The following is a 576,716-nucleotide window of genomic DNA, read 5'->3' as shown; positions in this document are numbered from 1 at the left end:
CATGCACATATATCTTCACTGCAACACTATTCACGGTAGCAAAGACATGGAATCAACCTAAATGTCCATCAATGATAGACTGGTTAAAGAAAATATGGTACATATACACCATGGAATACTATGCAGCCATAAAAAGGAATGAGATCATGTCCTTTGCAGGGACATGGATGAAGGTGGAAACCATTAGCCTCAGCAAACTAACACAGGTACAGAAAACCAAACACCGCATGTTCTCACTTATAAGTGAGAGCTGAGCAGTGAGAACACATGGACAGAGGGAGGGGAACATCACACACTGGCGCCTACTGGGGGGTGGGGTGGTGGAGGGAGAACATTAGGAAAAATAGCTAATGCATGCTGGGCTTAATACCTAGGTGATGGGTTGATAGGTGCAGCAAACCATCATGGCACACGTTTACCTGTGTAACAAACCTGCACATCCTTCACATGTATCCCAGAACTAAAAATAAAAATTAAAAAAATTTAAAACATCTATGGTTTCTATTGATACGAGTACTGATAATTCCACTGTGGTTTGTTGTCCGTATGTTTTATGAAAGAAAGTGCTTGTCTCAATTAAAGTTTAGTGAAAAAAAAAGATGTGTATTTTTCCTGTCCAAGTTCATAGACCCCTCCAAATTGTACACAAAATTCCAATGGTTCTGTGGACCTCAGGTTAAGAATCCAGGTTCAGACAGAAATCTTGACTAGAGATATTTGAGAATTCTCATCATGAAGATAGTGGGTGAAGCCATAGGGATAGATGTAAGTGTACATAATAATTAGAAAGGGAGTTCCTAAGGAACACTCATATCTAAGAGACGGGCAGAGGAAGAGACGGCGGTAAGAGAAAACGAGATGTAATGTTAGAAAAGTAGGAGGAAAATTAGGAGACACTGGGGTCACAAAAGTTATAGAAGGGAACAGTTTCAAGAGAAGGAAATGGTTATCAGTATCACCAGTGTAAGAGAAATTAAGAAGACAAGGACAAAGAGTGATCCCTTAGATTTAGCAAGGGAAATCACAGATGACTTAGACAAGAACTGGTGTCTATAGGGTGGAAGACGAAGAAGTCAGGGCAATAGCTTGAGGGATGAACGGGAGAAAGAAGAGACAGAAAGCAGACAACCCTTTCTAGACAGTTAACCTTAAAGATGCAAAGAGAGAAAAATGGAGTGATTGCTAGAGGAGATCTATAGGGTCAAGAAGGAGAAACTCAAATGTGTTTAAATGCAGATACAGAAGACCCCATAAAGAGTGACAGATTAAGGTACATGTGGTGGTTAAGTGTGCAGGCTCTGGGATCTCACTGTCTTGCTCCACACCACTTTTTATTTGTGTTACTTTGAATAAATTTCTCCTTTTGTAAATGGAGATAAAAATAGCGCCTATCTCAATAGGATTATTGACAGGATTTCATAAAAAGTGTATAGAACAGTGTATGGTACATAGTAAGCCTCAGTAAATGTCAGTTATTTCTATTTGTATATTTTAAAAAGAGACTATTGATGATAAGTCCCTGAGGGGGCAGTAAGGATTGATGTTTGGGTCATCTATTGCTGTGCAACAAACTACTGCCAAACTTGGTGGCTTAAAACACAATTCATTATTATCCCTCATGCTTCTGTGTATTGACTAGGCTCAGCAGAATAGTTCTCTTGGGGTCTTATGCTGTGACCATCAGAATGGTGTCTGGGGCTGTAGCCAACTGAAGGTTCAACAGGATTGGACATTGAAGATGGCTTATTCACATATCCATTGCCTTGATGTGTCTGTTTCCCTCTGATACTCAGCCTGCTTTCCCTTCTCTAAGAGGCTCATTCTCCAGAGCCTCTTCATGTGGCCTGGGCGTCTCTTAACATGGTGATCTGTGGGTAGACACACTTCCTATATGGCAACTTGTTCCAAGAGGCAGGAAGCAGAGGTTCCAGGCCAGTTAAGGGCTACTCACAGCACAACTGTCCATCAGCAACGTCTGGGGTGATTGCAGAAAAGACCGATTCTAATTCTGATTCTGATTCAGAAAGTGTTGAGTGATGCCTGGCATCGCATTTTTAGCAAACTCAACACAGGTGGTCCTAATGCACAGGCTTTAACATTACAGGGCTTGGAAATCAGAGGGAAACACAAATTGCCCCAGTTAGCTCTCAGCATCAACCTGCTCTTACCCTTCCTCATCAAACTTTCCTTTCCTTTTAAATATTATACATTTCTTTTTTTCAACTTCATGGTTCTTTCCTCACTGCGAATCATTCCTTTATTTTAGTATATTTCTAAAAGGAGAACACCCCTTTTTTCTGAGTAATTTGGAACTATCAAATCAAACAAATTCAAAGTTAAACATGGATTTTACATATAAAATATCCTGTTATTGATGATATGTTATTTGTGGGAAACATTTTAAAATGGTCAACTTCTTAACTGTATCTCATTTTTCTATAAACAAGTATTTACTTCCTATGATTTCACCACTCTCTATTACACTGACCTGATTTCACTTCTCTATGAACCAGCCTTGATACTCTGGCCTATCTACTCCTTTTCTGAATACAGTCAGTGCCTTTACCCTCCCTCACTCCATTGCACATGTCAGGAAAACTCAAACCATCCATTTACTCCATGCACAAACGTGAGCAGCTGGAAGTTACTATAGAAAATCAAGTCATTAGGATGACTGATTTACATTAACAACTTTAACACAAAACTCAATCATGCCAGGCAATTTTAAATGTATTACCAGTAAGTTTACTTTCCTACTTTCCAAAAAATAGCATTTGATTTCATAACTACACCTCCATCCTCAGACCTCCCCACCAATTTGCTGATTTCGCATGTATTTGAATCTATCAAAGCTTTCCAGAAACTCCTTTATCTTTTCACCACCAAATTGACAAACTGCTTGCACTGATATCTCTTCCAGTGTTCTATGTGGTTACATTGGAGGATGTGTCCTTCCTCCCATCAGAGACCCATCCTTACACAAGGAATGTGGATCCTATCACTTCTCCATTTCTGAAAGCCCTTCAGTTTTCATTCTTCTCCCTTGCATCACGAATCTCTTTTTTTTTTTTTTTTTTTACTGGAGTATTCACATCAGTATACAAAAATGTTCTACTATTCCTAAACTTCTTCCTTTTTAAAAATATTCATCCTTACTTCACATTCTTTTCTAGCAACAGTCTCATTTCCAACCTCTGTTTTGTAGCAAAAATTTTTGAAGGTGGCCTTTACGCAGTTTCCATTTAACTCTCCTGCATTTCATTCTTCATTTCAACCCCTTCTACCTATTAAAACTTTTCCATTCTTACCTTTATAAACCTCTCAGCAACATTTAATACAATTGCCCACTTCTGCCTTCTAGAGTCACTCTCCTCTCTCTGCCTCTGAGTGTGTCATCACACTCTCCATGTGTGGAAGGTAGCTTCTAAGATGGTTCCCAATGGTCCTCACCTTCCACATGCCCCTGTGTAATCCCCTCACCTTGTGTGTGGGCTGGATCCAGGGACTTCCTTCCAAATGAACAAGATATGGCAAAAGTGATGGAATGATACTTCTGGGATTAGATTACAAAGAGTCTGGCTTCCATCTTGCTCACTCTTTCTTGATCTCTTTTTTTTTTCACTTTTACAGAAACCAGGTGCCATGTTGTGTGCTTCCCTCTGGAAAAGACTACATGGCCAAAAATGGAAGGAGGTGTCCAGTCAACAGTCAGCCAGGAAGTAGATCCTACCAAGCACCAGCTGGCGGGCTTGGGGGCAGGTCCTCCCCAGTTGAGCTTTGAGATGATTGCAGCCCCAGCCAACACCTCAATGGGAGCCTGCAAGGGAGCTTGGGCCAGAGAACCCAGCTAAACTGAGCCTGGATGCAGGGTCCACAGAAACCATGAGAAAATAAAGAGTTGTTTTAAGCTGCTAAATCTTAGGTTAATTTGTTACACAGTTATGGATAACTAATACCTCAGAGATTAGCAAACCACAGCCCATGGGCAAATGTGGCCCACGACTTGCTTTTGTAGTGCCTGTGAGCTAAGAATGGTTTTTACATTTTTAAATGATTGAAAATTAATAAAAAGAATAAGATTTCCTAAAGCATAGAAATTACATAAAATTCAAATTGTATCCATAAATAAAGCTTCACTGGAACACAGTCACATTTATTCATTTGTGTATTGTCTATGGCTGCTTTTGTACCATAACTGCAGAGTTAGGTAGTTGTGAGAAAGAGTCCCTGTGGCTTGCCAAGCCCAGAATATTTGACTCTACAGAAAAAGTTTTCCATTCCTTCTCCACCTTTGCTGGCTCCAACTCCTCTGTTGGAACTCTAAACATCCTACTTTCTTAGAGCTCTGTCCTAGGCCCTTAGTGGCTTCAATTGTGTGTGTGCACGTGTGTGTGTATACATATAAATGGTATTCAAAAATATGGGAATGGTTTGAATCTATGTGTGTGTATATGTGTATATATGTATATATGTATATATGTGTATATGTGTATATATGTATATATGTATATATGTGTATATATGTATATATGTATATATGTGTATATATGTATATATGTATATATGTATATGTACATACATGTATATGTACATGTATGTATATGTGTATATACATACACATATACATATTATATGTGTATATACATATACACACATGTACGTGTATATATACATACATATACACACATGCACATGTGTATATATACATACATATACACACATGTACATGTGTATATGTACACATACATGTATGTATATATACACATACATGTATATATACATATACACATACATGTATATATACATATACACATACATGTATATATACATATACACATACATGTATATATACATATACACATACATGTATATATACATATACACATACATGTATATATACATATACACATACATGTATATATACATATACACATACATGTATATATACATATACACATACATGTATATATACATATACACATACATGTATATATACATATATACATACATGTATATATACATATATACATACACACATATCAGATAACATTATGAAAGTTACATCATATGAAATATATAATGTATCTAATTATATATTACAATTTCATGTTTGTACTTCTATATCTAATAAGCTTCTCAAACTTAACATGTAAAAAATAGGAGTCCTCTGCTTCCTTTTACCTCCAAATCCTATTTTCTTCTTTTCTTTCCCATCTCAGAAGATACTATCATCTACCCAGTTGGTCTACTAGACATTGAGTGATCCTCAGTTTCTCCTGATTCCTCATCTTGTATATACACTCCATCAATAAGACATATATTTTGGACTACACTCAGTCCATTCTCAATTAGTTCCTGAAACACAACATCCATTTTTTTCTTCTTATCACTTCTCACAATCTATAATTATTGTAAGTATTTATTTAATAGCATATTTTATATTTCCTTAACTAGAATTTAAACTCCTTGAGGACAGGGAGGGACAGGGTACATTGTCTTATGCACTATAATATCCTCAATGCCTGGCTCACTATAAATACAGGCTGGGCGGTTAATAAATATTATTGAATAAATAAGCCTGGTAAATGCCTGATAAGCAGAAGCTATAGCTCAGCAGGCATTAATTTACTTTTAAAAAGTAATTTAATTGGGATACTATAGTCTACCTTTTTTGTATGTATTTATTTGTGTATATATTTATCTTTTGCCTATTTGTTACTACATTTAATAGAAGCAAATATCACTGCACTCCAGCCTGGGTGACAGAATAAGACTCCTTCTCAAAAACAAAAAAGGGCAATGAGAGAAAAAGTTAGTTCCTCTATTTTTAATTAGAGTATTTCATTAAACTATATGTTTAGAGAATAAATAGTTACGTTATTTTAATGACTAAAGAAATACTGTGGCTTATATATGATCATTTATAAACTACAGTTTAAAATTTATAAAAATATAATGCTAATTATATATATTATGTAAAGGTATCACCAAGGAATATGCTATCTTTGAACAGTGCCTCACACTGCCTAACAGTTGTATTAGGCAAAGTAAGAAAAATCCAGATAAGTAACAGAAATAAAAAAAAATACCTACAAAGGTATATTTAAATAAATAAGTTAATTCCATTATGAGGCCTGTTACTACTCACTCAAACCAAATGTAAGTTGTTACATGATAAAACTGAATTATTGCTTTATATCATTCTATTTTCCTTTGACTTTACAACCTAGTAGTAATGTGTTTATGTTCTGATTTCTAATTGATTCAGTATTTTCTTTAATTGGGATACTATAGTCTGCTTTTCATCTTCCCCTGACCCCAGCTTATTGAACTCAGGCATGACCAATGAAATGTGAGCAGAAGTCATTGTTGCCACTTCTGGGCAGAAACTTCAAGAGTCAGTGTGTGTTGGGTTACACTTTCTTTCATTTCCCTCTACTGAAAGGCCAGAAATGTTTCAGACAGAGGTTTCTTCCTCACTTTGGCTCAGGAATGAATCCTGTGAGTAGGAGAGGTATAGCTGACCCAAGATGAACATAAACTTTTATTGCTTTAAGCCATTACAATTTTGGAGTCATGGGTTACCAGAGCATAATGTAGTCTCTCCTTGTCTTTGAACATTATATATATTTGGAACAATATATATATATTATATATATTTGGAACAAGCATAGAAAAAACTTACATTGATGGGGCACTGACTAGAAAAAGGCCATTTTAAATTCATAAGGGAACAAAGTTGTAGAATATTTTAAAGAAATCAAAACTTACTATTTTCAAATATAACAAGAACCTCAAATAGGGGAGTAATAAATAGACATTAAATTCTAATAGAAAGCTGACACATGGAGATAATCTATTTAATTAAACAATATAATCTGTTAGATACAAATTGTAATTTAAGAACAAACGAAAGATGTTGGTGTGCCATTTGTTTGAGAGATGTGCTCTTTAACAAGTTAATTGTTGTCAACATGGTTAGGTTAAGGAAGAAAGCATAGTTCTAGCCAAAGTGTTAGCCTGGAGATGTTAGCAGATGGAATGAAGAAAGAGAGAGTGAAATATATGTATAAATTTGAAAAAAGGAGAGGGTAATTGAATAACATAAGGAATATCATTTGAGAATCATGTCATACAATGTAAAAGGCTGATTGTCAAGTAATGCTCACTTCCAAGGTTTTGTCGTATCACTCTAGTTTCCAAACAAATGGAATTTCCAAATAAATCAAAACTGCAAAACTCAATAGAGGATTAGGAAACTAGAAAAAAACTGTAGAAATTAATTTTTGTGTATGTGCTTAAAATGTCTATTGTATTTTACATGACGCATTCTTACCAGAGAAATGACACTCTAAAGCAAAGATATTAACACATCCAAACCTGGTTCAGAAAGCCAGGATTCACAGCCTTAGAGCAGAGGTTCCCAAAGGATTAACTTTTCTGGATTTGCTTTATAATTTTGGCAGTAAATGTAAAACATTTAAAGTTCATCTGAAGGGACTATTTTGGTGTAAATATTGGAATATGACAAAATTCATGATGCAATATGCATCCTTGCTTTTGTCCAAAGCAGTAATTCAGGTCAAATTACAAAATGCAGTACGATCTCAATATGAATGAGCGGCACCTGTGACTTTGAGGCAATGAAGATAAAAACAGCTGAAAAGACTCCTGCTCAGCAGCATCAGAGTAATTTCCTCAAAATCTTTCAGTAGTCTCACGTTTCACTTTGGGCCAAGCAGCAGAAGTGGAAAAGTGGTTAGAAATGATCAATGAGCAAGTAATGCCAAGGAAACTGAATGGCCTGGAAGGAAACTGGGAAGTTTCCCAGTAACAGAAGAAAGTCAGTAAAATAGAGCTTGAAGGTAGAATGGAGGGCACGGAGATGAACAATGCCCGGGGTGAGGCAAAATAATGCACAAAAAGCCAAACAGGGCCAGCCAGAAAAGGCATGTGCAAGAAAAGTAGGACAATAAGAGCATGTGTCCTGCCAGATCAAAATGGAAAACATATTTATACATGTCTTTCAGAGGTGAGCCAGATTTTTAGAATTTATTTTGAAGACCCAAGAGTATTTGGGGGATGGGGTGGGAGTGGAGGGAATAGGAGAATATTTAAGAAAGTACAGAATTTAATTGAGCAATGATTATTGAAGTGGTTGAATAAATTTCTTAACATGTTATTATACTTTCTTTAAAAAATAAAATGTTTTTTCTCTTTGAAGAGAAAATAAGTCAAGGATTAAGGTATAATCTGCTCAAGGCTCTGAGTTGTGAGTGGGTGTTAGGCTGTGGAGGGAATCCACAGAGTTAGCAGTTATTGGGAAATATTTATTTCTCCCTGAGTAATCATGCACCAGCCAGACTTCCAGCAGGTTACTAAAAAGGCTGCAATGATTCTCTAGAATCTTCTCCTTTCAGTTGAGAAAAGAACCTAGCTCCTCAGTCTCCTTTTTAAAGGTGTCCGAATGTTGGAGCAGGATCTCAGATTACAGCTGATTGCAGCAGTGGGAGGTCAGCTATTCACTCCTGGAGTTCACCAGCCAGAGTTCATACTACAGGGGCTGTTGCTCTCCACCAAGCACACAGATGTCTCCTGCCAAAGGGAAGAATTTAGCTGACTATGGAGGAACAGGGAAGAGTTTCTTTAGACTCCATTGTGGAAGTCCAATTCTTAGTGGAACTATTGTAAGTACGGGCTGTTAAAAAAAAAAACCTGCCCGTTGTTATTTAAATTTTTAATATAATTTTTTGTTGATACATACTAATGATTTATATATTTATGGGGTATATATTGTATTGATTTGTTACTTATAGGATTTGAGGAGGCACACTAAGTGGATACACATGTTACTAAACACATTACAGAACCATCAAAATAACATAAAAGATCTAAAGTCAAATAGACAGAGGGTGAAAATGAGAGAAATACAAACTAAGAATTGTTAGGATTGAGCTCTCAAATTAGCTCGACTTCTTGGCAGCCAAAACACGATGGGCTATGTCATTCTCATCACGGCCTGATAAAATTAAGCACGCTAGTTCCTCAGGAAAGACAAGATTTCCTCAGACTCTAAATTCACAGTAGAATAGACTCCACCTCCTAGATAACTCTTAAATTCTGCTCCTAACATCAGTGTCACAAATCCAATCCAAAATACCAGCAGCTCTCATCTAGATTACTTTAGCAGTGTCCAATCAGTGTCTTCAGATCGTAGCATAGTCCCCACACCACCACAAGAGTGGTCCTTTTAAAATGCAAATATGATCATATCTCATTGCTGTGAAGACAAAATCCAAAATCCTGAGTGCTGCATACAAGACCCAGCATGATCTGGTTCCATCCCACTTCTCCACCCAAATGACAACATACACTTAGGCAAATGCTCTGTTTGGCAGGCTCTCTCATCTCCTTATTGTCTCCTCTTTAATTGCTAACTCACATTCTCTATTATTTTACACCCTACGCACAGGTTTTACCCATCTGACCCTTAAGTCGTTTGACTTTTTGAGGTTGTTCTTTTTTGGCGGCCAGATTTCAGCACAGGCCAAAGTGGTTTTTTTTTTTTTTTTTTTTTTCAGATGGAGTTTTGCTGTTGTTGCCCAGGCTGGAGTGCAATGGCGCAACCTCCGCCTCCTGGGTTCAAGCAATTCTCCTGCCTCAGCCTCCTGAGTAGCTGGGATTACAGGCATGTGCCACCATGCCTGGCTAATTTTTGTATTTTTTTTTTTTTTTTTTTTAGTAGAGACGGGGTTTCTCCATGTTGGTCAGGCTGGTCTCGAAATCCTGACCTCAGGTGATCTGCCCACCTCAGCCTCCCAAAGTGCTGGGATTAGATGCATGAACCACAGCTCCCGGCCTTCCAAAGTGGTTCTTCAAGGAACTTCAGCAAAATGGCCTGAGCCTATTTAGGCATCCTCATTTTCTTAAACATGAGTAGCCTCTAATACCTAATTAAGCTCATTAGTGGATATCGAACTATACCCATAACTCTACTACCAAGCATGAAAACAAGGGTCAAACTGAATTTTATGATATATTTAAACATTTTATGTGCTAGCAGGCAAAGAAACAGTCATATAATGTTTTATAAACTCTGTGATGTTCCAGCTCTTGGTCCTTCCAAGTTTCTACCCTGTATAAGAGGTTCACTTGAGGAAATGTGACAATGTTCCAATATGAGATGCTAACGTCATAGCTCAGTTTAGACAACAATTCTTTAAGTCGGTGATTGAACACAGGACTGATTCAGAATTAAGCCTTCTTTTCCATTCGGGAAAGTATAAGCTTTCATGTAAAAATGAAAGTGTTTTTCTCCACACCTCTAACATCACTTATCTATCCACTGGGAAAAAATAATTTATCACGTCAGTAGTGGTAACTAAAAAACCCTTAATTGAAGTTAAAGATAACCAAAGTGCTTTTGGTAGCCTCTTCTGGATTATTGGCTTTTGGTCAAATACCAACTAACCAGCCCTGAGGTATGTATAACCTAAAACTAAATTATGCGTCTTTATAGATCCATTTCTTAGGCTAAAGTATTTAAAGTAAAATACTAACCACATTACAGATACATACCATTCCAAAGAACAACAGTAATACTAAAAGATAACTAAAATAGAACACAGAAAATACAGAAAAATGGATTTTTACATCTCTTATACATACTATCAAATGTACTTTTTTTCTCACCTATATTTTTGACAGAATTCAGAGAAACATCAGTTCAAGACTGAATTCTCAAGCAGACACTCTCCTATGTAGGCTAAAAAAATGATCAGTTTGCTTTATATGCAAAATATACTGGTAGCAAAGTTGATATTTAACTATAAAAATCTGGGAGAATGACTTGTGCTTTTGGTTGAAAAGAGCATTGAATTGTAATTTGCAAGACTTTCCTAGAGTAGAGGGTTGATACTGCTCAAGGCAGCACAGACATCTGACAGTTTTGGCCTGGGATATTTTAAGAGATAAATGCTCTTGCTTGGTCTTGATGAGAAAAGAAGTTTGCTTAGAATGTCTTATTTTGAACATTACTTCCAATTGGACAATTTGCTATCAAGTTGATTTTTGCTGAATTATTACAGAAATTATTCTGGTTATTACAGAAATTACTTAGGCCTATATTTTATCATCATCAACTTCAACATTGACAGCACATCACATGCAATGACATATTTATCAAATGATTTCTAGGTATAAAGCTATATATTAGATTATAGGGGTTTACAGAATATGTCAAAAATATGGACTTTGAGGATCTTTTAGTAAAAGTAAATTTAAATTTTGCTTCCTTAAGCAAATGTTTCATAAGACTCTTATACACAATGTCTATTAAACAATCATTTGGTGAAGAGGGAAAGTGTATGCAAGACCTATCTATTCATGACTCCAAAATATGTATTATTTAATTCAAAAAAGTGTCTGTATTTATGAGGAGGATTTTTATTAATGTAAAAATAACTATTATACTTTTAATATCACATTAAAAAACAGTCAAATCTGACAGGCTAGATTTATAGATGTTGAATCTCCCCTGCTCCAAAACCATTACACATACATATATTTATGTAAATATTCAGATGTTTGCCATTATGTAGACAAATACCTGGGGGATTTAATTTATTCCATTTCATTTTGTCTTATACAGTATGATTTCCATTGTTTTAAAAATTATATGCACTTGCAAATACATATACATATATAGATAGACATGAACTTGCCTCCATATACATGGAAGATGTCTGGAAAACAATATAAAAAACTGTTAGTGGAAGTCACTTTCGGGAAATAATTTGTAGGTAATGAAGGACTTTGTTTTGCCTATTTTTATTTTGGAAATTAGACAAATATATATGAATGCGAGAGAATAGTTTAATGAGCCAACATACCATTATCCAGCTTCAGCAATCACACATTCCTTATTGCTCTTGTTCTGTTTCATTTATCACTTGCCAAACTTTGTAGATTATTTTGTTTTTGTTTTTTAATAAAGAATATATTTTATTAGCTCGTACTAACATATTATCATATTACAAAGGCAATTTAAGGGAAGACTCTTCCTTTCAATACTTGAATAATCTGAAACAACACAAACAGAACTATGCATTTTTAAAAAATCCTCATTTAGATAACAAAAAAAGACAAGTTAAACAACAAAAAAACTTCTCCTTTCTCACATATGGACATTGAAGTGGACCTAATTTGTTTTTCATTTTAAAAGCTCCCCAAAACAAAAAGCAGCTTAAAACCTAATACAACGAATAAAAAATGTGTTTACTAAACTACTGGTTTACTAAGCTACTGACACCATTTTCTGTTGTTTTGATGCAAGTTCTTCTGTCTGTTTCTTCTCTTGCTCATTTCACTAGTCTAGTAGCACCATTTTCATCCTGTTCACCATCATTAGCAGATTGTTTTTTTTTTTTTTTACCTTGAAACGTACTTTTCCTTTAGCAGACCCAGGCCGGACAGCTTAATTACCCTTTCCTCTTCTTTTAAATCTGCAACCTTTTGACTTCTATTTGTTTACGGATTCTTGTGTTGGTCTTCTAAGATTTTTTTCAATGCTGCTTTTTCCACCTCTCCTTCTAGTACTTCCCAATTCACTTCTTTGTTCTTAATTGTAGGTTACCATTACTTGCGTCTTTGGCTTTACCCAATACTTCCTTGACATTTACTTTAATTAGAATTATTCCATCCCCTGTTCTGCTCCTCTGACAAGGTCTATTCATTTTATTTCACCATGATTTGAGAAAAGAATGTGTAAATCTTCTCTACAGGTTTGATCATCTAAGTCACCTGAAAATTTCAGCAAGCATCCAATCTTTTCTTCTAGATATTTCATTTCAGCATCTTCTTCTAACTTTTGTTTTTCTTCTCGCTCTTGATTAGCTCTTAATTTAGCTTTCACTTCATTTTGTTCTCTTTCTTCATTTTTTTTTTTTTTTTTGGCAAAGTAATCTTCCTTGAAAAGTATTAGCAGTTCTGTGTTGTTGTATTTCTGGCCAGGGGTCTCTACAAATTTCTTGGCAGATTCAATGCTACCAAACATAGCAAAAACTGATCCCTTAAATGCTTTATGCAATGTTCCTCTCATCTGAATATTGTACTTGACCTTTATCTTTTAGCCATTCTTTTATGTCATCAAGAGTTGTATCAGTTGGGAAGCTGTTGATATAAACAGATCTGTTTTTACATCAGTTTTAGACTCATCAGTCACCTCAGGGAGGGGCTTGCGTGGAGACCTTCTGAATTTAGTTTTATCTTCACTGATTTCCATGAGTTCTGCCTTGGATTTTCTCAGTGCTTCTACAGTTACAGTAAAATCTGTTGTTAGATGGCTTAACCTGTTGAATTTCATTATCTTCAAAGATACCCAGCTTTCAATCATAGCGCACTGCAGCCTCAAACTCCTGGGGTGAAGAGATCCTCCCACCTCAGCCTCTGTAGTAGCTGGGACTATAGATGTTCACCATTGCACAAAATATGCCAGGGCCGGGTGCAGTGGCTCATGCCTGTAATCCCAGCACTTTGGGAGACCAAGGAAGGAGGGTCACTTGTGGCCAGGAGTTTGAGATCAGTCTGGTAATATAGTGAGACCCAGTCTCTCTATATAAATAAAGTAAAATATGCAACAACTTCTCCATATCATCAAATAGTTAATCGATGTTCAAATTTCCCCAATTATCTCATGCCTTTTTTGTCACTATTTTATTCTAATCATGAGCCAAGCTAAGTCTACCTGTTGCATTTAATTGATTTAGATTTATTTTTAGTCTGTAACAGTTCCTTCTTTTTTTTTTGTCATTTATTTAACAATGAAGTCAGTTATTTGTTGTGTAGAATGTCTTATATTCTGGATTTTAGAGATTGTATACCTGAAGAGTTATTTAATATGTTTCTCCTTTTCCTGCATTTCCTGTAGAGGTTTGATCAGATTCAAGTATATATATATATATTCTTTTTTTTTTTTTTTTTTTTTTTTGAGAATGGGTCTCATTCCATCACCCAGGCTGGAGTGCAGTGGCACAATCTTGGCTCGCTGCAACCTCCACCTCCCGGGCTCCAGCAATCCTCCCACCTCAGCCTCCCACGTAGCTGGGACTACAGGTGTGTACCACCATGCTGGGCTAATTTTTGTATTTTTTGGTAGAGATGGGATTTTACCATGTTGCCCAGGCTGGTCTTGAACTACTGGACTCAAGTGATTTCCCCCCTCGGCCTCCCAAAGTGCTGGGATTACAGGGGTGAGCCACTGCGCCCAGCCAGATTAAAGATTTATTTCAATGGTTTTTGGCAAAATATATTTCAGAGGTTGGGATGTGGCTAGTCTAGAATGGTCTCAGTTGGATCAATTCAGCTCTACTCCATGTGGTCTCTCCTCTTTCCGGGGGGTGACCCCAGGTTTATTCCCATAGAGATTGCAGGGTGTTCAAGGAAGGCTGATATTGTTTAGCTGTGTCCCCACTTAAATTTCATCTTGAACTGTAGTTCCCATAATCTACATGTGTCATGGGAGGGACCTGGAGGGAGGTAGTTGAATCATGGGGGCAGTTACCCTCATGCTGTTCTCATGATAGTGAGTTCCCAAAAGATCTAATGGTTTTATAAAGGGCTTTTCCCCTTTGCTTGGCACTTCTCCTTACTGCCACCATGTGAAGAAGTATGTGTTTGCTTCCCCTTCCACCATGATTTTAAGTTTCCTGAGGCCTCCCCAGTCCTGCAGAACTGTGAGTTAGTTAAACTTCTTTCCTTTATAAATTACCCAATCTTGGGCAGTTCTTTATAGCAGTGTGAGAATGGACTCATACCATAAATTGGTACTGAGTAGTGGGGCGCTGCTGTAAAGATACCCCAAAATGTGGAAGCAAATTTAAAACTTGGTAACAGGCAAAAAAGCTGGAACAGTTTGAAGGGTTCAGAAGAAGAGAGGAAAATGTGGGAAAGTTTGGAACTTCCTAGAGACTTGTTGAATGGCTTTGACCAAATGCTGACAGTGATATGGACAATGAAGTCCAGGCTGAGGTGGTCTCACATGGAGACGAGGAACTTCTTGGGAACTGGAGTGTATTATTCTGTTTCACGCTGCTTATAAAGACACACCCGGTACCAGGAAGAAAAAGAGGTTTAATTGGACTTACAGTTCCACATGGCTGGGGAGGCCTCAGAATCATGGCAGGAGGCAAAAGGCACTTCTTACATGGTGGAGGCAAGAGAAAATGAGAGAGATGCAAAAGTGGAAATCCCTGATAAAACCATCAGATCTCATGAAACTTATTCACTACCATAAGAACAGTATAGGAGAAACCGCCCCCATGATTCAAATTATGTCCCACCGGGTCGCTACCACAACACGTGAGAATTATTGGAGTATAGTTCAAGACGAGATTTGCATGGGGACACAGAGCCAAACCATATCATGGAATAAAGCTGACTCTTGCTATGCTTTAGCAAAGAGACTAGTGGCATTTTGCCCCTGCCCTAGATATCTGAAGAACTTTGAACTTGAGAGAGACAATTTAGGGTATCTGCTGAAAGAAATTTTTAAGTGGCAAAGCCTTCAAGAGAAAGCAGAGCATAAAAGTTTGAAAAATTTGCAGCCTGATGATGCACTAGAAAAGAAAACCTCATTTTCTGGTAAGAAATTCAAGCCAGCTGCAGAAATTTGTATAAGTAATGAGGAGCTGAATGTTAATCACCAAGACAATGGTGAAAATGTCTCCAGGGCATATCAGAAACCTTCACAGCAGCCCCTCCCATCATAGGTCCAGAGGCCTAGAAAGGAAAAATGGTTTTGTGGACCAGGACCAGGGACCTCCTGCTCTGTGCAGCCTCAGGACATGATGCCCTGTATCCCAGCTGCTTCAGCTCCAGTCGTGGCTAAAAGGTGCCAACATACAGCTCAAAGAATGTTGCTTCAGAGGGTGCAAGCCCTAAGCCTTGGCGGCTTTCACTTGGTGTTGGGCGTGTGGGTCCACAGAAGTTCAAGAATTGAGGTTTGGGAACCTCTGCCTAGATTTCAGAGGATGTATGGAAATGCCTGGATGTCTAGGCAGAAGTTTGTTGCAGGACCGGAACCCTCATGGAGAGCCTCTGCTAGGGTGGTGCAGAAGGGAAATGTGGGGTTGGGAGCCACCCCACCGAGTCTCTACTGGGGCACTGCCTTGTGGAGCTATGAGAAGAGGGCCACCATCCTCCAGATCGATCCCAGAATGGTAGATCCATTGACAGCTTGCATCGTGTGCCTGGAAAAGCCACAGACACTCAACGCCAGCCATGAAAGCAGCTGAGAGGAGGCTGTACCCTGCCAAGCCACGGGGCAGAGTTGCCCAAGGCTATGGGGGCCCTTCTCTCACATCAGTGTGACCTAGATGTGAGACATGGAGTCAGAGGAGATGATTTTGAAACTTTAAGGTTAATGACTGCCCTACTGGATTTGGGACTTGCATGAGGCCTGTAGCCCCATTGTTTTGGCCAATTTCTCCCATTTGGACTGGGTGTATTTACCCAATGCCTGTACCCCCATTGTACCTAGGAAGTAACTAACTTGCTTTTCAATTTTACAGGCTCATAGGCAGAAGGGATTTGCCTTGTCTCAGTAAGACTTTGCACTTGGACTTCTGTATTAATGCTGGAATGAGTTAAGACTTTGGGGAACTGTTGGGAAGGTATAATTAATTTTGAAATGTGAGAACATGAGATTTGGGAGGGGATAAGGGTGGAATGATATGGTTTGTCTGTGTCCTCACCCAAATCTCATTTTGAATTGTAATTCTCATCATCCCCACATGTCGTGGGAAGGACCCACGACATCATGAATCATGGGAGCGGTTATCCTCATGCTGTTCTTGTGACAGTGAGTGAGTTCTCACGAGATCTGATGGTTTTATAAGGGGCTTTTCCCCCTTTGCTTGGTGCTTCTCCTTCCTGCCACCATGTGAAGAAGGACATGTTTGCTTCCCCTTCTGCCATAATTGTAAGTTTCCTGAGGCCTCCGCAGCCCTGCAGAACTGTGAGTCAATTAAACCTTTTTCCTTTATAAATTACTCAGTCTTGGGCAGTTCTTTATAGCAGCATGACAACAGACTAATACAAAGGCAGAAGAAACTCACAAGTGCTTTTTCAAGCCCTTGCTTACTGTCTGTGGGCCAAAGGAAGTCACAAGACTTAGTTCAAAGTTGGAGTGTGAAAGACTGGATGCAGAGAGGTCACTAACTGGGACCTTTATAAACTAACATATAATACAATATCAGGTTGTCTATTTTGTCATATTAAATTGATCAGTAGATTCAGGTGTTGCCTTCTCAATATGCCTATCTTTTAGGTAATGATGATACACCAATTCTATCATTACTTCTGCATTTATTGGCATACACTTAAATTCTTCTGTAAAGGAGCACTTACCTCCTATAAATTATTTGCTTATGCTAAAATACAGGATGAATATGTATTTCCATGTATTTGTCATTTTCAGAATAGTGAATTGGTACCATAGCATTCCAAGGGGTCCAATGAGTTTTTTAAAAAATTATCATGTTAAACTCATGGATTTTTAACCTATTTGAGAAATTTTGGTCCATTACAGTCATTATTCCTTTTCATACTTGATATGGTTTGGCTCTGTGTTCTCCCCCATATCTCATCTTGAATTGTACTCCCATAATTCCCATGTGTTGTGGGAGGGACCCAGTGGGAGATAATTGAATCATGGGGGCGGTTTCTCCCATACTGTTCTCGTGGTAGTAAATAAGTCTCACAAGATCTGACGATTTGATAAGGGGAAACATGTTTAGCTTGGCTCTCATTCTCTCTCTTGCCTGCTGTGATGTAAGATGTGCTTTTTGCCTTATGCCATGATTCTGAGGCCTCTCCAGCCATGTGGAACTGTAAGTCCAATGAAACTTCTTTCTTTGGTAAATTGCCCAATCTTGGGTATGTCTTTATCAGTAGTGTGAAAACAAACTAATACAATACTCAAGCTGCCCCATCTTTTCCTAGTGGCAGTACCTTCAATTAGGCTCCTGTGTCTTTTTAATGTGATCCCAGATAGCCTTGTTGCTTCCTTATATGGCTAGATCTTCCAAGCTCATCCTGCTGCAGAGGTGGATTCAGCTGTTTCTCCAGAGAGTCCTGGTTCCTTTTACTGGGGAATATTTGAAGACTGCACAATATGGGTTCTAGGAGATAGGAGTTTTAAACAACAGATTCTGCGTGAACAACATTACAGTCTTGCAAATGTGGTAGACATGTAGGTGTAATTTGTTTGTTTTCTTTTGTAATACACTAACCTCCACTTCATTCTTCTGGGAACAGCATTTCATCTTTTGGGAAATTGCTTTTTTTCTCACTTTAGTTATTTGTTTTTAGTCATCATACTCTGCCTCTCTAGGTCTAAGCACAAGCGTGTCACCAAAGTCCTCTGCCAGAATCTTTTGAACCGGAACAGGAGAAAGAATTAAGTTACCAACAAAATTTTGAGAGGTGCTGGAGCTGTCCATCAGCCATAATATCTACTGTGTGTAGGAGGCTGGTTTGATATCCCATATGGTTTGGCTCTTTGTCCCCACACAAATCTCATGTTGAATTGTAATTCTCAATGTTGGGGGAGGGACCTGGTGGGAGGTGATTGGATCATGGGGCAGATTTCCCCCATGCTGTTCTCATGATAGTGAGTTCTCACAAGATCTGATGGCTTAAAAGTGCGTGGCTCTTCTCCTCTTGTGCACTCTCTTCTGCTACCATGTGAAGAAGGTGCTTGTTTCCCCCTTCACCTTCCACTGTGATTGTAAGTTTTCTGAGGCCTCGCAGTCATGCTTCCTATACAGCCTGTGGAACTGCGAGTCAGTTAAACCTCTTTTCATAAATTACCCAGTCTCAGGTAGTTCTTTAAAGCTGTGTGAGAACAGACTAATATAACATCCTTGGTGAATTCAGTATCTATGGGGATATTCCATCTATTGCCTCTACCTCAGATATCTCTAACTTTCTCAAATGTATTGGCTTGGACTTGTTGCCACTTTAGCCTCTCACTCCCATTACCATTATGTTAAAATGTTTCATTAACTGGAACTGCTCTGCCTCTGAAATTTTAACACTTGCAGCCACCTCACTGATCACAATCATTTCTTTCACCAGTGCTCTCACTTTGGTATTTATGATTCACAAATTTTATACCCTACTGAGATCGCTGGTCCCCTAACTTCTCAGGGTTCCTCCTATCTTCCCTTTCCAGCCTACCCTACAAAATGCATATCTTTACTCATGCTCATTGCTCCTGGGTTCTTTTTCCAGAGTCTGCCTGCAGAACTGTCACTATGAAACAGACCAACTCTCCCTTCTAGTCTTAGGTCCTTTTGGAGAAAAGCACACAATAGTATGTGCCTATTAAAAAGCCACTAAAAATTCATGGTCTGATGCCTCAGCTGAGATCTACTGTGTTGTCTGGCACTTTCCTCTCTGATATGGTTAGGCTTTGTTTTCCCATCCAAATCTCATCTTGAATTGTGATCCCCATGATCCCCAGGTGCAGAGGGAAAGACCTGGTGGGAGGTGATTGGTTCATGGGGGCGCTGTTCCCCATGCTGTTCTCCTGATAGTGAGTTTTCATGAGATTTGATGGTTTTATAAGTGTCTGATAGTTCCTCCTTCTCATGCTTGTTCTCTCTCACCTGCCACCATGTTAAGATGTGCTTCAGGAGCTGGGCACACGGCCGCTGCTCTGCCCTTGATTGATGTGCAGAGCAAAGTGAAGGGCTGCCCAGGTGAGGCCAGGCTGACTGAAAAGGATGGATACTACTATGCTGAATATGCGGAATCTGTTTGAGCAGCTTGTGCGCCGGTCGGAGATTCTCAGTGAAGGAAACGAACTCCAATTTATCCAGTTGGTGAAGGACTTTGAGGATTTCTTTAAAAAGTGGGAGAGGACTGACTATGAGCTGGGGAAATACAAGGATCTTCAGATAAAAGCAGAGACTGAGTGAAATGCTCTGGATGTTATGCTGAAGCATGCACATAATCAGGTGGATGCAGACATCCAAACGGAGAGCTGAGGCTGACTGGGAAAAGCTGGAGTAACAGGTTCAGCTGACTCGAGAGATGTTCCTGTGTGACATATCTGGCAGCATTCAACTAAGCGGGGAGCAAAAATCAGCTTTGGCTTTTCTCAACAGAGGCCAACCATCCAGCAGCAATGCTGGGAACAAAAGACCATCAATCATCGATGAATCTGGTTCCATTTTATCAGGTATCAGCTTTGACAAGACCGATGAATCACTGGATTGCGACTCTTCTTTGGTGAAGACTTTCAAGCTGAAGCAGAGAGAAAAGAGGCGCTCTAGTAGCCGACAGTTTGTTGATGGTCCCTCTGGACCTGTAAAGAAAACTCGTTCCATTGGCTCCACAGTAGACCAGGCGGAATGAATCCATAGTTGCAAAAACTACAGTGACTGTTCCCAATGATGGCGGGCCCATCAAAGCTGTGTCCACTACTGAGACTGTGCCATATTGGACCAGGAGCCAAAGGAAAACAGGTACTTTACAACCCTGGAACAGTGACCCCACCCTGAACAGCAGGCAGCTGGAGCCAAGAACTGAGACAATGTGGAAATGCCACAGGGTAACAGAGGGATGCGCCTGCATGACTTTGTCTCCAAGACGGTTATTAAACCTGAATTCTATGTTCCATGTGGAAAGCAGATAAAATTTGGGAAACTATCGCTGAAGTGTCATGACTGTTGTGTGATCTCTCATCTAGAATGTCGGGACCACTGTCCCCTTCCCTGCATTCCTACCCTGATAGGAACACCTGTCAAGATTGGAGAGGGAATGATGGCCGACTTTGTGTCCCAGACTTCTCCAATGATCCCCCCATTGTTGTGCATTGTGTAAATGAGATTGAGCAGAGAGGTCTTACTGAGACAGGCCTGTATAGGATCTCGGGCTGTGACGGCACAGTAAAAGCTGAAAGAGAAATTCCTCAGAGTGAAAACTGTACCCCTCGTCAGCAAAGTGGATGATATCCATGCTATCTGTGGTCTTCTAAAAGACTTTCTTCAAAACTTCAAAGAACCTCTTCTGACCTTTTGCTTAAACAAAGCCTTTATGGAAGCAGCAGGAATCATAGATGAAGACAACAGCATATCTGCCATGTACCAGGCTGTTGGTGAACTGCCCCAGGCCAACAGGGACACATTGGCTTTCCTCATGATTCACTTGCAGAGAGTGGCTCAGAGTCCACATACTAAAATGAATGTTGCCAGTCTGGCGAAAGTCTTTGGCCCTACAATAGTGGCCCATGCTGTGCCCAATCCAGACCCAGTGATGATGTTACAGGACATCAAGTGTCAACCCAAGGTGGTCGAGCGCCTGCTTTCCTTGCCCCTGGAGTATTGGAGTCAGTTCACGATAGTGGAGCAAGAGAACACTGACCCCCTACATGTCACTGAAAACTCAAATGCCTTTTCAACACCAGATATTAAAGTGAGTTTACTGGGACCTGTGACCACTCCTGAACATCAGCTTCTCAAGACTCCTTCTTCTAGTTCCCTGTCACAGAGAGTCTGTTCCACCCTCACAAAGAACACTCCCAGATTTGGGAGCAAGAGCAAGTCTGCCACTAACCTAGGATGGCAAGGCAACTTTTTTGCTTCTTCAATGCTCAAGTGAAGTCACATCTGCCTATTACTCCCAGCATTGATTGACTATAAGAAAGGACACATCTGTACTCTCTGCTCTACAGCCTCCTCTACTCATTACTACTTTTAGCATTCTCCAGGCTTTTACTCAAGTTTAATTTTGCATGAGGGTTTTACTAATATTATATATAGCTCCCCTTCCTTCTCCTTGAGTCACATAATATCAGTACCTTGTTCTGGTCTTTGTTGGGAGCTTTTAGATGAGACATCTTTCCAGGGGTAGAAGGGTTAGTATGGAATTGATGGTGATTCTTTTGGGGAAGGGGGTTATTACTCCTTTGGCTTAAAGCCAAATGCTGCTCATGGAATGAACGATCTTTCTCTAGTTTCATTCAAACTGATTTCCATGAGACAATGACAGAAACCCTACCTATCTGATAAGGTTGGCTTGTCTCAGGGTGGGAAGTGGGAGGGTGGGGCGAAGAAAGGGTTACACCATAAGATTTAGGATGCCTCCTTCTAAGAACTGGAAGTTCTTATTCCCCATTATGAACTGAGCTATAATATGCAGCTTTCATAAAAATGGGATGCACTGAGGACAGAATTAGTGATGGGAGTACGCATAGCTTTAGTTTGGATGATTAGGTCTTTAATAGTGTTGAGTGGCACAACCTTGTAAATGTGAAAGTACAACTTGTATTTATCTCTAATGTGCCATTGGCTGAACCTTGGGTTAATTTGGGGTCAAAGTCAGATTTTCTTTTAAAATTGAATTCATTCTGATGCTTGACCCCCATACTCCCAAACTTGTCCAGTGGAGCCCAACTTCTAAAGGTCAATATGTTGTCCTTTGGCATCCCAACTAACAATAAGGAATAGGCTATAAGGGAAGATGGTCAATATTTTCTGTGGTAAGAAAAGCCAGTCATTTTTTCTTTGCACTTTGGATGCTGAAATTTTCCCATGGAACACAGCCACTTCTAGACAGATGTGAGGTTTTTCTTCTGTTAAAATTATTCTTAATTTCTGTAAAAATGATTTTCTTCTATAGAATGTTTGACTTCATATTGACCCTTATCTGTAAAACACCTATTTAGAATAATATTTGGAAAAAAGCAAATAGCTTTTTCAAAATAGAAAAAAAAAAATGTGCCTCTTCCCCTCCTGCCATGATTGTTGTAAGTTTCCTGTAAGTTACAAAGTTTCCTGTTGTAAGCCTTCCCAACCCTGCGGAACTATGAATCAATTAAACCCCTTTTCTTTATAAATTATCCAGCATTGGGCAGTTCTTTATAGCCGTGTGAAAACAGACTAATACATTCATAGATTCTCTCACTTCTCAGATGGCTATTTCAGACCTTTCCCTAGCTCCTCTCCTCACTACAGCTTACTCTAGTCTCTTGCCCTCAATCTCAGCTGATGACCTCATTTTTAACTTTCTGTTAACAATGACTCTGATTTGCTTTTAAGTGTCAGACACTTAGCAAGATGCTTTGAATGCATTATCGTATTTACACATCAAAATAGCGCTATGAGTTAGGGATAAATATCCCATTTCACCTAAGAGAAAATGGATTCTAAGAGAGGTTAAACAACTGTCCCAAGAGTGTCCAGTATGCTTGTATAACAAACCACCCCAGTTTATTGGCTTAAAATAATTAACTAGAATAATTTCTTATGAGTTCTGTGTCCATGGGCTGGTTCTGCTGCTCTGGACTGGACTCAGTCAGGCATCTGCTGTCAGCTGGCAGGTCAGCTGGGATCTTGGGACAATCCTTCTTTATTCTATGTGGTCTCTTATCTCCTTCCATGGGCTACACCAGGTCTATTTTCACAGAAACCACAAGAGTCCATGAAAGGAAGTAGAAACACCCAAATGTCCTTCAAGCCTCTGCTTGCTATCCTATGGGCTGAAGTAAGTCCCATGATTGAGCCCAGAGTCAGAATGAGAGTGAATTACAAAATTGTAGGGGGGGAGGGAACTCATAAATTGGGACTATAAATGAAATTGATCTACCACACGTAGCTAATCAGTTGTACAGATGAATTTCAAACCCAGATCTCTTAACACAGAGCCCATTTTCTTTCCTCTATTCTCACAGCTTCTTCACCAACAAAACCCCAGAAGTTATGAGGCAAGAATTCTAATGTTTTTCTTCCCCCTCCCCACAAAGTTTCTCTGAATCCATCTATTTTTATCTCTCTTCTCTCGTGTGAGGAAAAATTTTGCCCCTTCTTTGTTCAATTTTAATTGCCCCACTTGGACTATGGATCCTACTTCTTCCTTCCTCCTCAAGAACTTTGCTTCCTCAAACACCCCCATCTATCCTTGACCTTCAGCCTCTCGTCTGCAGTGCCCCTTTTCTCTCATCATATAAATATCCTTGACTCTTCTTTTAACCACATGATTTCCTTTAGCTTTCCCTTTGTGTTTCTTCAACCTCCCCCTCTCCACCTTTTACCTTCTATTGCCATTCAGCAGTCCATAAACTAGTTTCTGGCTCCCTTGCCCTCATGAAAAGAGGCTCTTGCCCAAGTCACTCATGATCAACTTACTTATTTTTTTGGTCTGAGGCATTTTTAGAGTTAGTATATTAAGGTCGGTGAGGATAAGCTGTAGAAACCAGTTCCTAAATCTTAATGGGATTACCCAATAAAAGTTTAGTTTTCATTTAGGTCATGATCTCCTCATGTATTTGCTTGTTGTCCTTCCTTGTGGTGACCTGGGGCCTTAGGCTCCTTTCATCTTGTGGCTCCACCATCTCCTATGGACTTAAGGCCCTCCACTGGAGCTCTGCATCTGGCAGCTGAGGAGTGAAGAGTGTGGAAGATTGTTTGTTAGAAGGGGACAGGGCCAGCGAGAAATTTATCCTTCTACCTTTATTCCATCAGCCATAACACAGCCTGCAAGGAAGGCTGGAACATGCATTGTAGCTGTCTTCCAGTTGGAAAAATAAACTGGTAAGAATACAGCAGTTCTTTACCAAAGTCTGCCATCCTTCTTTCTTTCTGACACTCTCTCCTGTGTCTTCCGTGACACCATTCTCTCTTGGTTTGTCTTCAAATCCTGGCTGCTTATTTTCAGTCACGCACAGGTCCTCTTTCTTTTATTCATTTCCTTAAATGTTGGCATCCCCCTGCACTTTGTTCTTAAGTCATTTCTCTTCTCACTAAATATTCTCCCTGGAACATTCCACAAATAACCAGCAGATCTATCTCCATCTTTTTGTTCAGACCCCGATGTAAAACCTGCTGTTCTTCCTTTAAGTCTCCATTTTGGTAAGTGGGCATCTTCCCTGGTCACCAAACCAGAAAATGAAGTGATCCTACATTCTTCCCTTATCCTCTATAACTGAGGGTCTCAGCCTCAGCACTATTGACATTTTGGGCCAGATAATTATTTGTTGTGGGACAGGTTCTGCACATTGTAGGATGTTTAGCAGCATCCTTGGCCTTCACCTGCTAGATACCAGTAGGGAATCCCTTCCCATGTTGTGACAATCCCAAAAAATATCCAGACATTGCCAAATGTCCCCTGGGAAGGGGGAGACTGTCTCCAGTTATCTCCAGTTAAGAACTGCCCTATAAAATCATCCAGTCCTACATTTCAACCCTGGCAACATTTTCTTTCTTCATTTAAATCTTTTTGCCATTCTTTCTTTCTTTCTTTTTTTTTTTGAGACAAAGTTTCACTCTGTCACCCAGGCTGGAGTGCAGTGGCACAATAACAGCTTACTGCAGCCTTGACCTCCTGGGCTAAAGTGATCCTCTGACCTCGGCCTCCCAAAGTGCTAGAATTACAGGTGTAAGCCACCTCGCCTGACCCATTTCATTAAATTTCACATCATTTCGCCTCTAGATGTTTCCAATTGCCTGCTCTCCGGCTGTGGCAAATTTGCTGACCCAACAGTAATTCTTGACTCAAATATTCCTTGCTACCATGCACTAAAGAAAAATGTAATACTTGTTTTTCAGCCTCATTTTCATCTAAGGATAGCCAGGTGACATGATGTTGCATGGAATATTAGGTTCATGAAGGGGAGCTAGTTGAACTTAAAGGTTAACAGCAAAGCTTTGGAATCATCCAGCTTGGATCATTGCATCTCGGCCTCATCACTCTGATAGTTGTGTCACCTTAGGAAAGTTACTTAAATTCTATGTGCCCATCAGTAAAACTGGGATAATAGTAGTACCAACCTTATAGTATTATTGTGAAGATAAATGAGTTAATATGTATAAAGTGTTTAGTATAGGCAAACCTTGTTTTATTGTTTATTCCACTTTGCTTCATTGTGCTTCACAGAAATTGCATATTTTACAAATTGAAGGTTTGTGTCAACCCTGCAAGGCTATCACTGAGCAAGGCTATCAGTACAATTTTTCCAACAGCATGTGTTCACTTTGTGTCTCTGTGTCACATTTTGGTAATTCTTGCAATATTTTGAAAGTTTTCATTATTATTATATCTGTTATGGTGATCTGTGATCTTTGACATTATTAGTGTAATTGTTTGGGGGCACCAAGAACTGTGCCCATATAAGACAGTAAACTTAATCAATAAATGTTGTATGTGTTCTGACCACTCCACCAACTGGCTGTTGGCTGTTTTCCCACCTCTACGCCTCTCCTCAAGCTTTCCTATTCCCTGAGACACAACAAGATTCAGCCAATTAATAAGCCTCGTTTGTAGGTGTTCAGGTGAAAGGAAAAGTCACACAACTCTCACTTTAAATCAAAAGCTAAAAATGATTAAGCTTAGTGAGGAAGGTAGTCAAAAGTTAAGACAGGCCAAAAGCTAGGCCTCTTGCACCAAACAGCCAAGTTGTGAATGCAAAAGGAAAGTTATTGAAGGAAATTAAAAGTGCTACTCTAGGGAACTCACATATGATAAGGAAATAAAACAGCCTCATTGCTGATATAGAGAAAGTTTAAGTGGTCTGGATAGAAGACCGAACCAGCTACAATATTCCCTTAAGCCAAAGCTTTAACCAGAGAAAGATCCCAACTTTTTTCAATTCTATGAAGGTTGTGGGAGGTAGGAAGCTACAGAATAAAATCTGAAACTAACAGAAGTTGATTCATGAGGTTTAAGGAAAGAAGCCATCTCCATAACATAAAAGTGCAAAAGCGAAGTGCCAAGTGCTGATGAAGAACCTGAAGCATGTGTTCCAGAAGATCTAGCTAAGATCATCAGTGGAGGTGGCTACACTAAACAACAGGTTTTCAATGTAAATGAAACAATCTTCTATTGGAAGAAGATGCCATGTAGGACTTTCATAGCCAGAGATGAGAAGTCAGTGCCTGGCTTCAAAGCTTCAAAAGACAGGCTGACTCTCTTGTTAGGGGGTAATGCAGCCAGTGACTTTAAATTGAAGCCAATGGTCATTTACTCTTATGAAAATCCTAGGACCCTTAAGATTTCTTTCAAAATATTACTACTGATTGACAATGCACCTCATCATCAAAGAGCTCTCATGGAACTATATAAGGAGATTAATGTTGTTTCCATGTTGCTAATACAATATCCCTTCTGCAGCCCATGGATCAAGGAGTCATTTCAACTTTTAAGTCTTATTCTTTAAAAAAATTTGTAAGGCTATAGCTGCCATAAAAGTGATTTCTCTGATGGATCAGGGCAAAGCAAATTGAAAACATTCTGGAAAGGATTCACCATTCTAGATTCCATTAATAACATTCATGATTCATGGGAAGAGGTCAAAATAATATTAAGAGAAGTTTAGCAGAAGTTAATTCCAACCTTCATGCATTACTTTAAGGGGTTCAACACATTAGTGGAGAAAGTAACTGCAGATGTGCTACAAGTAGCAAGAGAACTAGAATTTTAAAATGGAGCCCGAAGATGTGACTGAATTGTCCCAATCTCATGATCAAACTTGAACAGATGGGGAGTTGCTTCTCAGTGATACGCAAAGAAAGTACGTTCTTGAGATGGAATCTACTGTTGGTGAAGATACTGTCAGCATTGTTGAAATGGCCACAAAGGATTTAGAACATTGCACAAACTCATTTGGTAAAGTAGTGGCAAGGTTTAACAGGATTGACTCCAATTTTGAAATAAGTTCTACAATGGGTAAAATACTATGCTATCAACTAGCATTTCATGCTACAGACAAATCTTTCCTGAAAGAAAGAGTCCATTGGTGTGGCAAATTTCATTGCTGTCTTATGTTAAGAAATTGCCACAGCTACCTCAATCCTTAGCAATTACCACCCTGGTCAGTCAACAACCATCAATATCAAGGCACGACCTTCCACCAGCAAAAATATTATAACTCGCTGAAAGATCAAATGAACATTAGCACTTTTTAGCAATAAAGTATTTTAAAATTAAGGTATGTACTTTTTTAAAGACATAATGATATTGCACATTTAGACTACAGCAGAGTGTAAACATAACTTTTAAATGCTCTGGAAAACATAAAAAATTGTGTGACTTGCTTTTTTTTTGATATTCACTTTATGGTGGTGGTCTAGAACTGAATTCACAATATCTCTGAGGTATGCCTGTACTGTGCCTGGCTGCATGGTGACTATGATATGGTGATGACAATAATCATGTAGTCACTCTTTTCCCTGCTCAATCTCAAATTTTACTACTTCACATCCTATCCCCAACCACTATTCACCTTTAATATTCAGTTCAGGGCCCAGCACAGCAGCTCATGCCTGTAATCCCAGCACTTGGGGAGACCCAGGTGGGAGGATTACTTGACCGAGGCCAGGAGTTCCAGAAGTTCGAGAATTGTGTCTGCACTCCAGCCTGGATGACAAAGTCAGATTCGGTCTTAAAAAAAAAAAAAAACCTGAACAAAAACAACAACAAGAAAACTCAGTTCAGTGAGACTGCCTTTACTTTTGTTTATTTTTTTTATATCCATAGGTTATTGGGGAACTGGTGGTGTTTGGTTACCTGAGTAAGTTCTTTAGTGGTGATTTATGAGAATTTGGTGCACCCATCACCCGAACAGTATACATGGCACCCAATTTGTAGTCTTTTATCCCTCACTCCCTACTCAGACTTTCCCCTGAGTCCCCAAAGTCCACTGTGTCATTCGTATGCCTTTGCATCCTCATAGCTTAGCTCCCATATATGAATGAGAACATACGATGTTTGGTTTTCCATTCCTGAGTTACTTCACTTAGAATAGTCTCCAATCTCATCCAGGTTGCTGCAAATGCCATTAATTCATTCCTTTTTATGGCTGAGTAGCATTCCATCTCATATATATATATATACACACACATATATATATGTTGGAATATATATCTGGAACGTGTGTGTGTGTGTGTGTGTGTGTGTATACATATGTATATGTATTTACCACAGTTTCTTTATCCACTCGTTGATTGATGGGTATTTAGGTTGGTTCCACGTTTTTGCAATTGCAAATTGTGCTGCTATAAACATGGATGTCCATATAATCACTGGTTTTCCTCTGGGTAGATACCCAGTAGTGAGATTGCTGGATCAAATGGTAGTTCTACTTTTAGTTCTTTAAGGAATGTCCACACTGTTTTCCATAGTGGCTGTACTAGTTTATGTTCCCACCAGCAGTGTAGAAGTGTTCCCTGTTCACCACATCCATGCTAACATCTATTTTTTTTTTATTTTTTGATTATGGCCATTTTTGCAGGAGTAAGGTGGTATCGCATTGTGGTTTTGATTTGCATTTCCCTGATCATTAGTGATGTTGAGCACTTTTTCATATGTTTGTTGGCCATTTGTATATCTTCTTTTGAGAATTTTCTATTTACGTCCTTAGCCCACTTTTTGATGAGATTGTTTGTTTTTTTCTTGCTAATGTGTTTGACCTCGTTGTATATTTTGGATATTAGTCCTCTGCCAGATGTACAGTTTGTAAAGATTTTCTCCCACTCTGTGGGTTGTCTGTTTACTCTGCTGACTGTGCCTTTGCTGTGCAAAAGCTCTTTAGTCCCAGCTATTTATCTGCTTTTGTTGCATTTGCTTTTGGCTTCTTGGTCATAAAATCCTTGCCTAAGCCAATATCTAGAAGGGTTTTTCCAATGTTATCTTTTAGAATTTTTATAGTTTCAGGTCTTAGATTTAAGCCCTTGATCCATTTGAGGTTATTTTTATATAAGGTGAGAGTTGAGGATCCAGTTTCATTCTCCTAGAGGTGGCTAGCCAATTATCCCAGCACCATTTGTTGAATAGGGTGTCCTATCCCCACTTTATGTTTTTGTTTGCTTTGTCAAAGATCAATTGGCTGTAAGTATTGGGGTTTATTTTTGGGTTCTGTATTCTGTTCCACTGGTCTACGTGCCTATTTTTATACCAGTACCATGCTGTTTTGGTGACTGTGGCCTTATATAGTTCGAAGTCAGGTAATGTGATGCCTCCAAATTTGTTCATTTTGCGTAGTCTTGCTTTGGCTATGTGGGCTCTTTTTTAGTTCCATATGAATTTTAGGATTGTTTTTTCTAATTTTGCGAAGAATGATGGTGGTATTTTGGTGAGAATTGTGTTTAATTTGTAGACTGCTTTTGGCAGTATAGTCATTTTCACAATATTGATTCTACCCATCCATGAGCATGAGATGTGTTTCCATTTGTTTGTGTTGTCTATGATTTTTTCTAGCAGCGTTTTGTAGTTTTCCTTGTAGAGGTCTTTCACCTAATTGGTTAGATACATTCCTAAATATTTTATTTTATTTTATTGCAGCTATTGTAGAAGGGGTTGAGTTCTTGATTTGATTCTCAGCTTGGTCGCTGTTGATGTATAGAACAGTTACTAGTTTGTGTACATTAATTTTGTATCTGGAATCTTTGCTGAATTCTTTTATCAGTTCTAGGAGCTTTCTAGAGGAGTCTTTAGGGATTTTTAGGGAAACAATCATATCATCAGCAAACAGTGACAGTTTGACTTCCTCTTTGCTGATTTGGATGCCATTTATTTCTTTCTCTTGTCTGATTACTCTGGCTAGGACTCCCAGTTCTACGTTGAAGAGAAATGGTGAGAATGGGCATCCTTATGTTGTTCCAGTTCTCAGAAGGAATGCTTTCAACTTTTCCCCATTCAGTATTATGTTGGCTGTGGGTTTGTCAGAGATGGATGGCTTTTATTACGTTGAGATATGTCCCTTGTATGCCGCTTTTGCTGAGAATTTTAATCATAAAGGAATGCTGGATTTTGCTGAATGATTTTTCTGTGTCTATTGAGGTGATCATGCAATTTTTGTTTTTAATTCTGTTTATGTGGTATATCACATTTACTGACTTGCATGTTAAGCCATCCCTGCATCCCTGGTATGAAATCCACTTGATCATGGTGGATTTTTTTTTTTTTTTTTTTGGCTATCTTGTTGGATTTGGTTAGATAGTATTTTGTTAAGGATTTTTGCATTTATGTTCATCAGAGATATTGGTCTGTAGTTTTCTTTTTTGGTTATGTCCTTCCCTGGTTTTGGTATTAGGGTGATCCTGGCTTCATAGAATGATTTAGGGAGGATTCCCTCTTTATCTTGTGGAATAGTGTCAATAGGATTGGTACCAATTCTTTGGATGTCTGGTAGAATTCTGCTGTGAATCCATCTGGTCCTGGAATGTTTTTGTCAGTAAATTTTACATTGCCATTTCAATCTCACTGCTTATTATTGGTCAGTTCAGGATATCTAATTCTTCCTGATTTACACTAGGAGGGTTGTATCTTTCCAGGAATTTATCGATCTCCTCTAGGTTTTCTAGTTTGTGTTTATAAAGATATTCATAGTAGCCTTAAATGATGTTTTGTATTTCTGTAGTGTCAGTTGTAATATCTTCCATTATGTTTCTAATTGAGTTTGTTTGGATTTTCTCTCTTCTTTTCTTGGTTAATCTTGCCAATGGTCTATCCATTTTATTTATCTCTCCAAAGAACCAGCTTCTTGTTTCATTTATCTTTTGTTATTTTCTTTGTTTGTTTCAATTTCATTTAGTTCTGCTATGATCTTGGTTATTTCCTTTCTTCTGCTGGGTTTGGGTTTTGTTCTTGTTTCTCTAGTTCCTTGAGGTGTGACCTTAGATTGTCTGTTTGTGTTCTCTCATACTTCTTGATGTAGGTGTTTAGGGCTATGAACTTTCCTTTTAGCATGCCTTTGTTTTATCCCAGAGGTTTTGATAGGCACCTCATACTGGAGCTCCTAATTTTATAAAACAATTACTAATAGACCTAAGAAATGAGATAGATAGCAACACAATAGTAGTGGAGGGACTTCATACTCCACTGATAGCACTGGACAGGTCATCAAGACAGAAAGTCAGCAAAAAAACAATGGACTTAAACTATATCCTGGAACAAATGGACTTAACAGATATTTACAGAATATTCTACCCAACAACCACAGAATATACGTTCTATTTATCAGCGCATAGAACTTTCTCCAAGATAGCCTCAATAAATTTAAGAAAATTGAAATTATATCAAGCACTCTTTCAGATCACAGTGGAATAAAACTGAAAATCAACTCCAAAGGGAACCTTCAAAACCATGCAAATACATGGAAATTAAATAACCTGCTCCTGAATGATCATTGGGTCAAAAATGAAATCAAGATGGAAATTAAAAAATTCTTCGAACTGAATGACAATACAGACTGTCTTTAGAAAGTTTTCTCTCACGTTTTTCCTTCCAAATTAGAAGCCCTTCCTCAGATGTTACTTGTTTTTCTCCTCCCAGTAGGCTGTGAATTCCCACGAGGCAAGGACCAGATCTTTCTTCTATGTATTCCCAGGACCACCACAAGTGTTCAGTAAATATGAAATGCTCAATAAAGGTCTGCTGACTAAATCAACAAGTGAACAAACATTGGTAGTATAAATCAGTCTTGCAAATAACTTTCCTCCCATTTAGCGGCAGGTCATAAAATTGTCCACCAGCTTAGAAAAAAAAACCAAACTTTATTAATCTAGTTACCTACGCTCATCTTTGATGAAGCTGGGCATTTAAATTCACCATAAGGTGAACTTAAGAAGAATATTTATCTCACTAGCCTGGCAACTCTGGCTAGCTTTTAACTAAATTGAGGCCAGAGACCAAATTATTCTTAGGATAAAGAGGAAAAATATAATGTGACTCCAAACTTCACAGACATCCTTAAAAAATCTCATTCTGAATAAATTCATCTAAATTTGGACAGGAGAGTAGCAATGGTAAGTGTTAATTGGCAGAGAGTTCACAGTTTTAACACTCCACTGTTACAGAGTTTCCTAAAGGAGCAGCCTTCCCAAAGTTATCTAGTGGTTAAAAAGCAAGATTTAATTACATACACACGCGCACACACACACACACACACACAACCATGCTTTTCATCTGTCCAGTTCCCACTTAGCAAACTGTTAATAAATTTTAAAATCCTTAAATTTCCAGAGAAAAAAAAGACCAGCTGTAATCCTAAGTAACGCAATGTTTTCATCCCCGTCTCCCAGCAGAGACATACACAACTACCAATGTCTAGTAGGACCTGGTGGTGATTTTTTCCCTTTAGGTTTTGGACCCAACCATCTGTCATTTGGCATTTAACCAACTCCGACTATAAGCTCCTTCTCTAGATCAAAACGTATTACATCCTCTCTTCTAGAGTGAAGGAGCTGTTGGCACCTCTCCTCACAATCCTTATTAAAAGGTGACCGGAAATGAGTCACTGGAAACTGAAATTTCTTAAAAGGTCTCTGAGAAAAACACATCTCCTTCTCCCTTATAACATAAGGGCCTCATTTAATATGCAAACAACCCACTCTTTCAGAGGTAACTTTTCAACGGTGGCACAGCTACAACAGTCTCGGTGATACCTTCCACTGACCCTGATAACAGCCCCTCCAGCCACTAGCGACTCCGTTTACTTCCCCTGGAAGCCCATCAGTTGCTGAAGTGACAACCAACACCGGAGAGCCAGGCTTCGCCCAACAGGTAGTACGCGGAGGCGCCCCAGACGCCAGCGCGTCCCCCCCGACCCCACCCCGCCCTCCGGGCGCTCCACGCCAGCGTCCACCCGACCCCACGCCTGGGGGACTGCCTGGGCTCTAGCGAGAGTGCCACGGCTCTGCACGGCAGCCGGGAGGTGGTGAGCGCGCCCGATTCACTTCGCCTCCACGCCCACCTCCTCCCACTACGAGTCCCCTCCCCTTGCCACAGCAGTGCCTTTATTGTTGGCCGTGTCTGTCACTTTGTGGGACTGGTGACATGAATGGATGTTCTGGACACACCTTCCGTCCTTCCAGAAAAAACAAAACAAAAAACCAAAAAAAAAAAAAAAAAAAAACCGTCCAGATCTGCATAGAGAGGGGGAGAGACTCCCCCCGGCGCTCCCAGAGCCTACGCCGTCGGCCGGAGAAACCCACAGCTTCCCCCTCCCACACTCACTCCTCCCATCCCTTAAAAAAACGCCCAACGCAAATAAATAATATCGTTCCAAGTCCGCCGCCGTCCCGGGTGGCCTCTCCTTCCCGCCCGGCCCCGCGCGCTCCAGCCCTGCAGGAGGCGGCGGCGAGAAGCTGCGGCTCCGGGTGCCGTGCGCGCGGGCGACAGGCGGGCGCGCAGCAGGCCAGTTGGCGCCGCACTATGCTCCCCAGCGCGGTGGCCCCCCACGCCGGTGCGTACTGGGACGTTGTGGCCTCCTCCGCGCTCCTCAACCTCCCTGCTGCACCCGGCTTTGGCAACCTGGGCAAGAGTTTCCTGATCGAGAATTTGCTGCGGGTCGGGGGCGCCCCGACGCCCAGGCTGCAGCCGCCCGCGCCCCACGGCCCGGCGACCGCCCTGGCCACCGCGGGCGCGCAACTCCGGCCCTTGCCCGCTAGCCCAGTTCCCCTAAAGCTGTGCCCCGCAGCCGAACAAGTTAGCCCCGCCGGGGCGCCCTACGGAACGCGGTGGGCTTTTCAAGTGCTCAGTCCCTCTGCGGACAGTGCGAGGCTGCCGGGCCGGGCTCCAGGGGACCGAGACTGTACCTTGCAGCCTTCAGCGCCAGGTGAGCTAGCTCTCCCCTCCCTCCCTAGCCGCGCCCGCGCCCCCGGGCTGGGTGGTCCGGGGATCTGGGAGCGCCGGCGGTGCGCCCTGCGCCCAGGGAGCGCCGGTTTGGGAACTTCAAGGAGCATCTCGAGCTTTAGTGGAGATGCCATTTCGGGAGTCGGGGGCCCAGGCGGAGGTACACCACTTTATGTGATTCTTTTTTGCCCCATCCCATTCCACCAGCTTCCTTGCTGTTCCCTTCTTTCAACAGGTGGTAGGGCTGCTTAACTTTTTGGCCTTAACTGGGAAATTCTGAGGGTTCTCCGGCCTGCCTGGATCAGTCTCAAGGGTTTTCACCAAGTTCAACGTTTCTAACCTGCCCGCTTCTGTCTCCTAGGCCGCAGGACACCAGCTCTCAGAAAAGTTTTTGACAAGGAGGGCTTTGCGCGGCCCAACTTGGGGAGATTTTGCCACTTGAACTGTTAGGATGGTCGGGATAGCTCAGGAACGCGCACAAAGATCTTTGGAAGGAGAGTTGCGCAAAGTTCTGGCTTTCTCCGCTCTTAAATTTTGGATCACTTTAGGCGCAAAGAAATGAAGGCCGACTTTTTATTCGTGCTGAGCTGAAAAACAGCTGAATTGGCAACTGGAGTAGAAAGTTCACAAATAAATAAGAATTTACCGAAAGAAGGGCAGTTTGGGTTTATTTTAATCACCGTATAAAACCTAACTAGTGGGACTGGGAAGAAGGATGCCGACAATTTAGTCAAATATCAAATATTGTGTAGGGCTCCCTGAAATTGTCAGTGATAAAAGGGAAAAGCCTCTTAGAGACTCAGAAACTGAGACCCAATTGGATTTTTTTTTTTTTTTTGGCTGCGTCCTTAAACGATCTTAACTCATTCTTTTAATCCCGATGGGTTTGTCCAGAATGACTAATAGACGCTTTTTCAGCAGTTTCCATTGTCCCAGCAAACTGCCGGATCAAATTTATTGCTAATGGCTTTATAGAATTTAACATGTTTAGAACCTGTCCTGGTCTTTCACTTTGAAATGGTTACTAACAGAATGTAACAAATATAACTATATGAACACCGGTCTCATTCACCTAGTGTAAAACCTAAATGCTAGGGAGCCTTTTTTGCACCCTGAAAGAGGAGCAACCAGTTAAGGCAAAGTTTATGGAAATTTGGGCCTCTCTGTTCTTTTTGAAGTATTAGAAAAATTAGGCATAAAGCAGGTTCACTTGGAAGAGAGTTAATTACATTTCATAAAAATAACATTTTCCAGAAAATATGTTGATTTGCATAACTTTTGGTGGCTTGGCGTTGTGTTGATAGAAGTTATTTTTCAAGGATTCCTAAGCTGTTTCTAATTGTAATTGTCTCCGCCAAGAAAGGGTATTTAATTTTAACCTTTGCAGATTTCACAGATTACATTTAAATAAAATAAATGCAAATCAAGTGCAGTTATTTCAATAACCCTCAAAAATAATTTACTATATTTATTTATTTCAAAATATTGCAACTAAAGGTTAAAAGTTTTCCTAACTACGTTCTTTTTATTTTCAAGAACATATTCATTCTTGTACACTTATTAAAGTGTCCAATTGCAAACATTGTTTTTGGAATAATTACGAGGGTTGTAAGAATTTATATTCCCTTTTGAAGTATTCTGATACAGTTTAAGCATGTATTTTTCCAAATATTTTATTCAACACTCATTGAAGATATGATGTTCTAGATTAATTTTCATTTGAACAACATTTGTTTTTTAAAAAATTATTCTTGTAAAGAAAACATTAGTTTCTGAAACTAGAAAAATATCTAAAGAAGAAAACTAAAATCTCATGAATTTGACCCCACAAATATGCTGCTTAAAAACCAGAATTTATATTGATTTATTTTTATAATTGGATAAAGAATGTAGTTTTATGAACATTGCCCCGGTTTTATTTAAATTACAGATTCTTGCCTTGCCAAATGTGGGAATTATTTTATGCAGTGTACAATTATGAAATTATAATGGAGTGCCAACAATTTTTTCTATCAGGTGGAAATTAGGTGAGGATGAAGTAGTGATTTGGTGTTCTGGGGAGAGCATAAGAGTTGGAGAAGCTTTGTTTTCAGGAAGTTAATACCATATTTTTCTGAAATGTTATCGAACATTTACTTCTGATCCTTTAGACACTAACTTGGGAGTGGACCACAAAATCTGATTTTAGTAATTTCTGCATGTTGACTACCCACTTTTTCCCCCAGCCTTAATTTGTTGAGTGCACCACATCTAAATTTGAATAAGAAAGCCCCAGAGTTATTTTTAAGTTCATTGGTGAAATATAGCACCGTTTAACTGCGGGATTTATGCTTCTGCATGCATTTTGGTTTCATTATTTTTCATTATTTTTTGTTACCTACTATTAAATATACCATATATTTCATTCATTCAGCACATGCTTACTGAGTGTCTCTCATGTATCAGGCTCTGTTCTAGGCCATTGGCATAATCAGTTAACAAAACAGATGACTGTCTCGGCCCTTGTAGAGCTTACATTCCATGTTCTGTACTGCTTTATAGGTTAGCAGCCATTTTCAAAATAGCTCCTTTAATCCTCCTAATAAGCTAATGAGGTGGCTATGGGGATTCCAGTTGTTTTTCTTAATGATTATTTCATTTGCTCATTTTGTTTTTGTCCCAAGTATCACTTTAATCATCTATAAAATTGTGAAAGAGAAAAAACTGCCCCAAATCTTCAGACTCCTACCTTAGGTTAGTCTTTCATTGACTAGAAGAAAATAATGAGGGCCAATTGGATCACCAATTACATAGTATCACAATAATAAATCAGATTGTGATTTTGTATCTCAGCCCATAATGGAAGAAATTAGCTCTCCCTTTCCTCTTGTTATGAAATATATTTGAAAGGTGGTGACAGTTAAACACAGTAACACAGATTTACAGGTCATGGATGAAAGTAGAGTTGTCAGTGCTTAATCCCTGAAAATTGTTAAGTTTGAGTATTTACAGCAAGAAAAGCCACACTCCATAGCTATATGTTGTCAAGTTGTTTATATAGAATAGTTTTAAAACTTTAAAAATCAAAGGGCTCAGGGCTAGGGAGGGGCACATTTAGGGCAATATTGGGTAGTAAATACGTTCTCCTCCAGGGCTTATATCTGAAAAAAGAAAAAATGTCATGGATCTATTATAGTTTATTAGTGGAAACCAGGAGGTTTTTTGAGTAAACTCTGATTTTCAGACATCCTTCCTCAGAAGTTTCCCGATACCATTATTTGTGACAATATTTGGAAAATATTATGCCCGATTAAAATATTCATGTCTTCTTATGTAAAAGAGGGCCTCGAAATGTAAAATGCTGAAAGATTTAAATTCTCTTGGCTACAGAATGACATCAGTTTTCCAATTGGTGGTTATGCCATCAATTCTCTTCAAAATAAGTGGAACAAATAGTCATGCTTATTAATAACATTTGTTATTTTAAGCATTTTAGAAAATGTTTGACATAAAAATAATTTCCTGAATATAATTTCCTTTATTGTTTATTAAATCTATTCTTGTGCTGCATATGAAAGGATTGGAAAGCAAATGTTCATTCTGGATAGGTGAATTGAACTGCTTTTTTAAAAAGTAGTTTTGCCAAGTAAGTCATTCTGTGTAGTAAAGAAATAAAAGAGCATTAGTATTTTTTTTTTTCTGGCATCCGATTAGGATTGTTTCTGACCATCAATACTTAATGTGCACTTTAGTTTTCTTGTCTGTCTCTCAATCCCAAGTACTGTTTACCCATTAATTTTTGACTGTCTGAAACTATTCACACTTATGTCTGGTGCTGCAAACGGTAGTTTTTTCCTCCACTGAGATACACTGAAAGTGTGAAATAAAATGGCCTCTTTTACATTTTAGGCACCTAGGCAAGGGAGAAAAGGGATTTGTACTCAAGGTGGGGATTCCAGTCTAAGTAAAGACTTTGTGATCTTATTTTTTAAGCCAGAATTTGAGCTTTCTGTTGCTGACACTATGGTTTAGATTCGTTTTGACAAATTAAAATCATAGAATTTTGAGTGTTGATGATACTGATTCAGAACCGGGATGACAACAGGGGATTCCGAATGGGATAGTGATGGGACTTATGCTAGTGGTTCTTTGCTGAGGCCATCACTCCAGTCATCCTTTGGTGGAATTTTTTGAGAGTTCCAGAACCATATTCTTCCTATATCTGTATATTTTTCTGTAATCTGCTCAACATATCTTTTTATTTAAAACTAACATATTAATAACTTTTACTTAGTTCATGAGTAATCGGCTCATGGTGCCTAAGTTAATAAACACCTTCAGGTTCAAGGAGAAGTTCTTGCAGTGGATAAAATAAAAGAGACTATTAGAACCAATATCTCTCTCTCTCCTTTGCCCCAACACATGCTTCTCTTCTTTGCTCTAACAACAAGCAAATTTCAATCTGGTAATATGTACTAAAACTCTTGAGGTTTAATAATAAAACAGGAGTACATGGAGCAGGCAAATAAGAAGGTTTTAGAACTTTCCACTTACTTAGCTCCATTCCTTTAGGGATTTGAGAGTTATTTTAAGAGGTACGATGGTTTGAATGCCCGTAAATTTATGTATGGACTTACGTAGAATTAAACATAGAATTTAGAGTGTTCAGGGTTATGCTACATAAAGTCAAAAGGATGCCATATGTTTTGGGCAATTTAAAGGGATTGCTGTGATCGCACCACTGCACTCCAGCCTGGGCAACAGAGCGAGACTCTGTCTAAAACAAAACAAAACAAAACAAACAAACAAATAAAAAAAAACAAAGGGATTGCCAAGGGTGATTTTATTTATATTTGTTTGCCATGAATGTGGTTCAGATATTGGAACCTAAGCTGTGCTTAGACTCCATGATAGTCCTTTTTGGGTGTGCCACCTCCTTCCTGTTCTTAGTGACCACCAGATGTCTTTTTGCTGTAAGAAGATATTTTGCAGTTAGATTTGCTGCTGAACAGTGAGAGAAATGGTAGCAACTTAAAAGTGAAGGACACAACGTCCATGCATAATTTCTGTTTAATCATTGTGTTCATAAAATCGTTTCAGATTCTTTGCTATGAAAGTTTATACAAAAATGAAATGTTATTTAAAACATTTAAACAAATGTGTTCTTATGTTAGGGTGGGCATTAAATACAAAGATCTTTTGAGGGTCTTGCTTTGCAACCTTTAATACAATGTTTGTCTACTTAATTTTCGGTTAGAAGAAACTCTAAGTAAAGTTTTTCTTAATTACATTTGTTTTTCTTTATATATACAATGAAAGGACACAACTTTTAAATCAGTTTAAATAACTGAGTTTTCGTTCAAATACACCTGGAGTCTGTCAGGAATAAAAAGGCAAGTTGTAAACGAAACAATATGATTTTTATCTAGGAATGCTTGTTAGAATCCTCATTTTAGACTTCATTAGATCATGTTTCTATTTTATACTCTTTAAGTAAGAAATTGGATTTTTGCCTTAACATATAACATACTTACCAGGCCCTTGTATATTTTATTCCAAAATGTTTTATTTTACTTTCAGTAATGTTTCCACTTTTAATGAAATCTCTCTCTTTCATTCTTTTTAGCCTCCAGTCAATACTTAACTTGGCAATGCTGAGTGATTCATCACTCTATATAAAGTTACCATAGCTGATTTCATTTTTAATAGGATTATTCATTTTGTCAACCAGCTATTAGTTTGAGAATATTTCAGGGGCACACTTTTGTGAGGTATGTGAACAGTAAACTTAAGGTACTAAAATTCTCTCTGAAGCCAAAGATCAAAAAGCCTATAGGAGTTTTTAGACTTTTAGAACCAAACCATTCAGGAAAAGGAAAGGAAAACAAAAAAACGTTGGGTCTTTTTGTAAAAATTGCTGACTATTTTAATGCCTTCTTGTTTATAAATGTTCCACAGATGACTAGGTTTTTCACTTTTCTTTGACATGTTCAGGGACCATGCCATAACAACCTTAATTTTTTGTTATCTCTAAGCGACCATCAGAAATAGAATATACAATATATAGATTTCCACAACGCCTCTTGAAAAGGCTCAAAATTTCTTGTTCTTTAAAACTTTAAGTCTCTATTATTTTTAAAATTAAAATATGTGAAGGCGTTAATAAGTCATTCTTTGAGAAAATTTACATACATTAAAAAAGGAATAAAAACCATGACTGCTGGCAAGTTTTTAATAGATAACCTAGGGCTGGATTGAGTTTAGGTGTATTGAACAAGTTTTGTGGTTATATTGGGTCTGAAACAAAAAAGACCATCTGATTGTTTAAAGCTGGAACAGAATAACACCTATTTGTTTACATATTTTCTATAGCTGCTTTTCTATTGAATAGTCATAATGGAGACTGTGTAGCTCACAAACCATAAAGCATTTACTATCTTGCTTTTTATAATATAAGTATGCCAGCGCTTGCTCCAACGTGTAAATGGCAAATTGGTTAAATTTAAAACTACCTATAGCTCTCTGAGCATTCCTGTATTTAAAAGTCTAGATTCAAGGTCTTCAGATTACTGATTCTGTAACCATAAGGAATTCATATAACCTCACAGAGCCTCTCTTGCCTCATTTCAAAATGTGAACAGTGGTAGAGTCAGCATTTGACTTTAAAGCACATACGTCAAAAGCCCACTGGTAAGATACAGGAAAAGATGTGCAGGACCTCTTCCCACCATTTCACCATAAGCAAAATATTGGTAAAAGGGGCGTTGTTGTATAAGAAACCATCCCAAAACTCAGTGGCTTGAAGAACAATTTATTATTTTCTCTTACAGTTTTGTGGGCTGACTGGGCTCAGTTGGGTGGTTCCCACTTAGAATCTTGAGTGATGTTAGATGTCAACTGGGACTAAAATCATGGGAAGGTTTGACTGGGCTGGATGTCCAAGATGGCTACTCACATGGCTGGAACTGATGCCATCTGTTGACTGGTTGCTCAATTGGAGCTGTTTATTGCAGCATTCACACTTGGGCTCTCCAAGTTTCTTGGCCTTTTTATAGCAGAGTGGCTGGATTCTGAAAGGGAGAACACCAAGAGCACACATTCCAAAAACCCATGTGGCTTTGGAACTTTGGACATTCTGGTACTTCCAATACTAGGTCATATGAAGCCTTGCAGTTTCTTATGACTTAGTCTTGGAAGTGACATTCTGGAACTTCATAAGACTTAGTTGCAGAAGTTTCAGAATGTCATATCTGCCATATCTCTTGGTTAAGCAAGTCACCAAGGCCATTCCAAATTCAAGGGAAGAAGAAATAGACCCCACCTTTCAATGGGAGGAGTACCAAATAATTTGTGATCATTTAAAATCTGTCCCAGGATGAAATCAAGATAACCAATATCAGATACACTTCCTGCTAGGTCTGTCTTCTGCTGGAGTAGACCAATGCAGGAATTAATCACACAGAGTGGTATAGCCGGGAGCTCAGGGAACCTTCACAAAGGCTTATAGTATTCTCTTCTGTGACATAGACTTTATAATAAAAAGAGCAAGGAATCTCCTCAAGTTTAGATCATTTTTTCAGAGCGGTCTAATTGAGACTCCCTGAAGGGTAAGGCAGCAGAGGTGATGACACTGGGCACCCGTGATGGTCATGGTGAACTAGCATCCCACAGCTGGAGGGAAGCCAGACCCTGTCAACTTGTTGGTGTTGTGAGGATAGATAAGATGTTGCTGGAAGTGTTCACACAAATGCTTGTCATCACCTGTTGCTACAGCATGTTGTTACTGCATAGCAGCTTTTCCTTTGGCCCTTCTTTATTCCACTGCATCCCATCCACCACTGCCAGGTGAACTTTTCTCAAATGTAGTTTTCATCATGTCACCAAGCTACTCAGGAAAACCTAAATTATCCAATTTGACTACAGATTAAATGAAATTACCTAGTTTGGCCTTTAAGGCCTTCATTCCATCAACTGCATTTAACTCTTCTAGCCACATTGCTTAATGTTCACCCCTTGGTCCTTGTCCCAGTAGCCAGGCTGGTCTCCTTCACCTGCCCCATGTGTTAACACCATCCTTGCCTCTTTTCCTTTGTCCCTGCAACATTTTCTTCTTGGAATGGTTTCATTCTCTTCTTTTGCCCTTCCAAATACTTTCCAAATGAAGGCCCTGATTAAGATGTTTCTCCTGCTTAAAGCCTTCTTTGAACAAGCCTTTCTTAAAATATCCTTTTCTTTTTATTCTGTATTTCAGTAGAAGTCTGCACAATACTGCTTTTTTATGTGCTGTTTTAGTCTTGATCTCAGATTATATACTAATGGCAGGAGGAGAGGCTAACATTTATTGAATGTCTACGATGTGTCAGGTGTTGTTTTATGTTCTTTTCACGGTCTCATCCTTGCTCGATATTATAATCACCTACAAAGTGAAAAAATGCTATGCGGGTGTCCAGTCCTAGCCAGCGTGATTTAAAACAATTGGTGTGGGGGCTAGGCATCTGTATCTTTGAGAAGCAGCCCAGACAATTCTAATGTGTATTCAGGGTTGAGAACCACTGGCTATGGATGTGCACAGTATGAATTTTGTTAGATTGCATCTCCTTGGGGAGTGTGTCAGGTTTCACTGAACAAAATTGAATTTGGAGTAACTGAGAAATTTACATTTCATTTCATTAACCAGCAGACTCAAATCTGTAAGTTAAAGAATATTAAAAAAATAAATTATTCCGGGAAGGAAACTCCTTTTTCAATCTTTGTAGTCCCGGCACACAGTGCAGTGCTCAGCACTTGACAGATAGGCAGTACATATTATTTGCCCTAAATTGAAAGGATAGAAGCAAAAAAGTAGACACTGCACTTGATTTATCTTCTCATGAGCTGTACCAAAACATTAAGACCCTTTGTTTTTCTGTCTTTAAAACACTTTTGAGGCAAAAAATGTGGGCTTCTCTTGTTTTCTGATAAACAGAAAAGTAAAGGATGAATTCACCTAACTTGCTATGCGTGGTGATTGAAGGCAAGGTTTGCAATTAGATCATATAAATGAATTACTTTCAGATGGACTAAGTATTAAAATAAATCAAACTTCATTAGCTAATTGATATTTCTTTGTTCTAACTATTCAAGATAGATGTTTGCTGCTCTTTGGAGTCTTGTTTTGGGTCCACTCCACCCTAGACTGTCTGTTCAATTGTGTATTATTTACAGGTCAGAAGTTTAGATTTTTAGCTTCTCAGTGGCCGTGTACCTGGCATGTGAAGGAAGTCATTAAAACCATCCTTTTGGAATTATTTACTTCCCTGTCATTCTTTATTATTATTTTAATTATAATTTATTAATTTTAATTTATTATTTATTATAATTTAGTTAATTATTTTAATTATTCATTAATGATTAAAATTTTAATTAATTTATTATTATTAATATTATTATTATTTGTTATAATAATATTCTTAATTATTTACTTCCCTGTCATTCTTTCCTAGAGGTTTTTTTTTTCTTCCCCCCAGTGGTTGCCTTAGTAAGATACTTTGGAACCTTCTATTATTTCTCCTCGTCCTTCTTAAATGCAGTGGTTCCTGAAATTTATTTGAAGATTTTATTAGTGGTCTTTAGTATTTTTCCTTTGAAATGTCCGTTCAAGTCAGTTAGTACCATAGTTTGTTTGTATTGCCAATAAGAATGTGGTTTCACACCATTTAGATTCCTAGTGTTCTTCTCCATTACTAAAGGAGAATAAAAAAACAAAAAACAATTTAAAAAATTATTGTTTTCTAGAAAACAGAATAATTTCTCAGTAGCTAAACTTGTAACCTTGCTTGGCTATGGGATACTTGTATCACAGAACCATCTAGTCAGCTAAGTTAAAAAATATCAGGCTAGTTCACCATTAGGTTGGCTATAAGTTCCCATCTTAAATAAACATGCAAGATAAAAGATATCTTGAATCTGTATCTTCAAATAAGTCATACAGAAAGTTCATGAAGTTTTCTCTGAATACATAATTTTAGTCATTTGGATTCAGACAAGCCCCAGTTTAGTTCCAAAATTTTTAAGTCATTTTGTTTGTAACTCGTAACAGTTTCACACAGAAATTGGAAGCTTGATTGGTAGGTGTATCAGTCAGGGTTCTCTAGAGGAACAGAACTAATAGGATATATAGGCATATATATAAAGGGGAGTTTATTAAGTATTAACACAAGATTACAAGGTCTCACAATAGGACGTATGCAAGCTGAGGAGCAAGGAGAGCCAGTTCGAGTCCCATAACTGAAGAACTTGGAGTCCAATGTTTGAGGGAAGGAAGCACGGGAGAAAGATGTAGTCTGGTAGGCTAGGCCAGTCTAGTCTTTTCACGTTTTTCTGCCTGCTTTATAATTCTAGCTGTGCTGGCAGCTGATTAGATAGTGCCCACCCAGATTAAGGGTGGGTCTGCCTTTCCCAGCCCACTGACTCAAATGTTAATCTCCCTTGCAACACCCTTGCAACACCCTTGCAGACACACCCAGGACCAATACTTTGCATCCTTCAATCTAATCAAGTTGACACTCAGTATTAACCATCATAGTAGGATATGAAATTTGGAGTGTCTCAAGATGTTGTGTTAATACAACCTGACGTCATGCTGTAGAACCTGAACTGTTTATATTTTTTTCCAGAGGAAAGGCCATTTTTTTTCTCTCTCATGGAAATCTTTGGAGATGTGTCAGTTTTCCAGGGTCTAGCTCTTATTGAATAACTGGCAGAGTCACAGTGCATGAAATCTCTATCCCTCATGGCTAGTAATTAATTATTATATTAAATCTTTATTGTTTTTCTCATCCTTTTTTCTTTTAATTTGCTGTGAGCAGTCATAATCACATTTCGGATGCGTTGAATGTTAATGAATCAATGAGATAGCATGTGTTAAATTTGTAGCTAGTCCAGTACCTGATATATAGTAAGCACTCCTTAAATATTATCATTATAAATATTGTTCAGTGAGCCTACAATTAATCATTTCTAACATGATAAATGGTTAAGCAACTGCATCTAGATGGCACTGATCAGGTTTGAAATGCATTTTATCTAGGATCAAATTACCTTTTCTACCTTTTTCGGAGCACCTTCCAAGTAGTTCTTAAGGCTTTACAGCACATCTATCAACTTGTCACTTTGTTTTCATCAAAGCTGAATTTCCTGTTTTGGTCATTACTTAAAAAAAGTATATGGTTCACTAAAGTTAAAAGTGTGATCATATATATATATATGTATACCTTCAATGCAGTGCATTGTTTTAAATGGTGATTTCTTAAGGCCATTCAATGCTCCTGCAATCACATGCTCACTGGATTAGCATTTGACTTAGGTCAAAATAGGAACATGTAAAAAACAAAAAAAGCACTTAATTGGAATTCTACAGTACTTTTCACATAAACCAGCTTAAACAAGATGTATTTATGTATAGCAATCAGGAATTGACTTAAACTCGTGTGTAAATATGTGTGTCAAAAAGGTGACTTAAAATGGTGAAAAATTGTACACAACAGAACTTCAAGCCTGGTCACATCACAAAATGTGAAGAAGTCCAGTTCTTTAGTCAAAACTGGAATTGTTACTGTAGATTATGATGACTTTTTTTGCAATTACAGATTTTGATACTGTCATTTTGATTACAGCTTTTTTATATTAAGATAGGGTAATGTAGATATAATAGACTATTCAATTAAAATGGTTTTTCTGGTTAAATTCAGCATTAAGATCAGATATCTGTAAACCACATTTATCACTAAGAATTTAATTGATCATTTGTTTTAAGTACACCATCAATTTTTAAAATATTTTATTTTCCCACTTTTAGGGCCCTAGGGTTGGAATGAGAAACATTTTGGTTAGAATAGAAAAATTTGTAATATATATATATGTGTATATATAAGGATGCAATATGTATGCAATATATACACACACATATTGCATACATATTGCATCCTTATATTAATGATATCAGTAGTATGATCACATTTTCTATGCCCTAATTAAGCAAAAAACAAAACCAAAACCTTTTTTTTTGTTTTCTGCTTCCAGTTAACATGGTAAATATTTAATTTTATGTGAGTAAATGCAACATTGCTGAGTCTTTTTTTCTTTTACCTCAAAAGACAACAACAACAACAAAAGTCCAAAACAAAACAGCACAAGAGCCATCATTTTATTATTTATAGAATGTTTATCTTGGAGGAGATATAAGTTAGCTAACAGAAATGCTTGAAAATAAACACAATTAGGCAACTTTTATATTTCTTCTTTCTGAAGTGCTTCATATATCCATAGCAATAATGAAAATGTAAATCTGCATAAATAATGCCATACTCTTGTAACATAATTTAACATGTAAAATACAAATGAAATGATTTATAATTTCTATGACAGTTTTATAGTCAATATAAGAACAACTTATGATAACAATGAAACTTCAAAAAAATTTATAAAACTTTTTGAACATCAAAATTGGTTTCCTTTTTATGCCTTTGCTTAGTGGGCATATTTTCAAAACAGCATTAAAACAAACACTTGATTCTTTAAAAACCTAAGTATTAAAAAAAAAACCTAAAAGCATTAATGTTAAGACTTCCCATTGTGTGCTAGGAAGAAAACTGCATTTATGATTAATTTGCAATTTTAAAGCACCCAGGACCCTGAAATGCTATAAAAATTCCTATTGGAATCTATACTTATTTTCATACATCCTTCAAAGAAATTGTGAAAATAAACATAAACAACTCATCAGTTCGTTAAAATACAAGTCTGAAATTACTGTGTTCTTCAAAAAGGTATGTAGTCATATGGAAACAATATTCAGTGAATGGGATTAAGAAAAGGAAAGAAGTTGTCCCTTGAATATGAAAGAATAATAATAAAAATATTTATTTCAACTCATGTTTTAGATTTCAAGGTCATCAGTTATGAGAGACCCATGTTTTAGGATGCATCGGTCAGGAAGCAGGGGAAGGATTAATTCTTGATCCTCATTCTTTCCCTAAGACCAGGGAAGTTTTCTGTTTGTTAGTTTGGAAGACCATTTGTTCAATTGCTAAAAAATTTTTTGACTGTTTAGAATGTGCTAGGCACTCTGTTGAATGTGTCATGGTATGGGCAAGTGCCCACTTTAGGCAGTCTCCACCTACAGTTACATTGTATTAAACCCATTCTATGAAAGGACATGGTGTGTCTGAGGCACTTAACCAAAACGTAGCATGAAGTAAGTGCTCAATAATGGAGAGTTATTATTCATGTTTTATCCTTTATAGCTGTTCTCATCTACTGAGGAACAGAGTTTAACTTAAAATGTTAAATTCAAAGGGGATGATTCATCATTTCTATGATGGTTTTATAGTCAAAATAATAGAACAACTTATACTAATGAGACTTCAAAAAAATTTTATAGAAGTTTTTGGCCACCAAAATGGGTCTCTTTTTCATACTTTTGCACAGGAGTAATAATAAATAGTTCATGCATTTCTCCTGAAAATTTTATGAATAGATTATTTTAATAAAACTATGCAGAGCAGAATTACATGGCAACTCACTATACTAGAAACACATATATCTTCAGGGTGACTAGATTACTCTTGAGATAAAATGGGATTATTCTCAAATACTTTAAGTCATGTAAATGTGATCAGAAACACCACTTTTTGTTATGGAATTGCTCAGTAAATTTACTGTTACCAACTTTGGAATCCAACTAACCATATGTTTCAAAGAACCATCTGAAAATAAGCAAAGAGATATAAACTTTAAAAATTAAATGTAAGCACATAACATTTAAATCATTTCTTGGTAAGTAGGATATCTAGAGCTGTGCTATTTAATATAATCCCTAGTCGTATGAGTCTATTTAAATATAAGTGAATTTAGAGTAAATATTCAGTTATTCATTATACTAGCTACATTTTAAGTGTACAGTAGCTGTATGTGGGTAGCAGATACCATTTTGAACAATACAGACATAGACAGTTCCAATCATCACAGATAGTCTTCTTGGACAGCATTGCTCTAGGGTATTTTAAATAAAGGAATATTTGGTGTTTACTATTTATAATGATGACTGCACAGAAAATGATCTAAGAAGCTTGGTGTTTCATAGTCTCTTTGCCTCTTTTCACTACCCCTCTCAAATCTTGATGAGATTATTTGGCATGCTCTTTGACACACAAAGGCTACTTTATAATAACTTTAATTTCAATACAAATTAAAACTAAGCAAAGTATTTACTCAATGACTTTTAGGAAACTGGAGTTTTGAATATTGTCTTAAAGAAATGGCTGATCAATGAGATCAATGCTTTCTCCGCAGCACCTTCCAAACCTTTTCTTCTGAGCGCCCCGCCATTCTACTCGGCATGCTGCGGTGGGTCCTGTCGGCGCCCTGCATCCTCCGCTGCTTTTCCAAGTAAGTTTTTGTCCTTCATCAGCAATGCCTCAGTTATTCTATAAACCAAAGCTGCAGGATTTAATGTGCTCTGGAAAACTAATTGGTAATGCAATGGCAAGGAGCTAATTCCTCACTAAAAGTCACAGTGATCCTATTCAAGAGGTTTCCAGAGATTTATCAAACCTCAGCACACTGAGCAATTGTCAGCAGTTCTAATGGCATTGAAACCCAGGGCCGACACATCACCAAAAGCAACTTGTTTTCCATTTGATATAAAAGATCTCGGAGGGACCAGTTTGGCTTTTCTGAAATGTGTAGCAACACTCCTTTAAAGAAGAGGAAAAAGGAAAGGAAGGAAGGCGAAAAATTGTGCTGTGTAGAATTTCCATTCCACTTAAAATGTAACACAGAAAGTCACTAAGTGTCTATGGAGAATAATTTAAAATTGTCAAGATCGTGAGAGAAGATAAATCTCTCCTTTTTGGCATCTTGAAGGTAACCAACCAGAACTGTTGGAAATATTTTCAAGAGAACTCTTCTCCCAACATTATAAAAGCAACATTTTAGTAGAGTCTGGGGGTGGAGTGAGAATGACAGACTTTCAAAATCTCGCAGCGTGCACACACACACTCTCACACTCAAAGGAAAAACGCAGGCATAAAAGTAAAATTCCCCTTGGTCTTGAGATTTCTGGATCAGATGAGAATATCTAGGCAGGGAATTTGAGTTTATGATAAAGAGGTCCAGTGGAGGGGTGCATTTCTTTCAGCTGCCCAAGAGAAAACACTTATTCAGCTTAACAGCTCTGTCAGGTGAAAAGTGAAATAAGAGTTGAGTCAGGCTCCTGTGCCGAACCCCATCACGGTTGAATTCAGATCCCTGCTGCCTCTGTGCATGTGTTTTGGGAATGGTTCAGGAAAGCAATTGCTCGACAGAATAATTCCTGACAAGTGAGGCAGCAAATGCTGGCCGTTTAATGAGCTGCAGGCTCTAAGCATCTCTTTAGGGGGCTGATACTTTCCCACAGAGCACTTTACATGGCTGGGACCCGGCCACAATGGGTGACAGACCCGTGACCAATCGTCACTTTCACTCGACTCATCCACACGCGACCTCACCACGATTTTTCACTCTGCAGATGAACTTTAGGAACCATTTCACATGGAAAAGACTTGGGCAAGGGTCAGTTGCCCTTTTGTATGGTCATAAAGCAAGGCTCTGTGTGTCAGTCTTTTCTCCTGTCTCACATTCCAAGTGAATTTCTGGACACCATTTAAAGCACTTGACTGAAAAATAAAGCAGTGAATGAAACTGACTTTTATAGACTCATTCTAGCTCATCTTCCCATATAACCCTGTCTACCTGAAAAGGGATTTAGTGGATGAGCTGAGTGTGTACAGGGACTTGCTGAATACATAGGGCCCATTATCAACTGTGGGGATTGTTTATTAACCAGGACTGATACACTACTATTTTGGAAGTGACCTATTAATTGTCCATTTAACTAGAATGTATTGAATTCAAACAGAAAAATAGAAACCGTGACTAAACCTTTTACTCGCTCCTTCAAGGTGGTCTCCTATGAGGGCAATTGAAAACTCTTGTGCAAATTAAGGAGACATTTATCACCATATATTAGAGTATCAGGAAAAGGCTTCTGGAGTAGAGACCTAAAACCCAAATATCTGATACCGTATCATGATGGCATCGCTGTGGAATTAAGTCTTCAGTGTTGGATTTCGGGAGCGGACATCAAAAGAGGTCCCACACTTAGCTTCAGTTATTTCATTATGATATGATACTGGGTTTTTACTTCAGAAAATCTCTGGCAGTTCAGGTAAGTGGAAATGGACAAAAAATTCCATGTAATAGGTGGACAGACATTCATATGCGTTTGTGTGTGTGTGTGTGTGTACTTATTTTATAGGGACGTTTGAAGAGTCTCAAGCCATCAAAGTTTGGGCCAGTTTACTAGATAGAAAAGAAAGGTTGGGCCAGTTCAGTAAATAGAGCATGTAAAAGTAATGCTAAAGACATTTTCTAGATGACTTTATCTTCTCTGCTGCTTGAAAAATTACTTTAAGCAGGTCTTATTTTTCTCCATCTGCTTCCCAGTCCTTTCTACTTTGTGCCTTTTGCATAACTCTTGTAAATTATAGTGTTTATCCCTGGAGGTTTATGAAGTCCTGTGTTTATCTTTTTCTTAAAAATAAATATAGAAGCTGAAAATCAGTACAGCTCTAATCAAGGATAGAAAATGATGCACTTGGTTTGGCTTCATTTCTAAAGTTGGCATTTTAAAACGGTTTAGAGATCCCACAACTGATTTTAATAAATGATAGTTTCTCATATTATTAGTTATAACTCTAAAATGAATTTCATATTTTCTTATTTATAATATTCATTTGTATTAGCATCAAATAATAACATGGTAGAATTAAGCTGTCAATAAAGAATTTTACATAATACCAAGGTACAGTTAATAAGGTTTACATCTGTACAATAATCTTCTTTAATTTAAGGCATTTACTAGATTTTCCTTTTTCTCCTTTTTTTTAATAATAAGAATGATTTTTATGCCCAGGTCTTTGTGTTATTTAACATTGTACAAGCAAAGGAAAATGTACTCGCCACATAAACTTGCATTAAGTTTCAGCTCAGACAGCCAAAATTAGGTTTATATTAAAAAGTTTAATAACTGATTAAATCAATGGCCCTCATCATTGTTTCACAATATTGCTTCACTCTTTCCAAAAGAGTAGGATCAGATCAGCACATTTTTAACTATTCGAGTGAAGCAGAATTTTGACTCTTAACATGATTCATTTATTTAATATTGATTTAGTTTTTCTTGTTAACTTCTTAGATTTACGACTGACTTCCCATTGCAATGTGGTAACAATCATTCATTCAATGGCCTTCTCACATATAGTAAATAGTTTAATAGGCTATTTAAGCACAACACTTACAGTGGGGAAAAATTAAAAGGCAGTGGTAACAGTTCTCCCCTCGCCCAAAGCAGTGTATGGAAAATCTTTGATATTACAACCACAAGATTCTTTTCAAAATAACATATTTCTCAAATAACATGAAATGGAAAGTTGTGGAAATTATGTAAATAATGACTTTTTAAAAATTACTTAAAGTGTAGGAATCTTAATGATGTAGACTAGCTGATTGAATTAATCAGATAATTATTTTGTTTCATCTTTGAGCACCCAACTTGAATTTGACCTTTGAATTTTATGCCTTAAAAGACAAAGCTTAAATTTGGAGCAGTGTTATAAAGATTTGAGCCAAGTATTCTGAGACAAACTGCTCTGCCTTTTGGGAGATGAACTTATATTCTACATTTTAAGATAATTATGCTATCTTCTTCTTCTTGTTAAAACTTAAAAAAACGTAATACACTCTCCAAGTTTGAATTTTTAAGATTGTGTTGAAGGCAGAAAGGAAGGGACATTATTTTTCTAATTGTGAATGTAGGTTGGTTCTATGAGTTTCATGGTCAAAGATAGGGAATGCTCTGATTAGTATTCTTGCCACCTGTCCTTTCTGCGTTCTCTTTTACTGCTCTCAGCTGGAGTGGCCAGTGGACTGAGGACACTGACCAGCATCTGTGGAAATCTACAAAATGCTGCATACAGTTTTTAAATAAGGATTAATCTTAGCACTGTAAGATCTTCAGAGGGATGCAGAATTGTTTTCTAATATAAAAAGAAGGCTAATTATATTGTCTAAAACATAATCAAGTTTGTGCAATAAGTTGAATAGGTGTTGACTTCTCAAAAGTACAGGGCGGGTGTTCCATAGATAAATGGCATTCAGTCAACCAAGAACAATGTTTAAAGGAGTCAGAGACTCAAAGACAATAGATTCCAAGTTGATGGCTCTATTCAGCAGTTCTAGAGAGGCGGTGAAAGTATTGGAGTAATATTCCTGGAATGGAGTTCCTTTTCTCCCCAAATGTTCTTAAGCAGTAAAGGGTGGGTGATGGGTGGGGGAGGGTAACTGCTTAACAATATGGGGTGGTTTTCTCTGATCTTGTCTATAGCCCTAGTCTGAGCATAACATGAAATCAAACAGGGCTGCTTATGAAGTCCTGATTTTTGGTTTCCAAAAACAAGTGAAGAATAGGGGAAGGGGAGAATGACTGAATAGAACAAAGCGGAAAGCGTTGTACTGTCAGCTCAGTATGTGTCTACAAAATGATACGTGGTTGGATTGTGCTTTTGGAAATAGACCATCCAGAACAAGAGTCCAGTAGTACTCTGAAATGGTCAGACTGCCTGCACCTGTTCAGTTCTGGAGGCCCACTTTAAAAGTACATTGAACAAACTCTCATATAAAAACCAGGTTAAGAGGTATACGGCAACTTAAAATAGTGAAGACTCTGTATGACTAGTCAGGAATTTTGGGAAAAAAATTGAGTATTTTTGTCCTGGAGAATAGAAACACTAGGGAGAACATGAGAGTTTTCTTTAACTCAGGTCTACTGTATGCAAATAGATATAAAGTGTAGAATTGGGACCAATGAGTGGAGCTTAGGGAAAGTTAATTTTTTGCTTGTTATAAGGGAATGATTTCTAGCAAATCAAGCTGTTTGATAAGTATTATCATGTGGCACTCCCAAATACGAGATTATATAGAAACAGAAGGATAGACTTTTAATTTAAATCACACAGGTTTGGCAAATGCTGTGTCTTTTCTCTCCAAACTTCAGATCTGGAAAAATTACATCTCTCTCTCTCTCTCACTCACACACACACACACATACACACACACTTGAAAATAAGAAGGGTAAGGAAGCTCTTCATGAAAGAGAAGCCCCTGAAAGATAGGAGGTAGGAAGTCGCAACTGTGAGGAATATTGCAGCAGGAAAAGGTGAGCCCACAGGCAAGGACCATCCCCCATTTGAGGAAAACTGACTCCAGGAGGGAGAGACACAGACTCAAGGTTTGAAATGAGCTACTTTTGAGGAAATAGTTAATAGAGGCTGATGGTGTTGTAGCTAGCCTGTTGGAGAGGCCTGGATTAAACAGATGACCTCTTATCCCTTTTAGTTCTGAGAAGCTATTGAATCTATATAAAAAGATGAAAGAATTCTGTTTCTGAAAGTGTTATTGGTAGCCCCTAGCTTGAGTTATCCTGAAATAATGGTATTTTTTACTAAAAGCCTTGAGAGGTTTAGATTCAGTGGTGCTTCATAGACTTATGCTATCATTTTCCTTACAGAGTCGGGGGATACTGAGTTATGAATTAGTTTTTAATATGGAAAAACTGTAAACTTAGAAAGCAAACCTTAAACAACATGGCTTGTTAGAAGTCGCCTTTATATAGCACTCCTTGGCCTACCTCAGGGTAGCCCAGGTTGCGAGCAAAGGCTGGAACAGAACAGGAAACAGAGAGAAGGCCAGTGCCATGGCAGGTGCTGGAAGCTATGCTGGGGCAAAGAGTAGCACTGGACATGTATGATCCAGAAGCCTTTATAGAGCTTCTCAAAGCAATAGGTGAAAGGATATGGGACAAAGGAAGTGTCCCCGAATGGGATCAATGATCCAGAGATTAACATGAGTTATTGGTGAGTCTAAACATCACACACATTACTGGCAAGCTGTTCACAGTATCAGATGCTTTTGAATTGCAGTGGTGTAGATAGACAGGCCAGACTGCAGCTATTTGCTCTTGGTCTGATGTTTAGAAAGTGACTGGATAAGGTCTGTCTTTGTTTGGTAGTGCTTGCTGGCTGCTACAAACACCATTGCCCTGTCTTCAGAGTTAAGTCATATTTCTGGAAGTTGAGGCAATAGGGAGAGGCGATGATGACCACTAGATTGTCCGATGCTGTGTTTCTCTGTCTCCCCCAACCTCCCCTCCTTAACAATATCATGAACACACGGCATACCTCCATTTGTAGCGCCCTTCACTGGGCCCTTCATACAGGGCTGCTGGGGAAGACAGCAATTAGGGAGCATGTCAGGATCCAGGGAATCATGACTTTGAAAAGTTTTCTATCCCAGGTCATTCTTTATTTTTATTTATTTATTTATTTATTTTTATTTTTATTTTTTTAAGATGGAGTCTTGCTCTGCCGTCTAGCCTGGAGTGCAGTGGTACAATCTCGGCTCACTACAACCTGTGCCTCCCAGGTTCAAGCACTTATTCCTGCTTCAGCCTCCTGAGTAGCTGGGATTACGGGCACGCACCGTCACACCTGGCTAATTTTGGTATTTTTAGTAGAGACAGGGTTTCACCGTGTTGGCCAGGCTGGTCTCAAACTCCTGACCTCAGGCAATCCACCCACCTCTGCCTCCCAAAGTGCTGGATTTACAGGCATGAGCCACTGTGCCCAGCCTATTCTGGGTCATTCTGCTATTTTAATGTAACTCTTGCCACTTTCCCACTTCTTTCTCTGCCCACTCATGCCTTTGACAATCTTTGATGTAATTTGACAAAGGCATTGATTTGCCTCCCTCTGCTTTGATGTGTGACTTTAATTGCACAACTTAACTTTCTAGAGCCTAGTTTTTTCCTGTAAACAACGGGGGTGTTAATTTCTTCTTCCAGGGATTGTTGTAAAGATTACATGACATAATGCATGTAGTTGGCACATATGTCAGCACATGTAAGCCACAATATATGTGGAAGCTGCATAATAATAATAATATCCTCGAATTCATAGAGCCTGTAGCACCTTGAATTGGTGGCTTCAGCTTTTAAAGCCTCATTTCTGCTACATGCCTTATTCTCCATATCTGTTTCTTTTTATATTATTTGTTTATTTTTGTTTACCTGGAAGTCTCCATAAAAGTCAGACATTTGTCATAAATTTATGAATAGTTGGACATGTGTTTTGGAGACATAAAATTTAGGTGCTTATATGTATGTTTAGAAGATATGAAAATGGTGCTTTTCATATCTCCATATTTTGGAGACATAAAATTTAGGTGCTTATATGTATGTTTAGAAGATATGAAATGTTTGTGGTTGGATCCGGAGATTGCCCATAAAAGACTCATGGGTGAGCCATGGGAAGGAGCATCAATGGTGGTTTAGAAATAGCAGCATTGTCATATGCTTCTTGTAGGAACCGCGTTGCATCACTTTATGAAAGCAAGCTTGATTTGTGCATTGAGACCAGTGCTAAGAGAAACCAGGCAACTAGTAAAGAAGGAAAGAATATAATATTCTTTATTTTTGGTGTATTTTTTTGCTTGTCTATTGGTTGAGTTCTTATTTGTTATAGGGCACTGAAACTTGAGGACTAGGCCCAGTAGTTAACCCTTTGAGCCTTACTCCAGGTCTCACATTTCAAGATCAAGGGCTAGTTTGGGTTCACGTTGCCCCAAATGTTAATGTATATCACAGTGGTGAGAATAATTTATTTGTAGACTTTCTTGATGGGAATCTTCTTTTTCTTTACTTAAAAACAACTTATTAGGAAAACCTATGGGTTGCTATTAAAAGTTTTAGGGGCATTTAAATGAGTTTTATTTCCCCGCTATTTTATTTTGACATGTAGATCTTGGTGAAGAAGAGCCAAAATAAATAGAATCTTGAGACTTACTTATACAAATTCTACTTAGAAAAAAAAGGGTACATATTTTTTCTATTACCATAAATTTGTTTTAGACTCTGTATATAGACATAAAAGGTTTTATTAACTCAGAGGACATTTGCCTTTCTAAAATGCTAGGTTGCTTATGTCCTTCTTGCAAGGCTTCCCTTCACAAGTTATAACCTAAACTTGTTTCAGACACCCTTGGCCCTAATCTGTCTCTCCAGCTTTTCTCCTATGTTCTTTCCAGTCATACCCTGCAATCCAGAAACACTAGGTTGTGTGAGATTCTTAGATCTGCCATGTTTCACACTTGTCTTCGCCTGGCTTCATGCCTCTGCCAATGCTAATCCCTCGACTCTACCTGCTTTTCCCTAGATTGCCAGCAAGAGGAATTGCTGTTCTTCTAGCTGCTGCTCTCTCTTAGGACCTACTTTGCTGACCATTCTAACTCAGCGGCTTCTTATCTGGTGCACTAATGCCTTTTATGCTGTGGTCTCATCCCACTGTATTGTGGCTGTCTGTATTATTCTTGGACTTTTTCTTATCGACTGTGAACACCTTAAGGATGGATTGGATTCATCTTTGATTATCGCTCAACAACTCAGTAACTGACCAGTTATTCCCAAAAAGGCTGCTACAATGCTTGCCTGTTTTCATTAGAAAATAGAACCAAACTTAAAACATGGACGGTGGAGACGAATTATTTGTCCAGAATGCTACAATGCAATAACACAATTTTGTGTTTATTTTTGTCTTTTCAATTTTTTTCTCTGCATTTTTGCTTAGTTGTGAACCTGATATATATCTTAAATATCATACTTTAAAAAATCATAGTGTAAGTACTTTCTTTGCTGCTGCCTAATCTTCATAGTCCTCATCTTTAATGATTCATTAACATTTTACCAAGTGGATAATTTACATATGCATTTATTTACCAGTGGATATTTATTTTTTCTAATTTTTAATAATTATTGCTGTAATAATTGTATATTGGATACATTTATAAATTAAGAATGCCAGAATGCAGAGGAAAGAGCCACTAATTTGAATTCAGAAGGTCTTGGTGCCAGCTTTGTTCTATGTCCTTTGGGTGTCTTTGGACCTTGACTGCTCTGAACACGTCTTCATCTATTGTGAGGGATATCTGTGGCATATGATTCTTGTAAAGATCAAATAAAATCCAACAATGGGAAGTGAAGTAGATTTGTGGGATCCTTAATGTGAGCTAAGCACTGAAATTTTGTTATCTTATTTCGTTGAATCTTGGGAGCAGCCTTATGAAATCAGCTGGAAGAGACTAAATAACTTGCCTTAAGTCATGCATGTAAGGGCTGATATCCAAACCAAGGAATGTTCAGAGAAGAAACGCACTTAGAAAAAAGATGCACATATTGAGATATTCAGAATATTTTTATTATTGACCAATATTTCATAAAACTGCTTAAATTTCTGATAAAGAATAGTGAATCTAGTTGTCAAAGTCTGACTTCAAGATATGATCTTGGCAAGAGACAGGCAAAAATAATCAGTGATGTAAAAGGGGAAATAACCAACATCCTATGTGAAGATGAATGGAAGGGCATCAATGAAAGTAGACCTTCATAGAGAATTGGGCTTGATGACATCTCAGGGTTATGGCAATTCAAAGGAGACACAGAGTTACAGAGCTGGAAGGAAAGAGTGAGAAGTTAGTGGTTCGTTTTGTAGAGTGAGAATGAATTGTAATGAGATGTAACCCAGGGCCTAGCCAAGAGATGTTTGTAACCCAGGGCTTAGCCAGGAGATGTTTGTAATCTTTTAGACAAATAGAAAAGGAAGCTATCACATTGTAGAAGCCAAATTGACAAGATTTGTTGTTTGTTGTCATTTTCCTTCTAAAATACAAATCAGATCATGCCAGTATTGTGTAGGGTTAGTATATTTGTTGTGGTATCTGTCTCCTGGGTTTGAAACCCTAGCTTGGTGACCTTGAACAAAGTTACTTAACCTTCCTAAGTTTCATTTGATTTCTGTAAAATGGAGAGAGTAATAATAGCATTCATGCCATAGATTCAATGTGAGAATTGAATGAAATAATGCATGTCAGTGGCTTAACACAAAGTAAGCATTAACAGTGGTGTTCAGTGTATGTTTATTATTATGTCCTGCCCTGCTTCTGTTGATCTTCATTACCTACCCAAACTCTTGCAGTTCTCTATTATCTGACTCCATTCCACTTTAGAGGTCCAAATATCTTCAAAGGCCTGGCAGGTAAAAAGCAAGCTAAGCAAGGCTGTGGCAAACTGGGGCCACATGTTCCATCTAAAAAAGAGGCACCTGCTACTCACTCTGAGCCCAGTGTGGTTACCTTTGAAGAGGTGTCAGAAATCTGGACTTTATGTGAAACTTCTCGCTTCTTAAATGTGGACAACTAAGTCAGAATTCTTAACCAACATGCTGAGACCAAAAAAAGCCCATTTGCAGGCTGGATATGGTTGCCCTCTTGCAGCCTCTGCTTTATGCCTTTCCCCAGCCTTGATGACTGCTTACTTTTCCTTGGATAGGCTTTATTCCTTGTGCTTTCAGACGTACTAGTAACTGTTTGAATTGGCTTTGGTTCTTTCTCTCTTTAACGGTATTGTTCTTTTAGACTTGACTTGACCTGTTTTCTCTGAACTCATCATTTCCTCATTTGTGATGCCAGTGCACTTTGCAGATCTTTCTATTCTAGTACTTATGACATTCATTTACTTGTTTATTCAGTAAATAATTATTAAGCACCAGAATGCATAGTAGCTGCCTTCCTGGTGCTATGTTACAGAGTAATGTTCATGGGTCACCCCTCCCATAAGAAGGTGAGCTCCTTTAGGGTGGGAACCATGTGCTCTTTGTCTGGTTTCTTCAGCAATTGGCTCAGTGAGCCTGATACCCAGTGTATTAGTTTTCTATTGTTGCTGTAACAAATTACCATCAACTGGGTGTCTTAAAGCAACAGGTACTTATTATTTTATAGTTATAGAGGTCAGACCCTGAAATGGGTCTCATAGGGCTAAAATCAAGCAGGGGTGTGTTCCTTGTGTAGGCTCTGGGGAGAGTCTGTTTCCTTGTCTTTTCCAGCTTCTTGAGGCTGCCTGCATTCCTTGGCTTCTGGCCTCTTCCTCCAACCTCAAAGCAAGAAAGTAGCATCTTGAAATCTCTCTCTGACTAGGACCTCCTAATTTGCCTCCCTCTTCCAGTTATAAGGAATCTTATGATTACATTGGGCCCACCTGGATAATACAGGATACACTCTTCATCTCAAGGTCAGTTGATTAGCAACTTTAATCTATTTGCAACCTTAATTCCCCTTGCCATGTAACATAACATATTCACAGGTTCTGGGGATTAGGACATGGACATCTCTGAGAGCCATAACTCTGCCTGCCACACCCGGGAAGCAGAATGAGTGAATGAACCATGAAAGCCTGTAAACTCTCAGAGCATGGGAACCAGTGTTGTGCTAGGCCCAAAAAGGCAGAAAGAGTAGCAAATGTTTCTGACTTCAAGGAGTTGATGATCAATGGAATTGTAGGGGAGTAACTGAGAGCACTTCAGTTCTCTCTTCTCTTCTCAGATTAAACATCTCTGACTTTTGCAAGCTTTCCCTATCCCAGGTTTATGTCAGACCCCTTGTTTTGTGTTCCCAAATCTCCCTCCTTAGGAATATGACACATTTGTGTTGCTAGTTCAATAAATGCCCTTCCACCATATTTTACAGGTAATGAGGGCAATTAAACATATCTGTCTTATTTCTCAATGTGTAATATTGAGCAGAGTGTCTGGCATATGGTAAGTGTTCAAAATTTTGTTGAAAAAAATGAATAAATAAACAAATGAAGAATTAGAGAAAAATGTAGTATTTAAACCACCTACTACTTAATTCGTACTGGGGCTTTGTAACCTGGGATCTTGGGCTGTCTGATGTGGCATGCAAATTGGGAGGACAAGCAAATGTACATTTCCCCTACAGTGGGGAGCAAAGAATATTTATCAGATTCTCAAAGGAGTCTGTATTAGTCTGTTTTCATGCTGCTAATTAAGTCATACCCAAGACTGGGTAGTTTATAAAAGAAAGAGGTTTAATTGACTCACAGTTCAGCATGGCTGGGAGGCCTTAGGAAACTGACAATCATGGCAGAAGGGGAAGCAAGCATGTCCTTCTTCACACGGCAGCAGGAAGGACAAGAATGAGAGAAGTGCAGAGCAAAGTGGGGAAAAGCCCCTAACAAAACCATCAGATCTCGTGAGACCTCATTCACTTTCATGAGAAGAGCATGGGGGAACCACCTCTATGATTCAGTTACTTCCCACGAGGTCCCTCCCTCAGCACATGGGGATTAAAATTCAAGATGAGATTTGGGTGGGGACATATCAGAGTCCATAGCCAAAAAGAAGTTAGGAAGTACTGCTTTAAGTGAGCAGAGTTGGAATGAGGTCATTTGGCCATAGTACAAAGTAGGAGGATACCATATTGTCCTAGGAAAGACTGACTTCCTTCTAAAGCTAACTGGGCTTTTGTATCTTTTTTCCTTGACTCTAGGAGAAGACAGCGTGCTGCCTCTCCTGACACAGGACTCTAATTCCAAAGCTCGGAGGGGCATTTTAAGAAGAGCTGTCTTTTCTGAGGACCAGAGAAAGGCTCTAGAGAAAATGTTTCAGAAACAGAAATATATCAGCAAAACAGACCGAAAGAAACTTGCCATCAACTTGGGACTAAAGGAATCACAGGTACTAATAAGCAAGAAGATGTCTACTGCCTCTGATTTCTTCTGAGATCAGATGAAATCAGTTGTGTTCAGGGTGGTGGGCCGTAGGCAACTGCTTCTGATTTCTTAAGGCACACAATGGAATCCGTTTATTTAGCAAATATTTCTTATACCAGGCATGGTGCTAGAGCCTGAGGTGTTCTTGAAATGCTTTTCTTAATTTTTTAGTGGGTGGAGATATATGTCCCATTTCCTATTTGGAAATAGGTCCATTTGCTGAGAGGTCTAGGTTTTTGCCATTCTAGTACTTTATTTTCAAATGAAGAGAAATGCTAAGGATGTGGTAATTACATTATAAATCATTTCCTCTGTGTTCAGAGAAACAGGTAAATAATTCTTCAAAAACCAGGAACCACTTTTACTATCTTTCTTTTCACTTCCAATCCAAAATCAAAGCATGAATGAGTGACTCATGAATACTTCTTAATGGGTTTCATGATTTTATTCTTTGGGTTTATGTCAAGTCCAATTAAGCAATTTCACATTTGCAACACTTACATACCTTTCTTGTTCATTGAGGTTTCATATAATTGTGAATGGGACTTTCTAGCTTTTGGAGTTGTATAATACTCCATTTAAAGTTTGGCCTACTTATTACAAATAATATCATAAGGCACTAGAAGTTTCCTATTTAACCCTCTTTATAATTGTCATGTGAAATACACACTGTAATAATCCCCGTTTTCTAAATGAGAAAAGAAGAAACTGAACGTAGGTCCTATATCATGTAGTAAAGAGGTTTTGGAGGTAGGCTCCCACCTTAGACAGCTTAACTCTGGAGTTTGTGTTCTCTTTAACCTAAAAATACCAGGTACAGTTGTGCATACAGTTCACTGTACAAAGGCATCTGGCCAAAAGGGATAGTGGCGGCTGAAATTCAGCATGAACTCTGTTTGCCATGTTGAGTTTTCTTTTGCAGGCCTACATCTGCCTGGATTTTTTGAATTAACATAAAGGGACTAAAGAGTTAGAGGAGGCCCTGTTCTAACCACCATGCTCTACTGTTGTTCCTCACTACAGATGACCTGATGGTTAATTTTGGACCTTATTAAAACCAGTTATTGGCCGGGCACGGTGGCTCACACCTGTAATCCCAGAACTTTGGGAGGCTGAGGTGGGCGGATCATGAGGTCAGGAGAACGAGACCATCCTGGCTAACATGGTGAAACCCTGACTCTACTAAAAATACAAAAAAGTTAGCTGGGCGAGGTGGCTGGCTCCTGTAGTCCCAGCCATTCAGGAGGCTGAGGCAGGAGAATGGCATGAACCCTGGAGGCAGAGTTTGCAGTGAGCTGAGTTCGCGCCACTGCACTCCAGCCTGGGCGACAGTGCAAGACTCCATCTCAAAAAAAAAAAAAAAAGACAAAAAGAAAAAAAAAAACAGTTATTATTGGACTAAACTCTCCTTGACCCTAGGGAAGTGTCTTCACAAGCTGCTTGCCCCAACTTTGTCAAGTAGTAGGAAGCCGTACGAGGTGTGGTAGAGGGTAATTGGCCTATATTAGTCAGTCTGTGCTCTCCTCGCTGTGTGGTACTAATGAGTCCATAACCTCAATTGGTTGTTCTGTGCCTCAGTTTCTCACTTAAATAAAACAGAAACAAATATAGGAATTCTGTCTATATCACAAAGCAGTTTTGTGTATATAACAGATAAATCAGCAGCCAGATGTTGATGGTCTGTTGTGTGCAAGACACTGTGGTAGGTAGGCAGTAATAGGGAGTATTGATTAATACTGAATAAGACACAGTCTGTGCACCTCAGAAGCTTCCACATCCCATGGAAGCTCATAAAAAGTTTAATAAAACTATATAATAATATAGACAGTATTGTGGTAGGTTAGATATACTGCCCAATAAGGGGATCGGTAGTTCTCAAAGTTACTTATCTCTCTGAAGCCTTATGTTGATTCCTATCTCTGCAAAGGACAGCCATGTGATTGGTCCGTATACTACTCCTGGAAAGTCTAATGGTGGAACTCTCTGATCTCAGAGCAGCTGTTGGGCCTGAGAGAGGACATCAGGGCAGCTCAGTGCGCCTGGCCTGCATCTCACTGGTGTAAGAAGCTCCTATAGTCAGAAGGGAGAAAACAGGCAGGTTTGGGAGTTTGGAGAGCCTCTGGTTGAGCTGAAACTTGAAGTAGGTGTTAAAAGATGGAAAGCAGTGGAAAGTAGCTAAGTTCCATCTGACAATGCTCTGAGAAATTGTGAAAATCTGTGATAGTACATATTGTGGTCCCCAAAAGAGACTTTTGAAAAGACAATGCAACAGCCATATATAAAAATTATGGGGTATGACCACAATCTCTCCTCCTGCCTAAAAACAATTATTTTCCTGTTTGTTTGCCATCTTGTGGTTCTTATCCATAGGCACATGGTTTTATGTAGTTAATTATATTGTGTTTAAAATTCAGTGCCTGAGGAGTGAGTACTTTTTGTCTTATTGAATTTGGTAGAGCATCTCAGAAGTAATTTAACATTTTCTTATTTGTAAATATATCCATTACACAAATGTATCAATTACACAATTGTATTATATCAATTATAACATTACAATTACAATTTGTAAATGTATCAATCTTATTTGTAAATATATCAGTATATCAATTACAGCATCTCAGAAGTAATTTAACATTTTCTTATTTGTAAATATATCCATTACACAAATGTATCAATTACACAATTATATCGATTATAACATTACAATTACAATTTGTAAATATATCAGTCTTATTTGTAAATATATCAATATATCAATTACAGCATCTCAGAAGTAATTTAACATTCTCTTATTTGTAAATATATCAATTACATGGTATTTATTATGGTAAATTCAATTAAAAAGGAAACCTGTAAAGATAAAAGTGAAAACTCACCTTACTCTGCTTGAATCCAATTCCTTGGTTACTTCTGTCATTTACAAATGGCGCTTGTTTGAATTTTTGGCACATCATGTATTATTTTAAAAATAAATTTATATGTGTGTTGTATATGCACGAACATATAATAACGCAAACACTTGCATGCTTACCATGCGCCCTTACATTTGATGTTAATTAATCCTTACAAAATTTTTATGAAGTAGCTACTTTTGCTACCTCTATTTTACAAGTGAAGAAGCTGAGAATTGTGTGTGTGTGTATATATATATATACACATATATACATATACATACATAAAAATCTAATCATATTGTGCATGTACTTTGATATTTTCTAAAGAAAAGTACAAATTACCTGTATATCCAGCTCACAGATCTAGCAGTAGAAGCCATATATATATATATACACATATATACATACACATACATAAAAATCTAATCATATTGTGCATGTACTTTGATATTTTCTAAAGAAAAGTACAAATTACCTGTATATCCAGCTCACAGATCTAGCAGTAGAAGCCAGAAGATCCCCCAAGTATCCCCTCCCACTCACTATCTGCTCCTTCCAAGGGTATCCTCTATCCTAACTTCTAACTTCTTAGTTTTGCCTCTTTTTGTACTTTTATATAAGTAGTAATATTCAGCGTGTAGACAAAATGTGGTATATCCATATAGTGGACTATTATTTGCCCATAGAAAGGAATGAAGTACTTACTGATAATGCTACAATATGGATGAACCTTGAAAATACTATACTGAGTGAAAGAACTCAGTTACAGGGACCACATATTATATGATTCCGTTAATTTGAAAGTCCAGAATGGGGAAATCTATACAGATAGGAAGTAGATGAATCTGCTTAGGGCTGGGGGAAGCAGGGAATAGAGCAGAGATAGCTAAAGGGTGTGAGATTTCCTTCTGAGGTGATGAAAATGTTCTAAAATTGGTGATGGTTGCATTATCTGTGAATATATGAAAACCACTGAATTGTACATTTTAAATGGATGAATTGTATGGTATGTGAATTATAGGCTCAATAAAGCTATTCACAAATTTAAAAAAGTATCATTCTGTAATTTATGTAAATAGAATCGTATATGCTTCTTTTACTTAACAGTGCGTTTGTGAGAATCTTCATGTTGTGTGTAGTAAAAGCTTATGCTTTTACTTGCTGTGTAGTACTACCATTATGTAGTATACCACAATTCATCCATTTACTGATGGTGGGCATGTGTATTGTTCCCAGTTTTGGGGCTATTATGAATAATGCTACTGATAATGTGTATTGTTTGGTGCTTTTTTCCTTTTTGAATATTATGGATTGCTTCCTTCCATGTCAGTACATACAGATCTACTTCATTCTTTTTTTTGTCTTTCATAACAGACCATCTTTTCACCATCCTCAATTTTAAGTTACTTCCAGTTTTCACTATCGCAAATTTTTATGCGGCCTGATTTTGTGAATAAAGTTTTATTGGAACACACACACACACAAAAATATTTTGTAAGAAGAGTGTGAGTGGGATTTATGTGTAAAAGTGTATGTACATTTAAAATGTAGCAGATTAAAAATTCCTTTCCAAATACAATATTGTATCAAATTAGATACTGACATATGAAAATTTCACTCTTACTAACAAATAGTCCCTTTTTGCAAAACTTCCACCATTTATGATTTTTAAAATGTTGCCACTCTCATGGGCAATGCTATTTGTTATTTTTCGATTTGAATTTTCCTAACTACCAGAACGTGAGGGGCTTTTAATTGTTTTATTGGCCATTTGTAGTCTGAATTGGCCTTTTCATGGCTGCATCTTTTTTTCTGTCATATTGTCTTTTTATTGATATGTAGCAATACTTTGGCTGTTAGTCAAGAATTTTGGAATATTATGGTTAGTGTATTTTTCCTGTTTCAGATGTTGCAAAAGTCCTTTCTAAGTTTGTGGCTTTTTTTATTGAGGTAAAATATGCATAGCAGAATTTATCATTTTAACCTTTTTTTAAGTGTTCAGTTCAGTGACATTAAGTACACTGACACTGTTGTGAAACCATCACCACCATTCATCTCCGGAAATTTTTTCATCTTGTAAAACTGAAACTCTATCCATTAAACAATAACTCACCATTTCCCCCTCCCCCACCTCCTGACACCCACTATTCTACTTTATGTTTCTATTAATGACTATTCTAAGGCTCTCATATGAGTGGAATAATATGGCATTTGTACTTTTATCCTGGCCTGTTTTACTTAGCATTATATCTTCAAGGTTCATTTCTGTTGTAGCATGTGCCAGAATTTCCTTCCTTTTCAAGGCTGAATAGTATTCCTTAGTATGTATACACCACATTTTATTTATCCATTTATCTGTTCCTAGATGCTTGGTTGCTTCCCATTTTTGGCTATTGTGAATAATGCTGCTGCAAATATGGGTGTACAAATATCATTTAGATTTCTTGCTTTTAGTTTTGTTGGGTAGTTTTTGGCTTTTTCATATGTTTGTACAGAAATTTCTCATTTTTATGTATTCAGCTCCTTTTTATCTTTTCCATGTATCCTGTTTTATGTCATGCTTATGAAAACATTCTTCTCCCCAAGACTATCGTGATAATCTCTATTTGCTTTTAAAACTTTTGCAGTTTTGTTTTTATATTTAGCTATTTAATATATCTGGAATTTGTTTTTGCATTTCTTGAGAGGTAGAACTATTATGTTACTCCCCAAATATGCATTTGTCTCAACACCATTGATTGTGAGGAAACTCCTTTTATGTATTTTTTCTTTGAGATATCACTTAACAACAAATATTTATAGATATACAGAAAAGCTAAGAGAAGAGGAAATAACGAAAGTGATGACAAAGGCAGGAATCACTAATGAAAACAAAAAACTGTCTCAGCGAAAACCCATTAGAAATATTTGGCATGCTTTCTAGGAGTAAATGCCCACTGCAAACAATAAATGAGTTAATGAATAGAACCAACTGCTCTGGTATATACACATTAGTTCTGTTTTCGTATGAAAAGCCTTAATCATGGTGTTGTAACTGAGATGACAGTCTTTTGCACTGAATTGCCTGGGGTAGATTTTTTTCGTTGCCATTTCGAACATTGCCAATCAAGTAAAAAGAATGAAGAAATTGTTTTGCCAATCTGGAATGAGAGCCTTAGATAGAATTTTTTTCTTCACTGAGATAAATACTTGGTTGATATACTATAATAATTATTTCTTTGGGTAAAAATTTTCTAGTTTTTGTTTTAAAAATAGAAATCAACTAAATTGTTAGTGTAAGGATGTGATGCAATACACAGGAAAAAACATGATTGGCTTTTAAGATTCCAGGAAACCAGTTGTGAAGTTTTCAGCTCAGGCACAGTTGACTACACAGTGTATAAAGAGGGAGATTAGTAATAAAGACTAACCTCTTTTGGGTTGGAGGAAAGTATGGTTCAAATTAGGAACCACCGTCATAAGCACTTTTGGCTTAATTACAATTAGTTGTTATTTATTGAGCCTAATTCTTACAGTTTGATAAATCCTGGGAGTAATCAAGACTTGGAAACTGTATAAAGCCTGCAGTTTATCAAAGCATTACAAAATGGATTCTTAATTTAGTCTCAGAAAGCTCCTGATGAGGTCTGAATATTTATAAGAGCCTGGGCCCTGGAGTCAGACAGTCATGGATTCTAGTCTCAGTGCTTCCGTTTCACTAGCTGTGTGACCATAAGCTAATCTCTCCAAACTTCAGTTTTTTTAACATGTGAAATGAGGACTTCTTACAGCCATTGTGAGGATCAAATTATAAAATCCATCCCAAGTGCATAGCCTGATGCCTGGCACAAAATAAACACTCAGATGCTAATACTAGCCCGTATATTTCCTTTGAATAAATAATTCAGCACAGACTAGATGATGTTTTAAAATATCTAAGAGTTAAATGAATTTTGAAAGCTATCGGACTTACAGGGTGTAACCAATTTATCACAGTTGTTTTGTTTCAAATATGTGTATGGGGATATTAGATCAAGATATTTTTGGCAGGGCGTGGTGGCTCACGCCTGTAATCTCAGCACTTTTGGAAGCCAAGGCGGGAAGATTGTTTGAACTTAGGAGTTCAAGACCAGCCTGGGCAACATGACGAAACCCTGTCTCTGCAAAAAAAATATAAAAATTAGCCGGTTGTGCTGGTGCATGCCTGTCATCCTAGCTACTCAGGAAGCTGAGGTGGGAGGATTGCTTGAGCCTGGGTGGCGGAGGTTGCAGTGAGCTGAGATTGCACCAGGGTGACAGAGAGAGACCCCATCTCAAAAAAATATAATAATAAAGTAAAATACAATGGGATATTTTTGAAGGAGCCCATGTGAAAAGCCACAAGGACTTTTTGAGGTTGGCTCTCATAATAAGGTATTCTGTAGAAGGGATAGTAGAAGCAATTACAGTTTAAAATGCTGAAGTAAAATAACCTGGAATAAGTGATCATTTTGTGCAATTATTTTGTCAATAGGTGAAAATTTGGTTTCAGAACAGAAGGATGAAATGGCGGAATTCCAAAGAAAAGGAAGTGCTTTCCAACAGGTGTATCCAAGAAGTAGGTCTTCAAGAGGATCCCCTCTCACGGTCTGCTCTGGGTTTCCCTTCTCCATGTCCTTCAATATGGGACGTCCCCCAACAGCACTCAAGTCCAAAATGGAGGGAGAATTCTCCAGAACCTTCAGAAAGACTAATCCAGGAGAGTTCAGGGGCACCACCCCCAGAAGCAAATTCACTGCAAGGTGCCTTGTATTTATGTTCTGAGGAAGAAGCTGGAAGCAAGGGTGTACTTACTGGGGCCGTCTGAATGGAAGCATTCCTCCGTGTTAATTTAAAAGAACGCTTAATAGGGACATTTGGACTCTAATGCCAGCTAGCTTGTACCTCATCCGTGCTTAGACCCTAACAACTTTGGAGCGATATATGAACTAATGCTTTAGGAGACCAACTCCAGTGTTCTCTTGTTTGGCCCTAGACTCAGGCTTAATTTGTAAGTGGAATAGAATCTCCCAGGAAGTATGACAGAACCGAAAAGAATGAGAGCAACAGCTGGCTCCGTCCCTGCTCTGAGTATGTGTATATATGTGTTTGTCTCTATGTGTGTGTATATACATAAATATCCATTAAAATGTATTAGTAGAAACTAGTTTCTCTTTAACTGTTGCATTGAGTAAATTCACTTCCTTTTATGTGAAGAAAACTACCATTGACAGAATGTTATTAATTTTTTGAAAATAATGTAAAATTTGGACTTTAGTGCAAACTTTCCTACCCCAAAAACATGTTTTTAGAAATTCTCTATTTTCTGACTTCTTTTGGTATCTAGCTGTAAGTGAATTTTAACACCTTAGCTCAGCAGTCCTCAACAAATGAGCCACTGCTAGATACATACACTGAGAATATATATTTAAAATGAACCTAACAAGCGAATTAGAAGAATTTCTGTATATAACTATTAGTATCCTTAATCTCCAAGTCTCTGGACCATCGGGTCATTGTGAGGGAGATGCCCATTTCACTAATAATTATTTTTTGATCTCTTGTCTGTAAACATGGGCCTAGACCAGGGTTTGCAAAATAAAATGCCTTTAAGAGCCTGTCAGGTAAACAGAGGGTATGGCCCACCTAAAGATATTTGAGTCAAGTAATTATTCAAATACTGTGTTGGCCAAACAAAATATCTATGCCAAGAAGTTTGTGACCTCTGGCCAAGACTAAAGAAAGCCGTGGTGTCACAGTTCTTAAAATTCTTCTAACTGGACTTAAAACCACAATACTAACAGAATCAGTGATGATTTCTGTTTGCGCTTCTAGTTAGGGACTCAATTTTCCACTTAGGTGGCATACACTTTATATATCAGGTTATTTTTATGTATTAACAAACACCACACAGATGTTTTGTGTTTTTTGACTACCCTGAAATTGTATCTTTCTAAAATTGCATTTCTGGTAACGATTTGCTTAGTTAATCCAGAAGTTTTTACTCCAGGACCAAGAAGAAATTATGTTTCACTTTGAAGGAAATGAAACAAAAATAGGAAATGATGTGGTTTTGCATTAACCTCTTATCAATCTGTGGACAAGAAACACTATCAGAAGTTCATTAAGTGGCATTTTGTTAGTGAGTAAGCTGCATAACGATGGTGGCTTCTAATTTGCTGAACTCCACTAGGGTCTGAGAAGTTAACGTCTTTTGAGGGTTTAGTGTTTAGAAAAGATATTTCAGGAGGTAACGGTTTTAATCAACAGCAGGAAATTATTTTGTACGAATAGAATTGGACTTGGTGTGTCAACCTGTGTCTTTACCACATGATCTTTTACTTAAAAGTCATTTTAGAAGCGTGTCTCAGTGCCTCATTGTGGGGAATGGGAGCAGGGATCTGCTGACAAAAGTTAAAATTTAAAACCTGTCTTAAAATGATTTATAGTATGGTTTCTGTTCTTATAATGTTAACCTCATGTACATTTATAGGGTATTTCCTATGTGCTAGAGACTGTGCTAAGCATTTAGGGTGGATTAGCTCATCTAATCCTCATGGCAATAACCCTATGATGTAGACGGTAATTACTATCAGGATTCCTGTTACCCAGACAAGGAAACTAAGGCAGAGTATGGTTGGGGTAATTATCCAAGATCATTAAGTTAATAAATGGGATTTGAACCCTGACACTCAAGTTTTGAATCTTGGAATCTTACCAACCATGTGGGGATTGCATACCAGTGTGATATATTCACACAGCTATGGGGTGCATTGTAATATATACATTTTGCGGATTGCAGTGAGACTTATTAAAGAAATTCAGAAGCTTTACCATCTTACTTGGGGAATGATTTTATCTTCAGGATTGTCTTTTCTATTAGATTTTGAACTTTAAGGAAATTAAGGAATTACAAAATCCTTCAACTATGAAGCCTCTATAGAAAATAGTCCCATAGGAGTGTTTAAGCATGATCACTGTTATCATATATATATATGTGTGAATATATATATGTGTGTATATGTATACATGTGTATGTGTATATATATATCACTCACTGCTAAAATCATAAAATGCATATCTGTGGTCAGTGTTTCTTGAGAATAACTTGAAAATCAAATAAGAGGCACCTCTGTCATGGCCATCTGATAACACAGGTTATCTGTGTGATCTTCCCTCAGGGCCTAACCCGGCAGAGGCATCTAAGACCCAGCAGAGGCATCTCACTGTAAAATTAGCTTGATATTCAAATAGACAAATCAAGCTTTTAATTGTTTTCCACTTTGGAATGTGTTAGCACTTAGGAAAAGTATGCTTTAGATGGATATATTACTGGTACTTAGGAAACACACACAAAGATACATACACAGTACACATATGTATGCCCGGTGTGCTTTCACTTTGCCTTCACTTCCCTAAATGGCTGGAGAGAGTGGCTGAGCCTCCTATCCTGTTGAAGTGTCTCCCTTCTCTCTTGTGCTCTGCTAACCATCCTTCCTCCCCTCATGTAATTATGTATTTTTCTCTGCCATCTAGATGCAGACTCCTTTTCTTCAGTTGATCACATATTAGTAGATTTGTTGTCTGCTTTCCAGACAAATAGTGCTGTAGTGAGAGCCAGGGCCATAGAAGCCTGGAGCTGAAGCATTTTAATTAAAAAAAAAAATTGTCAAAAGGACCTTAATCAGATGAGAAACAAATGGTAAGCATTATCCCCTAAGCTTTCAGAAAGATAAATACTTAGTGTTGGAAATATATAAACAGGTTAGGGATGATCACTGGCTCTGGAGACAACGAAGACCATGATCATTAATGTTTAAAGGGCGGTTCTATTTTCTTAGTAATATGGTGGTTTGAATGGGGAACACAATTATTCAGTCCAGTGGTTCTCAAACTATAAAAGTTCATGTCCATGAACATGCCGTACCTTCCAACCAGTTTTAGATATGTGCTCAGATTTGGACATACACTTCATACATACTGCTTCAAAATCCTGCCATACCACACCTCTCAAGAATCATTAATATACACTTTTGTTCACTTTTCAAATACAAGTCACAATTAAACATGTTTGTCCAAGCCACAAGTGTTCTTTCTGGCCCCCTTCACTCCACTTCTGATGCATTCCTTTAAAAACTACATACTCCCCAGTGTGCTGTATGACCCCTCCCTTGATGACTAATGGTTCCATGAAGCCTATTCTATTGCATACATAAGCTTGTTAGACACTGCGTTTCGGCTATCTGAAATTCCCCAAAATATTTTTTCTTTCTAAATTTCAGCACTTACTGGGTACTGTGTGTGAAGCCTTATCCTAGCTCTATGTAAACAAGTATGATGAAGTGCGTGGTTCTTGACCTCAAGGAGCTTATAATCTAGTCTTCTTGCCAAGAAGAAATTCTGTGACATTTTCCATGCCGCTGGTGATGGGATCCAGTGAATTCGGGGCAAAAAATAAGCTCCTGACATCCTCCAACGCCTCATCTTCCATTTGCGATGCAAGGTTCTTCCATGATCCACCATGCAGAAAGACGCAAGCTGCTTGACCCTGCTGCTTTTCTGTGCTGTCCCTCCTCCATTCAGGCCACAGTGGACCCAAAAGGAGCCAGAAAGAGTCCAGGAAAGAATTCAGTGGCTTCCTTTTGTTCAAGGTGTACTCTGTTTCTATTTTTCTTTCCACCTTCTCAGCCTCAGATCAGCCTATACCTATGGTAAGTGGGACGAGAGAAGAAAAAGCAAATAATGCAAGCGGGGGGACATCAGGATGAATGTTCTTGAATACATATGGAAAATTTTACAGAATGATTTTGTGTCCTTTACAAACAATTTCTGAAATAAGAAACTACCCTAAAGACATAGCAATAGTCTAAAAAAGATGGCCCTGAGTTTCCAGCTACTACTTCAGTTCTATTACATTATTATTTCTGGTTATAAAGAAGCATACTTGAAAATATAGCTAACAAAGTAAAGTTTATATATAATTCCACCATCTGGAGATAGCCAACTTAGCTCTTTTGTGAAACATTTTCAGTCATTTTTTGAATGTATATATATGTAATTATGTGTGTCCAAACAAATTTGGACCATAGTGTATATCCAGTTTATTCTACTATTTTTTACTCAATTTTGTACACAGAACATTGCCCCATGTCATTAAAAATTACTTGAAACTGTTTATGACAGTTGTGTAATATCTCCTTGTAGCTCCTTCACTTCTTGAGGTGGACCAGAGTGTGGCTAGGAGATGATGGGTCACAGAAAGAATGATCATGGGCTTTTGTACCATAGAATACACTTAAGAAAAGTAATCTGATGTTTATCATTTATTTGAACTAAATGAAGCCTCAGCAAACATAAGACTTAGAATGAAAACTGAAGAAATTTGGGATTATACTTTTAGTGGTGTTAAATATAGTGTATCAAACACACCAAAGGGAGAGTCTCTTCCAAAAAGCCACCATAAAGCTTATCAAAACATATCCCATCCATTCAAAATTCAAGAGAGTGTACACACTTGGATTTGAGTCCATAGCCAGCAGCAAACATAATAATGTGGGATAATATTCCTCTGTTTTATTGTGCTTTGTAGTCAAACTGATACATTATTCAGCTTTTTGAATATGTATTATTGTCTACAAAGTGGGCAGGAGTCAAGCAAACTAATGGGGATCTGGCATCTGTCACCACTCCAAAGTCTGAGGTGATAAGTCTGGTTTGCCTATTTAGTTTCGAATCTCTCACTTGTTACAAATTTATGGATTTTCTCTCCAAGCTGCTTAAATAACAGAAGGGGAGAGTCTTTCAGGATCAGAACGTTCCAAGGTTAAAAGGGAGCTGGGAAACATTTAATGTTATTTACACCTAAAGCAGAAACATCAAGTCCTTGATATTAGTCAAAAGCCAAAAACCAGGCATGCCAAATTTGAATAAATAGTGATATAATTAATACATAATGTATATCTCATTATTTCACTATGAATGTCATGTCAATCAAATACTGAATAGGCATTGTAGTTTCCTAGGTCTGTTGCAACAATTACCACAAACAACAGTAATTTATTCTCTCACAGTGGTAGAGGAAAGACACCTAAAATCAAGGTGTCAGACGGGCCATGCTCCCTCCAATGCATCCAGGAGGCTGCTTTTTCCAGCTGTTGGTAGCTCTAGCTCCAGCTCCAGGCATTCTTTGGCCTGGGGTTGCATGACTGCATTGTCTACCTCTGACTCTATATGGTTTTCTCTCCTATGTGTTCTCCCTATATATCTGTGTCCCAAATGTCCCTATGCCTTTCTCTTAAAAGGACACCTGGCATTGGATTTAGAGCCAACCCTAAATCCAGATGATCATGTCTCAAGAGTCCTTACTTAATAGCACCTGCAAAGACCCTTTTCTCAAATAAGCTTACATTCACATCTTCCAGGGCTCAGGACATGACATATTTTTTTCTGGGGGTGACCACTAGTCACCTCCTACAATCATATTCTACAATATCAGAGGAAAAGGCTTAGAATGAACAAAAGCAAAAGACTTAGACTTCCTTGGCAGTCCTTGTCATGGAACTTGACTAATATTGCTTTGACTTCAGCTTTTGTACCAACCACGCAATGCACTACTTGCAAGAATATCTGGGATACATAAATTGTTGTAAAAGTTTCCTCCAGTTTGGATTTCTTTCTATACTGGGAAAATTTAAGAAAATACAATGCTAATTTTTCAAAGCCCTCATATGGATTCCAGATGTTGATCATTTAATCCGAGAAGGTGTTTCCTTATTATACAAATGTGGTATACATAAAAAAATTGGCATTGTTTAAATTATGACTCACACGTGAACCATTGTTTTTTTGTGATGTAGTTATTTTAAGTGATTCATTAAACAATGCCAATATTTTGGACACATACCATATTTGTATAATGAGGAAACACTTTCTTGCATTAAGTGGTCAACATCTGGGATCCATGTGAGAACTTCTTTGAAATTTTAAATAAAGACAAATTAGCATGACATACATTTTCTCAGAGATGCAACTAGCTGGTAATCAAAAGACAAGGTGAACTTGGTACCACATTGTGATTAAGAAAATGGGATTTTGTTGACAGTAGCATCCAATAATGTTTAGCATTTTAAGGATGGCATAAATGGAAGTATAGAGTGAAATGCAATAATGGACTGTGTTGAGTCAGGGATCAAAAATCCACTCAAGTGTACTCTCTTAGTAAAAATGTAAGTTATTAAATACTTTCTGGAAGGCAATTTGGTAACGCAAGCAACTTGAGTTTGCCTATGTGGTTTTTTTTGAGACGGGGTCTCACTCTGTCACCCAGGCTTCAGTGTAGTGGTGTGATTATGGCTGACTAAAGCTTTGACCTCCCAGGCTCAAGCGATCCTCCTGCCTCAGCCTCTGGAGTAGCTGGGACTACAGGCATGCACTACCATGCTTAGATAATTTTTATTTTATTTTTTAGAGACAAGATCCCACTATGTTGTCCAGGCTGGTCTTGAATTCCTGGGCTCAAGTGATCCTCCACCCTCTTGCCTAGGCTTCCCAAAGTGCTGGGATTACAGGCAGGAGACACCATGCCTCATTGAACATGTGCTTGGCCAGTAAGCACATATTAAATGAGCATACTCTTTGAACAGACAACCCCATTTACTGGAATTTATCTTAAAGAAATACAAGGATGTTCGCTCTCTATGCACACAGACACACACACACACACACACACACACACACACACACACACACACTAGACTTTCTTTTTAGAGCAATTTTAGGTTCCTGGAAAAACTGAGTGGAAGATATAGAGAGTTCTCATATATCCCTTACTCCTGCATACTTACAGCCTCCCTCACTGTCAACATCTCGAACCAGATTGGTATATTTGTCACAGTCAACAAACCCATATGACACATCATTATCACTCAAAGTCCATAGTTTACAATTAGTGTTCAATTTGGTGGTGTTCAGTCTATTGGTTTCGACAAATGTATAATGACATACAGAATAGTTTCATTGTCCAAAAATCTTCTCATAATATATTTTGATAACAATAGGGCTTTGGTTAATTCAAATTTAGCAAATTATATAATGAAATCCTATGTGGCCATTGAAAGTAATAATGTAGAAGAATTATATCTTTAAAAATGGCCATGATTCATTGTTAAGGGGAGAATAGACTACAAAATGTTAATAGCCTAATATTTGTGTGTGCCTATGTGTATGTGTGTGTGTTTATGAGCGTGTGTGTGTGTGTAGGCATGTGCACACAGCTTTAAAGGAACAACTGTATGCCCATATATTAACTGTGGCTATTTCTGGGTAGTGGGGTTAAAGGTGATGTTTGCTTTCTTTTCCATGTTCTCTGTTTTCTGAATAATGCACTATAAATGCATATTGCTTTTAAAATCAGAGAACACGTCTTGACATGGATGTCTCACAGACATCTCAAATTCAAATGAGTCCTTTTCTCACCTTAAATCATCACCAGTATTTCTTTCTCTCAATAGATAGCAAAATAACCAGTTGCTGAATTCAGAAACCTGGGAGTCAGCTTGACTCTTTCCTCTCTCTCTCCCCCTCATATGCAATTAATTACTTAGCTTTATCTATGCATTTCCCTTAACATCTCTTCAATCTGTTTCCTTCTTTCTATCACCACAGCCACTAATGCATTCCAGATCACCATTATCTCTTGCTTGCTTCTTGTTTCCTAGAAATCTCCTTGCATTCCTTCTAGCTCTCTTCCAACTCCTTCCTCAGTCTGTAGTCAGAATGATTCTTCTAAAATGCAAATCTCATTGAATTAGGGTTCTGCAGAGAAACAGAACAAATAAGATCTATATGTCTATATCTAGCTAGCTAGTTAGATCTATCTATCTGTATCTATCTATAGATGTATAGATACATAGATACATGAGAGGAGATTTATTATGGGAATCGGCTCACACGATTATGAAGACCAAGAAGTCCCACCATATGCCATCTGCAAGATGGAGAACCAGGAAAGCCAGTGGTGTAGTTCAGTCTGAGTCCAAAGCCTGAGAACCAGGGATCCCGCTGGCAGGGCTGGCTTCTTCTGGAGGCTGTAGGGAACAATCCATTCCTTGCCTCTTCCAGATTTTGCTGGCTCCAGCGTTCCTTGGTTTGTGGCTGTATCACTCCAATATTGGTCCCTGCAATGACATGGCCTCCTTCTCTTTCTTCTGTGTCAAATCTCCCTCTGCCTCCCTCTTACAAGATTGCCTTCGGGGCCCTGTTAGAGAATCTAAAATAGTCTTTCCATCGCAAGATTCTTAACTTAATCACATCGGTAAAGAGACTCTTTCCCAATGAGGTAAGATTTACAGGTTCCAGGGATTAGAACCTGGTATCTTTAGGGAGCCATGTTTTCAGCCTACCACAATTAGTATAATATTTTAAAATATGCTAGTCTGTTACAATTAAGACTTACTCTTAAAACTTTTTCTTGGTCAAGAGTATATTTTCGTATTATGATTCTATAAATATATATAAATCTTCTTCATGATAAAGAACTTCAAGTCATAAAGAAATATAACCAGAAGACCTAATACCATTGTTTTAATAAATGTTATTGTCTTCTTTCTATATATTGTAAAACTTTAAGTTCCTTTCATATAAATAGTAGAAATTGGTCATTTCATTGGCTTGCTTGTGCTAAAAGGAATTATACATTAATTAAAAGCTTTTTCTATCCTTTTTACTATCTTTACTTATTTTAAGTTCAATTTATGTTTTGTTGTATAATCCTTTCAATTATTTTCTATAGGTTTTTTAATCATTACATTTCTGAAATTTTACTCCTCTTTATCTTATTTCATGTTATTCTTTTTTTCCCTTTTATGAAATATCTATAGTAACTCACTGTATGGTATTTATCCATGCCACACTGTTTTTACTTTTATAATGTTTGTCTTGATTTACCTCTACAAATTTATATAGAGTTTTTTAACTTTAGCAATGGAATTTATTGAGCTTGTATTGTGACTTCCACAGTCATTTATTAACTTCATGTTTCATTCAAAATTGATTGCATCTTCCCCTTCAAATGAGCTCCACTTATACGTTTGGACTCAATAAATGCACTACCTTCATCCAGGCATCTAAATCAGAAGCCTAGGAATAATCTTGAATATCTTTGTCTGTCTATTTGTCTCTCTCTGTCTCCTCCATATAGTTTATCACAAAGTACAGTTGACTGTACATCCGAAATATTTATTCATTTCTTTCTATACTGCGTACACTACTTCATTCCAGGCCATCATCTCTCACCTGGGAACAACATTTTAACTGGCCTCCCCATTGCCAGTTAAAGAAGAGACCAACTAGCAATAATCTATTATTTAAATTCTCTCCTGATTTCTCTAAAACAGGGATTTTTTTGTGTGTGTGTTAATAAATTTAATCTATAAATATTGCCCCATTGCCAGATGATGCTATTTCATTTGCTAACTTGAAGAGTGCAACAACAAGGGATGATTTATCAATGCAAGTACCACTCTGATGTGTAACTGCTGTTCTCAACTCCCTGAATACCTTCTTATGCAGATGAGAGAGTTCTGCTGAGTCGAAGGTATAGTTTAATTTTTAAAAAAGTTGTTTAAGCTTTACCTGTAGTCATAAACTTCAGTCTGAAATTAAATATATATTTTCTTAGTATTTTTCTTCTTAATGATCTGTATCCCAGTGTGGTTATAAGAAAAATAGTTAACAACCCGGTTGCCCCCCTAACTGCTTACACACATTTCTCATTTATTCCTGACAATAGCTCTATAAAGTAGATGTAATTATCTCCATTTGCAGATGAGAAAAGCGAGTCTGAGAGAGGTGTGGCAAGTTGGTTGTTTTTGTTTTTGTTTAAAGAGACAGAATTTCACTTTAAAAACAGGATTTTAAAACCTTGGCGTTAGCGGCATTTGGGGCCAGATAATTTTTTGTCGTGTAGGGTTTTCCTGTGCCTCACTGGATGCTTAGTAACATCCTTGGCCTCTACCCATAAGCAAATCCTCCCTTACCATAGTCGTGACAAGAAAAAATGTTTTCAGACATTGTCAAATGTCCCTGGGGGAGTAAGAAGGATTGCCCCAAGTTGGAAACCACTACCTTGAAATATTGATTTGATCATGTCACTCCCCTCCTCCTATTTCAGTAATTCCTTATTTAATTCATTCGCCAAATATGTGCCGTGCACAGCTCTGTGCTAGACTACAGGAATATGAAGGTGAACAAGTGAGATGTGGTCATTGCCCAGGCAGCTTGTATTCTATTTCAGTAAACAGACAATCTCAGTCCACAAAGAAAGTATAAATTATAATAAGCTCTCCAAAAAAGCAAGGTTGGGCTGAAGCAAAATTTACTCTGGTTGATAACATTTCAGGTCCATCCTGGAGGATGAGAAGAAGCTAGATATGCAAAGAGTGGAGGGAGGAATGTTCCAAGCAGAGGAAAAATCGCTTGCAAATGCTTTGAAGCAGAAGAACATGCTGTGTCTGAGGAACTGAGGCAAGACCTATGGGGATGAGCATTGGTCAGCAAGAAAAAGGAAGTCTATAGACTTGAGCAGGGCTAGATCAGGCCCGGTTGCAGAAGGTATAGTAAGGGGTTTGGATTTTATTCTAAGTGAACTATGCAGTCATGGATGGGTGAAGGAATAATCTTATTTAAAAAATTACTTCCTGCTGTGTAGAGCATAGAGTGGGAAATCATGGGCAGGAAAGAAAAGGGAGACCAAAAAGGGAAATGGCAGTAGCCTGAACAAAGCTGGTAGCATAGTAGATGGAAAGAAATGGATTTATTTGAAGGGGTTTTGAAGGTAGATTCAGTAGGTCTTTCTGGTGGAATAAATGTGACGGATGAGAGAAATGAAGGGATTAAGAAGATCCTGAGGCTTTTGAGCTAGGCAAATCAGATGAGCAATGAGGGCATCTACTGAGATGGTGGAGGTATGAGGGGTTTGGATTGGAAATTCAATTTTGGACTCATTAAGATGGTAAGACTTTCAACTGGACATTGGTTAAAGTTGGTTATGGGTATCTTGGGTTGAGAAGAAACATTCATACTGGAGATATCAACTTCAGAATCATTAAAATATAGGTAGTAATTTAAACTATTGGATGGGATTTTTTTTAAGTGTAAATAGAAAGGAGAAGAAGAGAGCCCCTGAGTGATTCTGAGGAGCACCAACAAAGAGAGTTTGCAGAAGAGATATCAAAAGAGTGTCAGGAGTAGCAAGCGAGGTGGGAGGAAAAGTAAGAATGCATTATGTCAGGGAAGTAAACAGAAGATTCTTAAAAGAAAGAAGTTAGTCTCTTCTGCAATGCTGCTGAGAGGTAAGATAAGGACAGGGAGAATTTATTTGAACTTGACAGGAGAGAGGATGATAATAATTGACCAAAACAGCCTTAATTGGAATGGTCAGGAGGGAAAACCAGACTGGAGTGGATTGAAGAGAGAATGAAAAGTAAGAAAGAAGATGGGCTGAGTATAGAAAAAGCTGGAAGCACTTTTTCTGTGAAAGGAAGTGGAGAGAGAGAGTGGAACCTGGAGAGGTTTATGCAAAGAAGTGAGACCTTTTCTTTTATGTTGGGAGCTAGTGGGGAATATTAGGATAACAATGGAATGATTTACTTGAGAAGAAATGACGATAATGAAGGAAAGGGAGAGAACGACCCAGTCTTGGTGACAGCAAGAAGGATTAGACCAAGAGCCATGTTTGGAGGAGGGACCTTCCTTAGAAGAAGTGAGCATGTTCTCCCCTGGACTTATAGAGAAGAGCAGTGCAAATGCAGGTTTGTTGGTAGGTGGATGGTGAGATGATGAGTCTTCCCAATTTATGGCTTCTCAATGAAATATGAAGCAAAGTCATTAACTGAAAGTAAAGGTGAAGGCAGAGGAGGGATAGGGGATGTTAGAAGAAGGAGATACAATGAAAGAGACAGTGTGGGAGTGAGTCTCTTAGAGAAACAGAGTAAGACTTCTGGATCTTATTGAGTACCCGTTTATGGTCTGGGATGTTAATTTAAAGTGTAACAAGTAAGTTTACATGAATGATATTTCTCTACCAATGTTCAGCTGTCACTACATGAGACAGGCAGATTAACAATTGGGGTTTTTCTGGGACAGTAGTGTGGAGGGATAAAAGAATAAGGGAGCTGAGGGTCTTTGGAAAGAATGTGATGGTGGTGGTAGATCATGGGGTATATAGTAGACGAGTGAACAGATGAGGCAGGCAGGGGCTTATTGTTACTGAGAAAGTGATGGGATTATTGTAGTGAGGGCCTTGATGAAGGTGAAGGTTTTTAGCTGTGGGAATGCAGAAACAAGTGATCTGGTAGTTAGAATGTATAACATTTGAAATTAATATTTCAGAATTAATGCAATGTCCAGTGTTGTAAAGTCTAGGATGGGACCATGGGGATGGGTGGCTGATAGGGTTAAGAGAAAGGTCATTGGACATAAAGAAATCAAGGAACTGGAAGATTTCCTATTGCTTTTATGATGAAGGCTAAGTTCTTTAACAGAGCCTACACAGATATTTATGAAATGGTCGCCACTTAATTCTCAGTCCAACTTCATCATTCACCACCATCCCTTCCCTCTAAACTTTTTTTTTTCTAAAGCACACTTTGCTCTTTACACTCTCTCTATTGCTTTAAGGACTTTGCTCATGTTTTTTCATTCTGCCAAGAACACTCTAACCTCATTGCACCTCATTGCACCCACCTCAGTAGTCCTGTAGATATAGAGCAGAAGAGCATTTCAGGCAGAGGTAATAAACAGTGTGAAGAATTGAAGAGTTTCTAAGAGCATATAGATACAGATACTGATATGTGGGAGTTTATGTGTTGTGTTTACAGGACAGCAAGGAGGCAGTGTGACTGCAGGGGTGTAAACAACAGAGTGTAGTAGGAGATAAGGTGAGATAATAAGAGGTGCAGATCATTATAGGGTCTGTGGCTTTTACTCTGAGTGAGAGGGACAGCAGGGAAGTGACATGATGTGTTTAGATTTTCAAAGCGTCACTGTGGCTATTGTGTTTAGAATAGACTAAAAGGGGAAGGATGGGAGCAGGAAGTCCAGTTAGGACGATAGTGTGACAATCCATTGAGGAGATAATGGCTGCTTGGATAACGGTAACAGTAGTGAAGGTAGGGAGAAGTGGACAAATTCTTTATATATTTTAGAGATAGACCTAAACATTTCCTGACAGCATATTGGTGGTATGAGACAGAGGGGTCAAGAATGACTCCAAGGTTTCTTCCTGGGTTCATGGAAGTATAGAATCATCAATAATTGAGACAGGGAAGTTTGTGGGTGAGTTAGGTTTTCAGGGGGGTGAGATTAGAAGTTAAGTTTTAGACAAGTTGAATTTGTGATGTCAATGAGCTGTTCAAAAGGAGATGTTGAGTAGGTAGTTGTATATGCAAAGTTGGATTTCCAGAGATTCCTGGACTGGAGATACACATTTGGAACAAATAGAAGGCATTTAAGCCCCAAGACTGTATGAGGTTGCCAAGGGAGTGAGTATGCAAAGAGAAGAGAAAAGGACTAATGGCGGAGCCCTAAGAGTCTCCAATTTCAAGAGGTCCAAGAAGAGATGAAGAACCAGTAAGAGATTGAGAAGAACCAACCTTTGAGATGGGAGGAAAGCCAAGAGGGATATGTATCCTAGAACCCAAAAAGAAAGTGGATAAAAGTGGAGGGAGTGATCAACCGGGTCAATGCTTATAATAGTATTGTAAGATAGGGACTCAGAAATGACGATTGGATCTAGCAATGTGCAGAAGACTTTGACTGAAACAGTTTCAGTGGAATAATGGCTGTGAAAGCCAAACTAGGGTAGATTTGAGAGCATCAGAGGAGAGGTATTGGGGGATAGCCATGCACTTTTGCTACAAAAGGGAACAGAGAAATGAGCAATATTTGCAGAGGAGATGGGGAAAAGCTGATAAGAATTCTGATGGAATGATCCACCAAAATAATATAGAAGAGAAAGGAGTCCTCTTGGAGAAAAGAAGCTAGAAGGGATGATGGGACCTAGTGCACAAGGACAGGGACTGGTTTTACATAGGAGCACAGGTAGTTATCTATGGTACATGTGGGGAGACAGAGTATGGGTGCACATGTTGGCAAGTGGGGAAATGTGATAGAAGGAGCCTGGGTAATTTCTTAATACTTAAAATTTTTCAGTGCAATAGCAAGGAAATCATCAGCTGAAAGACAGGATAGGAACAAGATAGTGCAGGCTTATGTAAACAAATTGATGTGAAATATTTTCTTGTAGAGTGGAGGGTATTAACAAGGTTTTAAATATATACTTACATTGGATTAAGCTTGTTAGTGGCTTTGCCAAATCTTTATATACATATTAATTTGGGGTTTGACTTAGTTACTGAGAACGTCGTGATAAGCACCTCACTGTAACAGAGGATTTTCCAAGTTGCTTGTGTAGTTCAGTCAAATTTTGCTTTTCATATTTTGAAGCTGTTTTATTAGGTACTATAAGTTTAAATTTATTATATATTTGCAGTGAATTGAATCTTTTGTAATTATGTGGCAAATTTCACTTTGGTGATGCTATTGTGCTTACAGTCCCCTTTGCTACAACAGCTTTTTTTAAGGATGACATTCCATAATTGTCTTTTAACATTTTTATGTCCTTATGTCTTAGGATGCTTATGGTAAACAGTATATAGCTGAATTTTTGTTTTTCTTAGTCCAATCTGGGAATCACTGTTATATTTATCATAATTCTCGATATATTTTGGTTTCTTTCTTATGGGTTGCTTGCCAATGTCCCCTCCTTTCTAAGCTCTCTCTACGGTGTGGATTTTATCATTTTTTTTCTAGATGTTTAGCAGCTCTTTAATACCCTGGATGTGTTTGGGTCACTGTCTAGTCTTATGAGTCCTGCCTCTCTAAAAATAAAACCAGAAGACTTGATTCCCAACCTTCCCTTTTGCAGCTACGGCAAAGCAATGTGTCCTGGACTTTCCTCATCAGATTCACCTCTACAAGCCTTCTGTTGCTCTAGTCTCCAGAGGAATGGGCAGAATCCATTTTACTGTTGATAGTAGAAATACAAGAATCTGGCTTTTGATGATGGCAGTGGGTACATGGCTACTTCCCTCACATGATCCCTGCAACATCGAGCAGAGAAGTAGTGACTTCTTCACATCAGACCAATTCTAGTGGCTGAAAGCTGGTTTTCTAGCACTGCCAAAAGAATATTAGTTATCTCAAATCATTTCACAAAGAATGCTAGCTGCTCACCAAAATCCATGTTCTCCTCCTCTTTCTGAGACAACAGCTAGGCAACATTTCCTGGTCAGCCTTGCAGTTTGGTGTGCCATGTGATTGAGTTCTGGCCAATGGAACATGAGTCACTTCCAAGCCTGAGCTACATACACATCCCACACATGTCTCTCCATGCTCTGCTCTCTTTTACAGACTGGATAGAGATGACCATGGTGACCTTGGAAGCCCTGTATTGAAGATTGCAGAACTCTATCAGCCTGGGTCCCTGAATGACTGTGTGGAGAAAGTCAATGTTCCCTCTCCCCATTTAGCAGTATAAGATGTTCAGATTGATTCATTTGGTCATTTGGTCTGAGCTGGGCCTCAGAATCTGTACTTTTCAAGCTCCCAGATGACTGTGATCCTTCACATGTGTGGCCCAGTGTTGGGAAGCCACAGATCCAGACAAGAGCAGGGTTAAGAAAGAAAGCCTTAAGTTTGGTGAGCTCCACCTATAGCACTAAAGAGAATTGTCAGTAAAAGTTCCAGTTAACATCTGAAAGAGTGGTGAGGAATTATAGACTAGCAGAAAGATTGTGAGACATCTGCAACATTACAACTTTATATCTCCTCTTATTCGTCATTTTTATTATTTTTTTTTGGTTTTCCCATGAAACACTTAGATTGAAAAACATCTTTATGTTTTTGTGGGGTAGGCAAGAAAGTCATGTGTAGGTGGTGGGGACGGGGGGTAGTATAGGGGAAGGGTGCTGGAGAGATTGTGTGCCACTTCAGAATTAGGTTTGGAAAATAACATCAAATACAGTAGATGTGATAGCTGTTTCAAAGAAAAAAAGGAAAGCAGGTTGAAATTCATGGACTTGTTGGCAAAATGAAAGGGGAGCATGAGAACTATCCCATACTTCACCAGGGTTTCATTGGAGGTGATAAGAACACTATGGACGTTACAGACCTTCACGGATACCTGTGACCTGTATATGGGGCCAAACCTGTATGAAGCAAAGAGAAAATCCACTGCCCAGGATTTGAAGTTAATGGTGGAATGCACTCACTGGACTCTATTCTCTCTAAGTTGGATTTCTCAGACAAAAGGTTTACAGAAAGCAGAAAGAGAAAATCAGAACTTTGGGAGGTAGTAACTCCAGAACTACCTCATTTCTATGGGTTGTTTTAATTAAAAATAAACTGCTACAGTTGCCATGGGTTTCACAATTCAGCTGCATATTTATTAACCAAATACATGTTGATTATGTGAGTCAGGCATTGGGTTGGGTTGTGGGGAATCCAAACAAGATGAGCAAAGTGGGGTTCCTGATCAGAACAAACCTAGGAGGTTTATAAGACTCCTTCTTTAAACATAGTCCTTAGACTTTCTGAAGCCATTCAGATATCAGGAAATCTGAAACAAAAGTTTTTGAGGCAAGAAATCTTCAGGTGATGGCACTGCTTAGAGAGAATGGTCGTGGTGGTGGTGGGAATACATCACTCTGCCAGACATGAGAATAATAGCAGCAGGTTTCATTTTTGGATGAAATCTGGGAAAACCCTCTCAATAAACTAGGTACTTACGGAACATATCTCAAAACAATGAGCTATTTATGACAAACCCACAACCAATATCATATTGAATGGGCGAAAGCTGTAAGCATTCCCTTTGAAAACCGGTACAAGACAAGGATGCCCTCTCTCACTACTCCTATTCAACATAGTATTGGAAGTTCAGGGCAATCAGGCAAGATAAAGAAATAAAGGTATTCAAGTAGGAAGAGAGGTAGTCAAATTGTCTCTGTTTGCAGACAACATGATTTTATGTTTAGAAAACCCCATCACCTCAGCCCAAAAACTCTTTTTTTTTTTTTTTTTTTTTTGAGACGGAGTCCCAGGCTGGAGTGCAGTGGCGCAATCTCGGCTCACCCCAAGCTCCACCCCCCAGGTTCACGCCATTCTCCTGCCTCAGCCTCCCGCGTAGCTGGGACTACAGGCGCCCGCCACCACGCCCGGCTTTTTGTATTTTTAGTAGAGACGGGGTTTCACCGTGTTAGCCAGGATGGTCTCAATCTCCTGACCTCATGATCTGCCCGCCTTGGCCTCCCAAAGTTCTGGGATTACAGGCGTGAGCCACCACGCCCGGCTGCCAAAAACTCTTTAAACTGATAAGCATCTTCAGTAAAGTCTCGGGATACAAAATCAATGTCCAAAAATCACAAGCATTCTTTTACAACAATAGACAAGCAGAGAGCCAAATCATGAATGAACTCCCATTCACAATCACTACAAAGAGAATAAAATACCTAGGAATACAGCTAGCAAGGGACATGAAGGACCTCTTCAAGAAGAATCAGAAACCACTGCTCAAAGAAATAAGAGAGGACACAAACAAATAGAAAAACATTTCATCCTCATGGATAGGAAGAATCAATATCATCAAAATGGCCATACTGCCCACAGTAATCTATGGATTCAATAATATTTCCATCAAACTACCATTGGCATTCTTCACAGAATTAGAAAGAACTATTTTAAATTTCATATGGAATCAAAGAAGACCCCATAGAGCCAAACAATCCTAAGCAAAAAGAAAAAAGTTGGAAGCATCACACTATCTGACTTCAAACTATACTACAAGGCTGAAGTAACCAAAACAGCATGGTACTGGTACTAAAACAGACATATAGACCAATGGAGGAGAGATAACACCACACATCTACAACCATCTGATCTTTGACAAACTTGACAAAAACAAGCAATAGGCAAAGTATCTCCTACTCAGTAAATGGTGCTGGGAAAACTGGCTAGCCATATGCAGAAAACTGAAACTGGACCCTTATACCTTATACCTTACACAAAAAGGTGGTCCTTACACCTTATACCAAAAAAAAGGTGGTCCTTAAACCTTATACAAAAATTAACTCAGGATGGATTAAAGACTTAAATGTAAAATCCAGAACCATAAAAACCCTAGAAGAAAACCTAGGGAATACCGTTCAGGACATAGGCATGGACAAAGACTTCATGACAAAAATGCCGAAGCAATTGCAACAAAAGCCAAAATTGACAAATGGGATCTAATTAAACTAAAGAGCTTCTGCAAAGCATCAGAGTGAACAGGCAACCTACAGAATGGGAGAAAATTTTTGCAACCTAACTGTCTGACATATGTTTAATAGCCACAATTTACAAAGAACTTAAACAAATTTACAAGAAAAAAATAACCCCATTAAGAAGTGGGCAAAGGATATGAACAGACACTTCTCAAAAGAAGACATTTATGCAGCCAGCAAACATGAAGAAAAGCTCAACATCACTGACCATCAGAGAAATGCAAATAAAAACTACAATGAGATACGATATCACACCAGTCAGAATGGTGATTATTAAAAAGTCAGGAAACAATAGGTGCTGGCAAGGCTATGGAGAAAGAGGAACACTTTTACACTGTTGGTGGGAATGTAAAGTAGTTAAACTATTGTGGAAGACAGTATGGTGATTCCTCAAGAATCTAGAACCAGAAATACCCTTTGACCGAGCAATCCCATTACTGGGTATATACCCAAATGAAAATAAATCATTCTACTATAAAGACACATGCACATGTATGTTTATTGTAGCACTATTTACAATAGCAAAGACATGGAACCAACTCAAATGCCCATCAATGATAGACTGGATAAAGAAAATGTGGCACACATATACACCATGGAATATTATGCAGCCATAAAAAGGAATGAGATCATGTCCTTTGCAGGGATATGGGTGAAGCTGGAAGCCATCATCCTCAGCAAACTAACATAGGAAAAGAAAACTAAATACCACATGTTCTCACTCATAAGTGGGAGATGAACAATAAGAACACATGGACACAACAAAGGGAATAACACACACCAGGGCCTATTGGAGGGTGGGGTATGAAATGAGGGAACTTAGAGGATGGGTCAATAGGTGCAGCAAATCACCATGACACACATATACCTATGTAACATTAAAAAAAAAAAAGGAAATCTGGGGAAACCTCAAAGGCCAGACCAGCACACTTATCTCTGAGTTCCAATGGGTAGGTGACTAAGTCTCTTTGTCCACACATTAACACAGTCATTCCTAACCTCTTTGAGAATCTGTTAAAAGCTATGGACCCTCTCTCAAGATCAGTGGTTCTCCCAAAGCATTTGTAATGTCTGGAAACATTTTTGATAGTCATGTTTGGAGATGCTACTGGCATGTAGTGGGTAGAGCCCAGGGATGCTGCTAAACATCCTACAGTGCACAGGACAGCCTCTACAACAAAGAACCATCTGGTTCAAAATTTCAGTAATGTCAAGGTTAACAAACACTGTTCTAGACAACAGCATATCAGCATGACACACAAAATTCTGAACATAATTTCAGGGATTTCAGGGACTTCCTTAGGCCTATCTATAGACCCAATCTGAATGCATTGATCCCAGGTCAAAACACCCCTGCTGAAAGGCTCTAGCTAGTCTCATTTCAGGAAGAAAGACAGATGTCTCCAAGCCTTATTCAAACAACTGAATTAAATGTTAGAAGGGTATCAAAAATGTGTTTAATGGTTTAAATTCTTTGAAATAAAGCACACATTTTTATAAAATTTTTCCCTTTTACTTTCAAATAAATGCATATTTTAAGTCAAACATGATACAGATGTTTTTGATTCATATACTAATACATTAAGAGGTTATTTTGAACAGGTCATTTGATGTTAGCAAAGTTGGGTGAACCTTCTTTTTAGAAAGTCCCAAAAGGGTCATTTAATTTTTAAAGGTAAGAGGTCATGTTTTTCCATTAGGAAAATTCACTAATGCGGGTTCAAATCATGTTCATGTATGCAGTCCCATTAGGATTTGGTGAAAACAAGCAACCCCTTCCTTGTTTTATATCATGCTTATCCCATATGCAAATACTTGGAGAATGACTTAAGTGATGGCTAAGTGGAACTTTGTTCTATTATATTGCCAAAATAAAATTTAGGCAAAGTTGTAACTGTTGCCTCATTAAAGCAGTTGAAAATGCCAGGAAAGGGTATAAAGTTCTTAGCTGAACAAATGTGCTAATAACTTTCATAAAAATCTCACTAATTTGGAATCCATTAAACTTTCTGCTGCGGTCTGGGGATTCATTAAAAAGATGGTGATATCAGCCCTGCCTATACATTACAAAGCACATTTTATTGATTACTCAGTAATGTGCTCTGACTTCAGAAATGTTTTATTAAATACATACTGTTTACTATTTATTGTTCTGAGATTGAAAAGTGAACGGGTTTAAGAAGAACGCACTCCACGTCATTGAGCAATCTTTATATTTTTATGCTGTTGAGCAACATAAATGCCACTCCTTATGCTTTTAACTTTGGTTTGCATATGTTTTTGATTGAGCATGAAGGTGTATTGTTTGTACCATTTTCCCCTCTGAATATGAGCTTAAAATCCTAGAAATCATGGTTATGGTTGCAGTTTAAAATGTTCATCAATGACTATATTTGTGTTTGAGAAGTGAAAATGTAGTGCTGAGCCAATGGTTCAGGTTTTATCCATTCAGTAATTCATTCAACAAATATTTATTTGTTTTAGTTGCTGAAACAGGAATTTGGGGTGATATAAACGTGAGCTGAGCAAGTATCATCTCCTCAATAAGTCAATAATTTGGGGTAGGAGCCAAGGCAGACCATTAATTTATTCTACAACTAGTTATTGAGCTCTTATTATGCTATGGGCACAGTTATAGGCTCTAGGGATTTATCTGTGGAGGGAAAAAGACAGAATCTATACCTTTACCAAGATCACACTAAGTGAAGAAAATGTTGGGAGAATTTAATGAGGGAATAATGGGAAGAAGTTTATTCCTGCAGAGGAAATATACAAGCAGTGCTAAGAACATACCCTCTATTGTTGAGCATCTACTATGTGCTTGATACTGAGATAAGCTCATTTAGTTCTCTAATAGCTACTAAGGTAGTTATTATAATTTTACTAATGAGTAACCTTAGGTTTAAAGAGACTAGATAGTTTTTCAAGGCCCAAAGCTATCTGTATTATTGACTAAATTTGAATAAAATTATGTCTACTTTCAGACTAAGAAGATCGTCATTTATTATGTTGGTATTGAGTAGCTATCAAAAATTTTTGAGCAGAGCTTTAGGAAACTTAATTTGGTAATATTTGTATAATATGAATAGCAACAAGGGGTGCAAAAGCTATTGCAGTCTAATTTCCTCCATATATTTTTATTGGGAATTCTCTTCAAGGGTTACCTGATCATCAATGGCACAAACACAGATTGTCTTCTACATGTTAACTTGAGTATATTTAATTTCACAATTTGTTTTATATTATCTTGTAGATTTATCTTTGAGAACATTGTCATCTTCTTGAAAATCTGTGGAAAACATGAGTGATTTTGTCTGCTTAGTATCCCTTATCATATCTATTGACAAATCCCGTCCATTCCTGAGAAGAACCCATTCTATATGATTTGAGCATGGATGACTCCGTTTCCCAGATGCAGAAGAGGCTGCATGCCTTAGGTCCAACTAATTAGAGCACCCTAGTCCCCTGGTCTTAGTGCTTAGTTCAGGGAGCATTGTCTCATTGCTTTCTTTCTGTGGAGTTGCTAAGATAGCATGATGGGGAGGGATATTGTAGGGTGCAGCTATTCATTATGCCTAGAAAAGCCAGTTGTCCAAGAAAGGGAGAGTGAGAGCTATATATCAGCACCTGGATGCTGCTATGCCCTGAGCTAGAAACCTATGAATGTTTTATTTATTTAAGCGAATAAAGTCTATTTTGCTCAAGCTGGTTTGAGATGGGGTTTTATCACTAGCAATTGAAAGAGTTCTAATAGAATGGCCATGACATTAATTTCTCTTCTATTATTCACTATACTTTGATCACAACATCCTATCACACCCCAAACTTTTTGAATTCAATTAGAAATACATAGAAAAATGCAAAATACATAATACTTGTATAGCTTGGATAGCTACATTAGTTATCTATTTCATATTTCAGCCACATTGCAAAATTCCCAAGTGATGCAGAACATGGTAGTAGAATTTTGCTTTTAAATAGAATGCTGGCATTTGGGTTGTTGAGGCCGCTTTAATACAATTTTCCAAGGGAAATTCAGCAATTCAAGTATGTTAGAAACCTGATGGAGACAGTAAATATTAGGTTTATGAGAAGCAGTTTAGAGTGTTCAAGTTCTGAATCACAGAACACATTTTCATTCAAGGCGGTGAAGCATATAATATCTAATGAATCAGAAACCCTGTGGAAACTTCAGAAATCATGGAATTAAAGTCATGAATATTACAATAACAGGCACGAAGCCTGGTAGGGGATAAGACTGGGACGCTGGATTGATAAATTGATGAGACTCTGAGATGAAGCAACAGATGGAGATAGCATTGGGAGTTGAGTCATGTTTGCCTAAAATTATTGCCTTCTGATATGCACAGCAGGGTGAGCATTAGTAAAACCTATTTGTCAGTTTTCATCTGCATATTTGGCTTCATATCTGTTATACTTGTGTGCTAAAAAAGAAGTACTTAAAGAACTGTTGCTATAGAGCAGAGGAACTGAACATATATCCTAGGGTCTTAGTAGGACTAAATGGTTCCACAGAGAGGTTCAAGAATGTTTCCATGAAGCCAGCGACCATGGCTTTATAACTGAGAATAGTAGGTAACCAGTGAAATGGCCTTTCATCTTCCTGGAAAAAATCAGCAGTTCATTCTATTCATTATTAGTGGCAAAGCAATTGACAATATTTTCTTAGTACTAATTATGTGCATCTCAATTTGTTTTTCTCTCATTTATTCCATCCCCAAACCATGCTATACACCAATGCCATATTATTCTGCTTAAAATACTCATGATACTACTACATGTTGAGCCTTGGTTGGCACCAGGCACTGTGCTAGAGGCTCACATACATTTTCTAATCCTCACATCAACACTGAAAAGTTGATGTTATTATAACAGCTTTATAAATGAGACACCCAAGGTTTAGACATGCTAAGAAAATTCTTCTAAATCCCAAAGCTATAAAATTGCAGAGCTTGAATTCAAACCAAGATTGTTTGACTCCAGAATTCATAGTTTCATTTTGTCACTCTGTACTTTAAAACTTTCGGTAGCTTTCCATTGATTCCAAGATAAACAAAAATTGTGCAGAATATAACAAAACTCCTAGACAAGGTACTCAGGACTCATAATCTGATTCTGTTTTCTTTTAGGTATCATTTTCCCCATCAGAAACACTCAACTGTTATGTTCAGTTTTGAAAACAGAACTTATACATTCCTGGTCATATGCTTAAAATACTTTAAAATTATTTTCCACTCCCAGTCTAAATCCAATAGACCTATTAGGAATCTTTCTCTGAGAACTGCCTTTCCATGATATTTATTTCACATTTCAATTATTAGGGCTAATCACCTAATGTAATCAGGTCTTATAATGGTTCTTCAGAAACCTCAGAGTTTGAGCTACATTTAGAGTCCCCTGCAGCAGCGTTATGTAATAGGCCTGGTATTTCATATCTACTTCCAGACAGATAATCCAGGAACCAAGTCTGTTTACTGCCTACAATTCATTTTTTAAAGTTTTTAACAGCTTTATTGGAGATAATTGACATATAATGAACTACACATATTTAAAATATATATGTTTCAATGTATTTATACACCTATGAAACATAACCACAATTAATGTAATGAAAATAGGTATCACTCTCAAAAGTTCCCTAATATCCCTTTGTAACCCCTGCTTCCCATCATTCCTTTTTACCCCTTGGGCCCTAAACAACCACTGTTCTGCTCTCCTTTAATTTGTGTTTCCACTAATTTTCTTTATTTTAAAATTTTAAATTCACATTTAAACATTCCATATATTTTTGGTGTACAACATGTTTTGATATATGCACACACTGTAGGATGGCTAAATCAAGTTAATTACATGCATGATCACAGACACAATTTTTAGTGGTGAGGATACTTAAAATCTCAGTAATTTTCAACTATATAATATATTATTATTAATAATGGTAACAATGATGTACAATAGATCTCTTGAATTTGTTCTTCCTGTCTAATACAATTTTGTATCCTTTGATTAACACTTCCCTAACCCCTGCACACCCCAGCCTCTGGTAACCACCATTCTTTTTTTTTTTTTTTTTTTTTTTTTTGAGACAGAGTCTCACTCTGTTGCCAGGCTGGAGTGGAGTGGCGCAATCTCGGCTCACTGCAACCTCCGCCTCCCAGGTTCAAGTGATTCTCCTGCCTCAGCCTCCCGAGTAGCTGGGACTACAGGTGCCTGCCACCACGCCTGGCTAATTTTTGTATTTTTAGTAGAGACAAGGTTTCACCATGTTGGCTGTGATCTCTTGACCTCATGATCCACCTGCCTTGGCCTCCCAAAGTGCTGGGATTACAGGCGTGAGCCACCGCGCCTGTCCCGTAACCACCATTCTATTCTCTACTTCCATGATTCAACTTTTTTAGATTCCACATATAAATGAAATCACGCAGTACGAGTCTTTCTAGGCCTGGCTTATCATTCATGTTGTTGCAAATGACAGGATGAATAGGATTCCAGTGTGTATATATGCCACATTCTCTTTATCCATTCATCCATTGATGGACATCTAGATTGATTTCATATCTTGGCTATTTTGAATAATGCTACAGTAAACATGGGAATCCAGATATCTCTTCAGTATACTGATTTCATATCTTTTGACTTAGTACTCTTAGTGGAATTACTGGATCATATGGTAGTTCTATTTTTAACTTTTTGAGGATCCTCGATACTGTTTTTCATAATGGCTGTACTAATTTACATTTCCATCAACAGAGTACAAGACTTCTGCTTTCTCTACTTCCTTGCCAACACCTGCTATCTTTTGTCCTTTTGATAACAGCCATTCTAACAGGTGTGAATTGATATCTCATTGTGGTTTTAATTTGCATTTTCCTGATGATTAATAATTTTGAGCATTTCTTTGTTTATCTGTTGGCCATTTGTATGTCTTCTCTTGAGACATGTCTATCCAGGTCCTTTGCCTATTTCTTAATTGTACTATCTGTTTTCTTACTGCTGAATTGCTTTGCTTTAATTTACATTTCCATTAATTTTCATTTGCAATAATTGTATACAAATGGAATCAAACAGTATGTACTCTTCAGTATGGATTATTTTATTGAGCATAACCATTTTGAGATTCATTCCTGTTGTGGCAAATCAATAGTATATTCCTTTATATTGCTGCATAGTATTCCATTGAATGAATTTCTACAGTTAAGTTTATTTATTCATCTATTTACAGACAATTGGATTTTGGATATGACAAATAAAGATGCTATAAATAATTGTGTACAAATGTTTATATAGAAATATACTGTGATAGTTAATTTTATGTGTCAACTTGACTGGGTTAAAGGATGCCCAAATAGCTGACAAAACATTATTCTGGGTATGTCTGTGACAGTATTTCTGGAAGAGATTAGTATTTGAATCAGTACACTGAATAAAGAAAATGATGTCACCATTGTGGGCAGACATCATCCAATCTGTTGAGGATATGGGTAGAACAAAGAGAGAAAGGGTGAATTTTCTCTCACTTTGAGCTGGGACATCCATCTTCTCCTATTAGATATTAGAGGTACAAGTTCTTGGGCCTTTGGACTCCATGACTTACACCAGTGGTCCCCAATCCCAGCTACTATATTCTCAGCTTTTCGACCTTGGACTAAGAGTTACACTATGGGTTTCTCTGGTTCTCAGGACTTCAGGCTTGGAATGAATTACTCCACCAGCTTTCCTGGTTTTCTTGCTTATGGATAGCAGATTATGGGTCTTCTCAACCTTCATAATCATGTGATCCAGTTCCAAAAAGAAATCCCTCTTATATATCTATATATATTCCATTATTTCTGTTTCTCTGAAGAACCCTTGCTAATATATACACTTTTATTTTTTCTTGGGTAAATACCTAGAAGCAGAATTGCTGGATCATAAGTGTATTCTTAACTTTTTAAGAAACTGTTAGAACTGTTTTCCAAAGCAGTTGTACAATACGTGTTACATTCCTACTGATAGTGTCTGAGACTTCCAGTTGCTCCACATTCTTGACAACACTTAGTATGGTCAGTATTTTTAATCTTAGACATTTTAATAGGTGTATAATGGTATTTTGTGGTATGTATTTGCATTTCTGTCATGACTAATGATGTTGAGCATCTTTTCTTGTGCTTATTTCTCATCCATATATCTTCTTTGGTGAAAAATCTGATCAAATCTTTGCCATTTTAAAAAATTGGAGTTTTTATTGTTTAATTTTTGTGCATTTTTAATATATTCTGAATACAATTCCTTTATCAGGCATGCACTTTATAAGTATTTTCTTCCAGCCTGTAGTTGTCTTTTCATTTTTTTTAACAGTATCATTTGGGGAGCAGAAGTTTTTTTATGTTTATGAAGTCCAATTTATCCATTTGTTCTTTTATAGATTATTCTTTTGGCATCATATCTAATAATCTTTAGCCTAATCCAAGGTCAAAAAGATTTTCTACTATTTTTTAAAAGTTTTATAGTTTAGGTTGGTGATTCACTTTAAGTGAATTCTTAAATATGGTAAGAGTCATGGATGAAAATTCATTTAAAAAATGCGGATATCCCATTCTTTCAGTATTATTTGCTGAAAACACTATCTTTTCTCTGTTGCATTGTTTTTGCACCTTTATCAAAATTAGTTGTCCATAGGCTTTTGAATATATTTCTAGACTATCCTATTCTGTTCCACTAATTGTCTATATTTATACCAGTAGCATGCTGATTATTGTAGCTTTATAATAATTATTGAAATCAGGTACTGTTAGACCTTCAAGTTTTTCTTCTATTTGAGACTGATTTTGGCCATTGTAGGTCCTTGGCATTTCCATGTGAATTTTAGAGTCAGCTTGTTAATTCCTACACAAAAAGTCTGTTGGGGCTGATTATTTTCATGATGGTTCATGTTTTCAGGTTTTACTGTATCGCTGGTAATCTTTGTTTGAATTACCTGACATTGTGAATTTTACTGTATTGGATGATTTTGTATTCCTCTAAAAGATCTTGAAATTTATTCTGAAAAGCAAGTAAAATTGGCGTGGTTAAAAGTGTTTGTACTAAAGAATTATTTCAACAGGTTTTTATTGGTAATGTGCAATATCCTCAATTTGTATTTTAAGTTTTCAGTATATAATCTCTTAATCCTTGTTTTGAGACAATTATCTGTCATCTTTTTATAGATTAAAAGAAACTTAAAATACATTAAACTATGAAAGCTTGTCAGTCTTTTCTGCTAACATGTTGATGAAATTTCATACTTACTATAGGTATTTAAAACTACTTAGCTATGAAAAGAGATAATTAATGGCTAATAAATAAAATTATTTTTTAAAGCTAGTGACATGTATCATGACCAAGGATGAGACATCTATGCAAGAGGGATGATCTGGCCTGTTTGGTGAGAAACAAGCCAGTCAGGGAACCTCTTTGCAAGTGTCTGAATGAGAGGGACAGAGAGGAATACAAATGATAAAGTGTCCCAGAAGTAAAGTGATACTCCATGAGAAAGTAAAAAGAAGAAAGTAGAAAAATAGAAGACATTTGTTTTTTTCATGTAAATTTGTTTAAGTTCCTTGTAGATTCTGGATATTGGCCCTTTGTCAGATGTATAGATTGCAAAAATGTTCTCCCACAACCCCATCAAAAATTGGGCAAAGGATATGAACAGATCCTTCTTAAAAGATGACATTGGTGTGGTCAAAAAACATATGAAAAACAGCTTATCATCACTGGTCATTAGAGAAATGCAAATCAAAACTACAACGAGGTACCATCTCGTGCCAGATAGAGTGGTGATCATTAAAAAGTTAGGAAACAACAGATACTGGAGAGGATGTGGAGAAATAGGAACACTTTTACACTGTTGGTGGGAGTATAAATTAGTTCAACCATTGTGGAATACAGTGTGGCAATTCCTCAAGTCTCTAGAACCAGAAATACCATTTGACCCAGCAATCCCATTGCTGCATATATACCCAAAGGATTATAAAACATTCTGCTATAAAGACACATGAACACATATGTTTATTGCAACACTATTCACAATAGCAAAGACTTGGAACCAACCCAAATGCCCATCAATGATAGACTGGATAAAGAAAATGTGGCACATACACACCACAGAATACTATGCAGCTATAAAAAAGGATGAGTTAATATCCTTTGCAGGGACATAGATGAAGCTGGAAACCATCGTTCTCAGCAAACTAATGCAGGAACAGAAAACCAAACACCATATGCTCTCATTCATAAGTGGGAGTTGACCAATGAGAACACATGGACACAGGGAGGGGAACATCACACACTGGAGCCTGTCAGGGAGTAGGGGGCTAGTGGGGAGATAGCATTAGGAGAAATACCTAATATAGGTGATGGGTTGATGGGTGCAGCAAACCACCATGGCACATGTATACCTATGTAACAAACTTGCTCATTCTGCACATATATTCCAGAACTTAAAGTATAATAATAATAATAATAAAAAAGAAGACATGCATAAGCAGAAACAATGAGTCACAAAGAAAGAAAATAAGGAACGGTTTACTCATTGTTAAAGAATTTAGGCCAGGCGCGGTGGCTCACGCCTGTAATCCCAGCACTTTGGGAGGCCGAGGCAGGTGGATCACAAGGTCAGGAGATTGAGACCATCCTGGCTAACACGGTGAAACTCCGTCTCTACTAAAAATACAAAAAATTAGCCGGGCGTGGTGGCGGGCGCCTGTAGTCCCAGCTACTTGGGAGGCTGAGGCAGGAGAATGACGTGAACTCGAGAGGCGGAGCTTGCAGTGAGCCGAAATCGCGCCACTGCACTCCACTCCAGCCTGGGCACGGAGCCAGACTCCGTCTCAAAAAAAAAAAAAAAAAAAAATGCAAAGGCCAGGTGCAGTGAGTGGCTCATGCCTGTAATCCCAGCGCGTTGGGAGGCCAAGATGGAAGGATTGCTTGAGGCCAGGAGTTCAAGACTAGCAAGGGCAAAATAGTGAGACCACGCCCCTGCCCCAACCCCATCTCTGTGAAAAATTAAAAACGGTTTACTCATTATTAAATAATTTGAAGACCTGGCGTAGTGGCTCACACCTGTAGTCCCAGCCACTTAGAACGCCGAAGTGCGAGGCTCATTTGAGCCAGGATTTCAGCCTGCAATGGGCCATGATGACACCACTGCACTCCAGACTGGGCAACAGAAAAAGACCCTAACTCTCTTAAAAAATAATTTAAAGAGCAGAGAACAGATAGAGAGAGCAGAAGAACAGAGTTGTTACCTTGGCAGAAACCTAGGGTTACTATCCACTTAAAAAGGCTGCCTTTTGAAAACAAGATACACTGTTTGACACTGAACAGCCAGGAACCCTGTTACTATAAGCCCTGGCTTGTTGCTCATACCAGTTTTTTAGAAATTTCCCATATTTCCTTAAAATGATGACCATTAGCTGATATATCCTGACTTTATGTTTATTTCTTGCAACCCTAAAGTTATTATAATTTAGAAATAGCTTATTCTAATTTCTGAAATAGGACCAGACCACATCAAATTGAAATGTGGGCAATAGATAAGCACATCCTCCTTACTGCCATATTACAGCAATTTCAGAAAGCTTGACTTATTTAACATTAATCAACCAGCTTAACTTATTTAACATTAATAGAACACTCTTTCCAGTAACAACACATTCTTTTGAAGTACATATAGAACATTAACAAAACTATATTATATTCTGACTACAAAACAATTCTGAAAAGTTTAAAAGATTAAAGTCCTATAAATTATGTTTTCTGAGCACAATAGAATTAAATTAGAAACCAATACAGAAAGATCTCTGAAAATCTACAAATACTTGGAAATATATGGCACATGCCTACCTACCCACTAGTCAAAGGAGAAGTTAAAGAAAAATCATGAAGTATTTTAAATGGAATAAAATGAAAACATAGCATATCTAGATTTGTGAGATGCTGCAAAATCGGTACTTAACGGGAAATTTATTGCACTAAACGTCTATATTAGAAAAGAAAGGTCTCAAGTCAACGAACTCAGCTTCTACCTAAAAAAGTTAGAAAAAGATAAACAAAGTAAATCCAAACTAAAAAGAAGAGAATAAATAAGACTAGAACAGACATTTTAAAATTAAATAGAAAATGGGAAAAATAGAAAAAATTAAAAGCAAAAAGGTGGTTCATTAAAAAGGTAAATAAAATTCATACATTTCTAGTCAGACTAATGAAGACCAAAGAAGGAAGACACCAATGACAAATATTAAGTATGAGAGAGGTGACATTGCTGCAGATTCCACAGATATTAAAAGAAAAATAAGGAAATATAAACATTATCTTAATGATTAAAAAACTTAGGTAAAATGGAGAAATTTCTTTAATGACAAAAAGTACCCAACCAGCTGGGCACGGTGGCTCACGCCTGTAATCCCAGCATTTTGGGAGGCCGAGGTGGGTGGATCGCCTGAGGTCAGGAGTTCGAGACCAGCCTGGCCAACGTGGCAAAACCCCACCTCTACTAAAAATACAAAAATTAGCCAGGCATGGTGGCACATGCCTGTAGTCTCAGCTACTTGGGAGGCTGAGGCAGGAGAATCACTTGAACCCAAAAGGCAGAGGTTGCAGTGAGCCAAGACCACACTACTGCATTCCAGGCTGGGTGACAGAGCGAGACTCCATTAAAAAAAAACAAAAAAGAAAAAGAAAAAGAAAAAAAGTGCCCAACCTTACACAAGAAACAAATAACCTAAACAGTTCTATATCTACCAAAACAATTGAATGTGTATCTAAAAACTTTCCCACAAAGAAAATTTTTGAGCTCCGAATAGTTTCATTGGTGAATTCTACTAAATATTTAAATTCTATGCAAACTTTTCTAGAAAATTGAAGAAGAGGGAATTTTTGCCACATCATTTCATGAGGCCAGCATTATGCTGATGCCAGGACTAATAAAGACATTACAAAAAGGAAATCAACAGACTAATATTCCTCATGAACAAAGATGCACAAATTCTAAACTTTTGTAGAAAATTGAATGCAACAATATACAAAGATATATCATGACCAAGTAGAGTTTATCCCAAGAATGTAAGTATGGCTTAATATTTGAAAATAAAATCAATTAATGGAATTCACTACATTAAAAACTTAAAAAAAGATCCTCCTCATAGATGCATAAAAAGTATTTGATGAAAACAAATATCCTGATTCAAGGAAGAAAACTTTCAGAAAAATGGAAATAGAAGACTTCCTCAATCTAAGAAAGAACATCTATGAAAAAATACAGTTATCATCACATTTAATGGAGAAAGACTAAGGGCTTTCCCTCTAAAATTAGGAACAAGACAACAATGTCCACCCACAGCACTTGTATTCAACATTATACATAAGGTTTTAGCTTATGCAATATAACAAGAAAAATCAAGGGAGAGAGATTGAAAAGAAAGAAGCAAAACTGTCTTGTTTGCAGAAGGTATGATCACCTATGTAGAAAATTCAATGAAAGTAAAAATATCTATTCAAACGAATAAGTTACTTAACTAAGGTTTCAGGACACAAATCAATATACAAAAATTGATTGTATTTCTATATGCTAGCATCAAATAGTCAGAAATTAAACCAAATTGATTTTTAGATTCAATGCAATCTCAATCAAAATACCAGCAGGTTTTTATATAGAAAGGGACAAACTGTTTCTATGGTTTATATAAAAATGCGAAGGACCTAGAATGGCAAAAATAGTTCTGAAATAGAACAAAACTGGAAGACAAACACTAGCTAATTTCAAGACTTGTATAACTAGAGCAATCAAGAAAATATGGAATTGGAGTCAAGATAAAAAAGTAGATCAATGGAAAATAATAAAGTCCAGAAATAGACTCACACATATATGCACAACTTTTTTTAAACAAAGATGCAAAGGAAATTAAAAGGAGAAAAGATAGTATTTTCAATAAATTATGCCTCAACAATCAGAAATCCCCCAAAATTAGCTTCAATCCATTTTATGTATAATATACAAACATGACTCAAATGGATCACAGACCTAAATATTAAACCTTAAATGTGAAACATTAAAAGAAAGCATGGGAGGAAATTTTGGTGACCTTGGGCTAGGCAAAACTTTCTTAGGTATATCAAAAGCACAATCTATTAAAAAAGAAAAGATAAATTGGATTCTATCAAAACCTAGATTTCCGCTTCTCAAAAAGCACTGTAAGAGAATAAGAAGGCAAGCCACAGACTAGAAGAAAATAATTGCAAAGCACATCTCTGATAAAGTACTTGTGTTTAGAATATATAAAGAACTCTGAAACCTCAAGAACATAAATAACCCAATTTTTTTAATGGACAAAAGATTTAAACAACAGACACTTCACCAAAGAAGATATATGGTTGGAAAATAAGACAAAAAATGCTTAACATCATTCATTATTAAGGAAACGCAAGTTAAAGCTAAAATAAGATGCCAGCATACATACACTTACCCTATGATTCAACCACTATACTCCTAGGTATTTACTGAGGAGAAATGAAATGTTCAGCAGGTGAATAGATGAAATTGTTATACCCATGCTATGGAATAATACTCAATAATTAAAAGGAATGAGCTATTGATTTGCCACAACATAGATGACTCTCAAAATAATTTTGCTGCATGAAAGAAATCAGCCCTCTAAATATATACTGTATAATTCGATTTATAAAATGAAACTCATGTTTCATGATGAAAGCAGAACAATGGTTCTTAGGAGATTGAATCAGGGAGATGGGCAGAATGGATTATAAACGAATGCAAGGAAATTTGGGGGGGCTGGAGATAATTTTTCTATCTTGAGTGTGTTGATATATATCTTAGAACTTATTGAGTTGTATAATTTAAATTTGTGCAGCTTATTGTATGTCAATAGAGGGTGAATCTCAAGTTAAGTGTTCTTATCACAATTAAAAAAATCTCAAATCCTCAATAAAGCTGTTTTAAAAATATAAATTTCTTAGGTTAAGTAAAGAACAATGGTTTCAAGAACATTTTGGTTATTTTATTATTATTATCATAACTAAAGTTGTCATTTTATAAGTAAGCTTTCTGTATGAATATGTGTAGTATTCTGGAGTGAATTTAGAAAGATAAAAACGTCATTGAACAGCACAAAGGCAACAAAACAAAGTTCATTCATCTCTCTAACACCATAACAGTAAGTAATGCAAATGCAACCACAGAGGACATTTTAATGATTCAACAGTATGCATAGCAAAGTAAGAAGGTGAGGTAGGTAATGTATATAAAAAGTATATGAAGAGCCATAAAAAGGAAAAGGTTAGTATTTCAAGTGTAGAGAAGTTGAGTTTAATATGCTCGGAGAAAGGGCACAGGCATAAATAGATATTCTGTTTATGATACAAGATAGAAAAAGATCAATTGCTTGATTTATTCACTTCGCTTCTCTATTTTGAGTATATGACATGATTCCCTTGTCTGTGTACTTTTGTACATAAAAGTTCTATCATTTCAAAGTTGGTTGTTTGGAATTTTTCCACTGAACTGTTTAAAGACCCCCTTGTAGGTCAAGAAGAGCTCAGATACCCCAATCTACAACGGCTCAGCCGCTTTTGGGGAAGGCTGATGGGCATGTTTGAGATAATTTTATTGCTGTTTTTGCTGATGGGTAAAAGCTTCACTGTGTTGAGGTAAAGGAATAAATGAATGTGGCCCTTTTGACTTTCTTGCTTCTTTGAAGCTAGAGTGAAAGAACCCAGACCACAGCCTTGGGCTGTTCCTCTTTCTTCCATGAAGCGGGAAATTTAGTGTATAGTTGGAGAGCTATCCCTCTCCGGGGTAGCTTTCTGATATAGTTTGGATATTTGCCTTGCCCAAGTTTCATGTTGAAATGTAATCCCCAGTGTTGGGGGTGGGGCCTGATGGGAGGTGACTGGATCATGGGGTGGATTTATCATGAATGAGTTAGCACCATCTTCTTGGGGCTCTTCTGTGATAGTGAGTTCTCATGAGATCTGATTGTATTATATGAATGTGTGTCGCACCTGTCCCTCTCACTCTTGCTCCTGCTTTTACCATGTGATGTGCCTGCTCTCCCTTTGCCTTCAGCCATAATTGGACACTTTCTTGAAGCTTCCCCAGAAGCTGAGCAAACGTCAGTGCCATGCTTCCTGTAAAGCCTGTGAAACCATGAGCCAATCAAACCTCTTTTCTTTGTAAATTACCCAGTCGCAGGTATTCCTTTATAGCAATGCCAGAATGGCCTAATACACTTTCTTTCTTTGACCCACCTCTGAAACCTTTGACTCTGTCTCATTTCACTAACATAAGAAAATGTGAGTAGCTCATAATATCTGAGTTGTGTGGGTAGACTAAGCCTGCTCTTCTCTAGGCATTAGGCAGGCCTTCTCTTTTTAGCTTGCTAGTTCTCTGTTCTTGCCACCAAAGTTCTCCAGATCAGCCTTTCCTTGCTTTGAAGTAGAAAGAGCTTAGATTAATGTTTCTGCTCAAGAGAGAAGAAGGTGAAATAGGGGTTTCAGCTTTATTTAGTTTGAGGCCTCTCAGACCTTTCTCACTCAGGTAGTCTTCTACACAGTCCAGGCAAGCACACTGAAGTTTCAGGTTAGAGTGTGGGTCTAAATCCCTTGTTAAAAAATAGTGTTTCCCTGGGGAGAGCAGATTAGAGATTTCTCAAAGAACTTAAACCAGAACCACCATTCCACCCTGCAATCTCATTACTGGGAATATACCCAAAGGAAAATAAATCGTTCTACCAAAAATACACATGCACTTGTATGTTTATTGCAGCACTATTCACAGTAACAAAGACATGGAATCAACTCAGGTACCCATCAACAGTGATTTGTATGAAAAAAATGTGATATATATACACACACACATACACACACACACACACACATATATATATACATACCATGGAATCCTATGTAGTTATAAAAAAAGAATGAAATAATTTCTTTCACAGCAACATGGATGCAGCTGGAGGCCATTATCCTAAGCAAACTAACACAGAAACAGAAAACCAAATACTGCATCTTACTTGTAAGTGGGAGGTAAATATTGGGTATACATGGACATGAAGATGGCAACAACAGACACTGGAGACTACTAGAGGGCGGAGGCAGGAGCTGAAAAACTATCTATTGGGTACGACGTGGATGTGGGTTCAATCATACCCCAAACTTCAGCATCATGCAATATACCTTTGTAACAAACCTGCACATGTAACTCCTGACTCTAAAATAAAAATTGACAAAGGAACAAAACAACAACAATAAAAAGAGTGTCTATAGAGCATAGAGGATTTTTAGGAAAATGAAAATTCTCTGCATGGTATTATAATGGTAGACATGTCACATAGAATACACAAGACCAAGAGCAAACTCTGGTGTAAACAGTGAACTTTGGTAATAATGATGTCAATGTACTGCTCTGTTGGAGGATGTTGATACTGGGGGAGGCTGTGCATGTGTGGGGCAGGGAACACATGGAAAATCTCTATTTCTCCCTTTCTTTTGCCATGAACCTAAAGCTGCCCTAAGAAAATCAAGTTTTCATAAAAAATAGCGTGTCCCATTGCCTAGTTTGGTTCCCAGTGCTTAATATTTTCCCAAGCAACCTGATGAGAAGGGGCGGATTGGGTGAAGCCAGTGTTTATGTGTCTGGAACTTTTGCCATGATCATTAGTCTCTCTCAGTGGAAATATCTATTGACATCCCATTTCGACACAACTTACAGTGGCAAGAAACTGGGTTACAGAACACCAAATACCTAAGAACCATTTAGAATATTACTTCTGTCAAAAGTGTTTTCCTTGATATTGACCTAGAAACCCGTAATTAATTAGCTTTCTTTGTAATAAAAGATAAGGAGTTCCAGGATAGAGCAACTTTAAAATTCCTTAAAATTAAGAACAGAAGGCAGTTTTGCAAATGGCAACTGGGGGCTTAAGATCTGGATCTGTTTTTTACCTCATAATGAAATGTTTAGATATTTATAATTCAAGGGATATTCAAGCTGGGATGCCGACATCCTTATGAATTCAATGTATCTATGCATGTATGTCTTCCATATGCTTGCACATACATATTTGCATATACATTTCTATATAAACATATCTATATAAGCACACAAAACTATGGCCATACTTTATAGTAGTTTAAAATAATAAGAATCCCAACTTTCAGATACAGCCATTAATCACTTGCATGGCTTTTTCTGCAACTTAGTTTCTTCTACATCATATTTGCAATGTGGATTAAATGCCCTCCAAGATCAATTCCAGTTCCAGGTCTGAAATTCTATAATTCTATGACATTATGTGACAATCAAATCTTTGTAATTATATATGCAGTTATGTGTAGTTATCTGTACCTTCATTTGTGTTCAGAGTACTTGAGTCAATCCCTTAAAACATTCAAGCAGACTCGGGGGGCATACAAAGTAAATAAGACATGGTCCCTTCCTAAAGATGTTTTCACTGTAATAGGGGAGCTAGCAAGGTACAAATAGCTTATACATTAATAGAACTAACTGATACTTAATTTCTCTATAAAGTGATAAATTAAAAACTAGGGATTTTCTTTATTAGTCTTGCTAGCGGTCTATCAATTTTGTTGATCCTTTCAAAAAACCAGCTCCTGGATTCATTAATTTTTTGAAGGGTTTTTTGTGTCTCTATTTCCTTCAGTTCTGCTCTGATTTTAGTTATTTCTTGCCTTCTGCTAGCTTTTGAATGTGTTTGCTCTTGCTTTTCTAGTTCTTTTAATTGTGATGTTAGGGTGTCAATTTTGGATCTTTCCTGCTTTCTCTTGTGGGCATTTAGTGCTATAAATTTCCCTCTACACACTGCTTTGAATGTGTCCCAGAGATTCTGGTATGTTGTGTCTTTGTTCTTGTTGGTTTCAAAGAACATTTTTATTTCTGCCTTCATTTCGTTATGAACCCAGTAGTCATTCAGGAGCAGGTTGTTCAGTTTCCATGTAGTTGAGCGGTTTTGAGTGAGTTTCTTAATCCTGAGTTCTAGTTTGATTGCACTGTGGTCTGAGAGACAGTTTGTTATAATTTCTGTTCTTTTACATTTGCTGAGGAGAGCTTTACTTCCAACTATGTGGTCAATTTTGGAATAGATGTGGTGTGGTGCTGAAAAAAATGTATATTCTGTTGATTTGGGGTGGAGAGTTCTGTAGATGTCTGTTAGGTCCGCTTGGTGCAGAGCTGGGTTCAATTCCTGGGTATCCTTGTTAACTTTCTGTCTCGTTGATCTGTCTAATGTTGACAGTGGGGTGTTAAAATCTCCCATTATTATTGTGTGGGAGTCTAAGTCTCTTTGTAGGTCACTCAGGACTTGCTTTATGAATCTGGGTGTTCCTGTATTGGGTGCATATATATTTAGGATAGTTAGCTCTTCTTGTTGAATTGATCCCTTTACCATTATGTAATGGCCTTCTTTGTCTCTTTGATCTTTGTTGGTTTAAAGTCTGTTTTATCAGAGACTAGGAATGCAACCCCTGTCTTTTTTTGTTTTCCATTTGCTTGGTAGATCTTCCTCCATCCTTTTATTTTGAGCCTATGTGTGTCTCTGCACGTGAGATGGGTTTCCTGAATACAGCACACTGATGGATCTTGACTCTTTATCCAATTTGCCAGTCTGTGTCTTTTAATTGGAGCATTTAAATAGATGCAATAAAAAATGTTAAAGGGGATATCACCACCAATGCCACAGAAATACAAACTACCATCAGAGAATATTACAAACACCTCTATGCAAATAAACTAGAAAATCTAGAAGAAATGGATAAATTCCTCGACACATACACACTCCCAAGACTAAACCAGGAAGAAGTTGAATCTCTGAATAGACCAATAACAGGCTCTGAAATTGTGGCAATAATCAATAGCTTACCAACCAAAAAGAGTCCAGGACCAGATGGATTCACAGCCGAATTCTACCAGAGGTACAAGGAGGAACTGGTACCATTCCTTCTGAAACTATTCCAATCAACAGAAAAAGAGGGAATCCTCCCTAACTCATTTTATGAGGCCAGCATCATCCTGATACCAAAGCCGGGCAGACACACAACCAAAAAAGAGAATTTTAGACCAATATCCTTGATGAACATGGATGCAAAAATCCTCAATAAAATACTGGCAAACCAAATCCAGCAGCACATCAAAAAGCTTATCCACCATGATCAAGTGGGCTTCATCCCTGGGATGCAAGGCTGGTTCAATATATGCAAATCAATAAATGTAATCCAGCCTATAAACAGAACCAAAGACAAAAACCACATGATTATCTCAATAGATGCAGAAAAGGCCTTTGACAAAATTCAACAACCCTTCATGCTAAAAACTCTCAATCAATTAGGTATTGATGGGACGTATCTCAAAATAATAAGAGCTATCTATGACAAACCCGCAGCCGATATCATACTGAATGGGCAAAAACTGGAAGCATTCCCTTTGAAAACTGGCACAAGACAGGGATGCCCTCTCTCACCACTCCTATTCAACATAGTGTTGGAAGTTCAGGCCAGAGCAATTAGGCAGGAGAAGGAAATAAAGGGTATTCAATTAGGAAAAGAGGAAATCAAATTGTCCCTGTTTGCAGACGATGTGATTGTATATCTAGAAAACCCCATTGTCTCAGCCCAAAATCTCCTTAAGCTGATAAGCAACTTCAGCAAAGTCTCAGGATACAAAATCAATGTACAAAAATCACAAGCATTCTTATACACCAATAACAGACAAACAGAGAGCCAAATCATGAGTGAACTCCCATTCACAACTGCTTCAAAGAGAATAAAATACCTAGGAATCCAACTTACAAGGGATGTGAAGGACCTCTTCAAGGAGAACTACAAACCACTGCTCAATGAAATAAAAGAGGACACAAACAAATGGAAAAACATTCCATGCTCATGGGTAGGAAGAATCAATATCATGAAAATGGCCATACTGCCCAAGGTAATTTATAGATTCAGTGCCATCCCCATCAAGCTACTAATGACTTTCTTCACAGAATTGGAAAAAACTACTTTAAAGTTCATATGGAACCAAAAAAGAGCCTGCATCGCCAAGTCAATCCTAAGCCAAAAGAACAAAGCTGGAGGCATCAGGCTCCCTGACTTCAAACTATATTACAAGCCTATAGTAACCAAAACAGCATGGTACTGGTACCAAAACAGAGATATAGATCAATGGAACAGAACAGAGCCCTCAGAAATAACGCCGCATACCTACAACTATCTGATCTTTGACAAACCTGAGTAAAACAAGCAATGGAGAAAGGATTCCCTGTTTAATAAATGGTGCTGGGAAAACTGGCTAGCCATATATAGAAAGCTGAAACTGGATCCCTTCCTTACACCTTATACAAAAATTAATTCAAGATGGATTAAAGACTTAAACGTTAGACCTAAAACCATAAAAACCCTAGAAGAAAACCTAGGCATTACCATTCAGGACATAGGCATGGGCAAGGACTTCATGTCTAAAACACCAAAAGCAATGGCAACAAAAGCCAAAATTGACAAATAGGATCTAATTAAACTAAAGAGCTTCTGCACTGCAAAAGAAACTACCATCAGAGTGAACAGGCAACCTACAAAATGGGAGAAAATTTTCGCAACCTATTCATCTGACAAAGGGCTAATATCCAGAATCTACAATGAACTCAAACAAATTTACAAGAAAAAAACAAACAACCCCATCGAAAAGTGGGCGAAGGATATGAACAGACACTTCTCAAAAGAAGACATTAATGCAGCCAAAAGACACATGAAAAAATGCTCACCATCACTGGCCATCAGAGAAATGCAAATCAAAACCACAATGAGATATCATCTCACACCAGTTAGAATGGCGATCATTAAAAAGTCAGGAAACAACAGGTGCTGGAGAGGATGTGGAGAAATAGGAACACTTTTACACTGTTGGTGGGACTGTAAACTAGTTCAACCATTGTGGAAGTCAGTGTGGCGATTCCTCAGGGATCTAGAACTTGAAATAGCATTTGACCCAGCCATCCCATTACTGGGTATATACCCAAAGGACTATAAATCATGCTGCTATAAAGACACATGCACACGTATGTTTATTGCGGCACTATTCACAATAGCAAAGACTTGGAACCATCCCAAATGTCCAGCAATGATAGACAGGATTAAGAAAATGTGGCACATATACACCATGGAATACTATGCAGCCATAAAAAATGATGAGTTCATGTCCTTTGTAGGGACATCGATGAAATTGGAAATCATCATTCTCAGTAAACTATCGCAAGGACAAAAGACCAAACACTGCGTGTTCTCACTCATAGATGGGAATTGAACAATGAGAACACGTGGGCATAGGAAGGGGAACATCACACTCTGTGGACTGTTGTGGGTTGGGGGAGGGGGGAGGGATAGCATTAGGAGATATACCTAATGCTAAATGATGAGTTAATGGGTGCAGCACACCAGCATGGCACATGTATACGTATGTAACTAACCTGCACATTGTGCACATGTACCATAAAACTTAAAGTATAATAATTATAAAAAAAAAAGAAAAGAGAAAGGGGATTTTTAAATAAACTCTTGCCTATTTTCTTCAAAAAAAAAAAAACTAGGGATTTTCAACTCTACATTCTTCAAGATTGTTTCTCATCTTTAAGACATTATTTTCTCCAGGATATTTTTGTATACCCCATGATTGGACTAATCTATGCACCCTCATATTTTAAGTATGTCTTTATCACGTATTTACTATATTTTATTCAAATCGTTTTCCCCATTTTTGTCTTGCACATGAAACTTTTAGCTCTTTAACACATAGAGTAGGGACTACGTGTTATTTATATTTATATTTATATTTCTAGCACATAGGCTATTCTCTGGGACATAAAAAGTTCTTAATATGTTATTATTGATCTAAATAATAATTGAATTTCATAAGATTTTACAAAATTCTATTGCTGTACAATGCAATGGAGTTCATGAAATTTTTTCACATTCTGTATTTCTTTTAACTTTCACAACAATTGTGAAATCTAGATCCTGAGATTAGTTTCACTTTACAGAGGAAAAGAGACTCATAAAACTAGCAATAACAAAACAAGGAAAATCTCTAATCATAGCATCGGTTATTTTTTTTTCTTGGTAAGTTATGTAGAAGTACTTTGCAAACTGCATAAGGCATATAAACATACCAAGCTTATGCATTGTATCACTTTAAATTTTCATTCTGCTTCTATTTGCTTGGATATTTTGCCTCTTTCCTCTTTGGCCCTTGGTAGGGTATAAAGAGTTCACTTTTACCATTCAACACTCATTACAAATTGGGGGATTTCCCACTCTGACGAGTTGGAGGACTCTCTACCAATCAAAGGGCAAGGACTTTCAAGCCAATAAAATGAAAATATGAATTATAGAGATTAAATAACTACCTTTTAAAATGAGGTTTCATATGATAGCAGTGAACTGAACCCAACGTGGGCTGGCTGGCTTATCTACAGACCTCTTCTAAGACAAGATGTCTTTCTTGACAGTGGCTGCAGCTAGCCTTTTATATGTAGAATGTTCTACTTGGTGCCATGTGCCTCTGACACTCTGAATTTAAGTGTAAGTCCAAGGGTCAATGCCTGACCTAAAATCAAACATCCATAAACAATAACTTGGCTTAAAATCATGGTTTACAATTTATTTGCTATAATCACATCATATAATGTGCCCCTATAGTTACTGACTGCTTAATGGATGCCCAGTCAGATCCTTATTCTTAGGAAATTTACATGCAAGCATTATATCTCAATATATTGTTTGAGTTCTAGCCTTTCTTTCCTGGGGTTTTGAAGGTAATGTACCCCACATCACAAGCAAAAATTTAAGAAACTGGTCACCAAATTTGAGACCAAAGTCTTCAGTGCTTTCATAAAGCACTGAAATTTCACAATTTTCTTCCTACTTTGAAAGTTTAAGTCTGGAGAAAGGAGAAGGAGAAAGAGGGTGCAAGAGGGTGACTGGGAGGAGAGAGGAACACTTGGAAGGAGTAGATTTCTCCAACTGAGAAGGGAACAAAAGATCACAAGGAATAGACGGTAAAGTGGAGGAGACTGCAGCCAAGCTGCCCTTGAGTCGTAAGTCCCTCACTGACCTTGGTTTGAGGTCAAATCAAAGTTCAACAATCTTGGACACTGTTGGGCCTCCAGAACTTGGGTGCTCACACTTCTTGCATGTGATTAGGGGCACTCTATGAGAGAACTAAACAAAGCAATTGGGAATTTCCCTAAGAGTTGGGCAATAATAGAACCATTGTCATTGTTACAGAGCCCTTATAAATCAGCATTGTTGTAGGATGGCAGAAGGAGCAATATGGAGGGTAAACGATTTCTTATAATGTGAGAACACATGACTGTTAATCAACATGTGATTGCTGCTGAGAGGACCATAAGGGAAACAAGTGCTGCCTTGTATCCTGTGTCCATAAGGCTTGGTTCTGCAGCCATATACCATTACAATAAGCACTCATTAGCCAAGTAACCAGTGCTTATATCCCTATTCTTTGCAAACTTCAAGGGCCTAACACAGTCATCTTGAGAGAAATATGGAGGTTGTGCTTGTCATGATAGGCTTGACTATCCCGTGGTAACTAATATACAACCCCAAACGTCAGTGGCTTAAAACTAACAGGTTTACTTCTTGTGATTTGAGAGCTCTACTTTGCACTATCTTCTACTTAGTACTCAGTCTGATGAAGCAACTTCACCTGGAGGTTGCCGACCACTCTGGCAGAAGAAAGGAGAGCTGGGCACTTTTTATTGTTATGCACTGGCTCTTGAAACTGCTGCTTGGCACTTATGCTCACATTTCATTGGCCAAAGCATTTCATATGGTCACATGTAATTTCAAGCAGGCTCAGAAGGGCATCTTACTAGGTGCCTAGAAGTTTAATCAGAAATATTTTGTGGGTAGCATGAATAGTGACTGAAGAAGGAGGGGAAAGTATAAATGAAATAAGATCTGTGTGCTTTTGAAGCAATGGGATATTATCATCTTGAATATTCATTCAAAAACATGGACCATTTGTACTATGGCCTAGAGATCTTTTTGTTAGACAGGGTCATTATTTTTCTGAAAACAGTATTTGTATTATAATGAAATTTGCAAGGAAGTTTATGACTAAGTTTCTTGGATAACATACCATTCCTAAGAGATCAAGGAACCTTTGCAGTGGTAGATTAGAAAAACTGCAACCATGTGGTCATGGCCTATTTTCCTAGTACAATGAGTGTATGATAGATTTAAAGTAAATACTTGATGATCTTTAAGTTTTAAAACCTCAGCACAGTGACTACAACTATAAGATATGGTCAAAAAAAAAACACTAATTTAAAGAGGATATGATTAAATAAACTTTCTTCCTCCCTAACAAAACTAGTATTCATTTAGCATCTTATAAATATATCTTAAAGAATTGTTAGGTCACTTTAGATTTAGGCAGATACCTCAGGGAAGTATCATATATTTAAACATTTTGAAGAATGTTTTTATCATGTAAAGAGCTACAGAAATAATTCTAAGATCATATATAACAACAGAGCAAAACTAGCTTTCAGATATATTTTGAAGTCACACAATAAAGTGGATATTTAATAATGATTATGAGGATTCTACTGTTGGGAGAAAAATCATGCTTTTTTTTGTCTTCTTCCTACTGTTTGGAGCATTTAATGAAAAAAGTTCTGAAATTATATGTTTCTATCTCCAAACTGAGTTCATCATCATTAAAAGTCATAATTTATATATCAAAGATCCAAGTTTATGTATCTTACATCTTTAGCAGACCTCCAGTAATTTAAGTTTTCTTTGCCGGATGTGCCAGATGTTGTCTGGATGTGTAAGCCACACTGGCATCATAATGTTTTATAGTAAAAATTTCCTGGCACAACCTCAGTTCTTTCTTGGGAGGAGAGCTGTACAGAGGAAATAACAGACATGAATTTCTAGAGTATAATTCTTGAAGATTTTCTGTTTAAGGATTTTTACACAAATTCCCTTCTCCCACCTCATTCTTGTGGAGATTACCAAAAAAAGTTTTGTATTTTCCAAGTTGATAATATAGCAAATAGATATTTCTGTTAGCATATTGGTGTGTTTACACTTTAAAAGTTACTCATATAGATTTGTAAATGACTCCTTGGTATTCTAGGATGATGCATATACTTAACTTTTTATTTTAACAAATTTTAAAGTTGAGAAAATGAACACCAGTGTAACATCACTTAAGTGCACCAATTAACTTTGCTTTTATTTTCTCTTTCACTTCATATATGTATATGCATGTTTGTTTATTGTGCAGAGTCATTTAAAAATAAGTCACAAGCATCTTACCACTGCATTCGTAAATATTTCAGCATCGTCTCCTGAAAATTGGGAAATTTTCCTAAATACCATAATGCCATTATTACATCCACAATTTTAACATTGATACAATAATATTATGTAATATATAGCCAGTCTTAAAATTTCCTCAATTGCATTGATAATGTTCCATACAGCTTTTATTTTTAAAAATTCAGAATCCAATTGGGGGGTCATATATTTCATTTATTTGTCTCTCGATCTCTTTCAATCTAAAGTAGTTCCCAGGCCTTTGTTCTATCTTTAGTAGTACTGACAGTTTTGAAGAGTCAAGGTCAGTTGTCTTGGAGACTGTCCCTCAATCTGGCAGGGTAATTAATGATCTTTTCCCTCAAAACAATGTCAATTAGTTAGACACCTTTTTAAGCCTTTGTATTAAGACCTTATGGCCATATTCCTTAAACGACTAAAAGTAGAACTACCATTTGATTCAGCAATCCTACTACTGGGTATCTACTCAGAGGAAAAGAAGTCATTAAACAAAAAAGATGTCTGCACATGTATGTTTATAGCCGCACAATTCACAATTGCAAAAATATGAAACCAACCGAAATACCCATCAATCAACGAGTGGGTACAGAAATCGTGAGATATATATATAATGAAATACTACTCAGCCATAACAAGGAATGAATTAATCGCATTCACAGCAACCTGGATGGAACTGGAGACTGTTATTCTAAGTGAAGTAACTCAGGAATGGAAAAGCAGATACCATATGTTCTCACTCATAAGTGGGAGCTAAGCTATGAGGATGCAAAGGCATAAGAATGATACAATGGACTTTGGGGACTCGGGGAAAACGGTGAGAGGGGGATGAGGGATAAAAGACCACAAATTGGGTTCAGCGTATACTGCTTGGGTGATGGGTGCACCAAATTCTCACAAATAACCGCTAAAGACCTTACTTACGTACTAAATACCACCTGTTCCCCCAAAACCTAAGGAAATAAAAAATTTTTTAAAGTACCTTATGGCCACCAGCGCATTGTTGATGTTGCATGTCATCTACAACAGAATTGGATTAGAGGTATTTTCTGGAGAATTTTGAGAACCTGGCTTGATGGATAAATGTAGGGAATCACTGAGGAGTATTCACAGTATGTCTTCCTTAGGTCCTTCCAAAGTCAGTCAATCCAACAGGTCACTGTTACAGGACTTTTCCTACAATCACGGTTTTTAATGCAGTCTTTCTTCTACCTAAGAACCTTGTGGATTTATAGTATAGTGGTTAAGTGCTCTGGAGCCACACTGCCCTAGGTTTGAATCCCAGCCTGCCCTGTGTTAACTGCAGCAAGTATTAGCTTATTAACCTTGGTATTGACCTTGAGCAAATTTCTTAATCTCTTTAAACTTATTTCTTCATCTGCAAACATCAGAGGGTGTTTGAGATGGTTAAATGAAACGTTCTCTCTCTCTCTCTGTCTCTCTCTCTCTATATATATATATACACACACATATATATATGACATAGTAAATAATTAACATATCATTATAAATGATGTCAATAATATGGTAAATTATATACAATTATAAATGATGATGCTGGTGCTTTTTGGCATCTCTAGTCTGAAGTCTCTATCCTTCAGCCTGACCTTTGGCAATCTCCATATAGTCATGTGACCACTACACCCACTATATCTTTCTTTGTCTCCCACTATTTTTATCTCTTATAGCCTTTTTTTCCCACTGTGTCTGACACTCAGCATGTGTTGAATGAATGAGTGAATGCATTAATCTCATCTCTATTTCTTGTTGCCTAACATGGTTTTTTACCTTTTTCTCACCTAATACATCATTGATAAATCCTAATTAAATGTCTGGTAGTGTATTATAGGCACTGTGCTATGTACTTCAGGGAATGACAAGATTCGTCAGATATAAATTCTTCCCTTTCCACTCTGAATGAATTTACAATCTTCCAGAGATGATAGGATATATTCTTGAATAATAAGAATGCAACAGAGAAAATGATAAGCCATAAGAGAGATACAGAGAAAATTCTGAGAAAGTTAAGAGGAGGAAAATATTATTTTGTGAGCTGTGGCGGTCCTTGAGATATTATGCTTTGAAGTACGGATGGAACTGGTTTAGACATCAGCAGGGGTGGTGGGGAAGGAAGCTGGGCGTGAATTGCCCACAGGCTAGGGAGAAGAATCTTCGGGGGAACAGACATACAGAGGTGGAAAGAGCAAGTGGTTTAATTCAGCTGCAGCAAAGAGCTCAAGGGGAGCAGTCAAGTATGCAGATGGTAAGGCAGGCTGGAACCCATCTTGCTTGGCCCCACCTAGTGGTTTTAGCGCTGAACTGTCCAGAAAGGAAGGGAGTGAGGGAGGAAATGTGTGAATGAGAGATAGAGAGGGAGGGAGGAAGAAAGGAAGAAAAGAAGGAAGAAAGGAAAGAAAGAAGAAAGGAAGAAAAGAAAGAAGGAAGAAAAGAAGGAAAGAAGGAAGGAAGGAAGAAATAAAGGAAGAAAGGAAGGAAGGATTAACTGTTTTCTAAATTGGACTAAATGATATCTTTGCCCTTTCTTTCAAACAAAATCTGTGTAATAACATTTGCATCATTCTTTAATCCATTTAGTATGTTTATCTGTAGCTCTTTAAAGCAGTTTCTGTGCTTAATGTGAAAAATATAAGCAAAAATCTCACAAATCAATAAATTAAATTATCTTTCTTCTTGCATTTTTCATAGAATGGTTAGTTGTGAACACAGATATACAGGCACTATACATGTTTTTAGCTGTTTTAGGAAATAACAACTTTCCTCTCTGGTATCTGTTCTTGTCATAAGGTAGGCAAATATACCTGAAGTATGGAACATAATCCATCACAAATTCAATAGTTGCTGTTTTGAAAGAGCTCAACTCTAGTGTGGTAAATAATAAATTTGAAAATACAAGGTAGATACAGTAGCTTAAAGGCATAATATGGACAAAAGTGTTGGAGGAATACAAAAAAGAGAGATTGCTGTAAGCTAACCCTAGAACTTAAAGTATATTAAAAAAAGATTTAAAAATTACATTATATAGGCCAATTCTCAACCAAATCAAGTCTTCTTATTGTCCCATTGTGTCACAATGGTACTGTGGGAATATTATATAGCTGTCAATTATTGAATGCCTAACTTGAGCCAGGAATTTTACATGTATTTTCATTCTTTACAGTGACCCTTTAATGTATAGATTGATATCCCCATTTTCCAGATAAAGAAAGAGGTGGGTAGGAATAACTTACCCAGGGTCATATGACTAGTAAATAGCTAAGTAGGGATTTCATGTAAGTTCTGCCTGGCTTTCAGGTCTGTATTTTTTCCTGCACATTGCACTGTGCTTTTGAGGTTCTTTCTTCTCTGGGGCTTTCCACTCCTGAGGCTTCTGGGATTCCAAGCTGGGATGTTCCAATTGCTCTTGATGGCAGAGAGCTTAGCAGAATATGTATCTTGCACATTCTGATTTCTTGTTTCTTTGGTGGAATAGTCATCCTGAGCCCTGAATATTTTTATTTCTGGTTTTGGATGTTTTGCAATTTATTTGGTGACCTGGTGGGACAATCCAGATAGCAGTTTATTTATCAGCAAGCTGAGAAAGTTTTTGGAAAATATCTGGAGCTGTATGTCTACTTGCAAAGGCTGAAGTATTAATTCCATTTCTCCTGTGAGAAAATAGCTCTTAAGGGGGAAATATCTCAGAAGAGGGAACTGATTCTGAAAATAGCTTAGCGACTATTACTTGAATCGTGGTTGGTATGAACCACTAGTTGCTTTGATCGCTCATTGATAGTACCCATGGACTCAGCCACTGGCCCTACATCTCACTCTTTATCCTCATCATGGTAACAATCAATCAGCTTTTCTCCTCTGCCAATATTGTGATCACTTCAAACTGTAGAAATTGAGTTTAGCAAACTCACCCTTGGTCTTCATCTTGCTGAATAATAAACTGTTGTGAAACCAACAAAACAAAGCATCATAAATAACTGTGTGCTGAATGCCTTATAGTATTTTTATTTAAAAAATTGGCATCTTCTTTTCTCACAGATGGGAAAATTTTTGCCGATAATTTTTGGGAAATATTTTTCAATATTTAAAAAATAACCTATGTTTTTTATTTTTCTCAATTAAAAACAGAATGTGTGCTAAAATCATTTTACATACATATAAGTAGAAAGGAGAAGATAAAAATGACACAGAGTCTGATTATTCAGACATAACCAATGTTAACTTTTTGATATATTTTTATAGTCCTTTTTGGTGCTATTATTTACCAGATAGTCTTTTTTGTCATCAATTTCTTTTATACATAGTTAATATACTGTATATATGTGTATATCTATAAATGCATACAAATGATAGTTTTCATATAGTTTTACACACACACATAAATATGCCCTATATAGCTATTATAAGGACAAAGAAAAATTAAAAATGAAAGACTTAATTATAGGCATTGTAAATAAGGGAAGAGATTTTTTGCTATTCCTTTCACTTTAAGCATTTACTTAAGAAAACCTGTAATTGTAAGTACTTGCTCCTCTCTTTGAAATGTGTATAAATCTTTTCGAAAACTAGATGGGTCTTTTGTCAGTTTTATGACCCAAAAATGTATTTCTCAAGGCTCTTGAGCCATATTCTTGAATGTAGACATCAAGGGAGATAGTACCTCTATCTCTCAGTCTCTGTGGGAGAGATGGAGCTTAACTTTGGTAGGTGGCCTGTTCCAAGTTGCAAAACTGTCTTCTGCCATAAAGATATGAGAAGTGTGTTTCTTCTCTGGATAAAATCAATTAGCTAATACAAATGGTCACTTCAATTACCAGGTGAATTCAGGATGAATGTGTGACAAATGGTGCTATCAAGTCCTATTACTTGAGGACTACTATTTTTCATGAGAACATATATGTAACAGGTTGTGCCTGCTTGGTTATATAAAACAGTGAGTTCTTTTTGGTCTTTGCAATCTCTTCGTAGATTGCTTATGATGTGCCTCGTATTCTGGTTTGATGCTTATTTAATAATAAAAGGATCTTATTTATTTACTACATTTGTGGAAAGGATTTCTGGGCTAGAACTTTTTTTTTTAATTATATTTTTCCAACATTATATATATATGTATAAACATGTGGTATATACATAAATATAATAGCATAGAAACATTCTAAAGTCTTACTTGAAAGATAATCTTAAGAAGGGCTTGAGGAAATATCATCTTTCTTATTTCCAATTTTGTAAAGGGACTACCTGTGCCTTGATTCACCTGACAACAACATTTCTGAAAAGTGAAAGATAATTCAAAACAACTTGAACACCAATAAATTTTCCCATAAAAAAATGAAAAATTTAGAGATTTGTTCCACTAGGCTAAAACAATCCTAACATTATTTTTTGTTATACTGTATTAATATAATGAGCATTTAAATTACTTATGGGGAAAAGCAAATATGTCAGGTTATCTATGCAGTAGCAAGAGAAACCATGGAAAATGTCTAACTGAGTGTAAATGTCATTAGCATTTAGCTATCTTATTTCTTCTTCTTTATGCAGATTCTTGCATTCAAGGTCATTATTATGCCTGCTGATGTCCTAGACTCAATGTTATTTAATTTTGGTGGTATTATCACATTCTTCTGTTTATTCTTTTACTAGGGTGGAAAATGACCAATGTAAGTGACTTTTTTTTTTTTTTAAACAGGGATGATAGTTTTTATTTTGGCTGCAATATGAACAGATTCTTACTGGTTCTTCCTCTGGAGGTTTTGCTGTGAGGTTAACTGACTTCCTCCCATCATAATTTTACTTAGAAGTTTAGCGTACACACAGGAAACAACTAAGTCCAGAGTGTGTGTGACTTCAGGGTACCTGAATAGATCACTATGACAATCTGATGGCCTAGGAACTTATTACTGGGAAATTGCCTTGTATCAAACTAGAATCTCAAGCCAAATTTTGTGTTGTTCCTTTATTTTTTTCAACATTTTCATTATTATTTTGGTGAGAAAAGATTTCATAGGCTGCTACTAGCAGGATTATTAAAAGCCAGAAGTCTGGTAATTTTTCTTTTAACTATAAAATGCACATTTTAGTAAAGTTGGACAAAAATGAGAAGTAAAAAGAGAACATAGAAAATAATCACTCATTATCAGACCATTGAGATAAACAGCAACATTGTGTATGTGTTCTTTGAAGTCTTTTTTTCCATGCCCATAAATAGCATTGAACTCCTCATTAAAGGCATTTGGAACAGCTTATTTTTGGATCTTATAAAACTTGACACTTGGAAATTTGTAATCATAAAATTGCTAAAGTTGTTGATATAATTAATATAATTCCAGTTTTTTGGGCAACAGAGGTTACTTCATCCCTTGATCTAAAAATAAACTAATTTTACAGGCATTGATATTTCAAGCAACAGAGTGATTTAAAAATAAGCACTGAATATTGGCAATGAAGATTAGTTATTGTTACTTCATTGAGCATGTAATAATAATGTTGACTGGGTTTGAGAAAAGAGGTAAAAGGTTGAATTGAGTAAAAAGATCAAGATAGGCAAAGTTAACTGTTAGTTCCCAAATTCTTTTTTTTGCCATATAATGCCATAGTCAATAAACAAATACCTGGACTGCATACTCTTGGCGGTACCTGGCACTGTGCTTGGGCCAGGGTTACAGTATTTAAACGGACTACACCTTCTCTTATGGAGCTTACAATCCAGCATGGGTACAGACTTCAAGCAAATGTACATTGTGGCATTTCTAAAAACCATTCTGTTAATTTTAAAACCTTTTGTAACATCCTACCAAAAAAAAAAAAAAGGTAAGAAAAGAGAAATTAAAACTAAGAGATTTCAAATTACTTTGAAAATACAGCTTTTTTCATAGTTGCTAGAAGTGGCACTCTCTAAAATCACATACACACACTCTTACAGTTCTGACTTGCTCATACTCTCTGTACACTTGTTTATGATAAGGAATACTGTATCAGATTGTCAATAATGAAATGACTACCAAACCTAAATCAAAGAGTTATTTTATTCCAGAAAATGTTTAAAGTATATATCCAGAGGGGCACAAAATCCATTGAACCTGAGTGTTTCCACCTCCCAAACCTGTTGCCAGAACTAAACTCTGAAGAGTTTAGTTTAACCGAACTACTTTACTGTACATGAACTAAGAGTAGATCAAGAAAGGCAGGGCTTGTGTGATCTCAAGTCTAAATTATTAGCACATCCCATGAACCAAGGGCGTGTGCTGGCTCCCAAAAGATTGGCTACTGGAGTCCAAGACAGTTGCCCAGTCCTTCATCATGTGATAGGGAGTGCTTGTCTCAGCCGATCTCTGGATGGGGAGAAAACTTTGGAGTGGCCAAGAGATCTTTCATGCCAGTGAGTGCACACCTTCCTGTAGAGCCTCGACAGGCTAACTGATGTACGGTTGTCTAGCACAGAAGTGCAAAGAAATGCGCTTTCACACTTAAGTCCTTCAAATTTTGGGTTAGTGTATTATCCCCACGCAAATTCACATACAAAAAAGCCATATACCTCTTGCACAAAAGTTGATGTTTCCAAACTCTTTTCTTCTTTCTTTCATTCTCTTTCCTGCCTTTCTTTTTTTATTTTTGTTTTACAATACACAATTTATCATTGACTGTAGTCACCCTGTTGTGCCACCAAATAGTAGGTCTTATTCATTCTTTCTTCTTTTCCGAACCCATTAACCATCTCCATTCCCCCTCCCCACTCCCACTACCCTTTTCAGCCTCTGGTAATCATCCTTCTACTCTCTATCTCTGTGAGTTCAATTGTTTTGATTTTTAGATCCCACAAATAAGTGAGAACATGGGATGTTTGTCTTTCTGTGCCTGGCTTATTTCACTTAACATAATGATGTCCAGTTCTCTCCATGTTGTTGCAAATGACTAGATCTCATTCTTTTTTTGTGGTTGAATATAGTACTCTGTTGTGTATATATACCACAGTTTCTTTATCTATTCAACCGCTGATGGACACTTAGGTTGCTTCTAAATCTTAGCTATTGTAAACAGTGCTGCAACAAACATAGGAGTGCTGATATCTCTTCAATATACTTATTTCCTTTTTTGGGGGATATACCTAGCAGTGGGATTGCTGGATCATATGGTAGTTCAATTTTTTAGTTTACTGAGGAAACTCCAAACTGTTCTCTATAGCAGTTGTACTAATTGATGTTCCCACCAACAGTGTGCAAAGGTTCCCTTTTCTCCACATCCTTGCCAGCATTTGTTAGTGCCTATCTTTTGGTTACAAGCCATTTTAACTGGGGTGAGATGGTATCTCATTGTAGTTTTGATTTGCATTTCTCTGATGATCAAAGATGTTGAGCACCTTTTCATATGCCTGTTTTCCATTTGTATGTCTTCTTTTGAGAAATGTCTGTTCAAATATTTTGCCCATTTTTATCAGATTATTATATTTTTTTTCCTATAGAGTTGTTTGAGCTCCTTTTATATTCTGGTTATTAATCCTTTGTCAGGTGTGTAGTTTGCAAATATTTTCTCCTATTCTTTTCTCTTCACTTTGTTGACTGTATCCTTTGCTGTGCAGAAGCTTTTTAACTTGATGTGATCCCATTTGCCCATTTTTGCTTTGGACACCTGTGCTTGTGGAGTATTGCTCAAGAAATTTTTCCCAGAACAAAGTCCTGAAAAATTTCCTCAATGTTTTCTTGTAGTAATTTCATGGTTTGAGGTCATAGATTTAAGTCTTTAATCATTTTGATTTGATTTTGTATATGGCTAGAGATAGGGGTCTAGTTTTATTCTTTTCCACATGGATATCCAGTTTTCTTAGCACCATGAATCGAAGAGACATTTTCCCAGTTTATGTTCTTGACACCTTTGTTGAAAATGAGTTCACTGTAGGTGTGTGGATTTGATTCTGGCTTCTGTGTTCTGTTCCATTGGTTGATATGTCTGTTTTATGTCAGTACCATGCTGTTTTGGTTACTGTAGCTTTGTGGTATAATTTGAAGTCAGGTTATGTGATTTCTCCAGTTTTGTTCTTTTTGCTTAGGATAGCTTTGGCTATTCTGGGTCTTTTGTAGTTCACATACATCTTAGGATTTTTTTTCTATTTCTGTGAAGAATGTCATTGGTGTTTTGATAGGGATTGCATTGAATCTGTAGATTGCTTTGGGTAGCATGGACATTTTAACAATATTGATTCTTCCAATACATGAACATGGAATATCTTTCCATTTTTTATGTGAGTATAAAATATTTTTTCCATTTGTTTGTGTCATCTACAATTTCTTTCATCAGTGTTTTGTAGTTTTTCTTGTAGAGATCTTTCACCTCCTGGGTTAAATATATTCCTAGGGTTTTATTGTTTTTTTGTTTTGTTTTGTTTTGTTATTTGGTAGCTGTTGTAAATTGGATTGCCTTCTTAATCTGTTTCTCAGCTTGGGCATTATTGGTGTGTAGAATGCTAGATTTTTTATACTTTGATCTTGTATCCTGAAATGCTACTGAATTCATTTATCAAATCTAATAATTTCTTGGTGGAGTCTTTAGGGTTTTCTAGATATAAGATCATGTCATTAGCCAACAGAGATAATTTGACTTCCTCTTTTCCAATTTAAATGCCTTTTATTTCTTTTTCATGCCTGCTTGCTGTGGCTAGTACTTTCAGTACTATGTTGAATAGGAGCTGTGAGAGTGAGCATCCTTGACTTGTTCCAGTTCTTAGGGACAACTTTTTCCCCATTCAGGATGATGTTCGCCATGGGTTTGTCATATATGGCCTTTATTATGTTAAGGTATGCTTCTTCTATGAATAGTTTGTTGAGAGTTTTTATCATGAATGAATGCTGAATTTTATCAAATGCTTTTCTACATCTATTGGGATGATTGTATGGTTTTTGTCCTTAATTCTTCCTATGTGAAGAATCACATATATTGATTTGCATATTTCTATCCCATCTTGCATTTCTGAAATAAAACCCACTTGATTATGGTATATTATCTTTTGGATGTGCCATTGGTTTCAGGGTGCTAGTATTTTGTTGAGGATTTTTGCATGTATGTTCATGGGGAATATTGGTCTCTAGTATTCTTTTTTGTTGTGCTTTTATCTGGTTTTCATATCAGGGTGATACCGGCTTCATAGACTAAGTTAAGGAGGATTCCCTCCTCCTCAATTTGTCGAAACAGTTTCACTATGATTGGTATCAGTTTTCTTTGTATGTTATTAGAATTCAACTGTAAATCCATCTGGTCATATGCTTTTTGTTGCTGTTGTTGGGAGATTTATTATTATTATTATTACTGATTCAATCTCACTACTTGTCATTGGTTGGTTCAGGATTTCTATTTCTTTCTGGGTCAATGTTGGGGGTTATATGTTTCCTTTATCCATTTCCTCTAGGTTTTCTAGTTTGTGAGCATATAGTCGTTCACAATAGTCTCTGATGATCTTTTGTATCTGTAGTATAAATGTTAATGAATTTTGGTTTTTTTTCAAATAATCAAATTTTCATCAGTCTGTCATATTATTTCTTTGGTCTCAAATTTATTTAATTTTGTTCAAATCTTTATCATTTCTTTTCTTCTGCTAGCTTTGGGTTTGGTCTGTTCTTGTTTTTTTTTTTTTTTTTTTTTTTGGTCCTTGAGGTATAGTTTTGTTAATTTGTGATCTTTTCTTTTTTTAATGTAGGTATTTAACACTGTACATGTCCTCTTAGAACTACTTTTGATATATCCCAGAGGTTTTTCTTTTAACTTTTATTTTAGGGTCAGGGGCACATACATGCAGGTTTGTCATACAGGTAAATTGCATGTCACAGGGGTTTGGTGTACAGATAATTTTGTCACCCAGGTAATAAGCATAGCACCCAGTAGGTAGTTTATCAGTCCTCCCCCCTTCTTCCACCTTCTGCCCTCAAGTAGGCCCTGGTATCTGTTGTATCCTTCTTTGTGTACATTTGTACTCAATGTTTAGCTCCCACTTATAAGTAAGAACATGCACTATTTGTTTTTCTGTTCTTGCATTAGTTTGCTTGTGATTGTGGCCTCCATCTCCATTCACACTGGTGCAAAGGACATAATCTTATCCTTTATATGGTTGCACAATATTCTATGTCGTAAATGTACTACATATTCTTTATCCAGTACTACTGATGGGCATTTAGGTTGATTCCATATCTTTGTTATTGTGAAAAGTGCTGCAATGAACATACATGTGCATGTGTCTTCATGGTAGAATGATTTACATTCCCTTGGGTATATAATCCCATTAATGGGATTGCTGGGTCAAATGGTACTTCTGTTTAAAGTTCTTTGAGAAATAGCCACATTTCTTTCCACAATGGCTGAACTAATTTACATTCTCAACACCAGTGTATACACGTTCCCTTTTCTCCACAACCTCACCAGCATTTGTTATTTTTTGACTTTTTAATAATAGCTATTCTAACTGGTGTGAGATGGTATCTTGTTGTGGTTTTTATTTGCATTTCTCCAATGATTAGTGATGTTGAGAATTTTTAATATGCTTGTTGACTGCATTTTTGAAAAATATCTGTTCATGTTCTTTACCCAATTTTTAATGGAGTTGTTTCTTTATTGCTTGTTAATTTAAGTTCCTTATAGATTCTGGATATTGGACCTTTGTAAGATGCATAGTTTGCAAATATTTTCTCCCATTCTGTAGGTTGTCTGTTTACTCTGTTGATAGTTTCTTTTGCTGTGCATAAGCTCTTTAGTTTAATTAGGACCTATTTGTCAATTTTTGTTTTTGTTGCAATTACTTTTGGCATATTCATCATGAAATTTTTGCTAGTATCCCAGAGGTTTTGGTATGTTGTGTTTCCATTTTCACTTATTTCAAAAACATTTTTGATTTTGGTCTTAATATTATTATTTACCCAAAGGTCATTGAGGAGCATATGTTGTTCAATTTCCATGTATTTGCATATTTTCCAGCATTTCACTTGGTATTGATTTCTAATTTTATTCCTTTGTGTCCTGAAAAGATTCTTTATATGATTTAAATTTCAAAAAATTCATTTAGACTTGTTTTGTGGCTTAACATGTGGTCTATCTTGGAGAATGTTCAATATGCTGTTGAAAAGAATATACACTTTGTGGGTTTGGAGTAGAACGTTTTATAAATTTCTGTTAGGTCCATTTGGTCTAAAGTTCAACTATAAGCCCAGTTCTTTTTTTTTTTTTCTTTTCTTTTCTTTTTATTTATTTATTTTTTTGAGATGGAGTCTCGCTCTGTTGCCCAGGCTGGAGTGCAGTGGTGCGATCTCGGCTCACTGCAACCTCTGCCTCCCAGGTTCAAGTGATTCTCCTGTCTCAGCCTCCCAAGTAGCTGGGATTACAGGTGCCCACCAACATGCCCAGCTAATTTTTTTTTTTTTTTTTTTTTTTTTTTTTAGCAGAGATGGGGTTTCACCATGTTGTCCAGGCTGGTCTCGAACTCCTGACCTCAGGTGATCTGCCCACCTCAACCTCGCAAAGTACTGGGATTTCAGGCGTGAGCCACAGCACCCAGCCTAAGCCCAGTATTTCTTTGTTAATTTCACATCTCAGTGATCTGTCTAGTGCTGTAAATGGGATGTTGGAATTCCCTACTGTTATTGTATTGCTGTCCGTCTCTTTCTTTAGGTCTAGTAATGTTTGTTTCATGGACTTGGGTGCTCTGGTCTTGGGTGCATATTTTTTTAGGATTGTTATAACCTGTTTTTGAATTGATCCCTTTATCATAATATCTTTTTTTCCCCGTGTTTGTCTTTGTAGTATCATGAAGTTCTGCTGTGTTGCCCTTTGATTCCTTTCTCTTACTCCTTTGTGTAATTGTTTTACAAGTCCTGTGAGTTTTATACTTGTGTGTGTTTTCATGATAGTAAATACCTTTTGTTTTCACGTTTAGCATTTCTTGCAGGGCCAGTCTAGCAGTGCTGAATTGTCTTAGAATTTGTTTGTCTGGGAGTGACTTTATTTCTCCTTCATTTGTGAAGCTTGTTCTAGCTGGAAATAAAATTTATTGTTAGAAGTTTTTTTTTTTCTTCTTCACTTAGCACTTTGAAAATAGCATTCCATTCGCTTATGAATTGTAAGGTTTCTTCTGAGAAGTCCGTTGTTAGTGATGGGGTTTCCTTCATGGTGACTGGACACTTTTCTCTTGCTGATTTTAGAATTATTTTCTTCACATTGTGCTTAAATCTGTTTTGCAATGTATTTTCCTGGTGATCAGTGGGTCTCCTGTATCTGAATGTCTAAATATCTTGCTAGACTAGGGAAGTTTTCATCAATATTTTTTAAAATACATTTTTTAAACTTTTGTTTTTCCTTCTCTGTACGTTAATACCAATAATTTGTAAGTTCAGTTGCCTTATGTAGTCTCATACTTCTCAAAGGATTTGTTTATTCTTTTTTCTTTATTTTTGTCTGGATTAATTCAAAATCTTGTCTTCACATTCTGAAATGCTTTATTCTGCTTCAACTAATCTATTGGTAAAGCTTTCAAATGTAGTTTGCAATTCTTTCAATAATTTTTTTATTTCCAGAAGTTCTTTTTTTTTAATTTTTTAAAAAAATATATCTATATCTATCTCTTTGGTAAATATCTCATTTATGTCCTAAATTGATTTTCTGATTTCTTTGTATTCTTCTGATTTCTTGTCCTACTGCAGTAGTACTAGGGTTTATGATTGATCTTTGTTAATCAAGAGAAGTACTTGAGTGTCTCAGGCAATAGGCTGGGCTGTGGAACACTCAAGCCTTGGAGAGGGGTGTGAAGCTGGGTGAAGCAGGACTGAGCAAGTCTGCACTTGGGCCCCCTAATGGCAGGTGCAAGCACTGGTCTGGATGAGAGTCCAGGGGCGTTCCTCAGTCCCCTGGAGAAATGCCCAGCCAAGGAGCAGAGCAACCACTGCTGCAATGATGTCCCAGCACAAGAAGTGAGGGGTGGCCCCCATGCCAAGGTAAGGTAAGCAGGAGTGATACTTGCCTCCATCTCATGCTCCAGACCTAGCACAGCTCACTCTCCTGTCCCAACCTAGGGAGCAGGTTTGGACACTTAGTAAAGTCACAGATAGGCTGCTTTTAGTCCACAAAACTGCTTCTGGCCATAGAACTTGCTACATAGGCCAAAACCATACCTCTCAGGCAAATCTTCTTGTGCTCGGTCCTGTGAAGGGGAGAAGCCCAATTCTGGCACCCATGGCTGGAGCTCACGCCACACTTGTTTATTAGTACTGGTTGTGGGGGCCCCTCCCCTGCTTGAGACTCAAATTTCCAGCCCTCAGCCTGAGACTTTCTAATGCTAATGGCTGATGCTACTGCTAGGTTGAAGGATCCCACACAGCTTGCTGGAGCTAGAATTGAGAATGGCATCCTCCTATCAGTAGCTACATCTGGGAAAATGCCTGAGGCACTTCCCAGTGCCATTCCTTCTCACAGCCTCCTGGCTATTCCCCAAGTAAGATCCAAGGCTTGGGAAGGTCAAGTTGCTCGCCCATGATATGGATTTTATGGTTCCCCAGTGAGAAGGTGGATTGCAGAAGGATACTCACTCCCTGTCTTCCATATTGGGGGTTCACTCACAGTTTTCAGCTGGGCTCTGCCATGCGGGCTGCCTGCCTATCTTCTCTTTCTCAGTATCTGAAGTCTCCTTTAACTTTTCTGTTGAATTCTCATTTTCCTTCTTGGATAAAAGTTCACTGTGTGAATCTCTGCATGATAGTTTGCTTCTTCCAAATTGGCAAGGCCATAAAATCTACATTCAAAGGATGTCTCCTACATAAATTTTCTGGTTTGGAAGAAATCACCTGGGCATGATAATCAGGGGCTGTCACATTTTGGGGATGGTAAGGAGGAAATTTGGCTAGAGTATAAAGTCTTGAGCTGAAGGGAAGCCCTGACTATGCAGGAAACTTTAGGAAAATGATGGCATCACCACCCACCCTTCACATCTGAAAAGTAATATTGCTAATTTTAATAATAGCCAACTATTATTGAATTCTTATTATGTGCTCCATCTGTACCAAGTGAGTTGTTTGACTTAAGATTCATAATGATTTTGAGGAACGTACTGTTGCCAAATTTTACAATTGAGAAAACTAAGACTGAGAGAGCTTAAGCAATGGACTTAAGATCACATAGCTGGTAGCAGCTGACCAGCGACTAAAACACAAAGACTCAAGGATGTCTGCTTTAAATCCTGAGCTCTTAGCTTTTGGAAACTTTTCTTCCATGTTTTGCTACTGACATTAAAAACATAGTCTTTTTACCAAGATGACATTTTCTTCAATATCCTTCGGAATCAGTTTTTGAAGAACTAATGATTTAAGTCATTCTATTAATAGAAACTGTTCTAGCTCAGCATGGCTATTCCCTCAAACTAGCTGTCTAAAAACAGAGGTGGCACTTTAATTAAGATGAAGTACATTAGAAGCCTAGAATGTTTGAAGGATTATTCTATTGTATTTTAGAAAAAAAATAGTCTATTGAGTATTCACTGGTGCATGCCACAAATTCTTCAAAAAACTAGAAATAATATATAGTATGGAAAACAAGCTGTACCTGGCTGAGGTTTGACTATACATGATTCAAGTAAAATTTTATTAATTACTTCTGTGTTAAACATCAAATACATTTTATTAAAACTAAGACCACAAGATAGAAAAACTGAGGTTTTTAGTTATTAGACATTAGACCTTAGACATTAGAAGGAAATATGAAGGAAGGAAGGAAATATGAAAATACATAGCTTAATATTAACAATTTTCAAACCGCTCACTCATTCACCTTGTTGTAAAGTACATTTTGGTATCTGACCAATTCTCTCCCTGCCATCAGTGCCATTCTAATCCAAACCACTTTTAACTCTCTCTCAGTCCCTGCAATGACTACTGACTTGTCTGCCAACCTTCCGCCTCTGTCCCCCACAGTCTGTTCTGGTCACAGAAGCCATCCAGGGCACCCCTTTACAATTCAGTCAAGTCATGGTGTTCTCCTTCTTAAAGGCTTGCAATGGTCTCCCTAAGGTGAGACTTTGTCAGTGTCTCAAGCCTTGACTGTGGGCTGCCTATCAGAACTCCTCATCTAGCCCTTTTCTCCTCACTCATTGAGCTCCAGCTCCCCTCCTCCCTCAAACACACCAAGCCCACTTCTGCATGCCAGCTTCTCACTTGCAGTTTCTTCTGCCTAGATCCATCTTCCCCCAGATACCTGTGAGATTTGTATTTTCATTTCCTGCATGGCTCTCCCTCTCTAGACGTTGCCTTCTCAGTAATATCTTCCCGACCACCCTATATAAAATTACACTTCTCTAGTCTCCAGTCTCTATATTTCCCTATCTCATTGCATTGCTTTCCCTGCTTCATAGCACTTGTCATTGTCTAACTTTCTGTTTATTTACATATTTATCTTGTTGTTGTCCATCGTCCCCCTCTCCCCGTACACACTTGAAGAACATAGCTCCCTGAGGGCAGGCACTTAGTGTTTTTTTCCTGCTGTACGCCAGTGCCTAGAGCAGCGCCTGGTATATAGCAGGTGCGCTATAGGCCTTAGTTTAATGAAGGAGTTTAATAGAGTTTAATAAAGATAAAATTAGTTTATCTTAGTTTAATAAAGATAAAATTAACATTTATTGTAGAGAATGAAAAAAATACAGGAAGATACAAAGAACATGCATCCCCCAAAGAGCTACTGTTAGCACTTTATTGGATTGCTTCCAGGCTTTTCTAAGAATATATTTTTTCTTTTTATGGGAACTGAATTACGCTTTATATGAAGCCTGTACCCATATTTTCAATATAATATTATATTTAGAGCATTTCCACATTATACGTGACTTTTGATTAGATATTTTCCTTGCTAAATTATAAAATTTTTGTTTCTGTTGTGTTTCCAAATCATTTATATAACTTAATAAAATAATAACTACATATGCTTATTTATATCTAAAGGGTATGCAGTAATTGTCATCATTTAAAGAAATTTAACATTAAAATAGAAATTATATTCCTAGGGTATTAAATACTTAAAGTATATATTTTTTAAAGTCCATGGTGGCTGACATAATTTCCCAAAGGAATAATTTTCTAAACCAACCTTACCATGTCAATATTTCAGGTGCTGCGACTACTAAGTCTGTGCTAGGACACTTTAAAATTACTTTATATTCAGCACAGGGGTTATTGAAATAGCAACATGCTTTTGGTTACCTAGAAAAATGTATGTCATTAAAATACTCTTAATATGCAACCCTGGGAACATATCCCATACATAATGTATTCATAAAAAGTTCACTTTATTTACAGCTTGTCATATAATATGGTACAAAGAAGCACAGTTCTGATACACTTCAATTGAATTACGCTCTTCTTTTTGACACAGTGGGGAAATATATTTGTAAAAATGAATAAACACACATTGAATTGCATAATTTTTTGAAAAGGAGGCAAAAAGAAACTAACGTTATTCTGTTATTAAAACATCTATGGCAATAGACATTTTAGACATTTAATAGCTGTTTGTTTTCTAAATTGGGTGCCTGAAATACTTTATGTCAAAACTTGATGACAGCAACTTTAGAAAGCATTGAACTCTTAGAAAAATATTTTTCAGAGTTGCAGTTTTATAATGTGGATATGAAAAAAATCTGTTGTTGCCTTTTCTAGCATCTAATACTTTGATGTTTAATTCAAAGGAAGATTTTCATCATTGATTGGTGTGGCAAGTCTTCTGTTATTCCAGATATGGATAGATACAGTGTTTATTTTTGTGGGACAGATGTACAAGTACAGTTTTTGGACTTTTTTTTTTCATAGTAAAATTGACAGACAACCAGGCAAATAAATTATTTTTACTTCTTAAGCAATTCATTAATTTATAAATCAATAATAATAGAAAAGGTAGAATGTTGAGACTGGAAAGGAAATGAGAGGTACTCTGTAATACTTTAAGATGAATATCAGTATCCATCTATTATGACACATTTCTAATAAGGTCTGAACTCTGTTATGAACCATTTAGTATTCCTTGCAATTCTTGGGCCACTAAATAATTCCCCCTTTCTTGCTATCTGGAGATACATACTCTTGGTTATGAGGCATTCCAGAGGAGAAAACAGATGGATCAGTTGAAATCCATCGTTATTACAGGAAAAAAATCCCAAGTGCACAACTCTAAGTATGTGTTCTGCTATGAAGAGACTAGACAAAAGCCACCACATTAGTTAAAAATTGTGCATTAACTACTTTTTAAATTAGAGGATGAAGAACTGTTTTTAGAGTCATTTCTGAGTATTTGTGGGTTTTTTTCTTTGATGACAGTGTTAATTAACAGAAACTAACTAATGGAATTAATTGACCCTATTTCTATAGCCACATCCTCTATTAGGAATCTGAGTGCTAGTTCAGTGACTCCAGACAATAACTCTAGCCCTTATATTTTCTGATTAAAGGTGCAGTCATAACTATCTGCTCTTTTGAGAGATTTTGAGGAAGAATCTGAGGCTAAGGTGTAATATTTGTGAGTGAGGCCTGGGGAAAATGGACTGTAATGAGACCTAAAGTTTAAAACCCACGCTGAGGGTATAATAGTTTAAATACAGGACAAAGTCAGTTCAAGGGACTAATGCAATGACATGGGATAGAAGAAACTTCTTGGGGGCAGCATCAGGTGGGATTAGAATAATTAAATAGGGAGCTGTATGTATATGCTGTTGAGATATTTAACAGATGGAGCCTGAGGAGCAGGACCAATACTACCAACAAAGACCAATACCAAGGGAAAGGGATACAGGGGTTAGTTAGGTAGGCTGGCCCCTCCAACTCTATCTGCTCCTCACTCTGCTGATTCTGGCAACTGTAATTCAGGATGAGGCTCTCAACACCTTGAGGAACCAAAGGTACCAGATAGGCAGGTGAGAGCTCCATTTGGATATACTGGCTACACCTGGTTTGGGGTTAGATCGGGAGGCTATAGGCCTCCCTATAGGCTGATGTTCATGAGAACAATTAATATTTATGTCCAATACAAAACATAGCAGGTTTGGAAGCAGCAGAATCTTCTAGGGCATCTCATGTTTCACTACATAAGGCTGTTATTGATCTGTGGAGTCTGTGTAGCTATTGACAGAGATGTTAGATTTTACTGAAGGTAGATGGGGACAGTAATGAATGATGCCACCTAGAGTCCCAGATATTCCAATTGTATTAGGTTAAAAAATAAAAGTACAACTTCCTCTTTTGAATCCATTCTAATTTTAAGTACCTTCTGATACCAAGTACTTTGCATTTTCCAGATGAGGAAACATAAGCTTACAGGGATTAAATATATGGCCTTAATCATCCTCTCATGCTAATAAATGGCAAATTGGATTTGAATACAAGTTGGTCTGATCCCAAAGCCTGTATATATTCTGTTTCCTCATTCTGATATGTAGCTTTCCTTCTTCAGGGAGACCTAGTTCTTTGGACATGCGTGAAAAACTAGAAATCTAAGTAGAAAGGTTATCAGCATACCAGGCATCAGTGACCCAGATGGCATCTTCATCTGGCTCCAAATATCTCAGGTCTGTTCCCTACATTAACAGTTTTTTTTTTTGTTGTTGTTTGTTTGTTTTTTGACAACGGAGTCTCGTTCTGTCGCCAGGCTGGAGTGCAGTGGCACGATCTTGGCTCGGCTCACTGCAACCTCTGCCTCCCGAGTTCAAGTGATTGTCCTGCCTCAGCCTCCCGAGTAGCTGGGACTAAAGGCACTCGCCACCACGCCCAGCTAATTTTTGTATTTTTAGTAGAGACGGGGTTTCACCATGTTGGCCAGGATGGTCTCGATCTATCGACCTCGTGATCCACCCGCCTCCGCCTTTCAAAGTGCTGGGATTACAGGCGTGAGCCACCACTCCAGGCCCATTAATAGTCTTTTAGCGTCAGCATCCACTGCTGTTTGGTGTGTGCAGCCTGTAAACCTCAGAACATCCCTGGAGCCCTTTCCTTCCACGGCCTCCAGAGGGCAGCCTGCCGCAACGGTGCTCCCGATCCCCCTAGTGGTCACTAGGAAGCTCCAACCTTCACTCGGAGATCAACGTTCCCAGGAACATTCTCAAAGCCCCGCGGATGTTGCCCAGGGAAGCAAGGGTGTGTGACACCACCTAGAGTCGCCTTCATAGCTTCCCTTTAGGTGCTCCTGGGGAATGTCCATTAGCACCACCCCAACTCAAGATGACTTCTCAAACCTGCCAACTGTACACTGTTGGATACTACAGGGTAGATTCTGTCACTAAATTTCAGGAAGAATATAACAGGTATCTAGAGGATGTGGCAGCAAGTCCAAACTTTATTTTTGTACGTCCCTCAAAATGCACAGGGTGGTTTATTTAAATTATCTCCCAGAAGCAGCTCTGGATATCTTATATTTCCCCAAGGTAAATATTTAAATAACTCTAGTAACAATCTTAAGTTATGTGGGATACTGTATTTGTAATTTTTCTGGGACCTATTTTTTTGTTCTATTTATAAGGTATATTTAAATAACATTGGCAAACCCTATGCAGTCTAATGCAGGAATGCTATCAGTTTTTTTCGTGATTTAATATAATCATGATGACATATTACAGCAGTTATTTCCTTGTTATTCATATATTTTTTATTTTATTAATTAATTTCTTTTTTTTTTTGAAACGGAGTCTCACTTTGTCTCCCAGGCTGGAGTGCAGTGGTGTGATCTCGGTTCACTGCAGCCTCTGCCTCCAGGGTTCAAGTGATTCTCTTGCCTCAGCCTCCCAAGTAGCTGAGATTACAGGCACTGCCACCATGCCTGTCTAATTTTTGTATTTTTAGTAGAGATGAGGTTTCACCATGTTGACTAGGCTGCTTTTGAACTCCTGACCTCAGGTGATCCACCCACTTCAGCCTCCCAAAGTGCTGGGATTACAGGCATGAGCCACTGTGTCCGGCCCCTTGCTATTAATTTAAATAACAACTGTAGATTAATTATTTTTAAATATAAATATGTGGCATCTGTATTGAAATATACAAATATTTTAACATGTATATTTTGGTTATTAAATATAGATACCAAGTATATATCTATTTCATAGCCTCTACTGGAGTTTATCAATATTGTTTTATTATTAAATTTAAAATAGAGCAACATATTTTAAAAATAGTTGTTGCCTTAAAATAATAGAAAAGACTTTGTCAATATGTCTTTATGGGAAAAGATCCAGATTTTAATAAAATAGGAAATAACACTTTCATCAGACATATCCTATTGAACACCACTTAATTATTATAAACAAATCAAAGCAAATTTGATTTGTTGAGAAAATACTTACAGGGTAACTCAGTACAGTGTCAAGTGCTGTATAAAATGAAAATAGGAACATGACATGATTTCTATCCCCAAAGTTCAGGGGGATGAGTAAAGGCAAGTTCCTAAATAACTTTTAATGAAAACTTATCAGTTGAAATCCCATTATCTCAGCAAAACAAAAGCAAACTAACAACCTAATAAAAATGAGAAAATTACCAATTTAAATAATGTTGACAATACTGCCCATCATTCCTTTTAATGATTGCCTGGAGTGAGCATGACAATGGAGATGCGACTCTGTGGTTTCCTCAGTTTGTCTCTGTTCTGAAGTGCAAGTATATCACTGAGCTGAGTGATTCTAGTTTTTAAAGATATACATATATGCATTTTTCATATAAAATGTACCCTAAAAGCAAGCCAACTACTTCATCTGGTGCTCAACCAAAGAAACAAGAATCTGTTCCAATGCTGGAGGAAAAACTGGCTGTGCCAAACCAACTTGCAGTCTCCAGGGGAGTGCCTGTCGAAGGACTTTTCCAGGGTAATTTTGATTATTTATGATTTTCTCGTTTCTGATTTTAGAATCTAAGAGGTTTGACTCTATTGTAAGATAAGTATTACCAGAGAAATACAAGCAGCTTAGAGGGGTTTGGTTGCCAGGTTAGGTAGTTTGACTTTAGTTTGCTATACGGTAGGAGGCTGCTAAAGGTTACTAAATAAGAAATGTCATAATACTGGGTTTTAGAATATTTATTTGGCAGTAATATCCTGGACAGACTGGATGGTGGAAAAATCAGAGACAAAGAGGCAATTAAGAAGCCATTATAATATAATTGTAGGCATGAAGAAGAGGCGAAGACTGTCAGACCTGGGGTGGAGATAGAAAAAGTTAACCATTCTAACTGACTGGAGTAGATTAAAAACAGAGGTTTTAAGTTTGGGTGACCATGAGATTGGTGGCTTCTTTAACCAGAATTAGAGAAATCAGGAGAATAACTGGTTTTGGTTAGGAAGATGAGTGTGATTTTTGTTGGAGTGTGAGGTGACTGACTGTAAGGCATCCAGGTGGAGATGTTTAGCAATGGGTTGGAACTGCAGGAAAGAGTTCTCAAAATGTTAGGTTTTGAGGTACCTTCTGATTAGGAATGGCTCTTGAAATCATGAGAATAGACACTTGGCTAATAAAGGTCAGCCTTGTAGAAAGAAGGGAGGGAAAGTGCAAGTGTAGCTTCTTGGGGATTACTGGTCTTTGGAGCCTGGAGAAAGAAAAGAAGCCACTAAGTGACCAAAGAAAGAACATTCAGGAAAACTATTCAGGGCAAGAATATATTAAAAAGAAAGGTGTCCTTGTGTTGCTAAAAGTTCAAGAATTATATGAAAAATAATGAACTAATTTTGGAGGTAGAAAGTAAAAGAACTTAATAGGAGAATAAGATAAGAGATATTATTTAAAAGTGGACAGGAGTTAGACAATTTCAGGGAGAAGAGATAGCAAATGGTTTGAAATGTTACTGAAATTCCAAGGAGGGATGGAAACTGAGTTTAGAGAGCTGGGCATTTAAACTTGAACTTAGGATATATGGCATATTAAGTAGTTTTTTTCTGGATTATAAACTTGTGCAAGACTAACACATGTGTAAAAATCATTCACATTTAGTTACGTAGTTCATTCTGAATATGGTGAAAATAATAAAAGGATAGGAAATTGGGATTTTCTCATAAATGACTATGCAAGTAGTCATTTGGTAACCTCCTAAGAGAGTGTGGGCTGAAGTCAGATTCAATCCAAGATGTGATTTGGAGTTAAAAAATATAGACTTTGCTTTCGAGAAGTTTAGTGATAAGAGCAAGGAGAGAGAAGGGTGTGGTTACAAGGCAGGAAAGACCTGGAAGATGGCTTAGACTAGCCTGATGGTCTCATTGCACCATCTGGATAATTTTTTAGTGAATCTTTTGTGTATTTTTTCAGCCTTTTTCTTTGCATGTGTTATTTTGAAATCACTTAATATGATACACATTTTGTAAATGTCCAGCTTAAGAAATGGAAAAATGTCATACAGCATTTAATGCCATGTGAATATAGAAATACACAGAAACTACTTTTAATGCATAATCTGAGTGAAGAGTTTCCACAAGGGTTTAAATCAAATAAGATGGTTTCCATAACTCCTAAATAACTTCTAAAATATCTTTAAGGTTACTCCTTCCTATGAAATACTGTGATTCTCCCTCCATACTCTAGACCCAGAAGTCTTTGAATTAGTGGAGTGGAAGGTGTGGACCCTTCTATGGCAGAGTATTTCTCATTATAGGATGATACTGCAGTACCACGCCTATCCTTTCCCGAGTGCCAACACTTTTTCTGTGAGAAAAGACTTTCTTACCTGAGTGATTTTTTCCTATTGGGTGCATTCAAGTATTTACAATACTTATTGGTAAAAAAGAATTAGCTATAGCTTTTAGAGCATATTAGGTTTAGCGAGACAAGAAACATAATCATTACCCTTTAGGAATCAAGGTAGCACAAAACGTGAGGGAAATGCTTTGGAAATATTTGCTTCAAACTAATCAGCTAATGTTAACAAAGCATTCTATTCTGAGAAGACGAATTACAAATATAATAGTAGTACCTACGGCATGACAGTTTTTTACAGTTAAAATTCATAACATCCATATCTCACAAGGCCTGGAGATAGAGCAGGTATAATCTTTTCATTGCCATATCCAGAAAATGTCTCATTTTTCTTCATCTTTCAAAATCCCTAGCTCATGGAGGCCCAGAATGTGGGACTTTCAGTGTTAAAACCAAGATAGTTATCTGTAAATTGGGAAGAGTTGGAATATCTATTTGGAGCAAAGCCGCTGGACTATGCTTATCCTTCCATCCTGTAGTAATCTACAAAGCTCCTCATTTGGTGAAGATGTTAACACCTGACTTATTTCTTTCTTTCCATGACTACCTTTGGCATATATATATATATATATATATAATGCGTTCAATGGATTTTAAGTCTCTTGACCTTTTCTTTTCTTTATTTCTTTTTTTTTTTTTTTGATGGGGTCTCACTCTGTTGCCCAGGCTGGAGTGCAGTGGTGTGATCTTGGCTCACTGACACCCCCGTCTCTCTGGTTCAAGTGATTCTCCTGCCTCAGCCTCCCAAGTAGCTGGGATTACAGGTGCGGGCCACCACACCTGTCTAATTTTTTGTATTTTTAGTAGGGGTGGGGTTTTACCATTTGGCCAGGTTGGTCTCGAACTCCTGACCTCAGGTGATCAGCCTACCTTGGCCTTCCAGATTTTTGGGATTACAGGGGTGAGCCACCGCGCATGGCCCCGTGACCTTTTCCATTACAATCTTTTCATGCCTCCTCTCACCCCCTGACCTTAGCTGCCAATCATCATGGTAAAACTTTATACTATGTTGTTGTGAATAACTGTACCACATTCAAAATCTCATCTTCCAACATCCAGTCACCAAACACCCCTTCTTCTGTTTTCAGCTAATTGCCTCTGCGACAATTTTGGACTACTCTGGGGCTTCTAATCCATTGACTATTACAAGTTTGAGTTTCCACTACCCTCTTTTATCCTCACTTCCTCCTTGTTCAGCTTAGATTCCATTGTTTAATTACTTGTAAATGCCCTCATCTTTTTTGCCTCACTCTCTGCCTTACTCAAATGGCAGAACATCAATACTGGTTAATCCCAAGCACTTACAGAAATGTTACATAGTTTAGTGATTAAGGATGTGGGCTCTGGACCCACGCTCCTTGAATCCTGAGTTGAACATTTACTAACCATGTGGCTTGAGTAAGTTTCTTAACTGCTCTGTGCCTCAGTTTCCTCATGCATACCTATCTAATGGAGTTGTTGTGGGCTCAAATGTATTAATATAAAGTAATATAAAAATGAAGTGTTTAGAATAGTGCTTGGCACATAATAAACATTTAATAAATGTTTACCAAGCTTGCAGTTCATGGTTGGAGAGAAACATCTAACTTAGCTGACTGATCTCTCTTAATTTTCATGACTGTGTCTCAAGTGGGCCCTTAGTGCCTCTCTGCAATTGTCAACCACTGTTTCCATTTTCTCATTGAATTATTTTTTCCCTCTCTGAGGTTACTATGTCACACTTTTTCTTATCAAATTTCCAACTTGTATTCCTTGTTCTTCACTCTCTGCTGATGACTTTGCTTCTTATCTTGCTGAGCAAACAGAAGCAATCAGAAGATAACGATATTTTCCCACCACCTAGTCTCTCACATCTGAATATTTCTATTACAGAGGAAGGGTCTCTGTCCCCATGTTAAAACAATCCCTTTACTTGTGCACTGGATTCCATCTCTTTTCACCTTCTCAAGAATTTGCTGACATAATTACCTCTGTTCTGTCTCACATAATCACTATATCTCCCTTCTCTCTGCTGTAATGTGCTGTAATATTAATCAAGGGAGAATAGAACCCTCGTTCGCTTTTATATCCCCTATAGCTACCTATTTATTGACCACCCTTTACAGCCAACCTTAATGTCTCCATGGTCTCAGCCCATATCCTCACGACAAATCGAATCAGGCTTCCACCTTGATTGGATTCACCTTTGAATCTTTAAATACTGACTTTTAAGTAATAGAATGTTCCAGAGCTCAGTCCTTGGCTCTCTTGGGTTTGCTGAAATGATTGGAATTACTAAAATCAGGAGAAGTTAATTTCATAGGTTTCATAAGAGACAATTAGAACTGTTGAGAAAAAGGGAAAAAGCATTATTTATAGGAAGGGGAAAAACATTTATGATCTTTTTATGCCAAATACTACTTTATATCAGATAATTTAATGGAAGCAATTCACTTATGATAAATTCAGTTCCACAGTATTTTGGGGACTGGCAGTGGTGGGAAGGAGATGGGGAGACTCAAAGAAAAAGTAGAAGAGGTCATGACAACATGGTTCTGAAATTGGTCAGGTTATTATCCCAATTTAAATATGGAAAATCAAGAGCTAAATCAATACAAGAACTAGAACCAGAATTCTTGGTGGTTCCAGGTCTTCTATTAAGTTATTTGCCTCCCGTATTGATATACAGTAAAGAATAAAGTGTGGCTAAATTACACATTTAAAAGGTATTCAAGTGGAAAATTGCTGGAAAGGGTAATGAAATAACAACCACAAAAATACAATTTTCCTTGGCATTTTCAACTTAATTACCTCAAAGCTGCTCAGATTTTTCAGCCAGTCATTACTAGGATTTTTGCATTGGTACAATTAGGTTTTCTTCTTGGAAACCCATTTTTGATGAAGAACTAACTAGAATATAGATGGATCATTATGTTTTATTATTAAAATTTCAAAGCTTACACTTTGAGAAAATTCATGATATTAAAATACCATAATAAAGTCGCTTAACCACCTTAGAGGTTTTTCTATATAACATCAAGATTTGAGCATACTTTGTCTATTTAGATTTGAGTTTTGGTGAATATTGTAAAGGTTAGAAGTTTGGATATGCAGTTTATACCAAACCACTCTAAAAATATAGTGCTAATAATGATAGCTACTTTATTTTGAGCAACTACTTACAATTAACTATTTATATCGGCTATAACTTTTATCCCTTACAATGACTTGATGAAGTGGTGTTATCATCCTTCACAGGAAGAAATCAAGATTCAAAGAGGTTTAATAATTTTTCCATGGAAATTAGAAACATGCTCACACTCCTCTTACCTCTGAAGGAAAAAGAAAAGGAAACCGTTAAGTGTCAGATACTACTCCTGGATCTTTTGTGTAACTATCTTGTTTAATCCAAAGTAGGAGCTAAGAAATAGATTGTAATACAAGCTTTATAAGAAGCACTTTGTATTCCATGAGTCCAAGTCTGAATGACATTTTAGAGAGACTTGCAGTATGTTATAGTGACTTCCCCCATTTCAGCATTGCATTTTGTATGTGATACTTGAATCCTTGACCCTATAGAGAACTAAAAGAATTATTTCACATCAAGCTTTTTCCTCTTATCTAGTGACTGTTGAAACATTTCTTCTTTCCAAACCAGTTTATAAAACTGTTTGTCCTCACCTAAAAATAGAGTTACTGTGAATTAGATTCTTGATCTGTATACATATGGCACAATCATATGAAATAGTTTTTTCCTGGCATACATTTCCTTTTTCAGCATTTAAGCACACAGCAAGTATAGGACATTTTGAACTTTGTATTTAACATTGATTTCTTTAGAGAGTTTTACAACCATTTGTTGTTTAAAAGTTGGCATTTTTGTTTCTTTTTGAAGCCAAACACTTTGATAATATTTTGAGGTAAATGCCTGAAGATGTCCAAAAAAAGTAAAAGGCATAACAGAAATTGGATTTCAAATGGTTCTTTGTTAAGAAATGTCTTATAACAAATTCTCTGTCTGTGTTTGCTGCTAACTATTCCGCAATCAGGTGTTAATGTTTTAGGTAAAAAATAAAGTCAAGGGAGGAGTGTGAGTGGGAGCTAACGGTTGAGAGAGGGCCGAGCATGGTGTCTCATACCTGTAATCCCAGCACTTTGGGAGGTCGAGGCAGGGGTATCACTTGAGGTCAGGAGTTCGACAACAGCCTGGCCAACGTGGTGAAACCCTGTCTCTACTAAAAATACAAAAAATAGCCAGGCATGGTGGTGCGTGCCTGTAATCCCAGCTACTCGGGAGGCTGAAGCAGGAGAATCACTTGAACCTGGGAGGCGGAGGTTGCAGCGAGCCAAAATCTCACCATTGCACTCCAGCCTGGGCAACAGAGTAAGGCCCTGTCTCAAAAGAAAAACAAACAAACAAACAAGCAAGTTAAGAGGTCAGAAGCAAAGAGGAGAGAATTGAGAGCAAACGCACCACACTGGGAAATTTAAGTCATCTTTGTGGGAAATTTTAATTTTTCTTCCTTTATTCTTTTTTGTTCTCTACCATGTTAGCAAGCTGCCTCTTTAGATTTTTATTTAAATAAAGATTTTTTTTTTAGAAAAAAAACACACCAAGTTTCCACCTACAAATAAAAACATAGATATAAGATGGAGACAATTTTTCTTTTATCTGTTGCCCTTGTTTGATCAGGATATTTTATAAAAATAGATCCAGGACTGAAAAACCGCAAAACAAGAGCTTGGTAAGTGACAACCTTAGAAATAAATCAGTAACACTGTTGTTCAGTGCTGGTCTGCTACATCTATGATTCTTATTCATGAACTTATTATTTTGGTAAACACTACTGTAAGATATGATTGATTCAATTCAACAAATGTGTTGCTTGCTGAATTTGCAGGTGGTTGGGGTTAAGTATAGAAGGATGAGTAAGATAGTTTTGATTTTTTTTTTACATGTGGATATCATTTATTTTAGCATTTTTTTTGGTTATACTTTAAGTTTTAGGGTACATGTGCACAACGTGCAGGCTTGTCACACATATATACATGTGCCATGTTGGTGTGCTGCACCCATCAACTCGTCATTTACATTAGGTATATCTCCTAATGCTATCCCTCCCCTCTTCCCCCACCCCACAACAGGCCCCGGTGTGTAATGTTCCCTTTCCTGCGTCCATGTGTTCTCATTGTTCATTTCCCACCTATGAGTGAGAACATGCAGTGTTTGGTTTTTTGTCCTTGCGATAGTTTGCTGAGAATGATGGTTTCCAGCTTCATCCATGTCCCTACAAAGGACATGAACTCATCATTTTTTATGGCTGCATAGTATTCCATGGTGTATATGTGCCACATTTTCTTAATCCAGTCTATCATTGTTGGACATTTGAGTTGGTTCCAAGTCTTTGCTATTGTGAATAGTGCCTCAATAAACATACGTGTGCACGTGACTTTATAGCAGCATGATTTATAGTCCTTTGGGCATATACCCAGTAATGGGATGGCTGGGTCAAATGGAATTTCTAGTTCTAGATCCCTGAGGAATCGCCACACTGACTTCCACAATGGTTGAACTAGTTTACAGTCCCACCAACAGTGTAAAAGTGTTCCTATTTCTCCACATCCTCTCCAGCACCTGTTGTTTCCTGACTTTTTAATGATTGCCATTCTAACTGGTGTGAGACGGTATCTCATTGTGGTTTTGATTTGCATTTCTCTGATGGCCAGTGATGATGATCATTTTTTCATGTGTCTCTTGGCTGCATTAATGTCTTCTTTTGAGAAGTGTCTGTTCATATCCTTCGCTGATAGTTTTGATTTTTAAAGAGATCATGATCTTTTAGGAGAAGTAAACAGGTAAATAATTATTAATATTTATTCACAAGGAGTTTTATATTAGGTTATGAACCAAACGTTGTGGGAGCACAGAAGGAGAGGATGTTTAATTCTACCAAAGGGTCATTCTGTAATCTGTGCTTTTTTTAGTTTGTATGGGATGCATAGTTGTCTGGAGAGTACTTTGAGAAATATGTTGGGCACTATTTACAATAGCAAAGTCATGGAATGAACTTAAATGCCCACCAATGGTAGACTGGATAAAGAAAATGTGGTACATATACACCATGGAATACTACTCAGCCATAAAAAAGAATGAGATCATGTCCTTTGCAGCAACATGGATGGAGCTAGAGGCCATTATCCTAATTGAACTATTGCAGGAGCAGAAAATCAAATATATATTCTCACTGATAAGCGGGGACTAAACATTGAGTACACATGGACACAAAGAAGGGAATGACAGACATTAGGGCCTATTTGAGGGTGGAGAGTGGGAGGAGAGAGAGGATCGAAACACTACCTATCATATACTTTGCTTATTACCTGGGTTATGAAATAATCTGTACACCAAACCCCTGTGATGTGCAATTTACCTACATAACAAATCTGTTCATGTAACCCTGACCTAAAATAAAAGTTAAAAAATGAAAAAGAAAGAAAGAAAAGAAAAGTATACTGGAGTATGGGAGTCATCCAGGGTTTCACCATTTGGTTTCTACCCATTGATTTGGGAAAATGAGTGAAAAATATTCTTCCCTTTCTCTTACCCCTCAAGATTTTGTTCGGCTTTCTGCCATGAATTCCCAGACTGATGTAGGTACCCTATCTTCATCCATTTTGGGTTGCTATAAAGGAATACATGAGACTGAATAATTTATAAAGAAGAATAGGTTTATTTGGCTCACTATTGTGATATCTGGTTCAAGATTGGGCATCTGGCGAGGGCCTTAGGATGCTTCCATTCACGGTGAAAAATAAAGGGGGGCCTGTGTGTGCAGAGATCACATGGCGAGACAGAAAGCAAGGGTTGGAGGTGGTGCGAGTCTCTTTTAAACAACAAGCTCTTGGAGGAACTAATAGAGTAAGAATTCACTCATTCTGGAGGGAGGACATCAATCTATTCTTGAGGGATCTGCCGCCATGATCCAACCACCTCCCATTAGGCCCCACCTTCAACATTGGGATCAAATTTTAATAGGAAGTTTGGAGAGGACAAATATCCAAACTGTATCAGGCCTCCATGGCCTTCCTGAGCATTTTCTGTATCTTGAAGTGATCTGTATACTTCACCAGTTTCTATGTGTCTTGAGAGAGGGGCTATATATTCATTTTTTTTTTACTCCTAGTGCCTACCAAGTGCTTGGCACATTGTAGCCTCTCAATAAATTTTATTAATTGAACCAAGAAGAAGAAATAAATAAAAACGTTCTGATTCCAACTACCCAACCTTATTTCCTCCCAAACCTCCTTGACTTACTTCCTTCTTTCTGATTATGGATATTAAAGGATATGCTTCTTTAATAAATATTCAGAAACTGCACCTCAGCCATGTTAAGGGTTTTCTTATTGCCTTTCAATTTTTGAAAAAGGACACAAAAGTCCAAACTTCCAGATTCTTTCTTTGGTTCCAGGGCAACGTATAATATTAACATTGTATTTTTCTTTATCTGTGTCATAGTCGGCCATAAATCACCTGGTTACTGTATTATATACGTTAGTGTTCTAGCATAATAGTGGTTTTTGCTGTTTGACAGATGTTCCAGACTAAAGTGTTTTAAAATAATAGATCATTAAAAGAAACTAGAGTTGATGGCCAAGAAATTCAATTTTTTTCCTAACAGAATCAAAGCATTTCACTAATTAGTTGTTTTATTCCACAAGATGGCGCTGTAGTTCTTCCAATTATTTGGAATAGAGCAGCTCAGGATTCTATTTTTAAAAGTATCCTCCCCTTCCTTTATATAAAAGTGACACATAAGAAATAATGTAAGGCTGTTACTTCATAATAGGCCTGATTTGCTACATATTTTAGAGAAGTCCATGGTAATAGCCATAGAAGAGTCAATAACAGGAATTAGTACACAACAAATTATAACCAGAAATGAGATATAAGATTATTTTTGTGCAGTTTCTTAAATATAGTCTACCCTTTGTTTATATGCTATGAATTAGAAATCATTTTTTAAAGCTTATGGATAGAATTTTAATGTTTTTTAGTACTACTTTGGGTGTTCAAAATCTGAGCTGCTTAACTCACTGGATATTTCTATGTCTTTTGTAATAATTTTTAAAGCTCTTGCATAGGGCTTAATCCATTTCTTTATGATAGCCCAGCAATACCAGCATTACCTGGGTCTGTCTTATCTGACAGGAGGATCTTCTACTAAATTCTGTTTTAAAAAATTCAATTTGTTTAGTCTTGTGCAGAAAAACATATTAGACATGGGACTGATTTCTTTTTAGTAAATATTTTAGTGTTTAATTTGCATTTCAGTTTTGTTCTAAATATTTTTTAGTTGTATCCTTTTAAAGTTAAGACTTCCCAAAGTTCCCAGATAAATTTGCATTTGAATCAGTTTATAGTAATGATTTTGAGCCCTTTTATGTGCAAAGGACAGTTTTAATTGGACTGCTAGGAAAACAAAATTTTATTATTCCTTTCAAAAAACAAACATTGCTTGAAATAAGTTTGGAAGACTTGTATTTAAAATATTTTGGCAGTGAATTATTTTTAAGTTTCACTTTGATCATACTGGGTAAGTTTAATGAAAATTACATATTGACCCCAAATACTAAAGATTTTAATTAATGCCCTAACACAGTCTCCTTGTTAGAATCAGAAATTTATTAAATAAAAAGCCCAAGCATCAAGAGAAAACAAATAAATTAGTGTGTGTGATTCTTAATTATGTCTAATTAAAATCAATTTGTAATGCATTTACATTCACAAAATCACATAAATTATCAGTGTCTGAGACAACAGTTTGTGTTTATGACTTGCACATTTGTAAGGAGTGAATTAGTTACTGTGCTAATTAGAAAACTCTTGCAAAAGAAGACAGGTTGTAGTTCGTTTTTATCTATTTCTCTAAATTTTGATATTATAGTGGTGAGTGGGTGGAAAAGCCATGGTTAAGTTTAAAAGCTCTGAATGTACATTAGCAGATATATTTGTGCTTTTAGTTGGTGCTTTAAGTAGTTAAGCCATGTATACACTTATTACCATTACTACTAATTATGTTTTTGAAAGCCTACTACGTGTCAAGCACATCATGCCTTTAATTCATACAATAGTTGTATGGAACAGGTAGCATTATTCTGTGTTCACAGATGAGGATACTGATGCTTAGAGAAATTTAATAATTTATGAGGGGTCAGACAGCTGGTGAGTGGGGCTTGGGATCTAAAGGCAAGCTCTTATGACTCCAGAGCCTGCACTTTAAACCACTAACATATATTGTATTTGTAACTGCCATGTCAGGTAGTTTTTAGTGAAGTCTGCCAATTTTAGTATGAAATATTCTGTTTGTAATGTGTAAGGAGTAGGTTAGGCTTTCTAATTGTGCTGTTTATGTAAGGCACAATAAGGACTTTTGCAAAGGGGACTTGTCAAGTTATCATGATACTGGCTGCAAGCCAGAGGTTTCCTTAGCAAAGTGCTAAGACAAGGGCTACTGGGGTAAAAGGGAAGCTCTTATTTCCTCCTCTTTACCCCCTAACTTGCCCACATCTCACTTTTTCAATGTATAAAGTACAAGCCCACCTAGGTTCTACTGGGTGAACTCTGTATAAATTTTAAAAATACTTAAAACCCACCAAATTTATTACCTCTCAACAGACTTAGTCAAAAGATGCAATGTTTCTATTCCAAAATGCTGTGATCTTCTTAAAAGAAAAGAATGAGTTTAAAAAATACTTGATAAGCTAAAATTGCTGCTGAAGTGCTTTTTGTGTCATTTATTAGGGAAGATTTCCCACATATTCTGTTGCTAAGTCCCTAAAAGTTATTAAAGGAAGCACAGTTGTGAATATCTTTAAAAAGTGGGCAGGTGGTCATCCCAAGGAGATGAGTTTGGGTAAAGTGAAGTCTTCATAGAGAAATCAAATTCTTAAGGCTTATTGCAATCCTGAATTAACCTAAACTCTAAGGGTTCTTTGACTGACCGAATGATGCCAGAAAGATCAACTGGACTGTACATAGAATTGCACAAAGCACAATTAGACAGGCGAAGTAGGGCAACACACATCTGATGGCAGAAGGTTTCGTGATTCAAATCGATTGACTGAATGATTGTTTCCTTCAGTCTGTCATTTATCCATCTGTCCAGTTGCCATTTAACAGTTACTTAGTAGCATATTTAATTCAGTATTTATTGATCCTTCTGTTACAGGCACTGTGTGAGGTACTACAAGCCTTAACTTACACACAAAATTAAATAATCAATTCAATGCGTTTGCCTCAGCGTGTATGTCTTTTACGGTCCTGATGATTAAATCGTTTTGGACTGAAGTCCTTGCGTTTTATTGTCAGCCTGTTTGGGCAAGTGATAATCTGTCAATCAATAGAGTCGATAGAACTTAAATTATTTTGGTGACAGTATTGATGAAAGTGTTTGGTGTTTAAAGGTCTTGGTGTGGGTTTTCTACATAGTTATTCACATAGATAGTAAGCAAACTGTTAAGTCACATCCACACAGTGTTCTAATAGGAGTGACAATAGTAGTAATCATAGTAATCATTCTTAAATTTATAATAGTAAAGTTAACTTCATTGGTGAGAACCAAACTTCTCCTTTTTTTTTTTTGAAACGGAGTCTGCCTCTGTCACCCAGGCTGGAGTGCAGTGGCACGATCTTGGCTCACTGCAAGCTCTGCCTCCCGGGTTCACTTCATTCTCCTGCTTCAGCCTCCCAGGTAGCTGGGACTACAGGTGCCCACCACCATGCCTGGCTAATTTTTTGTATTTTTTAGTAGAGACGGGGTTTCACCGTGTTAGCCAGGTCTCTTGACCTCTTGACCTCTTGATCTCTTGACCTCGTGATCTGCTCGCCTCAGCCTCCCAAAGTGCTGGGATTACAGGCGTGAGCCACCGCGCCCAGCTAAGAACCAAATTTCTTATGTTAGTGCTTTAAATATTCCATTCAGAATCTGACTGGGCAGCATCTTTCCTAGAAACAACAATAAAAACCTTGCATTATCTTGGGCAAGTCACTATTATCTCTGTCCCTTTGTTTCCTACCCTGGTAAGGCAAAGAAGCTGCTATAGATGATTTCTAAGCTCAAGATCAACACTAAAGTTTTATAATTTTAGGTTTTGGATTGCCTCCTGATCTTAAGTATTTGAAAAATTCTATTTGAAAATGTTATTCTTAGGTAATGCTTAGCAAATAGACAATAAATATAGTGAATAAAAGGCAAATAAAACATTTGACCAATGTCAACTTCATGTAATGCTTATTAATTGAGCATCAACTATGTGTTGGGTGTTGATGTATGTGCCTCGTGACTCAGCAGTAAATTCGATTAAGGTGTTTTCCTTCATGTATTTTACAATCTAGTGGGAAAAGTTGACAAACAAACTTGAAGCAATAATTACAGATAGTTACAAATGCCCTGCAGGCTAATTGGAGAGACCTGAGGTGGATGTGTCTAGATAGGATGGTCAAGGAAGGCCACTCTGCTGTGTGAAAATCAAGGATAAGAATATTCTAGGCATTGGGAAAAGCTAAAGCAAAGCTGTTGCGGTTGGAAGTGCTTTGTAATTTTCTTTCTTTTTCTTGTTTTCATGTTTGAACTAGTTTATTTCAAAGGAATAAGACTTTCAAATAAAAGTAAGCATATTAAAAAGCATAAGATAATATTTTTAGTGAAATTCAAATCATTTTTTACAATAAACAAACAGTATTTTCTAAATATGTTAATTTACTCAATCTCCTCATTTTTCTATTTTATGTTTGTAATTTACCTATTAACTCTCTAGCACATATATGCATCTTATGTTTTCTTTATTAATAGTGGTGCACAATTGAAAAGTTTAGTTGTGATTGAGTTAAAGAAAATTGGTTTCATGGAATACCTTTCTGCAACATTTGAATACACATAAAAATCCCTATCAAAAGCTAAGATATAAAACTATGTACTTCTATTTTTAATCTAAAGTCATTTTATACACTGGAAAGTAAGTACAAGTGCAATATTTACTGTAAAATACACACTAAGCACTTTGTTGATATAAAATTTAATGAGTTCATAATTATGCAAACATTGTCATTGGGAGTGAAGGACATATAGATTCTATCTGTATTATTTCTTATAAGTACTTATGTAGTTTTCAAGAGACACAGTGGCAGATAGGAGCGAGAAAGTGGTCTATGATGGGGCTGGAGTTGGTCAGTGTTGAGAGGGTGTCAGTGTGTCTTCTAGGACTTAGGGAGTTTGGATTTTACTCAATTTGCAATGAGAATATGAGAAAGTCTTAAATATATTTCCGATCCTCCTGCTATATAAATGTAAACCAGAGATTCTGGATGTTGAGGTACACTTAACTAAGAAATTCCCTTCCCTCCCTGTGTCCATAGTGACATTTTATCAGTTTGTCTTTGAAACTTATTTCTAAAATTACTTTGTTAAAGCAGGAAGGCCTTTTCCTTGCTTACTAATTGAAGATTGGAGTATTTCCAGAGGTCACTTTGAGAAACAAGAAGCAAATATGGTAAACTCCAAGAGGAGATGAAAAATATGTTTGTAATCTATTTTTAGAAATTTTAGTATTTACAAATCCTTTTATTCTGTGAGATTTCTACAACAGTGGAAGCCAAATCCCTATTTTGTGATAAGGAGTTACGGACTTGTGATTTGCCCTTAATATACTTGATATTGTGAATTAAGGATGAATAAAGATAAACTTATCAGAGAAATAAAGATTTTACTTTACCATGGGGTAAAGGAATATTCTAAATATTACTAAATATCTTCATATGGAGACAGAGAGAAGGAAAGGTCTGAGCTGAAGTGCACTAATAATCTTTTACAAGAGCTTTACTATATTATGGGATGTCAAGAGCCTTTGAAAGATAATTGGGAAATTGATTCATGTTTAATAAAGGGAAGCTTATTTATAGGTGGGTAAAAGTTGTGTATAATGATAGACAATTTTCCCTCCAAAATATGAAAAGCTAAATTATTACTTATAAATAGTAGCATGCTAGTTTGAGCTAAAGAAAAGTAAAACTAAATTATGTACTTTGCCATATTAGTGTGTGTTTTAAGGGAGTCGTGTAATGACTTGAACTTGTTTCTTCACCTGTGAAAATAAAATGGAACCAAATGACTTCTGAAAAGCCTTATAGTGCCAAAGTGTATATAATTCTATGTGATCAACACTGATAAGTTAATTCTGCAAAGAGGAGAATATAGGAGAGAAAATAGTAAGGAGAATACAGGAGAGAAAGTGTTAACGTTATGACCAATTGTTGAGTCAGGAATGATGGAAGGGAAGAGAATAAGTATATGTTATAATAAGATGTAAGACTCTTCAAAGATCGGTTGGTTAAAATAAGTTTTTGTTTTGTAAATAGTAAGGAGACATCTGAAAATTTGCAGTCTGAAAAGAGTTATAGGCAAGTTGCAAGTTGCAACTCTTGCACCCATCCCTTATTACCTACTTGATTATCTGCATTAAGCAGAAATTGGATTTCATAAATATTCTCTAGTATTGGCCATTTGAAAAAACAGCTTCTGGAAATAAAACTCTGTATGAATTATTGCGTTCTGCATGTGTTTTCACACTCGTATGACCTGAGGGTAGTTCTGCGAATTGGTCATGTTATTAAGTCATTGCTATTTCTTGCCTCTCTTCTAGAAGATAGGCAAGGACAGATAGAACCTATACGTCCTTTCACTCCCAATGTCAATGTTTGCATAGTTATGGACTCATTAAATTTTATATCAACAAAATGCTTAGTGCATTTTTTACAGTAACTATTGTGCTTATACTTACTTTCAGGGTATAAAATCACTTTAGATTGAAAATAAAGGTACATAGTTTTATATCTTAGCTTTTGATAGGGATTTTTATATGTATTCAAATATTGCAGGAAGGTATCCCATGAAACCAATTTTCTTGAGGCCTTTGTTCTCAATAATACAAAGTCCTATCAGAAAATGAGAGGGTAGTTTAAACTTCAGAAAGAAATGAGAGTTCAGGCCAGGCAAGGTGGCTTACATCTGTAATCCTAGCACTTTGGGAGCCCGAGATGGGTGGATCATTTGAGGTCAGGAGTTCAAGACCAGCTTGGCCGACATGGGAAAACTCCATCTCTACTAAAAATACAAAAATTAGATGGGTGATAGTGGCATGCGCCTGTAATCCAGGCTACTTGGGAGGCTGGGGCAGGAGAATTGCTTGAGCGGTGGGGGCAGAGGTTGCGGTGAGCCGAGATCACGCCCCTCACTGCACTGCAGTCTGGGTGACAGAGTGAGACCACGTCTCAGAAAAAAAAAAAAAAAAAAAAAAAGAAATAAGAGTTCAATCTGGTGATTTTCCTTGGATTTGTATGTAGATGTTTGTACAGAAAGCTTGAATGTTGGAAGACAAGTTGATTTCCTATATGGGTAATATTTATCTAAAACTTACATGAAGTTGACAAATGTGAAGAATAAATGCCAAGTGATTTAATTGCTACAAGTTTACCATTTATATATATCTAAAGGAATAAATTTTATAATCCACAGTAAGTGGAATTCGGGATCTCAAAATTAAACATAAAACTCAGAAGATTTGGTATTTTTCAGTGTGTGTTTAATTTTAAAAAGAAAACAGGTCATGGAGAGGTTAAGGTTAGAAAATTTATTTTAAAAAAAACAAAACTCTCTAGATGCAAAGAAATTAAGGCTATATCCAAGCACTTTGCTTTCTCAAGACATAGTCCAAGACCTTTTTCTCTTCTCCCTGAGTACTTTCATCAATGCCCAAGGCTTCGGTTACCATCTCTAGGTATATGATTCCTAACATCCATGTCTCTGCTCCAGGCATCTCTGCCAAGATCCAGACTCATCTGTGACCCTGACTACTCAACACCAGCATGTGGATGTCTCATTGGAACCTAAACTCAACATGGTCAAAACTAAATTCTTTTACCCGTCCCCTACTACCTCATTCTCTTCTAATTGTTTATTAAAAAAAAAAAAAAAAGATCACACAGCAGCATGAGCCAGAAGACTTGTCCCTATCCTTCACTCTTCCACATCTAATCCATCACCATTACAATCTTCTGGACATTTTTTGAACCACTCGCACAACCTTTGAATCTGTCCATTTTGTCATAGCTCGTTCCCTTCTCTGAGCTACCCTCATCTCTTATCCAGGCCACTAGAATAGCCCTTAGCTCATCTCTCCATGTCTATTCTTGCCTTCTTCTAATTCACAGCCAAGAGCTATAGAGAAATTTTTACAAGGCAAAGATGATCAATCACTCTCCTTCGGAAAATTCGGTGAAGGTTTCCCATTGTCTACCAAGATAAAGTAAAAAATGTTTAACCTTGCCTCAAATCCTGTATGATCTGGCCCCTACCTGCTTCACCAGACTTACTTTGATGTACCTCTCCTTTACTCTTTGGACCCTAGTCAACATGACCTATGGATTTCTTAAATGTGCCTTTCTTTCCTGCCAAGGGTCTTTGTAGTGTTATTTTCTTTGCTTACAACATTCTTCCCTGTCTAGTCTTCAAATTAACCCTTATTAGTCCCTAGTAAGCAGTTAACTCCTATTTATTACTTCGCCCAAACATCATTTCCCATTTTCACCTTTTAGAAAAGCTCACATCTGTTTAATAAATGCTCTCGTGTCACCCTGCACCTTTTTTTCATTCATTCATCCGGCAGTTATTGGGTATCTATAGTGCCATGTACTCTTCTAAAAGCTAGAAATGGAATGAGGGGAGATTGACGACAATTATAGGACAAAACAAGATAATTTCAAATAGTGATGACGATTATAAAGAAAATAAAACCAATTACTGTGCTAGAGAATGACTTGAGAGAGGTACTTAGGTTATTATGTTTGCAACTGCAATTAAATGAATGATAGTACATTTTGCTTGTTGAATGTCTGTCTTCCCTGTAAAAACATAAACTTCCAAGAACTGGGACTTTGTTACACTTGCTCACACCATATCCCAGCAGCACTAGGTATAATGCCCAGGACATAGCAGACTCAATAAGTATTGCCGAATGAATGAATTGGCCTACTGTATTAGCTCTCTAGAGCTGCCATAACAAAGTATACCAAATCAGGTAGCTTAAAACAACAGAAATTTATTGTCACAGTTCTGGAGACTTGAAGTCTCAGATCAAGGTATCTGCAGGGCTATTCTCCCTCTGAGGTCTCTGGGGGAAGAATTCTTTCTTTCTTCTAGCTTTTGGTATTTGCTGGCAATCATTGGCATTCCTTGGCTGATAGCTGCATCACTCCAATCTCTGCCTCTATCGCTGCATGGCCTTTTTTCCTGTGTGTCTAATCTGGTCTATTTCTGTGTTGAATATTCCTCTTATAAGGATACCAGTCATTTGATCAGGAGCCACACTAGTCCAGCATGATTCATCTTAACTTAAATACATCTGCAAAGACCCTATTTCCAAATAAGGTTACATTCACAGGGATGAGGTGGGGGGTGCAGGTGGTTAGTACTTCAACATATCATATTTGGGGACACAACTAAAAATTCAACCAACTGTCCCTATTTCCCTCAGAAAAAGGAAATCTAAGAAGTTAATATTAAAAGTTCATATATTGTAGTATTTAAAAAGGCTTATTTCTAATATATAATGTACAAACATTTGACTTTGTGCCAAATTACCTTTTTACTTTGTGTAAGTACGATAAATTGTTTTGATTTGTTTTAGACTATTTGGTTGAATCCTAACTACACCAATATCCATGCCATCCTAAAAAACCAAGACTATGATTTGACCAAATTAAACTCATATTCTCTATTCCCCTAGCAGAAGAGAACTTATTTCTTCATGTATTAAAAGTAAATGAATATGGAAGGATACTCATGATACTCGCATCTTAAAAATCCACCCCGACATTTTTGCAAAGACTGTGTGTGGGACGTTGACATATTTTTGTTATACAATGACAGTTTTAGTGCAAGTTGTTCCCATTGTGACCAGGGAGGAAGAGCAAATAAAAGAGAAAGAATAAGTTACAGTACAAACCACATGTGAACTGAAGCTGTCAGGTTGCACAAAGGCAGAAGTACTCTCTGAAAAGGTAGAGAAGTCCTTTTGTGTATGATAGGTGGGGTGGAGGGTGGGAGGGTCACTAATATTGTCTGCTGTATGCTGTCTTAGAAAAGTCATTTTTTCCTATCAAACACCACCTTGTGTCTTTTGAACTTCATTAGCACTTTTTTTGTTTTTAGTTTTCTCAAATGACCCTTACGTAATACTTATTGCTTGTACTGTTCCAAGTGCTTTACATGTATTAATTCAATTAATCATCATAAAAATTCATTGTGCAGCTGAGGGTCAAGGTACACAGAAGTTACATTACATGTGAGCTGGAGCCACAATTCAAGCCTGCCCGTCTAACTTTGGGGCCCACTCTCTGACCCATCTTGCTATATCACCTATGTAGTTACTGAATTTTGAACTTGTTTTATACCTCTGCCAGACTGTAAGCTTCTGAGAACCTGGCCACTGTGTCTTTCTTACATTTGTATTTTCTGTAAAGCCTAGCTTAGTATTTTGTGCACAATAGGTACTCAGTAAATGCTTGCAAATGAATTGAAATTAGACCACGATTTGCACAAGTCTATCTAGTGTTTAGGTCTCTGACTTCCATGTCATGGTTTAAATGAGAAGATGTTCATTTGAAAAAAATAGAATCCCAAATAGATATAAATTATCTAGGGAAGCTGACAAATGTCAGTTTGGGTGCTTCCAGCCTCTCTCATGGGTGCTTTTTTCCTTTCTTCCCTCCTCAGCCCCCTACCAGCTAACTATAAAAGTGTGTACGTAGGTTAGGATCTCAAATGATTTCACTGAGAGTAGCTTAAAGTGTTACTCTCTTAAGAACATTTGTATTTTCACAGAAATTAATTACTAATAATTTCAGCCATCAGTCAATAAATGAGGGACGTATTTATTTGAGCAACAGACCTACTCCAGAGCTGTGGAAATTACACCCATTTTTATGTAAAGTATTTCATTTTATGGATTTGTTGGTAACATTTGCACTGGTTTGTACTCTCTCTCTCGCTGTGTAAATATAAGACTAATTAAAAGCAAATAAAAACTTTAATCTTCAATTTAAAATCTGGGAGTACTGAAATATTGTAGACATGTTGGTATTCATTTGCTTGTAGGAAATTCTGCCACTAAGAATTTAAATTTAATTTGCCTTTTTATTATGTGATATGTGCATCACAAGCCTGTGGGCAGTAGATGAGCTTTAATAAAGCTAAAAATAAATAAAATGGGAATGTTAATAAACCTTGTAGCTCATTAAACATTTGCATTCACTGAGTATATATCTATTAATTTTAGATGAGACTACATTAGGAAACCTTTGTTACATGAAGATTGTAATTAAGTGAATAATATATTCAAATTCAATACAAAACATCTTCTTCCACATCTTTTTAGTGACAATTCTTTAGTAAAAAATTTCAAGGAACTGAAAGGCTTAAAAAGTAATGATTAAATACGCAAATATAACAATTTATAGTTCTTTCTAAAGAATTAAAATTTAAAAGATATGTCCAAATGGATTCTCTTCTTACATTTCATTATCTTCTTTATCTACTTTAGCATTTGTGATTTCATTATTTTATTAAGAAAGTGCTCTTGTTTCTTAACCCCGTTTATTCTTCTACTTTATTTCTATATTTCAAAATTCTCCCTTATTTTCTGTTTTCTCATTCTATTAACATACATTACATAACTTCCAAATTATTCTTTTTTTCTCTGTGACTATTCCTCTTTCCTTTGAAAAGCTCTCCAGTTTCTAACCTTGAAATTCATGCTTAAAGACTTTATTTCCAGAATCATTTTTGTGTGTGTGCTACCATCAGTTATCCATGAAAATCAACATCGGCTTATGAATGTATGGCTATGCAAAAAGTGAACACTCATTTTCTGTCTTTTTTGCATGTTTTCCTTTGGAATTTAGGTTTATTTTTAACATTAAATGCATGTATTAGCTTGCTAGGGCAGCCATGGCAAAGCAGCACAAACTGAGCGCCTTAAACAACAGAAATGTATTGTCTCACAGCTCTGGGGGCTGGAAGTCCGAGATTAAGGTGTTGGCAGAATTCGTTCCTTCCGAGGGCTGTGGGAGAGAATCTATTCCATGCCTCTCTCCTAGCTTCCAGTGGTTTGTTGGCAATCTTTGGCATTCCTTGTCTTGTAGACCCGTCACTCTGATTACTACCTTCACGTTCACATGGCATTCTCTCTGTGCTCGTATCTCTGTCTCTGTCTAAATTTCCCCTTTTTATAAGGACACTGTCACACTGGATTAGGGCTCACCCTAATGACCACATCCTAACTTGAGCGTCTGCAAAAACCTTATTTCCAGGGTTACGGTCACAGGTACTGGGGGTTAGGACTTTAACGTCTTTTAGGGGAACACAGTGCAACCCACAATAATAACACAGTTACATTCAACATACGGTTATTGGGTATTTATGTAGGTTTGCATTATATTAATATTATTTTATATTAATATTAATAATTTATCATTTTTACTACATGCTGAGCACCATTTATCTTCATTGTACCACTGCATTTCCACAACATTCTTAAGAAACAGACACTATTATTTTTTCCTCTCTTTGCTGGAAAAGCTGAGGTTTTGGGAGTTTTAAAAATTGTTACAGATAGGCAGTTGTATCATTTAAGATGTTTGTGGCTACAAGTAGCTGGATACCCAAAAAGGGCTTAGACAAAGTATTTATTTTCTCATGTTCGAAGAAATCTGGCAGTAGGATGGCTGAAGTTCAGGTTAAGTCATTGCTTGAGCAGTGTCATCAAGAACTTGAGCTCTTTTATGTTTTCATTCAGTCATTCTTAGCATGTTAATTGTCTTTGTCAGATACTTTGAGGGTCATGTGATCATATCCTCAATAAGAGGGGAAAACTACCTATACAGTGTTAGCCTCTACATTGGGAATCAGGGACTACCTATAGAGGGGAGAGGGAAGCAATGGCTGACTATTAGGTACTGTCTATCAAATAAGGACTGCCATTAATCTCCTCTGCATGACACCTTACAAAGGACATTGATAGAAAGGCTCCTTTCAGAAATTAAAGATAGATAATGCATGTGATCTGACATAAAACCATCAGTGAGCAAGGGTGGAAGACTGAGTCTTCATGATGTGTTTGGATATGAATTACTGTGCAAACATGGCAAGAGGAAAATTAAGGTTCTTAGGTTTTTCTGATTGGCAGGAGATTCTACACACACACACACACACACACACACACACACACACACGCATGCATGAACATATAAATATGCCAAGTTAGCATAAGGCTAGTGGGGTCAAGTGAGTAATACAAACTATAATAGATTAAGATAAATGACAGTAGTCTATGTTTTGTGAAACTCTTCAAAATATATTTTGCAAGCTTTGGAGTTAACACGAGCTTCAGGTTGCGTGGGTTGCATTCCAGATGGTTAAAGAGAGGATCATTAGCAAAACAATTTGATAACAAGGGAGTCTTTTTTTCTTTTCCCTAAATGTGAGATTAACACCATATAGGATCTGTACTTTAGGGTAAAAAACAAAATCAAATTTAATGTAAATATCATTTCCACCACTACCACCACCCCAGATTTAATATCCATTGATGCTTTCTACCTGAATACATTTTTGCTGTGATGTTTGCATCTACTTTTGCAAGCCACATGTTAAAGAAAATTTAGCTCAAGTGGAGGTGTTTTAGGTAGTGACCAGGAAAATGAAAGTTATTTTCAAGAGGAAAGGACTCAAAATATTCAAACTAAAATGGTTGGTGCTTAACAGTATTAGTTTTCTACTGCTGTAAACCAAATTGATGGCATAATCCATTTCTTTGAAGCTATATGGCGGAGAGCCCTGACTTTTTGAAGCCGTTGTCTGGAGGCTGCCCTCAGGTCCTAGAGGCCACTTGCAGTGCTTAGAGGCCATTTAGTTACTTGCCACATGAGCTTCTTTAACATGACCCCTTACTTCTCTAGCCCACAGGACAGTCTCTTGATTAGAATCTCTGACTTCAGGGAGTGCCTAGTCACTCTTTTAAGGGCCCACCCAGGACAAGCTTCCTTATGATTAACTTGAAATCAGCTGATTTGGGACCTTAATTACCTCTGCAAAATCCTTTAATCTTTGCCATATTCTATTGATTAGAAGCAAGTCACAAGCCTCACGTACGTTCAATGGGAGGGGATTATACAGGGTACGAACACCAAGGGGTGGGAATCATGGGCCCACCCTAGGGTCTGCTCACCACATTTACCTAGAGAAGGCTCAGGAAGACATGATAGAACTGTGCAGGCCATGTGCAATATATTAACTCCTTCAACTCTCTATTAGTTACTATTATCCTCTTCTTACATATATGGAAACTAAGACTTAGGACAGCTGGACAGCTGGGCTGAGGCCAGTCACTTAGGAAGTGGTTGGGCTGGGTTTCTCTGAATTCAAATTCTGTGCTCTTTCTATGTCATAATGTTGTTTTATTCTACTGTATAATCATCAAGAGGTCAAAGTGAGACTCATGGATGGAAATTTTAGGGAGAAGGACCTTTTGACATTTTCTTGCAGTAAATCTACCTTGGTATGGACTGAAGTTAGTTGGGTGCAAGGTTCTTCAATCCTGGCTGCATATTAGAATCACTTGGGGAGCTTTAAAAGCACATTCTCAGGGATGCTCCAATCAGATTAACAAAACGAGAGTCTCTGTGGGGTAGGGCCGGTTGCTTTGGTGTTTTCATGCTTTCTTATTAATAGACGTCCTGGCCAAAATGTTTAATTTGAGTGGAATAAAAATTGAATAAATAACAGGTTGAAAGGATATTTGAAGGTGAAATGGACCATTTTGTAGGAGGCAGTGTTCTCTTATCAATCAACATGCTTTTGTAAAAATAATCTAGCTGCTTGTCAGGAATATTATAGAGGGACTTTGAGAATGAATTATTAGACTAGAGGACCTTTAGAGTTTTCTGACCTTGTGAGTCTATGATTCTATGGTACTGGTGTTCAAAAAGTGTTCAATATGACTTATAATGGTTTGCCTTGAAGGGGCTCAAATTTGTCATTTTCTTGACTTACATACTCTGTAAAAATCTCTTCCAGGAAAATTGTTGTTGTGGTGGGGAAGGTGAGATTTGTGGTTAATAATGATGGATGCAATGAGGAGTGCAAGGAAGGTGTGATGGAGTAAAGATGGCTCTAGAGATTTTATTAGAAAGGAAACTTTAAAAAATCACAATGGTGCCCTATTTAATATTAATTTCCACCATATTTCTGGAATTCTCTTGCTTCCTTATTCTCACCCCAGTTATAATGATTTCCATTTTTAAAATGTGGGTCTGGTGTGATGGTTGATTAATACCATTTTTTTTTAGCTTAGTCAGATTCTGAATCCATTTCATTTGCCTGATTTTCTATTTTACTTCCTCTTCAGATTGTTTTTATATTTGCAACTTTCTTGCCTTTAAACTATCTTCTTTGCCTCATTTGATTTCGGTTATCTCTTTCCTTTTAAATTCTTTCTCAGCTTCTTCATCTTCATAACTTTAAATCTGCAGTTATTTGCAGCTTTCATGTGGCTAACATTGGCCTGTTGGTTGCCTATTATCTGCTGTGTCAGCATCCTTTAATACATGTTACTTGTTAAATTATGTAGGCTTTTTGATACTTTAACTTTGATTTAAACATCCTTGAAATATATAATGCAGATTTTAGAAATTTAGATATGGCAGGTGATGAAATATTACATTTTCAAAAGTGGTGGCTGTGAATATGCATTAAAGGTATTTGAAAAGCTTTTAGACTACTCTGAACCTAGGCATCTTTCAGCCCAACTGTGTTTTCATCATGTTGAAACAAATTGCAGGGACTGATGAGTGATGTCATTTAAGAAGTACAGTGGGTCGACAACTTCATTCATACAATTAACACAAATTACCGAGCAATAGTGGTGGTTATTTTACAATATTTTCCCCATTTTTTTTTTTTTTTTGCATCTGTTCCTACAAAATGCAGATGGCAGTCTTTGAGGGCACTGTTCTGCATTCTAATGGCTGATTCTCAGTAAAGTGTTGCCTGACCTTGGGCTCTTCATTTATTTTTTTGAATAAGCTTCAGAATAAGTTTCAAATTATTGGGAAGAGAATTTTAATCTCCATTTACTTCCAAGTATATTACTTTTAATTCCCACATGTCTTGCCAGTCACCAGAACAATTAAATGGTCACAGAAGATGAAGAATAGAGAGGGGAATTCTTTAGAAACAATATATTGCATGCATCTCAGTTCCTTATTTGTGTTTCATGGTTGTCTAAGATCTGATGGTAAACAGAAGAATGAAAAGGCATACAATTTGCTTCATTTACTGAGAAGAGAAGATAACCTTGAACATGAAATAAAGCAAAATTCAATTAGAAAGCAATGAAAAATTACTGATTCAGTTTTTTCAATTAGTTGCATATTGTATATCTTTTAAATAGCCTTCAGTTTTGTAAATTTTGCTAATTTGAAATTTACAAAAAGTACATTATTTTTATCACTATGTGTTTCCAGCAAAGGGCATTCTTTTTGTCTTTATGCTTTTCCAACGAATATTTTAAAAATGAGTTATCTTAAAAGTTTCTTTTTGGCCAGGCGCGGTGGCTCACGCCAGTAATCCCAGCACTTTGGGAGGCCGAGGTGGGAGGATCACGAGGTCAGGAGATTGAGACCATCCTGGCTAACACGGTGAAACCCTGTTTCTACTAAAAAATACAAAAAATTAGCCGGGCGTGGTGGCGGGCGTCTGTAGTCCCAGCTACTCAGGAGGCTGAGGCAGAAGAATGGCGTGAACCCAGGAGACGGAGCTTACAGTGAGCCGAGATCACGCCACTGCACTCCAGCCTGGGCGACAAAGGGAGACTCTGTCTCAAAAAAAAAAAAAAAAAAAAAAAATTCTTTTTTACTGAATCCAGCCTCTTTAATTTTAATGCCGTTTTTACTGATGACTAATACAATTATATCTCCAGCCGAGACCTTTCTCTACACTCCAGGAGTATATATATCCAATAGCTTTCCCAACACCTCCACTTTTATTTAACATCCACTAAATATTTACTGAGCAGCTACTCTGTGTTAAGCACTGTTCTAGGTTGTGGGAATATATCAGAGAATAAAACAGAGAAAAATCTTGGGCTCATGAATTTTCATTCTATTGAGGAGACACAACGAGATAAATATGAAACATGGGATGTTAGATGGTTTTAACTGCTATGTAGAAAAAAATCTAGAAGAGGCACTAGGAAATGTGAGTGGGGTGGTTTGCAGTTTTAAAAGAGGTAGTCAAGGAAAACCTTATGATAAGGTGATATTTGGGCAAAGTACAGAAGAAGGTAAGGGAGTGAGCTAAGAGGACACCTGCAGGAAGAGCATTCCAGGCAGAAAGAACAGCAACTGTAAAGGTCTGGCTGCTTGTTTTAGAAATATTGACAGTAAGGATATCGGGGAGACTGAAATGGAACAAGGGAAGGAGAGTGATATCAGAGGGGTAAGGTGGACAAGATCATGGATGGCTTGTCAAGGACTTCAGCTTTTACTTCAAGTGAGATGGAAAACCACTGAGGGTTTTAGGCAGAGGAGTGACACAACCTGATTTATGTTTTAAAAGGATCACTTCTTTGGATGCTATTTTGAGGATAGACTGAAGGGAATGATGATAGCAGGGAGACCAGTTAGGATGATGACTTAGACCATGGCAGTTGTGGGTGGAGATGGTAACTGGCCAGATTCTGTCTATATATTGAGAAGTAGCAGGCAGGATGTACTGAGCAATTGGATGTGGGATGTGAGAGAAATGACTCCAAGGTTTTTGGCCTGAGCAATCAGAAGGATCCATCTAACATTTACTGAAATAAGGAAGATGCTTTATTCAATCTAGAAGTGAAAAAAGAACCTTTTAGACGTTATTATTATAAAATGTCTATAAGAAGACTTACCATTTTTAATCCTCAAAATGTGAGTTCTTTCTTATCATTTTAATTTTAAGGTAACTCTGAACACCATTTAAAAAATTCTTTAAGGAGGGTACAGCGACCTGTATTTTCAAACAGCTGTGATTTTGATGTGAATCATATTGTTTTTCTTTAAAATATATTAACGTTTATGAATTTTATAGTATGTTAAGAGTTTGGGAATTTCTTTGCTAAATTCACAACTATTCAAACTTGAAACATAATGCTGAATCCTACCTTGACCTCCCAATTATCTCTGGCAACTATTTTATGACTGGGAAGGAGAAAATTCCTATATTATATTTATCTTTGTTTTTAACCCTAGTTTGAGAGCTGATTTTTTAAGTGACTTTTTTCTTAATAAAGAACTTAGATATGCCATCATGGAAAATCTGAAAACTAGGAAGAAGTATAAAGAAAAAACTAGAAATCAACTTTATTTCTGCATCCTGCTGTTACATTTTTATATCCTGACTTTTTCAATCAGGTGTATGGAGAAAATAATGAGAGCTAGGAGACTGTGGCTCACTATCTAGGGTAAAGACGGATGTTTCAATAAAGCTTCCTACTTAAGGGAAGAACCCAAATGGCCTTGTGTTATCTCATTTTCACCTATATCTAAACAGGCTACTGATTTATTACAAAAATTTCCCAGAGTAAGTGTGCAATAAACTAGTTTAAGAAAGGAAAGAAAAACACTCCATATGACCCCAGCATATTTATTTGATTTATTTAACAGAAATACACATTATGCTTACTGTATGCCAAGCACTTTTCTAAGGACTTTATAAATATTAACTCATTCAATTTAATCATCAGAACAACTGAGTTAGGGACTGTCACAATTCCCACTTAATAGTGGCACAGAGAGGTTAAGTAATTTGCCCAAGGTCATATAGCTAGTAAGTGGAATAGCTAGGATTTAAATCCAGGCAGTTTGGCTACCAAGTGTCCATGCCTAACCACTACTGCTGCACTGTGATGAACTTGAATCCTGTATAGTCAGAATCCAAGTTCATTTTGTTTTGGTCACATTAACTTAGCAGGAAACTAATATTATTTTTATTTACATAAACAATTTGAATTTATAAGGCTCGTGTACTTTTATGCACTATTAGGCTTAGCATGTAGAAGGTACTAAATAAAAGTTTATTAGGTGGAAGAATAAATAAATGATGTCATGTGGTGGGAAGCCAATTTAATTAAGTTGCAGTGATTTCCCCATTACTCCAGTAGCATTTTCTGGAATACATTCCCATAGAACATTAGTTCTCTGATTTTCTCCTTTAAAAAAGATTCTATTGTGAAATTAGTTTAGAAAACTGCATATTGTTAGCTTTTTGAGATTTTCAGTGTGTATTAGTATATTAAGAGGTGCAGAGAAGTCCAAGAGTAAATACATCCTTTAAATTTTGTTTAACTCTGTTTGATCAGAGATGCCTCCTTTTTCTTGTGATAATCTTTCAACATCCCATAGAACTAGTAGTCTATGGAATATGCTTTGGCAAGTAACTACTTTATAGGATGAGGTCTAAAGCCTTAAAAATAAATTATTTGCAAGGGTGCTTTTCCAACTTCATTTACAAATTCATCATCCATTGTCTCTCCTCATAAACTACATCTCTTTCTTCACAAGTAACTAAATGTTCCATGCATTTTCATTCTTTTAGATTCTGCTGATTTTTTTCTGTCTGTATGGGCTTTTCCATTCTCAGTACTACTCTCCCCCAACACATAGACAGAGACCTTCAACCTGAACTCCAACTCAATCCTCAGGGGGCAGTTTATATTTTTATTTTTTATTTTTTATATATATTTTTTAATTTTATAATTATTATACTTTAAGTTTTAGGGTACATGTGCACAACATGCAGGTTTGTTACATATGTATACATGTGCCATGTTGGTGTGCTGCACCCATTAACTCAGGCGGCAGTTTAAGTATCACCTGTAACTTTGACTCTCACGGAAAGATTTAGTCACCACCTCCTTTTTGGTCCCTTAGAATTTTGTAAATAAATGTATATTATAAATATATATTTTGCTTACATACATGTTTTTTCTCTTGTTTATCGATGACTCGAAGGCAGGATTATGTCTTTTACTCATTTTTATTTCCCTAGAACTTAACATAGTAAATGTCCAGTCCTGATAAAACCTTTATCTTGAAAAGCTGCTCTAGTTTTCATTTATTTTTAGTTTTGATATATTCACCAAAACCAGGTTGCCCATACGAATTTTGTAGTTTTATTTTTTTGAGGAAGACAAGGATTAAACACAGGCATTTACTTAATTTTTGTGGTGCTTTATCCATTTCTCTTTTGAAAGATTATAATTTAAAATGTTACTTGTAATACTTACGATTTACTACTGAATCACAGTGCCATCATATAGCCAAATGGTTTCCCCGAGAAATATATGTTATTTCTTTTTTATTGTTCTTGTTATTTTTTAATAGTCTTCTTGAAATTGAATAAGACTAATCAATGTTCAGAATGATTGGAACAATTTTCTAAAACCTACATATTCCCCTGTTGACTTACAATAGTTAAAATACTCAGGGAAATAGTGTAATCATTTCCTTCCCTGTAATTCCTCCTGCTCCCACATTTGTAAAACAGCACTTTATTTACCTATTTATTTAATAATTTCAGCTTTTATTCTAGATTCAGGGAGTACATGTGCAGATTTGTTACATGGGTATATTGCATGATGCTGAGACATGCATGATCCTGTCACTTAGGTAGTGAGCATAGTATGCAATAATTTTTCAACCTTATCCTCCTCCCTACCTCCCCCATCTAGTCATCTCCAGTACCTATTATTGCAGTCTTTATGTCCAAAAGTACCTAAAGTTTAGCTCCCATTTATAAGACAGAGCATGTGGTATTTGGTTTTCTGTTCCTGCATTAATGTGCTTAGGATTATGGCTAAGTCCTTGTGTTCCATTTTTTAAAAGAAAAAAGGATTATGGCCTCCAGCTGCATCCATATTGCTGCTAAGAACATGGTCTTGTTCTTTTCATGGCTTCATAGTATTCCACGTATATATGTACCACATTTTCTTCATCCAATCCATCACTGATGGGAGCCTAGGTTGATTCCACGTCTTCATTTATTTTGAATCCTGCTGCAATGAACATACATGTGCATGTATCTTTTTGGTAGAATAATTTATTTTCCTTTGGGTATATATCTGGTAATGGAATTACTGGACTGAGTGGTAGTTCTGTTTTAGGTTCTTTGGGAAATATCCAAATTGTATTCCACAGTGGTTGAACTAATTTACATTCCCACCAACAGTGCATAAATTCTCCTTTCTCTCCACAGCCTCCTCAGTGTCTGGTGTTTTTGAGTTTGTAATAATAGGCTTTCTAGTGTGAGATGGTATCTCATTGTGGCTTTGATTTGCTTTTCTCTGATGATTAGTGATGTTAAACATTTTTCATGTTTGTTGGCCACATGTATGTCTTTCGAAAAGTGTCTGTTATGTCTTTTGCCCGTTCTTTAATGGGATTATTTGTTTTTGCTTGTTAAGAACCTTATAGATTCTGGATATTAGACCTCTGCCAGATGCAAAATTTGTGAATATTTTCTCCCGTTCTGTAGGTTGTTTACTCTGTTGATAGTTTCTTTTGCTGGGTAGAAGATCTTTAATTGGGTCCCACTTGTTAATTTTTGCTTTTGCTGCTATTGCTTTCGAGGACTTAGTCATAACTTCTTTCCTAAGGCCGATGTCCAGAATGGTGTCTCCTATGTTTCTTCTTCTAGGATTCTTATAGTTTGTAATCTTTCATTTAAATCTTTAATCCATCTTGAGTTAATTTTTTTGTATATGGTAAAAGATAAGGGTCCAATTTCATTATTCTGCATATAGCTAGACAGCTATTCCAGCACCATTTATTGAATAGGGATTCCTTTCCCTATTGCTTATTTTTGTTGTCTTGGTTGAGTATCAGATGGCTGTATTGTGTGTAGCTTTATCTCTGGGTTCTCCAGTCTGTTCCATTGCTGTATGTGTGTATGTGTGTGTGTGTGTGTCTGTGTGTCACCAAAACCATGCTGTTTTGAGTACTGTAGCCTTATAGTATGGTTTGAAGTTGGGTAATATAATACCTCTAGCGTTGTTCTTTTTTCTTAGGATTGCTTTGACTATTTGGGCTCCTTTTTGGTACCATATGAATTTTAGAATTTTTTTTTCCAGTTCTGTGAAAAATAAAGTTGGTAGTTTGATATGAATAGCATTGAATCCGTAGATTGCTTTTGGTACTATGGGTATTTTAATGATTGTGGTTCTTCCAATAGTCCATGAGCATGTCATATATTTCCATTTGTTTGTGTCATCTGTGGTTTCTCTCAACATTTTTTTTTGTCATTGTCCTTGTAGAGATCTTTCTCCTTTTTGGGTAGATCTATTCCTAGGTATTTTGTTTTATTTTTTTGTGGCTATTGTAAATGGGATTGTGTTCTTGATTTGGCTCTCAGCTTGAACATTATTGGTATATAGGAATGTTACTGATTTTTCTACGTTGATTTTATATTCTGAAACTTTACTGAAGTTATTTATCAGTTTCAGTAGCCTTTTGGTGGAGTCTTTGGAGTATTCTAGGTATAGAATCGTATCATCAGTAAAGAGACATAGTTGAATTTCTTTTTTTCCTATTTGGCTGGCTTTTATTTCTTTCTCTTGCCTGATTGCTCTATCTAGGACTTCCAGTACTTTATTTTTAAAAGTAATTTGTCACTTTTTCAACTTAATAGAGCATTGTATTGATTTCTCAATTACTCTGTTCTTATGTGTTCTGTGATAGGTATTTTTTAAGGTCAAACACTTTTAAAGTAAATCTAAATAAATTATGTCAGCTGACTCTTCTTTCAGAGAAAGGATGTCAGGAAAAATTACCCACCACTCAAGAGATTCCCTTTTAATATTAATGATTGAAATAACTTTTAATTATTTATTTTTCTAGTGTGGTCATTAGTACTCTGTAAAAGGCAAAAATAAGTTCTCTTTTCTTATGATGAATGCTGTATCTTTAACAGCACAAAAGTTCATCAACTCATTTACTTTAGACTACCTGTTGAATATAACTTCATTTATGGAGTATTTTAGCACCTGGATCACTTTCATTTCATCCAACACTACTTCTGCCATAATTCTTAAATAATTTTAATGTCCATGTGGATGATCTTGCTACTACTGTAGCCACTTGATTCCTTGACCTCCTTTCCTTCAGTGATATTGTCTTCCATTCTTCCTCACTCATCCCCATGTTCATTCAAGACCGTAATATAAAAATAATTGCAACCTTGTCAAAATCTCAATTCCATGAATCCTTCTGTTATTACAAACCCTTATCTTTCCAGTTTATTCTTGAATACACTTTACTCAACAATCTTTTGACTTTACCTACCTACTATCTGTTTTACTGCCTTTCTTACCCATGTTAAAGTTCATGATTAATCACTGTAAGAATTCCCCTGTACATACCCTCTATTCCTCAACTAAATCATAAGATTGGTTAAATACAACTCTTCTATTTCTTATCTATACCGCATAGCTTCCTAGGCTTACCGGTCTCACTTCAAATTATTGATCACTAAACTCAAGTAGACTTTTAATGCTTCCTAGCCATCATATTTCTCCATGCCACATGCATTTCCATATTTCTAGATGTCCATTTCATACCTTTTCCTCTCTTCTGAAACCTCAAACATGTCTATCTCATCGTAACTTCCAATGGATGACTTTGCTTCCTATTCCACTGAGAAAATAAAAGCAACCAGAAGACATCATTCTTAAGCTTGTACTACCACATTTAATGACCTTCTGCCCTTGTGTGCCTAAACTCTGCCTTCTGCCTTGTAGGATGCCTGAAAAACTGTTCACATTTGCAATTAATGCCAACATTTTACTTTTGTACTATATCCTATTTCTTGCATGCACTCAAGAACATCATTACAATGATTTTCCCTTGTTTTTCTCCAATCACTGGTTTCCCTCTCTAATGGTTATCTCCCATCATCTTACAAACGTACTGTTGTATCTTTCATTTTAAAACAAAAAAACAAAGACAACTTCATTTGATCCTACTTTGCCTTCACTCAATCTACCTTTGTACTTCTCTCCTTCCCTTTATGGCAAAATTATTCCAAAGAGTTTTCCTACTTTACTGTCTCTAATGTCATTTTTCTGTTTTCATTTTATCTTCAACCATTTCAAACAGGTTTCTGCCTTTGTCATTCAACTGAAATATTTCTGGCCAAGGTAACCAATTACTCCCATACTGCTAAATCCAAAGGCCAAATATCAATCTTCATTTTACTTGGCCTATAAACAATATTTGACACTTTCATGACACCACTGTATTTTGGTTTTGCACCTAATCTACTAGCTTATTGTTCTCAGTCCTTTGTTATGTTTTTCTCTTTCAGAGCTTTTAATGTTGGAGTGTCCAGAACTCTTATTTTTATTTTCCTGTCTATTCTCATAGTCTTTGTGATCTCAATTAGTCTTATAGCTCGTATTAACCCATTCTCATGCTGCTACGAAGAAATACCCGAGACTGGGTAATTTATGAAGGAAAGAGGTTTAATTGACTCACAGTTCTGCAGGGCTGGGGAGGCCTTAGGAAACTTACAATCATGGCAGGAGAAGCAAACCTTCACATGGTGGCAGGAAGGAGAAGAATGAATGAAGAAGGGGAAAAGCCCCTTATAAAACCATTAGCTCTCATAAGAACTCACTCACTATCATCAGGACAGCATGATGGTAACCACCTGCATGATTCAATTACCTTCCACTGGGTCCCTCCCAGGACACACAGGGATTATGGAAACTGCAATTCAAGATGAGATTTGGCTGGGAACACAGGCAAACCATGTTATAGCTTTAAGAGACATCTACATACTTATGAGTCCCAGATATATATTTCTTATGTGTTTCTTTCCTTTAAACCCCAATCATTTAATTCCAGCTGCCAGATCAGTATTTCTATTTGGACATCTTAATAGTCATCCCAAGGTTAATATGTCCCAGACTTACATTCTGATTACTGCTTCCTTTCTCCATCTCTTCCTCTAGTTTTTTCATCTCAGTGAATTCCAATTTTGTTCTTTAAGTTATTCAGGTAAAAAACGTTTGAGTTCTCCTTGATTCCTCTTTTTCTCTCATATCTCAGTTCCAGTCTGGCAGTAAATCCTATCTACTCTGAATTCAGTATAAGTCCAGAATCTCACCACTTCTCACCATATCTACCCACTCTTACCCTGGTTTGAGCCATCATCATTTTTTGCCTGGATTATTGCAGTAACTTTCTAACTGCTCTACCCTTTACTCCTTCAGTAATTGTTAACATATCAGCCAGAATTAAGAGTTTTAAATATGTCATATAATATCATTCATGTGTTTAAAGTTCTTCTGTGACATTTCATTTCACTTAAAGAAAACCCTAAATTTCTTAGAGTGACTCATAAAATTCACATAATTTAACCTCATTTCCTCTTACTCTCTTCCTAACCCCAATTGTACTTACTGCTTCTCCAGGCACACTGCTTCCTTGTGTTTCTCAGGTTTGCCTAGAACATTCCCACCTCAAAGCATTTGCTATTCCCTCTGCCTAGAAACCCTCTTCCCTAAGATATGGTCATAGCTTACCTCCTTGCCTCCTTCAGGTCTTGATTTTAATGCCAATCTTTGTGAGACCATTACTAAACACCCTGTTTTAAAAGTTAACCTCTCTATAATCTTCACATTTTTCTTTCCTATTGTATTATTTCCTTAGCACGTATTACCATTTAGAATATTATGTAATTAATTAATTATAGGCTATTTAGTTTATTGTTTGTTCCCTGTTTTTCCCCTAGACTCTCAGAGTGTAGCAATTTTTGTCTGTTTTTTTCATTAATATATTAATAGGGTCTGTTGCATAGTAGACCTTCCTTAAACATTAATTAAATGAATATATGTATAATGGTCATTCTGAAGAAAAATATTTTTATAAGATTCAGACCAAAGGTCCAACTATAGGCCTGTGAGAGCTAGTCAGATAGTGGATGATTTATTTCCAGGTTGTATGAACATCTGATCTTGATATGGGCCAGAGAGGATGTAAAATAATTCACTGTATCTTAAAAAATAATCTGGGAAGAGACATTAAGGATCCCTCAGTGCTTGGATAACCAGATATTAATTAAGGAGTTTATATTCATCAATTTTTATCCATTTTCCAATGCTTATGTTTTTGCTGGATCATTCTGATCTTATTGACAACTCACTTTAAAAATCTTTACTAATGAAAGAACACGTCTTACAGAAGAAATATATTCAGAAATTAGAGTCGTCTCATATAAGATTTATAAACAGTTACAAGAACTTATGCTTGGAACAGTAAAAAACATCAAAAGGGGAAATCTATAAGCATAAACATACCACATAAAATAGAAATTATAAAATATAATTAAATAAAATATATAGATAATGAGAAAATGCCAGCTTACAATACACATACCTTAGAAGAAGAAATAAAGAAAATACAGGAAAATATAAAAATAAACTGTTATGAAAGTACAGGCCGAGATACCCAATCTGAAAATCTGAAATCTGAAATTCTCCAAAATCCAAAACTTTTTAAGCACTGACATGATGCTCAAAGAAATGTTCATTGTAGTTTGGATTTTCAAATAAGATAATCAGTGTAAAAGAACATCTACATCACTAGAACTCCGATAAAGAAGTTTTTTTATAATCTCATAAAGTTGAAGAAAATTTGGTCCAGTCATTGGTGTTCAGGTTACTTTTGTCTCTGCTTAAAACTGTTTAACTCTCACTGGACAATGCCCAGTGGGGAAATCATGATAGAATAACCAAATCCCTAATGAACCATCAGGCCACTTTTTTTTCAAAATGTAATGATTAATGACCCTATCTCGTTCCCTTAAGCTATTTCTCTTCAACTGTACTTTTTAGTGTACTAAAAATTAATTCAATTATATTTACAGCATGAAGTTTTAATGAAACGCTTTGAGGAGGATTAGAAAATAAATTGTGTAACATTTGATTTTAAATATGCATGGAGTTTTAGGAGCCCATATTAGTTAGGGTGGGCTAACTGCTATAACAAACAATCTCAAATCTCAGTAGCTCTTATTTTTGGCTCATGTCATAATTCAATGAGGGTAACTGGGAGGTAAGAGGAAGGCCTTTCTTTTTCACCATCATTCAGGGACTCTAATCTCCTTCCATCATGTGGCTTTCATTGTGTTTTGTTTTTTGATCTTCAAGGGCTTTCTAGCATTCCACTGGATATCTTTGTATCTGTTCAGCAGGCAAGAAAAGAGAGACAGAATATGGAAGTTTTATGAGCCAGACCTGGAAGTGTTGAGTATCACTTCTACACATATGCCTTTAGCTATAAGTTAGTTGAAGGCTTTTCCCAGACAAGTGGAGTGGAAAGCATATTCTTAGAATAAAAGAAAATGGGATGTGTTGAGCATATAGCATTATATCTATTACAATGTCTGATCTAGCCTTTTCCCATTTATTTTATTTCAGATGTTTTGTACAATGAAGTAACATAAGTTTTTCTAAAATTAATTTATTATTTTAATTTGCTATCTTTATAAATTTGTGATCCAAAACAGTCATAGACATTTAATAGATTTAAGTGTTCCTGGCCATACATATTAATTTGTCAAGATTTTAAAGATTCTAAGTTTTTTTAAAAATTTAATTTAATTAATTTATTTTTATTATACTTTAAGTTTGGGATACATGTGCAGAATGTTCAGGTTTGTTACATAGGTACATGTGCCATGGTGGTTTGCCGCACCCATCAACCCATCATCTACATTAGGTATTTCTCCTAATGCTATCCCTCCCCTTGCCCCCACCCCACGACAGGCCCCAGTGTGTGATGTTCCCCTCCCTGTGCCCATATGTTCTCATTGTTCAGATCCCACTTATGAGTGAGAACATGCAGTGTTTGGTTATCTGTTCCTGTGTTAGTTTGCTGAGAATGATCGTTTCCAGCTTCATCCATGTCCCTGCAAAGGACATGAACTCATTCTTTTTTTGTGGCTGCATAGTATTCTATAGTGTATATGTGCCACATTTTCTTTATCCAGTCTATCATTGATGGGCATTTGGGTTGGTTCCAAGTCTTTGCTATTGTGAATAGTGCTGCAATAAACATACGTGTGCATGTATCTTTATAGTAGAATGATTTATAATCCTTTGGGTACATACCCAGTAATGGGATGGCTGGGTCAAATGGTATTTCTAGTTCTAGGTCCTTGAGGAATTGCTACACTGTTTTCCACAATGGTTGAACTAATTTACACTCCCACCAACAATGTAAAAGCATTCTTATTTCCCCACATCCTCTCCAGCATCTGTTTCGTGACTTTTTAATGACGCCATTCTAACTGGCATGAGATGGTATCTCATTGTGATTTTGATTTGCATTTCTCTAATGACCAGTGATGATGAGCTTTTTAAAATATGTTTGTTGGCCACATAAATGTTTTCTTTTGAAAAGTGTCTGTTCACATCCTTTGCCCACTTTTTGATGGGGTTTTTTTTCTTGTAAATTGTTTAAGTTTCTTGTAGCTTCTGGATATTAGACCCACTGGATAGATGCAAAAATTTTCTCCCATTCTGTAGATTGCCTGTTCACTCTGATGATAGTTTATTTTGCTGTGCAGAAGCTCTTTATTTTAATTAGATCCCATTTGTTAATTGTGGCTTTTGTTGCCATTGCTTTTGGTGTTTTAGTCATGAAGTCTTTGCCCATGCCTATGTCCTGAATGGTATTGCCTAGGTTTTCTTCTAGGGTTTTTATGGTTTTATGTCTTATGTTTAAATCTTTAATCCATCCTGAGTTAATTTTTGTATAAGGTATGAGGAAGGGGTACAGGTTTAGTTTTCTGCCTACGGCTAGCCAGTTTTCCCAACACCATTTATTTTAAGGGAATCCTTTCCCCATTGCTTGTTTTTCTCAGGTTTGTGAAAGATCAGATTGTTGTAGATGTGTGGTGTTATTTCTAAGGCCTCTGTTCTGTTCCGTTGGTCTATCTCTCTGTTTTCGTACCACTACCATGCTGTTTTGGTTACTGTAGCCTTGTAGTATAGTTTGAAGTCAGGTAGCATGATATCTCCAGCTTTCTTCTTTTTGCTTAGGATTGTCTTGGCTATACTGGCTCTTTTCTGGTTCCATATGAAATTTAAAGTAGTTTTTTCTAATTCTGTGAAGAAAGTCAATGGTAGCTTGATGGGAATAGCATTGAATCTATACATTACTTTGGGCAGTGTGGCCATTTTCACGATATTAATTCTTCCTATCCATGAGCATGGAATGTTTTTTCCATTTGTTTGTGTCTTCTATTATTTCCTTGAGCAGTGGTTTGTAGTTCTCCTTGAAGAGGTCCTTCACATCCCTCGTAAGTTGTATTCCTAGGTATTTTATTCTCTTTGTAGCAATTGTGGATGGGAGTTCACTCATGATTTGGCTCTCTGTTTGCTATTGGTGTCTAGGAATGCTTGTGATTTTTGCACATTGATTTTGTATTTTGAGAATTTGCCGAATTTGCTTATCAGCTCAAGGAGTTTTTGGGCTGAGACGATGGAGTTTTCTAAATATACAATCATGTCATCTGCAAACAGAGACAATTTGACGTCTTCTCTTCCTATTTGAATACCCTTTATTTCTTTCTCTTGCCTGATTGCCCTGGCGAGAACTTTCAATACTATGTTGAATAGGAGTGGTGAGAGAGGGCATCCTTATCTTGTGCTGGTTTTCAAAGGGAATGCTTCCAGCTTTTGCCCATTCACTGTAATATTGGCTGTGGGTTTGTCATAAATAGCTCTTATTATTTTGAGATACGTTCCATCAATACCTAGTTTATTGAGAGTTTTTAGCATGAAGGGGTGTTGAATTTTATTGAAGGCCTTTTCTGCATCTATTGAGATAATAATGTGTTTTTTGTCATTGGTTCTGTTTATGTGATGGATTCCATTTATTGATTTGTGTATGTTGAACCAGCCTCGCATCCCAGGGATGAAGCTGACTTGATTATGCTGGATAAGCCTTTTGATGTGTTGCTGGATTCAGTTTGCCAGTATTTTATTGAGGATTTTCGCATCAATGTTCATAAGGGATGTTGACCTGAAATTTTCTTTTTTGTGTGTGTGTCTCTGCCAGATTTTGGTACCAGGATGATGCTGGACTCATAAAATGAGTTAGGGAGGAGTCCCTCTTTTTCTGTTGTTTGGAATAGTTTTAGAAGGAATGATACCAGCTCCTCTTTGTACCTCTGGTAGAATTCAGCAGTGAATCCATTTGGTTCTAGGCTGGTTTTGGCTTGTAGGCTATTAATTACTGCCTCAATTTCAGAACTTTTTATTCTTATATTCAGGGATTCGACTTCTTCCTGGTTTAGTCTTGGGAGGGTGTATGTGTCCAGGAATTTATCCATTTCTTCTAGATTTTTAGTTTATTTGGGTAGAGGTATTTATAGTATTCTCTGATGGTGGTTTGTATTTCTACGGGATAAGTGGTGATATCCCCTTTATCATTTTTTATTGTGTCTATTTGATTCTTCTCTCTTTTCTTCTTTATTAATCTGGCTAGTGGTCTATCTATGTTGTTAATCTTTTCAAAAAACCAGCTACTGGATTCATTGATTTTTTGAAGTCTTTTTCATATCTCTATCCTCCTTCAGTTCTGCTCTGATCTTAGTTATTTCTTGTCCTCTGGTAGTTGTTTTGTTTTGTTTTGTTTTTGGTTTTTTTTTGACAATGTCTTACTCTGTCTCCAAGCTGGAGTGCGGTGGCATGATCTGGGCTCACTGCAACCTCTGTCTCCTGGGTTTAAGCAATTGTCCTGCCTCAGCCTCTTGAGTAGCTGGGACTACAGGTGCACGCCATCGCACCCAGCCAATTTTTGTATTTTTAGTAGAGATGGGGTTTCACCATGTTGGCCATGATGGTCTCGATCTCTTGACCTTGTGATCCACCCCCCTCGGCCTCCCAAAGTGTTTGCTAGCTTTTTAATTTGTTTTCTCTTGCTTCTTTTGTTCTTTTAATTGTGAAGTTAGGGTGTCGATTTTAGATCTTTCCCACTTTCTCTTGTGGGCATTTAGTGCTGTAAATTTCCCTCTAAACACTGCTTTAGCTGTGTCCCAGATATTCTGGTACGTTGTGTCTTCATTCTTGCTGGTTTCAAAGAACTTCTTTATTTCTGCCTTAATTTTGTTATTTAACCAGCAGTCATTCAGGAGCAGGTTGTTCGGTTTCCATGTATTTGTGCGATTTTGAGCGAGTTTCTTACTCCTGAGTTCTAATTTCATTGCACCATGGTCTACAAGACTGTTTGTTATGATTTCCATTCTTTTGCATTTTCTGAGGAGTATTTTACTTCCAATTATGTGGTCAATTTTAGAATAAGTGTGATGTGGTGCTGAGAAGAATGCATATTCTATTAATGTGGAGTGGAGAGTTCGGTAGATGTCCATTAGGTCTGCTTGGTCCTGAGCTGAGTTCAAGCCCTGAATATGCTTGTGAATTTTCTGTCTCGTTGATCTGTCTAATATTGAGAGTGGGGTATTACAGTCTCCCACTAGTATTGTGTGGGAGTCTAAGTCTCTTTGTAGGTCTGTAAGAACTTGCTTTACAAATCTGGATGCTCCTGTGTTGGGTGCATATATATTTAGGATAGTTATCTCTTCTTGTTGCATTGATTCCTTTACCATTATGTAATGCCCTTTTTTGTGTTTTTTAATCTCTATTGATTTAAAGTCTGTTTTATCAGAGACTAAAATTGCAACCTCTGCTTTTGTTTGCTTTCCATTTGCTTGGTAAATCTTCCTCCATTCCTTTATTTTGAGCCTATGTGTGTCTTTGCACATAAGATGGGTCTCCTGAATATAGCACACTGATGGGTCCTGACTCTTTATCCAATTTGCCAGTCTGTGTCTTTTAATTGGGTCATTTAGCCCATTTACATTTAAGGTTAATATTGTTATGTGTGAATTTGATCCTGTCATTTTGATGCTAGCTGGTTATTTTGCCCATTAGTTGATGCAGTTTCTTCACAGTGTCAATGGTCTTTACATTTCGCTATGTTTTTGTGGTGGTTGGTACCGGTTTTTCCTTTCTATATTTAGTGTTTACTTCAGAAGCTCTTGTAAGGCAGGCCTGGTGGTGACAAAATCTCTCAGCATTTGCTTGTCTATAAAGGATTCTATTCCTTCTTCACTTCTGCAGCTTAGTTTGGCTGGATATGAAATTCTGGGTGGAAAATTCTTTTCATTAAGAATGTTGAATATTGGCCCCCACTCTCTTCTGGCTTGTAGGGTTTCTGCAGAGAGATCCTCTGTATGTCTGATGTGCTTCCCTTTGTGGGTAACCTGATGTTTCTGTTTGGCTTCTCTTAACATTTTTTCCTTCATTTCAACCTTGGTGAATCTGACAATTATGTGTCTTTGGGTTGCTCTTCTCAAGGACTATCATTATGGTGTTCTCTGTATTTCCCGAATTTGAATGTTGGCCTGACTTGCTAGGTTGGGGAAGTTCTCCTGGATAATATCCTGAAGCATGTTTTTCAACTTGTTTCTGTTCTCCCTGTCACTTTCAGGTACACCAGTCAAATGTAGGTTTGGTCTTTTCACATAGTCCCATATTTCTTGGAGGCTTTGTTTTTTCTTTTTTTCATTCATTTTTCTCTAATCTTGTCTTCATACTTTATTTCATTAAGTTGATCTTCAATCTCTGATATCCTTTCTTCCACTTGACCAATTCGGCTATTGATACTTGTGTATGCTTCACGAAGTTCTCGTGCTGTGTTTTTCAGCTCCATTAGGTCATTTATGTTCTTCTCTCAACTGCTTATTCTAGTTAGCAGTTCCTCTAATCTTTTATCAAGGTTCTTAGCTTCCTTGCACTGGGTTAGATCATACTCCTTTAGCTCAGAGGAGTTTGTTATTACCCACCTTCTGAAGCCTACTTCTGTCAATTTGTCAAATTCATTCTCCATTCAGTTTTGCTCCCTTGCTGGCGAGGAGTTGTGATCCTTTGGAGGAGAAGAGGCATTCCAAGTTTTGGAATTTTCAACTTTTTGTGCCTGTTTTTCCTCATCTTCATGGATTTATCTACCTTTGGTCTTTGATGTTGGTGACCTTTGGATGGGTTTTTGCATGGGCGTTCTTTTTGTTAATGTTGATGCTATTGCTTTCTGTTTGTTGGTTTTCCTTCTAATAGTTAGGACCCTCTTCTCCAGGTCTGCTGGAGTTTGCTGGATGTTCTCTCCAGATCCTGTTTGCCTGGGTATCATCAGCAGAGTCTGCAGAACAGCCGAGATTGCTGCCTGCTCCTTCCTCTGGAAGCTTCATTCCAGACAGTCACCCACCAGATGCCAGCCGGAGTTCTCTTGTATGACATGTCTGTCAACCCCTGCTGGGAAGTGTCTCTCCATCAGGAGGCACGGGGGTCAGGGACCCACTTGAGGAGGTCGTCTGTCCCTAGAGCTCAAGTGCTGTGCTGGGAGATCTGCTGCTCTCTTCAGAGCCAGCAGGCAGGAACGTTTAAGTCTGCTGAGGCTGAGCCCACAGCCACCCCTTCTCCCAGGTGCTCTGTCCCAGGGAGATGGGAGTTTTTTCTATAAGCCCCTGACTAGAGCTGCTGACTTTCTTTCAGAGATGCCCTGCCCAGAATCTAAAGTGGTAGTCTGGCTACAGGGGCTTTGCAGCACTTTGGTGGGCTTTACCCAGTCTGAAGTTCCCAACAGCTTGTTTATACTGTGAGGGGAAAAGCGCCTACTGAAGCCTCAGTAATGGCAGACGCCCCTCCCCATACCACTCTGGAGCTTCCCAGGTTGGCTTCAGACTGCTGTGCTGGCAGCAAGACTTTCAAGCTAGTGGATCTTAGCTTGTTGGGCTTTGTAGGGGTGGGATCCACTGAGCAAGACCACTTGGCTCCCTGGCTTCAGCCTCCTTTCCAGGGGAGTAAACAGTTCTGTCTTGCTGGCATTCCAGGCACCACTGGGGTATGAAAAAAAACTGCAGCTAGCTCAGTGTCTGCCCTAATGGCTGCCCAGTTTTGTGCTTGAAAGCCAGGGCCCTGGTGATGTAGGCACCCGAGGGAATCTCCTGGTCTGCCAGTTGTGAAGACCTTGGGAAAAGCAGAGTATCTGGGCTGGATAGCACTGTCCCTTATGACACAGTCCCTCACGGCTTCCCTTGACTAGGGGAAGGAGTTCCCCAACCCCTTGCGCTTCCTTGGTGAGGTGATGCCCCACTTTGCTTCTGCTTGCCCTCCGTGGGCTGCACTCACTGTCTAACCAGTCCCAATGAGATGAATCGGGTACCTCAGTTGGAAATGCAGATATCACCTGCCTTCTGTGTTGGTCTTGCTGGGAGCTGTAGACCGGAGCTGTTCCTATTTGGCCATCTTACGGGGGAGTCCAAGATACTGAATTTTAACATTAGAACACACTCCTCTTTCCCATGTCTTATTTTGTAAGTACGAACTTTCATTAGTTTTCTGTGGTTTCCAAGAATGTTATGATCAGTTTCTGCATTGTGTTCTGTTTTCTGGCAACCCTGACGGGTATTCTACTAACCTTGGTAGGTGATTATTACTGACATCATCTTGTTAAATTTGAGAGAATCACAGCTTCTTTTTAACATTTGCTCTTACCAGAACTGTATAGAGGGCCTTTTAATGAAAACATGTCAATAGTACCAGCAGATTTAGTATTTATTTGCACAAAAGGCTAACACACATTTTAAAGTTCCCCTTCGATTGAGTCATTCCTGTGCTTAAAAACCTTCATTGCTTTCCTATTGTCTTCAAAATAAAGTCCAGAATCACTGTAGCTTTCACAGTTGAGGGCTTCTCTTGCCTGTCCATCCATATCTTCCACTTGTCCATCTCGTGCATCTAAAGTTGACTTTCATTCTTTAGACAGGGAGAAAACTTGTGCTTCTGTTGTGTCATCCATCTGAAATATTCCTCATCTGCCCTTTAAAAATAAATGTATTTCACAGAGGAAGTCAAACACTCCCTCCTCTGAAAATTTCTCTGATCTTCCACTTAGTTAATCTATTGCTTTTGTTTTTTGTGCTCATCTAGTACATTAAGTGATATTTTTCTTATAAAATCAATTACATATTGCTTTACTCAATACTTTTCATACGTATACATGTATATCTTCAAGAGTAGTTTATATGTTCCTTAAGGGCATATGCCCTTGGAAATATACACCACTTTAGCTTTCAGTACTCCTGTGTATACCTTGCTCACAGAATTCCTTTAAGAAATGTTAGTTTATTTTAATTAAATCTTAAAAATTATGTTAGTATCTTTCATTTGTTAACAAAGGACACTTAACTAATAGTTGGAGATGTTAGAAATTTCCCATTAGCTATTTAAGGAAGCCTATAGAGCTTACCTCAGCTGGATATCTTGAACTAAAATATACATTTTCTTCTTTTTTTAAACTTTGCTGTGTATTTCATATTAGCTTACACCAGCATATATATTTAGCAACCATCAAGAATTGCTTAGTTGGATGATTTTTGTAAAGTGGCACAACTTTTAGACTTTAAAAAAAAATCTCCTTGCTTTCTAATTTGGCCACATTGAGACCTTCTCTGATAGCCCCTCTTCCTGTCTTACTGAATGATCACTATTTTAATTACTTTGACCTACACGGAATTCTTGGACTCTTGCTTTTTGTCTTCCTTCATAACACACTAAATGCTTTATTTTCCTTAGTCTAAATAATCAGAATATAGCATGTTATAAAACTGAACATAGTAAAATATGTTTTATTTACAAATGTATATAATGATGGCTTATTGTTAAATTGAGTGTTTATCAGTATAAATGTGTTAGATGATAATATAATCCAGTTATGCACTCTATATTTATTTGTGTTGTTGATATAATGCCACTAAAGAAAGAAATGATTTCTTTAGGCTGTGAATCTCAAGGTGGAAGGATGTGCCCTGGGGTGGTGGTAGTGGTAATATCTAATTAAAGTTAGGGGGTGATATATGATTTCATAATATAAATGCAGGAAAAAAAGCCTCAACAAAAATCTTATTGCTGTGGATACAAATCAGAATCTCCCTGGGGTAATGTTTATAATGGAAACATGGGTTAGAAACTTTTGAGAACTATGACTTCAGGGCATCTAATTCAGCTACATGAGATGGTCACAATCACTTAACCAAATGGTTCCTCCATGTGTTTGTAATGGCATTTAAACCAAATTGTGATTTACATTTATCTGTGAAAATGTATTTTTTTATTTAATCATCAGTATGAATACCAATCTACTATATAAATAGAAGCAAAAAATGAAAAATGAATTTAAATAAAGCTAAGATAAATATAAATCTTAGATCCAAATTGAGATTTTTCTCTTTGCATTTCAACTCTTGCATTTTGTTCCTTTTAATTAAACTAACAGCTCCTTACTAAATTGTTGTTATCTCATCATATAACTATTTGACCAGAGCTGACACTCACTCACATTGGGAAATAGATGCTCTTCTGGCACCACAGCAAAAATCCAGCCTGCAGAGTTCTCTAAGTGTTGAAGGGAAAGGCTGAAGGAGAAGATTTCCTTTCTCCATCGGGCTTCTCTCTAGAATCTCTACTTCTGGTCTTTTTATCCTGGCCAACTCCAACTAATCAAATGTGTTAAATCCTACACAATTCTGTTTTTTATGTGATAATATGAATGTTACAAAAGCTAGTCACAAGCAACTTGTCACATATTAAGTTATGATGCATATAAAGGGAGAACATTCTATTGAGAATGTTTGAATCACCAAAGAAACTCTTGGTCTTTCTACAAGATAAGAAATCAGTTTTATCCCAACATTCTCAAGTTGGGAATTGAGCAGCATGTATATATCTTACATCTTTGATGTTTTCTATCATCTAAATATATGGATGCAAAGAAGGAATGCAAAATATTTTTCAATAAGAGGTAAAACTGAAGGGTAAAATTGAGAGTTAGAAGCAGGGAAGAATAATTTTTATAAATTGTTATTACATGTTCCATAATTGAACAAAAATTATGGATGAGATAATTTATGATCTTGACATTGCACATCTGTGAGACGTATCATTGAATTCCTTACAGATCTGATAGAATGTTCATTTGGCATTCTACTTTTTATCAAAAGAAGATGCATGCATGAGAAAATAGTGGATTCAGCATCCTTTTCAATTTTTGAAAGGTAACATAAATGTAATCATGGCTTTACAGAATAAATTGTTGTAGCTGGTTAATGATGCAAGATTAAAGATGGAGTTAGAAACACAGCATCATGAATTGGGAACCAAGATGGCCTAATAGGAACAGCTCTGGTCTACAGCTCCCAGCGTGAGCGACGCAGAAGACGGGTGATTTCTGCATTTCCATCTGAGGTACCAGGTTCATCTCACCAGGGAGTGCCAGACAGCGGGCGCAGGACAGTGGATGCAGTGCACCGTGCACCAGCCGAAGCAGGGCGAGGCATTGCCTCACTCGGGAAGCCCAAGGGGTCAGGGAGTTCCCTTTCCTGGTCAAGGAAAGGGGTGACAGATGGCACCTGGAAAATTGGGCAACTCCTACCCGAATACTGCGCTTTTCCGACGGGCCTAGGAAACGGCGCACCAGGAGATTATATACCGCACCTGGCTCGGAGGGTCCTACGCCCATGGAGTCTCACTGATTGCTAGCATAGCAGTCTGAGATCAAACTGCAAGGCAGCAGGGAGGCTGGGGGAGGGGCACCCGCCAATGCCCAGGCTCCCATAGGTAAACAAAGCAGCCTGGAAGCTCGAACTGGGTGGAGCCCAGCACAGCTCAAGGAGGCCTGCCTGCCTCTGTAGGCTCCACCTCTGGGGGCAGGGCACAGACAAACAAAAAGACAGCAGTAATCTCTGCAGACTTAAATGTCCCTGTCTGACAGCTTTGAGGAAAGCAGTGGTTCTCCCAGCACGCAGCTGGAGATCTGAGAACGGGCAGACTGCCTCCTCAAGTGGGTCCCTGACCCCTGACCCCCGAGCAGCCTAAATGGGAGACACCCCCCAGTAGGGACAGACTGACACCTCACACGGCCGGGTACTCCTCTGAGACAAAACTTCCAGAGGAACGATCAGACAGCAGCATTCGCAGATCACGAAAATCCTCGTTTCTGCAGACACCGCTGCTGATACCCAGGCAAACAGGGTCTGGAGTGGACCTCTAGCAAACTCCAACAGACCTGCAGCTGAGGGTCCTGTCTGTTAGAAGGAAAACTAACAAACAGAAAGGACATCCACACCAAAAACCCATCTGTACAACACCATCATCAAAGACCAAAAGTAGTTAAAACCACAAAGATGGGGAAAAAACACAGCAGAAAAACTGGAAACTCTAAAAAGCAGAGCGCCTCTACTCCTCCAAGGGAACGCAGTTCCTCACCAGCAATGGAACAAAGCTGGACGGAGAATGACTTTGACGAGCTGAGAGAAGGCTTCAGATGATCCAACTACTCCGAGCTACAGGAGGAAATTCAAACCAAAGGCAAAGAAGTTGAAAACTTTGAAAAAGCTTTAGACGAATGTATAACTAGAATAACCAATACAGAGAAGTGCTTAAAGGAGCTGATGGAGCTGAAAGCCAAACCTCGAGAACTACGTGAAGAATGCAGAAGCCTCAGGAGCCGATGTGACCAACTGGAAGAAAGGGTATCAGTGATGGAAGATGAAATGAATGAAATGAAGCGAGAAGGGAAGTGTAGAGAAAAAAGAATAAAAAGAAACGAACAAACCTTCCAAGAAATATGGGACTATGTGAAAAGACCAAATCTGCGTCTGATTGGTGTACCTGAAAGTGATGGGGAGAATGGAACCAAGTTGGAAAACACTCTGCAGGATATTGTCCAGGAGAACTTCCCCAATCTAGCAAGGCAGGCCAACATTCAGATTCAGGAAATACAGAGAACACCACAAAGATACTCCTCGAGAAGAGCAACTCCAAGACACATAATTGTCAGATTCACCAAAGTTGAAATGAAGGAAAAAATGTTAAGGGCAGCCAGAGAGAAAGGTCGGGTTACCCACAAAGGGAAGCCCATCGGACTAACAGCGGATCTCTCGGCAGAAACCCTACAAGCCAGAAGAGAGTGGGGGCCAATATTCAACATTCTTAAAGAAAAGAATTTTCAACCCAGAATTTCATATCCAGCCAAACAAAGCTTCATAAGTGAAGGAGAAATAAAATACTTTACAGACAAGCAAATGCTGAGAGATTGTGTCACAACCAGGCCTGCCCTAAAAGAGCTCGTGAAGGAAGCGCTAAACATGGAAAGGCACAACCAGTGCCAGCCGCTGAAAAATCATGCCAAAATGTAAAGACCATCGAGGCTAGGAAGAAACTGCATCAACTAACGAGCAACATAACCAGCTAACATCATAATGACAGGATCAAATTCACACATAACAATATTAACTTTAAATGTAAATGGACTTAATGCTCCAATTAAAAGACACAGACTGGCAAATTGGATAAAGAGTCAAGGCTCATCAGTGTGCTCTATTCAGGAAACCCATCTCACATGCAGAGACACACATAGGCTCAAAATAAAAGGATGGAGGAAGATCTACCAAGCAAATGGAAAACAAAAAAAAGGCAGGGGTTGCAATCCTAGTCTCTCATAAAACAGACTTTAAACCAACAAAGATCAAAAGAGATAAAGAAGGCCATTACATAATGGTAAAGGGATCAATTCATCAAGAAGAGCTAACTATCCTAAATATATATGCACCCAATACAGGAGCACCCAGATTCATAAAGCAAGTCCTGAGCGACCTACAAAGAGACTTCGACTTCCACACATTAATAATGGGAGACTTTAACACCCCACTGTCAACATTAGACAGATCAATGAGACAGAAAGTTAACAAGGATACCCAGGAATTGAACTCAGCTCTGCACCAAGCGGACCTAATAGACATCTACAGAACTCTCCACCCCAAATCAACAGAATATACATTTTTTTCAGCACCACACCACACCTATTCCAAAATTGACCACATAGTTGGAAGTAAAGCTCTCCTCAGCAAATGTAAAAGAACAGAAATTATAACAAACTGTCTCTCAGACCACAGTGCAATCAAACTAGAACTCAGGATTAAGAAACTCACTCAAAACCACTCAACTACATGGAAACTGAACAACCTGCTCCTGAATGACTACTGGGTACATAACGAAATGAAGGCAGATATAAAGATGTTCTTTGAAACCAACGAGAACAAAGACACAACATACCAGAATCTCTGGGACACATTCAAAGCAGTGTGTAGAGGGAAATTTATAGCACTAAATGCCCACAAGAGAAAGCAGGAAAGATCCAAAATTAACACCCTAACATCACAATTAAAAGAACTAGGAAAGCAAGAGCAAACACATTCAAAAGCTAGCAGAAGGCAAGAAATAGCTAAAATCAGAGCGGAACTGAAGGAAATAGAGACACAAAAAACCCTTCAAAAAATTAATGAATCCAGGAGCTGGTTTTTTGAAAGGATCAACAAAATTGATAGACTGCTAGCAAGACTAATAAAGAAGAAAAGAGAGAAGAATCAAAGAGACGCAATAAAAAATGATGAAGGGGATATCACCACCGATCCCACAGAAATACAAACTACCATCAGAGAATACTACAAACACCTCTACGCAAATAAACTAGAAAATCTAGAAGAAATGGATAAATTCCTCGACACATACACTCTCCCAAGACTAAACCAGGAAGAAGTTGAATCTCTGAATAGACCAATAACAGGATCTGAAATTGTGGCAATAATCAATAGCTTACCAACCAAAAAGAGTCCAGGACCAGATGGATTCACAGCCCAATTCTACCAGAGGTACAAGGAGGAACTGGTACCATTCCTTCTGAAACTATTCCAATCAATAGAAAAAGAGGGAATCCTCCCTAACTCATTTTATGAGGCCAGCATCATCCTGATACCAAAGCCGGGCAGAGACACAACCAAAAAAAAGAATTTTAGACCAATATCCTTGATGAACATTGATGCAAAAATCCTCAATAAAATACTAGCAAACCGAATCCAGCAGCACATCAAAAAGCTTATCCACCATGATCAAGTGGGCTTCATCCCTGGGATGCAAGACTGGTTCAATATACGCAAATCAATAAATGTAATCCAGCATATAAACAGAACCAAAGACAAAAACCACATGATTATCTCAATAGATGCAGAAAAGGCCTTTGACAAAATTCAACAACTCTTCATGCTAAAAACTCTCAATCAATTAGGTATTGATGGGACGTATCTCAAAATAGTAAGAGCTATCTATGAGAAACCCACAGCCAATATCATACTGAATGGGCAAAAACTGGAAGCATTCCCTTTGAAAACAGGCACAAGACAGGGATGCCCTCTCTCACCACTCCTATTCAACATAGTGTTGGAAGTTCTGGCCAGGGCAATTAGGCAGGAGAAGGAAATAAAGGGTATTCAATTAGGAAAAGAGGAAGTCAAATTGTCCCTGTTTGCAGATGACATGATTGTATATGTAGAAAACCCCATCGTCTCAGCCCAAAATCTCCTTAAGCTGATAAGCAACTTCAGCAAAGTCTCAGGATACAAAATCAATGTACAAAAATCACAAGCATTCTTATACACCAATAACAGACAAACAGAGAGCCAAATCAGGAGTGAACTCCCATTCACAATTGCTTCAAAGAGAATAAAATACCTAGGAATTCAGCTTACAAGGGATGTGAAGGACCTCTTCAAGGAGAACTACAAACCACTGCTCAAGGAAATAAAAGAGGATACAAACAAATGGAAAAACATTCCATGCTTATGGGTAGGAAGAATCAATATCGTGAAAATGGCCATACTGCCCAAGGTAATTTATAGATTCAATGCCATCCCCATCAAGCTACCAATGACTTTCTTCACAGAATTGGAAAAAACTACTTTAAAGTTCATATGGAACCAAAAAAGAGCCTGCATCGCCAAGTCAATACTAAGCCAAAAGAACAAAGCTGGAGGCATCATGCTACCTGACTTCAAACTATACTACAAGGCTACAGTAACCAAAACAGCATGGTACTGGTACCAAAACAGAGATATAGATCAATGGAACAGAACAGAGCCTTCAGAAATAATGCTGCATATCTACAACTATCTCATCTTTGACAAACCTGAGAAAAACAAGCAATGGGGAAAGGATTCCCTATTTAATAAATGGTGCTGGGAAAACTGGCTAACCATGTGTAGAAAGCTGAAACTGGATCCCTTCCTTACACCTTGTACAAAAATTAATTCAAGATGGATTAAAGACTTAAATGTTAGACGTAAAACCATAAAAACCCTAGAAGAAAACCTAGGCATTACCATTCAGGACATAGGCATGGGCAAGGACTTCATGTCTAAAACACCAAAAGCAATGGCAACAAAAGCCAAAATTGACAAATAGGATCTAATTAAACTAAAGAGCTTCTGCACAGCAAAAGAAACTACCATCAGAGTGAACAGGCAACCTACAAAATGGGAGAAAATTTTCACAACGTACTCATCTGACAAAGGGCTAATATCCAGAATCTACAAAGAACTTAAACAAATTTACAAGAAAAAAACAAACAACCCCATCAAAAAGTGGGTGAAGGACATGAACAGACACTTCTCAAAAGAAGACATTTATGCAGCCAAAAAACACATGAAAAAATGCTCACCATCACTGGCCATCAGAGAAATGCAAATCAAAACCACAATGAGATACCATCTCACACCAGTTAGAATGGCAATCATTAAAAAGTCAGGAAACAACAGGTGCTGGAGAGGATGTGGAGAAATAGGAACACTTTTACACTGTTGGTGGGACTGTAAACTAGTTCAATCATTGTGGAAGTCAGTGTGGCGATTCCTCAGGGATCTAGAACTAGAAATACCATTTGACCCAGCCATCCCATTACTGGGTATATACCCAAAGGACTGTAAATCATGCTGCTATAAAGACACATGCACACGTATGTTTATTACCGCACTATTCACAATAGCAAAGACTTGGAACCAACCCAAATGTCCAACAATGATAGACTGGATTAAGAAAATGTGGCACATATACACCATGGAATACTATGCAGCCATAAAAGATGATGAGTTCATGTCATTTGTAGGGACATGGATGAAATTGGAAATCATCATTCTCAGTAAACTATCGCAAGAACAAAAAACCAAAAACTTCATGTTCTCACTCATAGGTGGGAATTGAACAATGAGAACACATGGACACAGGAAGGGGAACATCACACTCTGGGGACTGTTGTGGGGTGGGGGGAGGGGGGAGGGATAGCATTAGGAGATATACCTAATGCTAAATGACGAGTTAATGGGTGCAGCACACCAGCATGGCACATGTATACATATGTAACTGTCCTGCACATTGTGCAATGTATCCTAAAACTTAAAGTATAATAATAATAAAATTAAAAAAAAAAGAAATTGTTATTTGGATAGCTGGTGGGCCTAGTAAACTCAAAAAGCCGTAGACATAATGGCAGGGCATGGAGAACAAGTATGGTGTCCTCTGAGTGAGGAACACCTCAGAAGGGGGCAGATGACCAAACAGTAGGGGTTAATTTAGACACCAGTAGCATATCTCAACCTGGAGGGGCGGCGATAGAGAAGGTGCCTTTTCCACTGCTAGTAGTCATAATGAAATATATGATCCCTGCTGGGTGCGGTGGCTTACGCCTGTAGTCTTAGCACTTGGGGATGGGGAGGCAGGTGGATCACCTGAGGTCAGGAGTTCAATACCAGTCTTGCTAACATGATGAAACCCCGTCTCTACAGAAATACAAAAATTAGCCTGGCATGATGACGGGTGCCTGTATTCCCAGCTACTCAGGAGGCTGAGGTGGGAGAATCGCTTGAACCCGGGAGGTGGAGATTGTGGTGAGCCAAGATAGTGCCATTGCACTCCAGCCTGGGTGACAGAGTGAGACTCTGTATCAAATAAAATAAAATAAAATAATAAAGAAAATAAAGAAAAATAAATCTATGAACCCTTGGGGGCAATGATATAGGGGGAGAAAATTTTGAACTGGATTTAAACTGGAGGTGACCTGAAAAAAACATAGACGTGATTGACTAAGCCTGGAATTCACTAGATTAAGTGTTCTAACAACTTTTAAAGGAGAGAGCTATAGAGAAGGGGTTTACAGAATCAACTCTGGAGTCACCTCCACAAATACCTCTTGAATAAATGAATAAAGCTGGAGAACAAGGCTTAAGAGCTACTCTGAAATTAATTAGTTGCGTGATTTTGAAGAAATTACTTGACTTGTCTGTGTCGTGGTTTGCAAAATGAGAACTTTACTGCTTTTCTATTATATGATCCTAAATGATGGCCAGTCTTCCCGGCAAGTCCTGTACTTAGCGCTGTGAATACTAGGAGTCAGCCTGTATAGGGAAACGATAAGGATGACCTGAAGAGCACCTGTGCCACTCCCACATTTATTTTCCTGCTCACTCAGCAGCTCTTTCTTTATGTTTGCATTCTCAGCTCCAGCCTTTGGCCAAGACTGTCAAGCTGGAGATAGAGGGAGGCTCTGGCAGAGTGATAGAACTGTAGGGGCATTTATTCCTGTCAGAGGACTGAATGATACATGTGAACAGACACTTTGGCTGAACTAATGCTGAATCTGGATCCCTGCCAGCCTTTGTAGATACTAACATAAACTTATCCCTGTTCTCAAGACATGCATTTGGGAAACCTGGCCTAAGCTTTCCATCTAGCAACTACATGTTCATGAAAAAGAAGATTCTAATGGCACTAGCTGAGCACTAGCAATAATTATGTGATGAGTCAGGAAGGATTTTGAATTATTGCATCCTGAGGACTGAACTTAATACATTTTCTTTAAGGTGTGGACTATGTATAGCCTTAGAAAAAGGGAATTATTTTTGATGGTAGCAGAGGCAGAATAAAATAAAAATCTCCGTTTGAAAATGGAATTTTTAATGACTGCTATATTTATTGTTTCTGGATTTAAGTTTACAGGCTGAAGAGAAAAAAATCTGATATAAGTAAAGCTGATTTCTGGATATCACTAAGAATATTCTGGTATTTAGCCTTTCACGTAACAGTCACTTGTCCCCTAATGATAGGCAAAGCCATATCTTTTAATAGAAAACCTTAAACAGGGCCAGAAGCCAGCTCACCGGCTGGGTCCATGTGGTTGCTTCATTCTATTCAGATGAACATTAAGTACCATAGTGTATTGAAAAAGCAGCCAGTGCTCACTCTGCTTGTCTATTGGCAGTTAAAAATAAGGGCTGCATGGTGGGATAAGCTTTTGAACTGATGACTCATGGCTCTTGAAGACTAATGCATATGGTAAGCCAGTAAGTCAGTCCTGTGTCTGGAATGCTGTATATATTTTTCTAACCAGTAAAGGTCACTAGTGCTATTTGGTAAACCTTATTCACATTTTCAGTTCTCTTACAGTGCTGTTTGGTAAACCTTATTTACATTTCCAGCTCTCTTTTCCTTGCCTGTTCCTACAGACTGATTTAAATTACCATTATTTGGCCTCACAAAGAGGGAGTAATAAAAATAGGCCAATCCTGATGTGGCATAGTTTAAGGTCACAACAACAGGAAGAACTAGCATTCATGTACAGCATGGCAATGTAGACTTGACCCCCAGCAGTCCTTGGGTAGATAGGCATTAGTTATTATGCAACTCTGATAACAGGTGCAGGGAATTTGTGTCTGGCTTAGGAAAGCAGGGACAGGGACTCGACCCCAGAGCTCCTAAGTTCCAAGCTCATTTCTTTTTACTACGTTGCTTTTAGAACTGTGTTTGAAGCAACACTTCTCTTATTTATTTATTTATTTTTTCTTTTACGGCAGTTGTATCATGATTCCACATTCACACAACATTCTTTGGTGAATACGAAGAATGTTGACTAAAACCTAATCCCCTCCCATGTTCCAAATTGGTCATCTCTTATACTTCCTATTGTCGACAAGTGAATAAGAATATGATTTGTATGGAAAGCCACCTTTGCTATAAAATTTTATCTCGCTTACTATTCCTTTTTATATCATACCTAATCATTCCCAGTTTGATATATTACTTCTTAATTTTAATATTTTTTTCTTTATTTTTAGGTTTTCCAGTTTGTTGATGTACAGTTATTCATCATAGTCTCTAATTATTCTTTGCATTTCTGTTGTCTAATTTGTTATGTCCCCTTTTTCATTTCTGATTTTATTTATTTGGGTCTTCTCTCTTTTTTTCTTAGTCCAGGTGAAGGTTTGTCAAATAGTTTATCTTTCAAAAAAAAAAAAAACCAACTGTTCATTCGTCACAGAATTAGATAAAATCCTAAAATTTATTTAGAACCACGAAAGACCTCAAATAGCTAAAGTAATCCTTAGCCAAAAGAACAAAACCAAAGGCATCACAATACCTGACTTTAAAATTTGCTACAAAGCTGTAGTAACCAAATCAGCATGATACTGGCATAAAAACAGTTACATAGACCAATGGAACAAAGTAGAGGACTCAGATATCGATTCACACATTTTGAGCCAATTCATCTTCAACAAAGGTGCCAAGAACATACAATGGGGAAAAGACAGTCTTCAATGAGTGGTTCTGGGAAAATTGGGTAACTATATGCAGAAGATTGAAACTAGTCTGCCATCTCTCACCATACACAAAAATCAAATCATATCAAAATGGATTAAAGGCTTAACTCTAAGACTGAAACTATGAAACTACTAGAAGAAAACATTAGGCCAATCCTCCAGGATATTGGTCTCAGCAAAGAGTTTTTGTGTAAGACCTCAAAAGCACAGAGAACCAAAGCAAAATTAGACAAATGGGATTGCATCAAGCTAAAAATCTTCTGCACAGCAAAGGAAACAATCAACAAAATGAAAGAGACAACCCACAAAGTGGGAGAAAATATTTGCAAAGTACCCACCTGATAAGGGACTAATAACCAGAATATAAGGAGCTCAAACAACTCAATAGCAAAACAACAACAACAACAACAACAACAACACACACACACACACAATAATCCCCCCAATCCCCAAATAATTTGATTAAAAAATGGGCAAAAATCTGAACAGACATTTCTCAAAAGAAGATACACAAGTGACCAATAGGTATATGAAAAAAATGCTCAACATCACTAATCACCAGATAAATGCAAAATTCTGATGAGATTGGTGTCTCCCCCCAGTTAAAAGGCTTTTATAAAAAAGACAGGCAATAATGGATGCTGGTGAAGACGTGGAGAAAGGGGAACCCTTGTATACTCTTGGTGGAAATGTAAATTACTACGGCCACTTTTGAGAAAAGTATGGAGGTTTCTCAAAAAACCAGAAATAAGGGCCAGATGCGGTAGCTCACACCTGTAATCCCAGCACTTTGGAAGGCCAAGGCAGGAAGTTCGCTTAAGCCCAGGAGCTCGAGACCAGCCTGGGGAATATAGTGAAAACTCATTGCTAAAACAAACAAGTAAACAAACAAACAAAAACTAAAAAAGAGCTGCCACATGATACAGCAATTCCACTACTGGTTATTTATCCAAGAGAAAGGAAATCAATATATCAAAAAGGCATATGCACTCCCATGCTCATTCAGCACTATTCACAGTAGCCAAACTATGAATCAAACTAAGTGTCTATCACTGGATGAATGGATAAAGAAAAGGTAGTATATGTACACATGCAATAATATTCAGTAAATAGGAGGTAATTATGTGAAGTAGAATCAGCCAAACACAAAAAGATGAATATCGCATGTTGTCACTCATATATGGGAGCTAAAAAAAATAGATCTCATAAAGACAGAGATTATATTGTTGCTTATCAGAGGCTGGGAAGTTTAGCGGGGAGGGGAGGATGAAGAGAAGTTGATTAATGGTACAAATATATGATTGGACACAAGAAATAAGACTTAGTGTTAACATAGATCAGTAGGGTGACTATAGTTTACAATAATCTATTGCACATTTCAAAATAGCTAGAAGAGAATAATTTGGATGGTTCTAACATAAAGAAAATGCAAATATTTAAGATGATGGATGTCCCAATACACTTATTTGATCTCTACAAATTATATGAGTGTATTAAATTATCTCATGTACCTCAAAACTATGTACATCTATTATGCATTAATTTTAAAAAAGTGCAAAAAATAAATATTTTGCCTATATTTTTTAATTGAATTTTTTGGTCCTACTGAATTATAAGAGTTATTTATATAACCTGAATACAAGTCCTTTAATATTTTGTCCTATTTTATTGCTTGACTTTTAATTTTCTTGATGGTATCTTTCAAAATCTAGAAGTTTTTAATTTTGATGAAGCATAATTTCTCAATTTTTTCTTTTGATTTATGTGCATTTTGTGTCCTGCTTAAGAAATCTTTGCCTAACCCAAGTCACAACGATTTTATTCTAAAAGTTTTATAGTTTTAGCTTTTACACATAAGCTTATAATCCACTTTAGGTTAATTATTGTATATGATGCAAGATAAGATGAGGATTCTCTCCCTTTTTTCCTTCCTTCCTTCCTTCCTTCCATCCTTCCTTCTGTCCCATCTCCTCCCTCCCTTCCTCCCTTCCTTCCTTCCTTCCTTCCTTCCTTCCTTCCTTCCTTCCTTCCTTCCTTCCTTCCTTCCTTCCTTCCCATATGGATGTTCCATTGTTCTGGCATCATTGTTCAAAAGATTATCTTTTATCCATTGAAAAATCTTGATATCTTTGTAAAAAATCAATTAAGCATTTTATATATATATATATGTTATTCCTATGCTCTTTACTTTATTCCATTAATTTTTATGTCTAGCCTTATGCTAAAACTATACTGTCTTGATTTCTATAGCTTTATAGTGTAGTATTGAAGTCAGATACTGTGAATCCTTTGATTTTACACTTTTTCAAAAAAATTTTTGGCTTTTCTGTTTTCTTTGATTTTTCCATATAAATTTAAAAATCAGCTTATTAATTGCTACAAAATAGCCTGCTGGGATTTTTATTGAGATTTTCTTGAATCTTTATATCAATATGAAGATAATTGATATCTTAACAATAAGAACTATATATATCTGTGAGCATGTAGATCTTTTTATCCACTTAGGCATTTTTTAATTTCACTCAGCAAAGTTCTATAGTATTTTGTGTAAAATCTTGCCTATATTTTGTTATTTTTCTCCATAAGTATTTCATGTTTTTTAATGCTGTTATAAATCATATATTTTTTTAAATTGTATTTTTAATTATTTCTTGCTAGGATATACAGATAGAATTGATTTCTGTATATTGACTTTGTATTCTGCAACCTTGCCAACCCACTTACTAGTTGTAATAGCTTTCTCACATATGCTTTGGGATTTTTTAAAGGTAGATGACCGTATCATTTAGGGAAAACATTTATTTCTTCCTTCTCAATGTGAAGAACTTTTATTTCTTTTTAATTTTAATTTTTAATTTTTTTTTCTGAAACAGAATCTTGCTTTATCTCCTAGGCTGGAGTGCAGTGGCATGATCTTGGCTTATTGCAACTTCTGTCTTTTGGGTTCAAGCAATTCTTCTGCCTCAGCCTCCCAAGTAGCTGAGATTACAGGTGCTCACTACCATGCCTGGCTTGTATTTATGTTTTTAGTAGAGACAGGGTTTCACCATGTTGGTCAGGCTGGTCTTGAACTCCTGACCTCAGGTGATCTGCCCACCTCAGCCTCCCAAAGTGCTGGGATTACAGGTGGGAGCCACCACACCCAGCTGTTTTATTTCTTTTTATTGCCTCATTGGATAGACTGAATATAATCTCCAATACAATGTTGCCTCATTAGATGTATATTTTTAAGTGCTCTTTATTAGATTGAAGAAGTTCCCTTTTATTTTGCTTTGCAGTGAATTATTTATTTTAATGTGACTAGGTGTTGAATTTTGTCAAATCATTTCTTTCATCAGTTGATATAATCATGTTTTTCCTTCTTTAGATTGTAAATGTGCTCAATTATCTTGATTGATTTTAAAATATTTTATCAACTTTACATTTCTGGAATGAACCCCACCTTGTTGCAGTTTATTATCCTTTCTATATATTGCCAGATATAACTTAATAATATTTTGTTTAGGATTTCGTATGTTCCAAAGGAAAATTTAGAGTCTATGTTCTAGTTTTATTTTCTGTTATGTAACTGTCTTTGTCTGGTTTTGGCTAGTGTCATAAGAAGAGTTGGGAAGTGTTTCCCTTTCCTTTATTTTCTGGAATATTTGTGTAAAATTGCTATTAATTATCCTTTAAATGTGGTGGAATTTAGTGTTGAAACTAGATAAGACTAGATATTTTTATTGATTATGAAAGAGGAATGTAGATGTTTCCAAATAGAATTGTGGATTTGTCTACTTCTTCTTTCAGTTCTGTTACTCTTTCTCCAGCTAAATGCTTCATACATTTTGATGCTTTGCTGTTAGGTGCATATATACTTAAGATTGTTGTGTCCTAATTGTGAACCCTTTTGTTATTCTGTAATGTACCTCTTTCTTCCTGATAATTTTTTGTACTCTAAAGTTTGCTTTTTCTGACATTCACATATGACATTCAACTTTCTTTTGATTCATGTTTACCTAGTATATATATTTTTATATATTTTTAATCCTTTACCTTTAACTTACCTCATTATATTTGAAGTAGATTTCTTTTTAATAACACATAGTGGGATTATATTTTTCAAATTCCTTCTGATGAGGTCAGTCTTAATTGTTATGATTAGACCACTTGCATTTAAGGCAATTATTGACTTGTTTGGATTTTGGCCTACCATTTTATTGTTTCTCTTTGTTCTTTCTATTTTCCATTCCTATCTTAACTATTTCCTGCTTTCTTTCAAGTTATTTAAATATTTTTTAGAATTCCATTTTACCTATTGTATCTCTTAACTATATCTTTATTATATTATAGGATTTTAGGTTGGTGCCCTAGAGAATTATAATATACATACTTCACTTTTTATCATCTACTTAGAGTTCATATGTTATTACTTCAATTGGAATGTGGAAACATTACCATTATATCGGTCCCTTTATTCTCATATCTTTATGTTGTGTTTGTCTTATGTATTAAATCTACATATATTAAAACTCCATTAGATAATTTTAAAACATTTTCTTTCAATCATTGTGGTAGCCAGGAGAATGGAGTCCCAAAGATATCTACAACCTAATCCCTAGAAGCTGTGAATGTGTTACTTTACATAGCAAAGAGACTTGAACATGTGATTAAGGCAAAGGGTCTTCAGATGGGGAGACTATATTGGATTATCCAGGGGGTCCTAATCTAAAAATATAAATCCTTAAAAGCAAAGGCCCTTTCTAAACTGTGGTCAGAGAACCAGAGAAAGTGTAGTGTGAGAAAGACTTCGCTTGCTGTTGCTGGATTGAAGATTGAAGGAGGGGGCAATGAGCCAAGGAATGCAGACACCCTGTAGAAGTTAAAAAAGGTATAGAAATAGATTCTTCCCTAGAGTCTTCAGAGTGAAGCTTAGTCATGCCAATTCTTTGATTCTAGCTTGGTGAGTCTGGTGTCAGGCTTATGACCTTTAGATTTATAAAATCATAAATTTGTGGGCCAGGTTCAGTGGCTCACACTCATAATCCTAGCATTCTGGGAGACCAAGGCAGGTTGATCACTTGAGATAAGGAGTTCAAGATCAGCCTGGCCAACATTATAACACCCTGGCTCTACTAAAAATACAAAAAAAAAAAAAAATTGTCTGGGCATGTTGTTGCGTGCCTGTAGTCTCAGCTACTTGGGAGGCTGAGGCAGGAGAATTGCTTGAGCCCAGGAGGCAGAGATTGCAGTGAGTTGAGATTGCACCACTATGCTACAGTCTGGGTGACAGAAGGAGACTCTGTCTCAAAAAAAAAAAAAAGTATATAGCCAGGCATGGTGGCTCATGCCTGTAATCCCAGCCCTTTGGGAGGCTGAGGTGGGTGGATCACCTGGGGTCAGGAGTTTGAGACCAGCCTGGCTAACATGCTGAAACCATGTCTCTACTAAAAATACAAAACTTAGCCAGGGCTGGTGGTGCCTGCCTGTAATTCCAGCTACTCGGGAGGCTGAGGCAGGAGAATTGCTTGAACTCGGGAGGCGGATGTTGCAGTGAGCCGAGACGGTGCCACTGCATTCCAGCCTGGGTGACAGAGCGAGACTCCATCTCAAAAAAAAAAAGATATATATGTATGGGTGCGTGTGTGTGCGTGTGTGTGTATATATATGTGTGTATGTATATATATACATATGTATATATATGTGTGTATGTATATATATACATATGTATATATATGTGTGTATGTATATATATACATATGTATATATATGTGTGTATGTATATATATACATATGTATATATGTTGAAAATACATATATATACACATATGTATGTATATTTTCAACATATATACATATGTGTATATATATACACACATATATATGAATCGGTATTGTTTTAATCCACCAAAGTTGTGGTAATTTGTTACTGCAGCAATGGAAAAATAATATAACCATCAAACATATTTTACAGTACTCAGGAATAGTATATTTTTTAATCTGGATATTTGCCACTTCTACTCTTCATTCCTGATATGCTGTTATCTTTATGGTATTATTTCTCTTCTGCCTGAAGAACTTTCTTTAGCAATAATTTTATAGTAGGTCTATTGGCAATCAGTTTTTAAAGATTTTCTTTATCTGCGAATGTTTTTCTTTCATATTTATTCCTGAAGGGTACTTTCAACAGATAGAGAATTCTGGGATGACAAAATTCTTTGGACACTTAGAAAAAAAAATTCCACTTTTTTGTGGCCTCCATGGTTTGCATTCATTCAAACTGTTGTTTCCCTATATGTAATGCCATTTTTTCTTGTTGCTTTTAGGATTTTTTCTTCTCTATTGATAGTTTCATTTTTCTATTGTTTTCAGCACTCTGGTTATGGATTCCTATAAGTGTACCCTGTTGAAGTTTGCTGAGCTCCTTGAATCTGTAAGTTTATGTCTTTTGCCAAATTTGAGACATCTTAGACCATTCTTTCTTGATTAACAACAACAACAAAATGTCTGCACTCTTTCTTCTCCCCTTTTGGAATTCTGATGACATTTTCTTTTTGTTTTGTCCCACAGGTTCCTGTGACTATGTTCATTTTTTAAAAAAAGTCTTCTCCCTTTTGTTCAGATTGGGTAATTTTAATTGATATATCTTCAAGCTCACTGATTCTTTCCTTTGTCATTTTCATTCAGCTACTGGGCCCATTCTAATGATTTTTGTTTGTTTGTTTGTTTGTTTTTAATTTCAGTTATTCTGTTTTCCAGCTCTAAAATTTCCACTTGGTTCTTCTCTATATCTTCTATGTATTTGCTGCCATTTTCTGTCTTTCATTGGTTTCAAGAGTATTTGTGTTTATTTGTTAGAGCATTTTTATAATAGTTTCTTTAATCTTTTCCAGATAATTCCAACATCTGTGTCATCTTGGCATTGGTATCTGTTGATTATATTTTTCTTATTTAAGTTGAAGTTTTCCTAGTTCTCCATATGCCAATTAATTTTTTATTATAATCTAAATATTTTAATATTATGTTATAAAACTCTGAATTTTGTTAAGTACTGTGGTGAATGTTGGATTTTTAAAAATTTAAGCAGGCGATTGACCCTTTAGAATTTAGACAGAAGATTTTGACTTGTCTTCCTTTTGTGTGGTTTTAAGGCTTTGTAGTATGCAACTGTGCAACACAGAGGCCAGCCTGTGACCTGGGTAGTGGTCTATTTCTTATACCACTACCTGGCTGGTAATCACTGCCTGGCTGGTCTGAGTTTAGTGGTGCTTACAACTAATTGGTCACAACCAATTACAGATTTATTTGTTCATTTTCCACTCCTACTGCTTCAGTTGACTAGCCAAAAACAACAACAACAACAACAACAACAACAACAAAACAAAGAACTCACTGCCAGTATGGTAGTACTTCAAACTCTGGTTTTCTTTCCCAGTTTGCTTGATACCATGTAATTTTCAGAGTCCTCAAATACTTTATACATTCTGTTGAAGTTTGATGGCATTCAGTGGGAGAAATGGTAAAGTGTACTTAATCCATTTTACCCAGAGTTAGAGCCTCATGATATTCTTTAATTTTTGAAAACTTTTAAATTTTATTTGTTTAAATGTTATCTATAATACTGTATACTTCTATTCTTTCTAGTCTGTTATTCCACATCTCTAACTAGTTGTGTGTTGGTTATTTTAACTGTAACATTCATGTTTTGTTTATGTTTTCCATTCTTTTTATCAGTCTTGGCACATTCTCAGTAATAGTCTCACATCTGACTTTTTGTTTTCAATCTTTTTGGTCACTAATTTTTAGCACTGTTTTATTGCTGCTTATTAGAGCTAATGGTTTTTAATATTGTTTTTAAACATACTTTTATTTCTAGAAGTTCTATTTGGTTTCTTTTGAGATATGCCTACTCTTTTCTCATACAATTCTGTCATTTCATTTCTTTTATATCCCTTTAAAAATATCTCCAATCACTTAAACATTCTTATTTTATGCTTTTCTGTCACTTTATTTTTTGATATCCTGAGTTCATGAGATACTAATTCTCTGTTTGTCTCTCTCTCTCTGTCTCTCTCTCTCTCTCTGTGTGTGTGTGTATTTTTCATGGTCTTTTATTTCAGTGTAATGTAATAACAATGACAATTATTATAATTATTATTGCACAGCAAGAATTTTCCTCTTGTGTACCAGAAGTCATAGAAAGTTACTTAAAAGAAGTCTTATATTTGCTTCTTCAGAAGACCCTGGGAGTTTAATGCTACTTTTTGATTTTAGAATTTCCGTAACAGTGAGGAGTGTGATCTTGGACCTTGTACTTGCAAGTGGCAAAGCTTGAGATTTGACATTTAGTATAGGTGCATTGGTTTTCCACAAGGGCATGTGCAGCTGGCAAGCTTCGGCCAACATGCAAAGTTTTAAAGTTTCAAAAGTTTATTTTTGTAGGAGATAATTCTTCAAAGCTTACTACTCTTATCAGAAGAATCAGTAATATCATCATCTTTTCTGGCTTCCAAAATTTGTTGTTTTCAGTTCTGGTGTGGATGTTAAAATCCCACTTTATTTTCTTGGGGTCCTGATAGAGTCTGAATCCCTGTGTCCCACCCTCTCCCAATTCTTGCACCACCTATTGCTTTCTCTGTCCATCTTCTGCTATGTCTTTTTTTCTAGCACCTGGGGATTTTCTTTTCTTAATTTAAAGCTCATCTGTGAATTTAAAAATTGGACATTTTACTTAGCTTTGATATGTGTATATGGTACGAAGGGATCTAAGGGTCATTAGAGTCAACCATGTTTACTGAACTCATGTAGTCAGTACTTATATTAGTTTTCCGTGGATGCTGTAACAAATTACCACAAATTTAGTGGATTAAAACAACACAAATTTATTATCTTACAGTTTGGTTGTTGAGAAGTCTAAAACAGTCTTGACTTTTTTGGGCAAAAGTCAAGTTATCAGCAGAGTTGTATTTTTTTCTGGAGGCTCTAAGGGATAATCCTTTTCCTTGCCATTTCCAATTTCTAGATGCCTCCCACATTCCTTGTCTCATAGCCCTTCTATATTTTCCCATCTTCATAGTCAGCAACAGGAAGTCGAGTTCTTCTCAAATATTGCATTAATCTGACCTCCTCTTGTGCCTCCTTCTTCCACATTTAAGGGCCCTTGTGATTATATTGGGCATACCCAGATAATCTGAAATAATCTTCCTATTTTAAGGTTACCTGATTAACAATCTTAATTCCATCTGCAACCTTAAATCCCCTTTGCCATGTGAGGTAACATACACAGGTTCCAGAGATTAGGACCTGGAAAAGACTGTTTCTTAAGGGGAAGGGGATTGGAATATTATTATGCCTACATAACAATGATTGCAAGCAAAATTTTAACATTGTCTAAAAGGAGTTTGAGTGTATGTGGATATAATATATAAGACAACTACAACCTAAAGAGTTGAGGATAAAGGGATTGATGTGGTAGTAAAGCTTCTGTATTCCAACTGAAGTGGTAATGTATGGACTCTAGGTAGAAGGTGAAAAGTTAAGTATGTATATTGTATTCCCTAGAATACCAATTTTAAAAGCTTCACAAAGAGATATAGTCAAAAAACACATAGATAAAATGGAATACTGAAAATACTGGCATTCAGTGGATAGAGACCAAGAATTCAACTAACATCCTACAAGGCACAGGACAGTCCCAACAAAGAATTATCCAACCCCAAAATGTTAGTAGTTATAATGTTGAAAACTCCTGCCCAGGTTGAGAAACTCTGCCCTAGCTAATACAATGACTTACCTTTACTATGGGTTTCCAAACCTTACACCTTAGTTTTAGAGAAACAACTCTTCACCCCTCCCCATACTCATATTTTAATGATTTCCGTAATATTTAATTAGGTCAAATAATTACAGTAGCAGGTTCAACTAGAATTATTTTGGGTACCAAATACCACTGTTCTGGAGGGAGCCTCAGTGTGTATGGTACTGGAGATAAGCCCGTTAACCACCAGCTTTCAGCATATCATGGATGAGAGTCAGAGAAACTGGAGAGTATCCCTACTTTCATGAGTTGGTTGAATACAGGTTGGTTAGGAGGACTTTTATGTGGAAATATATATGTGCATATGTATATATATGTTTTATTCTTTTCTCTAATGATAACATTTTAAATGATACATTATTTAAAATTTATTTCGTGTAACTTTTGTAGATACTTATTACAGTTTAATATTTTAGATGCACAGCTGTAGAAAGGTCTTTAATTCTCTGATGATTAATTTCTTTTCATTGATTAATTAAATTGTATTATTTATTTGGCATAGTTTTTCAAATTTGGGAAGTTGCATATGACAATCCTTTATCACTTGTAAGTATTGAAATATTTTTCAAACTTTACAAAGTTACAAATAGAATTAAATGGGAAATTCGATAAGAGAGAATTAAAAATTAATTTAAAAGAACTCCTGAATTCTGAATCTTTTCTCTTAAAAATTCTAAGCACAGATCTAAAAATACCTCTTTCCCTATAGTATAATATAGTATATGTATTCCACTATATGATAATATCTATATCTATATTTCTATAGATAAAATGTATATTATACTCCTGCCTTGCAGGGGGCTCAGACTACCCAGTAGGCATTTTGGTAACTGTAGCTGTATAGTATCCAGTTGGAGAATTCAGTACCCACATGTTTGCATGGAAGGTTAAGAAACTCAATTGATCTTTGTACAGATTAATACCATAATGGTTTTTTAAACTCTTAACTTTTCCAAAAGGAAAGTGGAATGTCATTCCTCAAAATTTACCTAAAAATTTTAGGGCTATGTTCAAAAAATATTATGTACCATTGATCTTGAACATACATGTGCCTGCTGAAAAATGGATCTCAAATGACACCACTGTTATGGTCCCGGACATATGTGGTGAAGGGCAGGTAGAGCCTGCATGAGTGTGGTCAACAGTGGGATGGCTCTTCCCTCTCGCCTGGGCTCCATCTCCTCCCTCTGCTTATTTATGTATTTATTTATTTCTCTCTCTCTCTCTCTAACCATCTCCTCTATGTAGGTAGATATTTCGGCGTGAACAGACGCCCTGGCTCAGTTCACCTTGCCTTCTGCTGTATGCTGGTCCCAGAGAGCCCGAGTCCCGGTCTCTACGCTGTATTTGGCAGGGGGCGCGCGAGGTCCGGGAGCTGTCCAGCACCTCCTGGCCAAGTTCTCCTCTGCGCTCTCCGCGCCGGGGAAGCTCTCCAGCGCCCCGCCCCGGGCAGGGAACCTCTCCACCAGGACTCCCGGGGCTTTCCAGGCTCGCCATCTGTCCCCACCAGTCTCTACCTACTTTGCCCAGCTCCACCTCGGCAGTGCAGCGTGTTTTGGTGGCCTTCCTCCGCACGTCCTGGAGGGGGAGTGCCCTGCACCCTGGGGCTGCTCCGGAGCTCAGTGCACGAGTGCACATGGGCTTCCCTCCTTTGCTTAAAGGGCAGGCGAGCGCTACTCGCTCCAGCCTTGCCTCCTGCAGCTGGGTGGTCTTTTTTCTCTCCTGTCTTTCAAGACACGCGCCCGAAATCGAGGGGTGAAAGCAAAGACCGCCCATCAACTTAGCACCTTGGATTTAGAGCTTTCAATCCCGAAAGGAGGTTGGCATTGCCTGGGTCATCGAGAGAGGGAGGGAGAAGAGCTGAGGCTGCAACGTCTCCGGGGCTCGCTAGACCGGGTTTGGCATCCAGGAGACCGCGCGGGAGACCGAGGCTGAGCGCCGGCCTCACCCTCGGCGGCCCCTCCCTCCTCCTCACCCCGCCTCCCCCGGCCCGCCCCTCCCTCCCCGGAGGAGCAATCTCTCCGCGCGTCTCCCGGAGCTTTCTCCATTGTCTCTGCCTTTACAACAGGTTCGGGCGGCGGGGAAGACGGGCGGGTGCGGGGCCGCCCCAGGCTGGTCTTTCTTGGGGCCGCCCCCCTTCTACCGGGTGTGCGAGTCTTTGGCTGCTTTTATTCGGCTCGGGAGCTAATTCCCCGGCGTAGCCGCGCCGGGGCGAGTCCGACCCCTCCCTCCGGGCCCCCTCCCGGCCGCGCTGCCGCCTCGACTCTGCGTGTGGGAATGATGTGCACATTGGAGGGTCTAAGTTCTTCACGCGCCTGGGGAGGCCTCCCTTTTCTTTCTTAGGCAACCAAAGCGTATTAATCCTACTAATCAGTAAATCCGAGGCAGCAGCAGGAGAGACAAACGTTATTTTCCCGCTTGATTCCAAGAACCTCTTCGATTTTTATTTTTATTTTTAAAGAGGGAGACGATGGACTGAGCTGATCCGCACCATGGAGTCTCGGGTCTTACTGAGAACATTCTGTTTGATCTTCGGTCTCGGAGCAGGTGAGTGGCCGCAGAGCTGGGGCTGGGGAAAGGGATGGCTCCCGCCTCGGGGCAGCATGGGCTGGCTGGGGAAGCCTCGCTTTTCCCGGACCCAAAGTAGGTCTGGAGTGGGAAGCTTGGAGTAAGGGGGCGGGTTTGGATATGGATTTTTTTTTTCTGTGCTTGCTTTGGAGACCGCGAGGCGGATCACGCCCCTAGTCCAGGGTCGGAGGGCTGAGGGGGAACTTTGCAGAGAGAGGGGTTTAAAGTAGGTCATGGAAACGGGACTGGGTGCTCCGCTATTTAAAGCTTGGCTGCTGATCTCAGGTAAGGCTCTCGGCGGAGGAGGAGGCAGTCGCCTCTCATCTTCAGTTCCCAATATTGTCGCGAAAACGCGGTTCTTTGCTGCCCTAGAGGAAGAGACTTGCATTTTGATGGAGCTTTTCCTTTTTCTCTCTCCCCCCTCATACCCCTCACCAGTTTGGGGGCTTGGTGTGGACCCTTCCCTACAGATTGACGTCTTAACAGAGTTAGAACTTGGGGATTCCACGACCGGAGTGCGTCAGGTCCCGGGGCTGCATAATGGGACGAAAGCCTTTCTCTTTCAAGGTATGCCCGGCGTGCTGCATCCCCACTCTGATTTCAGTTCCGATAACCCCGGCAGGAGTTGTTCTCGCCGCTTGTCCTAACTTTGTATTGCCTCATGGATGACAGTACTTTAGCTGAGGTGTAGAGGGGCCAGTGTGAGACACATATCCCTATCTCTTTTAAGTGGTTTTTTCTCCCCTGCCTCACCCTTCTCCTTCGTACTTGGTACTCTTGCCAGTTCTAATGGATAGTCCCTTAATTACTGAGCAGAAACTCCTATGGCAGATGGTTGATTTTAGAATCTGGGGAACAATGAATTATAACACAAACGCCTCGTTTGGGTGAAATTGATTTAGATAGGAAAAAGGATAGCTTAATCTTAGTTAAGACACTGATCTCTGAAAGTTTCAGGTACAATGGTGCCCTGCTTGGAGGAATTGTTTTATGGGGGTAGCTTTCTGGAAAAATTCATGCCTCTGAATATTTTTACTTACTGTATATCACAGTCGCACTATATTTGAGGCAAGATTTATCTTTGAAAGACCCTCTTTCTTCCTTCTTCCACCAATAACAAGAGAAAGGGAATAATGGTCTCAAAAGTATTTTGGAAAGATTTCAAGTAAATGTTAATCTAGAAGTGTATCTCATATTATCATTAATTGTGTACTTAGGATTTTACAACTTTTTTTTTTGAAGTCAATGGATATTGGCTGGGCACAAATGTCTACATCTCAAATTATATTTAAATGTGTTGTGCAGTCAGACGCAAATTCTAATGCAGCAAACCTTCAACTTTGATTAGAGCTTTTGAGGATTGCTTGTTTGTGGAAAGTTGCCGTAATAAGAGCTTCTAAAAGGTGGCTAAACGTGTACGGACAGACTAGATTCACGTATAGTGAAGAATACATGAAGGCAAAAGAGAATGGAGTTTGGTTTAACATACCTGATGGACTAAAGCTTCTTGCCCTGCCTCACCCAGATTTTTTTTTTTGTGGTTGTTGTTATTTTGGTGCCATGGCTTTGAAAGTGCAATTCATAATTACTAAAGAGTTGGATATGCAAAAGGAAACCACTTCGGAAAATATGCTACCAATAAATAGAAATAAAATAAAACTTGAGTGTTTCTGTAGTGGTGTTGTTGCCTGATATAGCCAGTATGTGTCACCATGGACACTAAAACCAAAGCTTAGAGTTGGGAAAGGAGGAAATTCACATGGGTTACATTTACTTAAAACAAGTTTGCTCTTATAAAAAATTAAAATGCAATTTTCTGGCTTAAAAATTATTGTTTAAATTTTCTGTTTAAATTAATTTTTTATTGTAACAAATATTTATGGTAATGTTTTATTCACTTAAAGTTCTTTTATGCAGGGTGGGGCTTGGATATTGAATCCTTTAAAAACAATGACCAAATCTAATGAAGAAGATAAGGCTACATTGTCAGCAGAATTGCACACAGTTGAATAGAAGTGTCAGTAGGGTTAACCTTCTGGTTTTTTTTTTTTTGTTGTTGTTGTTGTTTTGTATTGTGTTGTTTTTATCTCTGATTTTTAATCCCTATGAACTGGAAACAAAGTTATTTCAGGACTGCCAATTCCAGTAACTGGAAAGCTTTATAGAATCTAAAGCTCCTAATAAACAAATGGTATTGTAGTGCTCTTAAAATTTACAAAGCTCCTTTAAATTTTATTAGTATTCTACCTAGTTTCCTCTGAAGAGTGTCTGATCTGTCACAAATAGAAACCTTCAGGACTGTGCATTTTATATTCTGATGCTAGAAAATTAAACAATTTTCAGGAAATAGTCTTAGGAATCAATAACTTTTCCTAGTTAATTAAAAATGTTTAGTTATTCATTTTTATTTAAATTGTCAAATTCTTCAAGGTAGGCATTGTGTTCAAAATACATAAGGCATATAAAATGTTTTCTTTGAATTGTCCATAGTAACTAGATATCCATGTGCATTGATGAATTGGTTGTTTTTGCTTCCTTGTTGATGCCAAGCTCAATATTTAGACAGAGTAAATGCCTAACAAATATGGTTTATGAGATTTGAAGATGTAAAATTTCATTTTCTGCCAAATTATGGACTTTATTTAATATAACCAATCAATCAGCAAGTATTTCCTGCATGCCATGTTCTCAGTAGGCATATATTGTATTGATTATGCTTTTGTGATTTCTTTTATTCTAAGATTTCTTTTATTCTAAGATTTGAATTATGAAATTGGCAAAAGGTGGCCCTTCGGCCATGCATGGAATTTCGCATTACCTTGGAAAGGTCTTTGCTAATAGCATTTGGAAACTTGTTAAGAAGTCAGTTCCGAGTCTTGCTGCTTCATTGAGATTTCCTTTGGCTTTAGAGAGAAAAAAATATACAGACTGAAGATTTTATAGATTCTATTTACAGTGAGTTGAGGGTGCTGCAGATATTTTGTACAGTGTATACATATACACTATACATAGTCATAGCAGGAATAGTAACAAATTACAAAATCCGTGAGATGCTCTCAGGTTTCATATGAACCTATCATATATGTTTCTTTGTGCTATCAGATATGTTCTAAATAGATGGAAGAGATTTTTGGACCATCAAATTTTTCCTGCAGTAATGTAACCGTCTTCTTCTGTCTTTTAGCTTTAAAATAAAGAAATCTCAACATATACTTTCCCAATGATTTTTCCTCATTTAATATTGCTTTTCCTTGTGCCAGTTTTTCTCCTTAGTGGATTTTGAGATGCATGCAATTCAATACCTTTTGAAACTCGTAAATTTATTATTATCTATACCTAATAAAAACAAATGGAAATATATTTTAAAGTCATATGTTTTAAAAATAATAATAGCAACTATAGTATCACTGTAATGATTTTGTTGTTGAAACTTGATTTATAGTTGTTTTGGAAATTCAAGTAATAAGATGCTAAATTAGATTATACCTTAATAAATATGGCTTTTGATCTTTGCCAATTACCATAATTTTCAAAAAAGGAGTCCAGGCAATTTTCTAGTCATTTCTAGCTATAATCTGACTTGCAGCCACAAAAATACACTTATTATGCTTTTAAAAATTAGAGGAGTGAATGTAGACAATAAAAAGACCTATGAAAGGTTATAAAGCGTTCTACTTTCTAAAATCTAGGAAGTATTCCCCAAGATAATGATCATAATAATGTTTTTTTCCTCTCTGTAAATGAGAGATCAGGAATGAGAGTATACAGAAGCACCATTCTAGGACTTTCTAGCAATGTTAGCATGATTTTTAGATCCTTGATTTTAACAATTAATCTGGCCAGGTTCCCAAAGTAGATAATTTCCTCTGTTTTAATACAATTTCTTCTGAAGTGTTAACAGATTTTATAATCTCATTAATCCACAGAAGAGAAGTGGATAAAATCAAAGCATTTTTTTTACAAGTTAGTAAATTGAAAATAAGCTTAGTAGTTGTTTGTAAAAAACTTTAAGGTTTTAAAGGGAAAAAAAGGTTGTACGTCTTCTCTTCTGCCAGTGTTTGAACAGCAGAGTGAAATTGGCATTTGGTGATAGACCATGGACTTTAGTAGGCAAAGGTAACTGCATTGAGGAAATCGAGGTGGCACTAATTTGTCTTCAGTATGATGGTTGGTGAGCATCTGTGGACTTTGAAGTGATGGCTATTGGTGCCCAAATAGTGTGGAATAACACAGTGTTTAAGAGATGCACTTAGAAACAAGATAGACTGAGGTGGAATTTCATTGGTTGTTTTACTGTGGTGAAGTTACTTAATTTTTCTAAGCTTCAGTACCCTCAATTATAAAATGATCATTGTTATGATGATTAAGCGAGTTACTTTCATTCTTTCAAATAAATTATTGTTGGGAAACTAGCATACTGCTAGGTGTTAGGCACATAACAAATGAAGAAGTTAGAACTTAACTTTGACTTCATAGTGTCTTAAAAATAGCTGTTGAACAATTACATAGTTACAGACCTAATCACCATTAAGATAAATTATATGAAGAAAAACTGAAGATATAATGGGAATCTATATTTTAGTTAGGGGAGTCTCAGGCTCAGGGAAACCATCTTTGAAGAATAGTCAAAGATATGTAAGAAAGATATGTAAGAGTAGTCCAGAGAAGAGAAGCTATGGGGATAGGCAAAGGGACTAGTGTGCGAGCAAGGTTCTGAGCATGGAATGAACGTGCATTTGAGAACGTGGAGGAAGTCTAGAGAAGTAGAAACATAGGGCATGTGATATGAAATAAAGTATATGAGGAAAGCAGGGACCAGGTTACATGGTAGGCTATATTAATAGAGCAGAATTGAAAATTTATCATTATGTAAATATATATTATGGTGGGCGGAATAATGGTCCTGCATAGATGTTCATGTCTTAATTCTTGGAACCAAAAAATAGGTTACATTATACGGCAAGGGGAAGTTAAGATTGCTCATCAGCTGACTTTAAGATTAGGAGTCTATCATAGATTACCTGGGTGAGCCCTGTGTAATCAGAAGAATCTTTTGAAATGGGGAGAAGGAAGCAGAAGAGTCAGTGTAGAGTGATGTGATATGAGAAAAACTAGTCTGGCCACTGGTGGCTTTAAAGATGATAGTGGGCCACAAGCCAAGGACTGCAGGCAGTTTTTAGATGCTGAAAAAGATAAGAAAATGAGTTTTCTCTTAGAGCCTCCAGAAGGAATGTAGTGCTACTGATACCTTGATTTTAGACCAATGAGACTCATTTTGGACTTCTGATCTCCAGAACCGTGAGATAATAGATTTGTGTTGACTTAAGTCACTAAGTTTGTGGTGATTTGTTTGAGCAGCAATAGGAAACTAATACAAATTTTGTTGCATGGAAGTGGGGTGCTGGTGTAAGAAATACCTAAAAAATATGGAGGTGGCTTTGGAATTGGGCAATGGGCAGATGCTGGATGAATTTTTAGGAGCATGATAGAAAAAGCCTAGATTGCCTTAAATAGACTTTCCGTAGAAATATGGTTATTGGTGACTCTATTATTGAGGACTTAGAAGAAAGTGAAGAGCATGGTAGAGAGAAAATCTAAATCACCTCTGAATATTCCTAAATTATCATAAGCAGAGCATTGGTTAGGTATAGACATTGAAGGAACTGCCATTGAGGGCTCAGATGGATATAAAGAATTTTTATTATAAACTGAAGGAAAGGGGACCCTTCTTATATAGGGGCAGAAAACTTAGCTGAATTGTACCCTGTGGTTATGTGGAAAGCAAAACTTGTAAACAATGAACTTAGATTTTAGCTAAGGTGATTTGTAAGCAACAAAAGTGTTGAAGGTGCACTCTGGCTTTTTCTTGCTGTTTGTAGTAACATGTGAGAGGACAGAGAGAGATTTAGGGAATAATTGTTAAGCAAAACATATTCATAACTTGATATTTGAGAAATTATCAACCTATTCAGATTCCAAAACATGTTAAAATAGGATATTCACTGTTAGGAATACCTAGTCTGAAAAGAAAGGCAAGGATGTGACTAGAAAATATTTTGCTAGTGCCTCAGAAAAATCAAAAGGTCAGAGTATTCAGTTACATTGAGGGCTCTTTGAAGAACATATGACTCGTAGATCCCCTCAACCATTTCAGCAGAGGTCACAAATAGAGATGGAATTATCCACGAAATATCTATGGAGGAGCCTTTTTTGTTTAATGGAGTGAATCCCCATGACATACATGGAAGATCTACAAGGTTCTTAAGAATATTATGACAGTAAAATTGCTGCTGGCGTGGCCTGAAGGAATCAGTGAGAGAATAAAGTGAAAGAAGGTGTTGGATCCCCAAAATTCTACAAGCAAAAAACAGGCTGACTTGGCTGTAAACATCTTTCTATGAAGCTATCTTTCATGAAAAAAGGTTAATTCAAAGGGCAGAACTCAGAGCCCAGAGCATGGAGCTGACTCCAGAGGGTGGAACCAATAATTACAGAAGCTTATTTCTAGACCTTGAAACCAAGTGATGTTTGCCTGGCTGGATTTTAAAATTGCTTGGATATGGCAACTGTTTTTTTTTCTTTCTTCCATTTTCTCCCTTTTTGAATGAGAATATTTAGAACTATCATCTTTATCTGCCTTACCATTGTATTTTTGAGAGCAGATAGCATGTTTCAAGGTGTGCCTCAGAATGGATTATATGCAGCGCCTTTCTCATACCTGTTTTAGATGATTTGGATGATGAGATTTGAGACTTTTGTTTTTGTTTTATGTTTTGTTACTTAAAATTTAATTATTTTTAAATTGACAAAATTGTATACATTTATTGTGTACAACACAATATTTTGAAATATACATTGTGGAATGGCTAAATTGAGCTAATTAACATATTCATTACCTCATGTACTTATAATTTTTTTTGGTGAGAACACTTAAAATCTATTTGAAATTTTAAAGAATACAATGTATTATTATTACGGTCATTATGTTGTACCATAGATCTCTTGAACATATTGTGCCATCTAATTGAATTTTGGTATCCTTTGACTAAAATCTCCCCAACAACTATCCCCCATCCCCCGGCCCTAGTAACCACCATTCTACTTTCTGCTCCTATAAGTTCAACTTTTTAAGGTCCCACATATAAGTGAGATCATGTGGTATTTGTCTTTCTGTGAAGGGCTTATTTCACTTTACATAATGTCTTCCAGGTTGATCCATGTTGTCTCAAATAACAGGATTTTCTTCTTTGAGGTGGAATAGTATTCCATTGTATACGTATACCACATTTTCTTTATGTGTTCATTTGCATTCTTATGTTCTTTGCAGCATTATTCATAATTGTCAAGATGTGAGATCAACCTAATTAATGGTCACCAATAGATGAATGAATAAAGAAAAATGTCATTGGAATTTTAATAAGGGTTGCAGTAAATCTGTAGATCGTTTTGGATAGTATGGAAATTTTAACAATATTAATTCTTTGAATCCATGACCAAAGCATATCTTTTCATTTATTTGTGTCTTCTTCATTTCTTTAATCAGTGTTTTATAGTTTCAGTATACAGCTCTTTCACCTTCTTGATTAAATTTATATGTAAGTATTTTATCTTTTTCGTAGCCATTGTAAATGAGATTTTCATGATTTCTTTTTCAGGTAGTTCATTTTTTTTTTTTTTGAGATGGAGCCTCACTGTTTCACCTAGGCTGGAGTGCAGTGGTGAGATCTAGGCTCACTGCAACCTCTGCCTCCTGGGTTCAAATTATTCTCCTGCATCAGCCTCCCAAGTAGCTGAGATTACAGGCACCCATCACCACACCCGGCTAATTTTTGTATTTTTAGTAGAGACAGGGTTTCACCATGTTGGCCAGGCCAGTCTTGAACTCCTCATCTCAAGTGATTGGACCGCCTCGGGCTCACAAAGTGCTGGGATTACAGGTGTGAGCCACTGCACCTGACCAGTTTATTGTTAACATAGAGATACTACTTTTTGTTTGTATATTGATTTGGCATCCTGAAACTCTACTGAAATCATTTATTAGTTCTGACAATTTTTTGGTGGCATCTTCAGGATTTTCTAGATATAAGATGATGTCAAATGCAAACAGGGATAAGTTAACCTCTTCCTTCCCAATTTTGATGCCTTTTATTTCTTTCTGTTGCCTAATTGTAAGTCTAGGACTTACAGTACTATGTTGAATAGAAGTGGCAAGATTGGGCATCCTTGTCTTTTTCCTTATTTTAGAGGAAAATCTTTCAACTTTTTACTGTTGAGTATAATGTTAGCTGTAGATTTGTTATATCTGAACTTTATTGTGTTGAGACACATTTCTTCTATACATTTATTGAGAGTTTTTATCATGAAATGATGTTGAATTTTGTCAAATGTTTTCCTGCATATATTGAAATGATCATGTGGATTTTGTCCTTTATTCTGTTAATTTGGTGTATCACATTTATAGATTTGTGTGTGTTGAGTCATTCTTGCATCCTTGGGATAAATCCTACTTGATCATGGTGAATGATACTTTTAATGTGCTGTTGAGTTTGGTTTGCTAGTATTTTGTTGAGGATTACTGCATCTCTGTTCATCAGCAATATTGGCCTGTAATTTTCTTGTAGTATCGTTATTTGGCTTTGGTGTCATAGTAATGCTGGCCTTATAAGATAAATTTGGAATTCATTCCCTCTTCTTCATTTTTTTGGAAGAGTTTGAGAAGGATTGGTATTGGTTATTTAAATAGAGTTTAGCAGTGAAGCCATCAGGCCTTGGACTTTTCTTTGATGAAGGACTTTTTATTATTGATTCAATTTGCTTACAAGTTATTTGTCTGTTCAGATATTTCATTTTTTCATGATTTAGTCTTGGTAAGTTGTATGTGTCTAGGAATGAATACATTCCTAGACATATACACTTAAACTTCTAAGTTTATCTAATTTGTTGGCATATAATTGTTACATAGTAGTCTCATGATGTTTTGTATTTCTGTGGTATCAGTTATAATGTTTCTTCTTTCATTTCTGATTTTATTTATTTGAGTCTTCCCTCTTTTTTCTTAAATTTCTTAGCTAAAGGCATGTCAATTTTGTTTATCTTCATTAGAAAACAACTCTCTGTTTCATTTATTTTTTCTATTAATTTTAGTCTCTTTCATTTATTTCTGCTCTGATCTTTATTATTTCATTCCTTCTACTACCTTTGGTCTTACTTTGTTTTTCTTTTTGTAGTTCATTTAGTTGTAACTTTAGGTTATTTGTTTGAGATTTTCTTTTTTTTAAATGTAGGCATTTGTTGCTATAAACTTACCTCTGAAGACTGCTTTTGCTGCATCCTTTAAGTTTTGATATGTTGTGTCCATTCTCATTTGTTTCAAGATGTCTTCTAATTTCCCTAATTTCCCCTTTCCTCCTAATTTCCCTTTTAATTTCTTTTTTGATCAATTAGTTGTTCATGAGCATGTTAATTTTTCTGTATTTGCAAATTTTGTAGAATTCTCCTGTTACTGATTTCTAGTTTCATATCTACTTTAATCTTGTCTGGCTACTACAACAAAATAGATTGGGTAATTTTTTTATTTCTCGCAATTCTGGAGGCTAAGAAGTCCAAGATCAAGGTGCCAGCAGATTCGGTGTCTGGTGAGGGCCATTCCTCATAGATTACACCTTCTTTGTGTCTTCACATAGTGGAAGGGATGAATGCTGTATCCTCACATGGCAGAATGGCAAGAGACTCTAGGGTGCTTCCTTCAGTCTCTTTCGTGAGACCATTAATCTTATTCATGAAAGTGGATCACTCATGACTTTCCAAAAGGCCCCACCTCTTAATAATATCACATTATGCATTAGGTTCCAACATTTGAATCTCAGAAAGACATATACACTTAAACCATGGCAATGCCACTGTGGTTAGAAAAGGTACTTGATATTATTTCATTATTTTTAAATTTGTTAAAACTTTTTTAATGGTCTAACATATGATGTATCCTGGAGTGTGTTCCATGTGCACTTGAGAAGAATGAGTATGCTGCTGCTGTTGGATGAAATGTTCTTTATATGTCTGTTAGGTCCATTTGATGTAAAGTGTAGTTTAAATTAAATGTTTCTTTATTGATTTTCCATCTGGATCATCTGTTCATTGCTGAAAGCAGAGTATTAAAGTTCCCTAGTGCTACTGTATTGTATTGCAGTCTATCTCTTCTTTTAGATATATTAATATTTGCTTTATATATTTAGGTGCACTGACGTAAAGTGCATTTATATTTACAATTGTTATATCTTCTTGATAAATTTATCTCTTTATATAATGTAATTTGTCTGATTTTACAGTTTTTGACTTAAAGTCTACTTTATTTGATGTAAGTATAGCTATCCTGTTCTATTTTGTTTTCCACTTCCATGGAATTTTTTTTTAATCCCTTCACTTTCTGTCTTCATGTGTTGTTAAAAGTGAAGTGAGTCTCTTATAGGTAGCATGTACCTGCGTCTTGCTTTTTATTTTTTAAATACATTCAGCCACTTTATGTCTTTTGATAGCAGGATTTAATCCATTTGCTTTCAAGGTAATTATTGATAGGTAAGAACTTACTACAGGTATTATGTTAATTGTTTTATGGTAGTTTTGGACATATTTATTCCTTTCTTCCTCTCGTTGTCTTCCTTTGTGCTTAGGTGATTTCCTCTGGTGGTATGCTTTGATTCCTTTCCTTTTATCTTTTATGTATCTATGATAGATTTTTTCTTTGTAGTTACCACAAGGCTTACATAAAACATTTTGTAGTTATAACAGGCTATTTTAACCTGATAACAACTTAACTTTGATCTCATAAGAAAAACTCTACACATTTACAGCAACTCCCTGCCTACATTTTATTTTATGTTTTAATGCACCGTTTGCATCTTTTTATATCGTGTATTCCTTCACAAATTATTATAGCTTTTATTATTTTTAAATAGTTTTGACTTTTAACGTTCATACTGAAGATATAAGTGATTTACACACTACCATTATAGTATTAGAGCATTCTGAATTTGACTTTGTACTTCATTTTACCAATGAGTTTTATATTTCAGATGTTTTCATGTTACTAATTAGCATCCTTTTCTTTCAGCTTGAAGAGCTCCCTTTAGCATTTCTTGTAAGACAGGTCTGGTGATGATGGACTCCCTTAGCTTTTGTTTGTCTGGTAAAGTCTTTATCTCTCCTTCATTTTTGAAGGGAATGTTTGCTGGGTTCAATATTCCTTCTTAGCAGTTTTTTTTTTTATTACTTCTACAATTTTAATATCACCCAGCTCTCTCCTGGTCTGTAAGACTTCTGTTGAGAAAATTTCTGTTAGCTTTATTGGAACTCCTTTATATGTGACTTGGTTCTTTTACTAGTTTTAGGATTGTTTTTGTCTTTGATTTTTGACAGTCTGATTATAATATGTCATGATATAGTCTTATTTGGATTGAATCTGGTTGAAGACTGTTGACCTTTCTGTATCTGGATATCTTTCTGCAGATTTGAAATGTTTTCTGCTACTATTTCTTTAAAGAAGCTGGGAACCATCATTCTCAGCAAACTAACACAGGAACAGAAAACCAAACACCACATGTTCTCACTCATAATTGGGAGTTGAACAATAAGAACACATGGACACAGGGAGGGGAACATCACACACTGGGGCCTGTCGGGGGGTGGGGGGCTAGGGGAGGGATAGCATTAGGAGAAATACTTAATGTAGATGACAGGTTGATGGGTGCAGCAAACCACCATGGCACGTGTATACCTATGTAACAAACCTGTACGTTCTGCACATGGATCCCAGAACTTAAAGTATATGTATGTGTGTGTATATATGCTTTTTTACTTGTCTCTTTCTTCTTCCTTCTTAAACTCCTGATGCCATCCCATAAATCCTGTAAGCTTTCTTCTTTCCATTTCCTTCTTTTTTCTTTTCTGACTATATATTTTCAAATAACCTGTCTGAGTTCACAGATCCTTTCTTCCAATTGATCATTCTGTTGGTATTACTGTCCATTGCACTTTTCATTTTGTGCACTGTGTTTTTTAGCTGAAGAATTTGTGTTTTTTCTAAATATAATTTTAAACTTTCCATTAATCCATTTTCTGTTTAGAAAAAAAGTGCAGCTCACTGTTAGCACTCATTAAATTTTGCATAAACATGGTTTTTGAGGCTGAAGCAAATCTGACTGATTTTCAATGTGAAAATAAAATATGAAAACTGTTTTTAGAATTATTTATTAACAGAACTAACATCAGAATTATTTGAATCACCAGAATAATCAATTTTGGAAAAATCAGATTCATCAGATTAATCTTTGGCCAACAACTGTTCAAGAACAGTGTTAACATCTGCATGGCAATGCTACATTTTCTAGGATTTGACATTTTCAGCAATTGAGAATTACTATATTTTTAAATGGAAATACCACTATTAAAAACAGAATGTTATAAATAGAATGATGTCTTTTGTTTCTAAAGTCTATATACTGGAGCAATGTAAAAATAATAATAAAAGCAAGACATTTCATGGCAAAGTTAGCTCAGAGTAAACACTGCAGCTGCAAGCGCTGCTGGTGAGTATTCGTGGGGCAAATGGAAAAAGAGTTAAACTTCTAATTTTGATCTCTTATTATTTTCCTGATTTTATTGAATTATTTATATGTACTTTCTTGAGGTTTTCTGAGCTTCATTAAAACAATTGTTTTGGATGCTTTGTCATGAAGTTTATATGTTTTCATTTCTTTGGGGTCAGCTATTGGGAGATTATTGTGCACTTTTGGTGGTGTTATATCTCCTTGGCTTTTTATGTTTCTTGTTGCTTGTGTTGAAGTCAGTGCATTTGAAGAAGTAGGGACTTATTCCAGTCTTTGCAGACTGGCTTTGTCTGGGAAAGCTCTTCACCAGTCAGCCAGTTCATAGATTCTAGGAAGACTGTCTGGCATGGTTGGTGGGAAGACTTATTGCTGGAGTTCTCAGACAGGCTGTCCTGGTGACTGGGTTAGCAGTTTGGTGGGCCTGTTGCCTAGACTCACTGATTGGGTCTGTGGGGCTAGCCTGGAGCCATAGTCTGTGGTCGCTGCCCTGGTGATGGATTGGGCATCCTTAGACCCAGCTTTGGGCTGGCCCCTGTGGATAGAGGCTGCCAGCTTGGTGTTAGGGTAGGCCTGAAGCCTGGGACAGTGAGGGTCAGCTCAGCTCTTGGTGGTCCAGAGCCCATGGCTGCTGCAGCTGCTTGTTTCTGGGATGGGTCTGGAGCCTGGGTCTATGGGGGCCAATCTAATGTTGAGACTGTTTCAGAGCCTGAGGCTACTGGGGTTGGGCTGACAGTGGGGCAGCCCAAAGACCAAGTCTGATTGGCCAGCCTGGAGCCTGAGGCTGTGGGATCTGGTTTGGCACTAGAATGGGTTTGGAGGCTCAATCTGTGGGTATCAGCCTAGAGTCTGTGACTGTGGAGTCGTGCCTAGTGTTGAGCTTTACTGAGTCAGGCCTATTTTTGGGGTCTGAAACAAAGTCAAGTGCCCATTTTTATTTCGTTTCCTCAAGATTATTCTTTCCATGCTGTACTGCCTGGCACTGGGGAAATGTGAGATGGGTAATGTAAAATTGTCCTTACTGCTCTCTTCAATATGCCTTTTCTTAGTTCTGTGCCACACCCAGGTGCTGCAATCTCTCACCTGGTTTTCTTAGCTTTTGTGATGGTATTGTTATGTATTAATAGTTGTTTTAATTGATGTTTCTATCAGGGGGATGAGGGCTGGAAAGTCGTATTCCACCATCTTTCTAATGTGTGGTTCTTGGGACTTCTGAATTGATTAAGATTTAGATGAGATTTTGAACTTTGAGTTGATACTTCAGTGGGCTGGAAATTTGGGGGACTTTTGCATGTACAATGGATGTGAATCTTTGGGGGTCAGGAGAAAGACTGTGGTAGGCTGATTGAGAGTCAGCTGTCCATATACTAATCCCCAGAACCAGTGAATATATTGTTACATGGCAAGGGGAGGTTAGATTTGCAAATGAAATTAAGGTTGTTAATTGGCTGACTTAAAAATAAGGAGATTATTGTGGATTATCTAGCTGGGCCCAATGTAATCACAAGGGGCCTTTTAATTTTGGGAGAGGGAGGTAATTGAGTATGTGTCATTGTGATGCAATGTGAGACTTGGCTGGCCATCTCTGGCTTTGAAGTTGGAAGGTGGCCACAAGTCAAGAAATGTGGACATTCTCTAGAAGCTGTAAAAAGCAAGAAAACAAGTTTTCTTTTAGAGCCTCCAGAAGGAACATAGCCCTACTGACACCTTGATGTCTGCTTAGGGAGGCCCATTTTGAACTTCTGATCTCTAGAACTGCAAGACATATTTGTTAATTTAGCCACTGAGTTTGTAGTGATTTGTTACAGCAGAAATAGAAAACTAATATATATCTTGAACATTAGCAGTTATTTATTTTATAACCAAATTAAACTTTCTTTTGAGTTCTCATTTAACTATGCAACAGAACGTGTTTATGGAGTGGTTTGCAACTTGGTATTGACAGTTACCATGTCTTATTAGTCATTTGGGATGTACAATAGATTTCTTTACATGTCAATTCAGTCTTTGTGGTAAATGCTAAGTATTTTAGGGATTCTCCCCACCATTTATGAACTAATTCTGAGAACAAATAGAGGAAAATCAAGTGTCGAGTTTTTTATTGTATTCTTTTTTCAAAAATACACCCTTTCTCCTCAAAATGTTAATCTGGTTGTGGAGGGGAAAAGTCAGAAAGCATTAATATTTTGAAGACAGAAGGGACAACACTTAGCATGCTATTTGGCACCCAGCAAGTGTGGTAGCTGTAATTATTGACAGGGTCAAACATAACTAGAAGACCCCTCTGAAAAGTGCCAGGGATATCAGAGGAACATGCCTTGATTTTGGAGGACCTGGAGCAATCTTGACAGGCTCTGGCAGGTGAACGACTTTCAATGTCATGGCTGAAGTACACTCTGGCTAACAGCTGAAATGAAGAGTTTCTGTCTTTCTTCGGCTTTATTCTACCTCTTGTTGGCTTATTCTCTTCATGTTGGGTCGAGATCCGATTCTTGTAGGCATCTATTCTTCCTCTTATTTTAGATTATCTGTCTATAATTCAATACCTACCAAGGTACTAACTGATAACTGAGGCATTAGACAACAAGGCTTTATGGTGTGATATGTCTCCTGTTTATTTTTATTTTTTTCTTGAGATGGAGTCTCACTCTGTCACCCACGCTGGAGTGCAATGGTGCAATCTCAGCTCACTGCAACCTCCACCTCCCCGGTTCAAGCGATTCTCCCGCCTCAGCCTTCTGAGTAGCTGGGATTCCAGGCACCTGCCGTTATGCCCAGCTAATTTTTGTGTTTTTGTGGAGACGGGGTTTCACCATGTTGGGTAGGCTGGTCTTGAGCTCCTGACCTCAGGTGATCCTCCTGCCTCGGCCTTCTAAAGTGCTGGAATTATAGGCGTGAACCACCGCACCCAGCCTTCCTGTTGATTTTAATTCAATTCAATTTAACAAATATTTATTGCACTGCTTCTATTTTAAGGATGAGGATCACAATATAATAGGGAAAGGAAAATGTCTATATAAATTATTCAGTAAAATAGGAACCAAAATTTTATCATAAATCATGAAAAAGAGAATTTGGGACTTTATCTTGAAGAATGATTAGAAAACTAGGAAAATTGTATCCTAGTCTATACATGACAAATTGTAGGTAATCATTTAACCACAAGCTAATTCTAAGAAGAAACAGAGTAAAATCAAGTATTGAGTGTTTTGTTGTTGTTGTTTGTGTTTGCAAAAATATCTGAGGACTCTCTCTTAATCCTTGAATGTGAAATCATTCTATTTTGAAGTACTTATCATTCTGGTTAAATTTTAATTTTAATTTAAAAAATTTATCCACCTGCATCAGATAATCATAACTTAGGGACTTTTTGTGTCATTTGAGCACTTACTTACATTGCTTTTTTATTATTATTATTATACTTTAAGTTTTAGGGTACATGTGCACAATGTGCAGGTTAGTTACATATGTATACATGTGCCATGCTGGTGTGCTGCACCCATTAACTCGTCATTTAGCATTAGGTATATCTCCTAATGCTATCCCTCCCCCCTCCCCCCACCCCACAACAGTCCCCAGAGTGTGATGTTCCCCTTCCTGTGTCCATGTGTTCTCATTGTTCAATTCCCACCTATGAGTGAGAACATGTGGTGTTTGGTTTTTTGTCCTTGTGATAGTTTACTGAGAATGATGATTTCCAATTTCATCCATGTCCCTACAAAGGACATGAACTCATCATTTTTTATGGCTGCATAGTATTCCATGGTGTATATGTGCCACATTTTCTTAATCCAGTCTATCATTGTTGGACATTTGGGTTGGTTCCAAGTCTTTGCTATTGTGAATAGTGTGGCAATAAACATACGTGTGCATGTGTCTTTATAGCAGCATGATTTATAATCCTTTGGGTATATACCCAGTAATGGGATGGCTGGGTCAAATGGTATTTCTAGTTCTAGATCCCTGAGGAATCACCACACTGACTTCCACAAGGCTTGAACTAGTTTACAGTCCCACCAACAGTGTAAAAGTGTTCCTATTTCTCCACATCCTCTCCAGCACCTGTTGTTTCCTGACTTTTTAATGACTGCCATTCTAACTGGTGTGAGATGGTATCTCATTGTGGTTTTGATTTGCATTTCTCTGATGGCCAGTGATGGTGAGCATTTTTCCATGTGTATTTTGGCTGCATAAATGTCTTCTTTTGAGAAGTGTCTGTTCATGTCCTTCACCCACTTTTTGATGGGGTTGTTTGTTTTTTTCTTGTAAATTTGTTTGAGTTCATTGTAGATTCTGGATATTAGCCCTTTGTCAGATGAGTAGGTTGCGAAAATTTTCTCCCATTTTGTAGGTTGCCTGTTCACTCTGATGGTAGTTTCTTTTGCTGTGCAGAAGCTCATTAGTTTAATTAGATCCTGTTTGTCAATTTTGGCTTTTGTTGCCATTGCTTTTGGTGTTTTAGACATGAAGTCCTTGCCCATGCCTGTGTCCTGAATGGTAATGCCTAGGTTTTCTTCTAGGGATTTTATGGTTTTAGATCTAACGTTTAAGTTTTTAATCCCTCTTGAATTAATTTTTGTACAAGGTGTAAGGAAGGGATCCAGTTTCAGCTTTCAACATACGGCTAGCCAGTTTCCCCAGCACCATTTATTAAATAGGGAATCCTTTCCCCATTGCTTGTTTTTCTCAGGTTTGTCAAAGATCAGATAGTTGTAGATATGCGGCATTATTTCTGAGGGCTGTGTTCTGTTCCATTGATCTATATCTCTGTTTTGGTACCAGTACCATGCTGTTTTGGTTACTGTAGCCTTGTAGTATAGTTTGAAGTCAGGTAGCGTGATGCCTCCAGCTTTGTTCTTTTGGCTTAGGATTGACTTGGCGATGCGGGCTCTTTTTTGGTTCCATATGAACTTTAAAGTAGTTTTTTCCAATTCTGTGAAGAAAGTCATTGGTAGCTTGATGGGGATGGCATTGAATCTATAAATTACCTTGGGCAGTATGGCCATTTTCACGATATTGATTCTTCCTACCCATGAGCATTGAATGTTCTTCCATTTGTTTGTATCCTCTTTTATTTCCTTGAGCAGTGGTTTGTAGTTCTCCTTGAAGAGGTCCTTCATGTCCCTTGTAAGTTGAATTCCTAGGTATTTTATTCTCTTTGAAGCAATTGTGAATGGGAGTTCACTCGTGATTTGGCTCTCTGTTTGTCTGTTATTGGTGTATAAGAATGCTTGTGATTTTTGTACATTGATTTTGTATCCTGAGACTTTGCTGAAGTTGCTTATCAGCTTAAGGAGATTTTGGGCTGAGACGATGGGGTTTTCTACATATACAATCATGTCATCTGCAAACAGGGACAATTTGACTTCTTCTTTTCCTAATTGAATACCCTTTATTTCCTTCTCCTGCCTAATTGCCCTGGCCAGAACTTCCAACACTATGTTGAATAGGAGTGGTGAGAGAGGGCATCCCTGTCTTGTGCCAGTTTTCAAAGGGAATGCTTCCAGTTTTTGCCCATTCAGTATGATATTGGCTGTGGGTTTGTCATAGATAGCTCTTACTATTTTGAGATACGTCCCATCAATACCTAATTGATTGAGAGTTTTTAGCATGAAGGGTTGTTGAATTTTGTCAAAGGCCTTTTCTGCATCTATTGAGATAATCATGTGGTTTTTGTCTTTGGTTCTGTTTACATGCTGGATTACATTTATTGATTTGCGTATATTGAACCAGCCTTGCATCCCAGGGATGAAGCCCACTTGATCATGGTGGATAAGCTTTTTGATGTGCTGCTGGATTCGGTGTGCCGGTATTTTATTGAGGATTTTTGCATCAATGTTCATCAAGGATATTGGTCTAAAATTCTCTTTTTTGGTTGTGTGTCTGCGCGGCTTTGGTATCAGGATGATGCTGGTGTCATAAAATGAGTTAGGGAGGATTCCCTCTTTTTCTATTGATTGGAATAGTTTCAGAAGGAATGGTACCAGTCCTCCTTGTACCTCTGGTAGAATTCGGCTGTGAATCCATCTGGTCCTGGACTCTTTTTGGTTGGTAAGCTATTGATTATTGCCACAATTTCAGAGCCTGTTATTGGTCTATTCAGAGATTCAACTTCTTCCTGGTTTAGTCTTGGGAGAGTGTATGTGTCGAGGAATTTAATCATTTCTTCTAGATTTTCTAGTTTATTTGCATAGAGGTGTTTGTAGTATTCTCTGATGGTAGTTTGTATTTCTGTGGGATCGGTGGTGATATCCCCTTTATCATTTTTCATTGTGTCTCTTTGATTCTTCTCTCTTTTCTTCTTTATTAGTCTTGCTAGCAGTCTATCAATTTTGTTGATCCTTTCAAGAAACCAGCTCCTGGATTCATTAATTTTTTGAAGGGTTTTTTGTGTCTCTATTTCCTTCAGTTCTGCTCTGATTTTAGTTATTTCTTGCCTTCTGCTAGCTTTTGAATGTGTTTGCTCTTGCTTTTCTAGTTCTTTTAATTGTGATGTTAGGGTGTCAATTTTGGATCTTTCCTGCTTTCTCTTGTGGGCATTTAGTGCTATAAATTTCCCTCTACACACTGCTTTGAATGTGTCCCAGAGATTCTGGTATGTTGTGTCTTTGTTCTCGTTGGTTTCAAAGAACATCTTTATTTCTACCTTCATTTCGTTATGTACCCAGTAGTCATTCAGGAGCAGGTTGTTCAGTTTCCATGTAGTTGAGTGGTTTTGAGTGAGTTTCTTAATCCTGAATTCTAGTTTTATTGCACTGTGCTCTGAGAGACAGTTTGTTATAATTTCTGTTCTTTTACATTTGCTGAGGAGAGCTTTACTTCCAACTATGTGGTCAATTTTGGAATAGGTGTGGTGTGGTGCTGAAAAAAATATATATTCTGTTGATTTGGGGTGGAGAGTTCTGTAGATGTCTATTAGGTCCGCTTGGTGCAGAGCTGAGTTCAATTCCTGGGTATCTTTGTTAACTTTCTGTCTCGTCGATCTGTCTAATGTTGACAGTGGGGTGTTAAAGTCTCCCATTATTATTGTGTGGGAGTCTAAGTATCTTTGTAGGTCACTCAGGACTTGCTTTACGAATCTGGGTGCTCCTGTATTGGGTGCATATATATTTAGGATAGTTAGCTCTTCTTGTTGAATTGATCCCTTTACCATTATGTAATGGCCTTCTTTGTCTCTTTTGATCTTTGTTGGTTTAAAGTCTGTTTTATGAGAGACTAGGATTGCAACCCCTGCCTTTTTTTGCTTTCCATTTGCTTGGTAGATCTTCCTCCATCCTTTTATTTTGAGTCTATTTGTGTCTCTGCACGTGAGATGGGTTTCCTGAATACAGCACACTGATGGGTCTTGACTCTTTATCCAATTTGCCAGTCTGTGTCTTTTAATTGGAGCATTAAGTCCATTTATATTTAAAGTTAATATTGTTATGTGCGAATTTGATCCTGTCATTATGATGTTAGCTGGTTATGTTGCTCGTTAGTTGATGCAGTTTCTTCCTAGCCTCGATGGCCTTTACATTTTGGCATGATTTTGCAGCGGCTGGCACTGGTTGTGCCTTTCCATGTTTAGCGCTTCCTTCAGGAGCTCTTTTAGGGCAGGCCTGGTTGTGAGACAATCTCTCAGCATTTGCTTGTCTGTAAAGTATTTTATTTCTCCTTCACTTATGAAGCTTAGTTTGGCTGGACATGAAATTCTGGGTTGAAAATTCTTTTCTTTAAGAATGTTGAATATTGGCCCCCACTCTCTTCTGGCTTGTAGGGTTTCTGCCGAGAGATCCGCTGTTAGTCTGATGGGCTTCCCTTTGTGGGTAACCCGACCTTTCTCTCTGGCTGCCCTTAACATTTTTTCCTTCATTTCAACTTTGGTGAATCTGACAATTATGTGTCTTGGAGTTGCTCTTCTCGAGGAGTATCTTTGTGGCGTTCTCTGTATTTCCTGAATCTGAATGTTGGCCTGCCTTGCTAGATTGGGGAAGTTCTCCTGGATAATATCCTGCAGAGTGTTTTCCAACTTGGTTCCATTCTCCCCATCACTTTCAGGTACACCAATCAGACGCAGATTTGGTCTTTTCACATAGTCCCATATTTCTTGGAGGCTTTGTTCGTTTCTTTTTATTCTTTTTTCTCTACACTTCCCTTCTCGCTTCATTTCATTGATTTCATCTTCCATCACTGATACCCTTTCTTCCAGTTGGTCACATCGGCTCCTGAGGCTTCTGCATTCTTCACGTAGTTCTCGAGGTTTGGCTTTCAGCTCCATCAGCTCCTTTAAGCACTTCTCTGTATTGGTTATTCTAGTTATACATTCGTCTAAAGCTTTTTCAGAGTTTTCAACTTCTTTGCCTTTGGTTTGAGTTTCCTCCTGTAGCTCGGAGTAGTTGGATCATCTGAAGCCTTCTCTCAGCTCGTCAAAGTCATTCTCCGTCCAGCTTTGTTCCGTTGCTGGTGAGGAACTGCGTTCCCTTGGAGGAGTAGAGGCGCTCTGCTTTTTAGAGTTTCCAGTTTTTCTGCTGTGTTTTTTCCCCATCTTTGTGGTTTTAACTACTTTTGGTCTTTGATGATGGTGTTGTACAGATGGGTTTTTGGTGTGGATGTCCTTTCTGTTTGTTAGTTTTCCTTCTAACAGACAGGACCCTCAGCTGCAGGTCTGTTGGAGTTTGCTAGAGGTCCACTCCAGACCCTGTTTGCCTGGGTATCAGCAGCGGTGTCTGCAGAACCGAGGATTTTCGTGATCTGCGAATGCTGCTGTCTGATTTTTCCTCTGGAAGTTTTGTCTCAGAGGAGTACCCGGCCGTGTGAGGTGTCAGTCTGCCCCTACTGGGGGGTGCCTCCCATTTAGGCTGCTCGGGGGTCAGGGGTCAGGGACCCACTTGAGGAGGCAGTCTGCCTGTTCTCAGATCTCCAGCTGTGTGCTGGGAGAACCACTGCTCTCCTCAAAGCTGTCAGACAGGGACATTTAAGTCTGCAGAGGTTACTGCTGTCTTTTTGTTTGTCTGTGCCCTGCCCCCAGAGGTGGAGCCTACAGAGGCAGGCAGGCCTCCTTGAGCTGTGCTGGGCTCCACCCAGTTCGAGCTTCCTGGCTGTTTTGTTTACCTAAGTGAGCCTGGGCAATGGCGGGTGCCCCTCCCCCAGCCTCCCTGCTGCCTTGCAGTTTGATCTCAGACTGCTGTGCTAGCCATCAGGGAGACTCCATGGGCGTAGGACCCTGCGAGCCGGGTGCGGTATATAATCTCCTGGTGCGCCGTTTCCTAAGCCTGTCGGAAAAGCTCAGTACTCGGGTGGGAGTGGCGCGATTTTCCAGATGCCATCTGTCACCCCTTTCCTTGACCAGGAAAGGGAACTCCCTGACTCCTTGGGCTTCCCGAGTGAGGCAATGCCTCACCCTGCTTCGGCTGGCGCACGGTGCGCTGCACCCACTGTCCTGCACCCACTGTCTGGCACTCCCTAGTGAGATGAACCTGGTACCTCAGATGGAAATGCAGATATCACTCATCTTCTGCGTCGGTCACACTGGGAGCTGTAGACTGGAGCTGTTCCCGTTCGGCCATCTTGGCTCCTTCGCTTACATTGCTTTTATTGACTTCATGAAATTTTTCATATTTTGCTAGATTTCAGTTTCTAATTGACATTGCCGGGATAGACATTAGTCTTAGGTGGAAACATTTTCTAAGTAAACAACTTATTGGTGAATACTTTTGTTGTGGTGACATTTACTTCACCATATAAACTCATATTTGTAGAGACTGGGATATTGATCCTTGTAATTAAAAAGGATTAGTGAAGGAGCTGTTGGGGAAGAAAAAAGTATAGCATAGCTTCTCCTTTCATGTGGCCAGCTGTCAGGAAGTTGGCACTTGGGCACATATTTCCTGAACTGTTTTTGATGATGCCTCTGCTAATAGTCTTCATTCTTGGGAAAGGGTGAGTAACCCAGGCAACCATGTGTCTCTCCCTACAAAGGAAATATATGGAATGAAGTCTGGAAATCACTGCTGTGAAAGGTCACATTGTATTCCCGACAAAGGGAAGGAATGATGGAGGTAATTCTGAGTTCATATTGTTGTGCAGTAGCATTTAGGAGCACGGCCTGGGAGCTAGACATCTTCATCTCCAGTCTTGGCTGCTTTACTAGTTGTATGAACTTGATCTTATTACTTATTTCTGCCTCAATTTGCATAATAATAGTACTACTTCTTAGGGTCAATGTGTGTATCATAGGAACAAAACTATGTCTGACATTTACTAAACATTCACTAAATATTAATTATTATTTTATTTTGGAATTAGCTTATCAGAAGATTATGCTCCCTTGGACTTTTTAGAGGCTTTCAAGTGGAAATGCTAGATTTTATGTAGGAGCTAAAGTCAGATGACTTTCATGTGCTAAAGGGAGGACAGGTGAAGGTCATCTGGGCAGTGGGGGAAACTGCCCCTAAAGCATCTTCTGTTCTGCTTTTGCTGTTTTTAGTTCTTAATGGGGAGTAAAGGATATATGGATTTGGGTAGAAAGGGGTGAGGATAAATGGCAGATTAGGAGAGGAAGGAATTTAATCTGCCTTGTACCAATGTTTTAGAAATTGGAGAGCATCGAGAAAACCAGTAAAGGAAGATTCAGGGCATAGCTCCTCTCTACAGCAACTCCAACATAATTACTTTACAAGCACAATTAAAGCTTAGGTTTTGAGTTCTATATTGTGGGGATAAGTTTTAGAAGTTCTGAAAAACGAATGACACAATTGTTTTACCTGACTCTGTCTGGATAACCTTGGCGTTCCTTGGTTTGATTTGATCTGTTGGTGGGAGCTGGTGTGGAGGATAAGATTTCAGGTAACCTTGAATAGTGTTTCAGGGGCCGGTGGAATGTTGACGGATCTCCTGTGAAGTGAATCTTTGTGAAGTGGATTTATTTTTCCCTACATTTCTTGTTACTTCTTTGGTGTCGTTTCTTGATTATCATTCTTGCATTACTACTTATTTCTACAATCTAAAGTCCTTGTGCTGATTTTGATTCCAGTAGCACCTGTAACTGTAGTCATTACATGATTTACTGTCTTTTAATGAGAATGTAGGTTCTCTAGGGAAAACACCATTTCCATCTATTTCTCTTGGCCCCCAGCAACTCTGTGCTGGCCTCCTTCTTTGCTGTTCTTCCTTGTTCCTTTTCCTGGTGAACTCTTACATATCATTCAGGACTCAGGTAAGTTGTCACTTTGGCTACAAATTCTTCCTTTGGTGGAATTATTGTTTGTTACTTTTCATGTGCTCTCTTAGTATCCTCTGATACAATACCCACCACACTGTATTATAATTTTTTTTTATGTAAAGTAATCTGATCACTTCTCCTTTCCTCCCTGTACCTCTTTGGTCCAAGCTACCACCTTCTCCCATTTGGATTACTCCAGTAGCCTCCTAAGTAATCTGCCTGCTTACACTCTTGCTTGTCTGCAGTCTGTCCTTCACATAGTTGCCAGAGTGATCCTTTTAAAATATAATACATATCATGTCACTGCTTTGCTCCAAGGCTTCAGGGGTTCTTCATTTCACTCAAAATAAAGGACAGAGTTCTTATTATGCCCTATAAAGTCTTACATGCACACTCCCACTCCCACCCTATTACTTTTCTGACCTCATCTGCTTCTCTCTTTCTTGCTTATTTTGCTTTAACTCCACTGGCATCCTTGTTTCTCAAACATGCCAGGCAGGTACTCTCCTGCTGCAGGGCTTTTGCACTGGCTGTCCACTGTGCCCTGGAATGCTCTTCCCCCAGACAGCTGCATGTTTTCCGCCTTACTTCTTTCAAAGGTTTTTCTCAAATAACAAGTTTTTAATGAGGCCTCTAATGATCACAGAGTAAAATTTCAACTTGTCTTTTACCTCCCAAATATTCTTGATACACCTTACTCTGATCTATTAGTTTCCCTAACATTTATTATTTACCATACTGTATAATTCATTTACTTATCATTTGAATTGTTTATTGTTTGTCTCTGCTGCTAAAAAGTAAACTGCATGCGGGCAGGGATTTTTGAATGCTTAATTTACTGATATGAATCCCAAATGTCTAGCATAGGAGAGGAAGGAATTTAATCTGCCTGTTGTACCAATGTTTTAGAAGTTGGGGAGCATCTCTATATATTTGTTAGGTTAATATGCTTGACTTCTTGACTAGATTGTGATCTCCTTGGGGCTTGAGTCTCTGCATTGTTTCTTCTTGTAGCCTCCTGGCCTACCATGGTTGCACACATAATGTGCTTAGTAAACCCTTGCTAAGTGAATACTTGTGGCACTGAATTGAGCCCATTTGTTCATGACAAATATGATTACTTTGGTGACTTTATGTTTTATATTTATGTAACTTTAATGAAAGCTGAAGAGCTCTTTCTAAAAATCAAAATACCTGCTTTCTTCTCTAGTCATAAGGAAAGGTAAGAGGGTGGAGAGGCATGGAAAAAATAGTAGTTCTGTTTAACTTTAAATAACTCCAAATTATCCTGAGAGGATCCTTCTCCAGCCTATGATGAAGTGTGCCACAGAGGAAATAACAGCATTTTGAAGAACCTGGACATCCTGAATGCTTCTTGATGATGAGAGTTTAAATTTTTAGTTTGAAGTATCGAGAATTCAGCATTTAGCAGAGATACTCATATTCATATGACAGTCCTGAGAAACATTTCCAAGGCAGATAAAGATTAAGTTGGATTATTTATGCTATGGTACTTCTCCATTATTGCAAATAAGCCAGACAAACTGGAGTACATCCAGGGTACAGCAACCAGGGAGCTGAAAGGTTTGGAAACTATGCCAGATGAGGGATGATTGAAAGACCTTAGAATTTTTAGCCTGTAGAATAAAATACAGTGGCAGTGTGACAATTTCTCTAAGATTTTGGAAGGACAGTCATGTATAGAAAGACTTAGACTGATTTTGTGTTGTTCTACAGCAATAATTCCCAGATGTCAGCTTGATGATCAGTGGTTTACTGCATGCCTTGTTAAAAAGATTCCCTGGCCCTCCTAAACTTAGTGAATCTAAATTTCTGGGGATGAATCCCAGGAATCTATATTTTTAAGAAGTTTCCTGTGATTCTGATGTTTAGCCAAGTTTGTGAACAATTGTCTCAAACTGAGCTCTCCAATACAGTAGCCACTAACTACCAATTGCTGTTGAATAGTTGAAATGTGCTTAATACAAATTGAGGAGTGATATAAGTATAGAAATACATACTAGGTTCTGAAGACTTAGTATAAAATATAAAATCTTATTAATATTTTTATGTTGATTATATGTTGGAATAATATTTTGGATAGTGGGTTAAATAAATATATTATTCAAATTAAAATCGCTTGTTTCTTTTTACTTTTTTAAGGTGGCTACTAGAAATGTAAAATTACTTACGTGACTCATCTTTATGGCTCTTATACTTCTATTGGACAACACTGGTGTAAAGGGCAAAACTAGGTCTCTAAAAAAAGTTGCGAATAGTCATTTTAAGATAAATCTTTCAACAAAGTTCCAACATTTAAGTAGCTTTTTTTTTTTTTTGGAATAGCTATCCTTCTATCTGTCCATCTATCCAGTCATCCATCCACCCACCCATCCATCCATCCATCCATCCACCCATTCACCCATCCATCCATCCATCCACCCATTCACCCATCCATCCATCCATCCATCCATCCATCCATCCATCCATCCATCCATCCATCCATTCATCCATCCATCCATCCATCCAATAAACATGTCTCTAATAATACTTAAGTGGAGATTAGATAACTGTATTTTAGCAAAAATGTTTCAATGGTGTGTAGATGGGAGTTAGATTAAACGATTTCTGAAGTCACTTGCATTCAGCCAGAAGTAAATTTCCTCCTTCCTTTTAGTTAACTTTTCTTTTTCTTGTAAACTCTGATGTCCATAACATCCTCTTTTTCATCTCTCTGACAATCTTTAACACTATGTTCAAAACAGTTCCCTTCTAAAGAGCATCTTGGATTGTTCTAATGCTTTCTTTGCTACTGAGAGATATCCTGCCCTTTACTCCTGTGCTGTGCATTGTGTATGTTTTATAAATATGTATTCTTAATAGTAGTGATCTACTTTATTTCTTCCATACACTGGTGTTTTACAGCTTAATCTATTTTGCTTGTCTATTTAAATTGAGAATCCCCTAGGCAAGCACTGTGTCTAATTCTGTTTGTACAGTCTAACACATTGTACTGATGGACCATTAAGTGTCCCAGAAAAAATGCCAAATAGATTAAGTATTTCAGAGCAGAACATAACCTATATTTTTAGAACTTATTTAAATTTCCAGTGGTAATTAGTAGCTGGATATCTTTACTATGAATTGCGTTTGTTGACATATACTTGTAACTGAGCAGAGTTCTTCCTGGAGACTGATGGATTGTTAAAAAAGGCATATAAAAATGTTTCCTTTAGGCTACCAATGAGATGCAATGCTCCTAGTAACTGAACGTTGAACCTGGATGTTTTCTGAGAGCCTGTTGACTTTGTTTGGAGGAGGACATGTCCTTCACTGATGTATTCTTCCCACATTTCATCAGATTGCTAATTATACTATAAAAACAGATTTATTTAAAGTATATGAGTACTCCAGAGAGGCAACTTATTTTATGACACTATCATTCATATGTTTGTTCTTCCTTCTGAGACTGATTTTCAAAAGTTCTGTTGTAATGTAAGTAATAGTGTTATTGCTTTTGTTAATACTTTCTATTCCCTGATGTTCAGAGTGAATTTTTATGTAGGATACCTAATAGATCGTTTAATTCAACCAACTCAGGAAAGCACTATGACTCTAGGCTTTATGTTTTTGCCTTTCAAATGAAAACAGGGATTTTTCACTCTAGGAGAAGAAATATCATATCCCAAATAAAGGGGAGAAATGTTTAAAATGTCTCAAAGGAGGAATTGTTCAGTCCAAATTTGACTCTAAAGAATTCAGACTTGGGTTTGCCTGGGATCTTAATACTCTTAATATTTCACTATTATTCTGAAGGAAAATGGGTAGAAACAACTTTACCAATTTCCTTAAACTTAAAATCCAAAGGTCAGAAATTGGACTTTTAAAATTCCTAACTCAAATCTGGATTGTCTTCATTGAAATCTTTCTGAAGTTTATTATTAATTTCTATGATAAACCATAATCCTGAAGATATGAGACACTTTTAAGTTATACATTTTTATAAGACTATTATGTTATGAGTTAAAATGAAGACATATTTGAAGTTGAAATGCAGTGGATATAAGAACTTGATTGGATAAGAACTTGATTTGGAACATGGGAATTCACAAGAAATGAGGCCTCTAAAGGGAAAGAAAAGAACACAGAGTAAATGTATATTTATTGCCACTCACCTTGAAGACACTAAGCCTGTGATGTAGAGGTCAGTTTTTTAAAAGTTGCTACAAAAATTTCATTATCCTTATCATAGGTGCCTCTCTACAATAAAGCATCTCATAGTACATTTTCATCCTTTTGCTGCTGTGGGTTCAATTTTTAATAATTGGGCTGCATTTCCAGGAAAATTGTGCAATTTAAATTGTTCTTTGATAACATACTTTCAAATTAGAACACGTTTCAAAGACTAATGGAAAAAAATGAGCATTCACTCTGAATCATTGACCAGGCAGGAAACTGTCGAGTGGGGAGAGCCCACCTATTTAATGGATGATTACTTTTTGTTATTTTGGTCAGCAAATTAGTAAAGTCAGAGGGTGAAGTTGGGAAAATGCCAGTTAGCTTGTGGAAACTTGCAGGCTTATTTCTAAAACTTTTCGGGACTGATGTTAATTACACAGGCATCTGAAAAGCAAAAATGGGTTTTAAATGAACACTATCTTAGCTGCCTCATGAAGAAAAGAGAGGGAATGTTTAAACTGTTCCCATCTGTGTGTAACAAAGCTTTTCTCTCAGGGGAAAAACACAGAATAGAGGTGCAAATGCTGAGCTACCTCATTTTAGACTTTCTAAAGTTATATAACAACATGACAAATATGTGCTACTGGAAAATATTGTAGGAAAGGATTAATCTTCTTTTCCACACTGTCTTGATAGAAGAACTAGGTAAGGAAAATCTAATTTGTTAACGTTTTTTTCCAGCAGTGTATGTTGAGATATGAATCTGTAGAAATACATTATTCAGATAATTAAATTGAGATATGGAATTTCAGGCAATAGGCTCTTCACTCAAAGAAAAAGAGTAAATCAAATCCACTGTTGATATTGACAGTGAATGCATTTATATTTTAGTGGATTAAATGGAGAGAACTCATTCAAAATAAGTCTATAAAAATACAAGAGGGAACAATGGAAAGCGTGAAATAAATGTTATTTTTGTGTTCTTTTTGCAGAGATACTTGCTTTTAATTAGAGAAGTTAGAACCAAATATACTTAAAAATAAAAGATCAAATGCTTTTGAAGGGCAAAATCTGTTCTTATGGCATTGTAGGTTTTGAGCAAGAACAAGATATGGCATAAGACTCCACAAAACAGATTCAGCTGTCAGTATGTGACGCGTGAAAAGACCTGGGCACTGCTGGCTCTGGAACTTGGTCTCGCTGGTACAGATTGTTGCCAATCTTGGAAACTGAAATAGGCCATTTCGCACATGGCACATCATCCCTCTGTAGGAGGAATGGGGTTTATAAATGTTAGTTGGCTACTATTCCCTCCTCCAGATAGACTGGTGAAGCATATTTTTTGCATTTTGGTTTTGAAGGCACTCTTATGTTTAGAGCTTTAGTTTAATTCTATCTTTAGCTATAGCTGTAAATTAAAAAAATTACTGGTAGAAAGTAAAAATGACAGCAAAGTCATAAGCAAGATGCTAAAAAGGATTGAAACAAGATCATACTTGACTTCATTTATATCATTCTGTCTATTTTTTATTTGTGCATATTTTGTTATTGGCATGCAATCATAAAGAGTCCAAATTTCGGCTTGTCTGAGGTTTTAGTACATTTAATATTTCATTATTCAGAAAGGAAATGCATAGAAATGACTTTGTTAAATTCTGTAGCAAATTATTCCTGAAGTTTAACCATTAATATTTATTTATAGATATGAATTCATTATTCCTCTTGATTTATGGTAGGGGGTGGCAGTGGGTGGGTGAGTTTGGAAGACTAACCCAAGCAGATGTCATTACTGTTTCCAGTATAGTAGTGTGTTGACCAGATGGATTCAGGTGTTTCTATTATAAAGCAATAACTATTTAGAGTTCTCGTGTTGATTCTTCGAACAAAAAGGTAAGTGTTGAATTACTTGGTTAATATAAAATGTGTAGCACTCTAGCCTAGTTTCATTCATAGTTATTTAGGTATGTACATATAATATAGATATTTTAAGTATACTATATGTAAGAGAATCTTGGACTCCCACATCTTCCTAATTAGTCCCAAGAGCAAAATTTGTCTGTTTCTTCTAATTCTTTCACCTGGAACCACCAGTTTCCTCCTAAATTGCACTTCATGCTTCCTGATATCTTTGGCTGTTCTCTTTAACATTGGCATCTATATTATCACCGTTGCCAAGGGTTTATGCAGTCTCTTTGGGAGCGGGTTCCATTTCATGGTACTGCAAGGGCTTTAATGGTATTGCCTATTTATTCAAATTATTTGTTTTGTTGCTGGTTTTTTTTTTTTCTGTATTTCAGTTTGGCAGATTTTGCAATGACTCTGAGGTGCTTTAGTTTCATAAACTTACTTTATACAATGAGCCCTACATAACTGTTTTAGTATATGTTTCTGATGTTAACTTTTTACATAAAAAGAATTACTGTTTTGCATTGATGTCTTGTTAGATAAATGAAGGATAAGCTCTAATTGACTGTAATCTTCAAAAATTAAATTATAACAATTTAAAAATAACAACTTGTTAACAAACCACTAATATATTATAGTTTTAGAGCAAATAAAAATATTTTTTAAATGGCTCTCCTGATTCTTTTAAAAGAAAAATTACTAATAAGTGAATGGAATAGACATCCTTGTCATTCTATCTCCAGCACTATCTCATTTAAACAGAGTCTTCCTTTTCTACTTAATTCATTTTTGTATTGCTGGAATTTTTTATAAATTTGCATTACTTGTATAATTAATTATGAAAAAATAATAATTAAAAAACTATTTTTTAGGACTACTAAATTAGAAGTTATGTCCCTCAAAATTATCACTAGCCCTATGAAGTTATACCTGTCTACTCTGTATTTATATCTACTTTCATTGAGGTATCATTAACATGCAATTAAATGCACAAATCTTGTGTGCTTAGTTTGATGAGTTTAGATAATTGTATACAATCAGATAACCGCCACCCAAAACAGGATTTAGCATATTACCATTCCCAGGGAAAGTTCCATGTGCCCCTTTGTAGTCAGTTCCCACCTCTCCCACACAATTACTCTCTGGCTTTTCACAAAATAGACTAGTTTTGCTATATTTGGATTTTATACAAGTGGAATCAAGCAATATGCTTTTGTGCCTGGCTTTTTTCACTTATGTTAACGTCTTTAAATTTATTTATGTTGTATGTGTCAGTAATGCATTCCCTTTTGCTGCTATTATTTCACTGTATGAATATACCACAATTTGATGATCTATTTTCCTGCTGATAAACACCTGGGTTTTTTCTAGTCTTTGGCTATTGTGAATAAAACTGCCATAAATATTCTCTAAAAGTTTCTTTTGGACGTTTACTTTTATTCCCTTTGGATAAATGTCTGTGAGAGGAAATTTGGGGTTGATGTACATTTAACTTTTTAAGAAACTTCCAAACAGTTCACCAAAGTGATTGTACCATTTTGTACTGTTCAATACTCATATAGAAATGTATGAGAGTTCTCAGTGTTTCTTGCAGTCTTTTTGATTTGATCTATTTTCATGGGTATGAAGAGATATTTCATTCTGGACTTAATTTGTATTTCCCTGATATCTCATGATGTATTCACTGATCATTATATATTTTCTATTTTTGAAATGTCCATTTAGTTGTTCTAAAAATGAGATTTGCATCTTTTTATTTTTGGTTTGTAGGATTTTTTCATTTATTATGAATACATGTCCTTTGTTAGATATTTATTTTGTGGATATTTTCTCCCAGTTTGTGGCTTGTCTATTTTCTTCATGGATTTCTTCGATGAGCAGGAATATTTATTTTTAATGGAGTTCAAGTTATCATTATTTTTTGTTTTGTGGTTTCAGTATTTTGTGTCTTGTTCAAGAAATCCTACTTGCATCTAATTTTAAAAACCTTTTAAAATTTGTGAGTTCCTGTTTCCCAATGTGTAAATTCAACAGAAAGAAACAGACCTAAATAATCTTAAAATTTTAAAGCAGCCTGTCACAACATCATTTTACTTACATGGGCCAGGCAAGTAATGTAAATGAGTTCACTGAACCAGATATGAGATTATGAGGGGTACTGAGGTCAGTGGGTGAGTGGGAAGGAAAGGTGTCACTTAGAGCTATTCAAATTCAAATTTACATGTCTGTAGATGGGTGGGCCACTTGGGGGTTACTGGCTTGTGACCCTTGCCTTAAAGAATTGTAACATATTTTTTATAAGTGATTTTTTTGGTCCCGTGACCACTGCTTAAAGCATGAGCTCTTTTTAGATGGGAAGTAGTGATCAGTCTATTGATTAAAAAGCCCAGTTTCTCAAATAGCCTCCCCCTTCTCTCTCTCTCTCTCTCTCTTTTTTATAAAGTGATGACAGTTCATGAGGAGAGAGGTATGGTTTTTGTGACCTCATACTTGAGATCTTTGGGAGGAGTATTCTCTGGCTTCTGTCCAGGTGGGATGGGGGTGGGGAAGAAGAGGGTCTTGTCCTGTGTTTGTCTGTCTGTTGCTCTGGGGGTTGATATCCTTTGCCCACCTGTTGCTGTGTGTTCTGCTGGCACTTGTAACTGAAGTCTATGGTTGCTGTCACTTGTTCACTGGATTTTTATTAGCTCCATCAGAGCCCAGTGGCATCTCCTGGCTGACTGCCTTATCTTGGCTCCCATTGGTGCTGTAGACCCTAGGGAGTCTGGTGCTAACTCATATTTGAGCCTAGCCTGGGAGGTTGGTCCTCTGCATCACTTTCTATAAAGCCACCTCACCACTTCTCCAGTGTCCTTTCTGGCAAGGTCCCCAGCCAAACATTGGGACAGGTAAATTTCAGGACATCCCCTCTCCTTAGCCTTAACACTGCTGCACTTCAGTGTTTACTTTACTGTGGCTATGCCCTAAGTTTATACAGTGCAGCCCCCACAGCCATCATCTTCCTGAGTCAACAGGAAGTGGGCAAGAGTCTTTTTCTGCTTTTTTTTTTTTGAGACAGAGTTTCACTCTGTCGCCCAGACCGGATGCAGTGGTGTGATCTTGGCTCACTACAACCTCCGACTCCCAGGTTCAAGTGATTCTCGAACCTCAGCCTCCCGAGTGCTTGGGATGACAGGCATGCAACACCACACCCAGCTAATTTTTGTGTTTTTAGTAGAGATGGGGTTTTGCCATGTTGGCCAGGCTGGTCTTGAACTCCTGGCCTCAAGTGATCCACCTGCTGCAGTGTCCCAAAGTTCTCTACTCTGACACTTAATACAGCTCCCTCTCTCCAGGCCAAAACCCCAAGAGAGGAAAAAAAAACAATCTCTTCACTTTGCTTATTTTCTTCACAACCTTTTCCAGTCTTGCATGGAGTGGGTTAAAAAAATTTTTTTTTTTAACTTCTCGTTTCTCTTTTCTGCTCCCTTGGTGTCATTGTGGAAGGAATACAAGGCTTTTTTTTTTTTTTTTTTTTTTTTTTTTCCCCCATTTCTTCTGTACTTAGCCAAAATCTTTCAGGCAGAAGACTGCTTAGACTAGCTAAGGTAAATGCATTTAGAAAGGCACATTAATAATTTATAAAATAGTATCCCTGTTACACGTAAGAAAATAGAAACAAGTCCACTGTGTTAAATCTCCTGTATTAGTCTCAGCAGAGTTGAACAATAAATAGTAATAGGATATATGATTATAATACTTAAGGAATGTACAGATTGGTTTCAAAGATAGGATTAATAGAAGTAAAGCACACATATAAGACAGATAATAATCTAATACCCTTACTTCACGAGAATGAGGGTTCAAATATTCTACTTTTAATCCTGTTTGCTTCCTTACTTCACTGGTGAGGTTGGCATGGGGTGAGTTGCTGCTCTGCCCATGGTAATAATGAGTCCCTTGCCCATTACTGTGGTCCTTTTTCTGTCCTGGCCTGTCAGCCTTGGAGCTACTGGAAGCATAGAATGTTATGTAATACTCTGAGTTCTGGTATCAGGCATTGTATAGTATGGGAGAAAACTTTGCCAGGCATTAATCAGCTGCTCTCTGTAACACTCCCACAAGGTATTCTGAGCTTAAAAAGCCACTTTCAGAAGTCCTGTGGCTGACACTGGCTTCGGAACATTATTGTTTATGAAATCTCAGGATGCCACAGTATATGGATGGGTTGTTTTTAATTTTGGAAGGTTGTATAACTTAAAATAAACCAAATAACATTTGTATGTATCATACATAGAGAGCTCAAATGGAAATTGAAAGACCATTTGGACAACTTAATAAATTGGCAAGTACAAATATGTACACTTGCATAACAAACCACATATGCTATTGGCATGGGAAAAAAAACTAGAAAAAATATGTTTTAGGATTTATTTTGAGTTGATCATCTTAATGGGTTCAGTTGCTTACAATGAAATATCATAATACTTTTGCATATTGTCTGAAAGGGGAGAATTTGGAAGAAAAATTGGAAGTTTTTCACCTGGAACCTGAGCTACTCCACTACTGCAGCCACTTAAAATGCAATAGGATGCAGTAGCAACAATATTGACGTGACAAATGATAATGGTTCCAGAGGAGCCATGCTGATCAATATTGCTAGTGATCCATAAATGGAGGACTCTCTTAGCAGGGTTTGATATGATTAGACCACAGTGGCACTAAAGAAACCATTCCCCTCTGCAGAGTCAAGAATCTTCATAGAAACAGAGCATCCATGTTGATGCTGACACTATAGACTGTCTGGCAATGCTGGAATTTTTCCTTATTGTAAATGCATCATTAACTATGATGGCTCCAAGAAACTTTTGTGGTCTTTGGGCGTCAATAATCTCTAAATATATACTTGCATAATGAACCACAGATGCTATGTGAACATTTTCACAGACATCTGGCCTATAAGTTGTCTCTTAAATGGCCTTAAACCATGTGCATGGCCAAGTCAGTAACTTCAAGGGATGTACTCCAATCATTAGTCCATATGGTTATTAGTGCTCCTGGTGTAAATGTTCTAAGTCCATTTTTATTATATTAGCATTTTCATAAGTCCAGAATGAGCACTGCCATAGTGTGGAGTAAAGGCCATTTTCTAATCTAAAGTCTTGAATTCTGAAAGCCTTCAGGATTAAACCTTTGACATGAATAGAGACTAGGCAGTCCAATAAAATGTACACCTTGGCTCAAAGACTTTCCCTGGAAGTGGAGGCAAATTGAATTTTGCTGCTTCAGGCTCTTTAGGATAACTCTCATGGGGCCTGAGAGTAGATATAATAATAAAACTGATTGACCTCTGATTTTTGCCTTAGTACTGTGTGTGTGTGTGTGTATGTGCATGTGTTTATGAAAAATCTCTGGTTCACAAAGTTCCAAATCTTAATTGTTAGCTTTGGGTCATTTCCTTCACTTCAGAAATTCAGTTTCCATTGAATTTAAAATGAGGATTTTTACCTTAGGACTGCCTTTCACCCCAGCTTCTCTGTAATCAAAGCTGTCCAACAGAATAGTGTCATGGAAACATCCAGTCCAATATGGTAGCCACTAACTCTCTGTGGCTGTTGAGCACTTGAAATGTGGCTAATGTGAATGAAGAACTGAATTTTAGATTTTATTTAATTTTGATACTTTAGGCTTTATGCGACTAGTGGATTGATCTAGCCACTGTACACTATGCACTATACTGTACTGTGTTGAACAGCACAGTTCTAAATGCTGTTCACCACTCCTGTCCTCTTCCATGTGCTTGGTGAACTTTAAGTCAGGAATTATAATACTTGATTAGCAAAAGCTATACTCAGTTAATGGGCACTATCTTTTTATACATACGCTCATTTGTGATGGGGAAAGTCTTGTTTGACATGTATAACAATATAATAGGAAGGCTAGAGTTTCTAGAATAAAATTTGGAGGCTGTATTACTTAATGACAATTTCTAAAGTTACAAGTGGTCAAATACTTTGAATTTTTCTGGTTTATAAAGAAGGGAAGCTTACCCTAGATTGAGGAAACTATATTGGAATTTTGGGACTCTCATTATTTCCATTTTGGAATGGAAAATATTAAGGATTAAAATGGTATGTAAAAAAATTCAGCAAGGGATAGGCTGGAATTATGTGGCAACTTTCTGGAATTGAGATAATAGAATGATTATTAATTATAATTTAAAAAAATTAGATTCCTTTTATATTAATTGTGCACAATGATAAACTCTTCCAGGGTATTATCCTTCACTAACTGGAAAAAAGAAAGATGGAGGTTTATTGTGATCAGATCTCCAGAAATGGCTACTTCCTACTAAATTAGTGATTTATTTAGGATTTTGAACTGGATTTTAAAATTTTGTGTACTTATATTTGTGCTCATCTGTTCACATTTCTTTGAGTTCTAATTTATATACAGTGAAATGCACACACACTAAGCACATAGCTCAAACCTGTATATGCCGTATCTCTTCACTGGTACTCCAACATTCCTCATATAAAAAAAATTCGAGCATGTTTGTGCGTCTTTCCAGGTGACCCCTGCCACTCCTCCTTCCTCATCCCCCACCTTTGAGGAGGCTGATTTTTACAATTGCTTAGTTTTCTATGTCGTAGTGCTTTGTCTAAATGGCATCAGAGAGTAGGTAGTTTTTTTGTATCTAGATTCGTTTGTTCTCCATAATGTTTTTGAGATTCATGCAGGTTGTTATACATCTGAAGTTTGTCCCTTTTTATTGTTAAGTAATAAGTCATTGTATAAATATATCCCAACTTGTTTTTCTCTTCTTTTGTTGATAGACATATAAGTGTTTCCAATTTGCTATTGTTTGAATGTGTCCTCTCCAAAATTCAGTTCTCACCAATGTGGTAATATTAAGAGATGGAGTCTTTCAGAGATGTTTAGGCTGTAAGGGTTCCTCCCTTGTGAATGGGATTAAGACTTATAAAATAGGCTTCATGCAGCATTCTACTCTTTTGCCCTTTCACCTTTTGCCACACGGAGTCACAGCATTCCTTCCTTCCAGAGGCTGCAGCAACAAGGCACTGTCTTTGTTTTTTGTTTTTTTGAGACAGGGTCTCACTCTGTCACCCAGGCTGGAGTGCAGTGACACAATCAACAGCTCATTGCAACCTCCGCTTCCCAGGCTCAAGTGATCCTCTCACCTCAGCCTCCCAAGTAGCTGGGACCACAAGCGTGAGCCACCACACCCAGCTAATTTTTGTGTTTTTCATAGAGCCAGGGTTTCACCACATTGCCCAGGCTGGTTTCAAACTCCTGGGCACAAGCAATCTGCCTGTCTTGGCCTCCCAAAATGCTGGGAGTAAAAGTATGAGCCACCACACCAGGCCAAGGCTTCATCTTTGAAGCAGAAAGCAGCTCTCACCAGACAGCCAAACTCGCTGGTACCTTAATCTTGAACTTCCCAGCCTCCAGAACTATGAGAAAACAAATTTCAGTCTTTTATAAATTATTCAGTCTCAGATATTTTGTTACAGCAGCACAAAACAAGTCTTTTCTGAACGTATGCTTTCATTTTTCTTGGTAAATACCTAGAAGTAGAATAGCTGGCTTATACGGTAGATACACATTTAGTTTAATAAGAAATTACTCACTGTTTTCCTAAGTTTTACTGTTTTATAATCCCACCAGCAATTTCTCAAAGTTCCAGTTGTTCCACATTTTCCCCTGAAATTGATTCTTTAATTTTGTCATTCTAACCAGTGTATAGTGGTATCTCCTCTGGCTTTAATTTGCATTTCTCTGATGATAAATAATGTTAAGTACTTTTTCAAGTGTTTATTTGCAATTCCAATACATTCCTTTGTGAAGTTTCTGTTTATTTATTCTACTTTCTAATTAGTTTTTTTTATTGTTGAGCTTTAGGAGGGTTGTTTTTTTTTTCATATTCTAGTTACAAGTTACCTCTCCCCTTCCCCAAATAAAATATTTTCTGTCATATGTAGCTTGGCTATTTGTTTTCTGAGTGAAGTTTTTTGATGAACAGAAGTTTTGGTTTCCTAGGGCTGCTGTAACAAATTACCGCACACTTAGTAGCGTAAAACAACAGAAATTTATTCTCTCACGCAAGGCCAGAAGTATGAAATCAAGGCGTTTGCAAGGCTTCCTCTGAGGAGTCCTTTCTTGCCTCTTCCTAGCTTCTGCTGGCTCCTGGTAATTCTTGGCACTCCTTGGTTTATAACTGCATCATCTCAATTCTTGCCTCCATCTGCACGTGGCCCTTTTCCCTCTGTGTGTGTGTCTGTCTCTGTGTGTCTGTTTGTTCATATGACCTTTTTGAAAAAAAAAGTCTTTGGAATTTAGGGCCCACCCTAATCCAGTATGATCTCATCTTGTTAATTGCAAATAAGGTCACATTCTGAAGTTCCAGTGGGCATGAATTTTTGGGGGGACACAGTTTAACCCAGAACACTTATTTATTTTCTTAATGAAGTCTTTTGATGAAGAGAAGTTTTCCATTTTGATGAAATCCAGTTTATCTAATTTTAATTTTATAGCTGTTTCTTTCTGTGCTCTAACAAATCTTTGGCTATACCAAGTTCTCAGAGATATTCTCCTGTGCTTTCTTCTAGAAGTTTTTCAATTCTACCTTTTATATTGAGATTTATAATACATTTTGAATTAATTTTTGTTTTTGTGGTATGAAATGAAATCCAAGGATGATTTTTTTCTATATGTATATTCAATTGTTCCAGTATGGTTTATTGAAAACAATGTCCTTTCCCCATTGAATTTATTTGTCAAAATCTATTGAACATGTAAATATGTCTCTGTTCCTAGACTCTCTGAGCTACTCCGATACCACACTATCCTGGTTATTATGAACTTATAATAAATCTTGAAATCAGGTAGTGTAAGGCCTTCAACTTCCCTTACTTCCTTCTTCCCTTCCCTTCCCTTTCTTCTCTTCCTTCTTTCCCTTTTTTTCCTTCCTTCGTTCTTTCCTCCCTCCCTCCCTCCCTCCCTTCCCTCCTTCCTTGCTTTCTTCTTTCGTTTCATTAATCACTTTCAAAGTTGTTTTGGCTGTTGTAAGCCCTTTGCATTCTATTTAATTTTGTTATCTTCCTTTGAAGAATGCTGTTTTCTTTTTCTTTTTTATTTTCTGTCAGGCAGTCATTTTAGTGGCAGATTATCCTTATTCTCTTCAGGCTTGGTTTAGGATTTGTTAAGGTGGCTAGAGGAGCTAGAGTGACTCCACTCCTAAGGCATGATCTTTCTGGAAGTGAATTCTCTGGGTGTTCAGAGAGGTTGCTCCACTCTGGATGGTCATAATCCAGTGTCTCCCAGCACTGTGTGAGCCCTGAAATCTCTGTTCAGCTTATAGCCCAGGAGATGTTTACTGCCAGTCAACTAGAGTCTTGCACTACACATATACACCTTAGCCATTGGCCATATTTGAGAAATTTATAGAGTTCTTGGGGAACCCTATGCAAGATTCCTAGAGCTCTTCATCTACACATTTTTCTTCTGCTTCTCTGTGGCTTTTAGTTTGAAAAGTGTCCCTAGGTAGAAAGCCAGAGTTCTTTCAAGGATCATAGCTATGTGATTGTTTCCCAATGCCTAAAAATAGTTACTTTCCATATCTTGCATAGCTTTATAGTTTCATATAGTGGAAGGTAAATCTGATAGCCATTAATTTGTTATGTCTGAGACAGGGAGCCTATGCTGTCCCTTTGTGAGGAAATATGTAAATAGGATGACCAGTTAATTAGATTCTTGAAAGTATGTGATATTTAAGGATTTAATCTATAGAAAGTTGATTATGTGATTTAGAAATAAGGCATGTGAAAAGGACCATGGGGTACACTTAAAGAAGCTCAATTACTTCTGATAATCAGGGAGGTTGAAGCAATTTTGAAATGTCATACTACATATCCTGCCAAATTCTGTTCTTTTCTATCTATTGTACTTTTAACTAAAAGGTTTCTGAGATATTGCCCAGTGCACAAGGTGTGCATCGGTCTACTGAGTTTTAAACTGTTGAATTTTTGTAAAATTATTATGGTTTTCCTCAGTAGGTCCTTATGCCAGGCAACAAAGAACGCTATTTCCAGAATATTAAAAATACCAAATATAAGGGTCTATCTGCCACAGTGTTCTGCAAAACTACTTATCTCCTCAAATTTACACACGTAAACAACTACCATAGGAAAATATTTTCAGCATTTTAAAAGACATCACTTCTCCATGTATTTGACCTATTTCTACCTTAGGAAAAAAAGAAAGAAAATGAATTGCAACATGTCCTATAGCACTTTTGATTTACTCATAGTACAATTTGTTTTAAGCTATAGATATATAGCCAAAAATGATTGAAATTTCCGTGGTTAGGAAATGCCTATGTTTCTTTGCTTACTCCGGGTTTGTTAAGAACCAATCAATACAGCATATATTACGGCTTTTTTTTTTTTTTTTGAGACGGAGTCTCGCTCTGTCTCCCAGGCTGGAGTGCAGTGGCGCATCTCTGCTCACTGCAAGCTTCACCTCCCGGGTTCACACCATTCTCCTGCCTCAGCCTCCCGAATACCTGGGACTACAGGTGCCCACCACCACACCCGGCTAATTTTTTGTATTTTTTTTTGAAAGAAAAAAAGAGCCTTGCTTGGGAAAGTACAAATAAACTTCAAAGCAACACGTATGCATTTTGTACCTCCTCTCAGCCAGTGTGGAATTTACCTTTTTGGTTATAGTGGCCCTTTAGAAAGGGAAAGTGAGAAAGTGTAGTGAGAGAGATTGACATGAAATCGAGTAAATAACTTGCAATACAGTAAACTTGTGGAGACAGCACTCAATATACTGACACTCTGAGGAATAAATCACCAATTCTATCAACTTGTTGGGGTCTTTAGGACTGCCTCCTCAATCAAGCCAGGTGTTTGACTGAGCTGGAACTTGGAAAGCATTTAGGAGGTAGTTTGACAGGCCAATTAGATAAGGTAGGACATTGCAGGCAAAAGCACAGCATCTGCAAAAATATGGGGAGTTCAAGAACTTGATGCATTTGGAGGCTTGCAAGTGGTTTGGTGTAGGTAGAATGCAGCACGCATGTGGGAGAGTGGCCGGGATGAGGTTGAAAGGGTAGTAACAATTAGATATCAGTGAATTCTGAGAATCAGAATGAAAACCTGACCTGAGGCATGTGTCTTGCAAGTTGTGACATTGGTCATGGGAAGAATTGAGAAAACCTGGGCAAAGCAGTGTAACTAAGCCTAACTGATAGAAAAACAATCCAAAGCTGCGTTCCCAGATGGCAGAAAATAGTGTTATCATGGGTGTGAAGAACAGCATTCTTATGGTCTTTTTCAGTGGAGTCATTACAAAAACTTTATGATCATAGCCTTGACAGCAAACTTGAAGGAATGATAGCCCTCAAGCGAACACTTCACTAAGTTGTTTTAGAAATTAGAAAAAAAATTCTAAAAGACAAAAAATATTGGAATTAGATAATGACATCACATTTTATATTAATATTTCTGCATAAAACTGAGAGCCCTTTTTGGAAAGCATTTTTGTTATTCTTAGGATAGTGCAAAATTTTCCTGGCTTTACACACAAATGCTCATATTCTTAATTAATATTAATGAAGAGAAATCTTATGGATATTTAAACCATTGATCTGGGTCATTGTTACAAATAATTCTTTTTTAATGAGTTCTATTGCATATCGTTTGTATATACAGGTCATTTTTGTTTCTTCCAATATAGTCTTGTTTTTATTTATCACCATTATTTTAAGCAGCATGAAGATATAAATATAGACTGATTTTCCTGATAATGACTATAATACCTTAATTCTCTTTGTAATTTTTGTTTGGGATTGCCAAGGTTACCAAGGGGCACATAAATATTCTGTAGAAGCATAATTAGTACAATGGTACATAACAGTCTTTCACAGATAGTATGCAGGAATGACAGAATTTTAGAAAGATCATATGAGAACAGGAATGGTGTAATACAAATTCATGCGTGTGGCACAGATTGAAGCGTGCGTGGGGAGGTGTGGGAGGTGCACAAAATTAAACCCCCTCATTACATCATGTAAACTGCCATCTTACAGTTATCAGGTCCTCCTCCTTCTCAGATGCTGAAGCTAGGCTTCTAGACCAGCAGAAGAAAATGTCGTAGTTCAATATATTCTCACTTAGCTGATGAACTCACTTACAGTTGTGGCTATTAAAAGCTGATGGTCTGCATGTTGAAATGACTGTTTATATCCATTTATATTAAAGAAGTGTTCTACACTTCCTATGACTTTTCTGTACTCATAATATAATAAAAATGTCAGTATTCTAGTTCTGCTAGAAGAGCTGTAGACATGTCTGGTTATCTGGCATTGAGGGCTGGGCTATTTATCCACACTGTAATAACACACCAATTTGAATACGAATTACCAAAATGTGTGTGTGCTTCTATACATGTGTGAGAGATATGTTAATCGAGCATTTATTATGTTTCAAGCACTGTTCTAGGTGGTTTATATATATTGGTCCTGACCATGACCCTGTGTACTATTATTATTATTCCCATTTTACAGATGGGAACCAAAGTAACCAGGGCCCAGTGAGGTTAAATAACTTGTTTAAACTAGAAAATGATGGAACTGGCATCAAAATGTAGTATACACTGACTCTAGAATAGACACAATTATTAAGAAATGCTTATTTCAAATGTAGGTAATTTGTGTGGCAAGGGACTGATACAATTTGTACATTACCTAAGTAATTCATATTGACATTCTTACTCACCTTTCAAAGCATCCTCTGTTGGCATGATTTCAGACACCTTTTTGTGCATTGGGGAACACCATGGTACCAAATTTTGTTACCATATTTCTCAGTGGGGTTTATTACCTTTAATAATGGATATTTTCATGATGCATCTTCTAAATACTAAGAGACAGGTAGGATTTGAAATTAAACCCCCTAGACTTCAGTTTCTAGATAAATTTAAAAGTGAGAAAGGTAAACTCTATGGATTGTGGTTTGCTGATGTTGTTGTTAGAGTCCATTCTTCCATGAAGTGCGTTGGCAACATTATAATCAAGGAATCCCCCTGTGCAGATTTCACAAAGGCCATAATTCACATCTTTAGAAACTATTCTGCGGTGATTTGTACTTCCACTTTAAGATGATTTTAGGGTGTTATAATAAAACTGGCACAATATAAGTCTTTAATGCCACATAAAAATCAGAATTGATTTAATGTAGAAATTAAAGCTATTTTTTAGTTCAGTAAGGTACATTGCTTTTACCAAAAATGGGATAGAAAAGTCAAGGCCTTAGCAATCAGAAAACCAAAATGTAGTTCTGAGTCCTGCAAAAGTATTTGGAAAAGGATCTGGCAGATATGAATCAACTTAAGAAAAAAAAAAAAACTTTCTTAGAATTCTTCTATAGTGTTTGGTTTCAAAGGTAGCTATTGAGATCTACAGCTATGGTGATAATTAGATGAGATTACATAGAAAGCATGCAGCATTGTGCCTGGCTCATAGTAAGCAGTAACTAAGTGCTACCTGTCATACGCTCATCTGGCCGTTGTAGTGTAGAGGTTAAGAGCAAAGTCTCTGGAGTAGACTACCTGGGCTCAAGTCCTAGTTCTACCACTTATCAGCTGGAAAACCTAATCAGTGGTTCTCAATCTGGGGGCAGTTTTGTCCCCCAGGGAATGTTTGGCATTGTCTGGAGACATTTTAGATTGCCACGATTAGGGATGAGGTTCCCTTGGAGGACATAGGTGCTGCTAAATATCACGTGATATGCAGAGAAGCTCCCCACAACAAAGAATAGTGTGGTCCTATATGAGAATATTGCAGAGATTGAGAAACTCTGACCTAGAACAAATAAATTACTCTTTCTGCAAAATAAGGACACTAATAGTACCAATGTAGTGAATTCAGAAAAAGCACTTAAGAAAGTGCCTCACATAGTAAGCAGTCAGTAAATAGTAGCTCTTGTTATTCATTCAACAAATATTGGTAAAATGCTCACTATGTGCCAGGCACTCTCCTAGATATTAAGCATCCAGTGGATGCCAAATAGGCCTGGCCCCTAACCTTGAGGATCTTGCTGTTTATGACTGTAGTGGTCACTGTGAGGTGACGTCTGCTTCCTAGGGACAGCAGCATCTATCACTGTTAGGGCTACCTCATGCTCTCTATGCCCACCTCCTCTCAAAATACAATGCTCCTTCTTCATCCCTTTTTAAAAATCTCTCTTCTAGACCTAGAAGAATCTATAGTTATATTTCAAAAGAACATAATTAGTCCCATATTTCCCAAAACACTCATCTAAACTTCGGCATTATAGATCCCTCACTCTGTTCTCTGAGCAGATATTGCTAATCTCTCCAAGCATACTTTGAATTTGAGGAAGTTTCATTCATGCCAATAGCTCTCCAGTTAGAGATTTTTCTTTGCCTCAGGACTTTCTCTCTTCCTTCCTCTGACTATGGAAATCTTAGTTTTTCTCTATCAGGGCTGGGATCCCTGAGTTTCTTCTGTAGCCTCCTCCTTTATTCCTTCAGAATTTCAGGTTCCTGTTCTTGCTTATATAGCCTAACATGGCCCAGGGAGGGAAAGTCTCTATTTCTTTTGCAGGTGCTTTTTATTGAGGAAACATTCTTGGGGTTCTAAGTGGGAAGTTTGAGTGTGGTTTCACCTGGAGGCCAAGCTATAAATGGTGGCCTATGTCAGCAGTTCTAGGCTTGGGTAACTGTGTGCCAACAATTCCCAGTTCCGGAGCCAGTTCTGACAAGGACGGAGAATAGATAGGGAGCTCACCCGCCTAGTGTGGGAATAGAATTGGAATTCACTGTGCTAATGACTGGTTCCTGGTGTTCCTAAGAAAAGCCCCGTGCTGTTACATGCTGACTGAGTCATAGCTTTTCTATGTGTTCCAATCTGTTGGCCCAGTTCTTCTGCTTTAGTTTCCTCTCAGCCTTGCAATTCTCTGAGTAACACAGTGTCTCTCTGAAAAGGCTGATCACAGAACTATAATCTGTTCCTAACCACCTGTCTAGACTCCTTCCACCCCCCTCTCCCTTTCTCCCACATACCTTATGCCCTAGCAGTGTATAAAATACTGGTAGGTTGATGAATATGCCATACTTCGTTGTTCCTGCATGCTTTGTACATATTCTTCCTCTGCCTGGATTTTTCAACTTGAGCAGGTCTGAGTTCACATTTACTTCTTTCACTATTAGACACTGAACATCTGGCTTGCTTTGTCAGTATCTAGCTTACAGCTTGCATCCCTCTCTTTCATCTTGGCTTCCTCATTTCTCCTCTGCCCACCAAAGTGTCAGGTGTTGCCAAGTTTACCCTGTTGGATTAGTGAAACCAGGATGTACCGAATTGAAATCAGTCACAGCATGATCTAGTAAATTGAATCTTCAGAGGGCCTAACCATTATATACAATACTGCCTCTGTATAAAAATTAGGACAAGATCCTAAAAATGGATCAGCCAATGATGTTTTAGAACACAGCCACATTTATGAGTTGTAGATTGACCACAGTAAGAATGCGTGTGTTGGCCCTGAGCGGCTGCAGTCTGCTTTGGGACGATGGTCAGGTCCCATGTTGTCCTTGCTGCCTCTCTCTGGAGTGGCCACTTGGCCAAAGCTCCCATCCACATCTGGAAAGTCTGAGCCACAGCCCGCTGCACCGTTTCCGCTCTGGGATCTTGTGAGTTACTTTTTTAGGCTGTGGTTTGGTGAAAGGAACCAACACATTAATGATTTTTCCCCCCAGAAGCCACTGAATAATTCTTTTTGGTGTATTTCTGCCTTCCTGTTGGCTGTCTGGCCTTGGAGCACATCGGGAGAGTGGAGTACATAATCAGTACCACACGAGGCAGGGCATGTCTGAGAGACTAATGCCTGTCCTGCCTCTGGCCTGTGTCCTGGGTGTGTACGGTACCTGCCGGGCCAGTCCCACACATTTCCACCCTGCCCCTGGAGCAGCAGCTTTGATACCATGGGTGTCCCTTGAGTCTGAGCTAGTGTGTGTCCCCGATAAACTGTGAGACCTCCCTGTTCTTGGTGACCCCAATTGGGCTTTGGCCCCTCCAGCAACCTTGTGTCCCAGCCCTGCCCTTCTTCCCACCACCTCAATCTGCTAGTCCCTGAAGCCTTTAACCAAACGGGAGTGGGCACAGAAAGCCTTCTCCTGGCAACAGGACAAGGGCTACCCGCGTGTCCAGCCCTGTTGCTCTCCTGGCGCTGAGAGGTGGGTCCAAGCAGAGTTGATCAGTCCCTACCTGCCCTGCCTAGGTCTAGCCAGGGGAGGTTGTGTGTGTGGGAGAAGACCCCAGGATCTGCTGGGGTGGGATGGAGGTTATTAAAGATCTAAGTGAGGAGGGGCTGGGGTTTGGATGCGGGGTGAGGCCTGAGCGCTCACACTTTGTGTAGGGCGGGCAGGGGCCTGACCTCTTGCAGGGCAGTGGCCTTAGTGCCCCACCCCTGCCCTGAGCAGTATTTATTGCTAAATTATTGTCCAGGAGGGGCAGCACTGGGCCTGGCTCCCCGGATATTTATTGCTGTATATAGCGTATGTTTGTGATATATAAGGTTTTCTTTATTTTGTGCATGATCAATAAACCTTTTAAAGAGACAAAAAAAAAAAAAAAGCATGCGTGTGTCTGTGTAGGTATACATGCAAATATAACCAGAAATGTATATATACATGTTTTTGTAAATTGTGTTTATATCTTTACTATATTTATATTTTATGAAACAAGAGAAAAGAGTGACATAAATGCTACAAATAAGAAATTGTGAGAAAAACAAAATTAGAGCATGTGTTTAGTGAATGAGATTGTACAGATATGAGAGAGAAGGAATGAAAATGAGGGAGTATGTGAATGAGTCATTGGATGTTAGTGTTTAAATAGGAAATATATTATTGATGTTTGGGCCTAATTTCCTAAATTAGAAATGGAAATTATTATATCTTTTACATATCTGTATGTAATTCAGAAATACATCTATCTAAGTGTGGTATTGAGGTGGAAATGCCCATATTATCATCCAAATGCCAGAAAGAAAACAATTTTATGGAAGCGAAATATAAACCAAAGGGGAAGAAATAAGTAACTTAGACTAGCATTCAGATTGGAAATGCTGGGATGGAAGAAAGCAGCTTGTTTTAAACTCCACTCCGATACTTTCGTTTCAATAGGATTTTAAATCCTAACAACTTTCCTAGCCTGGACTAATGAGATAGTTGGACCGACCTGATAATTAGTATGGACTGTGCCTCCCAGGACCTCCCATAAACCTTTGTACAGCATAAATTGTGTCTGTGTGTGAGATTATCAGGTATTGCCTAGAGCTGTACCGCGAGTCCAAGGTTGTAAACCTTGCTTCAGTGGAGAATTAGGAGGGGAGGGGAGTAACTTATTCTTACACAGCAGGGTAGGCACATTGTGTTGTCTTCCAAGCCTTGGAAAAGAAAATTCATTGAACTTCTTTCAACAAATTTTTATTGAACCCTTTTCTCTGTCTTGGGCTATAATTGCTGGTAGTTATTGGGGTAGAAGAGGGGTATAATACACAGTTTTGTCTTTAAGGAGATTAAAATCAGTCTTTCTGAGGATGTAAGACTGGCATGTAAAGCAACTAGGCAAGAAACAGAAAAAACTGCAAGGCAGCACAAAGTACTACACTGAAAAATAATGAAAATGTGTAGTAAAGCTATCAGAGCTGTGGACTATCATAAAAGGGAAGAGAACTGTCAAGAAGATGGGATATGAGATGTTAAATTTTGATTGCAATATAATTCCAGTATGATTTTGATGCCCAGTTCTCCTCTGTTTTAGAGCATAAAATATAGTGAAGAAATTTTCTATAGACCACTTTGTAGAACACCCAGGTTTTGCTTGAATTTTAAAAAACGAATGTTATACAACAAAAGAAAACAAAAAGTAAGAACATTTATTTGTTAAGTGTTCTGAACGTTCTATGTAGGCCAACTCACAACTACCCCCAAAACTGGTGGTGGAATTGGGAAAAAGTAAGTGTGAAGCTTACATTTAGCTCTGGAAGGTGTTTCTGGGCATTCAACTAGTAATTATTTTCTTTGATAATCTAGAAATTTATAACATTGCTAAGAAAATACTCAAACCACACTGTTACCATTGTACCTGTCAGAAATTTAGGTCCTCTGTTATTCCTTTTTCTAGCGAGATGTTAATCTTAGAATACTAGAAAGGACTAAGTTCTTTTTGTAGAGCTACAGTCCTCATGCAGACCTGCCAGTTCATAACTTCCAAGGGGAAAGGAGAGTCTTTTGGTCTTAATATGTAACAATATAAAGCACTATTGTAAATGTTTTTGTATGTGTTCTAGTTTAGTTCATTGTGGTTGTTATCTACTCTACCTTTAAATCATAATATTAAAATAGGTGGCAATGCCAAGAAATGTTGAGGACAAAACAAATCTGTAACTTTTACTTAGTTACTTGGGCAGACAATATGCTCTTTGTTACGAAAAGGCGTGGAAGTAGGTGGCAAAGTCATCAATGAACAAGACAGTCAGCTATACTTATTGATTGTTTTCTGCATGCAGATCACTGTGCTAAAAAGGAGAATTACAGAATTGATCCCTACACTTGGAAAGCATATCACACAATGAGAGAAGAAAGGATACACACCAAAATATGCATATCAACACCAGTGATGAAAACTAGTTAATAGGCATTTTCACTTCCTGTCTTTTCCACTTTCATGACATCTAGTACTTGCTTTAACTAAGCCTCTTATCACATTGTTTTGGTCTTCCATTCTAGACATGATCAACTAAAGACATAAAGAATTTCTTTTTATCTTTGGGAAATTATATCCATATCTGTTGATTTCAGGGGTTGGTTAAAACTGTGGCCCCAAAGGCCAATTTTGGGGCTCATTTTTTATGGCCCCTTGAGCTAAGACTGGTTTTTACATTTTTAAATGTTTGTAGAAAAGAAAAAAAGTGATATGGAATAGAGATGTATGTGGCCTGAAAAGACTAAAATTTTTACTCTCTGTTTTTATACAGAAAAAAATTCTTATCCTCATTTTAAAGAATGAGACCCACAGGGAACATTTGAACAAGTCATAGGAAGCTTGGGGAGATGGATTACTTAGGGAATAGGCTAAGTTCCTATAACAAAGAGACCCAAAATGCAGTGCTCAAATAAGAAAGAAGATTATTTCTTTTTTATGTAACAATCCAGAGGCAAGCAGGTGGTTCCGGGCTGATGCACAGTCCTGCCACCTGAAATTACTCAAGGACACAGTTTTTGTCTGTCTTCTAACTCCACACTGCCGTTGTCCTCACTGAGGACATTCCAGTCTGAAAGAAAAGAAGAGTGGGGACAATCAGTTCCTTTTTAATAATAAAATATGGATCATAACACCTGTCACTTTTGCTCACATCCCAGTGGCGAGGATTTACATCACGTGTTCACTTTAGCTGAAAAGGATATAGGGGAATGCAGTTTCTATCTGGGAAACCATGTGTGCCCTGATCAAAGTAGAGAGTTTTATGACTTAGAAGAGGAAGAGAGTTATTGCTGTTGGAGGACAGTTAGCAATCTGCCACAGAGAGGTAAACAGTTCATGGTACTGGATTGTTCCTGATCTTCATTGCAGAATTCTCAACATGATCATTATGTAATCTATACTGAACATTTACTATATAGTCAGTATATATTTGTTGAACACATTAAAGTGAGCAGAAAACTGGAAGCAATACTTAGTCTAGGAATGGTCACTTAGAGAGTAATCTGTTCTTGAAATGGGAAAGACACAAGCATGGTGGAGTCAGATGTGTGGCTCCTGGGAATGGTTAAATTAGCGCTAGAGATTATAGAGCTCCCAGTAAGGTAAAGTACAGAGATTAGTTTAGACAGTAAGTGAATCATCTGTACTTTATGCGGGGGTAATATCAGTATTTAAATAGTGAGTTTAATTTAAAGAAAACTCACAATGGTGGGAAAAACTTCAAGAGGGTGGTAAGATGGGGCTGGTGGTGGGTTGTGAGTATAAGTGGGAGTTGGGTGTGGTGTCCAATGTGGTAAATGGGGCAAGTCCAGTCCCCCCACAGATTAAAGTCATGCAGGCAGCATTTGATAGATCTAGAATTCTGACACTTTTAAAGCAAAATTCATAAATTCCTGAGGGACAACAGAGAGAGAGGGAGAGAATGAAATTTGGCAAGATCCTGACAGAACATCAAAGCCTCAACCAAGCAGATGGGTGTGCAGGGCAGAGTGTAGAGTTCCAGGCTGGGAAACTGAAGCAGAAGCTCAACTTTGTAGACTGGGCCAACATGATGGGGCTGGGAAATGATTTACTTTAGGGCTGCACACATTCCCAGAGCTCTTTTTTTGTAAAATCTCTGAGCAGCAAGACTTCTGATTTTCTGGCATCATGATCATAACTGGCTCAGAAACCGGGAGGTGGCAGATTTGGGGCCTGGGGAAACAGGGACAGGGACTGACATGAAGGCTGGTGTCTGAAACTCTGGTTTGAAAAGTTGATTACAATGTGCCCCATGCCCTGTGGTACTTCATAATGCTGTTTTCTTTCTTGCAGTGAAAATACTCATAGAAAAAAATGTAGCTCAATTTTGATAGGGTGATTAATCATGATAACTGATATTTTGGTGTCTTGTTATTCTGAAATAATTTGATTATTATAATTAAAGAAGGATAAAAACAGAACAAACTCCCCAAATTGATGTTTCATGTCAAATTAGCCTGTTAGGTAGAAGATGAAATTGTGCATTTCAGTACTTCAGCTCTGCATAATTGATGGGACACCATGTACTATCTCTTTGGCTATTCAGCAACAATTCTGTTAGAATCTGCTTGTGGAGTCTGAGGTTGCACAATTCATAACTTTCAGATTTTATAGATGTAAAAATATTTTATACATCATTATTTTTTAATCCTTCTAATTAATATGTATGAATAAAATGTTAAGGATATATAATAGAAATCTTACCTTCATCTTGTTTTCTTCTTTTTATGCTAATCATTTTACTAGAGCCATGTCAAAACAGTAACACATACGTGGTTAGAAAAATAACCAGTTTTTTGAAAGAACATTTTTTTCCTATTAGGGACTATATGAATATTTGATCAGATCTCAAAGAAAATAAAAGAAAGGCTTAGGATTCAGTTTTCACTTTAGAAGCTTTAACTTATAAACATTTCTCTTTTGCACTTATGGTTACTATCTTAATAGATGAACACTTTGCAAACACTAAGTATATGTGTGCTTAAGAAATAACCAGGTACTATCTATGGGATAATTTTAAAATGAGAAAAATTACCTAATTATTAAATATATAAACTTTAATGCTAAGGTGAATACTTTGTTAATTTAAGCACTACTTCATACAGTAATGACTGGTGTTAGTATACGAAGGTGCAGTTGAAACTTTTCGTGTACTCTTAAAGATAAGTCCAGTGAAAGCTCAAGTTTTTTTCTTTTCTTTAAAGAAATTCAAACATTTCATTTGTTCAAGTTTCAGTAGCTTTCATCAAGGCAGATTCATGTTCTATAAATTATGATGGTTCATGAATTTAATGATTCTTGGGAATTTAAGACATGGGTTAATGATATTAGCTGACAAATTGCAGGCATTCAGTTTGGGTTCAATTTGATATAACATTTTGGATTGGTTTAAATAAAAGTCTAGCAAATTACTGATTCTTAAATTTGCTACATGTGTTAAAAGGATTTTGTTGAGACTGCTGTTTATGGGTATTGAGTCGGGATCAACAGTGGAAGGCAGTGAGGCTATTAAAGTTGTGAATGACATCATCATCATCATCTTCATCTTCATCAACTTCATCAATTATCATCATTCTTCTAATTTGCTTAATGTTTCTGCCTCATTTGATCTTTTTTGAATATGTGATCTTATTCTTGAGCAGTATTGCAGTTAGAGGAAGAGATGATAAAGAGAAAGGCTATTTGGACTGGTTTACCCACTCAGTTTTGCTGGCATCAAAACAACTGGTAACTTAGCTGATGAAGTTCTGAGGGACTGCTTCACACTAGCCAAAAGTATTAATCTGATTATAAACTCAAGTGCTAATTTTAATTTTAATCTAAAATGAGAATTATAGCAGTGAACTAAATCAGAATACTTATTGTGGTTGATCATTACTACTGTCTCTGGAGGAAAATACACTCTAGAAGCCAAATTATTATCAGAATTTTGCTTGCTAGCATGGAATGAAAACAAATGAAATAGAATAGTCTTCAGAACTTGTATTTGTTATATATAAATCTTAATACTTTAAGTTCCAAATCGTAGAGACATTTTATTATTTGTAGCACCCACCCCCATATCCTGACTTTTATTAATGAAAATTCCAACATGCACTTCAAATGATTTGCTTAAGGTCAACCATTATAGTTGTTGGTTCTGGGAATAGAACCTGCTATTTCATTTTGTTTGATTAGTTGATTAATGCTTATAGTTCTGATTTCTGATTATATTAATGTATGTATACTTTTATGTGGTTGAATATTCACAACATTAAGCCAACACACATTTTGTTAATGATACATGAAGAAATGTATATGTTTATTATGCATTGAATCAAATTGTAATTAGCTGTAGATTCGAAAGAAATTTTTGAAGGTGTTTGGGGGTTTAATTGGAGTAAGAAGGTAGAAGGGGAATTTCCAAGTTGGTTTTCTAAGAGTATGTTTTTGTTCTCTCCTAAACCAGTAATGTAAAGGGCATATAAATGTGTTAAGGGAGAGGAAGTGGCATCATTAAATGTGGGTTTGTGTGCAGAATGAGAGAAAACATTTGCAAACTACCCATCTGACAGGGGAATAATAACCAGAATACGTAAGGAGCTCAAACAACTCTATAGGAAAAACAATCTAATAACTTGGTTTAAAAAAATGGGCAAAAGATCTGAATAGACATTTCTCAGAAGAAGTCATACAAATGGCAAACAGCTATATGAAAAAGTGCTCAATATCATTGATCATCAGAGAACTGCAAATCAAAACTACAATGAGATACCATCTCACCCCAGTCAAAATGTCTTTTATCCAAAAGACAGGCAATAACAAATGCTAGAAAGAATGTAGAGAAAAGGGAACCCTCATGTACTGTTAGTGGGAATGCAAATTAGTACATCCACTATGGAGAATGGTTTGGAGGTTCCTCAGAAAACTAAAATAGAGCTACTATAACATCTAGCAATCCCACTCCCAGGTATATACCCAAAAGAAAGGAAGTTAGTATATCAAAGAGATATCTGCACTCCCATATTTATTGCAGCATTATTCACAATAGCCAAGATTTGAAAGCAACCAAAATATCCACCAACAGATAGATAGATAATGAAAATATGGTACTTACACACAATGAGTACCATTCAGTCATAAGAAGAATGAGATCCAGCTATTTGCAACAACATGGATGGAACTGGAGGTGTTTATGTTAAGTGAAAGAAGTCAGGCACAGAAAGACAAACTTTGCATCTTCTCACTTATTTGTGGGAGCTAAAAATTAAAATAATTGAACCATGGAGATAGAGAGTAGAAGGATGCTTACCAGAGGCTGGGAAGGATTGTTGGGTGGGGGCCAGTGATAAGGAATTGGGGGTGGTTAATGGGTACAAAAAAAAAAAACAGTTAGAAGAAGACCTAGAATTTGCTAGCACAACAGAGTGACTATAGTAAAAAATAATTTAATTGTACATTTAAAAATAACTAAAAGAGTATAATGGGGTTGTTTACAACACAAAGGATAAGTGCTTGAGGTGATGGATACCCCATTTACCCTGATGTGATTACCTCAATATCATCGCATGCTTATATCAAAATATCTCATTTAACTCATAGATATATATACCTACCTTGGACCCACAAAATTTTTTTAAAAAAAGTTAAAAAATTGTGGGTTTGTGGGTAACTTATACGTTTCACTCAGTAATTTTTAAAGCAGAATTATTTTAAAATTGTCTTTTAAAAAAGTCTTCTGTTTTGCAATTTAGTGCAGTTTACTCTCTATGTTACAGTATCTAGATGACAGGAGATTATATGATATAAATAATTTTCTATATTTGAAATGCCTAATGATTCTGAGATCAAGTGCAATTTATTTATTTATCTTCAGAATATACTTTTATAAAGGTTAATTTAAAATAAGGGTTTATCTGCCCCTGGAGTGTGCATCACTATAGTGTTGGTAGGACACTGTTGTATAAAATAGGAAGCACATTGGCCTGGGTTAGGATCCTGGCTCTGCCACTTGAATTTGGTGGGTTCATCTCTATATACCGCTGTAATTGCTTTTGTAAGTTCATAGAAACGAGCTGTGATTTTGAGCCACTTTTGATGATGACCCAAGTGTCTTGGCTTCTCTGTGCTTCCATTTTTCTCATCAGCAATTTCTATTATTATAGAGCTAACAATCCTATTTATTCAAAATTGTCATGAGGCTTAAATGAGATTGTTCATGTTTAAAGACTTTGGAAACTTTGTATATAGTAGTGTTAATCAAATTTTAATGACTTTTAAAATTGTTACCATTTTGTCTTATAAGTTTGCATTATAAAAGCATGAGCATATTGAAGGAAGAATAAGAGCAATGGAGAGTAACTATCATAATAGTTTTAACTCAATATATTTCTAACCTGAATTTAGAAGACAATAACGTTTGATAGTTAAGTACTGAAAAAAAATGATAATCTCATGAGTTTTGAAATATTTTAAGTCAACCATTCTGTGTCTGAAATTAGACAGTTTTTATAATAGAATTTATACATTGTATTTTTATTAGTCTGGTTATGTGGGAGAAAATCAATTCAGGTTTCTACACACTGCAGTGGGCAGAAACTCATTTAATTCATGATGGCAGTTGTAGTGATACTTTTTAATCGCAAAAGAAGACAATGATGCTTACCTATTTCTTTTGTTATTGGAAGATGGACAAATTCCTTCTCTTTTACTACTAACACACAAATTTTCTTTTCTTTTTTTTTTTTGTGTGACGGAGTTTCACTCTTGTTGCCCAGACTGGAGTGCAATGGCGCGATCTCGGCTCACTGCAACCTCCGCCTCACAGGTTCAAGCAATTCTCCTGCCTCAGCCTCCCAAGTAGCTGGGCTTACAGGCATGCACCACCACGCCAGGCTAATTTTGTATTTTTAGTAGAGACGGGATTTCTCCATGTTGAGGCTGGTCTTGAACTCTTGACCTCAGGTGATCCACCCGCCTCGGTCTCCCAAGGTGCTGGGATTACAGGCGTGAGCCAACGGGCCTGGCCTAACACACAGAAAATATTTAAAGGGTTTACTTACACTGACAATGAACTATCTCAAAAAGAAATGAATAGGCTGGGTGCAGTGGCTCATGCCTGTAATTCCAGCACTTTGGGAGGCCGAGGTGGTCGGATCACCTGAGGTCAAGACATCGAGACCATCCTGGCCAACATGGTGAAAACTCGTCTCTACTAAAAATACAAAAATCAGCTGGACATGGTGGCATGCACCTGTAGTCCCAGCTATTGGGGAGGCTGAGGCAGGAGAATCTCTTGAACCTGGGAAGTGGAGGTTGCAGTGAGATAAGATTGCACCACTGCACTCCAGCCTGGTGACAGAGCAAGACTCTGTCTCAAAAAAAAAAAAAAAAAAAAAAAAGGAAATGAATAAAACAATATGATTTATAATAGCTATAAAAATACTTAGGTGTAAATTAAATCAAGGAGGTAAGAGACCTCTACAATGAAAACTATGAAACACTGATGAAAGAAATTGAAGAAGACACAAATAAATGGAAAGATATCCTGTGTTCATGGATTGGAAGAATTAATGTTATTAAATATCCATACTACCCATAGTTATGTACAGATTCAATGCAATTCCTATTAAAATTTCAATGACATTTTCCCACAGAAATAGAAAAAACAAACCTAAAATTTGTATCAAACTACAAAAGACCCCAAATAGCCAAAGCAGTCTTGAGCAAAAAATAACAAAGCCGGAGGCATCACACTACCTGACTTTAATATATTACACTACAGGCTGGGCGCAGTGGCTCACGCCTGTAATCCCAGCACTTTGGGAGGCCCGAGGTGGGCGGATCACGAGGTCAGGAGATAGAGACCATCCTGGCTAACATGGTGAAACCCCGTCTCTACTAAAAGTACAAAAAATTAGCTAGGCGTTGTGGAGGGCGCCTGTAGTCCCAGCTACTCGGGAGGCTGAGGCAGGAGAATGGCGTGAACCCGGGAGGCGGAGCTTGCAGTGAGCCGAGATCACGACGTTGCACTCCAGCCTGGGCGACAGAGTGAGACTCCGTCTCAAAAAAAAAAAAAAGTAAATAAAATAAATATAAATAAATAAATAAATTACACTACAAAACTGTAGAAAACAGCATGGTACTGGCATAAAAACAGACATGTAGACCAATGAAACAGAATAGTTATAGCCCAGAAATAAATCCATACATTTCTAGTCGATTGATTTTCAACAAAAGTGCCAACAGCATACAAGGGGGAAAGAATAGTCTCTTCAATAAATAGTGTTGGGAAAACTGGATATCCACATGCATAAGAATGAAATTAGACCCTTATCTCACACCATATACAGACATCAACTCCAAATGGATTAAAGACTTAACTGTAAGATTACTAGAAGAAAACAGGGAAAAACTTCTTGACATTGGTCTAGGCAATACATTTTTGGTATATGACCCCAAAAGCACAGGCAACAAAGGCAAAGAGGCAAATGAGATTGCATCAAACTAAAAAGTTTCTGCACTAAAATGAAAACAATCAACACAGTGGAGAAACAATGTACAGAATGGAAGAAACATTTGTAAACAGTACATCTGCCAAGGGGTCCATTGTCCAATATCCACCGAGCACGTTGTCTAACATATCCAAAATATATAAGAAACTCGTGCAACTCAATAGCAAGAAAACAAATAACCTGATCAAAAAATAGGCAAAAGAACCTAAATAAAATTTCTCAAAAGAAGTCATACAAATAGTCAAAATGTATGTGAAAAAATGCTCAACATCACTAATCATCAGGGAAATGCAAATTTAAAAAATTGAGATATCACCTCACACCTGTTAAAATGACTATTATCAAAAAGACCTATGATAACAAGTATTGGCAAGGATGAGGAGAAAAGGGAACCCTTGTGCACTGTTGGTTTCAATATAAATTGGTACAGCCATTATGAAAAATAGTATAAAGTTTCTCATCAAATAAAAAATACAACTACTATGTGATCCAGGAATTTCACTTCTGGGTATATATCTAAAGGAAATGAGATCAGTATCTTGAAGTATGGTGATTGCTGAGGGCTAGGAGATGGGGAAAATGGGAGATATTAGTGAAAGAGTACAAAGTTTCATTTATGCAGATGATAAGTTCTGGAAATCTAATGTACAGTGTGTGGTGACTATAGTTATTAACACTGTATTGTATACTTGAAATTCAAATGTTCTCACCATACATTAAAAAAATGCCAACTATGTGAGGTGATGGATATGTTAGAAAGCTTGATGGGAGTAATCATTTCACAATAGATATAGATGTCAAAACATCACATTGTACACATTAAATATATCCAATTTTAATTTGTCAATTATATCCCATTAAGAAGAGAAATTTGGCCACCAAAAAAGAAGAAAGGAATTCCAACTTGACTGTTTTTCAGTAAACACGCATGTTTGCTACCATATACATAATTGCATTAAGTACAGTCTATTTTAGAAATAAGTAAGTCAGATTCTTTCTCTCTCTCTGTCTCCTCCTCCTCCCGCCTTTCTTCGTTAACTATGTATGTATATAGGGAATACCTAGCACATTGTCTAAATCCCTAGAAATTTTTACTGTAGCCACATATGAACTCATCACTCCATTCTGGTAGTCCCATGACTAAAAATGAATCTTTTGATGTAATTGCTTCTGAGCTACTTCATTATTTATTAATAATTACTTTAAACTGCTGCGGGTTGTTTTCTTAGTGGGATTTTTAGGCTCTATGCACAATAAAAGTGGAAAACATTGAAATGCATTTTAGGTTTAAAGTCAAACAGTTCTCCAACTAAAAAGCTCCCATGCAGCATAGGCATGTTGATAAGTTTTTCTATAGAGCTTACTAGTAGCATTTCAAGGCCTGTTTCTCAGCCTCTTTTTCTCTGAGCACCAAATCAAATGATCTTTGTCCCAGCTTCAGAAAGAATTTCACTTTACATTGATTTTTGTCCATAAAAGAATGATCTTTCATAGTTTTCTAGAAACAGAGAGTGGTAGTCAGGATTGTATGTTAAGAAGAATTTGATGGCCAAAACTTGTATATCAATTTTCAAACTTGGAAACTGATATTTTGTGGCTGAGTTTGGGATACTTAGAATGAAAGTAAGCTCAGAAAATCACAAGGATGTTATGGCCGTTGTTGGTTTTCATGGATTCCACAGCCTTATTGCTTGTAAGAATAATGATAATAACATTATAATCCTCATGATAAACCCATGGTCTTTACTACATGCTATGAACAGCTAATAATCTGCATGGTTGGAATTGGAACCTCATGCTTCTGGCTTCAAAGTTTGTTCCTGTAACCACTGCACTTTATTTTTCTATATTTGATTCCTAGCAGGATTCCTTGTTGAAAGATTGCATAATGCATATCTAAATTAAAATTTTTGCCAGATGCGGTGACTCATGCCTGTAATCCCAGAAATTTGGGAGGCCGAGGTGGGCAGATCACTTGCGGCCAGAAGTTCAAGACCAGCCTGGCCAACATGGTGAAACCACTGTCTCTACTAAAAAAAAAAAAAAAAAAAAAAAAAAAATAAATAAATAAAACCAGCCGGGTGTGGTGGTGCACACTTGTAGTTCCAGCTACTTGGGAGATTGAGGCATGAGAATCAGTTGAACCTGGGAGGCGGAGGTTGCAGTGAGCCGAGATTGCATCACTGCACTCCAGCCTGGGCGACAGAGCAAGACTCTGTCTAAAAGAAAAAATTAATTCTGAAAACTTTAATGATAATAGAAATAAAGTAAAATTAATTATTGGGTGATGGTTTCCTTGACTTGATTTAATGGTCAGTGTCAGAATTGGGTCTTATCGTAATAATCATGGGAACTCAGAGTGTCTCTGAACATTATGTAATCCTTGAGATGAAAATATAAGGCAGGAGTGCCAATTTTACAAATTCGGAAACAGAAATGCAAATGAGTAAAATGACCTTTCTTAGAATCACTACTTAGCTACTTACTTAAAGAACTAAAAATGTTATCTTATATAATTACTTTTTTCTGAATTATTTTCTGTGTTGGTGCGCTCTTACTTGCATTTGTTTGTTGACTGGCGATTAGGCTGGATAAAGGATGCCATGTTCAGGAGCAGTACAATTTAGTGGAAAGAATACTGGCCCATAAATTGTCATCCCCATTATACCTCTATCTGCTGGTGTTTTGGGGTGAACATGGAAATGTTCCATGGCTGTTTTTGCTTATTTTAAGGAAGGAAGTAGTAATTGTTGCTGCTGTCAAGTCTCCAGGGCTTTGTGAGAACAAAATGGAATATGAGTTCAAAAGGGAAAAATATATTATTATACAATTTTGCAGGATAAAAGTTGTATAGTATCATATGTGCAACATTATAGAATATATATGTGTGTGTGTGTGTGTGTGTGTGTGTGTTTGTATTTATAAAGCTTATATATGCTGCCCCTGCTGTGCTACTGACTTAGTGTTTCTGTGGTCCATCCCTTCATCCTCCTCTCATTCCTGTGACTCCTGTGATTTACAATCAGGCACGCCTATGACTTTAGGTAACACAGTCTGGTGACTTCTAAACCTATATTGTCAACTTTAACCTCTCTCATATCAAATTCTGGAGTGCTAGCATTCTACTGGACATGTCCACATGTATGTTACATGGCATTTTAAAATCACAGTTTCTAAAACTGAAATCCCATTTGGGTACCATCAGGCTTTTACTGCATTTCCTTTCATTATGTCTCTGCAGCCGGAAACATTGGAGTCAATTGGATTCCTTTTGCCTCCTTTCTTTTACCTTTTGCATGTGATTTGTTAGTGACCAAGTTCTTTAGATTCTACTTTCTTTCTTTTTTTTTTTTTTTTTTGAGATGGAGTCTTGGCTCTGTCACCCAGGCTGGAGTGCAGTGGCGCGATCTCAGCTCACTGCAAGCTCCGCCTCCTGGGTTCACGCCATTCTCCTGCCTCAGCCTCCCGAGTAGCTGGGGCTACAGGCGCCCGCCACCACGCCCGGCTAAATTTTTTGTATTTTAGTAGAGACAGGGTTTCACCGTGTTAGCCAGGATGGTCTCAATCTCCTGACCTCGTGATCCGCCTGCCTCGGCCTCCCAAAGTGCTGGGATTACAGGCGTGAGCCACTGCTCCCGGCCTAGATTCTACTTTCTATGTATATCCTGAATCCTACCCCTCCTGTTTATTCTGATGCCACTTACAGAGTTTAGGCCCTCGTCAAGTCCTTCCTGGACTTGGACATAATGAATTCTTGAAAACATGTTTTTAAGGGGGAACAATACGTTTAAATATTTTAGGGTGAGGTAAGGGTTGGAAGCAAACGGTGTTCTGTGGACAGAGAAGCGAAAATTATGATACAATCATGACTTACACTTCCTCTATGTACTCTGTCTGTCACATTCAGGAAACTTAAAAATCTTCATCTGTGTCCTGGGCTTCTGGGCTGGGGCACCAGGTGAGGAGACCATCCTGAGGCTATGGTAAATCAAGCTGGGTTTTCTCTCTCCCATGGGCATTCCACACTGTCTCTTACTCCGTTATAGGTGGGAGGCTCATGCAAGCCCATTTTTAAACATTTGTGCAATGAACTTAGTTAGTCAGGATGAAAAAAAAATATTATTTTTCTTATACCTATAGCATAAGCAGAATGGGGCTTCTGCTGGCTTTGTTCATGCTGGAGGGTCCCTCCTTCCTGCAAGCCATCCCATCCCCATAGAGGTAGCAAGACAGGAAGACAATGGGCTGGGAGGAGAGGTCGAATAGGGTAAGTGGTCCTGTCCTGAATTGTGACCCTGCATGAGTGAATGAGCTTCAAGTTTAAGCTGGATAGAGTCCTCATAGCACCCCATCTACCACCCTGGTGGGGTGGAGGATGGTTCTGCTGTGTGGGTCTCCTTAAGCACTTCGTTAAGCACCCCAATACAAATTATCCATCTACCTCAGAGTTCCCTTGGACCTTCCCTCATCAACATGCCTGACAAGAAGTGCAAACACTAATAGTGCAGTATCACCATTACTAGTCTAGTCAAAGCCAAAGAAAGTCAGTTTGATTTGGGAAAGGTAGTTTATGGATGTCAAAATACGATGTTTAAAATATGTGAAATCTAACCTGTGTAAGTTAATAATTACCAAATTGCCAGACTTCTCAAGCGGTCTGTTTCCAGTTTTTTTCTTTCTTGAAGCAACCATTCCACATGGCCACTAGAGAAATTTTTTTCAAAACGCAGATTGATCAATTTTTTTGATAGTTTCCCTTCACCTACAGTTTCCTTCACCATGTTTTCAACCATAGTGATATACATTTTTACTAATACTCAAATGTGATCTGTTCTTTTAGGTTCTTCATTCTTTTACCTTAAGGCCAATCTTACCTTGTCATTTCATCTGAAAACAGAACAAAATTAAAAAATAAGTGAACAAAATATAGACTCTCAGCTCTGTTCACAAATCTAACTCCAAAAGCAGTAGTGAATAATATAGACATTTAATAAAGTTCTTCTGTGTATACCAAACAACAAAACAGCCTAAGAATCTTCTTCGAGCATCTTATCTCTAAAGTTTCATCTTGTAAGGCAGCTGCCACACATTTCCAAATTCCTTTTCTCTTGCTGTAAGAGCTCTATCTCTTTGTGCCACATCCTTGAACCTCTCTGTGGGTCTGAGCATCATTTGTGTATTCACTGTAATCCTTTCTCCATTTCTCTCATTTGCATCCCCATCTATCATCCTGCTCTGCAAGACAAAGGATGCTGCTGAAGTTCTACCTGCCTGAAAAGAGGAGAGGCATAATAAATGTTTATAATTTAATTTCAGTTTGCTTTTATCTATTAAATTAAAATGAAGTAATGTAGTTTGTGAATGATTCACTTCTGTATAAATTAGAATGAATTAAAAGTTAACACTAGATGAAATCATTCTCAATTAGATTTTGCATGCTTCCTTGAGGAAACAAAAAATTTTGGAGCTAAGAGGAATGTTGTGGAATCTCCTCCACAGCCTGTCTTATCTGTAATGGAGCCTGGAGAGAAACTATTGCATTGATTGTGGCAAAAGTTTCAGATTACTCTTATGCTTTTGAGTTATGAATGTTGAATGGGAATGTTGAAGTTTCTTTTCGGCAACACGAGAGTTTCTTTTTTCTAAAACTTTAAACAACTATCCCAAGTCTGACTTCATTACCTTGGGTTAGGTACCTGTTCCTGAACTGATTACTGTGCACAGGGATAGGTGATGCCCTGATTGGTCAGGTCTGTGTCACATGACCAATTGTAGCAGAGAGAAAGTCAAGGGTTAAGAGTGGGGAGGGATCATTTCTCAGTGGCAAATAGGGAGTTTTTTGTTTGTTTGTTTGTTTTGTTTTGTTTTAAACCAAGAGAGTAAATTGATAATGGTGATGGAAACAGCAGATGTCTCATTAAGTTGGCCTGCAGGGTCCTGCCTCATCCAGTTCCCCAGCCCCATCCAGCAATGTCTGCTGTTCACTCACTGCACTATGTGATGCCCTTTCATATCTCTGCTTTTTCACATGCTTTTCCTATGTCTGGTATGCTTTTCACTCTTTTCTCTACCTGGTAAACTCCTGATCAAATTGCATCTACTTATTGAGCCTTCCCTTCAGATTCTGTTGGCTACTTTCCCCCCTGACCCATTAACACTTTGTACCTACCTCTCTGAGAGCATTTCTTTCATAGTATCACATTAGGTGTCCCTTCTTCTATTATACGAGTGTCTCAAGGTCTGTGTGTTCTCCATGTCTGTGTATTCTCAGTAATGGACTCAGACCAGGTGATTACATTAGCATTACGTAAAATTGTGGGCCTAGAAAGGCAGAGAATTTGGATTAATTTTATAATTTCTGTTTCATCAAGGTTGTGATTCCCAACTAAGTTTCTGCTGCATTGCTTCCTTGGGAATGTTTGGAAGTGTGTGGGAGTACTTTGGGTTGTTGCAAAGCCTGGGCATTGGGTGCCACTGACATTTGTTGGCCAGGGACCCAGGAGTGCTAAATGTTTTACAGTGCATGAGACAATCCTGCACAAAGAAGGATTGTCCTCTCTAAATGCCAGTTCTTCCATTGAAGACAACTTATCTAGACTGAAGCATAGGAAAGAGGAGAGTAATTTGATCACAATACAAACTACATGTCTATCTCTCGTCAATCTTCTTTGCATACACTGTGAATAGGAGAGCCTATGCTCAATTAGCAGATTGCTTGAATGATAGGTTTTTAAACCTAAGTGCATTTCTATCCTTATCTGTTTCCCCATGTAATCTGGGTCCTGAGGTTGGACTACAAGGCTAAAACATGCGGAAGTTCAGGATAAAAGTTTGTCCTCTCTTAAGTAAACTTCCCTTGGCTAGGCTTTCTCTAAGCCTGGGGAGGAAATGGGAATTAAGTTCTACGTATTCTTTTTTTCAATATCTATGGTGAGATAATTTGATCTTAATGCCTCTTCCACTGCACAGAAGGCTGAGAGTGACTAATTTATATGATCTTTTAAAAATCTATTTATAGCAAACCTTCTGGCTGAAGAAACCAATGTGGAGGGTTGCACATAGATTTAAATCCAGTTTTCTGTCATGAGGTGTCAGAAAAGTTAAATAGGTCCAGTGTGGTTGTTTAGGTCCTATTCTAGGAAGCACATCTTTTTGTTCATTGTTGACACTGATGTTGCTGTGTTATCTTGAATACAGGAATTGTGTAGAGAAAACTTGGGAGTATACGTCCCCAAGTAAGGTTTTTTGATTCTTTGCTTCAAAGGTGACATTTTTGAAAAAAGATTCCTGAAACATAAGTTCAATAATTCATGTGTGATTTTATTGTCCTGTGTTATTATATATAGCATAAAGTCTTTTTGAAAAATAATTTACCAAGAGTCTGAAACTCGGTATTTATCAGCTGCTGCTGATAAACTTGATAAAGTTTTTTGAAAGATGTTACATGTAAAAGATACTTCATAAAATGAAATTCTAGTCTATTCTTATTGTATGTTTGTTTCTTTTTTAGATACTCCCAGAAGCGTAAAAGCATCCACTGCTACAGCTGAACAGTTTTTTCAGAAGCTGAGAAATAAACATGAATTTACTATTTTGGTGACCCTAAAACAGACCCACTTAAATTCAGGAGTTATTCTCTCAATTCACCACTTGGATCACAGGTAAATGTGGTTGCTGGAGTTTCCTGTGTTTTCATTATATGTGGTTAAATGAATACATTAAAGAGAAGTAAACAAAAGCTTTCTTCTCTTGTATATCTCTTTATGATTTGGGAAGCCGAGATGGGCAACTCACGAGGTCAGGAGTTCAAGACCAGCCTGACCAATATGGTGAAACCCTGTCTCTACTAAAAATACAAAAATTAGCTGGGCTTGGTGGTGCGCACCTGTAGTCCCAACTACTTGAGTGGCTGAGGCAAGAAAATTGATTGAACCCAGGAGTTGGAGGTTGCAGTGAGCCATGATTGTGCCATTACACTGCAGCCTGGGTAACAGAGCGAGACTCCGTCTCAACAACAACACAAAGATTGGTTTAAGATAGAATGGTTTTGTTACATTGTACAAAAATCACAAACACAGGTAATTGAAAGTAATTGCCTAAAAGCAGAAGGAGCTGCTGCTTTTCAGGTTAGTAAGAAGTTGCTATTCCTAAAACAGATTTATTAATTACTGGATTCCTCAAGAGGTATATTTCTCAATTTTAAAGCCAAACATACTTCTTAATTTGTGAATAGTTATCCACAAAAATATTATATTCTATTGCTTTGTAAAATTGTCTGGGTTTAGAGTTTAATAGTCATATAATTGTAATCATTGACAGATAACTTCCTTTTTTACCTCATAGTTTGCAGCAGTCACAGCTGTCTTCTTGGACATGCATTGTATAAAAATGGTGTCTACTATCTTCCAATTTTTGTCGTATGTGAGACAGGATTAGGAGCTCTGGATGTGGGGAAAGGAGGAAGAAGAAGACAGTCATTCATGATACTTGACATATACATAAATTGCTATGAAGTAATACCAAATAGTTTAAGATGATTCCTTCTGGAAAGAATAACCACAGTTCTGGGAATGAAAGTCCACCACTTACTATCTGTGGACATTGGGGAAGTCACATAAGATCTGTATCTCAATTTCCTCATCTGTAAATTGAGGATAATAGTACTGCTTCATAAGTTGTTGTGAGGATTAAAGAATTTATACATATAAAATACTTTACCTATATAAAAACTTTAATGATCCTGTCGTAGCATGGGTATAAATCTCTTTATTTGGTTTCTCTTATCGCAGATGAGGCAGTCTGGGACTTTGCACATCTTTACTAAATACTAACGAGCAAATGTAAGAAAATCTATGTGGAGAACAAAATATAGCAAGGCTGACTTAGTGAGGAAGGTTCCTAGGAACATACTATCTAGCTTGCTCTTGGGGCTTGAGGCCCCATTTAATTACATCTTTAGCTCCAAAGGATAATTTCCCAGGCCCTTCACTTGGGTTTCTTTCCTCCCAGGTTCTGGCCTGTTTTTGAGGGGAGGGTGCCATCCTAACACTCACCTGGTAACTGGCTTACAACTTTCAGGGAAGAGCAAGAAAGGGAGTAATCCCATCTTCAAGGGTTCACTGGGGCTATTCCCTTCAGTCTGTTTTTGGTTGCAGGGACAGGCCTTGTCTTTATGTGGTTGAGATCCAGTGAGCTCCTTGTTTATAGCAGTGTGTCTCTGCCCGTGTCCATTGAGCTTTCAGGCAACAAGAGTCACATGTAATAAAGGAAGACTGTTCATTTGCAGAACAACCTGTTGTATTTCTGATTACCTCTACATGCTAGGAAAATTTCCCCTTAATTTTGCACATTAGATTTTTCTTCCCTGTGACTTTCTCCCACTTCCCTGTTTGTAGAGACATAGAACTCACCCAGCCTTCTTCCGGATGACATCCCTTACATAGATGATGGCCACTGCTACCTCCTTTCTTACTGCTCCTGTCTCTGGGCTAACTGGTGCTAGGGCCCTCCATCTGTTCCTCCTGAGGCTTGTCGGGCAGCATTTCAAGGGGTCTGTTTCCCTCAACTGTGAGTCCTAGATGGTCAATGTTTGTATTGGTTCCCAGGGTCGAACACCTTAACTGTACACACTCTGACCAGCACAAACTTCTTGCAATCTGCAAACTTTTTCCACCTAATACTTCTTAAAATAGTTTGATGTTTTTTTAAGCACCTTAAACATTTTAAAGATATGGGCCACTGAAATACCTGACCTTCATCAGGTGGTTTGCTGTCAGGCAAATCCTTTCTTACTCTTCCTATGAGGTAGATTTATTAAAGTTATAGGCAGGGCTTTAAATGGATTTATTTCAATTGAAAATAATATATTTTTTTTAGATTATAGAAATATGTTTTCGTTGTAGAAAAAATTTGGAAAACTGACAGAAATAGGAAAATTGATACAATCATATTACCAAAAGACTAATGTTGAAGTTCTGTCATATTTTAATCCAGTCCTTTTGTCTATGTGTATTGATATGCCATATTTTGTTTAATCAACCCCTTACTTTTGGGTATTCAACTCATTTACTTTGTAAATTTTAATAAATAATAATATGATGAATATTTCTTATACGTAAGTATTTGTGCTCAGCTGTTAGATTTTCTAGTTATACCTTTAAAATTTATATTATTTCTGAAATTTCTTGTTTTGCTTATTCAGTCTATGGATGTATCATCTGTCAATGTCATGGCATTTATCTATGAAATTATAAATTATGTAGATATTATCTAGATATGTTATTATTGAACAAATATCATATTTGAGATATAGTATATCTTTCTATGATGCGAAAAATAATTTAGATTTGTAGGGCACTTTCATTTGCTGAGTAAGCTAACAGTTATTAAAGGCTTACCATGTGCCAGGCACTGTGCTCCATGCATTACACGTGATTAGTTCATTTATCATCAGTATTCAAGAGTGATTAAGAGTGTAGACCTGGAGATGGACAGCATACATTCCAGTCATAGCTCTGCCACTCATTGGTTTTGGGACCTTGTAAAAATTACTTAATTGTTCTGTACTTCAATTGTCCCCATGTGTAAATCCATATAGAGTGCTTGAAAATACTAGCTATAAAAATTCACAAACCTCCCATAATCATACAAGATCAGCACTCTTATTTTCATTTCAAAGATAAGAAAAACAAGCCTTAGAGATAAGTTCTTAAAGGTTCCATGGGAATAAATGGGAGTAGGCTTTTCCCTCAGTGTGATTATAGAGCCCACCTGCTGAACCTCTGTGCTATCCCGTCTCTCCGTGTCTATGGGAGATCATTAAACTAAGTTCTTTATTGCCTTTTTTTCAGCATCATTTAGCTAGTTACTGACAGAGCCAGAACCCAAACCCACTTTTTATTATTGAGTCTTTTTACTAATGCGCTGTGATATAGCCTTCTATCATCTCAACAGACCTTCTGTTATGGCTTGTATTGGATTTTTTCCTGTTCTTCTTGCTGAAGCTATCTTTCTTGAGTTATCTTGCTTTTCCTCACTCATCTATTTAGTTTCATCATTGCCTGGACACTTATTTCATTATTTTCTGCTTTCTTTCACAAAAATTTTAAGGTGGCTTATAGAAATATCTACAGGACAAGATAAAATGAAACATACAAATCCGAGCAAACAAAAAGATAAAAACCTAGTTAAATAATCAGGATAATTCAACCATTCTTGGCACTGAAACCATACACATATTTCTCATATGGCCTTTTGTGGTCAAGGTAGTAAGTGTCCTTAGAGAACAAGTTCAGGGGACTTTATGTTAGCTGGTCACTTCAGAAAAAGCAGATCTACAGTGATGTTGATAATATACATCTAGATATGAAGGTCTTTGAAGCAACACTGCCCCCTTTGGAGACACTTTCTTGGTAATATGCAAGACAGTCATATACAACCAAGGTTTCCTGCTCAATATGCCAGTGGAGCCTTCTATATGAAGGCCTGGTAAGTAGACTGTGTCCTTCACACCACATTGCATGTAAATTGCTTTTCTCAATGTAACTCAGTCACTTGCAACTGACAGTGATTAGGTGCAGGTCCAGCTCTTCAATGGGTGCATTCTAGTTCACCATAGTAAGAACTCTTCTGCATGCCCTGCTGAAGGATGCTCATTTTTCTAGTTTTTTTGGGGGGGAAGATGGGGTGGCAGTGGCATTGTGACGCTTCCTCTGAGCACATGTTCTTGCCTGCCTGGGAGAAAGCACAAGAGCAAGAGCTTGAGCAAGAGCAAGAGCTTGAGCTATCCCTCTGTGAATTTAGATTCTGTGAGTTAGACTACAAAGTCTCTGCTATAGAATTACCATGAAATGAACATTAATATTATCGTTAGAGGTGATGTGAGACTGGTTCTATCTTCCTTATGTCTGTTCCTGACTCCAGTGTTATCTCCATTTGGGCTATTTGCAGTGAACACCTAGCTTATTGGGAAGCCTGCTCGGAAGCCTAATTAAAGAGGGAGAAGGTAGGAAGTGATGGAGACTGTGGGAATGGTAGCTCCAGCACTTGTGGTGTTGGAGTAAAGTGATAGGAGTATAAATAGTAGCCAGGCACAGTGACCCATCTGCTCAGCATCTATGTGTCACCCTTTTTCTGTTTCTCTGCTTGTTCAAATCCTGCACGTACTTCAGAACTGTGCTTATATCTCCAGGAAGCTTTCACTGACCTTTCCAGTTTACATTAATTTCTTCCTACATCAGTTTCCAATGTATTTAAAAAATTTGTGCCAGTTTTTTGGCATTCTAACATATAATGTCTTTCCTTTTTTTTTTTTTTTTAACTTTTAGTTCTGGGATACATGTGCAGAACGTGTAGGTTTGTTACATAGGTATACATGTGCCATGGTGGTTTGCTGCACCTGTGAACCCGTCATCTGGGTTTTCAGCCCTGCAAGCATTAGGTATTTGTCCTAATGCTCTCCCTCCCCTTCCCCCTGACCCCTTGCGAGGCCCAGTGTGTGATGTTTCCCTCCCTGTGTTCATGTGTTCTCATTGTTCAGCTTTCACTTATGAGTGAGAACATGCGGTGTTTGGTTTTCTTTTGCTGTGTTAGTTTGCTAAGAATGATGGCTTTCAGCTTCATTCATGTCCCTGCAAAGGGCATGAACTCATTCTTCTTTATGGCCGCATGTATTTCATTGTTATTTAAATATTTTATGTGTATACATGTGTGTTAACTGCATGAGACATTAAAATATCATTTACTGCTTTTGATTACAGTTGTAACAAATACATAATTTAACTTTTAAAAATCTAAATTGTAGCTTTCTTAAAAAATTGGTAATACCTCCCAGCTTTCAAAATGTAAAAGGCACTCCATTCCTGTCCCCTGCGACCCAGTTTCTATCCCTGACGGCAGCCACTATTATCATTAAGGCATTTCGAAAACAAAAAAATATGTATAAAGAAGAAAATGAAGCTCATCCAGTCAGTGGTTTGCTGGAGCTGGCTTGCCTACTGGCTTGCCCCTAAGGGCTGAAATTTTGTGAACCGGTTGACATTAGTAGCTTGAAATAGGCCATGGTATGAGTAATTATTCCATGGAAATCAGCAGATGCTACAAAACAGGGCTTTTAAAAATATACATTTTCAATGAAGCTTAATTTTTGTATACTTTTTAAATACTCTCTTTCCGATACAAATGGGCAGATGAACCAATAGCTTAGAATTGTGTCTCTAGAGAACAGAGAGCCAATTATTGAACATTTACCACTGCCTGTAATTCTGACATTTAGCAATAACTCCATTAATGCTGTGGAATGCAGCTTTCTCATCCTTTCCTCAGGTGAATTTGTGTTTGTGTAAAATATTTACATAGTTGACAACAATTTTTGGTTAGATGTTAAGGTTTTCTGCTGTCAAGGATTGTGCATTAAACTTGCAAACTCCATTACATCTGTCATGATGTCATACACAGACGCTAAATAAATATTTGGTAGATGAAGAAATGAGTAAAAGATGAAGAGACAGGTTATTATGAGTACATGAGGAATCATAAATGGCATCACAAAGTTTTCATCAAGCTAGAGTGGTAGGATTTGGAGAATGTTCAAATTGCTATATTGATGCAGGGTGCCTAATCCATCCTGAAATGTCCTTAACTCTAGCACGAGGAATTCACTAACTGGCAGCCACTGCCTCAAAACAGCTATAAGTCAAGTTCTTAGAGAATAATGACAACTGTAATAAGCTATATGGCAACATCTCAGCCACTGTGTTAATGCTGGATATCTAACCACACAATTTCTTTTGGTTTGGACATATGGACTAATGGGCATGCTCTGGATTCTAGGGTATCTGAAGTGAACTAAAAGCAAGATGAAAGTAGGAAGGGCAGATGATCACACTGTTGCAGAATTAAGAAGAGGGCTTCAGTCAAACCTTGGCACTGAAACATAGCTTCAAACCAAGCATAATTATGAAACTCCCGGGAACCCCATCAGCAGTGCCCTGGTGTGCCATGAGCAAAGCTTCATTTGGCTTTCCAACCTGAGATGCTGGTTTCAAATGGTGTTCCTTAAATAGAGGCTGATATTAAAAATAATGTGGCACATATACACCATGGAATACTATGCAGCCATAAAAAATGATGAGTTCATGTCCTTTGTAGGGACATGGATGAAATTGGAAATCATCATTCTCAGTAAACTATCGCAAGAACAAAAAACCAAACACGGCATATTCTCACTCATAGGTGGGAATTGAACAATGAGAACACATGGACACAGGAAGGGGAACATCACACTTCGGGGACTGTTGTGGGGTGGGGGGAGGGGGGAGGGATAGCATTGGGAGATATACCTAATGCTAGATGACGAGTTGGTGGGTGCAGCGCACCAGCATGGCACATGTATACATATGTAACTTACCTGCACATTGCACACATGTACCATAAAACCTAAAGTATAATAATAATAATAAAAAAATAAATAAATAAATAAATAAAAATAAAAATTAAGCCACAAACTTCATGTGAGCACAGCGTAAAAAGAGTTTTGGCTCTTCAGTCATTTCAGTATGTTCACCGTCAGCAGCATAACCTAAAAAAAAAAAAGACAATAATATATGGCAGTTGTTGGAAAGAGTTAAGACACTCAGGCTGATTAAAGGAGTTCTCTCATTATTATAGTTTTCTGACTATTGTGTTTCGAAAGGTAAATAGAGAATAGAGAAATATTTTTAAGATATTGATTCACTTATCCACTTATACAGGAAACATAGAAGAGAAATATGAAAAATATAAAGGATTGTTGAAAAGCAAAAGTATATTTATCAGTTAAAATAAAAGAAATTTATTGAAAATTCCAAAGAAACTGTTTCCTTCTTCCATGTTTTACAAAACTGCAGTTTCTTCAGGATAAATAAAATCCTTTTGTTATCCTTCGTGTGATTTGGTGTAGTTGCCTAGATTCTGTTCTGTGGTTTATAATATTTTTTCTTTATTTAAAATAATCTTGGACTTTAGATATATAAATTGGTTCCAAGGGATTTATTAGGAATTTTGCTGATATCCAAGCATTATTTATGCTTCTGACTTTGAATGCTTTGCAGATAGCATACATGGAGATAATTTGTGGCAATAGCTTTGCAAATAAATACAAAACTGTCCTGTAGTTTGTCGTCATCTTCTGTATTAATAAACTTCAGGTGAAATAAATGAGATTTTTCTATCCTCTTAATATTAATTATACATTCTGGGTGAGTAAAAATGTATTTATGTATAAAGCTGAAAAAATGTGTCTTCATGTTTGTGAGTGCTTGTCATGTATTAAGCCATTTCTCTTTCTTGACATTAGTAAGTAAAAATTAAACTTGCTGGCAATATTTGCTTGGCTTAATGGTTCTGAACTAAAAAATGACTTTGTTTATTATGGATGAAATTAATAGACTGACATAAAAGCTACTAAACTTGTTACTTTCTGCTTGCACTTTATTTAATAAATAACTTTAAAGATAATAGTATTTATAAATTAAAATTTCAAACTCCAATTTCTACATAATTAAAAAACTTTACTTAGATTTTGTTTTCTTGAAGTGTTTCTATAACATTGTTTATCTCTCACAAAATTACATCTGTGTTGTGTATTTTAATACCTCCCTTATTATTAGGAAAGTTGCAATATATATTCTAATGTAGCCAAGCATACATATATCACTACCAAGTAGGCATGGTCAAGTGCTCATCAAAGAAAGTAAATTAAAGCAAGCAAATGGAATTTCTCATCATAATTCTTATACAGGTGATATGATGGACAGAAATACACATTTTAACACACAGAGATTATCCCATAGAGCACACATCCCCCGTTTCACACTAAAGAAGCGAGGCATTTTTTTTCCCTTCCTATCAGCAGTCCACTCTTTCTGCAGGGTCAAAGAATGAATCAGTTGACTGCTGCCGCAGCCCATAGACTAACCAGCCCATATTCACTTTCATTACACATTTTGGGTATTTTCCTCCTAGATGGGGATGCCGAGGACCAAGAATATTTCCAGGCAACCATCCTATTCTGACCATATTCAGTTATCAGGCCCTAAATATCTTAGGCCATTGCAAGACCCTTCTGTGTCATCCATCTCGTAGCTCCTTCACATCTACTCTCTTCACTCCCTATGGACAGAGTACTGGAATTTTGGTTGCTGTGTAAGCAACTGTCATTAAGGAGCAAGCAAACTGTGTTTTGGAAACCAACTTGGTGCTCCTGCTTGCAGTTTTTCATACTTCCTGTTTCTGTGTTGCTGTATCATTCCTTTATAAATGGCAGGAAAGGTGAATTGTTCATTAGAAATAATTGGCCCATGTAACTTTTAATGATCAGTCTGCTACTTTTTTAAGGTTATTTTTTTCTTTTCAGCATTAAAAATATTTCTAATGATTAAAAACTTTTTTAACTTCTTCTTCACTTGGGAATAAAAACTTTTGAGATTATAATTTTAGTTCTTTCTTGCTTTGGCTTTGCTGAGAACTTGTGACTTTATTATTTTCCCTCTTGCCATTTTTGAAAATGTTGACGTCTAAATTTTAGGAGTCTATAGCTCTTCCTGATTTTCTTTAAGACAGAAGCTTATCATATCTCAATGATTTACTATCTAATATCGTGTTTCATAGATATGTTGTTAATGAACGGAGATTTTTTTTTGAGTCACTGGTTCAGAATTCTTTGTGCGTGCATGTGTGTGTGTGTGTGTAAAGAGCAAAATCCATCAAATGTATAAATTCCTATTAAATATAATGTTTTAGACAGGAATATTTTGTTATTTTTTCTTGTAAATGATGCCTTATAATTAAATGCAGTGCCATTAGAGGTTCTGACTTTGCTGAGAACTTAGTTTTTTTCTTTAAGAGGATTTTTGCATTTGAAACTTTGCTTCTTTATATGTGTTTATTATTTGGTTGTTATTTCACTTAATGTCTTCCTTGTAGATTTTTTTCTTTTTTTGAAATGGTTTTTCCTATCCTGAGATCAGGTAGTCTTGCTTTATAAAAACATAATTTTTTTATGGTTTCCCTGTCTTACTCTTGAACCCATCTATAACTTATTTTAGTGTACTTAAGAATTGAGGCTCTAAACATTTTTTCAAACAGATAATTAATTATTCTGACACCATTTATGTAACTCTCCCCCTCCCTCATTTGAAATATAATCTTATATTTTATATTAAAATCATTTCTGGGCTGTCTCTTCCGTTTCATTGGTCTATTTTTGTACCAGTAATAAACTTACATACATGATTTTTCGTATTGTAGTTTTTTAATGTATGCATTAAAAAAATGCAAGTGCAAAAAATTACTACCAAAATGTAGTATACTGTTGTATTCATGGGTGATATTCAAAATGTATAGTAATCAGTATGCCATGGGCACTAAACAACCAAAGCAGGAAAGTGACAAATTAGAATGGACCTTGACTATAATCAACCAGTATGGCTATTTCTATATGCACTGTGTGTATGTACTTCTACATTTTATGATATTGGATAGATATATAGATATAGATTCAAGTATAGATTTTAATATGTATACAATTACACACACCAAATATAGGTGTATATTTATGAAATATGTATGTGTATGTGTAATTTTCTACATACTATGTATATGAAATACATATTTCATAACAAATTTTAATATGTTGCATTCTGATCAGCAGAGTGCCTACTTAACTACTTTCTTCAACAGTGATTAAAAAGTTTGCCCATTCAGAAGGTGAGAAGTAACACTTTGTTGATGAGGTTGAATACCTTTTCATATGCTTATTGGCTGTGCATATATCTTCTTTTATAAATTACCTATGTATATATATTGTCAATTTTCCATGTTTTTTTATAAATGAGCTCCATTTAATAAGGATATTAATTCATTATCATCTATATTTTTAATTTGCCTTTAAGTTTTTATGAACTTTTTATGTTCTAAATTTTCTTAAATGATGTGCAGTCTAGTCAATACTTTCTGTCTCTAAAGGGTGGGATTATGTTAATGACATAGTGAAGAAATAATCTTTTTCCTATATATAAAAAAAGAGAAGGCTAATTCAAAAATTCAAGAAAAAGAAAATCTTGTATGAGAAATTCGTGATCCATTATATATAATGAAACAAAATTTACTACAATTTTGGACAATTATTACATTTAAGAAAAAAAATCTATCCTTGATGCTATTGAACATTCTCCTTTGGGTGTTGGAGAGTTTGTGTTACTCTAGTGAGGGAATGATTGTCTCAGCACAATATTTGGTATTGCAATTAATACTACATATAGGCGTAAATGCAAATACTGTTGATTAGTTTTCCTATTGATCTTTTAATTGTGGGTCTGGAAAGGAATAATAGTACATCTGTGTTTAAATTTCCATCTTAATCTGCCTTACTATATTAAACACATATTCTATTTTAATGCCCTTTAGTCTTGCCTAAGAAAAAAATTGACATTTTGGACTTAGTTGTAGATATCTAAGGTATCTACTTAGGTGTAGATATTCAGTGCAATATCCAACACAATGAAGCTGGTGGTCCCAGTGCAATTTTTTCAACAGCTCACTGTTTTCTCACTGATTTGTAATGTCACCTCAAATCTCCATCAATGCTGAGGTCGGTTTCTGGGCCCTGTTTTCTGTTCTACTAACCTATTTGTTGATTTCTGCAGAGATACTACAATATCCTGATTAATATAGTTTTATAAGATTTGATACTTAATAGCTCAAGTCTCTTTGTTCTTCCTGTTAAGAAATTTTTGCTGCATTTGAAACTTCATTCTTGGGAATAACTAGAATCAGTTTAAGTTTTATGAAAAAAATTTAATTGGTATGTATTGAAATTGCATCACATTTATGGGTTAATGTAGTAACATTTTTATATTACTCAGTCTTCTAATCCAGTAATATGGTTTCTCTCTACATTTTTTAATGTCTTCTATTATCTTCTTTGAAATTACTACATAAAGTGTATATACATATTTTGTTATTTTAATTCCTAAGAACCTTATGTATTGTACTGCTACTGTGATGGGTTATTTACTTTTCTATTATATTTTCTAATTGTAAAAGATGTTTAAGTTGATGTATTACTAGAAAAATGGATTTTGTTTTGTATCAAAAGTAGCATCTTCCACAGGATTTAAAATGCTTTCTCTTTTCCCTAGTGACAGAGTTGGATTCTTTGGATACAACTCAGAGTATAATAACAAAATTTTTGATGTGCCATGAAAGTTCATTTAATTCTCTTTTCTTAATCTACCATACATTCATATGCACTGACATTTTAATGTTCTTTTCCACAATGAATGTTGAAGAATTGTTGTAATAACTTTTAATTCTTTGGCATTACAATACATCTCTTTTTGTCTTTTCATGTCGATGTGAAACTTCACAAATACTCTTTAAGCCCTTGATCAGTTGCTTAAAATAATTTTACAAAGGACTCATTTAAAAATTATAATTTTTTTTCTACAGTTTACTACTCAGGAAATAGAATTCAACTTTTTAACTTATTTCGCTATTTCCTTTAGTTACGATTAAGTGTCTACCTTTTTAAAAAGTCCATGTGAAATCTTGTTTTGGTGTCTTAATTGACAGTGGAGTTTATGTTATCTCCATTACCTAAAAAATCTTATTTCTCTTGCTGTTATGTACACTCCACTTCCACCGATTCTGGAGAGAAGTCTTATATTTTTGTGGTTGAAATGATGTGTTGATATGTTTCATAACAGCTGAATAAAAGTCATTCATGTTTGCCTCTTTTTTTAGTACTTTTATTCACTGAGCATTTTGAAAGAAGGTGATGGACATGCTGTCATCTTTCCTTTGTACTTTAACCTTTGGTTATTTAAAACTCTAGGTATTGTAAAAATTACACTTGATTGTGGGATGACACATTCTTGAGGATACTGAATGCATCACAGAATACATGAATTATTGAATATTTCGGCTTAAACCCATTTAATTCAGCCAGTAGAAATAGTCTGAACAGCACCAAAAGTGAAGTAAGATATTATGTGTTTTGAGTGAATTACAAGAAAAATGTTTGTTTTGCAAATGACTTAAATATGAAACTATATACTTACACACTTAAACTTTTAACTACACACTTAAACTATGTACATTTTCAAGCATTGAGCATTATATTTAAAATAATTTTTTGCTAATATGACATCTGAAAACTGGCTATAATTTTTAAAATTTACTAATTTTTGAGTATCAGTGAATTTGAATATTTTGGAAATATATTTGTTAGTAAGTTATTTGTGTATGAATTGATGAATAGTTTCTCATTTAAATGAGACTCTTGCTATTTTTCTTGCTTATTTGTAAGAATGCTTTATATAATAAGGATATCACCTTACGCTCCATCACATATATGCAGCATGTATGCATCAGTTTTCCTAATTTAATGTTTGCTTTTAATTTTAAAAAATTGAAATAGCTGCAAACCTACAGAAAAGTTACAAGTATATTACAAAGAACTTCACCATAACAGATTCCTGAACTCCCTACATATTTTTATAGCTCATTTGCTTCATCACCCTCCATCTCTTATTCCTCTGAGCCATTTACTGACAAGACACTTCATCACCTTTAAATACTCTAGTGTATATTTTATCAAACATTGACACTCTTATATAGCCAACATATAACCTTCCAATTAAGAATCAACATTCACATTACAATATTATCTAATATGTAGACCCCATTCAAACATCACCAACTATCTAAACTCTTTCTTCTTGGCCCAGGATTCTAGCCAAGAACACTTGTTGCATTTGGTTGTCATTTACCAGCATTTCCTTCAGTCTGGAGCAGTTCCAGTTTTTTCCTGTCTCTGGTATCCTTTATGGTCTTGGAAGTATAGGCCTCTCATTCTGTAGGGCCTCAACCTGGGTCTGTCCAATGTTTATGTGTTACTCATCTTGTCAGGAAACCCATAGAAATGATGATGATTCTTCTTAGTATATCACATCTGGAGGCACACTATGTCAACCTGTCCTACCACTGGTGATGTTAACCTTGCTCACTGGGTCAAGTTGGTGAACTGAAAAGTTCCTCTTTATTTTTTCCTTTGGATTTTGATTAGTGTTTTATCAGGGAGAAATTCTAATTTTGTTCCAATATCCTGATCCTCATCAGACCTTCATCCACCTGCCTTTACATCCCTTGACCATGCCCACCTGTATTAGATATTATTGCTTCTTAGTGACATGAATAAAATAAAATTGAAAATTGACACTTGTTTTTACTCTTACTCTTATTCATATTCTGGTAGTATCAACAACTTGAGAATATATATTTATGTAAAAGTGTACTCCTAAAAAATGGTAACGCAAACATTTTTTACATATTATTTCCAATGCATATCAGCATTCACCATGTAAGGCCTATTTAAATTAAATGCTATATTTTTTCTTACTGAAATGTAATTAGGTATACTGAATGAAATTCAGGGAAAATAACATCTTATTTCCGTAAAGATGATTTGCCTAGCTTTTCTACCTTTCTCTTGATAGCTTTATATACAGTATTGCACGTATTGAACTGATATATCACATACATTTATGAAAACACGATCAGAGTATATATATGATATATTAGAGGTATATTTTGCTAAAAGGCATTTACTTTCATCCTGATACAACTCTTCTGTTTATGGCTTTTCAAATTTTTTATTTCATTTAGTTATTGGTAAGCAATAAGTGAAATGGAGCCTTGTTTTTTTCAATATTTATAGTTGGTTAAAATGTATGTTTTATTCATTTAAAAATAAACTTCATGTTTTCCACTAGCCAGTAAGTGAAATAAATACACGACAGAATCTTTTCAACCTCCAATTTATCAGAATTCAAGATCTGTTGCAGGAGTTTTGCTCAATCACATTAAGAAAAATTGTGCTTACTTTTAAACTCTTCATTTCTAAGTGGATTCAATAATGTAGAGTAATATGAACTGATAAATATGAAAACAGTACAAACATGCCTTGTGATGTAAAATAAAGATTGGGCAGAAGTACAGGAACTCTACATATGAAAAGGGAAGGCTTTATACTATCGTGGAGCATGTTGATTCAAGAAAATGACAAAGTGATGAAATGAGAAGTTCCTTGAGTACCTGGACTTTGTCTCTTTTTTTTCTGTATCCTCTGTGCCTGGTGCAGTACATCTCGTATAGACGGCTAATAAATATTTGCCAACTAAATGACTGAATGAGAAGTACAGAGCATCTGCTGATGTCAGGTCTTGTGGTAGCTGGCTGACTTCTTAGGTGCATGGAAGTGTTTTCCCTTCATTGCAAGGGTTAACACTTTAAGTGCCTATCCTGTGTCAGGCAGTTCCCTAAATTCCTTACATGGATTAATCTCATTAAATGCTCACTGCAATCTTGGAGGTAGGTACCATTATTATTCCTATCTTGTAGACAAGGAAATGGGACCCTGAGAGATGTAGTCTCATGTCCGATGTTACAATAAGTGACAGAATCAACATTTGAACCAGTCTACTTGGCGTCACAGCCCATTGTCCTATTATCTTGACAATTTCTCAACTGCTTGTTTTAGAGCAGCACCATGAGCTTTCTACTTCCTTCAAAGCTGAAAAACTCTGATGACCAGATTAGCACTATTGTTTTATAGTGGTCTGAAGATAATAATAATAATCATATATTTTTCTCTGTTGGGCTTTTTTATTTATATTAAAAGTTTTTAGCCAGAAGTCTTTCACACAATTTACTTCTTTATTTCAGCAGCATCACCATGACCTACTGAAAAGTTGAGGCAATGTAAATAAATCATGGTCTACATTATTGGGTAACTATTTTGTCTTTTAATTTTTCAAACTGCCTCTCCATAAAAAGTTAATGGCAAAACTTGAAAGTAAGATTTCTAGCATTTTGGCATTTCTATAATAGCTACAATTTAGGGCAAGGTTGGTTTTTCGTTTCCTCTAGTTAGGGATGTTCTGTAACCATTTCAGTTGGGAAATCCTGAGGTAATATGCTCACTACAATCAAAATGTCGCCTCAATGGGTGGCCTATGAATCCTGTTGCCTTCTTTCTTGGCTCTTATTTATACTGAACAACAGGGGATTCATGATGATCCATGAAGCATGTCAGAAAACAGATGATGCAGTGTTGACAGCTTACTCTCTCCCGCGTGACTTTGTTCTCTCTTTCAAATACAGTCTGCCTAGAACTTCTAACTGTCTTCCATGCATCAATGCTTTTCCTTTATTGCTGCCCATAGTTTCAGAATATGTTACCTATAAAGCTGTTGAAAATTCCTACACAGGCCAAGCTTTTTGGTCTAAAGAATTTCTATTGATTTTTAGCATCTCAGCACAGCAAATTGTTAACTTAAGAGAAAGGTTGGAAGCCAAATGAAATACTGCATAGAATCATAGGACATTGAGGGGCTTTGAGAGTCACTTACTCACTCCAGACGGACATATCCGTAAAAGTATCATGGATCATTTTTAGGTGAAGATGAAGATGAAAAGCTACCATTTTGGGAATATTATTTTCTTCCTAAAAATTCTTTGTTCTTTGAAAGTGTGCAATTGCAGTCATTCCTTCATAGGCTTGTAAAACCACTTAGGTATCTGGAAATTGAAGAGAAGATTAGCGTATTCTCTTGGGAACTCTCTCTCTCTCTTTCATCTCAATTCACAATAGTATTTAATTTATGTATAGATTGGATTTTAAGATATCACCAAGTTCTTCCCTTTAACTTCAGGCAGAGCTGACTTAAACCTCTCTAACAGATAAAACTATATCCAGAAAAGATGAATTTTATTTTTTCACAAAATTAAGAGATTGACTTGAGTAACCAAATTCAGAACTAAAATGTGACGTATTTACCATATTTTAAAGTAAAATTAAGTACATAGTAGTGTCTTATATGCCAAATGACTAAGTAACTAACAATTCCTCAATGAGCATGTTATTTGTTTGTGGAATTAATGTGTCCGTATATTTCTATATCTTTTCATATCAGAGTGAATGTATTCTGAGGATTTGGTGATTAAATACAATTAAATTCAATTTCTATATTTTTGAACTCTACTTGACCACTAATACCTATGACAGATGGTTTCACAGGTCCAGGGATCACTTTATTACACTTCCGCTCTGTAGATAAGTAGAATAATGTTTAAACACAATGTAGAAAGAAATTCATATTTTATATGAGCCTCTGCAAATAACTCGGGTAGGAGCTTCATCTTTCAATTAAAGTAAGGTGACACCTCAGTTAATAAATGCCTTGGAATAAAATGTGTTTCATAACTTAGCTATATTAAATACATCATCCCCCCTACACACCTGAAAACCCTTCAGAATAGGACCACTAGTACTCATATTTAAATGATCAAACTCTTAATTTTTCTCTCTAATATACTGATCCGTATTCTGTGGAAAAACTATGACCATTTTGGACATTAGAAGAATATAATATATTATAAAGTGGTAGTAAGATGGAAGAGTTTTGGAAAGAAGGAAAGAGTGCAGTTGACCCTTTCTCAACCTACCGTACTTCAGTGAACACCAACTTGGAGAATTAGTGAAGGGTTATACTTCTTTATTTTTTTCAAATATAATTAACATCCCTTGAGTTGCAGCAGGGACTAGAGTCAGAACCGCTATGCAGCTGCCATCAAGATTGGGGTATAATGAATCTGATCTCCAAACTGGTGCCTTGAGTTTCCAGGAAGTGGGCTCTTACTGTATTGCACAAAGGTCATACACATAGGTGATAAACAAGAAGTGGAAATCGGGCCGGGCACGGTATCTCACACCTGTAGTCCCAGCACCTTGGGAAGCTGAAATGGGTGGATCATGAGGTCAGGAGATCAAGACCATCCTGGCTAACATAGTGAAACCCCATTTCTACTAAAAATACAAAAAATTAGCCGGGCGTGGTGGCACGCATCTGTAGTCCCAGCCACTCGGGAGGCTGAGGCAAGAGAATCACTTGAACCCGGGAGGCAGAGGTTGCAGTGAGCCAAGATCCTGACACTGCACTCCCACCTGGGTGACAGAGCAAGACTCCATCTCAAAAAAAAAAAAAAAAAAAGTGGAAATCATTTGCAAAGTTCTTTTTTCCCCTATATGAATAGCTAACCGATCCCTCACAGTTTTTTAAACAGCTACTTTTTCTCTATGCATTACAATGCCTTTGCTATAATCAGGTGACCCTATTTGTGTGAACCTGTTTCTAAACCATCTATACAGCTCCATTAGTCTACTTTTTTATTCATGTGCCAATGTTACACAGTTTAATTACTCTATCTTTTTAATAATTTTAGATGTGGTAGCATAAGTTCTCCAAATTTTGCTTTTTTCAAGATTGTGTTAGATATTATGTACTTGTATTTTTCACATTTCTTTATAATTCTAGAATCAGCTTAAATTTTGTTTGGGATTTCATTAAATCTATACATAAATTTGAAGGATGACTTACACATTTACATTAGAGAACATTAATTTCTTTCAGTATTGTTTCATAGGCATTTTGTAGAGTTGTTGCATATTTTCTGTTAAATTAATTCCTGGATATTTGATATTTTGATGTTATTTTAATTGGCATCATTTGAAATTTTATTTTCTATTTGTTAGCAATACAGTTGGATCTTGCACATTGATATTTTATCCAGTGAGCCTGTTAAATTCATTTGTTAATTCTATGGTTTATTTGTAGAATATTTTGCTTTTTCTATGCACATAATCATGTTGTCCACCAATAAAAATAGTGATATTTGTTTCAAATTCTTATACCTTATACTAATAGATTTGAAAATTTAGATGTAGTGAATGATTTTCTATGAAATCACATATTAGAATCCCAACTCAAAAATAGTACAGAAAATCTGATGGAATGATTTTATTCCATCATTCCATCTAGGATGGAATTCCTAGATGGAATGATGGAATAAAAATTTGTCAAAGAATTGGATTTTTTCATCCTTTCATCCTGAAGTCATTAGACCTTAACTTTATTTTTTTAATGTTGAGTTTTTCAGACCTTGAAGGAACAGATACTTATGCTATAAAATTTGTTCCTGAGTGTGGAAAAGAAAAGAAATGCTTCTCAGTTCACTTCTCAGAGTGATCTTAATCCTGATTCCAAAATCTGAGTATGGAACAACTACATGTGCACACATGTGCACACACACACAAATATAAGACAGTGTAAAGTATAAATAGAGACACTAACATTCTTAGTAAAATTCTTCGGATGAACTCCATAAGTGTATTTAATGTATGAAACAACAAGACTAAAGTAGGGTTTTTAAATAGTTATATGAATATAAATTTTCTAAGCCAAATATTTGCTATTATTAAAATTGTCTACTAATAAACCTACAAGAATCGACTGAAAGATTACATTATAATTAATATGAGGGTTTAGTGAGATGGTTGGACATAGGACTATGTGTGTGTATACACATGGAAAAGCAGTGATACCCATTGCTGATGAAATGTGTGGATGAGTCACCTGTTATACTCTTGGTGTGCAATGACTTTAGTGATTAATTTGGCAGCATGATTTTCTCCATTTTCATGTAACCTAGAAACTGGTAATCTACTGCCTTCTGTGTTCCTTTTAGCTGTCTCCAATTCCCATCCTATCACTTATTATTGAACCTACTCCAATCAGGCTTTGCTCTCTCTACTTCACTAAAAATTTTTTAAATCAGGGTCACCACTGATGTCCATGTTGCTAAATCCATTTTGCAATTCTGAATCCTCATTCTGTTGGACTTTGAGCATCATTTCATTAGGTTGATTATTTGCTCCTTCCAAACACTTTCTTACTTACTTGGCCTTTACAGCTCACATTCTTCTGGATTTACTGCTTAGTCCATTAATGCATTCCTCCTCACACCCCTGACATCTCAATGTAGGACTGTTCCGGGGCTTGATGCTCAGACCTCTTCATTATGCAGTGTCTACTCACTTCCTAGATGATCTCATCCTAATAGCTTCAAATCGCATCTCTATGAAACAACGATTTCTTATTTTTTTCTAGTCTTGATCTTTGCCCGTGGACTCCAGATTCATGTATCCAGTGGCCCAACTGCACCTTCATTAGATATCTAAATATCTTTAGATATTTAATTTGAATATCAAACTATGCATGTTAGAAGTCAAATTTATCACTTTTCTCGAGCTTACTCTTTCTCAAAACTGAGTCTTCTCCATCTCATCTCAATAAATAGTAGCTACTTTCTTGCAGATGCTCAGGCTAAACTCCTTGAAGTGTTTCAGTATCTCTCACTTGCACATTAATCCTGAGAAAATATTTATTGCTCTCCCTTTAAAACATCTCCAGAGTTGACCCTTCTCACCACCCTAGCTTGTCCAAGCCACCACTAGCAGTAGCCTCCAAACTCATTTCCTTGCTTTAGCCCTTGCAACTCCTCATTCTCCATACAGTGAGTTTCTGACACTGCAGTCAAGTTGATTATGCTGAAATTCAATTCAAAGAACCATCTGGTGGCTTTTTACCTTCTGCCAAAGTTATCTTATTAGCTTCTTAGGCCCTAAATGATCTTCCTCCCTGCCTTTTATTACCTTTCTGGCCTAATTCCCTACTATTCTGTCCCTTGCTCGTTCCACTCCTGCCACTCAGGCTTCTTTGGTATTTGTTGAACTTAGGAGGTAGGCCACTGCCTCAGGGTGACTGTTCTCTTTCAGGGTTACACTAGACATCACTTTCTTAATGAAGCTTTCCTTGGTCATTCTATGTTAAATATCATCCCTTCATAATCTGTATTCTTCTTTCCTACTTTAACTTTTTCCATAGATTTTTATCACCACATAACCTATGTATTTTACATATTTACTTGATTTGAGGCTGCTGTTTTTATCTCTTTGGTTTACTTCTATATTCCTATGTTCCTAGAACAGAGCCTAGAACAAAATAGACATTCAAAAAGTATTTGTTGAATGAATAAATGAGAAGGTAAATATAATATAAATCGCTTTGAAATATATATGCCATTTGAACTAGCAATTTTATTTCTAATAATTTATTCTAAGAAAATAATTGTACGGATACAAAAAGAAACATGTATTAAAACATTTTTATTAAGAATGAAAACCTAGAAACTAATAGGAAATTGGATATTAAATAAATTATGATACAGCTATACTACAAAATACCACACATCCGTTTAAAAGGATGTGGATTTACTTTATTGACATGGAAAGACAAAGTTATATTCAGTTAAATGAAAAAGATTGCAAAGGATACATACAAAAATGGCCAGCCAGACCATTAATGATTTTAATTTTCTTCCTCATCCTTTTGTGTATTTTCTGAAATTTTGTCTAATTGCAACCTATTATTTTATATCAGAAAAATTATATATTTATGTATATACACAGCTGGCCAAGTTGTCAGGTCTTTTGCAACTAGCCATAAGCCTTCAGTCTTTCTGCTTTTATTTCCTGTTATTCAGAAATACTTAACTTGAAGCCCATGAATGGACTTTGTAGAATCTATGAAACCCTTGTAAAATTTGTGAGCCAGCCAAATTTTTTGCACATTTGCTATGTGCATTTTCAGATCATTAAAGCAGACTATATTCCCCAGTGGGTCCCCAGCCTTACAACAGTATGCTTTTATGACCATCCTTGATACAATAGGGAAGGCTCATGTTCCTTGAGCCTGCCACTTCTTTGAACCCTTTCGCTCCATGTCTTTCTCTAATTTCTACCTGTTTGGTTTCAGTGACAACTGAGTTGAGATAATGAGAAAGCTAAGCATTAAGCAGGTACTACCCTTTATCCAATGGCTTGTTTTAACTCCTTAACTCTTTTGGCTACCCCTGTGCTGTGGACTACTCCACTTATTATCAGTGCTTTAGTATACCTTTTCCTTCTTTTTTAATACCTGTTCTTAATATTCATATAGGACCTTTTGAAAATTGATGTTTGAAAAATATATGCAATGCCACTTAATTCTTATCTCCAGAATCATAGCTCCAAGTGTTCTTTCTTAGGATTTCTTTGTGTTTTGCTGGCCTCATCATTAAGAATAATAAATTACCTGTAATTTACAAGTGGTCATTTTTTCCTTGTATTTTATATTAAGCTCAGTTATGTAGGGTAATAAGATAGGTTGTTATTCAAGCCATCATGTTGGATGCTAGGGCTTCAATTATGAATTAATTCAATTTGCTACTGATCTTATCTCTTGGTGATACAATTTTGGCTCCTAGCTATATTATTCATGAAAAAGTTTTGTTATCCTCAATGATTTGGCTACATTCCTTTTCTGGTAACAAGACTTTTATAGTAGTGTTATTATTAGTTTTGAAACAGCTAAACCTAATTTTCACTTAATAATGTGTTTATTACTGAGGGTCTTTAAGCTACAGTGTTGTTTGGCCTTGTTTATTGACAGATTCTCAGTACCATAGTAAATATTTGTTGGAATAATTAAACTAAAAAGTTATTATTAAGACACCTCTTTTCTTTAGGGTTTAATGTAAGAAAAAATATTTAAAATTAAAAATGAAATGGTCTGTGTCAGAAAGTTGTGATTGTTGGTCACTGGATGTATTCAAACTAGGTAATCATGTTGACAGGAATATCATAGATGAGATTTAAGCACCATTAGTTCAGTAGATTCTTGTTAAAACACTTTCCATGAAATTCATACTTAGTTAAAACCCATCCTGAAATTTTGCTGATATTTTAATAGAATGTATAATTGTATCATAGGAAATATAAGTCATAATAATGACATGTATGGAGTGCTTACTCTTTACTAAGAATTGTGCAAAGTAAGCACTCACAACTTTTAGTTCATTTAATTGTTAAAATAATCAGAAGTTTACAACTCTTATTATCCTCTTTGGATGGGGAGGGGGGAAACTGAGGCTTAGAGAGAATTTTTAACTTGCCTGTTATCACAGTTAGTAAACTGTGGAGACAGGATTAAGAGACTCTGAGTCCTCTTAAATTGCTGCATTATACTGTCTTCCAAATGAAGAAATACCATTAGAATAAATGAATTAACAAAAATATCAGAAAAATGTTTCTAATAAGGGATGCCAGAAAATGCACCCTTTTCTACTTGCTCTCCCATCTCCCTTAACATGTGAGGGGATCACTGGAAGTGGCAAGATGGAACAGCCAATTTTCTATAATAAATGAGGAAAGCCACCTAACTCACAATAATTTTGGCCCTACCACTGTAGTTCACTCTTTATATTTCATTGTACTAGAGTCCCTGCAATACCAGTGCTATGCACTAGTTGGATTAATCCACTAGAGTGGATTAATCTGTTTTTGCCTTGTTTATTTCCTGGCTTCTGCATTCTTGCACTTAAAAAACATATTCAAATTGCTCGTTATTCACAGAATCAGCCTTAAGAATCTGGACGGTATAAATGATGCCTAATTGGGATTATTGACTAATAATAAAAATAGTTATCATTTACTGAGTGCTCACTATGTTTCAGGCATCTTGCTTAGTATGGATTATCACATTGAATCCTTCCTGAACAGGTGAGGAAACTGAGGCATTGAGAGGTTAGATGATCTACCTAGGTCGCAGGTAATAGTGAGAGGCTGAGCTGTGTTTTCAATTCCAAAGCCTGTGCATGTAACTACTTTGCAATTGTACCATCCATAAGCTACACTGATATATTTGGCACTAGAAGTACATGTGGCTTTTCTTTAGGTGACTAATTTATATCTGGGCTGTAGCTTAAGGTACTGAGATGATCTGATCATTTTCCTATTTAGGCTTAATTTAAGGCAGCAGAAAAAATTCTCATTTCATGTTGTGTGCAACCTTTTTGTCATATGAGACATGACCCTATTTTTATCCTTTGGTCTTGAGTGATGAAGGAGATTGTTAAAATGAATGATGCCCTGCCACCGCTGCCTATTTCTCAGAAACCTAATCTTAAATTAGTTTATATTTCTGCCAATGCAAAGGATATTTGAATAACAAGGGCATAAATTACTATAAAAGGTGAACTTTATTTCTGATTCCAGCTAACTCTCAAAATTCTGAATAACAAATCAGGGAGACAAGATATGTTCAAGTGTGACAAATTGTCTTCCTGGGATTTATAATGTGATTTTCAGTTTAAAGTAGTAAATGCTCATTAAAGACAGAAGGGAAGATAAAGGATAATAAAAATAAGGTTAAAAATTACTCATAGTTCTATCACTCAAACACTTATGTTTAAAATGTTGGTACATTTTATTCCAATTATGTATTTTCCCAGTAGTCGTAATTTTAATGTGTTGGTTAGAACTCTTGGTTGAAAGGTGGTCTGAGGAGGTTGCAGATGGGAGGGCAGTTTACAGAACTAATGGGAGGCTGGGATGCCAGAATTAGAGCTAGGAAATAACGAGAGGTACCCTGATGGGTCAGCAAGCAGGAAGCAAAATGCACAGTGACCTTAGCATAACGACCGGAGTGCTGTTGCCGCCAGCACAGGGAGGTACTACCTGCTCCTCCCTTCCTTGCTGTGCTGCATCAGATTCTGTCTCAGGAAAGCATGTCTGTTGGAAGGGTGTGTCATGGTCTTGCCTCCAATTGTACCAAGAGAAGACAGAGGGAAGACATGAGCCCTTTCCTTTTTGAAATGGAAATGATAGCTGACATCTACTACTTTTCCTGAGTATTTTGTATGTACTGAGTAGTGTTCTGAGTGCTTTCTTAAGTCAACTCATTCAAATCCTTACAAAAATCCAATGAGGCAAGTACTATCATAGAGTGGATTAACCAGATGAAACACATAGGGGTGAAGTAGCTTACTATTACTAGGAGGGGTGCCTGAATGTGAACCCAGTGATCTGGCTTTAGGGTTTAGATGTTCAACCATCTTGCTATGCTGAGCCTTGGTAGGGAGGCAGGAAGGGGGCAACGGGGGGAGCCAGGGCTGTGTCCTACTGAGACTCCATCCAGTGGGGAACAGTGGATTTCCTGAAGTGAATATGACTGTTTTTAGAAAAATGATTGATCAAAGTATGCCCAGTGTTCATTATAAAAACTTACAACTATACAATTATCATATTTTCAGGTAGTTTCCTGTATTCATATGGTTTTGTACATTTTAATGGTGACTGATTTTGAAGATGTTCTGTTTCAAAAATATCAGAATTGAATTATGGATTGATTCCTTTTGACATGTGTTCCTTTCTGTTAATGATAGCTAGTGTTATTGAGTACTAACCATGTGTCAGGTACACTTCTAAGTATTTTATATCATTACTTATTTTTCTCTTCACAATTTTTTGATGGATTACTTATTTATGTTAAAAAATCTGAGTGAATTATTTTAATGAAAATTTAACTTTTGCTGAAATAATTTAACTCCTTAAGGACTGTTACTGTTTGTAGGGTGTTGTATCACCCTCATTGTTACTAAAGGCCAATTTTAGTGGCTTAGGTTTAGGAATTCAATACAGGTGTTATTTCTAATAATTTCTAAAAGTGGGGACATGATAGCAACAGTTGGATTCTTGCCTCATTATGTTGAGAACTGACAGGTATTTAGCAATGGGATGATGCATTTGCTGATGTTATTATTTAAAAATGCAAATACACTTTATTATTATAGAACTCATTAGTTGAATTGATTAAATAAGGAATACTTGTTAAATAAGAAGATAAAAGGGACTCTCTGGTTGGTGTCTTTTGGATAAAAAAAGCAAACAAGTTGGTATTTTATTCATTCTTTGTAATTTCTAAATAATTTATATTCTTGACTGGTGGTTTACCTTTTTCTTTTTTATCTTAAAATATCAATTTACTTCATACATATGTTATATATGTACGGACACACACATACACATACAGAGTTTTGTTAAACAAAATGTGATTATAGACAGCTTTTTTGTTAACTTAATAGTACACTGTGGTATTGTTTCATGTCAGAACCTCATTCTTTTGTAGAGTGGCATAGTGTTCTAGAATATGGATGTATTACATTTTCTATATGAATGAATAATTGGAATTTTATCAGTTTTTCACTATTTTAAATAAATCTGTGAGCACCTTCTACATATGTCATTGCTAATTTGTGCTATTATTTGAGTAGGATAGATTTTTAGATTTGGAATCGCTCATTTAAAGAGTATGCACATTTAAGGTGTTGGTAGTTTCACCAAGCTGCCTTTCAAAAAAGCTCTTGTCAATTTATGTTGCTGCAAATCATGTATCAGAGTGCATATTTCCCCACATTATGATTGACACTCGGTATTATTTATCTGCTTAATTTTTGCTAATCTGATTGGCAGATCTATACATCAATAAGAAAAATCCATCTAGTTGATTTTTCTTATTGACTTGTAGGTGCACTTCATATGTTGTGGATATTAACCTCTGATGTATTATGCATTTTATTTTGTCTTATAGAATGTCATTTGTTGTTTATTTATGGTGTCTTTTCCATTGAAAAAGATTTAATTTTTATGTAGTTAAAATGTAAAGTTAATCTGTGTTTTACTTTATGGCTTCTTTTTTATTCCAGTTTCTTTTCTCTTTCAATTTTGGCTAATTTCCCTTTTCTACAGGATTATCCCCAGCAGCATACAAGCATGTATAGTATTTCTCACCAGTAAAAATAAAGAAAAAATCTCTTGACATTTCTCTCAGCATTTACCTTCCCATTTCTTTCAAAGTGTCTCCATTTATTGTCTGTTTCTTCTCTTTGCCATTCTCTCTTGAACCTACTTCAAGCCAGCTTTCTCCCCTAAAAAGTTTTCTGAAATAGCTTTAGGGTCCCCTAAAAAGTTTTCTGAAATAGCATAATCTCTGAATTTTGCTAAATCCAGAGATTAATTCTTCATCTTACTTGACCTGTCAATGGCGTTTGATACAGTTGATCACTCCCTCTTTTTTGAGGCACCATCCTCATCACCAGGCTTTTGAGACACCACTCTCACTTTTTTCTTCTCTAGTCTCCCTGGCCACACTGGTTTCCTTTGCTGCTTCCTCAAAATGTCAAAGTGCCTTTTTTATGTCTATAATAATTCCCTAGGGAATCCCTATGCCTTCCTGGCTTTCAGTGTGGTCTATATGCCTGTTACCCCCATATTCCCATGCCCATATGGACCTCTGTTCACCTCAGACTTATAGATCTAGCTGTCCTTTCTACATGTCCTCTTGAATGTTCATTAGGTACCTTACATATAACATATCTACATTTAAATACTTGATTCACTTTATCTAAACTTACTCTTCTTATAGTCTCCATCTCAATCAGTGGCACCTCTTGTTTTCTATTTGCTCAAGTACAAAACATTAGAGTCAAAAGCTCCAGCTCCACTATTTTTTTCAGTTTTGTTTTTCAAAACTCCATATCAGCAAATTCTATCAGCTCTATTTTCCAAATACATGCAAAATTAAACCACTTTCCACCAATCTACCACTGCTACTGTGGTCCAAGACACCATCACGTCTCCTATGAATTATTGCAGGAGCTGGATACCGAGCAGTATACACTGTACTCTATTTATAGTCTCTTATGCCTCAGCCCCCTCCTAGGCTTCCCCCCAAGTCCCCAAAGTCCATTGTATTATTCTTATGCCTTTGTGTCCTTATAGCTTATCTCCCACATATCAGTGAGAACACAGGATGTTTGGTTTTCCATTCCTGAGTTACTTCACTTAGAATAATAGTCTCTGATCTCATCCAGGTCACTGCAAATGCCATTAATTCATTCCTTTTTATGGCTGAGTAGTATTCCATCATATATATATATATATATATATATATATATATATATGATGGAATACTATATATGTGTGTGTGTGTGTGTGTGTGTGTGTATATATATATATATATATATATATACTTGAACTTTCTTCTTGCTATCTCCTTTCTTAGGTCATTAGTAATTGTTTTATAAATTTGGGAGCTCCAGTGTTAGGTGCATATATGTTCAGGATTGTGATATTTTCCTTTTGGACAAGGCCTTTTACCATTATATAATGTCCCTTTTTGTCTCTTAACTGCTGTTGCTTTAAAGTTTGTTTTTTCTGATAGAAGAATAGCTACCCTTGCTGGCTTTTTGTGTCTATTTGCATGAAATGCCTTTTTCCATGCCTTTACTTTAGGTTTATGTGAGTCCTTATGTGTTAGGTGAGTCTCCTGAAGGCAGCAGGGAGTTGGTTGGTGAGTTCTTATCCATTCTATGGTTCTGTATCTCTTATGTGGAGCATTTAGGCCATTTACATTCAATGTTAGTATTGAAATGTGAGGTGCCGTTGCATTCATCATGTTCTTTGTTGCATGTGTACTTTGGCTTTTTTTGTTGTTGTTGTTATTTTGTTTTTGCTTTTTACATTGTATTTTTGTTTTATAGGTCCTGTGTGATTTATGCTTTAAAGAGGTTCTGTTTTTATGGTGTTTCCAGTATTTGTTTCAAAATTTAGAGCTCCTTTTAGCAGTACTTATAGTGGTGGCTTGGTAGTGATGAATTCTCTCAGCATTTCTTGGTCTCAAAAACACTGTATCTTTCCTTCATATATGATGCTTAGTTTCACCAGTTACAAAATTCTTGGCTGATAATTGTTTTGTTTGAGGAGGCTGAAGATAGGGTCCCACTCCCTTCTACCTTGTAGAGTTTCTGCTGAGAAATTTGCTGTTAATCTAATAGGTTTTCCTTATAGGTTACCTGGTGCTTTTGTCTCACAGCTCTTAAGATTCTTTCCTTCATCTTAACTTTAGATAACCTGATGACAATGTGCCTAGGCAATGATCTTTTTATGATGAATTTCCCAGGTGTTCTTTGAGCTTCTTGTATTTGGATGTCTAGGTCTCTAGCAAGGCCAGGGAAGTTTTCCTCAATTATTCCCCCAAATAGGTTTTCCAAGCTTTTAGAATTATCTTCTTCCTCAAGAACACCAACTATTCTTAGGTTTGGTCATTTAACATAATCCCAGACTTCTTGGAGGCTTTGTTCATGTTTTCTCATTCTTCTTTCTTTGTCTTTGTTGGATTGGGTTAATTCGAAGACCTTGTCTTTGAGCTCTGAATTTCTTTCTTCTACTTGTTCAGTTCTATTGCTGAGACTTTCCAAAGCACTTTGCATTTCTATAAATGCATCCAATGTTTCCTGAAGTTTTGATTGTTTTTTCTTTATGCTATCTATTTCCTTGACTATTTCTCCCTTCACTTCTTATATCTTTTTTTTGGATTTCCTTGCATTGGGCTTTGCCTTTCTCTGGTGCCTCTCTGATTAGCTTAATGACTAACCTCCTGAATTATTTTTCAGGTAAATCAGGGATTTCTTCTTGGTTTGGATCCATTGCTGGTGAACTAGTAGGATTTTTGGGGGGTGTTAAAGAGCCTTATTTTCTCATGTTACCAGAGCTGGTTTTCTGGTGCCTTCTCATTTGGGTAGCCTCTGTCAGAGGGAAGGTCTGGGGCTGAAGCCTGCTGTTCAGATTATTTTTCCCATAGGGTATTCCTTTGATGTAGTACTCTACCCCTTTTCCTATGGATGTGTCTTCCTGTGAAGCTGCAGTGATTGTTATCTCTCTTCTGGGTCTAGCCACCCAGCAAGTCTACCCAGCTCTGAGCTGGTACTGGGGATTGTCTGCACAGAGTCCTGTGATGTGAATCGTCTATGGATCTCTCAGCTGTGGATACCCGCACCTATTCTGGTGGAGGTGGCAGGGAAGTGAAATGGACTCTGTGAGGATTCTTAGCTTTGGTGGTTTAATGCTCTATTTTTGTGCTGGTTGGACTCCTGCTGGGAGGTGGCGCTTTCCAGAGAGCATCAGCTGTGGTAGTATGGAAAGGAACCGGCAGTGGGCAGGACCCTAGAACTCCCAAGAGTATATGTCCTTTGTCTTCAGGTACCAGGGTGGGTAGGGAAGGACCATCAGGTGGGGGCAGGGCTAGGCATGTCTGAGCTCAGACTCTCCCTGGGCAGGTTGCTGTGGGGGTTGGGGGTGAGGTTCCCACATCAATGGAGTTGTGAACCTAGGAGGATTATGGCTGCCTCTGCTGAGTCATGAAGGTTGTCAGGGAAGTGGGGGAAAGCTGGCAGTCACAGGCCTCACCGAACTGCCACGCAATCCAAAGGGGCGGTCTTACTCCCACTGTGCCCTGCCCCAACAGCCCCGAGTCTATTTCCAGGTGGTGGGTGAGCTGGACTTAAGAACTTGCTCCAGGCTACCCCCCTCCCAGCTGCAAAAGAACAGAGCTTTGGTTCTTTCCCCACCTATGGAGTTTGCACACCAGATTTGTGCCCTCCCCCAAGTTCTGGCCAGGAGGCTTCTCACCCAGCTTAAATTGTTACAAAGTTCAGCTGGAGATTTCCTTCTGCCTGTGACATCTTCCCCCATGCCTCTGGGCACCCTCCCAAAGGATCCCTGTGGTGCTAGGCAGGAATGGCCTGCTTGGAGACTCAGTGAGCTCCCAGGGCCTTTCCCGCTGCTTCCTCTACCCTTGTATTTGACTAGGCTGTCTAGATTGACTCAGCTCCAGGTAAGTTTGGAAACTTCTCCCTCAAACAGACCTTCAGTTTTCCCAGTGTGGATGTGTGTTTGGGAGAAGAGGATCTCCCTTTTCCATTTCCACATTTGGAGCACTCAGTGTTTGGAGTGTCTCCGGTGTCCTGCAGGAGCAATCTGCTTCCTTCAGAGGGTCCGTGGGGTGGGTCCTTTCAGAATTCCTGGTTTATTCTTGCAGTTGATCTGGAGCTAAAATTCATCATGCAAGCCTCCACACACTGCTCTGTCCATCCGAGTTGGAGCTGCAATCTAGTCCTGCCTCCCATCCGCCATAGTGATACCATTCTCCCCATGTTCTGTTTTTTAAATTGCTGAGTTGAGAGTTCTTTTATATTCTAGATAGTAGTCCTTTGTCAGATATTTGATTTGTAAATATTTTCTTCCAAACTGTAGCATGTCTTTTCATCTTTTCACAGGGTCTTAAAATGCACAAAAGTTTCCCTTTTTGATGGTGTCCAGTTTATCAATTTTTACCTTTTATGGATAGTGCTTTTGGTGTCAACTCTAAGAACTCATTGTGTAGACTTAAATCTCTAACATTTTATCCTTTTTTTATCCTAAAAGTCTTAAATTTTATATTTTATATTTAAGTTTGTGGTCCATGTTGAGATAATTTTTGCATGAGGTGTGAGACTGAAGTTAAAAATTTTTTTTTCCCTTAACATTTGGATGTTCAGTTGCTTCAGCACCATTTGTTGAAAAAGCTATATTTTTTATCCATTGGATTACCTTTGCTCTTTTGTGAAAAAATCAGTTGGTCATATTTGTGTGGGTATATTCTTGATTCTCTGTCCATATGAGATATGTGACTATCACTCTGCCCATACTACACAGTAGTGATTACTGTACTGTATAAAGTCTTCGAATTGGGTAGATTGATTCTTTCTATTTTATTCCTTCTTCAAAACTATTTCAGCTATTCTGGTTTGAATAACCTAAATGTCCTTCCGTATAAATTTTAATGTAAATTTTTTACCTTTCCATATAAATTTTAGGATAATGTTGTCTATAGCTAAATTTTTTGACATTATTTTGATAGGAATTATATTAAACATTTATATCACACTGGGGAGAAGTGACTTCTTTACTGTATTGAGTCTTCCAATTTATGCACATGGTATATTTATTCATAATTTAGATCTTTGATTTCTTTCATCAGTGTTATGTTGTTTTCAGTATATAATACCTGTTTATGTTTTGTTAGATTTACACCTAAGTAGTTTTAAATTTTCTGTGTAATTGTAAATTATATTGTATTTTTAATTTTGGTATCCATGTGTTTATTGCTAGCATGTAGAAATATAATTATTTTTATATGTCATATTGTATCCTATGACCCTGCCAAATTAACTTATTAGTTCTGATAGTTTTTTTTTATGCTTTAAATTCTGGGATACATGTGCAGAACATGCAGGTTTGTTACATAGGTATACATGTGCCATGGTTGTTTGCTGCACCCATCAACCCATCATCTAGGTTTTAAGCCCTGCATGCATTAGGTATTTGTCCTAATGCTCTCCCTCATCTTGCCCCCTCCCCATGACAGACCCCGGTACGTGATGTTCTCCTCTCTGTGTCCATGTGTTCTCATTGTTCAACTCCCACTTATGAGTGAGAATATGCAGTGTTTGGTTTTCTCTTCCTGTGTTAGTTTGCTGGGAATGATGGTTTCCAGCTTCATCCATGTCCCTGCAAAGGACAAGAACTCATCCTTTTTTGTGGCTGCATAGTAATCCATGGTGTATATATGCCACATTTTCTTTATCCAGTCTATCATTGATGGGCATTTGGGTTGGTTCCAATTCTTTGCTATTGTAAATAGTGCTGCAGTAAACATACGTGTACATGTGTCTTTATAGTAGAATGCTTTATAATCCTTTGGGTATATAACCAGTAATGGGATTGCTGTGTCAAAAAGTATTTCTGGTTCTAGATCCTTGAGGAATTGCCACACTGTCTTCCACAAAGGTTGCACTAATTTACATTCCCATCAACAATGTAAAATCGTTCCTATTTCTCCACATCCCCTCCAGAATCTGTTGTTTCCTGACTTTTTAATGATCGCCATTCTAACTGGCATGAGATGGTATCTCATTGTGGTTTTCATTTTCATTTTTCTAATGACGAGTAATATGAGATTTTTTTCATATGTTTGTTGGCTGCATAAATGTCTTCTTTTGAAAAGTGTCTGTTAGTCTTTGCCCACTTTTTGATGGGGCTGTTTTTTTTTTCTTGTAAATTTATTTAAGGTCCTTCCAGATTCTGGATATTAGCCCTTTGTCAGATGGATAGAATGCCAAAATTTTCTCCCATTCTGTAGGTTGCCTGTTCACTCTGATGATAGTTTCTTTTGCTGTGCAGAAGCTCTTTAGTTTAATTGGATTCCATTTGTCAATTGTGGCTTTTGTTGCCATTGCTTTTGGTGTTTTAGTCATGAAGTCTTTGCCCATGCCTATGTCCTGAATGGTTTTGCCTAGGTTTTCTTCTAGGGTTTTTATGATTTTGGGTTTTACATTTAAGTCTTTAATCCATCATGAGTTAATTTTTGCATAAGGTGTAAGGAAGGGATCCAGTTTCAGTTTTCTGCATATGGCTAGCCAGTTTTTCCAGCACCATTTATTAAATAGGGAATCCTTTCCCTATTGCTTGTTTTTGTCAGGTTTGTCAAAGATTAGATGGTTGTGGATGTGTGGTGTTATTTCTGAGGCCTCTGTTCTGTTTCACTGGACTATATATCTGTTTTGGTACAAGTACCATGCTGTTTTGGTTACTGTAGCCTGTAGTATAGTTTGAAGTCAGGTAGCATGATGCCTCCAGCTTTGTTCTTTTTGCTTAAGATTGTCTTGTCTATACGGGCTCTTTTTTGGTTCCATATGAAATTTAAAGTAGTTTTTTTCTAATTCTGTGAAGAAAAGTCAATGGTAGCTTGATGGGGTAGCATTGAATCTATACATTACTTTGGGCAGTATGGCCATTTTCATGATATTGATTCTTCCTATCCATGAGCATGAATGTTTTTCCATTTGTTTGTGTCCTCTCTTATTTCCAGCAGTGGTTTGTAGTTCTTTTTGAAGAGGTCCTTCACATCCCTTGTAAGTTGTATTCCTAGGTATTTTATTCTCTTTGTAGCAATTGTGAATGGGAGTTCACTCATGATTTGGCTCTGTGTTTCTCTGTTATTGGTGTTATACGAATGCTTGTGATCTTTGCACATTGATTTTGTATTCTGAGACTTTACTGAAGATGCTTATCAGCTTAAGGAGTTTTGGGGCTGAGATGATGGGGTTTTCTAAATATACAATCATGTCATCTGCAAACCAAACAATTTGCTTTCCTTTCTTCCTATTTGAATACACTTTATTTCCTCCTCTTGCCTGATTGCCTTGGCCAGAACTTCCAATACTGTGTTGAATAAGAGTTGTGAGAGAGGGCATCCTTGTCTTGTGCCAGTTTTCAAAGGGAATGCTTCCAGCTTTTGCCCATTCAGTATGATGTTGGCTATGGGTTTGTCATAAATAGTTCTTATTTTGAGATACGTTCCATCCATACCTAGTTTATTGAGTGTTTTTAGCATGAAGGGGTGCTGAATTTTATCGAAGCCCTTTTCTGCATCTATTGAGATAATCATATGTTTTTTTTGTCACTGGTTCTGTTTATGTGATGGATTCCATTTATTGATATGCATATGTTGAACCAGCCTTGCATCACAGGGATGAAGCCGACTTGATCGTGGTTGATAAGCTTTTGGATGTGCTGCTGGATTTGGTTTGTCAGTATTTTATTGAGGATTTTCACATGGATGTTTATCAGGGATATTGGCCTGAAATTTTCTTTTTTTATTGTGCTGCCAGGTTTTGGCATGAGGATGATGCTGGCCTCATAAAATGAGTTAGGGAGGAGTCCTTCTTTTCCTATTGTTTGGAATAGTTTCAGAAAGAATGGTACCAACTCCTCTAGATTTATTGAGATTTTCTACGTAGGCAATCATGTAATCTGCAAATATTGACTTTCTAACTTCTTCCTTTCTATTCTGTATTCCTTTTCTTTTCTTTCCTTTCTTTTCCTTTTTCTCTTCTTTTCTTATTGCACTGACCAGAGCTTTCAGCACTATGTTGAATAAGAATGGTGGGAACGAGAGGTTTGCCTTATTCTGATGTTAGGGAGAAAGCATCTGGTCTTTCACCATTGAGTATGATGTTAACTGTAGTTTATTTATAATTGCTTTTTATTAGGTTGAGACAGTTCTCCTCTGTTCTTATTTTTCTGAGAGTTTCATCTGTAATTGGTGTTGAATTTTGTCAAATGCTTTTTCTGCATAAGTCAATATGATAAAATAATTTTCATTCCTTTGTTAGTCAGTATACTGGATTGATTTTCAAATATTGAATGAGCCTGGCATCCCTGGAATAAACCCCACTTGATTATGGTATATCATTGTTTTTATATATTGCTGAATTATATTTGTTAACATTTCATTAACAGTTTTTATGTATATACTCAGGAAGCATATTGTCTTTGGTTTTACTTTTTTGTACTATCTGTTTTTTGGTGTCAGGGCAATATAAACTACATAAAATGAATTTAGTAGTTTTTCTCTCTGTTACTTTCTGGAAGCGATTGTGTAGAATTCATATGACTTCTTTTATTATGTGAGAAAATTCTGCAGTGAATCTATCTGGGCCTGGAGATTTAATTTTTTGGAGTTTTAAATTTATGAGTTCACTTTTCTTAAAAATTATAGGACTATACAAGCAACCTGTTTCATATTCTGTAAGTTGTGTTTTTGAAGAATTAGTACATTTTGTGTCATTTGTCAAATTTTTTGTCTAGAGTTTAGTATTCCCATATTAACCTTTCAATATCTCTATGGTCTGTAATGAAATCTCCTGTTTATCTCTTAATATTGATATCTTTTCTCTTTTTTCTTTGTTAGTTCATTAATTGTATTGAACTGTTCAAAGAACCAGCTTGTGGTTCATTGATTTTTCTCTATTTTTTTAAATTTTATTGATTTCTGCTCTTTATTAATTCCTTACTTCTACTTGATTTGTGTTTATTTTGCTCTTCCTTTTCTTTGCTCTTGAGGTGGGAGCTTATTGATTTGGGACTTATCTTCTTGTCTAATATATGCATTTAGTGCTATAAATTTCTCTCTCAAGTATTGCTTTACCTGTGTTTTTGGGAATTTTTGATATTTAATTTTAATTTTGATTTATTTTATGTACTTTTAAAAATTTCCCTGAGACTTCCTCTTTGACCTGTGGATTATTTAGAAATATATGTAGTTTCAAAACATTTGGAGATTGTCTGGTTATTGATTTTCAGTGTGATTCTGTTGTGGTTGGAAAGCACACTCTAAGTGATTTAAATTTTTTAAAATGTTGTTTTGTTGAGGTTTATTTTATGGCTCAAGATATGGTCTGTCTTGGTATATATCCCTTGGGAACTTGAAAGGAATGTGTATTCTGTTGTTGTTGAGTGGCATGTTCTATAAATGTTGAGTGGATCCTGTTGGTTGATGGCATTTTTGAGTTATATATTCTTGACATTTTGGCTAGTTGTTCAAATAATTGTTGAAATGGGCGTTGATGTCTCCAACTGTAATTGTGGATTTCACCATTTATTCTTTCAATTCTATCAGTTTTTGCTTCACATATTTTGCAGCTCTGTGTTTTCAGTAATACACATTGAGAATTGCTATGTCTTCTTAATGGATTGATTTTTTTCATCATTTTCATAGCATTTCTGTTTGTCTTTGGTATTTTTTTGCTCTGAAATATATTTTTCTGAAATTAATATAGCCATTTCTGCTTTCCTTTGATTAATACTTTCAATATATATTATTTTCTATTTGTTTACTTTCAAACTGCCTAGACTGTTATATTTGAAGTGAGTTTCCTACCAACAGAATATGGTCATGGTTTTTAATCCCTTCTGCTAATCTCTTTCTTTTAATTGATGCATGTAAACTATTTACTTTTAATAAAATTATATGCTTGAGTTTAAGTCTGCCACTTTTTTATTTTATGTTTGTTCTCTCTTTGTTTTATTTTTCTTTTTTTTTTCTTACCATGGGTTACTTGTTTTACAATTTCATTTTATCTGTATGTTTATGAGTGTGTCTCTTTGTATAGCTTTGTAAGTGGTTGCTGTAGGTGTTCCATTATATATACATAACTTATAACTGATTGCTTGTATAGTCATTTTACTAGTTTGAGTGATGTATAGAAATTTTAGCTGTCTTTATGTTTCTTTACCCTCACTCATTTATAACATAAATTCTTTAAATATTGTTTAACATACATTTAGGCCACAAACTTTTGCTTCAATTTTGAGCTGTTGCTTCAGTTGTCAAACACACTTTAGAAAAGAGGAGAAGGAAAGCTTATTGTATTTACCCATTTTTTTTTTTACATACTATGTTCTTTCTACCTTCCTGATGTTCCAAAGCTTTTTATTTTATATTTTTCTTTCTGTCATTATTTTGCTGTTCTTTTAAAGTAGGTCTTCTCATGATAAATTCTCTTAGTTTTCCTTTGTCTGAGAATGTCTTGATTTCTCATTCCTGAAGGATGTTTTCGCTGGGTATGCAATTCTGCGTGAACAGCTCTTTTTGCTTTTGTCGCATGAGAAATATTTTACCACTTCTTTATGGGTTCCATGGTTTCTACTGAGAAACACACTGTCACTCTAATTTTTCCTTGTATTTAATGTGCAAGATTTCCTCTGTCTACTTTCAAATTTTTTCTTTGTTTTTAGTTTTCAGAAGATTAATTATGATATGGCTTGATATGAAGTTGAAAATTGTTTTGAGTTTATCTTGTTTAGGGTTTCCTTAGATTCTTGAATCTGTGAGTTTATATCTCTTGCCAAATTTGGGAGGTGTTCAGCCATTATTTCTTCAATATTGTTTTTTAAGCTCGACTCCTTTCTCATCTCTTTCTTGGATGCTAGTGATACAAATGTTAGATCTTTTGTTATAATCTCACAGCTCTTTAAGACTGTTTAACTTTTTTTCAGTCTATCTTCTATTTGTCACATTGGATGCTTTTTTTTCTGTCTTCCAGATAACTGATACTTTTCACAGTCACTTCCATTCTGCTGTCTAGCTTTATCCACTGAGCTTTTCATTTCCATTATTGTATTTTTTTGGTTCTGAAGTTTCTATTTGGTTTTAAATTTTTTTCCCATTTTTCTTTTTCTTTACTGAAACTTTCTATTATTTTCATTTAAGTCTTTTCATAATTGTTTTTGTCAGTGCTGCTATAAAATATTTGTTGGGTAAGTCTAACATCCTTATCATTTTAGTCTTGATATCTGTTCTCTTTCTTTTTTCAATCAGTTGGAGATTTCTTTGGTTCTTGGTATAATGAATGATTTTTTACTAAAACCTGGACATGTTTGTATCATGTTTTGAGTCTTGAATCTTATCTAACCCGCCTGTTTTAGCCAGCTTTCTCTGACACTGCTTTGGCAGGGGAAGGGAGGGTGCCATCTTGTTACTGCCAGGTGGAGGTAGAAGTCTAGATTCCCCACTTGCCTTTGTTGACAGTTGAGGGGGAAGCTTCTTTTATTTCTGAGTTGGGGGGAGTTTCAGCTTCCTATATGGTTTCTGCTGGCACTGTGACAGGGGTGGTTTCATTACTGCTGGATGACTATAAAACTCCTGACTCCTCAGTAGGCTTCCTTTGATACTATCCCAGTGGGGAAAGGGAAGTGTGCTTCATTACTTCCAAGTTGAGATGGAAGTCCAGACTCCTCACTGTATGGTCTTCACTAGTGCTGTGGGGGGCCTCATTACTGCCTGGGAGGGTTAAAATTCTTGGCTCTAAACTTGGCCTTCTCTGACACTATTCTGGTGTTACGTGCCTCATTTCTGCTTGAACAGGGTAGAAATATAAGCTTCTTACTTAGCTTTTGTTTGGCATGGTTTGGGATGGGGCCACAGTTTTTTCTGTGATGTTTGACTGGAACAGAGAGATTATTATCTAGAAGTTTCTGTCTTGCTAGACTGATCCTTTCTTTGTTCTTCAGCTACAGAAAGCAGGCTCATCTTGAGGATTTTTTAGGTCTACATTCATTGATATTTCCAGATTGAAGTCTTCTTTAGCTGCAAGTCTAGGATATATGACACAAAATGGAAACCCATTGAACTCACTACCATGTTGTTCCTTGGATCCTGAATATCTTTTTTTCTCTATCTTCTAGATTCTTCTGTGTTTGTTTTGTATATGATGTCTAGTTGTACTTAGTGGGAGAACTAGGAAAAGTACATCTATTCCATCCTGTAGACAGAGGTCACCTCAATCATTTTTGAACTTTATTTTTAATGTGTCCCATGTGGCTCTTCTCTCTGCAGGTACCTGGAACTGGAAAGTAGTGGCCATCGGAATGAAGTCAGACTGCATTACCGCTCAGGCAGTCACCGCCCTCACACAGAAGTGTTTCCTTACATTTTGGCTGATGACAAGTGGCACAAGCTCTCCTTAGCCATCAGTGCTTCCCATTTGATTTTACACATTGACTGCAATAAGTAAGTGTAGTGTCCTCATTTTAGGAAATGGCAGATTCTAAGAAATGACTGTCTACTCATGTTCCTTCTTTGATGTTTCTTTTTTGCAGAATTTATGAAAGGGTAGTAGAAAAGCCCTCCACAGACTTGCCTCTAGGCACAACATTTTGGCTAGGACAGAGAAATAATGCACATGGATATTTTAAGGTATCTTTTGGCCAAAAGTCTGAGAATGAAATGTAAATGCTTTCTAATGAGTTTCAAAAAGTAGATTTTACTTTTTATGGTGTGAAACAAAATAATTTGATTTGTAAGTTAGAAAATTTGTGTCTGTTTCTTTTTTTTTAAACAGTAATATTTTATTTAGCCAGCAAACATTATTTTCTCTTCTTTTTTCAATGAGTTTAATTGTTAGATATTACAGAAATGATCACAAGGCTGCAATCAGGGGAGTTAACATGTCATTCTTTGAATGAACCTTTCAAAGCAATAAAAATCTAAAATGTTAACATACAAATAAACTCTTCACCACTGAAATATAACCTTTGATGATACTTTTACAAAGATGTTAATAGCGGATTGAAAGCTTTTTAGTATATATTATTCATGGTCTCCTTGTACTGCAGAAAGTGAGAAAGGAATACACATATGTGCACAAATCTGTCAAAAGAGAAAGCAGTTATAATTTATATCTTTTCCTTCAGTATGTACTTGGAGACAACACTTCATAGAATTTCTTCATTGGAGAGGCTCTAAAGGACATGTCATTTAACTTTCCATATTTTAAAGATGAAGAAATAAAGTCCAGAGAATTGCTTGACTACAAGACCGTAGCACAATCATTTTCCCCCAGTGACTGTGACAGTCCCTACAACATGGAAGTGGCTCAATGAATGATTACCAAATCAAACAATGATAAGTGATAGTTCAACTCATAGATTTCAAGGTAGATCACATACCAGTGAATTTAATTGTTTTCTAAGCAAAGTTTATAATTCTATAAAGGTATTTTGGGAATTTATTTAAGCATTGTCTGTTACCAGGAAACCAGATACTTGAAATATATGATTCCATCTAATTGTAGCCTTGCTAGTCTTGATGCAGGTTCATTTTTTTTTCCGTTTTATTATGCATAAACCTGCACAGAGGGGTAAAGTAATTTGCTTAAAGATAGGCAAATAGTAAGTGACACAAATAGGAAATTGGTTCCATGCTTGGAAATCCTAAAACCATGCGCTTTTCCCAGGTAAGGGATAGCAGATGTGTGCTGTGAGTCCCAAATCTCATCCCTATTTAATTGTGACAGTCCTTCCCATGGAGCCTGAGTGTGGCCTCAAAATCTCCACATGTCAATTATGTGTATAATTCTAGGGGTCATTCTCTTTATTGTAGTCCATAAATAGTATCCATTAGAGTTGTACAGTGCACAAACTACATAACTGTACACGATAGCCTTGTTTTTATGTTGCTGCTTCTAAGTGATAGGAGTTGGTACACAATTTACTTCATCAATCTAGGCCCAAGCACACCATGGAGCCAGTAATACCCACACAGTAAAAATACTTAAATATTTATCATTCACATTGATACATGCTATTAATCAGATTAAACATGTACAAGACATAGAGACCTGTATTTGACTGGTAAATCTTTATAGGTACGTTTAAAATTATATTGATATCATGTTGGTACTGTTATCCCTATCATTAGATATTTTGTTTGCATTTTTCAAATGGATAAAGTGAAATATTAATTTAATAAAATATATAAAGGCATGAAGAAATGGGGGGAGTGTGGCAGATAAAAGAGACAGCTGGATGTGTCTGATAGATCATTTCTGAGCCACCATTGGCCTTTGCTTTAGGAGCCCAGCAAGCTGGAAGCTAATTATACCTTAATGACTAAGTATGCATGTAAATTTTGCCTATAAATGTGTGATAAAATTTTCTATGTAAAACAGGTCATTTCCAGCTGGCATTTAAAAAATTTTCATTGTAAACTTTCTGTACTCATAAGAACTCATCACTATATTTTGCTGTAGCTGTTTAATGAATCTATTGTCCTTTTTAAATTGAGAAATTAGTTTTAAAAGATCCCACTTTTATGAGATGCTCAAATGAGCATGCTTTCATGACTCAGTTTTTCTATCCTTTTCTTTCCAATAATTAAAGTTAATTTAAAATTGGTATCAATTTCAGAGTTGCTGAAGCTAGAAATTATTATCAGGTTGATTTTTTTAAAGGTCATTTTCAAGCCTGTCAGTGGCTAACTAAAAATAACTTCTCAAAACAACATAACTATTGCCTTTTAATTATATCTTGACATTTAATCTTAAGGCTTTAAAAACATTATCAATAAGAGAATACATGGGTAATCATCTATTGTGCCTGATGAATTTCTTTCCCTTTGGTATGAAGTGGAAATAATGTATTAACAAAGACTTTTTACTCAGGGATTTTAGTGAGTGTGTTCTGTCATATTTTCCTTCATGAACCTGACCATTGAACATAATTTGGGTAAATGAAAGTAATATGTCTTTTTTTTCTATTTTTCACACACAGGGTATAATGCAAGATGTCCAATTACTTGTCATGCCCCAGGGATTTATTGCTCAGTGCCCAGATCTTAATCGCAGTAAGTCTATTAGTTCTTGCACTGTGGAGTCCCCATATACTACTTGTCAGCATAGACTTAACCAGATTGAACCCCTTATAAATGCATCTTGACCGAATGTAGTGTTTGTAATTCCAGCCTGTCCAACTTGCAATGACTTCCATGGACTTGTGCAGAAAATCATGGAGCTTCAGGATATTTTAGCCAAAACATCAGCCAAGGTAAAAGCTACTCAAAAATACAGTGAGGAAGCTTAAAAATCTTTGATGTTCCCAATACTTCCATTTATAACCATAGATTTTCACCTTCGAGGCTCTTCTTATACTATACTGTTTGCTAGGACTGAATCTAAATCTCTGCTTAAGGAAAGGCTTATAAATATTAAAACCCTAGCCATCTGTATAACAAATAATTCAGTAAATCAGGAATGAGGCAGATTACCTAATTTATACACTGCTTACTACAGGAGGATTTATTGTTTAGTTTTTATTATTATTTACTTTTATTCAGTTTTTCATTACAAGCAAGGAGGCAGTAGGACAGTGTAAAGAATATAGATACCAGAATTGTATCAAAGAAATGATCCCATAAATGCTTTCTACCATTATGTTACAGTTCTAGGATTATTTACTAATATCTTAAGCACATATCAGGTTTACCTACAATTTCACTAGACTTATAATTTTGTATAGTAGTTACAGATTACCTGATGGTTGTGTTGTATCGTGTATGATTTGTTTCTTATACAACATAAATTCTGAATTTTATTTTTTTACTTGAATAAGCATATAAATGAAATTAAACATTTTTCTTTTAAATGGAAAGTGCTTCTCTGCATTTGAGTGATGTTTTGAATTAACCTTTGATTTCTGTCTTATAAATTATGTTGTTTGTTTCTAAGGCAGGGAGCAAATTTATCACAAAAAGAAGAGGAGAGGAAAAGACCCATTCTTTTAAATTAAATTAAAGTCTTAAATATGTTTATAGCAAGTGGTTGATGAGCACAGCCATCATTACTGCTACATACTTTTAAAAACAAGATGCCTGCTGGAGTGTTTCACATTTCTGTGTTGCTGGAAGGATGAACAATGTAAAACCCCTTCTTTTGTGCCACAGCTGTCTCGAGCTGAACAGCGAATGAATAGATTGGATCAGTGCTATTGTGAAAGGACTTGCACCATGAAGGGAACCACCTACCGAGAATTTGAGTCCTGGATAGACGGCTGTAAGAACTGCACATGCCTGGTATGGCTTCTATTTGAGTTGAGACTAAGGGAACTCAGATGCTCCCACTCTTTAAAAATTTATTAAAACAATGTAATTATGAAAATTTCAAGACCCATTTCCTCAAGACACAACACTAAAGTGCCAACAAACCTGGTCATATCTAAAGAACTGTGTTGCATTATTAAAAACACTTTCTAGCTTCTAAAGATAATTATGGTTTAGGAATGCTATGAAGTTTAAGTTTATTGGTACACAACATGAAGTTAGCAATTTAAATTAGGTAAAGTGATTCCTAAAGAAGATTATCCTCTTATCCTTAACATTTCCAGAGATTTTTCTCCCTTGTGTTTTCATGAATGCATTTTCATGAAACTAAGTCATATGCAGCATTAAATATTGTGTCCAGTTTGAGCAATATAAGCAAATGATAGAGTTTAAATGATTGGGACAATCTAATAGTTTATTAATACAGTGGAATACAAATTATAGAGTTTAAATATGATTTTGCTAATTGCTCGCTAATGAAGTAGAATGTGTTATTGCATTATGATTTCAGAAATATATGTTCATTTTCAAAGAAAAGTTCAAAGTGAGTTTGGTTTTAAACTTTTAAATTACACATGAACTCGTCTGTTAAAGCTGGTTTTCTGGAAAGAAGTCAAGACATCTATGTGAATTAGGCTTTTAAAAAAATTTCTCAAAGTTCATCCAGTTTATTCAAAAACAGAATATCATGCATATAAAAAGATCAAAAGTAGTTCAGAACTGTGTGTGTGTGTGTGTGTGTGTGTGTGTGTGTGCGTGTGCATGATACAATTTTTATTCAGGAACATGATATGTTCCTAAATTTTTTAAATGGGGAGCAAAAGTTAAATTGAGTAGAAGATGGAATGTGGCATAGTGAAGTCAATAAAATGGGAAACCTGAGCAGCCAGCTACCTGGGAGCTCTGGCCACCTTTAGAAATCAAATTCCTTGCGGTGGTCCTGTCTCCAGTTTGGCGCCTCCTTGTGGTGATTTTCAGCACCGCCTCCCCTCCTGGCAATGGCCTATTCTGTTCTCTTCATATGAAGAGTTTAAAATTTAAGGAATGGATTCAAAAATTCTTGAAAACTACTAAACTCCAACATGGAAATTCTTTAAATATTGTTTCCTTTTCAGAATGGAACCATCCAGTGTGAAACTCTAATCTGCCCAAATCCTGACTGCCCACTTAATTCGGCTCTTGCGTATGTGGATGGCAAATGCTGTAAGGAATGCAAATGTGAGCATAACTTTTATGATGAATACTTTCTTTGGAAAAATAAAGCTCTGTATTAATAAGTATTCACCCATCATTGGTTTAATCTGGGCAAGCTAAATAGCTTTCAGAAGTGATGGAATAAAGGAAGAATACTTTCTCTGTTTTGGTTGATTAGTTCTTTTCCATTTTAAAATGCTATGCCCCTATTCCAGTAGGACAATTTTTTCTTGGAGTAATCTATTCCATATAGTGACAGTAGTAGGAAAGATGTGTAAGAAACTTACTGGAAGGCATTTCACTAATTGTACTATTTATTGTAAGTGTCTCCCAAATAGGTTAAGAATGGTCCACACGTCCGCAATAACCAAGGAAATCCATGATACAAGTGGCCTTCAGCAGCAGAAGATATGCTGTTCCATTAGCCCAAACAACAGAAGTCCACATTATTATAGGATTGTCCAGTGTAGATAAGGGCCCTGGCCTTCATTCAGGGAAAAAAAGGCTCACACCACCATGTGTGGAAGCTTTTCTGCCTTTTAGCAGTCATTATATAGCAGTTCACTTCTGATGTCAGAAAATACTTTTTGACTTATCTGTAACTACCCTTAACTGGGTTCTAGATCATTCAATAAATAATGGAAATAATTTCTTTATGTTTCTTATACTTTAAAAGACTTCACTTAAACCTTTGTTAAAAAGAGTATTTAAAAATTTAGCTATTTTTTCCACAAAGGAGTAGTAACATACATGAAAACTGAGTTGTTTTAAAGTTTGTGGAATATATAGAGCTCTGTAAATGCAAGTGTATTTATATGTATACTCTCAAAAAGACAAAGTGGGGAGAAGTGGCGGGGGGTGGAGAGAGCGAGAGACAGTAGCAGTGTGCTACTGCTGGTGAGGGTGACGAGCTATCAGAGAAAAATCAGGAAGTTGCTTCGTAGTCCATTGATTTAATTCCCTCAGGAATGCGTTTATATTTAATTTTATTAGGGTTTACATTGAAGCCAATCCATCTCATAAAACTGTATTAGCCTAGTCAAGTCGATTCAGTGAAACTAGGAAGGATTGAATACAATTTTTCTTACATGTCACTAGCTAATTTCCTTGGTGAGAAATAATCTGCATTTTTCTAGAACTTCTCTTAATAAAAGGAGGCTTGTGGTAATATATAGTTTTCTTTGTAGGTGGTTAGAAAGAGGAAGGAAGAAGGACCATATATACATATATGGCTTCATATTCATAATACAATAGCAAGTAATCATACTTTTTGCCTTAACTTCTTTTTTTTTTTTTTCTTGAGACGGAGTCTCGCTCTGTCGCCCAAGCTAGAGTGCAGTGGCGTGATCTCAGCTCACTGCAAGCTCCGCCTCCCAGGTTCACGCCATTCTCCTGCCTCAGCCTCCCGAGTAGCTGGGACTACAGGCGCCTGCCACCACGCCCAGCTGATTTTTTTGTATTTTTAGTAGAGACGGGATTTCACCGTGTTAGCCAGGATGGTCTCGATCTCCTGACCTTGTGATCCGCCCGCCTCAGCCTCCCAAACCGCGCCCGGCCCTGCTTTAACTTCTTTTATCCTTCTTTCCATCCATAATTCTATGTTGTAATTCATGGATATGATAGATTTGCATTAAGTGATGTCAGTGTTATTAGATACAGGTTGATTGAAATAACAGGCCATTGTGAGAGATTTGTCAGAAGTGAATTTCAATTCTCATCTTACCATTTGTCTCTGTCACCAAGAGTAAACTGCAGACTAAATCGGACTAATGCTTGAATTCTTCCCAATAAACATGTGGTTAGACATAATGAAATGATAAAATGTTTTGAGATTCATTAATGAAGAGTGTTTCAGGCAGTCTTTGGTGTTAATGATTGAAAACCAACTGTTTGCTTCATGTAGAAAATAGTTAAAGCTGGAAGTGAGTAATCAGTGAGCAGACCACAACATAATGAAAAAAATAAAAAGCCATAGGCCCTCATTAGATATGGCTAAAAAATAATAAATATAAAGTGACTTTATCTTTCTGTTCACATTTAATGATATATAAGATAAGTACCATGGAATAGAGAGGAATAGAGAGGGTTCATGCCTATGTTTGCTTGTTATTTCAAAGATTTGAAATTTTAGTTTTAATGAATTTAACATTTTACTAGAGCTAGCAAGACATTTCAGTAAACAGCCATAGATACCTCCCTTTAGGGAAATAAGCATTTAGTTCATATGGTGAATATTCTTAGAGGTTCTTTTTGGGAATGAGTATCCGCAAAGCACAATTTAAAAATAAGTCACTGACAATATCCAGAAAATGTGCTTCTGAAAAGTCTTGTAGAAGACAAATAACACTTAAAATAAATGTAATAGTAATCCTTTGACTGACTTACTTAAACAGTACAGATTTTCATATGTATTTAAAGTGGGAGAAACCAATAGTTACGCATATCTATGATGTCTTGTGTGTTTGTGCGTGTGTGTGTGTATCACCATTGCATGTGAGGAGAAACAGTCTTATTTTCCTGTGTTAATTCCACAGTAGTGTCACTGTTATAATTTATGAAAATCTAATTTTAGTGGAGTAGAAGTAAATTCCTATGTTTTTTACTCTTTTAAATATGAATATAAGCCCTCTTCTTAGACCCTACATTGATCCTATCTTTGAAACGCTTCTGCTCAACTGCCTTTTTAATAACAAAACCCGATAAAATAGATTATTATTGAAAACATCTTAAAGAGATTAATCGCTTACTGTTTCTAAAGCCCTTGGAAGGTAAATCATATAACCTAACTGCTGAACGTGACTCTGCCGAGATTGAAATGAACGAAACACGTGCATGTGGCCAGTCACTTTTTGGTGTTCTTCCTTTAATGCTTTCAGGCTTGCTTCATCAGACTTGTTTGCACATTTCTGGGCAGTCCTATTTTGCAGCTTCCTTTATACTTTCCCTCAGTAACTTCAACTCCAGCTCGTTATCTGAATATAAATACTGATGAATAGCAAGATGGTTGTTCTGGGAAAGAAGTCAGAAGAAACCAAGCCTTTTCTTTAGTTGAATCTACATAAACAAAGCATTGGGAGGAGGGGCTTAATTTCCTGCCTGGACCATTAAAATAGTGTGCTGGAGTTAAACAGAGAGGATAAAATCCAAAGGCAGGAATGCCAAGGCCAAATCGTTAAAGCCATAGTAATTACAGCCATAATGAAGCCATATTGCTTCTATAGGTTACAAGACACATACTTTGTGCCTCATTTGATCTTTATAGTTCTATAAGTAGGTATTATCTCCATCTTCCTAATAAGGAGAATTCCAAGCCATTCAGGAACATGCAGTTAGTTAGAGGTCTCAGAGAAGTTCCATCTGAAAGTGCTGTGCTTTGACAGCCTGCATTCCTTTTTTTTTTTTTTTTTTTTAAAAAAAAAAAAAACAACAACCATCTGTTATAATTAATCTAATTGATCTACTTTTATTGACCAGTAGCTAAGCTCACCAGAGGTGTTTTGGAATCCTAGTTGAGTCTTAGGCAGCAGAGTTTGCCTTCACCACTCATCCTCTTTTCTTTCAGTCACCATCTCCTCCACATCCTTTATCCCGGTCTCAGGCTCTCAACTAGCAAACAGGGAGATTTAGTGACACATATTCAAGATAGCTGTAGAAAATGGAAAGTATAAATATTTTAGGTGACCTTAACTCTGAAATAGAATGAGGTCAAGATATGATTAAAGTACATAAAATCTCAACCCAGATTTTTTTAAAAAAGAATTATCAGAAAATAATTGACTGAAATTCTAGGAAATCGAATGTTACTGAAAATCACTGAATTTAGGAAACAATTTAATTTTTCTGAATATTAATGCTATTACATGCATGCATGCCTTTATTTATTTATTTATTTATTTATTTATATTGATTGTAGATTCAGGCTTGTGTACAGAGCTCTGCTTCACAGGAAAGGCGGTTCATGAAAATAGGGAATCTGAGGCAAATCTGAACTGATGCTGTAATGTCTTTCCTCCATTACTAGAGAGTTCCCAAATACAGGGAATGTGAATGTGACCATCAGAACTGGTTGGTATTTGCCTGGTAGCAACAGTTTAAGTGGTATTTCCTCAGAGTCCAGAATTATATGAATAAATAAAAATCATCATTCTTTTGGTTGAGCAAGGTCAGAGTTTCAGTATATAATATAGATTACACTTTAATATTCTCTGTGCTGATTAGACATACGATTATTTTAAACTTAATTTTAAAAGCCATCTTGGTTTAGTCAAAGTGGACTTACTGTAATATCTTTCCATATTGAGTAGTTAATTCTGTGAGTTACAAGTCAGATTTTCTGGGTTTGAATTCTGACTCCACAACTTATTAGCTGTGAGACTTTGGTCAAATTGCTTAACCTGTCATGGTCTCAGTTGCCTCATTTGTATAATGGAAATAACAATTATATCTACTTTATAGGGGCTGTGTAAGCATTGAATAGGTAATAAATGTAAAGTGCTTAGAACAATGTTAACTGTTATTACTGTTTTTATTAAAAGAGTCACTCATGTTTTTATTGATAAAAATACAAAGTAGTGAAATGATCTCATTAGTTCATTAGCTTTAGATTTTAAAGCTATGTAGGACCTCAGGGGTTCTTTGAAACAGCCATTTGCTTTTGGGAGGTATGGTTTCATTATCCCCATTTTATAGAAGAATAATGAAGCCAGGTAGATTAAGTGACATTACTAAGATCAAATAGTATGTAATGCACGGTAATTTTTTTCTCTCAAATTGTGTCCTGATTTCCCCAAGGCCACTGTCTTCCTCAATATTGTGGGCGTATCTTAATCAAGGTTGAAACCCAGAACTAATATCTCATTATTATGTACTGTTTTGTGTGTCTGGCTTCTTGTACTCAGAATCAGCTTTGTGAGACTCATCCGTATTTTTGATGCAGATCAAAAATATAGCTGCATCTCATTCATACTTATTGCATCATTTTGATGTCCACTGCAGATCAGTTATACTTATTGCTGCATATATTTTATTTGTGTTTATGTACCACAATTCAGTCTATTGTTGGATGGCAGTTAGGTAGTTTGCTGATTTGGGCTATGTGAATAGTACTCATAGAATAATTCTTTACATGTTTCTTCGTCTTAGTTATGTATGTATTTGATGGGTATATATTTAAAAGAGTGGAATTGTTTGGTCAGAGGGTAAAACTGTTTGACTCTATGGCAAAACCAATTTTCCAAACAGTTTTCCAAAGTGCTTATACTAGTTTATTTTCTCACCAACAAGGTATGAAAATTCCAGTTGCCCCACACCCTCACCCACACTTGGCATTTTTAGTCTTTTTAATTTTAACATTCTGATAAATGATGTTGGTAAATGATATTGTACTGCAGCCTAAGTTTGTTATTTCCCAGGTGACTAATGAAGATGAGTGCCTTTTTGTATATTTATGGGCTGCTTTCATTAATATTAAATAATAAAAAGTAAGAGTAAATATTTTGTTTATACTTTTCCAAAGAACTATTTTCTTGCTTTTAGTAGAAGTGGTAATTTGGGAGGCTTATTTTATTTGCACATCAATATAGATGATTCTAGTCCTGTCACCTTAAAATGCATAGCAAAGTAGGGGTAGTGGAGACTAAATGATTGCTGCTCAAGTACTTAGTGATTAAAAAATTGGATGATAATCTGATAAAATGGAATCAGAGATTTCTGAACATGTGTTCTTGACTTTTCAACAAAAATCAGCAGAATATAATTCACCAAGAATTTTTTTTTGTTTTTAACAGAGGGGGAAAACATAATTTATGTAGGCTATGGTAAAAAAGAAAATACTTTTGAAACAAAGTAACCAATAAACATAGCTGTTTTTACAGTAATGCTGGAAGCATGGGAAATATTTAGGATGTACTAGAGGTTCTCATGCATGAACACAATTATAAATTAGTTGGTGTGATAGAGACACGAGGGGCCACATGAATAGAATGCCAGTATAAAATGAGAGTAATTATGTAATAATGAAAAAGGTAGAAGTAGCAATCAAAAGAAAGGTGTGTTGTTTTATGTATCAGATGCGCTGTTTTAAGAATATTTCTTGAAAGTCTGTAGTCGGTAAGGAATTTTATGACACAGCAAAAAATTGAATGAGCTGAAAGCTAATGGTGTCACTGGAAATCATATATCCAGCCTTGGTCTAGACGGTCTTTTCTCACTAAAATTACTTTAATTTAGTCTTTGAAGTAACATTGAATAAATCGTAGAATTAGAACACTTTTATAATTCTATAGGCATATGTGACAAATAGGCAAGAAAATAGTTCACTTGTGTATTACTTTAAGATAATGAGCTTCTGATAGGGAATGTTTTCTGTAAAGACAAATAGCTAAATTTATTAAAGAGAGAGATTTCATCAAGATAATCCTGTAGGTTTCCCAAATACTGTACTGTCATTAATTTTATCTTAATTTAAAAAAAAAACCCTTTAAAAAGGCACTTGGCATGCTGCTACCTTTTAAACATTATAAAAACTGATAAATGTCAAATCAGTGGAAAAATACCAAATTGGCAATATATTAATAAACTAGAATAATTAACAATACAGCCTTCAGATTAATTACTGTGAGACAGCATGTGATATATTTTAATGATATTTAGGAAAATATAAATCTACTGTTAATTAGTCAGCTCATAGCAGAGCTGGAATGCCAGGGAAATGTAGGGCAGAATCACAGAGTGATTACAATGTCACAGTGACTTAGCTGCTGTGTCCTGTATGCTAGTCCTGGGTAGTGTAAGTTGTTTAACTCTACCATTCTTTCTTCCCAATCCTAGTACAGTATTTTTAATGCTTTAATTAAAAATAAAGCATGCGTATAATAAGTCTGCAAACCATGCAAACAGATATAAAATGAAACATAAACACCTCCCTATTCTTTCTCCTCCAAACTTCTGATTTTTGTGTATCCCTCCAGATGACTTTTAATGTGTCTACTCACATTGCCTGTCTAGGCTTTTTATATATTGTAAATGATATTAAGCATTTTCCTGAACTTTGTTTTTTTATTAATAACATATATTGGAGATGAGATATTTTCATATTAAACAAAAATAGTTGCATATTATTCCACTATATAGTTTATTATTTTATTTCTTCCCTCTCTAAAGATATTTTGATTGTTTCTAACTAATTTATGTATTTGTTATGAGAAACAATATTGCAGGAAGCCATTAATGCATAATCTTGGTGCAATCTTATGGCTTTATCTATAGAGTAAGTTGCTAAGGGTGGAGTTGCTGGGTCAAAGACTACGACACTTTTAATATTGCCAGCTTTTGCCAAATTATTCTACAAGAAGATGGTCCCAGATGTTTTCTTCCTTTGGCGAGGGAGCACCTGGTGGAAGTGCTGAGGGAAGCCTGAAAACAGCACGTCTCTCCAGGTTTCAGTAGGTCTTTAGAAAAGGCATTGGGGGGCTTTTCTTCTCTTTCCCAGGCAACCTTGACAAGAAAATGGCAATTTGTGGGAGATCTTTTAATGAGAGATAGTCAACGGAAGCCCAAATATTCTTGTTTTACCACAAACAATGTTGTCTGGTGCACTCATATAAAATTATTGTTAAATTAATTGCTGTTCTGCATCTTCAATAAATTCCACAGATGGCATAAGAATGTATTGACCTCCCCTTTTATCTGATATGAAAGTGGGTTTTCCAGTAGACATAACATGGATACTGTGCTCTGGCTCTAAGGCATTATACTGTGCCTATTTAATTGTGTTTTATTAAAAAACAATACAGAGTACTCAGCTTCTAGTTCTTCACTCTGAATTGCAATTTCTCTTCATTATTAAAATCCTTGAATAAATGTATCTTGTGGATTTTATTATTTTTCATGTCCCATTACACTTTCTCAAAAGAATTTCTCTGCACATATAATGGCATTGCTTAAGTGACCTAAGACTTTTCAGAAGAAAGCGTTATGCAGCTCTATCTGCAATAATAATTAAATCAAACTGTCTAGCATGGTTCTAGGGGACCAAAATGGGATTCTTTAGGTGATCAGAAGGCTAGTCCTCCTTCTTAGTATCGTAAGGCTTTGAAATAAGTAAGAGGATTTCAGATTTATACCAAAGCAAAAGAGCGATAGTCTAGGTATCATTCATAGGAGACCCAATTTAAGAGAGAAGAAAAACACTTAACTTAGGCAGAAAATGCAACTTTTTATCTCCAGTGCTGTTAAGTAATTGTTTTAAAAATGAGCTTATTTTGTTCTCAATTGAGATAATACAAAATTGCATTTTGAAGTAAGAATAGGGAAGAATGAGACATATGCAATTTAAAGCATCTTAGAAGTTGATTTTGGCAATTACGTGGAAAGTAGTAATTCCGACAGCCCAACTGCACAATAAAGGTAAAGGGACAACATAGTGCCCACTTGAGAATAAAGCCACAGCACCCATGTCCTCAACCAAACGTACAAAACAACAACTCAGCTGCACTGGCCTCTCCAATGGCTACCTTGAATATGGTATGTGGCCTTCAGTTTTCTGTACATATTTATAAATGGTATAAAATTATTATAGATTAAGAATTAAAGAAAACATAATGATATGAGAGCTTAGTGTGAGGAAGGGACAGAAAGGAATTCACTTTTTCAGTTTAGAGACGGTTGTGATAAAGCAGAATTCAGATGCATTTCTTTCTTTTTTTTTTTTCTGATATGGAGTCTTGCTCTGTCGCCCAGGCTGGAGTATAGTGGCACAATCTTGACTCACTGCAGCCTCCACCTCCTGTAGCTGGGATTACAGGTGCCAGCCACCATGCTCAGCTAATTTGTGTACTTTTAGTAGAGATGGGGTTTGGCCATTTTGGCCAGTCTGGTCTCAAACACCTAAAATGATCTGCCCGCCTCGGCCTCCCAAAGTGCTCAGATTACAGGCGTGAGCCACTGCGCCCTGCCAATTCAGACACATTTCAGTTTAAAGATGGTTGAGATGGAGTACAGTTTAAGCACATTTTCTTTTATGCAAAATCTGGCCCCCAATTTAAAAATATTTAACTATAAAAAAAATACCACATGAAATTGCCTTAAAAATTGTTCCTGGAGTTGGTGGTGGTAAGAATGGAGCTTCTTCCAATTTAAGAATGTTAAGCTGGTAACATATCTATTTGTCAGAATATCTGCTGCAATCCCACTCCGAGCCACAGTATATATTTCGCTTATATTATATACTAGAGCCTCTACTTAGATTTTATTTCTAAATAGCTACAGCTCCTGTTCACACCCCTTTCACCCCTAGAATGTTGCTAGAATGTTGCTAGATTGCTAGAATGTTGTCTATATTAGGGAACTGGCTACCTGGTCTCTGGAATTTGGGTTAAGCTATAGGGCCATATCAGGGTTTTAGGATTTAAGGCTCAGATCTGGAGTTATTGACTGTTTTATACTTTAGTTACATTGTGAGTTTAAAAAAAAAATTCTCGGCTGCCTTCATAATGGCCCTCACTTATAAATATTATTGCAAGTTATAAAGAGATGTCTCACAAATACTTGTGCAACAAACTCAATAACCCAGGAAAGATAATTTGAAGTCCTATAGCACAATAGATAATATGCAGATATAATATTTATGATTTTAACCATTGGAAAGTGACCTCCATGATTCATAACACTGGTAATTTTGCTGAGACCTGAATTTTTTTCAGACAAGCTGTAAGGTCTGTATACAGGAGCACGTCACTTAGCTCAGTGCCGCTTAAATTTTAATGGGGATAGGAATCATCTGGAGACTGTGTTAAAATAAGAATCCTGAATCAGTGTTTCAGGGTGGGATCTACGAGTTTGCATTTCTAACCAGTTCCCAGGTGAGGCGAACACTGCTGGTTCATGGAACATGCTTTGATTAGCAAGGACTTAGCTAACAGATGTGCATCCCTGACTGTCCAGGAGCTCAGTATTGCTTTTCTCTCTCTCTCTCTCTCTCTTTTTGATCTTAAGTATGCAGTAAAATGTCAGGATATGTTTTAGGGTTGTTTTAAGCTGACATTTTAAAAGTATTTTCTAAGTGTGAGAGCTCTTGTTTCTCATAATGGCTCCCAATTTACAGATGAAAGTGAAGCTTAGGGAGGTTACTGCTCTTGCCTGAGCTAAGCCAGCTAGTAAAGTGGCAGCACCACAATTTAAACATATGCAGTGTTTCTTATACATTGTCTCATATGATTTGTAACATATTTCATTAATGGAAATAGAAAATTAGTTTGAATGGAGAATTTAGAGTTTGTGATGTTCTGGAGACATCAAGGAGTTTAATTACCCATATGTTTAATGATTATGTAAGTACTTAGGAAATATGATTTTATAATAGTTATTTCTATATGATTAGTAAGAGAAGATAGAAAAATCAAAAGTAAATCTTCTAGTATTTCATATTAAAATGAAATGTGTATGCCTATTATTGAAAGCATAACTTTTCATTACTTTGTAAGACTTCATACGTGGAACAGAAACTATCAATTCTGATAGTTCAGGAAGAGAAATTTCAAAAGCAAATGCCTTCTGGTTGGATTTTACTTGTTTTTGGTAAATAAAGAATAGAGAAAACCTACTGAGTTAAAATTAAAAGTATCTATGTAAAAGGTTTGGACCTACCTTGATTATTAACTGGAATTCTTAAAAGTCAGTGATCATGTCGAATTCTTCTTTGATCCCAAAAGCTTTTTGAAAAACTTTTCTTTACATTTGTATTAGATGAGGTCTTTTTCTGAATACTTGTGGAATAAATCACATCTGTCTAATTTCCCAGGCCTTTAGTAGCTTGGAGTAGTCCCATAAAATAGTTTTAGTTTATGCTGGGTGGTTCTGCTGAGAAAGATTGTGCTGTCTCAATGCTAAATTAAACTGTCTCTTCCAACTTGTTAACTATTAGTACTCCACATACGTTGAAGTCTTTTTTTTTTTTTATTGTAAATCTTTTAAGGATAAGAAGATTAATAAAAGCAATACAGCATTAGAAAAATTTAGGACAATGCATTTTCCATAAGCTTAACTTCTCTTTTCTCCTTTGTAAAAATTCTCCCATTAATCCTTCCTCGTAGAATTGTGCTCTGTACCACTTGATTCTTGAGGTTATTTTAAAGATGGTGATTTACAAGGAGTTAGTGAGCCCGCACAAATATATCTCATGATGCTAAAAGCAAGTGTTTGCAGATGGCCCTGGATATTCTCTTAGTCTTTGTTTAACCTATTCAAGCCTTTTTAACCAGTTTTAGGATCTTGTAATTTATGGTAGCGTTATTTGTAAGAAAACACAAACCAAGAGCCTTTTGTTTGTTTATTTGTTTGTTTGCCTAAATCATTATTAGATTTAGGAGGCTAATCCTTTACTATGCTTTGAGAAAGAGGAAAAAATGCGGTAGATAACATATTCTTTTCATACTATTTTGTGGGTAAGCATCATGCTTTTAAACCAATAAAAAAATGAGCTTTCCTGACCACAAATTAGGACCGTCTACGGCAAAGCAGTGTTAATAATTCGCACATCTATGTTCATGCTTGTATTCTACCTCCAGCATTTCTCAGGCCCTGAATCTCAGAAAGGTCACTTTTATTTCTTAGTTGGAAAGAAGCGAGGGAGCGGGCTGGTATAGAACAAGATGCACATTGTACTTGTTCACTGATTTATTTAATGTATTAATGTCTCTTCAGACCACAGTTCCTAAATGCTGAAGGACTTAGAGCTGGGGGAGACAATCAGTAGAATATGAAATGGGATGTAAGAATTGGATTAACTGTCCTGGCTGAGTTTTCCATGTGCCTAGGAATGAATTTGTGAGCTGGAGAATATTTCTTGAAATGATCTAGAAATAGTAATATGGAATGATTGTTCTAGGCATATAGAAATTAAGTGAAATAAGGGTGAAATAAGTGTCTTACCACCTAATCTCTTTTCTGTGATCATGTAGTAGTCAAGTATGCAATGCAATGGTGCAGTATTAAGGTGTTGATAAAGCACCTGAAATAAGTAAAATTTTACCATCACGGAGATCAGGGAAGGTATTCCTGAGAAAAAGATGTTGGAATTGAGTTCTATGAAAAATAGCATTTAACTAGTGAAGAGGAGAAAGAGGAATGTGTAAGCTGAGAGATTGAATATTCAGAAGCTCTGTGTAGTGAGCTGTCATGTTGTGAAAGGTGGCAGAGGTGACTGCTGTGCAGAGAGTCATAATATGAGTTTCAGCTGGAGAGGTAGGATGGCGTTAAATTAAGGAGTTTTATTATTACGCCAAGGGCAGTGGGTTGCTGGTTACACATTTTAGGCAAGACATGTCTGTTTTTGAAGTTATACAGGGAAGAAATGGTGGTAGCTTCATTAGGTGGAAGTTATGGGAAATGATTAGGTTTTGGATGTACTATATTTTGAAGGTAGAGCCAACAGGAATTTTAATGGTGAGAAATGGGTATGAGTGAAAGAGAGGAGTTGAGGATGATTACAAGGTTTTTGTATCAAGGAAGTAAGAGGACAGAGTTGCTAATACCTGAGATTGGAAAGGCTGGTAATTGAGCTGGATTTGGGAGAGTGGCTAAGATCAAGTTCAATTTAGACATGTTATTTTTAAGAGGTGTGTTAGCCATCTAAGTGGAAATGTAGTGCAACTAGTTGGGTATTTGAGCCTGGAGTCTGGAATAAAGGACTAAAGTGGAGGTAAAAATCTGGATGGTTGAATTTTTTTTCATTATGTTTGTTGACAATTTCTATTTTTTTGTTGTGTTTTAAAACATATTTAATGTATTTTATTTTTATAGATTCAGGGGGCACATGTACAGGTTTGTTACATGGATATATTGTATAATGCTGAAGTTTCAGCTTTTAGTGTGCCCATCACCTGAATAGTGAACATGATACCCAATAGGTAATTTTTCAACCCTCACGCCCCTTCTACTCTTCCCTTTTGAACTCCCCAGTATCTGTTATTTCCTTTTGTATGTCCATGTGTACCCATTGTTTAGCTCCCACTTGTAAGTGAGAACATGCAGTATTTGATTTTCTGTTTCTGAGTTATTTTAGTTAGGTTAATGGCCTCCAGCTCCATCTATGGCTGCTGCAAAAGATGTGATTTCATTCTTTTTTACAGTGTGTAGTATTCCATGATGTATATATGCCACACTTTCTTTATCGAGTCATTACATTGATGGGCTGGATTGATGGACACTTATGTTGATTCCATGACTTTGCTGTTGTGAATAGTCCTGCTATATATTTTGATGTACTATAATAATTTCTTTTCATTTAGGTAGATACCATATATTGAGATTGCTGGGTTGAATGGTAGTTCTATTTTTAGTTCTTTGAGAAATCTCCAAAGAGGTTCTACTAATTTATGTTCCCACTAACAATGTGTAAACATTTCTTGTTTTTTTTTTGTTTGTTTGTTTGTTTTTGAGACGGAGTTTCGCTCTTGTTGCCCAGGCTGGAGTGCAGTGGCACAATCTTGCCTCACTGCAACCTCTGCCTCCCGGGTTCAAGCAATTCTCCTGTCTCAGGCTCCCAAGTAATCCCAAACTGGGATTACTGGCATGCAGCACCACACCCAGCTCCTTTTGTATTTTTAGTAGAGATGGGGTTTCTCCATGTTGGTCAGGCCAGTCTTGAACTCCCGACCTCAGGTGATCTGCCCACCTTGGCCTTCCAAAGTGCTGGGATTACAGGCATGAGCCACCGCACCAGGCTGTGTATTTGTTTTATGAAGTAATTTTTCATGTATGTTGTCCACTTTAAAAATTAATTATTTGCATTTTTCTTACTCATTTGTAAGAGCTCTTTTTATGATAAACCATATCTAATATATATGTTGCAAAAATGTTTTCATAATGTTGTTTCCTTTGTTTTTCAACCAAAAAAATGTAAAATTTCATGTAATTGATTCTTTTAGTCTTTTCCTAATAGTTCTGCCTTCAGTGTTGTCATGCTTTAAAAGGCCCTGTCCTCTTTTTATTCATCAAATATTTACTATCCAGCCTCTGAATGTCCCCTTCTTTTTTCATTTTAAATTTAAACAACCTGGGACTTATTTTTTGTGTACATGAGATAATAATCTAGTTAACTTTTTTTTGGTCAAGCAAATTAACCAATAATTCTAGTACCATTTGTTAAATGATTATTTTGTTCACTTATGAACATTACACCTTTCTGTTACATTAGATGTTTACATATTTACATGTATTTGAGTATGTTTTAGGATTTATCTCATTCTCTATTAATTTATTTGTGTCTTAGGATACTAATTCTACAGTATTTTATCATAGCTTTCTAGTATGAGTTATTATCCAGGAGAGCAAATCTACCATCGCTCGTCTTTTTAAAAATTTCTTTGGATAATTTTCTCTTGGTTCTAGATGACTTTTATATATCATGATAATTATATGTCTCTAAACTGATTTAATAGCTTGGAATATGTCTTATTCTGGTACCTTTTAAAGATAATTCTCTGATGGACACCATAAAATTTTTTCTGTGGTTATTTGGGGTTTTTAAAAAATCTATATTATTTTGTTTGTTATTTTAATATATTAATGAAAGAAGTCTCATGGGCTAAGAGTTGAAATATTTCGGAGGTGGACTAATTTTGGTGGAGTAACATGTTCAAGGGTATAGCTATGGAAACAGAATGCTTAACTGATAAGGAAATGAAATCCATTGTATATGAGGAGGCAAGGAATCAAGCAAATTTAGATTCTAAGTGTTGAACAAGTTTTCCAAAAGCCATTTAAAATTTCCCAAGACAAATCCCAACCTAAGGTAGAGAGAAAGATTATTTTCAGGTTCCAAAGTCCCCAGTGACTCTGCCATAGATAAATGATACGAATTTTAAAAGGTAGTGAAAGAGACGGATGCCATACACATTAAAGGAGGTTGAGTTCTTTCCTGAGGGTGAGAGAGTGGTAATTTGGAAGTGACACTCCTTCCTACAGCAAGCATACATATGGTGTGGGAAATAAACACTCTAAATGGGAGGACTTCAGAGTAAGCAGCATTGTCTTCAGTGAAAATCCAGGTTTCAATGAGAGTGAGGTGTTAGGTAATGGAGGATCTACATGGTCAATGGTTGAGATGGGGATTGGAAACCCATTTTATCAGTTGGCATTTACTGTGTAGCAAAACATCCCAGAATTTAGTAGCTTAAGAAATAGTTTGGCAGATTAGAAATTTAGACTGAATTCAGCTGGGATTTTTTTCTTCAATCATGCTGGGCTTGCATGTGTATCTGTTAGTTAGCTGGTGTGTCAGTTCAGATGGTTGGTTTATGACACTCTCACTTTTTGATGCTAAGATGACTAGAGCATCTTTCCATGTCATCTTTCAACTAGAATGTTAGCTCAGCCTTCTTTATATGATAGTTGCATAGTTCTAAAAAGTCAAAACTTGCAAAGCCTCTTTACTTCTAGGCTAGGAATTCAGACATTGTTACTTCTACCACATTCTATTGGCCACCTCAAGTCACAAGGCCAGTACAGGTGATGGAGAACCTGTAAAGTCACATTGAAGGGGATAAAGAAACAGGGATAGAAAAACTTGTAGCCTTTTCTACAGTTTTTTTATACCCTGTGAGGATGATTCAGGAGGGAGGAAAGTGAGCAAGGTATGAAGATGAAAGCAGGAATAATGTGTTTGGAAGCTACTTTCAAATGGGGTAGTCATACCCAGGACTAACAAGATAGGAAGTATGGTGGCCTTCATTGACCTCAGCGAAATGATTCTTACTCTGGCTTTGTTTCAGCATTGGGGCAGGATGCATTTTCAGGTAATATCAAGAACTTGGTGAAACCAGTGGTCAGTCACCATGTCTGAGGCCATCTATGTTTAAGTAATACATGGTATGTCAGAGGCATGAAGTTTTACTTTTTGGGCAGTGTTTCAAATAGAACAGAATAGAAATATGATATAGTACCTTTAAAGAATACTAGTTCAGAAACACAAAGGTCAGAAGTGGTTAACCCTTTGAATTTCAGTCATGAGGTGGAAATAGCAGTGGTCCTGAGTGAGTGGCAGGTAAGGAATGAGGCTTCTGAAGAAATTCTAACCCAGCTTTATATTGAAAGCTGAATTGAGTTTATATTGAATGAATTGAGTTAATCTGTTTCATACAGGGCAAGGTTCATCTGTCATTTATCTCTGTATCTTCATCACTTGACAGTAACTAATGCATAGTAGATGCCCAATACATGTTGCAACATTCATTGAATAAGGTGTTTCATATTTTGACCCCTCTTTCACGGATTTTTATTGTACTCAATTGCATCTGTAAATATTAACAGTAAGTTGAGATTATTGTGCTTGCGCATCTTCTGCAAAAATAATAATTGTACTTTTATTCATTGTGTCAAGTTTATTATTTTTATATTTTGAAGTGGGGATTTAATAAAGCAGAGTAGCTAGGGGTTATGTGTGACACAACTGACACAGCGAATAGCATTTAGAAAAAGCATTCATCCTGAACAGAATAGAAAGGACTGTCCTTTCTAAATTCTTTATTTTGTCAAGAATGTTGCAAACTTTCACTTAGGGTGACTTAAGACAATTTCCAGATTTTGAATAGTTTGAGGATAAAAAATTCCCCAAATGATCTAGTTATCACACAAAACATATGAGAAACTACCAAAAATTCTCAGCTGGGACAGTCTCTTTAGATTGCGCTGAAAACAGTGATGAGTTTTCATATACATTGTGTGTGTGTGTGATCTCCTGTATCAAAAGACAGTTTTTCACCAGATGAAACAAAATATGTTCTACCAGATAAAGTATTAACGTCCCCATATCCCTTCTGCTTTTTCAACCCAGTTCCCACAGTGCTACTGGATCATCTATCAAAATTATAATACTTAATCACATCATACTCCAGTTCAAAACCCTTCAAACACTTCCTAATGCTTTGAGGATACACATCAAAGTCTTTCAAATTTACTGTTCATTTGTTTTCAGGTTTCACTATTACGAAAATACTGTCACAGTATTTTTCAGGTCAGTATTAAAAAGGAGAATTTATTGGTTGAACATTGTACAAAATATGCAGAATTTTTTCACATATTACCATATTATTCTCAATGGTTTTACCAATTTACACTTCAGCAACATCTGGAAGCGCCTGTTTTTTCAACACCTACACTAGCACAAGGCGTTATCATCATTAAAAAGAAAATCTTTTCTAGTTAGATATATGGTATATTGTATCTTTCCAGTGTGACTTGAGCACAGTGAATGGTGTGAGAATCTAAGTAGAGTATTTTGGGATAAGGGTGGGGAGAGAAGCAGTGACCAGATAATGCGGGCTGTTGTGGTGTTAAAAGACTTCGATATTTATCCCCAAAGCATTAGGAAGCATTTGAAGGGTTTTAAACAGGAGTATGACATGATTAAGTATTATAATTCAATAGGCGAGCCACTGTGGGAACTGGATTGAAAAAGCAGGACGGGATATGGGAACATTAGTTAGGCGCATTCATACTAGTCCATTTCAGAGACGCTACAGTTTGAGGTAGGAAATGACTGTGGAATTGGAAAGAAGCAAATGGATTCGTATATATGAGAGGTAGAATAGGTTGCCTATAGTAATTGGATTTCAAGAACCGAGGGAGAAAGACATATCATGGATGGATTTCATATTTCAGACTTGTGCAAAGTGGATGGATGGCTATGATGATTATACTATTTATTGAAGTGAGAATACTGGAGGGCAATTAGATTTTGAGTTCACTTTTGGCCATAAGGAGTTTGAGATGCCCATAGACATCTAAGAGGAAATATTGAAGTTCGATGCATAAGTCTGATGTTTAGAAGAAAGGTCTGAGCTGGAGCTATAAATATGGGAGTCATTGGTGTAGATGCTAACCGGAGCCACAGGAATGATCAGAATCACTTAAGGAGAGAATATATTGAGAGGAAAAGGGAGCAAGGAGCAGTCCTTGAGGCACTGCTACATTTAAAATCTATAAGAAGTGGAAGAGCCTGTAAAATAACATGAGAAAGAGTTGCCAGAAAATTACACGGAAAATCAGAAGTATTATTGTTCGAAGGAAGCTAAAGGAAGAGTATTTTAGGAAGTAGGAAGTGATACATAGTAGCAGAAGGTGCTAAGAGGACATAAACGATGCTTTTAACATTTTTTATGAGATTCAGAATGTGGAGATGGTTGTCTTTTTGAAAGCATTTTTGGTGGCCTGGAAAAGGACGCCAGATTAGGGTGGCTGTGGGGAGTGGGTGGGAGAAGGGGTGATGCTTTTTGCAATACATTTGGCTGTGAATGGGAGGATGCATGGGGTAGTTACTGGATGCACATGTAGGGCTCAGGAATTTTTTTAAATTTTTTAAGATGGGAAGAAATAGGAAGAGACAATATTTAAATGCTGATGGCATGTATTCACTAGCATTTGAGAGAGAGAGAGAGAGAGAGAGAAAAAATGAGAGATAAGGAGAGAGAGAAAGGTTGAACATATATAAGAGAGGAATTAACTGATGGTGCAAATAGAGCAGAAAGCATACGATTCAGAGCATGATTGAAGAATTCAAGCTTTGCTAGGAGAGGAGACACCTCCTATGTACAAACAGAAGGGAAGGAGAAATGTATGGATATTGATGCAGCTAAATGTGTATTTGATAGAAAGGAAGTTAAAGGAGTTGAGTCTATGTCTGACAGCATTTGTTTTTTCTGTGAAGTGAGATCTAAGGTGAATTACTGGAGAGAAGAGGCAGAGTCACAGGTGAAGTTAACAATGTACCGAAAACAGTCTATGAAAGTTTTGAGGTCCCAGATAAAGTTGATAACCAGAAGTTGTGCTATTCATCCATCTGGTTATACAATTTGTCCCTAACCTTTTACAACCCAGATGTAGGCATGAGAAAAGTAGATTGATTCATCCATCATTAGGATTTTGATCTCCAGACAAAGAAGTTTATGATAGTATTAAAAACTAACTAAACTTTGAGACTTAAAGATATTTATATTGGATAGAGAAGAAAGAAAGGATAGTTGAGGGCTCATCAGTAGGGGTAGGGAGAAAGTTAGTTCATATGGAACAGGAAGCACTAACAAGGTTGAAGAATAAATGCAGTGGGAATAGTTGAGGAGGCCACCTGGAAGAATAAGAAGCTGGAATGGGAAAGTAAAATGTCTGATTGAGAGCTTTTAGAGGTGGAGTAGTTTTGAGTGATGACAAAACTGTGGCCATACAGGTAAAGTGGAGGTGAGGGGAGAGCCAAGGAGTCAAAAGGCCAGGGTGCAGGATAGGTTGATCACATGGATGTCAGAATCCTTCAGAATGTTGCAGACATTGTGACGGAGAGAGAGACTGTGACCAGATTTCAAAGTCAGCAGTGAATGAAGGGGAGTGTCTATGAATGTGTGTATGTGCATGTGCGTGTGTGTATGTAGGTAGGGAATTTAATGACAGGAACCTCAAAAGCAGGTATTTTTTATGGGGGGTAGAAAAGTGACAACAACTGTACCTTCTGACTCTGAAGTACAGATGTGTATTTCATGATATATATGAAGTATCCATGGTGGTAAAAGAATTTGCAGCTACTCTTTGGGAAGTCCACGGGGCATGTGGTGTTCTTGCTGGAATAACAGGATTTAGGGAGAGCCAAAAGGCCAAGAGGTTGAAGCTATGGAAAGGATAGAATTAGAATTCCAGAGAACTGAGTGAGTTTGGCAGTGAGGAGGAGGTTGGTGGGATGTGTGTAGTTATGTGAAAAGAGAATCACAATGCATTGGAAATGTTAGTGTTCAAAACAAATGAATGGATCTAGTTCATTGGGTTGGTTCACAAAGTGGGGGAAAAGAAGAAAGAGATATTTGAGTTTTTGTTGAATTAGCTGCCTCACAGAGTTGTCGATAGTAAATCTTGATGGAAAAAAATGTGGATTTGCAGTGCTTTTCACAGTATTTTATATTTTTCATTGCTGAGAGAATAGATTTGTTTACTTTATACTTTTCAGTAGGTTATTATTTGCACAAAGGAAAGCTATTGATTTTGGTCAACTTGTTTGATAGCTCAATTATTGGTTCAAGTAGTTACTCAGGGTTTCTCTTCTTTCTAGGTAGTCAATCATATCTTCCATAAATAGCAGTCATTTTGTCTTTTTTCCAATATACTTCTAATCATATTAATTCTAACAATAGTGGTGTTTCTAGGAATCCCTGGCATATAAAGTCTTTGGAATATCATAAGGACTGTGGTCTAGGTTAAAACTAATGAAACTTAAACCGGGATGATGGCAGTTGAAATAAAAGAAAAGGAATGACTTTAGTAATATAAATACTTGGCATTTATCTGAATGTAGACTATAGAGGAGGGAGCTGATGATGATTCTAACATTTCTATTTAGGTAACAGAGAAACAAAAGGGTGATATCTCATGCTTTACCTTTAAGTATAGGATTATTAATATTTCCATAGAGTAAATGTTTGAAAAAGTAATAACTGGGCCAGAGACTATACATCATTATAATTCTTTTGCCACAAACTACCAAATTATATCTAGTTATATTAGATTTGTTAGCATATTTCTTCACAACACTGAATATCATACTTTAAAATTGTGTTGTTAGATTGATAGAAGTAAAATGGTGTCTAATTCTTCCTTTATTAATTCTTCAAATAGCTTTAAAATAGCTTTCCCTATATTTCCAAATATCTCCCAATATTCTCTTAATTCTTCACTTGATACCATTTTAATGTTTAAATACATTTGGGATGTATCTTTGCTTATGGTATGGAATACAGAAATGACTTTTCCACCTCAAAATGTGAGCTAGTTTTTGCAACTCTAGATGGCTAACATTTTGAAAGAGGGAAATGTGGCCTAGGAAGGGGGTGAAACAAAAATTTAGTCATTCAAAATATTTATTCATTAGGGGAAATTTTAACAAAAATATTCCTTACAAATACATTAGGTGCAAATTTCTCACCATGATATTTAAAGCTCTAAACCAGCAATAGGAAACTGGCTGCAAGCCAGCCATTGTAATACTAGTTCATATTTACAGAATGCTTTCTAAGTACCAGCCCTGTAGCAATCATTTTATATACACAGATTATATATATCTTACCTCATTAAATCCCTAAAGTAGTCCCACGAGGTGAGGATTATTATTATTCCCTGAAACAGAGTATTAAAAATAGGGCATGTGAGGTCAACACAGCCACGTCCTAGGCCATTATTTATATGGCATTTCACTGACCTACTCACTGTTCCCCAAAAATACTGTGCAGCTTACCCATTCCATATTTTGCTGTGCTGAGTTTTCAGCCACATTGACAATACTGTGGATGATAAAGGCAGAGAGGGAAAAATAGTAAAAGAAAAACCAGTTACAATTTCTTCAGATGTTCTTTATCCATTCATTCAACAAATACCTCAGTGTTCTCATGTACTAGGCAGTAGTCAAGGGGGAAGGGACAAGGTAGGGAATGAAAGTGATAGAAATCTCTGGCCTGAGTAGAGCTTACTCTCTGGGGGTGGTTGGGGAGTAATAAATGCTAATGATGTGAAATTGAAAGTACCATGAAGGAAAACAATCAGGATAAGGTAGGGGCATGATAGGGACAGGGTGCTGTGGTCTCTTGAGGAGGCGACATTTGAACTGAGACCTGAATTAAGTGAAGGAGCCGGCCATGGAACTATTTGGAGGACAGTAAGTGCAAGACTCTAGGGCAGGCATGTGCTTGATTCTGTGTTCAATGAACTGCATAGAGTTCAGGCCAGCAGGGTTGCGGCCTCCAAGGGGCGTGGTGGGAGACGCCATGCAAAAGGAGCTGTGGCTTACAAGACCCTGCAAGACCTTCTGGGGACCTGAAATCTTATTTTCTGCCTGTTTGCAATGGTTTAGGAGATAGCAATGAGGACTTAGGCCTAGGCAGTGGCAGTGAGCGGGGCATCACTGTGGCAGTACATGACTTGGCAATTGACTGAATGTAGTTTGGAGGAGGAGTAATGATGCCAACAATTTCAGTTGTAACTGTGAGAATGATGGTGCTGGGTAGACAGGAAAAGATGATTTTCAGGAGACAAGGATGCAGTCTAAAGGTAGGAAGTTGGGGAACATATTTAGGGAATATATTATGTATTTAGGGAATAGGAAGTACAAGAGGAGCAATTAGAGAGGTAGCAAGGAAACTAAACGCAGAGTGCTGGGGAACATTTTAGGACTTTCTGAATTGAATTTTATTGATTTCCTAAGAATGTCATTCCAGGTATTCGGAAGCAAAAACTGTAGTGAGGTGGTAATTAACTGCAGTCAGATCTGGATTGGAGTTCAGTCTGTCACTTTTCAGCATTGTGAACCCAGGTGAATCATTTAAGATCACCTTGATTTCATTGTTTCTCTATTTGTTTATTTGTTGTGAGCTTCAATGAGATACTGTATGTCAGTCATACTGCTGGAAAAAAGTAAGCCTTTTTAAATGGTGTTATTATAATTATAAAATACTGCACAGTTATTTTAGATAATGTATGTGAAAAAGCTTTTTGAATGTGAAAATAACTAGGTGTGAGGTATTAGCTATGTTCATAAAACCGCACTCCTTGTCTTCTCTGTATTGCTTTCTAACTATAGTAACTCCTCTGCTAACTTTATAATTTGAATTAATTCAAGAGTAGCCAGTGTTTTATGGAAATGTGTGTAAAGTAGAATGGCAGCATAACCTTTTTGCAAGGAAGTTCACATTGAAGGCTTAGCTCAAGCTTATCCAACCTGTGGCCCACGGGCTGCATGCAGCCCAGGATGGCTTTGAATGTAGCCCAACACAAATTTGTAAACTTTGTTAAAACATTATGACACTTTTTTGTGACTTTTTTTTTTTTTTTTTTTTAGCTCATAAGCTATCGTTAGTGTGAGTGTATATTTTGTGTGGCTCAAGATAATTCTTCTTCTTCCAATGTGGCCCAGGGAAGCCAGAATATTGGAACACCCCTGGCTTAGATAAATGCCCCAAATAACTAAAGCTCAGAATAGCTTATTTTTGTAATTTTATAGCAAAATTACCAGTTTACATATTTTAAGTTTTGATGAACTCATTACTTTTATCTCAAATTTCAGTGAATTAAAGATACTTGCTTAAAAGTTAAAGTACAAATGTTTTAACAACATATATAAGTTTCAGAATTATATACTCCAGAGTAAACACAGGAGGGAGGGAGAGAAGAAAGGGAACACAGGAAAATATGAAATGTTATCTTGGTCATCCATACATGTGGATTTTTAAGCTTACTATCAGTTCTTGCTTTTATGTTTTACAGACATGCTTTTTGAAAATGAAATGAAGTTGAAATGTAATACATACACAAATTTGTATAGCTAAATACTAGATTTTGATGAATATTTTAAGAAGGAAGATAAATTATGATTCAAATTTCCAATTAAATATATGTGAAATATATATCAAAGGCTCAGATACTTCCAGTACCTGAGCCACTCCCTTAAGGCAATCATTTCTAAAATAGAATATAAAGAACAAAATATCATTGAATGGAAAAAACAACTGAATTAGTCTATAAATGTCTTTAAAGGAAAACTGATTCATCCAAAACCAAAACAACACTTATTATTTCTGCTATTTCTTCCTTCCCCCTTCCACTTAGTCTGTAATTATATTTCAGCTCCTGTTACCCTTTCTCTCATCCCTTAATGACCCCAATTTTCTGATTGGTTCTCTTTGACCTCCACAGAAGCCTGCTTAAGCATTCAATGAATTCTTTATGAAATTCTGTGGTAATTTAATCTTCTCTGTGAGGTCCTTTTAGAAGCTTTATTCTGCTCTTTTGGACTGAAAGGCTGTTGCTAAATCCTGATTTTTATTTTTTCTTCTGACAGTAGTACTTTAGGGAGAACCCAAACACCTTCTTGAATATTGCTTACTCTTTTATAATGACTCTTGCTATAATTTTCTTTTGAAATTGGATCACTTTTAGAAATGCAGAATTTCAGTTAAGTCATTTAACTTAATTGCATTCACAACCTGTTATCTTCATTTTTCCATTTAAAATATGTTTCTGCTTGCTATCAAGACTTATATTTCTGGATATGTGTGGTGTATCTATTATATAGAAACATAATAGAAGGTTTTTCTGAACGCTTTGACCCGCACTGTTGTTCTTGGCTGCTATGAACCTGGGAGAGTGGCAGCTGAGAAAAAAATGAAAAAGATTCTTTTTCCATGAGCAATGGTCACCTGAATCTAGTGAATTTCTTGGTAGTTCAAGTTCCCAATTACTTCATGTTCTATTAGTGAAATTTTAGCCTTGGTAATCCTTACCTGTTCATAGAATAAACTGATTTTTAGAGTTGCTTCATTTTGCTTGCTTTACATAATATGGCTGCATGAAAGCCTATAAGCTTATAAAGCCCATAAAACTTATTGCTTCCTGTCAGTGAATCCTCTAGCATTAATGTATTAGGAAACATCTACCGTCTTTTGAAAGTCTCCAAATAATTTGTCCTAACGTAATTTTAAAAGAATGTACCTTCCTATCTGTCTACCTGCTAGGTAATTATGGGCTTCTCTGAACAGCATCTGCTGCAGAGTCCATAAAGAAACATACTTCCCCTTTTCATTTGATCTTTAACAGTACACATTTGTTAACTTTATTTTATTTTTGAAGAATGTAAAAGGAAAACATAATCTCTGCTGGGTGGTTTTCTTTATCTTTGAAGAATGACACTTTTCTAGTTCCAACCTTTGCAGAGGAGGGGACTTTTCTTGCACTGCGTATTGCAATGAGCTTGGTGTATATACTCTCTCTTTTTATATGTTCTTTCCCTTTCTCTATATATCTTGATATATGTACCTTTCCTAATTTCTCCTTTTTTTTCTCCCTGCTAGTTTTCTGGTTTACATATTTCTTCTCCTGCTCGTAATAATTACCTTGTTGTTTGAGAATATTTTCCAACATTTCTGTCCCTTGTATACTCACTAAGTGACAGGTTTTACATAGTGCACAAGATAGTGCTTCTTACATTGTGTCTGTTTCTTTTTATGGTGTTATTTGCCCTTCTGCATAATTACATTTTGAATGATGGCATCACCTCTTCTCTTCTCATGTCACAGTTTGCCATTGCTGTAAGAACGCCCTCAGTAGACCTCTCTCCTTTCCTCCTCCGAGGGGGACTTCACTTCATTATTCGTGTTAGCTACGCATAATGGCATCTTGGAAATACATGTAATAATCCTCAAATTACATCAATTTTTTCTCAGTCTCTCTTCTAAGGAGGTGACAAAATAGTTTCTTCTATAAAAGATGGAAATGTTAAAAGAAATAACATGTGTGAGCAAGAAGAGGTGTCATCTGACACCTGCTTCAGTGCTGCAGTAATTTTTGATGTGTGCTGCATATGTCCAGGTTGGGAAATGCCAGAAGGAAAGGAAAATGGCCAAAAGTATATTAAAATAGAATCAGGAAAAATAATAAGGTAATGACAAAAATTTTCATTCTTTCTTACACATGGAAGTATACTTCAGAAAAAGGGTAAGAATATTGAATATGTATAATAAGTAATTTTTTAAAAAGCTGATAATGCATTATTTATCTTCTCACCTTTACAGTAGTTCCTGCTGTACTGACTTCCCAAGGGAAATTTCTTTGGCAGTTTGCCTTTAGCTAAACCTTTAGGGATAGACTGAACTGAAGGGATAGACAGCTTCAAGTGGGCCATTACCTGCCAATCTTTGATTCAAACCCTTGTCAATGTTAATGAAGTATCAGACTTAGTCCTTTTGGAGTCATCTTTTTGTTGAGAAAACTGATTTCATCGTGCAAGGCTAATGTGGCATGAGTGATATTAATTTAATACTGAGATCTCTGTGTCAGAATCATTTTGCCTTTTATAGTCTGTAAATTATTTATGAGTATGTGCAAATTCACTATGATGCAATTCCCATAAAGTGAAGAAATAATAACTTTGCTTTTTCTTGGTCTCTTCCTCTCTCTTTGCTAGTCATTAACAGTCCCTCTTTGGTATTTGATTTTATTGTTTGAATACCTAGTTTGGAAAGTTGATCTTAAGTTCTGACTCTTAATTTGGTAAATGGATACATCTTTTCATTGCTTCCATACTGTCCAAGTTTGAAGAATTTGGTTTGTGTAAGCCAAAGCTGCCTGGCTGTTTCTAATCCTGTTTAATAAGCAAAGTATTTAATTTAATTATGGTCCCATGGAAACTAACCATTTCTCAACAGTCAGTCATTTATATGATTCCCTTTTATGCCACATTATGGGTATAGTGATCATAATAGTGCCAACTCTGATTTACTTAGGTTTGATTCATTTGCATGAATAATAATTAGTGTTGTAAGTGTTAAAGAATATATAACAAAGTCTGTTGAATACATTAGATAGGATCTTTATTTTTATTATTTCTGTAAAATACAGGATCATGAGGAAATGCAAAAGAAATAGCGATTCCTTGTCTATAAAGATTAAAGGGTAGAGAAAAATAATACTCTTACCAATGACTTAGAAAAGCAAACCTACTGTCAAAGGTCTGAAATTTTGTTGTTGTTTTTGTTGAGTACATTTCAGACACAAAGAAATATAAAGGGACACTTTTGTTTATATGTCAGCCTGTATGAATACTAATGTTATTTATATTCTTAAATTACAGTGTTGACAAATGAGCACATCAATTTGAAGTTTCTGAAACAGGCTAATGTCACTTCTGATCTTTTGCAGGCACTAAGTGCTGCTAATTTACTCTGTCCACATTTTGTAGGGGATGTTTCTCCTCTGATGAACAATCCTCATTTTACAGATGATATAACTGAGAGTCAGATAAGGGACAGTATGATGTATTGATTAAAAGCTTGGACTCTGATGCAAGACCACTTGCTTTCGAATCCTTCCATTATGAGTTTGGTTAGTCAAATGAATTTATCGGTAGAAGGATTTTGTTTCTTCTCTATCACTTAGCATGCAGGTCTCCTCTGCTATACCAAAGGAAAGTCTAAAATTCATACAAGTCCCATTTTTCTGTATGTGCCTCTGAATTTTAGGGACAGGCAGGGTAGGCTACAAAATGGAACACCAGAAGTGCAGCATATGTCATGGCAACAGCACATGGGTAATAGATAAAACTGATCCATTACTGATAGGGATAATCTGTTTATTCACAGGGGAGACCTTTATGATAATCTATTTCTACAGTTGACCGTTGAACAGTGTAGAGATCAGGGATGCTGAACCCTGTGCAGACAAAAATCCACATATAAATTTGGATTCCTGCCAGACTTTTTTTGACAGTCTAATGTTAACCAGAAGTCTTATTGATAATGTAAATAGTTGATTAACACATATTTTGTATGCTATATGTATTATATACTGTATTCTTATGATACAGCTCAAAGTTACACATATGTATACATGTGCCATGCTGGTGTGCTGCACCCATTAACTCGTCATTTAGTATTAGGTATGTCTCCTAATGCTATCCCTCCCCCCTCCCCCCACCCCACAACAGTCCCCAGAGTGTGATGTTCCCCTTCCTGTGTCCATGTGTTCTCATTGTTCAATTCCCACCTATGAGTGAGAATATGCGGTGTTTGGTTTTTTGTCCTTACGATAGTTTACTGAGAATGATGATTTCCAATTTCATCCATGTCCTGACAAAGGACATGAACTCATCATTTTTTATGGCTGCATAGTATTCCATGGTGTATATGTGCCACATTCTTAATCCAGTCTCTCATTGTTGGACATTTGGGTTGGTTCCAAGTCTTTGCTATTGTGAATAGTGCCACAATAAACATTTCATGCTAGAAGTAGTTCACAGGTAGGACAACACAGAGAAAGATATACCAGGGTTCTACCTCTGCTTCTCTTTGCTTCCCTTTTTTCTACCCTCCTCTGTGTGCTGGTATAACAATTATAGGAATTATATCCAGATACAAGTACCCCCAGAGGAACAAAGGAAACATCAGTATATCATCATATCTGTACGTTGTTCTTAAAAGCAAGAAATCATCTCTGAGAAGTTGCCTCACAGGTTTCTCTTCATTTCTCATTTGCCAGAATTGGGTCACACGCCCATAACTCAGCCAGTCATTATCAAAGGGAACTGGATTACTATGTTTTGCCTGTAATAATAATTTGGGTGGAATAGTGGTATGTACATTTGTTCTGTAAAGGGCCAGACAATAAGTATTTTTGGTCTTGCATGCCACATGGTTTGTATTGTAGCCACTAAACTCTGTCTTTATAGCATGAAAGCAGCCACGAATGATATGAAAATGAAAATGAATGATCAGGCGGTCTTCTAATAAAACCGTTTTTTTTTGTTGTTGCTGTGTTTTGAGATGGAGTCTTGCTCTGTCACCCATGCTGGAGTGCAGTGACAGAATCTTGGCTCACTGCAGCCTCCGCTTCCCAGTTCAAGGGATTCTCCTCCCTCAGTCTCCCGAGTAGCTGTGATTACAGGTGCCTGCCACCACGCCCAGCTAATTTTTGTATTTTTAGTAGAGATGAGGTTTCACCATGTTGGCCAGGCTGGTCCCGAACTCCTGACCTCAAGTGATCCACTCACCTTGGCCTCCCAAATTGCTGAGATTACAGGCATGAGCCTCTGTGCCTGGCTAAAACTGTGTTTATTGTTACTGAAATTTAAATTTTCTATAATATAATTTTACATCATAAAATACTCTTCTTTTAATTTTTTCCAACCATTTTAAGATATGGAGCTATTCTTAGCTACAAGGCTGTACAAAACTGGGTGGTGGATAGATTTGGCTTCTGGGTCATAGTTTGTCAACCCCTGAGTCAATTCCCAGGGCCACTACAAGCTATTTTGACTAAAGAAATTCTAATCTAGATATTTGTACATGTGCTAGAAACTTCAGATTTCATACCATTTAGATGTATACATAGTAATTTTTTTTTCTCTGAAACTACTTTTGGAAAAATCCCACAGGCTCTTATTTGTATTTTTCATTTTCTACCTTGGTTTGGTGGTAAAGGATACACACATACACACACACAAATTATTACAAATTATGGTAAGTGTAATATAGGAAAAGTCTAAGATGCTATGAGAGGCAACCCTTGGGACTTAATTTACACTGGAATTCAAGAAGACTTTGCCTAGAAAAGTAACATTTAAGATCAGAAGGATGAATATGCAAAATATGTATGTGTGTGTATGGATGTGTGTGAATGGCGGTGGAGGAAAACATTCTAGAAAGAGGGATAAAGCCTCAAAGCCATAAAGAGTTTGGACTTTAAATTCCAATATGTCTGAATCTTTATAGTCCATGAGTGGGAGGTAGCACTTTTTAAAAATTAAAAGTATAGATACATGTATACATTGCAAAATGATTCACTAATTCAGCGTATTAACTTGTCAACTCACATATTTACCTTTTTATGATCAGAAAACTTAGGATCTACTTTCTTAGCACATTTCAAGTATACAATACATTATTATTAACTGTAGTCACCATGCTGTACATTAGATCTCCAGAACTTATTCATCATATAACTGAAAGTTTGTATCCTTTGACCAACATCCTTTCATTCCTCTCCTTCCCCCTGACCACAGCCCGTGGCATCTATGGTTCTATTCTTTGCTTCTATGAGTTTGACTTTTTTAGTTTCCACATATAAGTGAGACTATGCAGGATTTGTCTTTCAGTGTCTGGCGTATTTCGCTTAGCATAATGTCCCCCAGGTTCATCCATCTTGTCTCAAACAGGATTTTCTTTTTTTTTTTTTTAAGGTAAATAATATTCCATTGTGTGTATGTAATCACATTTTTAAAATCCAATTATCTTTCAGCAGACACTTAGGTTGTTTCCATGTTTCTGTATCTTGGCTATTATGATTATTGCTGCGGTGAACATAGGAGTGTGCATATTCTTTGAGATATTGATTTCATATCTTTTGTATATATGTCTAGAAGTGGTATTGCTAGATCTATGTTCTGATGACACTTTTATTTACTGAGAAAACACTTATGATTGAGGCTCTTGGTTACTTGCTTGAGATATGAACACAATAATATAGTTCTTCTCAGTAAGTTTTTAGTTACTGAGGGGCAATAGACTACAATACAATGGCTGAGTGCCGTGTTAGAGATATGTTAAAGTGCTGTGGGTTCATAGAGCAGAGAAAACTTCCTTTATTTTGGGAAATCAGGGAGGGCTTCTCAAAGGAATCAGAGTAAATTAGAACTTCATTTGTTCTTTATGAAGTCTTCCTTGACAAGTACCAACTAGTTTCTGTGACTTCCTTATTTAGTCTCTCAGCAGCTGGTCTATATTTTTATCTTGTTAATCTGTAGTCTGTCATACATTTTTTTTTGCAGCCAACCTTTTGCCCTTTATTTCTCATTTTTATCTGGGTTTTAATTAGATCATGAGGGCCTTAAGAACAAGAATTATCTCTTGGTTAGATACCAGGGGAGGGTATGCAGAATGGAGAGGAAGACTTCGTTTAATAATTAAATGACAATATGGAATTAATGAAGAGCAAAACCCATGTATAATGACCAATAAAAAGTGGAAGAATGATTCTCTGTGGGCCAATACTCATTTAATGATGCAGGTTGATCACAATTGTTGTGCGGCCATGTAACAATACTCTGAGAGTTGGAGTTATGTATTTACCACGGGGGAATTATTACAGAGCAATAAGAAGTATGTGGCAAAAACCAATTACAGAAAAAGAAATGATTTCAAATTAAAATAACACTAATAATATTCTTAGAGATTTCTTGCATGAAAAATGAGAAAGGAATTTGGGAGGAGCAGGCAAACAAATGAGAAATCTGCCCATTAAAGAGGCATAATTTTATCAACTAAGAACAAACAAGTTTTTTGTTTATTATAAAAAAATTATTGATTGTGAACTAAATGTGTGCATGTTGAGACTGTTTGTCCCAGTGATTACAATGGCCAATACTGCTTTATTCTGATCAATTATGCATGACCAAGAAAATGGTTATTTAGCAGCTAGACATGAGGGACTTACAGCAAAATAAAATACTCGAAAATTGAACATACTTTATCTTCATCTGAGCAACTTCACTCTGAATATTAGAAAAGTACAAATTTTAATATAGTATGTGATATTTATTTTGAATTTTTACATGATTTTTACAAAGTAGAGAAATATTACCTGTCAATATTTTGATAAAATTTGAATGTCTAAAAATAATCTTTTTATGTAACTACAGCAATGAAAATAAATCAGGACAGTAAATCAGATCAATGAGTAAACAAATATGAGAATATTTACATTATGATAGTCACATAAATGCATACATTTATAAAATAGGAAATTTTCTATTATTTTTAATAAAAATTAAATTTATGCTTGCATCTATAGGTTTGAAGGCAGTATTACACTATGTATAATTTGTCTTTTAACTTCATGAGGGAGACTAAGTGTAGGTCAGACATTTACTGATTCTATAATTCTTATATAAAATTATTTTCAAATATTCTTTGTAAAATATTAACAGTATAATTATTGAATTTAAAGTTTAATTTACATAGTTACAACTAGTTGAATTGATTTCCAATAGTAAACATTTGGGGATAGCTTCTTTTCTGGTTTCTTTCAGTATATTGTTGAATTTTTTAGAGCCACATGTTAGCGAAGTGTGGCTTCACTAAGAAAGTACATAGGTACAATTCTGATGTTTACTCATGACTTCTGTCTTTTATTTTTTTGATTAAGCAAGGTCAATTATACATATATTTTATATTGACCACTATTTAGTCTACTGTTAGTGTCTACTTTGCCCTTTAGAATGCTAGAATCTTAGTCTTTGCCTTGCAGTTTCTGTGTAGCAGGGCCTTGGCAGGGCTCTAGAATATTTTTGTTTTAGCAACTCTTTAACAGAGTTACCCAATGCTGTTTTTTAAAAAATAAAGAATTAACTGCTTGTTTTTAATTTTAATTGACTTACATTTTTATTACTTATTAACCTGAACTTTGAGTCTCTTAGTTTTCGCCAGTAAAGTGTTTATAGTCTTTTATTTTCAATTAATTAAAAAGATGAAAATTAAGAATGGAATTTCCTATTTTGTATAAAAGCTAAGTTATTTGAACCACATTCTTCTGAAAGCAACTAACAAAGGAGGATAAAAATATTTTTAAAAATTCTTAAGCTCATTTAAATGATAAAAATAATAGCAAGGGATTCTCAGACCAAAACCAAAGAGATACCCAGAAAATAGAATACAATGAAAAAAATCAGTGGAACTGCTTTTGCTATGAGGGTCTTTCTTCTTCCTTGAAAATTTCAGCTTTTCTTTTGATAAATTTGTGGGGCAAAGGGGACAGAAACAAAAGCGAAGAACCTATAGTAGAAGGAAGCATTCAACAGACCCTCATCACAATAAGTTGGAATTCCAAAACCAGGTACCTTCATGATAAGGGCAAGTTAGGAGTAAACAAGATGTTGCATGGATAGAAAGCCTAGGCTGCAGTTATCTTGGTTTTTCAGGGAGACTCAAGCCTTGGGTTTCATTTACATTATATATTATGCCTTTGGTGAAGGATAATAAACATTCCTCCTGGAGAAATCTATCTTTATCCTAGACCTCAAGTTACTTTTAGAAGTATGGCTTCTTTTTACTACTACTAGGCATCCAAGGAAACAAAACTATAGGATGAAAACTGGCAGAAACAACAGACAACAGAAACAGACTGCAAAAATGTCAAATTAGAATTAGCCAACAGTTAATATAATACAAGTGTACTCATTAAGTAAGATAAATCAGTATATCTTCCGGGAACGGGAAGACATAAGATCTAGACACGGTAAAGTGAACATTCAGAAAAATTGAAGACAAAAAAGTCTAAATAGGAGCCAAAGGCAATATTAACTTCAAAGGAATAATGAATAGACTAATCATACTAACTTTTTGAGAGTTGAAACCAGAAGGGAGTAGTTCCATCCCTTCCTCAATATATGGAAGGAAAATGGCTTCTGACCTTGAAATCTATGCCTAATAAGAATATCCTTCAAGAATGAAATAAAGAAAAATATTTCTGAAAAGTAAAAAGCTGAAAAAATTAGTTATAAATAGTGAGTAAACCTAAATGAGTATTGATAGAATAAGATATAATTACCATTATCCTCATAATCTTACAGAATTTAGAAAATGTATAGAAATTTAAAAATACAACAATAACATTATAGTAGGGAGAATAAAATATGTTAAAATATTTTAAGACGCTTCTATTATCCCAAAGGACCCTAAAGTTATTGACTAAACTTAATTTTTTATTATTTAAGAAAAGAGTGTTAAATATCCAAACTACTGAGTATAGGGGAAAATTGAATGAGCAAAAATGATTAATTCAAAATAAGTAAAAGCAGGGGGGACAAAAATAAACAGCATAGGCAGAAAAAGAGAAAGCACAAAATAAGACAGTTGATTTAAAAATTGAATGTATCTGTTGTTAAATACACATACACTAAATAATTCAGTTTCAAAATAAACATTCAAAATATTTATTTTGAAACTGAATTAATGAAACTCAGCTCTAAACTGTTTAAAAGATACCCATTTAAAATATAATAATACAGAAAGGTTAAAAGTGAAAGAGCAGTAGAATATAGACCATGCAAAAGAAAGGTATTTTTCTCTGATAAATCAAAGTAGATTTTAAGACAAAAAAGGCATTAGTAGAATTACTTAATAATTATAAAATTTAAAATTACTAGGTGGACCTAGCAATTTGAACTTGCATTTACCTAATAATATAGCCTCAAAATAGATTTAAGAAAATTGAAAGAATAGCAAGGAACAATAGACAAATACATAGAGTAAAGTTGTAGTAATTGATAGACTACGAGCACACAAAATAATTATTAGGCAAATGGAGCACTTGAATGTGATTAAACGTCCAAACCTAATAAACATATTTAGACCATTATACCCTACTGTGCAGCTTACATAAGCCTTTAAGCACCCATGGAATATTTATAAATACTGATTTTATGCTGTGCCATAAAGCTCATTTCAACAAATTTCAAAGAACTGAAATTATACAGATTATGCTATATGACCACAATGCAATTAAACTAGAAATCAGTGGCAGTAGATGCTAGAACATTCCATACTATAATTCATTCAATTCCTTCCTTCTTTCCTTCCTTCCTTCCCTCCTTCCTTGCTTACCTTTCTTTCTTTTTTATTTTCGGATAAAAAAACACATAACATGAAATCTGCCCTCTTAATATAATTATAAGTATACAATACAGTATTGCTAACTATATGCACATTGATGTACAGCACACATCTAGGACTTTCTCATCTAGCATAACTGAAACTCTGTAACCATTGAATAGAAACTCCTTATTTTCTTCTCCTCCTAGTCCCTGAAAACCACCATTCTGTTTTCTGCTTGGATGATTTTTTACCCCTTTGCATACGTCATATTAATTGAGTTCATGCAGTATTTCTCCTGTTGTTACTGACTTATTTCACTTAGCATCATGTTCTCAAGATTCACCCATGTTGTAGCATATGACATGATTTCCCTCATTTTAAAGGCTAAATAATATTCCATTGTATGTATATACTACATTTTCTTTATTTATGCATCCATCATTGGACACTTAGGTTGTTTCCACCTCTTGACTATTGCAAATGATGCTGCAGTGAACATGGGAGCACAAAAATCTCTTTGAGATTCTTATTTCAATTATGATGGGAAAATACCCACAAGTGGGATAGCCAGAGCATATGGTAGTTTTATTTTCAATTTTTTGAGGAACCACTAAACTGTTTTCCCTAGTCTGCACATTTACATTCCCAGCAACAGTTTCCAGTTTCTCCACATCCTTTGCCAACACTTGTTATTTTCTGTTTTTGTTTATATTTGTTTGTTTGTTTTTGGTAATGACAATCCTAGCAGATGTGAGGTGATGTTGCATTGCAGTTTTGATTTGCATTTTTCTGATAATTAGTGATGTTAAGGATCTGTCATATACCTATTGGCCATTTATATCTCTTTTTTGGAGAAATGCCTATTCAAATCCTATGCCCAGTTTTTAATTGGGTTATTTGTTTTTCTGCTATTGAGCTGTGGAAATTCATTATATATCTTGAATAGTCACTCCTTATCTGATACAATTTGCATATTTTCTCCCATTCCATAGGCTGCCTTTCGTTCTGTTGAATGTTTCCTCTACTGTACAGAAGTTTGTTAGTTTGTTGTAGTCCCATTTCTCTATTTTTGCTTTTGTTGCCTGAGCTTTGGTGTCATACCCAGAAAATTATTGCCAAGACCAATATTATGAAATTTTTTTCTATTAGTTCATGTAGGAGTTTCTTAGCTTCAGGACTTACGTTTAAGTCTTTAATGCATTTTGAATTGATTTTTGTGCATGGTGTAAGATAAAGGTCTAATTTCATTCTTTTACATTTGATATTGTTTTCCCAACACAGCTTGTTGAAGAGACTATCTTTTCCCCATTGTGTATTCTTAGCATTCTTGTTGGAGATTTGACTGTATGTAAATGAGTTTATTTCTGGGCTCTCTATTCTGTTTCATTATCTGTGTTTAATGCCAAAAACCATACTGTTTTATGTACTGTAGCTTTGTAATGTGTTTGAAAGCCAGGAAGTGTGAGGCCTCCAGCTTTGTTATTTGTCAAGATTGCTTCAGCTATTTAGGGTCCTTTATGGCTCCATATGAATTTTAGCATTGTTTTTACTGTTTCTCTGAAATATAACATTGGGATTTTGATAGGGATTGCATTAAATCTGTAGATTGTTTTGGATAGTACAAATATTTTAACAATGTCTTCCAACCCATAAACACAAGCTGTCTTTTCATTTTTTAATGTCTTTTTAAATTTCTTTCAGCAGTTTCATAGTTTTTAGTGTACAAGTCTTTTGCCTCATTGGTTATGTTTATTTCTAAGTATTTTATTATTATTGATGCTATTGTAAATGAGATTATTTACTTTATTTCCTTTTCATGTTGTTCCTTGTTAGAGTGTAGGTGCACAACCAATTTTCGTATGTTGATTTCATGTCCTGCAAATTTGCTATATTTGTTTAAGAGCTTTAACAGGTCTTTTGTGGAATCATTAGGGTTTTTTTCATGTAAGATAATGTCATCTGCCAACAAAGATAATTTTACTTTTTCCTTTCTGATTTGGATGCCTTTTATTTCTTTTTCTTACCTAATTTCTCTTGCTGGAAGTTCTAGTATTTTGTTGAAGAAAAGTGCTAAAGTGAACAAACTTGCTTTGTAGCTAATTGTAGAAGAGAAACTTTTAGTTTATCACTGTTGAGTATAATGTTAGCTATGGGCTTTTCATGTATGACTTTTATTATGTTGAAGTATATTTCTTCTATTTCTTGTTTGTTGAGTGTCTTATTAATCATAAAAGGGTGTTGAATTCTGTCAAATGCTTTTTCTTCTTATATTAAAATGATTATGTGATGTTATCCTTTGTTCTTTTAATATGGTGTATCATATTGGTTGATTTTCATATGTTGAGCTATCCTTACACCCCACGGATAAGTACCACTTTATCATGGCGTATAATCCTTCTACTGCGCTGTTGAATTGAGTTTGCTAGTATTTTGTTGAGGATTTTTGCATGTGTATTTCTCTGGGATACTGGCTTGTAGTACTCTTTTCCTGCAGTGCTTTGTCTGGCTTTCATATCAGGGTAATATTGGCCTTGTAAATAAGTTTGGAAGTGTTCCATTTTCTTCAATGTTTTGGGAGGAGTTTGAAAAGCATTAGCATTAATTCTTTAAATGTTTGGTAGAATTCTCTGCTGAAGCCATCTTGTCCTGGGCTTTTCTTTGCTGAGAGATTTTTGATTAATGAAGCAATCTCCTTACCAGTTATCTATCCATTCAAATGTTTTAGTTCTTTATGATTCTGCTGTCTTAGTAGGTTATAGTGTTTCTAAAATTTATCCATTTCTTCTAGGTTATCCAATTTACTGGTGTTATAATTATTAGGAGTAGTCTCTTATGATCTTTTTATTCTGTGTATTGGTTGTAATGTTTCCTGTGTCATTTCTGGTTTTACTTGGGTCTTCCCTTTTTTCCCTTCTTTGTTAGTCTACCCAAAGGTTTGTCAATGTTGTTGATCTTTTTAAAAAACGACCCTTATGTTAGTAGGTTTTATTTCTACTGTGTGTTTTTATCCTCTATTTCATTTTCTTTCTGCACTAATCTTTATTATTTTCTTCCTTCTGTTAACTTTGAAATTAGTTTGTTCTTTTTCTAGTTTCTTGAGGTGTTTAGTTAGGTTCTTTGAGACCTTTCTATTTTTAAATGTGGGCATTTACCCCTATAAACTTCCCTTTTTTACTGCTTTTGCTGTGTTTCATCAGTTGTATTATGTCATGTTTTTATTTTCTTTGTCTCAAGGTATTTTAAAATTTCTTTTTTGATTTTTTAGTTGATCAATTAACTATTCAAGTGTGTTATTTAATTTCCATATATCTGTGAATTTTCTAGTTTTTGTAGTGCTACTGACTCCTAGTTTCATTCCATTGTGTTTGGAAAAGATACTGGTATGATTTCATCTTCTTAAATTTGTTAAGACTTGTTTTATAGTATAACATGGTCTATCCTGGAGAATGTTCTGTATGTCCTTGAGAAGAATTTATATTCTTCTCCTGTTGTATGGAATGTTCTATATATGTCTGTTAGATTCATTTAGTCTATAGTGTTTTTCAAGTCTTCTGTTTCCTTATTGATTTTTTTGTTTGGATCTTCTATTCATGATTAAAAGTAGGGAACTGAAATATTCTACTACTCTTTTGTTACTGTCTATTTCTCCCTTCAAGTCTATCAGTGTTTGCTTTGTATGCATAGGTGCTCTGATACCGGGTATATTTATAATTATCATATATTCATGGTATATAAACCCTCTTGTCTTTATATAATTTCCTTATTTATCTCTTATGTGACAGTTATGAATTTAAAGTACATTTTGTGTCATAGAAGTATGATTACCCCTTCTTGCTTTTGGTTATCATTTGCGTGAAATATATGTTTCAAACATTTCACGTTCAGCCCATTTATGTCATTAAATCTTAGGTAAGTCTTTTGTAGACAGCATATAATTGGATCTTGGTTTTGTTTTGTTTTTTTAATTCATTCAGCTGTTCTCTGTCTTTTGACAGTTTAATCCATTTACTTTTAAGGTTATTATTGATCGAGCAGGACTTACTATTGTCATTTTGTTAATTGTTTTCTGTTTGTCTTGTAGCTTCTTATCCTGCCTTTTCTCTTTTGTTGTCTTCCTTTGTGTCTCATTGATTTTTGTGTGTGTGTGACATGCTTTTGATTCTTATTTTCTTTTGTGTAACATCTATAGGAATTTTTGTTGTTGTTACCATGGGGCTGACATAAAATATAGCAATCTATTTTAAGTTGATAACAACTTAGCTTTATTTCCATACACCTATTTACTCCCCTCCCCCTACACTATTTATCATTGATGTCACAAATTACCATTTTTAGGTGGCATGTGCATTAACATATTTTTATAGTTGTTATTTTTATATTTTTATCTTTAAGTTATATACCAGAATTAAAGGTGATATATACACCACTGTTGGAGTATTAGTATTCTGTATTTGTCTATATATTTACCTTTACCAGTTAAAAAGTACTTTTATATACTTTTGTGTTGCTGTCTGGTATTTTTTTCATTTCAACTTTAAGGACTTCTGTTATCATTTTCTGTAAGGCAGGTTGAGTGATGATAAACTTCATCAGCTTTTGTTATCTGGGAAAGTCTTTATTTTTTCTTAATTTTTGAAGGACAGTTTGCCTACGTATAGTATTCTTGGTTGGTGGATTTTTCTTCCAACACTTTAAATACGTCGTTGTACTCTCTTCTACCTGCAATGGTTCCATTGATAATTCTGCTGATAGTCTGATGGCAGTTCCCTTGTACATGACTAGTCAATTTTCTTTTGCTTCTTTTGAAATTCTCTTTGTCTTTGACTTTTGAAAATTTGATTGTAATGTGTCTTTGTGTAGCTTTGTTTGCATTTAATCTTGCTGAAGTTATTTTGGCTTCTTAAATTTAGATGTACATTTCCTTTCCCAGATTTGGGAAGTTTTCAGCTATTATTTCTTCAAACAAGCATTCTGCCTTTTTCTATCTTCTTCTTTCTGGACCCCCAAATGCATAAGTTGGTTCACTTGATGTTATCCCATAAGTCCCTTAGGCTTTCTTTATTCTTTTTTATTTGTTTTCCTTTTTGCTCCTCTGACTGCATTTCAGATGTGCTGTCTTCGAGTTTGCTGATTCTTCTGCTTAATCAAATCTACTGTTGAACTCCTCTAGTGGATTTCTCAATTCAGTTATTGTATTCTTACATTCTAAATATCTGTTTGGTCATTTTAAAAAATTACTGTCTATTGATATTCTAAATACCTGTTTGGTCATTTAAAAAAATTACTGTCTATTGATATTCCAACTTTGTTCATGTATCAGTTTCCTCAGCTCATTGAGCAGCATTATGATGGTCATTTTGACTTATTTTCAGGTAATCACATGCCTCTGTTTCTTTAGGTCAGTGTCTGTGGGTTTATTTTTTATTTTTTTATTAGGCTGAGCACACTGACTGGCATATAATAGCCATTAAAATAATAATTTTGTGTGTGTGTGTGAGTGAGAGTATGAACAAGAACATTTCCACAGTATTCTTCTCAATAAATGTGGCTGAGGGGAAATTCATCAATGTATATAATAGCATCACTGAAGACATGAAGGATTATGGGAAGCCCTTTTGCTTCTTAATTAATTCCAGAGGCATTTAGGGGTAACGTAACCAAATTTTCTTTTGATTATTTATTATTGTGAGAAGGTTAATTTTGGCGATAATTTAATTCTTAATTTACAGAGTTAACATAATGTGTTTAACATTTTAACCTTGATGTTTCATTTAGCATAGCTGTCAAAAACTTTTACTTAATTGACCCCTAAAGAGAAAAATTATCTGAAAAGAGTAAAATATGATATACCTCAACAGATATTTTGTCCCAAGCTACAAGTACAGGTGTATTTAATAAGGCTCAATCTCTAGTCTTACAGTAAATGTGAATTTCACTTGTTCTCTTTGTCTCTCTTCCTCTCTTTCTGCTTTTCTCTCTCATTCTGCCTCTCCATCTTCCTCCTCTTCTCCATTTTTTCCACTTCTGTTACTTTTATTACTCTTTTTGCAGTCATATTCATAAGCAAATTGTTTAAAATTTAAGAAGCATCCAGAATAATTTTGGTCTGATTCTTATAGCAACCTGTGCATTACTGAGTGGGATTATCTAGGTTTGAGATTTATAGTAAAAACTCCCTAAATTGACTAGTTGGATGAGTCTACACCAGTAATCCTTAACACTGCTCAGACATTAGAATCATCTGGATTCTCTTGAAAGATACTGATTGCCTAGGCCCCTCTCCTGGAGATTTTGATTTAGTTTGTTTGGGTTCCACACAGATGTTTTCAACAATTTCCCTATGTGCAGTTTTTATGTGCAAGTCCAGTTGATAATTACTGATCTATAATCTTGCTACTCTAAGTGTGATCGCTGAACCGGCAGCATTAGTATCTCTTGAGACCTGGTTACACATGCAGTATTTCATGTCTCACTCTAGATCTATTCAGCATACACATTTAAATAAGATCTCCAGGTGATTTGACAAACATTCATTGACAGTTTACACTGGCTCTGTTAAAAATTAAAAGAAATCAACTGAGTTTGAGGCTAAGCCTGTACACTTATGTTTTCAACCCTGTTTATGTAAGTTGTGTTTATATAATAATTGTAATATTATTTAACTGCTATAAATACATACTAATATATAAATCAACTAAATACAAATATGAAATGAAATAAAATTTGTTTTATACAAATTAGTTGAATGATTTTGAAAAAGTTGATAAACTAAATTTACTAAAAAATTACTATTTTCTCATTTTAAAGTTAAATTTATTTTAAACATGATAAGTCTTTAACATAAAATGCAAGCATTTGAAAGCAATTGCAATCAAAATTTTCTTGATTATATTCAAGTTTAAGTATAACACATCTAAACTCTACCTTTATGTTTAGTTAGAAAAGCGTTGGCACATCATTGTATTTTAAGGTTTAGAATGAAATAAAGTTGAATGAGTCCAAATTCTAACCCATGGTTCTGAGGGTTAATTAACTGGAGATATGGAGATTTGACTGGACTAGAAAGTGAAGCCCATTGCATCACCCACTTCAGGCAACACAAACTTTTTTGGGTTTCAGTTAAAATATGTAGCACAAAGATAGATAGATAATATTTCTCACCTCATGAAGTTGTTTGAAGGAATAACAAAACTTAAAGAAATACATCTAGCAGAGTTCCTGATGATTTGTATTCATTCAGTGAAATATGTTTCCAACTCTTTCTTCAGTAAATGTATTTTTCTCCTTTGGAAATTTTATTTTAACTTTCTTAGTTTATAAGTGTGTTTTATGTGTGTATATCTACTTTTTTAAAAATTATTTATTGAAGTACTCTCTTGTCAATTACTTTCTACAGTAATAATTTTCACTAAGTAAAAGTTCTAATAATATTTCTCAATGTATTTATTGTTATGCATAATGGAATTTTAAAAAACTTTTTCTTAGGTTTGGGGGTACATATGAAGATTTGTTACATAGGTAAACATATGTCACTGGGGTTTGTTGTACATAGTATTTCATTACCCAGGTATTAAGCCCATTACCCAATAGTTTTCTGCTCCTCTTCCTACTCCCACCCTCCCTCATCAAATAGACCACAGTGTCTGCTGTTTCCTTCTTTGTGTTCATAAGTTCTTATTGTTTAGTTCCCACTTATAAGTGAAAACATGTGGTATTTGGTTTTCTGTTCCTGTGTTAGTTTGCTAAGGATAATAGCCTCCAGCACCATCCATGTTCCCACAACAGACATGATATTGTTTTTATGGCTGCATAGTGTTTCATGGTGCTTATGTACCACATTTTTTTAATCCAATCTGTCATTGATGGGCATTTAGGTTGATTCCATGTCTTTGCTATTGTGAATAGTGCTGCAATGAACATTCACGTGCATGTGTCTTTATGGTAGAAAGATTTATATTTGTCTGGTTACGTACCCAGTAATGGGATTGCTGGGCTGAATGGGAGTTCTGCTTTTAGTTTTTTTGAGGAATCACCATACTGCTTTCCACAATGGTTGAACTAATTTATACTCCCACTAACAGCGTATAAACATTCCCTTTTCTCTGCAACCTTGCCAGCAAATATTTTCTTTCATTCTGTAGGTTGTCTATTTACTCCGTTTATAGTTTCTTTGGCTGTGCAGAAACTCTTAAGTTTAATTAGATCCCACTAGTCAATTTTTGCTTTTGTTGCAAAAATTTGTTGGTGTCTTTGTCATGAAATCTTCACCCATTCCTATGTCCAGAATGGTATTGCCCAGGTTGTCTTCCAGAGTTTTTATCTTTTTTTTTGGGTTTTGGGTTTTGCATTTAAGTTTTGGGTTTTGCATTTAAGTCTTTAATTCATCTTGAGTTGATTTTTGTACATGGTGTAAGGAAGGGGTCTGGCTTCCATTTTCTGTATATGGCTAGCCAGTTATCCTAGCACCATTTATTGAATAGGGAGTCTTCCTTATTGCTTGTTTTTTTGTCAGCTTTGTTGAAGATCAGATAGTCGCAGATGTGCAGCCTTATTTCTGGGCTCTGTATTCTGTTCCATTGGTCTATGTCCTGTTTTTGTACCAGTACCATGCTGTTTTGGTTTTGGTAGACTTGTAGTATAGTTTGAAGTTGGGTATTGTGATGCTTCCAGCTTTTTTTTTTCTTAGGATTGCCTTGTCTATTTAGGCTCTTTTTTGGTTCCTTATGAATTTTAAAGTAGGGTTTTTTTTCTAGTTCTGTGAAGAATGTCATTGATAGTTTTATAGGAATACCACTGAATATGTAAACCGCTTTGGTCTGTGTAGCCATTTTAATGATATTGATTCTTCCTGTCCATGAGCATGGGATGTTTTTCCATTTTTTTGTGTCTTCTCTGATTTATTTGAGGAGTGTTTTGTAATTCTCTTTGTAGAGGTCTTTCACTTTCCTGGGTAGCTGTATTCCTAGGTGTTTTATTCTTTTTGTGGCAATTGTGAATGGGATTGCCTTTCTGATTTGGCTCTCACTTTGGTTCTTATTGGTGTATAAGAATGCTTGTGATTTTTGTACATTGGTTTTGTATCCTGCAAATTTCAACTTTTATTATAGATTAAAGCGTATCCTGCAAATTTCAACTTTTATTATAGATTAAAGCATACATATGCAGGTGTGTTATATGGATAAATTGCATGATGCTGAGGCTTGAGGTCCCAATGATTCCATCACCCAGGCAGCAAACATAGTACCCAACAGGTGGTTCTTTAGCCCACACCCTGCTCCCTTTCTCCCCCATCTAGTGATGCCCAGTGACTATCGTTCTTAATTTAACATCCATATGTATACAGTGTTTAGCTCCCACTTATCAGTAAAAACATGTGGTTTTTGCTTTTCTGATCTCGTGTTAGGTTGTCTAGGATGATGGCCTCTAGCTGTGTCCAAGTTTTGCAAAGGGCATGATCTCATTCTTTTTTATGGCTGCATAGTATTCCATGGTATACATATACACCACATTTTCTTTATCCAGTTCCTTGTTGATTGGCAGTTAGGTTGATTCCATGTCCTTGCTATCGTGAATAGTGCTGCAGTGAACATTCAGGTGCATACGTCTTTCTGATAGAATGAATTATTTTCCTTGGGTATATATCCAGTAGTGGGATTGCTGGGTTGAATGGTAGTTGTACTTTAAGTTCTTTGAAAACTCTACAAACAGCTTTCTATAGTGGCTAAACTAGTTTGCATTCTCACCAACAGTGTATAAGAGTTCCCTTAAAAAAGGTACTCTGAAATTCTGTGTCAGTAAAACAACTATAAATGTGGATGAAAACAGGGTATTAAAATTATTTCTCTTCAGACTGCTGGGCAAGTATCTATCTTATTACATTTAAAAAACCCCAAACAAAATGAAACTTATACTGGAAATTCTAGGTAACACATTGAAAGGTTTACTTATATAATCAAGACTACAATAAAGCACAATCAAGGAATCCATACTAAAATGTTCAACATCAAAACATGATTGGGTGTGAATTTGTGTGTTTAAAATGTTTAAGGTACACATTTATTGTTGCATATGATTTCTCAGTTTAACTGATTATTTTCAAACAATAGGCAAAATTCCATCAGATAACAGGATAAAAAGGCTTCTACTGAATATCTCTGGACTGCCTCTATTCAAATGTTAATTTTATTTTTCTCTTCGATTTCCCCTTTCTCTGCATAATAAAATAGTTATCAACTTAGCTCTACTTGGACAGCTCTAAAATATTAAAAGACCCAAGTCCTATCCTCAGAATTTTTTAATTGGTCTGGCATGCAAATAGGGCATTGAGGTTTTTTGTTTTGTTTTTGTTTTTGTTTTTGAGACAGCGTCTTGCTCTGTCGCCCAGGCTGGACTGCAGTGATGTGATCTCGGCTCCCTGCAAGCTCCGCCTCCCGGGTTCATGTCATTCTTCTGCCTCAGCCTCCCGAGTAGCTGGGACTACAGGCACCCGCCACCATGCCTGGCTAATTTTTTTGTATTTTTAGTAGAGATGGGGTTTCACCGTGTTAGCCAGGATGGTCTCAATCTCCTGACCTCGTGATCTGCCCGCCTCGGCCTCCCAAAGTGCTGGGATTACGAGCATGAGCCACTGCGCCCGGCGGGGCATTGAGTTTTAAATGTTCTTCAGGTGATTTTAATACGCATCTATGGTTGAGATCCATCAGCCTACTAGTTTGGGAGTATAGGTAAAACCAACTTATAATAAATCACTTCCGGGTAATATAGGTTTCTAGACTGGATGTTCATTGGAATCCTGGGACAAAGTATATTATTGTGATTATTATTCTATTTTTGAATATTATGAGTACTCTTTTCCTGATTTAAATCATGCTAAATCATTTCACCCTCAGTGCTTATTTTCAAACACTCCTCTGTGTGAAGCATTTCCAGTGCCTCCCTTGTAAGACTGTGTTCTTCTCTGAGTTATATTTAGTTACCTGTGCATGTGCCCATCATTTCCCACATTAGGCTGAATGCTCCTTGAAGGCAGGGCAGATGACTTTCTGCTACAGTGTTTCAGTGTCAATAAATGTTTCTTAGGTCGGGTGTGGTGGCTCACACCTATAATCCCAGCACTTTGGGAGGTCAAGGTTGAAGGATGACTTGAGGTCAGTACTTCAAGATGAGCCTGGGCAACATAGTGAGACCCTGTCTCTACAAAAAATTAAAAAATTAGTGGGGCATGTTGGCGCATGCCTGTAGTCCCAACTACTCAGGAGGCTGAGGTGGATCACTTGAGCCCGGGAGGTTGAGGTTGCAGTTCATCGTGCCACAGCACTCCAACCTGGGCAACAAAGCGAGACCCTGTCTCAAAAAAAAAAAGTTTCTTATTTTCACCAGGTGTTACCATTGTTGCCCCACGTCTTTATGAAATTGTTTTGGTTCTCCTGTTTATCATTTTGTTGCTTACTCCTTTTCCTTCTCCTGTTCCGTCTCCACTATGCTATCAAATTTTTCTATCCTTAGTTGCTTCCTCTGCTCTCTCTTCCCTCCTCTTTGTGCCATCCCTTCCACTTGTCTTACTCTACACAGAGCTTGCTCCCTTTAACCGTGTGCTTTTTCTCTTATCTTGGCCCACATTCTTTGCATAATGGAGTTATTAATATAGCTCTCATGAAACTGCATTGAAAAATGTCCTCCTAATAGAGCTGCCCCTCAACAGTTTCCTCTTTTGTTTTACCTGCACACCAGAAACTGTTCTAAAAGAGCAAAATCACTTTTTCAATGTTTTTTTACTTGTAATCTCATAGTTGAGCACTGATATTTGGTTTATAATGAAAAGAATCATGCTTTGCAGTTCACACAGCATTTTATGTTCAGTATCTTCGTCACTATAACATCAAAACAACATGTGTCTAAATGGTGCTAGGCATTTTGAAAAAAAAAGTTACACAAAGTTAAACCAAAGACAAGATGTTCCCGTATTGACCAAATTCACTGGGTTGGTGGTAAGAAAAGATGCACAGAAGGACTGTCATATGGATTCTAGTTCTAACTTTGAAAGTGACAATATGTAAACTTTTCCTTACTATATTATACGTTATATTTCCTTGTCTAATGGTAATGAAACCTTTCTTCATGTGTGTCCATGTTTGTCACTTTAATAGTATTTAAGTATTGACACAAATACTGTATTTTTCTCTAAATCTTTACCTCCAGTCACTCAATTTATTTTTCATATTGTCAGAGAACTAAACGAATTGATTATATTGTTGTTTTAATAGACTGTTCTATGGTATACGAACCAGGATCAAGAACAAGACTAGTGACAGAAAAGCAGCTAAATTAAAAGAATTTCAGAATATTTTTAGATTGCCATTTAAATTGGTAAAGTTAGAGTCAAAAATGCTGAGTCTCTGCTTAAAGCAATAGCGTGTGCTTTTTTGTTATTAACTTCTAAACATTCAATTTTTGTTTTCTCAGCATATACATTCTCTAACCTAAAGGCTGATCTGGACAAGGTGTTTGAATTTTTGCTTTTGTTCTATTCTGGGAGGTACTTTTATCCTCCTTTTTCTCCTAACCCCTCACTACTGCTAAATTTATAGTATTTCAGGGCCTGTTCTCTTTTTGGAAGAATAAGCTACTGACCTAAATTAAGGCCCCCTATGGGAAGCACTCTTTGGTCCTTTAGAAGCCCAAGGACATGATGTATATAAAACAGAAAAGGGAGGTTGCACAACTACTATCAAGATCTCATTTCTTAAACTCTAATATTAGTTTGGCAAACAACTAAATTCCCAAACAATTTATGAGATTTAGCTAAGGGGCAGGATCATGTCTAATTCATGAATCTGTGAATTATTTAAGCACTCTGAATTTCTGATCATTTTAAATAGCATTGACTCACAAAAACTGGTTTTATATAGGGAAAGAAGAAAGTTTTGTCATTACATTGTCCGAAGCAGACTTTCTTTGAGCATGCTAATTTGCGTTATTCATGTTAGTAAGTTACTGCTATGACAGTAACCAGCTACTTTCTTACTGCTCCCATTTCAGATGTTTCAGATGTGCTCGAGTTGAAAGTAAGCTGTCATTTTACAGAGAGGGCAGACTCTTTCTGTAAGACACAGGCTATAGAATCTTTCTTATAAGATGCAAACTCCACAGGTGAGACCAAATGAAAAGGGAAAAATGAGGTTTAGAGAGGTTCAGTTCACTTATTTTTATATTTCTTTATCAAACAGGAAGCTGGAAGAGAATTTACCAAAAAATTTAACAAACCTTTAGAGTATATTATGCAGGGCCCATGCTGGGTGCTGAATAAAATCCAAAGACAAGTAAGACACTCTCTGTCCTGAGATAAGAAAGATGAAAATGTGTACAACTCACTAGAGAAAAGAAAAATGTATTCAGTGCTATAATAGGGATTTAAGCATTGTAGAGAAGAAAGAGAGATTAATTTGTATCAGTTAGTGCTCAAGACTTTTATTATGACCATATTGTTAAGAATTGACTCCAAGTGAGTCCAGATTACAAAAAAAGATTGTGGGCTGGATAAATGCAGCATAGCTGATTGGAGCTTTTTAAGAATATTAAAACACTTTTAAATTTTTTATTTGACTTTGCAGAATCTTAGCCTGCCTCATGAATGCATTTATTTTACATTCTTTTAAAAAATGTATAATAAGAATACAAATATACATAATTATAGTTAATGAGTTTTTTTCTCATCCAACAGCTTTGATTTGTATATCACTAACAAAATATTGGCTCAGAATGAAGTAACTGCTATTATACATTTTTGAGAAGTCTCCCAAAGGGAATCAAAATTTCAAAGAATACCACTGGAAAGCTACTACTATATAAAACTCTGTCCTTAACAGACAATCAATCCAAAGATCACTGATATTTGGTGTTTTGAAAAAGAATTTTAAAGAAACTGTAAGTCCCATGACTCACTTAAGTGAATTACATTGGCTTTCTTTTTGGTATTTATAACTTTTAATTTTGTAAGGAATCATTTTTAAAGGTATTGATACCAATTGGGAAGTTTAAAGTAGGTGCATGTATTTTAAATTAAGTAATAAGAGGAAAAAGCTAGATATGTAGTGAGGAAATGTTTAAAAGTAAAATATGATGCCCTTTTGCTTATATATTCTGAAATGGTTTTAGATAGGTTTAGATAATTCTTTCTACAAGGGTTTGGTGAAGTTCATTTAAATCTCATTAGAGGAAACTGCAGTTGCCATCTCTGCATTAATGACCAGTAAATCAAAATTTTAATGTGTAACTTAGAATTTTCAGAGTTTTACTGGCTTCTTTCACTTATCCATTTCTCAATCTGTGTTATAAATTACCTTTCACTTTTTAACAACTGATGACTTCTATATTTGTCTGTAGCATCTCATTGCTCATATTTGCTGTTAATTGTTTTTATGTTCTTAAAATGGGGGAAAATGAAGTGAAAATAATTTTTATTAATTGCTTTTTTGGATTCTCTCATAATTATGATGCTAGTGACTATCCAATTTGTAATGTTTAAGATAGCCTTGGTAGAACGTACACATCAAGTGTTATATTGTCCTATTGAATTTCTCCAAGTTGTTGTTAATGTCTCCACTTATGACTGAATAGACTGTGTGCAGGAAAGCTCTGGGTGACCTAAATTACATAGACCATGATGTGAATGCACTCCCTGGAGTTATGCCAACAGCAGCACCTACTAGAGTCAGAGTAAATATGCATTTCACATTGTTTAATATTAATAACTAACGAGTAGCTGTGGTTCTATGGGTTAATATGATTTCAAAATGGTATAGCTTCTTAGTCTACAAAGTGATAAGCCTGTATGAATAAATTAAGTACATCTCCCTAGAAGTTTTGTATCTTAAAGTATATACACATAATGTATTCAATCAATTACTCAGCGTAGACTTTTGAAAATATGGCCTAATTGAAACAGTTCTGCTTTGAGCTAGTAAGTGACTGGAGGTGTAGAAATCCAAAGTTACATCATAAAGAACTTAACGTGGTGTACACATTCACTCACATATACACAAGCCACACAACAAAACTAGGGAAGAAATGAAGCCTCTGGCTATAAACATGTGCATGCAATTAACATGGTTAAAAGGAGCAACAAATATAGTAAAAATGATTATTCCTTTATTGTTTTATTGAGGAAGTGAATTTTCTTACTTTATACTCTACTGGGGAGAGGTTAGAAGGCAGATACTTTTCAGTTAGAGAATTCCAGGGATGGTCCTGTAGCCATTGTGGTAGCCAGCAATTATTGTTATCTCTCAGAATTTGCACCTGATACCTGCACGGGTTCACCTTGGTTAAAATTAGGGCATAGGCCCGATCTGCTTTCCCTCCCCTGTTTACACACTTGATTTTCCCAGAGCTCAGTTCCCTCATTTTACCCTCTGGCTGCCTATAAAACTCACTTTGATAATCTCAAGGAGGGACAACATTTTAAAAATATCTGTTTTCTCTTTCAAATCTTTTGTTTCTGTGTTCCACTCTCTCATGCCCTTCTGAGCAAGCTATCCTGGTAAACTAGACCTCTTAATGGCTTATAGTGAATTAACGTAATAGACATTTGTTCTTGTTATTGTTCCTGGGCACCCCACACTCCCATTTCCATTCTTTGTCCTCTGTCCCCCAGGAGCCTGACTTCTGCAGCCTGCATCACTCTGGTCTCCTTGCCAGCTAGTTTCAAGTAGCGTTCACCAATGGGAGACACTGGCAGGAAACTGGAAGGCAGGAGGAAGGAGGAGAGAAGGTTGGCTATGTTTCTTTCCTGCACCAAGCTATGTCTCTGGCAGTAGCTGTGCTCTCATGATTACAGCTTTTACAAGGCAGCCTCTCCTCCACAATTCTGGCTTACACTGGACTCTAGTAAAACCATTTTCTTCCCTTGTTCCTTAGCCCTAGGGTAATGATGACCCCTTGCTTTTACCACAGTCTGGATCCTTAACCAGCCCTTGTTTATTTTCTTAATCTTAATCCAGCTGTCCCTTCTTAGAAGTTCGTTCGGTCTCCTGAGTTTCCATGTAACTTATGGATTATTTAATCATAGAATTTCAGTTTGACTTCTCTTAGAGTTAGTTGTGTATGAGTCTGTCTGCCCTACTAAATATTGAGGCATGAATCACATTAAATTCGTCTTTGAATTCCAGTACCTAGGAGAATATCTAACATGTAATAAGAGCTCAGTACATATTTGTTAAATGTATGAATAGGTTAACATGACTGTTACTCTCTCAGTCTTCTCTTAGAAAACTCCTAGAGCCATTCTAATGGCATTTTTATGATTCTTTGCAGTGTTTTTAGGAATCATTATATCTTTTTTGAATTTCTTCACATTTCTCCTCTAAAGAGTCTGGGGAAGAAATATCCTACTAGTATTACTGAATATTCCATGTCAACATTAGACTTATGGAGAATTACAGCAACTGATCAAAAAAGAAATGAGATAAAAATCACTCACTTTGGGTTCTCTCTAAGCCAACTTCATCCTGCTTGTGCTCATTGCTTGAAAGAGAATTAAGCAATTGTTACCTCATTCATTTTTGTGCTTTTTCCCTCCCTGCCAAGCTCCATTTGGTGCCCTATTGTCCCACAAGTTGCCTATTTGAGTCTTTTGAATTAAGAGTTTCGAACAGAAGGCCCATCTGCTCTACATGAATATTAAATTATCAAAAGACTTTGAATAAGGAGAATTTACCCTTGTGTTTTTTTTTACAATGTTTCCTTTCCCCTCTGTGTAAGATTTAGAGCACCATTGTTTTTCTTCCACATACGCTTGGACTTGAATAGGCTACAGTTATCAAGTCATATAATATAATAGGCTTAGAAACCTTTGAATGGCAGGTACTGAATAGATGTAAGAAAGGTTTTGTTTATTCTCATTATCTTATAAAATATAGTACTTATTAAGTATAGTTAAACATGCAATATGCTAGGTCTTGGTATGTTGAGGTTACTGAGTTTCATAAAAACAAAAAAATCCTAAAAATTAGATGTCAGAGAGATATATTTTGCCATCAATCATGTTTATTAAGTAAATGCACATACCATTTTAATTCATAATATGATAGATAGTATGCAACTGACAAAAATCCATAGTTTCATTTTGAATATTCATGAGTGAGCATATTTTAGCCAGACTTTAAGTCATATGATTAGTGCAAGTAAATTTTATTCTTTGCTAGCAAGCTCTAAAAAGTTCAAAATCAATTGGCTAGGAGATATGCATTATGTAGTCAAATTTGTTAATAAATGCTGTGTAAGGAGATCAGTTGAAGGATGACATTTTTAAAAATGTGCATGGTTTCCATTATTTAAATGTGCAACTTTAAAATAGTTTTTCAAGGAAAGTGAGAGTCAGGTTATACTTTGGGTATGAATATTTGTACAACAATATATTAATATTATTAAGAGAATAGACCAGGCATGGTGGCTCATGCCTGTAACCCCAGCACTTTGGGAGGCTTAGGCAGAAGGACCACTTAAGGACAGGAGTTTGAGACCATTGTGGGCAACACAGCAAGACCCTGTCTCTAAAAGAAAAAAATAAATTATAAAATTAAAAAATAAAAATATGTCTAATTTCTTTCTTCTTTGTTATTGGCAAGTTGATACTTTTAAAGGTAATAAGGATATATAAATTCCAAAGAGTGAAACAGTTTCTCATAATTCACACAGTGGAATCAAAAGAAAATATACCCATTTACTTTATATAATTTGTATAGTTAAAATAAAAAATTGTATTTAGTAAATGTGGGGAACAAATTGCTGGAGTCTGTATCAGTTGATCACCTCCACTGGTCTTTGAAATAATTATCTTGGGGTAGATCTAGATGTTATGGGGACCGGAAGCATCTACAATATTGGGTGCCCTTTCAAAGATAAACAATACAAAATTATGAAAGGAGAACTTAGTTCAGCATCTTACAAGGAGCCTAAGCCAGAGAAGGATGCTGAAAATTAGGCATCATTAGCTTTAGGGTAAATCTGTTTCACCTTAGGTAATGAGTCAATGTAGGTAGTGTGAAATACTTCAAAACAAGGAAATGATTTCTGTTGGCTAAATGTTTGTGTGAATTGTAAATATTTTGCAAGTTTTAGAAAAAGATTATTTGATACTCTATGCATTTTTATGGATTAAAAACATATTTTTCCCGTGGAATCTAAGGTTACATTTTACAATTTCATTTAATTGTGATGGAAGCAAGGTAGGTTCAGATTAAGACCTCTCAGCATCCTAGATGGGGTGCCCTAACCCATACATACTTATAAATAAAATGACACTAAACCATAAAACTTAAAACTTACACGGATGTGCTGAGATGAATATACCTTCTTTCTATTATAATGTTCTATTTTAAAATTCTGTAATGGTATATAAAACAAAAACTTTTCTCATATTGTTCCCTGAGTCTCATATTACCCCTGATTTATTGCCGCCCTAAGTGCCTACTTAATATGCCCTACGTGGGACATCATCTATTAGGCAAGTAATTGGCTGTAAGTCTGCTTTTTGGCACTACTTTTTCAGAGTCTAATTCAGACATGTCATTGCCCTTTATCTTTTTTATATCTTATTTTCCTCTCTCAACTTAGTTTGCATGACACTAATTTAAGTTTACATGTGCCTTGCAGTAGATTGAATTGAGGTTTCTGGTTAGTCAAACATGTTGAAAAAAGGTGTACAACATGTGGAATGCTGTTACAAGATGATCTGATCCCTTCTAAGCTATTTTTCCCAATAAAATAAATATATATGTATTTTTTACTCTAAAGCGATATGCCAATTTCAAGGACGAACCTACTTTGAAGGAGAAAGAAATACAGTCTATTCCTCTTCTGGAGTATGTGTTCTCTATGAGTGCAAGGTAAGAAGACTATTCATGGGTCTTTCAAAATTGTTTCTATTTATAAACACAATAAAAGTTTCTTTACTAGCTCAGCCTTGAAATACATTTTTGAAATTCTAATGCAAAGAGAAAATTCACAATATTAATTATAGTTTGAATGTAAAGAAATTCTCATTTTTAAGCATGTAAATTAGTGGTTGAAAAATAATTTTTCCAAGAAATGGAAATGCTATTTTGTCAAATTAGAGCTTTGTGAAGTTGTCTTACATTTTCCAAGTTCAAATAAGCTCCTTATTTGCTCTTGGGAGGAAAATGTAGGTGAAGTTAGACTTAGCTTTTTGTCATTCATGATTTTGTACCATGTGAGAAGTATTGCTCAGTTCAATTAAAAACAAAACATAAAACTACCTAACTAAAATTAATTGTTGGATGGAGTTAAGACTGATATTTATCTAATTCCCTTTGGAAGGAGTGTTTTAAATTAGTTTAAGGGAAATTCCTTACAAATTTACTTGCCGAGGTTTCTGAAGCAAATGTGATTCATTTGAATTTTTGCCCCTCGACCTACTAATTGAAGAACTAAATATGTTTCACAACACTTTTCACGTTTGTCTTTTGTAAATTATAATGTTATATTTCTTGACCCTAATGTTACATTAAAATCCTTATTCTTTATGAAGGAAACTGTCTATATATAAAATTTCTGCTTTAGGGTTTCATTCTTATTTGATAGTTAATTTTCCTCTTTAAATACCTCCTGTACATGGTTTGGGAAATGATTTAGTATGTATAAATTATGTAGAAAATCAAGATAGTGATTTATGCTGCTGGCATCACCAATAAACTATGATTGCTAAGAGTGAGGGAAAGGAAAATCCTAAGAATTTTGCCAAGACAAATTGAATCTGAAAGAAGCTATCTAGTTTATGCATCTTAATTTGGAAATCCTTTGAGATAAGCAAGGAGGAGATGCAAAGGGGCAAGACTGTGACAGATTTGATTTCTAGAACATGAAAGCTCTGATTTCTTCATGCCCATTATAAAGTATCCTCTCTGCTTCTTTTAGTTTTAAATCAGCTTTCCAATGATGTAGGTTCTCATCTTAGAGAATAGAGGCACAGGAACATTAAAATGAATTCCTCAACCTGTATTTCAAGATGATGGATTTTCCTTTATCAGCATCCCTACACCAATGCCGTTTTAAGTGGAGTAAGTCCGACAATAGATAAAAGAATTGGAAGACAGAGTGAGATCTAGTAACTCCAAAATGAGAAAAGAGACTCAGAGAAGTTACTTCAAGGAGGGAAGAAAACTTCTGCCAGCTGGCTTCTAATAGTAATCTCTAACATTAAAATTTTGGCTCTAAATTTAAAAATCTTGAGAGCATTTAAAGTTTCTCTACTTCTCTCTCTCTCTCTGTGTGTGTGTGTGTGTGTGTGTGTGTATGTATCCTATTCATTTTATCAGAATGTGTCTCATAATACTGATAATTGTGGTTTAGAAATGTACTGGCATAATTGCCTATTGGATTTTAAATTTGCTATTATATAAGATTATTTGATTTTAAATAGGTTCAGTTATAGAGGCAACACAGCAGGTGCTCATAAATTTTAGATAAATGAGTGAATGTTACCTTTTATTTGCTCAAACAAAAGGCACCATTTTCTACCTTCTAATGCTGCACCATCCAATAGAAATATGATGCAAGCCACAAACGTAATTTTTGTTGGACTAGTTTTTTTCTATTTTCCCCCGTATATCCAAAATATCATCATTTCAACATGTAATCAATATTAAATTTATTAATAAAATATTGTACATTCTTTTGTTACACTAAGTCTTCAAACTCTCTTGCATACTTTGCAATTACAGTGTAAAAGAGCCACATGTAGCTAGTGACTACTGATTGGACAGCACAGCTCTATCAGATCATCATAAGCTTTTGTACTAAATTCTTCACTTTAAGGACTTCCACAGTTTATTTTCCCTTCAAGTCCCTTAGCTCCTGTATTTACTATGTTGCAGAATTGACAGCTCTCTCACACATCCATTTTCTGGGCTGTCAATTCTAGTCCCTGTTTGTTCTTTTATTGTCAGTTTTGTGGCTTTGAAAATAATAGCAGTCCTAGGGGTCTGTAACTTTCATAGTAACACAGAAAAACACTGTGGTTTAGAAAATCAGATTACCAGAACTGATATTACTACTAAACCAAAAGAAGACTAGCATTTGACTCCACTGTATACATGCCTCCTGCCAAACTTCTTGACAAGAGCTTATGATTTGGAGAAGGTCCTTTACATAAATGAGCCAGGAAAAGGCAGATATTGAAATGTGCACTTCTTCTATGAAAGCATTCCTTGCAGAAATTATATCTACAAATCTAAGCTATTGAGCAGTAGTTAAAATAGAAGCTTGCAAGTTCCAAGCGTTATTTAATTACTTATGTATTGGTTAGCATAATATAACGTAGTTAATGATCCTTGCTTTTAGGAGATTGGAGACCGACAGTATAGAAAACAAATGTTTGCTCCTAAGGCAAGAATACTTCAATTATCAGAAATGTATTTTGTATTGGTTTCTCCTTGGAAAGTGTTTAATCTTTTCGGCTGCAAGAACTACAATGATTTTACATTGATTTATTCATTTATTCAAGAAATTTTTTAAGTGCCAATTATGTGCCTGAAAATGTGCTAGACATTAATTTACAAGAGACAAGAATCCTGCCCTCATTTTCCTTGTAGTTTTCTGGAAGACATCCAATATTTCTTACCAGAATCATCTGTGAGAATCTCCTTATAGTAAAACTTTATAAGAAAACTGAAATGTTTCGAAGGCTCAATTTTAATTTACTGTTTTTTTCCAAAAGCTGTTGATGTAATTCAAACTGTATCTTTGCCACAATTGTCATCTGGGCTTGCAAATGTGTTGTAAAACTAGCAAAATTTTCCAGGATTACCCAGATGTTTGGCAAATTATAGACATGGCTGCAGTGTGGTGGAATCAGTGTGGCTGATTCCTATTCTAAAGACTTGCTTATTCTAAAGCCTTTCCAATTGGGATTTAATGTCATTTTGGGAGTGAGGCCATGACCTGTGCAGAGGTCCTCAGGACAAAAATTTCTAGATCTTAAAAGAGCCTTCTCAGATGCTGGATCTGGAAACTTCTTAACAAGTCCTAATGATAAAATTTGAAGCACTTCTTTTCTGTTGTCTAACAGGACCAGACCATGAAACTTGTTGAGAGTTCAGGCTGTCCAGCTTTGGATTGTCCAGAGTCTCATCAGATTACTTTGTCTCACAGCTGTTGCAAAGTTTGTAAAGGTAAGACTTTTTTGAAAAGTAAGATTTATGTGCAAGAGTTATTATAGTAGGCTAGTACAACTGACATGAAGTAGAAATTCTCATAAGCAAATTATTTCCATAGACTAATAGTATTTCCCTATATGCTCTCCTAATTTGGCACAAAGTAGCACAGTAGGTAGTCATGAAATATGTACTGAACTGAATTAAAACCGAACTGCTCCCATGCATTTCTGCAAGTTGTCTTGAACCTGTCTCAAGCTCTGGATCTCTAAATTTCTCTCTATGTGCTGGTTTGGAGTCAGCACATCTTTGCTAAAGAAAGTTACACAACAATATTGAGTTAGTTATTTTATTGGCAGTTACTGTTTCTTGGCAAGTGAGTTTTGTTTGTTTTTCATTTCTCCTCAGCTTCTTTTTATAACTTATCTAGAATATTTTTCATTATGACTACTTCAAATCCCTTTCTTCTTGATTCTACTATCAATTCTCACCCATAGGTTTCTGGACTACTGAGAATGGAGAGGCCATCAGACATACATTGTTTGTTCTGTGTTGCCTCTGACATGATACAACTAGAACTAGTAATTACAAGGGACTTCGATTATTAGTTGAAGATAAAAAAAATTAAAATTTGTGCTATTCAAAAATGCAACAGGCCACCCCAGGAGGCAGTGAATTTCCATTACTAAAGGTTTTTAAACTAGGTATCTTATTATAGATTCATGTATTAAATTAAAGCATTGATTATATGGAACTCTTTAAGATCCTTGCCAATCATGAAATTATATGTCCCTTCCTGTATTATATTGGAATTATATGCTTGTGAATCCATCTTCTACATTAGACGGTGCACCTTGTGGGCAGGGCTGAGTCTTTATATTCATCTCTATATCCTTAATACTTAGTATGATACCTGGAATGTAGTTGGTACTTATAACTGATGTAATTGGTGCTTTATAACAAACTGCCCCAAGTAAGCTACTAGTACTTGTTTGAATAATGACCTTTATATTGATGCAAAACAAAGCTTAAATAGAAAAAGTAAGACAAAGAAACATCATGAAACATATACTATTTTGTTTTCTTTTAACTTACTCTATTAAAAGTGGACATAGGATCTGATAGATCCTAGATCACCCACTGCCATTTTTAGTAGGGTGGTTCAGTTTGGTTTTGTTTTTGGTTTTTAAGTTACTTTTCCATCCACTCAATAGAGAGTTTTTAAATCTCATTTTATGTGAGGCTCTTTAGGAATTACAAAATGGTTTAAGACATGGTCTGCCCTTCAAGGAGCTTTCAGGGTAACTCTGCGGTAATAAAGAATACTTCTAAAAAGAATTATGATCACATAGACATATAATAAGGACCATAAGAGGTTTCACTCTCACAGTGCCTAAGTCAGTGCCTTACACAAAGCACATGTGCAATTTGATATGAATCAAGAATGCTCTTTGGATTTAGTCCTCCAGTTTGCAGCTTGACTAGAATGTCTTTGGCATCCAAACATAGGCAGGCCATATCAGTGTTTCTTAAACTTAAATATACATATGACTAACTTAGGCATCTTATTAAAATGCAGATTCTGATTCAGTAGGTCTGGGGTCAGGCCTAAGAATCTGAATTTCTACGAAAACGCTCCTAGGTGATGCTAATGCTGATGGCAAGCAGGACCACACTTTTAGTAGTTCTCTATTGCTGCAAAAAACTATCTATTGCTGCTCCAAATCTCAGTGGATTAAAGCAATAGTATTATGGGTCAGGAATTCAGACAGGGCTTGGCTAGGTGATTCTTGTGCTCCACATGGTGTTAACTGGGGTCATTCAATGCTGTAGGGTTGGAAGCCAGGCTTGGCTGAGAGGTTCAAGATGGCCTCACTACATGTTGGTCACCTTGTAGGGATGGTTAGAAGGCTGAGCCAGCTGGCACTCCCTCCCGCTCTACGTAATCTAAGGACTTCTTCCTATGGTCTCTCCAGCAGGGTAATATCAGACTTCTTAAATGGTGGCTCAGGCCTTCAAAGACTAGGTCTGGAACTGGCACCACATCACTTCTATCATACGCAGTTGGACAAAGCACTCACAGGCAGCCCATATTCAAGAGAAGGGGAAATAGACCTCACCATAGATAGGAGTGCTGCAAAATTGTGGCCACTTTTAATGGCTGTCTTTAATGGACACTACGGGTGTCCAAGGGCTATACAGAAATTACAGAATTGAATAGCGTAGAAGTTAGTCAAGGTTGCATAGGATAAGATTTGGGTAAAAAGCTGAAATAGGGCCTTTAAGATATCAAGAGAAACCTTAACTACATCTATTTCTTTTTAAAAGAGTCCTAATATATTATGAAAAGCAAGTTAATAAATGGAAAATGCTAGTAAAATTGTGTTATATTTAAAGTATTTACAGTTAAAAAAATAATGTGTTTGCATAGCATACTTAAAAATACAATGATAGACTGTACCATGACTAATACTTCCTCCATCTGAGATTCTGATATAACTGATAGGAGTGGGGCCTTCGCATTACTATTTTTAAAAAATCCCTGATAAATTATTTTTTGCAGCTAGGATTGTGAACCATTGGCTTAGATAATCCTCAAACTGAAATTGGACAGATTGGCCCTTCTTGAAATATTTAGCACTATTTTTAATAAAGATTGCATTAATTTCTGATTCAAATATGTAAAATAAACATGTATTCTCTTGGCATTTTCTAACTTTCAAACTAAAAGAAGTCAAGTTTTCAAGGCTTAAATTTTTAGTCAACTCCTAAAGATATGTAGTGACAAATTCATTTGTGATAAAATTGGCCTCCTGTTTCCAGGCCTATTTGTATAGTGCTAAAGATGGTGTGTTCACATCTGAAAGAGTAAGTTGTTGGACAACAGTTAGTAAATATTCCCTGAGAGCAGAGCATGAGATGAAGTGTTGACTTTTTCACTAGAGGCTCAGCCAGTGGTTGGAAACTAAGCTACACACCGAAGTCAGGCTCCAAATCGGCAGGCGCTAAATCAAATTCACCCAAGACTGTGTTCTAGGTACCCTGTAGCTAGCCATCTTCTGTAGTAGCAGATCAGAAGAAATGTAGCAGAAAAGTTTTCCGCTTTTTTCAAGTTGGAGAGCCTTTTCAAGGAAGCTTATAACAGATTACCACATGACAGAGACTCAGTGATTCAGCGAGGATTCTGATTTAGAAAGATAAAAAAATTATGTGGATAACCTTTATGTCTGCAGTCCTTCTGGTTCTTCTTCTCCTCCTTGGCAACCACTTTGTCTTCCTGCAAGATCATTAAGCCTTATTCACTAGATGGCCCTCCTTAATTTATTATTTACTTCATCTCAACTCGTAATTATAAGCAATAGGTGCATCCACATGCAGAAGGCTGAGTTAGTGTCAGTTCTCCTTTCCCTGGGAAACTTCTGGATAACCCATAGTTTCCCATATTATTCAAGTATCACCTTCATGATTCTGGCTATGTGCTATGTATATATTACTAATACATTATATAGTTAATTTTTAAATACCTACTATAGTCGACTCACTTTTAAAAGATTCAGTTTTATTCCTAAGCAGTGGTAGCCATGAAATAATAGGATTATTTGCTAGATTTGTGTATTTCTTACACACATTAAAAGAAATCCATTGGTATTAGTATTTTTTTATGTTCACCCGTGTACATGAGATACACTTTGGGAAACACTGGGATAATCCATTATCTTGCAAACAACACCTAAATTAAGTTAATATTCTTCCATGTACAAGTGATAGAACACCCAATTCAAGTTTCATGGCAAAAAATGGAATATGTAGGCCCAATAAGCAGAGGGTAAATTGGCCTCAGGTGTAGCTTGATTTTGCTCCCAGATCTCGTCCCTTTGTCTTGATGCATCTCTAGTTTATCTCCTGTGAGGTAGCTTTATTTTGAGGCTCGATGTGTTATCAGCTATACCCCTACATTCTTACGCTCATATGATTATGCCATTCAAGTAGGTGGAAGAAAAAGCTCAGCATTCTCATACACTGAATAAAAACCCCAGAATTGAGTTTCAGTGGTCTTCATTAGCTTGAAGTAGATAATATGCCCTGACCTGAAGAAATTATTGTGTCCAGGCCAGTGGACTGCATTGACTGGTGTGACTGTATCCTGTGGAGGAGTAGAGTCCATTTTCTTATAAGCATCTGGGCTGAAAGTAGGGGTGAGTGATTCTTCCACAGTATAACTAGGTTATTCTTTTTTTCCACAAAAACAAGAAATAGATGCCTTTAGGCAAAACCTATAAATATTCACCACAAAATTATTATATTCTCTTTCTCTTGATAATTATGTATTATATATATACTGTTCTTACTTACACATAATCTTTTGTATCCATCCTCCCCTACTTTTCCAGTTATATAGGAATGCATGTTTGTATTTTACCAAAAGGTCTACACTTGATAGAAAAACATAGAACTTTATGTAACTTTGTAAAGTTTGCAAAGGGATTAGAGAACATAATATCCTTGAAGTTAAAACCTAAAGAAGGAAATCAAAGAAAGGCTAGGTTGTATTAGGTAATTTGTTCATCCATCTGTCTGTAACAAATATTTGAATTTTCTTTTATGGATCTCAACATATTTAATTTCAGCTTAGTAGTGCTCTAATAACTTTAGTTATTAATGAATAGTATATTATTATGCTTTTACATAGATAATTTCATTGGAACCTCACATTTTTACAAGGTAGTTATTATACTAATTTTTACAGGTGAGAAAAACTGAAGGCTTAGAAAGGTTAATTAATGTACAGTTAGTAATTTACACAGCAAGTAAGTGGCAGAGATCAGATGTAAACTCAGGCCTGCCAACTCCAAAAGCCAAGCACATATGAATGGAAATGCAACTATGAAGATAATAGGATTATGTTGCCAACCCATACTCTGATTTGTTTAAAGCTATTCTCTATAGATCAGAAGCAACCCACTTGAAATCAAGTCTGAATTTTCCATCCATTAATTGTTAGCTTTTTGACCCTAGCATTTTGCAAAATAACCAGTAGATTCAATCAACTTATCTGTTGGAAGAATGAATCAAAATAGCTGACATTGTTTATAGTGAATTGGAATTCGAATGACTGAAATTTTAATTTTTCAAGTATTTGTGTTTAAAAAAACCCATCTGATAAAAAGCAAGGCAATTCCTAATTTTTACCTAAAACAGTGAAAGTTGGATCACACTGTTATCTTACAGTGAGAAAGTTCTTGCAGCAATTAAACTCTACATAATGTATATGTGCAAGATGTTTAATGCTGAGATGAGAGGTCTCACCATTACTGAAACAGAACTGAAAATGGATGATAATAGAGGTGGCATATCACATATGGCATAGATAATATTGGGCAGAGTCCAAGATGGGAGAGGAGAAAATTCAACCAAGTGAAAAGTTGAAGGAAGGTTTTGAAAAAAAGGTGTATCAGAAATGGTATCCGCTCTTAGTCACAGTCCTCTGAAAGTTGTTTGAAACAGTACAGGCAAAATTATGCAGAAATTTAGCACTGTGTTAGAGCTTTGTTTCTTAATTCTCTGTGTATCTTAAGGAGTAGGCTATTTTTTAGTAACTTTGTTTTAATATAGAATAAATATAAAGTGGTTTTTGAAGCCTTTTTAGTTAGTTTGATGTTGTGCTGAGCTATTGGGATAGATAGTGAAGATGACTTTTTAGCTGAAATTGTTCTCCCTCAGGCATTATAAAAAGACAGTGGAATACATTTGAAGAAATATCATCTGGATTTAGCTATTTAAAGAAGAAGGAAATAAAAAGATCCTAGGAGAAAGCATTTTTAACTTTTGCTGTTCTTAAGAATTTTACTTTTAAATGTACAGCCTTAATCATGACAATTTAGATTGTGAAGACTCTTGTCAAAAGAAGCTAAGTTGCCAAGTATTTTAAATGCTGTTATTGACTATATTTTTCTGGACTTAATAAACCTATGTTCGATTTTATTTTATTTTTGTAGAGATCACTGAGTCATTTGATTATTTTTCTATTCTTTTTTAATGGCATTATTACATTTTTGGAACATTACTCTTCTTAAGGGTTATTAAGTTGTACCAATAATATTTTACTGTACATCATAGTTGCATTAATAGGGAGTATGTTTTAGCTCTGGAATTCTAATCAGAATGAACACCAATTTGATTACAGATAAGACGAACCAATGTAGTACTTCCATCTATATGATTTTTGCAAGTAATAGTCTTTTCTTACTTATAGGTAGATCAGATTATTCTAAGATACATGAAATATACTTTTTTAGTCCTTTTTTTTTTTGAGATGGAGTCTTACTCTTTTGCCCAGGCTGGAGTGCAGTGGCGCGATCTTGGCTCACTGCAACCTCCACCTCCCGGGTTGAAGGAATTTTCCTGCCTCAGCCTCCACAGTAGTTGGGATTACATGCACCTGCCACCATGCCCAGCTAATTTTTATATTTTTAGTACAGATGGGGTTTCACCATGTTTGCCAGGCTGGCCTCCAACTCCTGATCTCAAGTGATCCGTCTGCCTCAGCCTCCCAAAGTGCTGGGATTACAGGTGTGAGCCACCACGCCCAGCCACCTTCTTTCTTTACATGGGCTAAAATAGTAATCTATTAGAAACTGCAAAACTAGATAGATAACATACAGCAAGCAATTTAAAACTGGTTGAATTATATAATTTCCATTAAATATAGATTCCAGTTTTGAAGATTTCATTTCAGCATCTTAGATGATCTTTGAACAAGGGATTCAGACCACAAAAAGAGATCTTGAGAAATTGCACGATTGCTGCCACTATTTATAAAATGTTCCATTTTTCTTTTCTCTTATAAAGACTCTGAGTTATATCAACAACCAGAAGGAATGGGGACAGAGCCATAAAGAAGCATAGTTTTTATGTGATTAAAGTTGAACTTGTAAAAATTCAAAAAAAAAAAAAAAAAAAAAAAAAAAAAAAAAAAAAGACTCTGAGATCTGTGAAATCTCTGTAATTCCTAAAAATTTTCTTCCTCTTTAGAGTGAGCATACTTTGCCTTGCAGATTTCTAGAGAAAATTAGATTAAAGTGATTTAATATTCATCTTTAACACATTTAGAAAGTTTTTTTTTTTTTTTTTGATGCTAAGCTGTCTAATTTCTTAAATACACAATAGGTACATTTCATCTGGCTTGGTTCGTTTTACCCACAGGTATTGATAATGTTGAACCTCCAGTTACCAGATTACCTTCTCATTGTGTTATCTTCTATATTATAAATCTTCATTTTGGACCCTAATAATATTTCTTTTTTTCAGATATATGGAGGGTTATAATTAGGATATTAGGGACTAGATAGCATTTATAAAGTCAAAAACCACAAAAGAAATGGAGTTAACTTGAAATATAAATTAATTGAGTTAAACATAAAGAAGAACTTTTTGGTACTCATAGCATGTGATTCTTCTGTAAATGTTGATGAAGATACTAATTAAAAAATTATTTAGGGAGTCATAGCTTCAAAATTAAAGAAAATATTAAGTAGGAAAAATTTGCATTGTCATAGTTTCATTTACCTTAATAAATTTCTTTTTTTTTTTTCTGTAGGTTATGACTTTTGTTCTGAAAGGCATAACTGCATGGAGAATTCCGTCTGCAGAAATCTGAATGACAGGGCTGTTTGTAGCTGTCGAGATGGTTTTAGGGCTCTTCGAGAGGATAATGCCTACTGTGAAGGTAATCCTTGTAATGATGTGTAGCTCAGCTGTATAAATTTTCTAGGATTACTGCATGCAAAATGTATTAATTTCCCAGGTTGTCAAGTTGATGGGCCCATTAAAAGCAGTGAATTTAATTTGAAGCATATTAATCAGCTAAAAATAATTATCTTTCAAATTAAAGTTTTTCAGCTATCTGCTATATGTCAGACTAATAAGTTAATATGGCTGGTTTCTTGAATTAGAACAATTCTTCCACTGTGAAATTGCCTTCTTTTTTTTCATAATTAGATATTCAGATAGCTCACATATTGACATGATTACTGTGGCTTGCAGTTAGAATCGTAGTCAGATTTTTCCAGACACTGTTGTGTAACAAAGGCAATCACTTAACAGGAAGATAAAGTGCCTACTGCTATTTCTGTTTGCTACTATAAGTAATCTAAGTGGTCGTATTCACGCTCTGTAGTATTTAGTAAATAGCTCCAGTGGAGTAAATCATTTTCTAGTTAATTTTTAAAAATCTTAACTAATATCCAAGATAGTTTATTCTGTCACAGAAACTGTCCACATACAGTGAGTAGACTCTTGGCATTTGCAAATGCTCTGGCTTTGACTCTTCCTGAAGAAGTCCATGAGATGTGGTAATTTATGATTTCCCTGAGGTACGGATTTGAATCATTCCTGTTAATTGTGTAACTAGCTAATGAGTTCCACAAATAAGAACATTGATTTAAAGGTGTTTGGGCATTCAGAGAAAGTTTTGGAGAGTTCTAAACTTACCCACTCCACATGAAAAGTATATGTCATAGATCTGTGGAGATGGAAAACCTCAGGTATAAACACACAGCTTCTGTTTAGCTGCAGGATGATTTGTTGGCTCTTGGGAAACCAACTTATTTTGTTTCCCTTAGCTTTAAATAGTTTTTCTTTTTCTTAAAAGTCCATATTCATTTTTTAAATTGACCTTTGGATCAAAATATTTCTTTAAATGTTATGATTCAGTCCTAAAGAGATCATTCCAGTTTTGCAGAAGAAAAGAAATATGGCTTCCCTTCCCCATTCATAATGCAGATTTATTTAAAATTCCTCATCTTAAAAGATTTTTCATAAAAATTGATTTTTACCCTTACATAACATAGAGGTAAACTTTCTTAGGAAACTAATGTATTTTCATTATAATATTTGAGATTTCTAACATGTAACAAGCCCCTTTGGTAGTTTATATGTATAACATGAAACTGCATGATACAAATTCATGTGATATTTTATTTTCAATTTATACTTATATGATTATTGCTTTTTTAAAAATTTTGAGCTGCTTTTGATGCTACTAAGTATATTCAATCATATAATAAATATTTAGTGAGCACCTACTGCGTCCTGAACACTTTTCTAGGCTTGGTGTAAAGTGGAGTAAATGATGAACAAGACTTAAGAATTTCCCCTGCTCAGGAGCTTTACATTCTGGGGGTAAGACAGAATTAGTGGGTGACTATAGAACTAGAGAAAACAATTTTAGGTAGTAAAAATTAATAGGAAGAAAATGAAACAGGATGATGTGCTAGAGATTGGCTGGGGATTTATTCAGAGCGGTCAATTTCTGGGACACGGAATGAGGGGAGAGTGGTGGTTAACCTGAGACTTGATGATAAGAAAGGAAACAGCTATGTAATAATCTTGGATAGAACACTTCAACCAGAAGAATAAAAAGTGGAAAGGCTGTAAGTGGGAATGAGCTTAGAATGCTCTAGGAACAAAATGAAGGAAAATGTAGTGGAGCAGACAAAAGAAGAAAATCCTGTTGGAGAATTAGGCAGGGGCCAGGTAATGTAGGAAAGTTTGCAAGGATTTCGGAGTTGCATCAAGGAGAGTGATATGCTCAGCCTTGTATTGAAAAGGATAGTTCTGGCTCCAGTGTGATAGATGAACTATTGTGTTGGGTGTGGTGGGGAGCAGTGGAAATTGGAGATGAGTTGGAAGGCTATTGCAGTGGTCCAGGTAAAGATGTTGATGGCCTGGATAAGGAAAGTTATAGGAGGTGAAGAGGAGTGAGGTATAGTCATAGTACATTTTGAAAGTAGAGCCAAAAATACTTGCAGTTAGTTTATTGTGGTGTAGAATTGATCGAGAGGAGCCAAGATTTGGAATCTGAGCAACACATGGATGGCATTGCCATTTATTGAGACAGGAAAGAAGTTAAGGAAAGGGGCCAGAGATTTAGATTACCTTACTAGTTTAATGCAACTTACTGAAAATTGGCCTAATCATAAAGACCAAGTCACTCAGTTTTTATCTGGAAGTGTTCTGGATAAAATCTGTGGCACAGATTGGCAGCTGTTTTCATCTTGAATGCACTATACAATGACAGATGTTTTACAACTTTATACTAATTGTCATTTAAATATATAATCTTCAAAACATAAGAAACTGGTGGAAAAATTTGTTGAACATATTGATATCATCAAATTCAAGATATCTTGAATTTTTTTATACATAAGGACTTCTAATATATCTTTTGTTATTTATTCCAAATAACAATATTATTCAGGATTTAAATAATTCTTATCAAATATGGCTTTCCTTTTGATTATGGCATGGTTGCTAACTTTGAGGATGTTTTGACTTCTTAGAAGGAACACCTTTTTAAACATTTTTAATGCAATTTTACATGTTACGTATTTGGTCCTTAAATTACACTTGTGATTATACATAAAAATAAGCAAGCCATTGTTTGCAAATAACATACAATTTTATTTACTAAATCTGTGGGGTTGTTTAATGATATGACTGCAATTGAGACTATTGATTTTTACTATAGTTTTCCTGATCATGGTTATCATAACACTGGTAACTATTGGAGTTCATTCACTCATTTGATAAATATTTGTTGAGTACTTACTTTGTGCAAGGTTAGAGATAAGGATAAAGCAGTAAATTAGATATACATGACTAATATTCTGTCAGGCAAGAAAGATAATTAACAGGCCATTTCATTACATCAAAGAACATTTCATTGCAAATGTGGCAACTATTCTAAAAGAAAAATAGGTTAATAGCATGTGATCTGGGTGGTGGGGTTAGGGAAAATTTTGCTTGAACAAGAAGAGTTTTATTCTGAAATCTAAAGGGTAAGTAAAAGTCAGGGAATCATAGAAGGAAGAGTAGAAAATAAGAGAATCTCTTACATGGGTAAATCAGCATGTCTAAGGGCCTTCAGGTAGAAAGAACTTTTTAAGAACCAAAGGAAGGTCAGTAGCAGAAAGCACAGGAGAGGTGCCCAGTGAGACTGATGATGAGAAGCAGGATCTTGAAGGTCACACTAAAGATTAAGAGTTTTCATGTTAAGAACAAGGGACAGCTAATTAAAGATTTTAAGCTGAGAAGTTTCATGACCACACTTGTGTTTTAAACATATTACTCCAGCTGTAGGATGAACAGGAGAAAGGCTGGATGCAGGGAAACCAATGGACGAATGCCAGTGAGGGCTTGTCTTAAAAATGTAAGTGGAGATGTGGATGCATCTAAGAGCATTTGTGAGGTAAAACCAGCCAGTCTTGATTAATTGGTGATAGTAGATGATGAGGAGAGAGGTTTAGAAGTTGATTCCCAGGTTTCTGGACTAATAAATAGGCAGATGTTGGTGCTGCTCACTTAGGGAACAGATTGAGTGAGAAAATCATGATGGGTTTGGAGTGCCTATGGCACATCTAAGGTGAGTAACTAGTTGAATATACTTCAATTTGGCATTAAAGGAAGTTTAAGTTAGACAGAAAATTTGGAATTCTTTGGCATCTAAATGTTAATTGAGGAGATAGAAGGGATTGTCTAGAGAGTTTTGGGCAACATTTGAGCATTTTATAGAAAAGATGATTTGGTGATGGCGATAGCAAAGCCATGGCTGAAATGTAGGAGGAAAGAGAAGAGAAGGTGGTGTCACAGAAGCCAAGAGAAGAGAGAATTTCAAGAAGAAAGTAGGATGTGTCTGAGATATCAAGAAAAATGAAGACTGAAAGATGTCCTTTGCGTTGAACCTCACAGATGACATTGAGGACAGCAATAGCGATTTTGGTGCAAAGTTGGTGATACAAGCCAGTTTGGAGTACACTGAATATTGTCTAAGGGAAAAAAATGAACCTGAAGAAAGGAGAGAGAGTTCTTCTAGGTGTTTGCCTACAAAGGGATGGAGAAAGAAAGTAGCTTAAGGGACCTGAAGCTAAAGAAGGGATTCTTCTGCCCGACCCACTTTTTCTCATTTAACTTCTGTACCCTTTCTCCTTGCCCCAGTATCTCAGCCAGGCAGATGATAACTTCTTGTTCTTCAGTGAGTTTTGCAACACCTCAGATATTTATAAACATAGTATAATATTAGGATTTTATAACAGCATGGCTTGTCTAGCTTTTCCTATAAGGGATCTGGAATGTCTGGAAGTATATTGGCCTACGTTAGTGTTTTGTTAACTGCATGCTTATCACATTTGTCTTTAAAAAATTATATATTCATCGCCATCCATCCATCCATCTCATCTCCTGTAGATTTCTTACTACATTTTTAAATATTTTACCTCTCATCTGGTATTTTGTCACTACATATAAGATATAAAAGTTGTCAAAAATTATGTTGGACATCCTGTTTTTCAGACTGGTTTTTGCTACATGTCTTCACTTGACACTGAAAATTATGGGATCTTTTGATGTTTTGACTATATCTTCTTTCCTCACATTCTACTATTCAGTATTATGTTAGGGTTATCTTGGCATTCTATTTTAGATGGTGGCTTCCAGAGTCATTTTGTAAGTTTCTTTCTTCAGCAAATAATAGTTGCTGGGGATGACAGCTGTGTCAGTCCAATAGCGCATTACAATGAAGAAGGTTTTTGTGATTTCCAAACTTGTTAAAACCAGTGGCATTTTTCCTATCTAAGCCTTTGATATTATACCAAGAACAGGAAGAGTCCTGCATAAGTGAGTCATTTATATGATTGCATGTCACACATAATTATAAAAATTGGTAATTGATGCCTTATTAATGAATTTTAAAGTAAGTTTGTAAGGCATTTCTTCAAATTAACAAGAATATGGGAAGTAGTTTAGTATAGTCTGACCCCACCTCCAAGTACCTAATTGATACTTGATAGCCTATTTATTGATAGCCTAGTTTCTCTTGGGTTCATTCAATCTCTTTCATTCTGATTCCTGCCTCCAGGTGTCATTTTCACTTCATGTCACCTTCTGTTTAGACATTCTGCCTCCTTTGTCTCTTCCTACTCCTGACCAACCAGGACCCACTGTCCAAATTAACATTCATAAAACATCATTTATTCTACTTGAGTGTTCACGGTGCCTTCTTCTTTCTCACCACATCAAGTCTGAACTTCTTTGCCCAGCTTCCAGGGCTATATGTCACCTGGTCACATGTAGCTATTTATCCGTTAGCCCTGGGCAGGTCACCTATCATAATCATTTCTTTTGCTGATAATGATTCATCTGAGTTATGAATTGAATTATGTTACCCTCACACCCCACCCCACATTTACATTCTCATTTTAACCATGAGCATCTGAGAATGTTACCTTATTTGGAAATAGGGATTTTGCAGATTTAATGTGTTAAGATGAGATAAAATCATGCTGAAGGAGGGTGAGACCCTATTCCAGTATGATCGCTTTCATTATAAAAATGAGAAATTTGGATACAGACACATAGGGAAATTACACTATGTGAACATGAAGTTATCATGTGAACATGAAGACAGAGATCAGGATGATGTGACTATAAGCCAAGGAAAACCAAACATCACTAACAAGCACCAGCAGCTAGGTGAGGAGCATGGAACAAGTTGTACTTCACAGCCCTCAGAAAGAACCAATCCTGTCAACACCTTGATTTTGGACTTCTAGCCTCCAAAACTGTGAGACAATAAGTTTCTGTTGTGCGAGACACCGAGTTTGTGGTACTTTATTATGGCAGTCCTAGAAAACTAATACAATCTGACAGACATGCCTTTAGCTTTTTGGCATACCAGTCCATGATTTAATCTTTCTTACAGACTCTGCTTAATTTTCATCTTCTCTGTGAAGAATTCCTGATGAATTTATTGTGTGCATATAATTACTTTCTCATGTTTTCTTTTTATCTTATCTGACTGAACAATTAGCACTTTATATTGGCTTATAACCAGTTGTTCAGCTGGCATATACAACACATCCTCAAATAACGTCGTTTCATTTAATGTTGTTTCATTATAATGTTGATGAGAAAAAATATATATATTCCTGACTGGGGTCACAGTCTGTGTGGAGTTTGCACATTTTCCCCATGTCTGTGTGGATTTTGCCTGGATACTCCAGTTTCCTCCACACCCCAAAGCTGTGTATGGTAGACTCATTGGCGTGTCTAAATGGCCCCAGTGTGAGTGACTGTAGGTGTGTGTGAGTGGTGTTATGATGGAATGACATCCTGGTCAGGGCTGGTTCCTGCCTTGTCCCCTGGGCTGCCTGGTCAGGCTCCAGCCATCGCCAACCCTGAACTGGAAAAAGTGGGTAAATAATTATCTTACTTGTTTTTATTAGTGGTTCTTAAATGTATGTATAGCTCACGTTTATTTCCATGTTTAATATTAGAAGTGTTTTGGTCTTTAGTTAAAAGTTTGATGATGTTTCTGTGACCAGAAATATGCTGAAAGAACTTAACCCTTATTTACAACCATTAGCCTATGTTAAAGTTGGTTACATTCGTTATATGCCATTTCACTTAAAGTTGCCATTTCCAAGAGCCTACCTATGTTAAATGAGGAGGCCTTACTGTACTTTATTATATACAGTTATTTATTAATTCAGACGTGTTATTTAAGCATTCAGAATTCAATACATGTATCTGTGTATGCTTCTCTCAACTATAAGTGCTTAGTGATCACAGCCTGTTTATTTTCCTTGATTTCTCACAAACTTCTAAAATAGAGGCAATGTAGAGCTTAAGAAAGATTTGTTTACTGATAGTTTGAAATGCTTAGATATGCTGAACTGATGGGCACCATTAGGCTGACTCATCACTAAAGAATGACTCAGGGCAAGCACTGAGTTTATTGAGTTGCGTTTGTATTATATATAAGAAAATCTAATCATAGTACTGACTTTTGTAGCTAAAAAGGGATTCAGTTTTAAATTGATTTCTATTGGGCTTTAAAAATTATTCTGAATAGTGCAAGAAAAGGAATTTGTTCATTCATAACATTCATTATTTATTAAATTGTATGTGCACTGATAAATAACATACACATTAAAAGGACCTCAACTATTAGAAGTTTCCCCATCTTCACAATTGCTTTTACAGAACACTCATTTTTTCCCCTAAGATTTGAATTCTACCTAAAATTTGCAAAGCAACTCACTTCAACATGAAATGTCTGGTATGTATAAGGTGCGTAATAAATACCAGTTGACCCTGAAGATGGGAATCTTAGTAAACATTTGTTTACTAAGCACATGTGATATGCCAAGTTGGAATCCTCAAACATTAACTAATAAGTTTTTAAATTTAGACATCTTAGACATCTAGTTCAAGTATCTATTTTTTAAACTTCGTCGTTTATGTCAATAAAAACACTGATTTCTCCCACCTCATTCCTGTCTTTTTAATGCTATCTTTTGGCCAATGATGCCTCTTCTACCCTCTTTCTTGTTCTGCATTTCAGGGAGTTCTAGCCTATGTACAAAATAATGTGAGCAAAACTATGGTTCTTTGGAGGCATTTAAAATGCTTTTCACTTATCATGGGTTTTTGTTTGTTTTTGAGGCAGGGTCTCACTCTGTTGCCTAGGCTGGAGTGCAGTGGTGCAATCATGGCTCACTGCAGCCTCAGCCTCTTGCGCTCAAGCAATCCCCCGACCTCAGCCTCCCAAGTAGCTGGGACTACAGGCATGCACCACCATGCCTGGCTAATTTATTTTCATTTTTTTATTTTTAAATTTTTTTGGAGAGACGTGGTTTCACTGTGTTGCCTAGGCTGGTCATATATATGATCTTATTTCCTCCAACAGTCCTATGATGATGAAAGTTTTATTGTAATCTATTTTGTAGTTTAGAAAACTAAAGAGCTTGCATATCGAATGACTCCTTCAAAATCATTTACCCAGGCAGCAGACAGTAAATTCAGGGTTCAAATTCATGTCATCTGTCTTCAAATTCTGTGGACTTTTCTCTTTACCACTTTTAATTAATTTTTTAGAGACAGGGTCTCACTGTGCCATCATGCCGGGCTAATGATTTTATTTTTGGTAGAGATGGGGTCTTGCTTTGTTGTCTAGGATGGTCTCAAACTCCTGGGCTCAAGTGACCATCCCACTCAGCCTTCTAAAGTGCTGGGATCACAGGCATGAGCCACTATGCCCAGACTAACTTATTTATTAAATGTTGAATCTAGTTAATTTTATAAGAAAGAGTAGCATAAGATTTTTCTTTACAAAGGCATTTTTAATCATAGTTAATTACTTTAAAAATTGAATTCTTCTTCTTCTTTTTTTTTTTTTTTTTGAGACGGAGTCTCGCTCTGATTCTGTATTTCATCCAGAAAGCAGCTCATTGCCATTAGAGAAATCATGTAACCAACCTCCTTTGCTCCAGCATTTTCTCCTTCTTTCTCTCCCTCTCTCCTTTCCTCCCTCCCTCCCCTCTTTCCTTCCTTCTTTTCTTCTTTTCTCCCTCCCTCCTCTTCCCTCCCTCCCCCCTCTCTTCCTCCACCTCCCACCCCTTCCTTTCTTCCTTCCTTCCTTCCTTCCTTCCTTCCTTCCTTCCTTCATTTTTTCCGTTTACCCCTTCGGCCTCCTTTCTTCTCTTTTTTTTCAGCTGCTTACCATCTCACAACTAACTTGTTTAGTGATGAATTCCTGCCATAACCATATTTGCATATGATTAACTATGATATATAGAGGAAATCTGAAAGGATTCCTTTAAGAGTAAGATGAGTGCTAGTCTCACAAAGTTGCTCCAAGAGATATGAAGGGAAAGCTACAGAATGAATTCAATTCTCTGATTGCAAACCCAGCACACAAGTCCCTGCTGGATCTAATGGGAGGCTTGCTAACAGCTAGGAGAAATAACCTAGAGAGCTGAGCTCTATGGGATTAATTAGGGAACTCTAACAGACACTGTCACTTTCAAAACTGTCATTAATGATGCCCTCTCTGTGGTATATACTATGGTAGAATTTCTTAAATAAAAAAAAAAAGTCTAAGGATACTGTATTAGTCAGGGTTCTCCAGAAAAACAGAACCAATAGGATGTGCGTGTGTGTGTGTGTGTGTGTGTGTGTGTCTGTATGTGTGTTGTATATTATATACATATGTGAGATTTATTATTATGAGGAATTGGCTCACATGATTATGGAGGTTGTCAAGTCCCAAAATCTGGAGTGGGCAAGCTGGAGACTCAGGAGAGCCAGTGGCATAGTTTCAGTCTGAGTCCAAAGGCCCAAGATTTGGAGACTCAATGGTATAAGTTCCAGTCCGAGGTTAGGAGAAGACCAACGTTCTAATTCAAGGACTCAGGCAGATGAAATTTCCCTCTTACTCAGTCTTTTTGTTCTATTCAAGTCTTCAATTGATTGTATGAGGCCTGTCCACTTTAGGGAGGGATAATCTGCTTTACTCAGTCTACAGATTCAAATGTTAATTTCATCCAGAAACACCCTCACAAAAACACCCAGAATAATGCTTTACCAAATGTCTGGTTACCACCTGGCCTAGTCGAGTTGTCACATAAAGTTAACCATCACAGGTAAAATTTAAAAGAGAGAAAGAGAGATAGAGAAGAGCAAAAGTATTTCTGATGTTTCCAAATGTCATGACTTGACCTTTTAATGGCATCATCTATCCATTCAATCAAGTGGAAAAGTTGCTACACAAAACGGCTTTCAGGATTAATATGATATATGGAAACATTAAAGTATTTTTAGGCTTTGAGGAACATCTGTGTAACATATTTACAATGCTGAGGAAATAATGGATTTATTTTTTCATGAGAATCATTCCTTCTTCAATTAAAGAATTTTGTTATGGAAGTTCTGAAAATCCCTACTAAGTGACATAGCTAAATTTGAACTTGCATTAGCTATTCATCTGGTCTCATTCATCATTTACTTTCTACTGTGCTTCAACTTTCTCAGACTCAAAACAATTTCCATTCATTTCTAGACTTGAACACCATTAAGACATTCAAATAAGAGAAAAGGACATTTTAAAATTTGAAGCAAAGGTCTCCTTTGATAGGAGAGGATTTTGAAATGTATAAATCAAACCTGATAAAGATGAAACCTTTCTAAATTTCTTCTTAGGCGTGGTTTCTCATACAAAGCTAATTGAAGACACAATCAATGCTATCCATATACAGGCATACCTTGGAGATATTGCTGGTTTGTTTCCAGACCACTGCAATAAAGCTAATACTGCAATAAAGCAAGTCATATAGACTGTTTTGTCTCCCAGTGCATATAAAAGTTATATTTACACTCTACTGTAGTCTAAGTGTGCAATGTCATTATGTCTTTAAAAATGTATGTATCTTAATTTAAACATATTTTACTGCAAAAAATGCTAACAATTATCTGAGCTTTCGGAGAGTCATAATAATATTTTTGCTGATGGAGGATCTTGCCTCGATGTTGATGGCTGCTGACTGATCAAGGAGATAGTTGCTGAAGGTTAGGATGGCTGTGGAAATTTCTTAAAATAAGATAACGATGAAATTTTTCAACTGACTCTTCCTTTCATGAGAGATTTCTCTGTAGCATGCAATGCTATTTGATAGCATCTTATCTACAGTAGAACTTTTTTCAAAATTGTAATCAGTTCCCTTAAACCCTGCTACTGCTTTATCAACTAAATTTTTGTGATATTCTAAATTCTTGGTTGTCATTTCAACAATGCTCACAGCATCTTTACCAGGAGTAGATTTCATCTCAAGAAACTACTTTCTTTGCTTATTCATAAGAAACAATTTCTCATCTGCTCAAATTTTAACATGAGATTGCAGCAATTCAGTCACATCTTCAGGCTTCATTTCTAATTCTAGTACTCTTACTATTTCCACTACATCTGCAGCTACTCCCTCTACTGAAGTCTTGAACCACTCAAAGTCATCTATGAGGGCTTGAATCAACTTATTCCACACTCCTGTTAGTGTAGTTATCTTGACCTCTTCCAATGAATCACAAATTTTCTTAGTGTCATCTAGAATGGTGAATATTCCCCAGAAGGTTTTCAACTTACTTTGCCCAGATTCATGAGAGGAATCACTATCTATGGCAGCTATAATCTTAAGAAATATATTTCGTAAGTAATAAGACTAGAAAGTCTAAATGACTCCTTGATTCATGAGCTGTAGAATGGATGTAGTGTTAGCAGCCATTAAAACATTAATCTCCTAGTCCATTGCCATCAGAGCTCTTGGGTGACTAGGTACATTGTCAACAGGCCACAATAATTTGAAAGGAATACTTTTTTTTTCTGAAGAGTGGACTTTAAATCTTTAGTAAAATGTGATATAAACAGATGTGCGGCTGTCATCTAGGCTTCATTGTTCCATTTATAGAGCACAGGCAGAATAGTTTTAGCATAATTCTTAAGGGCCCCAGGGTTTTTGAAATGGTCAATGAGCAATGGCTTCAACTTAACGTCACCACAACTGCGTTAGCCCCTAACAAGAGAGTCAACCTCTCCCTGGAAACTATGAAGCCAGCATTGACTTCTCTCTCTCCATCTGTAAAAGTTCTATATGGCATTTTCTTCTAATAGAAGGTCATTTTGTCTTGATTGAAAACTTGTTGTTTAGTATAGCTAACTTGGCCAATGGTCTTAGCTAGATCTTCTGAATAAGTTGCTGCAGTTTGTACATCAGCGCTTGCGGGTTCACCTTCCACGTTTCTGCTATAGAGATGGCTTCTTTCCTTAAACATAATGAGCCAACTTCTTCTAGCTGTAAACTTTTCTTCTGCAGCTTCCTCACCTCTCTCAGCCTTCTAGAATTAAAGAGAGTTCAGGCCTTGCTCTTGATTAGGCTTTGGCTTAAGGGAAGGTTGTGGTTGATTTTATCTTCCATCCATACCACTCATACTTTCTCCATGTCATCAATAAGACCATTTCACTTTCTATAATTCATGTGTTCTGTGGAGTAACACTTTTATATTCCTTCCTTTGCATTTACAACTTGGCTAACTGGCTCCAGAGGCCTAACTTTCGGCCTGTATTGACTTTCAACATGCCTTCCTCACTAAGCTTCAACATTTCTCCCTTTTGATTTACAACACGAGACGTGCAACTCTTCTCACTTGAACACTTATTAATTGGCCTAATTTCAATATCATTGTATCCCAGGTAATAGAGTGGACTGAGGAAAGGGGGAGAGATGGGAATGGCCAGTCAGTAGAGCCATCAGAACACACACAGTTATCGATTAAGTTTGCCATCTTATATGGGCGCTGTTCTTAGTGCCCTAGGAGAATTCGAATAGTAAAATCAAGATCATTATTCACAGATAACCCCAACAGATGTAATAATAATGAAAATTTTTGAAATATTGTGGGAATTTCCAAAACGTGACATGGAGACATGAAACAAGCACCTGCTGTTGGTCATTGTAGGGTTGTCACAAACCTTCAGTTCATAAAAAGTACATTATCTGTAAAAGGCAGTTGAAGTGAACTGCAATAAAACAAGGTATGCCTGTATTCTTCTTTTGAAACAGCTCCCCATAGTTGTATGCCTTTCATCGTCAGCTGATTTTTCCCCCCTCAACTTAGTGACTTACCTATAAAATACTCGTAATTAAGTCTATTAGAGATCATGATTGCTTTGGATGCTATATAGGGAAGAAATGATAAATCATCAATTAGTGATATAGCTGTATGTTAAATAGCACTAGGAACAAGCACTTTTTTCTGAGGTGGATCTATAGGTTCTTCTTGGGAATTTGATTTTGATTGGCTTCTATCATCAGAAATAATATAGAGACTCTTTATTCAGCATTCATTTATTCACAGTATTTGTTAAGCACATACTATGTGCCAGGCATATAATGGGTGTTGGTCATATAGTCATGAGCAAAACCCTCCTACTAAACCCCTGCCTCCATGGAGTTGACTTACTAGCAGAGGTGACATTCTAAAATCTCTGCCCATTTTCCAGATGCAGGTGGAAATGAGAATTGTGATTGATGGTTTTGTGCTTTGTTAAAAATAAGTAATCCTGTTTTTATACTCTTTTGGCAGTTTCTTTTTCAAGACCTCAGTGTTTGAGGTCCAACATATGATCCAAGGACCAGCAACATGGGCCACCATCTAGGAGCTTGTTAAAAATGCAGAATCTTATACTTATCTCAGTTCTTCTGAATCAGAACCTGCATGTTAACAAGATCTCCAGGTGATTTCTATGCATACAAAATTTGAAGAGAGCAGGTTTTGGGTGTAGAGTTTATTAATTTATCATCTTAATAATTTGATGGCTATCCAATTTTTTTCAGCTATATGCTCAACTGGAGAGGAATTTTAGTGTTTATATTCTCAGCTTATTTTCATCGGTATAAAATTTGGTTTTCTAACATTGTATCTTAGAATGTGGTTCAGGCTGCATCAAAACCACCTGAGGATCTTATGAAAAATGCACATTCCTGGACACAACCTTAATATTGCTTGAGTAGGTCATGGTTGGGTCTCAAATTTTTACAAGCTTCCCAGGCAATTCGTATGCACATTAAAGTGGGAGGAGGACTATTTTTAGGCTAGTTTTACATTGATGTCTTTCTAAGGATGGATTTTTAAAAATTATTTTTGAGTCTTTAGTTGATATGCTTCTGCATAGAAAGATGAATTACTCAATCTCTGATCATATATTCCTGTGTATCAGAGTGTTTTTTGTTTTAACCAGGGTTTCTCAACCTCACACTGTTGACATTTTGTACTAGGTAATTCTTTGTTGTGTGGGGCTGTTCTGTGCATTGTAGGATGTTTAGCAGCATCCCTGATCTCTACCCACTAGATGCCAGTAGTACACCTGTGCCAGCCCACATTCCTAGCTGTGACAACCAAAAATGTTTGTAGACATTGCCAAATTTACTCTGAAGAGCAAAATTGCTCTCAGTTGAGAATAATTGGTTTAAACTAAATAAAGAAAAGGAGCATAGTTGTATGTGAGTATGACTGCCACCCCAAGTATCTATTGTTACTATTCAATTCTCTTGAGGGCTTATGCCAAGGGTGAAGAGAAATTTATGTACGGGGACATAAGGGCTGCCTGGCCCTGTGGGTTGGTTTCAACATTCTATGGTGAGAGAGATATAATATGACAATGGGGAAGAGGGAAAACTCTTACATTTAGTACAGAAACAAGGCTACTGAAGAACCTATGGGCTAAAGAACAAAACAAAATTAGGTATAAAAACTTTTATTTTTTCATTTTTGAGTCTTTCTGAATATGCTTCTGAAGACTGAAGATGCTTTGTAGTAGCTAAAGCATTTTATATAATAGCTTTGTGGATGAGATCTCCTTTCAAAGGGACAATAGGGACATAAGAATATGTACTAGCTCTGGCAGAGACTCAGAGTACATGGAAAAGGCCCAGAGGATGGCCAGGGGCAGGGTAGAGGGGAGTGGTAGTATGTAAGTGTTGATTTATTCCTGAACTCATAGGAACACAGAGTGCACTCAGAAGTAATTGGGGAGACTTTGAAGGGCAACCTCAGATTTATTAGCAGCCAGGAAAATTTGTATCCATAGCCTGTAATATTATTGAATTTCTGGCATGACTTTGGGTTTTGTTTGGCCCACTATTCTTAACAGATTGCTTACCTTTGCATTTCTTCCTAGTGTGATGGAAATACTTACTAGCCACCAATGTTAAACAAGTATTTATAATTGTTACTCTTTTACTAGTCAGTTGTGTGGATACTGAAAAGTAAATCAGAGCAAATAACTTATTTTGGACACATTCCTTGTACATAGTCATTCTAGTATGTGAATACACACTTTGCAGATTTATGTGTGCAGCCAACTATAATTATTTTTAAGAAATGCCGAATTTGGAGATTTAATACGCAGATGAATATAAAGGATATGTATGTATCAAATCAAAATCTGTCTATCTGTGACAAACAAGCGCATTGCTGATGTATGGAAAGAACATTGCCCAAGAAGACTTGAATTCTTACCTCTGCTATTTACTAACTGTGGGAACTTGTGAAAATTGTTTAACATCTCAGAGCCTCAGCCTCCTCATCTATTAAAATGGGGGAAATTTTTCTTATGAGATTGTTAGAGAAGCAAAGGTTAAGTAAGATTAAAAATGTGAAAATGTCTTCCAGAAAAATAAGTCAGTAAAAGTTTGTCATTAAGCTTGTATATTTCACATGTATTTATTACTGTCAGTGTATCAGTTAATTCATGCAATATTATTTTATTTTTGGAACTAAAATATTATTAATTTACTGGAAACTAGAGACAACAGGACTCTTGGAGTCTGTATAATGATATTGTCTTACATTTGAAGCCAATTATAATGAAACCTGTAGCTACTTCAGTAACTAAGTTACCATGGGTTATTTCCAGAACCAAACTGCTTTATGCCAAATTCCTTTCTGGTCTGAATAATATTCTAACCAGTGCTTCAATATAGAGTATGTATAATTTGTTCTCATTTTGAAAATTATATGACAAGTCTTTAAATTTAACTATGGGGATTCATGTTATTTTTCTGTAAGTAAATAGCAGGTTAAAATACTTGATAATTACATAGCATGAAATTGTTTATTAATATTAGAGAGAAATTGTCTGCTTAGAATTAAGCAATTCATTTTAAGCAAATTAGTTGCAGGTATCTTATGTGATGCAGCCATTTATTATCATTTTTCATTACAGAAATGCAAATTATTAAAAATAGTAAATTGCCTCCCTGGAAAGGAATCCATTTGAAGTGACATGTAAGACACCACATGATTAACAGCTTTAAAAAATGTAATTGATATAAAAAGTCTTTTTGCAACTTCATTAAGTTTAAGGTCATGTATGCATAGAGATTAAATTATAAATACCAACTTTCTTTTCTTCCAAGAAATACAAGTCACATTTTCTGGTTATATTTGTTGAAAGTCCTGAAGTCAATTAACAACTGCTTGCTTGGAGTGAAACACAACTGTTAGCACTCCTTTTACATTCTCTTCCTCTATCCATTAGCTTTCAAAAAGAAGAACCAACTCCAATGTAAAATAAGATTATCACGAACACCAAAATAAGATTATCACGAACACCAAAGACATCTGAAAAAAGGCTTGGAGATAGGAAGTGGAAGCTTGGGCCTGGTTAATGACAGGAAAACCTTTTAGCTAGAAATATATAAGAATTGCACAAAGAAAATAAACTTAACTTTGATTAAATAGTGCTGACATCATATTTGAGATCTGTTGTGAAAACATGATGCTGTGGGAAAAACAATGAAATGACACTGTCAAAGCAACATACATTGTAGTAAATGTTAGCTTCATTATTAATATAATGAACAGAAATAAGAATAAGTTTTTAGGGGACAACAACGATAACTGCGAATTGGGGGAAGCAGGTAGGTACAAGTTAAATGAATGTGAGAGAGAACAGGGAGATATTTGAGTTATGTGATGGAGAAAGACCTGGCTTCTTTGAGTCAATTATTATTCCACAGAAAACAGAGCCCCATGTGTTTGACACAAGAGACAGTTAGGAAATTGGTGCTGGCTTTAATGAGTGTGAAGCATTGGTGAAGAGGCAGGCATTATGGTTCTGAATTGTGTGTCTTGTTCATTGGTATGATATAAAAATAGATCCCTGGGATTTTAATAATACATTTGATTTTCATTTTTACTTTAAATTCAAAAAACAACTTTAATTACATTTTTAAATGTCCTCCAAGTAATTTTTCTTTAATATGAAGAATGTATTCCCAAATAGATTTTTAAAAAATTGTTCATATCTTCAAGTGGAAATGTGGTAGTGGAGAAATGGGACTTAAATTGTAGAACATATATGTTTGTGTATACGAGTTGTTGTAAGGTCCTACTTCCTAATCAACATTAAACATTGATTAAGATTGTCAAAACTAACAATGCAATCCAGTCAGTGATTTATGTACAAGCAAGCGATTGGAAATTGGAGTGGCTCCATATCTTTTATGAAAACACTGATGTAATGTTTAGGTTAATCTAGCGACTCCGGATGGGAAACAATTTGGAAAATTTTATGACTGCAATCCATGCTTTCTGACAAAATAAATATATATTTACTAAATTAGTTTCTAATTTTTAAAAATAATAATCCACCTTCTTGGAAAGAATGCTGCTATTCAACTTGATGAATTTTCAAATCCAGCATGACAAGACAATCATTTAAATGAGCCTGTCTGTTCTTTAATTTCAGGAAAGTTGGATTCAGCCAAGATACCTACTAACTACCCATGAATAAGCACAGACAAAAAGTGCAGAAGTAGAGACAGATAGAATCCCTGTGGCCAGAGAGGTTAGGGAAGATACCATGTAGGAATTGAGACTTCATCTGGGCTTTGAGATGTGAATCCAATTTAGACTGGCAGAGAAGAGTAAGCAAAGGGAAAGGGCAAGACATGTTCTGGAACTTTTCTACAACAGGAGGCTTATATCCAGGAGTGTTAGTAGATTAAACTGCAAAGATAGGGACCAGATTGTGGAAGGACAGTGGCTAATAATTAGTGATTCTATGCTAGATTTACCAGACACTAACTTATAACAGACATTTGGGAAACGTCTCAACTTCACAAAGATTCCGTGGCTGTAAAAAGGGGTTACTGCCTGTTCTCCCCAGGTCACAGGATGATTGTGAGAATTAACATACAATGCATATGAACATGCACTATACAAAGCAAAGTGTTATAAAAATGTCAGGTGGTGGATTCACACAGCTGTATGTTCATGCTTTGAGTCCTATACTCTGCTTGGTAATTTTACTGTGCATCCCAGCAGAGTTTTCGCTCATTTCCTACAATGATCATTGTAAACCTTCACCATTCTCTGAAGCCTTTGACTCTACCAGTTCTCTTATTCCTGACAGATGACTTCTTTACCAATGAAACAGAAACAGACAGTAACTTCTTCATCCTCCTGCTCCAATTTCATAAGCCAGCATGCCTTACTTCCACATGTGAATACTAAATGAATACTAAATCTCATCTCTTCCTGTCTTCAGAGGAAATTTGCTTCATCTATTATATCTTCAAACTCAGTTTTCAATTTCGTTCCTCTGTTTGCTCCTTCCCATCAGCATTTAATTATGCTTAATCTCTCCCTTAACTCTATATCCCTTCTAGTTTTTGTATTATTGCCGTTTCCCTTTTATAGCTGAATCTCTTAATGTAATGATTTTTTCTCACTGTCTTCACTTCTTCATCTCAGACTTTCTCAACCCACTTCAATCTAGACTTCTCATCACATATCCCGTGCGTACTACTGTCACCAAGGTCACTGATAACTTCTCTATTGTTAAATCAGACAACTTTCCATCTCTATTTTGCTTGGCTTCTAGGCAGCAATTAATTCTATCGATCTCTCCCTTCTTCCAACACTTATTTACCTTGTCTTCATGATACTACACTGTATTGATCAGGGTTTTGAATTGCAAACAACAGAATCTACTCTGACGTTTTAAGCAGAGAAAGAATATGTTGAAGGACGTTAGGTAGCTCACAATGCATGTGGGAGGACTGGAAGACAGGTTAAGATGATATTCAGCCAAGAAAATACCTATTACATCTTGGTACAAATCCCACTACCTCTACCTTTTGGTATCAACACTACAACTCACATAAACGTTGTGAACGTTCACTGATGACATCCAAGACTGGACTCCAGAAGTGAATGCCATGGCGACCATGCTAAATGCTGATATGCCTTCTCTATTATGTTTGCTAAATTTTGCAACCTGCAAGGTTATAAAGTTATCTTCTGGATTGAATTTTTGCATGAGTGCTCCCATTTGGTAGTATTAGGTCACTAGTTTCTAAGGACACTGAAAATTTGAGTTTCCTTTCTTAAAGAAACAAAGATTTTTCCAAATATAGGTGTGTTCAAAAGGTGATGACTGCCTACCGTTTTGACATTTGCCTTTCTCCACCACTCATCTAGTTTTGCTGCTACCTCTTTGAGCAATTTTTCTCCATTTGCTTTCTTTACTTGCCACTTAAATGTCCAAGTCCCCCAGGTCTCCATTTTAATTGTTTTCTCCTCATTCTACATCCTCTACCTGTGTGATGCTGTCTAACACCATGGCTTTGATTACATTCTTTGTGCCTATGACTCTCAAATCTTGATCTCTAGCCCAGTGCTGTTTCCTGAGTAAGCTCTAGACCCACATATCTCACTGCCTCTGGGACATTTTTATCTGGATGTGTCATAAGCTTCTCAAATTCAACCTGTTTAAAACTATGCTTCTCTGTAGCTCAACTGCAGTCCTCCAGTTCCCTACACTATGGACCCACCCAGTTGTTTAGTTAAAAAAGAAGGATATTATCTTTGAGAGTGTCCCTCCCTAATCTTCGGGCATCCAGTCAGTCCCAGAGTGCAAGCAATCTTAGATCCCATGTACTTTTTTTTAATCTGCCTCACTCCTTTCATGTTCTGCAGTCATAGTTACAAGAACTGAAACTATTTAATATCAAGTGAGCTTCCTCCTAGCTTCCAGTTTTACTCTTCTCTAATTTATCCTCTACCATGCATTTACAAAGATATTGTTTGGCAATAATAACATCTCATGTCCCTGCTGAACACCCTTCAGAGTAAAAGCACAAACACATACGCCCCTGTGTGTATGCTTAAATAGGCATAGAATATGTCTGGAAATTGCAGAAGAAATTGATACCAGTGGTTGTCTCAGGGATTAGGAGTGGGAGAACTGAGTGACTATGACTCAGATCTACTTTCATGGTACACTCTACTGCATCTTTTAAATTTTACAGCATGTGTATATATGACATGTTTTAGAATAATTTAAAAAACTTCAGTGATTACCATTGATTATATGATAATGTCAAACTCTCATATAGTGTGTAAGACCTCCACACAAACGCAGCTCCTGCGTGCTTCATTAGGTGCATTGAGTTACTTTGCTATCCTTCAAACATACCAAATTCTCTCAATTTCCAACATTCGCATATAGTCTCCTTGTTTGAAATGCTCTTTTATCACATCTCACCTGGCTACTTTTCCTTTAGTCCTATGCTTAGATGTCAATTTCTCCTTGTTTGTAAGACTAGGTTTGGAGCCCTCACTTTGCTTTCCAGATGGCACTGTTCTTCTCAAACTCCCATTCCATTTTTTAAAAATTACTAGTTGTCTCTTTTGTCAGATCCTAAGCTCTGCAAAGACAGATACTGCATCTGTTTCATTCAGGCTATGCTGTTGGGTATCTAAGTTATTATAGTACCTTGGACATAGTAGGAAGTCAGAAACTATTATATGGACAAACCTACACATGCCTTTGTTCCCCACATTCCACATTCTCTCATTTTTCTCCATGGATGTTATTTATGATACACTCTCAACCCTGTCTGAGATTTTCCTAGTGCATGTCTCTATTTTTTTTTAAATTCAGGAATCCCAAAGCTAAGAATAATATATTCTATCAAGAGTAGCAAGAAAGCTGATATAATGCCAGAGCTTTCACTCTTTTTGAGGAATGTACCATACAATTTACAATGAATGAAATTACTAAATGAATGAAGCAAATTTGTGGCCATTATTTTGAGATGTCAAGAAAATCATATGTTTCAGTCTTGTCCTTCAATCATACATTCAGATTAATACAGTTTTTAATACATAGAAATTAATATATGGTAAACAAACTCATTAATGCCACTGACTTTAAAACATATGATTGCTGGCAGTTCCTTTCAGTGTTAGCTTATTTGTAAATGATATTTTAATTTATTCTTTACTGGTATTTCACTGAGCAGCCTACTTAAACTTAGAAATTTTATATTTAAAAAAATTCTTATCTTCCCAAATGTTACTCTCAATCTCTTTCCAGAATTACATTTCTTAGAACTTACTCTTTATCCTAGTTTGTGAATTATTTTATTGATATCTTTGCCAACTTTGCCAGTCAGTATTTCACAGCTGGCAAGTCAAGACTTAGCAATAACCCATATTGATCTGTATTATTTTTCAATATGTGGAGTCTCTGCAATTGAGCTGCCTGACTTCAAGATTTTATTGGGTGATCAAGAAGGCATAGTGTTCATTAACATACTAATATAATCTTTTTACAGGATATAATTAAGATAAATGTAGCTTTAGAAATACACTGTACTTTAAAAAACAAAACAGCATCAGTGACATCCTAGGTATAATGTGGCAGGAAAGGGAGTGTCATGCCTGAGTGCACACTGCCTCTGAACCTCGTCTGGACATGAGTCCATAGACTAATTTTAAACCTGGGGTCTAGAAATGTTGTTCTTGTTATGGTTGCCACTTATTAACTATATAAGCCTGTCCTAGAGGGATCTTCCAAAAACACAGATCTGATTCAATTAATCACCTCTTAAAACCTTTCCCATTTTACATAGGATGAAGTCCAAATTCTTTAATATGGCTCACAAAAGCTTTGTGATCCCATCCCTGCCTCCTCTTTAATTTGTTTCTGGCTTTTCTGTGCCTCTGTTTCTTCAATTCTAAATTACTGGGGTTAGATGATTTCTAAAGTTCCTCTCAGATCTAAAAATCTATGATTCCAAATAATGACAAAGTTGGCCTCATCTTTCAAATAGGATAAAAGGGAATTTATAAATTTATAAATTCTAGTTTCTAAAATAGACCAGCTTGAATTATCCTGGGGCAAGAGAAGCTGTTCAAGTATAAGAAACACTGTTTACTTTTGCTTTTTAAATTTGGTAGAATATGACCGTATAGCTTACAAAATCCTGGAGAATCAGAAACCACTGCAACCACATAGATCACGTTCCCTTTGTTGGAATTGCAAGATTTTATGGCTAGTAGTGACTTGAAAATTATCTCTTAATGATGAAATTAAGGTCTGGAGGGACTAAATGCTTGTCAGGTTTGTAATAAATGCGGGTCCAGAGTTCAGGCTTCTTTATTCCCACCCCATTTTTCCTTTACTATGCAAGACTGTTTCACCAGGATGGCTTGTATTTGCTACTCATACAAAAGCCCATGTCTAACTAAATGCCCAGGCAGTGTGCTCAGAAGACAATGAATTCACTCTGCCACGTTGAGCTTCACATCAGACCATTGTAAATGAGGACACTTTCTCCTTTGTCCTTTTAAAGGAAAAGCCATAAAAAGATTCATTGATTCATTCAACAGATATTTATTCAGGGCCAGCCTTTGTTGTGGACAAGCTTTCTACCCTTTTGAATCTTATATTCCAGTGGGCATAGCTAGCAGATATATTAACAAAAACTTAATAGAATACTCTCAGATACCAATGAAGATACCATATGAAGAAATTTGGACAGGGTAGATTACTTAAGATTAGTAACCACTTAAGTCTCAGACTTTTATTAATTCATAAAAGGTCTTCTTACCTTGAATGCACTTCTTACCAACTCCTCAATTATGCCATTTTACCAACTCTCATAAGATATATCTATACCTCCTCCCTACCCGCTTCTTCCAAATGCTTTAATGTCTTCATATCACTACAAAGAAAGTGCTGTCCTTGTATTTCTTGGTCATTTAAATACATTCACATTGTGTCCCCTTTCCCATAATTGTATTTCCATTATTTTCCTGCACAAATGCTAATTAAATGGATTATTTATTGTTCCTGAACATTTCATGTTTTTGTTCCTTCTGCAGCAAAATAACATGAGGTCTTACATTATAAGTGAAGTGGATTTCTTCAAAATCCACCTCAAGCCCTGCCACACCATTATATTTTCCCTGGATATCTCTACTCTTAGTCATTAACCTTTCTCTGAATATCAGTCCCTGTAGGATTTGTGTGTGTATGTGTGTGGGTTTTTTTTTGGCACTTACAATGTAGGAACTCGTGTTGTTATTCATGTAAGTATATCTTGGATTTTTAATTTCACTATCAGCTTCTCAAGTTGGTAGGAGGGGGCAGAGTCAGAAAATTATTTATATCACCAGATATAAATTCCCAAATGTGTTCTGCATTAATGGGTTCTCAGAACAAACAAGCACTGTGTTTTAAAAAAAAGTCTGTTGCTCCCTATTCAATGTACAATGTATATGTTTCTGTTATATAGTATGCATCACTTTATAATGTTATCATATATATGTTATTTTCTCCAGCTAGAATTGATCTTTGTCACCTAATGCAGTACTTGGAACATAGTTCATGTCCATTATATACTTGTTGAGTAAATGAATGAAGTTTTTTTTTTTTAAAGTGTCTCAGAGCTTATAATTAGCTTATGTACATTATGAGTGTTTAGAAGGCAGCTAGGAAGAACTATAGTAATATAGTGGTCTTCAAACTTATTTGACCATGTAATATTTTGTTTTCAAGGAACCATGAACCTCTATTAGAGATATTGCTCCTTAAGCAATGCTGCTTGTGAAATGCTGGCTTCAAATGTAGAAGGCAGCTAACTGGATGACAGTGATGATCATCATCATCCATTTCCTGGATTGTAAGCCTTTTTAAGGCAGAGTCTATCCCTTAACTCTGTAATAAATTTTGGATGGGATGCAAAGGGCCAGGTGGTCCAGTGGGGCACTCTGTTTAATTCTCTACAACATAACCAGCTTATGTCAGAATATTTCTACTTGGCAGCCTAATCAAAACCTGTGCAGTTCTTTCTGCTTAGTAGAAAGTCATAATGAGTCAAAGCCTAGCCCTGATACTATCCACTTGTCGCTGTGGTTCTACCCCATAGGGCCATCAGAAAATCCAATAAAATGCCTTTGTACATAGAATAGACTCAATGAATGTGTAGAGAATTGAAACTGAATTGTGAGAATTTGACTTATATTAGGTTTTTGAATTGGGATTTGGAACTAAAATACACCCTGGACTAAATTTGACATGATTTTCCACCAGATTACTTTTTAGTCATGCCATTTTTATGCCTGTAAATATCCGTACATGTAAATGGAAGTGACATTTATGTAACTTTGCAATTTCAGTACATAAACGCAACTCTTTGGGGAGTTCTTCCTCTGAAGACAGGGCGTGAGAAATCAAAAAAGGCAAGTGGCAATTAGATCTACAGAGTTATGGTGGTATTTTTTGCTATTTTTACTTCGCTCTGTCTCACAACATTACTCCAAGTAATAGGCTGACACTTTAGATCTCTTGGTCATGAATCTTATATGTCTATGAGATCCAAATCATTGAGTTCCTAAAAGGTTTCATATTCAATAGTCTTTTTGTTTTTGCTTTATGATCCTACGTGGAGTTTTCTCTGACCCTATGATAGCTTACAAGGGAAACATCTGTAAAAGAAGATTGGACAAGTCACTGTCTTCTAAGCCTCTGGGATGCAGACCCAACACTGAACAGTGAGAGACAGTTTTTAGAAGTCCAATTTGCTCTGCACAATTATTTCCATTTATGTTTATAAATCAAATTATCCACCATTGTGGCTGTAAATAGGGTCACATTAACAGAAATAATCCTAATTCACTGGCTCTTTTCCCCACCTCCTCTCACAGAACTTTAGTGCCATCAAAGTTCCCATCTCTTAAGTATTCTTGGGAGAGATCTAAGGTATTTCACACATACTTATGAGTTCAATTAACAAGGTTTGGCAGCTACTCCTGCTGGGGTAGGCTAAGTCTATGGTAGTAGTCCCCAGTCTTTTTGCCTCCAGGGACTGGTTTCGTGGAACACAATTTTTCCACGGAACCAGAGGAGAGGGCTCTGGGGATGGTTTTGGGATGAAACTGTTATACCTCAGATCATCAGGCATTAGTCAGATTCTTATAAGGAGCACACAACCTAGATCCCTCGCATGAACAGTACACGGAAGGGGTTGCACTCCTATGAGAATCTAATGCCACCTCTGCTCTGACAGGAGAAGGAGCTCAGGCAGTAATACTCACCTGCCGCTCACTTCCTGCTGTGCAGCCCACTTCCTAGCAAATCAGGGACTGGTACTGGTTCGCCATCCCGGGGTTGGGGACCCCTGTTCTATGGGATATTGTTTTGTCTTTGGAGAGAGTTATCGTGCCTAATGTAATTAATGTTTGCTCCAGCTGGGACTCACTGTCCTGTTCTAGACACTGAAGCTGCTTTCCTATCTGTACCAGGAACTATCATCTCTCACCAGGAACCACTTTTGTTTGAGGAAATGCCACAGTGTGATCAAAATAATTCCTCTCTCTGATAACCAGGGTGTTTTCACTGAATTGTTTCTTATAATTGGCTTTTTCATCCCCGTGGGTAAATTGTTCCTATCTTTGTGCACATGGACTTGTTGATGGGACCCTCTCTAGCTCACAAGCTTAAGCCCAGGGGACTCCTGCTATGGCTTTCAGAGGGGCTGAGTCTAATTAGGCAGTAAAGCCATTTTGTCTTTGGCTTTTCTTTGTTGGGAGACTTTTTATTCCTGATCCAGTCTTGTTACTTGCTATTGATCTGTTCAGGTTTTTTCTTTCTTTCTGGTTCAGTCTTGGTAGGTTGTATGTGTCCAGGAATTTATCCATTTCCTCTAAGTTTTTAAATTTATTAACATGCGGCAATTTGTAATAGTCTTTTATGATCCTTTGTATTTCTGTGGTATCAGTTATATGGTCTCCATTTTTGTTTATCTGGTCTTCTCTCTTTTATTCTTTGTTATGCTATATAACAATTTATTTTATCTTTTTAAAAAGCCAACATTTCATTTTGTTAATTCTTTGTATTGTCTGATAGTCTCTGTTTTATTTCTGGTCTGATCTTTGTCATTTCTTTTCTTCTACTAATTTGGGTTTAGTTTGTTCTCACTTTTCCAGTTCCTTGAGGTGCATTGCTATATTGTTTATTTGAAATATTTCTACTTTTTGATGTAGGCATTTATTACTATAAATTTCCCTGGTAGCACTGTTTTTACAGTATCCCATAGATTTTGCTGTGTTGTGCTTTCATTTTCATTTGCTTAAAGAGAACTTTTTATGTGTTCGTAATTTCTATATTGGCCCAGTGGTTGCTCAGGAACATGTTGCTTAATTTCCATGTATTTGTACAATTTCCAGAATTTCTGTTGCTATTGATTTCTAGTTTAATTCCGTTGTGTTCTGAGCAGACACTTGATATGGTTTCAATTTTTAAAACGTTTGGAGACCTGTTTTGTGGCCTAACATGTGTTCTATCCTGGAGAACTTTCCATGTGTTAGTGAGAGGAATATTTATTCTGCAACCATTGGATAAAATTTTCTGTAAATGCTAACTCCATGTAGTATGTAGTGCAGATTAAGTCTGATCTTTCTTTGTTGATTTTCTGTCTAGATGATCTGCCCAGTGCTAAAATGAGGGTGTTGAAGTTCACAGCTATTATTATATTGGGGTCTCTCTCTTTAGCTATAATAGTATTTTCTTTATATAACTGGGTGCTCTTGTGTTGGGTGCATATACAATTACAGTTGTTACATCTTCTTACTGAATTGATTCCTTTGTCATCTATATTGACCTACTTTGTCCCTTTTTATGTTTTTTAACTTGAAGTCAATTTCTGATATAAACATAGCTACTCCTTCACACTTTTGGTTTTCATTTGCATGGATTTTCTTTTCATCCCTTCTCTTTTAGTCTACGTATGTCTTTATAGATGAAATGGGTTTTTTGTACTTGCATCTTGTTTTTTAATACATTCAACTGTTTTATATCTTTTAATTGATGAATTTAAGCCATTTACTTTCAAGGTTTTTATTACTAGGTGGGGACTTCTGTCATATTGGTAATTATTTTCTGATTGTTTTACGTATTCTTTCTTCCTCTTTTGTTGTTTACTTTACAATTTGATGGGGTTTTTTATAGTGATAATATTTGACTCCTTTCTTGTTCTCATTTGTATATCTGCTGTACCAGCGAGTTTTATGCTTTCATGTGTTTTCATTATGGTAGATATCTTTCTTTCACTTCCAGATATAGGATTACTTTAAACATTTTTTGTAGGGCTGGTATAATGATGATGAATTATTTCATTATTTTCTCATCTGAGAAAGAATTTCTTTACCCTTCATTTTTGAGGGATAGCTTTTCTGGGTATAGAATTCTTGGCTATCAGTTGTTGTTGTTTTTCTCTTTCAGCACTTTGAATACATCACTCCATTCTCTCCAGGCCTCTAATTTTCTGCTGAGAAATCAAGGTAGTCTGATAGGGATTCTTTTATATGTGACTTGATGTTTTGTTCTTGCTGTTTGTCTTTGACTTTTGACAGTTTTACTATAACGTGCCTTGAATAAGACCTTGTTGAATTACAGCTATCTGGGAATCTTTGAGCTTCATGTACCTGGATGTTTAGAGTTGGGAATCTTTCAGCTGTTGTTTTGTTCAATAAGTTTTTGATGCATTTGTTCATCTCTTCTCCTTCTGGAACTCCCAAAATTCAAATTTTAGTTACTATATAGTTTCCTATAGGACACTTAGGCTTCCTTCATTTCATTTTATTCTTCTTATTCTGTTTTATTTCTTTTGATTTTTGGTCTGACTGATTTATTTCAAAAGCCCTGTCTTTAAGTTCAGAAATTCTTTCTTCTTCTCCTTGATCTAGTCTATTTTTGAAGCTATTATATTTTTTATTTTATTCATTCAGTTATTCCCTTCTAGGATTTCTGTTTTTTTCTTTTTATGGCATCTATCTCTGTTGAATTTCTTATTCAGATAATGACTTTTTTCGCTGATTTCGTTGTATCGTTTATCTGTGTTCGCGTGTATTTCACTGAGTTTCTCTAATGTCTTTCTTTTGAATTCCTTTTTAGACATTTTATAGATTTCCTTTACATTGGGATCTGTTACTTGATAATTATGATGTTCCTTTGGAGATGTCATGTTTCTTTGTTTTTTCATGTTTCTTATGTCTTTATGTTGATGTCTGTGCATGTGGTGTAACAGTCTCTCCTTCCAATTTTATGGTTTGCCTTTAGTATGGAAAGACTTTTTTCTATAAATGTGTCTGTATTGTTAGTTTAGTAAGATGCTTTTGCTTTGATTCTGGGTAGGCACAATATTGTAGTCTCTGTATGATTTATTGGGCTATAATTAGTATCATTGGTGTCTATGAGTTCCTCAGGGACTTAAGCTGTGATTGTTATTGGAGGCTTTGGTGATGCTTTGCTGGGAATGGGAATTCTAGGTGGGCTGGTCCCTGGGCACCAGTGGTGCATTGGTGGGCTGGATGTGGCTAGTCCTTGGGCCCTTGGTGGCATTCGTGGGCACCAGCAGTGGCAGATATGGGTGGGCCTGTTCTTGGGCCTCTGGGCAGTGTGCTCAGGTTCTCGTAGTTGCAGTGGTGGGCCAACTGAGTGGGTCCTTGATCACTCAGACAGCATTTGTGACACTGATGGTGGCACAAGTGGCAGTTTTCCAACCCTCAGGTCTCTGAGCCACATGCCCAGGTACTAATGGTGGTGGCAGTGGGTTGGGCATGCTGGTTTCTGGGTTCCCTAAGAGGTACATGTGAGTACTGATGGTGGGTGGGGTAGGCCTGTCCTTAATGTCCCTGGATAGTGTGCATATATTCCAGTGGCAGCAGGCATGGCGGGCCCATACCCAGGCTCCTGGCCAGCACAAGTGGGCAGTGTGGGATAATGTCCAGACTTGTGATAGTGCACGTGGGCACCAGCAGTGGTGGCAGCAGGAGAGACAGGTCTCTCAAGCACCATGATGGTGCACCTGGGCCCTGGCTGTGGTAGGTAGGATGGATCAATCCTCAGGTCCCTGGATAAAGCATTTGGGTGCTGATGACAGGGGCATTGGGTGGGACAAGGCTATCCTCAGCCCCCAGGAGGGCACATGGCCAGTCCCGAGGTCTCCTGAAGGCAAATACGGGCACATGGTAGCCCTGCTGCTGGAGAGGGCAGGATTGTTGTCACTGGCAGTGACCCCGGGCAGGCGGCTCTAAGTTTCTAGGGAGGGTACGCTTTGGCTTCCTTTGTCCCAGGGGTTGCTTCCTCAGTGTGTTGCATCATCTATTCCCCAGTGTGTAGGACATTGTGTGGACTAGAGTGCTGGGGACCCGCTTGCACTGATGGGTCCAGCTGGTATTACGGCAGCATAGCCCTCTGGATGGACGTGAAGGGATGCCATGGTGCTCCAGGGATGTAGAAAAGCAGGGGCTTTTGGGCCTCAGGACAGGATGTTGTCTTTTGAGGGATGGCCTCTCAAAAATGCAACATGCTGTAGTTTCTTGGGTCTCAGGAGGGTTTGTAGGACCCTATGTGAAATCCCTTTCTGAAACAATGCCATCCTACAGATTCTAGGCAGTTTCCTATGCTAGGCTCAGGGCCTGTGAGGGCCCAGGGTCTCTTTTGTGGCTAGGATTATGTGAGTCTGTGGTAGGAATATGGACCTCTGCAGATCTTTCACTTACCTTTTCCCCACAATAGATAGTTCCTCCTGGCTTTGAGCTGATCTTGCCCGGGCCAACTGCTTCTCTTCTCTCTCCCATGCCTCAGAGGTTCTCTGACACTTTCCTGCTGAATTTCAGAGTTATCTGTTAGAAACTCAATTTGACATGTGGCTGTCTACTCGCTGTTATGATCCTTGTCTGTTGAGGAGATGAGTACCAGGCTCCTCTAGTAAGCATCTTGAGTCCTCACCCTGCTTAGTGGTGATTGTTAACCTTAGTTGTGCCTTAGGTCAGAAGTCATCAACTTATGACCTGTGAGCTGAGCCGAATCTGGCTGGCTCACCATCCATTTTTGTAAATGAACTTTTATTCCAACACTGCCAAGTTCATTAATTTATGTGTTGCCCATGACTTCCAAAGTCTAGAAAATTTACTATCTGTCCCTTTACAGAGTTTTTTTTTTTTTTTTCTGACCCCTGTATTACACTCATCATGGAGAAGATTTTTTTAAAAATCATTGCATGTGTTCCACCACAAACAAGTAAATTAGAATTTGGAATGGGTTTTTGGCAGTTGGCCCAAGAACTAGTGTTTTTTTGTTTTTGTTTTTTAACATCCCAGATGAATATGATGGACAAAGTTAAGAAATACTAATAGATAATTTATACCCTTGAGGAATATGTGGTTTGTTTGGGAGAAACTTATAAAAATTAATAAAAATACAATTGATGCATCTATAATGGAAACATTTACAAAGTCCTGAAGGAGCACTGCATTGGGAGTATTTTAGTTCATTAGGGAAGTTTTTGTAGGAGAGACATTTAAATAGATTCTTGAAGGATTAATTTACCAGTAAACAAGAGCCACTGGGATGGTGTCAGGGAGAGAAGGTGTAGCAGTTATAAGTAGAGAGAACAGTATGTATAAAGGATGATAGGTAAGAAAGAGCAGGTAGGTTAGAAACTATGTGGCCAGAACACTGAGAGGGGAGAAGGGAGTGAGGTCATCAGATGTGAAATTGGAAAAGTAAAGACCAAACCAGGAAACATTTTGTAGGTTCAGATAAGAGGTTTGGAATTTATTATGCTGTCCATGGAATTGAATAGAAAATTGAGTTTCTCTAGGACTCAGTTTTGTCCCTCTATAAAATAAATAGTTAGCTCAGATGAATGATAAGAACCCTATAGTTCTAAAATACAGATTCCTGAGATTATGTCAGTTATTTCTTTTGACATTCTCAGGACTGGGAACATAGTTGGGCTTACACAAATGACATGGCCCCTGTAGTGGTGTGTCACCTAGCTATCTCTTATAGTTGATCCATTTCTATTAACAGTATAAATGAATTCAATGCTACTTTGTGGAATCATCAGAAGGATATGAGAATGCAGACTTCTGGATGGGAAATTCCTTGTCTGACCAATGCATTAAGGCCCTTAAATACTTGTAAAATGATTTATGTTCCATGCAGAGAGATGCTATTAAATGAGGACAGTTTCATTGTGAAATGTGAATGTGAAAATTCACATTCTTCACAATGAGTAGCAGTGCTTCTTATGGGTTTAGTATCCGGAAGTCATTATACATACTCAAAACTCAGTGTGTGAATTACCATGTAAGATCTTTAATATAATATCTTATTTTACTGTTTTGTAACTTCTCATCTATATCAGGTCTCTGTTGTAACTATCTGTATTTAGATACTTATTGGGATAGCTGTATGTCTACTTTTATCTCTAATAAGCTTGTGCAATTGGCTTCATAACTTTAAGTGAAGTTGTTACAATTCTGGTTTATATTGAACACTTTATTTTCCTCTTTCAGGGTCTGCTCAACTGTACACAATAGCTGGTGAATCAAACAATAATATGTGGCAGGCCCTGTGATTGAAGATTGCAGGATACTAAGGCAGCCCAGTCTTTGCATTCTGATTCATTTTATCAAGCATAGGCCGATGAATGCGCTGAAAATTTCAAAAGATATTTAGATGATGGAAGTTAAAATAGACAGACTTCTTCAAAACTCCAATAAGAGCTGTTGGAAAAAAACTTATGATTTTTGTCATTTGAACATTAAACACTCCTAGCAAAGGAGATATCGTGAATGCTTTTTTGAAATGCTATTCGTTTAGTAAATACTTCTCTCTCCCTACCAAAGAAAATTATATAGGAGCTCCAGAATATTGCCCACTGTTGACCTCTTTGTCCTGTTTTTCTTCACAGACATTGATGAGTGTGCTGAAGGGCGCCATTACTGTCGTGAAAATACGATGTGTGTCAACACCCCGGGTTCTTTTATGTGCATCTGCAAAACTGGATACATCAGAATTGACGATTATTCATGTACAGGTAAACGGTGGCTATTTGTGAAATAAAATCTTTTTATGTCTTAAGTTTACTTTTAAAAATTTCTTTGACTCTCTTTTTTTTCATAAGTATACCATAAATACAACAAAATGTAAGCAAAATCATATCTTCTTGATTTGGTAGTTATTTCTTAATCTGTTCTAAAGAAAAAAAACACCTGCTTGCTCTAGATAAATATGTACTCCAATTTGGAAGATAAAAACCCTAAAAAATGAGTATATGCTACATTTATACTTAGTATTTATGCTCAAAACTTGTGTGAAATACTATGGTCAATCTGAGAAACAGTCCCTAAATGATATATGATGAAAGATTTTTGAATAGAAAAATAATAACATAAATAATGTAATTTTTTTCAGAAATAGATTTTTAGAGTTCTAGGACATGGGACTATTAAAGATAATTGAGCTTCTTCACATGTCTGAGAAGTACAATTGAGAACCACATCAAAGAAGTTTTCTATATTTTTGTTGTATGAAATACCACTCTTCTAGTATCATCTAAAGTCTTGTTAGGGATATTGTATTAGTAGTGTCTGAAGTTGGTCCTGGCTTGGGGTAATACAGCATATTCCTTTTATTCTATAGCTTTCTACCTGTAGAATATGAAAACAAAACAAAACAAAACGTGGTGCTAGAAGAGTAGCTTGAATACTATAGGATTTGAGGAAATGTGGGTGTGAAACAGAACATTTCTTTCCATCTCTATATTTTTAAATAGAAGAAACAAAAATAACATATTTTAGAAAAACAGGTAGAATCGTAAAACTGGAGAGCACCCAAAAATGTTATTCTTGTCACCTGTTTCTCTACCTCCAACTTTATGATCTTTATCAGATGCATGTGTAAACAAAACCTAGATGTTTTCAGGGAAAGAGACTCCATAATCCTCCCTAGTAAAAATATGAATCTATAATAGAAGTATCACTTTGTCTTTGTTTTAGTTTTCTGCTTCTAAGTCTTCATTATAGTGTCCATACTGTCTGCTAATTGATAGCCTTATCACAGGGAAGGATCTTCTTCTAAACTGGAATATAGTATTTATAAAAACAAAATGATGGCATTCAAAAATAATGAGAAGTGACTTCCCAATTTATGGAAAATAACTGAAGATATCCTGGAGGTAGAAGATATTTAATATAAAAATGCTGATGGATTTACAAATTCCTATCTTTTTTGTCAGTTCATCCTAAACATTTCCAAATTATGGAAACAGTTCTTCATTTTTTTAGACAAAATTTGAGTACATTGAGTGGAAGAGTTTCTTGAAGTAGGACTACAGAGATGCTTTTCAGCATAAAAAGAATATAAAAGAACAAATTATAATAAATAAATGGAATATATCATTTACTATACTATTGATAATACCAATAAATCTGAATTTCCATTTCATCTTTAACAAGAAAACTAAGATAAAACTGCTGCATCTTAGAATGCATATATTTCAAGGTGTGCTTATTAAAAATGAGTGCTAGCAATTTCAGGGGAGCCCACTGATTCTTTGGTATTATAGACTTGAAAAGCTTTTTTATATTTCCTAATGATTCTCTTTGTTTTTGTTATATTCTTAAAGTAGTGTTAGAAATTTTAAGTGAGAGGAGATGGGACATAATTTGGCCTACTGTTGAGTAAGGAGTATTTCTGCAGGGCAGGATATTTTTAAGAGATTCATTTCCGTTCTGAGTCTGTTGGATATAAATCCAAGGAATAGTTTAGCTTTCATATATTTACAGAGAGTCTTCTGCTTTGGCTTCGCCTCTCCCAGTGCACTTTCCTTCCAAATAAAATCCTACAAATTAATGTTTGTTTTTGACTACTTGGGAGGAATTTTCCCTTACCATTTCAAAGTATCTAATGATATAAATGAACTATTCCTTTGTAGGAATGTGAAGGGAGTAGAAAATGATTTTAAGAAACGCTATTCAGACTATGATTTTTTTATGCCTAAGGAACCAGAGCCAAGAATCTCAGGATCTGGCAGATGATAAAATGTATTTCTTTAATGAGGCACTAGCATTTTCAACTAACACCACTATTTCTATGCTACCACTTAAAGAGGAGAAACTTTCTTGCCCTTAAATTGTCTCTCTATTACGACTAGGTCTATGAACACAAAACTTGGATTTTTTTTTAGAGAATATGTCGATTTTATTTTTAGTCCAGAGTCAGGTGAATATTGCCAAAGCTTATTTTTTTTTAATGTTAGGCCATAGAAGGTCAACACATATTCCAGGTCTCTGTAAAGGAAATACATGTTTTCATTTTATGTCCTGGGATTGGCTCCTCCACACTTTGATATTAGGGTCTGTACACAAGTCTTAAAGAAATTACTCCCCTAATGGGACTTTGCCTTGTGACCAAAGGCTTCTAGCCTGTTCCTTTTTGAGAGCTCCCATAAGACCAGAGTAGGACTTTATTTATCTTATAAAATATTGAGATTTATTTTTTTCTAAATTTTAGTAACAGACACCCACATACTTGTAGTAGGAGACGTTCCAAAATGAATGTCAAACCATCACTGCAGAACCTGTCCCTGATGTTTGTGACTGAGCTTTTGCAATTCCATGTCCATTTTGCTTTTGTATTCCTGCCCCTCTTTCCTGTTAATGAGCCCCCTGCTAACAGAACAACAGATACTCCCAGCAGACTCTCAAAGTTGCTTATCCCATGTGGAAATTAATCATAGACATTCTAATTTAAAGAAGATTCCAAGAGCAATACACATTACTTAATAATCAAGAGCTTTGATCAATAAAGAAGCCTTCTTCTGCTTCATTTGTTTAACCTAGTAACTCTGGCATACAAATTACATATGCAAGTTGGTCAAATTGCATATTTTTTTCTTTCAGTTTCAGATGATTTGAGTTAGGTTTTCCTCATGTTCATAAAATTTTGTAGATGGAAGAATTATTAAAGATAATCTGGTTAAATCCCTTAAGTTTCAGAAATGAAGAAACTGAGGCTCAGAGAGATTGCTTTATCCATAGTTAAACATCTAGTGAGAAGCCAAGGGGGCTGGAATATGAACCTCTTTATTATAACTCTTATACTATTCACTGTTTGTCTAATTTGTAGCCATACAAAAGTAAAGGGAAATGATTCATATTTTATGTAGAAACACACTATTCAATACAGTATGTTCATTATTTAAACTGCTGTCTTTATAGGTTATTTAAGTTAATTAGCTTCAATTCCAAGAGAAATTTTTACCCTACAGATCTTATAATAATGACCCTAAATCAGAAGTTAGTGGAATAAACATGAATCACCATTTTCTGGGCCTCTGACTTTATTCCAAAGTTGTGGAAATGACTCAGTTGCACTATTTGCACAAATGATGCATTTGTTTTTGCTCTTCTAAACACATTAATGTGATTTTCCTTTCAGCGAAGGTGTTATTATTTTTTCTAATTAATGCTTCATAATTTATCTCTTTACATCGTTTCATGTTCCTATAGAAAAAATACTGGGTATCGCAAGAGAAGAAAGAGAGAGAGAGAGAGGAGCAGGAAGGAGGGAGAAAAGATAAAGGAAAGGAAGGGGGAAGGAAGAAGGGAAGGGAGAACAGAGAGAGGGAAATAGAGAAGAGAAAAAAATGGAAGGGAAGAGAAGGAAAGAAATGGAAAAGGGAAGAGAAAAGGAAAGGGAAGGGAATGGAAGAGAAAACATGAGCCAAGGTGCTTTGGGGCCCATTCTTCAGGATCTCTGAAAAAGTAACCTATTTTGTTTATGCATAACAAAGTTTCTTGATTACTTATATGGACTAATGGCTTTTTTTGGTTCACTCACATAAGCATTAATTAAATTGGGTAGATCTTCTTGAGTTTTACTGGGAATCTCTTCTTGGAACTGGCCTTGAGTAATGGAAAAAGCATGAAACATCTCTGGAAACAAAGATGGAATTGTTACCAGTGGCAAATATCTGAGTCACATGTCACTGTGTTACTGGTGGAAGATATTCGAGTTACCGGTGGTGAATCCATACAGGTCTGCAACAACCTCACTGCTTACCTCCTCAGAAGAAAGAATTCAACTGAGGACTGAGGGGCATAAGGCAGAAAAAGAGACTGAGGCAAGTTTCAGAGCAGGAGTGGAAGTTTATTAAAAAGTTTTAGTGCAAGAAAGAAGGTACACTTGGGTGACCCAAAGGACAAGTGCTGTGTTTAACCTTGATCCTAGGACTGTATAGGCCAGCCCACCTCCAATGTCTTACCCCCCTTTCCCATGATTCTTCCCTTAGGATGGGCTGCCTGCATGTGCAGTGCCCTCCTTACGCTTGGGAAGTGAGCATGCACGGTGTATTTAGGAAGTTGTATGCATGCTCATCTGAGGCTTTCTTCCCTTTTCCAGTGGAATGCCCCTGGAAAGTCATACTATGTCATTTTGTCTCTTAATGCACATGCCAGGGAAGTTGCTTCTCCCTGGCATCTGCATTCAGTTAACACTTTAGTGAGACACATGTGGACCCTCAGGAAATGGCCTTTCCCTGGTGCTGGCTGCCAGTTAATCACTTTTAAAGAAGCAATGTGATAATTGCCAAACCATCACCTAACATTCCTGGTGAGTGGAGGAGAACCCTCTCCTGCCCCACTCATGCCTGTCTAACTACCTATAACAGAATCAAGAATTTGGGGGAAAGATCTGAGTGAAGAGGCACTCATTTCAGATCTTCCTCACATTTTTCTCTGCTCTCTACTGCAATGAAAAAGGAATTCTGATTCTTCTTTTGTGTTGATGAACTCTATGTTGTGTAGTTCTTTAGAGTGGGAATAGGAGAATGGGAAGGATGGATGGGTAGAAGGGATGGAAAATTCTCTTGCCCCAGCCTAGGGATTAAATTGATCCTTTAGGGTAGTGGTTGTCAATTATGCATTCCCACCTGACAAAGGATACTTGAAAATGTCTGGAGATATTTTTGGTTATACAACTATGTGGGAAGGGGTTACTACTGGGATCTGGTAGGTAGAGGCCAGGGATGCAACTAAACATCCTGTAATATTATTAGGCTAGCTATCTGCTTAAGGAACTGCTTTATTTCCTTGGGACCCCATCAATGGGAATTTTTCTCTGGTTACCTTTCAGATGAGTGATTAATCTTCATCCTTTACAAGATATCTGGCACAGGACAGCTAGGTCCTCATCCTCCAAAAAGATTTACATGGCCCAAAATGTCAATAGTCCCAAGGTTGGGAAATCCTACTTTAGAGTCACCCAATTAAAATTGTAAGATGCATATTTTCCTTTTAACTTTTCCTGTTCCCCTTTGAATTTCCTTTAGGCCCTGTACAGGGATACTTCTCTTACTTCTTGTGGTCCCCAGTGTCCTTTTATTGTCCTTTGGCCACAAAAAGGACCCTGTTTTAAGTCCCACTCACCACTAAGTTCTTCTGTCTCCTTTCTTCTATCAAAACCCGGATTTTAGCTTAACCTAGGTGAATGATTCTCCAATGATAAAATTACAGGCCTCAGCAGAGGCAGCAGAGAAAACTTCTTAGGGCCCCTCAAATTACACTATCCTGGTGCATGCTCCATATACTTTCTACTGATTTTTACTGCTTCTATTATCCCAGGGCCTTCTGATACTGGCTTTGGTCCATGTCACATATCATAGGAGGTTTATAAAGTGTCTAAGCACAAGGAGTTCTACTAGATACTTGAGTTTTTGTTGTAAAAAAAAAAAAAAAAAAAGAGACTCCTCTGGTGTTCCTCAAGGAGTTTCACTTCTGAAAGTACTTAACTTTTTATAGCATTGAATATGCCTAGTGCTTATGTTTTATTATCTTTTTATGGTCAATTCTTTTTCTCTAACGTGGTTGATGTTGAATTTTTTAAAAAGTTATCACTAATGACCAGTGATGTCACTAATGACCAGTGATGATGAGCTTTTTTTCTTATGTTTCTTGGCCACATGAATGTCTTCTGTTGAGAAGTGTCTGTTCATATCCTTTGCCCACTTTTTGATGGAGTTGTTTTTATTCACTCTAAATTTGTTTAAGTTCCTTGAAGATTCTAGATATTAGCTTTTTGTCAGATGGATGGATTGCATAAATTTTCTCCCATTCTGTAGGTTGCCTGTTCACTTTGATGATAGTTTCTTTTGCTGTGCAGAAGCTCTTTAGTTTAATTATACCCCATTTGTCAATTTTGGCTTTTGTTACCATTGCTTTTGGTGTTTTAGTCATGAAGCGTTTGCCCATGCCTATGTCCTGAATGGTATTGCCTAGGTTTTCTTCTAGGGTTTTTATGGTTTTAGGTCTCATGTTTAAGTCTTTAATCCATCTTACTTTTTGTACCAGGTGTAAGGAAGGGGTCCAGTTTCAGTTTTCTGCGTATGGCTGGCCAGTTTTCCCAAAACCATTTATTAAATAGGGAATCCTTTTCCCATTGCTTGTTTTTGTCAGGTTTGTCAAAGATCAGCTGGTTATAGATGTGTGGTGTTATTTCTGAGGCCTCTGTTCTGTTCCATTGATCTATATATCTGTTTTGGTACCAGTACCATGCTGTTTTGGTTACTGTAGCCTTGTAGTATAGTTTGAAATCAGGTAGTGTGATGCCTCCAACTTTGTTCTTTTTCTTTTTTCTTTTTTTTTTTGAGACAGAGTCTTGCTCTGTCGCCCAGGCTAGAGTGCAGTGGTGCGATCTTGGCTCACTGCAGGCTCTGCCCCCCGGGGTTCACACCATTCTCCTGCTTCAGCCTCCTGAGTAGCTGGGACTACAGGTGCCCGCCACCTCGCCTGGCTAATTTTTTGTATTTTTTGTAGAGACAGGGTTTCACCATGTTAGCCAGGATGGTCTCGATCTCCTGACCTCGTGATCCCTTTTTGCTTAGGACTGTCTTGGTTATGTGGGCTCTTTTTTGGTTCCATATGAAATTTAAACTAGTTTTTTCTAATTCTGTGAAGAAAGTCAATGGTAGCTTGATGGAGATAGCATTGAATCTATAAATTACTTTGGGCAGTATGGCCATTTTCATGATATTGATTCTTCCTATCCATGAGCATGGAATGTTTTTCCATTTGTTGTGTCCTCTTATTTCCTTAACCAGTGGTTTATAGTTTTCCTTGAAGAGGTCCTTCACATCCCTTGTAAGTTGTATTCCTAGGTATTTTATTCTCTTTGTAGCAATTGTGAATGGGAGTTCACTCATGATTTGGCTCTCTGTTTGTCTGTTTTTGGTATATAGGAATGCTTTTGATTTTTGCACATTGATTTTGTATCCTGAGACTTTGCTGAAGTTCCTTATCAGCTTAAAAGAGATTTTGGGCTGAGACAATGATGAAATACCATCTCACACCAGTTAGAATGGTGATCATTAAAAAGTCAGGAAACAACAGATGGTGGAGAGGATGTGGAGAAATAAGAACACTTTTGCACTGTTGATGGGAATGTAAATTAGTTCAACCATTGTGGAAGACAGTGTGGTGATTCCTCAAGGATCTAGAACCAGAAATACCATTTGACACAGCAGTCCCATTACTGGGTATATACCCAAAGGATTATAAATCATTCTACTATAAAGACACATGGACATGCATGTTTATTGCAGCACTATGCACAAGAGCAAAGACTTGAAACCAACCCAAATGTCCATCAATGATAGACTGGATAAAGAAAATGTGGCACATATACATCATGGAGTACTATGCAGCCATAAAAAACGATGAGTTCCTGTCCTTTGCAGGGACATGGATGAAGCTGGAAACCATCATTCTCAGCAAACTAACACAGGAACAGAAAACCAAACACTGCGTGTTCTCATTCATAAGTGAGTGTTGAACATTGAGAAAACATAGACACAGGGAGGGGAACATCACACACCAGGGCCTGTTAAGGGGTAGGGGGATAGGGGAGGGATAGCATTAGGAGAAATACCTAATGTAGATGATGGGTTGATGGGTGCAGCAAACCACCATGGCACGTGTATACCTATGTAACAACCTGCACGTTCTGCACATGTATCCCAGAACTTAAAGTATAATTAAAAAAAAAAGAATTTCAAATCTTTTAAATGTGGTCTCATAAGACAATGTGTGAAGGATCTCAATTAATGGTAGTGGAATAAATGGCTGGTAATTTGAGGAAAAATTCAGTTTTGACTCATACCTCATATACCACACAGATGCATGCACACCCACACACATGCACACACTCTCTCTCTCTTTTATTTCTCTCTCCAGTGAAATATTAAATGAGTTAAATATTTTTATTTAAAGAAGTTATCACTAGTGTCCTGTTTGTCAGTCTTGTTTAATTTGCTAATTATGGAGAAAGAGTGGTGAATTTTATGATGATATTTTCTTCACTTTTCCTCATCACTATTGATCTTCTAGCCTTAAAAGAGTCTTGGATACTATTTTTGGATGCAAAAGGTTACAGAAAAGAATTTACTGCTGGGCAACTAAAGCAAAGATTTTAAGTCAGTTGTAACCCATGCATGCCCCTTTCTCAAACATTGCTCTGTGTGTTTAATTTATTTAAAAATAAAGCCAGAAAGGTAATTTGTTTGATGGATTTAAAGAAATGATATGTTGAAAAGGCAGCAATGTTATTGTTTGTATTCTAACTTCTTCCCCAAAAACTTATATTGCAGCAAAAATTTATTGTATGGACAAACAGTACCTTCATATCAGCTATTTAAAAATAACTTTCAATGGATTTATCAAAATCACAAGTACAGAACAAAACAGATAATTTATCGTGTGTGCATGTACCATAATAATTACTGGTATATAAATGGTAAAGGAAGTAAGAATACTGGGGACAATGACAGAGTAGATAGGGCCACAAGAAACACAGATTGAGGAGGACGATAACAAAGGGCCAGAAGTGGAAATATGCGTATCAGCTTTCACAAAAACATTAAACAAAGTTATTTTAGTTGTAAAGTGCCTTGTACACTTTTCCTTTAGTAAAATGCTTACTGCAAAAGAAATGTTTAATGAACACTAGCTGTTTTTATTGTGACTCTTATGGTTAGACAAGTTCTTATCTTGAGGAAATGTCTTATTTCTCAATGGGACTCTTTCAACTGGGCACTTTTCTCTGGTTAATTTTAAACTGAGTTGTGAACTTACATGAGATAGCTTTGCTGGAGCAATGGACTCAATGTGTTATTGTTTATTTGACTGTACTTCTTCTGTACCTGTGAATAAGGGCTTAAAAACCTTGATGTAACTGAGTAACAGTTACTCTGGAAGTTGGAAAATTCCTTCCTTTGGAGGATTTGTTGTACTTCCTAGGAAGAATTTCCAGAATGAATGTTAGATTGTGATACCCAGGGACTAAATGGAAACATTCAGGGTTTCACAATACTAATCTGCCTGGGGTAAAGAATAGCACCTCTAAACAATCAGCAGGTCTGGGCCATTCTCAAGCAGGACAGATTTTGTGAGCCTGGCTGCTTCTGTGTGGATTTATTTTAGAAAGAGCCACAGTCAACAATCAGACAATCCTACCATCTGGCCACTAGTTGCCATCACTATTGGAAATGACTTTTGAATTTTTGTGAACAACCATTTCAAATTTTCTTTTCCTGAAATCAGCATTGCAAACTATCATGAAATTGTGGCATATATCAGCCTTTTTATAAAACATGAAAATCAGACAACTTTAGGTTTTAAAATGTAAAGTATGCCCCCTAAAGCTAAATGATGCCTCATTCATTTCCTGTGGTTCATTATCTATTATTACAATGTTACTTATTAAGTAATTTGAAAATATAAACATGATCACAAAAGCAAATTAAAATACCAGGCCCTAGGACTCAAAGAATTAATGATGAAAAACTGTTTCTAAGCAGACATAATCCAGGAAGCATCTCTAGAAAAGCACGTACTCTGGTTTCCAGGAAGGGTTAATGTTTCGAAAACTTCAGGCCACATTTAGAAAACTCACAGAGAACAGAAGTGAGATGTGTCTCCACAGTTACTGAGGAGGCCAAGGCAATGTGCTTATCTCTTTTCTGAAACACATATGTGCATGCATACAATTAGCAGTCAGCTCAAAATGGAACAGGCTCAAAGGCTCTGGGAGCTGAATTGCCTTTTTAAAGATGAAAAGCTTGGAAAGGAGTCTGTGCTCTCTGAATCTGTCAGTGAGTGGGGGAAGCACACCAGCTTCAATGTAGTGGCTTTTAGGCTTGTCAGAGCCTTTATGTAGCGTCATATGCATCTGTCGTATCCATATACAACCTGCAGCCCAGCTGGCCATAGTTTGGTCTTTAGAGCACCAGTGGCATGTTTCCCTGTGAACCTGCCTCTCTGCAAGCTCACCTGAGGACTGAGATGGTGGGAGCCGCCTTATTAGCAAGCCTCATCTACTTTGACTTATTAGTCAAACCCTAATTTACCTTTGTCCCAAATGGATGTATTAGTTGTTTCACTTCAAGATTTTTATATGAAAAGCAGAGAGCTGAAAACTCTCCTAGGGGAATAAAAGGATTATACATGCCAGGAGTGTAATAATAACGGTGTCTTAGCAACAGACACCTGTAGAGGAGAGGCTTGCTGAATTTGAAGCTCAACAGATGCCTTTCATTTCCTTTCTTGATTGTTGGCTTTGACATGTTAGCCAGGATGAAATTTGACCTTCCTTGTGACTTATCACCTTTTGAGTGCTCCATGGAGCAGAGTTCATCTTCCCATTCTGCTGCTGATCTAATGTTGCAGTGGGTGTATAACCTCCTGGTGACATTGCCTTGCCTCGCTGCTTTTCTTTCCTCCCCAGCCCGGGGTGCCTCTGCAGTGTCACATTCATGACAAGTCATGGTTTTGGGCCCTGAGATAGAGTTTCTTCCCCCAAATCAGAAGCCTCATCTCTGCTGTGTGCTTCTGTTGGGGTGAGACACAGCCACACTGACTGCTTGGAGAGTGTTTCCTTACTGTGTCTGTGGGTCAGGAATCTAGTTGTGGAATAGCTGCATTCCAGTAGGAACTGACATCCTATTACTTTTGCTGTAAACTATTGGTTAGAAGCAAATCACTAGGTCCAGCCTACACTAAACTGCAGGGGATTACACAAAGGCATGGCTAGCAGGAGATAGATATCATAGGGGACCATTTTAGAGACTGACTACCACAAACGATGAGTATTATATGTAGTTAATTAACCCACTTCAGCCAAGTACAGATAAACTGTATCAGGTTGAAGGACAAGAGTAGAGAGAGTTAGTAGTAAAAACGTATGGTGTAGGAACTGTGTGTGAGTGATTGTGAAAAACCCATAAGCTCTCACACATTTCTTTTACTTTTCTTTACACCAGAGCTTTCATATAGGTACGTGGTAGAGTTATTGTCCAATTTAATAGATGGGAATAGTGTAAATCAATCATTACAGCACAATATGGTACAATTTGTTACAAAAAAATGTGCAGAGAGCTGTGGGGAGCTCAGAGAAGGCAGTGAGTCATCTGGCTGAAACCTGGGTATGGCCACACATCACCAACTAAGTGACATTGAAATTGAGGTTTTTAAGGATGAACAGACATTTCAAGAGAGAAAGAAGTGAGAGAAGACATTTCAAGAAGCAGGAAGAGTAGGTTGTTGTATAATAGCAAGTTTAGTGTGAATGGAATTGTAAGAGATTAAGCCAGAAAGTCTTATAGAAAATTCTAAGACACATTTATGGTTTCTGAAACATTTCCGACAGTCTATAGACATTCTAATTAAGATGTGCAACTTTAAGTGTTAACGCTTTGTTTTGTCTTTGTTGTATGTTATTTTTCTTTTTTGCTGAAAAATTGTTAAATTGATGAGACTTCCAATAATCAATGCAGGCCTAGTATTAAGGTGATATGGTATTACATTTCAAAGAAGGCAGAAGGTTTTGTTGGTGTTCTTGGAACTCCATGAAAGCAAATTTTCAGTGTGGCCTAGTGAGAGCTGATTTTAGAATTTTTCTCAAAAATTCATTACCATTAAGTTGTTATCTGAGGAATTTTAAAAATGATTTGCAAAAATATAGTGAACTACAACAACTAACAACAACAATCAGATTCTGACAGGAAATGGCGTAGAATCTCTTTAGTTCGTCCAAATCAAATCATGATCTTTCCCTGACCCCCTTTTCTCCAGGATCATTTTGTGGCATTTTAGCTTGTGGATAATAACTCACTCAGGCTTCTTAGATATGAATTCTTCTTCTATTATCCACCAGTTGTGATGATGAACAATTTGCCTAACTCTTTAGTCTCAGTTCCTTCATCTTTAAGATGGAATGATGTTACATACCTTATATGTTGTTTTTATAACAGAATAAGAAAAAAGTGTGTAAAGTAGTTAGTATGATACCTGGAACATAATAAGCACTCAATAAATAATACTTGTTATTATTGTTGGTATTTGTGGGTTAGAATAAAAGCCCTCCAAAAATGTTCACATCCTAATCCCCAGATCTGTGAATAATATGCTACCTTACATGGCACAAGGGACTTTTCAGATATGATTAAGGTTAAGGACCTTGAAATGAGGAGCTTATCCTGGATTATTCAGGTGGTCCCAATCTAATCACATGAGTCGTTAGAAGAAACTTAAGAGGGAGATGTGACTATGGAAGACTGGTCAGAGACATGCAACCTTACTGGATTTGAAAATAGATAAGGAGTCATGAGCAGGAACATAGACATCCTCTAGCAGCTGGAAAAGGCAAGGAAACAGATTCACCACTAGAGCCTCCAGGGAGAAACGCAGGCCTGTGGACATTGTGATTTTAGCCTGGTAGATGTATTTTGGACTTCTGACCTATGGAACTATAAATAAATATAGTTCAAGCTACCAGGTTTAATTTGTTATGGCAACAATAGAAAACTAATGCACTATTACTATTAGCTAACACTGTTGACTTGTCCATAACTATATTTAAAAATGATTTTTAGTTCCCATTTTTCCCTCATGATTGAAGAAAATAAATAATTCTGGAGCAAGTTTGGTGTTTCTGGAGAGATAGTCTCTATAAACTATCTCTCTTAGATATCTCTATTAGATATCTCTTAGAGGGATAGTCTGTTGAGGAGAAGAGGATTCAGTTCATATTTATGCCTAAATTCCTCACTTTAATGATTGAGTTGCTTTTTCCATATTTGGTTTTTGCTGTAAAAATGAGGGGTGCTCAACATTTTTAGAACATTTTCATTGTCTGTTTCCAGTGAACATAAACACACAAACACAAAATCACACAGAAATAGACTATACATTTACCCAACATATTTTATATAAAATAAATATATAGCATATTTCTCATCTGCCCTTTTTTAGGAGATTCTGAACTTAATAATGTGGAGGAAGTTCACAGACAGTAAGTTTTGAAACTATCAAAAATGTAGATTTAGATGGTTATTGGGGATATCGTTGTTGTCATAATCTTCAGAATGCAGGATTGTTGAGAATGACCTTTTAATGCAGGAGTACTCTATGCCAGCAAGGCTATTTCTGAGCCATCCATTAGTGACCTATGGGCCACAATTAGCTCTCAATGGGGATTTATTTGGCTTTTGGGTGTCTTAATGATTCAACACTTAAAAATTCAAAATATTTTGTCATTAAAATCTGGATTTCCAGCCAGATTTTCAGATTAACCCTTTTAATTTTGGATCTGCATTGCTGTACCTCAACTATCAATTACAGCTGAAATAGTAACAGCCTTCTTAGAAGAAGGTCTCTCCTCTCCTAGTCACTGAGATTCAGCAGTTCCAGTAGAAAAACGTGTTCAGATAAATACTAGGAATTCTTATAGCCATCCTGTTTCACCCATTTGCTTTATCTGTCTGTCCCACAAATTGGAGCATTTTTGGCTTGTAACCCATGATTTATGGTGTTCAAGTGATCATAAATATGATCATCTTAAACCATGGAGATTTTACTGTAAGAATTAATGTCAAAGGTTTGTCTTCTTTATGAGTCATATTCTTACTAGATTCACAAGTCACACTGAAATAAACCCCAGAAGAATCAGTAGACACTTCAATAAATTTTGAATCATCTGCATTAGTTTTCCTTTCAAAATTAAATTATAATAACCTTAAATAGTATAGTCACAGAGAGAATATATATATCATTATAGTGTAGTATCAGCTGCCCAATTTTAAAATCTAGAAGTTTAATTTATTGCAAAGTGTATAACAGAAAAAATTGTTTAGATCAACAGACGCACAAGATTTGTCAGTAAAGTAGAAAATATCCTTGGAAATGAAACTATTGAATACTGAATTTTGTTTTGGCTTTTAATAGCTTTGGATTTTTACTCTACTTATGTTACCATAAAAAAATTCCATTGACTGTATGTCTTAAACCGGTGATCCCCAACCTTTTTGGCACCAGGGACTGGTTTCATGGAAGACAGTTTTTTCCATGGACAGGTGGGGTTGGGTAGGGATGGTTTCTGGATGAAACTGTTCCACATTAGATTCTCATAGGAGCATGCAACCTGGATCCCTTGCATGTGCAGTTCATAATAGGGTTCGTGCTCCTATGAGAATCTACTGATGCTGCTGCAGTAATGCTTGTTCACCTGCTGATCACCTCCTGCTGTGTGGCCCAGTTCCTAACAGGCCACAGACTGGTACCAGTCCACGGCCCAGGCCTTGGGGACCCCTGGCTTAAATAACAGAAATTTATTTTAGTTTTTCACTTTTCTGGAGGCTAGAAGTCCAAGATCAAGGTTCAGCGCAATTTAATTTCTGGTGAGGGCTCCCTTCCTGACTTGCAAACAGTTGCCTTTTCACTGTGTCCTCATGTGGCCTTTAGGAGCAGGCAAAGAAAGAAAGACAGAGACTTCTCTGTATCTCTTCTTATAAGGACAATTAACCTATTGGATCAGCGCCCCACCCTTATATCTTTATTTAACCTTAATTACTTCCTGAAAGGCCCCATCTCCAAATACAGCCACATTGGGGTTAGGGCTTCAACATATAAATTGGGGGGTGGGGCCAGGCATGGTAGCTTACACCTGTAATCCCAGCACTTCGGGAAGCCAAGGCAGGCAGATCACTTGAGGTCAGGGTTCGAGACCAGCCTGGCCAACATAGTGAAACCCATCTCTACCAAAAATACAAAAATTAGCCAGGCGTGGTGGCAGGCGCCTGTAATCCCAGCTACTCCGGAAGCTGAAGCAGGAGAGAATTGCTTGAATCTGGGAGGTGGAGGTTGCGGTGAGCTAAGATCACACCACTGCGCTCTAGTCTTTTTTTTGAGATTCTGTATCCAAAAAAAAAAAAAAAAAAATTGGGGGGTGGAAGCAGGTAAAGACATTCAGTCCATAACAGTCAGTCTGTTCTTCAATATCTTCAATAGATGTAATATCTTTTAAAAGGGAATAGCAGTCAATGACTTGTAAGGAGGTAACAAGATATTATAAGAATAAAATGTAATTATCCAAGGGAATACATCACCTAGATTCATTTTGCAGGATTTCATTGTAAGTTAATCAATGAAAGAGAATATGTTACAATTTGCAACTCCTTTGAGAGGAGTGCAGCCTGAGGCTGTAGGTTTTAGCTTGCCTGATATTAATGACGTTTTTTATTTTATTCAGCTTCCCTTTACACACATTGTAATTAGTGGTATTACCCTTCCTTTAGCAGTAATTCCTTCCACATTCCTATGCAGAATTTGATGAGTCCGGTGATAAACAACTGATAGCACTTAGTGGGAAGAGCCCTGTGCGGCTGCCAACTAAATGCTCCTGTGATCACAGGCAACTCTCAGTCTTTTTGAATCTCAGTGTCCTGTTAGCAAACGGGGAAAATATGATTTCTTTGTTTGTAGTCAAGGTTTTCAGTTGCGAATAATAAGAAAAACGGGCTGTCTTAAGCTTAAAGAGATTTCCTGGCAGGGTATGGGGCCTCAAAGAATACACATAAAGCTTGAGGAGCAGTCTGGAAAATGTGCAGAGACCAAGTCATCTCTGAAGCCTTCAATGCTGTGACAGTCTTCTCAGGGTGGGGCAATTGTAGTATGTATCACCCCTGCCACTGGGGACCACTGCAGGATGTGGGGACACAGAGCACCGAAAGTGAATTCTGACTATCTCTTTGCCTTCCACTTACTCACTCTACATTCAGAATTCCTGGGCAGAAGCTTATAGTTGTATTAATTTATGTTGCAAGACCGTGGATTTGCCAAGTGGCAGCAGGTTGATGGGACAGAAAGCATCTTGCCTCTTTTGGCTTCTGTAGTGGTAGGGGCACCCTGCCTCCTACCTAGAATCACACAGTGGACGATGTTTCCAAAACAGAGAGGTGGTTCAGATGCTAGATTACCAAGGCAGGCAGGCAGGCAGGCAGACAAGAAGGAGGGAGGGAGGGAGGGAGGAAGAGAGAAGGAGAAAAATAAGGAAGGATCTACATTGTCCTTTCTCTTTAATCTGCTTGGTTGGTGTGCTGTTCTAGGACAAGATTATACATCAAAGAATGTTCAAAGCATTATGAAAATGTAAGATGGCATTGTGGCTGGGCACAGTGGCTCAAGCCTGTAATCCCAGCACTTTGGGAGGCCAAGGTGGGCGGATTGCCTGAGGTCAGGAGTTCAAAACCAGTCTGGCCAACATGGTGAAACCCTGTCTCTACTAAAAACACACACACACACAAAAGCTGGGCGTGATGGCATGCGCCTGTAATCCCAGCTACTTGGGAAGCTGAGGCAGGAGAATCACTTGAACCTGGGAGGCGGAGGTTGCAGTGAGCCGAGATCGTGCCACTGCACTCCAGCCTGGGCAACAGAGCAAGACTCTGTCTCAAAAAAAAAAAAAAAAAAAAAAAATATATATATATATATATATATATATATGATGGCGTTGTTATTCCCACTGCCACAATCTCAGTTCAAGCCTTCATTTTTTTTTACCTGAAAATATTAGATATGATACTATCTCATTCTCTGTAAGTTTTTACCTCTTCATTATGACCTCAATTTTGTCACCAGCTTTGTCTTCACATGCAGTGTAGTTGTTTCCCTCTCTAGAAACTTCGTTGACTTCTCATCGCCCACAGAGTAACACTCACACACCTTAGTAGAGCAGTCTTCCTTTCTAGTTTCATGTCTTTTTACAGCTTCTGTGTCCTCAAACCACAGGCTTCTGCTTTGCAAAACTATTATAGTAGAACTTGTTAAGGTACCACACTGTAATTCAAATGCTGATGTAGCTGGATCCAGCCCCCTTAACCTGGGGTGAACTAAAGGTCTTAGCTTTTTTGGGCTGAGGGAGGAAGAAGGGAAATAGGAAGTGACTGACTCATGATCATTTGAGGATTTAGCAGTTAAATTCGAAACATATTTAACATTGCAAGGATTTGACAGAAGGCATATGCTGAACCTTCTTTCTAGTGGGAGGAAGCTTCAGTGCTTCCAACACGTGTCATTCCCAGAGTCCAGCCCTATAACTCTCCCCATCTGTTTCTGCCTGCCTCTTCCACACAGTGGAGCCACCTCCAAGCATAGTGACCTGTGCAGCAATCTCCACTGCTCTCTTCTACTTTGAGTCAGAAAACTGAATAGCTACACTGCCTAAAACCAAGAGTGGCAAGGACTCCTTGACCCTCACCTTCCAACCACATGATGCATCACCTAGTAACTGGACAACGAATTGAAAAATTTTTTTTGTCATTAATCTCAGAACATTTCTACCTTTATTTTACTAGATTGGATTTTGACACCCCACTTATCCCATTATGGCAAGTTTTATTACACATTTTCTAAGAATGTCTTAGCTGATGTGGTTTTCATTGGCCAGAACAGCCATCTTTATTTTTTATTTTTTTCTTCACTTATTGAGATTCTATTCACCTTCTGTTGCTTAATAAACAGCTCCCACTTGTATAAGTTTCTTTGTGTCTTCTCATTAGAAAGTGGGATAATTTAGCAGCCAATGGATCGAAACTCAGATGGATTTAGTATTCACCTTCCTAGTCACAGAATGACATTTTCAATAGATTTTTTCATCTGCATTTCTATAGCTCTTAATTAAATCTGTTTGATTTTATATTAGTTATTTACACATCCATCTTCCCTTATTAAATTATATGTTATTTGAAGACAGGCTTTATGTCTTTTTCATCTCTATGCAGCAGATATCCCTGTTGAGATATCTGCTAGATGAGAAAGCTAAATCTCAGAGAGGTTGAATAACTTGCTTAAGTTGTCAGATTTTCTAAGTGGAGGAACCCTTATTCAAATAGGGAGAGGAAAAAACATTTGGCTACTCTTCTTCCATCACTTTAGGGAAAGCAAAACCATTCCTAGAATTTATGTGAACTAGACATGTGGTTGTAAACTGGCTAACTCAGTCTCATCCTCAAATTCGTGTTCTTTAGGTTATATATCAGTGCCAGTCCCAGATGGGTTTGTGTAGGTGCCCTGCTACCCACTCCTTGGCATTTCCCTTTATGCTCTTGGTTTTTGGTGTCCTCAAATTCTAGATGTTTAGAATGCATATGTGCTATTGCACTGTGGAAGGTTGTCTTGAGCAGAATGCCGCAGGATCTGTGCTTACTATGTGCTGGACACAATGCTTACAACCCTTTATATGCATTTTTTATTTAATCTTATTAACCATCTTTTAGGTCAGTACTATTGTTATTTCCCATTTTATGTATGAGGAAACTGAAGCTAGAGAAGTTCAAGTAGCATCCCAAATTTGTAAGCTTTTAAGTAGTAGGACTACTTAGGGAAGCAAAATTAAAGTATCTCAGTAGTATTTTGACTTAGCATTCAAAATAGTTACACTGCCTAAGAGTGATTTGTAAGCTCCATTCACTCAAGTTTTTCTCTGATTTCTTTCCTTAAGTTGAACTTTTCACTGCACATTCACTAGGCAGTACAGTAGTCCCCTCTTATCTACAGTTTCGCTTTCCGTGGCTTCAGTCATCCGTAGTCAGCCAAACTCTGCAACAATCCAAAAACGGTTGAGTACAGTACAACAAAGTATTTTGAGAGAGAGAGCACATTCACATAACTTTGATTACAGTATATTGTTATAAGTGTTCTATTTCATTATTGTCACTAATTTCTTACCATGCTGAATTTGGACATTAAACTTTATTATGAGTATGTACTTATAAGAAAAACATAGCAGACATAGAGTTTGGTACTATTTGTGGTTTCAGGCATTCACTGCAGGTCTTGGAACATATTCTCCATCAATAAGCAGAGACTATTCTATTGTACTGTCCACAAGATCACTCTGGAGCCCAACCACTTGTGTTTGAAATCTGGTTATGCAGCTTATTAACTGTGTGACCTTTTGGAAGTTGCTTAACTCTCAGTGCTTCCATTTCCCTTATATAAAATGGGAAGGAAATTAATATCTCACACTTGCTGTAAGGGTTAGATGAGTTAATATATATGTGAGATATTTTCAGTAGTGCCTAGAACAAGTGGTTTTAAAAAATACATATTTATTAACTGCTATTTGGAAGGCATATGCTTGATGCTATGGAGGATAAAAAAAAAGACATATACCCTTGCAGACTTTATAATCCATGAAGGGAGGTGGAAATGTTTTTATTTAGTCATTCAACTAAAATTAATAAAAGACAAAGTGAATTGATTGCTAAACAGAGTTATAAGCTATGTGCTATGGTCATTTGCTCATGTAAAATTCTAATGATGAATGCAAGATGAGGGTAAAAAGAGTATAATATACTATAATATACTGGATAAACATTGGCTGGAGTTAGGAATTAAGGAGTGTATAGACAGACTTATCACATACTAACTGGGAAACTCAACCAGTTACTAACCCTCCCTGACACTCTCTTTTGTTAAAATGGAAAAATTATACCTACCTTTTAAAGGCCTTTTAAGGATTAAAAATATTAAAAGGTATTTAAAGTGCCTATAGGATTGGCTGTGAAATAACATGTGGTTGATTAGATAATATGAAATTCTATTACTCAACTATGAAAGGGATTATTGTACCCAAGGAGCAAATTGGGATTTAAAATAAGAAAATGTTTCTCTCCCAATCTTACCCACTTTTGCCTCGTTCACCACCCGTTTGCTAACACCATGAACACTAAGGCCACCCTTGATTCCTCTCTCCTTCTGAACACCCAATTTATATACATGTCCTTTGTTTTAGTTTTCAAAATAAAAAGCTTAAATCCACACCCTTGTCTCTGTCTCCCTCCCATTATAGAAGTCTAAGTCAGCAAATTGTTGTCACTACTATATTGGTTTGTTACATTTGCTTTTGCTATCTCCAGTATGTTCTGCACACAGCAGCCAGAGTAATAATTTAAAAGTAAACAATTGGCCCATGTTCTGCCCTTGCTTATTGCCATTTAGTGGCTCCCTATTACAAAGCTATCGTGTGTCCCCTCCCTCCCTCTCCTAACTTGTCTCGTTCCACTTGATGTCTTGCTTCTCATATTTAGTCTCATTGGCCTCTTATTTCCTAGAAGAAATTTCAGTCTTCTTTTTTCTTCATGAATTTTCTATATTCTGTCCTATTACTTGAAACATAATTCTTCCCTCTCCTTTTGCACAGTTGGCTCTTACCCATCCTCTATATTTTAACCTAAAAATTACCTTTTCTGCCTGCTCTATCTAAATAGTCTCTTCCCCATCCACTGGGGTTCTATTATGTTTCCTTCAGAAGCTAACAGTCACAAACTTTTTTTTTTCTTCCTGTCTTTCTCCTGCTTCTGTACACCCACAAAGCAAGGATAATGTCTGTTGTTTCTGCTTTGTTCATCAGTGGACACCCAGAATGGTTCCTAGGAGGTATAGATGAATGAGTATCAGCAGACATTTGGGACCATTAATTTAGTCAATAAATATTAGCTACCAAGAGCATCAAAGCACATTACATCAGAGTTCTAAGGAATAAAAAAAAGGTATAGTGAGTATGCAGTGTTGTGTGTGTGTATATATATATATACACACTTTGTCTGGTATAGGATGTCTTTTACTTTGTCTGGTATAGGATGTCTTCAGGGTTTATTAGGTCCTTCAGAAGATTGACAGTCAAATAGCTCTTCATCCAAAAGCTGAGCCTGCATCAAATGAAGACTTTCCCTCCTTTGTCATATCCAGTTGCAATACTCACCTTATTCTTCTAGAGGAGAAGTTTAGGGCATATCTTTTAAATAGCAGTAGGTGGTCTTTCATTTCTTCGTTACCTTGCCTAGAATTTATCTCAGATCTATTATACAAAATTCAACTCAATTACATGCCACACTGTGAACTCACTGTCTGTCAGTCCTGCTAGCACCTTACTCATATTTATTGCTTTTTACAAAAACAAGCCTATTTTGTCTGTATTTTTTTCTTCTGCTGCTACATAATGGCCTGAATTTCTTATTCCAAGATTTGTCTCCACAGAGGAATAGAATGAGGTTGTTAATCTTGCACTGGCCTCTGTTCATAGTCTAATAGCTGAATCTTCTTTTGTAACAGTAGTAAATGTAAGTTTGAGACACTTACAGCCCAAATGTTCTTTTAGTATTATTCCTTTACAGTTTGTCTTGTCCTATCTAACATCTATCTGATTAGATAGGTTTTCCTGGTGAAATCATTGTTATTGTTCCAAGTAGAAACTCTTGCCCATGTTTCTAACTCCTTTTTAAGGTCTTTTAAGTATTTGTTGAAAGTACAGACACACTTTTTTGTTGTTGTTCATTTTCCAAAATCTGCATCATTATGCACATAATAGAACCATTCCAGAAAAACGAATTTGGATAATATTTATCAATAGAAACTCTACTGAAATTCAGGGGAAACCAAATACACATATTTTGAAAAGCTTGGCATTGGTTAATATAAATATACTGCATCTACGTGGAACCCTAAATTTGCTACTTTCTTGTTGCTACATGATTTCTTTTGTATATGTATGATTTTTCTTTCAGATATAGATGTAATATGTACACAAGATATAGTGAAAACAGAGGAGGCCAAAGAAGAAAATTAAAATACCCCAGTATCTCATTTTTTAGTGATACTGCTGTTAATATTTTATCTTTTTTTTCCCTTTGGAAGGTCTGAACCTCATGTTAATATTTTAGACATAACTTTTTATTCTTTTATCTACACATGCAATGCCTACATACCTTTGTAAATTACATTGGAATTATACTATCATAATGTTTTTTAATCTTAAAATGATCAACTTGTATGAATATTTTATCATATCAATATTTCACAACATAATTTAGAATGGTATTGTAGCTCTATAAAATCAACTATAATTTTTTCAGCCAGTCATATATGGTTGAAATATTTAGCTCTTTCTAGAATTTCACTCTTATAGATAGTATGTGGTATAGACTTTTGTAATCCTCCCTGATAATATTCTTAGGATACACTTCTATGGTATTATTAGGCCTCAATTGTGTGCATTTTAATACTTTAATACATAATATAAAATTTTCATCTGAAAGTTTGTAGGAGTTTACATTTTTATCAGAAGTATATGAGAAGGCTGGTTCTCTGAATTCGTGTTTGTATTGAAACTGTTTTCCTTTTATAGGTTTAAATGTGTGTATGTGTGGAAGGGTATGTATCTTGGTGCTTTTAATGTCTTTTTATTGTGGTAAGAACACATAACACGAGATCTAACCACTTCACAAATTTTGTTTTGTTTTGTTTTTGAGAGGAATCTTGCTCTGTCTCCCAGACTGAAGTGCAGTGGCGTGATCTCGGATCACTGCAACCTCTGCCTCCTGGGTTCCAGTGGTTCTCCTGCCTCAGCCTCCCAAGTAGCTGGGATTACAGGTGCACACCACCATACCCAGCTGATTTTTGTATTTTTAGTAGAGATAGGGTTTCATCACGTTGGCCAGGCTGGTCTTGAACTCCTGACCTTAGGTGATCCACCCGCCTCAGCATCCCAGAGTGCTGGGATTGCAGGCATGATACACCATGCCCGGCCACTTCTTCACAAATTTTAAGGGACAATATTGTTAACTATAGACACACTGTTTTATAGCAGACCTCCAAAACTTATCTTTTTGGGTAACTAAAACTTTGTGCCCATTGAACAGAAACTTCCCATTTCCGCCTTCCCCCTTACTCCTAGCATCCACCATTCTACCTGCTATTTCTTTGACTTTGACCATCTTATATATTTTATATGAGTGGAATCTATGAACATTGTTTTATTATGTGTGTATTGACTTTTTTTTTCCTTTTGTGAAATGCTTATTCATGTCCTTTGACTCTTTAATCTATTTTGGCTGTTGATATTTTTCTTATTGATTCCTAATGAGTGTTTTCAACGTCTTTTTCAGTTTGGATAGAATACTTTTCAGGTTAAGAATCATCTATGAACCCTTGCCTAGATGTTAGGCTAGGAGCACATTGCACCTGCTCACATGTATCCCTGCTGACTCATAAATCAAGTTGCAGGAAAGTGCAATAGTGACTGCATGGATCAATCCTTTCTCACTTTACAAAAGCCTGTGAATTAGGAAAGGAAGGAAATATTGTTCCCATTTCATAGAGGAGAAAATTGTGACTCCAAAAATGAAGAAACTGGGCCGGGCACGCTGGCTTATGCCTATAATCCCAGCACTTTGGGAGGCCGAGGCGGGTGGATTGCCTGAGCTCAGGAGTTCAAGACCAGCCTGGGCAATACTGTGAAACCCTTTCTCTAGTAACATACAAAACATTAGCCGGGCGTGGCAGCATGTGCCTGTAGTCCCAGCTACTTGGGAGACTGAGGCAGGAGAATTGCTTGAACCCGAGAGGCAGAGGTTGCAGTGAGCCGAGATCCCACCACTGCACTCCAGCCTGGATGACAGAGCAAGAGTCCATCTCAAAAAAAAAAAAAAAAAAAAAAAGAAAAATGGAGAAACTAGTACAAGTCCTCACGATTTTAAATACCAAAACTCAGGACTATGACTGACTAGGTTTTCAGATGCCAAAATCCTGCACTCTTTCTCCCATATAGCCTTACTCATATTTATGGGGTTTTTGTCTTTTATTCTTCATTACAATTTATTTTCCTCATTATTTTTTTAACAACATGTCAGCACTAGCAGGGGCATTTTGATCACATGATTTTCTTATGTTGTCAGGTAAGATTGGCTTTATGTCGGATACTGGGCATTACTGGATGCCCTGCAAAAAGTGAATCATTTGATTATCCTTCACTTTGTCCAAATCCATTCGTATCATGAATTACGTTTGACTAAATTTTACAGTTAATTTTATTACTTACTCCTAAAAATACAATGTTTTAATAATAAGCTGAGGGAAAAAATATAATTTAGCTGACAAGGAACTTAGATCCCCTTTGCATTGTTCCTGGTTCATGCTTTGGATATGTATTATGTATTTACACATTTTTCCCTTAGCAGTATGCCACTGATTTATTTTTAATGTAAAATGATAGCATTAAGCCACTATTTTTCAGATGTGTTTTCTTTCTTTCTTCTTTCTGTTCTTTTCTCTCTTTTTAACTAGTGGTGAGGGCTTTGCATGGAGCTAGCCATATGCTCCATCTCAGTTACATCTGGTTCCAAGAGAACATAGCTGTGAGAATTCTGGATAGGATCTGAGATCTGTGGAGCAGTTTTTTCCCCTTTATAAAGTAAACACAGTTCTTTCCAACCCTGTTGCTCTTAACTGGTTCACTTCTAAAGTTTTAACATCTTCAGTTACATGTTGTCACTCCCCAACCATGTTGAATTCCAAATATATTTGATGACTGAAGGAAATATGTGGAAACGAAAACCAAAACATTACTGAACAGAAAAGCATTCATCTTATTGTTTATGTGATATTATAGATTGTATCAAATTTGTCCCCTTGTTCCTCAGCTATTTCTATATGAATAATATGGTAACTCTATTTAAAAAAAAAAACAAAATACAATCTGGAAGATAATTCCATCTAATAATCCTTGTTGCTATGCAACCATGTTCCAAAAATAGCAACTGAAGCAGTGCAATGTCAGCATAAGATATCTACACAATGTAGAATGTAAAAACTGATCACGTGTACTGATTTTACAATTTTTGAGTTGTTAGTATGGTTGTTTATTAAAACTAGAGAAAAATAAATTACTTAAAGCTTATAGAAATTCAAGGAGGCAAAACAATTATTTGTAGAGATGGACAGATCAGGGTTCAAATCTCAGTTCCTATTATTTAATTTCACAGACACAGGGGCAAAGTATTTATCCCTTTAGCCTTAGTTTTATCATTATTATTACAGTTGGGATAATAGCATCTACCTTGTGGGGTTGTTGTGAAGACTAAGAGACTCAGTGAAAAGTGTTCCCTTAGTTCCTGGTGCATAGCAAGTGTGCAATAAATTTAAATTGTGATGATGATGATCATCATTTGAAAGGTCTTAAAACACATTTTTAACCCATTTATATTTGTGGAGCAATCAACAGCTATTTACTGAGCATTAGCCTTTAGTGGCAAACTATGAAAACTATACAAATGAGTCCTTGTCCTTGAAGAATTTACAGTTTTGTTTGAAAGCTAGATATATATTAGAGAAAAAAAAATAGTGACAGCCAGGCATATACTAAGGCTTTGGGTTGGGATAAAAGGTTGGTGTGTTTGAGAGACTGAAAAGAGGCCTTAGGTTTGATGCATAGTGAATTGGGGAAGGTGGCATGGGATAAGAATGAAGGTGTAGGGTGGGGTCCGATCATTCAGAGTCTGAAACCATGGAAAGAGTTTCCATTTCAGGCTAGATGTCATGGTAAGCCATTGAAGTGTTTTATGTAAAGGAGAGACATGATACTGTTGATGTTTTAAAGACATTGCTGTAAGAACTGTGTGGAGTATGGTTTGGTTAGAAATAGAAGGGAATTAAGAGGACCATTTTAAGAGGTTCTTCTGGACAATAGATGGTGGTAATTCAGATTAGGGGAATAGCCCTGGAAATGGAAAAATAAAGTGGACTTGTGATTTATCTGTTACACAGAATGAGGGGAAAGGAAAAGTCAAGTGAGTCTCATATTTCTAGATTGAACTGCTGAGTAGTTAGTGAAAAATGAGTAAAATGGCAAGAGTAGTAAGGAAAAGGAATTGACAATGAAGGAACTTAAGGTCTTGTTAGGAAATAGCAAGTGGCCCAGCTTAGCTGAAGATGATTTATGAGTGTGCTGCGGGTGGAGTGAAGTGTCATGGTCGTCATCATGATAATGCTGGAAAGAGGTTAGTTTACATGGGTTCATGAATTTGATTCATAAAGAAAATATTTGTGTGTGTCTGTGGCTTATCCATTTCTGTCATTATTTACAATCATATCTGCTATCTGTAGAATCTCTCTTCTACTTTTTCCTCTAGGCATACCTAATACTTTTGTGGGATGAAAAAGACTGGGAGAAGAATACCAAGAATAAGCTGTCTAGACCTGTGCCACTCAATAGGCTAGTCACTGGAAGCATGGCTATTCAGCATTTGAAATTTTGCTCAACTGAATTAATAGGTGGTTTAAATGTAAAATGTAAACCAGAATTTGAAGACTTGGCATGAAAAAAGATTTAAAATATCTCAATAATTTTTATATTGATTATATGTTGAAATAATATTTTAGATGTATTGGGTCAAATAAAATATACTATTAAAATTAATCTCAGTACAATTTTTAATGGGACTATTAGAAAAATTAAATTATATATATGACTCACATTATATTTTTGTTGAACAATGCTAATATAGACTACTTCTAAGTCATGCCAATTTATCCGGGCTAGCTGGAGAATGAGCATCCATTTGGCCTGTACATAGTGTCTTCAAGACAAAGATCCCGTTGAACAAAGCAAGTGAGATAGTGTGGATGAGTTGTTACAGGATGTGTTATCAATAAACATTTAACCAGGGTCCTAGGGTGAAACTAGAGGTCAGTTTACCCACAAAAGAGTTGTTAATCCTCTACAACTCAAAATATGGGATATCTGCAAAGCATCCCATAGCTATACTGATTTCTCTTCTCATTTTGTTCCTGGCTCTGCTTACAAGACTCAGCTCTTTCTTAAGGTTTGTATGATAGAAATTGCATGTATATTTTCCCTAATCAATTCTTCCCACTTGAAATTATGTGTTGTGCATTTTATTGCCATTAGCTAGGTAATGTTCTGATGCTAATCACCACAGAAAATGTTAGTATATTTAGGACTTTTACATAACCTGCATACATCTTAGAATCCTCAAAAGGTCATTTACCTCACAGTGCTATCTATGATATGAGACGTTTGTTAGCGGATTCTGTAATGACATTAGATGAGATTCAAGTGAGTAACTTAAATACACAAGAAGTCAAAGGAATTGTGCATCTGGTTGGAACAGAATAAGCCTAAAAATCACCTTTGTTTTTTCAGTTAAGAAAGACTAGAGGAAGGAAGGGATGTTTCAGGAGTTTTTAAATGAATAGAGTTTGCAAATTAAGGGCGTGCATGGAAATGAATGCTTTGTAAATTCATTGAGCAAGAAAATTCTCAGGAGTGAGAGTGAAAGAGCTACTGGAAGAATGAAGTGAGTACAGAGGATGAGGGAACCTGACAAAGGGCTTTTGCAATAAGAAAGAATTCCTGTTACATACTGTAACCTAAAGGTCACAATGAAACAGCTTGGACCAATGTGTACAGAAAACTGCTGTTGTAGTAATTTTGAAAATCAGCTGGACAAGACCAGTATTATAGACACAGAAGGCTAGTCTTATGAGGCTGCATTGCATTGCTCTATATACTTTTTTTCTCATTAAGATGCATATCAACTTTATACCAACTTCTTTCTGAAATTTTCAGGCTTGTTTGTCATCATGTTTGCCCAAACTGAGGTTGATGCATTTGGTCTCTGCCTCATGTCACTTGAGAAACACATGTTTTCTTCATTTCTCAGAGATGTGAGGCTTTTTCCTGCAGTTAGGTCTTTACACGCGTATTCCCTCTGTTTGTAACAATTTTTACTCCTGTTCTTGCTGGATTAATTGCAACTCATGCTTTAGATCATAAGGTTATCTGGGACCACCCAATTTAATATTGGTCTCACTGTTATTCGCTCACAAAATAGCCCACACTTTTTCTTTCATAACACCTACTGTGATTTGTGTATCAGCTTATTTCCTGTTTTCCTCATTATTTTAAGCTCCACAGTGTAGGAAAAGGTGAGTATGTTTTCACCACTGTATAACCAACGTGTAGCATAGTGCCTCATATAGGGTAGGTGGTCAATAAATAGTTTTTGGATATGTAAAAGGGTTCAAGAGCAAACAAATTCAAAAGCTAGCAGAAGGCAAGAAATAACTAGGATCGGAGCAGAACTGAAGGAGATACAGACAGAAAAAACCCTTCAAAAATCAATGAATCCAGGAGCTGTTTTCTTGAAAAGATCAACAAAATAGACCACTAGCCAGACTAATAAAGAAGAAAAGAGAGAAGAATCAAATAGACACAATAAAAAGTGATAAAGAGGATATCACCACTGATCCCACAGAATTACAAACTGCCGTCAGAGAATACTATAAACACCTCTGTGCAAATAAACTAGAAAATGTAGAAGAAGTGGATAAATTCCTGGACACATACACCCTCCCAACACTAAACCAGGAAGAAGTCAAAACCCTGAATATACCAATAACAAGGTCTGAAATTGAGGCAGTAAATAATAGCCTACCAAGCAAAGAAAGCACAGGACCAGACGGATTCAAAGCGGGATTTTACTTCTGAAACTATTCCAAACAATAGAAAAAGAGGGACTCCTCCCTAACTCATTTTATGAGGCCAGCATCATCCTGATACCAAAACCTGGCAGAGACACAACAAAAAAAGAAAATTTCAGACCAATATCCCTGATGAACATTGATATGAAAATCCTGAACAAAATACTGGCAAAACAAGTGCAGCAGCACATCAAAAAGCTTATCCATCATGATCAAGTTGGCTTCATCCCTGGGATGCAAGGCTGGTTCGACATATGCAAATCAATAAATGTAATCCATCACATAAACAGAACCAATGACAAAACCTACATGATTATCTTAATAGATTCAGAAAAGGCCTTTGATAAAATTTAACACCCCTTTATGCTAAAAACTCTCAATAAACCAGGTATTGATGGAACATATCTCAAAATAATAAGAGCTATTTATGACAAACCCATAGCCAATATCATACTGAATGGGCAAAAGTTGGAAGCAGTCCTTTGAAAACTGGTACAAGACAAGGATGCCCTCTCTCATCACTCTTATTCAACATAATATTGGAAGTTCTGGCCAGGGCAGTCAGGCAAGAGAAACAAATAAAAGGTATTCAAATAGGAAGAGAGGATGTCACATTGTCTCTGTCTGCAGATGACATGATGGTATATTTAGAAAACCCCATCATCTCAGCAAAAATCTCCTTAAGCTGATAAGCAACCTCAGCAAAGTCTCAGGATACAAAATCAATGTGCAAAAATCACAAACATTCCTATACACCAATAATAGACAGAGAGTCAAATCATGAGTGAATTCCCATTCACAATTGCTACAAAGAGAATAAAATACCTAGGAATACAACTTACAAGGGACATGAAAGACCTCTTCAAGGAGAACTACAAACCACTGCTCAAGGAAACAAGAGAGGACACAAACAAATGGAAAAACATTCCATGCTCATGGATAGGAAGAATCAATATCATGAAAATGGCCATACTGCCCAAAGTAATTTATAGATTCAATGCTATCTCCATCAAGCTACCATTGACTTTCTTCACAGAATTAGAAAAAACTAGTTTAAATTTCATATGGAACCAAAAAAGAGCCTGCATAGCCAAGACAATCCTAAGCAAAGAGAACAAAGCTAGAGACATCATGCTACCTGACTTCAAACTGTGCTACAAGGCTACTGTAACCAAAACAGCATGGTACTGGTACCAAAACAGATATATAGACCAATGGAACAGAACAGAGGCCTCAGAAATAACACCACACATCTACAACCATCTGATCTTTGACAAACCTGACAAAAACAAGCAATGGGGAAAGGATTTCCTATTTAATAAATGGTGTTGGGAAAACTGGCTGGCCATATGCAGAAAACTGAAACTGGACCCCTTCCTTACACCTTATACAAAAAAATTACTCAAGATGCATTAAAGACTTAAATGTAAGCCCTAAAGCCATAAAAACCCTAGAAGAAAACCTAGGCAGTACCATTCGGGACATAGGCATGGGCAAAGACTTCATGACTAAAATACCAAAAGCAATGGCAACAAAAGCCAAAATTGACAAATGGGATCTAGTTAAACTAAAGAGCTTCTGCACAGCAAAAGAAACTATCATCAGAGTGAACAGGCAACCTACCGAATGGGAGAAAATTTTTGCAATCTATCCAACTGACAAAGCGCTAATATCCAGAATCTACTAGGAACTTAAACAAATTTTCAAGAAAAAAACAAACAAGAACAAAAAACCAAACACCGCATATTCTCGCTCATAGGTGGGAATTGAACAATGAGAACACATGGACACAGGAAGGGGAACATCACACTTCGGGGACTGTTGTGGGGTGGGGGGAGGGGGGAGGGATAGCATTGGGAGATATACCTAATGCTAGATGACGAGTTGGTGGGTGCAGCGCACCAGCATGGCACATGTATACATATGTAACTTACCTGCACATTGCATACATGTACCATATAACCTAAAGTATAATAATAATAATAATAATAATAATAATAATAATGAAGAAAAAAATGATAAAAAAAAAAAACAAACAACCCCATCAAAAAGTGGGCAAAGGATACGAATAGATGCTTCTCAAAAGAAGACATTTATGCAGCCAGAAACATATGAAAAAAAACTCATCACTGGTCATTAGAAAACTGTAAATAAAAACCACAATGAGATACCATCTCACGCCAGATACAATGGTGATCATTAAAAAGGATGAGTTCATGTTCTTTGCAGGGACATAGATGAAGCTGGAAACCATCATTCTCAGCAAATTAACACAAGAACAGAAAACCAAATACTGCATGTTCTCACCCATAAGTACCCCAGGAAACAACGTATTCTAGAGGGGATGTGGAGAAATAGGAATGCTTTTACACTGTTCTTGGGAGTGTAAATTAGTTCAGCCATTGTGGAAGACAGTGTGGTGATTCCTCAAGGGTCTAGAACCAGAAATACTATTTGACCAAGAAATCCCATTACTGGGTATATACCCAAAGGATTATTAATCATTCTAATATAAAGACACATACACATACATGTTTATTGCAGCACTATTCATGATAGCAAAGATTTGGAACCAACACAAATGCCAATCAATGATAGACTGGATAAAGAAAATGTGGGCACTTATACACCATGGAATACTATGCAGCCATAAAAAAGGATGAGTTCCTGTCCTTTGCAGGGACATGGATGAAGCTGGAAACCATCATTCTCAGCAAACTAACACAGGAACAGAAAACCAAACACCGCATGCTCTCACTAATAAGTGGGAGTTGAACAATGAGCACACATGGACACAGGGAGGGGAGCGTCACACACTGGGGCCTGTCATGGGGTGGGGGGCTGGGGAAGGGATAGCATTAGGAGAAATACCTAATGTAGATGACGGGTTGGTGGGTGCAGGAAACCACCATGACACATGTATACCTATGTAACAACACTGCACCTTTTGCACATGTGTCCCAGAACTTAAAGTATGTATTTATAAAAAAGAAATGAATGATAGATGTTATAAATATATCTTCCATGAAATAACGTCTTTGGTTTTGTAAAATGCTTTACAGTTTTCAGGTTATTTCATGTACATTTTCTTAAAGTAGTTCTGCAAGTTATATAATAGAAGAAGGAATTGGATCAATGTCAGTTATATATAAAAAATGTGGTCAATTGAAATTTTATTTTAAAATAGAGCTTTTCAGCTGGCAACCTTTTATTATGTCTGAATATATTCTCTCTTAGGGTAGAGAATTTTACAGGAATGGTTATGAGTGTAGGAAGAGAGGTAGCAAATTTCCCTCTTCAGTAGAAGCTCTTTTAAACCAACAATGACAGCCAACCAAACACATTTTCCAAAATATGTTGTTTCACCAAAAAAAAGGTTGGATATTTGGGAAAACTTGATTTGGTCAAGTACTTAACAATGTGTTATCATATTAGGGGTGGGTAAGAAAATTGTAAAATATTGGAGAATGTCATATGAATCTACTATTCATTATTCAGATTGCTCTGGAAGCATCTTTAATTTCTCACTGCACTTTAAATAAATTAAAGCTGGAACTCCTACAGAATACATATTTCGTGTGATTTATAAAGGCATGACTTTGAACTCAAAGCAAAGGACTTGGCTGTCCATTAGTAACTGACAAGTAAATGTTTGTATATTTTAAGTATTTAAGATATGTATGTATTACTCTTTTATTATTTCTCTCTTTCTCTGTCACATTGCTGCAAATCATACTGGGTAAAGGGGGTTCTATGGATTTCACATTTTGTAGTATGAAGAGGACCCCACTCTAGCTACCATCCTAACTTATCACAAAGTAAAACAGCATGGTTTGATACTCTGTGCTTCTCCAGCACTTCTTTACCACTTATTTGCCTCTTGTAAACTGGCTTTTTTCTCTCCTTTTCTGGATTTACTCACATAGAAATCACCAGTGACCTAAATACCTACAGGAAATCCCTTTTCTCATGTCTCTCTGGCATTTTATACTGTTGCCTTTACCTCGTAATCAAACTTCTTTTCCTCTTAGCATCTATTAACCTGACTATTCAGACTTTTCTTTTGCCTAACTACATGTTGTTTGTGTTTGTGTGTATATGCAAGTGTGTGTGTTTTCTTTGACTCCTGTATAGGCTCATATTTCTTCCTACTTTCTTTTCCTATTTTCTATTCTCCCTATTTTGATTTTTTTTATACATGATTTTCACTGGTAGTCCTATCCACTAGTGTAGTCAAGAAGACTCTAATACTCTCTATGGCCTAGTTATAGCATTCTCCTTTGGGAAAACAAACAGAAAAAAATGATAGAGATAATTGAATTATAATTGGAGCAAAAGAAATTAATGAGAAGATTCTAAGGAGACTGAGATACTGGTGTATTTGGTCAGTGTATCTCTTCCCCAGATAATAAAAGAAGAATGTACAAAAGTTTTTCTTTTCCAGGCTTCATGTAGACTGTCTTTTTCTTTTTTCTTTAAATATGTCAATGCCATTAATTAAATATTGGTCAACATTTAATTAATCTGATTTTTTTTGGCTTCCGGAGGGAGGTGGTGATAATATTTTAAAAAAGGGTGCCTCAAGTATGTCAGACATGGTTCCAGATGCTTTATTTATGTTATTTAATTCAATCTTCAAAACACCATCCTAAGTTTGATATTATTATCCTCATCACTTAAGTGAGGAGCATAAAGCATTGGAATTTTCAATAGCTTGTTTAAAGTCACACTACTAGTAAATACTGGTGCCCAGGTCTGCTTGTTTTGAAAGCCATGTGTTTCCAATGTATGCATTTATTTATTTTTATTTTTTCTAATCTGATTGCTTTTTGTTTCCTTTCTTGCCTTACTGCGCTGGCTAGATCCACCAGTGCAATGTTGAATAGAAGTGAGATTAGACACCTGACTTTATCTGATGTCAACGGAAAACAAGAAGCCTTTCACTATTAAGTATCATGTTAACTTTAGTTTTTCGTTGGCGCCATTTATCAGGTTTCTGAAATTCCTTCCTCTTTCTAGTTTTCTGAGAACTTTTATCAGAATGGATAATGAATTTTAGTGTAGACTTTTTCTGAGTCTATTGAAATGATCATATAATTTTTCTATTTCAGATTATTAATATGGTCAGTTTCATGGATTGATTGGCCAGTGTTAAACCAATCTTACATTCCTGGGATAAACTCCACTTAGGTTGTATGATCCTTTTTATATACTGTTAAATTTGATTGACTAATAATTTGTTTAGAAGTTTTTCATATATTCATAAGGGATACCTGTCTGTAGTTTTGTTTTTTGTAATGTCTTTATCTGGCTTAGGATCAGGGTAAGATCCCTGACAGAATAAGTTGAGAAATGGTCTCTCATCTTCAACTGTTCAGAAGACTGTGTACCATTGATATTCATTATATGCTTGATAGAATTTACTAATCTATTCATCATTATATACTTCATAGAATCTACTTTTTTAATAATTTCAAGTTTTATTTTAGATTCCTGGGGTACATAAATAGGCTTGTTACCTGGGCATATTGTGTGATGCTGAGGTTTGGGGTATGATTGATCCCGTTACCCATGTATTGAGCATTGCACCCAATAGTTAGTTCAACCCTACTCCCCTCCTTCTGTCCCCACCCTAGTAGACCCCAGTGTCTGCTGTTGCCATCTTTATGTCCATGACTAATGAATCCATATAAATGTATAAATTTCTATCTAATATTTCCTTAAGCTACATCCCACAAATATAAAATCAGTATTCTTTATAGCATTTAGTTCTAAATATTTTAAAATATCCTTTGATTCCTTCATTGTGATTCCTTCTTAACTCATGGGTTCTTTGGATGTGTTTTCTCCATAACATGTGGAACTCTTGCTTTTCCTACTTTATTAATTTTATTATCTAAAATAATGTTTATATATATTTATATATATTTTATATATATATATATATTTCATTATTTCCACACCTCACCTTTATATGGTAGAGAAGAAGTAAAAGACATGGACCTATTTTGAAAGAACTGAGTCTGTTGGAGAATTTCCTTTTTTTTTTTTTTTTTTTTGAGACAGAGTCTTGCTCTGCTGCCCAGGCTGGAGTGCAGTGGTGCGACCTTGGCTCACTGCAAGCTCTGCCTCCTGGGTTCATGCCATTCTCCTGCCTCAGCCTCCCGAGTAGCTGGGACTACAGGCACCCGCCACCACGCCCAGCTAATTTTTTGTATTTTTAGTAGAGACGGGGTTTCACCATGTTAGCTAGGATGGTCTCGATCTCCTGACTTCGTGATCCGCCTGCCTCGGCCCCCCAAAGTGCTGGGATTACAGGCGTGAGCCACCGCGCCCGGCCTGTCTGTTGGAGAATTTCTATAACAAATAAGAGCAATCAAAAGAAGCCAGTATAATAACGCCTAGGAGTTCTGAAGGTAGGAAATTCAATGAGGATGGTTCCAATCGGAAACATTTTCTTGAAAGTGATGGAATGTAGAGTGCATTTCAGGAGAGATAGAATTTGGGTAAACTAGAAGAAGAAAAAAGATTTTAGGCAAGGAGGCCAACACAAATGAAGTTGACATGGAATGAATACCATATTCTTAAGTCAGTGATTAAGCTATCCTTATTTTACACCCTGGAGCACAGGAAAATGAGACTAATCTTTATTCCATCTAACAGCACTCAAAATAATGTTTTCAAAAACTCACTTTCTCGGGGTATCCTTTTTTAAAATTAGCTCACACTTCCACCAGTTATTGTTCCTAATTAATTTCTTCATTATTATGACTGTTCTCTTGATGTGTTTTAGTGAATCCTCATTCTTCTTAAAGTGGGGTCCTTATGATGGGACATGGCCCTGGACTTCTTAAAGGATCTGTAAGAAGCACCAACTGTGAAAACTTGAATATGGAAAGTGCCTTCTGGTAATTAGATCCACAGTGTGGCCATGTGGCTGGGGTTGATCTGTGGAGCAGTTAAGGGGTAACATGTTTACTTTTCAAAAGATATAAACTTTCAAATGAAGAAGATGGATTAGTTCAATTCAGAGCTTCTTAACTTATTTTAACATTTAAGAATTTAGTCTCTAAGTTTGACAGCTCTAGTTGAATTCTAGTTCCTCTACTTAAAATTCTTTGAAGAAATTTTTTTACCCCTTTTCATGCTTCATTTGCCTTATAGTATACAATGGGGTTAACAATACTATTTCATAGGGTTGTTGTGAAAATTAAATCAAAGGACAAAGTAAATTATATGTTATAGTACTTGGCACATTGTAAGTGCTCAACAAATTGCTAAACATAAGCTTGAATGCAAATGCCAGCCAAATGATGAGGCATTTTTCTGTTCATATCAAGTCTTCTTAATTATACAAGTACAAATTATATATCTTCAAAGTGGTAGAATGTTAAATATGCAAAATATGCATATAGGTGTTGCTTCTGCATGGATAATGAAACACCTCAACGTGATTAATAGGGCTATTAGTAATAGAGGACAAAGTAATAGTGCTTCACTATTCATTATAATATGTAACCAACCAACATGTGATTCTACTTGGGAATGTCTTCAGAAGGACAAAGACAGATTAGAAAAGAAATTTCTAGGGCAAGATGATATTCTGAAATCCTTTATGAACTTACAGTTCTAGGTCAGGAAATAATTACAGTGTTGTTGAAAATTTATGACAGTGTTGGCAAATATGTGTCACAATGCAAGCCAGCTTCTGTGGTTGGTGATGATGTCTGGGGAAAATGATTTGTTAATAAATATTTCCAGTCTGCATTTTGTTTCAATTACCATGATATTTGTAAAAATGAATGAGGAAAATAACCTTTTAACCCAGAATTACCAGAGAGAGTTTTCAATGCATTATTTCATTGTATGTGCCCGACCTGTCTCTGAAATATGGAGTCTATCCATGAAGACTTTGGGTTAATAGATATGACTGTAAGGATAGCATCCGGTACATTTCCAAGCAAGCTTACCTGTGACATCTCTGTAATGCTTTGCTGCTGATTTATTACTGCAGGGGTACCACAATTCTGCATCCTACTCCTAAACACAATATTTCTTTACCTGAGTCTTCATATTTTAATTCCTTTAAAAATCAATCTGATTTTAGATAATTCTATTGACTAGATAATCCTATCAATAGGAAAAATGTTTTCAATAAAATTTAATTTTTTTAAATTCTGAGATTATTTTAAAATGATTTTCTGAAGCTAACATTAAACTCTCCTAACCTGATATTTTGCCTTTACAGTGGACTCCGTTAGAATGCTGGAACTGAAATTATACCCTTTCATGCTTCAGTGCGAAAGTGACTATTTAGGCCATTTGAATTGAAATGATTCTCACCCATAGTTCAAATTAATACAGTGGAATGGATTTATATTATTTGACTCCTTTGTACCCAAATTTAGATACACTTTACATGTCTCTTGAAATGTAATTGCATTCAAATAAAAGCCTGACATTATACAGTTATTCTACACTGAACAGAGGAGCTATTAGTCTTATTCCTCACCTGCATATTCACTAGTCTCAAGACCTCTAAAATTTCAAATTTAGAATTATGACGTATGGACAAAGGCATACAAAGGGAAAATAGTCCTTTAGTCTGAAAGGTACATTCATCTAATTCATATTTAGGTGGGCACACCTAATACAGCCTGGGTACTGTGCTAGTCACCCAATTCATCCCCTCATTGTCTACCATCTAGGGGGTGAGGCGAGCAGGCAGATTAGTAACTAAGCAAGTGGGTGAGTATTATCAAATGCTAAATAGGTGCTATGAAGGAAAGCTATAGAGGCAAGCATTGGTACCTACTTAGGTTATGTGTTCAGATAGGGCCTCACTGGGGTCCTGAGGGATGAAGAACCTGGGGAAGAACATTACAGGGTGGAGAAATGAGCAGACCAAAAGACTCCAAAACAAAAATGCTGGCCAATAGCAAAGGGCAAGTCTCAAAGAAGGGAAAGCTTTATAGAACCCAGTGGGGTTGGAGACTAGATGAACAAATGTATTTCAACACCTTGATCTCAGCTTGCATGAGACCACATTTTGGCTTGGATTGTGTTTCAGTGCAGTAGCTAAGTGGCTTACCACCCTCGATCATGTGGATGGGCATGCTGCAATTCTTCAGCAACCACTGGATAACTGCAAAGTCTAAGAAATTCAGAAATGATTTACTGATTTATCATTACTTTCACTTCCAAAAATGAGACTACAAAACCCATTGTATTATTCATTAACATTGCATGTTGTTATATTTTAAAATGTAATTTTTCTCCTTTTGTGTCATTATGGAATGAGGATCTGTGTGTCAAGATATGATGTACTTAAATGACATATTAGCCCTCTTTTCTCATTTTTGTTTTACTGCTGTGCACATTCAGCACTGATTATAAAGTACATGTCCTTTACTTTTGAACTCTTCACCCATTTATTCATTGGTTTTTGCTGACGGTGCCAAACTATGTTAGAACATGTGAATCCAATAAGGATATGATTAGTTCCATTTAATGATAATCAGCGTTCTGGTGTGGTTTCCAGGAATACATTGTATCAATAACCAGGAACCACTTATTTGCAAAATCAAAATCATCTGGTTACTAATACAATTCTGCTAACATATTGGTGTTCCTTGAATGTACTTGCAAAAGAGCTTGTACTACTTTTCCATAAGTTGGAATTGCTTTGTTATTACTATGTCTAAGCTATTTAATCTAATCTCAGTCTTAGAATGGGAATTTGGTGATTCTACTTGTTTTTTTTAAGAAAGGGGAACAAGTTATATCGGCAGGCAAGTATGTCCCTGTGCATTTTTATTTTTTTATTTTTACAGCCTACCTATAATTTGTGAAGGATTTTGGCTGGCAGCCAAACTCAGAGCAGTAAACTATTACAATTGTTTGTGTCTGTGTGTATTCTCAAGTGTCTTTATAGTTGAAATGAAATAAGTAATAAGTTCGGTGTACAGCGGACCACTCTAGACCAGGGATTTTGGCAGATGCTTCATTTATTCAGTTCTGATTTTTTTTTGGTACATCTGCTTTTTCTGTGAAGTATTCTGTGCCTCTTTATAACCAATGAGAATAGATTCTTGATTTAAAGCAAAACTTTGTTAGAAAGATTTCCATGTCAATGCAAAAAATTAGATTAAAGCAAAATGCATCCATAATGCTTGAATTACACTAAGTAATAAATGCCCACTTAGATTTGGGCTCTAATTTTTAACATTTATTTAGCAAAATACTGCCTCAAATAAGTATGCAGGATTTGGGTTGGATTGACAAGAAATGCAGTTCTGAATTTCATAAAGCATTCACTAGGGAGACTGTATTGTCAGCAGCAGTAATTACAGCAGGTAATTGTGTCATTTACCCTGTTACAGACCACTGAATTTGACGAGCATGGGACATACCAGCTGTCACACCCTGTTAGCTTTCACATTCTGGGATTTGCAAAATCACACTAGGGCTCACTGTTAGTGAAGGGAAGGAAAACAAAAAATAAACCAAGATTAAAAACTATTACAATTTTTAGAGAGAGGCTTTTCTAAAAAACAAAATGTAAATTTCTGTAAAATCAAAATTCAGTGTGGCTATCCATTTGTTTTGTTTGTTTCTTTATAGTCAAAAGCTGCTGGACTGGAAGTAAAGATAACTAAGATTCTGTCACTTATTAATTCTGCCACTTATTAACTGTGGCCTTGGATATGTCATTTACTCTGAATAAGCCTCAATGTCTTCATATCATCAATAAAAAAAATGGTGAGGGATGCAGCCACAGGGTCCGATTTCTCTTAAAATTCTCTGTTTCTACTGTAAACAAATTCTCTCTTACATGGTGGATATGTGTCAGTGAATAAATTACGGTCTCTGTCCTCATCCAACTTTTATTTGAATGAGGAAGACAGACCATAAATATATAAGCAAATAATTTTATATAGTATAATGTTAGAGAGGAACAAGTGTTGTGAAGAAATAAATCCAGGTAAAAGAAGTGGTCTGAGATAGAGCATGTCTAAGGAGGTGACCTCTGAGCAGAGTTCTGAAATAAGTGAACAAGTGAGTGAGCTACAAAAACCTGTGAATTAATAGCATCTCAAGAAGACAGGACAGCAAAATGCTTTAGCTACTCAAGGAAAACAGAGAGGCCAGTGTGATTGGGAAGAGAGAAGTAGAAGATGACTATATTGCAGGGCACACTGTGGCCATGGCAAAGACTTTATATTTTATTCAAAATGGGAAAATAAGTCAGATGTCATGATCTGTTTTATGTTTTGAAATGATTGTTCTGCTTGTTGTATGAAATAAGAAGGCTACAGGTGAATATGTTTGCATATTAATTGACTACATTCAAATATGTTGATATACATATGGTCATTTTTTTAAATCATGCGCTTTTAAACTTATAGGGAAAACACTTTTTAGAGATGTTAGAGAAGGCTAATTATTAAAATTGAGCTTCTGATATACTTTGATTTTTTTTTTCCAATTACCTTTTGAGTTTCATTTTACCTTAGGTAACATAGAATTGTCCATAATATTCACAGAAGTAAAAATGCTAACTGCTTTTGTGCTGGCAAGCTTGAGTGTTTCAACCCAATTCAGGAAAGATTGTGAGATAGGGTCATGTGTTGTTAGATTTGATTAACCACAGTGAAATAAATACTTTTCTAGATGTTTTTCTCTGAAATAGTTGACTGGAGACAGAGAGAGGAGAGTCCAGGAGTTTAAATCTAATGACATACAAATAAAAGCCTTCTGTTGCAAGTATTCAGCAATCAGGTCAGGAGCTTCTTAGAACATTCTAGATGGATTTTTTTTCTCCTCTTGATGTATCATGCCAACCTGCTCCATTTTTTTTAATGCATGAAAACATTCAATCAATAAACACAGATGAAGTACTAAATTCTGGTCAGACACTCTGCCAAACACAGGATATAGCAGGGGTACCTGCCGAAGGTTTGGCAATGATAAATAATATGTTTGATGTAGAGAGCTAGGGGCCTCCTTTTGAAGTTGCATTTGCACATCAAACATATATATTGTTTTTACTTGGATGTGTAGGGGTGGTTGGAGAGTTGGTTGGTGCCATTATGGTGGGGCCAATTCCCTTTTAACCACTCTTTATTATGTTAATAAGGGTATAAAAACAAAACACATCTTTATAATGAAGGCACTCATCACCTAGAAGCAAAGGTTGGTAGGCAAATATACAACTGCCATACAGGGTGTTCAATACCATGATAAAGGAATGCACAGCAGTCTAAGGTAACAGTTTAGGCAAATATGCTGAGTCATGAAAGTCCTGAAGTAGTGACAGAGAGTAAACATTTTAAAAAAGAGGACTTTCCTATCCCCAAAATAAATCTATAATTAACATCAGTAGTGTACTTTCCCCAACATTCACTTGTTCAGAAATATATATATATATATTTGTCATCTTCTCTTTTAGAAAATTATGTTTCTCAAGAGTTTCACATTATGATTCCATCATTCTGTTTTTCACTGCTCTGGAACTTTCCATAATGGTCACGTCTCACTTTCAAAGTAATCATTTTCATTTAGTTTATTATTTTGGATTGCGGGTGGAGGATGGAGAATGCAGAGACCAAGTTAGAAGACAGAGAAGCAGGAGCATTAGTGAGTCACCGTCAACTTGATCAATCTGTCCTAGAGGCCCTGGAGGCTACTTGAGCCAGCTATATTTTGATAACTGCAAATCCTTTTCATTTTGTCTTTCTGCCTTCCTCTTGTCCCACTTTGCCTTAAAGGGATATTGTGAGTGAGTGAATGGATTTTATCATTCATGGGAACATATATGGAACGTGTGTAGATAACATTACAAGAGGGAACCTTTAAATACACCTATTTGCCAGTTGTACTAGATCTGGGACCCCAGAGAAAAGAGGTTGGGGGAAAGAAGGTAGTGAGGAGGGAGGTGCTGGGTGTAATTAGAGGAGAGTAGAATAAGAGCCATGAATACAAAGAGTGAGCGTTTTCCCTAGAGCAGGACATTGCTGATTGTAATTAAAATGTACACTTGCAGTTGGGGAGAAGGGTACGTTATTTTAAAGTTTTTAATTTTGTGGAAGAATATAAGAAATTGAAATGAATAAATTGGAGAGAGGTGTGAGTAAAGTTTGCAACTGGGAAGGAAGCAAGGGCAAGAAACAGAGATATAAGAAGGCAAGTAGTGGAAAGAGAAGGCAAAGTAAAGAAAGTTGGCATCAGAATCAATCCCCATTTGTTGTCATGCAGTTGCTTCTTTTTCTATTATTATACTTTAAGTTCTAGGGTACATGTGCAGGATGTGCAGTTTTGTTACACGGGTATACACGTGCCATGGTGGTTTGCTGCACTCATCAACCCATCACCTACATTAGGTATTTCTCCTAATGCTATCCCTCCCCTAGCCCCCACCCCCCTGACAAGCCCCGGTGTGTGATGTTCCCCTCCCTGTGTCCATGTGTTCTCATTGTTCAACTCTCACTCATGAGTGAGAACATGTGGTGTTTGGTTTTCTGTTCTTGTGTTAGTTTGCAGAGAATGATGGTTTCCAGCTTCATCCAGTTGCTTCTTAAGCTACACATCTTCTGGTCTTTGGGTCACGTTTCTATTCATGTCTGAGCAACAGTCTGATTGGGATCCCAGAGGCCAAGGGCACAAGTAAAAATGGCAAACATCAGGAGAAGGGAAGAGTTAGCTTGTTGGTGTAAGAAACCATCAGGGAAAGAGAATGATGAATTGACGTTAAAGTATCTCTTAAACTCCTCTGAAAGCTTTTAGTGATTCCTGGGGGCAAGAGCTCCCCTCTGTGAGGCACAGTGAGAGAATTACTGAAGTTTAAGGAACCTATCAAGTAAAAGTGGATGATTCTGAGTGAGATTTAGAATAAAATCCATTATAAATTCTTTAAAAAAAAGATATAAAAGAAGAGGCACTCTAACCACATTATCAAAAGAGAATATCCTTTTGTATGTTAGAAAAGATGACTTTTGGAATAACAAAAAAACCATTTCACTATGTTTCTAAATTGATTCCTGCCACTCGAGCAGAACAAAACATAGGTATAAGTTAGCCATTACTTGCTACTTAATATCTGTCTATCTATGTCTGGTGCATACAAATTATATACATACACACACATATATACTATATATTCACACACATACCCACATATATGCATACATAAAGAAATACAGCTGTATCTATTATTTTATGAGGGAAAAACATCTATAGATATCTTGAGAATGAGAATTCTGCCTTACTCATCTTGTAACGACCACAACTCTAATTTAAGCACAGGAGACCTTAACACATATTTATAACATCAATAAACACACCACTGCAAATAAAAATATTAAAGGGTCTTTAAAGATATTAGCTCTAAAATGTTAGAAATAATTAAATAGTCTGAAAAACAATAAACACAGAAGCATGAAATAAAAGTGCACAAAAGATACTTTTATATGCTTCTTCCTGTTTTATCAAGAACAATGTATGTAATCCTTTGGAGTAGGAAATTATCTTTTATCTTGTATTTTGCTGCAGGAGATATTAAAATAACATACTCTAAGAAAGATAAATTTTGTAATGAAGCTCGTTCTAAAATTATGCCCCTGAATGAAAACACTGATAGGTTTCTTTTGCCCCATGGTCTCATCACTTTTTCTCATCTGAGGAATCATTCTATTTTCTATAAGTTGGAAGATTAAAGGTCAGAAAATAGTATCTGATCAAACTGTGGAAATCTAATATCTTAAAATTCATTGGAAAGACTGTCTATGTTGGAATGCTATGGTTGTTTTTCTTAGGAAATTGTATATTTCAGAAGTTACCTTTTATATTTCATTTTGTTTTGAGGTACTTTTTTTCTGGTGTACTTTGTTGAGTATACTCTCTAATCTTATTTATTTGTAGATATTAAAGGAGAGCAGGCCTTAAAGTTTTCAAAAAACGAATAGATCGTATGGGGTTAGGTGGAGGTGATATTTCTCTCCAGCAGAGATTTTCACTAGCTTAGTGAAAGCCTTTTCTTTCTTTGAAATAAATGTCAATAGGTGGAAAATCCTGCCTCTTGCCAAATTTAGGGGCAGCACTGACATGAAAACACAGGAGCAACAAGGTTGAACTTTTGCATTGGTGAAGTTAAGCGTCATGATCTCTTAAGCAGCATGTAGATACTTTTCTAAATATTAAATCTCACGCGTGTTACAGGGATTCTGAGTGAGTGCAATGAACTCTAGATGTAAAATGCTCTGAGAAATTGAAAAATGCTGATTTTGTATCTGTTGGAGCCTAACCATCATTGATTCATCCATATGTATCAAGTGCCTAAAACATGGCAGGTGTTAACGGCAAGATGTGAGGACCAAAGATCTATACTAACATTTTCTTTCTCAAGAAGTATACTGATTGTGGAGGGACAGGTAAGAGAATTAACAATCCCTGACAGCGTGAGGACAGCTGGTGTAATACTAACTCATGAAGTGCTACGCAAACCAGGATTATTCTCAGTGCTTTCCAGACGTTACCACATTTGAGCCTCACAACTCTGTGAAAGGCATGCATATCCACAGTCCCTTATCTGTAGATCTAAACTCCAAAAAATCCAGACAGCTGTGATGACCAAATGTTTATTTACTTTATTTTCTTTGTTTTTTCTTATTAATTTTTATTTCAAAGAGGTTCTATATGGATGCAGTTAAAAAAAAAAGTTCGAGCACAATAACAATGAGTAAATCCACGTGAAGGATGTAGGTACTTCAAATGTTTATTTTTTAAAATACATTTGGCAGCAAAATTTGATCGGATATGAGGCTATTTTGCATCTTTATTGATCCAATTTGTTTGAATGGTCATATTTTTGCTGCCGAAATGCTTAATTATTGAGTATGGCCCCAGATCCTGCAGGGGATTTTACCTCTGTACTGTTTTTAGACTCATTTTGTAGAGGAGGAATCTGTGGTTTGAAGAGATTAAGTAACTTGCCCAAGACCTCATAGCTAGTAAAAGGAAGAGCCAGGATTTGAGTTGAGGCAGCCTGACTCCAAAGTCCTTTCACCTAACCACTTCACATTCTGGCTTTCAAATGTTATAACGAAATGAAACGCAGGTTCTACAGGGCTCATCTAAATGAGACTGAGAGAATCTCAAAGAAAATTTTCTGAAGGAGTTTTGTGTGATCTGAGTGGGAGGTGAGTAGAAGAGTTAAGCAAAGAAAGTGGGAAGGGGCTTTCTGGGCTGAGAATAGCACATGTGGCAGCAAGGAAGCACACATGAAAGACATGGCCTTTAGTAGAGTCTCAACAAGTGATATTACTACTAGAAGTTGCAGTGGGTACGTCAATGCGCAGTTTGGTAAAAGCAGAGGGCTATGATGAAAGCTATAATGAGGATGTGGTGCCTTGATGGCCAGTAAAAACAATGGTGTGCCACCAATAGCAAAATTAAGAGAGAGGAAGAGAGAATCGGGAGGATTGGTGGGGGCAGAAGGAAAGGAGATTAGATTTTATAAAAAGTTATTCTGATAATGGTCTGAAAATGCACCAAACTGGAGACAGTGTTGTCATCATGAGGCTATTGCACTAATCCAAACAAGAGCTATTTAGTGCCCAGTTTGGGGCACCTGCAGAGCAATGGGGATAGAGATGGGAGGACAGAAATGAGAACTTTTAAGAAAGAAGAATCCAGGTGACCTGGCCCCCGGATGAATGTGGGGAGTGAGAAGAAGGGAGGGAAGAGTCTGTAGTGACTCCTGGATCCCTGGTTTTGGAGGAAGAAAGACTTAAGGATAGATTTAGCTGTATATTTGTCTGTGGATGGGAAATCTGAGGACATTCTCTCCTGATGACCTCAATGTTTATCTGTGAGGTTGCTGGTGAAGTAATGTGCTGAGGATGGAAATGGGGCAAGCACTTGAAGAGACAATAAGAGATACTGCAGGATTGCCATTCTGGAATACCTTGAATATTCAGCATTGTCAGGTCTCTGAATGTTTTGCATGTTAGATTGAGACACACTATAGAATCAATGATGCATTCCTTAACAGATATTCACTGGAGACCAATTTTGTGCCAGTCATTTTGTTTTGGATGTTGGGGGTGATTGATGAATTAGACCCACAGGTTTACCATGTAAGTGGCAGTCGTTAAACAGATTTGAGGTGAAGAGTGTTTATTTGGTTTATGATCACCATCAATAGAGTAAATTTTGTTTCCTAAGATGGTCCTTGCCTTTATATTTTGACTTTTTAATTCTATTTTCTTCTTTGCCATTAAAAAAAAAAAACAAAACCCAGGTGAACAAGAATAACAAAATACCTAAAGGTAAGAGGCTCTCTTATATCTATTAATCTCATCACCACCTTCCCAGTTGCCCAGGTTAAGAACCTAAGTTATCTAAAGTGTTTCTTCCTCTTGGCTCAAATATAGATTCACTATGGAGCCCAAAATTGGAGTACAAATCTACCCTTCTTTCTCCATCATTTTCTGTTATACTTTAGACCTTCTATTCAAGACAGTTTAATTCACAAAATCACAGGGGTTTGGATGTGTAAAATGAATAAGACATGGTTCCTGCCTTAAAGGGATTCAAATCTTGTGATTTTGTTGTAAACTTCCCGATGATTCGTCCTCTGTCCTTAGTACTTATGCTGCATGTATACGTTACTTAGCACAGTGCTTGGCAGGTAATAAGCACTCAGTTTCTTTCTGTTTTTCTTTGTTGTCAACACCCCTCCTCTTCCTCCTCCTCCTCTTCCTCCTTATCTTCCTCCACCTTCTCATTCTTCTCCTCTTTGTCCTCTTCCTTCTCTCAGTGTTGCACAGACTCCTGTCTCAACTCTCAGTAATAATCTAACTCGAATGGAGAAGAATAAAAGGAAGAAAGGGATTAAAAGAGAGAGGAATGCTAACTTTCTAACATGAGAAGCCCATTTTGTCAAGGAACGTTAATCTCTCCTCATCTACACATTACTGTTAGATTAGTTTTCCTAAAAATCAACTCTAATTTTTCATGCCACCTTTTCTTCTGCAGCTGGAAGCAGCTATTTATTGCCTACCAAATAAAATTCTGTTGTAGTCTGGAGGCTACCAATAATTATTCCTTACTGTTCTCTTTTAGTCATCACCATCTGCCAGCTCAAGTACTTGAGGGCCTTGTTATATACCCCATGCTTTTATCTTGTGCACCTGTGTTTTCTCCAGCTGCAGTGTTCTTCCCCATCTTTACCCTTTTCTGTTAAAAACCCTCCCTGTCTTTCAAGAGCCACCTGTTCAGCCTGTTTCCCATGTAATGCTTTCCCGGAACCTTCAGTCAGTCCTCATCTCTTTGAGCTACTTAAGCTTCATGAGATTTTCGTTTACAGGTTGTATATTTTAAAACACTGAAGGTGTGGCCTTGTTACTTTCTAGCTATGTGACTTTGGACAAAGCACCTTATTGCTCCAAGCAATCTCTGTATTCTCATTTATAAAATAAAAATAAAACTAATACCTACCCGAACAGGCCTTTTATGAAGACTAAAGAGGATAATGCATATAAAACACTTAGCACAGTGTTTTGCAGTCTGTAGTAAGCACTTAAGAATTTAGCTACTATCATTATTGTTACTATTATTGTTTTCTCTGTTATGGCACTAAACAACTTCTACAATATATCACAGTTAATTATCTATTTGTATCACCAGTCCTTGAATAGTTAAGAAGTTCCTTGGGGTCACAGATCTCAGATTATCCATCTTTGCACTCTCCAGAGCACTAGAATGATATAGCAGAAACCTTAAAATCATGTGTTGAGAAAACAAATCTATCTGGTTACAAGATTTTTATTGCCCTATAATGTGTTCAGACAAAGCTTATTTGATGAAACACCAAATATTATAAAACATGTTTTTGCAATATAATCAATAGTTGGATTAGCTTATGAAATTACTATAAGGAGAAGGAGGAAATTTGAGTGTGCTTTGGTTGTTAAGATTCTTGGTCAAATAAGGATTAGGAAAGGAGGCTGAGCACACCAGTGAAAAGACTAGAAGAAGATCAACCAAGCATGTCAGGAGAAGAAAATCAGAACAAATTCCTAGTTGCCAAGCAAACTGAAGAATAACAAGAAGTCAGTATTGAATTGAATCGGTGTGGTCAGTGAACAAGAAACTTAAATAGTGAATTAAAAATGCCTGGGTGTTAAAAATGACTTTTAGAGAATTTGCTACTGATATAGGCATCAAATATGTTTATAGTATGACTTCTGGCAGTCACTTTAGTAGCATTAAAAACAGATTTCTGTTAAAATGACATGGTAGTAAGTAAAATTTTTCTATAATATAAAGTGAGTAAATAAGGTAATCACAAGAAACAAAATGAATAGCTGTTGCTCAATATGTCAGCAGGCAATTTTCCCTTGATGTAATCATTGAAAGTAGTGGCATTTTGGAAACAAGAAAAATGTCCAAAATAGATTTGATCTCAGAAAAGATTGTGAGGAGAACAAACACTGTGGGACATTTAGGCTCTCTCCACAGAATTAAAATGAAATGGAAAAGAGAAGCCATCTATCTAGCAAGAGCAAAAGAAATTGTCCCACTGAAGTAGATAATAGGCAACTAAGTTTTCTTAAGTGTCCTTATTATTGCAGGCAATTTTACTTTTATCCTTTAAATTTGTTCTTCACAACTGCTTTTTCATATAGATCCTAATTTCCTCATTTTAAACTTAGAAAGCTTAGCTAACCTTCTCAGGTCCAGAGAACTAGGATAAAATGGCATCTAAACCAAGCCTGTCTGGAAATTAGAATATGTACTATATACACTAACTCCCTGTTATTGTTCATTACAATAGTACATAATCTTCTCATTTTTTCTACTTTATCTTTCAAATTTAGTTGTGGTCCTACTACAGCATAGTTGATCAAGGACATTTTAAATCATCTAATGAATTATAACACAATGTTTTCATATACCAGACTGTTAAATATCTGTGAAAGGGAAGGAAGGAAGAAGGGAAAAGGAAGGAAGGAGTACCACTTTTTTCTTATAGACCTAAACCCAGAAATTCTGGAGTTGTAATATAGAACATTCTTTAAACTCTGCTTGTACTCATTTTGGAAAGATCTGCAGTATAATAATTATATTGTGAAAGTACTGAGGTGCTGTGGACAAGTTCAGAGAGTTGTTTAGTATACTAGGAGAGAGAGAGAGTATATTTTATCTGAGGATTCACCGTTGTTGCCATTCTTTTTGGAATAAAGCAAGAAGTCTCAGTATTGCAGATCTGTGGGCTGTGTGATTTGGATGCTCTTCACAAACCAGTGCGGGTCACTACATATTTGCTTTGGTGGAGACACTTACAAGTGATGCTTATGGATGGACTTTGGTAAAACCCATTGATATCTTAAGCAATCTACTCTACAGAAATATTAGAGGAATATGACTAAGCAGCCATACATTTTTTAGATAAACCATCCCTCTAAACATGTAATTTGATACTGTTGTTATAAGCTACTCAAGAGAAATTCATACCTCTTCTATGGGCTTCTCTGCTCCAAGACTTATTTAGCATTTAGTCTAAGGGAGCTTTTTCTCAGGTTTCTAGTAGTCGAATGATAGTTATTACTAGAGGTTGGTTGTCAATATGTTTAGGGCCATATCCTGCTACAATCTAAGAGATAATTAACTTATGTGAAATTTATATTCCAGAAAACACTTGGGTTAGGGAAAGTGAAGCAGCCTTCTTTGTGAAACTTACACCTATATGTTACTGTAGCTGCTGTTTTTCCAACATTTTAAAATTTGAACAGAAGAGTAGAAGATGCAAGATAGGCAATATATTTCCTGTGGCAGGAGAAATACATTAGAGAAGAAAGTTTCTCTGAGAGTAGTGTGCTGACTATGAAGGTATATTATGTTCTGTTACCAGAAGAGCAGAATCTAGTGTATAAAGGTGTCAGCTAGAGGATCTAGGATATTGCTGGTAGAATGAAGCAGAATTATCCAGCACAATGCACAGTGTTTCTAGGGCCTGACCACTGGTGTTAGAGGAGAGGACTCTCGGTCATTGGAGGTGTCTATTAAATCAGTGTCTAACTGATTTAATATTGAGCTTCAAGAGACTTTTAAGTGCAGGCGATTGGTGCTAGAGTCTAAGTTCTGTTAGCTGGTTACTTTGTTTGGCGGGGATTTGAACTTGAACACGTTGTTATCATCCTTTTCTTTTAAAAACTTATTTCTACCTTGTGAAAATGTGGGTTTTAGTATGAACAGAAAGTGATGTCTGTCCTTTGCCTTAAGAAGTGCTCTAATTCTAATAAGACTCCTTTTAGACAGTGTTTTTAAAGAGGTATAAAATATAGTAAAGAGATGATAACGTCCTAATTGTAAAGCAGCAGAAGACTTCACATACAACAAAAAGACATTAAACTATGTAAACATTAAAAACTTCTGGATAATTATAAAGAAGAACACTAGAATAAAAAAGGAATAGATTGGGAAAAACGCAAGCATTAAATATGTTGGGCAATCAATTACATAGCAATCAATAGCCTGAACTTTGGAGTCAGATGTAATTCACAACTCTCCTATTTACTAGCTGTGTGTTCTTGGGCAAGCCACTTAGCCTTTCCAAGTCAAGTTTAATTTTCTGTAATGATAATGTTTTTAGTTAATATAAGGATTAAATGAGATAATATATGTAACAAAGTATGTGGTATGTAGTAAGCACTGAATTGTAGCTATGATTATTATAAATTATTCAGTGTGATTCAAATTTATAAGGGCCTTGAAATTCCAAAAACAAAAGAGACAAAGTATATGAATGGTGTTTTTAACTGGGAATCTGCACGTGCCCTCACCAACACATGTAAAAAAAATCCATGTCAAATTCTTCGTTCTCCAAGAAGTCATTCCTGGATTCCTACCTGACCCAACCAGAACCTCCCCTGATCTCTTGCAACCCTCTGTAAGCAGTGTTTATTTCTCTACTGTAGCAGTTTCTCATAATGAAACTACTTACTAAAGCTTTGTGTTTTTTTCTTATGTCTTCAACTAAACTGTAAGCTTTTTGAAGGCTTTTAACTTTATAATCATTTTTAACCCCCAAATATTCCAATACTAAATACATATTGAAGAAAAATGTACTAAATTGAATTTAAATGTAGATGCATTTAAATGATGACTTTTCACTCCTATTTTCTGAAGTATTTGCATTTTATATTATACTGAAATTTTTTAACAGGACATGGATTATGTTCTATTGTACATCTATTTTGAAATCACAGTGAGGAAAGCTATGTGAATTTTAGAGCAGCTGGTTTGTTTCTAGGTAGCACATTCATTCTGCAAACAGCTCAATATGAATACCAAATTTAAACCTCATCTTAAGTCCATGTTATTATGACTGATGACACTGTTGGATATGGAATCTTAAAATGATTTTAGATACATTAGCATACCCAGGTTGACTTAGGGGTTAATCAGTGAAAGCCAAGTATTATTGTTATACATAACATCTGCATTTAGATGCATCCAAGTGTGTATATTATTACTTTTTTTTCCCATGGAGGAACTTTACTATATTGTGCCTCATCACTAGTATGAAATCAGGTTTACATTGTATGTAGAGATGCAGAACAAAGAAATTATGACACACAGGAAAAAATCTTTTTTAACTATCACTATACAATTATAGATTCTATATATAATGTTTTGTAGTGATTGACATCCAAATTACTTCTTTTTAGTATTGTTGAGTGATGGTGTCTTCCTTCGATATATTTTTCTTCTTTTCATTTCATTTAAATTTCAAATTCATAGACACAACGAATAATTAAATTCTGATTAAAATAACCATGTGCTGATATTTTTGATGAAGAGGAGCTAGAAAGTGATGCATTTGATTTCACTTCCAGCTGTTAGATTGTCATATCATACAAACAATGAAATTTTTACTGAGGATCTGAAGATAGCATTAAGTCTTATAGATTGGATATTCCAAACATCAGATCTGAATGTCTGCCTTTCAATATATGAGACATGAACCTTGAAATTTATTCACTATTACATCCTGACATGCTCTTCTTAAACATTGGAACATAATATTGATTTAAATTTTACCTTAGAATTTCCTTCCTTATTCTATTTAATTTTACTTACTATATATTGGAAGTGTTGGAGGAAGTACTAGAAATGGAGAGGCGAACTAGTGATTTGATGGTGGAGTCCTCAGGGAAGTGTGAGTCCGAGAAAGGATGAGAAATTGACATTTGACCAAAACTGGAAATGGAGCACCAGTAATTATCTATTTATTGAGATGACTTTACAGAATATTTGCTTGTTGCTTCATTTATATTCTGCTTTTGTGAAGGATTATCAAATCTTCTTTGAGACTACAGTCACTTAAAAAGGGTTTTCCTAAGCTCACAGTTTACATTAGTTCATAAATTGTAGCTATAACCAACTTTATTTTAAGTAGTGTGAAAAGATTTAAAGTGATAGTGTAAAGAAATTAATATTTTCTGTTTTCAAAAGATGTCCTAATATCTTAATTAATATTTGAAATATCCAAAATCAAATAAAACTGCACCATAGTAAAATCAATGTGTAAAAACAGCTCGGATTTTTAAGAGCTCTGTGTTTGGCATGTAGCCTACAATTGAGCAAACTGGGATTTTCTTGAATGATGGCAAAGGAAGTGGTTCCTATCTTGCCCCATCTATTCATTCAATCGTTTATTTAAAAAACATTCTTTGAATGTTTAAATGAGATACAAAGAAAAATACAAAATTCTGGTCGAAAAATTCATAGTCCCAGAGTGGAGCTTAAGAATGGAGAATTAAAAAGAAATGGACATAAAAGTACAATAAAAGAGAATGATAGAACCTTGTGTATGGTGTTAGAGAAAATAGATAGCAGCCCCTAACTCTGTAGGAGGGGGAGACTAAGGTATCTTCGCACAATACTTGACATTTTATTGTAATGTTTAAAAATGGTAAGTGTTTTCCAGGAGAATCTGTGGGGAAGGACACTTCAGTCACAGGGAACAATATATATATATGTAAAGACATGGATGCATTTAAAGCCTTCAGAACTGTATTCGCCTTTGATTTGCCTAGAAGCCCACTTTCTCATTTCAGTACCCATGAGAGTAAATGACAACAGAGGAAACCAGGTCCCAGATTGTGTAATTATTTAGCATTTATTGAACATTATCGTGCTAGATGCCAAACTGAATCTTGTTAGGTCCTTTCTCTACCCGGTGAGTATGGTCTAATTAAAAAGACAACCAAGGCAGGGATTAAAACAGCATCAAATCAATCAGCAGCTCTCTTTTAAGGGCCTACGGCTGTCCATATAGAGATTTATAGATTAACTGTGGCACTTTGAATTGCACTGGGAAGGAAATTGGCAGCAGGTGCAAACTTCATTCAAAGTGTAGATTTATTTTGCTTCAGGCAGCAGAACCCAAAGGTAGGTGGGCTGCCCATTCTAGCCCTTCTGAAATTTTATGGTGGTCCAAGGGTAGCCTCAATTAGGAGACCCATGTGTAATCCAGCTCTTTTCTAAGCTACCAGTAGCAAGCATGAATTTATAAAAACTGTGAAATGTTCTGTGATACTAGATAATAAGGGGAGAATTTTGCACAATTTTGGGTTATTCAGCCAGGAATTTGGAAAATACTATATCCATTTGTGCGGTTCTAGAACCTTGGTGATTGAAATCTTTCTTTCCTCTAAAGGATTATTGGGAATAATCTCTAAGAATGTAGTTTCAGGGTTATAATTAAAGCTATCCTAACTTTGTGCTTATATAGAATGAGACATAAAATGCCATAGCAAAATGATAATTTTTATTTTTTAAAAATAAAACGAAGGACATTTTATTTTAGTAGTTGAAGTAAGTGATTTTAGTCTAATCTTAACTGTATATGCCAAAGACAATTTACAGATATATTACAAGTTACAGATCTATTATGCCAAAGACAAGTTACAGATATATTACCATTATAATGTCTGGAATACAGAGTTCTAATGTAAAATCAAATATTTCGTTGCTTTCATGATTTATATCATGTGAAATTAATGGCTCAATCAATGTAATTTATTAAAATGTATGTTTTGTTTTAGGCCTGAATAATATTCATGTAAGAGACTGAGTACTAAGTAGTGCCACTGTAGGGATTTTAGATGGCTGAACTAATTTGTGTGCATTTTCTCACATATTGCATTTCCTCCTCATCTTTATTTTGATGTTAGATTTGTTTGCTTTCTCATGTTCACTGTATTTATTCCTTACATTTACATCTTTGCTGAATGCTGAGCTAGAATTCTGAAGTTACTTGATATTCCTGTGAACTTGGGCAGGCTGCTTAAACACTCTGAGCCACCGTTGAGTCACCTTGAAAATGGTTACCATGATATTGGTTCTGCCTCTCCCACAGGGGTGCTGTAAGGATCAAGTAAAGTAATTCAATGCTTTCCAGAGTTTCAAGTTATAAGCAGTTAGAGCAGATACTATATTGATTACATATTCTAAAGTTTGTATTTGCACATATTACAAAAGCAAGTTTGTCTTTTAATAGATTTGTGCTGCTTTCTTTGCAGGGTGAGGGAACTTACTAAAGAGATCAAAGATTCCCCAGACAGTTTGCATAAGTATCTTTAGGCTTGGAAGTGTGGCTGCAGGTGTTAACGGCAGGCACCTAACTCCTAGAACTTCAGCTTTATTATCCTACAGGTCATGACTTACAAAGCAATACAATTTCACTCCTCCCTGTCATCGTTCACATGCTACAGGGATGAGTTAGGTGACAGATTTATTTCATGAGAGTAACTCCCCAAATGTTAACTGTATACAGCTGACTTTGTAGTCAACTTCTAGAATTAATCCTCACTTTGCCTCCCCTCTCTATTTCTTGCAACCATTGGTAGGCCTTTTGTCCAAATTATTTTGCATTCAGTGTTTGTGAATGTGTGAACTAGTATGTACATCAAGAGGAGTATATAATTCTTCAAAATCTGAGCTCTTCTGTAATTTATAATTTGTTATGTCTGTGGTTGAAAGAATTTACCATGCAATAACCAAGATTGAAGGTGTAGTTTAAAATATATTAGCTTTGGAAATATAACTTTGAGTAACAAATTTGTATTCCTCATTTCAGAACATGATGAGTGTATCACAAATCAGCACAACTGTGATGAAAATGCTTTATGCTTCAACACTGTTGGAGGACACAACTGTGTTTGCAAGCCGGGATATACAGGGAATGGAACAACATGCAAAGGTAAAAGGTTTAAATGCCAGTGCCTCTTACATTATGTATAATGCAATCCATCTCTACCTTCCTCTACACCTTATCATTACTGTTATGTACATTCCAGGTACTTCCTACAGACATCAAAAGCTTTGGTGTGTGGCTCATAGTCTTTTCCTCAGGTCTTGACATCCTCCTGGGTTACTTCAGTGTTTAAGTGACCAAACCATTCAGCTCCTTTGACCTAATGTTCCTTGACCTTAGCCACAGTGGTTTTCATCTCTGTTCCTTTCTAGCAAACCTACACCCATCACCACATCCTGGGCATTTTTGTGGAGAACTGCTCCATCTTGGAAATCTTAAACTTCAGCATTCTATTGTCTAATCCCAAGTTCCTCTTCTTCCAGTTTGCTCAGTCTGTTCTTTCTACACCTTTTGATCTTTAATTTCGTTGAACCTTCCTTTTCATCCAGTTTAGCACTCTCCCAGCTTCAGATGTTTCTGAGCATGCATATATCATCATAGCTGTTTTCCTGGCAGCATTGTCAACCTATTTGTTATGCTACCATGTGAATCAACACCATTTTGAGTCAGTAGGACAGTTTTTTTTTTTTTTTTTTTTTTTTTGCTCCCTTGTGAGCTGTCGGACGCTACTGTGGAAGATTAACCATGAATATTGATTCTCTACATGTTATAGTTTCCTATTTTAGCTTGTTTGTTAATGCCGATTGATCATTCTTTTAAATGTCCCATTGAAATCAGATTTCTTTTTCCATCAGTAGACAATACAACTGTAGTTCACCACAATCCATTAACTCACCTTTTCCCCCACTGTCCTCTTTCCCTCCTACCTCCTAAGGGAAATAGAAGACCTTTTCGGAAACTCTATAAACTCCCATAATATAACATTTACATCCCTTATAATGTCATATGATTTATCCAATTTAGGCATTTTAAGCTTCAAAACTGCTGATTTCTCAAATATACTGTGTCCTTTATCTCAGAGTTCACTAAAATCAGTTTGCTATGATACCATGTCTATGTGAGGTAGGAAAGAACAAGGAGTAGTTGTTAATGCAGTGTCTTATGAGGATGGGTCTTAAGGCCTGGTCTACAAAAATGCACTGTAGCCAGAGATGGGTGGGCCAGAGGATTACCCTGATTTTCAAACCTCCATGGAAATCATTAGTGTAGGTCATTTTGAAAAAGGCCTAATTATTTGGGGATCCAAAACCCACAAAAATTTGCTTGGAAAAACTAAACAAATCCTAAGAAAAGCTGGACTTTTAGAATGTAAAGTATAGTACAGCAGTTCCCTCTCACCCACAGTTTTGCTTTTGATGGTTTTAGTTACCCATGGTCAAATGCAGTCTGAAAATGTTAAATGGAAAATTCTAGAAATAAACAATTCTTAAGTTTAAAACTGTGCACCATTCTGAGTAGCATGATGAGATCTCTCACTGTCCAGCCTCATGCCGCCTTGGATGTGAATCATCCCTTTGTCCAGTGTGTCCACACTGTCTACAACTAGCCACCATTAGTCACTTAGTAGCCTTCTCGATTATCAAATACACTGTTGAGGCATCACAATGCTTGTATTCACGTAAACCTTATTTTCACTGGGCTTGGTGGCTCACACCTGTAACCCTAGCACTTTGGGGGGCCAAGGCAGGTGGATTGCTTGAGTCTTGAGTTTGAGACCAGATTGGGCAACATCTCCACCAAAAAACAAACAAAAACAAAACAAAACAAAAAACGAACACCATGTACAAAACCTAACTCAAAAATGAGTAAAACAAAAACGAGTAATTTTTGTTTTACTGTTAATGGCCCCAAAATGCAACATAATTGACCTATTTTATTATAAATTACTGTTGTTAATCTCTTACTATGCATAACTTATACTTTAAACTTTATCATAGTATGTCTGTATAGGAAAAATATATGTATACATATATATATGCGAAAATAGATTTTGTGCTGTCTGAGGTTTCAGGGATCCACTGGGGATCTTGAAGTGCATTTCCAAGGCATGAGTGGAGACTACAATATAACTAAGTCCTTAGGACTTCCCCCAAATCACCTGAATGTTCTGAGAGTTTGCTTAGGCTTAAGGTTTCATCTAGGAGCCCAAAAGCTTTTCTCTTATTTCTGTTGATTCCAATTCCTATGTAGTATGAAGAATAAAGTTCGTAGAATAAAGAACTCTGAAAATTGTGAACAGATGCAGACAGATAATTCTTGTATTTGAAAGAAGGAGAACTAAGATGCAGACAGATAATTCTTCTATTTGAAAGAAGGAGAACTCTCAAGGATCTATAAATTCCTTCTGGAAGTTAGGACTACAGGTTGCCCGAATAAAGACTGTTCAGTTCCTGTATACATCTTTGTTTGGAATGGGAAAAATCTGAGAGATACGTAGATTAAATGTGGGAGCTGAATCATTGAGTTCTGTGCGGTATCAACGGGCTGCAACCTTGCAAATTACTCCAGTGAAAATACGTGCATGGTCTGGCACACACATTCTTTATCACTTATGAGGTTTAAGCTAAAGAAGCCAAATGGACTCTGGGTCCATTTCTTTAACTCATCACTAGAATTTCAGATTTCTACATTTTATTACTCTGAAAAAGTGTATTCTACCTAACTAGAGGAAGCACATGCCAGAAAACTATAGAAAAAACTTTTGCCTTAATGCTGGGAACAAGCTGGTCTAATTCACTCATTATAGACTTTGTCAGGCTGAGGAAGCAGCTGCTGAGCCTTACAGAGCCAAAGAATAAGCCAAAGTGGAAATAAAAGCTTCTAAAGGGGGCTCAGTCTCATCCATCTTGTTTTTCTCTTCTTCTCTTGTTGTACTCACTTGTCTAGCTCTTCTCTCCTTCTTTTATGCACTTCTTCGAAGACAGCACATTTCAAGAGATCACCCTTGCAATGGTACAGACCTTGGCTCCCTTGCAATGGTTCAGCTTCCTACTCACAGAACAACTTGCCTCATTCCCAAAACCACTCTGATAAAACAGGTTATATAGTGTCTTTGCCCTTGATCCTGGATTCTGACCCATCCTTAGCAGAGGAATTTAAGAGTCTCCCTGAAGACCACTCTAATGAATTTTTCTTACTATTGGTTAATTCATTACCAGGACCTGCTTACAAATTTTTGAAGGATGGAGCATTTCCTACTATTTTGGCACGTTGGCTAGTGTGCAAAATGGTCAGAGCCTCATGGGATTCAACCATCTCCTGTTTCATGGTCTCGTTCTTTAGATGGTGGTTTGCTCCATCTAGGATAGCTGCCATTTTCAGGTTTATTTTCAAGGTGGATTGTTACAATGAGAAGAAATCTGAATTTTAATGTACTTCCTATTATGTAAATTTGCTGTTTGTTGTCCAAATAAATTTCAGTATTTTGTTTTAAGGGTGAAATACTTCTTTAACATTGGAAAGAGTACTGTTTTACAAGTTGTGTTGAAGTTTCTTACATGTATGGGAAATATCACATGAAAACAAAATTAAAATAGCTTTTATAATTTCATGTTTACATCTCCAAGGGAATAATGAAAAGCTAGGTTTGGAGTTTATTAAACTACTTACTTCTAAAGTGCTAAAATCATGTGTCTGAATTATTTTAGCGTTTTGCAAAGATGGCTGTAGGAATGGAGGAGCCTGTATTGCCGCTAATGTGTGTGCCTGCCCACAAGGCTTCACTGGACCCAGCTGTGAAACGGGTAAGAATATCATTTCATCTTCTAGAAAATGAATTTTTATGCCAATGCATAAAGTAATCCATGAGGAAAATAATGTTTCAAGTTTCAAGTGGGCTCTCAAAGCGTGGAGCTATTAATAAGGAAGTGATAGGAGGGAGGAGGTGGGAAGTTTCAGTGATGCATTTCGCTGGGCGATTCCCCAAAGTCACTCTAAAAAGGTTTTGCAGCTATTATAACTAGACGCATATTGAACTTTTCAGAAACATGTGGAATTACCCAGGATTTTATGACTTCATAATTCATTTTACTCATTTGGAATCCATTTTTACTGGAATCTATATGACTATATTAAAGCCTAGATTTCAAGCTTATGGCCAACTCAGTGCCGAGAACACACTATCACCTGCATCCACAATTAGGAATTTTTAATAAATTTTTATCTGGCCCTTTAATAAGTCATTAATAATTATTTATCTGGAAAATAATTAAAGTTTTCTACTCCTCAATTATTTCTCATCCAGATCCATTCTGAACTTACTCTTTCTGATGGACGTGAATATTAAAAACTTTAAAAATTATTTTAAAAACAATATATAGTCTACATATAACTTATAACCCTAAAGTAAAATACTTTGTCCAATGAAAAACACACCCTGGGAATTTAAAAAAATATTTTGAGTATTAAGTCCTAATTAAAATCATACTAGTAGTGGTTTTGGTTGCATTGGGTTCAGTGGGTTCCAATAGCGATGACCTCAGAGAATCAGGTTATTCTTCCTAAAAGAAAGCTTCTGCCACTGGCAATTGACAGTTGTCATCTCATATTGCTTTTCATAAATCTCAATGCAATAGATACAGTACATGCTCTGCCTCTATTCCACTTGCAGAGTCATCTGGTTTAATAAAAACACTGATTTACCGGAATGTGAGACAGAAAATGTTCTGCTCCATTTGGGAAGTGAACATTTTACTGAATAGAATCTGCTACTGTGCACAGAAGGATGCTCACAAAAGGGCTTACATCACTAGATCATCTTTCTATAAGTACTGCTAAGTGGTGTTTTTCAAACTTCAGTGACTGATTTCAAAAGTCTGTGACGGACAAAGCATAGTGTCTATCTTTGATATGTAGGATTCTTTCTTAAGGGAATCATTTCCTAAATCAGAAGCTCCCTAAATTTATTGTGCATGAGAGTCACCTATAGAGATTGATAACTTTTTAGAAATACAGGTTTTTAGTAACTACCATATGATACACTAAATCAAATCAGGCACCTCTACTGCAATAGTCCTCTCATATTTCTATGGCATGCTCTCCACCAGTTTGCCCCTACACGTCAAGGTGCCCTGTGGACCTCCTGCACATCAACACCTCTGGTCACAAGGCTTCCTGAATACAATATTTTTGTGCCGCTTCTGGTACAGAGGCTGGATACAGAAATACTGGCTTTTTCAGGACATTTCAACGGTGTGAGGATAATGGTGTGGAATTTTGAAATAAAAGCTGTCCCAGAAAATCTGGGATGAACAGTGGCTGTTCACAATCCTGCACAGGATTCTTCCACTAGGAAAAAATATCGCAAGATTGTAGAAATCTGGAATGACATAAAATTAATACTGGCAATGTAATATTTAAGACTGGAGTTAAAAATAACCCAAGAGAACATGTAGCTATCTCTATTTCATTATCCTTGAACCTTCAGTCTGTAAGAAGACAATCCCAGACTGATTCTAAATAGCTGTCAGTAGCAGCCAAGGGCTTTGAGAACAGATGTGGACTCAAAATTTAGTTGTACTGTTTATATGTTATGTTGCCTTGGGCAAGTTACTTAACTTCCCTCTGTGTTGTACCCTTTATACATCACCTTACTCTTCGCCATTCTCTTTTAAGGCAGTTATTATCTGTATTTGCATACAGAAATACTGGGTTCAGGGTGTTTAATTTTTTTTTTCCTAGCATCAGAGTTAGAAGCTGATACAAAGGTCATTCTGCTCCCAAATCCGGGCTTTTATCCAGTGCATCCCAGTATGTTTCTTTGGGGGTGTTAAATCCAAAGACCTCAATCTGACCTCATTATCTCCTCCATGATTCATGCCTCACCACTTACCGTCCTCCACCAAAACCTGAATCTTCATTTCTTCCTTCCTTAGTAGTTTATTTCAGCGAATAGCCGCCTTATCCAACAAGTCTTCTAAGCCAGTCATCACGGAGCAATTTCCCTCTTGTTCTCTTTCACATCCAGTCAAATCCTTTTGATTCCTTGTCTTTACCAGGGTCCGTTTTTTCTATTCTGGTCAGTGCTACAGTTGTTGGGGACTTTCAGGTTTGTCTCTGGCTAGTCCAGTATCCACAGAATAACAGAGCACAAATCTGATCATGTCACTCCAGACTGAAGAAAAACTTTCGTGTTCCCCGTTGCCCTCAGGATAAAGGCCACATTTTTAACATGATAAATAAGGCCCTTCAGGATTTGGCCCTGCGTATCCACCCAGCTTTACCCTCTTGTCCTTCTGCCATCTCACATCATTCCCACCCCCAGGCAGTGAATCTCATGAGGGTACAGGGTGTATCTTATTTGCTTTTGTATCATCACGAAACAGTGTAAGGCCTGCCCCTTAGTAGTTGTTCCATAAATATTTGGTGAATAAATAAATGCACACATGAGTGATCAATTAAATGATGAAGAAAAAGATGGTGTGGCTGTGTCCATATTTGTTGGACTTTTTTGAATGTTAGTTGAAGCTTTCAGAGTTATCTAGTTCTGTACTATCATATGGCAGATATGGCACAGAGATGTGAAGTAGCTTGTATAGGTGTTTCATTGTTGATCCAGATCTGCATTCTAGAACTTGGGTCTTCTGATTTCTAGCCCAGTGTTTCTCTTTTCCTTCCCTCCCCTTTCTCTCACTCCTTCCTCTTTCCTTGCTTCCCTCCCTTTCTTCCTCTCTCTCTCTTTCCTGTCCTGCCTTCCTCCCTCCTTCTCTTTCTTCCTTTCTTCCTGCTTTCCTTTTTTTCTTATGCCATGCTTCATCCCAGGAATTCATCATACCATCATCCTTCATCAGGTCTGTGCCTTTTGTTATGCCACCTTCAACTGCCAAGTGACCCTGTTGCCTTTAACAGTGAAGACTGTGGCAGTTTTTCTCTCCAAAGTTAAAGGATGCTTCCAGATTGACAAAATTTCCAAGTATAGGAATGGCCTAAATTTGGCCTGCTGGAGTTGGATGCTGCCTGATAGCTTAGAAAGGAAATTGTTGTGCAGCCCCAGTGGCCATCTGCTGAGCCATCACAGTGGAATCACTGAGGATGAAATCATAGGATTTACTTGCTTTTTGGAATCTTAATGTGTCTTGCACTTACCACCCCTTGTTCCTTTAGTTGAAGTCTCTTCTGAAACACCCTCCCCTCATTTCTGTTTCTGCATCATGTGTATCTTAGTAGGAATGGTTGCATTCATTTACCAGTTCACAAAAGGGCGATGTGTATGATTTTTACTGAGCGAAATTAATTTTTTATGAACTTCTTTTTTAGCCACTGTATAAAATCACCCACATGTACAGCATAACTTCATTTTTAATTAAATATCCTAATATTCCATCAGGTGTTTAACTTGGATTTAGCAGGGTGATTATTTCTTGGGTAACTCGATAAAATGTTTTAGAAAGCCAAAGCTATGTGCCAAGGTTTACAGCTTTATCACTGCCATATTGTATTTATTACACAATTGCTAAACCTCAGCAAACATGTGTCTGATGATCTAATTAATATGCAAAGCTGTCTTATTATACTAAAAGCAAATCTTTCAGTAATGATTTAAAGCATAACTCTAAAAGATTTGACAGTCCCCTACAAGCAATTGCTGACTTAAATCAAATTAAAATATTTATAACTGGGAAAAAGTTGGTAACAAATGGCAAAGCTGAAAAAAAATTACTGCAGTATCAAAGAAGAGATCAGACATTTTGATGATAAACACTTTTTTTCTTTGCAAATAATGGATTTCTTAGCCACATATCAAACCATAGGATGAGATTTTAATTATTTTAGTGAGTTGTTAAATGAATATGTTTAAGTTGCACCCCTAAGTGTTTTTGTAGCTTTTTAATATGTGTTGTTTCAAAATGACAAAAATGAAGCATGAGGCCTACACGAGTGTTACTTTACTTCAAAAGTAACTTCAAATGGATTGAGGTTGGTTGATTTTTTTAAAGGTTATTTTATTACTGTTATAGTATAGATAATATAAATTATTTTTGTTAGAAAAAAGTTATCTTGCTAGTTATATCCAAAGTTAGCATTTTTTATTAATGTCAAACTATTACATTTCCTAGTATGGCTGAATTAGCACATTTTTCATCATAAAAGGTATATGTTGATTTCATTAATATTTGTTTTTTTGAGGCATATTTTTTCCAGAAATATGTATAAAAGTATATCATTTTTACATAGGAAGTCAAAAAATTCAGAAGCAAGAGAAAATTCTCAGAACAGTTGGGACATGGCATACCTTTTCTTACACATGACTCACAGTGGAAATACATTACCAAAATATATATCTTTATGTGAGAAAAGAGGAGAAATTGAGAAGAAAATCTGAGACAATCTGATAAAAAATAATTTAAAAAGAAAGAAAAACTGTAGATACATCTGCTTTACCAATAAGAATTTTTTAGTTTTATTTTGAATTTATTCTGCTCTATCTGAACAAATGCAGATTTCATGTACACAAATCATTAAATATACTTTATTGTAATAAAGAGAATTTGGAATTATGGAAGCTTTGCTTCTAGTTCTTTACTGTCTTATTAAATTCAGTTTTCTGAATCTTAATTTTACAAGGGAAGATCTGCAAAGTAGCTCACTGGGTAGCTTTTGCAAAGTGGGCACATACTCATGGAGGGTTCTGTTGATCTGCCTAAGGGATCTACACTCGTGTTCACTAGACACATCTGATCTTGAAACTGTCTCCAGTGGTAAAAGTGATTCAATTACATTTGATAAATGAATGTGTTTTAATGAACTTTGTATGAATTAGGGGTGTAGATACCAATGATTCTTTTTCTGTTATAAAATGAACAGATAAAACACAGACAAAAAGCACTCTCACCAAAGGCTTTTTGACCGTACCCTGCTTGAGTTGGCTTAGATACTTAAGACGTAACTTCTCTTTATGTTGGTGATCCTTAATCTGTTTTAAATAAGATTTTAATTGCTTAATGTTATGCCAAACCCCAGTTCTCCTTGAAGAATTTAACATAGTGGTCAAGAACACAAAAATTGAAGTCAGAGAAACATTGGCCTGAGAACTAGTTCTATTACCAACCAGCTACGTGACCCTTTTCATGTTATTTCATTTTTTTCTATGCCTTAATTTGTGCATGTAGAAAATAAAGATGATAGTAATATCTATCTCATGGGTTTGTTCTAGAGATTAAATGAAGTAAGGCACATAGCACCATGTTGAAGACTTGGTAAGCACTCAATAAATGACACCTGATATGATGATTTTGTAAATGTTAAGTTGAACTGTAAATAAACTTTTATAGACAGAACTGTTTGAGACTCTGACATCCTTGAGTTAGCTGGAGATGCCCTGAGATGTTATAAGAGAAAAGTTAAGAGCAATAAATGATTCTAGTTTTCTTGATTCATTCATAAACCAGTTTTAAGTGTAATTTTACTGTACTTTAGTGGTTTAAAATGTTTAATTTAGTGATTTGCATTCTGTACATTTGCTTAAAATTGCTTTATTTTTGTCCTAATGCAAACTTTAAAAATTAATCTTTTATGAAAATATAAATATTTGTATTATTCAAAAAGTAGTCAAAAGTTCTTAGTGCTAAATCTCAAAGTCATTCTTCCAAGTCCTTCAGGTTAATTGGAAAAAATCTAACTCACTCTATGTATCAGTCATGTATAATAGATAACAACTATGACGGGGAAATTTTTCAAACTCTTTTGTTGTAAGGCCTACCTAATTAACACTGGAAATGAGGACACATCATGGAGAAAATGTAAGAGGAAAAAAAATAGCTTTCAAGCTGTTAGAGAGCAGGTCTCCAAGAAAAAGACAAAAGCCAAGTGCAATTAGTTGGGAATTTGGAAAAGTTCTCCAGTTTTATTTTTAAAATATTATTTTTTTAATAGATCATTTTTGTATATTAACTTGTATTGAGCCTTTGAATTCCCAGGATCCCTATTCCCTCTTATTTTTTTATTTGAAGCTGTCCAAATGGAGTCAATTTTAAGATAGTTGTTTAACTTTGTTTTAAAATTAATTAATTGAATATTAATATTTTGAATAAACATTATATACACACTGTATAAAATTTAAAAGTACAAAGAACATATAATGAAAAGTAAATTTCCTTTATAGCCATTTCCCTACCATTGCTTTTTCCCTTAACAAAATATCCTGGAAATCATACCATAGATAAGTCCTTGTTACACAGAGTAGTTCAAATAGGAAAGCTGAGGCTTTCTGCCATTCAAATAGTAGACTTTTAATTTGTAAAAGTCTGGGTGTCAATAGGAATACATGTCTTAGGGCCAAGATCTTTCTCTTTTTTGGGGGTACCCCCATATGTTGGCGGAGAATGTTCTGCAATTTTCTCATTCATAAATTCTGATTTTTTATATAGATAAGCTGATGAACTTCTATTGATCAGAAGTATAATCGGGGGAGGCATAAACTTAATATGCTGGAGAAACATTGTTGTTGACTGCAACATTTTATTTATACTGAAATTGTTTTTGTTTTTTGCATTCTATTCCTCCCTTATTTGTTTCATTTCTTTTTTCTTGAAGGATATATTTTAGTACTCTCTTAGAGCAGTTCTATTAGTGGCCAACTCTTGGGTATAGAATTCTAGGTTTTCCGGCCGGGCCCTGTGGTTCACGCCTGTAATCCCAGCACTTTGGGAGGCGGAGGCGGGCGGATCACAAGGTCAGGAGATCCAGACTATCCTGGCTAACACGGTGAAATCCCGTCTGTACTAAAAATACAACAAATTAGCCGGGCGTGGTGGCGGGCGCCTGTAGTCCCAGCTACTCAGGAGGCTGAGGCCGGAGAATGGCGTGAACCCGGGAGGCGGGGCTTGCAGTGAGCAGAGATCGCAGCACTGCACTCCAGCCAGGGCGACAGAGCGAAACTCCATCTCAAAAAAAAAAAAGGAATTCTAGGTTTTCCCTAAGCACCATGAAGGCAGTATTCCATTGTTTTTGGGGGGCCTCTGAGGTTTCTGTTCAGAAGTCTGCTTTCAATTCAATTGTAATTCATTTTAAAACATAGTCTCTTTCTAATTACTTTTAAGGTTCCCTTTTCTTTGGAGTATGTGGTTTCAAAGCATTGTGCCTGGGTATGAATTTATTAATATTTTTATTTACCTTGCTAGGGACTCCTTTAGATGACTGAATCTGAAGAGTTACCTGTTTCATCAGTTTTGGAATCCACTCAATCTTTATCCCTTCGAATATTGCTTCTTTCTCCTTCTCTTTATTCTCTCCTTCTGGATATATGTTGGCCCTTGTCTTTTCTATAATTCTTCACTTTCTTTTATACTTTTCATCTCTTTATCTCTCAGTGTTGTGCCTTTGATAATTTTTTCAAACCTATCCACCAGTGTACAGATGAATTTATCAGCTTTGTCAGATCCATTATTTAGTTTATGTTAGTTTTTAAATTTTAATAACCTTTTAATTTCTAGGAGTTCTCTTTTTCATATCTTTTGGTTCTTTTTTCCTTAGTTCTTATTTTTGTCTTGTGGTTTTGATTCCTTCTTTTATGTCTTTAACAATTTTAAACATACTTATATTGTATTATAAAATTTACAGCATTGCCCTATTGCCTGAAGTTCGAGGGGATCTAAATCTATCTTTTATTGTGTTTGCTGACTTTTGCCCCATGATTGTTTCCTCATGTGTTTTGGGCTTTTGGTGTCTGACCTTATTATCTTCACTGAAGCTTTACCTGTGAAGTCTGAGGTCTTTTCCCTCCAGGGAAAACTTGCATTTGTTTCCGCAGGTGTACCAGGGGTATTACAATGCATAATTTGCATTAATGTTTTTGCCAAGTGGTGTGCCACACAGATTATATAAATTTTTAACTTCAAAATTCTGTAAGAGCAAACATTTTTTTTTCTCCCCACTCAAGCATAGGTAGAAATAATGTCTCCTCCTAATCCCTTGTGCTGGTGGATTTTTTATCTGTGAGTGCGTGAGTGTGTGTGTGTGTGTGTGTGTGTGTGTGTGTGTGTATTTCTATCTTACTCTTAAACTGATGGGCAGGCCTTCCAAGGATTCTGCTTATGCTGGAGTCTTCAGCCTCCTATAAGACCAGGTTCACACTGTTGTCAGTCACTTGGCCCATGAATCCATATCTGATGTTTGGCTTCTTATGCCACATAGGAATTTTCATTTTTTCAATGAGGTCAGTTATGAGTTTAATATTATATTTTTAAGCCATGTGTATGTAGAAAGATTTTCAGGTTATGCGGGTCTCAGTATTGCTGGAATAAGAAAGAAAATCACCTGTTTTAAACATAAGTATGATTTCACTGATGCTCAGTGAATGACTCCTGAGAGTGATGAACTTTGGCCATTCAGAAATCTGCAGACTGTGAGGTGAAACTTATGATGAGAGAATGTAATGAGGAGGAACATAGGAAAAAACAATAACGATATGAAGTTTATGAGGTATACTAGGAATGGAGCTGGGGGATGTGGCTGTTTTTTTCTTTCCTAAATTTCTAATGCTCCCAAACAGAGTCTGTACTTCTTCCCAAAGGGTTCTCATTTATGGTTAGTGTCTATTGCTTTCTGTCATGGAAACTTTCTGGAAGAAGCCACTAGGACTTAGGTACAAAAAAAAAAAAAAAAAGCTTATAGCAGTCAGCCCTATCCATCTAATAGATAACTCTCCCTTAAAAACTCACTGTTTTTTTTTTGAGAGAATAAATTATATTCCAGGTTAATTTTTTTAGACTTACAGTAAAATGTGGTGCACAAGGATCAAGTTAAATAGCAAATAATGGGTTTTGGGCCAAGTTAAAGAAGAACAACCAAATTTGTGAATGATAGTTTTGAGAGGGTGGCTTATATGACAAAAGACAGGATCAAGATTCAGAGCTATTCAAATTGTAGGAACAATGGGATCAAATAACATTATGACACTTGACAAACAATTAAAAGCATCTCCTGCATTTGTCCTGCTTTCAGCCCTCAATATTTCTAGATCCTTAATTCTGATCTCTTCCATCTTTGGCCCACACTCATTGTGTTCTTTGCCCCTTTCCTTTAGTTTTCTTTTCTTTAGGAGTCTGTCTTTCCTCCCTTACCCTTTTCCTCATTCCCTCCCACTGGAGTATGAGTTCCATGGAAAGCAGAGATGGAACCTATGATTTTGTGTTTTTCACAGGGCTTGACATCATGCTTTGCATATAGTAGGCAGTCCATGAATATTAATAAAATATAAATACATTTTTATATAATATAAATATATTATATTTATATTATAATATTATATTAAATATATTATATTATATTTATATATATATTTTTATATAATATAGATTTTTATATATTATATTATATATAATATAATATATATTATATATAATATATATATTATATAAATAAATAGATAATTTATATATATAATTATATATATAAATATATTATATTAAATAAATAAAATGTAAATACATTCTTGCATTTAGGTTAGAAAAACCAGTTGTGCAACATAGAGGGAACTAACTTTAACAGTTTTTATGCTTAGTTGGCTACTGATTCCAAGTTAAGTATGAGCCAAAACTATAATGTGCTGGCTTTAAAAGAAAATGCAAACTTAACCTATAATTAAAAGAAACAGGATCTATAAAACAAAACTCTCCTTAAATTCTACATTACTTATTTTATAATGGCATATTGTATTTACTTTGGGCCAATAGTTTTAAGAGGCTATCAGCAAATGGGAGCATGACTGAGGAAAAGTTTTCCAGGAAATGAAAGTCCTGGCAGATATAAGAGGGTAGTTGAATAAATCTTCATCAGGAATATTTTTTTAAAAAATAAGAAAAATGAAAGGTGCTATAAAAGCTATCCTTAAATACATGAAGAGCTAAACTAGTGTGTGGATTTGGGATTAGATTCATCTTTGTTGCTCCAGAGAGCAAAACTAGTAAATTTACCAGGAGGCAGGTTTGGACTCCAAATAAGAAATTTACTAATCACAAGAACCATAGGCAAAAGGGATAGATCACCTTGCATGTTCAATCAGAGTCTAGATAACAAAATGCTAAGGACACTTAAGATTTCCACACTCTGGGACAAGATGGCTTTGGCTTATTGGGATTATCTAAAATTCTTCTTGCTATAGTTGTTCATAACAGTAGCTGCTTCAAACTGCATGTCTAAGGGCATTTAGTATAATAATAAACAAGCAGTGTAGCATGATGGTTAAGAGTTACAAGTAGGCTTGGAGGATGGCTCTCTGGCTATAAATCTAGGCTCTGCGAATGACTTCTCTATGTGGAATAGGCCAATTTACTTAATATTTATGTGCCTCAATTTCCTTGTTTTAAAATGGAGTGATGATAATAATACCTATTTTAGGCAGGATGTGATGTGGCTTATGCCTGTAATCCCAGCACTTTGAGGCAGATGGTGGAGGAACACTTGAGGCCAGGAGTTCAAGAACAGCCTGGGCAACATAGCAAGTCCCTTTCTCCAAAAAATAATAGTAGTTTAAAGAAGAAAAAAAAAACCTATTTCATGACATTGTTGAGAGAATTATATTAGTTAATATGGTAAACCAAGCAATGGCTCAGTAAATGTTAGAGCTATTATCATGACCTTACTCCAATCCCTACAATAACCTTCTGAAGTGGTTATTATTACTAGATGAGGAAAGTGAGCTTGAAAAAGATTAAGTAATTTGCTCTGGTCTGTACAGCCAGTAAAATGGAATAGAAAAGAATAATTTCTAGGATTGTCATATTAAAATTTTCCACGCTCTTTCTGTTCTGATATTTGGCCTCCCACTGCACCATAGGATGCTAAAATGACTGAAATAGCAGTAAACTTTGTGGAATATAGGTGCCAAATTATCCACATTAAAGATTTCTTAAGTTCTTGTGTGTGAACAGCACAACATAACGTGTATGAAGATGCAGAAAGTAAAATGCAGTTCTTTTCTCTTGGGGCTTTATACCTCTGACTGTCAAAATGCACAGAGAGCATTTTATCTCAATGACAGAGAAACAGATGGGTAAAAAAATAATACTAATACCTTTTAAGTGACTGCTAACTACAAATCTTGTCGGGTATGGTAACCCCAGAAGAAATTGCTCTTAAGAAGAATGAATTCTGGAGCTATAATCCCAATAGTTGTAAGGTTTTACAAGGGAAGGTTTTGTGATAAACTTCTACTGGTGGGAACCTTAGGAGGCAAACAAACAGCTGATTAAATGTGTGAAAAGTATACTTTCAAGTGTTAGAGTTTCCATTGCCGATTTTTTGAATATTCATGTCTTAAGATAATTAGACGGCTGAATAAGTGTGAACTTGAACCTTTAGGTTAATCAAAAGTCTTAAAAAACAAGTTAAAGGGGCCGGGCGTGGTGGCTCACGCCTGTAATCCCAGCACTTTGGGAGGCCAAGGCGGGCGGATCATGAGGTCAGGAGATTGAGACCATCCTGGCTAACATGGTGAAACCCCATCTCTACTAAAAATACAAAAAAAAAAAAATTAGCCGGGTGTGATGATGGGCGCCTGTAGTCCCAGCTACTCGGGAGGCTGAGGCAGGAGAATGGCATGAAGCCGTGAGGCGGAGCTTGCAGTGAGCCAAGTTCACGCCACTGCTCTCCAGCCTGGCCAACAAAACAAAAAACAAGTTAAAAGTAACTCTTATATTCTTAGCTTTTTAAGATATATAACTCCTTCTTCTCCTTCTTAAATGAGGTGTGTTTTCATTTGCCTTAGCAGCTTTTAAAATATAAATTACTCTTTCACTCATGGATGTTTTTTCTTCACATTTTAAAAGGGACAACTCCAGCCTTAAAATTAACCTTGACTTTGTCCTTTTAATGTAAAGCCAAGCATATTTACTAGTTGTTATCATTTTCTTTAAAAATGTTTAATTCGAGGAAAAGAAAATTAGTTGACTACAGTTGCTTGTGTTTCTTTTTGCTTGAAAATCCATCAATCTAACGGATTGTGTAAGCATGACAATTTATTATTCATTATGATCTTTTTGGTTTCGGCCATTTACAACAAAAATAAATTAATTAAAACACAGATACCTCTAAACATTACTGAGTGGGCAAGAATCAAGAGTAAGTTACACATTACAGGATGCCAAAACTTTTACTCAGTGAATGATGAGAAGGGGGACTCTGTGTATAAATCATAAAACTTAATTACAAACCAGAAGGTACTGAATCTCTTTTACACTGGTAACTTTGTACCTTACACTAACTGTAAGGTATGTAAGTATAAGTGCAATATTTAGTAAGTGTCTAAAATACATTAGATTAGAATAAACTAATTTTAGATAATGTAGAAGCAGAATGGGGAGATTTGTTAGATTTATTAATAAATATTTACACTATATTTTCTGAGACCAGATCTTTATCTTCAAGGACTTTATATTCTTGACAGGCAAATAGGAGGGAGAAATTTGTCTATAAGCAGTATTCTATACTTGTTATAGTCATTTAATTTAGACTTCTCCCTTCCACTGGAATGACTCTCTTGGAAATCAGATATAACTTCTTAATCACTATCTCCATAATGCTCACATTTCTTGACCTTTCTGCAGCATTTGATATTAAGAATCAAAAGTTTTATGGCAACCCCCTTTTTCTCTGGTTTTCTTGACATGATATTTCCTCCAGACTAAAATATTGCAACAATTTTATGTGGTAGGTATTTTGCTCACATAGGTGTTTTCACCCACTTTTTTATTCTATATTTGTAATCAGTATTTCTTATGTACATATATATATAATACATATTTAAAATTATACTTAAAGTTCTGGGATACATGTACAGAAGGTGCAGGTTTGTTACATAGGTACACACATGCCGTGGTGGTTTGCTGCACCCATCAACCCATCATCTACATTAGGTATTTCTCCTAATGCTACCCCTCTCCTATCCCGCCACCCCCAACAGGACCCGGTGTGTGATGTTCCCCTCCCTGTGTCCATGCATTCTCATTGTTCAACTCCCACTTATGAGTGAGAACATGCGGTGTTTGGTTTTCTGTTCCTGTGTTAGTTTGCTGAGAATGATGGTTTCCAGCTTCATCCATGTCCCTGCAAAGGATATGAACTCATCCTTTTTTATGGCTTCACAGTATTCCATGGTGTATATGTGCCACATTTTCTTTATCCAGTCTATCATTGATGGGCATTTGGGTTGGTTCCAAGACTTTGCTATTGAGCCCGTATAGCCAAGACAATCCTAAGCAAAAAGAACAAAGCTGGAGACACCCATGCTACCTGACTTCAAACTATACTACAAGGCTACAGGAAACAACAGATGCAGGAGAGTGTGTGGAGAAATAGCAACGCTTTTACACTGTTGGTGGGAGTGTAAATTAGTTCAACCATTGTGGAAGACAGTGTGGCCATTCCTCAAAGATCTAGAACCAGAAATACCATTTGACCCAGCAATCCCATTACTGGGTATATACCCAAAGGATTATAAATCATTCTACTATAAAGACACATGCACATGTATGTTTATGTCACCCACTTTTTTAAAGAAAAGATAGAGTAAGTAAATTGCCAAAGGTGACATAGCTATTAAATTGACAAGCCTGAAGTTACACACAGGACTATGTAAATGTAAAGCCCCTAATAAAACACTGCACTACAGCTCCAAAATGGCAGTTCTCACACCCATGAGCTTTTACTGTTATTCCTCTCCCTCCTGCCTGACTGCCTTTATTTGCATTTTTTTCTTCTGTTGCTGCTTATCTCCTAAATGTGGAAGTTTTACAAGATTATACACGTAATCATCTCTTTTCTTTCTTATTACCATCTCCTTTGTGGATCTCAGTCACTTTCAATTCTTCAAAAGGAGTTATTCTAACAACAGGTGCTGGAGAGGATGTGGAGAAATAGGAACACTTTTACACTGTTGGTGGGACTGTAAACTAGTTCAACCCTTGTGGAAGTCAGTGTGGCGATTCCTCAGGGATCTAGAACTAGAAATTCCATTTGACCCAGCCATCCCATTACTGGGTATATACCCAAAGGACTATAAATCATGCTGCTATAAAGACACATGCACACGTATGTTTATTGCGGCATTATTCACAATAGCAAAGACTTGGAACCAACCCAAATGTCCAACAATGATAGACTGGATTAAGAAAATGTGGCACATATACACCATGGAATACTATGCAGCCATAAAAAATGATGAGTTCATGTCCTTTGTGGAGACATGGATGAAATTGGAAATCATCATTCTCAGTAAACTATCACAAGGACAAAAAACCAAACACCACATGTTCTCACTCATAGGTGGGGATTGAACAATGAGAACACATGGACACAGGAAGGGGAACATCACACTCTGGGGACTGTTGTGGGGTGGGAGTAGGGGGGAGGGATAGCATTGGGAGATATACCTAATGCTAGATGACGAGTTAGTGGGTGCAGTGCACCAGCATGGCACATGTATACATATGTAACTAACCTGCACATTGCACACATGTACCATAAAACCTAAAGTATAATAATAATAAAAAAAAAGGAGTTATTCTATCTCAACACCTCTCCTAAGCTTAACTCCTACTCCCAAGGGGCTACATTGTGTTTCCACTTGGACATTTAGCACTATGCAGTGACTTGCTTTCCTTGGGTTATATAGATCATGAATGCTTTTCTTTTTTATACTGGAATCACCTATGCCTGACAGACTCATCTCCCTTCATTTCCTTCATTCCCCTCAAAGCAACACCCATACAAACAGTTTGTAGCAGAGTATTCCTAATTTTGAGGCAAATGGAAGAGGACCAAAGAGGAACAAAACAAATGTCAAAAAGCCAAAATGAAATAGAGATCTCATTTTTCTAAAAATGCTTTGGCTATTTCTTCTCACAGAATAAGAGGTAGATTTTCCATTAAGCTAATGAAGTTTCAGTTTCTGCTCTCTTAATGCAACCAGGCTTCTTTCCAGCCCTTGGAAAGAGCCCTAGCAATGTGCTCACTTGGCCATATATTTTTGTAAAATCTGCAATAGCACATATCTTTGTAATATTTTTTTCCTGAGGGGCCCTCAAAATAAATAGGCTTCTGTCCCCAGAGACTGACCCCTGCACAAAGTTCTTTCTTACCAGGTAGGTATTTCTCACCTTACAGCCCTCCATTTTCCCTGGACTGTTTCTCTTTTTATCCTCTCTTGTGGCTCTCAATTTCACATCTTTACGTTTCCTCTCTCTCTCTATCTCCCTCTTGTTCTGTATCTGTCTGTCTACCTAACTATCTAATCTTTTTTCTGTCCACCATGCTCTGGGAAGAGGGAAACAAAGCATCGCTTTCTCTACCCAAAGAAGTAGTCAAGATATTTTCCTAAATCAAGACCTTTTCCTTTATTATGACGTATGCCACTGTCCTATTTATGCATTTATTATTTTGACCTGCCTTTCTAAATTTCCTGAGATATCAGCTGGTCATTACTGAAAACTTACCATATGCCAAACATTGTGCTAATTGCTTTACATTATTAAATAATTTAAATCATAACAGCAACTTTATGAGGCGGGTATAATTTTTTTGTGATCATTTAAAAACCAATGCTTAGTGAAGTTAAATCATGTATCCAAGGTCACACAACTAGCATTTGGCAGACTCTTGATTTGAATAGTTAAACCTAGCCACAGATGTGTGCTTTTACCCCTTCCCCACTTTGCCATCCAGATACCACTCTTCCGAAAAACTCTCCTTGGTTTGTCTAACAAGAAGTATCCTTGCCTTGCTCTCAACTCCCATGTTTGTATCAATTTTATCCTCTTTCTTCAAATTACCTTGTATTGTTATTAATCTTTAATTTTTAAAATTTTAAGTGGCCCATAATAATAGTGCATATTTATGAAATACAGAGTCATATTTTGATACCTGTATACAACGTTTAATGATGAAATCAGGTAATTAGCATATCCATCACCTCAAATAGTTATCATTTCTTTGTGTTGGGAACATTCAAAATTCTTTCTTCTAGCTATTTGAAAATATACAGTAAATTATTATTAAATATAATCATTCTACAATGCTATAAAAAGCTAGAACTTATTCCTTCTACCTAGCTGTAATTTTGTGTCCTTTAAACAACATCTTTCTATCCCTGCTCCTTTCTGTCTTCTAGTAACCACTGTTCTACTCTCTACTTCTGTGAAATAAACTTTTTTAGGTTCCATGTATGGGTGATAGTATGTGGTATTTCTCTTTCTGCACCTGGCTTATTTCACTTAATATAATGTTCTCCAGGATCATCCATATTGCTGTAAGTGACACAATTTCTTCCTTTTTATGGCTGAGTAGTATTCCATCATGTATATATACCACATTTTCTTCATCTGTTCATCTGTTGTTGGGCACCTAGATTGATTCTATATCTTGACTATTGTGAATAGTGCTGCAGTAAACATGTGGGTGCAGATATCTCTTCAATATTCTGATTTCCTTTCCTTCAGATAAATACCCAGTCATGGGATTGTTGGATCATATGGTAATTCTATTTTTAGTTCTTTGAGGAACTTCCATAATGTTCTCCATAATGGCTGTACTGATTTATATTCCCAACGGCAGTGTATAAGAGTTCCTTTTTGTCCACATCCTTGCCAGCATTTGTTATTTTTTTCTCTTTTTGATAATAGCTGTTCTAACTGTGGTAAGATGATATCTTCTCATGGTTTTGGTTTGCATTTCCCTGATGATTATTGATGTTGAACATTTCTTCATGTATTTATTGGCCATTTGCATGTTCTCTTTTGAGAAATGTCGATCTGGATCCTTTGCCCTTTATTTTTCTTGGAGTATTTGGGTTTTTTTCTGTTGAGTCGAGGTTTTTTTTGTATATTCTGCATATTAATTCCTTGGATAAATAGTTTGCAAGATTTTTCTTCCATTCTGCAGGTGGTCGCTTCACTCCCTTGATTGTTTCCTTTGCTGTGCAGAAGCTTTTTGGTTTGATCTAATCCCATTTGTCTACTTTTGCTTTTGTTGCCTTTGCTTTTGAGGTCTTACCCATAAAATCTTTGCTTAGACCAATGTCCTGAAGCATTTCCCCTATGTTTTCTTCTGTGTTATTAATCTCAAAAGTACAATAACACTATCTTAAACTCATGGAACTTCATACATTGCTTCATGGGAACCAATCCCGTATTTTATGAAATGGTTTTTATGGCAAAAACACAATTTCAGTTATATCTAGATAAACGAAATAACTATTATAAAATTAATAAGAATACTGCTTTAAAAAATCTGTTGAAAAGGTAAGCATTTATTACCTCCAGCAGGATATAACCTGTATGGACTAGATCTCTTAAGGATGAACCTGGGCTGCATTCTGAAAACTATATACCTGTGACATTGACAGGGACTTCAAAATGCAATATGTCATCTATCCTAATGGGTGGTATTGGCTTTAACAACTGGGAAGCAGCTGTTAGAAGAAAACAGGTGTTCTTAGTTGACAGGGGAAGTAATTATAAGCATTATAATTAATGCAACTATGATAAATATATATATACTGTGTATAAAAATATATATGCAAAAATAATATGATATAAAATTCAACTATAAGTAAGCAACTATAAGCATTACAATTAATGACTGAGCTCTCACCTGATTCTGAGAAATTTGCCTACTGGCATATATGCAAAAAATAATAAATCAGTACCTATAAATTGGATTAGGGTGATTATACAGTAAAATAAACTGTAAGTTAGGAGTTGGGTAGGTATCAGTGTGACTCAGTGAAAGGAATGTGACAAGAGGAAGACAGGGATCAGATGGAATGGGCATATGAACAAAGTGAAAATGAAATTGGACACCAGTCATTCAAGTAATAGTGATATGCATTTGATACTTAACTGTATGGTATTTAGTGGGTTGGAAAAAGTAGGTGATATTCAGTGTAAGAATGGATCTGTGCAAAGTTTCTGTTAGGAGAACTTGAACAGGCATTTTGGTGAATAAATTTTGGTTTTCCTTTGTTACAAACAAAGCCAAGATTACTAATTAAGAGCAACCTTAAAGGATGCACTTTTAGCAAGCATCGCTTAAATGTAGTGTCTCTTCTCATGCCTGTAATCCCAGCACTTTGGGAGGCTGAGGTGGGCGGATCACGAGGTCAAGAAATTGAAACCATCCCGGCCAAAATGGTGAAACTGCATCTTTACTAAAAATACAAAAATTAGCTGGAGGTGGTGTGTGCCTGTAGTTCCAGCCACTCGGGAGGCTGAGGCAGGAGAATCATTTGAACCTGGGAGACGGAGGTTGCAGTGAACTGAGATCACACCATTGCACTCCAGCCGGGAAGACAGAGCCAGACTCCATCTCAAATAAATAAATAAATAAATAAAAGTAATGTCTCTTTGTGCTTGAAAAGATTGCCTGGAGCAAATTTTTTTCATCACTCTCTTTTAAAAGTAATGCCATAAAAGGAGTATTTTGGTGCCTAGCAGTTCTGTTTTTTTTTTTTTCCACTGGACTGACTGAGAGGAATGAGTGTAAGCTTAAATACAAAGTTAGAACTCAGAAAGAATTTTCAACAGTAGGCAGGCCAACATCATAGTCAAAAATGTGAGCTTTGGAGTCAAGTTGCTGGAGTTCATTCTTGAAGTTCTGCTACTTACAGCCTATGCCATACTGAGAAGTAACTCCAGCTTTCTTAATCTCTATTTCTACCTCTGTGAAAATGAGTAAATGGTACCACTTATGGTGGTAATGAGTATTAAATGAGTTAATTCATGCAAAACACTTAGTAGCCAGTGCCTGGCAGATACTAAGTGCTAAATACATGTGAAATAAAATTATTAAATATAGCTGAATGAAATTATAGACAGAAAGTCTACTAGATGTTACCAAAGGCAAGGGATGGAAGGGAATGGGGAATTATTGCATAATGAATACAGAGTTCCTGTTTAGGGTGATGAAATATTTTGGAAATAGATAATGATAATGGTTACAAAACATTGTGAATATAGTTAATGCCACTGAATTGTACACTTAAATATGGTTAAAATGGAAAATTTTGAATATAGTTAAAATATGGAACATTTTACCATAATAAAAAGAAAGCAAGCATATAAATGATGGTTGTCACTCAGGTTTAGACCTGTTCCACACTCTCTTTCCTTTGATTTTGCCTAATGCCAGGAAACATACATAAGCATACTTTCAGATCTAATACACTGACTACTTCCAGTGCCGTCTCCAGCGTACTGTGGCATGCAAGGGAAGATCCCTGAGACAAATTTTCCTCCACAATGTCCCCTAAGCCAGTGGACGTCATTTTGGCAGTCTGAGGGGCCTCTAGGGTGCATGATCATGAGAGAGGTTTCCTTCAATAGACCCCCACAGCCTTGGCCATGAAGCTTTGGCTTGGAAGGGTGTTCCTGATGGCTCAGGCTGCCTCAGAGAGGAGGCACAAGGCTGTGGCTTTATGAGACAAACTCAGCCATGGTGCTTATCGGTCAGTGCCAGATGTGCCCAGATGTGCTATGTTCCATTTCATTTAGGTCAAGAAATCAAGCACAATGATTCAAAATTGAAACCAACTTTTTTTTTTTTTTTTGAGACCGAGTCTTGCTCTGTCACTCAGGCTGGAGTGCAGTGGCCCGATCTCGGCTCACTGCAACCTCCACCTCCCAGGTTCACGCCATTCTCCTGCCTCAGCCTCCCGAGTAGCTGGGACTACAGGCACCCGCCACCACGCCCGGCTAATTTTTTGTATTTTTAGTAGAGACAGGGTTTCACCATGTTAGCCAGGATGGTCTCGATCTCCTGACCTCATGATCCGCCCACCTCGACCTCCCAAAGTGCTGGGATTACAGGTGTGAGCCACCGTGCCCAGCCGAAACCAACTTTTATAACATAATTTTCAATCCAAAAATTTTGCTAATTTAGCAATAGATTGGTGACCATCAAGGGGGTTTATTATGAGGTGCACAAAAGCTAAGGAAAGCTCGGCCCAAGCGAGACTTTTTTCCCTGAGATTTCTTCTAACTACTTGGTGGCTTTCAGAAAACCTAGAGTTTTGAAATAAACATAGCTGTTTACTAAATTGGAATTATTTAAAAATACAATCGTCTATCTATCCATTCTTGGAACATATAGTTGGACTATTTGACTCCAGAAGTTCTTTTGGATTCTGTGATTCTATGTATTGTACCCACCAACCCAGCATTATTAGACATTAATAGAAAAGATGCACCATCACAAATCATTCCCTTGGCCAACCTATGAAAATACATATAAAATAATATGTGTTAACAATTTTGTAATGTAATATGTTTCTAATGGATCTAAATGATTAAGTTTGCATTAGTAATAATCACGTTAATTATTTTTAGTCTTATCTCATTCTGAATAGGGACAAATGTATATATAACTTCATATTTAAAATATATACATATATATATATATATATTTTTGAGACGGAGTCTTGCTTTGTCGCCCAGGCTGGAGTTCAGTGGCGCGATCTCAGCTGACTGCAACCTCTGTCTCCTGGGTTCACACCATTCTCCTGCCTCAGCCTCCCAAGTAGCTGGGACTACAGGCGTGTGCCACCATGCCCGTCTAATTTTTTGTATTTTTAGTAGAGATGGGGTTTCACCGTGTTAGCCAGGATGGTCTCAATCTCCTAACCTCATGATCTGCCTGCCTCAGCCTCCTAAAGTGCTGGGATTACGGGCATGAGCCACTGCGCCTGGCCTATGCTTAAAATATTTAAGTCAATACCTTACTCAACTACTGATGTTAGGTGAGAGATATTAATTTGTATTGCATGTGAGGTCATTATGTTTGTAGTTATTTCACACATAAGTATTGAGTGCTGACTTTGTGCAGGGCATTGGAAATGTGATGAAGAAAATTGGGCAATATTGTTGCCCTTGTAGAGTCTATTCCAATCTCCTTCAAAAAATAACCCTTATATCTTAATAATTTAAATGCTAATATGCCGTAGAACTAAATGGGAAAAAAACTAACTACTGCAATACATCTATTATTGTACTTGGCACAGCAACTCTGTGAGAAAAAAGTATCTCTGTTTTATAAGAGAGGAAATTGCTTAAGACACTATCAGGTCAAGTTAATAATGTAGAGTGCCTCATTGTAGTTGTTGTTTGGTAAATTCCATATAATTATTTTAGATACCTTAGCAGAAATGTGGGAGAAACTTGAAAATTATATAGGTAGATAGACACTATTATTCTGAGCAGAGGCCTTGAAAATGATAGTTCATTGTTAAAAAAGTTATAGTAATAAAAGAAACTTTAATTTTTTAAGAATTTTAAAGAAAATTTTAAGACTCATGTATTTAATTTTTAAGAAATCATGTATTTATGACATATGTATGACATACATAGGATATATATGATTTTATATGTGTGTGTGTATATACATGAAATATATAAAATCACTCTACAAAGTTCATTGCTTCTACCCCCACTCACTACAATAGTGGTTTTCAATTAGATATATATGATTGTATGTATAAATATATGTATATATCTGTATATACATATACATTAAAACAATAATTAAATAAATTATGATGTATTTGCATATACATATAGAATGCTATGTTCTCAAGAATGAGATAGAACTAAATGTATTGACTGAAAGACCTCCATCTTGTAGTAAGTAGTAATAGCAAGTCATAGAACAAATAGGTACAATTTTATTATTTCATTTGAACAGCATATGGGTGTGAATTTTGCATGGGTACATAAATATACTGAAAGAATCTATAAGTTTATACACCAAACAGTTCATAGTGGTTACTTCTAATGCAGTTTTTTTTCTTTTACCTGGAGCCCAATAATTCTTTGTTATGGGTCTGTGCATTGTAGAGTGATTAGCAGCATCCCTCGCCTCCAGCCACCAGATACCAGTAACATTCTCCCTCCCCCATTATGACCACCAAAAATGTCTCCAGACATTGTCATGTGTGCTTATAGATTCTTTCAGTATATTTTATGTACCCATGCAAAATTCACACCCATATGCTGTGCAAATGAAATAATAAAATTGTACCTATTTGTTCTATGACTGGCTATTACTACTTACTACAAGATGCAGGTCTTTCAATCAATACATTTAGTTCTGTCTCGTTCTTGAGAACATAGCGTTCTACATGTATATGCAAATATATCATAATATATTTAACTCTTGTTTTATTTTTTTTCCTGCATCAGCCTCCTGAGTAGCTGGGATTACAGGCCCCCACCACCACACCCAGCTAATTTTTGTATTTTTAGTAGAGATGGGGTTTCGCCGTGTTGGCCACGGTGGTCTTGAACTCCTGACCTCAGATGATCCGCCCCCCCCCTCAGCCTCCCAAAGTTCTGAGATTACAAGTGTGAGCCACTGTGCCCAACCTAACTCTTGTTTTATTAGTGGACATTTCAGTTGTTTTCAATCTTTTACTATTTCAAATGGTTTCAATGCAAATCCTCATATGTACATTTTTTGTGCAAATGTGTAAGCGTTTCTGTAAGACTATTTCCTAGAAGTAAAATTGCAAAGTTAAATTGTATGAACATTAGGTACTGCCAAGCCCTTCATAAAGGATGTATACAAGTTATATTCCCACCAACTGTCTATGAGAATGATAGGAATATTTTCAATTTTTCAAGTATGTTTTAATAAAAATTAATTTAATGAAAGCAAATAAAATTGTGCTTGATTTCAAGACTATTTGGACAAAGTCACAAAGGCATATCAAGCTGGATCAGAGGACATAATAATGGTCATTAGAAAGTACAATGTGATGATCATGGAACTCATTTTGCTCCACAAGCAATAACACTGTGATGACTAACTCCCATGGCAGGTATATCCATTGTCTATATTGTTAGGGAAATTTACCAGAGAGCTAATGGATTCTGGCTGCCTTGTTAACGTGATCCAGTCTGTCATCTGCCTTCACCTAACTGCTTCATAACTGAAGTAACAGCAATTGTCCACAAAATTTATAGCAACATGGATTTTCAGTAAGGCAGAGGAAAAATAAACCTGAAAACAAGTTGCCTACTGAGATAATTAGAAAAGAAACCATGAATAAATGAATTCTAAGAATGAGATGTTTGGGGGCCAGAAATGGAATCAGTAAAACATGAATTAAATAATCTCTTTTCCCTAACCTTGCCAAACAGAACAACTGCATAAATAAGGCTCAGGTATATAATACAGGAATGCCACTTAACCCACTACTTTTCATGTGAAATGGAAAGAGCTGGTTGTAAACCATGACAGATTTGTTGGCACAAAGAGTGTCATGTAACAAGAAGTCTCCAATTGCATGACTGTTTTGTCAACAAATCTTTAAAAAGTCTCCATCAGTTATGTGACATTTCTTGCACACTGCTCTGTCACTTAGCTATTTGTCCCACAGAAAGGCCAGGTTGACCAGTCATCTGTGAATAGCTGCTGGGTTTACAGTGTTAAAAAAGGTAGATACTTCCTCTTCTTTCTGCATCTTAGGAGAGTAAGCGGACATTTAAAATCAATTATGTAATTATTTAACTACCTTAATGATAAGAGTTGAAGGTGCTATGAAAAGATATAGCAGAGTGCCTGACCTAGTCTATGGTGTAGATGAAAAAGGCATTCTTAAAGAAGTGATATTTAAGGCTGGGCACTGTTGCCCATGCCTGTAATCCCAGCACATTTGGAGGCCAAGGTGGGCGGATCGCTTGAGCTCAGGAATTCGAGGCCAGACTGGGCAACATGGCAGAAAACCCACCTCTATGAAAAATACAAAAATTAGCCAGGTGTGGTGGTGCACACCGGTAGTCCCAGCTGTTTGGGAGGCTGAGGCGGGAGGATGGCTTGAGCCTGGGAGGCAGAGATTGCAATGAGCTGAGATTGTGCCACTGCAGTCCAGCCTGGGCAATAGAGCCAGACCCAGTCTCAAATAAATAAATAAATAAATAAATAAATAAATAAATAGAAGTGGTATTTGAGCCATGATGGGGGAACTGTATCACTTGTACCTTTAAACACTTTAAGCACTTTCTATCACACTTAGTGTTCATTTCGTATGTTTCCTAGTGTTGGTTTTACTAGAATTAAGCTCCTCTGTAGAGTGAAAGTTTCCTAAAGAAATATAATGTCATAAATCTTTGTTCTTTATTAATAATTCACACAGTTCATGACATATGGTAAATGTCTAATTTGTAGTTTCTTTTATTTATTCATTGGTTTCTTCATTTATCAATGTGTAAGATGTGCCCACTACTATCTAAACCCCAAGAAATAGTAGTGACCCAGTTGAAAAGGTCCCTGCTCTCATAAGTTTTACTTTCTGGTGTTGGCAGGGTGTGGCGTCCAGACAACATACATGGAAACAAATAATTTGTAGCATCAAGTACTATAAAGAAAATAAAATAGACTAATGTGACAGAGTGTGAACATTAGTGGTTAGGGAAGCCTTTTTAAAATAAATGGAGTTTGAGCTTTAAATCTTATACCATCAGAATATACCCTCCAACCCTCCTTGTCAACTTTCATTCATTGAAGATTCTGACATGTGGTTGATGACATTCTTCCACCGTACCTTCCTTGGCTCATTCAGTATGCAAGTGGATAACCCGAATGTTTTAGTCTGTTTTGTGTTGCTATAACAGAGTACCACATACTGGGTAATTTTAGTGAAAAGAAATTTCTTACAGTTCTGGAAGCTGGGAAGTCCAAGGTCAAGGGGTCCACATGTGGTAAGGGCCTTCTTGCTATGTGCTTCATCCCATGGCAAAAGTTGGAAGGCCAAGTGAGCACAAGAGCAAGAAGGGGCCAAACTTTCTTTTATACAAGCACACCCTCAGGATAACACACCTACTCCGAGAAAATGACATCAATTCATTCATGAGGGCAGGATCCTCATGACCTAATCACCTGCTATTGGGCCTTATCTCCCAACACTGTTGCATTAGAAATTCAATTTCCAACACATTAACTTTGAGTGACACATTCAAACCACAGCACCAAACAATACTCTGTTTTTCCAGTTCTTTGATCTTCTCACCTCCTTCATTCTACCTTAGTTACTCACACCTATGGTCATAACCTTGACCTTACCCTCACCTATAACTACATCACTCCCTAAATTTCACTTTGAAGCATTCTACCTTTTGGCCACCACTTCCTGTCCTTTCATCTCATATGCCATAGTATCTTCACTTCATTAATTGTTTAACTTTGTTGAATATATTAATTATTTTATCTAAGCACTTTTCTAATACCCAGCTTGATTTCAAGGTTCATCAATAATACCACTTTGATTGGTTAATCATTCTAAACACACCTTTATGAATGCCCTTAACTTTCTTGCTCTTTCTCCAAATATCATATTGCCCAGCAAAAGCCCAGGCCTGGGTCAGATGTAATCCTTGGCTTCCATTCTGCTCCTGAGCAGCTGATTGTGGCTGGAGGAAAAACATACAACTGCACTGACTGGTCACTCTTTAAATTCATGAGCACAAATCTCAAAAGGGCAAGCAGAGCTACCATTCCTTAGAATGTTTTTCTTACTCCAGTCTTCAGAACAACTACTTCATGCCCATTTCTGTCTCATCAAGTTTTAACGGCTTTCTCTGTCAAAGCACCCTCCCCAATCTTTACCCACCCTCCTCCTACTATCGATGGCCTTGTCTCTACCTTCTTTGGGATTTAAATGAAAGGAAGTAATTAGCCTTGAAAAAATGTGGAAAAAGTTAAAGGATACAATTGTAATTCCTTTTCCACATCCCTGCTCAAGAATGCCTGGCATACCATTGTGTCTGCTTAGTGTGAGCTTAAAATGTTTTGTTGACTTGAATTTTTGAAATTAAAGCAATCATCAGATACTTTTTTCTTTTCAATATTTACCATGTTTTAGGCCCTAATTTGATCTTTCTTTTTCCTTTGCCCACAATCAAAACTTGCAATATATTTTTAAGATCTCTATGTTCAAGTTAAGATCATAGTTCAATAATAGCTTTCAATTGATTTTTATTAACTTACTGTAATCCCTCAAGGGGAAAATGGCCTTAAGGCATTTAGGAACCCTACTTTTCACTTCAAAACAAACTGAATTTTTTCAAGAATGTATTTTTTTTTTCTTTTAACCAATGTATATAAAGACAAGTAGTTAAAATGAGCCACTTAATGGTTTTATACATAATATTTTTAAGCGTTAAAAGTTACTTTATACCTAAAAATCATTCCTTTCAGGAATTCCTGTGAAGGAATTTCTACTTCAATCTGTAGGTTGATTGTTGGTGTTTAAGCAACTATAAGGAAAGTACTCCAGATATTTAGAAGAGTGTTTTATAATAAGATCTTTAACAGATAACTTCTCAGTTATGAATTGAGTTATAACCCTTCATTAGTTTATTCCGCCTTCTATTTGTCAAGTGGGCAGTGTAGATTGTAAAAGATTTTAAAAAATCTTTTTTCTTTTAAATTAAGTATCTTTAAGATGTAGAGCTCTGACTACTTTTCCTATAATTAAAACTTACATACACAAAAGTAGCTGTCCAATTAGTGGCACATTGGTAAGTAAAAACTGATGGCTTCAAGTATAGACTTTAAAACTACTAGAAAGTTTTATTTATTCACTGAAAGGCCTGAAATTATATGCATGTGGAAATCACCTAAAATAGATATGGAATCACTTTCATAAGTGACTGAATCATTTAGGAAGTGGAAATGTAAATTGTCCCATGCAAATATTAAATTTTTAAAAAAGTTTGTCTCAAAATGAGGTTAACATGTAAATGTTTTACTTTATTGACTATTTTGCCATCATATTATTTTCTATACTGATTTTAAAATATTGCAATAATTTAAATTCAAACTGAAGCTCTATATCCTTCCAATAGCATTTGAGAAATAGGCATTTGTTATATAAAATGAGCTGAAATGTACAGCTCACAAATAATAAAATACCCTGAGGCTTCCTTTCAGTGATTTTTGGAACTTAAAGCCATTTTCCAGAAATTCAGCAAATGCATGCATTATGAGTTTTTTTGTTTGTTTGTTTGTTTGAGACAGAGTCTCTCTCTGTCACCCAGGCTAGAGTGCAGTGGTGTGATTTTGGCTCACTGCAACCTCTGCCTCCTGGGTTCTAGCGATTCTCCTGCCTCAGCCTCCTGAGTAGCTGGGATTACAGGTGCCCACCTCCACACTAATTTTTTGTATTTTTAGTAGAGATGGGGTTTCTCCATGTTGCCCAGGCTGGTTTCGAACTCCCGAGCTCAGGCAATCTGCCCACCTCGGCCTCCCAAAGTGCTGAGATTACAGGCATAAACCACCGCACCCAGCTGGAATGACATCTGTCCTACTTCTGAGCACTTACTTTGTGTCACTTCTGTGATGCTTTTCTGTGAGAGCTCACAGGTCTGAGACAAGGCAGTGAGGGTAACGGGCTGCTCCTTACTGCCAACTTAATCTCAACGGACACCATTTTTTCCCTTGAATCAATGTGAATCTTCCACATAACTATCCCCTATTCTGATGAACCCATAATAGAAAAATGACATTACACAGTTAAGAACGTTATACCAGAGTAGGAGTCTCTACTACAAGTTAATCTTAAAATGAAGTGGATACAAAGTCCAATCAAGTAGACTTTTGGAGAGATTTTCTCTCTAAACACATACCATTGCAGCACATTTTAAAAAACAGTTTAATCATCCCAAGAAAAATTCTGAAACACTTATTTTTTGCTTTCAGAAAGCTTTCTGGCTAGTTAAATAATGTATATAAATAACCCATAAAATAATTTGTTATGAATATTTGAATATGGTTTAACAGTTTCATAGAGCTACAGAATATATTATGTCATTTGATGCACTCTCTCAGAAAGCCATTGAAATATGTATGACAGATATTCCACATCTTAGAGATGAGGTAATTGAGGTAATAAAGGCATTAACAGATTTTTTTTTCTAGTTTCACACAACCAGAAGGTGTCAGAACAAGGAATTAAAGTCTCATATTCTAATGCCAAATGTGTCTTTAAAAATAACTGACCCTATTGATTTAATACAGTGAGAAAACAGGTGTTTCTTGGTATTAAAACTAAAGTCATATTTAGTAGGCATTCTTCTATTTTAAGGCGACAGTAGTAAATAATCTGTTTTATGTGGTAAGCCATACAAAAAGCTGGGAATATAAATTTTAGAGTCAACATCTTACAGGACCTATCAGAATATGGTTCCACTCAAAATCAGTCTACTTCCACTGTCTCGAAGGTTCTTGATGGACAGATGTAAGGCCAAGGTGCTAACAAGTGTTACACTTGTTTCAGAACAAAATCGTTATCTATATGCCTTTTAGCACAGCAAACTAGGGTCTAAGTATTTGTCCATGCCTTTGAACAGATTCAAAACCGATTTAGGGGGAAAATAATCTGATCTCACCTATAATTAGCCCCCGGTATACCTGCAAGAGTATGTTACTTCTGTGAGCTAATCCAAACTTCTGATTTTTTACAAAAACATGTAGACTTGGTTGCTCATGTGTTTGAATCTAAAGTGATACATGCTATCCTAATAAACAAATCAAAATGACAACAATTCAGGGACAAATCAGAAAATTAAAATTGGGAGTAACTTTGATCTAGCACCTACCAAAATCTGGCTTAAAATCTCTGATGTTTTTAGAGAGTAAAAATGAAAAGGACATGTCAAAATCCATTCCTCTGGGTTCTCTGAGCTCCAAACCTGAATTGAATAAAGTAATGCAAAACAAACAAACAAAAGAATGCTCCTGAGAAATGCCTTTGAGAAAGTTGTGATTGAATCTAAGAGAGGCAGAGAAAGTAGGCTTTTGAAGGCTTTTTCTGTTTCTTTGCAAAACAGTAATAAAATATTGACCATCACCTTAAGACATTTCCCCTATAAACTACTCTTAAAATTCAAACCATGGAATAAGTCTGTTTCTTCAAGAAAACCTGTATGCACCATTTTGTTGGATGTTAAAAACTCTTCAAATTTTTCTTTTTGACTTTGTTGCTGGGTGGAACTCTTGCCCAGTCCCTGGCACACATTACTCTCTCCTGGAGTTTTTTGTTGCCACAAAAAAAGGCTATATTTGCAAGGTATAGATTTGAGGAGTATGCAAAGTATAGATTTTAATTAAAGATACACATCTCTAAGCAAGGCCTAGAAGGAAGACTGTGGAAGAGCCGTCATACAATTTTATTGTGATACTCTCATTGCTTTCAAGGCATTTTCCTATTTCTCTTAACTCTATTTTCATAGCCTTAGGCCTTTTTTTTCTGTCTTGATCAATTACTTTACTTTCAATTTCTTTTCAGAATTGAAGTTTTCTATCGTTTTACTTACACTTGAAGTACTCTGTGATAGGATGAGGGGTTTTTTGTTTCTGTATATTTAAGTATATGTTTCATTTGTATGTATTTAACATTTAGGTATGCTGTATTTTAAAGATCTTATTATATTTAAGATGTTTACAAAATGGAAAGTGTAGCTCCTTGAAGAAAGTTAGTAAAGAAAAAAATAATTGTTAAAACACAGAAGTAGAGGGACTAAGATCAGACTCAAACAGAATCAGAGAGAAATTGAGTTAAAACAACCATTTACTTCAATAGATACTTACTGAACTATATTTAAGGGATAATGTTTGGTACTACAGAGTATTCAAAGGTAAGTACAGGCCAGCTCTTACCTCTAAAGAATTTAAATTTCAGTAGAAGGAATTGAAAATACACAAATTACTATAGCATGTGAGGACTTCAAAAGGTTCAAAGGATAGAAATTACCTCCACTTGGTGTGATCTAGGCAGAATTCAAAAGTGCAAGTTAGAATTGATCGGGCCACATGTTAAGAGTCAGGGCAATTACTATTATATAAATGCGACGATCAAGGCCTGCTAGTTCCGTTGGAACTAGTTTTAAGAGAAGGCAGGCTCGGCCGGGTGCGGTGGCTCATGCCTGTAATCCCAGCACTTTGGGAGGCCGAGGCGAGCGGATCAGGAGCTCAGGAGATCCAGACCATCCTGGCTAACACGGTGAAACCCCGTCTCTACTAAAAAAATACAAAAAATTAGCCGGGCATGGTGGTGGACACCTGTAGTCCCAGCTACTCGGGAGGCTGAGGCAGGAGAATGGCGTGAACCTGGGAGGCGGAGCTTGCAGTGAGCCGAGATCATCGTACCACTGCACTCCAGCCTGGGCGACAGAGCAAGACTCCATCTCAAAAAAAAAAAAAAAAAGAGAGAAGGTAGGCTCTAGGGGTAAATCATAAGAAAGATGTCTCCCCAGGAATGAGATGGTAATAATGATGATGTTGATGGGGATAGTGATCATGATGATAATTATTCAACACAATCCTGCTTATTAGGACAGGCACTGGGAAGACCCTGTGATTTAATCATGGAAAAGACTCACCACTTGCCCTCAAGGAGCTCATGGTTTAGTGAGGAAAGAGACCTAATCAAAGGATCCCACTGATAATTTGCAGATATGACTGCGAAATCCTACAGAGAAGTCAGAGCTGCTGCATTGCACAACTACAAAAGCAGCCATCCACATTGTGCGTGGGGAGTGGAATGGGGGATTTGATCTACTCAGGGATGCCTGAATGCTTTACTAAGGTCATTGGTTTGAATTGAGATCTAAAGGAAGAGGAAGATTTGTTGGTGAAGTAGAGGGGAAGAGTGTTCTCAGAGAAAACAGCATGTGCAAAGAGCCTGTGATGGGGACAGCATGGCACATTTGAGGAACGGAAAGACGACCAGTGTGCCTGGAGCACAGAGGGCAGGAAATCCTGGTATATGATGAGGTTTTAGAGGCAGGTAGGGGTCAAACTACGATGGCTTGTAGGTCATTAACAGTTTGTTCTTCACCCTCCAGCCAAAGAGAAGCTAGTCAATATTTTAAGTATGGTCAGATATGAGTTACTCAAAGATCACTTTGGCATGAATGTGGAGAAGATACTGGAAGAGCATCAAAGTGGGAGTGAGAAGAAAAATCAGAAGGTCTATTCAATGTGAGAGATGACTGGAACTGTGATAATAATGAAGATACATGAAAATGTATTGAACTATAGCTGTATAGCAAACCCTATGCTCAGTGCTTTATATGCATTATCAAAAGCATGCCTGGAAAATAGTGGTGCTCTGTCAAAATAAGTTCGCATTTCCACATCCGCTACAGTTTCACTGCATTAATCAAGCAAAATGCGGTTGCTTTAGAGTCAACTGGACACCCAAAAGGCAAGACCAGAGACTGAGACTTCATCTTATAATATTTTATTATAAATTATTTTGGCTCCATATCTCTCTGATGCTAGGTAGAGGCAGATGTCAGTGCTTTGCAGCAAAGATACAGCAAATCAAGAAGTGTAAATGCTTCCAAGCCTCTGAGAACCAAAGCTGCCAGGAGTTTGTAGAAATATCTGCCTGCACACACCTGATTGAAAAATGAATCCTCAAACTTCAATTATTATATCTATTTACTTGTATCTCTCAAGTTTTAAGTAAGTTAAAAAGGGATTAAGTATACTAGCTAATAGGATGGTGTTCCATCGTGCTAACGAATTTCTATTTATTTTTGAGTCATTCATTTATTAAACAAGTATTTGCTTTACTGACTACTATGTGAAAGGCCCTGTTCTAGACGCTGAGGACAATAGTGAAGAAATAGATGAGAATTCCTGCCCATGTGGAGCTTATGCTGTAAGGGAAGAAAGGCAAACCATACACAAGATGTGTAAGTAAAATACATGTATGTTAGATGAGACCCATATAGCAAACAGGATGCATTCTATAATTTATACTAAATTAATACTAGAGAATAGCATGAATCCTATAATAAATAGTTTTGTCTTAAAGGGGAAAGTAAAGCAGAGAAACAGGGAATGTCAAGTATACATGCATTTGAGGTTGTGATTTTAGACATCTCAAGAAGGCCTCAATGAGTCAGTAACATCATAAATACCTAACGAAGATAAGAGAGCAAGCCATGCAAATATTTGAGGCCAGAATAATCTTGGCAGAAAGAACATATGTTCCAAATCTCTGAAGCACTAGCAACTCTTAATTCAAATGATATTTTTGCTTCATGTTGATTTACAAATTTGTAATATTACTATAAATATCATCTTATATTGGCACAAAATAAGACTAAGTGGGTTTCTTTTTTTTTTTGCTTTATCACTCCAAACTCCATTTAATGTGGCATACAAGGTGTTTAGTGGGTTTTTTAAAATCACAAATTGTATTATTTTTAAACATTCCTTTAAGTTAAAAAAAGACAAAGATTATTGAAAATATTAAGTGGGTTATAGATATTTTCACTGCATTTTTAAATTTAAGACAATATTAATAAAGTCCTTGATGTCAAAGATGAGCATATTACCCCATCAGATTTTTGTTCATTTTTATTTTATACATTTTCAAATTTTATAAAATTTAAATTCTTTTTGTAATTATAATTTGTACAGATTTTTCAGATGGTGAACATATAATAAAAATAAAACAGAACATAGCCAGGCATTGTGGCCCACACCTGTAATCCCAGCTACTCGGGAGACTGAGGCAGGCGGATCACTTGAGCCCCGGAGGCTGGAGGTTGCAGTGAGCTGAGATCACTTGAACCCAGGAGACAGAGGTTGCAGTGATCTGAGATCACACCACTACACTCCAGCCTGGGCAACAGAATGAGACTCCATCTCAAAAATAAAATAAAAAATAACAAACAAGCAAGAACCCGTAATGATATGAAAGAAAACAACTAGGGAGGCTATTGGATTGCATGGTCCAAGAACTCTCTTAGTGGGTAACACCTAATCCAAGACAGGAATGCTCCCAAGATGCCAGCCATGCAAAACTCTGAGTGCAGAGCGTCTCCATGTTGAGCAGTCTCCTAGAAACTGGTATAGTCTCCCTGTGTAGAGTTAAAATCTTTCTGCGTTGTGGGGAATTCTCATATTAAATACTTCATAAATGTTTCCTCTTGCATTTATTAAGATCTCTATTTCAGGGACCTCAGTTACCCTTAACTGAATTATTTTTGCCAGTTCTCCATATCTATTAGTTTCATTCTAATTACTTAAATCTTTTCCTTTCCGACCATATATTCTGTGACTATCACAAGTCTTCCTTTTAAGTTGGAAACTTTATTTTAAGAATATATTCTGTTCTTTGCTGTTTCTACTTTGCTTCAGTGAAGATGTTCTGGTCTTCAAATTTATTGCCTTTAGGCCTGTGATTTTGTATTTATTAGTGGGTTTTTTGTTGCTTTTCAAAAATTATCTCATCCCTGAGTCTTCATTATTTAATTGATATCTTCCTATTAAGTGCTTGTGGTACATTTCTTTCTGTTTTGGAGTTACACTTTCTCCTAGGCTGGATATTTTCTTTCTGTGCTACGATTTTGATTGTCTTCTATTGTTTTCAGTCATCAATTCCATTCATTTTCCTTCTGTTTTACTCACACTTGGGCAGTTTGGTCCAGATTTTCTCTTTGGCTTCTTTCTGCCCTACCTCAAAACTGTTTGTTGTACCCTCCACGGTTGTAGTTTGAAGATGAGGCATTTTGTGTTCTATCCATAATTTCCTACGGCTTGAGAGCCTAATGGGCTGAGAGGAGAGCTCAGCTGATGCAGCGTCTTGTAATATCTGGGCTGTGCTCTCATTTCTAGGATTTCATCAAATGTTTGGTGTGAGAGCTCAATCCACATTATTGGAGAACATTTCCATTCCTGTAGAAGTTCACCTCAGCCTTTGGGTCAGCCCTCTGACTGCACGTTCTCTTCTCTTCCAGTATCAGCCCCGCTGTGCATGCCTCTGTTTCTTCAGCTTTTTCCCTGGTGCTGCTTCTACCACTCCTTAATTAAAAGAGAATTCCCAGTTAGATCTCTTGACAAATCTGGCAGTATGGCTGATAAATTTCAGAATCTGTGTAGTCTCCAGTGTGACTTCTTAGCCATGTCACATGTCTTCAAGTTGCTGAGGAAACTTAGGTTTCTTTCTTTAAGCCATTGCATCATACTCATTTAGTTGATGGTGGTGATTTTGATATTTTTGCTAGAACATGTGCTGTTGTTCATTCTACCGTCTAAACTAAATCTCCCATTTTCCTTATATATTTATATTCTCCAGCTTTTTCCATATACCTGTATACAAACATTCAAAATTAAGCAACATTGAAACACTGTTGTCCAGAAAATATGTTAAAATGAGTGAAGATGAAAGCTAAAATAAATTCCTAGTATGTTTCCTAATTTGCCTAATTAGCTGAGTTTCTGCTCATCACATTTTTTAAGAAAATCAAAATTATTATTATCAAAAAGAGCAGACCAGGCACAGTAGCTCACATTGTAATCCCAGTGCTTTGGGAGACCAAGGTGGGAGGAAAGCTTGAGCCCAGGAGTTCGAGACCAGTCTCGGCAACATAGGGAGATCCCATCACTACAGAAAAAAAAAATTTTTTTTTAATTAACCGGGCATGGTAGTGCACACATGTAGTCCCAGCTACTCAAAAGACTGAGGCAGAAGAATCGCTTGGACCCAGGAGGTCAAGGCTGTAATGAGCTGTGATCATACTACTGCAATCCAGCCTGGGCAACAGAGTGAGACCTTGTCTAAAAATAAATAAATAAATAACAGTTGAATAATTTAGTCTTAAAAATATGGTTTATAAATAAAATGTAATGATGGGCCGTGGAATAATAGAATTTCTTTCAAAAGAGAGAGAGAGAGAAAGAAAGAAAGAGATTAGGAAGAGTCCTTTTTTTCTTTTTTGAGCTATGCAGATTTTGCTATGATTTCTCTGCTCTCCTCATTTTCTTTTTTGTTTGTTTGCTGATTGTGCTTATTGTATACATGGGTGGCTGTAATCTACATACCCTGAATATAAAATTCTTGTGGTTAATATTGATCCAGTAGTTCCTACTAAATAAAGTTGAAAACTTAGAAGCTGTTTTAGAACTGAGTCAAGAGAAATGGAGTTCTATAGTCAAATTATTGTGCAGTTTATTTATCTTATCGTCATGGGACCCCAAGAAAAAATGTCTATGTCTAAGGGTAACAACTTCTCCTATTGCACATATGATGCTGAAATGCTTCAAAACTCATTTTGGTGTTTCAATAAAGGTATTTACCAAATATGAAATATCAACATTGGGCATAAAATTAATTCATTCGTTTGATCAATTTATATTGGATGCCTACGATGTGGCAAGAACTCTTCTGAAGACTGGAGACTCCGTAATGAACAAGATAACATCACTTCCCGGACAGAGCTTTACTTTAGAATGAGGTAGATGGACAATAAGCCTGTGAAAAAATAAGTAATTACTTTACTGAATTCTTAATAAGCATTCTCAACTTTCACCATATACCATTTCAACCCAGTCATTGCAGACCTGAGATCTGAGACAGCATATTAGTGCAGGCTAATTGCTGACTCATGCCTGAATTGTGCGCTCTGGGTGACAGAACCATTCACACTCTGCTAAGCTAAGAAGGCACTACTATGCATAAAAACATAAAGAGGGGAGAATGAAAAGCTGAAACTCTTTAAAGATTGCCCCATTTACTACCCTACCATCTATAGAGAGGAAATGGTTATAAGGGCTGCTTAAAGGCTGACCTCCATGGTGGATTTTCCGCTCACTGCTAAAATGGCTTTTGTTCACACAGCTGTTTTAAGAACACTTCTTTATAGGATTCTACCTGCCTTTTTTCTCTTAGTATATAAAGTATGTGCTGTGCTTCGAGCCTATTAACAAAGCACAATAGGGTTGTTCTGACCTTGATTCCTTATAGAAGAACCCCAATAGGTTTGTCAGTGCAGCTTCCATAGCCGTCTTGAAATATTAGCTGTCTTTACAAGGCAAGAAAGCAGTACCATACAACATTTTGCTAAATTTGATTTAGACATAATGCATTTCTGTTCAATTCTTCAGACCACATTTACTGGCATTCCCTAATTGACACCATATTCATGGCAATAATTTTGACCAAGTCTGAGATGTGGCAAATAAAGCAATTTAAGTTTCAAAGACAAGTTAGCAGAGAGATGAACAGAGTATTATATTTTTTAAAAAGATAACCCTTATAAAAGCCAGAAAATCAGGATATAACTCTTTGAACCAACACCCCAAATTGTAATTATGTTCTATTAATTAGTGTAAAATTTTGAGTTTTAAATTTTAATGGTCATTGACATATTCCATGGCAATGATACTAACAGGAAAATCCAAACAAGTTTTTTTAAAAAAGACTGATGCATACATCCAATTTATCATGCTTAATTAAGTGTACTGAATTATCAGCTTCGATTGTTGCAAGTGTCATCTCCTTTGATGATACTGGCCACGTAATAGGAGACTGTCACAGTCGCATTTGTCTGTGGGTCTGTGATTGATCAATTTTTGACAACAAAGAAATGTTAACAGGGCTACATGGTGGAGCAGTCACTGGAAAAATCCCTCTCACAATGCTTCTGCCTAATTGTGGAGCACCAGCATTGCCACACATGACATAGCAACACGATTAAATTTCCTTTTGCTCACATTTAGTGGGACCTGTGGGGGTGTGCAGAAATCAATGGGGGATCAGGAGCCTGGAAAATTACATACTTGAAGAATTAATGAACTATAATTCCGTATTACATTCTCAATCACATTGTGCTTCCTTTTCATTAATGAAACTAAATTGGTTTTCCATAGACAGGGTACTTTTAAAAAATGCAATCATGCTTTTGCTCAGATAAAAAAAGAAAAAGTTACCTGCTTTTCAGATGAGGCTTGTTGTATCATGAAACATGTCAGTAGGAAATTTATAGAGAAGAACTTATCTGCTGTGTTAACTCAACCTGTTGAAGTGCCTTGAAATTAGCCTTTAAATCCCTGGCTGGAAATTCTAGCTAATTTCCCAGTCCTTATTCTTTTTAAAGAGAAAAATATTTTTGAGTTAGATAGTACTATATAATATAGTGATAATCAAAGACCTCTCTGAATATAATAGATATCTTCTCATAAAAAATTTGATAGATCAAAATGTAGTTAATATTCAAAATGCTTTTAATATCTTAATAAGTATTTCAGTTGCTTCATATTATTTCTGGGACCCAAGGCCTAACAGCATTTGGACATAGTGTTCATGCTTTATAAAATTGAAGTCTACGCTTAACTTTTAAAATCTTTAAAGAGGTCTAAAACAGAGCCATTTATAAACTAAAACTATTTTCACTTATTTGGTAATGATTAGTTTAGCTAAAGGAAATAGTTCATGGTTTATACATTGTTGGTGGAAGAGTAAATTAGTTCAACCATTATGGCAAGCAGTGTGGCAATTCCTGAAAGACCCAAAAACAGAAATAGCATTTGACCCAGCAATCTCATTATTGAGCATATATCCAAAGGGGTGTAAATTGTCCTATCGTAAAGACACCTGCATGCATATGTTCATTGCAGCACTATTTACAATAGTGAAAACATGGAATCAACCTAAATACCCATTAGTGGTAGACTGGATAAGGAAAATGTGGTACATATATATTATGGAACACTATGCTGCCATAAAAAAGAATGAGATCATGTCCTCTGCAGGAATATTGATGGAGCTGGAGGCCATTATCCTTAGCAAACTAATGCAGTAACAGAAAACCAAATACCACATGTTCTCACTTATAAGTGGAAGCTAAATGATGAGAAGACATGGACACATAGAGGAAAACAACAGACACTGGGGCCTATTGGAAGGTGGAAGGTGGGAGTAGGGAGAAGATCAAGAAAAATAACTAGTGAGTACTAGGTTTAATACCTAGGTGATGAAATAATCTGTACAAGAAAATCCCATGACACAAGTTTACCTGTATAACAAACCTGCACATATTCCCCTGAACTTAAAATAAAAGTTTAAAAAAAAGAAAGTAGTTCATCATGCTAGGCATTTTGTACATATTGCTTTCTAATTTAAAAGCCTAACTATATTACAGCATGCTATATATGTATGTGTATATATAAAGCATATATAATGTATATATATAATATGTATGTGCACATATACATACTATATTTCAGAATCACAGATGAGCCTGTGGCAGTCTAATCTCATAAAAGTGAATTCTATCAGGATTCATATGTCAGAAACTATTTCATCAGTTTCTGGTTATGTTATTATTATTATATACATATCCCTTAAATTCTGGCCTTTAAGAATCAGTTTACTTTTCTAAGTTATTACCTTTTAAATATTATAGTGATGATATGATAAACTGTAAAAATATAGAATGTAATACCATTTCTAGATGAGTCAAATTCAAAGGATTTTATGCTTCCACACTCTCACTGTTGTGCTTCATCTTCATGATACCAGATCTAAAATCAAAATTGTCTGAATGTATCTCCAATATGGGAATAGCCTAATTATATAAAAACTAATACAGAGTTTTTGTCATTAAGTAGCCGGAATTTGGAAACACATTACTTAAGGTTGGTTCTCACTATGTGATTTTGTGATTCTTCACTCTCTTTCATGAAATTGTGATACTCTGCTGGGTTTGAACTTTTCCTTTACACAAACTTAGCTACATTTCCTGCCAACAAACCATTGAGTGTCATTTCTTTTACAATCTTAAATCAAGTCCCTTTTTTTCAACCTTTGTCTCATCCATAAGTCTTTTAATGATTTTAGCCTTGCTAATCAGACCAACTACACTCAACATATTTTTCTGTTTTACTTTTATAAGTATTTAATATTCAAGTCTTCAATTAGTTATTTTTCGATTGGTGTGATTTGATAGGTTGTGTCTATGTATAGTATTTGTGGTTACCTGTATACCCCTTTCAACTTTAAAAATTCCCAAATATAAATATATTTTACCAATATTCCCACTTTTCTTATCAAATGCCTACAGATTGGGGTAAAGTCCTCATCTATAAAGGGAAGGAATATGTACAAGATTATTGTAAGATCATTGTCTGATCAGGGCAATTGTATGCAGCTTAGTTATGCCAGGAAATACATTTCTATACCTAAGGTAATGATAGGAGGTGAATGCCAGGATCTCCATTCTGATTTAGGGTAGCAAATTAAGAAAAAGAAAACTTGAGAACAAATGTAATATGAATAGTGTCATATAATATAATGCCTGCATCCTCTTTATTTTTTCCTCCATATTTCTAGGCTATATTTCAGTACATGCTTAAGTCATCATTCCCTTGTTCCGTTGTTTTGGTCTTTTTTTTAGTACTGTGTCCTCTGTTTTTCCTTTTGTCATTACCATAGGATTACTTAGAGTAATTCCAAATTTACTGTAGCACTGAGGTCATTCAACTCTGATTTCTATTTCAAGAACAACTTTTTTAGGTCTTGATTTTTCAAATCAGAGTCTGACCCTAAACTAGGTTAAGTATATTTATCTCCTTTCTATTTGATCATAGTTTTTACGGGAGAATTCCATTAGCATTACATCTCATTGGCTGAGGTATCTAAAAACCAATAGAAAGATATTAAAATGTATTTTTAAAAGGAAATAGTATTGAGAAATGAGGATGGCGTTACATTTTAAAGCTAAAAATGATTTAAGTACTTTTTATCCTGATTCATGAAAACATATAGAGTTTTCATGTTTCACTAAAGGTGTAAAACTTCTATCAGATAAAAATGCACATAGTAGGCTAGATGCGGTGACTCACGCCTGTAATCCCAGCATTTTGGGACGCCGAGGTGGGTGGATCACGAGATCAGGAGTTCGAGACCAGCCTGACCAACATGGTGAAACCCCATCTCTACTGAAAATACAAAAATTAGCCGGGCATGGTGGTGCACGTCTGTAATCCCAGGTACTAAGGAGCCTGAGGCAGGAGAATCGCTTGAACCCAGGAGGCGGATGTTGCAGTGAGCCAAGATCACGCCATTGCACTCCAGCCTGGGTGACAGAGAGAGACTCCAGCTCAAAAAAAAAAAAAAAAATGCATATAGTAAATAGAGTACTTCATAATTTTCAAAATGCTTTCACAGAAGTACTGTAAAGTAGATATAATTGTTCTTGTTTTGTTCTTGTTTGTTTAGATGATGAAACTCTGTCAGCAAAGTTAGCAAATTTGTCTTAGACCACAGTCATTAAATGGCCAATGCCGAGATTTGAACTCGGATTTTCTGATTACAGCTACAGGTCAGCCCCCAGCTGTAAATATAGGTCAAATTATTGTAGCTCCTATTGCTATTCATAAAACTCTGTGTGTGTGTGTGTGTGTGTGTGTGTGTGTGTGTGTGTGTGTGTGTGAGTATGTGTAATATCTACTAGTGTAGATGCAAAAAAGCACATATGAACTTTGTGATTAATATCTTGTTTTATTTTCCTGGTTAACTTCATCCATTCCTGATAATATTAACCTACTGTCTATGCCATTTCTTCTCCCTGAGTTTGTCTTCTCTTTATTTAGAGGTATAGGTGAATGCTAATTATATGGTGACTTCTGAGGTTTTCCATTTTCATTTTTAATTTTCTTAAGGGCAAAGGCTGCTGTAATCTCTACAATAGGCATCTACTCTCTAAAAATAATTCAGTACACTAAAAAATCTTGGAAATATCTTTTACATCTCCTGATCACTCACTACATCACATTTGCCATTGAGTTATGTAATTTTGAATTACTTTGTAATTCAAACTAGCTTTTGAATCTCTCCAGGAAGTCTTTCCCACTCTTCATCTTGACTGCAACCATTCTTATCATCCCTCATCTGAACTATTGCCAGAGGCTCCTAAATTTTTTTCCCTGTCTTTATGGTCCCTGACTTTGAATTCATTGTCCAAACTGACACTAGAGTAATTGGTTTAAAATTCAGAGGAGACCAATCACTATCCTGCTTCCAGTGATTCCCTATTAGGAGATAATGTCTAAGCTTCTTAGGAATGTGCAATCCTTAAAATCCTGGTCCCTCTTGCCACTCCAGCTTCATCTTCTCTCATTTCCCATTCCTTCCCCACTAGACCGTTCCCTTTCACAATAATCATCATTATAATCTGTAACTGAGAATTGTTGTTGGGCAATGTATTCAGCATTCTATTTGTATTATGATATTTAAGTCTTACAACCCTATGCCCAGAGACATTTAAAATTAGGTTGTTCCAATATCATTCAGTTGGTAAGCGTCAAGGCAGACATTGGAACTCAAGCAGTCTGACTTTAGTACACTCTCTAGACTAAGCATGTGAATTTCATGTCTCCTGGGACTTTGCACTTGCTCTTCCCTCAATCTAAAAGTGCTCTCCCTCTCACAGATTTTCTAGCAAACTTATGTTCGTCTCTCGAAACTTTTTTTTTTATTTTGACAATCCTGTCACACAAGAGTTACAAGGATAGCAGTCTATAGACCATCCTCCATCAATTCTAAGATGCACGTATTTCACATTTTAACATTCCAAAAATCAGAAAGTGTCTAATGATGATATGTCATTGTTTAATTGGCAGCATTTTTAGTGATACATATAATAATTATTATGTGCAACTTACAATGAGTGAATTAGTAAGATTAGATAAAATATGATCATTGTTAGAGTTGAGCATCAAATTTGATAGGAAGTCTCTTGAAGGCCAAAACTAAAAGGAGGAGAATATGGTTCACAGATCTGAGGAAGAATGTTCTAAGGTAGAACATTCTTGGCTTCTTAGTGCATCAGCTTTCAAACTTTAAGGCACACACAGATCACCTGGGGAGTATGTGAAAAGACAGATTATCAGACTCCATTACCTGGGATTCTGATTTCATATGTCTAGGACAAAGATTAAAAATATCCATTTTTATAAGGCATCCTCAGAGGATTCTGATTCAGGGGGTCCACACTGTGAGAACCACTGCTGTAAGGGATATACAATGCTATTTTCAATGTTTAACTCTCAAGCGGAGCCTCAGAATGTGCATGGGTTGATAGAGGGGATATACCAATAAGGCCCTCATTTCATAGCAAATGCACAGAAATTATAATTGCAGGCTGTCTTTGTGTAGTGTGTAATGAAAGAAAAACTGAGACCATAATCTGAAAATATATCTTAACATGGTTTTAGGAAAACCAAAATAACACAACCTAGATGTAATCCTTGTATCTAAAATAACAAATGAATAGATTCCTAATAAGCTGTATTTCCTTCAGGCAGTCCTCACAGACAATTTTATGCACACACACATATGTATTACGTCTGTGTGTGTGTGTGCTTGTTTTATTAGATGTGAGTCTAATAGGGCACAACTGTATCTTTATGCCCTCAGGGCCTAGCCTAGTGCCTAGCACGCTGCAAATATCCCACAATGTGCTTTCACACACATGATTTCATAGTCAAATGCTACACTTTCTTGAGGATACTATATAAATACTGAGAACTGAAATAGTCAGCCCTGAAAATTATTACAGTATTTATACCATTTCGCTTTCCCTTTGATAATGGCAATTATAACTCATATTCGATATTTCTATTCTGTGTATTTATCCTCAATAAAGAATCTCCTCAAATGTTGCCCCATTACAAAATAAACCATGCATTTTGCTTTCTAGTACTTTCTTCTGTAGGTGCAGTTCACCCAAATATATTAATAGCATTCCGCTACTGACCTGAATTTGTCGTTTAACTCACTAAAAACTGTAGGTAAAATGTTTAGTTTGAACTGGTAAGTCAACTGTCATATCGTTTCATCACTGAAATTATACAGCTGGATAAATATGAAAAGGGAAATGTTCCATATGTTCCATCATATATTATCACAAAGTTATTCATTTAACCATGGAAATGTGTTATCATCCAATTTATGTACTTTTCCAAAATAGTTGCCTTAGGATTATATCAATATATGCTATATTATTGACCTGCAGTAAACTTATTAAAATAAGATTTCTGATAACCATGGTGGGATATTTTCAGCTGGAAATAATCATAGAATTTTAGGGACCAGAAGCAAACTGGTAATTCTCTACATTTTGTAATATCTGCAGCATTAACCTTTTCTTTCTTCAAACCTATCTGTCAATTTATTTAACAAGTCTAAAATTAGAAAAGGCTATTTCTACTAGAAAGTATCAACGAACTGACAGTTCCATATTTTCAATAAGAATTAATATTTATAATGATGGCCCCAAGGCACTATAAGATTCTTTCAAATCAGTAAAGAAAGATTGAGTTATGTTCAACATAGTTTTAAGAGATAATGAGTTTCTTATCTTGTAATTAACAAATGTGTCCTTGGTATATATGATGATCTACTTAATTAGACTCACTCTTTAGCTAAGCAGTGCCACCCTTTCCCCAGAAAACTATGGATGAATGATGACTTACTAGGGTTAGTATACTTGTGCATTTTTAAATAATATACCACTTTTAAAGCAGAGCTTCAAATTCAGGATTTAGAATTTTACTGGTGGCAAAGGCAAGAGAAAAAGAAAAAAAATCACCTATAATTTCTTTCTCCCTTCTGATGTTCCATTCTTTTTTTTTTTTAATTTTTTTTATTATACTTTAAGTTCTGGGATACATGGGCAGAATGTGCAGGTTTGTTACATAGGTATACACGTGCCATGGTGGTTTGCTGCATCAATCAACCCATCATCTACATTAGGTATTTCTCCTAATGCTATCCCTCCCCTATCTCCCAATCCCCATGACAGGCCCCAGTGTGTGATATTCCCCTCCCTGTGTCCATATGTGCTCATTGTTCAACTCCCACTGAGTGAGAACATGTGGTTTTTGGTTTTCTGTTCCTGTGTTAGTTTGCTGAGAATGATGGTTTCCAGCTTTATCCATGTCCCTGCAAAGGACAGGAACTCATCTTTTTTATGGCTGCATAGTATTCAATGGTATATATGTGCCACATTTTCTTTATCCAGTCTATCATTGATGGGCATTTGTGTTGCTTCCAAGTCTTTGCTATTGTGAATAGTGCTGCAATAAACATACGTGTGCACGTGTCTTTATAGTAGAATAATTTATAATCCTTTGGGTATATACCCAGTAATGGGATTGCTGTGTCAAATGGTATTTCTGGTTCTAGATCCTTGAGGAATCACCACACTGTCTTCCACAATAGTTGAACTAATTTACACACCCACCAACAGTGTAAAAGCATTTCTGTTTCTCCACATCCTCTCCAGCATCTGTTATTTCCCAACTTTTTAATGATTGCCATTCTAACTGGCATGAAATTGTATCTCATTGTGATTTTGATTTGCATTTCTCTAATGACCAGTGATAATGAGCTTTTTTAAATATGTTTGTTGGTCACACGAATGTCTTCTTTTGAGAAGTGTCTGTTCATATCTTTTGCCCACTTTTTGATGGGGTTGTTTTTTTTTTTCTTGTAAATTTGTTTAAGTTCTTTGTAGATTCTGGATATTAGCCCTTTGTCAAATGGATACATTGCAAAGATTTTCTCCCATTCTGTAGGTTGCCTGTTCACTCTGATGATAGTTTCTTTTGCTGTGCAGAAGCTCTTTTAATTAGATCCCATTTGTCAATGTTGGCTTTTGTTGCCATTACTTTTGGTGTTTTAGTCATGAAATCTTTGCCTATGCCTATGTCCTGAATGTATTGCCTTGGTTTTCTTCTAGGGTTTTTATGGTTTTAGGTCTTACATTTAAGTCTTTAATCCGTCTTGAGTTAATTTTTGTATAAGGTGTAAGGAAGGGGTCCAGTTTCAGTTTTCTGTATATGGCTAGCCAGTTTTCCCAGCACCGTTTATTAAATAGGGAGTCTTTCCACATTGCTTTTGTCAGGTTTTTGTCAGGTTTTTGTCAGGTTTGTCAACAATCAAACGGCTGTAGATATGTGACGTTATTTCTGAGGCCTTTGTTCTGTTCCATTGGTCTATATATCTGTTTTGGTATCAGTCCCATGCTGTGTTGGTTACTGTAGTCTTGCAATGTAGTTTGAGTTCAGGTAGTGTGATGCCTCCAGCTTTGTTCTTTTTGCTTAGGATTGTCTTGGCTATACGGGTTCTTTTTTGGTTCCATATGAAATTTAAAGTGATTTTTTCTAATTCTATGAAGAAAGTCAATGGCAGCTTCATGGGGATAGCATTGAATCTATAAATTACTTTTGGCAGTATGGCCATTTTCACAATATTGATTCTTCCTATCCATGAGCATGGAAGGTTTTTCCATTTGTTTGTGTCCTCTCTTACTTCCTTGAGCAGTGGTTTGTAGTTCTCCTTGAGGAGGTCCTTCACATCCCATGTAAGTTGTATTCCTATGTATTTTATTCTCTTTGTAGCAATTGTTAATGGGAATTCACTCATGATTTGGCTATCTATTAGTGTATAGGAATGTTTGTGATTTTGGCACATTGATTTTGTATCCTGAGCCTTTGCTGAAGTTGCTTATCAGCTTAAGGAGAGTTGAGGCTGAGACAATGGGGTTTTCTAAATATAAAATCATGTCATCTGCAAACAGAGACAATTTAACTTAACCTCTCTTCCTATTTGAGTACCCTTTATTGCTTTCTGTTGCCTGATTGCCCTGTCCAGAACTTCCAATACTATGTTGAATAGGAATGGTGAGAGAGGGCATTCTTGTCTTGTGCTGGTTTTCAAAGGGAATACTTCCAACATTTCCCATTCATTATGATACTGGCTGTGGGTTTGTCATTAATAGCTCTTATTATTTTGAGATACATTCCATCAATTCCTAGTTTATTGAGTGTATTTAGCATGAAGCGGTGCTGAATTTTATTGAAGGCCTTTTCTGCATCTATTGAGATAATCATGTGGTTTTGGTCATTGCTTCTGTTTTTGTGTTGGATTATGTTTATTGATTTGCATATGTTGAACCAGTCTTGCATCCCAGGGATGAAGCCGACTTGATCGTGGTGGATAAGCTTTTTGATGTGCTGCTGGATTTGGTTTGCCAGTGTTTTATTGAGGATTTTTGCATCCAGGTTCACTGAGGATATTGGCCTGAAATTTTCTTTTTTTGTTGTGCGTCTGCCATGTTTTGATATCAGGATGATGCTGGCCTCATAAAATGACTTAGGGAGGAGTCCCTCTTTTCCTATTGTTTGGTTAGTTTCAGAAGGAATGATACCAGCTCCTCTTTATACCTCTGGTAGAATTCGGCTGTAAATTCATCTGGTCCTGGGCTTTTCTTTGGTTGGTAGGCTATTAATTACTACATCAATTTCAGACCTTGTTATTGGTCTTTTCAGGGATTCAACTTCTTCCTGGTTTAGCCTTGGGAGGGTGTATGTTTCCCGGAATTTATCCATTTCTTCTAGATTTTCTAGTTTATTTGCATAGAGTTGTTTATAGTATTCTCTGATGGGTAGTTTGTATTTCTGTGGGATCAGTGGTGGTATCACCTTTATCATTTTTTTAATTGTGTCTATTTCACTCTTCTCTCTTTTCTTCTTTATTAGTCTGGCTAGCAGTCTATCTATTTTGTTGATCTTTTCAAAAAACCAGCTCCTGGATTCATTCATTTTTTGAAAGGTTTTTAATGTCTCTATCTCCCTCTGTTCTGCTCTGATCTTAATTATTTCTTGTCTTCTGCTAGCTTTTGAATTTGTTTGCTCTTGCTTCTTTAGTTCTTTTAATTGTAATGTTAGGGTGTTAATTTTAGGTCTGTACTGCTTTCTCCTGTGGACATTTAGTGCTATAAATTTCCGTCTAAACAATGCTTTAGCTGTGTCCCAGAGATTCTGGTATGATATGACTTTGTTCTCATTGGTTTCAAATAACTTCTTTATTTCTGCCTTAATTTCATTATTTACCCAGTAGTCACTCTGGAGTACATTGTTCAGTTTCCATGTAGTTGTGTGGTTTTGAGTGAGTTTTTTAATCCTAAGTTCTAATGTAATTGCACTGTGGTCTGAGAGACTCTTTGTTATGATTTCCATTTTTTTGCATTTGCTGAGGAGTGTTTTACTTCCAGTTATGTGGTCAATTTTAGAATAAGTGTGATGTGGTGATGAGAAGAATGTATATTCTGTTGATTTGAGGTGGACAGTTCTGTAGATGTCTATTAAGTCCACTTGGTCCAGAGCTGAGTTCAAGTCCTGAATATCCTTGTGAATTTTCTGTCTCATTGATCTGTCTAATATTGACAGTGAGGTGTTAAAGTCTCCCACCATTATTGTGTGGGAGTCTAAGTCTCTTTGTAAGTCTCTAAGGACTTGCTGTATGAATCTGGGTGCTCCTGTATTGGGTACATATATATTTAGGATAGGTAGCTCTTCTTGTTGCATTCATCCCTTTACCATTATGTAATGCTCTTCTGTGTCTTTTTTGTCCTTTGTTGGTTTAAAGTCTGTTTTATCAGAGATTAGGATTGCAACCCCTGATGTTTTTGTCTTTCCATTTGTTTGGTAAATATTCCTCCATCCCTTTATGTTGAGCCTATATGTGTCTTTGCATGTGAGATGGGTCTCCTGAATACAGCACACCGATGGGTCTTTACTCTTTATCCAATTTGCTAGTCTGTGTCTTTTAATTGGGGCATTTAACCTATTTACATTTAAGGTTAATATTGTTATGTGTGAATTTGATGCTGTCATTATGATGTTAGCTGGTTATTTTGCCCATTAGTTGATGCAGTTTCTTCATAGTGTCAATGGTCTTTACAATTTGGTATGTTTTTGCAGTGGCTGGTACTAGTTTTTCCTTTCCATGTTTACTGCTTCCTGCAGGAGCTCTTGTAAGGCATGCCTGGCAGTGACAAAATCTCTCAGCATTTGCTTGTCTGTAAAGGATTTTATTTCTCCTTCGCTCATGAAGCTTAGTTTGGCTAGATATGAAATTCTGGCTTTGTTTACACCATGATGGGAAAACCGTCTACTCAAGCCTCAGTAATGGTGGACACACCTATCCCTACCAAGCTCGAGCTTCCCAGGTCAACTTCAGACTGCTGTGCTGGCAGCAAGATTTTCAAGACAGTGGATCTTAGCTTGCTGGGCTCCATGGGAGTGGGATCCTCTGAGCTAGACTGTTTGGCTCCCTGGCTTCAGCCCCTTTTCCAAGGGGGTGAATGGTTCTGTCTCACTGGTGTTCCAGGAGCCACTGGGGTATGAAAAAAACCTCCTGCAGCTAGCTCAGTGTCTGCCCAAATGACTGCCCAGTTTTGTGCTTGAAACCCAGGGCCCTTGTGTCATAGGCACCTGAGGAATCTCCTGGTCCCTGGGTTGCTAAGACCACGGGAAAAGCATAGTATCTGGGCTAGAGTGCACCATTCCTCATGGCACAGTCCCTCACAGCTTCCCTTAGGGAGGGGAGGGAGTTCCCTGACCCCTTGCACTTCCCAGGTGAGGTGACGCACCTCCCCCACTCCCGCCACCAGCCCCGGCTTTGGCTCACCCTCACTGGGCTGCACCCACTGTCTAACCAGTCCCAATAACATGAGCCAGGTACCTCAGTTGGAAATGCAGAAATCACCCACCTTCCACGTTTATCTCTCTGGGAGCTGCAGACCAGAGCTGTTCCTATTTGGCCATCTTGCCAGCCCCTGATGTTCCATTCTTTACCTTCTATCTTGTTTTGTCTTGAACATCAGAGAAGAACTAATTAATTTGGATTAGAGCTCAATTGATTATCCATTTTGTATTTTGTACCATCCAGTCTTTCCCCTTTTACTGGTCCCATTTCCTCAACCTGTAAACATATTGAAGTTTCATTACCTTAAATAATTCCTTAAATCCTTGCTTTTGTTTTCTTCTCAAAATACCAATGTTGCCCTCTCCTTTCCTTCATAGGCAAACTTTTTTGAAGTGAAATCTATATTTCCTGTCTCTATTTTCTTAATGTTCCATTCACTTTTTAGCTTATTTCAATTTGTACTCCCCCATGTCCCATGTGAATTGCTATATCCAGTGTCCTTTCTTCCATTTTCATTTGACTGAACCATTTTGAACTGTGGACAGTTCTCTTTGTTGAAATCCTTTTTCTACTTTTACTGCTCGGGGTGCCCTTTCTTGGATCTCTTCTTCCTTTGGTTCCTCTTTTTCAGTCTCGTTTTCTATCGTGAATACTCCCCTTTACAATTCCATCCTCTCATTTATTTCCATGGCTTCATTTTTGCAGTACATATCAAACAATACCAAATTTGCACTTGGTTCTCAATCTCTCTTGAACCCCATACCTGTGTTTTCAATAGCCAATTCGACATATTTACCCAGATTTCCCACAAACACTAAAAGCTCAACATGGTCTAAAGTGATCTTCCATGATTTATTCTCCCTTACCTTCAGTTGAAGTGACAATATGTCAGTTAGTCACCAAGTCTTGTAGATTCCACCTCTTCAGTACCTCTGCATTGATCCTCTCGGCAATGATCATCATTATCTTTATTTGTCCTCTTCAGTGTTTTTCCTTTCTCTAATATAGCTCTCTTTCTGCCATCTCCCCTTCAACTTTACCTCCAAATCCTGTTACTGCCCCGTCTCTACCCTTAACTGATAACAGCATTTCAGAGGCTAAGACCAGAAAAAGAATTTTGATGCTTTTTGTTTCTATTTTGCCATAATGTTTTCATAGATAGTGGAAGGAGTGGTCCCTTGGTGAAGTACATCAGAATTTGGCAAGTAATCTGTAACTCAAAAGGGGCTGGGCAAAATGGTGGGATCCAAAGATAAACTTTCCAAAGCAGAGGTGGGGGGCCCTGGTTCAAGGCTGGGACCAGGACATTTCATGGGAGAACAAGAAAGGATGTGTGGAAATCCATCATCTGCTTCTTTCAGCCATCAGCATGCTGAGAGAGCTTCAGGGGACAACTCATTATTGAACACTCTATACTCAAAAGCTTGTTCATCTCCACATTGCTTTCAGGATAATATCTAAAATTTCAGGTCCAACAAACAAATCCCTTCACCATCTGACCCCAACCTATATATTCAGCCTTGTCTCTTGCCACCTCCCTTCACAAAAATCTGCACGTGCCACACTGAATCACTCACTCTTCTTCCATTATTGTCGTCATCCCATGTCCATGCACAGGCTGTTCCCTTTGTTTGGAATTCCTTTACCAGCTTGTCTATCTAATCATTTTAGAAGTCACTTGCTTTGCATAGCACTTCTGGCAGAGTACAGACCCTGTTATGAATTCTGAAAATTCATTTCTAGTGATTTGTTAACATGTTTATACCCCTGAACTAGCTGCTGGAGAGCTGGATCTTAGCTGGGTTAGTACCTTTAACAAAGCCCCTCACATCCATGGAGGAGGCCCAGCTTGCTATTAAAGTGCCAGTGTCTGTTTCTTTAGATAGAGGAATTGCTCCAGGTTGATTCCCACTTCCTCTGATTTCTCAGCTTAGGTGATCCTATATCTGGCTTCTCACCCTATTTCTAGTACCATTGGACTGATGAGCTACTAAGATTGCCATTTGGGTGCTGGGTTTATTGTTTGTTTCATCCCTGCATGCTGCTCATAGATCTTGATCTCACACACTCCCCCCAACCCCAAGGACAATCTCTGCCTATCCTTTTGTCCCACTTAAGATTTCAAATCAGCCCCTCTGGGTAAGCACCTGCTTTCCTGGAACAGAGACTAGCTCATTTGTTGCTGCATCCACAGTGCCCAACATGGTATTTGGAACTTATTAGACTCTAATAATATTTGTCTGAATGGATTGGATTTTAAAAACCCTGAAGTAAACTGCACAGACCTTATTTTCCCTTGTATCATGCCAGCTATGCTGGATTAGCATCATCAAATTAAAGAGACTGTACCACTTCTCATATGTATTATGCAGGCAAAAGAAGCTCAAGAGCTTACTTTGGTAAGTTATCAATAGTCCAGATTGGTACTTGCTTTCTAACTGCTGTGCTCGATAGAGTGGACCTGAAGGCAGCATGCACCTTGGGTATGTGTGTACCTAAAGCCCGTGAGCCTTCATAGCTTTATTTCCCAGATCTCTGGTGCCTGGTGCCTAGACATCCTCTCTTTAATCAATTTCCCACTAATAAAATAAGGGAAGCAGGGAATGAAAGATGAATATTATGTTATCCATCCCCAGGCAGATTTGCTGCTGGATTTGTCTCCTGCTTAGATGGCCTTTTCAGAAACTCAGTCATGTCAAATCACACAGCAGGAAATCCCAAGGAGCTTTCTGAATTGGGGGATTGAGTTTGCTTTTCTTGGCCTCCTGTCATGCTGGTCTCTGCAACTTTTAATACAGTGGGCCTGAAATTTATCATGGGTTGAAAGGTTATTGTGATTCAATTCTGAGACTCCAGTGACAACTTCTCACTTAGTGGACTTGGCAGCTGATTCCGTTGCTAGCCGTGGGTCTTTGAAGTAGATGATGGTGTCAGTTGGGGTACATGGCTAATGAGCTTTAGGAAAGCCTACTAACACTAATTTTATTCTTCCACTCAATGTTTATTGTCAGCAATATGAAGGTTCAAAGACTCATAAGAAATACTCCCTACTCTAGGAGCATGACCTCAAAAAGAGAGCTGGAGATGGTAAGCCACACACCAAAATAGCTATAAAACCAGTTACTTGTTTTAGGAGATGCATAATGAACCTGTAAGCACTGTATTCAGGGGAAAACAGATTCCAACTCAAACTGAGTCTGACCTTCCAGCCCTCACAAGACTCTACTTTCCACAACTAGGTTGATTGATTTCCAAACAGGTTGAGTAGGCTGCTGCTCACAGACCCCTCCACCTGAACCCCGACCAGTTCTGACTTGGGTACTCCAGACCTTCCACTCAGTTATCTTTGCTGTCAGCATCATCTACGAAGAATGACTCCATGACTGACGTGCTGAGTTTAGTTATTATTCAGAGTTGGAGTATATCTTCCTCCGGCACATGGCTTCCCCATTCTAAAAGGAGGCTACCCACTCTGTGTTTCTAAACCTGTGTCTGTGAAATTTCTCTTTATTAATGTGTACTAAACTATTGTGTTCCTGTTAAGTAACTCCCCATTTTAATACCTGAGTTTCCAAACACACACAGTCTTGCTTCACACCAACTCTCCCTCCTCAATTCTCCCACTTCCTGTAACTGAAGGGTAATTCTGGCTCCTTTGGGAAGGACAGTTTGTTACCTTAAGTATCTGGAAGTTCTTTAGTTGTTGACAGTCATACACCAGTAAATCATTAGAGACCAATTTCTGACCATTGTATTGAATATGTACATAAAATTGGAAACACATTTTTATTCCATACGTTTTAATAGCTTTTTAAAAATTGAAATTGACATACAGTAAACCCCACATATTTAAAGTGTAAAGTTTGATAAGTTTTAATATATGCTATACATCCATGGAATCATCATCACAATCAAAATAGCGAACATATCCATTATCGCCAAAATTTTCATGGTATCCCTCTGCAAGACCTCATTCCAACTCCCTCTCCCCTAAGCCTAGACAACCCCTGATTTGCTTTCTGTCACTGTGTGTTACTTTGCATTTCCTAGCATTTATGTAAGCATAATCATACAGTATGTACTGTATTGTTTTTCTGTTTTATATTTCATTTATTCTCACCATGATCTCTAATATTAGTTGACAGTTATCCAGGCTGGTTAGAGATCCATGTATAAATAGATATCTTAACACACTATGGCTCCATTTGTGGGTCTGCCACCTGTGAACAAGATGGCATCCATTCACAGTTTTCAAATGTGCAATTTTTCTAAAATGTCTATAATCAGAAGGCTACGTTATTTTATAGCTCAAGTTTGGAGTCCGTTCTGCAGATTCCTCATAATATAGTAATATGCCAGTAGTGACTACCAGCATAAGGTAGTTTCCTACACACAGTACATGATCTCTGCAATCTGAAGTCTGTCCTGTTTTGCTAGTACTCCTACCATATTAGAGACTAATTAAGCCCTAAAATATTTGCACTTTACTACATCATATTTGGGTGAAACTAGCATGTGCAAATAGCTTAAATGCACAGATGTGTGTGTGTGTGTGCATGTGTGTGTGTGTGTAGAATAATGTGTTGATAGAAATGAGCAGTCTCTTTAGTTTGGAACATTTAAATCTTATATTCTCACAATGTCCAATTCATTGTCCTCCATAGCATTACTTTATGATTTACTTTCAAAAACACCCTACTTTTTGTCTCTTTGTCTTGTTGATATATAATAGTTGTGCATATTTGGAGGTACATGTGATTTTCGATACCCGTATATAATGCATACTGATCATATCAGGGTAATTGAAATATCCATCACTTGAAACATATACTATTCTACTCATTTTAAGCATTCATGGTTCATAGTTCACTATATATTTGCCCTTTTAAAAATTTATTGCATTATACTAGGTTATAGAAGTGATTGTTTTGATTCTTCTTTTAAAAAATTTAGGAGAAGAGCACTTTATATATTTGCGAAGGTGGAAATTCTTGGGTATATTTAAGAATGTTGCCTGGCTGTAGATATGAAGCCAAATAGCAGTCTAAAACTAGCAGTTATTCTTTTAGAAATCTACTGTCTTAGGGTCAAAGGTTATATTAGGTCATGAATCAACCTGGGAGATAGAGGTGAAGAGACTTATTTATAGGAAATGTTCACCTTTAACCAACTCTGCAGAGTCCAATTGAAATAGAGAGATAAATAGAGTAGATAATAGAAGCTGACCAAATAAAATCTCAGAGATGAGAGTTCCAAATTATAGGTCATATTTTATGGCACAGTTGGGATCCTTGGCCTATGGAAAAATAAAATTTGAAAGTCACAGCAATAACTTTAAGACATTGAAAGAGAGAGTGCTATTATTAATGTGGGGCTTTGGGATAGTTTCCTCAAAATGTAAACACAAGTAACTGTCTTCTTTTTGTTCTTATAGTCTTAACATCACATACTAAAAATCATTTGGTATGTGCTTTCTTTGTGGAGAATTCTATGTAACGTGGTAAGAGCTGGTAGTAATAATAAAATAAATATTAGTATGTCTTTCTTTTCCCTCTAAAACCTGGAAAAAGAAACAATCTAATATAAAATTTTAGTATAATTATCTTCATTGCAAGAGACCTGTAATTGAAGTTTTCTGTGAAATTCAATAAATACAGTCTATCTGAGTGGGAAGTTTGAACTTATCAGCCAGACAAAAAGAAATGATTATTTTAAAGAAAATATGTGAAGGTTTTTAGCACTTTTAAGGCTTAGAAACCCTTCTAAAAGATGATTATAGGACTTTAATTTTAGTATCGTCTTTAAAAATGACAGACTACAAGGACATTATTCATCTCCTCCATAATATTGAAGAATGAAGAGGGAAAGCAATCCAAAGTTACCAATTAAACCTTTGGTTACACTAATCTTTCAGAAAAATTTATGTTTGCTGTACTTGAAAATGTTATTATATTACATGCAATGAGAAAACTACCTAAATATTCTAATTAAGTGATCTTTTTAAAATTTGCCTTACTTTGCATCCCAGACATCACAGATACCACATTAGCAGTAATATGCCTAGTAGCTGCAATGGAAACTCCCCAAGCTTAGCAGCTAGACCAGTCATTTTTCTGGGACCAGTCTCCCCAAACTATACCTAGGAATGCCTACATATATGACCTGTGTTTCCCTGGGCTCCTTCAGTTTGTGTGTCCAGGAGAATTTCATGTTCTCTGAGGGGATTCTAGTAGGCAATGCTACAAGAGAGTGCTTTATCTTATGAGTAATAAAAGCTTTTGGTTTCATTTGCTTTAGTTATTACTTGGTGGTTTTTTTAAAAAGCCACTGTGGGCTCCTTCAGTCCAAGTTGGGCACTAAGCCCTACCTATGCTACCTTAGAATTCTCTTCCAGATATTTACACAAACCTCACATCATCTCCTCATCAAACCACTTCCTGATTTTTCCAAACACCATTAACCATTATACCCACTCAGAATTCTATGAATTTTCCAGTTTTTGTTGCTATTGCCTGTGTGAACTGAGGGTAGGCACTGAAGAAGGGGGAGAAGGCACTTGGGAGAGGAGAAAGCCATTGAGAGAGGAGAGAGAATGGGAAATAAAAGGAAGCACACATATTAATACATCAAGTTTACTCCTGCTATACAGATCTGTCTCTCTGACTGCTAATGAACTTCATTCATGTATCCTCAAGACCTACTAATTAGCAGATTCTCATGAGTGAATAAATTAATGTAAATGTGAATGCACATGACATATATATTACGTATGCATCTGGAAAAATTAACATGTATATTTAAGGGTGAATAAATCAGAAAACAGGGTACACAACGAATGATACCTGGATTTTCTATGCATGGATGCATGAAAGATGTAGATTTTAAATAGTTTACTTAGGATATAGTATTGAATTAGTTAGGGGAATATTTTTAAACCACTTCATTGAGGTATGCTTGATAGGCAAAAGGCTGTACATAATTAATGTCTACATCTTGATGAGTTTAGGGATACATATATAACTGTGAAACTGTCAGTACCATCAACATATTCATCACCTCCCAAAGTTTTCTTTTGCCTCATTACAGTTGTATTGCTTTTTGTACTTGTTTGTTGGTAAGAACCCTTTAACATAAGATCTACTCTCTAAGATATGAAAGAGAGTATTGTTAGCTGTAGATACTATGCTGTATAGTAGATAACCAGAACTTACTTATCTTGCATAACTAAAACTTTGCACAGTTTAACCATCACCTTCCCCTTTCCCCTTAACCTCAGCTGCTGGAAAATACCATTCTATCTTGCTGCTATGAGTTTGGCTGTTTTAGACTCCACATATAAGTGAGATTATACAGCACTTATCTTTCTGTGTCTGACTTATTTCACCATATGTTATGCCCTCCTGGTCCATCCATGTTGTCACAAATAACAGAATTTTCTTCCTTTTTAAAGCTGTATAGTATTTCATTGTATGTACATACCACAATTTCCTTATCTGTTCATTCACTGGTGGACATTTAAGTTGTCTCCATAACTTGGCTATTTTATTATTTATTTATTTATTTATTTATTTATTTTGAGATGGAGTCTCACTCTGTCACCCAGGCTGGAGTGCAATGGCATGGTCTCAGCTCTCTGCAACCTCTGCCTCTCGGGTTCAAGCGATTTTCCTGCCTCGGCCTCCTGAAAAATACAAAAAAATAAAAATTAGCCTGGCATGGTGGCATGTGCCTGTAATCCCAGTTTGGCTGTTTTAATAATGCTGCAGTGAACATGAGAGTTCAGATATCTCTTCAAGATCCTGATTTCAAGTTATTTGGATATATATGTAGTCATTGTATTTTTAATTTTTTATTTTGAGTTGATTTTTAAATTTTAAGTTGATTTGAGTTCTGTATGCTTTAAGATAAGGGCCCAATTTCATTCTTTTGTGTGTGAATATCCAGTTTTCTCCACATCATTTTTGAAGAGACTTTCCTTTCCCCATTGTGTATTCATGGCACTCTTGTTGAAAATTAGTTGACCATGTATGTGTGGGTTTATTTCTGGACTCTCTCTTCTGTTCCCTTGGTCTGTGTGTCTGTTTCTATGCCAGTGCCATGCTGTTTTGATTGCTATTTTTGTAATAGAATTTGAAATCAGAAAGTGTGATACTTCCAGCTTTGTTCCTCTTATTTAAAACTTCTTTGGCTATCCCGAGTCTTTTGTGGTTCTATATGAATTTCAGAATTTTAAATTTTATTTCTGTGAAAAATGCCATTGGAATTTTGATAGGAATACATTGGCTCTGTAGATTGTTTTGGGTAGCATGGACATTATAACAATGTTAAGCCTTCCAATCCATGAACTTAGGATATCTTTCCATTTATTTGTGTCTACTTTAATTAATTTCATTATGTTTTATAGTTTTTAGTGTACAAAAAGAATAAAAATATTTTATTCTTTTTGATGCTATTGTAAATGTTATTGTTTTCTTAACTTCTTTTTCAAATAGTTCACCATTAGTGTATAGAAATGCAACTGATTTTTGTATGCTGATTTTGTACCCTACAACTTTACTGAATTCCTTTACTAGTTCCTAGATAGAGAAGTATTAGCAGCAATAGTAAATAGAGCCAAAATGTATTATGACAAATACAATGGAAGTTTATTTTTCATGTAACTGCCCAAAGTTAAGTGTTTCTGGTTGGCAGACATTTTAGAGTCTCAAACTCCTTCTAATCTCTCTCCCACCCTTCCCCTCTTCCCTATGATCTTGTTAACTCTATCCAACTAGCAGAATAATAAGAGACTGGCAGTGCCACATCTGCTTTCTGAAAACCCTGACTACTCATATTCCACTTTCTGAAACTCAAGTAGTCTAGCTGTGCGCCAACAAGGAAGAGGAAATAGATTTCTGTGAACCATTAGCAATCTCCTCCACAGTTAGTGTACTATAACTATTTTAATTACTTCCAGGAATTTGTCTTATTAACAGGTACTATGACTATTTTCTTCAATATAACATGAAATTAAATATGTGGGTAGAAAAATTTACAGCCAACATAGTAGAATTTATCATTAATTATCCTTGCCTGTCTAATAAGTTTCACTTTCCTAGTTAAGTGAATTTCTTTTGATTTCTGGTCATGGGCGATATTACAGTGGAAAGAATTACAGAGGTTATCTTCATAGTTTAGAAAGAACATTCCACTGGGGAATAAATAAAGGTAATTTAACAGAAAGCCTTTGTTTTATAATCAACTTCCATAGGAAATTAGAAGCATAGAGTGCTTAAATTTATCATTGTGAATTACAACTATATTTATGTATTATATTTAAAATAGTGCCAATTAAAAGGTGAGACAAATTTAATTTAATATTTTCAACTTATCTTTAAGTCCCAATTTAAATTTCAAACCAGTAATTGTTATTTATTCTGAAAGAAAATATTGCTTATGTGAAAATAAAAGTGACATATGTTGGTATATATCATATTCTTTGAACAACCAAAAAAAAACGGTAGCTTAGCTTTCAGGCCTCTCTCCTTGGTGTTTTATTTTCCTTCTTGGTTTTTTTTTGTTCGTTTTTTTTTTTAGACAGAGTCTCACACTGTCGCCTGGGCTGGTGTGCAGTGGTGCGATGTCAGCTCACTGCAACCTCTGCCTCCCAGGTTCAAGCTATTCTCCTGACTAAGCCTCCCAGGTGGCTAAGATTACAAGCGCCCACTACCATGCCCAGCTAATTTTTTTTTTTTTTTTTGTAGAGACTGGTTTTCACTATGTTGGCCAGGTGATCCTTCTTGTTTTATACTAGTCACTGTGGGCCAAAATTTTAAAGACTAACACATATGTTATGTTCTTAAATCTACTACATAATGATTTCCTTTGAAGAAATACAATAGCTTAAATTAATGCCCTTTTGATTGCACCAAAAACTCCATATATTAATCCAAATGCATCCCACTCGTGCATCCCAGTCCTATTTGCTGAGGATGACTTTACCAGAGTTCAGCAAATATTTATTGAGGCCTACTGTGCACCAGGCTGTGTTCTAGAAGTGGAGGGAATGGATAATGAATAATTATGAAGTTGAATAATGTGAGATTCAGGTCCTCTAAGGGCTCACATTTTGTTTTGGTAAGACTGGCAGGCATTTCGCAGATTGTGATTGGTTCAGTTATAAGTGCAGCAAGAGAACTGGAACCCAGAGAGTTAAGAACAGCAGCCTGGATAAGTAAGACTTGTGAAGAGCCTTGAAAATATACTTTCGATGCCTCAAAAGGAAGGGAATGTGTAGTCCAGAAAGACGAAGTCGTGTTGGCAAAAGCATGGAGGCAGAAGAGTCCAGTTTATGTGCAGGGAAGGGGCAGGCAGAGCACAGAATCTATGGAAGGGGTACGATGGGAGATGAGATGAGATTGCCTTGACCATCTTCTTGAGACATTAATTTATGTAAGGAGTACATGCAAACCACTCTTCTAATTCATTCTGGTTTTATTCATCAACTCTGATATATTTTTTGGTAAATCCTTTTAAATTAAAAAAGCAATGCATATTTAATTTTGGAAAATGTATAAAATGAAAAAGCATATTCAAAATACAATAAAAACTATCTGTAATATTACCAATTAAAGATAACTGTTATCTTATTCATGAGTAAGATACATATTTACATGCTGGAGTAATATTTTATTCATAATTTTGATCCTACCTCGTTTACATGATATTTATCACAAGCATTTTTCCATGACATTCAGAATTTTCCGAAGCATCATTTAAGAAGCTGTATAGCATTCCATTTTATGCATGTGCTATAATTTATTTAATCACTGTCTCATCACTGTACATTTAGACCATTTCCTGTGCTCTAGCAGCTTAATGCTGAGACAGTGTAGATAAAACTAGACTTTAAAATACTTCATGTTGTTGACTAAAGCACTGAAGCTACTAGAAGGACAAACTTCTTACCAAGCCTTTTTATAATGTTGGAACCTGCCTCTAAGAAGTAGCAGGATGAATATGTTCTGCCCCAAAAACTATAAGTAGCTGTGGCAGTTCTGTTCGTATAGAGATTGTTTTCCTTTTGGGTACCCCATATCATGTCTCCTATTGCCATATAAATCTTTAAAAAAAAAAAAAAAAGATTTGTGTGTGAATGTGTAGAAACAGTGATTGTAATGGAAATTAGATGCGAAAGATAGACAAAATACCTGTCAGTTAGCAGCCAAACAACTGTCAGTTACCTTCCTTTTCCTATTCCTTTTATTACATTAAATAATCAGAAAAATGCAAACCAAAGGTTTTTTTTAAAGATACATTACTGAAGTACACAATTAAGCTGAGTCTGTAAGATCAAACACTCAGGAGTGAAAACCTTTTCCTTTGATCTATCATTTGGGGTTGCCTTAGCAATAAAATTGGATTGTACAACTGATCTGATTGATCATGAAAAAATAGGTTGTTAAAGTGAACACAAAATTTAATTAGTCTGGAAAAAGTTTGATTAAGTGACCTCGTATTGACTGAACCAGACAGTGCCATCAGGTTGTGTGGTTAAGAGGTTTTAAAGCACCATCAAATAGCAAACCTGTCTTTAAGCAACACATAGCCTGTTTCATGTAATTTTAATTGGAAGGAGTTACTGGCTTGCTCAATTGGTATATTTTTCCCTTCAATTATCTATGTGGGAGAGATGTGATGTTTCCTTACTGGCTAAAAAACTTGTATCAAGCTAAAGGGTGTTTCAGCAGAGATGGAAGTAGTTGTTATAATAAAATGGACTTAAAGTAGACAGTCTGTCAGCCATATGACACTTGTTCAAAGCCAGTAGAAGCCATCCATCAGTGAATTTTCTGGTTAAGACCCACTCAAAGCTATATCCGACAACTTCTCATTCAGATATAAAAAACTGTAGTATTGCATTTCTTTGTTTATTGGCATCAGTGAGCCCATTTCACTCAAAGCAGTATTTCTTGTGATGTAGGTTTGTCAGTTAGCTTGCAAATAAATACAGAATAGCTATTTTTGCTGTCGTCTTACCATTCCTGGAATACCATTCAAAGCTCATTTTTCTGAATAACCAGTAAGTGAGCTCATCAAAATGCATAAAGTCTTTTGCTTCACTATATTAATAATTAGAAAGCTCACAGTAAACTATTATACAAAGACACCGTAACTCTCATATTCTTACTGGATAGTTCAAGAAAATCGGCTTTTTTCTTCTGGAAATAATCTTTAAGTAGATCAAGTATTCAATCTAATCTTTGCTGTTAGAAAATGGCTCTGGGAGGCATAGAAAGTAAGACTTTCCTGGCTTTACCTTGATTAAGAGCAGTCTACTTAATAATGCAGAGCCAATAGGTGCTTCACATTCATATTCTCTATCATATCACCTGATTTTTTTAAAACTCTGCTTTTAAAGTAGATATTTGATCACAATGTAGTAAAAAATAAATGTTTTAAGTAATTTTCTAGCATGTGTAGGAGTAAAGCTGGAAGTTTCTGTTCAGCCATGTTTTACTACAGTGGACTAATTTTCTTTGAACTTTTACTAAACTGAGCTTTAAAGTGAGGTGATGTCTCTTTCGTGAATTCATCTCTTTCTTCATCTGTGGACCTCATAATATTTACCTTGTTATCTGAGTTATTTATGATCATTCTGTATCTTCTTTATAAGACTGTGAACTCTTGAATATATTTCCACAGGGTCTAGCACGTTTTTACATGATAGACATTTAATAAATACTTAAATTAATGAATAAATACTTTTTCTCACTTTGTAGCACCCTTTCTTAAAAGGATTTCCTCCTCTGAACTCGAAACCAAAAAATGACCTGAGGGACTATTTCAAATACTTACGTGAATAAAACTCTTGTAAGTCTTGTATCTCACACATTGGTTATGTTGTGAAAGGAATAGAAACTGCAAAGATTTTTGAAAAGTCTTAAGGAGTTTCCGGAATTCTTTTATTAAATGCTTTGTTCAACTCATTCATGTATCAGACAGAATTTCAATTCTATGTTAAACCAGAAATATTTATTTTAAAATATATATCAAAAGGCTATTGCAAATACTCCTTACCATTGTTGGCAACCCTCTGTTTTTGACATTCTTTTTTTCTTTAGTTCTGTAGTTTGACTTGTGATCTTCTTCCTACCTCCCTACTCACAATCCCTCCTATAGTTCCCTTTCCAGTCCCCTCAGTTTTCTCCAAGGACTGCCCTTACCTCTTTCTTGCCTCTCTGTGATCTCAACTTTAGTACTTTCATCAGATTGGGTCTAATTGTAGTAGCATCTTGCAGTATCAGTTCTGATTAGGTTACCCTCCTGTCTCATTTCCTTTATATCTTCATATCATTCATAGCATACTTCATATCATTACTATGTGAATCACCATCCTATCATATTATTATACTCAACATTTCTAAAATGAGATTCCTAAATGTTTTTAAATATATATTTTATGTGTGTCAAAGAAAAAAGACACATAGTTAAAAGACACCAAACAACAGAGAAGAATTTGGAATGAAAAGAAACAGTCACCTGACTCACTTCCTGTCCACTTTCCAGCACCCTTTCTTAAAAGGAGTTCCTAATCTAAACTCAAAACCAGAAAATTACCTGAGGAACTATACCATTCTTGGTTTAATTGATCAATTTCAGACATTATCAGTAGAATGCTGGGTATGATAGATGAAGATTTATCTCTCTTATACCATCACCTGTTCATACTCATTTAATTCTAATATAGTTATATCACTAGTTTCAGTTCCTCTATTTGGTTACCTTTTCAGACTTCAGCAATATATTTTCCCACCTTCATTTCTCATTGTATCAACTACAATGGTTTTTCTTGATTCCTCACTATGAAATGTAAAGATGTTGGTTCTGCTCCTTACCTTCATCTCCCAATATCTTCTTTTTGTATTATGAAGGTTAATATTTAAATATCTCATGCTTTCCCTATGGACTGTATATAAAATTTGAAAATCCATAGTGTTTATATCATTGTGACCAGGTAAATATTGTTTACTAGACAGACAAGTAGTATATTCCTTATTATAGGAATAAGGAGTTTTATACAGAAATTAAGATTGCACAAATGAGGGAGGAGTTGGGAAAGTGAAGATCCTCGAGGTTGCAGCCAGAGGATTTGCAAAACATTCACTCATCACTTCAGACTGATGCACTAGAATTGGTGGAGAAACCAGAGCTCTTAGAATCACTGACACTGATTGCTATGACTTCCCAGGAATAATGGCTTCTGCCTTAGTTCTGTTTGGCAGATTTAGACATTACGCTCATTGTTGAACTCTTAACACAAAGCCATACACAGGGAAAGGGCTTTTGGGAAATGTAGTCTTCAGCCTTAGCAATAGAAAGTTGTTGATAACAGCATATATTCCCTACAGCTTTATCCCAAGACACTTTCCTCCTAAAATTCTCCATGAATGGGAAATAGGATCTGAGCATAAGTATGACACAATCTGACGTATATTTTTAAAGGATCATCTGACTGCTATGATTCAGAATGCACTGTAGGAGGGAAAGATGGAATCAGGGAGATAGTGACAGTGAATGGACTGGAGTGGTATCAAGCTAGTTAGAAGTGATTAGTAGATTCTAGATATATTTGAAAGATGTTACTAATAGGATTTGCTGATAATTGGATAAAAGGCATGAGACAAAAGCAAGAAAAAGAGGAATGAATATAAGGATTTTTGCCCAAGTTACTGATGGTATTGCCATTTTCTGAGAACAGGAGACTTCAGAAGGAGAAATTTTGTATCCAAGTGGAAATGATGGTGATAAATTGAATATACAGGTAGGAACTAGAGGGAGAGAAGTCTAGAATAAAAATGTAAATAAGATACTGTACTATTTTCCAAGGACTGCTATAGTAAAGTACCACAAAACGACAAACTGGGTAGCTTAAAACAACAGGAATTTATTATCTCACAGTTCTGGAGGCTAGAAGTCCCAACTCAAGGTGTCAGCAGAGGTGTACTCCTGCTGCAGACACAGGAAAATTATTCTTCCTTGCATCTTCCAGCTTCTGGTGGCCCCAGGCATTCTTTGGCTATGGCTACATAACTCCAATGTACACCTACATAACTCCAGATGAAGAATGAAGCATTCTTTACTTCCCCAACTCCTCCCCCATCTGTGCAGACTTGATTTCTATATAAAACTCCTTATTCCCATAATACTTGTAGTGGCCCAATTTTCCTGACTGAATGCAGACTGAAACAGGAAAGTCTGGAGACCTGAGGCTGTGGTGGAGAGTTAATTTACATTCTTCACCAGGCTTTCTCTGTGTTTCTATTTGTGTTCTTTTCTTACGAAAACACCAGTCACTGCTTTTGGGGCCCATCTTAAGTCCAGGGTGATTTTATCTTGAGTTTATCACCTAATCATATCTTTAAAGACCCTTTTTCTAAATAAGATCATATTCTGAGGTTCCAACTGGACATGGTTTTTTAGGGGACACTGTTCTTCTGCCCACTACAGATAGTTTTCAATGTACTAGTGGCATTTGGATATTTAAAGCCTTTAAAGCCCTGGTACTAAATGAAATCACTAAGAATTTAGTAGCTACAAAAGAAAAGGTCTGAGGGTAGATCCCCAGGGAATTCAAACTTTTAGAGATTGAGAAGATAAGATCTGCAAAAAAAAAAAGACTAATATATAGAGATCATTGAGGTACAAGGAGAACTAAGAGAGAGGGGTGTATCCTTGCAAAGTGAAGAAAGTATTGTAAAAAGGAAGGAGTGATGAACTACTGATAGGTTTTTCTCTGTCTCAATTTAGTCCTTTATTTTACTGCACTATATCATCAGTAAAATATTTTTAAATAATGCACGGAACATAAAACTTCTAAGGAACTACATGGCCTAATGGGACACTATGTTATCCTTGTTGTTGTGAAATTTGACAATTGTGTATTTAGATGTAGGTCTTTGTTTCATTTATTTGTGAGACAGCATTGTGTATGGGCAAGGGTTTGACCTCTGTTATCTAAAATATCTGGGCATAGATCTTGGCTTTGCCCCTAAATAATTTTGTAAAAAAAATACTTAAACTTTCATTGCTTAAGTTCACTTCCCTTTAAAATGGGGATAGCAGTAATATTTCCTACCTCATAGTACTGCAGTCAGCATTAAGTAAGTAAATATAGGTAAATTACATAGAACAGTAGCTGCCACATAGCCAACAACAGGAATTGGCTAACATATCTTTATTCAGTATGTTTGGGGACCCCGGTTGACCTTTCAATCTGAAGACAATAGCTTTGAGAAAAGTTCTGGACTTACTATTATTAAAGATATTTTTCTCCCATTGATTTTTGTGTGTGTGTTCTTGGTATGAAATTTCTCTTTAATCAGAAGCTGAACATTTTGGGTTGGTGCTCTTTGCTTTGTTTGCTTTTGCTTTTTTCATATTTTTCCTCTATTTTCTATACATTTTACTTTTGAAGAGACAACTTCTACTTGATTGTCCAAGTCTTAACATTGCATTTTTTAAAGCTCAAGTTAGTATATATTTAATTTTCAAGAACTTTTTATTCCTCTCTGAATATCCTTTTGTAATCACTGTGGCCCTATTTTATAGATGAAATATTCTCTCAAATCTATTTGAGAATGTTAATTAGAAATATTTTTGGTTCTGTTCTGTGAATAATCTCTATTTCTTTTCTTTTTTTTTTTTTTTTTTTTGAGATGGAGTCTCACTTTGTCTCCCAGGCTGGAGTCAAGTGGCGTGACCCCAGCTCACTGCAAGCTCTGCCTCCTGAGTTCATGCCATTCTCCTGCCTCAGCCTCCCGAGTAGCTGGGACTACAGGCACCCACTACCACACCCGGTTAATTTTTTTTGTATTTTTTTTCAGTAGAGACGGGTTTTCACTGTGTTAGCCAGGATGGTCTCGATCTCCTGACCTCGTGATCCGCCCGCCTCGGCCTCCCAAAGTGTTGGGATTACAGGCGTGAGCCACCGCACCCGGCCAATTATCTGTATTTCTTTCAGGTTCAGTATTTCTGATACTATATCTTGGCTATTCTCTTAAATGTTGTAGACTTTTCTTGATTATCCATTGCTCCTTGATTTCACATTAATGTTTAGAAGTGAATACATAGAAAATTGATTTTGAGCTTTGATATGAGGGTAGGCTTTTTTTTTTGGCTTGCAGACTTACATTAGTAAGCTGAAAAAAGAGCCAGCTTTTATACTTCAAGATACCTAAAGACTGAAATGCAGGGGACTTTGATTCAAACAATAACAAATTCTACACTGCTGCTTTAGTTTCCCACAGATATTTATTTCCCTTGTGGGAAAAAAACAAACAAACTTTCACTCTGCCCTTTGAGGGTAACTGCTTTCTTTCAACAATCTGCTCATGGTGGGAGGAGATGAGTAGGTTGATTATTCATCAGTAGACTTTTAATTAACTCAGCTACTTCCAGCTCCATGTCTCATCTCAGCTCTACATGGTATTTCAAGACTCTTCAGGATTTTTCAGGGAAGATTACTACCTCCATTAGCCATATTATTAATCATTAATAATTATTAGTAATCAGCCGTACCCAATTATCACATAAAGACTCTAATCTTTGGCTCCTTTTGCTCTGTCTCTACCACTTCACCTATATTCTATTATCCAAGAAAATACAAAAATGTATTATACTTTCTTCTATGCTGCTGTCATTTTTCTTTTTGTCTTTGTTGGCTTTTTGTACTTTTCTTTGTTCCTCTAACATAATGTTTATAGGGTTGGAAGTAAAAAAGAAGAGATTTTAAAATGTTTTCAGTCTTTCATTTTAATCAGAGGTGTTGATGTATTCTTTTTGTTTAAAAATACATATATTAAATAGGTATATAAAAGTGTATAAAATTAACACATTCTCTTCACCTATTGTACTCCATCTAATATTGTAGTCTTTTGGCAAAAACATTTGAAGTAGAATGAGGAAGTATCATTTTACCATCATGTTATTTTTGTCTTAGTGTATGCTTTCAAACTGGCACTCCTGCCTTCATTCCCCTCCAACCCTAGCAGAACTCAAGTGTGGCATAGTGAGTGTTCCACTTACTTGCTGTTACAAACAGACCATTCATTCATCTATTCATTCAGCATGTGTTTATGAATCTCTAACCATGTGTCCAGTTATTCTCTAAGTGTTAGAGATATGGTGCAAAATATAACATAATTTCTGGCCATTTGAAATCTACTCTGAGAGATAAACATTAAATTAATATTTGTAAAAATTATTTTCAAACTACTGTGATATGAAGGAAATTTTGGAGGTGAAGGAAATTCATTATATCTTGGTTATGGTAGTGGCTAATGTCAAAAGTCATGAAATTATTAGTGATTTTCTTCCTATATAAATTTTACCTCAGTAAAGTTTATTTTAAAAAAGATAAAGTAATAAAACATTTAGGAATAAGTTCAGGCAAAATATGCACAATACATACATTCATAAATCTGTAAAATATTAGAGAAATAGGAAATATATCATATGTATTGATTAAAAGATACAATAATATAAAGATTTCAATTCTCCAGAAGTCGATACATAGAATCAATGCAGGCTTCCCCCCCCGCAATTTCTTGTGTTTGTTTTGTTGTGTTGTGTTGCTGAGAAGTCCACCAACTAATAAATATGAAATTTATTTGGAAGGACAAAAAGCCCAAATTAAAAATGCTTTTGAACAGGGGAGAAAAACAGGTAGGAATTTCTCCTGAATTGAAATTATATTAATTAAGTCAGTGTAATATTTGTGCAAGTTTAGGCAAAAAGAAAAAGCATAGTTATAGATGCTATTACAAGGATACAAAATACAAGGAGAATATGGGGGGAAATAGACAAATCATTAAAGTAATAGGAAATCTAATATAGTCTCTGGAGTCAAGCAAAGCTTCCCCAAGGAACATTAATTTTAGTATGGGACAGATAGATGAGAAATAGTTAACTAACTCAGGTGAGAGGATGAGAAAAAGAACATTTTAGTCAATAGGGAAAACATATGCAGAGACTCTGTGAAGAAGAAATAAATAATAAAATACTAACACTCTAGTAACCAAAAGAAAAGTCAGATTGTCTCAGTTTTCTTTCCTTTTCTAGTATATCTCCCAGACACATGGAATGTGAACTTGGTCAACCTGACGTCAACACAGGGGACATGAGAGGGAGTTGTACACTGACCAAAGATAAGCATTTAAGAAAACATGCTTCTTTATCCTTGTTTCCACTTTTTCCCTAGTTGAAATGTTTATAACCTTTTTCTTTATGAAACGCAGTCTCATAAGCTGGTGAGATGGCCTCTAGTCTTACCCAGTCCTACCGGCTTGACACATAGCTGCTGCCCTGTTCTTCCCAAAGTGCAGCTTCCACATCACTCTCCTATTAATAACCCTTCAGTGGCTCTTGATTGTTCACAGAAGAAAAGACATTCTTTCACCTAAATCCGTCTTACAAAACTGTATTTTCTTCTGTGTAATCGAATGATGAATGTGAACATGTTTTGTAAACTCTGAAGGATTATTTTGGAGATGGGCGTGGAATTTGCACATATTAGATACCTCTTACGAGCCAGTTACTGCTTCTCCTGTGAGGCCTCATATGTTAACAGCAAACTATGAAGAGGGAAAGTATTATTCCTAGTTCAAAGAGCCAATGAGCTGCAATTCACTGACTTTAAGATATACACTGTGATATTCCAAAGCATAGGCTGATTCTGTTTGGCCAAGTGTTGGTCTTGAAAGGCAGCCTACCATAAGGGAAAAATGAACTGGACTTGGAGTCGAAAGGGTTCTGTTGTTTTTGCTGTCACCACCTTCTTGTCTATGACATAAGGATAAGAATATTTCATATGACTCTTGTAAGGATTAAACAATATGATGAAGAGATTATATCTGTGCATTTTGAATACCAGTCATTAACTTCCTAATTATGAACTATAAACTAATGAAAATAATTTTCTCTAAATATGCAATGTTGGGTGCAACTTGTGCAGAGGATTTTATGGTTTTCCATTTTTACTTACATATGTTACTATGTTGTATTTTCAAAAAATTCATGAGAAAATCAGTCTTCTTATATGAAACTTTAGACAATATTTTATACCCAAATCTTACATAGTCATTTAAAGTAATGTAATGAGTTTGCATTCTCAGCATTCATGCCTAAATGTTGAAAGCAGACTTCCCAGAAGCTCAACAAGAGACAGAGGGAAATGACCTTGTGATTAAAAAAAATGTTTCAGATAATCTAGAAAGCAAATAACCCACATGTGGGTAATCAAGAGTTCATTGTTTTGGGGTTCTTTAATTGCCTACTGTTTATCAATATAATTTAACTACCAGTGCATGTAATGACGATATAGATAGAACAAGTGCCTATTTTTAAATGAGAAATAATGTCATATTTTTATTAATGATAAATAGTATGAAAAATAGTACTCTATGTGACTGTCATTAGAAACAGTTGGCTCATCTTAAAAAAAGAGATGGATTTCCTTTCCTTTTTTATCCAATATAAGAGCAGAAACTAATCAGTTTTCTTGAGAGTGTTAAAGTAATAATTAGGGTCTATTTTAGGTGTGGATTATTCTAGACATTTGCACATTTTTTATTATTCTTAGTTATTTTATAGTAGAAATAACTATTACTATGCATGAGAAAGAGGGTGTTTATCACTCAAGTGTCTCATTCTACAACTGCAGTTAATTTTACAAGGAAATAATTTGTCATTTTCTAAAATGACCCTTTAAATGCTGCTGGCAAAAGCCATTTTCAGTTGATTGCCTCTGAAGCCAGTGATCTGTGTGGTGTTGTACAAAACAACCAGTCTTGTGCCACCATACCTGAAGGAGACAAAGAAAACAAGACACTGATGTATATGAGCTTGTTTTTTTTTTTCTATTCATACATTTTCCTTTCTTTTTTTTTGTTTTTTGGTTTTTGTTTTGTTTTGTTTGCCTGTTGGTTTGTTTTTAATGATTGCCTCAAAACATGTGTGCTTTCTAGGAAATCTACCCTCAGCAGTGCCTTTCATTTTTATTATCTAAGTCAATACTGATCCCCAGAGTATGACTGCTATTCATGACTGTTGTTGGATGGCTAAACATCTTTTGGATTTTAGATTCTCTGTGCTTTTGGACAGCATTTTAATACTATTGCTAGCTGCCTGTTCTAAATGTGGTTACTGAAAATGTTCTAAGGAACTAGTTCCTTTCTAAGACAGAATATGTAATAAAATTATAAAAACTCATGAAATTTACTCTTAGTTTTTTATATAATGTACCTACAGAGTAAAAAGTTAAGGTCCTTATGATTAAGACTAAGTCATATAAGCTTATACAGCCTATATTAATTTTTTGAATACTTTTGTTTAGTTTGGAAAATAATGCATTCAAACTTTGAAGTTCTTATACTGAATAAAATAATAACATTTTTTTCCCCAGGTCTGCTATTTTCTGTGTATCTGACTCAGTTACAGACTGTAAAGTTAGGTTTTAACTGACCTAAAGAAAGTACGCAAGAAATAAATTATTTGAACTTTTTTTTACTTCCTTGTGTTATTACAAAATATGTGAAACACAATATGAGCATACTTGAAAATATGTGTGCATTTATGTTGTAATTCATGTTAATGTACTCATTTGTATATAGACAAAATATACTTAATTCATAAATTGTGGCTCAGATTTCAATTCTTTATTTACTAAGTATTTACTGAGTGAATAAGGATATGCATACCATCAAATCACTTACAGATGAGACTGTTTGTTTTATTAGATCTTTGGCTTTAATTAGAGTCATGAGGGAAAAAAAACATGCCTTCTAGTGGGAAGGGTATGCTCTGTCAATTCAAGCACATTTTCATTGTCTACTGACTAACCAAAGTAGAAAAATTTGTAAACAAATCAAAATTAGTAGGAACATAAATGTGTAATATGAAGTTATATATATTATCTGACTAGTTTTTTCCTTATTCTAAATGATAGCAAGTATATAATCTTGATCTATGACATAGGTACCTTTTATAAATTCAGACATATTTTAGACGAATTAAGGCATTGCATTTCACAAGGAATTACTCAGCAACTCCCTTTGAAAGATGAATAATTACCCTATATTGTATATTGCCATTTTCAAAACTTCATTGTTTTTGTCATATTCATAGACCATTTATGCCCATATTTACTTAATATTGTTTCTGTAATTCTTCTCATTTTAAAATTTTAAATAGTTTTATTACTCTAAGTCTCAGTTGCTACAAATTGAACTAATTCAGAAAAATAAATATGTAGCCATTAAAATAAAATATCTGCCCATTATCACCTACATACCATATCACTGGTGGCAGATAAATTGCATGTTTGGAAATACTGTTCTATATGATTGTAAATTCGGATTTTCATAAATTTAATTTTATTAAAATAAAGCACAATTTAAATAGATGATAAACTAACTGAGGGCAGAAATTGGGTCTGTGTTGTTTATCCTTGTTTCCCCAGCACTTAGTTCTTGGCACATAAAATGCATTCAATAAATATTGAATATGTAAATTAATGCATGAAACTTATACAGATGGTCCCTGACCTAAAATAGTTTAATGGTTTTTAAATTTATGATAGGTTGCTCGGAGTATTAAATACAATTTCAACTCATGTTTTTTGACTTACAATAGGTTTATTGGAAGGTAATCCCATCAAAAGTGTAGGAACAGCCATATTTACCTATTCATCCTCTATAATCCTATCACACAGTAATAATTAAATAATAAGATTATGCCCAAAGTTTATATGAAAATACATTATGGGCAGGCACATGCTTGTATTCCCAGTCTTCAAAACACTAATTAATATAACACATAGCATTTCTATTAAACTTTATGGAGTATATTTATAAATCAAGGAAGTTTACCATAATGTAATTAAGAAGAAATGGGTATGAGGCAGTATAGGAGTGGGCTTGGTAAAGGAGTGACAAGAGAGAAATGAAGTGAGAAGTAACAATTGAAATATATATCTATACCATAGAAACTGAGATAACCTGACTACTATGTCAAGGTAGGAAGAAAGGACTAATTTGAAGGCTAAATATAATGGCAAAGTTGCTTCAGTGGAGAAAGTTCAGTTCCATCAAGAGTTCCTTCCAAATTACCAGCCCTAGTGACCAAATTCTTCTGAAAAGAATGACTCTAACCATCCCCCGTATGGCTTTCTTGCAATAAAACTCACTTCTAAAGCTTAAATTCCAACCTGTTTTCTTTTGTCCATGCACTTAAGAAATGACATAATCAATTCTCTACATCATTTGGGTTAGAAGAAAAGACCATATAAAGCTGAAATGAGCAAAGCATTCTGAACCTATTTATAACCAGAGGTTCATCAGTTAGGGAGGCCCCTGAAGTACAAATAGACTATTTCACAAAACTTATGAGGCCTCAGTGAATGGATACAATCCACATCAGTTATGTGTCAGAAGTCAATGGTTAGTTGATTTGGTCAGTCGCAATTATTTTGACAGTAAGAATGACTGCCAATAGTAACTGATTCTAAAGAAGAGGCACCACAGAGGCAGAATCATTCATGGTTCAGAACTAATGCTGAAATATTACAGCAATATAAAATATTTTTTGCCTATTACCTAATAATCTAAGAGGATGCTTTGCATACTATTTTACTGAAGGGACACTTGACCTATCAAGAAATGAATGAGTGATAGCTCATTTCTCTGATTTTTTTTTACTTATGTATACATTTATTCATTAATTTATCTCTTTCAACATTGAACTTCTGAAAAGAGGACATTTTATAAGAAAATGAAAGGAATATATGCTTCCAGGAATTTGGAGGGGGATGAGACTGAAATACGAAGGAAGTAGATTCTGTCAACTTAAGTAGTCTGTCTGGAGGGGAAAGGTCTCTAAAAAGCATCCTGCCTTACCTTCAACTTGAAGAATGTCATTGTGCCTGGTCACAGAATCAGGGAATATGATTCAAGTGTCAGAAGCATATCAGAAAGAACCATCCTGCTTTGGCAGGTTGGAACCTTCAGCTATGGCATACGCCTATCAAGATGGGAGTGGGAGACATGTGGATATTTTTGGCAGCCACAATGGTTCAGCACCATTGGATCATATAGCAGAGTCTAAGTTAAGCCAAAAGATACTGAAAACCAGGAGCTAATGAGAAGGAGACACTTTGTAAAGCAACTTCAGGGATTACTTTTCCTCCTGTGAGCAAAGGAAGGTACTTGGATGGTGTTGGATGTTCTCACGATTCAGTAGACCAAACAAGAAGAATCAAACAAGAAGAATCAAGGGCTTTCAATATTTGGGAACAGTAATAAGCCTCTGGAGGAAATATCTGAGACTTAAGACCCATAGCTGTCTTTGTATAGTAGATCCAGCATGATCTACATCTATAAAGGAGCACACACCTGAATGTCAGGCACTGTGAACTTTTAGGTGACTTTGGTTAAATCTCATAATTTCCTTCTGCCTCCATTTTTTTTTCACATGTTCAATATACTATCTACATGGAAGGATTTTTTTGAGGGTTGAATGAAGTAGTATGTGTGAAACACAGTAGAAAGTGACATAAATAATATGTATACTTGAACATGTGTAGCATATTGATGCATGAATGCTATTGTCATCTATATTAGAGTGTCAACTAAGGTTGATTTCTTTCTCATGCCGTAAGTCCATCCCAGGTAAGTAAGGAATGTGTCCCAGGTTGTCTCCTACAGGAACTCAGGTAGGTCTTTAGAGCCTCTGGAAATGGCTAGTTATTGTGATAGGGAAAGGGCATATGTGAATCACACACTGTATCTTAAAGGCTCTGCATAGAGGTGACACTTACCACTCCTTAACTGGCTTAAGTGACACTTCACTTATCACGTGGCCATACCTAACTTGAAGGGCCTGGAGAATCATAATCCTAGCTTGTGTCTAGAAGAGCTAAAATATTTGGTGAGCAGCACTAATGACCATCACATATGGATTCTTTCCATTTTCTACAGTGGAATGCCTTTTGCATCAAAGAAGCCTTCTAGATGTTTCTCCTGTTACTAATAACACTACATACTTTCTGTATAGCTGTTAACAAACAAGTAGACTTTCTTAATTTTATATTTTCCCAGTTTTAAGGATTTGCTGGCATTAAAAATTTTAGTAGCCTTGTAGCAGAATATTCTAGTTTCTTTCAAAGAAAATAAATAATTTTATAAAATCCCTCTTTTTTTTTTGCCAGACATTGATGAATGCTCTGATGGTTTTGTTCAATGTGACAGTCGTGCTAATTGCATTAACCTGCCTGGATGGTACCACTGTGAGTGCAGAGATGGCTATCATGACAATGGGATGTTTTCACCAAGTGGAGAATCGTGTGAAGGTCAGTACAAGGAGAAGACCTAGAATTTAAGAACTTCTCTTGAACTTGAGGAATATATCATAAGCTATAAATAGAAGACATTGAGCCAATGTTATTAGTGTTTTTACTGTATGTTCACACAACAGTGATTGGAAATGTGTTAAAATCTAACTTTTTCTTGCTAATTATGGTAATTAATGTTATTTTTAGATAATTAAAGTTTGTGACACTAACCCAGTTTTCTGTGGATTCTTGCAACGGTTAAATGGTGTTTTTAGAATGGAAAAACATGTAGTATCACATAAATTTTTTAAAACAAAAGCATGCAAGCATCTGATCCAAAAACAGGTAGCAAAAATACATGAGAAAAGCAAGATAGAGGGAAAATGGGGATAGAGGAAATGCAATGATGATGTGGCCAAGGATGATATACACAATGCATGCTACTCAGGGCTATTCCTAACATAACACTTGCCTGGCAAAGTAAGAGATGTTTAGTAATTGTTGAATGTTGGATACATAAGATATGGTCCCTGCTTCCATTAAGTTTTCAATCTAAGAGGAGTAGAAAATCCAATCAGATTATATTCAATTAGTTACCATTAATTTTGAATTATTTTCAATGGATTGACAAATCTGCTCCTCTATAGCCTCTATTGAAGGGGCATGATTTTTAGAAACCAGGCAGACAGAGCAAGCAGAGCCCCATGAATAATTATCAGGGAAACTACCCGCACTGAAAGAATTTGCCATCAGAAGTCTTGGCATAGGAATGAAAAACAAAACACAATTTGAGAACTCATTATTTTCTCCATTTGCATTTATTTACACCTTCATAGAGCCTGAGAGGATAATGGGGTTAAGATGACACAGTCAATGAAAGCTTTTGACCATCTAACCTAAAGATTCTTGACACCTAAATGATAAGATGTTTTTTATCCTTGTGCCTCAAATGATTTTCACAAAGAGACAAGTGAAACAGACTTGGGTGTTGGATGCCAAGGCTTCTAGCCTGTTTGCCAGCAGCAGACAAGCTCTGGAGCTTGAGCAGAGTATTCATCAGGATTTCCACCTAGGAATGGGAATGCTGTTGCCTTACTGGGGGCTAAAACCTGGCATTTGCATGTTACCACTTAAATATGGTCTGAGGGCTTTATCTTGCATTGGTGAATGTTCCAGAGTGAACATTTCCAGCCCTGGAGAGAATGCCAGGAACCACAGATTATAGTTTCAAGACAGATCAGACATTGGAACTTTGTTCTTCCCTGATAAGCTACTTTGTTTGTATTTTATAGAATTTAATTGAGATCATCTTTTAAAAAGATTATATGCACATAAAGAATGAATATAAGCTGATTATAAATAATGCAAATCATACAGAAGCATGTATAGGGATTAAAGCTGAGTATGCATCTTCATTTCACCTCCCCCCTTTCCCCATCTTTTCCACTCATCCTCTAGGGGTTACCTATGTTTAATTTGGGTTAGTATCCTTGCACACTTTTTTCTGTGCATCTGGATGTGAGTAGAAAAATACACATACCTCTGTTGACTGTCTTACATTAAGTTTGTAACTAAATTCACTGTCTTTCAAATTTATGATCACAAATCTCTAGTGGGTTGTATTAGTTATCTATTGATGCCTAACAAATTGTTCTCAAAGCTTAGCAGCTAAAAACAGCTGTGGGTCAGGGATTTGTGCACAGCTTAGCTGGGTGGCTCTGGTTCAAGGCCTTCATGACATTGCAGTCAAGTTCTTGACCAGTACTGTGGTCTTCTTATATTGAAGGCTTGTCTGTGGTGATAATGGGGGGAATGGGAATCTATTTCCAAGATCATTCATGTGGCTATTGGCAGATCTCATTTCCTTAATACAGGGGCCACTCCTCAAGGCGTGGGAGCTTGCTTCCCCTAAAGCAAGCAATCCAAGAGCAGATGCCCAATATGGGAGCCATAGTCTTTTTATAATCTCATGTCAGATGTGACATTCCATCACTTCTCACACTTTATATTTGTTAGCATCAAGTCAATAAGTCCATCCCACATTCAAGGGAAGGGGATTGCACAAGGGCTTGAATACTAAGTGGTGAGGATCACTGGGGCCATCTCAGAAGCTACCTACTGCAAGGGCCATCAGCACTGTCCAGCATTCCTACTTCATTTCTTCAGTTACGCTCCCTTCCAACTTTCCAATTAACAGCCATTTCACAACTTCTTAAGTCTCCTCAGACTTTGGATGCTTCTTCCTTTCTCTTTATTCTCTGTCAGTGGCCTGCCTACTTAACTGAGACACAGAAGTAGTCAAAAGAGATCTGCCTCACTTTCCACCACAACCCATACTCGCTTATTTATTTATTTCTATATATCTGCTCATTTATTTCTATATACCTGCTGCTTTTTCTCCCTCCTCTTTTATTGGAGGAAGTGGCCCCGCTCCTATCAAAAGTCAAACTCATCATTGTATCTTGCATCTCATCCTCTCTCACCTATTTAAGGATTCTGCCCATATAATATTAATTTTCTCTTCCATATTGTTAAGTCTTTTTCTACTGCATCATTCCTGTCAGTGTTCAAAGAGTCAGGAGTAGCAGCCATCTTTGAAAACAAAACAAAAGCAAACAAAAAGTAACTTCCCTTGACATCACCTGACTCTACAGACATATCTCCCAATTTTCTGTCCCCTTTAGAAGAAAATTCCTTGAAAAAATTTTCAATACTTGTTATCTCTGCCTTCTTCCTTCCAGTGACACTTTAGTCTCACTGCTCCAGCCAATGCTTTTCTTTCAAGATTATTAACAATTTCTACTTTGCCAAATTAACTGATCAATTACTATCTCCTTGATCAACTACTCAGGCATTTGACTCAGTTGATCATTCCTTTCTCTCGAAACATAATTTTCCTCACTTGGCTTCAGGTACCCCACTCTCTCCTTGTTTTTCTCCTTTCTCCTACAGGCCTTTTCTTTCACTGTCTCAAAATGCCCCAGGGTTCAGGCCTTGTCGGTCTTTTCTATACATTCTCAATCTCTAAGTCAACCAGTTTCATGGCTTAAAATGCCATCTATATATCCCTAATTCAGACCTCTGCCCTGGCTGCAGATTCTACATCTAGTGGCCTACTAGGTAGCTCAACCTGGACTTCTAATAGACAACTCAGACTTAATATGACTAAAACAGAACTTTTCATTTACTCTGTAAGTCCTACAGGTCCCTTAACACAGTTGCCCAGAACTACATCTTAGAGTCATTGTTTCCTTCCTTCTTTTCTTCATATCTCACATTCCATACATTAACAAATCTCACAGTTTCAACTTTCAAAATATATTCCCAGTCTGACCACCCCTCACCACCTCCGTTGTTAACATCTTAATCTAAGCCATTACTACCTTTTGCCTGAACCACTATAGCAGCTTCCAAACTGGTCTTCCTACTTCCACACCCAATTCCCCTAGAGTCTTTTTTTAATAACATTCAGAGTGATTCTTCTAAAACTGAAGTTAGATCATGTTACTCCTCTGTTCACACTCCTGGAGCCTCTCCACCTCTCTCAAAGCAATATGCAAACCCTGACCATGGTTGACAAGGGCTCACATGATATGCATCCTTTGCCTTCTTACCATTTCTAAAATATACGAAACAGATTTCTTTGCATGTACTGTCACTTTATGTGGAATGCCCTTCCCCTAGATCTTTGCATGGTTCTTCTTTCATTTAATTCAAATTTCTTCTCAAATGGTTTCTCCTGGACTGCTAATTTAAAATAGTCTCCCACCTCTGACACTCTATTCACTTACCCTGCTTCACTTTTTTTGATAGAAATTGTAAAGTCACCTGAAATTATAGTATGTATTTGTGTGTTTGCTTGCTTATTATCTGCTTTAGAATGTAAGCTTCAAAGGTCATAGTTTGTGTTTGCTTGTCAGCTATCATATCTCCAATGCCTAGAACAGTGTCTGGCACATAGTAGATGATACATTTATTTGTCCAATGAAAAGATTGAGATAAATAATAGATAGCTAATCTCTTCATTAGAAATGCATTAGGCACATAACCCGTGTTGGAATGTAGATATTAGTATGACACATAGTGGATATGTGTATGTAGTTAAAAGTAGATACATAATAATGATCAGGATAAAACATAATTAATGCATTCACGAGTGTTCAGCCCAGAAAGTAACAAGGATAATTAAACTAAACATCAAAATAATACATTACAAATAGGAAGATAGCAAAGTGGAGGATTCATCTTCATAGAAAAGGCCTTTCAAGGAAACCCACAAACATAGGAGCATTGAAAAACCTTATTTAAAAAAAAAAAAAACAAAACTCTTCTGGAAAGATGATTCTACCATTATCTACCAATAAAATTTATAAAGATTATCAGAAAAATCTACTACCCTGTCAGAGTACAACATGCTCTGAAGGATTCTTCTTCTTATTTTTTTTTGAGACGGAGTCTCGCTCTGTCGCCCAGGCTGGAGTGCAGTGGCGCGATCTTGGCTCACTGGAAGCAAGCTCTGCCTCCCCGGTTCACGCCATTCTCCTGCCTCAGCCTCCCGAGTAGCTGGGACTACAGGCGCCCGCCACCACGCCCGGCTAATTTTTTGCATTTTTAGTAGAGACGGGGTTTCACCGTGTTAGCCAGGATGGTCTCAATCTCCTGTCCTCGTGATCCGTCCGCCTCGGCCTTCTAAAGTGCTGGGATTACAGGCGTGAGCCAGCATGCCCGGCATGAAGGAGTTTTTTAAAAGAACACATCTAAGTTATATTTTTTTAAAAAGATAAAAAGAATACTTCTAAACAACTCTCCATTTACTGCAATTTCCGTGATGTGTAGAATTGTAATATTAGTATTTAGAAGGATTCCATTTTAAGAGTATGATTATCTCAGAGAAGGTGCTGTTTTTCTGTTGCTGGGGGGAAGAAAGTAGACAAAGCCACAATGGTAGCTTTACAATTACTCTGAAGTGTAAGACTCATACTTGAAGGCATGAATAAATAACTTCACTGTGTCATTACTTTTTAGGTTACAGTTGTGTGATCTACAACATACAGTTTATAAGCTGCATTCATACAAATTGTTTGCTGTTTTGCTCATCCATTTATCTCAGAGATTTAGACATTTCATCCTGAAGTAGCAGGCCAGATTCCTGTTTTCCTTATCCATCCCCCATTTCCACTGTGCCTAAAGTTTTGTCTCTCTCTGAGACACAGTCCAGTATCTTTTTTCACATAAATATCTTATATTTATGCCCACATGTCCCATTATTGCTTTAATTTCTGGACAATCTTTAAGTTTGGTGAAGTTTTTTGAACTTTTGATACCAAAAAAATGAAGTTTACATGATAGTAGTTTAAATATTCTGTTCAAGCCCAACGCTGTGATTGAGAAAAGCATTTGATTTTGAGAAAAAATATAAATGTCATGCTGTGAAGGAACAAAGAGAAATTATTTGCTCTTTAGCATCAAGGAAGGCTTCTCAGAGTACCTAGTATTTGCTTTAGGACTTTGCTAAGTATGATGAGATTATTGCCAAGTCGAGATAGGGAAAATGATTGCAAACAAGAAGTAGCTCTAAATACTGTACTACGAAGTTTGAACCTGCGTATGAAGGGCTCTTTTTGAGAAAGGAGATGATGAAAGTAATCTGCATCAAATCCGCATTTTGACCCAATCCTATTTTCTGAGCCCCACACACACATATCCAACTACTTACTGAATAGCTCTAGTGGAAGCCCAGAGGAAGTGCAATTCAGCCAGTCCTAAACTGAACACTCTGCCTTCATCCCTCCCCCTTCTTCTGCTCCGCAGCAAAATCTTGCTCTTCTTTCCATAAACAGCATCAACCATATTTTCCACGCCAGAAATCTAAACATCGTTCTTGATTTCTCTTTCTAATCTTCAAAGCCAACAAATCACTATGTTGTGTTAATTCTCTCTGTTGTCTCTATGCGTCCCCACTGCTATAACTCAGTATATTATGGTACTTAAGAACACAGGCTTAGAGCATGATTGCTTCAGTTCCCATCTGGGCCTACTGGCTGTGTGGCTGTGTCACCTTGGGCAAGTTATGTAACAGTATTATGTCTCAATTTCCTCATTTATAAAGTGAGAATCAAGATTTAATATCTTCGAGGGTTGTTGTGAAGATTAAATAAATCATTATATGAAAAGTACTCAGAGTCTGGTACTTTCCAACCGCTATGAGAGTCTGCTTTTATTGTATGATCATCTTTTGCCTGGACCAAGGAAACAGTCTATTAACTGGTCTCCTGGCTCCAAATTCTAATCCATTCAAATCTCTTTTCTAAAATGAACCCAAAGGGACCTGTCTAAAATGAAAATCAGATTGTGATTTTTTTTTTTTTGCATTTCTCTAAAATGACATTTTATTGGCTTTATGAAAAAGTTCAAATTTCTTAACATGACCTTTACCTGGGCCCTGAGTAGCTCTTCAGCTACATGCTGTTTACTCTGCTCTCTCACTGAACATTCCAGTCATACCAGCACTTCTGTTTCTCTAGCACATCTTGATAGGTCTAGACGTTGGGCCTTCAAGCACACTCTTGCCTCGAAGACACTCTAGACCACTCTTTACCTACTCTTTGCATGGCTAAATATTAATCATAGTATAATTGCCAAACCTAGAGAATGTATAGACAAAAAAAGATCCAGGAAGAGCTACCAGCGTGATAGGAAGCAAGTAGGGAAAATTTATCAAGGAGAGGGAGTAAGTTGTGTCAAATGCTCTGCTAGACCAAGTTACATGAGAATTGACACTGACAAATGGATTTAGCAACACTAGTTCTTCAATAATCACTCACTAAAGGAGTTATCAATATTTTTAAAGTTGGAATTTGTATATGCCATGATAGGTTTTTCAAAACAGAATACACACCTTGTATAGATACTTAATTTGGGAATCTTGTTATAACCAAACTATGTGTAAAAATGGGTTCCAAAATTCTATACCACCAGTTAGTTGGGAAAAGTTTCTGCATTGTCAGAGCCAGTGTAGATAATAAGCAGAAAAGGCAAGCTGAGTTCAAACTAACTCAAACTCCTTGGATAGCAAGAGGTTGTAGTTAGTCCATTATGATGCATCTGCCCACACATTTTTCCAGGTATAACAAGTACATGCCAACCATTGTTATGAGCAACTTTTTACTCTATTTCTTTATTATAGATGTGCTTTATTTAAGTATACATATTCATCTTGTGCCTGGACATCTCTTCTTTGTCCCTTGCAGCAATCCTGTGGAATCTTTCTGCCTATAAGGGGAAAAAAAGTATTATCTGATAACACAGCTTTTATTTTAAAGTGTCAAGCAAAATAAAATGATTGCAAAAATTCAGCCATTGCCATTCATGGAATAATGTCTTTATAGTAGACCATAAAAAGGCTATGTAGTAAGGATGTCTGTAGAGCTTGTTGTCAAAGAGACCAAATAACTATGGTTTGTTTATGTTTTTCTGGCTTATTATAATTCTTAATTCTAGAAATATTTAATGGGAGACAAATATCAACTCATCAGATGTACTATATCATTCCGAATAGACCAAATATAAAACTAGCTAATAAAATTTAATTTTTATTACAAAGAGAAAAATTTTCTCTAATTGGAAAAAATACACATTAACCATAGTATTTAATTTAAAAAAAATATATTCTCATCCTGGCTAGCAGTTTTCTTTCTGATCATAGTCTACAATAATAAGTAATATTATCCTTAACAAATCAAGCTTAATAAAGCTCTGTAATCACTTTTTTGGCTATTGATCCAATCCATTAGTTTTGTTGAAGTAGGAACTAATAAAAATCAAGGCAAATAGAAAAAAAAAGTCCTGTGGCTTACTTTCAGGAATACATATATGGCAGAATTTAAGTATATAAGAAATTTAAAATTGCCAAGTTTTAACTAGTCCAAGTCTTCAGTTAATGTTGAAGTCCAATCATTTGATAAAGATATTTCCTAAACTTTATTTTTTAAATCTTCAAGGAGAATCAGTATACAGCGCCCCAGTTAAAAGCTATACACTCCATCTTGTCTCTAACCCACTTCTGCCATGATTTAATTCTTTCTTTCTTGACCTTTACTCAGAGGCAACTGATGAAATGGGAAATAACTGCTTATTGCCACTCATACCACGTCTCTGAAATGTATTTTGGCTTGTGACCTTTAGATTACGGGGGTAAATAAAAATGAATCCCATCTCCTCTTATGGACCTGATCTGTGGGTCACGACATGTTTGCTTTTCATCTGTATGAAAATGCTTTAGGCTGTGATGGCCATGAAATAGGTGAGGCCAGGTGAAGTATGGGCGGTTGCCAGTTGAGTCAGGCAGGGGACGAAATGATAATCTGAAATGCAAAAGTTAAAAAATAGTGGTTTCTTTGTAAGAGAGATGGTAATTGCTGATGATTATTTGCCCTTCTGTGGTTGAGAGTCAAGGTCTAAGGACTGTATGAAAATGCCTGGAATGCAAGGGAAGATCACCTAGGCAGAACAACGGAAAGAGCTTCATGGAGGGGGGCAGGTGCAGCTGCAAGAATAAGGTTTGATATTGCATAAAGTGCTGCAGGGATCTTATGACATTTTATCTCCCACTAAGAAGGGATTTTTCTATAATCACCAGTTTAACACTGGGGATGATATCCCCATTAAAGTATCATAGGCACTTTTAGAATTTCCGCTGCTAAACTGTTTTTGTTTGGTAAATTGAGTCATATTCTTACTCTCAAAAATGTAAATGTTCCATAAAGCCTGTTATTTACAAAGATATAAAAGTTGAAATTCTAGCCAAGGTTACCTGATTTTTTAAATCAAACATGATAATATTTTCCTGTGAAATCCCCAGATCATTAACATTGCTTTAGTCAACATTTAATCACAAATGCAAGCCAGTAAGATGAAAATTAATTTACAGTTGAATACCTTATGTCAGGAGACAACTGGCCTGATTGCAGTTGTTTGAAAGTGCACATATTCTAAGCACATTGCATGCTGCTTTTTCTTGTCTATAGATATTGATGAGTGTGGGACCGGGAGGCACAGCTGTGCCAATGATACCATTTGCTTCAATTTGGATGGCGGATATGATTGTCGATGTCCTCATGGAAAGAATTGCACAGGGGACTGCATCCATGATGGAAAAGTTAAGCACAATGGTCAGATTTGGGTGTTGGAAAATGACAGGTGCTCTGTGTGCTCATGTCAGGTTGGTATAAATAAAAAACTTTAATCAATTTTATTCAGTTGTAATTTGCGTATGTTTTAAGTGTGTATATGGTTTGATGAGTTTTGACAATGTGTACATCCACTTACCTACCGTCACAATTAATATAACAGAACACTTCCATTATCCCAAATGTTGCCTGTGTTCTTTCCTAGTTAGTCCCACAACCCTAGATCCAGGCAAAAACTGCATCCAGTCCCTATTGATCAAATTTGTATTTTCTAGAGCCTCATATAAATGGAGTTATATAGTATATACTATATTGTGTCTGACTTCATTCTCTCAACATTATGTTTTTGAGATTCATTCATATTGTTACCTATATCTGTAATCCATTTCTTTTTAATACTGAATAATATTTCATTGTATGGATATACCAATGTATTTATCTATCCACATGTCGATAAAATTTTATTACTAACCATGCTAATTTTTTCCTAGTCACAATATCATATTTGAATGACTGCATAAATAAAGTCAGAATGAACATGCTATGATCCAAGAGTGAAAAATATTTATTTGGTCTATATTTCAGTTTTAGATAGGTATTCTGTTGTATGCACCTAGTTATAATAAATGCTCAAATTATTTTCAGATGAATAATATTATGTACCAAAAACTTGACTGTCATAAAAGAAATTGATAACAGTTTATACAAAAACATAGGTTTTAAATACTCCAGAAATTTAGTAATATATATGTTATTAACTATGAAATATTAAAACACATGTCCTCAAACAAAACAAAATTTACTTAGTATGCAACTTACCATACTAATATACAAATATATACTTATATATAAATGAAGACATTTATATACATAGTGGTTATTTTATGCTGGTCATTTCTGAAAAAAAATATTTTCTGGTCATTTGAGGAGTAGCATGTGGAAAGGAAATTGAAAATCCTCCAGCTTAGGTAATTTCTTTGTGTTAGCTAAAAAAAGAAATGTTAAAGAAAATGTATTATATTGGATAAGCAGTGTGAATTATTTCAACTTCCAAGTCACCCTCTGAAATGTGTGTGTGTGTGTGTGTGTGTGTGTGATTGTATTGAGCAATGGAGGTTTTTGTTGTAACTGCTTTTTTTCTTTTTCATACAGAATGGATTCGTTATGTGTCGACGGATGGTCTGTGACTGTGAGAATCCCACAGTTGATCTTTTTTGCTGCCCTGAATGTGACCCAAGGCTTAGTAGTCAGTGCCTCCATCAAAATGGGGAAACTTTGTACAACAGTGGTGACACCTGGGTCCAGAATTGTCAACAGTGCCGCTGCTTGGTAAATTTAGCTACATGAAGTGGAAAGAAAATGTAGGCCCAGAATCTAAATAGGGAAGCAACCTCGCCCTCCCCATCTGCCAATACCTAGCACCAGGCCACAGTGTTGACAGTTATAAAAAGTGAGCCTGGTTAGGATGATGAGGTGATAGTTACACGATCACAACCCAAGAAGGAATATTCTGAGGTAGATGTGATACAAGGTGTTGAATAGTCTTTCACTGACAGTAATGTATGTCTCTTTCAGGAATATCCCCATAGCTCAAAAGAAGAAAAGACTCTCCTAGTTTCCCTATTCCTATCCAGTTTAGGCTAACTTAAAGACAATTATTGATAGAACAATGGCATTCAAATAAAAAAAATACTCAAAAGAAGAAAAGACTCTCCTAGTTTTCCCATTCCTATCCAGTTTAGGCTAACTTAAAGACAATTATTGATAGAACAATGGCATTCATTAAAAAAAAAATACTCCTTTTTCCAAGTAGAACTTTTGTTAACCCATTTCTATCAGTTATGTTTAGACTTAAAAAACAAAGCAACTCTGCCCCCCGCCCCCCCCCCAACCTTCTAAAGATTGTTATTTTCAATGCTTCTGGTGGGCACCTTGTTTTGCACATAATATGGATATGCAATAAATATATATTAGAATTGAATTTCTCTATATATTTATAAAACTTCTACTAGAAACAATAAGTAAGAAGAAATTAATGACTTGATAAAGCCTTTTTTCAGTTGAACGAATTTCTTGTTTCTTTCTAGTGGTGTAAATGAAAAGGAAAATTGGTCTATGTGTCTTTATAGCGGAAACTTTCACAGAAGATGCTACTTTTAAAGTTATGGCCAGTTTCTTTCTATTTGTGTGAGGTTATTTTTAAGGCAAAGCTTTTTTGTTCCTTCCTTTTTATACTTTCAACCCAAAAATCAATGGAAAGAGCAAGGTCAGTTTCTGTGCCTGAAGGCTGCTTTCATCTCCCAAGCCATGAGATTCAGAATTATGAAGAAAATAGGAAACAGGTGGGAACTACATTTTTAAAAAGATCCAATTCACACAATTTTCCTGCGTGGAATTAAAAAGGAATGAAATCAATTCCTAGGATTTGTTTCTTTTTTTTCAAAGTCTCTACACTGAAAAATATAAAAATGAACAAAGAAAAACCATCATATTCCCTTCATATTTTATTTTCTTGTAAATGAACAAAATAAACATAGTTTATTTTCTTGTAAATGAACAAAACATTCTTTATGCATAAAGGAATGAATAATAGGTTAGAAAAAATAGCAAAAGAATGAAAAAGGTATCACATGGGCAAAAACGTTAAATCAAAACCTCTCTCCTTTGTCATGGGAAAGATAGGGGCATGCACATTTTATTGTTTTAAGATGAGTTATTTTTGCTTTTGTTTTATTGGTGTTATTTAAATCCTGAAGATTGTTTCAAAATCAAGCTGCAATACAGAACTCATCGTTCTGATAGGGCCTTTGTATTAGTAGATTCCCTGAAAGATTCATGGGCTTTGTAGATCTAAGTTTAAATATCAATCAAATAATTTAGTATTCAGTAAACACTGTGCTCATCTGCTTTTTCCTGGCCTCCCTCCATTTCCTCCCCCTCTCCCTCTGCCCTTGCACATCTGTTTTCCTTGTAGCAAGGGGAAGTTGATTGTTGGCCCCTGCCTTGCCCAGATGTGGAGTGTGAATTCAGCATTCTCCCAGAGAATGAGTGCTGCCCGCGCTGTGTCACAGACCCTTGCCAGGCTGACACCATCCGCAATGACATCACCAAGACTTGCCTGGACGAGATGAATGTGGTTCGCTTCACCGGGTCCTCTTGGATCAAACATGGCACTGAGTGTACTCTCTGCCAGTGCAAGGTAAACCCCATTAAATTAAAATAGTGAGCACTTTGCCAGCTGCACCCAGGGCTCATAGATAATAATGTGCTCGACCTGGACAATGGGAAGGTTTTTTTTTTTTTTTTTTTTCTGTTTATTTTTCAAACATAGGTGGGCGGAATGCCACTCAGCTCTATTAGTTCCAAGGCTGTCATGGGCATCCCTCTGATGTATATTCAAGGATAGTGCATGGACTGAAACCAGAATGATCCGTTATTTATATCACCAGCATAGAAACAAGCTACTTAAATTGTCCTAAGTATCTAACGGTACGCATCTTTTAAAAAAGCTGAGACAACAAACCTCATGTTTCTTCTTTCATGATAGGAGACAATATTGTTTTATTGATTTTTAGCTGGTTCTTTTACAAGGTCCGTAAGATACATAAGCGAAGTAGATTTATTACATTTTCCAAAGTGGAAATCAATATGGCAAAGATGGGCATATTTCTTGGTTGGTTGTGGTCAGTTACATTGAGTTGAAAAATTTAAGATCTGTTTTTTGCCATATTTTATTCATACAGTTGGAGAAAATCCATTACAAAGCTCTTTCTCCTTATTCTCATTGGAAAATAGAGCTCTGTGCCTTTTGCTTCAATGGGAGCACAAATACAATGAATGTAGTCAGAGCATATAGAGTTTGTAGATTAGTGACAATGTTGGAAGCATTCTAATTTGATTATTATTTCTACAAAAATTTAATTTTGTGGCCATTATGCTTTATAGTCATAATTTTGTAATCAACACTAAAACTAAATAAATAACCTGAAGGCTTAACAGTAACAATTAAATAGCAGACGTGTCAGATTTTTCTCAGCATAACATAGCCAGATATCTGTAACTGCTCTGATTTTTTTAAGTGAGCATTTCCATTTTGTAATTTTTTTCCTACAGAGCAATTTAATTCAGATTCACTTACTACAAATTCTTACCAGAGTAGGTTGAAGTAACAGGACAAAGAAATATAAAATGCTTTAAGCTTTGAGATGCCATTTTTATCTATTTCAAGCTCAAATTTCTAGTTCTTTCAATCAATGCAATTTGTCAATCAAGCAAAGCTTTTTGAGTGAACATTTACTGCTGTTTTACGAAATGCATTAGCAAATTTAAAAGTTACTGTTACTAAAAGTTACTAATAATGTATATGCGATGTTCCTTTAATATATATTTAATATGTGTATACTTAATAGTGCATATCTTGAAACTTAGCACTAGTGACTAACAGGGAAATACTTTCTGACATTTAATTACCAAATAGAGTTGAGTCCTCTTACACCCTTAATCCTTCTGTGAGATTATTCTTCTGAGCAATAGTGACAAAAATAAATATTGAGTGATGGACAAAAATGAAATATAGCACAGATGGATATTTCCAGTAAGAAAATGCATACAGTAATAGGCAGGAAAACAACTCAGACTGTTTTCTGGGGTAAAGAATTTAAATGAGGCCGGGCACGGTGGCTCACGCCTGTAATTCCAGCATTTTGGGAGGCCGAGGTGGTCAGATCACAAGGTCCGGAGATCGAGACCATCCTGGCTAACACGGTGATACCCCGTCTCTACTAAAAAATACAAAAAATTAGCCAGGCATGGTGGTGGGCGCCTGTAGTCCCAGCTACTCGGGAGGCTGAGGCAGGAGAATGGCATAAACCCGGGAGCTGGAGCTTGCAGTGAGCCGAGATTGTGCCACTGCACTCCAGCCTGGGCGACAGAGCGAGACTCCATCTCAAAAAAAAAAAAAAAAAGAATTTGAATGAGCTTGTCATTCACTACCTTATAAACAACTACTATAATCTCTCAACTCTTGATAGGAATATATTCCAGAAAGTGTATTTTGATATTAAAGTCATTTCTTTCTGTCAGGTAAGTACTGATTCATAGAAGTTACTATTAGATACTATTTTCTTTATCTCTTGTTATTACATATGAGTAATAAAAATATGCTCAGTTTGTCAAATTTATCTCAAATACCCATTTTTATTACACTGATTTTGTGTTATTTTGAAAATAAAGTTTATGCAAAACAAGCTTCAGGTATTGCATTAGAGGTAAGCATTCTTCACAATTTAGTGCTTTGAAGGCACTATTTTATTATGTCTCCATTCTACTCCCCTCTGAGTTACTTGTTTCTAATTGATAAAAACACACTGTGTGGGGCATTGTGCTGGTACCAGGTGTGTAATGATAAGCAAAACCAGACACAGTCACTCCTGGAAATTATTCTTTATCAGCTTATTATCTGACACTCTGTTGTTCAATATGCTAGTCAGTAGCCACATGTGGCTATTTAAATTTTAATTAACTAAAATTAAATAATATGAAAATTTTAATTTCTTAGTTACACTAGCCACATTTCAATTGCACAATAGCCACATGTGGCTACTGGCTGTCGTATTAGATAGCACACTGTGTTAGGCCATTCTTGCATTGCTATAAAGAAATACTTGAGACTGGGTAATTTGCAAAGAAAAGGGGTTTGATTGGCTTACAGTTCTACAGGCTGTATAGGAAACAGTACCGGGATCTGCTTCAGGGAAGGCACTTCACATGGCAAGAGTGGGAACGAGAGAGAGAGAGAGAGAGAGAGAGAGAAAGTAGTTGGTGGGTAGGTACCACACATTTGTAAATGTTGCCTTTATCTATCAAAAACTGCAAACTTGAAATTGTGCCAGTGGACCTCTTTTCTAACATTAGAATAGATAACTCAATCTATGGAAAAAATACCTATAAATGAGCAATATTATAATAAAGCTTTCAATGTATGATCAGGACTTTGCAAATCAATGGAGGAAGAAAACATTATTTCACAAGTAATGGAATGACTAGATAACAATTTGAGGGAAATAACACACAGTTATAAAAATTATGTTACATATCAAAACAAATTCCACATGGAAAAAGTGTTAAATATTAAAATAAATTAAAATAAAGAAAATATAATTAAATATTTATCAAAACTCTAGAAGGGAGATACTTTTTAAAATTTATCAGTGATAAAATATACCTCAAAGAAAAGATTAGTGCTTCTATAGATACATAAAATTAGCACAAAAAAAAAGTCACAACTACATACTAGAAAAATAGCTTCAGCAGATTTGATTTCTTTGTTAGATTAAAAACATAAACATTAATAAGAAAAGCACTTACTGCTGGGTGCAGTGGCTCATACCTATAATCCCAACTGCTCAGAAGGCCCACTTGAGCCTAGGTGTTCAAGGCTGCAGTCAGCCGTGATCATGCCACTGCACTCCACCTTGGGTGACAAAGACCTTGCCTCTAAAATTTTTTAAAAAGCAATTATTTCCCCCATAAATAAATCCGCAAAGGATAAATAAACAACTCAGTGAAAAAGTACACTTACTAAAATAAAAGAGGAAATCGTTGAGCCTTTAAATAATTGAACCTTAATTGTAAACTAAAATTATAAATAATTATTTTAACATACTATAGTATAAAAGTTTCTCGTAATAATTTCTAATGCTGACAGAGATATACTGGAATTATTATTTTGTGCACTGTTAATATCGTTAAAAAATACACAATGCAACACATACTATCCGCACCTCCCATACACACACACAAATATATTGTTCTCTTTAATTCCAGGTCTGAGAATCTAACCTAAAGAAATAATCTAAAGTATAAAACAAGCTATATACATGCCAATATCCATCTCAACATTGTCATACAGAATTAAGGAAGAAACTAAAATATCCAACAATAGAACAGTTAAATAAGTTATAGTAACTTTGTATACAATGCAATTGTATACAGGCTGTATAGGGTGTAGTTATACTTATATGATGTGTTATATGATGTGTTATATAATATATTCTAATTACATATTAGAAGATTATATATTATTATTCAGCTGTTGAAGTAATCACAATGCTTATAATAAAAATTAAGATAAAAATATTATGCACGTTGTGCACATGTACCCTAAAACTTAAAGTATAATAAAAAAAAAAAGTACTGGTCATGATAATAATGAAAACCAACAAAAAAAATTATGTATAATTACATATTCACTTTATTTAACTACAAAAAGCTTGAAAATAAAGGAAATGGACTCTATTAAAACATATTGAAATATTGATAGTAATAGGATTAAAAAATATAAGTGTAACTGAAAATTAAAAGTTGACTGTCTTCTAATCTTGATTTTCAAAGTTTAGCATGAAGAGTGGGAAGGACTTCTTTAACAATAAATATAGCCAAAAATAGCAGGGTCTTAAGGAAACTTATTTTACTTTGTCACTATATAAAAATAATTACTTTTTATAATGAGTTTTGATAGTAGGTGCTTATTATTCCTAGTAGTCAGACTGAGTTTCAGTGAGTCACTTTTATTTTCATTTTTATCAAGTTAATATTTATTATAGTGAAATTCACAGTTAAGTATATAGTTTGATGAGTTTGATAAATCAAAATACAGAATATATCCAACACTCCAGAGAGAACCTTTGGATCCCCTTTCAGGTAACACCTACTTTCAGTAGACAACCTTAATTTTATTTCTTTGTAATAAATTCATTTTGCCTGTTATAAAATTTCATATAAATTGAATTACACAGCTTGTACTCATTTATATCTTCTGTTGAATTGACCATTTTGTTGTTATGTAATGTCCCTCCTTATCTCTCCTTATCTCTAGCAAGGCTTCTTGACTTGAAATTAATTTTGTCTGATATTTATTTAGCCAAAAAAATAGTATATTGTTTTGTTCATCTACTTCCAATCTATCAACAGTTTTATATTTCAAGTGTATTTTTAATAGATAATATATTATTCTTATTTTTCACCTAGTGTGAAAATCTGTCTTTTATTAAAGTGTTTTGTTTATTTACATTTAATGTAATTTGTGACACTGATGGATTTAGGACTACCATTTTGTCATTTGTTTTCTATTTGTCCCATCTATATTTTATACACCTGTTTATCCATTCCTGCCTTCTTTTTCTTTAATAACATTTTTATTTTATCTAAATTCTTCTATTGGATTTTAAACCATAACTCTTCATATTATTTTATTTGTTGTCCTAGGGATTATAATATATATCATTAACTTATTATATTATAATTAGATATAGTATTATACTACTCATATAAAATATAAGAACTTTGCAACGTTATAATTTTATTCCCACAGCTTTTGTGCTAAAACGGTAATATATTTTACAACTCTGTTCACTGTAAATCCTACAGTTCCATGTTATTATTTTTGCTTTAATAATTTTTATGTATTTTGAAGAAATTAAGAAAAGAAAAATTGTGTATTTTATATTTATTCACATATAGTAATCACTCCTTTTTCCACAAGGGGTATATGTTCCAAGACTCCAAGTGGATGCCTGAAACCACAATAGTACTGAACCTTATTAAACACTATATATACTATGTTTTTTTCTATACATACCTACAATAAAATTTAATTTATAAGTTAGGCACAGTAAGAGATTGACAACAATAACTAATAATAAAATATAATAATTATAATAATATACTGTAATAAAAATTATATGAATGTGATCTCTGTCTCTCTCTCTCTCTCTCTCTCTCTCTGTCTGTCAGAATGTTTTATCATACATTTTACTCACTTGTTTGGGCCATGGTTGACCACAGGTAACTGAAACTGTGGAAAGATAAACTGCAGATAAGGAAAGACTACCGTATTTACCATTTCTGGTATTCTTCATTTCTTCTTACATATTGGAGTCTCCATCTGGTTACATTCCCTTCAGCTTGAATAACACTCCTTAGCATTTTCCTTATTGCAGGTGTGCTAGTAACAAGTTCTTTCAACTCTTATTTATCTGAAAGTGTCTTTATATTTGAAGAATATTTTCACTGGATATAGAATTCAGGATTGACAGATTTGTTTCCAGAACTTTAAAGGTGATATTCTATTATTTTCTAGTTTCCATTGTTTCTGATACAGTGATAATTTGTTTTTTTATTCCCTTGTATGCAGTATTTCTTTTTTCCTCTACTTTTTCCTTTCATGATTCTCTGTCTTTGTTTTTAGTAGTTTGACTATGGTGCACTTAGGTCTAATTTTTTTTTTTTTTGGTCCTTATTTTCTTTGGTGTTTGCTGGGCTTTTTGGATATCTAAGTTGATGTAATTTCACCAAACTTGAGAAAAGTTGAGCCATTGTTTTTTTTCACATATTTTGTCTGCCACATTTTTTTCTCTCATAGTTTTCTGAGACTCCAATTAAACATTTGCTTAGATGGTTTAATTATCCTAAAGGTCACTAAAGTTCTATTTTTATTTCAATATTTTTGTCTTTGTTTTATGGATTGGATAATTTCTATTGCTTTGTCTTCAAATTTACTGACTTTTTCTTCTGTCATCTCTAATCTGCTATTAGGTTCATCCAGTGAATCTTTTCATTTCAGATATTGCATTTTTCAGTTTCAGAATTTCCACTTAATTTTTAGTAGTTTAATTTCTCTGCCAAGTTTTACCATTTATTCATTCATTATGACTGTATCTTTTAACATTTTTGAGCATATTTATGATAGATACTTTCCAGTCTTTGCTAATTACAACATCTGGATCATCTTCGAGTCATTTTCCATTCACTACTTTTTCTCTTCATTAGGAGCCACATTTTCCTGTTTTTCTTCACATGTCTATTAATTTTTATAATATATTGGATATGATGGATGATATTTTATAGACCATAGGTTCCACTGGCTTCTTGTGAAGACTGTTTTTGTTCTAGCAGGTTGTAAATTATTGGCCAATAACCTAGCACTTATTAGAGGTTGGCTTTACACCAGTTAGGTGGGTCTGTTTCAAATTTACCTTTAGTTTTAGCATGAATCTCTTAATCTGTAGGTATTGTTTTACACCTAATCATGGCCCTTTTAGGCCTTCAATGGAAAGCTTGAATTGTTTGGTTTTTCCTTTTATGTTTGGTTGACACATAGTGGTAGCACATATTTATGGGGGTACAGAGTGTTGATACATTTGTACAGTGTGCAATGATCACGGTAATTAGGGTATTTTTTACCTCAAGCATTTATTACTTTGTGGTGGGAACATTCAAAATCCTTTCTTCTATATTTCTGAACATATTCAATAAATTATTACTAATTATATTTATCCTACAGTGTTATAGAACACTAGAACTTATTCCTCCTATCCAGCTGTGTAATTTTGTATACTTTAACCAACATCTTCCTATCCTCCTCTCCCCTATACTCCTCCTAGCTTCTGATAACCATAATTCTTCTATAAGATGAATTTTTTAGCTCCAACATATGAGAGAGAACATGTAGTATGCATCTTTCTGCACCTGGCTTATTTCACATAATGTCCTCCAAGGCTCATCCATGTTGTTGAAAATGACAAGATTTCATTCTTCTTATGTCTGGATGGTATTCCATTGTGGATATATGCCACATTTTCTTTGTTCATTCATCTGTTGATAGACATTTAGGTTGATTACATATCTTGGTGATTGTCAAAAATACTGCATGGGGATTCAGATACATCGTCAATATACTGATTTTTTTTCCTTTCAGTAAAAACCCAGTAGTGAGATTGCTGGATCATATGTTAGATCATTTTAGTTTTTTGAGAAACTTTCATACTGTTTTTTATAATGGCTGTACTAATTTACAGTCCCACCAACAGTGCCCAAGGGTTCCTGTTTCTCTGCATCCTCACCAGCATTTGTAATTTGTTGCTCTTTAATAAAAGCTGTTCTAACTGGAGTGAGATGATAGCTCATTGTGGTTTTGACCTGCATTTCCTTGATGATTAGTGATGTTGAGCATTTTTAATATATGTGTTGGTCATTTGTATGACTTCTTTTCAGCAATATCTATTCAAATCCTTTGCCCATTTTTAATTGGATTACTTGCAGTGTTTTGCTGTTATTTGAGTTCCTTGTACATTCTGGATATGAGTCTCTTGTCAGATGAATAGTTTGCAAATATTTTCTGCCATTCTGCAAGTTGTCTCTTCATTCTGTTGATTTTTTTCTTTGCTGTGCAGAAGCTTTTTAGTTTCATATAGTCTCATTTATCTGTTTTTGTTTTTGTTACCTGTGCTTTTGTGGTCTCACCCATAAAATATTTGCCTAGACCTGTGTCCTGAAGCATTTGTCTTATGTTTTCTTCCAGTAGTTTTATAGTTGCAGGTATTAATATTACATGTAAATCTTTAATCCATTTTTAGTTGATCTTTTGTAGATGGTGAGAGAAGTCTAAGGAAAACTTAAACTGTTTATCAATCCTTTATATCTTAGAAGGACACAGATTTGACACACTGCTTCAGTGAGCAGCATCTGAAAGCTCTTCTCATATCTTTCAACCTTCAAACTGTGGCTCTCTTGATTTTCTCTTTAGAATCTCTTCTGCAACTCAAAGATCAGCCAAGGATTTGAAAGGAGTTTGTTTACTGATTCACTTCTTCTTTTATAGATATTTCCCCCTCAATTTCCAGCCACTCTGACAACCCCCAAGCTGTCCTCTGACACCTCAGTGAGATTGTGGCTTTGTGCTTTCCTTATAGTTATCTCAAGCTGCACAGATTGGGGAGTGCCCTGAGGGGGAATACCAAATGAAAACAACACTCGCACAGTACATTTTCCTTCTTTCAAAGATTGAAACTGCTGTAGTGTCTGCCTGACACTCTCCATTGCTTTCAATCATTATTTTTGTATTTTGTTCAGACTTTATAGTTGTTATCTATAGGAGGGTTAGTCTTATATAAGAAACTATGCTATCAGTAAAACTGGAACCCAAGTAGGATGTTTTATTAGTTGTCCATGCTTCCCTAATTAAGGAGCTGCCATTGATATGGTTTGTAGAATCCTGTTATAGCAGAACATATCCATATGGAATAAGCAACACACTCCTGGAAGATTTTAGAAAACAAAGAATCCCTTCCTAAGACATACTTATGGGTGCAATACTAATGGTTTCTTCCCCATAGGGTTCTAATGTTAATTGCACATACTCAGTGATGGAAAGCTCCAGAAATTCCCTAATTATATTTCTGCTCCAAAGCCATATAATTTGAGGAGCTGATATTCCCAGGAACTGATACACCCATCACTTTATTGGGCCAATGAATTAGGAAAGATTGTGTGACCTGGTTATGATCAGAAAACCTGTGCCTCTGAGCCGGCACCTCGAAGTGGCCTTTGTCAGACAGGAGAGGCAAAGGTGGTTCCAGCCTGGGGCATCTGGAGATTCTGGGGCACAGCTGAGTTCTATAAGTCTCAATCGAACAGTTCTGTCTCTAGGAATATGTTAAGGGCTGGACATATGATGACAAAACTTTAAAATGCCACTAGAGGTCTAAGAAATGGTTGAGTCTGTCACTGCCAGAATATGAATTCAGCTTAATAATAAGTTAGAAAAGATGCAAATAAGTTAAACTGATAATATTCTTCTTGGATATATACTGGCTTTTTCCTCATTGGTGTGCTTTAGCAAAGGCTAGAGTATCAAAATCTTTTCAGGTTTCCTCTTATAGAAACAAAGACACTTTTGATTTTTATCATATTAAAGTATAATGCATTTCAATCATCAAAAGCCAATTTTCTGAGAGAAACTATATAATGGAGGATGTATTTTAGAGTCAGGCAAGCCTGAGTTTTAATCCTAGCTCTACCATTTACTAGCTGTGTGATTTTGGACATGATATTTAAGCTTTCTGATCTTAAGTTTCTGAATCTAAAACGTGTGACTATTAATAGGAATCCCACTGGGAATGCTGTGAGGTTGAAATTAGATAATGTATTTTAAATGCCTGGCAAAGTGTCTGACACAAAGTACACACTTAAGGAGTGGAGGGGTATTATCACCATCACGGTTTTAAAAACGATATTAACATTATCATATGAGTTAGCTGGTTGAGAAAAGTAAGAGTGCAGGGAATCAAAAGAATAGGATAGAAGGTTTTTCTTCTTTGTACAACACTATATTGTTTTGATACCTTATATCAAAAACTAATTATGCATATCTGGCCCTTCCCTGCCTATTCTATTTCATCACCACAGTTTTCTTCCCTAACTGAAAATTCTTACCCAAAGTTTTTTTCGTTTTCTTAACTACACAAAACTCTCCTCATTTCAAAGCCTCTCCTTATGCTGTTCCCTGCGCGTTTGGCCATCTTTTCATGCAGTCTCCAGGTCTCGGTTTAAATATCACCTCAGAGAATAGTCTACCCTGGACACTGACTAAGTAGCTAGTCTTTTATTAATCTGACACCACCACCTAGTTTATTTCGTTTTGTCTTAGTCAGTTCAGGCTGCTGTAACAGAATACCGTAGACTGGGTGGCTTAAACAACGGCAATTCATTCCTCACAATTCTGGAGGCTGAGAAATTGATTTCTCACATTCCAAGATCCAGACCCTGGCAGATCTGGTATCTGGCAAGGACACACTTCCTGTTTGCAGATGGCCATTTCTCATTGTATCACATGGTAGATAGAGAGAGAGGACGCATGTGTTCTCATCTTTTTATAAGGGCACTGATCCCATTCATGAGCGCTCTACCCTCATTCACTAATTACCTCTCAAAGGCTTTACCTCCTAATACCATCACACTGGGGATTAGGATTTCAACGTGTGGATTTTAAGAGGATGCAAACATTTAGTTCATAGCACCTTTCTAGCACTTTTCACAATTTTTGATTATATGTTTGCATGGTACTTACTAGTGTTCTCCCTAGATAAACTGCAAACCCTGCTCTGTGAGGTAGTGACCATGTCTGCTTTATTTATTAATATACGTAGTGCTTACATAGACTCAGTACATATTTTGCAAATAAATAAAAGAACAAATGTGATACAGAGGATACCGATGAGTAAATAAAGCCAGTTTATGACTTCCTACAAATACAATGGGCATAATAATTGAGTCTGCAATAGTAGAGTCATGAAAAGTGATTGGGCCATTGAATTTTTAGGAATGCAGAAATAAATTATACAGTTTTATTTGTAAGTACCAATCGATAAATGTGATCATTTACTAATGGCTTAAAAATTCATACTCTGTTTTTCTCTCTACTTTTTTTTAATCTAGAATGGCCACATCTGTTGCTCAGTGGATCCACAGTGCCTTCAGGAACTGTGAAGTTAACTGTCTCATGTGAGATTTCTGTTAAAAGAATGTTCTTTCATTAAAAAGACCAAAAAAAAGTTAAAACTTAAATTGGGTGATTTGTGGGCAGCTAAATGCAGCTTTGTTAATAGCTGAGCGAACTTTCAATTATGAAATTTGTGGGGCTTGCCAAATCACAAAAGGAAAATTATTGGGGCAAAATTAGACCTCAAGTCTGCCTCTACTGTGTCTCACATCACCATGTAGACAAATGGGCGCACAGTATACACCGTGACATCCTGAACCCTGGATAGAAAGCCTGAGCCCATTGGATCTGTGAAAGCCTCTAGCTTCACTGGTGCAGAAAATTTTCCTCTAGATCAGAATCTTCACGAATCAGTTAGGTTCCTCACTGCAAGAAATAAAATGTCAGGCAGTGAATGAATTATATTTTCAGAAGTAAAGCAAAGAAGCTATAACATGTTATGTACAGTACACACTCTGAAAAGAAATCTGAAACAAGTTATTGTAATGATAAAAATAATGCACAGGCATGGTTACTTAATATTTTCTAACAGGAAAAGTCATCCGTATTTCCTTGTTTTACTGCACTTAATATTATTTGGTTGAATTTGTTCAGTATAAGCTCGTTCTTGTGCAAAATTAAATAAATATTTCTCTTACCTTATAACACATGTGAGTCTGAGTATCTTGTTTCATATGTTCCTCTTTTCCACAGATGATTCACTATAAAAATTGCATTCTAGTTCTGCTGATGATAAACTCCTGCTATGCTATTTCTAAATTGAAAGTTGCTATTTCCAAATTTCCAAATTGAAAATGATATGCCTAAGTAAGTGATGTGATTGATAACTTAGTTCTTCCTCTCTAGATCCTCAGTTTCACCCTTTCTATCCTGCTGTGCATCCTGGGGTGGTTGACCTATACAGACCCTAATAGTGGGTTCCTTTTCCTCTTGATTCTTGTCTGGTTTCAATTATACTGCAGCAGGAAACACAGCTGGCATATTAGGAAGAGGTCAAGTTTGGATATTTATTCTGCTGGCTCCCTTCCTGCCTGGCCACTGCCATGATTTGGTGTGTCACCTTACCGAAGGCTATATCTCTTGAAAGGTGCTCCTCTCTGTCTCACTGCCCGCTCCAGGTTCTGATAACTTCTACTGTTTGCATCTTCTGGCTTAGGGATATTAACAGCTCTGGCTATTCTGTCCTTGGGAGGTAACTGTTCAATCTTGTTTTCTCTATTTCTAGGCATATCTTTATAAATGGTCCCTTTGTTATACTCTTTAATTAGCCAGCTTGAGTGTGCCATCTGTTTCCTGCCAGGATTCTAACTGATACACATAAGGAGAGCAGTATGTGAGGCTGAGAATGTCTTCAAGAATTGGTCCTTCACGTTTTGATATAAAATTTTTAAAAATCTCAGTGTTAAAAGAGATTATGATATTAATTACATGTTAAATATTTTGATGCACCAGAATGTCAGAGGGGATGAAAGTAAACATCCTGAAACTCAATAAAGGAAGCTAATCCAATATTGCCCTGTTATGTTTTACACTAGGGTGAAAAGGAAATATAAGTATTGTCAAATTAATTTTCGATGCATAGAGGCATTTTAAAAAAAATAAAATAAAATGAACACAAGGTGACCACCGCAAGCTACAGAAATGATAAAGTGGCTTTTAACTGTTCACTCACTATTGCTATGGAAACAACCCAACACGAGCTGAGATGAAAGATAATTCAAAAATGTCTTCATACTTTGGCATGGTAATATTTATTGAATGTGTAAAATCAAGTAGCTATATTCCCTGAATTTATCATAAATGATTTTTCTGTAGACTTTTTATGTTTTATTTAATTTAATTGAACAGAGCATAAAGTTTATTTTTTATCAGCTGTATTACAATGGTAAATAGCAATTTAGCTTCCAAGAAGATATCTGTTAATTTGAAGTTTTTTCAAGTTATTTTTTCCTTATATAGCTTTGTGATTTCATATTGAATCCTCCTGAAAAAGTATACTTTACTCATTTTTATAAGAGAGTAAGAAATTATGTGTGTAGGAAAGTGTGTGTGTGTGTGTGTGTGTGTGTGTGTGTACACCCATATAGATACCTATTTGTCATTTAGATATGTCCTTCTGGAAGGAGAAGCAAGGCTGGAATTTTATATTACAGATCCTTTGGAAATCTTTATAGGGCTCTGGGCATATTGGTGGCTTGCACCCTTGGTTTCTATAGGCCACTAAGTGAAAGAAAACTCATAGTTAAGAAGAAAAGAAGGAAAAAACAAGACTATGATAATTCAACGACTATTCAAGCAATACATGTGTTCAGATTGAATTTTTTTTTTCTTCAAGGTTTACTCCACAAATAGTAGATTCCCCAGGAGAGTTACTGTTTTATGTGCAGACCCTGGGCAAGCAGTAATCAATTGTTTCTTAAGAACTTTGTTCCCTGAAAAAGAGAAGGTTAATGCCCTGTTTCTCACTCTGATGATAATTGGCAGAATACCATGGCTGAGTTGTGCCAATATTAAGGGAAAGTGAGAGCTAAGAAGCATGAATTTATTTTGAAGGTGCTTAGCTCCTTTAAGGGCAGGCCTTGGTGAAAATAGCCTTTAATCCATTTTCTTTATTTCCCCTTTTCTGCAAAAAAAAAAAAAAAAAAGAGAGAATATTTAGCTATGATTCTTTGGTTTAGTAACCTATATAGTTTATCTCCCTTTTTAAAAGACTGCCATATTGCTTTTTTAGTTTGCCTTATATAATGGTAAAAAGAGTCATGCATTTGTTCAATTATCCTGCAATATCATGGAACCCTTTCATCCTTCCCATAACTTGGTTATCTATAGCCAAAGTTGAAACACCCTGTAAATTGCCTTTACAAAATGAATGGCATATCAAAGCTCTAAAACAGCAGTCAATACTCTTGAGTGTTGGAGTAGCAGAAGTTATTCAGTTGAATAAAACTGAGGTTACATCTACTGAATAAAAGATGAGCTTCAGTTCACTAAGCATGACCTCATCTATCAAAGCTCCACATTGCTGACTAGTTAGGACTTCCTCTGAAGGTCGGCACATCCCACAGATACCTGCATGGTCCTATTCCTGTTGATATAGGTAGCTTAGGGATGGACAATACCAACTGTTCTTAAAGAAAGACTTTTTATTTTCCGTTTTTTCAAATGTAGAGTGTTGTAGCTCAACAGTAAATTGATCTCTGAGAGAGTCATGCCGAAAGCATCCCTGAAGACAATAAGTGGATGCTGTGCTCTGTACCCACTTTGTTCACTGTGGTACCTGGACACTCCCTGTCTGCAGTCACCGTTGCAGTGGAGTTGGCTCCTTGTGGTCTTACTGACATTTCATTACTGCACAGTTTTCCACCCTAGAATTCAACATTTTCCGTAAAGGAGTTGTCACCTCTTTGCAGAATAATTGCCCTTACTTAATAGACCTGCAGGTAGAAAGTCAGGAATTCCTTGGGCTACAGTAGCTCTGGATTGGTGGTGACATAAATAGGCAAGGAAAAGAACTATTGGAGAAGTTTGGAACAGGATAATCAGAGTTGCAGTTTCTTGTGTTCTCTCTACTTGCCAGGATGGGACAACTCTCCCACATCTTTTGTCTTTGTATTGGTATTAAATAATTGTTCATAGAGATTGTTTGCATGACAGAGTCTGAAATTTTTATTTATTCCAAATGATGGATGGCACACTATGTTACTGCCACCACCAATATATTGCATTTAAAACATGACCTCTTATTTATCTCCAATGTTAGGTGTTTTAGAAAAGCAGCCTGAAATGAGAGTATAATTCTATGTAAAAGCAGAAATGATAGTGAGTTTAAGTTTGTTTTTGAGGCTTCTTCTCTTTCTTTCACAAAACCACAGCCATAGAGAAAGAAAAGAAAAATAATGAACAAAGTATGTGCAAAGCATAAGCATTCATTTATTGCTGACTCATAAAGTACATGTCCTAATGGCGGAGAAAGAAAATTAACAAATAAATAGATACCATGCCAGGTGGTGATAAGAGCTAGAAGAAAAGTTAAGCTGGCTTGGGATACTGTTGTAGAGAGGGGTGATCGTTTAGGTCGGTTGGGCAGGAAGTCCTCTCCACAACAAAATAGTATTGGGGCAAATACTTGGATGAGGTGAGAGCATGAGCCATTTTCATACCTGGAGCCATTTTCATACCTGGAGCCATTTTCATACCTGGAGAGAAGGAGTTACAAGCAGGGGGAACAGTGTGCGCAGGTCTGAGGTGGAAGCACACCTACATGTCTTGAGTGGAATGAGAACGTGGAAACATGTAGAAGATGCTGTCAGAGGAGTGACCACATCAGGTTCTCCTAGGCCATGGTTAGCGATTTGTGTTTTTATTCTTAGTGACATAGAAGGCATTAGCGAGTTTTGAGCATAGCTGTGCTATAATATGACAGGTAAAATGATCTGTCTTGTTACTATGTGGAGAATAAACAGAGGTGGGGTTGGGGGAGAAACGAGCGGTGTTGGTGAACATGTACTCAGGAGGCACATTCATACCACAGGATTTCAGACGAGAATAATGGTTTGGACTAGGATGGTAATAATGAGAACCAAAAGTATTTAACATGAAAGAATATTCAATTTAATGAAATAATGGGTAGAAAGACTAAATGTCACAAAAATGTCAGTTCTCCCCAGTAGTTATAATTTTAAAAATGTTATTTTAAGGTGATTGTAAACTATTATAGAAAAACAGATGTCCAAGAATAGCCAGGAATACTTTGAGAAAAGATTATATTTGGAGACAGGGGATACTTATTCTACCATGTATCAAGAAGGTATAAAGCTATAGGAATTAAGAGTCATTGTTTCAGGAATAAACAAGCTAGATAACATGAACATTTTCATCAAAACCTCAGAAACCATCCTATACACATATAGATACTTGATAGAAGATAGAAGTTACACTGAGCGAAGCTGTGAAAATTGATTATGGGAAAGCAAAAACATAGACATTGATCCTTATTTCATAAAAATAAATTCCACATAGGTGAAAGACCAAAATGTGAAAAATAAAATAAATTTATGAAAAAAAGTTAGAATTGTTTTTGGCTTTAGAATATTTTTCAATAAACTCAAAAAGCATATATATATATATATATGCATGTGTGTGTATATATATATATGTCCTAAAAAGAAGAAAAGTACAATGCATCCAACAGAAAAATGATCAGAAGCAATGCCTAGGTATGCTACAAGAAAGGAAATCCCAGAATGACTAACAAGCATGTAAAATATGCTTAGGGTCACTAGTAATCAAGTAAATGTATGTTAAAACCACAATGACACAATAGGGAAAAATGACAAAATTAAAAAGTAATATAACACCAGATATTGGTGAGCATATGAAACAACAGAAATACTATGCTTGTACACTATACACACACCTCCAAACCAGTTTGGAGGGTAACTTTGCAGTGCAGAAAGTTGAAGATGTGCACCCCTTATGATAGTATATACTCCTAAGTACATGATCTAGAACTGCACTGTTCAATGCAGTAGCCACTGGCCATTTGCAGCTATTAAATTAAAGTGTATTAAAATTAAATTACATTCAGTTCTCCATTTGCATGAGCCACATTTCAAGGGCTCAGTAGCTACTCTGTGACTAGTGACTACTCTATTGGGCAGCACAATGAACATTTCTATAATTGTAAAATGTGCCATTCAACAGAAGTGATATAGAAGAATTCTCATACACATGGACAAGGTTTATAACAGCTTTATTTGTAATAACAAAAAACCACTCAAATGTTAATATAGTCAATGATAAACAAAATGTGGTATGTTTATTTGGAATACTCGAATGAAAATAAATAAAACTACATATACCAGCATGAATGAGTCTCACAAACAATGTTTAGAAAAATTGAGACATAACGTGCTAGCAGCCCTCGCTCGCTCTCCGTGCCTCCTCAGCCTCAGCGTCCACTCTGGCCGTGCTGGAGGAGCCCTTAAGCCTGCTGCTGCGCTGTGGGGGCCCCTCTCGGGCTGGCGGAGGCTGGAGCTGACTCCCTCTGCTCGCAGGCAGGTGTGGAGGGATAGGAACAGATGGGAGCCGGGACTGCAAGCGGTGCTCGCAGGCTGGCGCGGTTTCTGGGTGGGCGTGGCCGACCTGCGCCTGGTGGGCTTGATCAGAGAATGGGTCTGGTGCGTGGACCGCCGTTCCCTCTTCGCAGGGTCATTGGCCACGATGGTGGGTCTCTGTTTCTTTCTCGCTTCCCCTCTTTTCCTCTTGGTTGTCTGGGGCAAACTCCCTCTGGGCTGCCGGAGTGCCACAGCTAGGAGCCACAAAGTCTGGCAGAGAGTGCCAGTGAGAGGTGAAGCTGGCTGGACGTCTTGAATGGGTGGGGACTTGGGGAACTTTTCTGTCTAGCTAAAGGATTGTAAATGCACCAATCACCACTCTGTCTAGCTAAAGGTTTGTAAACACACCAATCAGCATTCTGTCAAAACGGACCAATCAGCTCTCTGTAAAATGGACCAATCAGCAGGATGTAGGTGGGGCCAGATAAAGGAATAAAAGCAGGCCCCTGGAGCCGGTAGTGGCAACCTGCTCTGGTCCCCTTCCACGGTGCGAAGCTTTGTTCTTTCTCTCTTTGCCATACATCTTGCTGCTGCTCACTCTTTGGGTCCGCCCTGTGTTTTAAGAGCTGTTAACACTCACCACGAAGGTCTGCAGCTTCACTCCTGAAGCCAGCGAGACCATGAACCCACCAAGAGGAAGGAACAACTCAGGACGCACCACCTTTATGAACTGTAACAGTCACCGTGAAGGTCTGCAGCTTCACTCCTGAGGCTGGCAAGACCATGAACACACAGGAAGGAACGAACAACTCCAAACGTGCTGCCTTTAAGAGCTGTAACACTCGCTGCGAAGGTCTGCGGCTTCACTCCTGAAGTCAGTGATACCACGAACCCACTGTGTCCAGAATTGGTGGGTTCTTGGTCTCACTGACTTCAAGAATGAAGCTGCGGACCCTTGCGGTAAGTGTTACAGTTCTTAAAGGCAGCGTGTCTGGAGTTTGTTCCTTCTGATGTTCAGATGTGTTTGGAGTTTCTTCCTTCTGGTGGGTTCGTGGTCTCGCTGGCTTCGGGAGTGAAGCTGCAGACCTTCACTGTGAGTGTTAACAGCTCTTAAGGCAGCGCATCTGGAGTTGTTCGTTCCTTCCATCTGGAGTTGTTCGTTCCTTCCATCTGGAGTTATTCATTCCTCCTGGTGGGTTTGTGGTCTCACTGGCCTCAGGAGTGAAGCTGCAGACCTTCGTGGTGAGTGTTACAGCTCATAAAGGCAGTGCGGACCCAAAGAATGAGCAGCAGCAAGATTTATTGCAAAGAGCGAAAGAACAAAGCTTCCACAGTGTGGAAGGGGACCCAAGCGGGTTGCCACTGCTGGTTGGGGCAGCCTGTTTTTATTCTCTTATCTGGTCCCACCCATATCCTGCTGATTGATACATTTTACAGAGAGCTGATTGGTCCATTTTACAGAGGGCTGATTGGTCCATTTTGACAGGATGCTGATTGGTGCATTTACAATCCCTGAGCTAGACAGAGTGTTGATTGGTGCATTTACAATCCTTTAGCTAGACATAAAAGTTCTCCAAGTCCTCACTAGATTAGCTAGACACAGAGCACTGATTGGTGTGTTTACAAACCTTGAGCTAGACACAGAGTGCTGATTGGTGCATTTACAATCCTTTAGCTAGACGCAAAAGTTCTCCAAGTCCCCACTAGATTAGCTAGACATAGAGCACTGATTGGTGCATTTACAAACCTTGAGCTAGACACAGGGTGCTGATTGGTGCGTTTACAATCCTTTAGCTAGACATAGAGCACTGACTGGTGCATTTACAAACCTTGAACTAGACACAGGGTGCTGATTGGTACATTTACAAACCTTTAGCTAGACATAAAAGTTCTCCAAGTCCCCACTAGAATAGCTAGACACAGAGCACTGATTGGTGCTTTTACAAACCTTTAGCTAGACACAGAGTGCTGATTGGTGCATTTACAATCCTCTAGCTAGACATAAATTTCTCCAAGTCCCCACTAGAATAGCTAGACACAGAGCACTGATTGGTGCATTTACAAACCTTTAGCTAGACACAGAGTGCTGATTGGTGCATTTACAATCCTCTAGCTAGACATAAAAGTTCTCCAAGTCCCCACTAGAATAGCTAGACACAGAGCACTGATTGGTGCATTTACAAACCTTGAGCTAGACGCAGGATGCTAATTGGTGTGTTTACAAACCTTGAGCTAAACACAGAGTGCTGATTGGTGTATTTACAGTCCCTTAGCTAGACATAAAGATTCTCCAAGTCCCCACTAGACTCAGGAGCCCAGCTGGCTTCACCTAGTGGATCCTGCACCAGGGCCACAGGCAGAGCTGCCTGCCAGTCCCGCGCCACACGCCCGCACTCCTCAGCCCTTTGGCAGTCGATGGGACTGGGCGCCGCGGAGCAGGGGGCGGCACTCATCTGGGAGGCTCAGGCCACACAGGAGCCCACGGCTGTGGGAGGCTCGGCCATGGTGGGCTGCAGGTCCTGAGCCCTGCCCCAAGGGGAGGCAGCTAAGTTCCCAGCGAGAATTTGAGCGCAGCACCGGCCCAGGACTGCTGGGGAACCCAGCGCACCCTCCGCAGCTACTGGCCTGGGTGCTAAGCCCCTCACTGCCTGGGGTGGCGCCGGCTGGCCGCTCCGAATGCAGGGCCCACAGAGCCCACCCCGACCCAGAACTCGCGCTGGCCCGCGAGCACCACATGCAGCCCCGGTTCCCGCCCGTGCCTCTCCCTCCACACCTCCCGCAAGCAGAGGGAGCCAACTCTGGCCTCGGCCAGCCCAGAGAGAGGCTCCCACAGTGCAGTGGTGGGCTGAAGGGCTCCTCAAGTGTGGCCAGAGTGGGTGCTGAGGCCAAGGAGGTGCTGAGAGAGAGTGAGGGCTGCAAGGGCTGCCAGCACGCTGTCACCTCTCACCACCAGAAGGAAGAGACTCTGGACACATCTGAACATCTGACGGAACAAACTCTGGACACACCATCTTTAAGAACTGTAACACTCACTACGAGGTCCGTGGCTTCATTCTCAAAGTCAGCGAGACCAAGAACCCACCAATTCCGGACACAAAATTATGATGCAGAATATACATGTATAACAAGGAATAAACTTTTTAAGCGTTATAATTTTGATAATTTATAAAATTTTAAAATGTGAAAAACAACCTATATGTGGTGTAGACATATATTTATGCAAGTGTAAGTATATTAAATTGTGTGGGAATAATAGACATCAAATTAGGATAGTAGTTATCCTAAGAAGTGGACGAGGGGTGCCAGGTACATGGATGCATAGCTGTGTTGCTAATATGTATCATATTATGCCATATATTCCAGTTATTTCAAAATAATGCTATCTCTAACACTCAAAAAATGAGTTTACAAATTGATTAAACATGTTTATATTTTGTATGTTTTTATATTTCTACTTTATAAATACATATATTTAATAAAATATATATATACAAATTTACCCTAAATATATACCTATATTTTCCTAACTAAGCCAGTTAGTTTTTTACAGGCATGTAAAAATACCACAAGCTTTATCAAAGCAAGACTTTAAAAAGTATACACAGAATTGTCTAAAAAATTTTCATTCCTAATTCTTTATTTAAATAAATACAGTACTACTCCTTTAAAGACAAATTGTAAAGGGAAGAAAATCACCACCATAATTTCACTACCTTTGCTACTGTTTTTATTTATCTTCTCTTGGCTCACATGCCTACACATTTTACATCATTGCAGTCATGGTATGTATAATTTTATCTCCACCTTTGCATGAAATTTTGGAGAAACAATTATTCCAATGAAATTATTAGATGTTAGTAAAAGTTTAATGGCTGGTACATATTTCACCGATTTGTTGTAAGTATAGTTTATTTCCTTCTAACTTTTTTACTACTATAAATGCCACTGTAATTTATATCATGTGAGCTGTTTCTTTAGACCATATCATGAAGAATAGATTTAATGAAGCAAGTTATGAATGGTCTATATGATGTGTTTTAACTTGTTTTCTTGCTTGTGCAAAGGCTATACCAATGTACAATGCCACCAGCAATGTATGGAGTTCATTTTAAAACACACTTTTGCCACCATTGAATATTACCAATTTAGTTTTTGTCTTCCATTTTGTTTCTTTTATTTGTATAAAATGGTATATTTGTTTTAATTTGAATTTCTCTAAATAACTGTGAAGGTAAACATTTATAGTTGTTTATTCCCCATGTATGAATTATCTATTTACATCTTATGTTCATGTATTTGGTGTTTTGATATTTTATACGTGAGAATTAGATATCCCTTATAATTGTTAGAAATCCTTTAACACATTTCTGCAATTTTTTCAGTTATATTGTTATGTTTAGAGCTTATTTTCATTATAATGAATTTTAATATGTATCATTGATGATTTCTTTTTTAATCTCTAATATTTTTTCAAAATTCAGAATACTGTCTCTCCAAATAGCTGCTTATGGACATTCTAGAAATGAAGAATGTCACCACCTCCAGAAACCATTCATTCCTTTTCTTGAATTATGTATTTGAATTCTTCTGAACATGATTCAACTAAAATCTGTTTTCCTTACATTTCAACTTAATTTACATAATGTTGGTCCTGATTTTAGTCACTGGGCCATACTGACAAACTCCTTTTCAAATATCTTTCCGGCACACTCTTCTTCAATGCTAGATTTCTCCCAAACTATATCAGTTGTTCCCTTCTAGAAGTTCTGGAGTTGTTTATGTGCCTCTGTATGTGTCATGCCCAGAACCACACACCATGTTCCAGGAGAAATCTCTTCAGCCAAAGACATACTTGGTTTAGAATCTGAGGCTATAAATTGGGACTCTTTTACTGGAATTCTCTGTCTTACAGAGAAGAAAAATATATTTTGCTCCCAATTCACCAAGTGATCTCTTCTGATATATTTGAAATTCATAAATACTGTAAAATGCTAAATAAGAGTACATTTGTATTCAAATTATATTCTCCCAAGTGTGTTTACAAAATTGTCGTCCTAAGAGCGTATTCAACATTGTGAAAAATCACATTCTTTTCAGTGGTATTGTTACTATTCAATGAAGAATCCAACAGCATGTATTTTCTACTTCAAATTGAATTTTTCTAGTAATTTGGATTTTTCATCTGTAGTAAATACATTTCTCAGCACAAGTCTTCATACATCATTTCATCATCTCTAAAAGATATTCCAAAGGAAGATAACTTTGGCTTGTTATGAATAAAACAGCTTGATTTTATTTTAATAATTTGAATCATTTTAACTGCAAAGTAAAGCCAATAGAAATGGAATTGGTATCACTTTGGTTACACTCTCAATGTACCTAGGACAGGACACTAGTAAAATAGTGCACCAAGTTATGATTAACAATAAAGCAGAATTATTACATTGACAAATTTGACACATGTTTTCTGAATGCTCATTTTTATTATTCTGTATGTGACACCTGTTAACATTTCCAGAATTTGGTCATTTTTTTCTTTAACTGCTAAAACTTCTACTTTGACTTTATCAAACATGAAATGCTTTGTTTATGTATTACTTTATGCATTTTTATCACTTTTTTTGTAGTTACTCTCCATCCTATTACTCTGTCTGATAACCATCACTTTGTCATTAATGTAAGACTACTTAAGCAGCTGTGCTCCAAGCCTTAGAGAAACTCTTTGAACACTTGTTCTGATGAAAGGACAAAAATCATAGTGATGGGTTTGAGTAAGGAAGGCATGAAGGCCAGGAAAGCCTCTTAGCTGGCTTCTAGCTTAGGCCTTAAAGAGGAAAATAGAAGTTCTAGCTCACATTAGGTCCAAGGAGTTTGACCAAAAGTAGGTTTTGCGGCCAAAGTCCCACCTAGGGTCTTTGGGGCCAAAGAGTAAATATTTTGGGCACACATTCTCTGTTGCAATTACTCAACTCTGCATTTGTAGGGCTAAAGCAGACATTCGTAATACATAAATAAATGAACATGACTGTGTCTCAATAAAACCTTGTTTGCAGAACCAGATGGCAGGCCATTTTTGGCCCATGGGCCATAGTTTGTCAACCTCTACTCTAAGTTATAGGTACCCTGGGAAGTTGCAATGGCAACATATACAGCCTGCTTGATATTCAGGAATGCATTGTTCTAAACTTATTTTTCCATCTCTTGTATTTAAATATAGAGGAAATTCGTAATTGAAATCCTAAAAGCTTTTGGGAAATTCAAAGTAAAAAAGACCACATTTTCAGAGCCTTTACTCCAAATATAGTCAAGCTGCCCACCCTAATAAATCTTGCCTCTGTCTTTCCTTAGCCTCCAAACTCTCTGCCTGTTCACTCTGAACTAATTAAAGCTGAGAATGCATGACCACAGAAAGACCTTTGCCTTTCCAGTGACCTACAAATAGATGTCTTTTTACTGCATACATTAAGACCTCAAGGCTCCAGAAACAGATTCTCAGAATTTACCAGGCATAAAAGATACAGCCAACCAAACCTAGCATCAAGGATTTTATTTGACCTGTATAAGCAAGTGAATATACTTTCTTTAATCCATAGGACTGGGTGGTGTTGCCACTTTGGAACCCAGGGAGACAAACCCATATATCTTTTATAAGCCTGGAAGCCTAAGTATGCTCACCTACAAAATGGAATTAACAATATTACCTACTTCATAGGGCTTTTGTGAAGTTTTAATAAGATTATTCATGAGTACCTAGCACAGTGCTTGGCATAAGTACTTTTAAATGTTACCTATTATTATTAATACTTATTCTCAGTGCCAAAGAGGCTGGTAGGAGGACCTCACCCTAATCCCTTTACAAAAAGCCACTAACAGCTAACTAAAAGCCACAAGTTTGCTAACAATTAGCTTGTTGAATTTTCTTCCCAAGATATATTCATTTATTCAGGTCCCCCAAATGAGTCAATCATATCCCTAATAGCAAAAATATATACTACACATTCTACATTTCTCCTCTTGAGCCCATTATATGGATCATTATTCAAGCACACA

The 576,716-nt window shown here is 36.5% G+C and overlaps 2 protein-coding genes and 2 pseudogenes across 10 annotated transcripts; 3 read left to right on the top strand and 1 right to left on the bottom strand.

The window, feature by feature from the left end:
* Nucleotides 1-12,284: 12,284 nt before the first annotated feature.
* On the bottom strand, nt 12,285-13,393 carry LOC100448348 (lupus La protein-like; annotated as a pseudogene).
* A 6,374-nt stretch (nt 13,394-19,767) lies between these two features.
* On the top strand, nt 19,768-21,990 carry LOC100447982 (rac GTPase-activating protein 1-like; annotated as a pseudogene).
* An 11,798-nt stretch (nt 21,991-33,788) lies between these two features.
* DBX2 (developing brain homeobox 2) lies at nt 33,789-74,982 on the top strand. Of its 2 annotated transcripts, XR_008511911.2 has the most exons (5): nt 33,789-34,615; nt 48,943-49,038; nt 61,141-61,328; nt 68,750-69,345; nt 72,537-74,982. XR_008511911.2 is itself a non-coding variant. In XM_002823125.5 (4 exons), exons 1-4 carry the CDS (start codon nt 33,835-33,837, stop codon nt 69,080-69,082), a joined length of 1,398 nt encoding a protein of 465 aa, XP_002823171.3. In that variant the 5' UTR covers nt 33,789-33,834; the 3' UTR covers nt 69,083-71,221. The 2 variants fall into 2 exon arrangements, 1 of the variants encoding a protein (XP_002823171.3); XM_002823125.5 differs by lacking the exon at nt 72,537-74,982 and having other exon boundaries at nt 68,750-71,221.
* Nucleotides 74,983-202,797: 127,815 nt separating this feature from the next.
* Nucleotides 202,798-564,252, top strand: NELL2 (neural EGFL like 2). Of its 8 annotated transcripts, none has more exons than XM_054526601.1 (21): nt 202,798-203,067; nt 203,774-203,859; nt 204,319-204,447; nt 268,085-268,235; nt 306,450-306,623; nt 306,713-306,809; nt 309,164-309,236; nt 309,354-309,436; nt 310,332-310,460; nt 311,603-311,705; nt 364,634-364,725; nt 367,926-368,028; nt 375,608-375,736; nt 407,457-407,582; nt 462,365-462,487; nt 466,090-466,185; nt 539,962-540,102; nt 549,111-549,304; nt 550,425-550,601; nt 552,247-552,471; nt 563,547-564,252. In XM_054526601.1, the coding sequence occupies exons 1-21, from the start codon at nt 202,949-202,951 to the stop codon at nt 563,595-563,597; spliced, it is 2,601 nt and encodes an 866-aa protein (XP_054382576.1). In that variant the 5' UTR covers nt 202,798-202,948; the 3' UTR covers nt 563,598-564,252.
* The last annotated feature ends 12,464 nt before the right edge of the window (nt 564,253-576,716 follow it).

This window comes from Pongo abelii, chromosome 10 (genome assembly GCF_028885655.2).
Source record: "Pongo abelii isolate AG06213 chromosome 10, NHGRI_mPonAbe1-v2.0_pri, whole genome shotgun sequence".
Classification (NCBI taxonomy): domain Eukaryota; kingdom Metazoa; phylum Chordata; class Mammalia; order Primates; family Hominidae; genus Pongo; species Pongo abelii.
Note: the sequence above shows the minus strand (reverse complement) of the source record. Positions and strands in the feature narration are given on the sequence as shown.

Coding starts and splice junctions, on each gene's coding strand:
- DBX2 (XM_002823125.5), top strand. CDS start 33,835: ATGAATGGATGTTCTGGACACACCTTCCGTCCTTCCAGAAAAAACAAA. Junction 49,039..61,140: donor ATCCTCCGCTGCTTTTCCAA/GTAAGTTTTTGT, acceptor CCTTGACTCTAG/GAGAAGACAGCGTGCTGCCT. Junction 61,329..68,749: donor TGGGACTAAAGGAATCACAG/GTACTAATAAGC, acceptor TTTTGTCAATAG/GTGAAAATTTGGTTTCAGAA.
- NELL2 (XM_054526600.1), top strand. CDS start 202,949: ATGGGCTTCCCTCCTTTGCTTAAAGGGCAGGCGAGCGCTACTCGCTCC. Junction 368,029..375,607: donor CTGTTGCAAAGTTTGTAAAG/GTAAGACTTTTT, acceptor TTTTTTCTGTAG/GTTATGACTTTTGTTCTGAA. Junction 540,103..549,110: donor AAGTGGAGAATCGTGTGAAG/GTCAGTACAAGG, acceptor TCTTGTCTATAG/ATATTGATGAGTGTGGGACC.